The sequence below is a fragment of the Thermobia domestica genome, chromosome 17, assembly GCF_964235325.1.
Source record: "Thermobia domestica chromosome 17, izTheDome1.hap1.1, whole genome shotgun sequence".
Taxonomy (NCBI): Eukaryota; Metazoa; Arthropoda; class Insecta; order Zygentoma; family Lepismatidae; genus Thermobia; species Thermobia domestica.
In genome coordinates, this window is record NC_137470.1 from 157,703,361 (window position 1) to 158,280,076 (window position 576,716).

The 576,716-nt window shown below is 36.9% G+C and overlaps 1 protein-coding gene and 1 non-coding gene across 2 annotated transcripts; one reads left to right on the forward strand and one right to left on the reverse strand.

Moving 5' to 3' along the window:
• The first annotated feature begins 32,181 nt into the window (after positions 1 to 32,181).
• LOC145674439 (chaoptin-like) lies at positions 32,182 to 414,266 on the forward strand. Its single transcript, XM_081744498.1, has 7 exons — positions 32,182 to 32,301; positions 127,749 to 127,811; positions 216,379 to 216,601; positions 276,133 to 276,277; positions 319,512 to 319,622; positions 386,528 to 389,532; positions 406,904 to 414,266. The coding sequence occupies exons 3-7, from the start codon at positions 216,379 to 216,381 to the stop codon at positions 407,242 to 407,244; spliced, it is 3,825 nt and encodes a 1,274-aa protein (XP_081600624.1). The 5' UTR covers positions 32,182 to 32,301; positions 127,749 to 127,811; the 3' UTR covers positions 407,245 to 414,266.
• Positions 292,142 to 292,216, reverse strand: TRNAR-UCG (transfer RNA arginine (anticodon UCG)). The gene has a single exon. It is a non-coding gene; the product is annotated as a tRNA-Arg (tRNA).
• Positions 414,267 to 576,716: the final 162,450 nt, after the last annotated feature.

Here is a 576,716-nt window from a genome sequence, read left to right on the forward strand (position 1 = left end):
ATATATATATATATATATATATATATATATATATATATATATATATATATACTAGCAGCGTTCACCCCGCTTCGCTGCGGTCACCCCGGAACGCAATAAACTTTGTTACTTAGATAATTTTTACTTTTTCGCTTTCAAGTGATATGATAAAAACCATAGAAGATTGCAGTAAATCTTAACATTATATCGCCTGTCATTTATGTTAACCCGCCCCGCTTCGCTGCGGTCATCCCGGTGCTGGCATATTGTAAAAGTGTCTGTAAAAATAAGCAAATCAATTAAAAAATTTTAAACAGAAGATTCAAGCTATTTTCCGCTGTATATCGCCTGTCATTTATGTTAACCCGCCGAGTGACACGGTCATGCGGGTTGCATATAAATACGTTTATTTTTACCTATGATGAACTAATAACAAAGGATTTGTACGTTATGGACACTTGAATGGTCAATTATCTCAAGACACTGGTAATTAAAAATTAAAGTGATATGACAAAAACCATCTAGGGTCCAAATCCTAATAACCCCCCAAAAATGAAAGAAATTGGTTCAGCCGTATTAGCGTGATGAGCGGACAAAGGATTTTGTACGTTCTCTTTTATATATATAGATATAATCGAAAATGACCTATGTTAGTGTCGAGTTTTCGGAGTCGCTGAGATGAACAGTGACACTTCCAATGCCGTTTAAATCCAAATTCAGCCCCGCAACTTGTTTCTACCAGTTTACGGAGGGCTATAGATCCAGAATGGCGCATTTACAGTTGCGGCTCCACGGCTCTATAAGAAGAAAATCACATTGGCAGTGGCAGTGAAACTTGTAACACCGTTCAGTTTCGGGACCTGTATTGCTTTTTGATTTTAAAGTCATTGTTTCAATTGTAATGTGAGGTACAAATATTACAGAAAAATAACAACGTAGTTGGCTTTGCATAATCATGTACTGTATCCAGTTTGTGTACCAAACAGAATCGTTGAAATTCAAATGCTTTACTCAGCATAAAAGAATTCATGAAGTAGAAAATAAAATAATTTATTTTGCAAACACTGCTCAGCCTATTTCTTGAGGAAATGAAATTTGATTTTAACGACCCACAGATACACCCTATGAGCTCAAGGAAATGAATGATTAATGAAACTGAAGGATTGAAAATTAAAGTTTTTTGCTCTCTCGCGCGGATAGGCATACGGCATACTAACCACTAGACCAACGGGGAGAGCATTACATTTCTTATTTGATTTTGTAAAAATATTTTCGTTACACACCGATTAACATACATGCTTATTAGCAGTGCAGTTGGACATGTATACCAAAATTAAGTAATGATGAAAAGTTAATGGATTCGAATCGCAGTAATGCGTTCAACCGAAGATGGGCGCTCTCGCCACTAGACCAGCGAGAAGAGTCAAATGGGAAAATGTGTAGAGCCTGTCTGTTTCAGGTGTGCCCACCGAAAATATGCGAAACATACTTCGGCCTCACCTCCGTCAACATCTGATTGAGGAAACCCTCCCTTTGCTTAGGGAAAAGAAGTGAATGACCTCAGCCCTGTTGCCAATTTGTCATTTAGTTGTTTGGTCTTGACGAGTGGACGATCGTTGGCTACTTAGAATGGCTAACAAGACAGAACACAGTGAATCCTGTGAAATCATTCGTTGTGGCAACGTTTCCGCATCCAACTAATGAAAGATCTCGGCCGCAGCAACGTGTCCCTCCTCTTTTGAGGGAGGTACGGGAAAATACACATCGACGATAGCAGCGCCAGAAGGGCGCACTTGAAACAGGAAGGCTCTAGCTAGAGTGAAAGTAGGTTTTAAACTAGGATTATGGATATCATGTTTACGGGAACTAAATAATTACAGGTTCATCAAATGGATAGTAAGTTGCAAATGTCGGTTAATGTTTCTCCAATATAGGTTAAGGCCACCTGAGCTCTTCGAGTTAAGATGACAAAGCATATTACAGCTGAGATAAGACATATATTTCTATTTGTATTCGTACTGGATATAAAATTTATTAGAAGTTTGATGTAGGTAAATGACTAAAATGAAAAATAGTGCAGGCCTCTTTCATTTATAACCTAATAGATTTTGAAACATAGTTACTTTTCAGATTTTAAACGCTAGAAACCAATCAAACGTAGCTGGTGAAATTACAAAATGCGTTTAAAATACTGAAGCTCAGAGCAGAAGAATAAAAAAAGAAAAATCGGGTAGGAAGATAAAGTAAACCACAGTAGTACGTTAACCAATCGCTGACAAGCTCCATCCTCTTACGTTGCCAAGTTTATCACTTGAGAAAGTTTGGTTTACTCTTCCAACTAATCCAAAGTTATTTGCTGAAACCAATAAATCTAATCTAAATAATTGGGTGGATATTTATTTTATAAATACAAAATACTATCATTTCAGTATCATTTTTATTGACGGATAACAAAAATTGTGTCTCTTACGAACTGGTAAATAAGATTGAGGTATATATCCCCCTAAATTTTGTACGTAGGGGAAAATTAGAACTGAGAACGCCCTTCTTGTTGAGGAGCAAAACAAAACAAAACAGATAAACACAGTGGAAGAGTTAAAAGAAGACATGAGATATTATCTTGTCCTGCAAGGAAAAAATAAGAAGTCTGAGACAGAAAGAAATGAAGGAAAAACGAGAAGAAAATAATAAGATAACGCATAAAGATAAGAGCTAAATACGGAAAGTTTACAAAGTTTGATAAAAAAGAGAGAGATCTTTACGAAAATTCTGAAGTTGGATAAGAACTAAAAAGAAAAGGGGTAAAAAAGCATCAAAGGCGATTTTTTGTCAACCAACTTCAGTTGTTGTTGCCAAGAAAAATACAACGTTGAGCCTGATTAGTTCCCTCTACACTGGGAAGATGCTCTCAAGATTATCTTCTCTCCTGTCCGCATTACAACAGAGAACAAGTTATTACGCCATTTACGATAAGATTTTATTTTAAATACAAAAGTCATTAACATAGCATTTTGAAATGTGATGGGAAAAGTCACTAACAAAACATATTTTCTATACACAATGAAAAACATTTCACTGAACTACATTTATTTGCAAAATAAATATTATTTAATTATATATCTAATATAAATAAAATCAAGTTTGTTTGTGTGTTTGTCTGTCTGTCTGTCTGTCTATGTGCGGCCTGGGGACCAGACGAGTGGACTGAGAGTTACAAAATTTTGGTCAGGGGTACCTTGGCCCAGGCACCAGATCAAGAAGAAACCCTTTTTTTCAAATTTCGAACCAGGGGGCTCTCAGAGGGGCGTTTACCGGAACCGGCTTGGGAACCAGACAAATTGACCGAGAGTTGCCAAATTTTAGTCACGAATACCTTGGTCCAGGCTCCAGACCAGAGTTAAACGTTTTTGTCAAAATTCGACCCGGGGGTCTCAGGGGGCGTTTACCGGGACATATAAAAGTAGTAGAAAATGACCGATATTAGTGTCGAATTCATAGTTTTCGCGGTCGCTGAAATCAATGGTGAAACTCCGATCGCATTAACTTCCAAATTCACGCTATTCGGCTCCGGGCCGGGGATATTTTATCTGACCCGTGCGAAGATTGAGCACTTCAGCTAATATACTATTTATTATAGTTTAATTTTATCATACCATCAAACACAGCAAATAATTACTGTATTAGCATTACTACTACTAATAAGATAATAATCATCGACATCAGGACTGTAGAATAAATCACCAAGTTTATAACTCTAAACCAGTGATCACCAAACCGTCGATCACGAGCTACTATAGTTCGCGAAGACATTTTCAATAGATCGCATCAACGCTCCTGTTAGCTAACCTTGATTCCTTCACTGAACTGACTCTAACGACAGGGGGCCCTGACGACAACAACTGGTAGCTGCTCCCACGCAAGTGCAATTGTCAGCCCCATCTCACGGTACAGTAGTTCGAGAATCAAACCCGTGACCTTCGTGATATAGGCGATAATACTATCAGCGTATTACTAAAAGTGTCCAGCGTGATACTGAAATATCACACCAGAGCCATTCGTGGCACACAGTGCCATTTATGGAAGTAACAATGTATCAGTTTCAACTGTTTATCTGCGTCAATTCCTCGTGGGCAGTCATTTAATCAGTCGCTGTGCGTTGAGGTCGCTTACTGCATGACAATGCTCCAGTTCATACAACTGTTGTTGGCAATGCTGCAGTGAAAGATTGTGGCTTCGAGGAAATTTAGCTCCCACCTTATAACCCAGATTTAATTTTGGCAGGCTTGACAACAACAGCGGTGTGAGCTGGAACATTGCCATGAAGAATGCAAGCTTTCACAGCGACTGATTCAAATTACTACATCCATCGAACTGACACAGTTAGATAATTGAAAACTTTTGGAAATACCTTATAATAATCAAGCGATTGCGATAGCGTACGGATATTTATTTTATTATTTCGCATTAAACGTTCTCATTCGATTGTGTCTGGAACTTTATTAATAAGCAAATAGCAATAATGATTATGAAAAACCGCACACTTAATTCCTAATATTAATTGTGGTACTGTGTAGCGTGTTCGCTAACACTCTCGCCTTTGGTTCATTCCCAGTGGGGAGACTAGGTCGATAAAGAGTAAAAACCTTTTGTAGGCCGCTATCCTGAGCAAGATTTTCCTGGATTTTTCTCATTCACACCAGGCAAATGCCGGGAAATATCCCACATAATGATTCTAGGCTGCTTTCTTCCTAGGGATTCAGTGGGGGAGGTGAAAATAAAATGTCAAAAATGACTGCCAAGGGACGTATGCGAACCGTGACAGCTAGATATTTATGAAAATTGATACACTGACTAATTGTGGATCACTAATCATCGTGGTGATAGTCGTTCGGTGCGGAAATTTCTTGTTTACCCGCTACGAATAATACATATACCAAACAGTGCCCGGGTGAGGCTGTGCTGAGTTCTACCCCCAAAAACACCGGAAAAAAGACAGAAAATGAAAAATGTATCCAGGTAACCTGATACCTATGAAAGAGAGACACGTGCCCAAGAACACGACAGTACTGTCACAAAAGCACTGTTGCCATCCCAACAAAATATTATACTTTTTCAAATAAAACGTATACCATTTTGTGGCATTAAAACAATTGGTATAGAATGTGAAAGAAAATAAACTAAAGGTGGATTATCAGTGTTGCCAAATAAAGGAGATGTGAGTGTTTTAGCCGTACTGCCCTGTCACGACAAAACGTTGTAACTTTGGCGGAGCACTTTTGAGAAAAACAGCCGTAAAATCGCCACAGACCGACTAATTTCCTACTTACATCGAAATTCTCTTTGGTATATTTTCAAAAGTATTTGACTCAGCTCAATGCTGGGCCTGGTGAACATAAATATCGGTGGCGGGAAATTCAAAAATGCTTATAGCGACAAAACAATGTAACTCAAGTTACAGCGTTTTGTCGCGACACGGCAGCGTAGAAAGGAGACATTCCATGTGAAATAATGAGGAAATGTGAACACCAAGTCTCTCTGTAGCGCAGAAATTCCAATAGCGTTTAAATAGAATCGATATTTCGAACCGTTTTCGAGAGCTGTAAAGAGAACTGACTTAGGGTTGCAACACCGCATAAAATCCTGCGTGCCTTCGAAACCATAGAAACGACGGTGTAGTGGCTGAAGAGAGTACAGAAAAGCTGTGGCAGAAAAGGTAACAAATATGTGACAAGAAAGTACGTCAGAATCGATTCGTATAGATTAATGACCTGTGATAAGTGCCAGTCGAGAACATAAGAAACGTTAGCATGTGAGACAACTATTAAGATGAGCACACTGCATTCAGGTTACTATTAAAATACAGGCGCAAAATATTTTAACATAATACACACACCAATACATGCAACAGAAAAGCCATACATAGTATGTCAAAATACACACATTTCTCGCCCTAGCCGCACATTCGATATAACATATCAAACCCGTTATTCACTCGATGCTTTGCATGCTGTGGTTTACTCCATAACATTTGTTCCTTCTGCAATCTTGTTGTTGTTGTACATTCGTTTGTTTCTCTGTACGGACCCCATAATTTCTCAACTTTAAAGCTTCATATCTCCCTTATTTGGCAACACTGATAACCCACCGCTTGCTTATGTCCTTTCACGTTTTTTATGCCAATTGTTTTAATACCAAAAAATTGTATACGTTCTATTTAAATATATATATATATATATATATATATATATATATATATATATATATATATATATATATATATATATATATATATATAAAAGTTTGTGTTGGGATTGCAGCACTTCATGTGTGACAGTACTGCCGTGTTCTTGGTCACGTGTCTTCCTCCCGTACGTATCAGGTTACCTGCATACATTTTCATATTCTGCCTTTTCCCGGCGTTTTTGGGGTGTAACTCGACACAGCCTCACCCGGTCACTGCTTGATATATGTATTATACATAGCGGGTAAACAAGGCATTTCCGCACCGAGTGACTATCACCACGATGATTGGCAATCAACAATTAGTCCGAATACCAATTTTCACAAATATCTAGCTGTCACGGTTCGCATAGATCCCTTATGAGATTTATAGTTTAGGTCGGGAAAAGTCTGACATGTTCGAAGTGATTCGATTACCGGTGAGGACACTCGGTCGAAAAAAATGCAAAAACCTTTTTCAGGCCAGCCACCCTGAATGAGGTTTTCCTGGGTTTTCCTCATTCACACCAAGCAAATGCCGGGATGCTACCTAAATTACAGGTCCCAGACCGATTTCTTCCTTCCCCAATCCTTTCTTCCTTCCCTTTCCCCGGATAGTGTGCTCGCCGAGGGACGTCATCCTTTGTACGTGACGGGCTAAATTACTATATATATCGAAAGCCAAGAAGTATAAATCCTATATCCTTGTTTGAAATGACTTTTGGAAGATACTTAGCAGACCCAATTTAAGATCTTTTTTAAAAAAATTGTATCACTTTGGTTAAAGACGTATTCTGTGGGGGTAGGATGTTCCAATGTTTATGCCAAAAGTAGAATATATTCTGTATTGCTATCGTTACATTTCCATTAAAACAAATCCTCTAAGGAGGAACATGATTCAAATATTTCCCATAAACGCATTCTCCCCGTGCTAAGAACGAGCATTTCATACTTGATAGAGTCGTTAGAATATGATAAATGCATAGGTTGCCTTAAAATAGACCTAATCAGAATTGTATCCTCCAGTGTTTTGTAGATTTTTTTTTTTTTGTACAACACGGATCAGAGCTCCCGCGTGACTACGCGGTTAACGTGCGCGCCTTCAGTGTGGGATACCTTAGTTCGATTTGAGGAGGGAGTTCATGTGCTTCAGATCTGACGTTAAATTCTAGGTCCATATCTTCTATTACTTCGATGCTGCGAGGTACTCCAAACTCCCAATCAATCGTACGCGACCAATGAAACTTACCCAATCTTAACGAAACTGGCGATATACTTAAACGAACGTATGCGTATGAAATATTGTGGTGTGCAAACTGTTGGTTCTCCAGTAATGAATCATCAAATTTGGGTTTAGAAGTTAGTCAAATATTAGATAGAAATGGAAAAAAAAATCTGTATGTGGTAGATGAAACTCACTCGAACTTACCACGCTCTTTACGTTCATGGGCTTAGTACACATGTGGAATATTGTGGTGAGTAGAAGTTTTTTTTTAAAGTTAACCCTACAGTGCATGAATTTTTTAAATTATTTTTTTATTACCATTTAGTGTTTTCAAGCTACCAAAATTCAAGTACATGAGATCTAATTGGAAAAATTACAATTAGAGCTACAGTAGAGCATACTGAATGCATGATATAGCCGTTTGGAGTTGTACTATTGAAACTATTGCAAGATGCATAAAACGAAGCCAAATGCCAAAATCATGCACTGGAGGGTTAAAGGTCAAAGTTGAGGTTTTGATTTACTCAAATTTCGATAATAATAATAATAATAATAACAATAATAATAATAATAATAATAATAATAATAATAATAATAATAATAATAATAATAATAATAATAAATGTCAAATTGTAATTTAGAACATAAACACACTGGAGAAATGTGTAATTAGGGATGCGCACGAGACAAGATTTATGGCTGTCTCAACTCGAAAATGTGCTGTAAAAGTGATGTCTCGACTCGAAAAATATATATTTTTCAATTGGAATAGCCGTGTCTCGACTCGAATTTTGTCAGGAAAATCCTGTCTTGACTCGTCTCGTGCGCATCCCTATGTGTAATTGTTTAACTTGGAGCACAAGAAAGCAATTAATATAAGACGGTTGACTAAAACGTGGGACAAAAATGATAGTGTGTGGTTTAAGAGAATGAAACAATGTTAGGTGCGACATTGCCCGTGTGATGAAGGGGCGTGGCTAAGCAGACGTACTACAGCGTGAACAAGTGGCAAATAAATTGATGAGAATATATACAAATATATGGCAACATCGCACCCCTCTCCTTGTAGTGCCGCCTTTAAATGCCATGTACAGCGCTTGCCTCTTATGCGTGGTGTCCCTGGTTTGATCCCGGACCAAGTAAGTTTTGTGGTGGACAACATCGTGTATGTGGGTTTTCTTTGGGTTCTCCCGTTTCTTCCAACATTCTCATGCCACCAATGCTTCCATCATCATTCCTTTGCTTTAATCATCGTCTTCCTTAGCTTAACGGACATAAACGTGGAACGTAAAACTGAAAGATTTCGTGTCACTTTTTAAAAAATGCCATAAACGTTGTCCCTCACCATAGCTGTATTTTAAATGTAGTGTATTCTTGTTATTAACCTTTGAATTAAAAGAGTGGCGACATGTTTCTGCAATACAAAATTTTACTAGTTTTAATGAATCTATATATTAAAATGCTAGGTCTATAAGTTTGTCCCCAATCCTTTCGACAATGAGATCTCGAAAACCACAAATGGTAAAAACGTACTGTTTTCGCTGGTCGATTCCAAATTTTGTTTAGATTTGCCAGTTATTCAAATTTTCAAAAAAAAAAAAAAAAAAAAAGTCTTTATTTGGCTATTCCACATTTTAAGCATCTTTTTGGCTCTATTAATTAATCTATCTATTAAAATGCTACAATAGCAATTAAAAGCACCCGAGCTCCAACGTATAGCTATGGCTTTCAAATCTTTCATTTACGGTTATGTGTGATTTCACGTTTAGCAGAGACAAACATTTTAAGTACGAGTACTTTAAATAAATCAGTTAACTAGATCTTTTTCATAAAGTTTATGATATAAAATTGTTCAAAGCCTTTGTATTTTAATAAGCCTTCTCCAAAATCAATGCACATGAATTGTGCTTCCATCTTCCGAGTTCTTTTAAACTATACCTTGTGGAAATTTATATGTTTGTGGTCAATCCTTTCGACAATGAGATCTCGGAAACTACAGACTCTAGAAAGATGACGTTTCCACTGATCGATTGGAAATTTTATGTAGATTGTCCAGTTCTAATTGAATATTTTAAAAACATGGCCGTTATTTCTTTATTACATTTTTTAGGGTATGCATGGCAGCGTTGAATTAAAAAAAAAAAAAAACTAAAGCACTATATCCTACGCGTTATACATTCCAACACCATGCTGTTGTATACAGGGTTGATATGTTTAAAACAAAATGTTTAAAACTAGTGTTTAAAACATGTTTAAAACGAGGTCTGCTGTTTTATTCAATTTGTTTTAAACGTTTTAAACAAAATGTTTTAAAAGTGTTTTTTTTTTTTTTCGATGGTGGTTGAACATGTTTAAAACAACTAAAATATCAGATTGAGTAAGTTAATTTAATTTTCTAACAAACAACCCATCCTCCGCAGGATTTGTGCATGGAGTAAATTACAAGCAGAGTTATATTCTTATTACAACAGCAATTACTGAACGAAATTCTGCACATCAGTGTGCGTGTAACTAAACCAACAGAAATTCAAGTGAAGTATTTAAACATTTCTTAATTTCCAAGAATAACGGACTGAGAATCACTATACACTATTCTAAGATTCAAATTCACAAATTAAAAACTTTGATATTTTTTGATCACTATCATTTCCATAATAATGAACAGTTCTCACATCATAAGCTAGAAGAAATGCTCTGACAAATACAATACAACTCATAGAAAAGAGCAGTGACTAGCCTACAAGGAGCAAATAACATATTTTAACTAAACAGTTTTCAAGATACATCTCTATCTGCAACATGGGTAGCTAATAATGATTAATGTCTATGGCATAACAACACAATTAACTCTAGACGCCCGCCAGGATTTTAACAAAATGGTAGACTTTCACGTTCGGGGCTCTGGTAACCTCCCTAATTATCACAGAGTCATGAGTGGAAAGCTTATAGACCACAAATCCCAATGAGGTAACATTCGTGAAATTCTCGCCGAATTCGTAGGAAAAGAACAGACATAAAAAAAAAATCATTAAAAATATGAAAATATTGACTTTGCGGGGCCCTGGCAACTCTTGCAGCCACCCTACGCTGACAAAATGATTAATGTGTAGGCCACATACTTGTGACAATAATGTAAGAAATGGTAGCCATTGCGTAATGAATTCGTTTTATGTAGGAAATATTTTCAAAAAAAAAAAAAAGAAAAGAAAAGAAAAAGAAAAGAAAAAAAATATGCACAGAAAACATTCATTGAATTAAACATTCTCTCTCCTTCCCCACTAGTACCACGTCCATATACAAAAACCGTCATTTTTGCTGCACACATCATGTATACGAACAAGAATTATGTTCCTAGACCACTTCAGTGAAATATATCTTGTGTTATATGGGACCGTCCCGAAAATAAATATAAATTAACCATATTTGACCCCCTCTTCCTCTATAAACAACAAGTACACATACAGGTTACTATCATGTATGGGACTACCTCATTGCTTCACATACCAATTTCTATGAATGTACCACAAAGGGGGGAGGAATACCCGCCAAAACCTGATGAAAAATTAAAGAACGAACTTCATCCTCCCTTTTTCGGCCGTACATACGTACCCCTATATACATAAAATGCAACTGACGGAATGCTTCATCGCTCAAAAATACTTTGGTACCAAATCGTATTTCTAGCTTGATTAGAGGCTGAGCTACTGATGTTTGTTGTAAAAATAAATGTAATTTACGTCAAAAACCTTAAACTCCAAAAATTGGCTAACTTTGTCCCCTCCCTTCTCCCCCATATAAGCAAGAACTACAAATACACGATATTACCATGTAGTGGCCTACTTCATTGCTTCACGTAACAATTTTTATGAATCTATCCCCCAAGAGGGGGAATGGCCCCCCAAAAAAACTGTTGGAAAAAACACGATATTTACCCTCCTCCCATATACATAAAATGCACACCAGCAAAGCTGCATCTTTCAGGAATAAATTTGTACCAAAACCATCTTCCAGCCTTAATTTGAGGTTTAAGACTGAGCCATTGAGGTTTAAAGCCCTGACGCAGCAGTTGCGTCAATGGGCGTTTAAAGATTAAGAATGCAGACGAAGAGTAGAACGTAACACAAAGAAACTAAGCTACATATTCCGTGAACGGAGATCGGGAAAATCCCGATTTCTTTCTCCGGAATTGAACATTTGCACGGATCCAGATTAGGGAAGTTCCCGAAATTTGATCTAGCGGTAGAATATAGATGGCAAGCAATACCTAAGAGGGTAAAAATGTAATATATATGCGTATTTAGATTATTGTTTTAAACAAAATAAACATTTTAAACATTTTTTGTTTAAAACAAAGTACTTGTTTTAAACGTTTAAAACGTTTTAAACAAAAAAACATGTTTTAAACATAAAAAACGTTCTTTTTTTTTTAAAAAAACATGTTTTTTCAACCCTGGTTGTATATAGGGGTTGCATATGTCTCAGGCGTTCATTTAATGACCAAATAATAATGAAAAAGGAACGATAATCATTTCTCCAGTTTAACCAGTAAGATGAATCTTTATTTTTGGAGTGATTTGCCCAATGAACGCCATATATAACTGCGATTATAATTAATTGCGTTTGTAATGTATTTGCTTATTATATACTGCGTGCAAGAAGAAAGAAAACACTGGTCATGCATGAATCAGAAACTCCAACCGGAAGTAGGCTCAAATCTTGCAAACGGTGCGAAATATTGAGGTCCTGTTTATGATACGCTTTGCCATTTTTTTTTATTCAAGACTTTTTTCACTTGTGCCTGTAAAGGGACATGTACAGATGTGAGGAATGAGAAGGATATTTATTCTCTAATGCGAATGATAGGCTGTGTAGAGAGCGCAGGTTCAGCTAGTAGTTTAATATTACAACTAGGTTAATAGCCCTGTGAAAGGCAACCAGTAGAGTAGCTACGTATTGCGGGTTGATAGACATTTCAGGCGCTTTACTTTAATTCTAATGACAAAACCAATTGCAAGCTGGCGCCTTGGATTGGTTGTGGACCCACAATGAGACTTGCTGAGATATGGAATTACAAGAAAAAATATTTGAATTTAGTATAATCTATTACCCAAACATTCTATACATTAAAATATTACATTGATATATTTGTCTATAAAAATTTACTCTCCTTGAGAGTCTTCCCGTGTTTTACTTGTGTTTGTAAGGGGACTTGCACAGATATAGTAAGGAGGAGATTCACGCTTATACATGGGCGCCCGAAGGGGGGGGGGGCAGGGTGAGGCCCCAGCCCCCATTGGCTCACGAAAATACATTTCTTATAATTTTCTTAATACAAATAAAAGGTACCAAACCTAATATAGCAACCAGATATTTGAGCCCCCCTTAGAAAATATTCTTCGGGCGCCCATGCGCTCACATTAGGACTGTGTACTGCGTAAATAGCAGAGGTTCAGCTAATAATAATTGAAATTTAATTTCACGTTAATTCTAATTATTATGAAAAAGTAAATGTGTCATCATCAGGGACAATTCTGCTTGGATTTTAATTTACGTAGACTTAAGAAAGTGCATATGAGGTTCTATAAGTTATTGGAAGTTGAATAATAAAAAGCAAGAACAGAAGGTGAAATCAAAGCTAAGTCTGTACCTCTATTCTGCAAAATAATTCTCGAGGAAATATGGAAGAGTTCATTTCGAACGTATGAAAACAAAAGAAAACAAAACAGAAAAAAAATGGTTCTACGGTGTACAAGGATCTAAAGCAAAAGCAAGGAGGAACGAAATATGGTGGTATAGTATTCGTACGTGCTTTTATTCGGTGCAGTTACAAGGTAGGAAAAGAGCTTCCCTCATCTCCGCCCCCCCCCCCCTTATAAGTTCGTGTTTCTCGTACATACATATAACGGTACGAAAAAGAATGAAATGTCTAGGTCCCTTTTCCTTGTTTGAGCTGAGCAAATAAAGGTTTGAAAAATAAGACTTCCATATGACTGTATTTTTTTCTCTCTCCTTTTCTTGTCTAGGTTTTTATGAAAAGCTAAACGTCTTCTACTAGGCACGTATTGTTCTCTACGGGCTCAATGAATGCAGACATACAATTCACTTATTTATTAGAGCGTCTTGAACCTATTCCTATTTAGTGAGTACGAGTCCCACTCATATACACAAGTAATGAATTTGAATGCTCTGAACCAGACAGAAAGTTTTTTTTTTTTTTTTTTTTTTTTTTTTTTTTTTTTTTTAATGGGGCGACTTCGGCAGTTGCACGTTAAAGAAATATCTTCTTTACCTCCAGTTTCCTACGTTGCTAGTTGGTCAAAGAATATACTATTATAACTATATATAAAACTACATGAACTGACATGAAATAACTGGTACTACCGAATGATGCGGAAAGTTTAAATTTGGCATGATTGTAGCCTTTTAGAACTAATCCACAAGGAAAATTACCAAAACTAAATATTTTTAATTTCTAGGGAGTCTAATGACGGGATGAAGAAATTCATCATTTTACTTAAATGAACCTTTTTTTATCTATAATTTCATATTTTAGGCATTTGGAATTGGAGTATAAACTTGAAATTCGGTATGCTTGTCAGGGGCGGCTTTAGGAGTTTAATTTTGAGTAGGTCCGCTCCCTCGCTTATGAATACGTGTACGCATTTGATTGATTAATGACAGTTTGAAATTACTTTTACAGTAGTGGTTGATGCTATTTGTTAAATAATTATCTACCATCAATATAAACAGCAGAAAGTGTGTTTTCTTTTTATTGTATCTTTTAGCGCTTATATATTTTTCAAAATTTTTGGGTAGACCCGTGTCTACACGGCCTACCCGCTAAAGACGCCGCTAATGCTTGTACGTTTCCGTTAGCCTTACCCAAGCAAATCACCAAAAAATAAAACAAAATCAACTTTAGAGTGATTTTATGGGGAACTGAAAAAAATCTTTCCTATGTAATTTTTTTTTGGATATCATTTACACCCCAAAATGTTTAGGCACTTCTGGCAGGATTAGAATGACGAAATTTGGCACGATTGAAGACTTCCGGGACTAACCCACAGGGAAATTGCCAAAAGTGAATAATTTAAGTTTTTAAGGGGACTAAAGGGGGAATAAAGAAATTTTCCTGTTATTTAAATAGGCGTTTTCTTGGGATACAAAATATTATCTCAGTTAAAATACGATAAGAAACTTGAAATTTGGTAGAATTATGGGTTTAAGAAGTGGGAGGTCGTAGGTCGAGTAAACGCGTCGATCAGGGTGCGAATGCCCCAGCTAGGTCAAATTCAGGAAATATAAAGAACAAATGTACGAAATTCACTTTTGATGCAAAGATATACAAAGAGACGCGAGGCTGTAGGCCGAGATTAGGCGGGAGTCTGAGGGCGACCAAAAGCTAGCCTAATATGTAAGCTTGTCAGATTTCTGAAGTTCCAAACCGAAACATTGATAATGCCTATAACAAAAATTCTTGTGAAAAATTCTCAACTTAACAAGACACATGCCCGTCATGGATCTAGAAGGTAAAGACTGAAAGGGGCAGCAAGAACCCAGACTATAATAGCTGCATCATTAGTTTACTATAAACTTTCAAAAAATATATAAATAATAGCTTTACTAATTTTAATCACTCGAAACACTGAGGGGGCCCTAGGCCCTCCACGCTCCGGGCTAGGTCCGCCAATGACACATGCACATTAAAAATTCATATTGCACGTTCTAAAGATCATAACTATACATAAAACTGCATGAACTGGCATAAAATAACGGGTATTTTCGGTTGGCGTGGAAAGTTAAAATTTGACATGATTGTAGTTTCCCAAAACGAACGCACAAGAAAATTGCCAAAAGTGAATATATATATATATATATATATATATATATATATATATATATATATATATATATATATATATATATATATATATATATATATATATATATAATTTTTAATGGGTCTAAATGAGGGATGAAGACATTGCCCATACTATTTAAATGGGCTTTTTTTCTGGACATGTAATCTGTATTTTAGGTACTTGTAATTGAAATAAAAACTTGAAATTCGATATACTTGTACGTCTTCTATAACATTATTTAAAATCACTAAAAATAAAAATTTCCAACTTTAGAGAGGTTATGTGGGGAACTGAAAATTCTTCTCCATGTTAATTATATGGGACATCTTCTAACCCCAAAATGTTTAGGCACTTCCGGTAGGGTTAGAATGGTGAAATTTGGTATGATTGTAGCTTTCCGAGACTCACTCACAGAAAAATTACCAAAAGTGAATATTTTTAAATTTAGGGAGTCTAAAGGGGCGGTGAAGAAATTCGCCATGTTATTTAAATGGACCTTATTTTGGACCTATAATATCAAGTTTTAGGTACTTGGATTCGAAATAAAAACTTGAAATTCGGTATGCTTGTTCGTTTTCGTTAGCGTTACCTAAGTTAGTCACCGAAAAAAAATTCCAAATTTAGAGTGGTTTTATGGGGAACTGAAAAATCTCTCCCATGTTGTTTATAAGGGACATAATCTACACTCCAAAATGTTTAGGCACTTCCGGTAGGACTATAATGATGAAATTTGACATGATTGTAATCTTCCGAGATTAACCCACACGAAAATTGCCAAAAGTAAATATTTTTATTTTTTAAGGGGTCTAAAGAGGGGAATAAATTCCCATGCTAATTACAAAGGTAACCAAGGTAACCAAGAAAGTTCTGTTGCTTTTTCACCCACCACTTTCGAACATCGATATGTCACCTAAGACATACCTGGAGATCAGAAATAGTCCCCATCAGCATCGACGACCATCTGCCAACGTTCTGGAAGGCCATGGATTCCATCGCAGTAGAACTTGGTGGACCGTGAAGCGAAGATGGTATCAAGTGCATTTTGCACTGTACTAGGGACTTGAACTGGCGTCCTCTAATTGATACCGTTGTGGTAGTTGGCGACTGAGATAACGAGGCACTCCAGGACGGAAATATACCGGAGTAACGTCGTAGTCAAATACCAACACAGGATTATCTTTTAGTAACTGCAGCAGCAAGCATTCTTTCAGCATAGATAATTTATGCTTGCAACAAGTGCTTATAGACCTACATATCAGATGACAATATACAAAATCCCAAGGAGTGAATCCCGCTCATGTTCTACCAGCGCATCCTGTTATCCGTTCTCCATACTCTCACGTTATATCTGTTCCCCTTTCCACTTAAACTTAAATGCAGTCTTACAACTGAAAAATATAATGTCAGATCTGTCTTCATCTTCCATATTTGTCTGAAATTCAGTACAGAATGCACATCCTAGGTTGTTTTCTTATTGGGACGGAACTTGGTGGAACTGCAAACGGTATGGCTTTATATGCAAACGTTTTCCCAGAACTTCCCAGGCTTCACTGTGTTTTAACAAGCTCTCTGTGCCTGCCTTTACTCTTTATTTTCTCAAACCTTGCACCTACGCTCCTCTTGCGCTCTTAACTGTTTCATCAGAAATGCTTCCATATGAAATTATCTACGGAAATATCTAGAACAGTAATTACTGATCTACTATGGAACTGAAAAATGCAATATGACCGCTTCTCCCTTGTCAGCACTATTTATTACCAAGGATCTTATAAAATAGAGGATCGGCCCATATGTATCGTCATTCTATTAAATCAATGTAGCCAGAAAACAACTGAGCATCGATACGTCTGATTGGCTACGCTCTTTTCCTGCATGATTGTTGGCTCAAAACATTGCGATCTTATTGAACGGAATGGGCAGAGTAGGGGTGGCGAAACTGTGACGTATGGGTTCAGAATTTTGTTGTAAGGGCAGATCCTCTATTTTATAACATCCTTGTTTATTACAGGTGACCACCTGGCAGTCAAACTGGCGTACACTAAAGCCTCTCTTGGTATCTGAAACGAAGTGAAACTTATGAGGATTTATTTTCATACAAGATATTTTATACTCTACGCCTTACACTCTTAAGCAAAACATGTGAAGGAAATCAGCGGGATTATGTTTGAACTATACTAATTGTAAGAAAGGTACACTCACTTAACAAGCAAAAGACAATATGCAGTGTTTATCTTTGCAGCTGTATAATTTTAATAAGAGAGGTATTCTTTTGCCTGCTGAAGATAGATCTACCCCCATCAGGAAGTCGTGGTCGGAAAGAGAGATTGCCGCCGTCTAAGGTGGCGGTCCGCCGTAGGAAGCCGGCACCTGTCCGCGGCTGCACGATGATCTACTTGTTTAAAGTTGCCGACCTTTTGCCGAGGCGGCAAGCGGTCGAAAATCCTAAAATAAAATGCCCTTTGCCGACTGTTGCCGATCGTCAGAGTCGGCAAAACAGTGGGAAAGGCCTCTTTCCGACCCTCTGCCGACTCCTTATGCGGGCCACTTTTTGACGACTTTGCCGGAGCATTTACTGCACCTTTACGGCTGTTTGCCGACTGCTCGGCAAGGCAACTTTCCGACGGTGGCGCCGGCGCATTTAATGCTCATTTCCGGCTGTTTGCTGACTGCTCGGCAAGGCAACTATTCCTCGCGGTCAAGAATCGCCCGGAAAGCCACCGGTGTCCGGCGCCGGCAATCCGACCACGGCATCTGGTTGGCATGGACAAATTGTCCGACTGTAGGCGGGAGGATCCTGATGGGGACTGGTATAGCGTCGAAACGCTGCACTTTGTACTGTTGTTTTTGTTAAGTGCATGTATCTTGCTCATATATTGTTCAAAACCAAGGCTATATAAGAATCATCATACTTCGGGTTTATATTTGAGGTAAGTACTCTAGAAATTGAACTGGGAACCACATGCTCATGAAACTTGTGCAGTCAGTGACAAAAGTTTGTTTTTCCGTTTGATAAAATTTATTTTGGAAATAACGTTGGTATAGCTGGAACGTATAACGATGGTATGGCTTGAATGTACAGAAACTCACATTATTTTAATTTACTGAAAACTGTCCTCAAATTGCCTTTCAATTCTGAAGTTATTTACGAAGCTAATTTCATCAAACGGAAAGGTTTTTTTTTTTTTTTTTTTTTTTTTTGTCGTTGACTGTACGTTAGCTGCTTAGCCACACTGAGATAGGGAAGGATATATATAGAGCACATTTTGTGTTATTTATATGGTTTTACATGTATTCTAATATTTCTAACCACCCTACGAAAGTTCCATATTACGAACACGAAACCCGATCCGAGACACATTTTTGCTCTATACAGCGCGAAACCTGTTCCCGCATTCGCCATCAACGAGCAGAAGCGAATCTGTCAATTTCTCTCTCTCAATTCCCGATGCCGTTATCAGATGTTATCAAGCAGACACGAGTGCTACATTTGCAAGGCTGAGAGGCTGAAATTAAGTCGAATAGAGGGAGAAAGCTTTCAATCCTTAGTCCATATTCCCATTTGAATTTTCATGCTTATATATATATATATATATATATATATATATATATATATATATATATATATATATATATATATATATATATATATATATATATAATATGCATAGTCAGTCCCGGCTGCAATTGACGCTTCACAGCTTTCTGCTTCACTCGCACATTAATTGACAGTTAAGAGTGACGGCTGATAGTCCATGTTTCTCAATTTTATTATTTCTTTTCATTAAAAAACAAGTAAACAAAACTTGCAAACCTATATAGGTATTTTTCTGTATTTCAAAATTTGAAGAGTGCCGACTAAACAGAAGCTATTGTTATTACATCTTGCACGTTAAAATTTAGTATTATTATAATAGACCAACTTTCTTGCTAATCGCTCAATTTTCATACAAATAAATCAAGTACAATCCCATCACTTCATCCTACTGGCCGGAGTTCCTCAAGGTTCTGTTTTGTCACCATTATTATGCATCCTATAAGTTGCTGATATACCAATACCAGAACCACCAATTTATGCACTTCAGTTTGCTGATGATAAGGCTTATCTCGTTTTATGTTTCTCAGTGGATCGAATAAACACAGCGTTACAACCAGCAATTTATAAATTCGTCATTTGGTGTCTAAAACGGAAACTTAAATTTAATCCATCGAAAACTCAAATGGTGTAACTTGGACTTAAACGAAACCAGTACTGCTTAGTACGAAATCCAGACCGTTTCCATCTTATATCTGCAGGTTCGCTATCACTATTACAAAATAGCGTGAGGTAGCTTGGTGTCACTTTCGACAAACATCTATTTTGGAACACCCACCTCTCCAATTTGCAAACTAATATTCGACGTCGGATGAACTTATTACACAGTTTGAAAGGCACTAATTGGGGTCTTAACACCATATTATTCTTTATACATATAAAGTTTGTGTTCGTCCTGTTCTTACACATGGACATGTGGCCTCGTTAACGGCTCCACAGAAGTTTTATGATAACTACGTAAGTTCAGGAACGCCATGTCTTACGAATTGCTTATTCCTTACCACCACGAACGCCAAAACAAGAGGTCTACCGCCACACATGTATACGAACACTTACCACATCTGTACAGTCTTCGCTCTCGTTATATTGAACGTCAGATAGCAAACGTTCATCTGATTCTGCATGAACTCTTAGACCAGACTTCAGCTCCACTGCGTTACGCAAATTCACCATTAGATCACTTTCTTGTTATCCATGAACATGATCAGGCCACCGCTTACTATAACCCTAGTCGTTGTATATATATATATATTGTCGCCATCCATTCATCCATTGCACATAATTTTATGAATGCACTCCTTTGCTTTCTAAATAACAGGGCTCCAAGTGTCTAAACCCACACTTAGTAGCCTCAGAGCAGAACATTACCACCATCGTCGCAACTAATCATATATCCTTGTGTTCTGTTACCTGCACTTAGTTTATACTACATACCTTGCTGAGGCCACCTTGTTCCGTATTCCTAATTACATAAATAAGTCAATAAATAAATAAATCCTGACACCCATCTCCCAATGAAACCACCAATAAATGTACGATCATGGCCAAAGAGAAAGTGTTACCTCTGTGGCCTGCCCATCTTGGAATTGAAATGAAGTTGCACTTAAATAATAATAATAATAATAATAATAATAATAATAATAATAATAATAATAATAATAATAATAATAATAATAATAATAATAATAATAATATAGATTATGTAAATTTAATAGGGGATGATAGCAGAGCAATAGAAATAAATGCACAGGTCTTATTAAACGCTTGGAGTTACATGGGTTTAGAATGCAGAGAAAACTAAATACATGGAAGTTCGTCGGGATCGTTATATTGCAAATTATGAATGCCGTAAAATATCAAATAATACTTTCGATAAAGTGGATACTTTCAAATATCTAGGACCAATATTAACAGACCAAAACCGGGGCGGCTTTAGGATTTTAATTTTGGATAGGCCTTCTCCCTAGCTTATGGATACATATATACATTTGATTAATTAATGGTAGTAGAATATCACTTTTACAGTAGTAGTGCTATTTGTTGAGTAATTATCTAACATTAATATAAATAGTGGAAAATATATTTACTCTTTATTGTATCTTTTAGTGTTTATATATTTTTCAAAAAAAAAAAAAAAATGGGCCGGGTCCTACCCGGCCTACCCGCTAAAACCGCCTCTGGACCAAAACCATAATCACGAAGAAATTAAATGTCGATTAAAAGCAGGAAATTCATATTTGTATTCAGTTCAGAATTTCTTGTGTTCGCGAATTCTGTCGAGAAATTTGAAGCTTAAAATATATAAAACAATAATCATGCCTGTCATTCTGTTTGGTTGCAAAATATGGTCGCTTACCCCGAGGGAAGAACGCAGACTGAAAATATTTGAAAGCTAGATTCTGAGATGAATATTCAGACCCAAGAGGAACGGGAATAGTGAATGACGGAAACTTCATCATGAGAAACTGCATATTTTTTACCGTTTACCAAAGGTGGTTAGGATCATCAAATCTAGGAGACTCAGGTGGGCAGGTCATGTAGCCAGAATGGAAGAAAGTAGCAACGCTTTCTAAATTTTAACTGGAATTCCAATCTAAAACAATCATTAGGGAGAATCTTGGCGCAGATGGGAGGACAATATTAAGATGGACCTCGCAGAAATAGGAATACAAAGTAGAAACTGGATCCAGTTGGCTAAGGATAGAAGTCAATGGAGAGCTCTTGTGGACGCGGCAGTGAACCACCGGGTTCCATAGGGCATAAAGTTAGTTAGTTAGTCATCAAAAATAGTAGAATTCATCGAGATGACTCGTTGATTTCAGAAAACTTTATACAGGGTGGCCCAAAAGTAGTTATACCGTCCCGTACTGATCAACTCATTGCTTTTTATATAATTTCTTATTGTTATCCATCAGGTAGACTTAGTTTCTTTATTATTCATTCTTAATGTGTTTTTACTTATACATTAACCTAACCTACCACTATTACATTAACCTACGGAACAGCCGAAGAAAATAAACCTACAAGCTAGAATGTTATATACTTGATCAATGCAGGGTTGTATACCTACTTTTGGGCCACCCTGTATAACATGTATAGCTGAGGTATGCCCAAATTTTATCAGGTCCAATTTTCAGCTAGTAATTTCTCTTAAGATAGACAATTGATATTTGTATATGAATATATACGTAAAACCACACCATTCAGGCGATGTACAGTGTATTCTAGAATATGATCAGTAAAGGAAAGGACATCTATCGTGTAAAAAAAGAAAAAAATAATGTCGATCATCGTTCGGATGATGATCATTTTGAACACTTCCCCTAACAAAGCTGCGCCCAGTGTGAGAACTAGTGATGGATAGTTCCGGAATGATTCGTTCCGAAAGAACGAATCCTTCAGAGGAATGAAAGGAACGAATCTCTCAAAGGAATTGGATTTATTTGGGCGAATTCACTCACGGCATGGACTCACTCAGGAAGTTTACGTATTGAATCAGTGGATTCGGTTGGAACCAGATGGCGGAACCAAACAACAGACGAGTAGATTGATATGAATGGAGTCGGATTGATATAGATGGGACAAAAACAGTAGTAAAGAATAGACCGACACTGCACAACAGAGAAGCAAATAATGCACGTACTGCACATGTCTGGAAACAAGCAATCTTTCTTACGCGCTCTCGTGTCACTTTTCCGCAATATTGTGACCACCGCAGTTCCTCCTTTCAAAACACCACAATCCCTCCTTTTGTTTCTACTCATTCCAATTTCCCACACCACCAAACTGCAGCAACATCTCAGGCGATAAGAGTGGTTTGACGACTTTAGGTGAAAGGAGGAATCGAATTGGAGAGCCATATGAGAACTCAGAATTATTTCGACTCATCGGAACCAAAGGATTCGATCCATAGAGGAATGAATCCTTGTTTGGGGGAATCAAATCGAAAACACCACGGAATCATTTAACTTTGCGGAACCAAATGATTCGGTCCGGAAGAACGAATACTTCTTCGGAACGGATTCAAAGGAATTGATTCCGGGAAAGGAACCAAACTGCCCATCACTAGTGAGAACATGTCTTCCTGCCTCTTCTCGAGAGACGTATGTCGTTCCCAATTAGATGCTGCTGCTAGCACTCGTTATTATAATTCTTTCAAACTTCTTGATTATGCCTGCGGTACACTAGCGACTGTTTCCCACTGTTTAAATTATATGAACGCAGGGCCGGCTCAACACTTGTATTTTCATGGGACTCTTAAGTTTCAAGGTGCGATAAAATCTGTCATAACTATGTTATTTAAACTAAATATTTCTTGCTGGAAACATACTTTATGATGATGGTAGTTAGATTTACTAAGCTGACCTATTTGAATACTACATTCATAAATCATGTTTAGGTCGCATTAGTTTAAGTGGACAGTGTTAAAGCAAATGGTCAAACAAATACCAGCATGAATTACTTTATTGTTATCGAATAAAATAACTCAATTCTTGATCAATAACGAACACCTGTTCCATTTAGGAAGTTGTCACGGTTTTGATATGAAAACTAGTTTTGTCTTTGTCACAAACAAGTTTCTTATCATTGAAGGTGGATATTTCCAAAATAAGTTTTTCAACAGATGTAGAAGGAAAGTGAAGAAATAAAGATAAAAGAGCTAGTTGCACTGGAATTGCATACTGGTATATTTTTCTATTGAGATTCAAGGTTGATGTTTAATTCTATAAAAAAAGGTTTATCATTTTTTTTTGTAGGTGTATTTGCTTTATATTTCACTAACATAATATATTATTATTTAAAGAAATAAAAACAGACAAAACGATATTATATTTGTAGAGTTTATACTTTCTGAGTGCGAGTGTTTTTTTTTTCGTCCCCTTCGTTCTGCATGATGGGCTATCATATTTAAAATCATGGCTTTTAAGATTTGCTTCTTCTGGAGAAAGGGATGCGGCAAATGATGCTTTTGTACGAGGTGACGAATGACCTAGGACCGGCTCTGTATGAATGTGTCTTACAAGCGTACTGATGATGTCCATCTTTGACAATTATGAACTTAATTGGCATAACAGTATATTGTTTTTAGAGAACTATATGGTTAGCACACGCGCATGTGGCACGGCAAATCTGGATTTGATTGTCGGTGGGAGCTCATATGGGTTTGGATCCCACGTTAAACTGTAGGACCACATATCATATAGCATCGTTATTGAAAGGAATCCTAAACTCAAGTCAAATAAATAAATAATAACAATCTCTTTAGAAATTCAGTTTTTTTCTTCAATTTTCTAGAAAAAAAAATCACACTAAGATTCGCACTTACCCACATATTTTATTTTTAGTTTAATGAGACCTATTGATTGGTTACTATTATTATTATTATTATTATTATTATTATTATTATTATTATTATTATTATTATTATTATTATTATTATTATTATTATTATTATTACTCTCAGAGTAACCGTTCTTCGCACGGGAAGAATGCGTTTCATTTTGGACATAAAAGGCTGAATGTAGATTTTAAATGGCAGTAGAAGTGTCACTGTTCTTCACAGCGACCCCAAGAACTATGAATTCGACACTAATATCGTCCATTTTTGATCATTTTAAATATCTCCCCCTCCCCTACGTCGTACCATCAAAGTGAAATGATCAAAAACCATTACTCCGGCTTAAATCTCATCTATGTTGAAAATTTGATCAAGATCGGTGATGGGGTTCAAGAAGTGCGAAGTCACAAACATAGTGACTCTCATTTTTATATACAGATTATTATTATTATTATTATTATTATTATTATTATTATTATTATTATTATTATTATTATTATTATTATTATTATTATTAATATTATTATTAATGTAATACCTCCGTTGTTTCCTTGATTTAGTATTACGAGTGTGTCTGACAAATTTAGATCTACTGTAGCTAGCAGCTTCTTTTTCCCTTCTTCGAAAGTGTGTCAGTAATTACAAATGTGTAATACTTGAAGTTAAGCTTCTTTAAAAAAGACAATTTCTTCGTTGTTATTGTTTGATCCTTATGAATTATTAAAGTCATCTTTCTACTGTGTAATATGCATGTTTCTTTAGTACGTAATTTGACCTCAAAAACAAGACTTTGAGAAAAAAAAAAAAACATAAGCCTCAGACGTGAGATTTCAGCCTAAATCGGCTTAGAGACCTCCGCATATGAGCCATATATTTTCTTCTATCCCATTGTACGTCTGGCAGAATCCCATGAGAGTAAACAGTGTTTTATCATAGCAGGAAACTCCATTTACTACAGATGTGTTGCTATGTTCTTTTTTTTTTTTTCAAATCTTATTTATCCACGTAAAGCATGCATGAAATAATTTCTTAGTGTATATGTTTATTTTAAATCCTATATTAGTTTTACTGAAAGTAGAAGCCATGCTGTAATGAATTCGTTTTTTTTTCAGTTGAACGATATATACACTTATTTCCCCTAGGGGGTGGCTTTATAGTTCATAACTGTCCATTAAACACTTGACATTAGGTAACATAAGATACATGAAATCACATCTATGTATTTTTTTGGTGAAGAAGAAATATTTATTTTGTACATCTCTGAACAAAGAACTTACAGATTTATTCCTAAGGTACGAACGATCTAGAAATTTTCAGTGTAAACGAATTTGCGCGAATGTCTAGGTATACGTTAATTTCGGTGCATAATATAATGGTAATTTCGGCTGTAGAATCGATGTAATCATACTAGATAAATTTTATGTTGCTAAAAATAATGTCCTTCATGTATTTTTTTAAGTGAAAGCGATACTTTGTTACCCTATATGCATATACAAACTGCATTTAGAGCATTACTAACTTATCAGGTAACCAAGTAAGTTCGTGCGGTTTTCATCATTCATCAAATACAAGCCATACCAATCTCAAACACCTATTTTATTCTTTGAAATAATAATCATTCGCTTCAATTACGTGTTCCCAACGAGACAGAGGCTTATAAATTCCCTTTTTGAAAAAAATAAATCATTTTATCCCGAGTCAGCCTTTGTGACATCGTCACGTTTTCAAAATTGCTGTTCACGCAAGTGGTTATCCATGGCCAAAACAGGTAACAATTTTATAGGACGACTACGGAAAATAGGGTGGATAAGGCAGAAATTCTTAGCCTAGTGTTTTGTCATCACCTCTGATCGCTTTTGCCGTATGATGTTTGGCAAGATCTTGAAGGAAGACTCCTTTTCTGTTGCCCAGTATTGGCTGCTTCTGAATCAGTACAGCTGAAACTCTTTGCATTGGTGACGAGTAGATCTTGACAGTTATGTTTTTGCACGCTTTCTAGATATTCATAGTGGACTATGCCAGCACTGGTCCATCAAACACACAGCATTACCTTCTTTTGGTGAATGTTCGGTTTAGCAACCAATGAGATCGAACCAGAAGTCAGCCAATGATGTTTCCCCTTCCGGTTATCATACATGGTTCATGTTTCGTCACATGTCAAGATTTAGTCCAGGAACAAGGCTTTATTATGGCGCGCCAGTAACGACAAGGAGATGTTCAACCATTGGAGCTCGTTTCCCTTGGACTGTACATGAGTAACCACTTGCTTAGCTTCCATGTGATCGAGTTATTTCGTCCGATCTCGAAACCTGTGTGCAATCTCCTGGCAGGTTTGACGAGGATTGTGCTTGATTTCTTCCTCCAGCTGGACTTTGTCGAGTGTAAATGGATGACCAACACAAGTCTTGTCTTCAAGACTCTCGTCTCAGAAAGGAAAAGAAAAGCGTCTGAACCATTTTTGAGCAGTCAGTTTACACACTGTCCTGACAGTACAGGATGTGTTGGCATGTGCCATTTATGTGTCCCAGCTACTTTTTATGTACCCGACACTTGGCACATGATATTCATGTGCTAAGTATGTATTTCAGCTACCTACAGTTTTAGGCACTTGTTACACCTAATTGATATTTGCAACTATGTACCACAAATATAGCATTAATATACCTGGCTCAGTTTCGCACTCTAAGAGTCATTTGTTTTTATGTCGTCACTTGGGACATATATCTCTCATGTTCTAGGTACTTCCTTTAGGTACATACTGTTTCAGATACCCTAACAGCACAAGATGTGCTAGGCATGCTACATTTAGGTGTTCTAAATTCATCTCCCACAATTGATGCATTTGTTGCTTCTGATCCCAAATGGTTATCGTCGAATATACGCGGTTAAAGGAGCACTCTGATTATCCAAATTCGAAGGACCTTAGCAATTTATCCCTCTAGAAGCGACAGTGTCTTCATTGCCCCCGTGGGCAAGTCGGAAGAGCACACGGCTAGTAATACAAAGGTTGGTGGTTCGCGCCTACCCTGGAGTACATTATTTTACTTGTTCAAAGTGTTATTTAAACTCACCTTACGCATATAGGCGATTTAACATATTTTGGGGGAGTAATTTTGTGGTTCATTGACGCTTACGGCATGAGGAACATAACTGGAACATACTTGGCACGTTACCCAGGTATATGTCAGACATGTACCTAGGGGAGAACATAGACTGTGATTATCACTTGCCATCCAAGTAATTTCTCTCTCAGAGGTACATGAGGCACATACTGGACACATTCCTATGTACCTGAGGGAACATGATAGGCATATGCCTGCTATGTGATTGTGCTGTTAGGGTGATGTCTCTCCAGACTCGAAACTTATTCTTCTAGCGGCACCTGCAGCTGTTTCTTAATTTGTATTCGTAATGCAAAACAGGTTTGAAAATCTCCCTTTCTAACCAATAGACGAGCAGATGTCGCTTTTCTCTAGTTGCTTCGTGCGAAGTTTCGCTTCTCTGTCTCTTTTAGTTTCTCCATTATCACGGTTGGAAATTCAAAATTATATTACAAGGTGGAAATGTAATTTCATGACTTTGTCGTTAAGTCGGCACGGGTTAACGTTCTCGTAGAGAGCTGCTATTTCACCAATGAAAAAATGAAATGAAAATTTGAGTTTTATATCCCACGGTTATGCCGGTTAGGCTAAAGGAGACGGTGATGATGAGAGATGAATGAAATGGTAGAATAAAAAAGTGGGAGGAAACGGGAGAACCCCTAGAAAACCCACGCACACGGTGTTTGTCCGCCACAAAGTTCACTTGGCGGAAGCAGAGTTTGAACCCGGGACCCTAAACACCGGAGGTGAACTCTCTACCACTGAGCCACCGCCATCTCACCAATGCGTGTTTATAGTCACATGAAATACATTTGGGGGGGGGTATGCGAATAGCAACACAAAATTGCCCAAAATAAGGGACACCCTAAATATATATATATATATATATATATATATATATATATATATATATATATATATATATATATATATATATATATATATATATATATAAGATCTAAAGTAAATTGTAAATTTCGATCTGAGTGCCATTTTCTGAATTTTCGAGTTATAACCGTAATGATGGCCTATGGGCCAAACCTATGCGTAGTAGTCCAGATCATTGTCAATAGAATGCGTGTCGTGTATGTGCACAGCATAAATTTTCGAAGAAAAACATCATTATCTCAAAACTATTCAAATGGCACTTACAGTTAGATCTTAATTTACTTCAGGTCTTCATATAGGCCTATATATATATATATATATATATATATATATATATATATATATATATATATATATATATATATATATATATATATATATATATACATACATACATATATATATATATATATATATATATATATATATATATATATATATATACAGTGTGTCTATAAAAGAACTCCGGGGTTTTGAGGCAAAATAAGTAGAAAAAACGTACATACATGTGTTATACATGATTGGAAAGCTTACATTTTCACGTTTTTTTTCAACAATTTAATAAAGTTCAATATGAGCCCCGTGAGTGGCACGGCACACATCGTAACGGTACTCTATCTCTTGCCATGTCCTGGCCAGCATGTCTGGGGGTACGGTTGCCACGCAATTGACTATTCGTTCAGTGAGATGGCGAACATTACGAATTTGGACGATTTTGTCCGTAGGCGGGTCAACGCCATAGCTACGTCGAAAGTTTCTTTGTACGGTAACAACAGACTTAGTTTCTATGAGCCAAATAACACTTTGAGCCTTTTGTTGTGGCGTCACCATAGCACGAAGCGCAACAATCCACACGGCACGGCACTGATTCACTGACTACCGCAGCCGCTATGTCGTCTCAAGGTCAACGCTCCGCAGCGCTGCCACCTGTTGATAAAAACATTTCCAATTAGTATGACTAAAACTTTTTGAGCTAGTCGTTTCAGAGAAATTAACTAAAGTTCGCTCTCTTTTATCGTTAATAAGATATGAATTTTTAAAACCCCGGAGTTCTTTTATAAACACCCTGTATATTCCTTTAAGGTGATCGCCTTCCATCTTTTGCCACACATGTGGAAGCGTTGTACACCGTCAGTGCGTCAATCTTCGTTGATGTCCTGCAGGGACCGCCACATGTCATGGGTGATGGCTTATCTTATGTTGTAATGCAACTACGAAGTGGTTCGTTCATTTTCGCGTAAAAATTCGTCACGGAGTTCATCAAAACATTGTTGTGTACTGCATCTATATGTCAATTCATTCTTGATTTACACACATTGATCGTCTTTTCTAAACATATTGTTATAGCCAGTGGTGCCCCCCCCTTATGACTATGACGCACCCCCCCAATTGTCTATCCGTAGGTGTTCTTCAATGAAAAAAATCTTCTTTTCGATTAATTTTACCCCCCCTCATCAAACACATTTATATATTTAACCCCCCCAAATATTTCAATGACGCAGTTTGCGTCATAGTCCCCCCCTTGTGAGCACCCCTGTTATAGCACTTCCACTTCCTTCTGTGCTTTACGACACTACTGCTTTAGATTTAATAACACATAGTCATTAGCATTCGTTACACCACATCAGCTCACAGTCCCTTATCAGCTGCGGAGTTATTCTAGTGAAAAATTAAATGAAACCTTTAAGTTTTACGTCCCACGATTATGCCGGTTAAGCTAAAGGAGACGGTGATGATGAGAGATGAGTGAAATGGTGGAATGAAGAAAGTGGGAAGAAACAGGAGAACCCCGAGAAAACCCACGAGCACGGGGTTTGTCCACCACAATGTCCAAACGACACGAGCTGGGATCGAACAAGGGACCCCAAGCACCGGAGTTGAACACTCTACCACTGAGCCACCGCCCCTCCCCCGGAGTTATTCTAGTGCTGAGACACAGCACCCTGACGTGATTGGTGTTGCCCTAAATTTTATCTAACGAATGTATTACACCTAAACCAGTTATAGAACTTAGGATCGGTAGATAGTTTCTTTCAATGCATATTGAAATACGAGGGTGATTCAAAAAGTAATAATTCCAAAGCGATATCTTTATCAGTGTTTGACAGATAGCACCGATACAGGTACCAGTGGAAAGCTTGCAATGTCAGGTACAAACGGTGGCATCATTTTTTAACATTGTCCTCATTACGGCCAACGCGAAAACAAGATTTTTCATGCCGTCGGCGAAGAATTTTGGTAGCTACTGGCGGCGTTATTGCCGAACTGCTGCTTCCACCTCCGCGTCACAATTGTAGCGTTGGCACTTAAGAGGCCTCGTCCCGGCAAAATTAAAATACCGCTAATTTTACAGTAATTATGTAATATCTTCAAATATATAAAAGATAATCGAAATGTGGAACAAGAGCGCCCTAGACAATATGATTTTACATGAGATACCGTCATTACGACTCACTTATCTGCTTTCGATTTCGAGCCATTTTGAAAATCGGCACTTATTTTCGCGTTTCTAAACAGCTGAAAACGGAAATCCACGAAGTGACTTGTGGGTACCTTACGCAAAATAATATTGTCTAGGGCGCTTCTATTCCACATTTCAATTATCTTTTTATCTATTTGAAGATATCACATAATTACTGTAAAATTAACGGTATTTTAATTTGGCCGGGATGAGGCCTCTTAAGGTGATATTTAAGTTTGGGGAAAAGCCAAAACTCGCAGGGCGCAAGATGATGACTGTAGACAGGGTGAAGCAGAAAGTCAACATCATTTTGCCAGCAGATGGGACAACTTTGATTTTTTTTTTTTTTTTTTTTTTTTTGCGGAGGAGAGATTATTTGGCGGTACAACATCGACAGACGCTTTGTGTCCGGATCGTAATGGTGTACCCACGACTCGTCGGCGGAGATGAATGTTCTGGGCCCACAACCTTTCGCAGTCAGAAATTCAATGGCAACCCACTGTTTCAACCGGATGTCACGACTGGATTCCACGGATTGATCCATTACTGTTGAAAAAGAAGGGATAGGAAGGTGAAACAAGTGACATTCTATAGCTTAAGAGGCCTCATCACTGCGAAATTAAAATACCACTAATTTTACAGTAATTATGAGATATCTTCAAATAGAAAAAAAGATAATCGAAAAGTGGAACAAGACCTCCCTAGACAATATTATTTTTCGTGAGATACCGTTATCAAGACTCACTTATCTGCTTTCGATTTCCAGCCATTTAGAAAATCGGCATTTATTTTCGCGTTTCTAAATAACTGCATACGCAAAGCTACTAGGTGACTTGTGATAACGCCACCTCATGCAAAATAACGTCGTCTAGGGAGATATTGATCCATTTTTAGATTATTTTTTTTATCTATTTGAAGATATCACATAATTACTGTAAAATTAGCGGTATTTTAATTTCGCAATGATAGGTACTCTTAAGCATCAGTTCAGAGTGTTTGCAATATTATTGGCCAAGTAGGAGGCTGGAAGGCATACTTTCTGAATCACTCTCGTAACACTGGCAACGCAATTTACGTTTCTTAAAGGTCAAGATTTTACATTTACTAGTATTTTTATCTAGTAAGTTACTCTAGACCTGTTTGACTACTGCATCCATATTTTGTTGAAGCTCTCACGGTCATTTATTGATTTGGTACATTTAAAAAATTAAAGTTATCAGCGTATAAAAGTTTACCGTAATGTTTTTGCATTCGGGAAGATCATTTGTAAATGTACAAGCAGTTAAATATAAAATTTGACCCTTTCGATGGTAATGAGCGTGATAATACTAATGTGAACATTAACTTTCTTTTGATATTGTTCTGTTTGGGAATTGAAAGTTTGAAATTGACCTTTCCCATTTTCCTAACTTTTGGATCTTTCCCCTAAATAGTTTATAAATGTTGTATGTTACTGTAATTACAGACTTCTCAAAACATGTTTTTAATTTCAGTCTTTTTTTTTTTTTTCGTTTTTCAGAGGTAAGGTGATTTGCAAGGACATTCTCCCTCCTCAAGTACCAAGACCGTGGAAAATATTAAAAACATGTTGAAACTTGTCATGAGAAGTTTTACAAATTGATGCTCAGATAGAAAGGTACGTTTTTCGTGTTTCTTTGTTTTTAATATTTAAAATATTACTTCTAAGTTTTCGTTGATCTCCCTTTCGTTTCGTTAATTTCCTATTCGTCTTTCATATTTTTAATTATGTAATGAGTTACGCATACCTCTTTAAATTAAATGTATTTTTTTCTTTCATGAAACCTTTGTAAATCTGTAATTAATTTTGTATTGATAGGTCATTCAACTCAAAATATGAAAGAAAAAATGCTTTCCTTAAGCAACAAAATTAGCCAATATTATTACTTGAACTTTTGTTTGAAATATTGATGCTGCTATACTGCTTTAATGTTTCATAATTATTGTTTCTCTTATGGCGTTGTGCATATTAAGAAATTTTTCAATATTATTTGTGTAAGGCGAAAAAGTATTTAAAGATTATGTTCATCTTGTGATCTTTCAGTTTAACATCTTATGAGTTGAGTTGATTTTGAGCTTAACGTCCCTTCTCAGCTGCGAGGCTATATGAGACGTGGATCAACTGACTAACGTGCAATCCGAACCACATGAGCTCCCGCCGGGAATCGAACCCGGGCCTCTCACGCCAAAGGCGCGTACGCTAGCCGCTTAGCCACGGAGGAGCTCATTTACATCCTATGATTATACCCTTTAGGCTAAGCTAGAGAATGATTAAGGTTGTGTCCAACACTAGGAATGCGATGGGTTTTCCCTGTATAACAACATGGGATATTTCTTTTCAAAATATTATGAAAACTGTTTATTTTATACATTTCGAAATTCGTCCAAATGTTTGTTAGTATTAATATTGGATGTTCACTTTTTCTTGCTAGGATAATATTAGAGCGTGCTAATTAAAAATTAATTTTCTTCCATTTAAAAGCTGTTTTAAATATGACCCTACATTATGCAACAGCGCAGAACACCATATAGGAGGCTAACCAGGCAAGTGAATGATGATAGAAGCATTGGTGGAATGAGAAAGTATAAGAAAATGAAAAAAAACTCGTAGAAAACCTACAGGCACAATGTTTTCCATCACCACTACTTGAGCAGAGATTGAACAAGGGCCTGTAGAGGAAACGAATACAGTAAATTGACTAAGGTGGTACATATAGCATTATATTTCATTTCACTATGTTCAAACGGATTTTTTTAAGAGTTCTTTTCGACTCCACTAAAGACAGATATTATTATATACAGGGTGTCACAAAAATGTGACATAATATTTGGGAACAGATTCTTCACATTAAAATAAGAAAAAAATGTTCGGACGAACCTGTGCTCAAAAGTGGATAGTTTCGAAGTTATAGGATGCCAAAAACGTGAAACAAGTGAATTTTAAAGGTTCATAGCTCCACTACTATGAGACCTAACGTAGTAGGATCAAGGCATCACTGAGGAACTGGCATGTGAACTATCCAAATATCCATGTTTATGAATGCTCCAGTACTTGCACACCAATTTTTAGAGAAGTAGGTAGAGAGTGATCAAGTACTCCCAAACAACCTCTCTAAAAATGATTATGCAAGTACAGGAGATTGCGAAACATGGATATTTGAATAGTTAACATAGTAGTTCTTCAGTGATATCTTGACCTGACTACGATCGGTCCTATAGTAGTGGAACTATGGACCTTTAAAGTTCACTTGTTCCACTTTTCGGCACCCTATAACTTTGAAAATATCCGCTTTGAGCACAGATCCATGTGAACTTTTCTCTTCTTTGACAAATTTTGTAACACCCTGTATATTATAATGACATACACACTGTTATAATGACATACATACTATTGTGAGTACTGAAATGACTCATTTTTCTATTCTGAAACAAAATTTCGCTCTTAAAATTAAACTTGTCTAATGATCCAGTAATATGCTTCATTCATTGTTTAGTTGTTTCTATTTTCATGTCTTCTGCTAGAAAAAAAAAAAAAAAACTCTTTTAAGGCAACGTTTTAGTTACCTGTATGCAGTTTAGTGTAATTTTCAAATCATGTGTGTTTGTCTTTAACAGGAATTGAACTCGAAACTATGCGCGTGGAAAGCGTGCACACTGGCATCCTGCCTGCTCAAAAGCACAGAGATAATGAAAGAAAAAAAAAAACATCCTTATTTCGACACCTGTGCCCAAGAAGAAATGGTATGCATGAGATTATCGGTTCCATACAAGAAATACACATACAGCTAAAATCTAACTAACTAACCAGTGGCGTAACAGTCCTTCGCGGAATTGAACCTGCTCGAACTTCATCTGTTATCAACTGGTGGAACTACGCTCAACCTAGCGAACCTGGGACCAAGCGGACATGAATAACAACGCTCGAGTCACTAGACTAAAGAGCCCCTACACATAGAGCTCCTTCGTGTTTATATTCTTAGCATACTCGCTTTCGGCGTCGGAAACCAGGGTTTTATTGTTGGTGGATTGGATTAGACACGAATTTAGCATCCTTTTCAGCAGAGAGGCCATATGAGACGTAAATCTACAGCTTAACGTGAAATCAGAACCACACAAACTCACACCGGGACACCTTACGACAAATATACGTATGTTAACCATGTATCAATAAAGGAACTCCTCGATTCCCTGTGTAGTTAATGTGGTTCGGATCCCACGGTAAGATATAGGTTCCAGATAAGTCCAGACTCGCGACTCCAGTTTTCATATTTAATAAATACTCGTGTAAGGACGACGAGCCATATAAGTGGATAGCAAACGAGAGCTGTAGCACGAGAGAATGGGAGCCCCATTGAGGATAGCAAGCCCGAGCCCTTAATGAGGCAAGCCCAAGCTTCTCCGAGTTTGAGTGTGAGTTATATGGGCGTCATTGAGGATTATGAACTTGAGCCCTTAATGTGCGCGACCCCAGTCAGACTCATGAGCACGTGATCAAGTTATCGCTAGTCCCACCGTGGATAAGTAACCCAAACTCCAGCGAATGTGAGATAGCATAAGCGTTACTGATAGCAGGATAGGGAGCCTCTACTCGCGCAAACAGTGATGGCAAAATTACCACCTCATATAGCCTCAATGCTGAAACGGACGCTAAACTCCAATCCACCAAACTGGTGTGCTAATTAGGTTTTTGATATTCAAAGATAGAGAAAATAAGGCTCGACAGGACACAGAGAACTGAAGATTCAATAATTCAAAATTGCTGTCTGGAGGAAAATGTTGACTATCTGAAACGTGTCCTTTTCTCAGACGAGGCAATATTTCATTTGAACGCTGTTGTCAACGAACAAAGGGGTCCGAGAATCCTCGTTCTGTGTTTGAAACCTTTAGAGACAATCCTAAGCCGAACGTGTAGCGCGGGCTTATGCACAATAAAATCACAGGAGCTTTTTCTTCAGTGAAAAGATTATCACAGTCAACACCTATCTTGATATGTTATAGTTATTTGCTGTGCCACAGGCTTAGGACATTCCGGACTTAATTTTCCAACAAGATGGTGCGCAACCTCTTGTTGGTTAGATGTCAGTGCCTATTTGCATACAACATTTCCAAGATGGATTGGGCGTGATGGTCCCATAAATTGGCCTCACGATCACCGGACATAACACCCTAGATTTCTTTCTTTGGGGTTATGTCAAGCACCAGGTTTACCGAACACCAGTGAATGACATCGCAGCATTACAGCACAGAATTTCTGAAGTCATAATCACCGGCGCAAATCTGTCTTCAACATTGAGGGGACGTCTAAGACCGTTCCCAATTTTTTTTTTAAAGCAATGTCCAAAATATTTATGAAGTTTAAAAACAATGTTGTGGAGGATCAGAGGAAGAGAGTTGTCTTCAAGATTTGGAGGCAGGCAGATTTGAGGCTTATTTGAAGGGGATCAATTTTATCTCACTTTCCTTTGTGGCAATCGGATAAAAATCATCACATTTCTCCCCCAAAATACATTTCAAATCGGATTATTGGGAGAGACAGTCCCCCAGTTCCAAGATTGGAGGGAAAATGTCTCCCTCAACTCCCCGAGATTTTTGCCAGTGGTCATAACATCCATCTCTCACGTAAAGTTGATCAACACATAGGTGGAATTGACATATTGCCTGGATATGCTTCTTGCAAAGAAAAGGATCACACGTAGAAATGTATTAATTGTGTACACAAAAAAATGAATGATACATGGAATTCACGAAACAAAGTATTTGTCTGTGTTATATTTTATGCAAGAATAACAAAATTATTATCTTTTTTGTTTCTTTAGTTAGTTAAATAATCGGAAATACTTGAGCATTTAATTTTCATTATACCAAACCTAAGGAGCAACCACACAGGGGGGCACGGTGGCTCAATGATAGAGCGATTCCTCTGGTACGCGGGGACCCTGGTTTGATCCCGGATCAAGTAAGTTTGTGGTGGACAATAGAGATGGCCAGAATCAGTTCCTGGTAGAACCGGTTTTCGGGTCTGAACGGATCCGGTTCTAGAATATCCGGTTCCGGAACCGGTTTTTCGGATCCAGGAATGGAACCGGTTCTTCGGATCCAGGTCTGGAACCGGTTCCTAAGATCCGGTTCTGGAACCGGGTTTTCAGATTCAGATCTGGGACCGGTTCCTAAGATCCGGTTCTGGAACCGGGTTTTCAGATCCAGATCTGGAACCGGTTCTTAAGATCCAGTTCTGGAACTGGGTTTTCGGATCCAGGTCAGGAACCGGTTTCTAAGATCCGGTTCTGAAACCGGGTTTTCGGATCCAGATCTGGAACAGGTTTCTAAGATCCGGTTCTGTAACCGGGTTTTCGGATCCAGATCCGGAACTGGTTCCAGAACCGATTCTGAAAACCGGATCTCTGAGAACTGGTTCCTCGCGGAACCGGTTCCGCCGGAACCGGAACTTCCTGGCCATCCCTAGTGGACAACATCATGTTCTTGGATTTCTCCGGGTACTTCTGTTTCTTCTCACTTTTTTACCCCACCAATTCTTCTATCATCATTCACTTCTTTTAATCACGATCTTCCTTAGCCTAAAGCGGATAAACGTGGGACGTTAAACTGACATATTCCATTTGTGACCACACAAAATGCACCACGTGCTTACGCCAGCTATGCGTAGTTTTTTTTTTTTTTTTAGATCCAAATTCACTACGACGACAAACTGAAGAGTGTGGGGATATGATTGCATTGCAAATGACAAGTATAGGCACAAAATAAAATAGACAGAGCTACGGTGGAAACAAAGCAAACGAATGTAAATATTCTGGCAGGAGTGAGTCAAGGTAACCAGACGTCCCGTTTTAGCCGGGGCAGTCCCTTTATTTTCAGCTGTTGTCCCGTTTTTTTTTCTGATTCTCAAACGGGACGCCTAAATGTACCGTTTTAAAGCAAAAATGCCCAGGTGTCCCGTAATTATTATTCAAAATATAAATAGTCAATCCAAATTCTACGTACCAACACTCCTTGGGAAGGTTCAACCGTGCCTAGGACTTCTGAATATTCAAATAAGAATAGAGTGTTCTGTGGTTCAAGTGGGAATTGAGTTTGAATTATGAGTGTTCAAGTAGTTAAAAGTATTGTTGGGTAATACTTAAGTTAGAACCACTGTGTTATCAGTCTTACTTGTGTATTTTGTAAATTGAAAACACTGCTGAATCCCAAAATGCAATGTGGAAGTCACTTTCTCCCGTCGCCGATTTGTATGCTTCCCGTTTTAGAAAGTAAAAGTTCTGGTCACCTTGGCGTGAGTATGAAACGAGAGGAGGACAAATGTAAATGGTATTCATCTCACATTTCTGAACACGGCTAGAGCCTCTCTATTTAAAGTAAGTCCCTGCTGGCGATGTATGTTCTCCAGTACGTCCCTCGAAACAGGAGGGACAAAATGTTGTGGCCGATATCCTTCAATAGTTTGATTCGGACAGGACTGCCGCATTGAATTATTTCACGGGCTTCGTTGTGCACTGCCTTCCTAACCATTCTAAGTAGCCTACGATCTTCATTCACCAAGATCACACGACTGCATGACAAATTGGCAACACAGCTGAGGTCATTCACTTCTTTTCACTAAGCAAAGGGAGAGTTTCCTCCGCAAGAGGGTGGTGAATGCAGGGTTGAAGTGTGTTTTACATATTTTCCGAGGGCACACTTGAAATAGAAAGGCTGTAATAGATCAGCATTACGTAAAAGAAAAAATGCAGTGGGGTTTGACAATATAATTACCTTAACTTTTTTTACCACTAAACCAAGGTGACCAGAATTTTCACTTGGGAAACGGGACGCATACGAATCGGCTACGAGGGGAGGGGATATCTGACTTCCAGATTGCATTTTGGGACTCAGCAGTCTTCTCAATTTACAAAATACACAAGTAAGAGTGATAACACACCGTTTCTATCTTTGCGTGCACCGTACAACAAATAATGGTTCCCGAATGCAAGTTCTACCCAACAATTCTTTTAACTAGTTGAACACTCAGAATTTTCACTCAATTCTCACTTGAACCACAAACACTCAATTCCCATTTGAAAATTCAGAAGTTCACGGCTGAACCTTGGCAACGAGTGTTGGTACGGAAGAGAGAATTTGCATGACGATTTATATTTTGAATAATAATTAGGGGGCACCTAGGTCATATTTACTTACAAACGGGAAATTTAGGATTCCCGTTCGAGAATCAGAAAACAACGGGACAACGGTTAGAAAAAAGGGACTGTCCCGGCTAAAACGGGACGTCTGGTCACCTTGCACTAAACATGAGTTGGAGCACAAATGAACAAGCATCTCTAGCACCTGGGACTAACCCAACATGAAATACTTATAATATATTTGCTTTTTTTACAAAAAAAAAAAATCTCTTTAATGTCTGACGATTAACGTACCCTTTAGGTTAAAGGAGGATAATTAAGGCAAATGAATGATGATGACAAAATTGGTGGAATGAAAATGTGGAAGGAAACTGGAGTACCCGAGAAAACCCACGGACACGATGTTGCGCACCACAAACTTATCTGGTCGTCGATCGAACCAGGGACCACACGCACCGAAGGTAAGCACTCTCCCACTGAGCTACCATGCCCCTTTTAACAACTCGAGGAAGAAGTCGAAAGCTGAAATAAATAGTTCTGTTTCGATTTTTGCAAACATTTGTATCTATCGACCACAAATGCAGCGTGTAAGAATTGAACGCAGCTCGGAAGGCGTTTATTTGTTCACGCTGCACAGAAAAAAAAGTATAATTTCTCAGCAATAACGCCAGTGGACGCGCAGCCTATAATACAATTGACGTTTGTTGTTTAATAGTTATATGTTTAAAGTTGCGCAAAGTAGTAAGAGAAATATCATTTAAAAGACAACGGGGTATTTACACTTGTTTTCAGTTTCGAAAGAATTATTTTTGTCACATGCCCTTTTTCTTTCTTTTATGAAATTTGGTAACCCTGTATGAAGATTGATTAGAATAAAATAGGTCCCGGGTTCGATTTCCGGTGGGGCCACTCCGTCGAAAATGGGTAAAACGCTTTTTCAGGCCAGCCACCCTGAGGTTTTCCTGGGTTTTCCTCATTCACACCAGGCAAATGCCGGGGTGGTACCTAACTTATAGGTCCCAGGCCGCTAACTTCCTTCCCCAATCCTTTCTTTCTTCCCTTTCCCCGGATTGTGTTGCTCGCCGAGGAACGTCATCCCTGAAAACGTGACGGGCTAAATGGCCTTAGATGCCAAAAGCCCAGAAATCTAAATCCTAATCCTAATCCTAGTGACGGGCTAATATGACCATAGATGCTGAAAGCCCAGAAATCTAATTCCTAATCCTAATCCTAGTGACGGGCTAATATGGCCATAGATGCCGAAAGCCCAGAAATCTAAATCCTAATCCTAATCATAGTGACGGGCTAATGTGGCCATAGACACCGAAAGCCCAGAAATCTAATTCCTAATTCTAATCCTATTGACGGTCTAATATGGCCATAGATGCTGAAAGCCCAGGAATTTAATTCCTAACCCTAATCCTAGTGACGGGCTAATATGGCCATAGATGCCGAAAGCCCAGAAATCTAAACCCTAATCCTAATCCTAGTGACGGGCTAACATGGCCATAAATGCCGAAAGCCCAGAAATCTAAATCCTAATCCTAATCCTAGTGACGGGCTAATATGGCCATAGGTGCCGAAAGCCCAGAAATCTAACTCCTAATCCTAATGACGGGCTAATATGGCCATATATGCCGAAAGCCCAGAAATATAAATCCTAATCCTAATCTTAGATTAAAATAATAACCAAAGAATGCAATTTAATGTTACAGTTCTTGCATGAAGAATACAGCTTTGTAAGAATACTTCTTTGACCTGGCTTAAAAATTTCAACTTCTACCACTCATAAGCAAATACAGAACAAATGTGGTCCTGCATAACTTCATAAAGGAATATTATTGTAATAAAATGCAGGACAATCTTGTAGATGCAGGACATCCGGTAAGTTTAGTTTAACGATATGAACTGCTAAGCTTTAGTTTCTGCGGTGTTGAATATTTATATACCTTCAGACACAACACAATTCTGTGCTATTAGAATCACTAACTGTGGCTTCAATGGTTTAGATGAAAATTAATTTATATGTAAGATAAATACTAGTGATACTCGACGGAATTGATAGCTGGCAACACTGAACAGAATGCATATTAACTGAATTTATCTCCCACTGTAGTTGTAGCCTTGAAGATGTGATATAAATATATTCCTGCCCCACCCACAATATAAACGTGTGCACATCAAGAAAAATTGGTCATCGTTTAAAAGCTGCCTCGTACAGAGTTCTCATTATGGTCAATAGTCATATATATACAAATGCCTGTGTGCCGTGGCTGTCATATGTGATCCGGTTGAGTCATGCATTCTTAAGATGCGGGTGTGGCAAGGTGAAGGCCAAGGTTACGCAGTTGACGTGACCTTGGACGTAGAAACAGGATCTAGTCCATAACAAGAAGCACTGAAATTGTTCTAGCCCATTAAATATACGACAATAATCATTAAATTCAGCTCCTGCTGTGTACTTTATTATTTGAACACTTTATATCCATGGAAGAGCGTGGAAATAGTGTCGCATCAGGGGCTCCTGCTTAGTCAAAGTGTCAGGAGATTGGATTAGAAAATTGCTCAGCAGGCTTCCACTGGAAATTGGAACTCAGGACTTCTGGAGCAAAAATGGAGCATTACCATTATGCGAGGTGCTCGTAAAATCGACCCGTATACTCAAATTGGTGCTGTGGTTCCGGAATAGATTCCAGCTGCAGTCCTTTCACTAGATTGACGCTAAAGTGGGAACATAGTGGGTCAATGGTAGCGTGCTCACCTTCGGTTTAAGGGCTCCTTTCCTCAATACTTGACCACATTAATTTGTGGTGAACAACATCGTGTGTGGGGGGATTTCTCAGTGTTGTCCGTCTCCTCCCACATACTCATTCTACTAATTATTTAGATAGCTCAAGGGGTAGAGCGTTGGCTTCGCATTCGGGAGATCGTGGGTTCGATTCCCGCTGTTGATTATCCTCACTGGGGTTTTCCAAGGTTTTCCTCATTCCTACCAGGCAAATGCCGGGTTGATACCTGCTAAACAGACCTTGGCTGATACCTTCCCAAATCCTCTCCATTGTTATTGTTGTTGTTAGATATTCAGTATAATAATGCCTCTCAGCTTTATCTGGTGATTGTTAAATAAATAAAAAAAAACGATATTGGGGACAATGGCTCAGTGGTAGAGCGCTTATCTCTGGTGCGTGGAGTCCCTGGTTCGAATCTCGTTCAAAAAAATTGTGGTAGACAATATCGTGTCCATGGGTTTTCTTGGGGTACCCCAGTTTGCTCTCACAATTAATCCATTTCCTCTAGTACAAAGTGCGTAAACGTGGCACGTAAATCGATGACTCCCGTTTAATTTTACTTGGACCGTATAATGTACACTTCTAGCGTTTGGCAACATTGTGTTTGAGAGTTTTCTTGAGAAGGGGGAGTAGCTTAGTAATATACCCCTTACATCTAGTGCAAGATGTTTCTGGTTTTACCCCAGACCGTGTGAATTTGTGGTTATAAACATAATCTCCGTGGGTTTTTTCGGAGTTCTCCCGCTTCAATGCACATTCTCATTACATCAATTTGTTTTTCTATTTAATAATCATGGAAAGTTAAGTCATATATATATATATATATATATATATATATATATATATATATATATTAATTTATACTCTTTTCATCCCATTTTTTTTTTTCGTTGGGACAATTATTTTATTATTATTCAGTTGCATTTTAAATGTGTTTCTTCAGTAGGGAGGAGCTCCTAATTGCTAAGAGGTTAGAGTACGCGTCTTTGGCGTAAGAGACCCTGGTTCCATTCCCGTCGGAAGCTCATGTGGTTTGGATTCCACGTTAAGCGGTAGGTCCAAGTCTCGTATGGCGTCGCTGCTGAAAAGGATGATAAACTAAAAATCAAATTTAGCGGGGGGGGGATGTGGCTCACTGGTAGAGCGCTTACCTCTGGTACGTGGGGTTCTTGGTTCTGTCCCCGGCCAAGTAAGTTTGTGCTGGACAAGGTTGTATCTGTGGGTTTCCTCGAGGTAGTCCCGTTTCCTTCTACTTCTCATTCCACCAATTATTCCATCATCATTCACTTCCCTTAATCATCCGTCTCCCTTAGCCTAAAGGGCATAAGCGTGGGACGTTAAACTGAAAGATTTCATTTCAAGGATATTGCAGATTGTGACCCCACCCATCACCCACCATACCCACTGTGACCCACCATCCACCGTGACCCACTGCGACCCACCATAACCCACTACGATCCACCGACTTAGTACCGACCCTCTCTGCTCACTGCATTGTAGACAGTATCTTCTGAAGACTGGTAAATTTGTCTCTGTTTTACTTTCAAGACCTTCATTTCCCTTCCTTTTCCACTTGTTTCTGTCTACCTACCTGAAGTGAGTATATTTAACCAAGTGAAAAAGAACTTCAGGCACTTTTGGATATTGATATTTTTAATTGTAATAATAGCAATAGGGCTTATACTACTACTTGGCTGTGAGTTTTTAGAGGAGCTAACTACTGAAAAAAAAATTTTTTTTGAATCACTGTGATTATTATATAAAACTTGAATGTAACTATGTGTGCCTGATCTTCACGGTCAAATTGCAAAGTCAAATTAAATTAATTTTGGTATATAGTTAGGCCTTAATACAAATTGGAATGCTATATTACTTTCATTATAATGCATAATATCCTAAGGAGGTAGAGAGGATCCGAATTTTTGCGAAAAAAAATGAGTACCTCGCACGCCGTTAACTTACGGAGCTGAAATTCAGTGTATTAACTCTTTATTGAAAATAAACAGAATTTGTCCTAGCATTTTTTAAAATTCTCCTTTATGTGGGGGGGGGGGACTTTCTATACATGGAAAATTGGTAGTGAGATGGTTTGTAAAAATAATCTAAAACGACCGATGTTATTTAAGAATGAAAATCAGAAACAAAAAATACAGTGCTTGGCTTCACATATCCATTCCTTTCTACTATAATAATTGCTGAAGCTTATGTTTATTATATGGAGCGCTTACAGCACAGGGCAATCAACCCAAAAACTTGTGACTAAAATAGGCATAAAATTTGTACTGTAAGCTTAATTACACGGAAATTTTAAGTTTGGATTGTACGCATAATTACAGGGAAAATTTTACACCTTTTTTCCCTTTACCTTGGTCTACTTACCTTGATTTGGAACTTTCAAATATCATCCTTTTTTCCACTGAAAAGTATTGACAATTCAACAAGGAAATAATTATACTATGATAATTTAATTTAAATTCATCGTAATTTGGCACATGGCAAACAGCATTGTGGTAATTGAAGGGGAAGAAGGAGGGAAATTTCCATTCACCTCTGAACACTTTCCAGGAACCTCGTTCCCTTTCGCTTTCTAGACGGAGGAGGGAACTTGGTAATGGCATCAAACCTTCATGTGTAATTACAAAAATTAAATTTATAAACAAATAAGAAATCATCAGTTTATCAGGCTTTAGTTGATAATTTATTCACAAGATTCCCTATCGAAGGCGTGGTAGATGAAGTTTCTGTTCTCCATGAGTCGACATTGCCAACTGATATAGTCGATATGGAAAATATGTTGTAAGGTGATAGAGAGATGATACTTCTTGCTGAGTATTTCAAAACTGACCAAGAAAAATCGTTATCAGGCATAAGTCTAACAAACAGATTGTCGATGAGGAGTTGCAGAAATCGGGTAGAGGTATTATAAATTTCCACGACAGAGTGCGAACGGGAATTTCCCCTTATGAATTTACAGATGACTGATATTAGAAATAGAAAAAGTGCTCAAACATTGTCTAACTTGTTGTTCATCAATGTTAATGGCCCACCGCTAGACAAGCTCAAAGTAGACTCGCTAGTTATTTCTTGGCTGAAGGATGGACACCTTTCCGTTGCCGATGATTTACCACGAAAAAGTTCCGGAGGCCAATAGGAAATAATCCCTATTTCAGATTTGTTTTAAGGTGGAAAATTACGAGTTATGGAAAATGTATACTTGTATTACTAATGGCTTATTTGTGTTATTCAACTTTGTACCTAATTTTTAGTAAGTCTCTTCTTTGCTTTAGGTAAACTACTTTGAATAAATATTCATAATAATTGCAACTATGCATATTTGTAACTTAAATTTAACATGGTGTTTTAGTGATTACACAAATTACAATTATTAGCATACTTTATGGAGATGCTCTCACATAGGGTACCCGAGCACCTTTATACAGTATGAAAAACTGATTTTTTAAGTCTTTTGTGAGAAAAATACTGTGAACTGAGAAACCATAACCTTTTCCATATTGTACAGGGGTATTTTTCTGTGAATAGAAGTTTCTTTTGGAATGCGTTGAAAAATAACACTTGAAAGAATACTCTCTTAGTACAAGTATATTTTAGGCACACACTAATTTCCTCCCACCTCGAACTGTTTCAATTTCCTCACTGACAAAGACTTTACCATTTTATATTTTAAAAGTCAGATCCACTGTTATTGTAACAGAGTGGTGCTTGAGCGATTGACTAGAAATTTAAACTCCGATTAGTGACAATTTCACAGTCTTGTTTTATTACAAGTGTAAACTCTTTAGTCAGTACAGAAGAGGCCGTGGATCGTGTTCAGAGTTGATGATGATGGATTTTGGTGAGTCAGAGTAGATCACAGTGGATGAGAGTGGTTCATGGTGGGTGGTGGGTCAGAGTGGGTGACAGTGAGTGACGGTGGGTGATGGTGGGTCAGAGTGGGTCATGGTGGGTCTTGGGTCAGTGGGTCATGGTGGGTGGTGAGTCTGTGTGTCGTGGGTCACGGTGGGTGGTGGGTCAAGTTCTCATTGACCCACGCCAACTCTGAACTGTACAGTACGTACAGTACTGTATTCGTAAATTATTCTTGGATGCATGTTTAATGTTATATATATAGACAAAGTAGCTGAAGTAATCATTTTGATTAAAGTTAGACACAACGTGGGAAACTGGAACTAGACAACAATTGGGTAACGCGCATCTGGCGGCCCCGCCATATATTCCATCAACTATTGCGTCAGTTCATAACACGTGTATAGTACCCTGATTAACCAACGACAGTCAATATAGAATGGATTTGTTATATGAAATTCCCTGTAAGTTTAGAAGTATAACAAAAAAAAAAAACATTTGTTCTTGTCCAATTGGCTTCAGATGGCTCTATTGAATCAGAAACTTAACTTTTTGACTTTCCATTCATCAGATAGTAGAAAAAAAAAATCTTCTGACCTTCCTGAGATTATCTACGTAAGAGACTTGCCTATTCGTTCTATTTCAATCCTCTTTTTGCCTTCATAGTGTTCCTTCTTTTCTCTTCCTCTTTCAAGTTTGTTCTCTCTACGCTTTTATCTTAATTCTGTTCTTTCTCTTTGTCTAAAAAAGAACACGTAAGGCCACATACTTTCTTTCCGTGCTTTTTTGAATACTAAAACACCTTTGGGTCTTGTCTATACAGGACATAAATCTTTGACTGTTCGCTAGAGACGCTTTCGGCTACGATTTATTTGCTGTAAAGTAGCAATGGAGAAGCGTCGTCCCATTTCTTTGTATGTTCTTATAAGTGACACTTCTCAAATATTTCTTTGAAGACGCTCCTCTGAGCGTTCCTTCAATCTCTACAATGTATGTTAAACTTCTGTATGCCTGTGTGTGTGTTTGAGAACACAAGCGGGAAAGAAAACAGGCAAATGTACCATATTTGGAACTTCCCACACACATACGCAGAACGCCAGTTGTTTATATCTGTGTGATTTGGATGTTCGCCTTTATTCACTTACGTGTGTGTGTGTGTATTATATGCATGTTTGTGTGCATTTCTGCTCCTTTTCATGTATTTATTTTTAAAAAATCCAAACGTTAGATGAGTGACAATGTTATCGTGTAACAAAGCTATACAACAATGGTTTCCCTGTTCATATCTCCATCATTTATGATCCGTTCTTTCTTAATACTTCACGCTTTCGAGTTGTTTATCAACAATTCTACAGTACAGATATTATCCTGTCTGCGCTATATTGGCTAATGGAGTAGCTGCGAATTATTTACTGTTTCTAATGCTTGGATGATGCTACGTTTCTGAGACCCCTCACTGCTAAATATGTAACAGTCTCATTTACCGATTACAACATATGGTTTATATTCCATGTTAATCTGTGCGAGGAATTATTATTTAAAATTGGTGCTAAAAATGAACGATTTCTTTTTCCGAAGGAAAAAAAATCCAAATTAGTACTTCGCGCTGATCAAACAATGGAACCTACTAGGGTTGTCTACTAGACGAGGAGATACTGACGTTTTGTGACGTAATGCGAAATGAGACAAATATCTTCCAATAGAAACAAATAAATCTTCCGAGGCGGGACATCACTTTTACACTACGTCTCGTAGGCGAAATAGTCTCAATATCAAGGGCGCCGATTTCTTTGTAAATTTGGGGGGGGGGGCATTCAGATGCAGAAGGCATAAATATGAGGATTTTAAGACAAATTGCATTGAAATTATGTCAAGTATTGTATATTCATAAATACAATGGGGGGGCACATGAACTTTGGGGAGCCCAGGCCCCCTCGGCCCTCAGGATCTGCGCCCGTGCTCAACAGTACCAACTCTTGTCTCGTAGGCCCTATCCAGAACCTACTTTGCCTATCCATTTTCTGGGAAGTTGGTTGTTGAGACTCTTATGCTGTACAACAGCTGGTGATGCTTTTGATATCTGTTACGGGAATGTATCTACTAACATGTAAGATTTGATGGTTATGCTTCAGGATTACACTCAAATCACTATTGTATGCTGTGACAATTTTTTTCTTTTTTCTTTCGTTTATAAATCCTTGCAGTTCTCTTTCGGACATCTTTCATTTATCGAAACTTCCATTTTGAATCCTTCAGTCAATGTTTATCCCTGTGAATTAAACTCATCTTTGCGTCCACATTGTACGCGCAACATTATAGTATATTAGTCGAAATTGTTATAAAATTATTTAGCTTTAAGTTACGTAGCACTGATTACGACCACATAACAGTAGCACAAAGTACTACAAGTAGCAAATAAACCTGGGATAATGCATATATGTGAAAACATAATAACAATCTGTATGCGGTGCACTCGGCCCAGGAGAGTATTGAATATATATATATATATATATATATATATATATATATATATATATATATATATATATATATATATATATATATATATGTATATATAATATTTGGTTTCTGCAGCAATGAACATTAAAAAAAGTTGCACTCTTGGTCCTACAGCACCTACGACTCATACGTCAGATTTTGCAGCTTAATGCCATTAACCCTTTTGGACCCAGGTGGCCAAAGTGACACACATCTCTTTAATCCGCTCCTGTGTGGACACTAATTAAGATATCGGGATATTTTTTGGCCGAATATGGTTGGACTATAGTTTGTCATATTAGTTTCCTTTTCTTTTGGGTGTCAAGTTTCTTTCTCAAATTTCAGCCCAAATTTAAAAAAAAAACAAAAAAAAACGAGAATTTTATTTTATTTTTTTTTCTTTCTTGCTTCCTTCGTTGTAAAGAGATCTCCTTAAGACTTGTCAGGTAGACATCTCGGGTAGATACCTAATTGTTGACATTAATTCGACCGGTCCGCGAACAGTGTTGCCAACTAGGGAAATTAAACTAGGGAGTTTTCCTAAGTTTTTTTAAATCGAAATTTTTGTTTATAGATCCGTACCTATACGTCCAAGCGCAAGTCAAGTTAGGCCAGTTGGACATTGGTCCTTACTAAACAAAATATAGTACAGACCGTTACAATGGGGTAATTAGGGGGCACACGAAAAATTCGTACTTACGTTCTAACTCTTGATTTTTCTAGTTTTTCCTTACTTTTCTGTTTACCGTAAACTATTTTTTGTAATTAGAATCTTTGTTTCTTAAATATCGCCATGATACATATAGGATATATTAGTGGTGTACCAATCTTTATTTTAAGATAGTTTGCGTCTAGCTGGTAGCAGTGTAGCAAGCTACAAAAATTCCCTATTTTAGGGTGAAATTTTGGAAACAATCCTATTTTGTTTCTATTATTTCCCTCTCGTTGGCTACACTCGAACAAACGAACCACTGTCTGAGAGCCTCGTTCCTAACCTATACAACGAACCATAAAAAGTGTCAGTAGGGTAATTAGGGAAAGTACAGTTGAGACTTATATTGAACTATGTTCTGTAAGTGGTAAGAAAATGGTGAAGTTCCGAGATAGAATGAGATTTTTTTAATTGTTTCTTGTTTACTTTGTTAGGTATCCCCATGATAATTGCTGGGCATATTAGTGGGGTAACAAGGTTTATTTCCAGATAGTTTGCGTCTTTCTGGTGGCAATGTTTCCAGTCAACAAAAATTAATTCCCGATTTTAGGTGAAAATTTCGGAAAATTTCCCTTTTCCCCTCTATTATTTCCCTCTTGCTAGATACATTGCAACAAACGTACATATTGTTAAGTTGATTTTAGTTTAGCTCTCCTTTCAGCAGCGAGGCTGTATGAGACGTAGACCTACTGATTAACGTGAAATCCGAACCACATGAGCTCCCGCTGGGAATCGAACTCGGGTCTCCCACGTCAAAAGCGCATACGCAAAACGCTTAGCCACGAGGGAGTTCTCAAACGTACACATCATCTGAAAGTCGTTCTCTTTGACCTTCATAATGCACGATAAAAACTTTCAATAGGATAATCAGGGAAGCTGTAGCCCCGGCATATCTGTTGATTTTTGCTTCTGAGGCATAAAAAGTCTCAAAATTTAATGTGAATGATGAGATTTTTTTCTTTCTCTCTTTGTATTGCAGCAAGTGATTTCAGGTTTCTCCTGTACCTTATCAACACACCAATGATTTCTTTAGGTGATTTGTACACATGTAGCATCAGTGGTGCCAGCTATGAAAATCTTGAAATTTGGATAGGGATTTTTTTGTAAATTTTCACCCTTACATTTCCTTCAATAATTCCCTCCCGTTGACAACACTGAAATGTACCTACACCAAAAAATAGCCACATCCCTGTTCTAAAAAGCAAGGCCTCAACCATATCAATCGGGTAAACAGTTTTTTTTAAGCAATAAATCACTAACTGAAAATGCAGGAAAACGCCAAAAATTACTAGGTCCGAAAGGGTTAAAACATGAATGTGCGACTTACCTGAACTTTTACGAGAGTTTGTTTTATTACCTGATATATTATTTTAAAGTTTACTAGCTGAATCTGTGCTCTCTACACAGCGCATCATTCACATATGAGCGTGAACATCCTTGTCATTCCTCACAGCATACATAACCCTTTACAGGCACAAGTGAAAGACGTCTTGATAAAATTTAAAAAAATGATTTTAAAAAATCGGCAAGGAGTACCATGAAGGGGAGATTTTTTTCGATTATTTTACCAATATCTCGCACACTTTGCAAGATTAAGCCTACTTTCGGTTGGAGTTTCTAATTCATGTATGACCAGTGTTTTCTTTATTCTTGCATGCAGTATGTAATAAGCAAATGCATTACATACACAATTAATTATAACTTCAATAATATATGGTGTTCATTGAACAAAACACTCGAAACAATAAAGATTAATCTTAGCCTGGAGAAATGGTTATCCTTTGTTTTTCATTATAATTTGGTCATAAACAAACGCCTGAAAGATATGCAACCCCTGTATACAACTATGTTGTGTTGGAATTTAGAATTTATAGGATATGATGCTTTACTCTTAAAATTTCAACACTTCCAGTGTACCCCTAAAAAAATGTAATAAAGAAATAATGGCCTCGTTTTTTAAATATTCAATTAGAACTGGACAATCTACAGAAAGTTTGGAATCGACCAGCGAAAACAGCACGTTTCTAGCACTTGTGGTTTTTGAGATCTCATTGTAGAAAAGATTGGAGACAAACGTTTAAACTTTCTTTGGGGACAAACATATAAACCTAACATTTTAATATACATACTAGCTGAATCTGCGCTGTCTACTCAGCGCATCGTTCTGTTATGTCCATGAATCTCCTTCCCACTGTGCATGTCTCCTTACTCACACAAGTAAAGGATAAGAGACTCACAAATGAAGTGAATTGCTGTGCGTAGATGTTGGAGTGAGTTTGTAGCAAATTTATGGAAGTAACACAATATCATGTGGAAATATTGCTTTTTTTTTCTAATAAATACACATCCTTTGAGTACGCCTCATTGCGTCTCTTAAGGCCTTTGAAGTCGAAAACATGCAATAGTTTTTTGCCATTCAGATATAAGGAAAGCGCCTGCAATGTTCGTCAACCCGCCATACGTAACTTCTCTACTGGTTGCCTGACACCGTAGTTTCGGCCTGCAACAATGTTAATCTTATGGGCTCAAAACGACCCCTAAAATGTTGAATAGAACAATAACGACACGGTTTTAGAAAATTTGAATGAGAACTGGACAACCTACACAAATTTGGAATCGACCAGTGAAAACGGCACGTTTCTAGGAGTTGTGGTTTTTGAGATCTCATTGTCGAAAGGATTGGGGACAAACATATAAACCTAGCATTTTAATATATAATATAGATTATTATGGTTCCCAAAGTATGTATTTGAGCAGCCAATTTGGGGGGCGCGGTGGCTCAGTGGTAGAGCGTTCACCTCCGGTGCTTGGGATCCCTGGTTCGATCCCAGCTCGCGCCATGTGGTCTTTGTGGTGGACAAACATCGCGCTCGTGGATTTTCTCGGGGTTCTCCCGTTTCCTCCCACTTTCTTCATTCCACCATCTCACTCATCTCTCATAATCACCGTCTCCTTTAGCCTAACCGGCATAACCGTGGGACGTAAAACTTAAAGATTTCATTTCATTTTTGAGCAGTCAATTTATGATATTTTTACAGAAGAAAGTGTTTGCAATTGTCCCATATTTTAAGCAAATTTATTCATTTTCAGAAAGTAATCCTCTTAGTGTACGTTTAGTTATTTAGTTAGAGTGCCTAGCAAATACTACTGCTGCTGCTACTACTACTACTACCGATAATAACTATAATAATAATAATAATAATAATAATAATAATAATAATAATAATAATAATAATAATAATAATAATAATAATAATAATAATAATAATAATAGAAATATAAAAGAAGTGGAAACATGAGTTTCCCACTTGTTTTTGTAGGAACTTACGGGGAGCTACGACATACAAGGGATGATTTTTAATTTACAGATTGTTATTTTATTCTAAATATTAATTCTATCCAGAAATTTTTGCGACAAATAGGTGTGGCAACATCTCTCAATAACGCCGCAATATTATCGCTAACCTGAGCTCAGCTATGTTAATGTGTGTAGTTTGTTGTGTGATTCGTGCCTGATTTTGAAACAGGGGAACGAAGGAACAGCAAATCGGTGTTCGATTTTGTTTTTAACAGCAGAAGAGTGGCTACAAAGAAGTGTTAAATATTGCAAGTAGCATTCAGTGATTTGGTCACTTTCAAGCTATAATAATGTCTATGGAGATTGATTATCGTTCTAATTTATCGTCGATGAGTCAAGACGAATAGAAGTTTGCCCAGGTTAATGCATTTGTGAGATCTGATTATCGGCTGATTGTCGTGAAATTGCAGGGGAGCTAAACATTTTCGTTGGCTCATGGCACGAAAGCCTACAGACGAGACATATATACACACGAAATTCGTGCTGAGGATTTTCACACATGACCAATAGGACACTCGTGTCACCATCAAGATGGAACTGGAAGAAACAAGAGACAACAATCCAATATTCCTGGCCGTTATCATCACAGAGAATGAATCGCGGGTTTACAGGCGCAACATTGAAATCAAGAAAATATCGTCCTAACGAAAATCAACTGAGTTGAGACATAAAGACGCAGACAAGCCCGAATGTAGGTGAAAGTCCTACAGATTGTTTTCCGACATATTCCGGATCGTGCATCACAAACTTGTTTCACGTGGCCAAGCTGTGAATAAGGTGGTTTATACAGCAAAAATGGGATGCCATTTGTCGTAGGCGGCCGGAAAAATGGCCATACTAAGAGAAACTCCATGGTAATACTAAGATAAACTCTTGCAAATTCCTCAAACAGGGGTTCCATGACTGTTTGCAGCGTTGGTGAAAATCGGTGTTTAGATGCATGCATAGATTTTCACAGCACTATTCGAGGGATCAAACGAACAGCTTTTGTACGCCTGGTAGTAGACAAACAAGAATCAATACCCAATTGTTATAAGGAAGGTGTATGAAAGGAAGGAAAGATTTAATCATCCTAATCAACCAAATTGCAACAATTAAGAGTTTTATGGAAATTCCGTAAAAGTACACGACGTAAAGAATTAAAAATAAAGAACAGATTATACAAAACAGCCTCAGAAAATTTGCAACAGAGAATTAGCTCCATTTGCTTACTTGTTATTTCGTAGTAAGCTTTACTCTTATCTGTTTGTAAGTACGAGATGTGTTCAAAAATACGGTGAATAATATTATTAGAAACTAAGTAATAATCTTACATGGAATTTGATTTAATCTCCTCCAAACTGTCCTTGACTATCAATGCACTTATCCCAACGTTGAATCCATGACTCGAAGCATTTCTGGAATGTTTCTTTAGGAAGAGCGTTCAGCTGCTCAATCGTGGTCCTCTTAATGTCAGGAATTGTCAAACCTTTTCCCTTTAAGCATGGTTTAAAATTTTGGGAAGTGCCAGAAGTCACATGGTACTAAATCTATGAGTAAGGGAGATTTGGACAGACAGGAACATATTTTTGGCCAAAAACTCGCGGATCAAAAACAAGATGTCGCACGGCGTGTTTCCGTGATGAAGAAGGAAGTCGAGCGCCCATGTAGTGGCACAGACCCATATGGTATGTTCTTCGAAAAACTCTCGAATAGTCATTTCCTCTTTGAACAAATCAGTTGTGCCATTTTTTTTTTTTTTTTTTTTTTGCATGTTTTCATCTCTTCTTGGCGTCGAAGGACATCTCAATCCTTGCCCGTTTTTAACTGACTCTTCGCCGTTTTCGAATCACTCATACAACATATCCAACATATACACAATCCCCAATGCCATCGCTTCATCGCCGTATGCTAATTTTGACATTTCGAAAGCTTCTTTGGCTTTTTTTTTTTTTTTTTTTTTTTTTATAGCTGAGAGCAAAACTTAATGTTGACGCGTGACAGACACTCTTAACCCGTCCTCACCCTTTGGCGTCTGGAAGGCAACTAACATGTCACAACTCGTTCAAACTCGACACTCACTGCACCAAAGGTTTAGACTATCGGGCTTACTAGTTGAAATAAATACAACATCGGCAGATGGCACTTTGCAACTACATTTGCCGTATATTTTGATCACACTTAAATTTTAATTCGTTTTATTTATTTTACTGTTATGCATTAAAATATTCTCGTTGATTCCGTGAATAATACGTAATTTAAGAAACGCCCTGTATATTTAGATAACACATTTTGTTGTGTTCTAATTTTATGAGTTAGATGAAACGGAAACAATATGTTATCTTGAAGGACACTAGTTTGAGTTTTTAATATTTTAGCATAAGTAAAACTTGTAAGAGAGATACATTTTAATCACGTGTTTTAAATTTATTTATTCAATTTTTCGTGCTGTAGCCAAGTTCTTCTGGGTAATGTGAACTGATGTATACATAAAAATATGTGTCATGCTTCAAATGTTTTTTTTTCTATCCTACGTATTGTCAGAAGAAAAAAAAATATGTGGAACTTTTCGTTTGAAAGTTTGACAATAATTTGAGCCGCTTCTGCACGTTTCAGTGTCCCCCCAGTGATGGTTGCAGCAAGTTGTAAAAGTTTGGAAGTTTTACCAAGCAAGAAAATCCCACATCGCCATTAAAAATGCATTTTGTCACTCATACTTTCTTCCCATCTTATCCTTAAGACTTTTTCCTTTTATGTTTTTATTTTGCTTTTTTAGAAAAAAAATATTTTCTTGTTTGTCGTTTGGTCCTTTAGCATAAGTGATTTCCCCTTTCAAGGAAGGTACCAGTCTAGTTTCAGTTTTTTTTTTTTTAAATGACTTTTTCATTTATAAAATATTGTTAGGAGCATTAGTATATTACTTTCTTACCGTAGCCTCAGTGCACATAAATCTCAGAAATTTCTCTTACCATACACACAAAAAGAAAAGACAGAATTAGTGAGCTATAATCTATAATTCAGATAGTATCACGACATATATCCTATGATAAATACTATCGCGAACTTTAGCCAGGTATGAAGCATCTTAAGCAAACACATTTATTTACCGATACAAGATTTACATGCGTTGAGTCTAGAGTCCCGGGTATCTTTTTTTTTTTTCTCTCTCTCTCTCTCAGAAATGGAGGACGTACCGGACATCTCGAGTTTATCATTGTATATATTATATATTTCGCATAAAAAAATGTCACAAGACGCCGTGCAGCTAGGCCACCCAAATGACACCTTCTTATACTATAATTGTGTTTGGTAAAGAAGCGCCCTCTCTCTCCTCCTTTCTTCTCTCCTGACTAAAATCAGCAAACATGACCGCAATTCTAATTTTAAAATATATGTGTATTGGAATCAATAACAAGAAATAATAAAAGCGAGACGAAACAAAATTCATACAATGATGTAGGGAGAAACTTAAACACACACACAATGAAAAATTGAAACTGATGAATGTCTGTTAGACAGAGGTACAGTAGTGAGACAGAGAGAAAAGAGAGGAGAGAAGTAGAAGACCACATCGACTCCAGACGCGAAGTGTACGTCCGAATAGGGGCCCTATGTTTGAAGCTAGATCCGATTCGTAGACGCAATTTTGAATAGATATGATACAGGGTGTCCGAGAAGTCCTTCTCTGATTACAGAAATTGATAACTCAGGCTAGAAATAAGATAGAAATATGAAACTGGTGTTGAATTGTTTACAAACTATAAAAGTTTTGGTCACATCAGTACACTTCCACATGAGCACCCTTGGTAGCACGTAGCACATCTAGGCGATATTCAATTTCCATCCACACATTAGCCAACATCACTGGAGGGATCGATGCAACGACTGTGGTTATTCGTTGCTGCAGGGTTTCAAGATCTGGTACACGTGTTCGGTAGACCTAACACAGACGAAAACTGTGTATTTTTAAAATGAAGAAGGTGTCACCTCAGGTCCCAATAAGACTAGAAAGTACGTATGTAATCAGCTCTTACAAGCACTATTACTCAACATAACTTACACTTCGTACAAAAGTTATTACCGTGTGGTGTACTGAGGTGATCCAATCAAGTTGCACATGTGGGAGAGTCACAGGTGGTGAAATGTCACAGGTCTGTGATATACGGTGTTGTAGATGGTGTTTGTCCCAGATTGGTTTAAAGTGATCTTGGAAATAAAATCAAAGATCAGGTGGCGTACGTGAATATTTCACTGGACTCAGGCGAGCAATCTTGTCACCAGAGAGTTCCATATTAAACCATTAAAAAAGAAAAATACTAAAGTGTAGTGGTATCTAGGGTTCCACCACGAACTCAAACAAGATTATAGCACTAGCTATCTCTTAAAAAAGAAACAATCTAAAAATTCGCGCACATGTATATTATATGGGCTCCAGACAGTCACTTAGCCATCGTTAGAATTGTCATTAACCGTTAATATATAAACGAATTAACACCATTAACGAACTCGGACGAAATATTACCTGCACCCACAAAATAAGTGAACAAAGTTATTGCCTATTATACTAATGTGTCGGTGGCCAGTCCCTATTTGAAACATGTCCCCATTCACAGTACTGTTACAAAATCTATCCACTCCCGTCCGGTCCTTCCCTCCTCTAGCCCCAGGTAAATGGCAACGTTGCATTTTCTTTTAACATTGGGCGTATAAAGGGTGTACAGTCCAAACGGCTTGTTTGATTTTAAAAAAAAGTCCTTTACTTTAGATTGAAAACATCATATTTGGAGATGGTTTCCCTTCTTGCATTTTGTTTTATAATAATAGTGTTACCCTATGTCGGGGGACTTTTGAGACACCCTCTATATATTGCAAAAAATATAATTCAAGAAATCGATTACATGCATGGGATATGAGCTATGGATAACCAGGATAAAATCGCAGCTATCTCTTAATATTTTAATTGATTGACACCATTAAAAAGCTTGGTCGCGATAAATGCTCCAGGTATCAGTTTCAAAAAAGAAATTAAAATCCCATTTTCAATAATGAGATATGGGCTACAGATGGCAACAGTTAAAATAGCCGTTATCTGATAATGCGCTAATATATTGACTCCATTAATAATCTTGGTCGAGATAACTGGTTTCGCTAACTGTTGCAAAAACCAGAATTCATGCACTAGTTTACATATATTGGATATAGACTATAGATAGCCACCGTTGAATTCGGCGGTATCCATTAATGCTTTAACAGATTGACTCCATTAGTGAGCTTGATCGAGATAATTCCTCTAGCTATGTTTAACGAATTGATTTCCTTAATAAACTTGATTGAGATAATCGCTCCATAGCATTATGTTGCAAAAGCATAATTAAAATATTCACTTTCAGTAATGGGATATGGACTATAGACTTCCGCCGTCAAAGTCTATGTTATCCATTAACAGACTTAGTCCATTAACGAACCCGTCCGAAATAATCATTCTAGCTATATGTTGCAAAAATTCAAAATTTCGATTACATATATCTTATATTTGCTACATTTCCTTATTATTAAAGGCGCCGTTATCCATTAATACGATAACGGATTAACTCCATTAACAAACTTGATCGACACAACTGCTTTAGCTATCACTTGTAAAAAAAAGATAATTCATGAACTAGTTTGCATATATTTGATATAGGCTATATATAGTCACCGTTAAATTCGGCGTTATCCGTTAATGCGTTAACAGATTGACTCAATTAGTGAACTTGATCGAAATAATTCCCCTAGCTATGTTTAACGGATTGATTTCCTTAACAAACTTGATTGAGATAATCACTCTAGATATCTGTTTCAAAAACATAAATAAAATATTTCCTATCAGGAACACGATATAAGCTATAAACGCCACCGTTAGACTCGCTGTTATCCATTAACGAATTTACTCCATTAACGAACTCTTCCGAAATAATCAATCTAGCAATGTATTGCGAAAAATATAATTTACAAAATGATCAAGAGTTATCTCGGAGTAACGGACGAACTAACTTGCAATTTATATATTAAAGGGCTAGGTTTATGTTTGTGGTCAAGAAAAGTTCTTATGTTTGTCGGCAATCTTTTCGACAGTGGAATCATAGGTTCTAGGAATATGCCGTTTTCGCTGATCGATTGCAAGTTTTGTGTAGATTGTTCAGTTCTAATTGAATGTTTTAAAACTTTACCGTTACTTTTTTATTACGCTTTTAGGGGTACACAGAAATGGACGAAATTTAAAAGAAAGTATATCCTACGAGTTATGCATTACAACATCACACATTTGTATACAGGGTTTGTATATCTTTCCGGCGTTTGTTTCATTGTCAAACTGTAATGAAAAACGAAGAATAACCATTTTTCCAGTCTAAGATAAATCTTTATTCTTTGGAGTGTTTTGCCCAATAAACACCATATCTCACTGACATAATTACTTGTGTGTGCAGTCTATTTGCTTATTCGATACTGCATTCAAGAAGAAAGAAAACACTGATCATACATGACTTAGAAACTCCAAACGTTATATCAAGACGCCTTTTACTTGTGTCTGTGAAGGGCACTGGCGTCTCTGGCATATAACATTTGGAGGGATATCAAACAAAGTGATTTAAATGGTACTACCTAGCCCAACCTGTTTATTGTCTTCGATTCCATTTGTTGCCTTTCTGCTTATCTTCACGGACCCCCTGAGGTATATCAAGAACTCTGTTATAATCGTTTCACAGCCTGAATATTATATTTTAAATAAACGTAATTATTATTATTTATATGTTATTCTGTCGTTAGTAAATAAATTAAATTAGAATAAAATATTGAATATTTTGTACTTCCAAGATATTGGGGGACGCGTCACCCTCGACTCCCCACCAGAGACGCCCATGGTAAAGTGGCATGTACAAATGTTGTGAGGAATGACATGGAGATTCATGCTCATATGTGAATGATGCGCTGTGTAGAGAGCGCAGGTTCAACTAGTACAGTACTAAAAGTCTAACTGCGTGATCCCAATAAATCTGGGTAAGAATGGACAGCCATGAGATTCGAACTCGGGATTCCCTGCTGTCGTAGCAAGAGTCTAAACGATTTTCACCTTTACATTTTAGTAAAACAGTTCTAAAGTAGGTCACGTGAATATCACTTTTTAAAATAAATAAATAAATAAATAAATGAAACATGGCAATAAACAATAGATTCATGAGAAAATAATATCAGTTCATGCATGTCTGTGTGTATACAGCTGAAATTGGTCGAGTTCGTTTACAGTCTTGGAGCAGCGCCTTTCACTCCGCTACCATTCTGTCCGCTATTAAATTTCCAGGCAATTCCCAAATGGAACCAGCAAACACAGCAAGACTTTCACGTTAAAATCCAGCCAGCATCCACATGATGCGCAGACTTCCATTTACACTTAGGGAATATATAATTTTACTTCCATAATCCTATACTTGAACATAGAAGATAGCATGTTTTTCCCCTCTTTTCTCTTTATTCTAAAATTTTAACGTGAAATATTTATTAATATTTCTCACAGGAAGGTAGATTAAAGTATCCGTTTTTCATACAAGGTCCGTTCAATAAATAACCGGAGAAATTGTATAAAAAATACAAAACTTCGACAAAATTTGTCCTCCTTTGTTATTTTTTGGTGGTGTCCTAGAACTATTATCGAGTTACTGAAAGGTGGCTTCTGACAGATAGCTGCACATGTTATAAACAAAACGAGAGGGAGGATTGTTAGCCAATCAGAGCAGTATTCTTTCACGCTGTTGCTAGGCAACGAAGGTCACTCACCGCGCTGTTGCCGGTGGTTGAGACGATTTGTGAAATGTATTAAGTTTGTCGCCAGAGCTGCTGTCTCTGTTATGGGGCGTTTACACTTAGTCGATTTGCGTTCGATTCAGTTGAATTGACGTCACTTTCAACTTAATCGACCGTGTAAACGGGAATTCAACTTAATCGCTTGTTGATCGAAAGCGACTAATCGACTGGCAACTGAATTGAAAGACGTTCTATTTTCTGTGGTTGAAATAATTGAACACATCCATCGATCTGATTCGGCCTAGTTGCTTCGATTTAGTGGCAAATGCAGCGAGTCGATTTAGTCGTGCGACTAAATCGACCAAGTGTAAACGCCCCTTTACGGAGCCTCTGGCAACAGCGCCTCCAATACTCCACGTGCTCTACGCAACTGTCAGAAGCCACCTTTCCTTATTCACACAGTATTGTCAGATGGGCCTGGTGCGCCTGTCTCGTGAACGAGATGCTGGAAATCAATGAAACAAAATGGCGGCTGCCTTGCAGGTCTTTTAATTTCGGTACATTTGTTAATTTCAGTAAAATTATTAGAGAAATATTTTGTAAACATAATGAAATGAGATGTATCTTTCGTATCTTATGTGGTTACCTAGTTTTCCTTCAGGAGAAATACATAGTAAATTAATTTAATTTAATCATCTGTACTCTTATATATATTCAAAACTAAAGTGATTCATCAACGAGCAGAACAAACTACTATAGCTGGAAATATGTGTTACAGATTTTCCGAAATTTTGCTGCGAAAGTGGAAAGTGGGAGAGGGAGCATTAAAAAAATAATATTCAAATGTTCACTTCTGTATTCCGAAACGTCTTAATTTAAGTGTTCGCTTTAATTAAAGGATCAACGTTTGATATTTAAACTCTAACACAAGTGCAATATTCATTGATCAGTATAAACGAATATATTTGGAATGAATCTGTAATAACACAATTCTTGTATACGTGGAATCCCTAATTCTATTTTCAACCTGTTTCTCTACTGCATCACGTAATTACTGGTTTGTTTATTTTGTACCTCAGAGGAAATAACTGGCTACCATACCCTTATTTAACTGATTTAGTGACTTCAGCTAGCCTCACTAAGGAAAATAGGCCTTAACGTTTTTGGGGCAGAAGACTCAATCAAAAATAATTCCATACTTACTTCGAAATCACACAGGTTAATTATGAGAGTCGCCAAGTTCTTTTTTTTAAATATTATTCTTCAATCTTCTCGATAGTGTCGCTAAAATTGTTTTTCCCGAACTTCTTAACTGTAACACATCACTCAGTAAGTTCGTACGATGGCTAATAAAACAACTTTTAAGCAAAATTCGACTTTATTTATCCACCTTAGTCCCCTTCAAGAGTGATGCATTCATTCCAATGCTTCTGCAACATTTCGATATATATATATATATATATATATATATATATATATATATATATATATATATATATATATATATATATATATATATATATACCTAGTTATATCATAAATACTGTCACAAGTTTGAGTATGAATAACACAGAGAGTATTAACACCAAGGCAATTTATTTTGGTCATGTTTTACGTTGGTATGTTGTACACCTGATGCACGATTTTTTTTTTTTTTTTTGAAATGTGCCCCCTTGACTTTGATGCAGGCACTAAGTCTGTCCGGCCACTGGTCAATGGCATTACGCACCACGCCCATGGGAAAATTGTTCACTGTTCGGGTCAAGAATTGTTTCAGACTGTCGACAGATGGATGCCGTTTATGGCAGAGTTTTGCCTGAAGGACTACCCAAAGTTTGTAGTCCAACGGGTTAAGGTCCGGGCTGCTAGAAGGCCAATCACCGGTAGAAATGAAGTCGGGGACGTTCCGTGCCAGCCAGTCCTAGGTTGTTTTCGCTTTGTGGCCTGGAGCGGAATCCTGCTGGAAGGTCCACCTTTCTCCAGGGAACATGGTAGCAGACAGGGGTTTCGCTATAGGTGTTAGCACTGTGTCCTGGTGCACCTTGGTAGGTGTTTTAATACCTTGTTCGCAAAAATGCAGCTGGGTTGTGCCTGAATAGCTCACTACCCACCAAACCATCACTGAGACAGGTTGATGTGCTCTCTGAATCCTTGGAGCTGGTTCAGCAGCTGCAGTAGATGACGTGACATACACACGGTCATTTTGAGCGTTGTAGGCCTGTTCAATTGTGAACACCTTTTCGTCAGTGAACAGAATATTTCTGTGCAGATTGTTGGCGTAAGGCCGCAACAGTCTGTTTGATTGAAGAACCCTCTGCGACATTAATGTTTGGGTCAGAAAGTGACCAGTCCGCCTCTTATACGCCTGTAGATGTAGGTCACTTCTGAGCACACGAGACATGGAATTTCTGCTGATGCTCATCTCAGCAGCCATCACACTTTGCGTTCGAACAGGATTTCTTCGAATTCTTGCTGTGACAGCTTTCTGGACCTGCGGGGTTCGTACCGTTCGTGGTCTGCCATCCTTGCGCGGTCAGCTGCCGTTCCAGTCTCGGTGTATCGTTGTATGGCGCGATACACGAATCTCTTGCTGATTTGTAGGGGTTTCAGGAGGTTGAAAATCTCACCTGCTGTATTCCCGACCTTGTGTAGTGCAATTACTACTACACGATTTTCGTAATCGCCTCACTTCATCAGAACTCAGTACAATATCAACGTACGTCAAGAGTAGTCAAACACACACTACATGCATCTTTTGCTTTATGCGTAGATGGCAGCACTGTGCCATTCCGGACACCTACAGAGCCACTCCAAACTTCGTGACAGTATTTATGATATAACTAGGTATACACACACACACACATATATATATATATTACTACGATTTATCTTTGGCCTCAAAATAGCCTTCAATTTCGGCAATCACTTCCTTATTGGAGCCAAATTCCTTTACCTGATGCATTCGTTTTAGGTTTGCAAACAGGTACAAGTCGCTGAGAGACAGATTTGGAGAGTACGGTGGATGGAGAAGCAATTCAAAGTGCAATTTGTGCAATTTTACCATTGTTGCGATCGACTTGTGATATGGTGCATTGTCTTACTGAAAGAGCACTTTTTTCGTATTCATTTGAGGTTGTTTTTTTTTTCGCAATTTCATCCTTCAAACGCTCCAATAACACCATATAATATTCGCTATTTACTGTTCTTCCTTTCTCAAGGTAATCGATGGATAAAATACTTTGCATATTCCAAAAATGAAGGCTAGAACATTATCAGTTAGCATGTGCGTTTCGGTCGCTTTAGACGGCTTTTGCCGGTTGATGTCCACTCAGCTGATAGCCGATTTAACTCTGGAGTGTAATGATGGATTCATGTTTCATCCACTGTCAGAAACCGCATAAAAATATCCTTTTTATTGCGCTGAAACAACTTCAAACTCTGAATCATCGACGCGTTGATGTTTCTGGTAGATTATAAGGAAACGTGGCACCCCCTTTTGAACATAGCTTTCTGATGGACAAAATGTTCATGCAAAATGGTACACACACTGACTTTCGATATCTTCAAGATGTCTGCTATCTCACGCAACTTTACTTTACGATCGGCCAAAATTATTTTGTAGGCCTTCTTTGTTTTCTGGAACAACAGCCGAATTTGGGTAACCAGATAGTTCAGCATCAGCAATGTACATCCGTGTTTAAATTCAGCAAACCATTTCTAACATTTGTCTCGATGAAGTAGGGTGCGAATAACACTTGTCGGGCCATTGCTTTGATTGAAATGTATTTTTCCCTATTATTTATAAACACATGAAATTCAGATTTTTTCAATGTTTTGAAAAGTACACAAGTTGCGTCACTAAAACCACTGTGACTTGAAAACTAAACGTCAGATTTCTGTGAAATTGTGACACGTCTCATTTGACAGTTAATACTTCCTAAGTATCACATAGATTTGTGAATAGTTGCGACATCTGTATGTAACCCTACCAACTTACTGAGTGATGTGTTAAGTCTGCATATCTTGTTCATAATTTCTCATGTGAGCGACGTGTCCCTCCCATCTTATACGTCAATATTTCTAGTGTATGATATTGGATGATATGTACCTTTCTCAAGTTCAGTATGATTTATCTCCACGTACTCGTTTCTTTGAGTTACTCCGAAGGCATTCTATTCCCAAGAAACATATATGGTTTCCAACTACCAGGACTAGATTTTAAATTTCTCATTCCAGTATTGTTCAGCTTGATATCTGTCTTTTTTTTTTAAATCTCTTCTCAAGCTCGTTTGCTCAACTAGTGTCTTGTAAGAGAGCATTTCCATTCTGAAAAATTGGCCACTCCAGCGTGCCTCTTGAGGCCAACTCACGCACGAGGCAAATAAATGAGTGGTCTCAACTCCCTTGACGATTCAATCTCCTAATGAACTGCCTCTCGCTACACAGAGAATACATTCATTAACTAATAGACCCCCAAGTACAACCTAAACTTATATGTGAGACGAGAAGAGAATTTTCACTTGGTTTCCTCGTTAAACGTTGCATATACTAACATGGGCTCCCATATAAAATGGAGATACTTAATCATGTATTATTTAATGAGCGAAATATTATTGCAAATGCTTAAAATAAAAGGCTACCTACTTACATCATAAAAATAACTTCAATCTCAAGATTTTTTTTTTTTTCGGTGGAATTTGCAGGGAGACCCATTGTCTATTTTTTCAAGTAGTATATGTGTAAGGGAGTGTGTGCGTGTCACTATTGGGAAGAGTCAAATAAAAGCAGATACTACTTGGTAGTTTAGCGATATAGTTTGCTGTAAATACGTTGGGTAAACAATCATTTCTTCCAGGGTCAATCCATGCTAAGTGATCGAGAAAAAAAAAATAAAAATTTCTGCTCGACCTTCTCAAAAACAAATCTAATTTGTTCAGAAATGTTGAGCTGATATAAGAGTACTTTAAAACCACAATTAATTATTTTTTACAACATCGCATGGCGACGCAGTGGCTGTTGCCATTTTGCGTTTTTCTTTTCGATTTCTAGCATTTACTTTGTTTTGAATATCTCAGCACGTATTTGCCCTACCAAATTGAAAATTGCTGGACGTTTTCAACTTGTGCAGAGGTAAAACTTTGATCTCTTAACATTTTTGCATAAAACCATTTGAAAGGGGTGAAATCAGGGTCTACAGTAGCAACACTTTTGGACATTGAAGACATGTTTGGGAAGAGGAAACAACTGACGCAGAGGTCTGAATTTGTAGCTGCGTAGCTACGAAATGTTTTAAAAATCAAATGATCGTGGTTTTGAAGTACCCTGATATAGGATAAACATTCATGAAAAAAATATACTTTTTATAGGTGATCGAGTGGCACATGCTTGATCTCTTAGAATGGATTGACTCTCCAGCTAAATGAAACTGTTATCGATACCAAACAGCATACATTTTACTGCCACAGAAATTCGTTTTTTTATTCTCTCAAAAACTAAGCATGATAATTTACCCTCAAGCATGTCATTTTATTCAGTTTCACGTGGTTTACCGACTGATATACAGGGTGGGCAGAAACCCACAAAGGAATTATAACTGCGAATAACATTTTTGAACAAAAAGATCCAATATATTTCCGGCAAAATATTTTTTGTACGCCTTATATCTGGAGAACTACTTATAATGTAGACAAACTCAAATTATCACTTAACTCAATATGATTTTCTTATTCCGCAGAAAATATGAAAGCTCGATTTAGAGGCCGTTCAAAAATTTTGTGGCTCCTGATCCAAACAAGCATCAAAAGATCCAATATATTTCAATAAAAAATATTTTTGTACTCCTTATATCTGGAGAACAACTTATAATGTAGACAAACTCAAACTATCACTTAACTCAGTATGATTTGCTTATTCCGTAGAAAATATGAAAACTCGATTTAGGGGCGTTCAAAAATTTTGTGACTCCTCATCCAGAAACTAATCATCGGCCAAGATCGCAATCTTTTGATGCATTTTTCTGATCATTCCTAAAACTAATGGTCAATATCGCAATCCATTGATTTTTTTTTTTTTTTTGATAATTCCTAAAACTCTGGTTTTAAAAGTTGTTCATTAGTTTCCATTGTTATTTCACAGACTTAAAGACCAATGATGGATGATCCTTTACACTTATGTGTGGAATATGATTTAAGGTATGTGTCCGCCATTATGGGCTTCAAAGGTACGGGTCCTGTGTAGCACATGATTCATGACAAGAGTCAACTTTTCTGGTCTGAGTGTCCGTATTTCTGCTGCGTGAATAATGTCCTTGACCTGCTGTGTTGTTTGTTTGTGTGTGTGTGTGTGTGTTTTTTTTTTAAGATACGGTTTGTCCTTCAGATATCCCCAAAGGAAACATTCAAGCGGAGTGAGGTCAGGCGAAAAGGAGGGCCAGTTGATGGCAGTGTTTCTCGAGATGGTGTGATGGTCGAAAATGGTTCTCAGAGGCCTAATTTTCTATTTCTCCTAATTTTCAGACAATATTTTAGTTAAAGATATGAAGCCTTTGTTGTTTATGATGTGGCCCCATCTTGTTGAAACCACATTTAAAGCATGTTCTCCGCTGCAGAACGCACAGTAGTCTCAATCATGTTTCGATATCGATCACCAGTGACCGTTACTCCAATGGCTTCATCATCTTGAAAGAAGTACGGCTCAGTGATCGTTTCTGACGTCATGCCACACCACACAGTATATTTCACAGGATGTAGTTGTGTAGACCCCGGTTACGAATCATGTACTGCACAGGACCAGTACCTGTGAGGCCTATTAATGGCTGACACCTACCTGAGATTATATTCCACACATAAGTGTAAATAATCTCCCATCCTTGGTCTGTAAGTGCGTGAAATAACAATGGAAACTTATGATAAATAGAAAAGTTATTCATGGTTATAACCCTTCGTCACTGTTGGGTCATCCTATATATATATATGTACTAGCCTTTGGCTAGCTGGAGGATCCCCCCAGACCCCCGAGTTTGCTCGGCGTAAGGCATCGCATTTCTTATCTATCGGCCTTTGCATCAACAGTGAATCTGGTGAACTTGCTCAGGAGGTAAAAGGTAACTTGTCCAAAATTGTCAATATTAGAGTCAAATTCATAGTTTATGGGATAATAGTATGAATAGTAGCGCTTCCGTCAGCGTCGAAGTCTAACTTTAGCCCGAATCGCCAAGAAGTGTTGGGAGGGAGAGGTGCAAAAAGTAATATTTTCAAAATAGCCTATATTATTGTCAAATTCATGGTTTCGGGATCGCTTAGTTGATTGGTGACAGTCCTGATGATATTTGAGCCCAAATTTATTCAAGAACGGGTATGGGAGCTAGTCCGGGAACTTACAAAAGCAACACTAAAGGCATTTCTTTTCGGCATTTATTTCTTTCGCACATATTGAGAGTGACAACACCAAGGGCGTTGCTCTTCCTTATGCGTTTATTTCACACATTTCTTTATCTTTGAATATGATATATTGCATTAACCTTAACTTCCTCGTACAAAGAGTAGGTATTTCAGCTAGTACTAATATTATAAAATATTGTGTGTTTCTGTATATTTGTCATTAGGGTTTTTCATAGAAGTATCAAATTTTGTGCACAGACAGACCTTCATCATATACATTTCTGAAGTTTTTTTTTCTTTTTTGTCGATTTTCTTCTTGGAGGGTTGGATTTGGTTGATGAAAATGTATACGAAAACGTACGCATATTATTCGCGTTTTCTGATCAAGCCATGAGTGTATGCAACCACTATTACACCAATGTTGTGCGGAATTGTATAACATCAGAGGGAAAATGCAGAGAGAACTTCGTCGTCGAGTTCCTAGAGCTTTGGATTCATGTCTTCGTGGTCCCGGGTTCGATTCCCCGTCGGTGCTTCCTAATTTTCGGCGTCCATTCAGCGTTATGAGGCAAACTGAGGAGTCACGTGAAAACAAGACGTGACGGACATTAGGTCGAGAAAGCTCTTAGGGACAAAGCGTTGGAACGCGCTGACCACATGCTCACAGCGTAGTTCAGCAGGTCACTAACTCACAAACAGGCTGTTATGCCAAGTGTTTTTTTCTTTTTTTTTGCGGGGGAAGGGAATGGAGTAAGCACTTTTCTTTTTTAATCGTTCTGAACCAAGACTCGCCAACGAAGGGTCCTTACTCTTTTTACACAGGTGCTGAATTAAGACCCGACAATGACGGTTATTTACAGCTAGCATAATGTAAGGAGCTTTAGAAAAAAAAAAGTGTTTTAGTATCAATTTCGCCTCATTAAGTTAATTGATTCTCATGTGGCATTAACTTCTTTAGGTTCATAAAGAAACCCATATTTGTTCATTTTCTCGAAAATTAAGCATGAGATTTTACACTCAAACGTATTTTGTTCAACACAAATCTATCGATTGACATTTTTATACTTTTTTTTCTGATGAATACTAATAATATCATACATTTTACCTCTTTTATAATATATTTCTTCTCATAGTATAAGGGAGTGTAACAAGTGTTTATCAATGTACGTGAAATTGCAGGATCAGTATGTAGTACTCGGGGATTCCGCCAGAACCCCCAATGGGGTTGTCACCCCCCCTAAGCTTCCAGTAACACCCCCCAGAGTTCTGCCTTGATTCGAGAATGAATAAGGAATTTTTGACAATTATTTCATGTTTTGTGTAAAGAAGTCCTATTTTGAATATAGAAACCTCAAACGATTGAAAGAAGAATTTTCTTCGAGAGACTTCTAATTGAAACTTTCCTGTGAAGAATATAAATGTATTACATTTTCTAATTTATTAGCTCTACCAATAAAACGTGTGCTTCTTCCAATTGGTACCGCTTCAGTGGAGAGATCACCTTCAACAATGAATAGAATTTTAACTTCAGAACGGTGCCGGCTCACTCCAGAACACGTTAATAATTTGATGAAGGTGTCCTTGGAAGGATCTTGTTTACTTGATGTTTGAAGTGAAAATAAAAGTGTTGAGGCTGATTTTGAAAATTTTATAAGTTGTGCATACGAGAAATGGTTGAGAAGTCCTACACGAGTGGCATTGGATCAGTTGCGCCATGAGTGAATCAAAAGAAATGAATTTGCGTTTCAAAGAACGTTAAAGAACTTGGAACAGTGATTTTCAATCTTTGTAGGAGTGCGCCATGGTTCACAAGTATGCTTGTAAATATATTTTCAATACTTTTTTTTTTCATTTGGAACCCAAGAAGCATTTAACTTGACTATAAAACGAACCCGCACAAGGCACGTATAGGTTCTAAAGTGGTGTTACAATGTGTGAAAATGTGAAGCAGCTTAATGACTGTTCAGAGGAGAGTTTGCCTAAATATGCATACGGTAGTCATCAAAACTATTAATACATTAGTTAATATGTGAGTCACATTAGTAAAAAAAAAAGTACAAAATTACATTGGCTATAAATTTAAACGAATTAAGTTACCTACAATATTGCGATAAAGATGCAATATCTGCAATTAGCAATAAATGTTATATCACATTGTTGTTTTAGCACTTCAGATATCAGATCGAGTTCATCTAACCCAACCTAACCACTGACTGATCTCAGTCGTGAAAAAAAAATCACTTTGGGCAGAGCAAATAGAAATCTAAGAACGACAAGAGAAGTAATAAATTTAGAACATCCGACGTTTATTTGTCCATGCATACATTAATCAAGAAAACTACGACGGAGTTTAGTTCAACATCAGTCAAGTGAATTAATTTATTAATACTTATAACTTTCCTTGATTGTAATGGGTATTCATGCTAAATTTAAATAAATAAATAAAACGGAAAGAAGGTCAGTTCAACATTTCTTACTTTGCTGAAGTTAGGATTGCAGTGGAAAGGTGTCATCTTCTGTGTTATTGCAGAATTTTAGGGTAATACGAGAAAGGTAAAATAACAGTATAAGTTTTCTAAAAGTCAACAACCACACCCCCTTAAATTTTTGAACACCACCTGATTTTGAAATCCTGGCGGAAACCCTGGTAGTACTGCTTAGGAGCATTACCTTCTGTATGGTGATATTTGAAAACAACAAAAATAATTGAAGTGAGCGTTAGGAAAGACCCTTCTATTCGACTCGATTGATATTCATATGTTTGTCGTCCCCATTATCTCTTTCGTAAAACTTATCCGATTTTGATGATACTTGCTACGTGCCTCCCTTCCATTTGCACAAATAACTATGTTGTTTGGGGAAAAATTGATTTTTTTCTGGCGACATGATTTTAGTAAGTCTTTTTCGGGCTATCAGCAGGGTAAAGTATTGACATCTGACGTTTCGAATGCAGACATCGCATTCATCTTCAGAGATTGTAATGAAGAAATCGGAGATATGGGCATATATACATGGTGACTATTTAGGGGCAGAGCTTTAAATGGGGGTTTGTGATTGGTTGAGAGAAATGCTGCCTTCTGGTTGGCTGAGGGATGCTGGCTAATAATTGGCTGTTGTTGTGACTACGAGAAATGGCTTTGTTGAATGCAAGGATCTTATAAATAGAGGATCTGCCCTTAGAATAAAATCTTAAAGCCATATGTCATAATTTCGCCACCCCCACTCTGCCCACTCCGCCCAATAGGATCGCAATGTTTTGAGCCAACGAATATGGTGGAAACGAAAGTAGCCAATCAGACGATGTCGGAAAGGAGAGTAGCCAATCAGACGTGCCGATGCTCGGTTGTTTTTTGGCTTCATTATTTAATAGGATGAAGATATATATGGGGCAGATCCTCTATTTTATAAGATCCTTGGTTGAATGTCTGTTTTCTGTTCCTGAAAAAGGACAACCAAATTGGGTTGAGTTCAAACCCATTATCTCTATTGAGACTATTCCTTTCCCATGAGATAGATATGTCTTCCTTTATTGTCCTTTGGGGTATAAGGAGGTAAAATCTATATTTTCATAATTCTTCTATAGCACCACATATCAAAGGCTTCCACTCCCCGTTTTTTCTCTTCTTCTAGTGTATATGTCTTACTTCCATACAATGCTACACTTCACACACATGCTTTAATCATCCTTTTCCTCAGATGTATGCTAATGCTTTCGGTTAGAAAATTCTGTTTGTCTTCATTATCAATGATATAAAGTGTTTTATTCAGGTAATGAAATAGAGTGATAGCAATGGTGTCGGAGTACTTCTGGGCAAGAACTTAAAAGGTACTGAAAAGTAAGTCCCGTTCATACTAGGGTTATGATACCAACAAAGAACCACACAAAAATGTGCTTAGAATATAAATCGCTCATCCCGAAAACAGTGATATGAGCTATTCGCATGCAGAACTGCGCGTCTCACCACGAGAAGCATTTGAATGCAAGGTCTGAGAGTAACTTTGATAACGCGAAGAAACAAAATGTCGATACAATAGGACCAAAAGCACACATATCGCAATGCTTGGACGGATTGTTATATTTCCTTCTGCTTAAAATAATTACGGTATCTATACAACAAAGCTTTTCCACTGACCTGGTAGTGTTGCCCCGCTATTCATTCCTCAAAGCACAGATGAGAGTTGTCAATGAAGTAGTCAAAGTAAAGTCGAATAGAACAAAATGCACATCTGACTAAAAACACTTTTTCACGCTCAGCAGCACTTCTGCAGTCAAGCAGTCCATTATCAAACGCCATACTAATTACGTTTTCAAGCTTTTATATTGGTATGTCGAGATCATAACTTCCCTTTTGCCAACCATATTGTAACATAGGCTTGTACTTCGATGCAGAAAGTTGATTGTAGAGCACAAACTGAAATCTGATGACGAAAGAACGAATGTGCAACTTTATTCGTACTTATGGTTCTTCACATTGTATTCTTACAAAATCAACGATTCTTCTCACATAGAACTTATATTTCTTAAAGATGTACACATCAAGAGGTTGATAATATTTTGTTATCTTCGGTGGCACTATCTTGAGCGTAACAGCCTTGTTTCGAAAAATTTCATCTAACAAAGTATGCTCTTTTTGACTTGACCAGGAATCACACAGCAATATGCTCTTCGCATCGTTACGTACATATTCACCAAGGAAAATAGTTAGAGAACATTTCATATGCTTTTCGTCATTTGTCTCTCCTGTTTCCACTTCTAAATGTTTCATAGACATGTCGCTTCAAGTTGCTTGGATCAAAAGTGCCTTGTGGCTCTTGAAAACAGATATAAAGTATGTTAGCTCATTTGCCACTCATTGATAAAGCCATAAAAAATGTATACCTGCGTGTAGAATTAAGCACAGACTACTACACACGAACTGTAGTTTTCTCGCCCCTGTGAAATAGTGCTGGCAAGTAAGGCATTTTATAATTAAATTGACTTTGGTCATTGTTCCAAACATTTTCTTTGTCCACACTCCCGTCTGATACATAGTTGTTTACTTCCTCCACAAACCCTTGTGCCTTCTGACGAATATCTTCTTGTATGCCCTTCAAAATTACTATACCTATCCAGCATATCTTCATGAACTTCTGCGTCATCCCTATTGCATTTGTGAATTGTTATGGTGTATTATCCCATACTATACACCCTCTACTCCGATTACGTTTTCTTATTCAGCATGTAGCAACTTCACACAACTAGAGTGAGTACTTGTTTGTGCAGGTACAACATGGCTCAATCGAGTAACACTAGTTGAACATCTGCGTTTTGCATGGGAATGACTCATACCACTGTTTCTGTGATAAGCGATTTATAATCCAAGCACATTTTGGTGCATTTGTGAGCGTTCAAGGTCACGCACATGAAGAAAAAAGTAGGATTTAGTAATGATACAGATATACACACCAACTACTTCGCACACAACTGAAGAAATTGGAAATGTTATAAGACAATAGATGTTGGACAACAAGATTACAAATCATACGTATGTTGCTGAATGCAAGGAAAAGGAAGGCATGGAAGCAGGTCAATACAGAAAAGTCTAAAATTATTTAAAGTTAAGAAAATCAGCTACGAAGGGAAGTGTTTTACAAAGGAAAACGTGAAAGCATAGAAGAATTAGAGTAAGTTGATAGATATGAAGAAATGTGAAATCCATGGAAATTAAGAGGAAGCAATAAGTATTACGACGGGAATAGAAAATAAGAATGAGAAGATAGTCAGCGAGAGGAGCAAAGTCTTAAGAAGATGTAAAGAATATGTTGAGGACTTGTATGAAAGTAGGGCTTTGTTTCTGTTTAAAAAAACAAATCAGCGTCCCTTTTTAGCATTGAGCCTTTGCGAGACGTGGATCTACAGAGTCCACTATATCAGCGAGGATGGCTACGAAAATAGAGATATACTGAGTGATGTTGAAGTAGAAAATGCAGTAATTATGGTGTTTCTGCTTCGGGCTGAGTTTGAAAGTTTTACATCCGAGATAACGACAGGTGCCCGGGATTACAGTTAATATACCAATCGAATTAATCATGAATATGGAGCACAAGGACAATAAACAAATTATTCCGACTCTGTAGTGAACTAGATGAAACAGAAGGCTGATCAACATGTTTCCTATTTACAACAAATGACTAAGAAGTCGCACCCAAAATGATTATGGTTATAGAACAATTAGCCTGATATCGCATACAGTAGAATTATACTTGGAATACTGAGCAGGGGGTTGGGTAGAGGAATGAATGAGGTTGCTGGAGAGGAAATCTTGAAAAAAATATTGTAGAAATAGTCTAACCAAAAGTCAGAAATCAATTCAGTTTCTCCTTTCAATACGCAGATAAGATTTAAGATGGAGATGCTTAATATTTAAGAAAACAGTCTATCGCTAGCTCTGTGATAATATATTATTAAAACTGAAAGCTTCAGATTTCTACAACTTCTGGCTTTAGTAGAGGGAATAGAGCCGAAATTGAACCTATTTCTGGAACACTAAATACATATCAAAGAAGCCGATTCTACATATCAACTATAGCGTTTCTGCTGTATGATTATCAATATTCAACCGGTTCTATACTGTAATATTCTACCTGATTGTTTTTAGAAGCACCCGACATGTGCTTCTACTTACAAACACCAACAATATGCATCTTACTACAGAGTACTCTAGACCTTGCTGCAGATGACGGGGGCGACGGACACCACTGGATACATAACTGCTTTTTTACATGAAATATGGAACAAATGACGGAGGAACAGCAGCACCACCGCCTCACCTGCAACACCTATATAACCGAGAGGATTTCAAGGGCAGGCATCAGTTTTGACTGGTTAAATCCTCTTTCTTGGGTTACAGCAGTGGCGGATCCAGCTGGGGCGATTGGGGCGATCACCCCCTTGAAGAGGAAACTTTCTAACTTTATATATAAATAAAATTCATCCCAGAGTTTGGAGCTCTTAAATGTACCTCTAAGTAGCAGTATTACAACCCACCGCCCCCCAGAAGTCCGTCCTGGATTCGTCCGTGGGTTGCAGTGAAGCCTTGAAAGTACCTCAGCTAAACCCAAAAGCTCTAGCTTGCAGTGGAGTTTCTGGCTTCCTTTCCCTCCTGGCTTGCAGTGGAGTCTTGCGGGAACCTTACATCTTTCTCTCTGCTTGCAGTGGGTCATTGGGAGATTCCTCATCACAACACGGCCTAGCTTGGAGGAGCTTTCTCAGGACTTTAACCTGTCTGTGCTTGCAGTGGAGCATTGAAAGTCCTACTTCTCACGTAGGTTAATTAGTAAGGATTCCTTTCCGAGACCATTAGGTCGAAGGGACACCTACTTTTACCCAAACATTTGAGAACGTGTATCTGTTTTGTATTATAGCAGAATTTTGTAATAAAATCTGGTAGTAGAAGGAGAAAAGATTCCAGACTGCAATTTGCTGTATCTATGCTCTACCAACACCTGCATAAGCAGAGCTTTACAATATGCAGCCGTCCTAGAAGACTTCCTATACCTATGTATAGCATAGTTTTGAACTCTGCACCAAATCGAAATTGGTCGTCCACTCGCTCCAGAGTTATTGACAATGTTTTAGATTCTGCGACGATAAATCTTTAAACTCCTTAAAGTATATCCTAAGATTTTCTTGCACTTTACAATCAAGGAAACTTACTTTCAACACTTATTCTATAACATTTGTGAACAAGAACGCGGAAGAAACCGAGGGGAAAGAAAAATATGGAACAAATGATGCTTGTCATTTAATAAAGGCGAGGACAATCTCAGCTCGAGTGACCTGTGAGCGTTCCCTTTAATGGCATTTTCAGTTGGGTTGTAATGATTTGTACTTCCTCATCCTCCCGTAAGGACTAAGGACCATTACTTCTTTTAATGACACTAATGATCCTTTACATTATCGGAAAGGAAATCGTTGGTTGAAAAGGAAGGTGGGGCACAGCGACATCCATCTTTTCTTCCAATCATGTCAATGGGTTCCGTTTCCCTTGCTAATGTGCAAGAACAAATAAGTTCTTTCGTTCTTTGCAAATTCGAAGGTTAAATGTAGCGTTAATATTTGAAGACTGATTTCATTCGAACACGTGAGAATAGGGAAGGTTTGCAGATAACAGAAACATAAAAGAGCACACAGACATTCAAAAGAGTTTCATTATTTACTACAGCTATACTCTGTTAGATTTATGTTGACCTTCATTTTATTCAATCATTTGATTGGTCTCCCGTGTGCATTCTAGTCCTATACAATTGCACTGAAATATAATTTATTGTAATAAAAATGTAATAAATGCATAATTGTACTGAAATATGTATTTCTGCTGTCATGTCGCGATTCTAAACCAAGCAATCAACTTATTTCTGCTGGTTTCAGGTGATTATCGAGTTAGAGCAACGATCTATAATTTACTCCACTATAATAAAGCAAGAACAATGTGCAGCAGACAGCTCTGATATTTGTGTGGTAAGTGGGTCAAATTTTGTCTGGTGAACTTTAGAAAGTACTATAATGAAATTACCTGTTAGGAAAGCAAAACGTATTGTTCTTATGTATAGTACGAGACAGGATCGGAAACTAAGGTTACAAGGCTGATATTTCTGGAGTTTCGTCTGTTACAGAGGAATGAGGAGTGTGCGGTAATTTTACTACATGGAGTTGGCAACTGTGCAGAGTTTCAGCCAGCCACCACCTATGGCGCTAGTTGTATGTAAACACAAAATGGCGGCTCGTTTGAAAAACTGGTCTCGCGAAGAAGTCCGTTCAATTATTTGATTTCTGTGTACGAAACATGTAACCGCGGCTGAAATTCTCCGACAGCTGGTAGAGGTTCACGGAGAGACGGTAATGCGTTGTCAGTGTGTCGGAGAACGGTAGCGAAAGTTTGCGGCTGGTAGAGAATGCGTCACCGATGAGGAGCGCAGTGGCCAACCCAGCACGGCATCAACAGATTTGAACACAGCTCGCGTGGAGGAACTGATTCAGGATAACAGAAGGAGGTGCACTTGAAGAAGCACCTAGGAGGCCATCGCTTCTCGAGGAGGTGAAGCACTTCACGACAACGTGCCTGAACATGCAAGGACAGGATTTTTACCGGGAGGGAATCTTCAAACTCATCCCACGATGCGACAAGTGTATTAAATAATATATACACATTTCACTGCAGGCTTTGTTACCTTACTTCTTGATCACACCTCGTAACAATAATAACAACAAAACTTACTTGAACTATAGATTGGATTGCAGTTTAGTGTTCGTTTCAGCATCGAGGCTATAGGAGATATAAACCTACAGCTTAATGTAGGATTCGAACCATATGAGCTCCCATCGAGAATCGAACTCGGGTCTTCCATGCCAAAGCCGCGTACAATATCCTCATAGACACGACATAGTTTGATTTGAAATATGGAGAAATGAGGAGAAATAACAAGATAAGCGTCGTTGTTAATAAAATTCAAGACATTACATTCTTTGATTATTATTAGAGTCGTCGATTATTCCTAATAACACTGAACAATAAGATTTACGAAATTATTTGTCTGCGAGATAAACAAGCCACTTTTAAAAATGCTATACTAATGAACACAAGTGTGTAAGACGCAAAAATATCAGGATGTGGGATGGAGGCTTTTTAAAATGATCGTAGTATCCTTATTTTTTGCGACGGACACATTGATGTTCCAACTTGATTATATATATTAAAGATGGGTGTCTACCCCTCTTTTAGATCGGCGAACTGACGCCGGACTTTAAGCAGTTAATGACCAAAGGGACACAATATCATAGGGCAAAGCTGGCTTCCCTCTAGAACAGGCTAAACAGGTTCAGATTCTGCCTTGGCCTGCACGACATACGGAGTCATATTAAACAATTTTGGCAACTCTTGCAATTGAAATTGCACAAATGAACACACATAACAGCAAACAACAGTTATTTCTGAGAGCCTGTGACCACTGGTACACTAACTTCTCTATGACCTGTGGAATCCGGAGGTTCAATGCCGCGTTCACCTAAGCTCTCGATTGACTTCTGTCCTTAGCCAACTGGATGTAGTTTCTACTTTGCGTTCCTATTTCTGCGAGATCCATGTCAATATTGTCCTCCCATCTGCGACTAGGTCTTCCTAGTGGTCATTTTGGGACTGGACCTCCAGTTAAAACTTTGAAAGTGTTCCTACTTTCTACCATTCTGTCTACATGACCTACCCACCTGAGTCTCCTAGATTTGATGACCCTAAAATGCTTGGTAAAATTCACGGTATACATTCACTGATATACTTCTGGTCACAAAAACCTAGACTGCCTTCCAGAGACTAAATCCGAGAAATGACCCTAGATTCTTACGATCCTTTGGGCCTGGACCATTTATTCTGCATTTTTGTCACATTCAGGGGTAGAAATTGAAAGATAATGTTGTAGAATGCTTATGAAAATTTCGTTGTAAATACATAAAATAGCTACAATACAGGTAATTATTATAATTTTAAGTCGAAAATTAGATGCGTTATTTATGTTTTTAATCTATAGCGATTTAAGAAGCGATGGATTGTCTAGTTGGGGTGTCTTTGGGAGAGATCATTGCTTTGGAGGTGCAGGCCGTGTCTTATATAGGGTGTTTCAAAACAACACCGACAACGCTTGGGAGGTGATTCCTGACACCAAGATAGGACAAAAAGTATAGACCAACCTGGGTGCACAAATGCTTCCTTCCGGAGTTATAGGCTGCCGAAAACAGGAAAAAATGAATTTTAAAGGTACATACAGTAGCTCCAAAACTATGGGACCTACCGTAGTCAGGTCAAGAGTTCGCTTAGGAACTAATATGTGCACTATCAAAGAATGCATGTTTTAGAATTCTGAGGTAATCACGCAACAATTTTTATAGAGGGAGTTTAGCTACGAGCATATAATTTGAAGTACTCACCAACTACCTCCATAAAAATTGTTACGGAAGTACCACAGGATTTTAAAACATGGATATGTGGATATGCACATATTAGTTCCTATGTGAAGTATTGACCCGACTATGGTAGATCCCATAGTTTGGAAACCATAGACCTTTAAATTTCATTTTTCTCATGCTTTCGACAGCCTATAACTCCGAAAGGAAGCATTTGTGCACCCAGGTTGGTCTATACTTTTTGTCTTATCTTGGTATCAGGAATCATTTCCCAAGCGTTGTCGGTGTTGTTTTGAAACACCCTGTATAATATTTATGCCGACAAATGATACAAATACAGAACAAGCAATTGCTCAATTCCATAAGGGAGGAGACTGACATGTCAACAAGATCCAGGCTCCGTCGATCATACTATAATTTAGCTTTAAAAATGCAAGATGCATCTAAACGAACTTGATGTCAAATAGTATAGAAATAGTGATATTAACATACACAATTCCTGTCACCAAATTATAAGGCAAGTATGCGTAGTAAATTAGTTATTTAAATAATATAATGCACTTACAACCCAATAAAACTGTTTATTCCAATAAAGGAACAGCTGGTTAAAAGAACGCCTATCACACGTCCAGACCGGGTAAAGTAAAAACGTTAGACATGTTGGAGCAACCAAGTTATAAAATATAGGCAAACAACATGTTATATTTAGGCCAGAACGGTAGTCTCGAGCCATGCAAGACCTGTGTAATTGTCCTGCAGAAATTGTTTGTCGTTTATTAGTACCTTAACTTGTCCACAATCAAGCAAGGGAAGTAACCTAAATAAATTACAAGAATAGCTGACTGTCAAACAATCGCTACACGTGACTCGAAGTATAGACCAACTCAGAGCAGTAACTTGCGCTGTTCTAAGCTTGACAAAGTCCATAAAATCGATTCCATGTATACCGAAACCAAACGTCAATATCTGACACAAAAATCTAATTAAGAAAAATATACAGTTCACTTCTTTAATTGTCTTCTTATTTTCCACATTATGTTCGTTTAATTCTAGTTGTTGTCTTACTAATAAAATATATTTTTAATAAAAATATTGTTGAGGATGGTGTTTGAATAATAATAATAATAATAATAATAATAATAATAATAATAATAATAATAATAATAATAATAATAATAATAATAATAATAAAGTTCATTTGTTGCACACACTTTGGTGATTCAGAATTTTCGCTGTGAAACTGCAGAAAACAGGCAGGGCTGATTTTTGCGGGACGTTCTCCTATTTTTTTTTTTAATATTACAAATTAATGAATGCTCATGCAAAGGAGATGTATGAGAGGACACTCGGTAGTAATAGTGGGAGTATCTAAAGAGCAAGGGCGCCGATTTCTCTGTAATCTTGTGGGAGCCCATTCAAATGTGTGTTTGGTTGCAAACAAGGGTCTAAGAAGGAATATATGAGGATTTTAAGACAAATTGAATTCAAATTATGTCAAATATTGTATTTTCATTAAAAAATGCATATAATAATACGTACATACAACAATAAAGATACACATAAAATACATATTCTTAAAAATACATGGGGACCTACATGAACTTTTGGAGGGCCCAGGCCCCCTTGGCCCCCCAGAATCGACGCCCTTGCTAATGAGTAAGTGTAAGGCTAAAATAATGATATCAATTCAAAATAACCTAAATACGTATAAAATATAAATTAAAGTGTATATGATTGTGACTTAATGACTCTTGAACCACGCGATCGATCTCGATCAAATTTTCAACATAGATCAGGCTCGGCCCTGGGATGGTTTTCATCTATTCACTTTGACGGTAGAACTTAGGAAATGGGAGGGAAGATCAAAAAGGACCGTTATTAGTGTCTAATCTATAGTTTCCGGGCTCATTGAGATGAACAGTGACACTTCCGATGCCGTTTAAATCCAAATTATGCCCTCATTAGTACTCCTAAAGGGGGACGGTGACATGTAAAGATAATTGAAAATGACCGATATTAGTGTCGAATTCATAGTTTTGGAGGGTCCCTATGTTGATTGGTGACAGTTTTGGTGTCCTTTATGACCAAAATGAAATGTGTTCTCCCCGTACAACGAACGCGCTTTCTGCTAAAATGATATAAGAAATGAATTAATGCGTTTAGCAAAGAAAAATAGGAAATGTACCCTACACTAAAATGGGCTTTTATTCCGGATATATGTTGTTTAATTACATACATGATTTTTAATACGACAGAGTAATTATTAATTAAATGTCAATGTATAACGTTTGAAGGTGATCTGTCAGGGAGAACATCCGCGTTATTGGACATAACCAATATTTTCCTTAGCCTTAATGTTGCACATTTATGTGTAGAAAAAAAATCTTGATAGAACAATCCTTCCATATTTCAGAATCTGCTTTTACCCATTAATACAAAGTTAACGCCTTAGGTAGTGTAGCACAGTACCTAGCTGTTGCGCACTAAAACGTAGTGACCAGTAAGATCGGAAAGATCCAACAAAATGAGATAACTCGTTAGAAAAGTCTGTGCTTTTATATTGCTCAACTTAGTTAGACTTTTTTTATTCTGGTGCGAGCGGTCCCAGGTTCGATTCCCGGTGGAAGCACTTGGTTAAAAAAGTGTAAAAAGCTTTGTCAAGCCATCCATCCGGAATGATGTTTTCCTAGATTTTCTTCATTCACACCAGGCAAATGCCGGTGTGGTACCTACCATATAGGTCCCAGGCCGCTTCCTTCCTTCCCCAATCCTTTCTTCTTTCCCTTTCCCCGGATAGTGTTCTCGCCGAGGGACGTCATCCCTCAAACGTGACGGGATAAATGGCCATAGGTGCCGAGTGCCCAGAAATGTAATTTCTAAATCCTTTCTTTTTTATTCTGGTCAGGTAGACTTGAATCCAAAATAAAACATCGACTTTTCTTTGCTAAATATAACCCTTGTATTTCCCCATGAAGACAAAATATACAGTTTCGATCAAATATAAAATATTAGAAAATTTACTAAAGTATTTTTTTAAAAATCCTAATATAATCGAATAATTTGGTTATTTGAAAATTTGAGTATACTTCGGCGTAGTTTCGGAAGTGTAATAATAGTATTATTTCTGGAGGCAATAGAAATAAATAGGGATTTTTAATAAATCAGTGTAATAGGAAAGTAGCTAATATAGTTTCAGTAACAAAAATAAAGAAAAGAAAACAAGGCAAATAAACAAATAAATAGATAGATTTGTTAAACGTAGACAATTAGAGCATTTTATTAATTATGATTTGAGCGTATAGTGCACAGCGGGCTAAAAACTAGGGCGAACAGCTAATATTATTATTCATAATTTACAAAACTTTAATTACAATATGAAGTCAATATAGATATGATGAATCCTAACACATCATTTTTAATTCGTTTTATATACAAACTAAGCAAATTTTAGTATAAGAATTTGTGTCTAGAGGAAGGAGATATTTATAAGTTGAATCTCCTTTGTAGCTGCATACAAAATTAAAATAAAGTATTATTTGCAGATGATCTAAAAATGTATTATTCAATAAATTCTGTTCATGACTGTAAGAAGCTCCAACGTGATCTTATCGTTGTAGGTAAGTGGCGTGAGGAAAATTTAATTGAAATAAATGTTAACAACTGTAAAGTGATAACATTTACAAAACGTAAGGTACCAACACTTTCTTCATTTATCCAATTGAAAACAATATTATCAACTCCGGAAACAGTTAGTTATTTAGGTATTTTATGAGATTCCAAATTACCATTCGATTGTCATGTTGACAATATCATTAATGAAGCGCATAGAAATCTTGGATTGATAGTTAGAATTGCCGAGAATTGAAAAAAAAAAAAAAAAAAAAACTTCAAAGACTTTATGAAGTCCATGCTCGTTCCAAACTGGAATATGCAAGTACTATTTGGAATCCGCTCTTCAAAAATAATATTTCCAAACTAGAAAAAAAAATGACTCAAAATTTTAAAGACATCTAACCTACAAAACAACATACGTATACCCACAGATAGATAACAGTGACTCTGTAAATACTGATTTTGGTATCATGAGTTTACAACAAAGGGGAACTCTATTTGATGTTATTCCTTTATAAAATATTTAATGGTAAAGTTGACTGTAACGAACTTATTTCATCTTTTCATATTCATATTCCACCTCGAAACACACGACCAGATAACTTTGGTGTATTTTATTCCGGAAAGTCCAGGACTAATATACTCCAGAAGTCGCCAACGTGGAGAATGAGTGCAACGTATAATAGTATAAATAAAAAAAAATCAAAGAAATTGATTTAAGTTGTAAGATAAGGACTTATAAGAAACATAAAGTAGAAGGAATGTGTAATAGTGTATAGTATCTGTAAAAATAATGTAAACAATGTATGGACACAATAATTCGGTTCAAATCTAATAAAATAAATAAATAAATGTTTTGCTTCATCTTACACATAAGCTGAACGTAAGTATATAATGTGTGATAGTGTATACGCGTGTGTGTGTGTTTGCTCTGTTATTTTCGGAAAAGATCATGTCAGACAAAATGGTTTCGAGTTACAGTTATTCTTGACAAAAATTCACTCCAAGGCTTAACCATTTTTCGTTTCTTTCTTTCTGAATACAAGCTATTTATGGCATGCGGTGACATTTAGTGCCTGTGAAAAACCAGCCTTCAGAGTAATGGCACAGTCGCTACAAGAGTTGGGTGGTCTTTTCAAGTTAGAAAGTGACTCTGAAAGGTTGAAAGGACTCGCAAATAAATATGTTCTCTCCTTTGCTATAAAAAAAGACATATATTTCGACTTTTATGAGTGTCATACAAAGCTACTTGAGGGAGACCGTGTCGCCTTTTTTGGCACTCTTCAACGTAGTAACGTTAGTATAAAAAAATGGCTCAATACTCTTCTGTGAAGCGTGGCAAGGTAATAGGTCACCAATCGAGTTTAATATATTTTTACGAGATTCAATAACATCTGTACTTCTTATATTACCAAGTTAGTGACATTTCAGAAAATGTGGAGTTCTCAAATCTAATATCCCTGTTAAATTAATCAAGATATACTGTACAGATAACGCTTACACACTCATATGGAACGAACACAATAGTAAAAGCCATTTGGAATAAGTTGGGTTTGAACCCAAGAGTATGCAGGTAGTTTAACATCGTAAATGTACCTGCAGATAGTAAGGAAAGCTTGTTTGGTATGTGGCAATGCTTTGAATTGCATGGAAATTTTGAACCTTTTCCCCCTGTTTACTCGGAAGTAAGGAAATAGCATTAGTACGCACACCATTAGGTTTACCCAATATATGAAAGTGTGACTATATCTGTGAATTCGCACCGCTTGAACCATCGACCGATCTCAATCAAATTTTCACCAGAGATGAGCTTCAGACCTGGGAGTGTTTTTATAATTTCACTTTGATGGTATACGCGACTCAAAAAGTGCATTACCACCTGCAATTCTCCTTTTCCTGCAATAGCAGATAACCCAATATCTCGGCGGTTGGGTTGGTTGCGAATTCGAAAGGCGATGGACCAATCCTCAATTTTGTAACAAATATATCAGTGTGCCAAACTGAAAATAAGAGAATAAAGCAAATTGTTAAGAATGGCAGTTTTATTATCGTGGCGGAGTTGGATGACATCAACAAAATGATTTTACTTAAGCAGTTCAAACAAGAAGAATGGCAAGAAACAGATACCAGAGGAAAGAATTTCTCTTCTCCTCCCCCCCCCCCAAAAAAAAGAATCTCATAAAAAGAAAAAAATGATATACATAATGTGAAGTTTTAATATAAAAGCCCCACTCAAAATGTTCAAACTTGACACCCGAAAGGCAAGAACAACTGAACTACAGTGAATGAAATTGTGCACAGATTTTGCAAACGTAAAGTGAGGATACCTCTTTCGTATTTTCCTGAAAAAAAAAAAAAAAAAAAAAGTTGAGTGAGGCACCGACCCCTCCAAACCTTTGGTCAGGAAATATCAAAAGTGCTAGTAACATTATGTCAGATATGTGTAAAGGACATGAAGAATAGCAACGTAACTTTGTTAATGAACAATAGGCAAATAAGACAAATACGGCAAATAAACGAATACGTTTTTTTCGGGGGAAACAGTTTTAGGGGGCAAAAGCCCCCGTCCAATTTGACCTGAAAGGCAAGAAGAAATTGACCGAAGTGAATGAGATGTAAACAAATATTGTAGAGATGAGGGAATACGTGTTTTGTATTTTCCTGAAAGAAAGAAAAGAACGGTTGAGTGGATCGGGACGTTTAGTCGCGGAAGGAGTGAACCGAAGCGAATAAAATTGTTTGTAGATATTGGATATGTAAAATATGACCTTTCGTGTTTCACAAGTGTCTCCATATGCTTTCTTCTAATTTGTCAGATCAACTACAAGCACAAACAGTATAGCGTATTTTATAGTATTTCAGGAGGCACCTTTAACTCTTTACAATGTTTTTCCGCATAAACAAAAACATGTGTCGATTCATTTCCAGTTTGCTGTTTATGTGCCAAATTTGAAGCAAAATAGATAAGGACACTTGAGAAACAAAGGCTTTATTTTACATAGGGTTTATATAATACAATATCTACACAATTTCATTTGCTTCGGTCCAGTCCTTCCTGCGCTATTACGGTCATATTAACTTCTCTTTCGGATAGGGCCTAGGCACCAACACTGTTTTTCCGCTCAAATTAAAACACGTTTCATTTACTGTTTTACAAATTGTCCGTATACGAAGTTTCGTTGCAATGCTATATATTCATTAGGAACTTCTGGCGTATGCTTATTTGCAATTCTGATATTTCGTAATCAATGGTTTAGAAGTTAAGTGCCTCACTCAACCGTTTTTTGTTTCAGGAAAATACGAAATCCATAAAATTTACTTAACGTCTACAATATCTGTGCACAATGTCATTCAATTCGGTTCACTTCTTCTTGCCTTTTGGGCCCCAAATTTTAAAATTTTCTGTGAAAGCTTTTGCCCTCTTAAACGTTTTTCCGCAGAAAATAGAAAAAAAGAATTCGTTTATTTTTTGCGTTTTGTCCATACACAATGTTGCAATTCTTCATGTCCTTTACACACATCTGACGTACTGTTACTACCATTTTTGGTATTCCGTGATCAAAGATTTGGAGGGGTCCGTGTGCCACCCAACCGTCTTTTTCCAGGAAAATACGAAACTCGTATTTCCTCATTTTACGTCTACAATATCTGCATAATTTCATTCACTTCGGCTCACTTTTTCTTGCGTTTCATGCGTCAAAATTCAAAATTTTGGGTAAGGGATTTTGCCCCCTTAAACTGTTTCTCCACAGCAAATAAAAAAAAAACGTATTCGTTTATTTTTTGCGTATTGTCCATACACAAAGTTATGTTACAATTCTTCATGTCCTTTACACACATCTGACATACTGATACTAGCACTTTTGATATTTCGTGATCAAAGGTTTGGAGGGGTCCGTGCCCCACCTAACAGTTTTTTCCAGGAAAATAAGAAACCCGTATTCCCTGAATTCATGTCTCAAATATCTGTGGAAAATTTCATTGACTTAGGTTCACTTCTACTTGCCTTTCGGGAGTCAAATTTCAAAATTTTGGGGTGGGTTCTTTTGCCCCTAAAACCGTTTCTCCGCAGCAAATAAAAAAAAATTGTTCCTTTATTTTGTACGTATTGTCCATAGGAAAATTACGTAGCAATTCTTCATGTCCTTTACACACATCTGACATACTCTTACTAGTACTTTTGATTTTACGTAATCAATGGTTTGGAGGAGTTGGTAAACCACCCAACTGTTTTCTAGAAAAAAAAATACTAAAAACGTATTCCTTCATTCTACGTCTGCAATATCTGTGCATAATTTCATTCACTTCGGCTCACTTTTTCTTGCGTTTCGGGCGTCAACTTTCAAAATTTTTGGTGGGGACTATTGACCCCTAAAACCGTTTTTCCGCAAAACATAAAAAAAAACATATTCGTTTATTTTTTGCGTATTGTCCATACAGAAATTTATGTTACAATTCTTCATGTCCATTACACACATCTGACATACTGTTACTAGCACTTTTGATATCTCGTGATAAAAGGTTTGGAGGGGCCCGTGCGCCACCCAACCGTTTTTTTTTTTCAGGGAAATACGAAACCCATATTCCCTCATTTTACGTCTACAATATTTGTACACTATTCCATTCACTTCGGTTCACTTCGTTTTGCCTTTCGGGCGTCAACTTTGAAAGTTTTGGGTGGGGACTTTTGTCTCCTAAAACAGTTTTTTCCACAGAAAATTAAAAAAAAAATATGTTTTCATTTATTTTTTCATATTGTCCATATACAATATTTCGTTGCAATTATTCATGTCCTTTACACACATCTGACATACTGTTACTAGTACTTTTGATATTTAGTGATCAAAGGATTGGAGGGTTCCGTGCCCCACCTAACGGTTTTTTCCAGCAAAATACGAAACCCGTATTCCCTCATTTTACGTTTGCAATATTTGTGCAAAATTTCATTGACTTAGGTTCACTTCATCTTTCCTTTGGGCGTAAATTTTCAAAATTTTGGTGTCGTTCTTTTGCCCCTAAAATCGTTCTTCCGCAGAAAATTAAAAAAAAAACGTATTCCTTTATTTTTTGCGTATTGTCCATAGAAAAAGTTTCGTTCCAAATCTCCTGAAATTCGAACTTTTTGGGCCAATATTTGGGGATGGTGGCCAGTTAATCAGTGGCCATCGGTTATTATTTGGTACCAAAATCTTCACCATCCTCTTAGGTATCGACCAACAGTAATATCATCGCCCTATGACTTACGTTTCTTGAGATATGGCTGCTTAAACCTCCCGAAATCGAAACAATTTTTTGGTCAATATTGTGGAAAAGGAAAGTCATACGCAGATGATATTAGTGTTAATCAATATCTAAGAGAGTGGCAAACATTTTGGTACTGATATTAACTAGTGGTCACTGGCCAAACCAGTGACCAGTTGCACAGTGGCCACCGGTTAGTTTTTAGTACCAAAATATTCAGCATCCTTATAAATATTGATCAACACGAATATCATCTCGAGATATGGATCCTTAAATCACCAGAAGTGGGCCATTTTTGGCCTATATATCGGGAACGGTAAGAGTGACGCAAAAAATTTCAACACTTTCTCAGATAGCTTTTGGTGCCTTATCGAATGGAGGGCTCAAAATTGAAAAAAAGTCGCAAATAAAATAACAGACATACTGACATAGAGAATTCAATAACTAACTTTTTAAATTCGTTAATTAGTCCATAAAGTACACCCAAAAAGTAAACTATCTGTTTTCGATATTTTCAAAATAATTAATTTACGCAATATTAATAGGCTCTTAGTGAAATGCCTATTTATTAAAGACGAAGAAATAATTGTTTTTCTTAGATAAATGTCTGAAAAGAAAAACAGCCCCAAGAGTGAACTACCAATTGCGAGTTGTTTCCTAAGAAATGACATATTCTGTACTATGCAGTTATTAATGAAACGTTTATTTATGAAATACTAACAAAATCGCCTTAGTTATTTTTGAGAAATTCAGCCGAAAAAATGTCACCTCCGAAAGTAAACTATCCATTTTAGATTCTATTTAAAAAGAATAAAAAAATCCGTGTAGGGTTGTTTAACAGGGAAAGTGAAAAGTGCCTTCAAAATAAAGACGGCATTTCAGTAGGAGATAGAATGATTATGTGTATACGGTTTGCAGATGATATGGCGCTTGTACTGGAAACTGAAGAGGAAACTAATGAAATATAAGAAAACTTGAGGAAGGACTGTGAAGAATATGGGATGAAAGTAAATGTTAGAAAGGCAAAAGCCATGGTGAATGGAACGAAGGTGTTGGTGTGAAATATAAAAGTAGGAGGGGAGAAAATAGAACAAGTGACTAGTTTTCGATACCTAGGTAGGGTTATTAGTAATCATATGAAGTATGAACGTGAATTAAAAGCAAGGATAGGAATGGTGAAAGAAGCCTTTAGGAGAAAGAAAAGTCTATTGTGTGGGACCTTGAATAAACAGTTGAGGAAAAGATTCATAAAGTGTTTCGTCTGGAGCATTATGCTGTGTGGGTCAGAAACATGAACAATGCACAAAAATGATGAAAAATGACTGGAAGCTTTCGAAATGTCTTTATGGAAGAGAATGAAGAGAATTAACTGGTTCGAGCGGTAAACGAATAAGAGGATCTTAGAAATGGTGGGGGAGAAAAGAACAGTTTTAGATATTGTTAAGGAAAGGAAGAGAAACTGGTTGGGATATTGGCCTTAAAAGGACCGGCATCAGTGCCTTGTACTGATCGTTCTCCTGCAATCCCTACTCCCGATGCCGCTTTGGGCTAAGGAGTCTTAACCTCCCCGAGGCAGCTTTTTGCAAGGGGACTTTATCCTACTTCCTTCTAACAGCTTTGGTTAGGAGATACTAATCACGTCTGAGATCGCTTTGGGCTAAGACATCATCCTGCCATCCCGGGACAACATCTTTTGCCTTTCTACCTATAATACGGGAGGTATAACGTCGTTGGGTTCCCGCTAAAAGTTGTAGTGACGTTTATGGGGAGTGGTCTACTTGGTTACTCGTGGCTCGCTGAGCGCAGTAGACGGTTGGTGGGGATTGGCTACCCTCTTACCACACCCCCAGTGATGAACAGGTCCAAGCGCGGGAAGTCAACGACGTTATATCTTTTAGACTATAATACTGAAAACACGTATTTAAATTAATAACAGACTTATAGGAAGATTCGTTGAGACTTTGTATAATAACTTTATACTACATTTTATAATAAGAGGTAAAGGGATAAACTGCAAGAATGTTAGAGTATTGTCATGATGTGGTGTACAATTTGGAAAGAAGGTTGCAATAATTTGTCTTTTTAATTTTTGTTTCAAAATGCACAAAAATGCTTCGAAATACTTCAAGATGATCCACGATGGGCTGTTACTCTTCTTTGAGTCAGAATAATATCACCAAACATCATGTAATTCATGAATGACCGAACACTATGTCATAAGCAAAGCTGACAACGAAATAGCAAGGGAAAAAAGGATGTTCCAAGCTCTTTCGTGGCTCGAACAATCCCGGGAGATGAATCTAACATACCACATTTGGAATTTTCTACATTTTAAAGTGTAACGAACTGGTGTAAATAATGGTTACTTAAGGAACTATGTGACAAATGATATCATCTTTAACAGGACGCGATTAATGCCTTACTGGACACTATGCTACTTCGAGTTGAAGATGGAGCCGTGGTGGCTTAGTGGTAAAGCGTTCACCTCTGCTGCATGGGGTCCTTGGTTCGATTTCAGCTCGCGCCAAGTGAGTTTTGTACGTGGGTTTTCTCTGGGTTCTCCCGTTTCCTCCCATTTTCTTCATTCTACCATTTCATTCATTTCTCACACTCACCGTCTCCATTAGCCTAGCCGACATAACTGTTGGACGTAAAACTTAAAGATTTCATTTTCATTTTTTTTCGGGTTGAAGCTTCACGTGCTGCCAGAGAGGACTTCACCAAGTGCTAACTCCAACATCAGAAACGTTTCTTTCTGTATACTTGTGTGTAGCAATGCTACAGGGTCACTTTCCGGTTGGTATTTACTTACGGCAGCGTGGTATACATATATTAGCTAGAAAATCTTTAGGATTTTACAGTTAAAAGAATTAGACGAATTGCGTAGTAAACCAAAATACAAGCATTCACCAAGGAGCACAATGCAATATAAATTTTGCTTATTGAACACCGGAGTCAAACGTATCGCATGAAACGTTGCAGTATAAAGTGGAACGACGTGTTAAGAGTTGCAAGGAGTCATCAGAGGAAACACCGAGAGAGTTCAAAAACAAGAAGCCTGCTTCATTGTTAACGATGATGAACTACAAGACATTACGTGACGGAAAGCTATTAATGCTAAACTAACCAACATTAAGTTGAGCTACAATTAGCCTCGCAACTTCAATAAGCATTACTGAGTTAGAGAAAACAAAAGCCAGCTTTAGATTCACTAAAACTTATAGCAACTCCATCCTTTCGATAATCAACTTTCATAAAAGTGTCCAAGAAGGAAAGGAAAAGGCTAATTGGTAACATATTATTATTATCATATAGTTGTATCGAGAATCAAAGACTCTTGTAACTGCCAGAATGAATGCGTGTCAGCGTAAGACAGTATGAATGTAAGAGCTCCCTCGTGGCTAAGCGGTTAGTGTACGCGCCTTTGACGTGGGAGCAGGGATGAATTCAGGGGGTAGTCCGGGGGGGAATCTCCCCCCGAAGAAAATTCTGTCCCCCCCGGGGAAACTCCCAGAATTTCAGTCACAAAATTTAGAAATTACTTCACCCAATTATTTGCTTTTCTTTCCGTTCACGTGCAGACGAAATCCGATCTCTCAATATACATATAAATGACGCAGACCCATTCTATATAAATATGAAACATGTAACATCTAAGATAGCATACCAAATAGTCAATAAAAGCTGTATTTCTTAACGCTATGACCGAGTTTGGCAGAACATGAAATTGTCAACTGTTGAAGAAAGGTTTGCATTTTAATAGGTACTATACTCTTGCCCTATATTATATATTAGTAGGTAACACTAGCACAGATTGAGATAGGAAAGGAAAGATAGGGAAGATCTTTCGGTCTTTCCATATGATCTCTGATATCAACAGACTTCAGTTCTTGAAAATGTACAGTTCTTGCATTATTTGAAATAGAGCGCCTAAATCCCATTTCTCGCATCGGAAGTAACAGACGTAAATGTGTTTTACGGTTATTAAAGTAAATACACCTTTCTTTAATTAAAAATAAGTCAGTTAAAGGGTGAGATTCAGAGGGCGTCATTTAGAGGGATCAGGGAGGAACAGTTATTCCTCTTGGGTTAGAGATTTATATAGAATTTATCAATATGATAGTAGTATATAAGTGAAAGATTTCTATTGAAGGTGATGAAGGTCCTGCTCAGTGCCCTGCCATGAGGGAGAGGCAAGCGGGGCGACGGCCCCGGGGGCCGAAGTAAGGAGCGCAAAATTCGGGAGGGAAAAAGAAAAGAAAAGAAGGGAAGAAAAAGGGAGGAATGAAAAACGTGCACATGTGAGCATGTGCACATATATAAAATGAAAGGAAATAAGTAATAAAAAGTGCTCAAAATCAAGGAAAAGCTGGGTTTACTTTTTAAATTTTCTCACCTTTCGCAGGTGGTCTGTCGACCTCACTCATATGTACGGGAATTCCGTCGTATACGCTCGCCCCAAGCGCTGATTTTCCACGACACGGCACTAATCCTACTGAAGATTTCGTAAACTAAACAATTGATGTGTATGCAGTGAAGGAACCAAGGCTAATATGCTTGATTTAGAATCAGAAGTGTGAGAAAGAATTTTTTTTTGATTTAGAATCAGAAGTTTTAAAAAGATTTAAATTAACTCAAAAAAATATTTGAGTTAATTTGAATCTTTTTAAAAATTTCTACATTAGTAACAAACAGTGACTACTGAATATAGAAAATAATAACAAAAATAGTTATTGTAAATAGCAGCTAAAGCTTAGTCTAAAATATTTTTGCCAGTCTTTATTTAATGTTTTAGATAAAATTAAACAATTGTTATTTTTAAATTATAATCTCACATTGAATATTTATTAGCAATTAGTCTCAATATTAGGTAAGACGTGAATGTGAATGGAATTGTTAAATATGCTGCTTTCTTGCAAAAATACAGAAAAACAACCCTCCCCCCCCCGAGGAGTTCACATTCCCCCCCGGGCGAAAATGTCTGAATTCAACACTGCGTGGGAGACCTGGGTTCGATTTCCAGTGGGAACTCATGTGGTACAGATTCCACGTTAATCAGTAGGTCTACGCATCATATAGCCTCGCTGTTGAAGGGGACGCTAAACTGAAAATAAATCAAGTATGATTGTACGACTTAATTGAACAGTGCGTCTATGATCAGAAGTGTCTTTTATTTGCAGGTCTGATGAAGACAAAATGACAATGTTAGCAAACGATCTTTGTGTGTGACGAAAGAGATACACAACCCCCTAAAAAAGTAACTATTTCCGGATTCTGAAACTGTTATATAGGGTGGCCCAATAAAACGTACCACATTTTAAAGGCTAATAAATAAGAAAAAGGGTTGCAGATAGAAAGTTGTTTACTGAAAAATATAAAATTATATTGAACACAGTGTAATAACTGTGTTCTGATTCCTTTTGTTCTTACACACTTTCTCTAGGAAGCCTAACAACTCCAACATGCTTCCTTGTGGAACGTTCCGGGAACCGCAAAATAGACAGCCTCGATATTCCAACAGTGAATCTGTTGTTCGAAAGTTCTCTACCTAATGCCAGATAGTATTCCGATAGGGAACGTTTCCACTAAATGCAGTAGCGAACTTTAGGCGAAAAGCTCTTTGCACTGTAATTATAGAACTACTGGTTTTGAAAAATATTTCGATTGCATACATGCGATGAGCTCCTGGTCAAACCATAATGACGACTGGAAATGGAAGGAGACGTGAGCAGAATTGATGACGCCTATTCCCTTTGCCCCTTCACTGAAAGAGCTACAGCCGATAAAGAAATGGGTGGTTTTATTAGGTGTTTTTTTAATTGTTATTATTATTATTATTATTAAGTATTCTGCCTTTCGGCAGGTTCTGGGACCACTTTTCTTGCACGTTTCTCGATCTTCAGTTTCCTTTTGTAACACTCATATTTTCTCCTATTTTTCAAATCATCGTTCAATTGTTTCATTCTTCCTATTCCTCACTTTCCTTCAATCTTTCCTTCTATGGTGGTATGAAGAAGACAATTTCTTCGCAAGATGATCCAATCCAGTTGGTCTTCCTACGAAGGATGCTCGCTAAAACAGTCGTCTTCTCTCCTATCCGTTTTAAAACATTCGTTTCTTACTCTCTCTCTCTGTTCATTTTATCTTCTCCATTTTCCCCCAACACCACATTTTGAAGCTCTTCATATATTTTTCTTCTCTAACTTCCGTAATGTCCAAGTCTCTGAACAATAAAGTCCAATTCTCCATACATAGCACTTGATCAACTTCTTCCTAAGTCCTATATTGAGCCTGCTAGTTAAGAGTGATCTTTTCTTGTTGAATGCTTCTTCGGTTAAGGATATTCTTGACCTAATCTCTTTGGTGAAGTAAACGTCTCTCGTCAAGTTGCAATAATTGTATTCAGTTGATATGCAATTTCAAGACACAATAGAACAAAATAATTACGAACTATTTTTAATATATTTTATATTTTTTGAATAAAGAAGTGTCTATCTTCAATACTTTTTGTTTTATTAACCTTTAAAACATGGGAAGTTGTTTTGAGTCACCCTGTATAATAAGGAGAGTCTATTTATGTAAACTTCAACTTATCACATAGTTTGTCTGAATGAGGAGGAAAGAGGACAGGAGCGTGATGTATGCAATGCTAGCATGTGTGTTTTGTGTCAATTATTTCAGCAATAATTCCGAAATACCTCCCTGAAGTATATCATGATTTTAGAGGATATCCAGCAATGTGGAAAGCAAATATCAAGTTTCGAAAAAGAAACCCGAAACACAAATATTTGAAATTCGTGTAAGAAAATACACAACATGGCAATAATAGTCCCGGGTTGAATTTTTGTAACCAGAAGCCATACAAACGACATCAGTGCCACGAACACACGACGAGTGTGGGGTCGCGGTGGCATAGTTGCAGTGTGTTCACCTCTGGTTATAAGATACTTTGTTCGATTCCAGCTCGCGCCAAGTGAAATTTGTGGTGGACAAACACCGTGTGAATTGGTTTCCTCGGAATTCTGCCGTTTCCTTGTACTTTCTTCGTTACACCATTTCATTCATTTTTCATCATCATCGTCTCCTTTAGCCTAGCTGGCATAACCGTGGAATTTAAAACTCAAAGATTTCATTTCATTTTCACACAACGAGTGTTTGTCGAGTGACTAGAGCCAGTTTCAATGCTCTCCACGCAGCAATCTTGCAATGGAGTTTCACAATTTAGAAACATAAAACATATATACTAGTAGGTCATCGTAGTCGTTAACCTGAAATTATTTTTCACGTGTAGATAACAGAAATTTCTCATATGTAGTATATGTTACAGCAGCATTTCAATACATATTGCTAACACGCGCGGGGTTATGCTGTTTTAAAACCCCTTAGTGATGTATGACTCACCCTGTATGTTAAGAGATTTGAACATTTAGTAGATAAGGAAATATATTGCACCTTTGTATGGGTAGCATATCTTCTGCACGAGGGCTAAATTTAGTGATTACTTCTCATATATTTCGTAATGAAAGACAAAAAAGAAGCGAAATTGTACTTACACATAATTAAGTGAAGGTAAAAGTTAAACAAGTTACGAACAGAAACAATTTGTCTGCCTAGCAAACAACAAAGTCTCAGAATTTCTGTTTTCTTTTTGTGCTTGAAACCGAAAAAAGCTATGTTTGCTTAAATTGCTTTATTAGAAATTAATATTTGTGAGTGCCAAAATGGCATAGATGAAGAGCAAGAACGGATGAATTATCAGCAAACATTACAGCGAAAGGATATCCGGAGAGCTTCGAGGCAGAGTTTTTACCCGGAAGAAGCCACGGACACCAAGAAGATTTACGGAGCTGAGACAGCTTCATTGTTGCCATCTCTCGGATCATTACCTGAAATGTATCAAGCTCTTCAGTACCTTATCCGTTACTTTATACTGTATTTGAATCGTTTTTTTTTCTATTTCCATAATCTCAAAATGAATTTGTTATATGGCGGGCAGTTATATACGGAGAATATAAGTTTTAATTAAACATTCATGAAGTAAATACTTTCGTTAACAGAGCAAACTAATAAAATTAAAGGTTTTTTATTTTGTGTGTGTGAAATGACATTAAGAAAAGTTTCACACAGAAGACACGTCCAGAAACTACATATCTATGCGACGATGCCTAGGGTTAGATTAAAAGTTATATATATATGGGCTTTTGGCATCTATGGCTATCTTAGTCCATCACATATACAGACAGGGTGTTTCAAGACAACACCGACAACGTTCGGGAGGTGATTGCTGACACAAAGATAAGAAAAAATATAGACAAACCTGGGTGCACAAATGCTTCCTTTAGGAGTTATAGGCTGCCAAACACTAGACAAAATAGAATTTGAAGGCCCATAGCTTCAAAACTGTGGGATCTATTGTAGTCAGGTCAATACTTCACTTAGGAATTAATATGTGCACTATCCAAAAATACATGTCTCAGAATCCTAAGGTACTCACCCGTCAATTTTTAGAGAGGCAATTTGACTACGGACATATAATTTAAAGTACTCACCAATTTCCTCTATAAAAATTGTTGCGGAAGTACTGCAGGATTCTGAAACATGGATATTTGGATAGGGCATATACTAGTTTCTAAGTGAAGTCTTGACCGGACTACGGTAGGTTCCATAGTTTTGGGGCTATGGGCCTTTAAAGTTCATTTTTTTTCATATTTTTGGTAGCCTATAACTCCGAAAGGAAGCATTTGTGCACCCAGGATGGTCTATACTTTTCTTCTTATTTTGGTGTCAGGAATCACCTGCCAAACGTTGTCGGTGTTGTATTGAAACACCCTGTATAAGGGATTATGTCCCTCGGCGATCACACTGTCCGAGGAACTGGAGAGGGAGAAAGGAATGGGAAAGGAAGGAAGCGACCTGGGATCATAATTTTAAGTACCATCCCGCCATTTCCCTGGTGTGTATGAGGAAATCCCAGTTAAATCTCTCTCAGAATGGCTGGTCTGAAAAAATTTATTACAGTTTATCAACCGAGTTTCCCCACCGGGAATCAAGCCCGGGACTGCTCGCACCAAAGGCAAGAACGTTAGCAACTATGTATACAAGGATGGCAAAACATGGCATGTACACCCATGTTCAAAATTATTGTCGCATGTCTATAAATATGTTATTGTAGGAATATAATTTGATAACGAATACAACCGGTATTTCTTATAATGTTAGTGTGTGTATAATCGGCAAAGACATGTATGTGGCAAATTTAATGTCAAAAGAGCAGTAAATAAGAACAATAAAACGAAAATAAAACTTTCTTGTCCATTTAGCAACATTTTGTTTTACTCATTCTAATTTTCGTATTTGTAATTCTTTTCCTATGAAACTTACAACAAATATACATTTCACAACAATTATACACATAGTAACAGTATTAAAAGTACCCTGCAAAATCATTATCAAATTATATTCTTACAAGAAGACAGTTATAGATATGTGACAATCATTTTGGACATGAGTGTACATTTGTATAAGTAAGCAAATGTCAATATTATGAATGAAACTTGAAATATTTTCAATTCAGTGATGAAAATCAAATATATACTGCTAAATAGGGTCTTCTCAATTAAGCAATTATTAACTTTAACCAGCATATCTATTTATCTATCCATCTGTCTATATGAAACTGAAAGTGATTATGTTTATGATTTAATAACTTTTGAACCACCCGACCAATCTCGATCACATTTTCCACATAGATGATCTTTGGACCTGGAATGATTTTTATTATTTCAGTTTGACGCTGCAACTTAGAGGGGGGAGGGGGGAGATATTTAAAAATGATCGAAAATTACAGATATTAGTGTTGAATCCATAGTTTTCGGGGTCGCTGAGTTGAACAGTGACACTTCCGATGCCCTTTAAATCCAAATTCGGCCATTTATGTCCAAAATGAAACGTATTCTCTCCGTGCAAAGAACGGGTATTTTGCCAGTGCCTCAAAATTAGAATTGATTGTAATGTTATATTAACCACTATTTTGTTTAGGTTGGGACAGACTTTTAAAAATATACATATAAAAAAAGTAAAAATAATGAAAATGAATAATTTTCTATTTTCAAGTGGCTATTATAATTTTTATTATCTGTTTTTTGTGCTTATTGTTATTTTCTGCTTGTCAGCGCATTCTCCAATGGGTTAATTGTGTTCCTTTTCTTTATTTTTTTATCGTGTAACACGTGCAATGTTCACCATGCAAGAAAAGACGTGCAATGTAACTCACAAAACTCAACTTTTATGCATTTCGCCTGTACTGCGATAAGCGATGTACGTACAATAGTGTAAATTAAGCATAGTTTGCATATGTCAGTTACATACAAATCGTGTAAATTATATAAAATTTATACTATTTGTAGTTCATATACGACTCATGCTTGTTTTATATCATGTACTAGCAGAATACTCGTTCTTCGCACGGGAAGAATGTGTTTCATTTTGGACCTAAATGGCACAAAAACTGTCACCAATCAACTTTAGGGACTCCAAAAACTGTAATTTCTATAGTAATATCGGTCATTTTCAATTATTTTTACATGTCATCGTCCTCCCGTAGGAGTACTAATTGGGGCTGAATTTAGATTTAAACGGCATCGGAAGTGTAATTGTTCGTCTCAACGACCCCGAAAACTATGGATTCGATACTAATATAAGCCATTTCTGACAATGCTTAAATATATCCCCCTTCCGTAAATTGCACCGTCAAAGTGAAATAATGAAAGACATCCTAGTTCCGAACCTGATCTATGTTGAAAATTTGATCGACATCGGTCGGGTGGTTCAAGAGTTATTTAGTCATCACTACCTGCAAGCTAATTCCTTGTAGAACATTCGTCGTTTAGTTAGCATATGAAATGTTGCCTTATAAGTTGTATACACAGTGTAAATAATGTGAAGATATATAACCAGCATATACCATTTACATATCGCAAAAGTAATACACAAGTGATATATGTCAATAAAGTACAACAAATAATTAAAATGATAATAATAATAGTAATCATCATCGTAGGTATTCTGCCATTGTTGACAGGTCACTTGCTGCAACTGAGAAGCTTCTATGTTTCACGGTCTTCCGCTAAGCTCTTCGTCTTTACGTGCGTTTTTTCTGGTTAGATATCGTTCCCTTCGCCCTCCCTCTCTTTCTTGCCTACATATCCTCTAGCACGTCCCTTATGATACAGCTCCTTCTTAGCCAATGTCCCAACCAATGGGGCCGCGGTGACTTAGTGGTAGAGCATTCACCTCTGGTGCATGGGGTCCTGGGTTCAAACCCTGCTCCTGCCAAGTGAACTCTGTGTGGACACACACCGTGTGCATGGGTTTCCTCGGGGTTCTCCCGTTTCCTCCCACTTTCTTCATTCCACCATTTCATTCATTACTCATCATCACTGCCTCCTTTAGCCTAGCCAGCATACGTGGGACGTAAAACTTAAAAAAAAATTCATTTCATTTTTTTCAATGTCCCAACCAGTTTATCTTCCTCTTCTTCATAATATATAAAATTGTTTTTTTTCTCCTCCATTATTTCTAGCACCGTCTCATTCGTTTTCCGCTCCACCCAGCTATTTTTTTCATTCCTCTCCACACCCACATTCCGAAAACTTCGTCATTTTTCATCATTTTTGCGCAATGTCCACGTTTTTGACCCATACAGCATAATACTCTTCATGAAACATTTAATGAGTCTTTTTACCAACTCTTTATTCAAGGTCCCATAAAATAGATTTTTCTTCCTCCCAAAGGCTTCTTTCGCTATTCCTATATTTGCTTTAATTTCACGTTCACACTTCATGTGATTACTAATAATCCTACCCAGGTATCGAAAAGTAGTCACTTGTTGTATTTTCTCCCCTCCATCTTCTATATTTGACACCAACCCCTTCGTTCCAATCACCATGGCTTTTGTCTTTCTAACATTTATGTTCATCCTCAAGTTTTCCAATATCTTAATGATTTTCTCTTCAGATTCTGCAACAAGCGCCATATCATCTGCAAACCATATACACCTAATCATTCTTGCCTCCTACTGAAATCCCGTCTTCATTTTGTAGACCCTTTTTCACTATCTCTTCTAGATAGATATTAAATTAAATATTGTATGAATGAAACAATAACCGAATCATCGACTCATTTTTTTTTCTTTCCCGTGATTAGAAGATTTAACTCCGATTGGTTGGCCCGAGCAGCAAAAGATTCATATGTCCCAGAAACTATTATTGAAAAAAAAATAGACTGGTGATTTATGTTCCTGAGATCGTTAATTGATGGTGTAGGAAGATCCTCTTTTTAGTCGTGGAACAACCAATGCGCCGTGTTTTTTCTTCTTCATTTTTTTCTTTTACCACAATTCACACGAGCAGCTCTGCTACACGATTAATCTGGAGTCAGGCCATCTCCTGAGCTGAAAAGAAAACCCTGAGAGAAAAATGGCTCCTAATGGCCAGGAGCTGGTAAGACAAAGGAACCACAGACCGAGAAAGAAGACTGGCAAAGATTGATTGTATGATTTCTCAGTTTTTTTTTTATTATTTTTTTTTATTCGATTCCGTTAAGTGAATCGTATAATCAAAGCTCAACTAAGAGCAATAAGTACGAACAGAGACAATAAATTATTGTCGTCACCAAATTGTAACGACGCATTCAGAACCATTATGTTATGCACAAATGTAAAGATACACAAATTTTATATGAGAGCCCGGGAGCTCAGTTATAGAGTGCTTTACCTCTGGCGCCTTGGGTCCCTGGTTCAATCACCGGCCAAGTAAGCTTCTGGTGGACAACACCATGTCCGTTTGTTTGCTTGGAGTACTCCCCTTTCCTCCCACTTTCTCATTCCGCCAATTCTTTAATCATAATTCACTTGCTTTAATCATTTTCTCGTTATCTTAAAAGATAATAATTCTGGTACGTATTTCATTTCATTTTCATTATGTAAATTTCATTCGTGCTTTGAATCTAACTTATCTTCTGCAAAAAAAAATGTTAAGTTATTTTGCGATTTTTTTTTCAACTTAGTACTCAAAGACAAAATTATCACATATTGAGATGTGAATTGAACATACAAGGATATTTTCAAATTTATTCCCGCCTGACACTTACAGCCCTCCTCAAATCTCTTGACGTTTAAGGCATAACCTTCTTCTATGATATCCAATGTACTTTGGGCGACATTGTCTAATAACTTCGTTCCTGAGTTAGGAGAAAGCAATTTCAAAGGTACGTTCTTATGATATATGTCACTATAGCGTTAACAAATTTGTAAGAACGTATTTGTTTTCCAACATGTTAATTTCTCGCGTTAATGTTTCACTTTATGCCTGTACACGAAAGCGAGCGAAATCTGTCAACGTCGTGTTTGCATACAATTGGGTTTCAATAGTCGTCAAGAGGTTTGAGTCGGACTTTAAATATCGCGCCAATTGTAGTCGCGCAGGGTTTAGGTTACATTAATTACTGTCGGTTCGATAACATTTAGAACATATTTAGCACTGAAACATTAGCAAACTCAATTGTGTGAACTGGAACATTGTCATGCAGTTTGCAAGCTCAATGCGCTTAGTCTGATTCAAATGACTGCCTCCAACGAACTGACACAGCCAGACTGTTGAAACTAATACATTATTCCTTCCGTAAATGGCGCTAGATGCGAAGAACGTGGCACGATATTTCAGTATTAGCCGGAAACTTTCGGAAGTACCCTCGTATGTCGAATTTGATAAGTCACTTAAGGAAAAGAATAAACAGGAATAAAGCATCATCTCCAACTGATTATTATATGACGTATGAGCGCACTTTTATAGTCTGAGAGAAGTATGGAAAAACACAACGAGGAAACGAGAAGAGATGCTTGATGTAGGAGATTGAAATAAAATAAGTGTTGCCAGTGTACGCGCAGTCACGGATCCAAAAGAGTAATATGCCTGCAAAATCATCGACTACGCTATCGATGTTCTTGTTTGCCTGTCACCACTGTTGTTTTTATCAACGTCAGATTATCTGTCAGCTCCTTCCCTTCTCACCGACAAACACAATTAGGAAAGCAGTGGAAAGGATAGAAGAGCAAGTGTTGGTAGTATACACGCAATCACGGATCCACAAAAGTAGTATGCCTGCAAAACCATCGACTACGCTACCAATGTTCTTGTTTCTCTGTCACCATTATATTTTACAAATGCCAAGTTACTGTACCTGTCATTTCGTTGCGTTCTCTGCATAGTTCACTCAGAAGATGAGCAGCAAAATGTTACGTCACATAGAATTCGGTTGAAAAAATGACTGCTGTAAAGCGATACAGAAACAAAAACATACATACTTAAATAATGAGCAATGAAAACACATGGCTGGACGGATGTGACATGATCTGTAGTATTTTGCACGCAATGCTATTCTAGATGGGGGGACTGTGGCTCAGTAATAGGACGCTTAGCTCCGGTGTGTGGGGTCCCTGCTTTGATCCCGGCCAATTAGGTTTGTGGTGGACAACAACGTGTCTGTAGGTTTTCTCGGAGTACTCCCGTTTCCTCCCACATTCTCGTTCTATCGATGGTGGCTCCACGTATCACCGCTGCTAATGATCTCACCTTTGGTGCGAGCGGTACTGAATTCCATTCGCGCTGAAGACACTCGGTCGGAAAGGTGTAACAGCTTTTTCAGGCCAGTCAGTTTCAGTGAGGTTTTTTACTGTGTTTTGTTCGAAAATAACGCGGTTGTACCTAACATAAAGCCCTAGACCGCTTCTTTCCTTTCCCATTCCGTTCTTCCTTTCTAATTCCCTGGCCAGTGTGATCGTCGAGGAACGCCATCCCTCATATGTGTGACGGGCTAATGTGGCCATAGATGGCAAAAGTCAAGAAATTTAGTCCCTAATCATAATTCTAACCAGAATCTCAAATCCTAATTCTTTTCGTGAACTTTCTATATAACTCGAATGCTGTTGTTTCTTCCTCCCTAACTTCTTGGACTTCCCCTTCCAATCTACTAAGAAAAGGATGTTTCCCTGGCCTCCCGAATTGCAAATGGTATGGAGAATACCCAGTCATATTACTTTTTCTAGTGTTTAGAGCGTATTCTATTATTTTAATTTTTTTCTGCCCAATTCTCATGTCTGCCCCATTATACACCCCAATTAATTGTTTCACGTGCTTTTGAAAATTTCTATTGTTTTATTCATTATAAACATATGGTAAATTAATATTTTAATTTATAGTTACAAGTGGCTACTTTATTGGTTGATGTAAAAAAAACAAAAAAAAGTTTGACTCGAACAGGAATCGAGCCGGGAAGCATTTGCACAAGAATCGCAGATTTTCCTCACTCTGCCACACCGCCACTTCATAGAATTGCGCGTTGTACGATATATACAGCAAGTAGAAAGCTTTAAAATGTTTTTTCGCCGTTATTTTTGGCCATTGCGCTCTTCCAGTTTGTAATATTAACTCTTTGAATGGTCACTACCACCTAGCAAAAAATGGTCCCGAAGTTCATTTACCAAAGTCTGCCTTCTCCTTGTAAGTTTGAATACATTGTTGGTCCACTTCTGGTGTTTCACTTTTTCTGAACTTTCTCTGAAGTGTGCGTTCGAAAGGCAGCTCCACGAATTGTTCCGAGTTCTTCCAAAGTTCATACGGTGAGGAAAATCAGTTCTATGATTCGTGTACAACCTAGACTTGACGAGTTGTCGCTGTCACTATAGAACATGTGCATTATATAACATATCATACAGGATAGTCATTTCCAACTGGGTACATTGTGACGTCACAGTTGAATACTTCTCTTTGCAGTAAGCTATACACAGAGGAGGAGGAGGTAGCAAGTAACCAGACATTAATAAAATACAGTAGTGACAAGCAGAATGATAGCGCAGTCGCTGGTTTTGCATGCATAATATATTCGTGGATTTATTACTATGCGTACACGATAACCACTTGCTTATTATGATCACCTAGGGTGTTTATAAGGTTGCATTGTCGGTCTGTCTATCCGTTACTCCACACCACAGCTCTTTAAGTACGTTGATTTTTTTTCTTGCAACAAGTATCTAGAGCAATTATCACCGGCTGAGTTTGTTAATGAAATAAATTCCTTAATATCTTCACGAGTAATAGCGACCTAAACGATGGTTATCCATATTGTAACGATTAACTTCTTGATACACTCAGCCCACATTACGTGTAATTTTTAGATATGTCAACATGATCAAATTACATTAAATCAGAAACGTCACTTATAGCAATATTACCTTTTATTTTCAGAACCTTCATGAAAATTATTATTCTGTTGTTATAGCAACCAAGCAAAATCTTCCTTTTAACAACTCACATTGCCTGATTATCAATATAAAATTAACTACATATTATATTATTTTCTTCTTCTTCTTCTTCTTCTTCTTCTTCTTATCAAAGTAAACAGTTGTGCACTTTTAAGCGCCGTTGCTCAAAATAACTACAAGCAAATGGAAGTAATTGATCGCATAGATATGCAATATCGTTGTAGTATCACATTCAGTAATAAAGTTGTTTTGTGTAACGTTAATATGCAACTCTCAAAACATTTCAGGGTTACGGGTCGCATAAATATCTAGGCAAAACAATTATATCTTTTTTTTATCCTTAAAGAAAACTTTCATCCATATGTTTGGGGCTCACGATGACTCAGCGGTAGAGCGTTTACCTCTGGTACTGGGGTCCTTGGGTCGGTTCCGGGCTTATTAAATACTATGTAGGTCAATATTGAGAAAAGAAGTTAGAATGGATTTTTATTCTTCCTGTTTTTGTAGATGTACGAGCGGCCCGGGTACGATTCTCGGTGGGGACACACTGTCGAGCTATCCTGAGTGAGTGTTTCCTGGGTTTTCGTCATTCATGCTAAGCAAATGCCGGGTTGGTAACTAAAATATGAGTCTCAGGTCGCTTTCTTCTTTCCCTTTTCTCAGATAATGTGATGGCCGAGTGACGTCATCCCTTATAAGTGACGGGTTAACATAGACATAGATGCCGAAAGCCCAGAAATCTAATTCCTGATCTTAAGTTTTGTTTTAGTAGTGGGTCAAGGATGGAGTTGACTTTACTACTGGGGCGCAATGATTGATTGATTATCAGTTATAGAGAGTAAATCATCTCCATTAAAAAAATCGATTCTTTCGGAGCTATACACCCTGGCCAAAATTGATAGTCATTCATCAAGTAATTGTGGATATTTTCTCTATCTCTGACAGATAGACAAACAGGTTATATACATACAAGGTGTTAACGATCTATACCGACAAACTTTAAGAGGTGATTCCTCACACCAAATAAGATAAAAAGTTCATATGGACCTATGGCGAAAAGTGCATAGTTTCAGAGTTAGGGCTGTCCAAAATCACGAAAGAGCCAAATTTCAAGAGGCCCTGTTTCGAATTCGAGAGACTGTAAATGATGGTCCTTATCAGGGTGAAAGAAGACTCGCATACACAATCCAAAAATGCATATCTCATTAATGTTCAATGGGTGTACGGATTATTCCCTGCAGGGTGAAATTACCACACATGCCATCAACCGAATTTTGAGATATGCTCTGACTTTATGATTGTTCCAAAGTAGGGAAACTATAACCATTGATAGCAATAAACACCGAATCCTTTAGCGAGATGTAGGAAGTGTTAAGAATCGTTAGCAGTCAGTACGGTCTCTTGTACTCGGGAAAACGCATGGTGCGATGTTTTCTTTCACGCTTATAAGTGAAGAAAACGTGAAATATACCAACACGAAATACATATCATCACACGTTGTTGTGAACACAAAGAAACATGGAGCTGCCAGTTTTTAGCACTTCTGCCTTCCCTCCGAAGCATTGGATGTTCATTGTTGTCAAGGTTACCTTCTTGGACCCTTCTTGAAATCAGGGTATATCCGTACATCTGAAAACTCTATGGAAAACATATCTGAGAATTACTCCGTGTACGGAATAACCTTTACACTTATTGGTAATTGACGAAATAAGCACTTTTGGATTGTGTATGCCTGGCTTTCTTTACGCTGATAAGGAGCTCCATCCACAGTCTCTTGAATTCGAAATAGGGCCTCTTGAAATTTTTTTTTCGCGATTTTGGACAGCCCTACCTCTGAAATTATGCACTTTTCGCCATAGGTCCATATGAACTTTTTCTCTTATTTTGATGTGAGGAATCACCTATTAAAGTTTGTCGGTATAGTTCATTAACGCCTTGTATATATCTATAAAGAAGTGTTGGGAAACAAAACATTTTAATAAAATTGTGATATTGTTGAATATATTATTTCAAAACGCCTATCTGCTTTACAGGAAAGTTTAATAAGGTAACATTAATGGGAATTGGGGATCTCAAGATTGGAAGGCAGATTATTAGCAAGATCAGATATGCAGATGATATGATTATTATAGCTAGAACCGAAGAAGGATTACAGGAGATGATTGACAAAATAGTTGACACTGGAAAACTATATGGAAAGGAAATCAACATTGAAAAATCGAAAGTCATGAGAAAATCCCATGGGAACGCGAACTTACGGTCAGATGAGAACAAAGAAAACTTGAAGAGGTTGATAATTTCAAGTGTCTGGGAAGTATCTTGAAGAAAGACGCTTACTGTACCAAAGAGATCAGATCAAGGGTTGCCATAGCGAAAGAAGCATTCAACAGGGAAAGATCACTCTTAACTAGCAGCCTTAATATTAAACTAAGAAAGAAGTTTGTCAAGTGCTATATATATATATATATATATATATATATATATATATATATATATATATATATAGAGAGAGAGAGAGAGAGAGAGAGAGAGAGAGAGCATTGGACACAGAAGTTAGAGAAGAAATATTTAAAGAGCTTCGAAATGTGGTGTTGGAGGATGACGGAGAAGCTAAAATGGACAGATAGAGTAACAAACGAAGATGTTTTAAAACGGATAGAAGAGAAGAGGAGCTTTTTATCCCACACCCTTCGTAGGAAGGCCAATCTGATTAGACACATCTTGCGAAGAAATTGCCTCTTCGTACCGGTATAGAAGATGGAAGGGAAGCGAGGAATAGGAAGAAAAACAACACAATTGATCGATGATTTGGAAAATAGAAGAAAATATTACAAGCTAAAAGGAAGTTGAAGATCGAGAAACGTGGAATAAAGATTCAACGGCCCAAACCTAAAATTAACAAAAAAAAAAAAAAAGAAAAAACTCATTAGTCTCGGGACCTGTCAAAAAGCGGAAGACTTAATAATACTAATCTCACTGCCATACTGAAGTCTTCAGTAATACTTGTTACGTTTCTCAATATATATAATTTACAGTCAGAGTATTTGATATTTTGTTTTTAATTACCTCACCTACATCGTATTTATAATAATATTGTTACAAAAAAAATGTAACATTTCTATTGAGGACTTCACTTTAAAACGAGGAAACTTCCATGATCATACTTGAAGTTTATTTTTGAAGTTTTCATTTTATAATGGAGTTATTGATACGACTACTTACATTGTTACATTAATTCTACGAAACCATTCACGTTTCTAAGGGCAGTATATATGAAAAGCCGGAGTGTTGTTAAAACATTGGAATACATGCTTTTACTATCAGGAAAGCATTATTGAAGAGTATTGATTTTATTATCGTCAGACTATTGTCCTGCTTGTTAAACCATTTTTCGTAATTCAATCTGTTTTCCAGGATGTGATGCTGAAATAACTTAATGGCCATACCTTGTAACCTCCATTGTTAATCGTTATGGATATAATGGCATACTATTGTGATTATATTTGGATGTAGACAGATTTCGAAAAGAGGCGAAGTTTCAATATAAGCATCGAACCAACATTCATTTACACTATATTGTAGCTTTTTATATCAACCTTGTGGACATTGACGTTGTCTTTAATTCTCCTTCATCAATTGACAGAGATAAATGAGGTATCGATATTTCACTTAATCTTTTAAACTGTTCTAATATATATATAATACGTAATGCATTTTACATTATCTTGTTTTTAGCATCCAAATATAATCAATATTATCTATTCAGATAATGAATATAGTGCAGGAAACTAAGACGCTTAATATTTGAAAACTTTAGGAAGTACGAGGGCATATCAAAAGTTACAGTACTAGATGTAGCTCTTGTCGTGAACAAGAGATACTTTGATTTCATAACTGTAGCACTTTTCAGAGAGTGAGAGCAGAATTACAGAGTACCGTCAAAGATAAACTGTTAAAAAAGTCTGCTTTCGAGACACGAGCCTGCTATTCGGAAACGTTGGTGTGATCGTGTAGTCCAGCTCTCAAGGAAGAGCAAGATATTGTGATGGGGAACGGCCTATACTTGGGTAAAATTCCAAAGTTGGTCGTCATTTTTTAGCAATATTTTGAAAATTTACCTGGAAGAAATGGATAATTTGCTCGTTTATGTGCTTGATAATACGCGAGAAGAGCGGAAGTTGTGTTTATTATTTATATAAGCGGTTATACACATGAAACTATTTGGCAAGCAGACGGAACTATTTGACGCAATGCTACCGCATGGTTGGATTGTGCGAAAGGAACGAGCATTTGTATTTTCGTTACTTTCCGAAAATAAGTCGGAATGTTACCTATAAGGTCTTTAGTAACATACACATACTTAATTCAACACGCAAGGTAAGATGGTATGCTTACGGTATATACATTTTATGCCGTATATAGTGTTTTACCTATCCTCGTGTGTGTGTATACTCATCTTCGCTGACGCGCCTGCTTCCTACGGACATACTCCTCGCTAACGGTCAGGCCTTTTGCTGCACTCCTGCACTGACTCATTTAGATAGCATTCGTGCTTTTTAGTGGCCACGTAGGACAAGTTGATTCGCACCAGTAGGTCTTATACCGCAATATTGTAAGTACGTCCGGTACTCCAAACAATAACTCCTGAATGAATATGAATTTTTGAGTTCTATTTTTTTGCAATAGACAGATAGCTAGAGCATCTCGGTTGAGTTCGTTAATGGAGTCAATCCGTTAACTTCTTTGCGCGTTACGATAAGTTTACGTTGTCTATCCATATCCCACTTTCTGCTATTGAAGAATGCTAAAATATACATATCTCACCGTTAGAGGGCAGCAATCATCTTCCAGTGGTTGACATGTACCAGATGCAATTGAAAAGTCTATAAATAGAAATAAATGTACGTTTCCTGTGATTTTCCTTTACAGTTTTTAGCAGAGTTTATATTGTGATATCCCGCACATGGCTCTGTTTACTAACAATTAACACATGCTCATATTTATAAATGTCAACCGTGTGCGTCCTGATACGAATTACTGCAGTAGCAGACGATATAGACACCAGTGACATCACTGGTCATGTGGCGACTTAGGACCACCAGCGCCACCGCCACACTGGTGCAATTATAAAACCAGGAGAACCACAACAACTACTATCAGTCTTTGGTTGGTCACCTCTACTCATTTAGCTTGCTTGGAGCTCTAGGAGCTACCTAACTAAAAACCTTTAGCTTGCTTGGAGCTCTAAGACTCTTCTCCTACCCATTTAGTTTGCTCGGAACTCTGTGGAACACCTAACCTGAACCATCCAGTTTGCGTGGAGCATTGGGGATCCTAAATCCACTCCACCTAGCTTGCTTTATTACAAGGAGATTTTTGAAATAAAATCCGGGAGAAACGTTCCCTTGTATAACCTATGCTCTACCCATAACTGCATAAGCAGTCCTCTGATTTGTTCAAAAAAAAAAAAAAAAAAAAAGAGTACTCACTATCCATTCCACGTGAGCACAACATATTCATGGAACATGCTTTGAACTTCCCACCTGCTTCGTTGATGTCCCTGGGCATCTAAACTCGCAATAGACATGTTGAAGATAATGGAAATGTCCACGAGATTTCCCTTGAATTTCAATGGGATATGACTTCCACCGCACAATATTTCGATGTTCAAAAATATTCATGTAATTATCCCTCAAATAACCCAGAGAAAACAATAGAAATGTCATAGGAAACCCCGTTTTCGGGACACAAGTGAACACCCGGATTTTCAGAAAAGTTCGCGGGATATTTCACGACATCCTGCAATTCCGCGACTGTCGCGTTTTGAACATCCCAGGTGGCTGAATACTGAAGTTCTTACCTCTGGTGCGTGGGGTTCATTCTTCGATTCCCGTACTCCATGAAATAAGTTTACTACTGTATTAAAATTAACAGGTGTGATTTTCTCGGAAACGGGTCAAACAATTTTATTTATAATTTAAAACTCAGTATACCATTAATAGCGCTACAGTGTGGTATAATTAATTTTTCTTTGAAAAAGAAAACTAGAAGGGATATTTCACTTTGTTTTGGAGTGAGTTATTTACGAACAACTTAAATTATCGTGAAAAAAAATTACAAAGGTTAGTTTTCTCTTGAGAGTGAGTTTTCTCTAATGATGTGTATTTTAATTTTCATAAATAAATGCTTCAGTAATAACCGTTGTATAACTTTATTTGACAAAATTGGTGAGAGAAAGTTTTTGCGCGGTAGCCTGTACCTTTAAGTATATTGTAAAATAATATCATCTTTCAAAAAAACTTAATTGTTTAAAATTATTATATGTATTGTGAATAAAACTTGTTTTTCAACAGTCCTATAATCTTCAGTTTTTGAATCAGCTTCACATCTTTAAAAAACTTGTAAATCCAGATTATGCTGTCTTCGTAATTAAAAATTTCCTTTAAAAATAATAAAATGTCCATTATCTTATATAATTAATGGAAATGCATTGATAGTTTCTCTTTTCTAGCAAGATTCAATTGTGATTCTTTGTATATACCAATAACCAAACGTTACTATAGTCATATACGAGATAAAGGAATAACCAAATGTGAAGGTAATGGTTGATTTTGATATGTGCTTACTAAATGAATATCACTCGATACCGGTACTTGTATTATCTCTGATCTACCAGTATAAGCCAGGATATCCTCACAGTTGTTAGGTTTCTGGGTGAAAATGCATTTCTACATTTTTTTTTAAATGCAAATATGTATATATTTTTGCTCTCATCTACGGGAAATACATTGGTGATCCCACAAAGCAGAGCAATTTCAACACACATTATTACAGTAGTTGGGGCAGCGTGTCTCTGACAGGGAGGTAGCGTGAAGTGTTCTATATATGACTGGCTTCATGTATCGTAAGCTACCTGCGGTCCTGAGGGGTAGGGGAAAGGTGGAAATTGTGGAAACATGAATACAGATGAGATTCTCTTCCAACCCCAACCAATTATCTATAGCATATTATATATATATATATATATATATATATATATATATATATATATATATATATAACGGCATGCATGCAACCCATGCGAGATAGGGTTAGGGCCGATCTGCATTAAGAGGGACATTTCCATACAGTTAAATTTCAAAGTTATGCTATTGCCAGTGTTATCTGGTTTTTTTTTTCAATATAGGTACCCACTATAATGCAACTTTTTACTGAAATGCACATAAATTCACTATGGTTTACATGATTTTCAAGTACACAGCAATGTACAGATTTCTTATACGGGTCTTCAGTGCCTCAATGGATAGTGTGCTAATTTCTGGTGCATGATGTCACTGGTTCGATCCCCACCCATGTAAATTTGTGGTGGACAACATTGTGTCCGTGGGTTTTCTCAGGTACTACTTTTTCCTCCCTCATTCTCATTCCACAATTTCTTCCATCATCACTCACCTGATTCAACCATCTGTCTTTTTTAGCCTAAAGGGCATAATGTTAGGACGTTAAATTCAAAGATTTTATTCATTTTCAACGAAATTAAAAAGTTTGTTACTGAATTCTCTCTCTCTCTCTCTCTCTGTGAGTGTGTGTGTGTGTGTGTGTTATTTGCGATTTCTTTTCAGTTTTGAGTCCTCCATTCTACGGAGCATCAAAAACTATCTCAAAGAAGTGATGGAATTTTTTGCGTCACTCTTACAGTTCCCGAGACATTTTGGCCAAAAGAGTTCCGATTTCGGAAGATTTAAAGAACCATATCTCGGGAACCGTAAGTCATAGAGAGATCATATTTTGCGATTTTTTCAATTTTGAGCCCTCCATTTTGAGCATGTGTCTTCTTAAACCAACATATCGTAGAACGTTTAAAGAAAACTCTTAAACTAAACATGTGGGGAAAAATAGTACTCAAGGAAGTTATAAATGGATAGATATGTTACAATTATTTAATGAGTATAATAGTAAAGTACATAGAACAATTGGTATAAAGTCTGTAGAAGTTAATAAGAAAAAAAATAATTATTTTTAAGTTGGTTCTGGCAATGCTCTTGGAGCATTCTTAACTTTTTCTTTCTGTACTGGTCTTTCGTGGACAAATTGCGCACTGTGCTGGTTTTGGTGCGAAAAGCGCGGATACAATACCTGCACGAAGGGTGATATAACAACATATGAACCATATTCAGTGTTTCAGATTCAAGTTCGGCTCTTCCGTATGTGCAACTCGTGTATCTGAGGGGAGCGGCGGATTTCGAGGGGCGACAAAATCTGTCATAACTATATTATTTAAAATAAATATCTCTTAGTTAGAAACAGAATTCATGATGATGATAGTTAAATTTACTAAGCTGACCTTATATTTGAATACTACATTCATAAATCATGTTCAGGTGACATTAGATTAAGGTCACATGAAGTGCTAAAGCAAATGATCAAACATATCCCAGCACGAATTGCTTGATTGTTGCCAAATACGAGAACTCAATTCTCGAACAGTAACGAACACCTGTTCTATTTAGTTAGCTATCACAGTTGTCAGATGAAAGCAAGTCTTGTCTTTGTCATAAACAAGTTCCTTATCAATGAACGTGGAAAAAGTTTTATTACTTTTTTAATTTTTTTTAACAGATGTAGAAGGAAAATCAAGAAATAAAAATAAAATAACTATCTGCACTGGAATTGCAAACTAATATATTAAGACTGAAACTCGATATTGAATTCTATAAGAAATATTACCATATTTCCTTTGCAGGTGTGTTTGCTTTACCTTTCACTAACATAATAGATTATTATTTAAAGAAATATAAAAAGCAGACACAATGAGATTGTATCTGTAGTGTTTAGGTCTTTCTGAGTGTGAGTGCTTTTCCCTCCCCTTCGTTGTTCATAATGAGGCAGCACACTTAAAATCGTGGCTTTTAAGATTTGTTCTTTCTCGAGAAAGGAGCGCAAATGATGGCATTGGACGAGGCGACAAACTGCCTAAGGCTGCCCCTAAGTGTAACTAGGGCCGTGCCCGGGGAGGCGAGTGGGGCGACGGCCCCGGGCGCCGAAGTAAGAGGGGCGAAAAATTCGGGAGAAAGAAAGGAAAAAGGATAGCAAAATTGGTTGGAATATATGTGTGGGGGCGCTGTTGTATACTCTCGCCCCGGGCGCTGATTTTCCACGGCACGGCTCTGATGTAACTGAAGCTTTTTAGGATCAAGAAAGATATATTTCTATGCAAAATTTTAGTTTCGAAAAACAATGGCTGACTGGTCCATTTATCCCATAGTACTATGGGTTAGATGGACCATGCACTGTGGGAATGATGAAATATATATGCAGATCTTAAACAATAAATAAAACATTTGGATTAGTTTTTACATACGTTATATTAAAAAGTAGATATTATACAACTACAATTTTTTTTTACTAAAATCTAATGTTGATTTCATATAATCCAATATTGATTAAACTAAAATAGAAATATAAAAAATCTAAAACCAAACTTCCTCTTTAACATGGACTCTATAAAATAAACATTGCAAATGGCAATAATACATAACTTTCATGTTTTTGAAAAAAAAAAAAGTTTAAAATGCTGCAAGAACATTGCTAGAACGAACTTAAAAGGAATGGAGAGATAGAGTGGAAAGGATAACTGTGATTGTGCCTACACGTTAAAGTAAATCTTTTTATCCGCGCCTTCTTCTACTTCTCGCAAAAATTCGCAAAATATCATCTTTCTATAAGTTACGGTTAACCTTGGCCAATATTTGGGGAATAGTGGCCAGCTGCCCAGTGGCTACCGGTTACTATTTGGTACGAAAATGTTCACTATCATTTTAGGTATTGATAAACACCAATACGATTTCTCTATAACTTACGGTTCCCGAGATAAGGTTCCTTAAATGTACCGAAATGTGATATACTTTTTGGCCAATATCTCGGAAACGGAAAGTTATAGAGAGATGATATTGGCGTTAACAATACCTAAGAGGATGGCAAACATTTTGGTACCAATATTAACTGGTGGACTGTTACACAGTTGCTACCGGTTACTGTTTGGTATCAAAATATTCACCTTTTTCTTCGGTATTGATCAACACCAATATCATCTCTCTTTAAATTATGGTTCCTGAGATATGGCTTCTTAAATCTCCGGAAATCGGCCATTTCTTGGCCAATATCTCGGAAATGGTACGAGTGACGCGAAAATTTCCATCACTTTCTCAGTTTTAGATGCTCTATCGAATGGAAGGATCAAAATAAAAATAAAAAAAAAACAAAAAAAAAATCGCAAGTAACAGAAAGACAGACAGACAGATACACATACATAGAAAATTCAGTAACCAGCTTTTTTAAAGTTCGTTGAAAATGAGTGTCGGTAATTACATTGTACCGTACATTGCATCTTGTTTTCTATATTTGAAAACTTTGCCACACAAATCAAAAACACACTCATATTTCATATGTGGTCCATCTCTCCCACAATTGCAGTGTTTCATCTATCCCGAGAAGGAGTAGTAAGAAAGGTAGTTTACTTGTACTTATAGTTTTTGAGTGTGGGAATCTTCTTTGTTTTTATTAACACTTTCTTTTATGCTGAAATGTGCCAGTAAAAAAACTAAACCGAAGAAATATACATCAAGAACGTTAAATTTAGCTTTCAACGAAATGCGATAAAAAAATGTTTTGATTTACCTAAAATAATAAAAGAAAAACTTTGTCTATTGAAGAAATGTGTGGACTTCTGCTTCAGTAAAACACACACGCCTTATGCAGAGTCGTTCTGGTGCGTGATTAGTGTCATACTAAAGAGTTCGACTAACATACGTTTCCTGCAGTAGTTAGGGCTTTAGTATGACACTAATCATGACTATACATATGGCGGACAGTGTCTAGCATTCATACGTCATAATTCTTCACCTATATTCACGCTGGACTCTGGTGAATATTGAAAGGTTCCACCTCTGCTCACACCATGCTGAAACCATGTGTCTACTACACGTTCTTGCAGTAAACAAACACACTTCAAGTCACAGTAATGAAGGGGAGTCGTGTATCATCGTCAACATTCGACTAGTGACGCACAGCCCAGCAATCAGCAACGTTATGGTATAAAAGAGGAGGGCACACCTCAAGAAGTATCAATCTCACCCGGTTGGTGAAACTACCAAAAGCCCTAAGGCGCCTGGCCATTGGGAACACCTTACCCCCTCACGACGCCTGGTCAATTCAGAAGTACCTTTCCTACAAGCCCTAAGACGCTTGTTATTGGGTTCCTTTTCCCTCACACGACGCCCGGTCATTGAGAGACACCTAACAAACAAATTCACATTCCCTCTCACGACGCCTGGTCATAGAGAGTAACTTAATCAACAAAGTCCGAAGACTCCTGGTAATTTGGGTTTCTTTTACTTCTTTACCCATATATTAGAGGAAAATTTTATTTTTTGAAATATTTGTATTCAAGAGGAACATTTTGTGATGACAGGTGGTGGGAAAGTCCAATCTCCTGTGCACCATATTTTGCTCTACCCTATAGAACAGAGAGCGTTTTACAATATTTTACGAATTATAGCGCTGATTTGTCTCACCTATATATTTGTCTATCTCTACTAGACTTACTCTACTATGTATCATGTTTGCTTTGTTTAAAAAAAAAAGTTTTATTCCTTGTAAGGGTAGGTACAGTTGTAGTGGAAGTTAACTTTTTATATATAGTATCCTTGGAACTGAAAAGAGGGACGTTAAGTTCTAAAGAAACAAAATGTGGTTAGCTTTCTTGAAGGCGACATAGTGTGGTAGGAAATTGCATATACATCAGAGTTGATGTTCGACGGTGGTCTGTGTTCCTGGCAACTGTACCGAGTTCAAGCCCTGGTTGTAGTTTGGAACCCACGTTAGTGGTAGGCTCCATCCTTCATAATCGTGGTGTTATATGACACAGAACACAACAAAAAACTTAAATATAAAATACTCTTCATGTACTGCGTTACATTTGAAATAGAGGTTATCTGCATTGTTTAGGTAACCAGAACGCCATTTTTCTTTGGTAAGAAAATTTTTAATTTAACGTCCCACAATTATGACATTTGGGCTAAGGAAGAGGAAGAGGAATAACTAAGGCAATAGAATGGACGATGGAAGAATTTGTGGAATGAGAGAGAGAGAGAGAGAGAGAGAGAGAGAGGGAGGGAATGGTAGTGCCCCGAGAAAACTCACACACACAAAGTTGTTCACCATAAACTTACTTAGCCGGGATCGTACCAAGGACCTCACACACCAGAGGTAAACGCTCTACTACTAAGCCACTGTACTCTCCGTTAGAATGAATAGTTAATAGACGAATAGTAGTAGAAAAAAATGGATGAAAAATAAAGAAAACGTAAGCATGGTACTTTTCCAGAATCGAACCCCATTCTCATAGTAGCTATAAACTGTAGTATTGTGCTGCCAAAATGTCTTGAGCCGTGGCAAAAATGCGAACTAAAGCTGACACCCTCACACACCCACGCGTTGAGCCAATAAGGGTTCAGCTGTTGCTAAGCGAGAGAAAGCGAGTGGAATTCCTTCAGCCAATAGCAGCGCTTGCAACGGAAGACTAGGGATCAAGTCAATGTGGTATATTTATAGTTTATTCTTGGTGGTGAGATTTTCAGGGTGGCTTTCTTAAACTCTTCAGGCGGTATTGTTAATATTACGTATATAGGATTTCACTATCAACCCTGCGATATGATATAAGTCATTTTTAATGGAAAATCTTATGCAGCAGTTTACTATTGGAGGCAAGTTTTTCAAAATCTTTCAAAATAAAAACCGAGTCGCAATAATTTTGTTCACATTTCGTAAATAAGTGTTTCAGTAATATCTGTATCATGACTTAGTTTAAAGAATGAGAGAGGAAATGTTTAGTTGAGTTGACTTGAGTTTGTGTTTAACGTCCCGTTCAGCAGCGAGGCTATATGAGACGTGGACCTACTGATTAACGTGGAATCTGAACCACATGAGCTCCCGCCGGGAAAATGTTTAGTGTGAGGATGTGCACCTTTCAGTATTAAATTAATCCAGCGTCTTATGAACAGATTCCATTTCCAACTTTATCCCTGCTTTGTAACCGGAAGTCAGAAATCTACCATTTCCGCTTTTGATATGAAATCCATGCAGCTTGGAAATAAATCCCAGTAACCGTAACTTTGCAATGTGGAACACACACACAAAAAAGAACGTAGCTTCATAATGTTAAGAAAAAGAAAGTTTTTTTTTTCTATCAACTTTGTCAGTTTCATTTATTTTTATGACTACTCACTTTTACCTTTGTGATATATGTAGTTATTTGAGTATCCATATACATATATAGTAGGTTACTGCGATATATGATGCCGTATCATATTCTACGCAAGACTAAGCTTCGCTAAATCCAAATTTTGTCAACCTTGCCGAGTATGATATGTGTCACGAGAGTTCTTTAATTTTGTTCATGAACACAAACATCACATCCATGTGAAACACTTCCGAATTTTACCCTTCTGACAACTGCAAATGACATACATGTTTATCGTGTTTGTGAAATTCTAGCTAGTCACACCCACTATAGTGTTTGTGTGTGTTTGTTTTTTTTTCTCCCCAGCTTCATCGTCGGGTGACTTCGCACTGACAATGTTGTTGACGATATTAGCGAAATACAAAAGAGTGATAATGTTGCGATGTCATTACCTTTGCGTAACTTGGTATTACTACTTTTATATCTTTTTTTCTAGCTTTCCCTTGTGTTTCTAAATACATGTGCTAGTGATGTTTTGCAGAAGATAATTTTATACAAGTAAATTAAAGAAAAAAAAAACAATAAAAAAAGAAACTTGAGCGCTCAGTTAATGAGTGAAGAAGAATCTGCATGCACGTGTTTGATGTATTTACCCAACATTTTCGTAAGCTTTCTGTGTACTCTTAAACAAATAAGTTTATATATACGAGGGTCGTTCAGAAACAAAAGAAAGTTTTGTGATGGTTAAATAAAAGCAAATATATATATATATATATATATCAGCACAAATCTTTATTTATAAAGCCACAGGACCTTACTCTACTTTTCCATGTAATTGTCATACTTGTCAAGACAGTTGTTATAAAATGGGAGTTTTTCAATGTCGATGTTGTACTCGTCTGCCGCCAAAGATTTCAGCCACGGTGTTACTGCTTGCTTGAGTTCCTCGTCGTTTGCAAACTGTTCTCCACCTAGAACCAAAATTCCCTTTACATACAAAGTAGGTATGAGGAGAAAGTGTGTATTGGTATACAAGCTTTTCGCTCATATCTATTCCCTGTATCAATACAACACTTAGTACACACAACTCTTATCATCTTTTCGAGATACATCTGGGATGTGTGCTTTTTGCCGGAGCCACTCCAGAGAGGTCCAAAGTTGATGGGAGGGATTTCTGGAGGGAATTTTCCCGACAGTCTCCCAATTTTCCCCGTTCAAGAAAATTATGGGCCCCAATACATATTAGGTATGGAAAGCTTGTTTTATGCTGAAGAGAATGAACTATAAACCGTAACTTTCCAACGAACATTGTTCATGCAATAGCTATTTCACTGCGAGTCGACGATTTTATTTATACTAATAGGATTAATGGGCCCCAGAGACTTACTCCGTTGTCCATCGCACTTAATTTTTTGTGCATGAACATATCTTTGTTATGCTTATCGAATGGACTAGGTTTTATTCGGATATCCTTATGACACGTTCATATCCGTTCCTTGTGAGTTTGAGTTCCGGAGGAGCAAGTATTTGGGCTCTAGCCAAAAATTGTTAAAAGTTATAAGCCAAACATGCTCAAAACTGCTCGGCCTGGGTTTAGAGTTGTCAACGGCTTGAGCGGCTCGGCTCACAGGTCATTCACTATCAAGCCGAACCGAGAAGTGAGCTGAGCAGACAACTCATTCCAACTGAGGCGGCTCGAGCCGATGGCTTACCTGAGCAGAACCGAACCGAGTTGATGGCTCACCCTAACTGAGCTGGCTCGAGCCGATGGCTCACCTGAACCGAGTCAAACCGAGTCAATTGCTCATCCTAACCGAGTCAGCTAAAGCAATCGGCTCAATTGAGCCGAGCCGATGACTCATCCCAACCTAGGCGGCCCCAGTTGTTCGCTCAGTTGAACTTAGCCGAGCCGAGTCGAGCCGATTGACATCACTACCCGGGTTGGGCTTCTGCCTGGGCTAAAAAAATCGACCCTGCAGGTCTCAGCCTTACTGGTAAGAACTACAGTATGTACTTATATTTGTACTCACGATATTTGAGGTTGTCTCGTTATAAAACAAACAAACAAACAAACAAAAAATATTGTTATCTCCTTATCGAGACGAGACGAGATACGAGCAGTGTCCACTCTCATGAGCAACACTAAAATTATTCCATATTGCTGCTTGCATTTCTCATGGCTTTCGCTTTCCATTCTAATGAGGCCATGATTTCAAAACCGATTAAAACAAGCTGAGCGAGCGAGTCATTTATCCAACTCGACAAGACTCGAACCTCTACTTCTAAATTAGTAACTCGGCTCGGAACTCGAATCGAGATAATTACCTATTCCTTGACTCGAAACTCGATTTGGATTCGAGTCGAGTCGTGTTTTAGCTCGACTCGTGCCCATCCCTATATACTTATCCAAATACTTAAAAAAATAAATTTGAAGTAACTTTGTTTCTATTTGTTAGAAATACATAATGTAATAAGCGTAGTATTCGACTTTACGGTACTTTGGATGTTGATTTCCTCGTCTGTTTCACTTGCGTTATTATTGTTTAGAACTCTCCAAATTTTGGTTATTTCTCGATGTTGGTGATACTATAGTGTTCTGAGTTTGCAACACTGCATGACAATGTAGTAATGTGAGCTTTCATTTTATATACAGTGTGTTTTAAAACAACACTGACAACGTTTAGGAGGCGATTCGTAACACCAAGATAAGACGAAAAGTATAGACCAACCTGGGTGCACAAGTGCTTCCTTTCGGAGTTATAGGCTGCCGAAAACATGAAGAACTGAAATTTAAAGATCCATAGCTCCAAAACTATGGGACCTATCGTAGTCGGGTCAAAACTTTACTTAGGAACTAGTATGTACCCTCTTCAAATATCCATGTTTCAGAATCCTGTGGTACTTCTGTAACAATTTTTATAGAGGTAGTTTGTGAGTACTTCAGATTATATATCCCGTAGCAAAACTCTCTCTATAAAACTTGTTGTGTGAGTACCTTAGGATTCTAAAACATGTAGTTTTGGATAGCGTACATATTAGTTCCTAAATGAACTCTTGATCCGGCTACGGTAGGCCCTATAATTTTGGAACTATGAACCTTCAAAGTTCTTTTTTTTTTATGTTTTCGGCAGCCTATAACTCCGAAAGGAAGCATTTGTGCACCCGTGTTGCTCTCTATTGTTTTTTCTTATCTTGGTATCAGGAATCACCTCCCAAATGTGGAAATGAAATTAAATTCTTGAGTTTTACGTCCCACGGTTATGCCGGTTAGGCTAAAGGAGACGGTGATGATGAGTAATGAATGAAATGGTGGAATGAAGAAAGTGGGAGGAAACGGGAGAACCCCGAGAAAACCCACGCACACGGTGTTTGTCCACCACAAAGTTCACTTGGCGAGAGCAAGGTTTGAACCCGAGACCCCTAGCACCAGAGGTGAACGCTCTACCACTGAGCCACCGTGGCCCCTCCCAAATGTTGTCGTTCTTGTTTTGAAACACTCTGTGTACACACAAGGTGTTTCCGGACAACACCGACAATGTTTTGAAGGTGATTCCTGACACCAGGATAAAAAGTATAGTCCAACCTAAGAAATGTAGAAGTGTAGAAATGTAGAAGTGTTTCCCTTCGGCGTTATGGCCAGCCGAAAAGTTGTCGGGAAACCCCAAAACAGAACTCAAGAACGAAATGTCGGAACACAGTTGAATAAAAGGGAATGCATATTATTTTTTGTCGTAGATTCCAGTAATGCAGAAGATTCAGCAGCGGTACAAGGGTGACTCTGAAATAAACTGTATAATTTCTGGGATATTTTATCACAAGTTGAAGGAGCAAAATAAACAGTAATCAAATACAATATTTCAACGATCGAAAGCAATAGTACGTCGTTCAAGTTAGAGGGAGCATTGTTAAAATTTGAAAGAAAGACAGACGCACATGTTTGACTGATGTGCACCTTGCCTGAGTGCAGACTAAAAGTCTCGGAGAAAGAACTGCCCCACCGAGAGACACATTCTTTGAGCATATGATTTATTATTTGCAATACACATTGAAATACGTATTTGGTGTAAAAGTTTCTACCTTTTGTAAGTAAAATTATTAAGAATGCCTTGACTTGATGAAAATACACCACTTTATTTATTTATTTATTTATCTATTTGTTTATTATAGAGTCTATCCTTCATGTGTTTACGTTCCTGAACTAATACACTATTAAACTTCGTATTATATTTCTCTGCGACATTTTAATCTTTTCCATTATATATGTTAATAACTGAGCGTCTTTTTTCCTCACGAAATTTCCATAGTTGAAGCTCCATAGCTTTGCTTTCTTGACGGTTCTCTTCTACTTTTTATGCCCTAATATGTATGTGATGTCTTGAATCACGTAGAGGTTTAGAATCAGTGACAATACAATACCCTCTACGCTTGCTCTTCCCTCCCTCAAGAAATTAAAGATGGTATCGTCGATGTTAAGATTTCTTCAGTAAGTGTCTATATCAATTTCTTCTAATTTAAAATCTTTTTTTACTGAATATGTCACATCTGACTGAAGGTTAAGAAATAGTTATTGTCAGAGATAGGAGAGTCAGTGGATGAAGATTTGTGAGTGGGTCAGTGGGTTGTGGGTCAGCAAGACGCGGCCCACTTCCACCCACTACCCACTGTAAACCACTCTGACCCACCCATCCACTACGACCCACCATTCCACTCTGGTTAGTGCATTGTAGACAGCACCTTCTGAGCACTGGTGAATTTGTCTACGCTTTACTTCCAAAGCCTTCATTTTTTTTTTCTAATTTTTCATTTGTTTCTATTTACTGACCTGAGATGAGTATATCTAAGTGAGAAAAGAACTTCAGGCACTTTTGGATATTAATATTTGTAATAGTAGCAATACGACTTACTACTTTGCTTTCGGGACACAGTCAAAGTTTACACGGTCTTTTTCTTTTCTTTACAATGGCCTATTTTACCTTGATTTGGGACTTTCAAATTTCATCCTATTTACCGCTGAAAAGTATCTGTAATTCAACAAGGAAATAATTATATATGATAATTAAATTGAAATTCATTGTAATATGGCACATGACAAACACTTTACCATTTTATATCGTAAAGGTCAGATCCACCGGTTTTGTCATAGAGCGGCGCTTGAGCGATTGTGCGTAGAAATTCAAACTCCGAGTAGTGATAATTTCCCAGCCTTGTTTGATTACAAGTGTAAACTCTTTAGTCAGTGGAAGGAGGGCGTCGATAATGGGTCAGAACTGAAAATGATGTGTTTTGTAGGTGATGGGTCAAAGTATGTCATGATTGTTGGTGGGTCACAGTGAGTCACGGTGGGTGGTGGGTCAGTGGGTGATGGGTCAAATTTTCGTCGAGTCACGCCATCTTGGTTGTTGCGACTCAATGAAACAGTCTACAACTTAGTTCAATATTGTTGACTACGTATGTCTTGTAGAACTGAACTTAAAACGGCGGCAAAATGCTGTGTATCCTAATACAAAGGCTACCCAGTAAATATCCTCACATATTAATGTGTAGACCTTAATTAAATTAAAGAATTAAAGAGATAACAAAAAGAAAAAATAAAATACTGCCATTCTAATACTTTTTTTTTTAATTTTTGTAAACTGGACATGATTATCTTTACTTCGGCATTGTAGATTTCTATTTCTTCGCTCTTCTACCATTAGAAAACATCTGAATCACTTCGTTATTCATGATAGATTGCTAATGCCTAAAATTCATAAATCAAACCCATTTTAAGTTTTTATATGCAGCTTTAAATTCGCATAGTTTGAAAGTCCTGTTTTCACACTATGAAACGATAATTAATACTTGTTGTTCTTTGGTGAGAAACGCTGGAACCGGAAGTAATCCGGTTTGAATAGAGAGTTAACGGGAAAAGAGATGGAATCTATTCTTTGGATGTTGAATTAATTGCAAAGAAAACGCATCTCGACATCTCTTAAAGCTTTTGCAATGTTACCTGTCGACAGACAGATGGACAAAGGTGTTCTATAAGAATTCCGACACTTATGTATAGTATAGTTTGGAAGTAACGAGTTTTCGTTACCATTTGGCTACACATTTTTTTGATCTTGCCGATTGCGTTTGAAGAATATTATTTTCAGGTATTACTCGTTGTTGTTAGAGCAACTATTACCGCCTGGTGACAACTCTGGTGGATTTTACGAGGGAAGTAGTCTGTGGATATGTTGTTGTTTTACAAGCAGTTCCGGAAGCAGACAGAAAAGGCAGTGAACCGTTAAGGGTTAAAATACAACTTATACACGCGATCATTAATTTTGAAAATGGATGTAAGAATTACAGGCGCGGCTTATATATATACACACACACAGCCACATTTCCCTGGAAATATTCATAATTAGGAGCGGTTTAGCTTCTAAAAATGCGTGTAAGAAATGAAGACAGAACTTATACTTAGGAAAATACGTTAGTTAGCGTCTTCCAGTCTATGTAAATAAAAATGAAAGTGGCTATATTTGTGACTTAACAACTCTTGATCCACCCGAACGATATTGATCAAGTTTTCAACTTAGATGAGGTTTAGGCCTGGAATGTATTATTATTATTATTATTATTATTATTATTATTATTATTATTATTATTATTATTTTACTTTGAAGGTGCAACTTAGGTGGGGAGATATATAAATGATCGAACATGACCGATTTTGGTGTCAAATCCATAGTTTCAGGACTCGCTGAGATTAAGACTGACACTTCCGATGCCGTTTAGATCCAAATTCAGTCCAGCAGCTTGGGGGAATGGGGACATTTAACAATGACTGAAAATGACCGATATTAGTGCAGAATCCATAGTCTCCGGGATCGATTAACAGTGACACTTACGATTCACTTTAAATCTAATTTCGGCCTTGCAACTTGGGGAAGGGGGATGTGATAATATATAAAAGTGATCGAAAATGACCGATAACGGAGAACGCTTCAGTAACAGTAAAAAAGTGACTAACGGAACATATCATTATTTTTTTTTTATTTTAACTTACCGAAACGGGTAATTGACGGTAGTATTGTATTAGTGACTTTTTTAACGCAGAAAGTGTATCTGCTACGTGTCTGATGTTATTAGGTACTTTTATTGAACGAACTGGTTAAATTTCAGATAAATTTAGTGATTAGTTGGCTTTCTGAATGCAGTTGAAAGAAGGAGTTACATGTTTTTTTCTACTATTTGTACAATCTAATTAAGTCATTAGGCCATATAAACAAATTTAATTTCTCCCTCTATACATATTCAAGTTTTCTACGGCAGAACAAAAGATTGAATATTTAAAAATGTTTGCTTTATCTTTTTATGTTGTAATCTTAGGCTTAACGAGCAAACTTCATTATATACTTTTTTTTTGCGCCTTGGAGGCTAAATATCTTTCTTCGTTATACTTTTCCTCATTTTGCTCTACCTTTCTTTTTTTCTTCTATTCATTTGTGCATGGGGATATTCTTTACCTACTTTCTGCACTTCTTCCTATTCTTTCATTTCCTTCCCATGATTCCTTTGACTCCCGCTTCTTCCTGAGATAGCCCCTGAGCCGGGATTCTCCCTATGGGCTTGTTTCCTGCCTTTTTACCCTAGTTTCAAGAAACAACAAAAAACCCTTTGGACTCTTTATTCAGAGGTTTTCTTGCTCCTTGGAAATTTCGATCTGTTTTAAGAGAGATGCGGTTTGAGCAAAGGAAGAAAATCAACTTTCAGATGTTGTACAAGAGGTCTATTTGCGAATCGTGGCATTGTTATGTTCTAGAAATGTGAAGTTTATTCTCTTGCACTTGAACAATAAAAGAATCTAACCTATACATGTCTTTAACATAACAAAGTAACAACCTTTTGATCTTATATTTAGTTGATGTTTCTCAGAAACAAATTGGTTAGATATTGAAATATAAACCAAGTCAAGCTTATGGTATATTAGGAAGTTGAACCGAAATTGTTATGAAAGTTCAACATGCTGTAAGGATAGATGCAGTGGGTCAGTGGATCGAGTGTCAGGATTTGTGAGTGGGTCAGTGGGGCGAGGGTCAAGTTTTGTGAGTGAGTCAGTGGGTTGTGGGTCAACAGGACGTCACGCTCTGCAACCCACCACCCACCGTGAACCACTGTGACCTACTGTCACCCACTCTGCTCAGTGCATTGTAGACAGCATCTTCCGAACACTGGTGAATTTATCTACGTTTTACTTTCAAGGCCTTCATTTTCTCCCTTTTTCATTTGTTTCTATTTACTTACTTAAGAGCATATATCTAAATAAAGAAAACAGTCACTTTAAGTATTGATATTTGTAATTTTTTACTACTTGGCTTTCGAGACAGTCGAATTTTACACTTTCTTTCGTTTACGCTGGGCTACTTTACCTTGATATGAAACTTTCAAATTTCACCATATTTTCCACTGAAAGGTATCTGTAATTTAACAAGGAAATAATTATATATGATAATTAAGTTGAAATTCAGCGTAACATAACCCATGATAAACATGTTACCATTTTATATCGCAAAGGTCAGATCCACCGGTATTGTGATATAGCGGTGCTTGAGCGGTTGACCGTAGAAACTCAAACTCCGATTAGTGATAATTTCACAGCCTTTTTAAAAAAAATACAAGTGTAAACTCTTTAGTCAGTGGAGAGGACGACGTGAATCATGGGCCACAGTTGATGACGATGGATTTTGTGGGTGGTAGGTCAGAGTGGGTCATGGTCGGTTGTTAGTCAAAGTGGGTCACGATGGGTCGTGGGTCCTGGTGAGTTGTGGGTCAGTCGGTCATGGGTCGAATTTTCATTGACCACGCCATTCTTGCATATCTAGTTGAATCCTATTTGGCGGCAGAGTTTTCTGTTCAAGTTTATTAAATCCTATTGGGAGAACAAAGAGCTGACAAGTCACCTGACGTTAATGAAAAAAACAGGGTTGACAGACAAACAAGAAATTCGATAGTTTAGCCGATGGTTTCGAATGGACACAACGTGTGTCTATGGCAACACGTATACTGCCAACACTTAATCTCCTCCCTCACCTTCTCCCTCCCTTTCTTCATTGCATTTCTCTCTTATTTTCTCAGATCAGGAGAGAGAGTTACCTAAATCGCACAGGTTTTAGGACAAAATGAAGTTTCCGTGGAAACAGAAAATGAGGCAAATGTTGATTATTGCGACATAGGTGACGAGGAAAGTATGTTTCCTTGTTCCCTTTTCTTACCTTTGCAAGAAAATTATGTTTCAATGAAAAATATGAAACATCAAATAAATGCACAACATATACAAACAATGTCATTTAGGCAGTCGACTATGTAAATCCCATCACCGGTAGCCCATATCACACTGCAATCTATATAGGGGCAGCGGTGGTTCAGTGGTAGAGCGTTCACTTCATGTACATGAGGTCATTGGTTCGATTCCAGCTTGCGCCGTATGGAGGTTTTCTCGGATTCTCCCGTTTCTTCACATTTTCCTCATTCCACCATTTTGTTCATTCTTCATCATCACAGTCTCATTTAGCTTAGCCAGCAATGTTTCTTTTTTAAAAAAATGTTCCGAGGAGGGGAACACTTAGCATTCGAAGGGGCACATATTACTGTCACACGGTACTATTCTATTTATTTTTATATTGTAGCCACATTATCTTGATCTCCTCCGGGGAGCACTCTGAGAGCTCCGGGGAGGACAGTACCCCCCCAAAAAAAATATCTGGAAGAAACACTGCTAGAGAGCATAACCATGGGACGTAGTACTTAGATTTAATTTAATTTCATTGCTTATACATAACATTAAAGTGACTATGTTTGTGATTTAATAACTCTTGAACCACCAGACCAATCTCGATAAACTGTTCAACATAGATGAGGTCCGGACCTAAGATGGATTTATCATTTCACTTTGACTGCAATTTTTAGGGGAGGGGGAGGGAGGATATATAAAAATGATCAAAATGGCCTATATTAAGGCCTCTGATAAACATCTTGGCATTTCAGCTAAACGAATAAAACGCAAGCTCTGGCGTGACGTTGCCAAGTGGTAAAGGGGTGTAGCTATGGGTAAGCAGACAAACTACAGCACGATCAGGTGACAGGGGATAGACGTGGATGTGTGCAAAATAAACGTGGCAACACCGCTGGCCTCTCATTTGCTAGCAGCATTTAAAAGGAACTTGGAGCGCCGCCTTCAAATGCCAAGATGTTTGACACGCCGTTTAGTACCAAATCCATAGTTTTCGGGGTTACTGAGATGAACAGTAACACCTCCGACCCTTTTTAAATCCAAATTCAGCTTGCAACTTGAGGAAGATATATAAAAATGATAGAAAATGACCGATATCGGAGAGCCCTTCAGCAATAGTAAAAAATGACTGACTAACGGAACATATTACATTTTTTTTTCAATTTTAACTCAGCTAGTCGCCTAATTGACGCTAGTTAGAAATAATATGAAATAAAAGGGCTTTGGTTCAATGGCAGGAAAATCAAGTAGTAACTTCCCTCCCGAAATTATTTTATTGTGAAATATAATAATACTACACATGTTGACTTGTGGTTAATGAACACAACAACAATATATTGTTGACATGAACAACAAAATATCTGTGCGTTGGAGATCCGGGTTCGATTCTCGGCGGGAGCTCGTGTGTTTCGGATTCCACGTTAGTCAGTAGGTCCAGTCTTATATAGCCTCGCTGCTGAAAGTAGCGTTACACTCAAACTCAACTCAACTCAATAAAATCTCTGCTCTATCATCTTATTATCATTAGCTATATGTTGAACGTGTAAACTAATAAAATTAATACTAAACATATGTAAGAGAAGGCTGTGATTAACAAAAACAACGCATTCGTTGCTTCGGTAATCAAATATTTAAACTTTATTTTAAATACATATATACCACATGAGCTCGCGCCGGAAATCAAACTCGGGTCTCCCACGTCAACTGTGCGTGCGCTCTGCTTAGCCACGAAGGAGCTGCACTAAAGGAGTTCACATGGAAAACAAATATTGATTACACATGTCGTTTTTTATATATATGCTAAATATCGTTACATGTAGATACTTTCTATTTATGAATTAAAATATAGGCCTAATTAGATATTTCTTCAAAATAATAATAATAATAATAATAATAATAATAATAATAATAATAATAATAATAATAATAATAATAATAATATGACCGAATATATAACATTTCTCGTTGCAGGAATGTAGAATTCAAATTTTCGGCTAATCTGAGGACTTCCTTAACTACAGGACTAATATAAAGGTAAGTTCAACATGTAAAATTTACGTAACATGAATACATGTTAGGATAATTAAATGTTGAAGAGAGTTACCAGCTTTTAGAAAAATCGTATGTGTAATGCACAAGCGCTGTATGTGGCTGCCCGTTGCTGTACTATGCTCATGACTTTCAATATAATTGAGCGACTCCGGAATAGACAATGCTAAGCGTCTCTTCCGGTGCAATTAAACTATGAGGTGAAATGGGTTGGGGTTGAACTACAGAACAGTATGTAGGTAGTCTAGTTTCGGAAATGTACCTGTAGATGGCAGAAAGGGTTGTTTTGTATCTGTAACTACATTGTATTATATAGAAATTTTGAACTGTCTTTTCAAGTTTACTCGAAACTTAGAAAATGTTATAGAGCGTTGTTTTCATCCGAGTCGCTCAATTGTAGAATCAATAAATATTAATTTCCATTTGTTGGCGCTTTATCATATCAGAAACTAATTAGAAACATGATTTGAGACGCAATTTTCTTATAAAGGATGTGGTAGAAGGAAAGATTAAAGACGAATCGGACGAAGGAACAAATATAATATTACAAAGAATAATGCATTTTGTGAAAACGACAACTACACAACATGAAAGTTTCTGAGTTAGTAGGGAATGACCTGGTACTGATGACATAATAGAATTATTATTATTATTATTATTATTATTATTATTATTATTATTATTATTATTATTATTATTATTATTATTATTATACTTTATTAGGGTTAACCCTTTGGAGACTTTTAGTAGAGATGTGTACCATGGTGACGATCTTCGGAATTTGCTTCATAAATATCTAGCAAAGCTTTCCACAGCGGGTATTTTTGCATTTATTCAAACGGGGAAGCATCAGCAAATATGTTTCACCGGCAATTTGCAGTCACGCGTGTGATGCCTAGGTGCAGTGACGTCACAAGCATGGGCGAAGAAAAAAGGAAAAGGGTTAATTTTAGAGCTCTTTAAAAAAAAATAGTTCTGGCACATCGCTACTAATCCTAGGATCATGGTCCGCACTTCTTTGTGCTTGTAATGAAGGAATGTTTCCAACTGTACCACTCAAATTTCTTTATTATGTTTCAGATGCGAAAATATCCCGCCCAAATTGGAAAAAGATAATTTTTCAAGAAGTTTTTTCCTTTTTCTCCTCAGGCAGATGATAAGGAGATGTGAGTGGTACCGTTTAAAACCTAGCATCATTCCAAACAAAACGAGATATGAACCATGATCGTAGGGTGAATAGAGATTTTTCCAAAAAAAAAAAAAAAAAAAGGATTTTTCCCCCTATTACACGTTTCTATGTAATGTGTTTAGTAAAGTAGCTATAGTGTTCTCCCTACCTAACATAGAATTATGGTTTGTACCTCCTTTTGTTTGTAATGATGCAACATTTCCAACGGTAATACTGGAGTTGCGCTGTCATGAACAACGAAGGTTGAATTATATGTAAGGGAATATTAGGGCTGCTTGTGATAGCAATTTTAGGAGGTGCAAGATTATGAGAAGATAAATTTCCGATAAAGGGAATTTTTGAAAATTTGAATTTCCCGCTAATTCATTATACAGTTTGGGTGGGACGTCCTTACCTCAGGTACATAATAGGGGCATTCAAGTGGTACGAATGGAGATGCAGCTTTATTACAAACAAAATTGGGTGCAAATCATAATCCTAGAGTAATTAGTCTTATTGCTAGAGCTGATTTCCTAAATTTCCTTCCCCATTTTTCTGTAATAGTTACTAATGTACTGTTATTCAATAAGCTTTAGCGCTAAAGAGTGTTCACTATAGGATCATGGTTTTTACCTCGTTTTGTTTCTAATGAAGCAAGGTTTCAAATTGTGCCACTCACGTAGCGCTAGCATGTACCTGGAGGAACAAATTTCCAAAAAAAAAAAAATTTTTTCCTGACAAAAAATATCTTTTTCCCAATTTGAGCAGGATTTTTCCACTTCAGGTACACTCCGCATCTAAAAAATTGTGACTGCTAACGCCGTGCAGCTAGACATCCCAATATACACCTTCTTATCACATAATTGTGCCCAGTAAAAGAGCCCCCTCTCTCTCCTACTTTCTTCTCTCCCATATTAAAATCAGCTAATAACATGAGCGCAATTCTAATTTCAAACTACATACTATCGATTATATGAAACAATAAAACCGAGACGAAACTAAATTCGTAAGTTGATGTAGGGAGGAACTTAAACACAATGAAAACTTGAAACCAATGGATGTATATTACACAGAGATTCAGAAATGAGGCAGAGAGAGAGAGAGAGAGAGAGAATGGGAGAAAAGAAGAAAAAGAAAAGGAAGAAAAGATAAAAATGTAGAATTTAAAAGTACTAAGAAAAGAACCTGGCATTAAAGTTCATTTTCCAGAAATCCAACAGTAATATAGAAATAATGTTTATATATATATTTCAGGACTATTCGAATATATAGACGACGTTTGAAATATTTAAATCATTTTCAAAACTTATTGCATACTCAATTTCCAGTATAACTATAGCTTTCCGAGACACATCCAGGATAATGTCAAAAGTTTTACACACATGCTTTGTTTCCGCGTGGTTCCGTTAAAACTTCGGTAGTGTTCATTGGACGTATTAACCCAAAATCAATTCTAATAAACCCAGTAGGTAGCGTAGAACATATTTTCAATTCCAGACTACTAATGTAAACTGAGCATAAGACTCAACGACTCGAGCAGATCGGCTCACAGCTCATTCACTATCGACTCAAACCGAGAAGTGAGCTGAGCCAACAACTCACCCAACCGAGTCGGCTAGAGCCCTTCGCTCAGTTGAGTCGAACCAAGCAGATGGCTTATCCCAACCAATCCAGCTCAAGCCGATGGTTCACCCCAAGCGAGCCGGCTCGAGAAATTGGCTTAGTTAAGCCGAGCCGAGCTAATATTGTTATAAAAAATATCTTGTAGTCTCGCTATCGAGACGAGACGAGATGCGAGCAGTGTCCCCTCACGTGAGCAACACTAAAAGTATTCCATATTACTGCTTAGCTTACATTTCTCATGGCTTTTGCTTTCCAGTGTAATCAGCCCATGATTTCAAAACGAGTTAAAACGAGCGAACCACTTATCAAACTCGACTCGACTCGAAACACGACGCCAAAAACAGTGAATCGGTTCGGAACTCGACTCGAGAATATTACTTTTGACTCGACTCGAAACTCGACTTCGATTCGAGTCGAGTTTTAGCTTGACTCGTGCCCATCAATATGCGTTAGAAAAAATGGTTGCTTATTATTAGGGCCCGGATAATTATTTAATTACATATTTTTGTAGGGGTTATATTTTTATACCAAATCAGTGTAATAATGTCATTTGCGACCCATAGTGCCTAAAAACACCCATTTGAAAGTACATATATTTACATATTTTACACTTATGTACATATAATTACATATTTTAGTCATGAGCACATAATTTTACATATTTCTTGATATTTTCATGTTTTATAGGGATTTTTCATACAAAAACTGTTCAACAATAGACTTTGAAAAGAAGAAAACACCACCTCTCTTTGAATTTAAAGTGGTTGCTTTATTTTTAATTTTTATTATTTATTTATTTATTGTTTCACTGCGTTACACCTTTTTAAAATAGTATTGAAGCGTAGTTTGGCGGATTGGTAGGGAGAGTTGGACACAACCGTGTTTGATTAGCAATCGTACACTCTCGGTCGCGGTAGTAGCGCTCACATCCTTACGTGAGATTAATAATTCAATTGAATTACTATCGCGACGCGGTTTTACGATTGCCTATCGTGTTGTTGTCGCAAACTCGCTCCACTAATATTTTCCTTCTTCGAAAAATATTAAATCAGATGGGGAAGTTTGCATTCACGCAATTAGTAACACTGAACTCTTGATTGACAAAAGTGAAGCGCCTGCCGTCACAACGCATGCTGTAGGGAAAGTGTGAGCTATTTTATCAAATATTTAATCTCCTGTGCTGTCAGCAAATTCTGTTTCCAAGATGCCAAAGGACAAAACCCCGTTGTCAATAAGACTTAAGCATTTCACGGAAGAATTTTAGCATTTTTCCACTGATGGAAAAGTGCTTTATTGCCAGGTTTGTGAGAAGGGTGTCTCATGCGCTCAACGTTCCCAAGTTGTGCAACACATATCCACATCACGCCATCAGACCCGAGCTTCAAAACCTAAACCACAAAAGCAGTTGCTAGTAACTGAATCTCAAGCTCAAAGTAGTCCAGGGCCACGGAAGTCTCAGTTTTCAAGTGATCTGTGCCGTGCTATGGTATGTGCTGATATCCCTATTTTGAAACTAAACAATACAGTACTTCGTGAATTTCTGCAACAAAACACACACGAAACGGTTCCAGATGAATCTACAATCAGAAAGCATTACGTGCCTGATTTATGTGGAAACAATGAACTCTATTCGTGGGGAAATCGGTGATGGTCCTATTTGGTTGTCAAATGACGAAACAACTGATGTAGAGGGGCTACATGTTGGTAATGTTGTAATAGGTTTGTTGAAAGATAATGAAGTCAGCAAGCCTATTCTGTTAACTAGTGATTTGTTGCCGCGATGCAACCATCAAGCCATTGCAAAACTCCTTAATGATGCTATGGGACTTATGTGGCCTGATGGTATCAAGCATAACAATGTCTTCCTTCTAGAGACTGATGCAGCACCGTACATGTGCAAAGCCGCAGAAGCTTTGCAAGTATTGTATCCGAAGCTGTTACATCTAACTTGTCTTGCCCACGCATTTCATCGTGTTGCAGAATTTGTTCGTTCTAGATTTTCACATCTGGATGCATTAATTTCAAATACAAAGAAGGTATTTTTGAAGGCTCCCAGTAGAGTTGAGAAATTTAAAGAACTGTTCCCTGAACTACCTCTTCCTCCTCAGCCGGTACTAACGAGGTGGGGAAGCTGGATTGATGCTGTGTGTTACTATGCTACGAACTTTGATGCAGTGAAACAAGTTAGGGGTTAAAACATTTTGATTCTGAAGATGCATCTTCCATAGAAATAGCGAAACAAATGTTTGATGACGGGAAGTTGAAGCATAATATTGCCTACATTCAGAGCAACTTTTCGTGTCTCAGTAGTACTATTGAATCCTTGGAGAAATCATCATCTAGCCTTTCAGACAATCTTGAAATTGTTCGCTCAACAGTTGTTTCTCTGGTAGGTGTAAAAGGATCGGTTGGGGATGCAGTGAATAAGAAGGTGGCTTTCGTTTTGGAGAAAAATCCAGGCTATAAGACAATCTGTGCTATTAGTGGAGTGTTAAGTGAAGCTAAATCCGATGTCGTGGCTATTGAATACACACCTTCTGATTTGTGCAAGTTTAAGTATGCACCAATTACTTCGTGTGATGTTGAACGATCGTTTAGTCAATACAAAGCTCTGTTGCGTGATAAAAGGAGAGGTTTTGTGTTTGAAAATTTGAAACATATTGTCGTTCCTTACTGTTACTGAGATCGTCTCTTGAAATAGTGAAAAGACTAATTGAGAATGTTTTGTTCTTCATGATATTTTTTACTAAAATGTTTTGAGTGTGTAAGGTACGGGAAGGTCCTATAACGCTGGACGCCCATTAGAAGTACAATGACACAAAGTTTTCGTAAAAATTCTTTCCTAAATAAGGTTAATTAAGATTAATTAGAGAGGTTAGGCTATGTTAGGTTAGGTTAGTATCCTTGTACAGGTAGGTGGCCAGTGTTCTAGAATTCTTCCGTAATGTACAGTTGAACGATCTTTGGATGATTCCTGAAAAGTATAAATATGCAGCAAGACTTTGTGTGGAGTAAAACGACCATTTAGTGCATAGAAACTCTTTTATACGCGATAACAAGATAAGTTTTCTGACTGAAAATTTGAAACTCATTCTGTTTCTTAGTGTTGCGAGATCATGCTGGAAAAGTAACAGGTAGTGAACATTGTAATTGAATAAATTTACCACATTAAATGTAGAAAACGTAATAGAAAATGCTGGTATTTTCATTTTACATATTTTGCTCTTTTCGAAGGGTTTTATTACATATTTTTGAGATTTTATGTGCATATATATGTACATATTTTCATTGTTTTTAGTACATAATTATCCGGGCCCTACTTATTATTATTCTGCTAAACTAATTATATAATAATAACAATGTTGCTATGTAAAATTAAAAATACAGAATATAGGGAAACATTACACTACAACTGACGAAATGAGAACACATGAACTGGGGGCGAATCAAAATTGCCAATAACTCTAAAATCGATACATGCTTTTTAAAGCTAGTAGTTCCAAACTCTATAATCAACGAGACTTTAGGATAGGGATCTAAAAGAACCCTAATATTACATACCATCAACATTACATCAATAAAGTAGGCCTGCTCATCAGATCACCGTTTATTCATATTAAACCCTTACTGAATGTCGTTCATTATGGCACCCTAATTGTTGATAAATATTTCCCGCCGGGGCACCACTTTACTTTTAAATTCTGTTCAGCAGTGGCGTACTTACGATTTTGTTTCGGAGGGGCTTTGCCTGAAAATGTGAAAATTCTGCAAGATATTTTATATACTTTACTATAGTAAGTAAGATTTCGAGGGGGGCTTAAGCCCGGATGCCCCACTCCTAAATACGCCACTGCTGTTCACCATCATCTTCAGCTTTTAATAAAAAGTATTCTTTCAAATGTTTGAACAATAAAATATTTTCGTTCTCCATCTTTATAGAAACAACACCATTCAAAGTAAAATAGATACCAATACCATTGCACTCGTAGTTCACTCCCTGAATGTATTGATTTGGAGCTGTCAAAATCTAAGACAAAATCTTCCAGGTGCTTGCAATCAGTACACGTGATATCCCTGAGGCTGTCCTCATCTTCCAAAAGCAGCAAGTAGCACTATATTTTGTTATGTAAATAAACAAATCAAATTGTATCTATGAATGTATTTGCAAGCCTACCAACGTAAAGTTCCTAAGGCGAAACGGGAAAATGCACATCGAGATTTCCCCTTCCACCTTGCATTAAGATGAAAAGTGATAACAGGTTTTACATGCTAATTTCATCGCTAGACGTCATAAGGCGAAACGGGAAAAGGCGAACAGTGCAGGAATTGTCGGTCACTGACATCGTTCATGCTCCATTGTTCCATTCTGAGAAATTCACTTACAGGAAAGAAACATTTGTTTCCGAAAAAGAAATATACATATATTGTAGTTACTCATCCGAAATGTAACGCGAAAAAGTAACGCAAGCTAGGTACGTTACTTAAAAAAATGTAACGCGTTACCGTTACAGTTACTTTGGAAAAAATTTAACGCGTTACTAGGAAATGTTACTCAAAAAGTAACGCGTTACTTGCGTTACGTTACTTCACAAACTGCACTCATGCTATATTTTTCACGGTAATACACAAGGGTTAACAAGCAGGAAGAAGAAAGCTTTGAACCTCAGTGTAAGTGCAGGCAAAACTTTGTTAATGATCTTAATAAATTTTAAGTTACGACTTTAAGTTTCCTGCAGGAATTTACGGACTTCCTGCGTGCTCCGATCAGGGATCAAACCTAGGTTTCTTCGTTCTGAAACAAGAACCCTGTTCAGTGAACTACACAAGAGCGTGCGTGTGTACAAGTGGTCATTGTACACAAATTATTGTCATTTTCTCTACAGGTAAAAGAGTAAATTGACACTGGACGATAACGTAATACATTTTTACTCGTACATATGTTCATATTTTTTATGTGTTCTTTCCCTTCGCGTTCTTCTAGAACATTTACGAATGAACGTAAACAAAAGAACTCATGAAACATGTATTTAAATACAGAAAATGTAGCTGGTAAGAATACAATGCTTTGCTTTTTCCCCTCTTCTTCGCAAGCCTACTGCAGTGACGTTAAAAATTAATCGGTTCGGTCTCTGGAAAACCCGTCGCGTTCTCATATTCTTCCTGAAGGATACGTTCCCTGAATATAAAGTCAAAGACCAGGAAACACCACAACGGAGATATTTTACTTATCTTTACGAGCAGATCAAGCCAATTTTTTTCTTTCTTCTATCTTTCCTAGAGCTCAAAGTCTAGTTATTGAGTGGGTGTTTCAAAATTATCGTCTCGTTTTTGTTCACAGACCTGATACGCACAGTGTGAGCTACAATAAACATTAAAGAAAATGGACACTGAAAAAAAACAATGCCATAGAATATAAATGAAATGTAAACTGAGAAAAATCCGTTATCCGGACATTAACATATTACATAAATATACGGAATCCGTTTGTTTACTACGGAAATCTGCACGGAGAGTACATTATCCACATGCTACGTACTTACTGCCTTTTTCCCGATTGGATCTTACTTCGTGCCGCTGCAGGATGTCTGACTTTTAACAGTCTTGCATATATTACATGCGACGTCCATCTGTATATGGGATCCTGACCCCCTATATACAGTAATACGGAAAGTATGTATAAATGGAACACTTATACGGAAAGTATTGTAAACCGTACGTTTTCAGTTTTAAGTTTGTTGCACGATGTTATATGTAATCGTACTTGAATTTAAAAAAAAAAAAAAATCTACAGGATCCTGTATTTGTACTTCAGGTATTTCTCGACTACCTCCATTAGCAATTTTGACATTTCGTAATCATAAGTTTAGAGTGGCCCCTGCCCCACCTAAAGCCTGTGACAAACATCTTGGCTTTTCAGCTCAACGAATAAAACGCAAGCTCTGACGCGACGTTGCCAAGTGGTAAAGGGGTGTGGCTATGACTAAGCAGAGGAAATACAGCGCTATCAGGTGGCAGGGGATAGACGTGGATGTGTACAAAATAAACGTGGCAATACCGTTGGACTCTCATTTGCTAGCAGCAATTAAAGGGAACTTGGAGCGTCGCCTTCAAATGCCAAGATGTTTGTCACGCCGTTTAGTTGTTTTGTCAAGGAAAATGCGAAATATATGGTCCGTTATTTTTCAACTTCTCTACTTGTGGGTAGCTCCATTCACTTCGGTGCAAGCCTAATTCTTCTTGTGCTCTTGGGGCCGATTTTCAAATTTTCTGGTAATAACTTTTGCCGCCAAAGAATCGTTTCTCCGCATAAAAAAGAAACACATATTCGCTTATTTCATGTCTAATATCTACCTGCCAAATTTTTAGCGAAATTATCTTGGATCACTAAGATGGGGAGAGGTTAGTTCGTTTCCATTAATGACGGCAGGAAACTGATTTCTTAAAGAACATATACTGTATACACGACACTACCGATTAAGGACGTTAAGAATATTGAAATAATTAGTTACCGGTACTTCACATATTTGCAGAAACACCTTTAGTGTGCACTAATGTAAAAAAAAAGAACATTTGCATATGTGTATATGCATTTTTTTTCCTTTTTTATAGGGTCCAGTCTTGAATTATAAGCAAGTAGACTTTGTTAGTGAATTAATCACAAATAATTCGATATTATTTAAGCCTTTCATAAAATATCAATTACAAACGATACACATTTTGCAAGTAGTTTATCTATCTATCTATCTATCTATCTATCTATATATATATATATATATATATATATATATATATATATATATATATATATTAAAATGCTAGGTTTATGTGTTTGTCTCCAATCCTTATGACAATGAGATCTCGAAAACTGCAAGTGCTAGAAACAAGCCGTTTTCACTGATCGATTCCAAATTTTGAGTGGATTGTCCAGAGCTAATTGAATATTTTTTAAAAAAATCATGGCCATTATTTCTTTATTACATTTTTTAGGGGTACACTAGAAATGTTGAAATTAAAAACAAAAACATCATATCCTACGAGTTATACTTTCCAACACCATACAGTTGTATACAGGGGTTGTATATCTCTCAAGCGTTTGTTTTATGTCCAAATGATAATGAAAAACGAAGGATAACTATTTCTCCAGTCTAAGACGTCTTTCACTTGTGTCTGTAAAGGAACATGTACAGATATTGTGAGGAATAAGGAGATGCATGCTTATATGTGAATAATGCGCTGTGTAGAGACCGCAGGTTCAGCTAGTCTATATATTAAAATGCTAGGTTTATACGTTTGTCTCCAATCCTTTCGACAATGAGATCTTGAAAACCACAAGTGCTAGAAGCGTGCCATTTTCGCTGGTCGATTCCAAATTTTGTGTAGATTGTTTACTTCTAATTGAATATTTTTTATTTTAAATTGCATGGTCCTTATTTCTTTATTACATTTTTAGGGGTACAATGGAAGTGCTGAAATTAAAAAAAATAGCATATCCTATTAGTTATACATTCAAACACAACATAGTTGTATACAGGAGTTGTATGTCTTTCAGAAGTTTGTTTCATGGCCAAATGATAATGAAAAACGAAGGATAACTATTTCTCCAGTCTAAGATGAATCTTTATTATTTGGGATATTTTGCCCAATGAACACCACATCTCATTGAATTTATAATTAATTGTGTATGTAATGCATTTGTTTATTACATACTGCATGCAAGAAGAAAGAAAACACTGATTATACATGAATTAGAAACTCTAACAGAAAGTAGGCTCAAATCTTGTAAACGGTGCGAGATATTGAAAAAATATCCATTTTATGTAGTACTCCTTGCCGATTTTTATCAGTACGTCTTTCACTTGTGTCTGTAAAGGGACGTGTACAGATGTTGTGAGGAACGACAAGGAAATTCGATGCTCATATATGAATGATGCGCTGTGTAGATAGCTAGGTTCAGCTACTCTGTATAAATACAAATGAAAGTGACTACGTATGTAACTTAATAACTCTTGAACCGTCCTACCGATCTCGATCAAATTTTCAACATAGATCAGGTTCAGCCCTGGGATTAATTTTGTCACTTCACTTTGACGGTGCAACTTAGGGGAGAAGGAGGGTGAGATATTTAAAAACGATCGAAAATGACGGGTATGTTCGAAAATGACGAATCCATAGTTTTTGGGGTCAATGAGATGAACAGTGACACTTTCGATGCCATTTAAATCCAAATTCAGCCCCACAATTTGAAAGAGGGGAAGATATATAAAAATGATCGAAAATGACCGATACAAGACAGCGTTTTAGTAATAGTAAAAAGTGACTGACTAACGAAACATATTACTACTTTTTTTTAAAAATTTAACCTAGCGAAGCAGGTAATTGACGCTACTACGGAGTATGGCAAATCCGAGGATAATGTAGGAACTTACATTTTCAGTACTTTTTTCCCTTCCCTTCCGTTTAATCAATACTTCACTACCAGCATCCTTATTCCCTGAAGTATGATTCCTCTTTACTGCGTTAGAAGTTCATGTTCTGCTCTTTTCACTACTGCCACAGAGAAAACTCCTGAGGAAGACAATATTAGCTCACGTTTCCTGCATATGACTTCTTATGTTCTCCGTATGCTTCTGTTTATATATATATATTTAACAGATGATATCATGACTTATATTGCATTTCTTTCTAGAAACTGGAATACAACTCATATTCAAATTCGAATTTCTCTATACTCGTGTGATTCAGTCTTAAATTCTCTGGGTATGGGTGCAAAACATCTAATTTAAAAAAAATAAACTTTCAAAATTTACTTGGAATTATATTAGTTCTGTTCAGCATAGACTTCTGTCTTATAGTTTGTGTTTCCCAAATATTAGCAATATCTTTAACCCTTTGTAAATGGGGAGCGCGGTGGCTCAATGGTAGAGCGTTCACCTCTGGTGCTTGGGGCCCCGGGTTCGATCCCAGCCCCCGCCAAGTGAACTTTGTGGTGGACAAACACCGTGTGCGTGGGTTTTCTCGGGGTTCTCCCGTTTCCTCCCACTCTCTTTATCGTCCCTTGTAGTCTAACCGGCATAACCGTGGGACGTAAAACTCGAAGATTTCATTTCCTTTGTAAATGGGGTTATATCCGTATAAAGAAAAGTTAAACAAAAGATACGTGACTTATATATCCGCACATGAATGTAGCGCATTTTAGAATTGGACTTATATATCCGCACATGAATGTAGCGCATTTTAGAATTTGACTTATATATCCGCACACGAATGTAGCGCATTTTAGAATTGGACTTATATATCCACACATGAATGTAGCGCATTTTAGAATTTGACTTATATATCCGCACATGAATGTAGCGCATTTTAGAATTGGACTTATATATCCGCACATGAATGTAGCGCATTTTAGAATTGGACTTATATATCCGCACATGAATGTAGCGCATTCTAGAATTGGACTTATATATCCGCACATGAATGTAGCGCATTTTAGAATTGGACTTATATATTCGCACATGAATGTAGCGCATTTTAGAATTGGACTTATATATCCGCACATGAATGTAGCGCATTTTAGAATTGGACTTATATATCCGCACATGAATGTAGCGTATTTTAGAATTGGACTTATATATCCGCACATGAATGTAGCGCATTTTAGAATTGGATGATTCATTTCTTTTACACTGAGAAAAATTCGTCATCCGGACAGCGGTATATTGTACAAATATACGGAATCCTTATATTTACTACGGAAATCGGTACAGAGCATATGCTATTCATATGCTACATACGTAATGCTTTTTTTTCGCTTACATGTTACATCATGCAGCTTCAGGATCTCTGACACCTAACATTCTTCCGTATTTGCATATGTATACGTGTGTTTATACGCCAGCTATATGTTATATATATCAGTGTGTATGTGAGATCCTGATCGCCTATATATATATAGTTCCTTCTTTCGTACGGAAAATACGTATAGATTGAACGCTTATACAGATAGTATTATAAAAAACATACGTTTTCAGTTATGCGTTTGTTGCATATAGTCGAACTTTTAAGTGCAAAAACTACAGGATTTACGCATGAAACCTACGTTTCTATGTAAATCACATACTTTTTTTTAAAAAAAATCTGTGTAGTTGTATAATATTCATTCACATATAGGTTGGGAACACTGCTACATTTCTTCTTACACTTTCGGATCTTTGCATGCGTCTGTAACAGAGAAGAAATTGCTAATGCGATTTTTCATAGATGATAAGTGACGATAAAAATATAGTGAGCTAAACTGAAAGTGGGGCAGGTTCCGGATGGTAGGGATAGGGTAGTTCACAACCCACGGCACAGCAAAAATGGGCGACGAATGTCTGGTTCTCGCCAAGGAACGATTCTTTCACTGTTCTTCTAATATAATTGGACACTGACACTGTAAAAGATACTACCTCAAACTCTTCATCATGGTGTGCATTAATACATTTTTGTTTTGTTTCGTTAGAAATATGCACACACATGGCAAAGTAAAAGTGTTTTAAGGAAACCAATGCGCGCAGTAATTGTCAATTCATGAAATGATCTGGAATCTTTGCATTTACTGGGAGATTTAAAATTGGAAAGCGAAGGGTTAGTCATTATTTAAAATCTGCATATAATAATAGCCAGTTGAATGCGATATATTGTGATTTGTCTAAAGCATTTGGTTTAGTCACTTGAGCTTACTACAATAGTTGTGACATCGATTTGAATTCAATGAATCTTTTCTGTTTCTGAATTTTTAAAGTCACAATTAGAAACGTATCTGCGACTTTCTTTACTTCTCACTGTATCAAAAGTATCCAATGAAATATATACATTACAGAGGGACGATGTATGTGACAATTTCAAACGCAGTGACGCAGTGGCTGTTAGGTTCTCGTTAAAAATATCCAATTATGCGTGAACTCTGTAACGCTAATAATAATAATAATAATAATAATAATAATAATAATAATAATAATAATAATAATAATAATAATAATAATAATAATAATAATAATAATAACTCTATGGCTTATAGAACCTGGAGGCTCATTGCCGCGTTCACGAAAGTTCTCCCTTGATTTCTGTCCTTAGTCAACTAGATCTAGTTGCTATTTTCTATTCCTATTTCTGGGGTTTCCGTCTTAATATCGTCCTCCCATCTGCGCCTACATCTTTCTAATGATCGTTTTCCGATTGGATTTGCAATCAAAACTTTGAAAGCGTTCCTACTTCCTTCCAATCTTTCTACATAACCTGCCCATCTGAACCTCTTAGATTTGATGGACCTAACAATGTTTGGTAAACAGTATAAAATTATGCAGTTCCTCGTTATGAAGTGTCCACCATTCCCCGTTCTCTTCGTCTTGGATCCGAATATTCGTCTCAGAATTTCATTCTCAAACACTTTCAGTCTGCTTTCTTCCCGTAAAGTAAGCTGCCATGTTTCGCAACCATTCAGCAGAAAAAGTATGATGATCGTTCTCTTCATTGGCGTATAGCGTTCAAAATTAAGGTAACTTAACCCTCTGTCCATTCTGCACAATAAATATGTCTCACATGTTCAGAAGATATTGATTAAAATATCAGAGGATGGTGCTGGTTACTATGCCGTTTCTGGGTACGGTTCCGTTTCAGATTGTTACTCACAAATTTACTTGAACAGTTATATTGCTTGTTTTCTTGGCGTGGAACGGAAAATAGTACATACAGTATTTTTGTTTTCGGTAATTTGATATAATTACTCAGAGAAATACTGCTTCTATTATCGAGAAAAAAAATATGGATCCTGCATCATATTATATAGAGATAAATGGTAGATTTCTACATTTCTATTGTTGGTAATTTTAACTTAAAATATGCTTTATATTCACGAAAAGATATCTCTGCAACTTTTTTTTTTTTTTTTTAATTTTCATAACGTTATTAACAATTTCGAACTTGCTCTTAAGCTGCGATTAATCTTGGAGATACTTCCCGTGCAACACACAAGATGCAGCCAAAATTAATTGCGGCAAAGTGTGTGTGTGTGTTTAGGTGCGTGTTTGTGTGTGTGTGTGTGTGTTGAAGGCTGTTCAATTGTGAGAATCTTAGAGGATTCATCAACCTGTCGTCGATAGTGTGGAGTTTGCGTGATTTTCGTATGAAAGAAAAAGACCAGCCGGCCAGCAGAGGTCTCTTAGGTTCACGTGCGCCTTCGAAAGAGAGAGAGAGAGAGAAAGGGAAATCAGGAACCCTTGTGGAAGGTTTCCAAGGATTTTCCCTTTCATTCTGTCTCTATACTTTAAAAAAAATATATCGCAGAGATATGGAATAGTATTGTTGTTCATTTGGTCGTGGGAAACAGTAAAGGTGCTTTAATTTGGATGAAAAAAAAAGATAATTACATACATTCAGAACAAGAAATCTCTGCCGATGTATTCTTCCGCATTTCCCAGAAACGAAAGAAATGCTTAGTACCACAGCACGATCATGCAAGCTACAAACAATATTTCTTTGATATTTTTATTGCATGATGCTCTAAGAGTTAATCCATAAATGAGGTGCTCGATGTTCGTTGTTTCATTCACTTTAAAATATACTAATTTTCAACGAACTTAAAATGTTCGTTACTGAATTCTTTATGTCTGTGTGTCTATCCGTCTGTCTGTCTGTTATTTGATTTTTTCAATTTTGAACCCTGCATTCGATAGAGCATCAGAAACTATCAGAGAAAGTGATTAAATTTTTTGCGTCATTCTTATCGTTCCCGACATATTGGCCAAAATATGACCGATTTCCAGAGATTTCAGGAGCTACATCTTGGGAACCGTCAGTCATAGAGGGATCATATTGGTGTTGATCAATATGTAAAAGGATGGTAAATATTTTCGTACCAAATAGTAACCAGTGGCCACTGTCCAACTGGCCATTGGTTTGGCCAATGGCCAGTTGGCGAGTAGCCATCAATTAATATCAGTACCAAAATGTTCACCATCCTCTTAGGTATTGATTAACACAAATATAATCTCTCTTTGACTTACCGTTTCTGTGATATTGGCCAAAAAATGGCCAATTTCTAGATATTTAACGAGAAATAGCTCGGGAACCGTAAGTCACATAGAGATCATTTTGGTGTTGATCAATACCTAAGAGGATGTTGAATATTTTGGTGCCAAATAGTAACCAGTGTCCACTGATTAACTGTCTACTGGCCAACTGGCCACCGTTCCCCTGATATTGGCCAAAAAGTTCGAATTTCTAGATATAAGCAGCCATACCTCGAGAACTGTACGTCATAGGGAGATGATATTTTGCTATTTTTTGCATGCAAGAGAAGAAGGTGCGGGTAAAAAGATTTACTTCTACTTCTAGGAACAATGACAGTTATCCTTCCCGCTCCATCTCTCCATTCTTTTAAGTTCGTTCAGGCAATGCTCTTGGAGCATTCTCAACTGGTTCTTTTTTATGTACACAGTATATATACATGCGTGACAAATACAATGATTCAAACATATAACTGTCAGTATCATCATTTCAGGTTTTGTTAAGGAAAGGATGATTGCCCCCCGACATAAGTATTCCTCGTTTATTTTTATTAGTGTACAGTGTGTCTAGATGAAAATACGCAAAAATCAAATTTGAATAACTCGGGAACCAATAGTGATAGAATCATCCCGTTTTGTTCTCTGGAAAGAGGAAAGAACATAATTTTTTACCCAGTACGAGAGATCACTCATCTCACCTTAGTACACCTCCACATGTGCCTCTTTTTTGATCGGCAAACATCAATGCAGTACCCAACATCTCTTCAGGAGTTGCGTAACATTTGCGGTGTCACGGATCCACAGTCATAGATAATTCTTTCTCTTAAACTCCAAAATCTTGGACTTGGGTCTGGCAGACAAGTCTTCACGAACCTTCAAAGAAAAAAGTTCAAGAGTCAAGTCGGGCGATCTCGGAGGCCATTGAATGGGGTCTCCGTTTTCACTTCTTCTTTATTCACGATATTTCCCTCACTGCATTTCTTCCTCAACACAGAGCCAGTTTAAAGCAATTCTTTGTGCTAATAATATTATGACGGTCTGGTTTTTCATGTCCATATTGTTGTCTAAATCTTCTCTGTACAGTTACAGAGGACTTAACTTTTGCGAGCCAGAAACAGCACTCCACATTCTAACGAACAGTAAAAGACGTCACTTTGCTCAAGAACAATGCGCATGCGTAAGGTTCTGTTGCGTTCAACTGTCTGCTGAGTATAAAATTATGTTCCTTTCTCTTTTCGTAAGACAAAACCGGGCGATTTTGTCACTATTGGTTCTCGAGTAATTCAAATTTCTTATTGGTATTTATTTTCATCCGTACACACTGTTTTAGCATATAGTTTATTAAAAAGCGTACAAGTTTCAAGCCCATGGAGCCGGATAATTACACCTCAGCCCTCTGCAAATGATGTTCCTGATAACGGCCATTACTTTAATTTTAATGTTTCGTTCACAAGAAGAAAACAACAAATACAGGGTCTGTCCCGAAATTAATTCGCCCCATTTTCTTCTGCCGCGACTATCCGTCGCACAGCGTTGCCGCTTGCACGGAAGGGTGGATGGAGTCTTGGAAACACAGCGCGACCAGTGCCAGTCGGCTCCAACCTCCTGGAGAGTCACAGTGTCTGTCTCAGTGAATCCTTGTGTGAGTGCTAGTCGAAATCAAGAAAAGAAAGAGGAAAAAAAAAGCTCGAGCAGCGAGACGTGATAAAATTTTGTTTCCTCTCAACGCTCCCCACTCGCCTTACAGTCCTGATTTGTTCCTTCCTGACTTCGTTTTGTTCCCGCAGATTAAAAAATCCATCAAAGAACAGCTTTTGGGGACCATGGAGAACATCAAGACGGCTACGACGAGGTTACTAAAGGACATCCCTGTGATGGACTTCCAGGACGCATATAAAGCATGGAAATCGCGTTGGAACAAGTGTGTTGAAGCAGGAGGGATGTATAATATTTCGAAGAATATATAGTAATTGTACGAATCGGTTCAATAAATTTCTTAAAATAAAAATGGGCGTAATGTTCTGGGGACAGACCTTGCATATATGCACTCTATCAGCTAGCAGTGTCATTCAGCAGAATAAACCTACTGTTTGCAATAGGGCAATATATATATATATATATTTCAGCTCCATAAGTATTGACCTTCTTCAGTCTCCTAGAAAATTACCCATCGGAATTATCCATCAAATCTATCATTTCGTTCAGGTCAATGCAATCTATTGATTGATAGTGTCATCTTTTGTATATCGTTTGTGTGAAGTATCCTAACATTGGTGCACAAATTACGTCTACTTATACGATCGTGTGAATTGGGAATTGTCGTTGGAAATTCTTAAAAAAAAAAAAAGTTGGAATGAAAAGATCCAAGATTAATAAAAAAAAACTTATATATGGACAAACAAGTAAGTGTTAGAATAGGGGAGTAAATGACGGAGGGAAGATCGAGGGGGATGCTTTCTCTTGCGTATATTATTTAATATATATCTAGAGGAGATAGTGAAAGGGAGCCTACATAACGAAGACGGTGGGCGTTTCAATAGGAGGTAAAATGATTAGATGTATACGATTCACAGAGATAAGACGCTTATGGCAGAATCTGAAGAGAAAATCAGCAAGATGTTAGAAAACCAGAGGAAATGCTGTGAATAATATGGGATGAAACTAAATATTAGAAAGACAAAAGCCATAGTGAGTGGAATCAAGGGGTCGATGTTAAATATGGAAGTAGAAGAGAAGAAATAGAATAGGCCACTACTTTTTGATACCTGGGTAATATTATTAGTAATTATATAAAATGTTAACGCGAAATAAATGTAGAATAGCAATGGCGAAAGAAATCTTTAGATGAAAGAAATTATTATTTTGTGGGACCTTGGACAAAGAGTTGAGAAAAAAAAAAAACATAACGTGCTTCGTGTAGAGTATTGTGCTGTAAAGGTCAGAAACATGGACATTACGGAAAATGATGAAGAAACGATTGTAAGCTTTCAAAATGTGGGTGTGCTGGAGAATGGAGAGAATTAGTTGAGTTGAGCAGAAAATGAGTGACAGGGTATTAGAAATGGTGGGGGGACAAAAGAACAATTGTAGATGTTATTCAAAAGAGAAAGAGAAACCTTTTGGGACATTGGCTAAGATGGAACCATATCATGAGGAACGTTTTACAGGGTATGGTGGCAAGAAAGAGAGGAAGGGGCAGAAGATGAGTGCGATCAATAGACAACATCAAAACAGAAAATCATACGTTAAGACGAAGAGATTAACGTAACACTGTGGAGCATGGAAGCTTCTCAGTTGTAGGATGTGCCCTGCCAATAATAGCAGAATACCTATGATGATATAAAAACACATCGCAAACTATATCTATTATTACTTTCATATAAGTGTTTGTTCAATAATTTCAACTTTGCTATGCCGTGACCACGATGGCTTAGTGGTGCCCTCCTCGCTGGTTTAGTGGCTAGCACGTGCGCTTTTGGTGTACGGGGTCCCGGGTTCGATTCCAAGTGGGAGAGCCTTTGGAATTTTAACCGTCCTCGATGTTTCTGTGTTCGTGTCCCTGTCGTTCTAGGTTAGTGATAAAGATATTTAAACAAGTTAAAATTGAGAAAAAAATAAGTAGAAAATAGTAATAGGTAGATAAGCAATGAGGCACGTTCGTTGAATCAGTTAACTGAAAAAAAGTGGTTCACTTTTGTTGCATGGGTCCCTGGTTCGATCCCAAATCGCGCCAAGTAAACTTTGTGGTGGACAAACATCGTGTGCGTGGATTTCCTCGACGTTCTTCCGTTTCCTCTCACTTTTTTCTCACTCCATCATTTTATTCGTTTCTCATCATTACCGTCTCCTTTAGCCTAGCCGCCATAATTGTGGGACGTAAAACTCAGATTTCATTTCGTTTTCATTCAACGTTGCTATGCCCTTTGTTAATTGTTTTCCTAAAAGTTGGTTGGCACTATTGCCTCGTACATAACAGTAAATCTTCCTCATGAAACATATACTCCAAATATTTGCCACATTATATTTTTTTCAGTTCTTTTTTCCTGAAAAAAAGAAAAGAAAGAAAATATCCTTTTAAGAAAGCCATAAGGAAGCATCAGAATGGTGTAGGAGTAAGGGAGTAAGGTGTAAGCTGCCAAGCAGCACATAGCGACCTACATCGGAAACTGGCATCTTGGGGTGACAGTGATTGAGTGTTCCCTTGGTGAAAAACATTGAAAATCGATCACGAGAGAATTCGGTTGGGGGTGGACTAAGAAGAAAAAAAATCTCGGAGTATTCAATGGACAACCACCCTATAATTTTAAGTCTTCATAAAATATAGAACCGTGGCAATAACAAGAGATTTTCTTCCGCTTCTTCCTCTGTGAATTCTGTCTATATGTTTCTGTTAAATCAATATCGAAAATCGAATCAACGAAGCGCTGTGTTGGTTTATTATATGAAGCAGGGAAATGCACACAACGAAAAAAAAAAAATGAAAAACGTTTCCTGTTGAGGTGTTTTATTTCCTTTCAGCGTGCGTTTCCTGCGTCTATTAGATCAACAGGCTGGAAAGTATTTGGATATTTATTGATGTCCATCTTCTTTCACGCCAATCAGATCATAAATAAAGGAAGATACGACATGAAACAGTTTGCCTGTCGGGTTGTCTTATTTGCTACTCTTCCTTGGAAATGAAGATCCTTTCAGAAGTGATTTTTTAAAAAAGATTTCTTCACAGATAGGATTAATGAGGTCAAACCGTTTGTTTAAGTACATTCGTTAAATATGCTTATAGAAAATGCGTTACCTATGTTCAATACTTGTGTACACGGTTCGAAAGTACAAGACTCTTATCTAACAATACTACTAATAGTATATTGATTGTTAGTTAAATTTTAATGTTATATGTTCGCCTTTACTTTAGGCTGCTGCCAGAACATTGTTGCTTGCAATTTTGTTTTACATTAAACATAATAGTACATTTGAATTATTACTCAATATTTGGAAACGGTGATAATTTTCCTCTTCGACTAACGTTTTATATCGTGAACTTGTAAAATTATCAGTAAACAATAAGCACAATTCAGAAAATAAAACACATTAACCGCTGAAGCCGATTAGACGTACACATGTACGGACCCTCGTAGCGCTTCTAGATGTGGTTTGACGTACACGTATACGTCTCGTGTAGTAGTTACGAAATTATGCATTATTTTCCCATATGAGCGAAAGCGCATCATAGTTTGTATTAACAGAAAAATCTAGAATGGTCCTTATGCTTGAAAAATCCTATTTCATCCTCTTCACTCAGCCAAAAAACGAAAGAAAATAAAATAAAAACGGAACATCAAATCACACCTAAAAGCGTAATTATATTTTTCCTTTTGCTATTGTCCTAGCTGAGCAATGAAAAACTGAAAGCAAAGCGCGACGAAAGTTCGATCACCATTCGTAAAATATGAAATGAAATCTGTGAGTTTTACGTCCCATGGTTATGCTGGTTAGGCTAAAGGAGACGGTGATGATGAGTGATGAATGAAATGGTGGAATGAAGAAAGTGGGAGGAAACGGAGAACCACCAGAAAACCCACGCACACGGTGTTTGTCCACCACAAAGTCCACTTGGCGGGGGCTGGGATCGAACCCGAGACCCCAAGCACCAGAGGTGAGCGCTCTACCACTGAGCCACTGCGGCCCCCTCATCACCATTCGGGTTGGCGAGGGTTGTGTACAGATCCAATGAGGCACAAAATAACATATAATAGAGTTCCTGTAACTCTATAAATATACGTATAATAGCCATAATTTTAAGTTTTTTTTTTTTTTTAAATACGTATTTCTATTTTCTTCCTTTATTAAGTTTTATGATAGTTACAGTTTTATGATAATATCTTGTGTGAACTACAAAGAGAAAGATTTTAAAAAATGATCTTGGTAGGGATTGCGCCTTTAAAATCTTTTAAAACATTTCATTAAATCGGGAGGCGTACCGAATTGATTCTCATAGTAAGGGGTAAAATATACTATTCCGCTAAAAACATGCTTTATTTTTTTATTTGTGACAGATAATACGATTACATAGGATGATTCTACTCGTAGAATTACAGATCTTTTGAGTCAATATGACAGTATGACAGTTAACGTACTGTTTCACCATCCATTAGAAGACAAGTAAAAAAAAAAAAAAAAAAAAAAAAAAAACATTCTTTTTGGTACAGTATTAAGAGCAGAACTCAACGAATTGATCTCTGGCTTCTAAACACATAAAACACGACTTCTAAAGTTTAGAAAGAGATTCTTAATCACATGTTTATACGGAAGTAGACACCATGGAAATTGTGTAAGCAACTGAGCTATGAGAAATAGGCTTTCCTTGAATTATAACATACAAATAATGTGGGGAGTAATATTTGAATAATAAACAATAATCTGCATTCTTTTCCATAAGGAAAAAAAAAGCGATGTTTGTTGCTAAGCTGCTAGAAAATAAAATAATAAATGTTGCTTCTTTTCCACCTAGGTTACGACGTTGGTAACAAAATAAGTAGTTTTTCAAACGTACGTCTTTCACAAATCATTATTAGGAGAATTCGTTGCTTCGTGCCGTTCAAACGAAGAGGCATTTGCGTCAACATCAGCACAATACGATTGACACTTTTTTTTTTTTTTTTTTACTTTTCGTGGATTCAAAATGACATTTTTCCGATCATTGTGTAAGCAAAAGAGAAGATAAAAGAATCCAACAGAGAGATACACATACACACAAGGAAGGAAGGAACTCACAAACAAATGAAGAGAGAGAGAGAGAGTATTCCTACTTAGGATATATCTGCATATGCAATATAGGGAAGGCATCTCGTCGGATGCACCTTTTATTACAATGGTTACCTTTTCTTCTTGTGTTGTAGTCTTGATCATGGAAACTGTCAGTATTTTCGTAAGCTCAAGCTATTTTTTTTTTTAAAGATACCGCATATTTATTGGATACAATGCATGGACATTTGTACAGAATCTTAATTATATTTAACCCTTGTGTAGTACCGTGAAAAATATAGCACAGGAGATACCGTGGGGTTCCTTTGAGTCCCCAATTAAAATAATTATTAGAGTTTCGTACAGGAATTATATACAGATACATTTCAAAACAGTAGTTTATTGCATCGCATTCTAATTCAGACTGTTAGCTCCTACATCACTAACATAATCGTCATGCTAGAAAACAAATACTTGACGATCTCGTCAACAGATAACAGACTCATTCAACCCAAAAAAGTCAAGTAAACTTCTTGGGGTTGTTGCTTGAAGTAACGGGCTTTAGTTTTTTTTTTTTTTTTTTTAAGGAGAATAAAGATATGATTTCTTATATAAAGAGCTACCATCAATTACTCGCTTTGCTGGGTTAAATTAAGAAAAAAAAATAATGTGTTCCGTTAGTCACTCACTTTTTACTACTGCTAACTCTCTGATATCGGTCATTTTCGATCAAGAGTTATTAAGTTTTATTTATTTTTATATATCTCTCCCTCTCTTCTCCCTTCCCCAAGTCCTACCGTCAAAATAAATTTATAAAAATCTCTCCAGGCTTGAACTTCATAAATGTTCAAAATTTGATTCAGATCGGTCTTGTGGTTCAAGAGTTATTAACTCACGAACATAGTCACTTTTATTTTTATTAATATCGGTCTTGTGGTTCAAGAGTTATTAACTCACGAACATAGTCACTTTTATTTTTATTAATATCGGTCGGGTGGTTCAAGAGTGATGAAGTCACAAAGAGAGTCACTTTCATTTTCAGTTTCTACATATATATCTCCCTTATCCATTTCCTACGCTGCACCGTCAAACTGAAATGAATCGTCCCAGTCCCGAACCTTATCTATGTTGAAAGTTTGATAGAGATCGGTCTGGTGGTTCAAAAGTTATTAAGTTTTATTCATTTTCACATATTTACCCTACCCCCTTCCCTCCTCTAACAAGGGAACCTTCCAAAAATGATAGCTGCAGTGAAAGGTGTGGCCTATGCCAATTGAAAGAGCTATAACAGAGATGAGCATTCCCAAAAGATTAGCTGCCCATAGCAATAGGCTCAAGAAATATAAGAGGTGGAAGTTCGGGAAATAGCAAGGCTGGACAAGGGGGAAAAGTGCAAATTCCACAAAAAAAAAGGGGGGCACGGCAAAATACAATGCTGACAAGTGATGTATAGAAAGAGACTTGCCACAATAGGGAACAAATGAAGGCCACCAGTGGGGTTAACAGTGTTGCCAACTGCAATGAAAAGTACATGTTTTGCAAAGAGCACTATATGAAGTGAGTGCAATATTCAGTGTCAACCTGTCATGTAGAACATAAGATATGGCGTGTCTAATCAGTGGTACAATCTAACAAAAGAAAATAGAAAAAACAGAAGTACGAAAAATACGGAAAAAACGGAGTTGGCCATAATGCGCCACATTTGATCAGGGGCTGTACATATTAGAATGAACAAAACAAGAAGCACCGAATATGCAGGAAACCGACGTACCTAGAGTCGAAAAGAAAAACGAGTTCCAAAGTTGGCAAGACTGGCCATGGACATCCAGACAAGTCTAATATAGTTAGGCCACTCGCTTCAGAAAAAGAAAATTCCGGCAACAGGCATCACTCGGAATGCATCAATGTTATAGTGATTGAGGCAATGTCAAGTCGGGGAACATGAAATGGTTGGGTTGAGCCAACAACCGATAATAGAAGTAGTGAATATTATGTCATGGTTGGGTCGTATGTGGGAATATGCAGGGTGTCCCACCAAACTTTGTGACCTGAAAGATTTGCGAAACGAACAAAAATGTGAAGGATCCAGTTGTCCAGGAATGTACCAATGTCAGGGGGTGATAAAAGTCTGTGAGAAGCAAGTGCCCCTAGGATCCCCAACATAGGGCCCCAGGAGCCAACTTCAATTTTTCAAATGGAAACAGGGACCGAGTGTTACCTCTCTCGATTGATCATGGAATGTGCAACAACATATATAGGAAACATTTACTATATGAAGCATGTTTTTCAAAATGGCCGCCACAAATATATGCTGTCCTTACATGGCATCGAACAATGTGATCTCAAATTGCTGCGAAGCGAAAAGAGATGTTGCAAATCCAATTGCACAGGAATGTACTCATGTCGAGGGCCAAGAGAACTTTGTAAGAAGCAAGTCTCCCAGGGCCCCCATCATAAGGCTCAAGGGGGTCAACCGCAACATTTCAAATGGGAACAGGGGCGGATGATATTTCTCTGGATAGATACAACACCGTCTATAAAAAACATTTGCTATATGAAGCACGGGTTTCAAAATCGCCGCCAAAAATGCACGTTGTTCTTGTCACCCAGCAGATATTTTTGACGGTCATTTTGAAATCCCATATAGTAAATATTTCTGATATGCGTTGTTGCATATTGCAAGATTTATCGAAAGAAATATAACTCTACCGATGGTGCTATTTGAAATTTTTAAGTTGGCCCCTGGGACCCTATGATGGGGGACTTGGGGGCACTTGCGTCTCACAAAAGTTTGTCGCCCGCTGGCATGGGTACATTCCTGCACAACTCGATGTGTCACATTTTTTCGCTTTGAAACTATTTCAGTCGCAGAGTTAGGTGGGATACTCTGGATATATCATATAGGCGGTGATAGTACTGCAGACAGCAACACACAGCAGATCAAGCCTTTGATTATGTTTGCTTTCTACAGGTGTGGATATGTGATAGAAAGACCACCAAAGGTTCCGACACCTCTAGAGTACTGTTTCGAGACATTCACAGGCGATCATTGTACCATGTGTGACGGATTGACAGTATTCCGCTGTGCTCACTGCAAATGTATCTTCTGTTTGGACCATAGTCTCATCGAACAATTGCACCTACAATGTGGACGAGCATGTACAAATGATGCGAAGGCTAATGCCTGTTGCCGGAATTTCCTTTTTGTGAAGCGAGTGGCCTAACTATATAAGAAATGTCTGGATTTTCATGGCCAGTGCTGCCAACTTTGGAACTCGTTTTTCTTTTCGACTCTAGGTACGACGGTTTCCTGCATAGTTGGTGCTTTCTTGCTTTGCTCATTCTAATATGCACAGCTCGTGATTAAATGTGGCGCATTATGGCCAACTTCGTCTTTTCCATATTTTTCGTACTTCTGTTTTTACTATTTTCTTTTGTTAGATTGTACCACTGATTATACACGTCATATCTTATGTTCTACATGACAGATTGACACTGAATATTGCACTCACTTCATATTGTGCTCTTTGCAAAACATGTACTTTTCATTGCAGTTGGCAACACTGTTTAACCCCACTGGCGGCCTTCATTTGTTTCATATTGTGGCAAGTCTCTTTCTATACATCACTTGTCAGCATTGTATTTTGCCGTGCCCCCCCCTTTTTTGTGGAACTTGCACTTTCCCCCTTGTCCAGCCTTGCTGTTTCCCGAACTTCCACCCTTTATATTTCTTGAACCTGTTTCTATGGGCAGCTAATTTTTTGGGAATGCTCATCTCTGTTACAGCTCTTTCAATTGGCATAGGTCACATCTTTCACTGCAACTATCATTTTCGGAAGGTTTCCTTGTAAGCTCTAACGTCAAAGTGAAATGATTAAAAAAAAAAAAAAAAAAAAAAAAAACTTCTCAAGCTCGAACCTTATCCATGTTCAAAATTTGATTCAGCTCGGTCTGGTGGTTCAGGAGTTATTAACTCACGAACTTAGTCACTTTTATTTTTATTTACATTATTTTTTTTCATATTTCCCTCTCCTCCCCCTTCCCTACGTTGTTCTATCAAAATGAAATGTTAAAAACCATCCCAGGGCCAAACCTCATCTATGTTGAAAATTTGATACTCAATGTATTGTTCTTTTGGTTCAAGAGTTAAGTTTTATTTATTTATATACCTCCCTCTGTTTCCCCTTCTCTAAATTACACCATCAAAATGAATATATAAAAATACTCCCAGGCCCGAACCTTATCAATGTTGAAAATTTGATTGAGATCCGTTGGGTGGTTCAAGAAATTAGGAATCACAAACATAGTCACTTTCAATGTTATAATATAGATTTGTTTTTTTTTTTTTTTTCTGAGAAATAGCTCGACTTCTCCAGCCTCTCAGAGAGCTTCGTCCTCTCTGTGGCAAAATAGCCATTTGAAACTAACCAATTTGTTATTGAGAAGCTCTTAAAAAATATAAGCAGGTTTGAAAATATATATTGCTTCAAACTGTAACATGCGGAAAAAAAAAAAGAGACAATGTTACACAAACAAGGTAGCGTAATGTAAGGAAAATTTTCCTTTACTATACATCTTGTCAATAATGAAGTAATTTTCGAGAACAATACATTAGTAAATTCTTTCATCTATTGGGAATTATGTAAACTACTAATTTTACTCTTTTGTTAAGAAGAAAAAAACAACAAAAATATGACTACTTACATGGATATTACCTTGGGCTTCTTTTACGACTCCAGTGGTAAACAATCATTTATTACATAACAGAAAAACAACAACAAACGAGATTTGGTGTTCAATATACTAAACGTATGTACACTGGGTAGAAAACACAAGGATAGACGGGAGTCTAGATAAGCACGTTCATTTAAGAGATGTTATACATTAAATATATATCTGAGGTCCGAAAAGGACCCCAAGGTAGTACAGAAAGGTTAATAGAGGATCTTTGAAAACGCTTCGCTTTTCGTTTTTAGAGTGGAGTGGAAGTGGAGTTTTAGAGAAGGAATGGAAGTCTGATGAAGACAGGGCTACTGTGCTGAAACTGTTACGTGATTGTGTATTTTATATATTATAACATTGCCTTGCTCAGTGTGTTGCTATGTTTAGTTTTTACAATATGGAAACAATCCCTAACAGAATCCTTTTTAGAGTAGAAAATATTACATGCTTTCATAATATATGGATTAAGGCTTACAATAAATTCAAATCTCATGTCGTCAATGATTAAGTTACAATCTTTCATTATTCATATGCTTATTTTACATTCGCGAGTATGCATCTATTTAGAGTTTATCTTTATACATGGTAACTATTTAGAACGCAATTCCTTACTTTCAAGTGAATTTGTGAATGAATAAATATCCCTTGCGTTTGAGTCATTTGTTGTTCAGTTTTCAGTTTCAGTTTTCGTGATGTTTTCCTGGGATGGGTCTAGGTCAAAAACCCCCACAGCCAAAACCCCCACACTCAAGAAATGTCAAAACGCCCACACGATCGGTCATAACAAATGGACAAAACAGCCACACATAGCAACGGTCATAATCTCCACATAAATGGACAAAACTTCCACAAATGGTCAAAACTCTCACATGTAGAAATTGTCACAACTGTCACACAAATCGACAAAACCCCCACACAATCGGACAAATCCCCCACACTCTGAAATGATCGTGATTGCACATCTTTGTTGCGGCTCTTTATGACGCCCACTTTAGTGTTTCTGTCATTAGAAATCAGTGCAAGAAGAGTAGTTGCAACATCAGTTTAAGCGGAATAAAAAATGTTATTAAAAAGTACAAGGGCAAGATATGCAACCAAGATCATTTCAGAATGTGGGAGATTTGTCCGATTGTGTGGGGGTTTTGTCCATTTATATGAGGATTGTGACCGTTGCTATGTGTGGGAGTTTTGTCCATTTGTGTGGGAGTTATGACCATTGGAGGTTATGACCGATTACCAGTGTGGGGGTTTTGGCTGTGGGGGTTATGACCGTTCGTGTATTTGGGAGATTTGTCCATTTGTGTGGGGGTTATGATCGTTTGTGTAGGCATTTTGACATTTCTTGAATGTGGGGGTTTTGGCTGTGGGAGTTTTGACCTGTTACTATTTAAAACTTTTGGAGATGGATGACTGCGAAGGAGAAATAATAATTTTAGCTATGTTATTTAGTTGTTTTTTTTTTAATGAATTAAAATCTTTAGTTTAACGTCCCATGCTTATGCTTTTTAGGCTAAGGGTGGATTTAGGTAAGTGAATGATGATGAAAATATTGATGGAATGAGAAAGTTGGAGGAAACAGGAATACCACGACATTATCCACTATAAACTTACATCATTAGGGATCAAAACAGGGACCCCACACATCAGAGCTAAGCGTTCTACCGCTGAGCCATACCCCCTTTTTTAGTTTTAGTTCTATGATAAAATCATGTAGACGTTTTCTTCAGAGTAAGGAATCAAAATTCTGTAGCATTTCTTTTGTATAATAAATAATAAATAATTATATGAACATACAAAAAAAATAATATAAATGGTGGAGAGATCTGAAAGAAGGAAAATACGAGGGTCATTGTAAAAGTCATGGCAACTATTTTTTTTTCTCGAAAATGGTAACGAATAAGAAAATTCTGAAATATGCAAATGGACGGTTAGTCCATATAAACATTACATGAAGGGAGATGGATGAACACACACACTATCATAAAGATATAGCACGAGAAAAAAGAAAGACGAAAAAAAAAGCCTTTTCAAACGTGTTTTACTGTCAATTACAACAGTACGCAATAGTCCAGGGAAAGAACACGTACCTGTGACATCTTAGGGTCCCCCAAGGTAGTCTCCCAAAGAATCCATTACACACTGCGTACTTTGTAATGCACTATTGTGTACTGTTGCAATTTACAGTAAAACACATTTAAAACGACACATTTTTTTCGTCTTTTTTCTAGTGCTATATCTTTATGATGGTGTGTATGTTCATCCGTCTCCCTACAGGTAATGTTTACATATGAACTAACCTTCCATTTGCAAATTTCAGATTTTTTTTTTTTTGTTCGTTACCATTTTCGAGAAAAAAATAGTTGTCATGACTTTTGCAATGACCCTCGTATTAATTTCTTTTTCTGACTTTTCTCTACTACAAGTATTGTCTGCAATTATACAATTCTCTTAAATTGTGACTCATGTTTCCTCCAAATTTTTACTTCTCCCAACAACCAATTGCTTTACGCCTTTTATCGTTTTCAACCAACAACACATTCTAATATTGGGAGTTGCATAACAAATAGGTTACTCCATATTCCCGAGTGGTAATACGGAAGTGTTCACGCTTCTATAATCATGATCCTTATCATTAAGGAATATATTTCCGCTTAACTCCTAAATGCTACACAAACATAATTTTGAAGTATCTTTCATTGTCTACCTAAAAATAACTTATTTTACAAATATCGTGGGTCGTAAATATTCCTCCAGAAATTCTACTGTTTGTTCTCTTCAACACGATGTTTGCGCAAATCCCAGACAAAGAAAAGAACACAATCACATGAGGGGTTAATGCTTATCAATGCATAACATGTACTGTATTTGCGGTGCAAGACTTGGGTTCATGTTTTCGTTTCATAACAGCTTCGTCTACAGACAAACATTGGATTTCACAGAGCAGCGAACACGGCTAAAGGAACCAGATAATTACTATGCGAATTACGTTCAGGAATCGTGGATCTTGTGGATGAGACTTTGAAGCGCACAGACATGATTCGTGCATTTGAAGAGCGAAAGAAAAAAAAAAAACTACATTTCTCAGGATGCAGTTTAAAAAGACATTTAATTGGGGAAAACGCCACCAGATTGCACTAGTTTCGCTAATTAATATTTACTGCATGGAAGATAGCAGAGAACGAGGCAAAAGACTGTCAGTCCTGTTAATTGTCGCTTCTTATTAAATATTCTGTTTGTTTTGTTTGTTACAAAAAAAAAGACCTTTGAACTTTCATGTAGAATTACCTAAAAAAAAAAAAAAAAAGCATTGTGTGTGTGTGTGTTTGTGTACATAGATTCATCCAAAACATAATTGTTGCAAAAAACTAAACTTCTATACATTCTTAGAGAATTAGTTTTGTGTAAAATACATGTAGCATTCGCAGACTGAAAGTTAATATTCATTTATACCTTGTTTGTTTAGAAATAAATTCTTAAAGCTACTTTAATATTTCAATTCTTAAATTTTTCATCAACATATCCACGTTTGTTATTTCCTTTGTTAACATGCGGATTAATGATTCGTAATGTTTCTGAAAACAACCTAGTGGGAAGATTCGGTCGGAAAAGTGTTAAGGGCAGTCATCCTGAGTGAGGCTTCTCTGGGTTTTCCCCAGTCACACCAGGCAAATACCGGGATAGTACTTAACATACAGGTTCCAGGGCACTTCCTTCCTTCCCCTTCGTTGAATAGTGTGATCGCCAAGATACGTCATCCCTCATATATGGGCGCCCAAAGAAAAGTTTCTAGGGAGGGGTACATCTCTCTGGTTGTTGTGTTACTTTTGGAATTTTTTTATTTGTGTTAAGAAAATCTTAAGAAATTTAAGTTGTTTACGTGAGCCCCACCCTGCCCCCACATTCGGGTGCCCATGCCCTCATACCTGATGGGTTAACATGGCCATAAATGCCGATTCCTAATTCTAATCATTTCTAAAGACAAAAATCACATCTTTAGTTTTTAACATTGCTGTATCGCTGGACTTATCATATTACATCAGCTTACACTATTGACGAGTTTTGTGTGTATGTGTGCAAACATTGTGCGAAAATTCAAGTGAAAATTCAAGACTTTTCCAGGCGTACCAAGGAGTGGAAGGACTTGTGAAAATCTTGTGAATGGCTTCTTCTTCCGTTATCGTCGTCAGCGCTCGTGATGGCTACATCAAAGCGAAATTGAAAATGAAATGAAATCTTTGCGTTTTACGTCCCGCGGTTATGCCGGTTAGGCTAAAAGAGACGGTGATGATGAATAATGAATGAACTAGTGGAATGAAGAAAGTGGGAGGAAACGGGAGAACCCCGAGAAAATCCACGCACACGGTGTTTATCCACCACAAAGTTCACTTGGCGGGGGCTGAGATCGAACCTGGGACCCCAAGCACCAGAGGCGAACGCTCTACCGCTGAGCCACCGTGGACCCTCAAAGCGAAATCTAGAGGACGTATGCCGACTTAGTGAAAAAAAAATAACTATAAAATCCAAGAAGAAAACTAGAAGAAAATCTTGACCTACTCCTTAGTAAAACCACATTTGTCGACATAATTTGAGGTTTCGTCTTACAGTCCACTCACCTCCTCCTGGCATGCTATGAGTTGTTTCCAAAGCATAAGAAGTGAAGCGCTATCAAAATAAACGAAGCGCTGGACAGTAATTGAGGAACTGCGAGCAATTAGAAAGACAAATCTTTTATTTAGTCTTTTATGTCGGAAAACGTTCGAATAAAGCTCAAAGTCAAAATCAATTGGAAAACATCAATAGAAAAAAAGGCATTTTTAATCTATAAATAAAATTGACAATTTTTGACGAAAAGGATAAGTAAACAGCATCAGAAACAATCGCTGAGCCATGAATTTAACATACAGTATTTGTCATAAATGAAACAATAAACGACCATAATGAAGAAGAAAAAGATACTAGAATATCCAAATAATAGCAGTTTTGTGAAATTGTTGTGTGTGTTACATACTCAAGTCACTGTCAAAACTTCAAGGTCGAGCCCCGCCACCTAAACGACCTCCAAAAACTATAAAACAATTTTTAAAAATCTGACGTCTTTTTTATCAAAAAGTGCCAATTTTCCACACTACTCACCTTAACATTTCGAAAAAAAAGTTTTTTTGATTAACCCTATGTATTCTTATTTAGGACAATTTTGTTTATTTTTTTAGTGCATTATATGAAAACATTGTTTCTATAAGTTTATTTCTGGTTGTTATTTTTAACTGCTTTGTGTTTACCGGAAACGTTATTATTATTATTATTATTATTATTATTATTATTATTATTATTATTATTATTATTATTATTATTATTATTATTATTATTATTATTATTATTGGTCAACGCCATTTTGCCACAGTTCTGCCGTGTAGGCTAAACGAGACGGCGATGTGATGATTAGAATGAACGAAATGATGGAATGAGCCAAGTGGGAGGGAGCGGGAAAACCCCGAGCAAAGCCAGGAACACAACGTTTGTCCACTACAAAGCCCAATTGGCGCGAGCTGGGATCAAACCAAGAACCCAATGTGCCGGAAGCACAAGCTGAGTTACCGCCGCCCATATAGCTGGCAAAGAACGATATGTTTTAGCTCCAAAAGAAAATAAAAATCTCTATTTACTCGACAAATAAGTACGAGAATTTGCTGTCAAGCACGTCGTTTTGTTCAGCTGCTGTGATATATCAATTATTATTAGGGGCGAAAGTTAATGCAATGTCATCTTTTTTTCTGTTATAGAGGACATAATGCCCATCAAACTCACACAACGTTACTCTTGGTTCTGAAAGAAAAATAAATGGTAATTTTAAAGTGCATATTTTCACATATTTCTGTTATGCTATGAGTTATTTGTGATTAACATAGAACTGGGCGTACGCGAGTGGTATCGTAGTCATAGCAATAATCAACTTGTTCTTAGAAATCTAGTTATCGATAATTGAAACGCTTAGAGGACAAAGGTGCTATGTTACATTTTTTTTTTTGAAACGGTACATTCTCGCGGTTCATGCACGTGTTATATGTTAAGCTAGGTTCCCATGCTGCAAGAATTTTGTAGCAATCATAAAAAAAAACTTGCAACCCTATCTTTGTATTTACTATTTACACATTACAACTTTCTGAAAGCAACAAAGATATATCCACTCATGCAGCACTGCACTCTATTGGACAACTAGTGAACCTCCTCATTAAAAAACATGTATTTTGGTGCGCTTCCTCTCCCCGTCCAAAAGAATCCGTCGTTACTTTAGCGGCGAAACTCCTTTTGTTTTCTTTTCGTCAATGGGAGTGTGATAGCAGGTAGCAAGCAAGGCGACCCAGAAAGTCGCACATGGTTTAACTCCTTGCAAGATGAAAAAAAAAAAAATTGTTCCATGTCCTTTTTAAGACTAGGTTTGCATGGAGAAATATTGTAGGGATGCAAGATTTTTTTAATGACACCTACAAGGTTCTTGCAACATGGCAACCTAGCTTTAGTCATACTACGTAGCACATCATTTAGTGAGTCCTCGTCTCAGTGCACATATTTAGAAACGATGAAGGAGTATGTTAACGAACAAGGTTGTGAAATTTAATTTCCCAGAAATGTGTAATTTGTTACATACCACCGCTTCAATTCTTACACGAATACTTGTGAACTTTCTATTTATGGTGAAATGAAAGAATAGGGTTTTCGGAGAATGACTTTAATGCATGTAGACCTAATTTTATGTTTATTTCTATCTGTTGAAACTTCCCAAGCACTAACTCATAACTAGGCACTGACAAATATGAACTATTAGATACCTTAGATTTATAAATATTAGTCTAATGGAAGCTAAGCAGACTGTGTTTCTCTAGTTTTGAAATTGGCTCTAGAGTGTTGACACACTGCTCTCTTCGTCCTGAAGATGCGAAGCAGTTTTGATCCTCGACTAATGCTGAGGTCATGCACTTCTTGTGCTCGTGGTGAAATTGTAAGTGCATTTATCTATGAGTATACTTCTCTCGTCATATTTGTCAATGCATGAACTTTACATGATGACTAAAGCAAAGTAGAAGATTTTAGTACTTGGAAACAAATTCAGGGACATAATTACCTAGCATTTTTTTCCCTTACAGATAAAGCATCAATAAATTGAGTTTTGAAACCTTCAAAGTTTCCTTTCGCTGTCCTTTGAAAGTCATTTGAAGATCAATGAACTAAAAACACAATCATGGACAAAAGTTTAAAAATTGAGTTGAATAGAATCCGTGACAATAATTTGCTAATTTTCAGATTTGAGATCAGTTTTCGGATTTTATGACCTTTTTTTTTTTTTTTTTTGTAATTTTCCCTAAGTTTCTGATCTTTTTTCATTATTTTTTTATGAACTTCGGTAGTTTTCTATTATTATTATTATTATTATTATTATTATTATTATTATTATTATTATTATTATTATTATTATTATTATTATTATTATTATTATTTATTCTTCTTTTGGCAGGTCCTAGGACTAATGAATTTTTAGGTTTGTGACTAGAATTGTTACTTCCACGTTTCTCGATCAAGCCTCTCCTTTAACCCCCAATATTTTCTTCTATTTTTCAAATCATTGATCAGTTGTGTTCTTGTTCTTCCTATTCCTCGCTTTCCTTCCATCTTTCGTTCTATGGTGGTATGAGGAAGACAATTTCTTCGCAAGATGTGTCCAATCTAATTGGCTTTCCTACGAAGGAAGCTGGCTAAGAATGCCCTCTTCTCTCCTATCCGTTTTCAAAGAGGGGAATCGCTTTCCTAGCCCTTCGCGACAAACTGTGAGCCTAAGATAATTACGTTAAGAAAATACTAGTTAATGAAGAAATTTCGTGCAGTTTTCGTCACTCATCAAACACAGCCCACAAGAAATCTTAAACACTCATTTTATTCTTCGAAATAATCGCCATTGGCTTCAATGGCACGTCCTCAACGAGGCACAAGCTTTTAAATGCTCTTTTTGAAAGAAAAAAAAGTCCTATTTTGTGGATTACAAAAATGGTGATGCAGCCTGTTCCACATCGTCGCGTTGTCGGAACTGCTGTTCCCACAGGTGGTTATTCAGGGCTGAAAACAGGTAATTGTCCCATGGGGTGGAGTTCTGGGAGTAGGGTGGATGAGGCAGAATTTCCCACCCCAGTGTTTTGGTCACCTCTTTGGTCGCTTTCAACTTATGAGGTTTGGCAAGATTATGGAGTAGGAGAACTCCTCTTGTGTTGACCAGTTGTGGCTGCTTCTGGAGCAGTGGAGCTGAAAATCTTTGCAATTGTGAAAAGTAGATGTCGACTGTTATGATTTCTACATATTCAGAGTGGATTATACCAGCGCTGGTCCACTAAAAACACAACATTACTTGTGTGCAACCTCCTGGCACTTTTGATGAGGGTTCTTCTTGATTTCCTCCTCCAGCTGGACTTTGTCGAGGGTTCTTCTTGAATTTCTCCTCCAGCTTGACTTTGCTGAGGCTTCTTCTTGATTTTCTCCTCAAGCTGGAGTTTGTCGATGGTTCTTCTTGATTTCCTCCTCCAGCTGGACTTTGTCGAGGATTCTTCTTGATTTCCTTCTCTAGCTGGACTTTGTCGAGGGTTCTTCTTGATTTCCTTCTCCAGCTGGATTTTGCCTAGGTTTCTTCTTGATTTCCTCCTCCAGCTGGACTTTGCAGAGAGTTCTTCTTGATCTCCTCCTCCAGCTGGACTTTGCAGAGACTTCTTCTTGATCTCCTCCTCCAGCTGGACTTTGTCGAGGGTTCTTCTTGATTTCCTCATCCAGATGGACTTTGTCGAGGATGAATGGACGACCAACACGAGGCTTGTCTCGAAGGCTCTCGTCTCCGGAGGAAAAAGCGGATAAACTACTTTTGAGCACTCTTGACTCATAGCGTCTCTCTAAAAGCGGAGTATATTCTTCTAACGACCTCCTAATTTGTATTCGTAAAGCAAAATAAGCCTCGAAATCTCCTTTTTCAACGACATGTTCTTTAGAAGATTACGCTTCCTACAAAACCGATAGCGAAACGTGAGATGCACTGAATAACTGTCTACTGAGTAAGATTTCAAAGAAATGTAAACATATGACATAAATTGGAATCAAATTGACCGCACTAACACAACAAATAGCATGTTCTCAAAATCCGCACGAACTTTCTTGCTTACCTCATAAATGAAAATAAAAATAAAAAAGTCAACACATTAGGAAAAGAACAAGAGTTAAAAATTCCTACATGATGAAAGAGAGAGAGAGAAAAAAAGAAAAAAAGAGTGATGTACATGTAATCGATATCAATAATATTTTAACGAGTTTAGAACTTTCCATTTCACTTTTTGAGTTTGTTTGGTCTTTTGTCGTCTTCGTTGACATAATTCATTCGCCTTTGTTTTATTCATATTGTGTCGTCTAAACTTTGTTTTCCTGTCGGTCGTTTCTTTACAAAGTTGTGTGTAACGTCTTCGAAGACAAAGGAGCTTTTGTGTAAGCCGCTTTTGTCATAAAGTTTTAGGTAAAATAATTATTTCCAAAGCTTCCCGTCTACGAAGAGAGGAGTCCGTTTCTAGTTGCTTCCAAGGCTAATTTTATTTCCCTGGTTTTATAAGATTGTGCTGTAAATTGCGCTTTGTCTTCTTCTGTCTTGCTAAACGAAAGGGTTTGTTTTATTTTCTTACTTCGTTTGTTGTTTACTTTATCTTGAGCTGTCAAGTTGCATATTTCTTCCATCCTATGACTCTTATCTTGCACCTTCCTCTTTCTTTTTCCACAGCGCGGTTTGTCTTCAGCCAAATACTTATTGTTGTTATTCACGCAGATTTGTTTTCTTTTTCTTTTCTCTCTCTCTCTCTCTTTATTCAGTTTAAGACTTCAAAGTAAGTCAAGAAAAGGAAGGATTTGCTTTGCCTCAAAATGCTTGCGAGCAATGGTTATAGTTTACAAGGATAATAAAGAAACTTTGAAGTTTATTATTATTATTATTATTATTATTATTATTATTATTATTATTATTATTATTATTATTATTATTATTATTATTATTATTATTTTCGTTCAAGAATTATTTCCCTTTGTAGTCAAATATTAGTGCGCGTGATTTCAATTTGAGTAATTTAGGGCTTAATTCTCGGTCGAGTCATCAACTAGGGCACGTGGAAGGGGTGTATTACGCTAGGCTTACCAAGTTATACCCGTTTTAACCGGGAACTACACGTTTTGATATCCCCTTTCCTCCTTGTTTAATTACCGGTAAAACTCTAAAAGTCATCCGTTTTTATGACTACATCAAAAATCTTATTTTTCTTATACTCTAACAAATAAATGAACATATAGGAAACTATTACAGTCTTAGAGTACGTTTTGTTTTTTTCTTGGCACGCTTCCCGTCTAAAGGATTAATCTGTCTTCAACTCATTGCTGCCACTCCATGGTTAGGTTCATAGTTGCAGTACTCTAGTAAACAGCAAAACGCGACACCACTCACAAATCACTGTAACGCACTTGTTGGCGTCTGGCAACTAAGCACTTCAAATAACCGCCAAAATAGCAATGATCTCATTTGATGGGCTGGCTGACAACTAACGTCACTTACATGACAGAACCAATAAGATGTCTGTTGGATTAAAACGTTCACGTGAGTGCTAGCAGAAAATACTTTAAAGGCCAACCAAGTGCACTGGCGGGAAGTGTGCGAAGATAAAACAAACATAGCCTATTTGGTTGTGAATAGTTAATTTTAACTTACTTGGGTTTCTAATTTTCCTACTTTCTTCTAAACATCGCCAAAGGCAATGACAAGGCTATGTATTATTACATGTACAACCTACGAGTGCATTATCAAAAGTGTCTAGCATGATACTAAATTTCCACGCCACTGATAATAAGCCATTCATTGCACTTATGGAAGAAATAATGTAAATTTTGAACTGCTTAGCTCCATGCCACATTGGGGTCCGCGGTGGCTCAGTGGTGGAGCGTTCATCTCTGGTTCATGGGATCCCTGATTCGATCTCAGCTAGGACCAAGTGAGCTTTGTGCTGCACAAACACCGTGTGCATGGGCTTTCTTGGGGTTCTCCCGTTTCCCCTGCTTTCTTCATTCCACCATTTCATTCATTTCACATCATCACATCTCCTTTAACCTAGCCGACATAACCGTGGGACGTAAAAGTTAAAGATTTCATTTCTTTTTTTCCAGTGCACACTGCATGACAATGCTCCAGTCCACACCGTTGTTCTTGCCAAAGCGTGCTTTCGACGAGAATCGGCACTTGCTCTATAGCTCAGATTTAGCACTGTAGTTTCGGTAATAATACTCGTGTGGACTGGAGTGTTATCATGCAGTATCCGAGCTTAACGCACAGCATCTGTTTGAAATAACTGCCTCTAATGAACTGGCATAGTTAGACAATTTAAAATGTTATGTTATTTCTTCCATAGATGGCATTATATGTCATGTATGGTTTATTATCAGTGGTGCGATATTTCAGTGTCAGGCCAGAAAACTGCAGAAATACTTTAGTAATCTGCAAATGCCATATAGTCTAATCTAGGAAGGAACAATGTACAGTTTCAACTGCGTAGCTCCAGTTCAGGCTTCATGACAATGCTCCAATCCACATGGCTGTTCTTGTCAAGACTGCAGTGAAAGACCGTGGGTTCGAGAAGAATCGAGTCGCCCTATAGTTCAGATTTAGCACTGCAGTCTTCGCAACAATAGCCGTGTGGACTGGAGTGTTGTCATGATGTATGCGAGCTTAATGCATAGAAACTGTTTGAAATAACTGCTCTAATGAACTGGCGTAATTAATTATTACCAATGCGGCTGCTGAAAGCAGGCAATTTAACTTTGCGGAGAAGATTGTAGAGATATTTGAACAGTCTTATTCGGATTATTAAGAGCAGGTTTAGGTCTGGTGAAGTTGGCCTGATTCCGTACTTTTATGCAGTATCATTGCATTCATTTCGGTAGTTGAAAGTATCATTCACTGAAAAGAGGGCGATGTTAAGAGTCGCACTTGTATCTACATTTGCAAGGGGAATTCAAAAAGTAAAGGGACTTCTTCAATTTCTCGCATTAGAGTATGGTAACAATGCTAATACAAAGCGCAGAATTAGTGTCATCTGCAGCACTTCTAATGCAACGTGTCACTCTTATTCCCGCGTTAGTCGTTGAAGTATAGCAGACCGTTAAACATGGCAGCTCCATTGTCAATCTGCACCAAGGGGGAAATGGGGGCAGTGATTCGCTTTTCGTTTGCAGAAGGTGTTATACCTGCGGAAATTATTCGTCGAATGCAAGCGCAGTATGGGACCGCTGTTCATCATGTAGCAAGATCTATGAATGGATAGAGCATTTCAAACAGGAGATAAGTTCTTTATGTTACGAGGAAAGATCAGGCAGGCCATCGATATCAACGACTGAGGACAATCGTTACTGTAGATAGAACTTAACTACATCATCACGAACAGGAAAATAAGGCTCCGAGCATGATTTCTAAACACCCATCATCATCAGAAGTTGAGATTTGCAACCGATGCAGAAGTCATTAATGCGGTGCAAAATTGGTGACAGGTGCAAACGAAAAACTTTTCTTTCTTTTTTTTTATTTTCGACGGAATCAAAAAGCTTGTGAAAAGTTGGGATAAATGCGTTGAAGAGCAGGGAGATTATGTATAAAAATAATGTATGTTTTAGTTTTCTATCATTAGAATAAAAGTGCCTTTTCTCAAGTCTCTTTACTTTTTTGACTTCCTCTCGTACTAAGGTTCATGTCGTTATTGTTTAATGCAAATGATGTTTGTGTGTGTTATATTGTTCTCTTTGCAGTATATCGCAATTGAACTTGGGTGGTAAGGCCCTATTGCGACCGGCACCTCTTTCTTAGATTTGTTTTTTTTTTTTTTTTTTTTTCATTTTCCTTTCGTCAAGTATTTCTAATTTTGAGGTACTACCAAAATCCTTCATGCGATTCTGTGAAACAGGGAGTAATCGAGGTAAATTCAAGGATGTTGTAAAATAGAGGATCTGCCCATACAACAAAATCGTGAAGCCATACGTCACAGCTTCGCCACACCTACTCTGCCCACTCCACGTCACTAAGATCGCAATGTTTTAAACCAACAATCAAGGCGGAAACGAGAGTAGCCAATCAAACGTGCCGGATCAGACGATGCTCAGTTATTTCTTGGCTTCATTGGGTTCATATATTGAAGATGTGTATGGGCAGATCCTATATTTTATAACATCCTTGGGTATATTACTCGCCGACAGCCTCTAGGACACTGCTACAGAACATAAATGGGTAAACTTGGCAACGCTGCACACTGATAACGCATTCTGCGAAACAGGTGGCAACCCTAGAGCGATTTATATCAGTCGAGTTCGTTAATGGAGTCAATGCGTTAACATCTACGCGGATAACTGTGACTTTAACAGTAGGGATCCATATCCCATTTATTCACAAATGTACGTTCTGCATAATGCTAATATGCAACTCTAAAAATAAACCAGTTGAGAACACTCCAAAAGCATTGCCAGAACGAACCTAAAAAAATGGAGAGATGGAGCGGGAAGGATAACTGCAATTTGTTCCTAAATAAATCTTTTCATCCGCACCTTCTGTTTCTCGCAAAAATTCGCAAAATATTATCTCTCTGTGACTTAAAGTTCCCGATATATGGCTCCTTAAATCAGCCGAAATTCGAACTTTTTTGACCAATGTCTGGGGAACGGTGGCCAGTTGGCCAGTAGCCCGTTGAACACAATTGATCACCACCCTCTCTATAGCTTATGGTTCCCGAGTTATGGCTTCTTAAATATCTGGAAATCGGCCATTTTTTGGTCAATATCACGAGAATGGTAAGTCGTAGAGATATGATATTAGTGTTGATCAATACCTAAGAGAAAGCTAAACATTTTGATACCGATATTAATTGGTGGCTTCTGACTGATTGGCTACTGGCCAAATCAGTGGCCAGTTGGAGAGTGGCCACCTTTTAATATTTAGTGCCAAAATGTTTACCATCCTCTTAGGTATCTATCAACATCAATATGATCTCTCTATGACTTACGGTTGCCGAGATATGGCTTCTTAAATCTCTGGAAATCGGTTACTTTTTGGCCAATATCTTGGTAATGGCAAGAGTGACACGAAAAATTAGATCTCTTTCTCAGATAATTTTTGATGTATTATTGAATGCAAGGTTCAAAATTGAAAGAAAAAAATGCAAATAACACACAGAGGGACAGACACACATCGACAATGCAGTAACGAACTTTTTAAGTTCGTTGATAAGACGCAATCCCATTCATTCATAAATGTACGTTTTCATGGTTCTGTTTACTAAGCATAATTTATTTGTTTTTAAAGCAATGTAATGTTCCATTAGGGATGCGCATGAGACGAGTCGAGACAGAATTTTCCTGACAAAATTCGAGTCGAGACACAGCTCTTCCAATAGAGAAATACACATTTTTCTAGTCGAGACATCGCTTTTACAGCAAATTTTCGAGACGAGACAGCCTCAAATCTTGTCTCGTGCGCATCCCTATGCTCCGTCATTTTGTTGTTGGAGCCCAAGCGTCAATTTTCACCATTGGGGCTAGGCAAGTATTGAATCTACAATTTCAGGGGAAATCCGAGCCCGTATTGAAGTCAAGTAAATTTTATTCTCCTCCTACCGGGAATCTAATCCAGTACCACATACATCAATGCTACACACGCCAGCTACTAGAACAGCCGGGAGTGCTTATGCTCCATTATGAACAAATTAAAATGAACTAAAATCCTCTCAGTGTTACGCCCCACGGTTATGCCGTCTAGGCTAAAAGAGACAGTGATGATGAGAAATGAATGCAATGGTGGAATGAAACGGAAGTAAGCCCATGAACATAGTGTTTGTCCACCATAAAGACTACTTGGCACGAGCTAGGATAGAATCAGGTACCCCACCCACCGAACCTGAACGCTCTGCTACTGATCCACCCGGGTTCGATTCCCAGTAGTGTTCTTTGACTGACACAAATTTGAACAGGATACAAATCTTAATTTTAGAAATATATACACTGTTTCATTGTAGCTTTGATTTCCTCACCGCTGGTCCATGAGCTATCAAACGTCTTTGGTGCCTCGAGTCCTGGGTTCAATTATCGGTTCGAAAATGCTAACACATTTGAATGTACAATATTACGGTGTTCGGATTCCACCTTAAACTGCAGGGCCACATCTCATTTGGCTTCGGTGCTAAAAAGGGACGGTACAATACGAGGGTTGTCCAGAAATTTCCAGAGGTTTTGGCCCATCGCGACAGTGGACGGGGCTAGAGTTGCCATCTTGGTGTCACAACGTAGTCACACTCAGTACGCATCCAGTTGTGGTAGCGTGAGGATTTTGATGCTCTTATTGTGCTTTCTGTGACGTGTTACGATGTGCGCTGCAATGGAAAATCCCGCCTCTTGTGAGGTGCATCCTGCGATTAGGATTTTGATGGCAAAAATGCGCAAGCCAATTGAATTCCATCGCCAACTGTGTGAAGTGTACGGACATGAAATAATGAGTGAAGGCCGAGTGAGGCAATGGTGCATTGATTTTAAAAATGGGCGTTCCAATGTTTACGATAAGAACTCTAGTGGTAGGCCTAGCCTTGTATCTGATGAACTGGTGAGACAAATCGACGACAAAATTCGTCCAAATTGTCGTTGCACGATTCCCAGCGATGAAAACATAGCTCGTACACAACGCTTTGATACTGACGCCGAACTGCATTCCGGTGTAGGCCAGTGGTTGAAATCGCAGGTGGCAGATTTCTACCGCGACGGTATTGAAAAATTTGTGCCACGGTATAGGTGTCTTAATTTGCATGGCGATTATATGGAAAAATAGCTATGGAGTGTACTTTTCAGATGTATAAAACACAATTTGGTTTGTTTATTCTGTTTACTTTGTTTCAAAATGTCTGTTACTTTTTGGACAGTCCTCGTACAATCAAACCAACCAATGAATTATAACCTTGGTACAGGGATCAAACTCCAATCAATCAATCAGTTTAGGGACAAAATAAATAATTATTTTAATGAAGCCTTCATGAGTGGTAAAACGAGGAATGAAGTTTCCACATGAACCATTTAGCGGGCGAATAAAGTGGCTGAGTTTATGCTCTTTAAGCTTCCATTAGTGGATCAATGCCGCAAAACTCGAAATGAAGAATTCATGATAACTTCCACATCCGTTCTCGAGAGACTTGACAACCTGAGGCAGCTCCGTCAAGAGCAAATTTCTTTCCTCCTGCCACAACTCACGACTCAGCGTTATAAGAAAATAGTAGCAGAGGTCTCTCGGAGTTTCTAAAGGCTAGCCATGGATAAAAGGAAAAAAAAATCTATAAAAGTAGTTTCTATATCTTTTTAAAGGTATTGAATTGGTATAAGTATTATTAAGTTTTTTATACGCTATGCAAATTTTCATATAACATGCAATACGACTGTTTAGTATCATCTCTGTCTCCATTGAAACCGAAAATGGTAGTATAATGGGGTATACCACCATACATAAACATGCTTTGCTGTTTGAAATAAGACAAAAGATCGCACAATACGTCCACTTTGGGAGTTTCTGACACCATTTCTTTCATGTATATTCGTATATTATTAAAAATGTAAAAGCTAATTAGATTCTGCTAAAACTGTAAAGATGATATTCAACTATGTCTAGTAGGTGACAATCACTTTAAATATTTTCTGCCATCTAAGACAGAGGCGCACCTACGGGTTAGGACCCTTCCCCGAAACTTCCAAACTCAACATAAATTTGTACACTTCTAATATAAATAAAGCAAAGAGTTTGTTTGTGTGTGTGTGTGTGTGTCTGTCTGTCTGTATGTATGTATGGATGTGTGTCTTGTGCGGCCTGGCGATCAGACGAGTGAACCGAGAGTTACCAAATTTGGGTCACGGGTACCTTGGTCCAGGCCCCAGACCAAGTCAATGCGCTTTTTTTAAATTTCGAACCAGGGGAATCTCACGGGGCGTTTACCGAGACCGGCCTGAGGATCACACATGTTGACCGAGAGTCACCAAATTTTGGCCACGGGTACCTTGGTCCAGGTCCCAGACAAAGGCAAAGTGTGTTAAAAAAAAGGTAGAACGAGGAGGTCTCAGGGGTCGTTTACCTGGACATGTAAAAGTAGTATAAAATGGCCTTTATTAGTATTGAATTCATAGTTTTCGCGGTCGCTGATGTCAAAGGTGAAACTCTGATCGCATTAACTTCCAAATTCACCCTATTCCGCTGCAGGCCGAGGATTACCGAGGGGAGGGGATACCGAGACATGTAAAAGTAATCCAAAATGACCAATATTAGTGTCAAATCCATAGTTTTCGCGGTCGCTGAGATCAATGGTAACAATTCTGTTAGTGATAACTTGGAAATTCAGCTACCATTGTATGCGAGCCGGGGGTCAGCGGGGGGATACTGGGACATATAAAAATACCGAAAATGACCGATATTAGTGTCAAATCCATAGTTTTCGCGGTCGTTGAAATGAATGGTGATACTCAACAGGCGTTGACTTCCAAATACAGCTCCAATGCAAAGAATGGGTATACTCAACTAGTACTCAATAAAACTATATTTAACAAGGAAATAACTCAAGTACCATGAAAATTTGATCTTATACTACATCTTTACTCTTTATCTTATATATATATATATATATATATATATATATATATATATATATATATATATATATATATATATATATATATATATATAAACAATCTACTTCTATCTTTTTTTCTGAAATTATAGGTAGACATATTTTACAATTACTTATCGTCATTTCGGGTGCAGAATAATGCCCGTTCAATACTACATAGACGTATTGGCTTCTAGCAGCGTTTCCCAACCGGTGTGCCGCGGCACACTGGTGTGCTGCGAATGGACCGCTAGTGTGCCGCGAGGAAATCGAAACAAAATTATTAATTCTATAGCAACCAAATTGCAAGACATAGGGAAAAAATGTATATTTTTGTATTTCACATTACTATGACTTTCTACCATGGAAAAAAATTACTGTAATTGTAATATATTATTCTACATCTATTACTGTGTAGCAGATAGTATTTCGGCTCGTATACATTTCCACGTAAGCCGCTATGTTACGTTTCAATTGAGAGTCATACTAACACCGGGAAATGGAAACACCTGTACGGTACGCGTCAAGTGAACGTTCGTAGAACAATCATTCGCACGTGAATGACAGAACAACACTTTGTTCAACAGGTGTGTTTTGACTTCGACGCATCGCAAGGTGTGTGATTGCAATAATTTGCAACGGTTTTGGTGTGAACAGCGAAGTTAAAAGTACAAAACATTTGCTTGATCGTTCGTTAGTGATCTTCGTTCTTAGTGAAAGGTTGGATATAGTTTTCGAAAAAGAAAGCGTATTTTTAAAAATCTGAGTCGTATATTTCATTGCAATTGTTTTCTATTTTAAAATTAGAATAAAAAAAAATAAGCATAATGAATTAGCATGGGGGAAAACCAGTGATCAAGCTTTCATCTGTGTGAGAAGGAGATCACTAATCACAGAAAAAAAATTACCATGGTATTTTATATTTGCAAATAATAATAATAATAATAATAATAATAATAATAATAATAATAATAATAATAATAATAATAATAATAATAATAATAATAATAATAATAATAATATCTATGAGTGTGCTGAGAGAGTTCAAGTTACACCCGTAGTGTGCCGCAAGTTGAAAAGGGTTGGAACACGCTGGCTTATAGCATTGGATTTCCCTAAAGCTTTGACCACTTCCAACAAAAAGCTTTGGGTGCGCGCCTGACCTAATAGCATAAACTGTAACTTCTAGCATTCTGCAGTTATATACCTTTGTTTTAATAGTAGAAAATCGGATATGAATATCCACCGTTAAGGTGGATCACTATGTGTTCTTGGTGCTATGATAAAAACTGCTTGAATAGTGCGGCGCTGCCAGGTAGTGTCGAGTGTTTACTGGTGCCAGTAAATAAAGGAAGTAACCATGGAATTCTACTTGGATACTTACTGGAGAAATTAGTTTTCGACCCTTACTGCAATCCACAGCTAAGTTCCGCTTTCGAGCTGCAACACTAGAATCCAGGAATTAAACGTACAAAATTGGCAACAACGCATTATGGCATTCTGCGCAAGTTTCTTCTCAATATCTGTTTCCTTAAATGTAAATTATTATTTAAATAAAATGTGAAACATAACACGAAAAATGGTCAAACAATATATCTGTTTTGTATTAAGATCGTTACTTTAAAGTACTTTACACATTCAAATAAATATTTCATAAAATTGAGCACTGCTTGTAAGATCTGACATCAAGCGCCATCTTGTGTGCTCATTGTAAAAGAAATCAAATATTTTAATTTTATTTGTTATCTTTTTCGATATCAGAAGATACAACCAAATGAATCAGTGTCTTGTGCTGTAGCTGAAATATAACTTTATCTTATAGCACAATATTTAAAATATGTAACGTTTCATTGCGCAGTAGTTAAGGGAACGAGCTGAAATATGTACTGACTTCCGGGTGGTGATCCACCTTAACACCACCGTTACTCATGAAAATATATTGCATTGACTCCGTTAGTTAACTCGGCCCATACAATTGATAAACCCTATAACTATCTATTGTAGAAAATAAACCGAATTAGAGAATCGCTTTCGTTCAAGAGATTTCGTGTGTTGAGTAATTTACGTGCATGGTAACTAACATTACAGTCGTATACTGTCGCTCTTGCGTTATCTCAATAAATAAATTACGAGGGTGGAGCAAATATGGACGAGCCTTGAGTGGCTAAGCGTCGGAACAGGTAGCCGGGTGTGATTGGACAGGTGTTTTCGGTAGGTGAGGCTGCCGAGAGTCAGAAACCAGAACAGCTGACTTGTCGCATGCTTCGTTTCGTAGCCCTCACGTTGAATGAGAAGAATGTGCCAGTGTCTGTTGCGCATCGCATAATTATCAAGTTCCTCACCCAGGAAAAAGTCAAACCGGCCGAAATTTACCGCAGACTGCAGGCCCAGTTCGGGAATGATACTTTTTCATGGGCAAGAGTGAAGGTGTGGTGTAATGAATTCAGCGCAAGGCCGTGAACGTGTTGCAAATGAAGTTCATCCCCGTCGTCCTCGCACTAGCGTGACTAATGACAACATGGCACGTGTTCGTGAGCTTATTGAACAGGATCGACGCTTCACCACTGCGCGTCAAATTTCGGCAGAATTTAATGTGAGCTATGAAAGTATCTAATCAATCATCACAAAACAGTTGAGCTCCCGCAAAATTACAGCTCGGTGAGTTCCCAAGCTGCTGAATGATGATCGAAAAGCAGAACGAGTTCGCGAGTTGCTCGCGAGTGCGAGTGCTTCGTGAGTGCATCATTACACTTCAGCGATTTGCGACCAACAAGCAAGTGGAAATCTTGGTGCGCAACTGGTTGGCTTTCTGCCCAGCATCATTCAACGAAAACGACATCAAAAACTTAGCAAAACGTTTGGAAAAATATATCCATAAAGGCGGAGACTATGTAGAAAAAATATGTTATGGCAATGTCTCTGTTTCCTACAATATATACATATTGTTTTAACACAAGATTTTTTATATTCGATCCTCCTCGTATTTTGGTGAAATGTAACCCCAAGCGCTTCTTTAACTGTAAACGACACCAAAACATTGAAATCTTGTCGTTTACATTTTCAGAATGGCAAGTGATTTCAAGAAAATCAAAGACTTTCTCGTTGGCAGCACTAGTGACGCCCATAATTGTCACAACATGGACAATCTCGTTAGTAAGTTTATGGAACACACATTCCAACGAGGTAACTTGTGTGCCGGTCATGCCCAACCCATAAAAGAATAAGAATAAAGTTTTTTAAAAAAAATAATAAAAAAAAATTCTTTGCAGTTTGCGGGGCTCTGGCAACACTGTGGTCTTTCTTACACAGGAAAAAATAATCTCACATATACGTGAGACATTGGGAACAATCATATAAAGAAACGAAGGGCAAATATAAAATAGTAAGAGAGAGAAAAATTCGGAATCTCATACCTACGATAGTCACCCTGTATTTTTTCTTTTCGGTGGACTGTGGTTTAGTCTCAGCTCTGACTACATTCCTAATTGTCCCAATGACATGAACAATACATCATTGGAAAGGTTGCTGAACACAAATTTTAACGAGGTAACTGTGGTGCTTTTCATGCCCAACTAATAAAACAAAAGGAAATTCAAATGAATTGGAAGAAAACATGCCTCTTTGACTTTTGTGAGACTCTGGCAACACTGTTATTTGCGTACTGAGGATAAATTAATCTCACATATGTTCCAGACATTAGGATCAATCATACAAAAAATAAAGAGCGAAGGTACAATAGCAATAGAGCGGAAAAATTCGTAACATCGTACCTACGATAATCAACCTGTAATTTTTCGATAGTCAACCAGATTGGCAGCCCTAATACAGTAATATCCTTAATTATCACAGGAACATGGACGATATCTTGTTGGAAAGCTTATGTAAGACAAATTTCAACGAGGTAACTTTAGTGTTTCCCATGCAGAACCTGTAAAATAATAAAAAAGAAAGTAAAAAAAAGAGCGCGGTGGCTCAATGTAGAGCGTTCACCTCTAGTACATGGGTCCCTTGTTCATCCCAGCTCACGCCAAATGAACTTTGTGGTGGACAAACGCCGTGTGCATGGGTTTTCTCGGGGTTCTTCCGTTTCTTCTCACTTTCTTCATTCCACCATTTTATTCATATCTCATCATCACCGTCTCCTTTAGCCTAACCAGCATAACCGTGGGACGTAAAACTCAAAGATTTCGTATCATTTCGTTTCATAGTAAAGGAAGAAAACATGTTTCTTTGATATGTGTGGGACTCTGGCAACACTGTTACTTGTCGCTCGCAGGAAAAAATAATCTCAAATGTTAGTCAGATATTCAGATCAAATACATAAACAAGAATTTTAGAAATGATCCAAAAAATGGATCAAAATTGCGATCTTGGCGAAGAATTTTAGGAATGATCCAAAAATGCATTTAAAAAAAAATTGCGACCTTGGCCAATAATTAGTTTTTGGATCAAGGTCCAGAAATTTTGAACGGCCCCTAAATCGAATTTTCGTATTTATAGGGAATAAGCACATCGTAGTGAGTTAAGTAATAATTTTAGTTTGGCTGCACTATATGTAGTTCTCCAGATCTAAGCGTAAAATAAACTTTTTGATTTTCTGGATTTTTTTGGACCAGGAGCCACAAAATTTTTAAACGTCCCTTAATTTTTTGTTTTTGTTTTACGGAATGAGCATTTCATATTTATATATAGAAATTTTCTATATAATTCATATATAGAAAATATTTGACTGAAATATACTGGATCTTTTGATCCAATAAAAATGTCACATAAAAGAAAGTTCAATAGTGCATTAGTTCAGAAATGTAAACGTACCGAGGATAGATTCTACAATAAAAATGGAGAAAGATAGATTAAAGTGATACATTATTCGTAAAGTAGAAGACTTTATTAATAATTCCACTTACAGAAGCTGTGAATTCCCACGCAGCATACATATTTCAATGTATTTCGTCTCTAATAGGTCGTACACTTAAAGGATATGTCGATCGGACAGACAGCTCTTAGTCCGAGAGTTTATTCTGTACTGAGACCAAGTAATTTGATCAAACGTGCGTTTCTATCCTCGTTTTGAATTCTGAGAGTGTTGTTCTAACTTGAACGATGTTTTGGTTAATTATTGTATTTAATTATTGTTTATTTCCTCATTCAGCTTTTAATAAAATACTACAGAAATTCTCCAGTTTTTTGCGGGGAGTCATACTTCTGCCGCCTGTGCACCAGCTCCAGTTCGATATTAATGGAATCTACGACTACAGATTATAACATGCCGTTTTACCTGACTTTCCTACCCTACCTATTTCTTCCTAGTTTGAGTGGAGCAGTGAGACGATGCGGACATGAACATAAACGCTATCGATTGGTGAGCCATGGACACGTGCCACAAAATTAAGAATAGTGCCAGATTTGAGGTGCGAAGTATGATCAAGATGTTATATTACTTTTTCCGGATTGGCCCTGTGTAGCGAAGTCGCTAACGCTCTAGCCTTCGCTGCAAGGGGTCCCGGGTTCGATTAACGGTGGCGTCACTCGGTGGAAAAAATGTAACACGCTTTTTCAGGCCAGCCACCCTGAATGAGGTTTTCCTGGGTTTTCCTCATTCATCAGGTGGTACCTGACTTATAGGTCCCAGGCCTCTTCCTTCCTTCCCCAATCCTTTCTTCCTTCCCTTTCCCCGGATTGTGTGCTCGCCCCGGATCGTCATCCCTCAAACCGTGAAGGGCTAAATGGCCTTAGATGCCGAAAGCCCAGAAATCTAAACTCTAAATCCCCTACTTTTTCGGAATTTTAAATTTATGGGGCTCAAGCCCCCCCCCCCCCGCCCGAAATAAATTTGTTAGTTTTCCGCATTCCACGTACGACAATAATCCTTCTTACCATTTCTAAGAATTTCATTCACTTTCCGCTTTCTTATGCTCTTTGTTCAGAAGTAATATTGCTCAAATTTCATTCCATGTAAGCACTGAGTTCTGTTTCTTTTTCTTAGTTGTTACTTTCTTTCGTTTCTCCTGTCATACTTTCGACAGTGTTAGTTGTGATTCAATTCGGCCGTTGTCAGTAACACCAAAACTAAGAAAATATGTATCTCAATATAGTCCCTGATCATCATACTGTTCACAAGGAGCTTTAAAAAAATGTAAAGTTACTAATAGAGCCCGGAATTTTATGTGATATGATTTTGCCAAATGTGTACATAAATATGTAAGGAAAAAACTAATTATATGTAGTGAAGCATGTAACATCGTTCAAATATGTGCTAACGCACCTTTGGCGTGGGAGACCCGGGTTCGATTCCCGGCGGGAACCATGTGGTTCGAATTCCACGTAAATCAGTAGGTCCATGTCTCATATAGCCTCGCTGCTGAACGGGACGTTAAATTCAAAATCAACTCAACTTAAATATGTTCTGTCAAAGTATCGCTAAAACATATGTTTTGCTGTATAATTTTGTTTTTTATGCAATTCGAATACTTCATATTGTACACATATACTGTATGTGTGACATTTAATTTAATTAAGCGAATTTGAAAGTGAATTTGCTAAGCTTTCCAATAATTAGTTCATTCATAAAACATGAAACAAAGCGCAGTTCAACTCGGAAAAAGACTATACTTTGGGATACTAATAGAGGGCACATGAAATATAATAGAAAGTTTTCACAATGTAATTAGCAAAACTATTCTTCCATGGATTTAGAAACATAGCACTTATATATACACACTGCACTCTATTAAAGCAGTTCGTTGTTTACTTCTAAACAATCACTTGTTGTATGACAGTTTAAGAAATGTTACAATTTTTCTAATATTCAAATACAATCCAAACACTATCTGAGAAACTTACTTAGAAAAAAAAAATACCCCACAATATATTTTGCGACGTTTGCAAAGGACATAGAAAGACGCTTGTCTAGCACTACATTTTAATAGGAAGAGAATAACCTTTCTACGTCACATGATGCCACTAGGGCGTATTTCATGAAGTGAATTTTCTCGGGGGAAATACCATGCAGATCTTCTGTAACTTCTGCACTCAGGATTTTACACACACTGAGAAATGTGACGAACCCAGGGTTCCTTTCCAGCACCCTCTGGAACTTATCGGCAATATTCACACCAGCTTCTTCTCGAACAACATCTAACTTCTTTCTCGCATCCTCGAGGACACTCAGGGATTCCTGAAGCAATAGTCCAGAAGTTTCCGATTTGTTGATGCTCTCCGGAAGCCAACCAAAATTGCTTGTAAATGTACGAAACCAAAAAAAAGACATCTAGGGATCAGAAAATGCAGCTTACGCTTCACGCACGGAAACTTCACTGTCGGCGGAGAAAGAGTCTACAACGGATTTGACGCCCTCAAAATGTTCGTTGTAAAATGTCATTGCTTCTATCCAAGTACCCCATCTTGCTAACACCGGCTCGAGAGGGAGAGGTACATTTGACAGACGTCCCTTGAAACAGTGAACTCTTTGGGGAGCTTTCAAAAACACTTTTTTCACTATAAATAAGTTTATTCACGTCAGGGAGGTTGTGCGTACCCCCCCCCCTCGAGACAAAATACTAAATACACCACTGTTCATGCTTAAACATGCTGAGAAACTGTTTTCTTGTATGATATTCACTTAGAAACTATGATTAGGAATTCTCGTTCATGAGGAAAACAAATGTAATTATATTGTATCGTTCCATTTTATGCCTCTTTCATTATTACGCATTTCTCACCAATGAAACATTTAAATTTCCTGTCCTAAAATATTATGTTCCCGGTGCATATTTAAAAACAGTTTCTCAAATTTAAGAAATTACTTTTATAAAGGTCAACAACAAAGTTCTGTCGCTTTTTGAGGAGGTCTGTGTTCAATTGGCCCTCACACCGTGAGTTGAATGCGAATGAAGATGAGACGAAGGCCAGTTCTTGGTGGGGGTATACCCAACATACCTCCTTGTGGTAGTTCAGTTACACCGTAAACTTTCGTAAGGACAGAGTGAACGTGGGACCTCCACAGAACGTCATAAGGGTGTGTATGCTGTACGAGTTCAAACTGGGGTCAAACACCGCTGAAGAGGGCTGAAGTTATGCCAGGCATTTGGTGAGGCTGTAGCGACTACACGGACAGTGCAGCGGTGGTTTAACAAATTTAAGGATAGTGACGAAACACTTGAAGACGCACCAGTGCCGAAAGACCAATACATGTAAGAAATGGAGAACTTCAAGCAACGATTGTGGCGAACAGTGGCCAGATATGTAAGGAACTGGGACTACAATTTAGCGTGAGTGGAGAAATCATTCTGCAGCACCTCTATTAACTTGGGAAGCACTACAAGCTGGGTCGATGGGTCCCGCTTGATTTGACTCCGGGCCAGAAGGCAACGCGAGCAAACACCCGTGTTCCTTTGCTGTCTCATCGGGTGAAAGAGCCATTACTGGACTGGATGTTGACATGTGATGAGAAGTGGATCCTGTACGAAGCTCCACGGCGCCGTCATGTTCGGTTCTTCTTCTTGTTCTCCTCAACCATAGGTTTCTGGGTAACATGGAAATTTTAAAACCTCTCTCTTCCTTGGGAGAGCTGCTTTATACTTTGATAAGGTCAGCATCCCATAAACCGGTTCTAAAACAGCGGAAACCAGCACTTTACCAAAAGAAGGTCCTCCTATGTGTTCGGTAGACTGCTCGCTGCATCTTGAATAGAGAACTGCTACCAGCTGGTCAGAGCATCAATGCAGCTGTTTTCTATCAGCAATTGAGCCGTGTTCAAAAAAACTCAAAACTCTGGAGCCAGTATTTCTGAATCGCAAACGAATCCTCCTGTTACTGGACAACGCTAAACCCTCGTGGCTAGGATGGCCCGGAGCACCATTCTACACCTTGGATGGGAAGCACTATTGCATCTGCCATACTCCCGGGCATTGCACTGCCCAATTATCACCTGTCCCATTCTTTGGACAGTCAGTTTCGAGGACACCATTTGAAATCCCTAGTAGAGGTGCAAGATGCACTTGATACCTTCTTCGCTTCACGACCCACCAAGTTCTACCACGATAGAATCCATGGCCTTCCAGAACGTCGGCAGAAGGTCGTCGATGCTGCTGAGGACTAGTTTTAATCTTCCAGGCACGTCTTAGGTGACATGTCGATGTTCGAAGGAGGTGGGTGAAAAAGCGACAGAACTTTCTTGGTTACCTTTATAGTGTTAAAGTGTAGAGCAAGGTATTTCGTTTCTGTACCGTAAATCGTTCACACAATGATTTGTAGTTTGTTTCACATTAAAACAGTTTTCTTTCTTGTAAGTTTTCTGGATGACTCTCGTGTTTTCAGAAAACCGAATTCAGAAAGAAAGTGAAAGAGTTTTTTTTTTTTTTTTTTTTTTTTTGTTTAATCACGTATGTTCTAGAACAGTGGTTCTCAAGCTAATTCCTATCACGGTCTCCATTTTATCACATCCACTTGCCATCGACCCTCTTATAATTTCTGATTTGTAATAAGTTTATGTGGGATCTTTAATATCCTATTACGGAGATCTCACGATATAGATCTATTTCTATACCAGTAGAATCCATTTCCTGTATATAGTGAATACAGTAGCTTCGCTAAAAGCGAATGGATTAAAACCAACCAGTCCTTGCAACTGATTTTCTCTAGCGAATACTTGGACAAGTTTTGGATAAAGAGGAGAGAAGAATATCCTGGTCTGGTATCTGCTGCTTTAAAAGTAACTAGGAATGCAATGGATGTACCCGATTGCAATGAAATGAGCTGAGCGAGCTTAAACTACGTAATCATTCCTGGCCATTATGCAATAATAAATGCCATTTTTAATTGTTGACAAAAAAATCGCGTGAAAACTTTTTCCCCATGTTAAGTCTATGCAAGCGTTTTTCGGTGATTATTCCTCGATGGTACATCGGATTTTTGATTTCGACCTATGTTGTCACTCAGTACGACATACTCTATCAGCGTGCTAAGTTTTCTTGAGATCGGCCAAACGGTCAAGGAGGAAGCGTTTTTCGGTGATTATTCCTCGATGGTACATCGGATTTTTGATTTCGACCTACGTTGTCACTCAACACGACATACTCTATCAGCGTGCTAAGTTTTCTTGAGATCGGCCAAACGGTCTAGGAGGAAGCGTTTTTCGGTGATTATTCCTCGATGATACATCGGATTTTTGATTTCGACCTATGTTGTCACTCAGCACGACATACTCTATCAGCGTGCTAAGTTTGGTTGAGATCGGCCAAACGGTCTAGGAGGAAGCGTTTTTCGGTCATTATTCCTCGATGGTACATCAGATTTTTGATTTCGACCTATGTTGTCACTCAGCACGACATACTCTATCAGCGTGCTAAGTTTGGTTGAGATCGGCCAAACGGTCTAGGAGGAGTTTGCGGACAACCAAACGGCTAACCTGAGTATAAGAGCTTCGCTTCGCTCAGCTCAATAATTCTATTTGCTACATTGTACGTGTGTGAAAGTGGTTTTTCTTCCACGGTAAGCATTAAAACAAAGACAAGAAATCGGTTATGAGGTAAAAATGACTTGATAATGTGCGTCACGAAGATTAAACCAAACATTGCTACACTAGGGAAATCACACAATGCACAGGTATCTCATTAGCATTGAATTTTAATAATATTTCAATATATAGGTTTTGTTGCATTTGTATTTTTATGACATTTCAATATGCAGTTCCCATTAGTTTCATGTCGTTTCGTATTAGTTTCTTTCTTTTAAATTGATTTTTAAACAACTCTTCACCTGTTGAAAATGTTTAGTAGACTTTTTTTATTGTTCTTAACAGTATGTATACAAATAAAAATATGCTTATCAGAACAAGATTCAAAATAATACTTATTTTAAAATATTTTCCGGTATTAGATTCTAATTATATTTATCTATTCCGCTTATCTTCGCGACTCTCAGATTAACAAACCCCATTTTAGAATATTGAAACCAAATTGTTCACTACATAGTTTTATAAAAATTTTAGATGATCACATTTTGTTACAATTTACCAGTAATTATTCTACTCCTGCTTAATGGTAAAGCCTTCAGATTTAATTCGAAATTCATAACGCTTTTTTCTCTCTTTCTTTTGTACCTTATCTGGTTGCATTTGTTTGTGCGCATTTGCGTGTGTACATGTGTGTATTCCTGAAAATTAGCAACAGAGACAAGCAAACACAAACAAGCGTATTTAGCTCATGTTGTACGCTCTTTTACGATCTGAATAACATCGATTGCATTTTCAGCCAAACATCTGCTCCAGTCAACACGACCCGTGTTCTTCTACTGCATAGAAATGAAGTAGAGTTTTCCTCTTTTGTGTGTGTGGCCTCTGAGCCCAGCCGCTAGACAGTAATAAATCTGTCTTTTGAAACAGTGTATCATGCAATTACTTACACATGGTAACACTTCGAAAATACTGACTTGAGTGTTGCGGTTAACACAAGCCTGTGTTTACACCGCAGACACATACAAAAAACTTAAAGGAAAAAAAAGAAGTTGACTGGTTTTAGGGAGGGGAAAATATGAGATGTATCACACCAAAATGCCATTACTGTAATTGTCGTTGTCTGGTTACGTCATACGAAAGCATGAGAAGATTTCTCGATTAAAGATGATAGATTTTGATGGGCTGATATGATACTCTACAATGTGTGTTCGTTGCCGAAATAGATACTAAAATCAAAACTACTAAAGCTTGATTTATACTATGCATTCAAACACGTGGTTAGCGCTCGCTGTATGCAACAAAATAAATCTTTTTACGTGGTAGTATTTCTGCTGCTCTAACAAATTCATTAGATCCATTATATAAATTAGATATTACATATACATGCTAACATTAACATATCTGCATCAGATTTTAGGACAATATTACAGTTGGAATATTAGCGTATGACCTTACACACATATTGTATAAGTGCTAATAGTTTATAAATAAGTGAATTACATTTTACAGTGTGAAACTATGGTAGAGTTCGAAACTATACGAATTCAATACCCAAACTTCAAGTAGTATGTTTGTGTCTTCTGGTTGCTATAGATTAATAAGATTAAAGATGGAATGTGTTCCTTGTACGCTGAAATCATATCAAAAAGCTATCACACGTTATATCTTATTGTTTCTGCTATATGAACATTAACGTCTAAACATAAAAGCCCGATAATATTCGGATGTTTAATTCTATCGAAAATATAAAATCCCGACTATACTCGTGTTAACTTCTGTTTAACCATACACATTTTAAAATTGACGATTATACTCGTTTTCCTGTGTTTCTGTATGTCTTCACCAGATAGTGCTGTTGAAGTTGTTGTTTACGTATCTTTGCAGTAGATGTCACTGCAATCCTCTAAGCATTACGGTTTCTCTTAGTCTGCAGCAGTGGTGGTGATAAAGCAAATCCTGCCGCCTTCATTTCCGTTCGTGTATCATGACAGTATCCCCTTGTGCTTTGTTTTATGCGTTTATTTTCATTATTACAATAAAATTCATTTTCTAGCTTATTTTGACAACTTCCATAGGTAATATTGGTCCTTTTGCGAGCACAAGTATACTCGAGGTTTTATTTTAAGAGCTTTTCAGATCCATGCGTCTTATTATTGATTTGTCAACAATCAATATTATTATCACCATTTATAATGTTCTTAAGTGATTATTTCAATTGAGTAGAAAAAAAAACATTAAAACCGAAACGCCTTTCTGTTCAAAATTTATGTGCTAAGAGGTTAATATTGAAACCGAGAGTGGTAATTGATACCTATCACTTTTCAATAGAGAAATAAAGTCAGAGATAAGATATATTCTTGCGTTATAAAATAAATATAAACAATAATTTTAGGAATGATTCAAAAAATGCAATTCAAAGGATTGCGATCATGTCCAGGAATTTTAGGAATTATCAAAAAAATCCATCAAAAGATTGTGATCTTGGCCAATAATTATAGTTTTCTCAATCAGAGTCCCCTCCCCCCAAAAAAAAAAACTTTTGAACGGCCGCATTTTCATACTTTTCTAGGGAATAAGCGCATCATACTGACAAGGGAACATCTTACATTGATAGTGGCGTTGCCCAATTGAACAATGTGCAGTCGATAGAGGAGTAAAGAAAAGTGAGAAATCCAAAATTTTACGGGCCGACACCCAAAACCACAGGAGATACAGAGGAAAGAAGGATCATGAACCATGTGAAGATAGCAATGCAAAAAATACACTGACACAGAAAGAACTTCAAAATGATTAAATCAGAGGAAATGATATTAACATAACAGTATAGTAAACAAACATTGTACCCACAGATATGCTCAATAACATCATATGTAATGCAGTGTTGCCAACTGAGCACAAACTGAAGTTTTGTTAAATGGCCCGGAACACAATTTATAACATGTAGAAAATCTAATTATGATTCTATGGTTCACAGGTATGGTTCTACTCGTAATTAGATTTTTTACATGTTATAATTTGTGTTCCGTGCCATTTAACAAAACTCCAGTTTGTGCTCAGTTGGCAACACTGCATTTCATATGATGTTATTGAACATGTCAGTGGGTACAATGTTTTTTTTTGTTTTTTTTACTATACTGGTGTGTAAATATAATTTTGACTACTTTAATCATTTTGAAGTTCTTTCTGTGTCAGTGTATATTTTGCATTGTTACCTTCACATGATTCTAGATTCTTCTTTCCTCTGTATCTCCTGTGTTTTTGGGTGTTGGCCCGTAAAACTCTGGATTTCTCATTTTTCTTCATTCCTCTATCAATTGCGCATTGTTTGATTGGGCAATGCTACTATCGATATAAGATGTTCCCTTGTGAGTTAAGTGATAGTTTGGGTTTGGCTACACTATATGTAGTTTTCCGGTTATAAGGCCTAGGAGATTTTTTCCCCTGAAATATATTGGAACCTTTGATCCAAAAAGAACTGATTATCGGTAGCTATTTTTATTTTATCCATTATGTGATCAGTGTCGCAAACGAAAATCTTAAATTTTCACCACTTTCAGTTTTAACAGATAGGTAAAAGTCGATACAAAACTTGCTCTTGGGACGCTGAATCTGTGTAAAAACAGACATTATTCGATATCTTAGTTTTGTCTTATCAATGAAAATCACTACTGAAACAGGAAGTAATAGTAAATTTATACCACTTCCAATTTTGGTAGATTAATATGGATAGTTATGATATGCTATCTTAAGATGCTGAATTGTTTGCGAAAAATCGCTTCTCACTATTTACTACCGTTTCGGTTCTATGATGATAAATGACTAATTTAAACCACTTCCGGTGTGTATAGAGAGTTAACGGAGGAAGTCTGACCTACTTTTAGGAAGCTGAGCTGATAGCAGAAAACCGCTACTCGACATGCCTTTTTGCTGTGATACCAGTCAACAGACCGACATAACCCTTCTGTAAGACTTCTTTCTGACACTTGTGCAGAGCATAGTTTGGAATTCTAAGACGAAAAAAGCAATAACATTAAATGTTACACAAAAATTCAAAATTTAACAAGTTGAGAATGTTCTAAGAGCACTGCCAGAACGTACTTAAAAAGAATAGAGAGATGGAGCGAGTTTGGTAACTGTGATTGTTCCTACATATAAAAGTGAAATCTTTTCACCCCGCACCTTCTTCTGTTTCTCGCAAAAAATCGCAAAATATCATCTCACTATGACTTACGGCTTCCGAGATATGGCTCCTTAAATCTCCCGAAATTCGAACTTCTTTGGCCAATATCGTTGGAACGGTGGCCAGTTGGCCAGTAGCTAGTTTTCCAGTGTCCACCGGTTACTATTTAGTACCAAAATGTTCACCATCCTCTTAGGTATTGATGAATACCAATATCATCTCTCTATAGCTTATGGTTCCAGAGATATAGTTACCTAAATCTCCGGAAATCGGCCATTTCTGGCAAATATCTCGGAAACGGTAAGAGTAACTTCCATCACATTTTCAGATAGTTTTTGATGCTCTATCGAATGGAGGCTCAAAATTAAAAAAAAAATCGCAAATAACAGACAGACAGACAGAGACACACAGACATAGGGAATTCAGTAACGAACTTTTAAGTTCGTTGAAAATTAAACATAATACAATATGAAAATGACAATACGATAAAAGAGCATACAACAAGGAAAAATTGTTCTTAATTAACAGGCTTAGTATTGAACTAGGGAAGAAGTTCGTCATGTACTATATATGGAGTATTGAATTGTATGGTTCAAAAATCTGGGCACTATAGAAATTAGAAAAGAAATATTTACAGAACTTCGAAATGTGGTGTTGGTGGAAGATGGAGAAGATAAAATGGACAGAGAGGGTTGCAAATGAGGATGTACTGAAACTGATAGGAGAGAAGATGACGCTTTTAGTCAGCATCCTTCGTAGCACGCCAATTGGATTGGACACTTCTTGCAAAGAAGTAGTATTTTACCTACCGCCATAGAAGGAAAGATGGAAGGAAAACGATGAATAGGAAGAAGATCACAACTGATCAATGACTTGAAAAATACAAGCAAATATTGGGTGTTAAAGGAGGAAGATGAAGATCGTGAAAGGTGGAAGAAATATTCCATAACATAAGTGGCATAACAGAAATTATTTTGTTCTTAATATCAAGTGTTTACGCATAGAAACAATTGAAGTCAGCATGTAATGTTTATGTTTGTGTTACGCACGTACTCTGATACGAAGCTGCAACAATATGAAAACACATTTTAATTCCTCGAGTTCCTTGTTTCTAAAATGCACTACCCACCACAATGCAGAACACAGTGAGTGTCATACGTAATTCAATTCATTTTGCTTTTTTTAATTCTTCTTTTTACCCTCCCATAATATATTTCGCTTCTGGGTTTTGTATCTGTAGTGATGCATGATACACCCCAAAACTGGGAGGTTTTGTTTTAATGAAATACTGGTCATCCATTTCAGCTTGTAGTATTACTACTCGAACACCACTCACTTATTTGACTTGTAAATTAAAGACAGAGTTGTAGCAAAGAATTTTAATGTTCAGTTTTATTATGTTCGTATATATATATATATATGCGTGTGTAGGAGAACGTTATAGAACAATACTCCTCTTCTCCCCTTATGTAGAGCTAAACAATACAAAATAACGCTTGTCAGAAAATTAAAAATAAACCACTCTGAAGCCATCTTTTCTCAACCTGTGGTCCGCAGACCTATGTATGTTCATTATAAACTCGGTACTTTGTTTACTTATTCGCACTATTTAAAGTGTATAACTCTTTATATATAATTAGCAAAAAATGTCCATTCTTAACACATGCCGTAAATATGCAACTGAAAACACATAATAGTTGTTTGGGTTGTCTAACTTGAGGTGTTCTCTATATCTATATCTATATCTATATCTATATCTATATCTATATCTATATCTATATTTATATCTATATCTGTATCTATATTTATATCTATATCTATAGAAATGGAAGTGCCTATGTGACTTAACTCTTGAACTACCCGTGCGATCTCGATCAAATCTTCAACATAGATGAGGTTCGGGCCTGTAATGATTTTTTTTTTTATCACTGCACTTTGACGGTGCAACTTTAGGGGAGGGGAAGAGAAGTAGATATATGAGAATGATCGGAAGTGACCGATATTAGTGTCGAATCCATAGTTTTCGGTGTCCCTGAGATGAACAGTGACACTTTCGATGCCGTTTAAATCCAAATTCAGCCCACAATAGTATATAGCTTTTTTTGTTTATATTCATCATTTATTGTTTTCCGATTTTTTATTATATTTTCTTTGTTTCTATCGAATTAAATTCTTATTTCATTCCTACGAATCAGATAATTGACGCTAGTATATTATATAAAAATAACAATGAAAAGGATATTGTTTCTGATCGCGTCACGGGAAAACGGTTCAACCGTTCGAAGTGATTTTTTAAAAATATAGTTATCACGTACCTTAAACTAAGTCTTTATCGTGTTATTCTGATTAAAATGCGTACCTAGGAGGGAAGGGCGTCCAAATTTGTGCATATAATTAACTTTGAAAATTAACATGAAACTTGGTATTTTAAACTCTTCATTGAAAACAAGCGAAAAAATATTTTAATATTTTTGAGAATTCCCGTTTTAAGGGAGGCATTTTCTATAATTTATTTCTTTACATTGAAATCTACGATATCATTTCTGATTGCATAATGGGAAAGCGGTTGACTCGTTTGAAGTGAACATTAGAAAATGGTTAGTACCTACCTCAAGCTGGTATTTTGCCTTGTCAGTTTTGATAAAATAACGTATTATAAATGTGGTCACCGTTATAGATATTCTTCCATTATTGTCAGGTCACTTGCTGCGACTAAGTCAGGTCAAGCTTCCATGCTTCACGGAATTCCGATAACCTCTTCGTCTTCATGTACGATTTTTCTGTTTTGATATCGTCCATTTAATTGTAGTCTCCTTTGCCCTCTCCCTCTCTTTCCTGCCACCATACCCTCTAGCACGTCCCTTATGATACAGTTCTTTCTTAGGCAATGTCCCAACCAGTTTCTTTTCCTCTTCTTAATAATATTTAAATAGTTTTTTCTCCTCCACCCACCATTTCTAAATTCCTCTCACTTTTTCCCGTTCGATTCAGATAATTTTCTCCATTCTTCTCCACGCCCACATTTCAAAAGTTTTCAGTCGTTTTTTTTATCTTTTTTTGGCGTAATTTCCACATTTCTGACCTATAAAATACAATACTCCATACAAGACATTTTGAGTACAAGTGGGATAAAGATTCAAAATTTCTTTAAAAAAGAAAGAGTATCTAATGAGATTTTATCATTATATTTTTAATAAAATTTTCTTTGAAGGTTCATCTTCTTTCTCTAAACCAATTCTGTGCATGTTAAGAACTGACACTTCAGCTAATACTCTCTGAATTTTGAATCCTCCCCTCTACGCTTAGGATACACTTTTAGCAATTTCTTAATTGCGTACGGTCTTTTTCCTACATTTACATAGAAGTATGCGAAACTAATAGTGTAGATTTGTATAAAGGACAAACAAACACAAGTCGCTTGTATGATGATGACAAATTGAAGTACTAGTTATGGAAGTAATACACTTGTCAAGCACATTGTACTTTAAAATGCCTTGAAATCTAACTAATATTCCTGGACGTCTCGATACAATTCAAATAAAGTCTACCATCTTCTTCCTAGGTTGCGGAACAAACATTAAAGCTTCCGCCGTAGCTTGAGGAACCTATCGAGATACTCCTTTCACATTGAGAAATGTCTATCTGACCTGTTTCTGAGTTGAAGAAGGAATTTAATGAGTAATGATCATATCTTGATACGGACTCTAGTGCCTGGACTAGTCTTACATGAAATGTTTTCAACTATGCTAACGGTTTTTGTGCAACACCAAGTAAGTGGTCGGCGTAGGCAAGTGGTTGTAAGCACCCAACCAAGGCGTCCTGTGTTCGAATCCCCGCAGATCCGAAATTTTTAACGTGCTTCAATTTCAGTTTCAATTCATTCCCGTGTAATATGGAAGATCTCCTATGGAGAAGGAACGAGTTGTTCGATTGACGGAGAACTGGACTACGTCCATGAATGGAGACAAAGATTTACATACTTTCTTTCCGTCAATCGTTCCAGATTTGATTGTTTTTCATTCAATTTTAACCATTTTCTAACTCAAGCATGTTCAGTATTATTGTTTCTTCTCACACACAGAATGTAGTGAAATAATACATTATCCACACAACGAATTATAATATAAATTATATAGGGCTATATCACACATTGGACAACACGTCCCAGGCAATAGAAAGTAATCTCAAAATGGTGAAATTTCTTCGTATATCAAATCCACAGTGAAGGACTGTTTCATTGCTCTACAGGCTTACCCACCGTCATCTGTTGGTTGAAATGTTAGGTGTAGCTTGTGTTGGATCTGTCCAGGCGTTTGTGATAACAGGTAAACCAGTCATCCTGGAAATATTTTTGCCGCTGACTGTATAATGGCAACCTAGTTTAAGGGAAATTTACGAATAAATTGTGCATACGGTGGAATTTATATCTTTTTCCACTGAACCATATAGTTGATAAGCAAATCAAAATCTGTTGTATTTAGTTGTGCTTATTAATAAAGAAATATGTTTATCATGGTGTGTTGGAACCAGTGGAGTGATATAATCCAACTCTCTTGAGGCAAGAAACTATTTTAGGGGTAAGCATTGACCATCGATAATGGTCAGTACATCTACCAACTACACCGAATTTAAGCCCAAATTACGGTTAGGAGCCTACATTAATATGAGGAATGATAAAGTAAGGTTACAAAGTCTGAAGTGAAACGTGTATATATAGGGTGTCCGGAATCGGACTGACGGTTTTTAAAAGTTTATAGTTTTAATATGGTCAGAAATACAGAAAAAAAAACATTCATATTGAAAGAAAACTCAAAAAAGTTTTGTTCAGCAAATTTTCATACTTGGACAACTACCGGTGACGGCGCTAGTATCGCTGATAAACAGAAATGGCATCGGCGGTCGAAAAGGTGCCACGGATGTGGTGGTTTGCAGAGACAAAAAGTATTGTTCAAGTTCAACGAATCTTTCGACGTGTTTACCACAAGGACCCCTCATCACGCAACAGTATCCGGGCGTGGAAGGATCAATTTTTATCAACGGGGAGTGTAGTGGAACAATACAGCGGTGGTAAATCGCGTGCGGATCAGAAGAAAATGTGTCAGCAATAAGAGAGTGTTTCTCACGGGAAGTCAATTCGCGCAGCGAGCAGGCAATTGGCAATTCCAAAGTCAACAGTGCATGATGTGGTACACAAACATTTACGTTTGCACGCGTGTAAGGTGCAATTGTTGCAAAAATTAAGTCCAGCGATAAGCCACAGAGTGCAGCATTTGCTACTGAAATCCTAGACAGGATTGACTATGACTAAAATTTCCTATTGAATGTTGTTTTCTCTGATGAGGCAACGTTTCACTTTTTATTTCCTTCTGTTTTCTTCTTTTCAGTCTCGAAGTTGCCAATTGTTTATCGCCAAAATTAATACACGTGTGTCGTAGTTGAATGTTCCCTCAGGCCTGCCATCTACTGAGAAAAATATTTTTTTCTTCCCTGTCAGTAAGGTGCTGTCACCTAAGGAGAAATAGTAGAACTAACTCGTGCCTTGCATCCACTAAAAAACTTCATCACCTCCAGGATTTATACGACCCTTGATAAAGGATACGTTCTCATGACATCCTCATGGATGTCACTGGTATTTTGCAGCGGAGCATTTTATGACATCCTCTGTATGTCACTGGGAAAGCAAGGGGTAAATAAAAGTGGGCAATGATGAAATAGTTGGTGAAATGAGAAAATTGGAGGAAACGGGACAATCTCCAGAAAACCTACAGACTCGATGTTGACCACCACAATCTCACTTGACCTGCAATCGAAACAAGGACCCATTACACCGTGATGAACACGCTGCCACTGAGCCACCGTTGGCTCCAGTACAACTTAAAAAGTTTATTCATGCGCTATTGATCAATATTCCTTCATTTTCCTGAGAAATACACACACATCTTATTAGCACATGAGTACATATTGTTGAGGATATCTTTATTGTGGAATAGTTATTAATAAATGAGACGTGGTATATCTTTGTAGAGACATTATTATTAGTCACACATTCTCATGCAGGCTTGCGTGTAGTGTATGTGCAATTTGCAGCTCTTCTAACACTTGCCGAAAGCCTTTAACATTAACATCCGATCTTTAACTTGATCTTTCAGATCACCGCAAATAATGACTCCATCGCGGAAAGTAATTAATGACATACTGTGCGATTAAACCTCACATCAAATTGTAAGGGCAGAACGTAAACACATATAGTAGTTAAATGGATCGCCTGTCAACCAAATGGTTTCTTATTTGTCACTCCTTCTATCGATTTAGTAATATTCGCATACAAAATAGCTTTTATAGAACAACGTGTTTGAGTGCTTGTGGGACAATTTCGTTTACTTAACACATTTTATTTTATTTTATTTTTCATTCGCAGCTCAATATTAACTTTACTTAATGGTTCGTTTATGAGATAGATCTAATTAAAGATACAGACCAATTAATTTGTTTGGTTAACTAAAATAAATAAATAAATGAAAGCCACTTAATTATGTATAGTCGTACATTAAATAAGGGTGTTAAAACACGTAACTTGTTTTTGAATTAGTATCAAGACATCGGGTCTTTTGGGAACATGATACCTATTCTTCACAATTTTTAACCTGTTAGGTTAAAATTAAGTTTTTCAGAGAATAACTCTATTTGGTTGTTGCTAGTTTAAATTGTTTGAATGTAGAACAATATATATATATTCAAATTATTTCTTCATGGTCTGTATCAGTGTATCCTGAATTGTCTCGGGTCTTAAAGAAACCAGTAGTGATAATGGAATAATTGTATTCATGATATAGAATTCAAAACTTTTTTTTTCCTTCTTGAGCTCCTTCGTGGCTAAGCAGTTGGCGTACACCCTTGGCGTGGGAGCAGGAGCGTCATTTCAGATTTTGCTTGGGGGGGACTAAAACCTTTGATATAAGTAAAATTTCGCGTATTTCACTAATTTACTACTATTTTATTGATAAAATCTATAGAAATCTCAAACTCAGGGGGGGACAATTGCCCCTCCCTGCCCCCTAAATTACGCCCCTGCGTGGGAGACTCAGGTGCTATTCCTGACCAGAGCTCATGTGTTTGGGTTTCCACGTTAATCAGTAGGACCCGTCTTACACCGCCTTGCTGCTAAAAGGGACGTTAAACTCAAAATGAATTCAACTTTTCTCTTCTTTTTCTCAAGTTGGGCTCTTAAAATTATATTCTTTTAAGAAAACAGATAAAGAGTTTTGTAATTTGTTTCAGCAAGTAACTCTATAATTCAGCAAGTATTCAAAATGCACACACACACACACACACACACACACACACATATATATATATATATATATATATATATATATATATATATATTGTAAGGATCCCTACATCACGACAAGAGCACATGTCAACACAACACGTGCTATTGATTGTAAACAGCATAGCAGACGAAAAGCCGACACGAAAGACACCGAGGAATGCCGAAAGATGACGGAGCTCACGGAAGAACCCGAAGAGGACGGATAAAGGCCGGACCACCGAGGGACCCAGCATCAGTCGACCAACTGATCGTAACCTATCCTAAACCCTGGAGGCTGCTATGAAGCTAAGGGGTTATCCTAACTACAACTAATTCCTGGAAGCTGCTATGAAGCTAAGGGATCACCTTGAATACCATACCTCGTGAGAGGTGCTATGAGCGGAGGTTTCTACAACCAAATCCTTGAGACTCCCAGAGGCTGTTCTGAAGCTAAGGAGTTATCCGTCCAGAACATTATAACCTGTAACCTTGGTCACTGAAGAGATATTTTATTGTCAGAACTTTTGTAAACATAAAAGACTTAATTTTATAATAAAATTGGTGAAGAGATAAATCTCGGTCCATTATTGACTCTACCTATATAATTAATAGTCACTCGTCTGTCCAACAGAACCATGTTACGTGCACGTTCAATGTTGTAATTATTTGTTGCTGTACATGGTCGTTCGGCTCCTTCCTTGTGCGTAACATTTGTGCTACCATTATTAAACTTTTCAATCAATTCGTAGACACTCTGTTGCGGGAAGACACTTTCCGTATTGTCCCGAAGATCTTTGATGGATTGCGGCCCCTGACACACCTTCCAACCACAAAAACCGGGATCACTGCTCGTTGTTCCTCTTTGGTGCAAACTTTCAATGGAGCAGCCATGATCCATCTCCAGTAAAAGGAAGACAAACGGATGAATTTGGATCAAACTTTCATAGTATGACCACAAGAGCTTAACAATAAAATAGAAGAAGAAACAGGTCAGTATGAACAAAGTAATAAGGGCTATGTCAAAATTGCGGATATTTTTGACTTACCCTCGTATAATAAGTTTTCTTTTGTACAGGGTTTCTCATTTTCGTAAGTTGCTAATTCCTTCTTACTCACACTCATTTCTACTAATATCAAATTACTATCATATTTAGTTTAGTAATTCTACTATGAAATATATACATTTCTCATCTGTTTCGTTTTGTTTGCTTAGTTATTTGCTGTGACGAAACAAAATGAAGGGTTTTATAATCTTTACGTGCGTTAATAGGTCCTGCAAGATTGTACACGTAATGTTTAAAACGCAATATTATTTATGCTTTTATGACCGATTCTGAGCTTTTTTCTCTCTATTTTCTTTTTCATTTTATACCATTAAAGTTAAGGAAACCTCCGGAGACATAACATGGATTTTCTACTGTAAATGCAACTTGGGTTTCCCCCTTCTCTTTTAAGTTAAATGTTCAGAAGGAAAACTGCAATAAAGCTATCATAAATTCATCAAATTACCATTCTAATAGCAGAACTGGTACCACCATAAATGTTCTTCTAAGGCAAGATCAGATTTTGTTTAATTCTAGTTACGGCATATTTCAAGTACAACTGGTTTCATTAGAATAGGAAATTCGTAGTTTACCACAAATGCCACGATTAAAGATTAGTGTATTTTTCTAGGTGTCCGTTTCAGTTTATTTTAAATTTAATTTCTTTAAAGAACAGGGACCAAACCGAACTCTAAATGCGTCAATTTACTGTCAATGGATTGTTTATATTAGCGATTAGCTTTTTTGTTATGATTTTGCGATATACATTTTGTTTTACACAGTACATATAATCCAATTAATAATTCATTAATTACGTGGTCGCCCCGCGTAGTGTGGTCGCTAACGCTCTCGCATTTGGTGTCAGTGGTCCCGGGTTTAATTCCCGGTGGAGACACTTAATCGAAAAGTTCGAATTTTTTCAGGTCAGCAATCCTGAATGATATTTTCCTTGGGTTTTCCTCATTCATACCAAGCAAATGCCGGGGTGGCACCTAACATTATACGAGTTGCTCTAGGCCTCTTTGTGGCTTCCCTTTCCTTTCTCCCTCCCCAATTCCCCGGCCAGTGTGGTTGTCGAGGCACGTCATCTCACATACGTGACGGTCTAACATGGCCATTAATGCGGAAAGCCTTGAAATCTCATTCCTAGCCTAATTTTGTTACATGGACACTTGGACATTAGCTACAATTGGTAGCGCTTATTTCTGGTAGCTGGGATCTCTGTTTCGATCCACCACCAAGTAAGTTTGTGTAGGACAACATCATATCCGTGTTTGCTCTGTGTATTTTCTCGAAATACTCCGTTTCCGCCCACATTATTATTCCACCAATTATTCCATCATCATCATCATCATCATCACTTGCATTAATCATCGTCCCCCTTAGCCTAAAGGCATAATTGTGGGACGTTAAACTGAACGATTTCTACAACACACATATTTTATTCCTCTTTATTATTAAAAGAACGTAACTTGAATCGTGTCGTTCAAATAAAACAAATTGATGCTTCACAAGAAAAAAATATTCACAATAATTATCACGATAAAATACATATTGAACTCTATAACAAAAGATAATTTTATACTGTTAATGAAATAAACCAGGCAGGCCTAATAGAAACAATAGCTAGTCTACATGATAGATCAAGCTAGAAATGAACAATATCATAGTTACAACAGTAAATAGACTAGACATAAGAGAACTTGTAAGATCACTTCCATAACCTCCCTGACATTTTATTATTGTTAAGGTTCTGACGTAATAATTGTTCATGCATACACATATAGAGTGTTATCAAGTAGACTGTAAACTATAATAGACAATTCCTTGCATCAAAATTTATATATATATATATATATATATATATATATATATATATATATATATATATATATATATATATATATATATATATATGGGTCTGTGGGGAAAATTACATAGTTTAATAGCTTGTCTCGTCCAATAAACATTGAAACAATACATTGCAACACTTTATTATGAATATAAGGAACCGTGGAGTGGTGGCCTATGTCAGCGTAAAGTGTCACACACATACTATCCAAAATTCAAATTTCAGCAATGTGCAATGGCTATACAAGGGATTCCCCACAGGGCAGAACAAATTCCCAGATATGCTTGGACTTAAAGGTAAATCCAAAGTAGGCAAAATGTAAGCCTTCACAGATGTGAACGTGAAATCCGTCAGTGGGAAGACGGAATTATAGGCCGCCAGCTTCACGGTTCTTCATGTTCCAAGAGCACATTCTTGCATGGGAAACACTGTTGTACTTCCTCGACATTGCTCCGTCTGATTATCACCTGTTCCATTCCTTGGACAATCACCTTAGAGGACACCAGTTCAAATCCCTAGTAGAGGTGCGAAATGAACTTGATACCTTCTTCGCTTTACGGCCCACCAAGTTCTACCGCGATGAAAAATCCATGGCCTTCCAGAAGGTCGTCGATGCTAATGGGGACTATTTTTAATCTTCCAGGTAGGTCTTAGGTCACGTATCGATGTTCAAAGGTGGTGGGTGAAAAACGACAAATCATTATTGGTTACCTTTATACTTTGAATTAATTAGTTTAATTGACAGAGGTGTAAGTCACTGTTCCATGAAGGAAGACAGACACAGAAACCAGATATACACAAGTTACTCTGTTAACAAAAAAAAAAAAAAATGTCAGAGCTTCATTCAACTGCCAAAGGATTTGAACGGAAATTGCAGTGATAAAGAAAACAGTTGCATTGACGATTTGCTTTAGCACTGTACACGTGACCTTAAACTAATGCAACCTAAACATGATTTACGAATATAATTCAAATAGAAGATCAGCTTAGTATATTTAACTATCATCATCATGAAGTCAATTTCCAAAAAGAAAGATTAATTTTAAATATCATACGTATGGCAGATTTTGGCACCCGTCCAAATTTACATGTTGAACATATGGTGGAGTCGGCCCTGAGTGTATTACATTTATACTCTATGCTTCAAGAAAGTAAATTCTAGATTCTCTAGCGCAAAGCAGACGTATTTCAAAGCTGCAGTTGTTATTAACTTGAAGCTTATATTTTATTCTTTCTATTCGCGTGAAGATTTTCCACCTTCGTTATTTAGTTCTCCGCCCATCTCGTCTTATCTTTCCCATGAGTCTTCTGTTCCTTTGTCACGCTATGTATGGCAGGCCAAGTTCTCGGAATCAAGCAAACTGGACTCTGAAAGACAACGAACGATAACCATTTGCTTTTGAAATCATATTTCGTTATTTATATGCTAACGTCATTTTCATTTCCGGGAACTGTACATTTGTCTCTCGTTTGTAGTTATAAGGGAACACTTTATAATCCCGGATATTGAACAAGTTTGGAAAATTGTTAGCTTTTATTTCCTTTCTTTGGGGCATATTCTTATTATTAAACCCTACGAAGTTACATAAGTTTCGTAACGTTCGTGTCTGGTAAAACAATATTGCTGTCTCTATGGCAACTTACACTCTCTGTGTGTTATACTGTAACTAAAGTTGGTTGTGAATTTTGTGTAAACAACGGACCTAACTACACATGTTCTGAATATAGTGAAACTTTTAATTATTAATTACAGATTTTCCCTATCATTCACCAATTTCTTAGTCAAATAGCAGTGTCCCGTGTACACCACGTCAAGTAGTTTGAGTATTGAAAACATTTAAATGGTTTGCAACTAACAAAACGTGTACGTGCAGTTGGGTTGCATACTTGCAAGGTACGATTTATCCCAATTCCTGTAGTATTGAATTTATCTGGGAAATCCTCACCTTTTGCATTAAATCTATGAAAGTACAAAGTCCATTTAGTAAATAACAGGAAAAGTCGTATATCTATATCTATCTATCTATCTATCTATCTATCTATCTATCTATCTATCTATCTATATATATATATATATATATATATAAAGTTTGTAATTATTTGTTATTTTTTGGTGGTGTCCTATAACTATTATTAGATGGGACTGGCATGCCTGTCTTGCGAACGAGCAAGATGGCGGCACCTTTGTAGGTTTGCACCAACGTGAAGCAGCGGAGTATCATTAGATTTATGTTAACTGAAGGGTTGAACCAATCGAAATCCACCGTCGGATGACAGCGCAATACGGTGAACGTTGTTTGAGTCGAACACAAGTGTACGAATAGGCAAAAGGGTTCGAACGGGGTGCAACAAGCGTTGAAGATTCACCATACTCAGGACGCTCTGTGTAGTCACAAAGAACAATATTGCGAGAATAGATGAGTTGACTTTCATCGTACTGCACTGCCATCTGAAGGTGAATTTCGGTTGGTTTCAGCCCTTCAGCTAATGATATCGAATGACACTTCTTTGCACCACATTGATGCAAACCTACAGGTGTTCTGCCATCTTGTTTCGCTGATCTACAGCATCTCGTTCACGGAGCAGGCGAGCCAGTCCCATCTGATAATAGTTCTAAGACATCACCAAAAAATAACAAAGAAGCATATATTTAGTCGAAGTTTTTTTTTTTTTTTTTTTTTGTACGACTTTTCCGATTATTTATTGAATGGACCTTTATACATTCTTAGACTTAGTATGGTTTGTTCACTCGTATAAGAAAGTAAGTAGAGTTGAGTTGATTTTGAATTTAACGTCCCGTTCAGCAGTGAGGCTATATGAGACGTGGACCTACTGATTAACATGGAATCCGAACCACATGAGCTCCCGCAGAAAGTAAGTAGAAGTAGTTCTAAACATCTATACAAGATACATCTTACTCTTTATTTCATAGATAAATACAATAAACTATAGAATATAGACCAGGGGCGGATCCAGGGGGGGACGATCGTCCCCCCAGAAGAGGAAACTTTCTTATTTTATATATATAAATAAAACCCATCCCAAAGTTTGGAGCCCTTAAAAGTAGCAGTATGCTCACCCCCCCCCAGAAGTCGGTCCTGGATCCGCCCCTGATATAGACACTGCATTAGAGAAATTTTGCTCAACTATGGAATCTACATTCCAAAGTATGAATGTGATTGTTGAATTATTTTCACTTGTATGGAAATGTAATGAAATCTTTAAGTTTTACGTCCCATGATTATGCCAGGTCTAAGGTAAAGGAGACGGTGATGATGAGAAATGAATGAAATGGTGGAATGAAGAAACGGGAGGAGACGGGAGAAAGCCGAGAAAACTCACGGATACGGTGTTTGTCCACCACAAAATTCACTTGGTGCAAGTTTTGATCGAACCAAGGACCCCATGCACCAGAGTTGAATTCACTTCTGATGTCTTTCAGCATGTTCTGTTAAAAGCATGGTCATCGAAGCTTTGCTTTCTGTTTGTTTCTGCTTCAGTACCTCAATTAGTCTTACTACCAAAACCACTTAGCCCCAAGAGAGCTCAAATAAGTGCAATGACGTATATCAATCTTGAATCCAAGTTAATTTAGTGAATAGTTAATGAAATTGCGAACAGGAGTTTCCTAAGCGGAAGTTCATATTTTGCTTAAAAATGAATTTGATTTGGAATGGATTAAGGCATAGAATTATCAATAAATTCAATACAACCACCTCCTACGATTTAGTATAGTCATTTCCAACTGTCTGATGTTTGATGTAGGGGCACGGATTTGCAATCGGAGAAAAGTACAGAGGAACATTATGCAGAGCTAGTCCTAGGCAATTTGCCATTTCCCTTTCTCCAGAAAGAACAAACCTTAAAAGCCATGTTTTTAAGTATACTACAACATTATGAACAACGTAAGGGAGGGAAAGTGCACTCGCATTCAAAAAGTCCCAAACATTACAAATATAATCACGTTGTGTCTTTTTTCTTTAAATGATAATCTATTATGTTAGTGAAAGATAAAGCAAACATACCTGCAGACGAAAGATGGCAATCCTTTTTTTATAGAATCCAATATCGAGCTTGAATCTCAATATATCAGTTTGCAATTCTAGTGCAACTAGCTCTTTTATCTTTATTTCTTGATTTTCCTTCTACATCCCTTAAAGATTAAAAAAAAAGAAATACCTGTTTCTGCCTTGAATGATAAAGAAATTGTTTGTGACAAAGGCATGACCAGTTTTCATATCAAAAGTGTGATAACTAACTAAATAGAACAAGTGTTCACTACTGTTCGAGAATTGAGTTCTTGTATTTGACAAGAGTCAAGCAATTCATGTTGGGATTTGTTTGAACATTCGCTTTAACACTGTCCATGTGACCTAAAACTAATACGACCTAAACATGATTTGTGAATGTAGTATTCAAATAGAAGGCCAGCTTAGTAAATTTAATTACCATTATCATTAAGTCTGTTTCCAAAAATAAATATTTATTTTTAAATGTTATAGCTGTGACAAATTTTGTCACCCAGTGCAACCGGCCCTGACACTATGAGGAAGAAGGGGAGGTGATGACGTAGGGGATCAAGTGTTAATAGCATATGCTAGGCATAGATTTGCGACTAGAAGGTCTACTAAGTAGTAAGTCGACTACGCTATCATGTTCTTGTTTGCTTGTCACCCCTAACCAGTTCCTTCCCTTCTCACTGGAAAGGCGAGTAACAAATGATGACTTCACAGAGCACCTAGAGCAATATAACTGAATTAGTATATCTAATTGGACGATATAATTCAGGCATGAGGATTAGGGAAATAAACGAGAGAAAAAAGCTGTGAGCTTGCGAAAATATTAAGTTTTAGTCTCGTCAATAAATGCTGTTTTCGTGCAAGAACGATTCTTTTTTTTTTTTTTAATGTAGCTGATTTTTCCAGCAAACTATCTGACATCACCTGATGTCGTTATATGTGGAAAGGTTGACTTCAATACTCTTTTCCTCTTTTTTTTTTTTTTTTTTTTTTTTACGTTTGACCGAAAGAGAAGAAAGTGCGGTAGGTCTAAATAGAATAAGAAAAGAAAAGGAAAGCGAATTGGATATCTTATAGTCCAGAAGATATAACGTCGTTGGCTTCCCGCGATTGTACCTACTCGTCATTGAGAGTGTGGTAAGAGGATATCCAATCATCGCCCTTCAGAATTGTATAACTTACTCATCGCAAGGGTGATGATTGGTTATCCTCTTACCACACCCCCAGTGACGAGCAAGTCCAAGTGCGGGAAGCCAATGACGTTATAACTTCTGGACTTCAACAGATACGCATGTTTCATTGCGTCTACACGTAGAAAGAGTGATTTTTGAATGAATATCCATCCGTTCGTTCGTCCCGATGTAAACATGTTCACTAGCCTAGAACAGTAGTTCTCAACCGATGTGTCGCGACACGCTGGTGTATCACACATTCCCCTGAGGTGTGTCTCGTAATTTTAGAATTTAAAAATTATGAATACTAATTACAGACGTGTTCAAATTATTAGACACACGCTCGAAAAATATAAAATTGATGTAGGAGTCTTAATTTCAGAGTTCTGAAACATTTAATTTAATCGTTAAACCACCAATATAGGATCTTTAATTTGTTTACTGTACAGTTGAAGTATTGATATCACCGTTGAACAGCAGATGGTATTAGTGAGGGGGGGGGATCTGAAAGCGGTGTAACAGTTGTAGATAGCTGTTGTAGTTCCTATCAACAAGTTACAGTCTGAAGTGTTGTGGTTGCTGTCGTAAGAAGTTAACGACATTCAAAGCATTCAACACTTCGAATGGACCAGTTTAAAATGATCGTGACATGTTTCGTGTGTCAATCTTTTATTCTGTGTAATCCTGTAATTGCAACATAATGGGGAAAGCAAAAGACCTTTCTCCGCGTAAAATGGAAGTTAACAAAATACTTTTGGTGGAAATAAGATATACACGGCAATGCATTGCTAGTAGAGTTGGGATAGAACAAAAATTTGTGAGTAGAATCTCTGTTGAAATGAACAAGAGTGAAAGTAGGGTTGGGAAGTGTTGGCGAAAACCAAAGCTATCGCTAAGAGGTATCAGAAAACTAAAAACATTGGCTCTGGGAAACAGAAGTGCAACTTCTAATAGACTTGAACATAAAAATGGCTGTGTATGTCGCAGACATTTGGCCTAAAAGTGTTCGAAGGATTCTTTGTGCCGAGGGAATAAAAGCACACGGAGAAAAAAGAAAATAAAAATTATAGTCTACTCCAATCATGGCAAAGAAGCGACTCGAATGGGCACGAGGCCTAGAATGTTGGACTGCTGACGAATAGAGAATAGTGTGTTGGAGAATAGTGTGTTTCAGTGATGAGTCATGTATCTTTGTGTCTGATGAATGTTCACAATATATGAGACGTTGACCTAGGAGGAATTCAAGTTGGAATGTCTTTAATAAACCGTGAAGCATCCTACTTCAGTCATGGTCTGGGGTGTGATCTCTGTCTTCGGGCCTAGAAGATTGTATATAGTAGAGAGGACAATGAAGCACGACCAATACCTACAAGTTCTTCAAGAAGAACTGCTTTCCTAGACTGCACTCTGATTTGATGAAGTACACTTCATCTTTATGCATGACGGAGCCCCATTCCACCGGGCCAAAGGTGTGGCAAAATTCTTCGAGGACAACGAAATTATTGTTCTTCCGTGGCCAGGCACTAGTCCTGATATGAACCCAATTGAAAACTTTTAGAAGAACTTCATGAAAGGAAAGCTAGTGAAGAAGCACATTAGAACTAAACTTCACTTGATCAAGGAGATCAACAATTTGTGGTATCACGATGCTGAATTGAAGGCAAAATATGCTAAACTCGTACATAGGATGCCACAAAGGATAAAAGACTTAATAAAGAATAAGAGATTTCATACGAAATATTAATCTTTGTGTGAGAGATAATTTTCTTGTAAGTATTCCATTTCATTTTTTTTTTTTTTGTTTCCAATTTGGATATACACACACTTTATACTAATTATATTTGAATGTTACGTACGCATTTGTTTTATTGATATTGAAAAGCATATGCGACACCCACTAGAAATTAGACAGAGTTACAAAGTAGTAATTTGGACTAAGTTCGAACGTTTTTTCTCACCTAATATTGTAAGAACAGTAAAATATTCAGAAACTGAATGTTGAGTTTAATAATTTGAACACGACTGTAGTTAAAATCCAGATAGTCTGTACCAGTCAACACCTCCAGCGGTAGCAATAATGCTCAGTGGTATATAGAGCCTTTATAAAAACTAATTGGTTTCACTATTATAATAGATATTATTATAATAGTATCGTTATATCTTGAACATTCAGACAGGGCCGTGCCGTGGAGGGTTAGCGGGGCGACAGGCCCGGGCGCCGAAGTAAGGGGGCTCAGTGGTAGAGTGTTCACCTTTGGTGCATGGGGTCCTGGGTTCAAAACCTGCTCCTACCAAGTGAACTTTGTGGTGGACAAACACCGTGTGCGTGGGTTTCCTCGGAGTTCTCCCGTTTCCTCCCACTTTCTTCATTCCACCATTTCACTCATTTCTCATAATCACCGTCTCCTTTACCCTAATTGGCATAAACGTGGGACGTTAAACTCAAAGATTTCATTTCTTTTTTTCTTCTTTTTCCAAATGCAAAATTATAATAAAAAGCAACATAATATCCAATCATATATATTTTTTAAATCCCTCATTTAATGTTCCAGACAAAATTACTATTATTCGGGAAGTCGCATATATACTACTGAGATACGCTATACCACTACTGATTATGACACAAGCAGCGTGGAAAAATCCTCCTCGTGTACACACTATTGTGACATTTGCCTACTGTAGTAAAGAATGCTTTACATATACCGTACGATATAGGGCATGTGTGAAAATAATATTGGAATTCAAGTTGTATTGCATTTCGCTAATGCGCAATATTATTCTTTCTTTGTACCAATGTTATTCTTTCTTTTCAGTTATATTTTATATACAGTGGACCTGCTTTATCCTTCTGAGTCGTAGTACATTCATATTCAGATTTTTTTTTTTTTTTTGTATGTGAATTTAAACCAGGTTGCGTTGGATGTGCTTTTATATGTAGTATCATCTCTGTATAAGCATCATATGCCATTCATCCTGGTTTGAGCGCAAAATGCAAACACTTAATACAAGAAAACGTATTCGTAACTCAAGATTTTTCCCAGCTCACATCCTTCTCTCCCAAGTAGGTTTCTTTTTTTTCGCTTTGGGAAGGGAAGGTTTCTCTCTGAAGTATCATTAATCATGTGGAGCTGCATTTCTGCATGTAGGTTTTATGGATATTGGGAGAAGCACTCCTCTCGAGAAGAAATATATCAATAATAAACTCCGTAATGCGTCTGTACCTCTTTATGCTTCCGCATGGATGTATTGAAAAAAATAATCAGAACATTACTTTTTTTGAGTGCTTAAGAAATACCTAGTATGCACAAGGTGACCTATATTCTACATGAACTAGTTTACTTCTGATTATTTTTCTTTACGGAAGAGATCCTATAAACGTTCCTTTTTTCCTAAACAAAAAAAAAATCAATTGTTACTATCTGAACCTGCACTCTGTACATATCACATCATTCATATATGAGCGTGAATCTTCCTGTCATTCCTCACAACATCTGCACATGTCCCTTTAGAGACACGAACGAAGGACGTCTTGATAAAAATCGGCAAGGAGTAACATGAAGGGGAGATTTTTTCGAGTATTTTTTTTCAATATCTCGTATCATTTAAAAGATTCGAACCTACCTCCGGTTGGAAAATGAAATCTTTAAGTATTACATCCTATGGCTATGTCGGCTAGGCTAAAGGAGACGATGATAATGAGAAACGAATGAAATGATGGAATTAAGAAAGTGGGAGAAAACGGGAGAAACTCGAGAAACCCACTCACACGGTGTTTGTCCATCACAAAGACCACTTGGAGCGAACTACTTCCGGTTGGAGTTCCTAATTCATGCATGGTCAGTGTTTTCTTTCTTGTTGTATGCGATATATAATAAGCAAATACATTACATAACACAATTAATTATAGTGTCAGTGGTGTATGTTGTTCATTAGGCAAAACACTCCAAAAATTAAGATTCATATTAGACTGGATAAAAGATTATCCTTCGTTTTTCAATATCATTTGTCCATGAAGCAAACGCCCGAGAGATATACTAACGTCGTATGTAAAAATGTTATGTTGGAATGCATAACTCGTAGGATATGCTTTTTAAGAATTTCAATACTTCCTCCATTGTACCTCTAAAAATGTAACAAATAAGTAAGGGCCATTTTCTTTTAATAATCAGTTAGAACTGAATAATCTACATAAAATTTGCAATCGATCAGTGAAAACGGCATCTTTCTAGAATTTGTGGTTTCCAAGATATGATTGTCAAATAATTGATCACAAAGACATAAACATTACAAACATGTAAACTTTTCTTGACCACACACATATAAACCCAGTATTTTAATATATAGATATACGATTGTGTTCACAGCCAACATGATACAGATCAGATTTATACAGGATGTTAATACTATACCGAGAAACAATAAGAGGTAGTTTCTCACATCAAAATAACAGCAAGTTTCATATGGACATATGGGCAAAGGTGCATAATTTGAGAGCTAAGACTTTCCAAAAACTTGGGGAAAAAAGTATTGCAACTCGCGTTATTTCAGGCAGTAAAAATCATGGAGTGGTTGTCCATTTCACCATAAAAGACAGTTACACGGGACCACGGTGGCTCAGTGGTAGAGAATTAACCACTGGTGCATGGGGTCCTTGGTTCGATCCCAGGTAGCGCCAAGTGAGATTTGTTGTGGTAATAAAATTCAGTGTGCCTGGGGATTTCTTGAGGTTCTCCCGTTTCCTCCCACTTTCTTCATTCCACCATTTAATTCATTTCCCACCATCACCGTCTTCTTTAGCCTAGACGGCATAAACGTGGGACGTAAAGCAAAGATTTAATTTCATTTTTTTGGTTTTCAGTTTAGCGTCCCTTTCAGCAGCGAGGCTGTATGAGACGTGAACCTACAGCTTAACGTGGTATCCGAACCACGTGAGTTGTTGCTGGGAATTGCAGCCGGCTCTCCCACGCCAAAGGTGTGTACGCTAATCGCTTAGCCGTTTGGAAGATCTCTTACATTTATGCAAGAAATCAACTCTTTCATGAAATTGTTGAATTTATTAGGAAAATAAAGTAATAAATAATAAAATAAATTAAGAAAATAAGATAAATATGTTCCCGAGTTATTGGCTATAAAATTTGGAGATTGAACTTAATAAAAGGAAAGAGAAAGCGCCAAACACCTCAAGTCTGTTCAAGATCTGGTGATTTTCATCGATCGCGTATGTTATATACAATATGCTTGAGATAATTAAAAAACAATGAAGTACAAAAAGCATTTATTTTCTAACTTTTAGTTCGGAATAAAGTACACAAAATCGTGACTTGTCTTTAGTTACAGGAAAATTATACAAAATATTTGTATTGATCGTACGCAATGTGTTGGTGGGAATTTAAACAGACTGCCCTCTTGCCCAGGAGTAAAAATCTTCCGCTAAGAATAATAAATGGAGAACAACGTTTCATTTTGTGTTAAATAGAGTGATTCACGGTAAGCATATCAAATATTTTCTGATTTGTATTCTACAAAAAAAGAAAGTGAGTTTGAATATGTTTTTTCTTATCATGCCTAGGGTTGGTTACAGCATAGCATTTGAGGCTACCTCGTTTCTCTGTGTCGTGGAGGTGTTATTCTGATTTTTTTTTAAGTTTATCTGTTTCTATTGACAGAGCTCTGTTTTACTTCGTCTTGTGGATAACCTTCATCCTGCCCTTCCAAGTTGTGCCCATAATGCTCTATATTCAGTGTTATTGGCTGATTTGTATTGCCTAAATAGTCCTGTCCTCTCTGCCTTTGACAAAGGAAGTAGTTGTAAATATCTATTCTTCCAAAATTAAATTCTTTCAGTACTGAAGAGACATTATACTAGAGATTGACATTAAAAAAAATCAGTAATCAATATTCCAATTCCTTCAGCTTTCCGACATAGATTTCGGTGCGTCTTTTTTTTTTCTAATTTACCGCGTTGGAGTGCCACTGTTTCCTGGAGTCGCTACATATGCTTTGGTGGCGCTGTAGCTGATCAACATTTGTTTCGTATGGCACCTGCTAACAGTAATTCCTGCTTGTTTGTTGTTATTTTATTGTTTATTTCATGTTAGGTAATCTGATTGGTTGAACTAAAATTCTGTAGAACTATTTTATTTAGTTGGTGAACATTAAAATGTCATTTGCTTTTCTTTAATGTTCAATAATAATAACTATAAAAGTGGTTAATTTCTGTTAAAATATATAAAGCGTAAGTAACCATCTAAAATCTGATATTTTCAAAAATCTGGCACTCCTGAGATCCGGAAGTTGCTAGATTTTTAAACCATGTATAGAAAGTAGACCTTACCTTACCATGTATCACATCCCTGAAACGCGGAAGTGAGTAATAGGTAATGGCACGTAGCCTGTAGGATTAAGCTGAATAACCTTACTAGAACATGCACACTATACACAAATTACATTTAAGTAATAATAAATCTACCATACCACATTGGTCGCTGACCTTGATCCGTCAAGGATACAGCGATCCTTAATGTCTAAACAACAAACAATCATTATTTAAGAAACAACTACTACAGGTCAATGTTGTGCTCGATTGTGAATGATTAGCTCTTGACAGTTAATTTGAGGAGGCAACAATTTTGAATTTCATTGTATCGAATGGTCCGTTTTGATTAAAAAAAAAAAAAACTTACTTAGTGCTTATAGGAACGTTAATTATTTGGCCCAAAGTAACACATAAATGCAGAAACATTATTTAAAAGTATCAATTTGGATTTGGACATTGACAAATGGTAGCAAAGTAAGTAACACATGAACAATTGACCACCAGACATCGTACTGCCAGTCGCTATTCTGCCGATATGTAAACAAACTTAAGTCGGAAATATGACATATGAACGCCGAATTGGTTGAATAACTATAATGATTGCTATAATGTGAAGCTTGGCCTAGATCTACTAATTCCAGCACCCGATAGAATGCAAGGGTGTTCCCCAGTCGTCAACCCCCATCCATAAAATGTTGCCAGTGTCGTCTCCCGCTCTATACGAAGACATCTCCCGAGGGTGCAGTGTTGTTGGATTGCTAAGTTTCGCTTTGTTGTTACGCCCATTAGGAACCTGCCGCCTACAGTCGGACAATTTGTTCATGCTGACCAGAAGCCGCGGTAAGATTTCAGGCGCCGGATAACGACGTCTTTCCGCGCGATTTTCGACCGCGACGAATAGTTTCCTTGCCGACCAGTCAGCAGACAGCCGGAAATAAGCATTAAATGCGTCGGCGCCGCCGTCGAAAAAAGGCCAGCATATGGAGTCGGCAGAGATTCGGAAAGAGACCTTTCCGACTGTTTGGCCGACCCTGACGCCCGGCAACAGCCGGCAAAGAGTCGGCAAAGGGCGTTCTATTTTACGATTTTCGGCCGCTTGCCTCCTCGGCAAAAGGTCGGCCACATTGAACAAGTAGATCGTCGTGCCGCCGCGGACAGGTGTCGGCTGCCAACGGCGGCAATCTTTCTTCCTGATGGGGTATTGCTGCCGTTTAGTTCCAATAATTGTTTGCGTTCGTGTTAAAGTTCCTGAAATGATATTTTTTGTTGCTCGTTCGTCAAATCTTAAGTTTGGCAACATTGTTGTTGCGCTTCTGTTGTTTCACGTTTCCTCAAGTGTGTTTTCGGAAGGGAGCTCCACGAATCGTACCGAATTCTTACGATGCATCACACGTGAGGGAAAACAGTTATATGATTGACGTAGAGCTGAGACTTCACGAGTAGTCATGGTCACTATAGATCTACTTGCGACCGATGAGCTCTACGAAGGTGTAACCGCTAGGACGGTACAACGACCCCATCAGGAAGTCGCGTTCTGAAAGAGGGTTTGCCGCCGTCGACGATGGCGGGCCGCCGGAGGCAGACGACACCATTCCGCGGCGACACAATGATCTACTTGTTCAAAGTTGCCGACCTTTTGCCGAGGCGGCAAGCAGTCGAAAATCGTAAAGTAAAATGCCCTTTGCTGACTCTTTTCCGACTGTTGCCGACCCTCAGAGTCAGCAAAACAGTCGGAAAGGCCTCTTTCCGACCCTCTGCCGACTCCCTATTCCTGCTCTTTTACGACGCCGTCGCAGACGCATTTAATGCTCATTTCCGGCTGTCTGCCGAATGCTCGGCAAGGCAACTATTCGTCGCGGTCGAAAATCGCGCGGAAAGTTGCCGGTCTTCGGCGCCGGCAATCCGATTGCAGCATCTGGTCGGCATGGACAAATTGTGCGACTGTAGGCGGCAGGATCCTGATGGGGGATGAATGCATCGTTCGGACCAACGCAGATTGCAGTAACTTTTCTAATTTGTAGACTTGTGTCAGGAACAGAACGACAATGTATCATTCACAATTCCTCAGACATCACGTTTCGAATGTCATTTGTTATCCCTTGTTATTTATAGCACATGAAATGGTGATGTGCAGCACCAGATCCAAGATTCTCTGAGGAAAGGGGTGCACCAATAACTACCAAAATAACCAATCATGCTGAAACTCTTCAAAGTAACATGTATCAATATTCTTTATCCCTGACAACACTGATGCATAGAACGGAGGAGAAGGTCGCAAATGGAATGCAGAACGAAATGTTCTTGTCTTCTCCTGCCTTCAGTTATCTTCCCTACTTGACAAATGCTATATTATTTTGCTTGGTGAATCATTTTCCTTCAACCTTCAGAAAATCAACTTAAACTATCGTTTTTGCAAAGCTCTCCTTTCGTATAAGTCCCAAACGGAAACATGATGGCAGACAGTTTCGTAATGTGTTGCTTTTTTCACTGTTAGCTTCTCATTTTAGATAGTGTATATTTACAACGAAGGGGGGGGGGGAAGGTGTACGTGCACCTTTGCATCCCCCTAAATCCTGCCCTGGTGATGTGATATCAACTTTATTGCAACTGAAATTTAAGTAAACCTTCTTCAAATAGGAATGTTGGCTTCTAAATTAATTTTATTGCAGTTTGTCGTTTATGGTTAAAGTAGCATGTATATCATCTTGATTTTCTTTATATAAGAAAAGAAATAAAAGCTAAGGAAAGAGTCTAAAATTAATCATTGCTTCCATAATTAAGAATATGTGCCACTCCGTTAATGTTAGCATATACAATGTACTTTTAACACGTATATTTCAATAAATTGGTCTTTGTTTACTTCGGTGAATATCCCACTGAAAGCCAATTTCGTTAATGAGTTTAAGTAAAAATCAGTTATTTCAAAGGTGTAACACTTAAAGCTTATTATAATTATTACAACTTATAAAGGATAACTATAATTGTATCTGTTAGCAGAATTTATTAGCTATATTTCAACTATTATTTACTTCTTCATAGTTTTAATTATGCACTCAGGTGTTCTACGAATGGCGTCATTATTCAAGTCAAAATAAAGCGATATATATATATATATATATATATATATATATATATATATATACTCGTATTTGTATAGCTTTCAGGCTCTTGTCTGGATACACAAGTTGCACTATGTAGCAACGTCGCAGAAAAAGAACATTAGGTAAGATCTACCAACATATCAAATAGTTACATCGATTTTTTCCAGATGGCAGTTAAAGTCGACAGAGTTGATGCTAGCATTGCTTACTATAGTGCTGCTAAAATGTCTTGAACCGTGGTAAAAATGCAAACTAAAGCTTACACCCTCAACACACCCATGCGTTGAACCAATAAACGTTCAGCTGTTGCTAAGCAAGAGAGTCTTGCAAGGAAAGTTATCCAACTCCTCGACGAGTATCGCATTGAAACTTGTACAACTGGAAGGACATATTGAAAGATGAAAATATGCTTACTCTTACGATTCGCAGCATATTCGAACAGGAAGTAGAATGATCGTTCTCCCATAGCCCCTGAAAGTTATGTACTCTGGTCATACAAGCCAAAATGTGATACACTGAAACCAGTAGTGTAATGCTAGAATTTTTGGTAGGTATACGCTCGATCGTTTTCAAAAGTATAGCGTATACGCAAGAATACTTGGCGTATGCTCATTCTTTCGTAAATTTACGCCGTATACTCCCGTATATGCCCCATTACATCCCTGACTGAAACCTCTTTTCTCACGAAGACAAAAATTGCAAACTCAAGATGATAACGATAGGTGTTGATTGGAATCTCTGGTACGTCAATGATGCGAACCGATGTGAAATGGAACACGATATGATACACCGATCGGAAGTTCCAAACGAATACGTTCACCCGGTGGAGAAACGGGACACGCTAAAACCACAACGCAAAAATAGCTTTCTATTATTATTATTATTATTATTATTAGTAGTAGTAGTAGTAGTATGATTAGCATTATTAATATGAGCAGTATGATGATTAAAAATAATAATAATTAGAAGAGGGCAAGTAGGCTATATTATTTGGCCCGTTAAGTAACGAAGGACTTCTGCCCGTCTTGAGTGTCCTCTAGCCCTGCTATAAAGGTTTTAGAATCCACAGACAACCATACCCATGCCGGGATTCGAAGTCAGGAACCTTGAGTCACTGGCTTGACTCCTCAATCCACACGAACATGAAGTCTGCAAGGAGAAAAATTAGTATAGGACAGAGTTTCTCAACTGGGGGGTCGCGAAGATAAGCGAAAGTGATAAATATAACTAGAATCTAATATCGGAAAATATTTTTAAGTAATTATTATTTTGAATTGTGTGATAGACAATTTTTATTTGCATACATACTGTCAAGAAATGAAGAAAATGGCCTACTAAACATTTTCAACAGTTCCACAGTTGGTTTAACATCATTTTAAATAAAAGAGGTACGATATGAAACCAATGAGAACAGCGTGTTGAAATACCGAAAGAACGCAAATACACTTTATTTTTTATTATCATATGGCCCAAAATTAAGAGAGTTGTGACGTTTTAAAAAAATTCAAACGGTCTCCATTTTGAAACAGTATGACGGATCGGATTCGAGTTTGTAATATGAGTGAACTGACCAAATTTGGTTTTAATCCATTCGCTTTTAGGAAGTTACTGTATCCACTATATACAAGAGATGGGTTCTACTATTATAGAAATAGATATATCTAGTGGGACCTCCGCAATAGGTATATTAAAAATCCGACACAAGCTTATTACAAGCCAGAAATTAGAAGAGGATCGCTGGCAAGAGGATGTGATAATATGGATGTCGTGATCGGAATTAGGTTAAGAACACTGGTATCGGATTATTATTATTATTATTATTATTATTATTATTATTATTATTATTATTATTATTATTATTATTATTTCTTTGTTATCTTCTTCGTCTTATTGACGACCTCATGCTCGTGTTGTTTGAGGCGTCAAGCCAGCGATTCAAGGGTCCCGACTTCGAATCCTGGCTGGTTTATGATTGTTTGTGGATTTTAAAACCTTTATAGCAGGGGGGCGCGGTGGCTCAGTGGTAGAGCGTTCACCTCTGGTGCTTGGGGTCCCGGGTTCGATCCCAGCCCCCGCCAAGTGAACTTTGTGGTGGACAAACACCGTGCTCGTGGGTTTTCTCGGGGTTTTCCCGTTTCCTCCCACTTTCTTCATTCCACCTTTTCACTCATCTCTCATTATCACCGTCTCCTTTAGCCTAACCGGCATAACCGTGAGACGTAAAACTCAAAGATTTCATTTTCATTTTCTTTATAGCAGGGCTAGAGGAAACTCAAGACGAGCAGGAGTCCTTCGTTACTTAACGGGACCAACAATACAGCCTGTTTGTTGTCTTCTTCTCATTATTATTATTTTCACTCATCACACTGCTCATATTAATAATACTAATCATATTACTGCTACTACTATTACTACTACTACTACTACTACTACTACTACTACTACTACTACTAATAATAATAATAATAATAATAATAATAATAATAATAATAATAATAATAATAATAATAATAATAATAGGAAGCCATTTTTGCGTTGTGGTTTCAGCCTATCCCTTTTCTCCACCGGGTGAACGTGTTGCTGTGGAACTTACGATCGGTATATCGTATCGTGTTCCATTTTACATCGGTTCGCATCAATGACGTACTAGAGATCGCAATCACCACCGACTGTTATCATCTTGAGTTTGCAATATTTGTTTTCGTGAGAAAACAGGTTCCAGTTTATCACATTCTGGCATGTATGACCAGAGTACATAACTTTCAGGGGCCATGGGAGATTGATCATTCTACTTCCTGTCCGACGAGGTTGCGAATCGTAAGAGTAAGCATATTTTCATCTTTCAATATGTCCTTTCAGTTGTACAAGTTTCAATGTAATACTCGTCGAGGAGTTGCATAGCTTTCCTTGTTAGCGAAAGAGAGTGGAATTCCTTCAGCCGATAGCGGCGCTCGAAACGGAGGACTAGGTGTCAAGTCAGTGTTGTATATCTATAGTGTAACAATTGGTATAACTGCTTGTTGGATTCGAAGAGCAATGCTAATGGTAACATGAAATTTTGATTTCCCATAGCGGGTGCAGTAAGCCCCGGAGTGTATCATTGTATAGCGTTTTTGCTTTTGATCTGAATTATAGTGAGCTCCTTCGTGGCTAAGCGGTTAGCGTACGCGCCTTTGGCGTGGGAGACCCGGGTTCGATTCACGGCGGGAGCTCATGTGGTTCGGATTCCACGTTAATCAGTAGGTCCACGTCTCATATAGCCTCGCTGCTGAACGGGACGCTCAACTAAAATCAACTCAACTCAACTAAATTATAGTGCTCTGTTGTCTGTGAGCACCAGTTTTAGAACCCGATGTATAATTAAATCATGCATTTTAAACGATGAACTTTAATCCTAGTGCTCAAGTTGCAAATACAGGGAGGTATTTCAGGAATTGGATACCGGAAAATGAAGGGAGAACTGCGTGATTAAAGCACTTATACCGGAATAACGTATAAATTCGTACTATTGAGCAGACAGTCCCGCGATGGCGTTCACCACTCCTACATCACCAGGCCTACAGTGGGCCTCCGTTGAATGCTTACGAGGTATCTTCCGCACGAATACGTTGCAGTAAATACTATTTCCTTCGGCTAAACGTTTAAATAGCATACGGTTCGACAACTAAAGTATGTTCTTTCCAATTTTAAGTGTATGAGACAGTTGTTGGCCTTCATTCCGCAACAACATGGATAATCCTAATATATATATATATATATATATATATATATATATATATATATATATATATATATATATATATATATCATAATAACTGTCCACTTGAAGACCCCTATTCAAGCTAAATTTTATGGAGCTAACTCGAAATATCTGGGAGTATTGAGACCAAAGAGAAGCTCCACATGCTTAACTTAATTAAATCTAATTTAATTTTCAGAATAACCAATGTTTTTGAAACTAAATATTGATTTAATCAAGTCGCAGAATAGTATTATCTTCTTGTAAATATGCAACTTTGCATGGTGATTAATTTAAATTCTGTTGCTGCACTCCGAAGTTTCAATAAACTTTGTTCTTTTCTCTTTTCAGATGTTGCTATCATCGTTGCTGTCCAGAACCCTTAGAACAGTCCTAGTGATATTGACATTCCCCAAATGGAGCTCCTTCCAGCAACTGGCCCCGTGCACGTTCAATCCTATGTGCACGTGTAAATTTGAAAGTGATACACGCGCAATCCATTTCACAACTCCAAAAACACTAGAGAACGTCCAGGATATCAGCTGTGTTGGGGTGCCATTTGGAAAACTACCTGGTAAGTACCCACCAGAAGTATAGTCTATTCAGATGTTTTGAAACAAGGGAGAAAGGAAAACAGCTTAGTATGAATAGTTGAACATGGTTTCGATTCCAGCTTACATGGGAGGGTCTCACAAGTTGTCGCTAAAATCTGATTGCCACATAGCACGTCTGATAGAGTATCATGAGAAATAAACACGAGCAAAATTTAAGGTGCTATGGATCAGAAGGATAGGAGCTAGGGGGCTTCAACATTTGAATATCCAAAAATTATATCATGGAATTATGTGCGTTTAAAGTAAATATCTTGAAAACCGTTAAAGCAATCACAACAAAAGTTGCACAATATAATGAAAATAAATTGCCCTATCGAAAACCATAAACAATGTTGACATAGGTGAAGCAGTGTTGCCAACTCAGCATAAAATGTTTTATTTGAAATAGTACCATATACAAATGTGCACAGATTTAAAATGCACTATAATCACTAAACATGACAGTGAAGTGTAGTGGTACAGTGTTGCACATTATTGAGCTACATGTGCAACAATAGAGAAGTTTGATATGTAACAACAAAATGTAATAAAGGAATGCAATAGAAACAAGTGAGAATTTTGCATTATACTTCTGTAGCCCTGATGAATATGCAGACAACTCGCGAAAACAAAATGACACAAGCGAGGGAAGAAACGCGTGTTTTCTACTTCTGTAAACTGGTTATCGATTATCTTATCAGTATTTAGAAGAGTAGTTTCTTGGTTTATGTCTTTCGTGTTAAGTGACATTCTTTTACTTCCTCTCCTACATACCGTATTATTATGTTTGTACACTGTAACATTACCATATTCATATTGGAAATATAATTATTTTATTACCAGCTCATTTCGTTTTTAGTCGGCCAGGATAGACGTGTGGTTTAGAAGGCTAGAGAACCGACATATTAGGCATCGCAGGTTCCAATCTCACCTCGGACATGTTTTTGTTGTACTTTCCACCTTACATTTCATTGTAATCTTCCTCTTTCATAGTGATTCGGATCCCACTTTGCACTCCTATATAACTTCGAAGCTGACACAGGACGTAAAAATGGCATCAATCAATTTCGTTTTTCAAATGCATCAATATTTTGTGACACTGCTTACATTTTGCTGTGTTATACTATCTGTTGAGTTGAGTTGAGTTGATTTTAGTTTAGCGTCCCGTTCAGCAGCGAGGCTATATGAGACTTGGACCTACTGATTAACGTGGAATCCGAACCACATGAGCTCCCGCCGGGAATCGAACCCGGGTCTCCCACGCCAAAGGCGCGTACGCTAACCGCTTAGGTTATACTATCTGTGTTATGCATTTAAACTAAATTCATAGTTTGAGACCCAAATTCCTTTATTACCATCTGTTGCCACACATCAAGCTTCTCCATTGTACATTTTCAGCACACGTAGCTCCAATAGCGTGCAACACTGTACCACTACACTTCACTGTTATTTTTAGTAACAATAGTGCATCTTAAACCTGTGCATATTTGTATATGATGCTATTTCAAATAAAATATTTATGCTGAGTTGGCAACACTGCTTCACTTATGGCAACAATGCTTATGGTTTTCGATAGGACATTTTGTTCTCATTATATTGTGCAACTTTTGTTTTGATTGCTTTAACGGTTTTTTAAGATATTTACCTTAAACGTACATAATTCTATGATATAATTTTTTGGATATTCAAATTTTGAAGCCCCCTAGCTCCTATTCTTCTGGTCCATAGCACCTTAAATTTTGCTAATGTTCATTTCTCATGACGCTCTATCAGATGTGCTATGTGGCAATCAGATTTTAGCGACAACTTGTGGGACTCTCCCGTGTTAGTAGATATACACTAGCTTAACTAACACGAGATAATTTTAGGCTGAGTTTACACACTATCGGTGGAGCACGTGATGCATTACATTCCATTGCTTGTACACTCATGTCCAAAATTATTGTCGCATGTCTATAAATATGTTGTTGTAGGAATATAATTTGATAACGAATTCGCCCGGTATATCTTATAATGTTAGTATGTGTATAGTCGGCAAAGACATGTATGTGGCAAATTTCATCTCAAAATAGCAGTAAATAAGAACAATAAAACGAAAATAAAACTTTCCTGTCCATTCAGCAACATTTTGTTTCACTCATTCTAATTTTCGTATTTATAATCCTTTTCCAGTGAAATTTACCACAAATATACATTCCCAGATTATACACATAGTATCAGTATTAAAAATATAATGCAAAATCATTATCAAATTATATTCTTACAAGAAGACAATTATATATATGCGACAATCATTTTGGACATGACTGTACATTTTGAAGACTATCCTCAGCGCTACTTAACAATTGAGGCGTTGATTTCGAAAGTTACAAAAATTGAAAATTAGTTCTTTGGATAATAATAGTGGCTCGGGTGAACACAATGCGAAGCGCCGTTTCTGTTAAAACTGAGGTATTAGGTGGAATGGTTTGAGATTGAACTATAGAACAGTATGTAGATAGTTGCAGTTCGAAAATCTTCGTGCAGATGGCAGGGAAGCTTGTTTGGTATGTATTATTGCATTGAATTGAATGGGAATGTTGAACATTATTTCCCAATTAACTTGAAATCTAGAAAATGTGGCATACTATTATGTTTTCCCGAGCCGCTCATACAGCCAGAACTCATTCGAGCCGGTAATTTGACTAATGTTTTCGCTCATAGACTTCTTAGGACGTAACCAAGTTGTATCAAAATCATTTTTTACTTTATTAAAATAAACGATTTTCTTTTGGCAATGCCGTGTGTGTGTGTGTGATTTCTTAATTCCAAATTGTTCAAAAGCCGTGAAATACAAGGGCGCCGATTTCTCTGTAACTTGGGAGGAGGGGAGCATTCAGATGCAAAGATATATATATATATATATATATATATATATATATATATATATATATATATATATATATATATATATATATATATATATATATATATATATATATATATATCTGAGGATTTTAAGACAAATTGCATTCAAATTGAGTTAAGTTGAGTTTAACGTCCCGTTCAGTAGCGAGGCTATATGAGACGTGGACCTACTGATTCACGTGGAATCCGAACCACATGTGCTCCTGCATTCAAATTATGCCAAATATTGTATATTCATAAATACAGTAGAGGGGCCCACGTGAGCTTTGGGGGGCTCGCCCCCCGGCCCCCGGGATCGGCGCCCTTGGTGAAATCCATTTTGTCATTTAATGTGCACTTTTTTATGTTGAACTTTGACACACTCGTAAATCTCCGCCACTTACTTTTCTTCAGTTTCAGGCTTTGAAGAGGTGGCCGCGGTGGCTCAGTGGTAGAGCGTTCACCTCTGGTGCTTGGGGTCCCGGGTTCGATACCAACCCCCACCAAGTGAACTTTATGGTGGACAAACACCATATGCGTGGGTTTGTTGTACTTTCCACCTTACATTTCATTGTAATCTTCCTCTTTCATAGTGATTCGGATCCCACTTTGCACTCCTATATAACTTCGAAGCTGACACAGGACGTAAAAATGGCATCAATCAATTTCGTTTTTCAAATGCATCAATATTTTGTGACACTGCTTACATTTTGCTGTGTTATACTATCTGTTGAGTTGAGTTGAGTTGATTTTAGTTTAGCGTCCCGTTCAGCAGCGAGGCTATATGAGACTTGGACCTACTGATTAACGTGGAATCCGAACCACATGAGCTCCCGCCGGGAATCGAACCCGGGTCTCCCACGCCAAAGGCGCGTACGCTAACCGCTTAGGTTATACTATCTGTGTTATGCATTTAAACTAAATTCATAGTTTGAGACCCAAATTCCTTTATTACCATCTGTTGCCACACATCAAGCTTCTCCATTGTACATTTTCAGCACACGTAGCTCCAATAGCGTGCAACACTGTACCACTACACTTCACTGTTATTTTTAGTAACAATAGTGCATCTTAAACCTGTGCATATTTGTATATGATGCTATTTCAAATAAAATATTTATGCTGAGTTGGCAACACTGCTTCACTTATGGCAACAATGCTTATGGTTTTCGATAGGACATTTTGTTCTCATTATATTGTGCAACTTTTGTTTTGATTGCTTTAACGGTTTTTTAAGATATTTACCTTAAACGTACATAATTCTATGATATAATTTTTTGGATATTCAAATTTTGAAGCCCCCTAGCTCCTATTCTTCTGGTCCATAGCACCTTAAATTTTGCTAATGTTCATTTCTCATGACGCTCTATCAGATGTGCTATGTGGCAATCAGATTTTAGCGACAACTTGTGGGACTCTCCCGTGTTAGTAGATATACACTAGCTTAACTAACACGAGATAATTTTAGGCTGAGTTTACACACTATCGGTGGAGCACGTGATGCATTACATTCCATTGCTTGTACACTCATGTCCAAAATTATTGTCGCATGTCTATAAATATGTTGTTGTAGGAATATAATTTGATAACGAATTCGCCCGGTATATCTTATAATGTTAGTATGTGTATAGTCGGCAAAGACATGTATGTGGCAAATTTCATCTCAAAATAGCAGTAAATAAGAACAATAAAACGAAAATAAAACTTTCCTGTCCATTCAGCAACATTTTGTTTCACTCATTCTAATTTTCGTATTTATAATCCTTTTCCAGTGAAATTTACCACAAATATACATTCCCAGATTATACACATAGTATCAGTATTAAAAATATAATGCAAAATCATTATCAAATTATATTCTTACAAGAAGACAATTATATATATGCGACAATCATTTTGGACATGACTGTACATTTTGAAGACTATCCTCAGCGCTACTTAACAATTGAGGCGTTGATTTCGAAAGTTACAAAAATTGAAAATTAGTTCTTTGGATAATAATAGTGGCTCGGGTGAACACAATGCGAAGCGCCGTTTCTGTTAAAACTGAGGTATTAGGTGGAATGGTTTGAGATTGAACTATAGAACAGTATGTAGATAGTTGCAGTTCGAAAATCTTCGTGCAGATGGCAGGGAAGCTTGTTTGGTATGTATTATTGCATTGAATTGAATGGGAATGTTGAACATTATTTCCCAATTAACTTGAAATCTAGAAAATGTGGCATACTATTATGTTTTCCCGAGCCGCTCATACAGCCAGAACTCATTCGAGCCGGTAATTTGACTAATGTTTTCGCTCATAGACTTCTTAGGACGTAACCAAGTTGTATCAAAATCATTTTTTACTTTATTAAAATAAACGATTTTCTTTTGGCAATGCCGTGTGTGTGTGTGTGATTTCTTAATTCCAAATTGTTCAAAAGCCGTGAAATACAAGGGCGCCGATTTCTCTGTAACTTGGGAGGAGGGGAGCATTCAGATGCAAAGATATATATATATATATATATATATATATATATATATATATATATATATATATATATCTGAGGATTTTAAGACAAATTGCATTCAAATTGAGTTAAGTTGAGTTTAACGTCCCGTTCAGTAGCGAGGCTATATGAGACGTGGACCTACTGATTCACGTGGAATCCGAACCACATGTGCTCCTGCATTCAAATTATGCCAAATATTGTATATTCATAAATACAGTAGAGGGGCCCACGTGAGCTTTGGGGGGCTCGCCCCCCGGCCCCCGGGATCGGCGCCCTTGGTGAAATCCATTTTGTCATTTAATGTGCACTTTTTTATGTTGAACTTTGACACACTCGTAAATCTCCGCCACTTACTTTTCTTCAGTTTCAGGCTTTGAAGAGGTGGCCGCGGTGGCTCAGTGGTAGAGCGTTCACCTCTGGTGCTTGGGGTCCCGGGTTCGATACCAACCCCCACCAAGTGAACTTTATGGTGGACAAACACCATATGCGTGGGTTTCTTCGGGGTTCTCCCGTTTCCTCTCACTTTCTTCATTCCACCATGTCATTCATTTCTCATAATCACCGTCTCCTTTAGCCTAGCCGGCATAAACATGAGACGTAAAACTCAAAGATTTCATTTCATTTCATCTCAGGCTTTGAAGATTTCGAAATCATGTTTCGTTAATGCATTTGCTGTAAGGTTACTGCATTGGCATTTATTAGTGATGTCCACGATTTAGTTGGTTGGTCTTTTGATTTATATTACCATGGGGTTCGGCCTTACGTTACAAAGTGTGACAAGGAAGAGGATGGGGCAAAACAATTAAAAAAAATATATATTGTTACGTAATATGTGAACGGTCCCTTATTGCTTAGTTCATGATTTATATTCTTTACATGCAGTGGCAACCTTGCTTCTTTTAAATCGACATCTCAAGATATGTTCTTAACGTTTTCTCAAGGCAAGAAAAAGACAAACGTGCTTTTATTCGATATTCAAATAAGTGAAGTCCAGTTCCGTAACATCTTTCCTTTTCTCTTTGAGGAAATATTAAATGCATGTCTGTCTCTTCTCGATCGAACTATGATGAATAAAAGTGGTAGGAAAAGGAACGGAAAAAAAGAAAAAATGAAGATAATAACTGGAAGAAAAAAGAGAGATGAGACAGTTATGCAGATAGACTGATTTCTATTTTATTTTATTTTTTTTTTTTTATTATTTTTCTTTAACGTGAATAAGAATCGCAAGAAAATGGGAGAAAACTGTCTCAGTATATTTTGAAAAAAATGAGAAGGGGAAAAACCGGAGAAGAATTTACACAAGTAATGGCACTCACTATACAGAAGCATATGTAAATCACTTTCCTTTCCGGAAACTTCTTCTCAAGGGAATTCTTATAAACTCGATCAAAAATCAAGGAAGCTTTAGCGATCTGGAAGATTACCGCAGTAAAAAACCTGTGAATATCGAAAGTTATTGTCAAGAGAAATGACGTTTCTTTCAGTTTTATGTTTCTTAAGTACACCCCTTTAAAAATATAAAGATACTATATTTCACAATAGATGCCGATTTTTTATTGTCTGAAACAGTCAGTTTAAATAAATTTTCTATAAAACTGTACACTATCCTCTTTTCCTTCTTTTACTTTTTTTTCTTTTCTTCCAACAGCTTCGTGAAGAGGAAATGCTCTTATATTACCCTTTTCAATATGGTGTCTGTGACGCATTCTATCTTGAGAACGAAAAATGGCTAACCGAAAATGGTCTTTGGATTTGGGTCAGCGCTTTCCACTTGCTTTGGCCTTTTCTAGACTTCCGAATTATGCTATGCATAAGTAAGTCGTGTAGAATGCCCAGGTTCATTTGTGCATCTGTCCATCTTTCTGTCTGTCAATATACAGGGTGTTAATGAACTATACCGACAAACTGTAAGAGGTGATTCCTCACATCAAAGTAAGAGAAAAAGTTGATATGGACCTATGGCGAAAAGTATATAGTTTCAGATCTAAAGCTGTCCAAAATCGCGAAAAGGCCAAATTCCAAGAGGCCCTATTTCGAATTCTGGAAACTTTGTATGGTGGTACTTATCAGCGTAAAGGAAGTCACGCATACGCAATCCAAAAATGCATATTACGTTAATGTTCAATGGGGTACAGAATGTTCCATACAGGGTGTAATTCCCAGACATGCCATCAACCGAATTGTGAGATACGCTCTGACTTTATGATTTGTCCGAAGTAGACAAACAATAAGCCTTGATAGCAGTAAACACGAAATCCTTTTGCGCGATGTCGGGCGTGTTTTAAGGACCGTCAGCAGCACGGTCTCTTGTACTCGGGAGAACGCATGCTGCAATGTTTTCTTTCACGCTTTTAAGTGAAGGAAACGTGAAATATACCGTGACGAAATACATCGCATCATACGTAATTTAGAACACAAAAAGACATGAAGCTGGCGGTTCCTAACGCTTCCGCCTTCCCTCCGAAGCATTGGATTTCCATTGTTGTCAAGGCCTACCTCTTGCTTACTTTGGACCCTCCTTGGAATCAGGGTATATCTGAAAGCTCCATTGGGAGCATATGTGAGAATTACACAATGTAGGGAATGCCCTGTACACTTATTGAAAATTGACGAAATATGTACTTTTGGCTTGTGTATACGTAGCTTCGTGTACGCTGATAAGGACCACCATCCACAGTTTCTGGAATTCAAAATAGGACCAGTTGAAATTTGGCTTTCGCGCGATTTTGGAAAGCCCTAGCTCTGAAAATATACACTTTTCCCCATTGGTCCATATGAACTTTTTCTCTAATTTTGATGGGAGGAATCACCTCTTATGGTTTGTCGGTATAGTTCATTAACACCCTGTATTAGATCAAAAACGGTAATACGGTATAAACGGGTATATATAATAAAATATAAAAAATGGCTAAATATCCTATGAACTCAGAGGATATCTAGGTATGGCAGTGTTTAGAGTAAATTATTAAACAGAAAAAAATTACGGGAACATCTCCTGTTAATTAAAAAGCCTTACGTTTTTTGCATTTACACATTATTTCTAAGAAAAACGCAGTTCTAATTGCGTTTCACTCTAACGGTGGTTAACTCGAGACCTAAATTGGGTCTCGAGAACCACTTACTAAACTATAGTTCCATCTATAGATATAGTTCCTAATCTTTAGTTCATAAACAGGAAATAGAATTTAATTGTGCTAATAATTCCATAATATTTTAGGACTGTTTACGCACCTTCTTTGCATTCACTTCACGCCTTCCAGTGCACCCTTAATTTCTAAAGGTTCTTTCAACATCTCTCCAGAACCTGACCTAATGCCTACTCGTAGAACAACCTATCAAACACTGGGTTATCAGATAAGCGCAAATCACGTGACAAAGATGGCGCTACTTAAGGGAAAGCGCAGTGTGTGGCGTGGTTTTGTGAGTTAAAATCTAGTGTTTTGGTGAGAAGGAAATTCCGACAAAAATATCAGAAACAACCACCTGCAGGTTCAAGTATCAAGAGATGGTACGGTAAGTTCCTAGCTACCGGAAGTGTCTTGGACTTGCCTCGTAGCGGAAGGCCAACAACCGGTGTTGATGTGATTCAGTCCGTGCAGGAAAGCGTGTTGCGAAGTCCAAAGAAGTCGTTGATACGCAGATCCTTGGAGCTGCGAGTGCCAATGACAACGCTACACGATATCGTTCGTAAGAAAACGATACAGAAGTTTACAAGCAAAAACCGAAAGATGTTCAGGAACTTCGGAAGAAGATACGTGATGTGATTGGGAGTATTACGGATGAAGCACGTCGCAATGCCATTCTTCGATTCCCGGAAAGACTTCAGCAATGTTTGGACGTAAATGGTGCTCAGCTGGAGGTTTGGGGCTGTAAAAATGATTGGAAACAACATTTCAGACTTTCTTACAAGTCCATTAAAAGTTTTGTACAAATACAATAAATGGTTACAAAGTTACAGCTTTTTACTTTTTTGCAGGACTTTTGAAAGACTCTGTATATTTAGTTGACAGCATAAACACCCTCAGAAAACATTACAAAAATCCAATATCTATAAAAGGAGTAGAATTCGATATATATCAAAATTTCTATCCAAATCGATTTAAAAGACAAGAAGAAGAAACCTACACGTGAGCTACCCTACCAAATCTCTATCCTAACAGGAACTACATACTTCCGTATAGAGCACTGAAAATTCCTGATTCGAATGTGGGCTTTATCAAGCAATTAATTTCTAGGGACCCTAACATTTCCTATTATGTCATCACTGAGACGTGAGCCAGCAAAAAGCCGCAAATTGATTTCCGACGTGTCCTCACGTAGGACTTCGCCAAAAATTGAGATACTACGAATGGTCCCCATTCGTATATATAGACAGGCTGCACAAAAGGACGCATTGTCCTCCCGTACAAAAAGTTCATAGCTAAAAGCAGAGGAAAACTTTTTCCTGTCCGGTAAGAGAGAAACAATACCCCTCTATTCAGCAAACTGGCTGGCTATTTCTGAAAATAAACTGTTTTATTTTAATAGCTAGAAGGAAAATTTTTTGGTTAACATAGTTAAGATACTCTAAGAGAAAAAGAATATATATATATATATATATAACAACCTTAACATAATACAATTACATATTACGAAATGAATATTACCCAGGCCTGAATATTTTACCCTAATTAAACTTATTGTGATATATAAGAAACAGGTGGTACAAAATGGCACTGGCAAAATATAGATATGGAGGAAGACGAAAAAATCAGCTGGAAAGAGAAATTAAGAAGTAGAGAAGTTGTGCGAAGAATGAATGAAGGAAGAAGAATTCTGATATTGATGGCAAAAGGGAAAACAATTGGTTAGGACAAGGTCCAAAGAATGAATTGCATTATAAGAGATCCTTTGGAAGAATTAGTTTCTGGGATGAGAAAGAGGGGAAGAGGAAGGTGTCAGCTCCTCCTTGACGACATAAAGATTGAAAATTCTGGTGCTTTAACACAAGCTAAGGCTGAGAATAGAAATGAATGGAGACAAATTGGTTTGCTGTAAGGACCTGTCAATGTGGCAGAACACTGATAATAGTAAGGTTATAGTCATGATTATAACAAAATATTTAGGATTCTTTTGTATTGATCACGATACATAGTAACGCCCTTTCCTTGGGTGAAAAAAAATCGGATTATATATGCGTTATATTTTATTTTAAGATAATATGCATGTAAAGATAGTAAAACATTGTCCCGATTTACAGATTTTGGTTGTACGGATATATGGAACGTATGGAAAATGGTAAATTGCTTAAAACATTATTATTTCTACCAGTAGTTGTAGTACTAGAAGTAGAAAATGGGAAACAATTCCACAATTGCTAGGAAGCAATCACGTTTGTTCTTGATCAATCATATTTTTGACCTATACTAAGGATATACCTCATGCATTCATTAATTGGTTGCTAAACACGTTACGTTCCCAGATATTACGAATCAAGGTTGATAAGGCTGACGTCATTTTGTAGTCGTATTGTTGGTATTTCATCTTTCTATAGCTCATGCATTGAAAGGAGTCTTCTCACCTCCAGGACCGTAATAAATTGCATATTTTTCATGTTATTGCACATCGTAAGTATATATATATTAAAATACTAGGTTTACATGTTTGTCTCCAAAGAAAAGTTTAAATGTTTGTCTCCAATCATTTCGACAATGAGATCTCGAAAACTACAGGTACTAGAAACGTGCGGTTTTCACTGATCAATTCCAAATTTTGTGTAGATTGTCCAGTTCTCATTCAAATTCTCAAAAACCGTGTCGTTATTATTCTATTCAGCATTTTAGGGGCCGTTTGAGCCCATAAGATTAACATTGTTGCAGGTCGAAACTACGGTGTCAGGCAACCAGTAGATAAGTTACATATGCCGAGTTGACGGACATTGCAGGTATTTCGCTTAAATCTGAATGGCCAAACCTATTACATGCTGGCAACTTCAAAGGTTTCAAGAGACGCAATGAGGTGTACTCGGACGGATATGGATTTATTAGAAAAAATATTTCCACTTGATATCGTGTTACTTCTACAAATTTACTATAAACCCACTCCAATACCTATACATAGTAATTCAGTTCACTTCCTTTGTGAGTTTCCTATCCTTTACTTGTGTGAGTAAGGAGACATGCACAGTGGGAAGGAGATTTATGGTCATAACAGAACAATGCGCTGAGTAGACAGCGCAGATTCAGCTAGTCAATATTGCAAAATGGTAGAAATTGCCTTAATTAACTTAGCAGTAATCGAACCGAGCAAAATTGTGAAACCGACATTCAAATCACTACTTTAAAATATCATTGTTAAGTAAGAGGAAGAAAGACTTAATGTGAGGTGTATTTAGAAAATTTCGCTATTTTGCGATTCTGGTGTTGTAATAACGACGGAAATTGACTCCGTCATTATAAAGTACCAAGTGTTATGTAGAAACAATAGTTCAGAGAATTGACATTTAAATTGAAAGACAAATAGACATACAAACAGGCAAGCACATTAAGGAGAAAATGACCTTTAGAACGATTCTAACTCTTAACTAGCACACTTCTTCACAGGGAAATGGTGTTTCAGACAACTGTATTATTTGATTCGTGAAGCCATGATGTGTAGTCCGCGCCCCCAAACGTACGTTTTATACACGCGTTCTGTTTATTGAGGTATTTTGTATGGACGTTATTTTGTGATATATCAAGAGAGAGAGAAAGTGAGAGAGTGAAAGTTGAGAATCTTAATGTAACAGACCTGGGATTTTTTCGGGCAGCAATTCTTTTCGAAAAGACAGCAACTGATAATTACTCACTGAATGTCAGATGATCAGTTTATATTCTTAACGGTTGTCTCAAACTTTTCATTCAAACGTTACGCCAGAGCAGAGATCAATTGTTTATTATTTGTGAAAATTTCGTACTCCTTTTCAATAGGAAATTATCAAGTATTTTTAAAATTCATATCGGACGATTATTTACGAAAAGGCGAAAAGGATATAGAAATTCTTCATTAAACTTCTAGCATAATTCACTTGGTCCGGAAATAAAAGTGGCATAATACATGATTCGTTGTTTTTCATTTAACTCCATACGTATCACGAGGGTCATAGCTTGTTTGAGGTCTAACACTTGTAAGACTTGAGTGAACTAGTGTTGCTCACAAGACTCGAAAAATTTCTCGTTTCGTTTCGAAAAAGGACATCACGTCTCGAATCTTGTTTCGTTTTCGAGACTAGAATCAAAACGATCCGAAACGTTTTTCGTCTATTGAACAATGCCCGTCGTAAGGTACCACAGGCTTGCTACTGGTATTCTAGAATAAGAAACCAAGGTTAAAATTTGCACAATACGCCACTGAAGAACGTTCCTTTTACAAATAGTGTCATTTGTGTCTTCAGCGTTAGTATGAGCTACACAAACAACATTTTAATGTTAAAAGCGGTTACATAAAACTTGCTATGTTTTTCTTTCCTATTATTGGAAAAGTGGAGGAATATGATTTCGTGGAAATTTGTTTAGAATCTTTTATTTAATAAGATGCGTGTTGCAACATTTCCGCACAACCTTTGATTGATAATCGGAATTGATGTAAAACTTACATTATTATTTTTTTCTCTCTTCATAGTCTGTGATCTGGAAACTAATACTTCCTGCTTCTAAAAAAGATTATAAGTTGTGTGTTCGAAATGACAAAAGTTCAACCTCTCGGAGAGACTTCATCTTGTTAGCGTATTTATTTACAAGAAAAAGAAATATTTGCTTAATGTCTCTTACATGTGACGTTATTTCTTGAAGAATTTCAAAGAAACGCATTTTTTATTTCCCTCTATCAAAAATGAAAAAAGAAAGAAGAAAGGGATTTGAAAGAAAGAAAACTAACTTTGAAAACTGGTAAATAAGAACAGGAACTTCATTAAAAGCAATTATGTATACAAATTAATGAGATGATAAAGCTGTTCTTACACTCTTAAAACTAGACAAAATGAAACAAAGTAGACTTGATCAAGAACTTTAGGAAACTTAAGTTGGATCAAACATAACGATTTTAACTATAGTTTTTGGATCATTGGCAACAAAATTTTTGAACAGCCGCTAAATCGGATTTTCTTATTACGGAATAAGTCCATCATACTGAGTTAACTGATAGTTTGGGTTTGGCTACAGTATGTGTAGTTCTCCAGGTATAAGGCCTACAAAAAATGACTTAAATATGTTGAATTTTTGATCCAAAAAAATCGTATTTTAGCTTTACATTGATTCAAATATATGAAACAAAACAAATCACTGCAGTTTAGTTATTATTAACTCTGCATTGGCAACATCAACAACCTTAATTAATGATTATCAATACATTGACTTATTAGTCTTAATAAATGAGGGAAAAAACTATTAATCGATACTATTAATTTTGTTTTGTCCAAATTATGAAAATGATTCTAATAAATTCATAGTAAGGTTATTTATCATGCTTAATATAAAAGTGAATAAATAACTATTTTCTATACAAACTGTTTCAAACTAGTCGAGGTAGGACATGGGAGCAAGCTTTTATTATCTGACGACAACATATGGAAACACAGCATAGCGTAAAGGGAGGGGAAATGACATAAAAGAGCAAGTGTTGGCAGTGTATGGGTAGTCATGGATCTATGAGTGGTGTGTCTGCAAAACCTTCGATTGCACTACCAATGTTCTTGTTTGCCTGTCACCACTGTATTTTATTAATGTCAGATTATCCTCCAGCTCCTTCCCCTCTCCCTGACAAACACAATAAAGAATGCAGAAGAAAGGATAAAAGAGCAAAGTGTTGGTAGTGTGCACGAAGTCACGGATCCACAAAGAGTAGTATGCCTCCAAGACAATAAACTATGTTATCGAAGCTCTTGTTTTCCTGTCACCACTGTCTTTTATCAACGTCAGATTATCTGCCAGTTCCTTTCCCTCTCACTGACAAACACTATGAGGAAAGCAGAGGAAAGGATAGAAGAGCAAGTGTTAGTAGTATACAAATATTCATAGATACACAGTTACAGTATACCTGCACAGTAATCGACTACGCTATCAGTTTGCCTGTTACCACCATATTTTATCAACATCAGATTGTCTATCAGTTCCTTACCCTCTCACTAAGAAACGCAATGAGGAAATCGGGGAAAGGATAAAAGAGCAAGTGTTAGTAGCATACACGCAGTCACGGATCCACAAGAGTAGTATAGCTGCAAAACCACTGAGTCGATGTTCTTGTTTCCCTCTCACCACTGCTTTTTATTAACGTCAAATTATTTATCAGCACCTTCCCCTCTCACTGAGAAACACAATGAGGAAATAAGGGGAAGGATAGAAAAGCAAGTGTTGGTGGTATACATATATTCAGAGATACACAGTTATAGTATACCTGCAAAATAATCGACTACGCTATCAGTTTGCCTGTCACCACTATATTTTATCAACATCAGATTATCTATCAGTTTCTTTCCCTCTCACTAAGAAACACAATGAGGAAATAAGGGGAAAGGATAGAAAACCAAGTGTTGGTGGTATACACATATTCAGAGATACACAGTTGCAGTACACCTGCAAAATAATCGACTACGCTATCAATGTTGTTGTTTGCCTGTCACCACTATATTTTATCAGCTCCTTCCTCTCTCACTGAAAAAAACAATGAGGAAATCAGGGGAAAGGATAGAAAAGCAAGTGTTAGTACTATATATATAGTCACAGATGAACAAGAATAGTGTTATTTACGTTTATTTTTTTCCATTCCTTTACCCATAAAATGAAAGGATTTGCACCAGCCAAACTTATAGAGTTAAGTATTTAAATTCTCGTAAATGCTTACCAATATTTATATCTTGACAACTCGCAAATTTACGAGTGGTCCTATGTGATTCTCCCAAAATTTGAAAGGGAGGCATTAATACATCCATATACAACTAGAGAATTGAACCCTGTGCTCACCCATATAACCGCATAATACAATCAAGTCTTATCAAAGAGAATAAAAAAGTCATAAACATCCTGAATTTGAGTTTTGGCAATTTGTTACTGATGGCAGGGAACGAGATTGGCCAACCAAATTTACAAGAGCACTTTTTGTGGTCCTATACTACCAAATACAATTTTTAATTTTGAAAATTTTCAAAATTTAAGAAATGGTTTTGTGCATCCTTTCCCAAAATTGGATGGGAGTGCTGACGTACCCTTTTGCCAGAATTTAGAGGAAGTCATCCTATGTGCTCCTGGGCAATAAAACATGGCCCGTGTGTCGGGAGTCCAGGTGCACAAAAGTTTGCCCAACTTTCGTAATTACTACTGTACTAGTAGCTTTCAAACTAAAATTCTGCACTTCATTGGTGATACTGTCGACATGGCCTATTCACGTCAGTTACCCTATAATATAGTATGACCAAATTTGCCACCCAATATCTACTATTCAAAGGAAAAGACTGTATTTACTGAAAAACTGGTATAAATAAAATCATTGGTTTTGTTTAGTTAAAAGCAGCAAATTTATGAATACAGTATAACTAATATCAATGATAATATCGCTAATAATATAGACACAGTTTTCTGCCTTTGTCAGTTGATGCACTATGGTTACACAATTTGGCTGGTCATATTAGCTCACTTTCGGCAAAATTTTGAGATATGGTCTTTTGTATTTGGACAGCATCTAGTTCTCTATGTATTCTGTAACGTCTAGTGTGGAGTCGGTACGTGTCAGAAAAAGTGGTTGTTAGCAGAAAGTCAGTTCAGGAAGTTTATTCTATGTATGCCCTAATTCCGAAAAGAGATACACTGACCAGTCAATACATTATGACCACACATTACTTTCTGACGAGGTCGCTTGTCTGACGTAAGAGACACGTTGCAAGGAAAAAAGGAAAATAATCAAGCACCAACTTACAAATGCTTTGGTAGCCACGTCTCATTAAAGATGTCTGATGTTTTAGTCTGTTGAGGTTGGTGAAACAGGCTAGAGTGCAAATTGTGGCACAATTAACACCAGACTTTAGCAGTGAATATAACATGAGTGTGTCTAAACACGCAGTTCACCGTACCCTGTAAGACATGTCCGTAGCGACATATCACAAGCGTACCAATGTTAAACGCATGACATCGTCGATTATAACTGTATGGACACGTCTCCAGTGTTATTGCACCGCTGAGAAATTGCACAACCTTGCATGGCCCAATGAATCACCATACTGCCTTAACTTCATCGATAGCCGGTTCAGAGTATGTTATCTTTCAGGGTTCAGCTGCTCGAAATATGCACGGTAGGACGACTACTGACCGGGAGTGAATCTATTATGATTTGGAGAACCTTTATGTGGTCATCCATCGTCCAGTAGTGCATGTGGATGGTACCATGATGGCTCCTAGCTATTGGCAGGTTATTGCTGATCATTTACACCAATTCATGGCGGCTATACTTCCAGCTGGCAGTGTCATCTTTCAGCAGGACAACGCTGCTAGTCATAAGGCCACCGTTATGTTAGATAGATTTGAGAAGCAAATGGTGAATTTCAAATGCTGCAATGACCTCAAACTCATTCGATCTTAACCAGGGGCGGATCCAGGACGGGATTCTGTACGTCTATTGTGAAACTACGCCTAACAGCACAGGGAATCAACATAAAGTCTAAGTGGTAAGAATCACGTCAGGAGAAATTCTCGGCGTCCTGCCCTGCACACTTATTTTGGAGCAAAAGACTTCGTCGTTTCACAGTAAACTTACATACTCATGTTGCAGTTTTTTTTTTCTGCGGACTATACAAATGTGGTTCGGAAGTTTCTCGTCTGCTGTACTTGTCATGAATAAGCAGGAAGTCATATCATTATGATGGTTTCTGGTTTTGGTTTAAAGCATCCCAACTGCGAGTAAATTTTACTATTTTGATGTTAAAGCCGTAATTTCAGAAGAAGAAAAAAAGAAAGAAAAGAACTGAATTTGTAGGAAGATTGCATTGTGCTATTCCTATACGAATTGCAATTTAGACCTTTATACACCTTGGATACATATGCTCCGATATAGACTATATTTTGCAGATGATAATACGCTTGTTGCGGAATCTGAAGAGAAAATAAAAAAAAAGATAGTAGAAAACTTGAGGAAGGGCTGTGAGCAATATGGGATGAAAATAAATGTGAGAAAGACGAAAGTCATGGTAATTGGAACGAAGCAGTCGGTGTCAAATATAGAAGTAGGAGGAGAGAAAATAGAACAGGTGTCTAGTTTTCGACACCTGTGTAGTATTAATAATGATGATATGAAGTGTGAACGTGAAATAAAAGCAAGGATAGGAATGGCGAAAGAAGCCTTTAGGAGGAAGAAAAGACTATTTTGTGAGATCCTAAATAAAAATTTGAAAAAAAAAAAACCCTCATAAAATGCTTCGTTCGAAATATTGAACTGTATAGATCAGAAACTTGGACATTACGTAAAAGTGATGAAAAACGACTGGAAGCGTTCCAAATGTGGGGTGGAGAAAAATAGAATTATTTGGGTCGAGCGCAAAACGAATGAAAGGCCGTTAGAAATAGTCAGCTAGAAAAGAACAATTTTATGTATTATTGAGAAGATGAAGAGAAACTGGTTGAGATATTGGCTAAGAAGCAATTGTATCATGAGGAACGTCCTAGAAGGTATGGTGGCAGGAAAGAGAGGGAGGGGGCGTATGAAGCTACAATCAATGGACAGTATCAGAACAGAAAAATCGTACGTGAAGCCCAAGATGTTAGCGGAAGACCGTGAGCATGGAAGCTTCTCAGTTGCAGCGAGTGACTTGCCGAAAATGGCAGAATACCTATGATGATGATGATGGTGGTGGTAGACTATATTCTGAATTCAGATCTATCACTGAAACTTGTACCGGTTTCTTTGTACACATTTTGTTAATACAAAAGTACTCCTAAGGTTGTCCAGAAAAAAAAATAGTTTCCAATTCTAGAATCTATAAACACAGGGTCAAAATGACTTATTTAGCGTTTCTTGATTAATTTATTTCCAGATAGTACTTACAATAAAGTAATGCAGTTGTTAAAACTTCTCTGGACCTATTTCGTCAGCCAAAATGAGATGCATTTCGCTGCGTGAGCAGTGATAGGCATTTACTGTTGATTTACCGATGTAATATTCACCAACAGGACTTTCAGATGTTTTCTTTCACATATCAAAATAGAAGTCATTGTTTGTGTTTCGGAATGCGATGACACTATGGAAGACAACACACAAACGTGCTCAACATTAAATTTGACAACATTGTTAACTGAAGGAAAACCTGATCGTGACGTTAGAACTGAAGTAAAAACTGTGCGAAATGAAGGATTTTTTTTCAGTTCAGTCAATTCTTCATGCGGTTGTTTGGACTGCAGAACGGTTAATTTGGACTGAACAAACGAACCGTCTTTTACTACGATAGCTGTGCTATTAACTGAAGGAAACGCACAGTTCTCTCAGTTCAGATACTGTCATCATGGCAGCTAGTAAAGTTGGTGGTTTGTTGGCTTTTATTGAAGCCTACCGTGTTCATCCCGAACTTTAGGACATGTAACATGTGCATCATGCGAATAGGTAAAAGAGGAGAGATGTATGATGTGTTATTTACAAAATTAAAAGAATTGGAAATTCAGGCGACACACGATACTGCTACTAAAAATAAACAAACAAATAAATAAATAAACAACCTATGGTTGGCATAGAAGTGCACTCCACATAACATCTGATGAAACTGAATCAACTGAAAGAACTGAAGGACTGAACTCGATCAACTGACGGTACTCCACACACTATCAGTTCAGTTCATCGTACGATCGGTTAAGTCAGTTTCTAGCGCAGTTGGACTGATCAGTTGAAACTGATAGCGTATGAGCCCCTTTACTCACCACAGTAACGTATTTCTTTCGCCTCACGTCAAGGTACTGACAATATACACAAGAGTAAACTATTACTAAAAAAAAAAAAAAAAAAAAATGGTTTCATCATGTGGTTGTTTAAATGTACGAACGATTACTTGAAGTTTTATGATTGCATACTACTTCAACAAGAGTAAAACTCTCCTCAATTTTGCGACGTTGTAACCGTTTGGTTCTTGAATAATTTATTGAAATTCGTTGAAAGAAATGGGAAAGGAACTTCAATGCATAAACTGGGTTGTAATCCTTTTTTCCAGTTCTGTAATATGATCAGATCACGTTTCTGATTTGAAAAAAAAAAGAAAGAAAAACTTGACGTGTTACACGCAAAGCATATGAAAATGAAAGCGGAATTTTATAGTATATATATGTGTTGAATATTTTTGTCGTTTTTCAGTATTTTTATATTGGTTAGCTTATTTGTGGGGCGTGGAATTTTATATGGCTTCCGGAATATCTTTCCCATGAAAAGGTCATTGAGAATAAATTTTACCCAGTTATTTAAAGTGTGCAGAGTATAAATTCAATACCATAATCCTAAGAATAGAGTAGAAATTGATTTTAAATAAAATTTATTTAAATAACTGCATTTTTCCAGTTATATTCGGTTTTAAAATGCATCATACTTATCATCTCCTGAATATTTTATTTTCTCTTTATATTGCCATTTCTTAAAGAAGTATATTTCTAATGTAGAAAGAGAGTGTTTTGTATGTTGTTATTTTTTTTTTTACTTTGGTCCTGGAGGAAGGTAATTAAGTGTAGAAGTAAGTACTTCTTACATAAAATAAACTACCAAACATTGGGAGTTTATTAATTTCTCATATGTCACCTGTCAACTATGGGATGACTTAATACTCAGAAATATCTTAACTATATATAAAACTACATGAGCTGACATAAATTACTGAGCACTTTCTCTAGGGCTACAATGATTAAATTTGGCATCATTGTCGCTTTCCGGAACTAACCCACAGGATAATTGCCAAAGGTGAATATTTTCAATTATTAGGGGGTCTAAAGGGGGGATGAAAAATTTCCCTATGTCATTTAAATGGACCTTTTTTTTGGATCTATAATCTCATTTTTTAAGTACTTAGAATTGGAATAACAACTTGAAATTCGGTATGCTTGTACGTTTTTGTTAGAGTTACCTAAGTGAATCATCAGAAATAAAAAAATTCCAACCGTAGAGTGGTTTTATGGAGAACTGAAAAATCTTTTCCATGTTATTTATATAGGACGTCTTCTACACCCCAAAATATTTAGGCACTTCTGTCATGATTAGGATGATGAGATTTGGCATGATTGTAGCCTTCCAGGACTAACCGTCACGAAAATTGCCACAAGTGAATATTTTAAACTTTTTTAGGGATCTAAAGGGCAATGAAGAAATTCCCATGTTATTTAAATGGGCCTTTTCTAGGGAAACAAAATCCTTTCTTTTTTCTATTTCAACTATCTAAAATATACTATAGAATTTTGGGTTCAAGACGTGTGATGCCGTAGGCCGAGCAAATACGGTGTGTGGGGGCGAAGCCCCCGATGGGCAGATTCAGAAAATATGAAGAGCAAGTTCACGAAATTCACTGCTGATGCAAAGGCCAATAAATAAGAAATGCGAGGCAGTACGCCGAGCAGACTCGGTGATCTGGGGGCAGAGCCCCCAGTTAGCTAAAGACTAGTATATATGTATGTATGTATGTATGTATGTGTGTGTGTGTGTGTGTGTGTGTCAAGAAACAATAAAAGCTACTTCATATAATAGATAAATTTTAAAAGAAAGGCACAGTATACACTTTCCTACATCACTTCATTCACTATCTCATATTTCAAAATGTTGACATACGGCAACATCACCTCCGCCATATTTACTGTATGTCGAAACAATGTGGCGATATAGCAACACTCATATTCAAATCGCTTTCAACAATCTATTAATCATTATTGATATGTTATAAGTGCTGCTTCTTGATTCTTGTTGTCCTTTTGACCACTTCACTCTAAAAAGTTAATCAGTTCATAGTAAATAATAAGTATAATTAATAAATTTTATTACCTCTTCTGTCCTCGTCTCTCCGAACTGTTAAAAGCCACAGTTCAGCTACTGTAAAAGCTACAAATTTCTGACGTACGGTGACAGCGCTTGACAGTTGGGTCAAAAGGTGTCTACAACGCTACATAACGGGCATGAAATATCAGATCTATATATTTAGCTTCAAAGAAACCAATGTTGCCATATGGTAACAAAAATACTTTAAGGGTTAAATTGATTTTTAAACAACTCTGCATCTGTTGAAAATGTTTAGTAGACCTTTTTTTGTTCTTAACACTATGCATAAAAACAAAAAATATGCCTATCAGGACAAAATTCATAATATTTTTTTAAAAAATATTTTCCGATTTTAGATTCTAATTGTATTTTTCTTTTTAGCTTATTTTCGGGACTCCATGTTGAAAAACCCTACTTTAGGAGAATAACTAAACAGTTACTTATTACAAGGTTTTACCTTAAGTACAGGACATCTAATTTACTCCGGCTCTGTGTTCATTTAAGTTTCTAATTTACTATAAAGAAAGAACTAAATTTAACGATATTTATAAAGTTCTGTGAACTAAGAAAATGTTAAATTGTTGTACTAGGCCTATTTATCTTCCTTGTAGTACGTAACTTTCGCCCCTTTACCTTTTATTCATTTTTACATAAATTGCTAATTTAAAACAACAGGTTTCAGCTTTGTATTACAGATATGAACCGAAAAACAAGTTCTTGAATAGTAAAGAAATTAAGCATCGTGTAAAAATGATCAAATTAGTTCCGGTGAATTAAATCTTTCGAATGTTAATTTCCAAAGTTAGTTCCAGTTGAGCAGTTTATGTTGAACTGGATGAAATTGTCTGAAGCAATACAAATAAACAATAGATCACCATTGCTAGTTCGTAATATATTCTTAATGTACAGTTATATATACTTTTTTCTCTTGGTGTAACACATGACTTCTAAATGTGAATCCCGACAAGAGTAGATCTATAACACTTTCTCTAAAGAAAACAAAAATATTGTTCACACCTCATACAACATAAATAGTTCGGCTATCACGTAAGTCAATAGTTATATTGATCTCGGAGTTACATTTAATACAAAACTAATTTTCGCAGAACAATAAGCACTCACTAAGCAATCGTTGTGCATACTAGGACTTCTGTACAGATTAACAGAAATATGGAACATTTCTTCCTTAACAACATTATACAAGGCAATAATCTCTCCTAAAATAAAATATTGTTCATCTATCTGGACAATGGCAGTTTCTAGAAGCCTATCCTTGCTAAATTCAGTTCTAACATTTCCTCGCACACGTACGATGACAAAACACGAACTGTTACGAACACTAAATATTCAATTACCCGACACTCATCATAAAATCAGTGACCTCAAGTACACACACACACACACACACACACACACACATATATATATATATATATATATATATATATATATATATATATATATATATATATATATATATATATATATATATATATAAACCCACACACGGTCCAAAACGAGTCCAAACTATGAATTTGATTCGTACAGTCCCAAAATGGCTCTTGTCCATTTACATAAAATCCTAGAGAACTTAGAAAAATGTCTGATCTGCATGTTTTGTAGAACAAAGAATACTTCAGTGTGTTCATATGAAAAAACTTGAACATCCTCAACTATTTCCAGTTCTACAAAACGCATCGATCCTATAGTTTTTCTCGGTTTTCTGGGGTGTTATACAAATAGACAAGAGTTGTTTTCTAACTGGACGACTCAATTCGATTCTAATCTCAGTCATTTGAGACATTTTATTTTTGTATGCCTTCTCACCCCGATGGAGGTCGAACTTTGACTTTAACGTCATCGAGGGTGTAATTATTAATCTCAACGACATCGAGAACTATGAATTGGGCATTAATATAGATTGTTTCCGATTAGTTTTGCATGCCAATCCCTTTCCACCGCCTTAGGGGTGCTAATGGAAGTAAACTTTAAACTTAAGTGCTATAGGGAGTGTTACCATTCAACTTAAGAACCCCGAAAACTATGGACATGATAGTAATTAAGATCGCATTTGATTATTTTTTTCATGTTACCATTCCGTTCTCAGAAGTACTAACAAGGGCTGAACTTAGATTTAAATGGCATTGGGAGTGTCGCTATTAATCTCAGATACTCCGAAAACTGTGCGCTCTATATTAATATCGGTCGTTTATATATTACCCTCTTCCACTCTCCCTAAAGGTAGGGACATGCCCAAGATACTTCGCGATCGAGGTCGAGGTTTAAGTCGCGGTTGCACCCCCGATACTGGTACAAACACATGGATTCAAATGGGTAAGCGCATGCCGAAGATGTATGCTACATCCAGACCTAGAGATCGACCGCGAGGGTGAATGAGTGGTCGCGATGATGAACAACTGAGTTTGTTTTTACATCGATGTTCAGCATCGCTGTAGCTCGTGTTCTCATTGGCTCTCTCTGCAGCGTTGCACGGAATAAAGACTTCATTTGTTTAGGATTTGGTCTGCAGAGGATTGTGTGTGTCTATGCTCGAGAGGTTTTGGTGCAATATTATATTTGATTATGAAAGACGTATTAATGGAACTCATGAGGAATGTTCCAGCAATATGGAATAAGAAACACAAACAACATCATAATAGGCATGTTTTAAATAGATAATAGAGGAAAATAGCAACTGAAATGGGAATGTCAGATAAGTTATTTATTTGATAATTATACTGTAGCTTATTATTATATAAGGCAGTGGCGGTCACAGGGAGGAGGCTTTAGGGCTGAAGTCCGTAAATTATAGATTTTTTAAAAAAATAAGAAGCTACTGTTAATCATATCTATGCTTAAAACTGCACGCCCCCTACAATTCCGAGATTAATAAAAAAAGGTTTATTTTAAATTACTGATATAAGGTAAAGAAATACCTGTAAAGACAGGCACGTATCCATAGGGAGGAAACTTCGAATAATAAAATTTCAGTGCCGAAACTTCATTTGCTGCAGTTAATACCCCCCTCCACCTCAAAACCTGAAGTCATACCTGAATTATTTATTTATTAAATTTTACTGGGAAACGATTTCTTCACAGAAAACTGAATAAAAGGCAAAAGTTTTTGATTTAGAATATTGATAGAGACATACATCTATTTTTATACATAGAAAGATGCATCATAATGCATTTTTAAATCATTGATTTATAAATTTAAATTTTCCGTTGAAAGAAAGTTTACCAGATTCTTTAAAGATTTGACGGTCGCCACACATATTAGTTTACTTAAAATGCTTTAAGTTCACTATTTGTTGATAAGAGTAAATGTTAAAAGACACTAAAAAGAATAGTTTGCAACTTCTACTTGTTGCAGTTTCAATCCTCAATAATAGGAGGGACAATCAAAAACTTCTCGGAATGTTGTAGTTTAAGCATTTGTGTTTGGTGTAGTTTGGACAATGACTATTGTACAGTCCAGTCCTTAGGTTGCCTAATTATGAATCTAACAAGTGTCAATAGGTCTTAACAGGCAGTGTACGAATAGTGCAGCTCAACGGAGGAGATGTAGTAATCCGTTGGCGCAATTTCACAGATCGAGCAACGCTCAACAATCAAGAAGAATACTGTAAGAATTAATAAAAATCAATCAATATAATATATCATCAATTAATATAATCAATCAAGAATATAATCAATCAATAAGCATACAATCAAGAATACAGAGATTAAGGTACAATGGTAAGAACTCACTTGTAGTTTAATCTCGTTCGAGAGGTGAGATTATATTCGCTAGTACTCACTCATCTTTATGCATATCACCCCATGTTTTGCACTGTATCAGAAGGGCATTTTCTTTTAACCCTCACTCACATTGATTCTCAATCATTTCCTTCACAGTCACACTCAGCCAGCCTCATTCAAGTATTATTCACGCCCTCACACTCACACTCACCCTCAATCGAGTCCCTCACACTCACACGCATTCGTCCCCACACTCAAATATTGTTGATGACCTCAGCCTCACTGACAGTCGCCCTCATCTACCGAAATGATGCTGACTGAAGGTGAGAGCGTCCCTCTTGAGGGCAGAATTGAGTGAAGGTGTCCATCTTTGCACTGGAATATCTTGAAAATGAATCGCGCTTGCGAATGACATCATAATGTGTTACACGATTGACAAATTTCGGAGAGAAATCTGGATTCGATTCCCGATGAGAGTCCGTGTCGTTAGCATCCAAGGTTAAGCGATAGTTCCATGTCTCATGTAGTTTTGCTGCTGAATTCAAGCACTTTTTGTCATCCTAAAAGTTACAAGAAGACTCGATATAAATGGCCCACCTTATATAACGCATAGTGTATGTTGCGTGATTAAAGCTGAACAGTGAGGTCACTAATTTAATTATCTGACAGATTTAAGACATTTGTGACACAAAGAACTAGGAATGTAGGTACTAACCAATTATTAAATAATACAAAGGTCATTGTTTGCTATTAATTAAAGAAACTAATTTATTTTTTGTTCAGTTACATGTGTATAGTCTTTTTTATATATATAAAAATATATAGTCCATTAATGAATTAATGTAAGTGCTTTCGTAATTTCTACATTGCTGAAAAAAATCAGAAAGAATTCAAATTAGATCAAAAGTAGGGCGAGACAGTTAATTAACACATATACATATAATGGTTTAACACATTTGTGTTAGTACAAGAGGAAAATGTCGTTATTTAATTAAAATGATTTTTTTGCTTCTCTTTATTTTCGCTTTTCTTTCATGTTACGCTTGGTATTTTTTTTTACTAAGAATTAATTTTTGTTCCGTTTCTACAACGTATTAATTTTCTGATCTACAAAACTACCAATTTTAATCATACAGATTATGAATATTCTGTGTTCTGAATTTGTTAACTAGCATATAATATTCCCCGTGGGTTATAAATAATATCCGTGACAATATTAATGTGTGCATTATTACCCATTAAAACGCGATGAGTACGAATTTCCAGAGTCGCGCTTCACTTTGTATATATGTATCATATGGTTGACATAACATTTAAAAAATAATACTTTAAATTGTTTAATTTATTTGAATTAAAGTCATTGGATATTATTAAAAACAACACATTTACAAAATTCAGTAACAAGGGAGATACAGATAAAAATAAGGTATTATGTTTCATTTTTTCTTTCTGTAAGCGCATGCATGTTTTATTCCAATTGTAATGAGAAACGGGTACATGAGGACAAAAACTGAACTACGCCTTAGATATAACATAGCAAGAAAAAAAATCCTGAATGCAAAAAAACTATTCTTTGCTAATTATTTTGTTACTCAAAGATGGAAATGTACCAGAAAAATGAAAGCACGTAATATTTGTTGAGAAACCAAGCACAGAGCCGGTTCTACCATATGTGCAACACTTACATTTGCACGAGACGGCAAACTCTGTTATAACTATATTCTTTAAGGTAATTATTTCTTGTTGGAAACAGGCTTCATAATGACGGTAGTTAAATTTACTAAACTGACCTTCTATATGAATACTACATTCATAAATCATGTTTAGAATGCATTAGTTTAAGGTCACGTGGATAGTCCTAAAGCAAATGGTCAAAAAAATCCCACCAACACGAATTGCTTGATTTTTGGCAAATACAAGAGCGCAATTCTCAAAAAGTAGTGAACACCTGTTCCATTTAGTTAGTTATCACAGTTTTGATATGAAAACTAGTTTTATCTCTGTCACAAACAATTTCCTTATCATTGAAGGTGGAAACAGCGTTTTCTTGACAGATGTAGAAGAAAAACCAAGAATTAAAGATAAAAGAGCTAGTTGCACTGGAATTGCAAACTGATATATTGAAATTGAAGCTCGATATTGAATTCTATAAAAAGTATTATCACCTTTCCTTTGCAGTTGTGTTTGCTTTATCTTTCACTAACATTATAGATTATTATTTAAAGAAAAAAGAAACATACACAACGAAATTGTACTTGTAGTCTTTAGGCCATTCTGAGTGCAATGCTGTTACCCTCCCCTTCGTTGTTTATGATGGGGTGGCATACTTAAAATCATGTCTTTTTAAGATTTGTTTTGTCTAAAGAAAAGAGGCGGCAATTGATGCTATTGCACGGGGTGGCACATTGCCTAGGGCCGGCCTTGACCAAGCATACATCAGTTTTTCAGTATATAAGAAGATTTTTCAGTTCAGTCAGTTCGATGTGAACCACACAATCTAAAGACAGATACGGAGTTACAAAAGCGATTTGGATTTTGAATCTTGACTTTTTGCAATTCAACCGTCAGAAGAAGAGTACGGCTGAGGAATATATCTATCTGTATATATATGACAAGAGAAAGAGTATTTTCGCGCTTTTATAACAGTCTAAATTCCATCTTGGAATCACACAGTGCTGTTACCAAAATGGGATAGAAGATAACAACTAAGTTATTCATTAAGTTTCGCTGGAGTAAAATCAGGAAGTAATCGTCGCTGTCTTATGGATTTACATTGCACTGAAGAAATATCCCTCAAGATTCGTCAAGACCTCTCTTGTGAGCTTCCAGAACGACACCAATCCATTAGAGTGACATCAATGAATAGTAACACAAGTAATGGAAATGGAAACAAAACCTTGGTTAGAGAGTTTTGCTGGAAGCACTATGAAGCAAACAAATATCACTGAGAAATGAATAGTTTTCGCGATAACGATTTAGCTATGGCTATAGTTTTACAATCATATCCTATCCTATAGTTTTACAATTGAATCCTATGTCTCTTTTTCTATTATTCTCCCCTCCCTAAACCAACATAAGCACTCTGAAATGCAAGTTCCCACGTTATTCTCTTTTTCAGTTCTAAAGACAGAATGATGGGGACATTACAGCACTGCTTCTCTTGGTAGCAATACTAATAGGGATGCGCACGAGACAAGATTTGTGGCTGTCTCGTCTCGAAAATGTGTTGTAAAAGTGATGTCTCGACTGGAAAAATATATATTTTACAATTGGAAGAGCCGTGTCTCGACTCGAATTTTTTTTTTTCAGAAAAAATCCTGTCTCGGCTCGTCTCGTGCGCATCCCTAAATACTAAAACTTCAGAAATTTCATTTGTGCAGATAATAGTTGCAGATAATGGTTGTTGGGTTGTTAACACTAACACGAATGTTCCTTCCTTCATGATTTCGTTCAAATTTACTATTAACTCGTTTTGGTTAGAGTTTATCTCGTCGCAAACCATCTTCTGGACTTTCTGCACATATTTCTGTTCTGTTCCAATTGCCAGGATTCGATTGTCGATTCCAAGTTTGCACCCCTGCCACCCGTGCACGACGTGGAATTCGACTACATGCAAGATAAATTTTGTCTTCTCTTGATGTCATGAATCACTTCCTGGAGTTTGAACATATTTCTCAGGTTCACCTTATATATATAGTATATAATACTTAACTTCATATAAACTTTTTCGACACTCTCTTCAAATGCAGTATGTTATCTAAAAAAAAAAAGACTATTACTTCTGCTGCTTATAAACATTTTTTTCTAGGATTCACTGTTTTTAAATTTTGGTCATTTTTAAGGCTAACATGTACAAATTAAGCAACGGTGCTGCTCATTAATATCAAAAGTGACCTGCATGTCAGTCGGATTGCATTTCGCTGGAATCTCTGCCAGACACAAATTATACTGTGCTGTAATCTACTTTTTCCGCCCAGGAAACTTTTTGAATTAACCATTTGGATGATTAGGTGTGAAATTTCTCTCAAACGTGCTTCTGGACTGTGAAACATACTTGGTTTGTGAGCAGAAATGAAACAACGTTGCGCTAATTAAAGGAAGCACTTTGCAGTGACTCCAACTGGAAAATTTGCGGAGTTACCAGAAACGTGGTAACGAGACTTCTTCTTCTTTTTTTGTCCTGAGGTGTTGTTCGTGAGAAAAGAAACACGTTCGCATTCTCTGAAGCTTCACTCCCCCTCGCCTCCTCCCTTCCCGTATCTTTCCGTAGACACTATGTATACAAAGTGAGCGTTGACCACTATTTGTTTTCCCTTTGGGAGGAATTTCTAAGTACTCCGTCCATTTTCTAAGAGAAATTCTACGAGAAACAAGTCGAGCTCGCTCTGCCTAAGTGGTTGTGACGTAACACAATTGTCTTCTAAAGACATTTGAATTAGTTCCTGAAAGAGATGCGTTCTGTCCTACTGCAACCTATACATTGTGCTTTCTCCTAGATTAAAGGGGACGTATTTCTCGCACAACGAGGCCTATTCAACTGCCTCATTGTATGTTCCTTTTCTGTCTCGTCCATATTACAGTGGACACAAACCAACACAGTACGCAATTAACTAATGATTTCCTTTAGCATTGATGGCTACAAAATTCATTATGGTATCACCAAGATCCACAACTTCAGATGCCTTTGAAAAAACTTGTTTCTTTAAGAGAAAACAATTTTCCAAATAATTACTAAGCAAACATATATATAAGGGTAAAGAAACGAGCGATTTGGGATAGGGAAGCTACACATGTGTTTCGCCCCTAAAACAAAATTGTAATCGACGACTCGGTAAGGTCAATATTGATACACGTGTGAGATGTCGACTGCGGATGATCATATCTGACCTCTATTAATGTTATCACCGGCGGTGACATAATAATTAATTTTATTAATTATTATATCATTGGCCTTCCCTATTCTACCCCAAGCATTACGTGATCTTTGTCACCGTTTGGCGAGCGGCTTTGCTGTGCCCCGTGACTCTTATATCAACCCAATGACTCTGTTCAAGGAATAGCGGGTGGTAAGTATATATTAGAGTACAGTTATTTTAACGAATTGTGTTATTATCTACATCGAGAGCACCTACGTAAAGTAAAAGTGAAAGCTTATTGGACTAATTTACTGTCACATAACGTTCAAGTGTGTCCAGTATTCAATCTTCAAACCCGTACAATATACTTCAGTGGAAACGCATTTTACAGATCATCCCGCGTAAATAGTCCGACTCTAACGGAATTAGAACCACATGTATATATGTAGAAAGCAAGTAAATTGCAGTTGGATGGAAGGTCCAGTACACGGACATCGTAGAAAGTATACTGATTGTAGCATCTCTAGAGGGCTTGACACAAGTAGTTCGAAGGTCTTTCGACAACACAAGTGCAGTTGAATGCGAAACCACTATATGTGGAGCATAGTCTGTGTATATATTGCCAGAAACGACGCTAGCAAATGTCTATTGTGCAGTTAAGAGACTTCGAGCATGATATTATGTAGGTGCTGCAAAAAGCTGTGTGGTCATTCTGAAGAATTACCGCTCGCATGGGTCGTGAATTGTCAAGTGTTCCACGAATGGTGTGCACTTGGAGGCTCAGAATTCCAGTAACAAATGCACGTTTCAGACCAGCCATGATGCACTCAAAGAAGATGCATCATAACTGACAGAACGACGGCCGCTACTGCAGGCATTACTACCGTTGCTCCCCATATGAGTACACGAACACAGAACATTCAATTGTTGAAGGCATTCTTACATTCCGGTTTTCTTCTCGCACTGCGCTTTATATCTTACAATTTTCCAGAAAAAAAAAAAACTTCTGTAGTATCAGGAGGGATTGGATTGGCAAGGCAAATGAAGAGTTAAAACATCATTTGTTTATTCAAACTTGCCATACAGGATTAGCAACTGGGAATCTGGTATGACGATCAGAAAGTTGCATATCCTGCTCGCCTTTGATATATATTAGAGACTACGACTAATCGTCTTGATGTAGTCAATCTTAACCTCCAACCACATCCAGATAATTTGCATAACGTCGTCTCCAAGTTGTATAATGCTCATCAAAATATTACCACGGCTAGTCAGGATACTTCATTTGGTAGATGACTTCCATCGTCGCCTGCTAAGTCTACGGACCTGAACATTATCGAACACCTGTGGAACGTACTGGAACGACTGCCACCTGAATTCTGATATATACTTTCGTTCAGTAAAGTCATGAAATACAGCAAACTGGGAGTAGTTCCACCCCCGACAATCACGCAACAATTGTACCAACAGTTAATTGCAAAAACATATGTTTGTTTCGCATCTCAGAGTTGTAGCACATGAAATTATTCTGAGTACGGGTTTTTGAACACCCTGCGTAACATGTTCGGAATATTTCATGAACCATAGGTTGGTATGTCTATCATCTATGATCGTCTTATTTTTGTGAACCAATTCTGTCAATTACTACTGATGAGTGATTTGTTTCAAAAACAGCTTTTAATGTTTCAGTGTCACACATACAAGCTGTAGGAATATTTGCGAAGGTAGTGATTGAGACCTCTATAAATATGTACACTCATTTCCCAAATTATTGTCGCATGTCTATAAATATGTTGTTGTAGAAATATAATTTAATAACGAATTCGCCTGGTATTTCTTACAATGTTAGTATGTGTATAATCGGCAAAGACATGAAATTTACCACAAATATACATTCCCGATTATATACATAGTTTCAGTATTAGAAGTACTCTGCAAAATCATTATCAAATTATATTCTTACAAGAAGACAGTTATAGATATGCGACAATCATTTTGAACATGAGTGTACTTAAATTTAGATACTTTTGTGTAAGGCCTCAACTTAAGTTAAAAATACTATCCTTCTCTCAATGAAAAAGTGAATGCATCTCTGGAAAACAGACAGAAAAGGTAAACCAAAACAAGGCATTATGGCTGGGTGGATTAAACTAGATGCAACCACGTCCATGTGGCGAGTTTTGGGTTAGTATATCCAGTAACAACTGCTTGTTTATGCATGCAAATTAAACCTAGATCAACGCACCAGGATCAGAGCAAATTACAATCTGGGCTAAACGAAGAGACACCTAATACAATTGTTTTATATTTAAAAAAAACGCGCAACGTCAGTTCTGTTGTGTTTCAGTTGATTTCCCGGAGTGGGTACTTGAAATGTTTGGTGTACTATTAGTAAGTCATAAAGCAAGTTTTGAATATTACTCGAACTCTATATTTGTTAAAGTTTACGGAAGACAGATGATTTTGTCACTTGTTTGTTTATTGAACTTGAGCGTCCATTTTCAGCACCAAAACTCTATGAGACGTAGATTTTCAATTTATAGTGGAATCCATATATATAAGTAATAAATTATTTTCTGCTTTTAAGCGCTTTGCTGTGAAGAACATGGGATCAAAATAAATGTCAGAAAGACAAAAGCCATGGCGGTTGAAGTGTCAAGTGTAAAAGTAGGAGGGGGAAATAGAACAAGTGAATAGTTTTTGACAGCTGAATAGTATTATTATTAATGATATGAAATGTGAACGTGAACTAAAAGCAAGGATAGGAATGGCGAAAGAAGCCTTTAGGAGGAAAAAAGACTATTTTATGGGACCTTGAATAAAGAGTTGACAAAAAAACTCATAAAATGGTTCATGTTTAATGTTGAACTGTATAGGGCGGAAACGTGGACATTACGCAAAAGTTATGAAAAAAAGACTGGAAACTTTCGAAATGTGAGTATGGAGAAGAATGGATTGAATTAGTTGGATCAAGTGAAAAACAAATGAGAGGGTGTTAGAGATGATAGAGAAGAAAAGAACAATTTTGTGTATTATTAAGAAAAGAAAGAGAAACATTTAGGGACATCGGTCAAGTTAAGAAGTAACTGTATTATGAGGGACGTACTACAGGGTATGGTGGCAAGACAGAGAAGGAAAGGGCAAAGGAGGATACAATTAATAGACTATATAAAAACAGAAAGATCGTACGTGAAGACGAAGAGGTTAGCGGAGGACCGTGGAGCATGCAAGCTTCTCAGCTGCAGCAAGTAACCTGCCAATAAAGGCAGAATACCTTTGATGATGATGACAATGATGGTGATGTTTTAATAAGAACTTAATTATTATTGTCTGCTTTTTAACGTTTTCATCAATTTGTACCCCTTTCATGTTTTTAAGACTCTTAATCCTGGCGAAATTAAAATACCGCTAATTTTACAGTAATTAGGTGATATCTTCAAATAGATAAAATATAATCGAAATGTGGAACAAGAGCGTCCTAGACAATTTTATTTTAAATGAGAAACCGTTATCACGACTCACTTATCTGCTTTCGATTTCGAGCCATTTTGAAAATTGACATTTATTTTCGCGTTTCTAAACAGCTGAAAACGGAAAGCCACTAGGTGACTTGTGATAACGGTACCTCACGCAAAATAATATTGTCTAGGGCGCTCTTGTTCCATATTTCAATTATCTTTTATCTATTTGAAGATATCACATACTTATTGCAAAATTAGCGGTATTTTAATTTCGCCGGGATGAAGACTCTTAAGTAGTTTTATATATTTTTTTCAGAAGAACTTTTTTTCTTCTCTTCTAGTTCGTTTTGGAATCGGTTCTTCATTTTTAAAAGTTTTTATTTTTTGATTTTAGTGCGTTTTTGAAACCAGTTATTTCTATTCTAAGGTTTTCTTTCTTTTTTCTTCATTTTCCATTATTCAGCAATCTAGCTAGATACGGTACCTGAACTAAGGGTACGACACTAATTCCCTACAAAATAGGTCTCTACGAAACATATGTAATACAGGTTGATCCAAAAGTGTGGAAACACTTGACATACTGTAGAAGGCAGAGTTTCAAAAGAATTACAAAAGCAGCACAAAAGGTTAGTAGTGCATATGGGGAAATCTTTTAGGACATAGCATGTCGTTGATCGCCATTTTGAATTTACTTTCATTTTATTATATTGAAACCAAATATTGTGATACCTTGTTTTTGTTTGATTTTTTTTTTTTGAGAAATTCAATGTTTGTTTTTGTTTCATTCTGCTTATTGTTTCATTCTCATTTCAAAATTACGTTTTTCATTATGAACTTTTCAATGATCTGTTTAAAAAACGTACTGCCTTTAATTTGGATGGGTACCCTACCCAAGCATGTTTTCTAACCTCTTTCAACATACAGAGTTTGCTCCACACAGCTAACACTTTCCCGGATCATTTTGATTTGAAAAAAAAAAAAAAAAAAAAAAAAAAAAACTAGATGTAGTATTGATGCAAACATACAGAAAAGTTTTTCGGACACAATTTCCCAAGAAAATGACATATTATAATTATCTCGTTTCCGAACTATTTATGATTTGCTACTGTCACTGAAATTATTTGTCAACATAGTACACGCACAAGAGAAAAGAGGCACGGTGGCTCAGTGGTTAGATCCGCAACCAAATAAGCTTGTGGTAGACAACATTGTGCTTGTTGGTTTTCTCGGGGTACGCCCGGTTCCTCCCACTTTCTCATTCCACCAATTCTTCCATCATCATTCACTTGCCTTAAGAGGCTTCATCGCGGCGAAATTAAAATACCGCTAATTTTACAGTAATTATTTGATATCTTCAAATAGATAAAAGATAATCGAAATGTGGAACAAGAGCGACCTAGACAATACCATTTTGCATAAGATACCGTTATCAGGACTTACTTATCTGCTTTCGATTTCGAGCCATTTTGAAAATCGGCATTTATTTTCGCGTTTCTAAACGGCTGAAAATGGAAAGCCACTAGGCGACTTGTGATAACGGTACCTCACGCAAAATAATATTGTTTAGGGCGCTTTTGTTCCACATTTCAATTATCTTTTATTTATTTGAAGATATCACAAAATTACTGTAAAATTAGCGGTATTTTAATTTCGCAGGGATGAGGCCTCTTAATCATCCGTTTTCCTTAGCCTAACAGGTATAAGCGTGGGACGTTAAACTGAAAGATTTCATTTCACTTTCAAATGACTTCTTATAATCATATTGTGTCCAAACTATTTTACTATGCCACTCTCATTCTGCAATATTTTTTCAACGTAGTAAAAACTGCTTTAGAGGGAAAAAGTGGATTTAACGAAACACATAGCTGCGTAAGTCACTCGCTTAGTTCAATTATAGATCCACTGTTCTGTGTTAATGGAAATGTATGTACAGCGCCGTAACTTAGATTTTTCTCTGCGGGGGGGACAGCATTAATATTTGGGTCCCCTAGAAAAAGTAAGATTGCGTGGGCGTTCCCGCAAAATTCGAAAATAGGCCCATTCTTTTCATCTTTCTCTTACTCTTTGTGGGCCCCCGGAGTCTATGGGCCCTCCCGCATGGTAAGATCTGCTGGGTCGTATTACGCCCCTGGGCCCGTTCCACACATGACAAATTAATTAAGAGGACAATATTGAGAAATCTCAAAGCCATACTAATAAATATTATTTCTAAGGCCCCTAATATTAGACATTTGTTTTTACTGAAATGTGTCCACAACTCATTTTTGTTTTATTTAGCTTTTGTGTAATATTTTGTTTATGCAGTGTAATGAACCTGTTTGATGTTTCGTTTATAAATTCATGTTCGTATCGTATATGGAGTAAGAAAATTTTGTCTTAAAGTGGACCTTTCTCGAATGGCAAGGGAGCTTCCCTGGTGGGAAAGTTGTTCCACCTGCCCCCACAAATTACGGTCCTGTGTATGTAGCTAAGAGTTTAAATATTATTATTTTTAAATAGTAACTAATAACAATAATACAAATTCACATGATTGTAGTTTCTGACAATATTCTGTGGTTCAACACCCACTAGGACTTAGTCTAAACATAGGAAACCGTGTTAACATTTTATTAACACATCTTGGATAGCATTTATAATTAAAAAAAAAATATCAGGCTCTACATCATAACATGCTTTCACAATGCTTTATTCAGACACATGAATGTTTTCTTTTTCAGGTTCCATTTAACAACCATCTGTTTACCATTTTGTCTACCACCAAGGGGGCACCGTATATGTCATTTATTTTACCGTTTATGAATATCAGGAAGCAAGTAGGCAGTAGCACACGGTATCTCCGTGGCAGTAGACAAACAATTAGACAAGTTTCACAGAGGGAGCCGGAAACATAGTTGACGTGTCCTCAGACTCTGGAAGATTAATGCTTGCTTGCAAGCTCTATATGAAAAGCTAAGGCCAGAGAAACAAGCGAGTTCTTCCTATTTTCATATCCCTTTGAAAATTAAAAAAAATAAAAAAAATAAAAAAACATGACGTTTTTTGGTCCTTTCAACAAGCTAGTACTTGAGCACATGTACTGTGAATACTTCGCACGCGTTAATTAACAGACACATGTGGAATGGAATGTCATGAAATTAATTTTACTTCTGAATCTCTTTTGTTAAATTACTCCAATTTATATTCCGTAGACGTCATACAATGCATGGCCATATATCTTTTAAAGTAAAACAAAAAGCTGGAAAAAACATAACTAAAATGGTGGAAAACATAACGAGCTTGGAAATCTACAATAACATAACATCGTATATTATTAAAATGTACGATAATGTTTCAAGTGCTAATTATGGCAAAATAGTGTTAATCTGTGTGCTAAAGTAGCTCAAATATAATTTGTGGACTTCTTTTTTGTGAATATTGTCGTAAATACATTGCCGAAAATATAATAAACGTGACATTTACTCATTAAATACTATATACAGAAAATTGTAAAATTCTTCCCTTTATGGGAATAGATAGAGTTAAGTGGATTAAAATTAGAATTGGAATTGACTGTCACTACCGGTTTGCCATAAAATCTATAATATATCAAACTACATGAGCTGACATAAAATAAAGGGGTTCTTCTGGTTGACGTGGAAAGTTGAAATTTGGCGTGAAAGTGTAAATTTCCGGGGCTAACTCACATGAAAATTACCAAAAGTAAATATTTTTAATTTTTGGGATATCTAAAGGGGGAATGAATAAATTCCCCATTCTATTTAAATGGCCCATTTTTGACCTATAATCTCATGTTTTAAGTACCTTGAATTGGAATATAAACTTAGAATTCGGTATGCTTATACGTTTTCGTTAGTGTTACCTAAATAAACCACTAAAAATAAAAACATCCAACTTTAGTGTTGTTTTATGTGGAACTGAAAAATCTTCCCCATGTTATTCATATGGAACACCTTTTACACCCCAAAATTTATTGCTCACTTCTTGAAGGGCTGCAATGATTAAATTTGACATGATTCTAGTTTCGGGACTAATCGAAAGGGAAATTGCCAAAAGTGAATATTTTTAGTATTTAAGGTATGTAAAGGGGGAACGAAGAAATTACAATGTTATTTAAATGGGTGTTTTCTTGTGATACACAAGGTTATCTTTTAGATGTTTCAAATACGAAAAGAAACTTGAAATTTGATAGAATTGTTGGTTTAAGAGGTGTGAGGTCGTAGGCTGAGTAAACGCGCGGGTCAGAGGGTGAATCCTCCAGCTGGGACAAATTCAGGAAATTCACTCTTGAAGTAAAGGCTGATATATAAGAGACGGAAGGCTGTAGGCCACACAAATGTGGGCTTTTGGGGGCGGAGACCCAGGTAAGAAAAGGCTAGTCTTTTAATAAAATACAACATTATCTACGGAAATACTACAATATAACTTTCTCGTGGCCTGCGTAGCGTAGTCGCTAATGCTCCGCCTTCGGTGCAAACGGCCTCGGGTTCGATTCCCGGTGGGGTCACTCGGTCGAAAAAATGTAACACGCTTTTTCAGGCCAGCCACCCTGAATGAGGTTTTCCTGGGTTTTCCTCATTCACACCAGGCAAATGCCCTGGTGGTACCTAACTTATAGGTCCTAGGCCGCTTCCTTCCTTCCCCAATCCCTTCTTCCTTCCCTTTCCCCGGATTGTGTGTTCGCCGAGGGACGTCATCCCTCTAATCGTGAAGGGCTAAATGGTCTTAGATGCCGAAAGCCGAGAAATCTAAATCCCAAATTCTAAATATAACTTTCTCTAATATAAGATAGAGAAAATGTAAAATAAGAACGTACAGCCTTGGGGCAGGATTTTTACAGAACTCTGAAGCAAGCTAAGCAGTGTGGAATAGGAAACTTCAATTCTCTGAAGCAAGCAGTGAGGGGGTTAACAGGCACAGAGCCCCCAAGCAGACTAAGTGACTGAGGTTGGGATACCGACAGAGCTTCGAAAAACCTAAGGTGGAAGGAAGAGAAGCCTAGAGTTCCACAGCAAACTAGAGTATTTTAGGTTGGAATTTTCCTAGAGCTCCAGGCAAGCTAGAGGAGGGGGTGACCAATCGAAGACTGGTGACTGTCTGTTGAATTCTCCTTGTTATATAGGCCCTTCGGGCAGCGGTGGCGCTGCTGTTCCCTTGCCGTTATGTGACTGTATTTGGTGCTGGTGGTTCGTTGTCTGTTTCTGTAGTAATCTAACTTCAGGTATAATACTCCATCGTAAATACACGTGGTTGTTGTTTACAAACAAGAGCACGTGTAATGTTTATAAATACAAGTAGGTGGTACATTCAGTATATTACAAAACACTCGACTGCATTTATGAGCTTGAGTTAAGCTTTCGAGCGACGAAAGAACAGAAGGAAGTACGGTGATAGTAAGTCCGTCCTGATGTAGAGTACATTCGACTAGAAACTATACCGTTCAATGTATCGAAATCATATTTTAAACTTAAGAGCCCGACATACTAAAACTAATACAAACTTAACCATTTTTCTTTGGCTTGATTTTCATAAGTGGAAGGATATAATGAAGTGCAACGTAACAGAATCATAGTTAATGTTATCTTACAACAGAAAATACGAACCTGAAGAATCTTCAGTGTTGCCAGCCATAGAAATTACAGTGTTGCCAGAATAATGTTTTCCCAAAAATTTAAGTTAAGACAGCAACTAGAGGACCGAACTCAACTGTATTTGATTAAGTATCATGTTATATTGGAATCCTGTGAACTACATTGTAAATAACATTATTAATTACTTTTAATAACTGTATGTTAAAACTATTTTTTATTACGAACTAAATATACCTTTTTTTTTTAAAAAAAAAAAAAAGTAGTTCACAAGATTCCAAGACAACATGATTAGTAATCAAATGCAGTTGAGTTCGTTCCTCTAGTCGCTGCTTTAACTTAGATTTTGGGGAAATTGTTATTCTGCAACAATGTAATATGTATGGATGACAACACTGAAAATTCTTCAGATTCATATTTTTTGTTGTAGAATAACATTATCTATGATTGTGGTAGGTGTTATTTCATTATCTCCTTTCACTTATGAGAAACAAACAAAATACAGTTTTAAGTTTTGTATTATTTTTAGTATGTCAGGCCCTTAAGTTTTTTATTTTTTTTTAAATGTGATTCTACAGTAAGATTTCCTGAATTCCTATCTCTAATAATAAGGAAAGCTTACTGAAATATGAACGTCAAAATTTGTTGTTTCTTCAAGAGTGGCTACAATGATTTGGTTTATATTTCATAAATAATTTGTTTCAATAACAACCGCATACAGTGGTGTAGGCCATTTCTCTGGAGACTTTAGAGCCTGTTTTATATAAATTAGGGACGAAGGAGAAAGGAAAGTCTTGAACCTTGGCAAAGAAATGTTCAAAGTTATGACCTTGAGGGTCATAAAATTGTCAAAAAAAAAAAAAACTGAAATAACACGTTTTCTTCAGTGTTATTATTATTATTATTATTATTATTATTATTATTATTATTATTATTATTATTATTATTATTATTTTGATAATGTTACCATCACTTTCACACACTGAAAAATATATTTTGTATCTTAGGGTACTACAACATTTTGAACAAAAAATCAACGGTGTCCCCCCCTAAAGAGTTTTTCGATTTTTTTTTTTTAAATTTCAACACACACCCACAAACAAGGAAATATAGATCGATTGGTTTAGGTATTCGTATTACAACTACATAGTATCTACAATCTGAAACTTTGAAATTATTCGGTCCACCTCCACCAGATTTTTTTTAAAGTATATAAATTTCAGCATGCCAAAATTTACGTAAGGAGTGGTGGTAGTAAATTTTGGGGGTAGTTTTCGGTCAAAACTAATATTCTGGATCAATAACGACCCAATTTGGATCAAGGTTCGATTTCACTCTCTTGCTAGGAAAGGCCCTTTATCTGAAGAGAACATCTTGCATAAAATTTGTACTCTAACCTTAAAATTTAAATACAGACTAATCAATAACATGCCCGCACTGCTCTTGTCCAGTAACATTCTTATCTAAACATGTTACACATTCCAAAATATTGTTTGCTGTTATGATCCCTCCTCCCTGTAGTTTAAGCTTTTGTGTGGTTCACATCAAAGATTAATCTCGATCTCCATCAGAAGTTTATTGGTGAGTATCGTAATATCACTTTGATTTATGATGTGACTTGCAACTGTCTGATTCATACCTATGCTAATTATAAAAATTATATTATTGCTAAATTTCTTTACTTTAACATGAAACACCAACCACAACGTTATTGAACCGTGACTCCAGTTTGGAATAATCAACTTATGCTACAGTGTTTAACTTAAATTTAAATCTTAGCATGTATTTTGCAAGTACTAGAACTTTCAATTTACATGACTTCTAAATAACACATATGTGGCTTCACACATGATATTGTAAGGATCCCCACATCACGACAAAAGCACATGTCAACACAATACGTGCTATTGATTGTAAACAGCGTAGCGGACAAGAAGCCGACGCGAAAGACAACGAGGAACACCGAAAGAAGACGGACCTCACGGAAGGACCCGAAGAGGACAAATAAAAGCTCGAGCACCGAGGGACCCGGCATCAGTCGACTATAGATGCTCATTTTACTTCGACCTCACTCACCCTCGCCCTCACAGTAGCAGTTGGCCCTCGCCCTCGTTCACCCTCGCCCTCGCGAATGGAATTGTCCATCGCCCTCGCGCGCCCTCATCCTCGCCATCGAAGCTTGTCCTCGTCCTCGCGCACCCTCGCCCTCGCTGCCGAAACTTGTCCTCGCCCTCGCTCACCCTCACCCTCGCCATCGAAGCTTGTCCTCGTCCTCGCGTACCCTCGCCCTCGCTGCCGAAACTTGTCCTCGCCCTCGCGCACCCTCGCCCTCGCCGTCGAAGCTTTTCCTCGCCCTCTCGCACCCTCACCCTCGCCATCGAAGCTTGTCCTCGCCCTCGCGCACCCTCACCCTCGCTGTCGAAGCTTCTCCTCGCCCTCGCACACCCTCGCCTTTTTCGTCGAAGCTTTTCCTCGCCCTCTCGCACCATCACCCTCGCCATCGAAGCTTGTCCTCGCCCTCGCGCACCCTCGCCCTGCGATAGGAGTTGTCCATTATCCTCGCTCGCCCTCGCCTTCGTGCTCAAAACTTTTCCTCGCCCTCGCGCACCCTCGCCCTCATATCATTCAGGGCGAGGGTAATTGAGGGTGAGGAGGCCTCAAGAGGGCCTCCTTCTTGAGGATTAGAGCATCAATTATTCAACCTATTTGTTGAATTATTTCCTTATTGTCAGTGGCGGATCCAGGGGGTGATCGGGGCGATCGCTCCCCCCAGAAGAGGAAACTTCTTTATTTTATATATACAAATAAAACGCATCCCAGAGTTTGGAGCTCTTAAAAGTAGCTCTAAGTAGCAGTATTACAATCCACCACCCCCACCAGAAGTCCGTCCTGGATCCGCCCTTGCTTAACATACGTCCTAAACAAAGGAAACTAAACATATCATCGTATAACTTACTGTGGAACACCTAAAATGGAACAACTGTTACAATGGAGATCTCGGTCGATAGTGACGTTTACATCATTTATCAACAGTATCCTATGCCAGGTGCGTGAAGTTGGCCCGCCACTTGTCGCCAAAATTCACCAAATTTTGACCAGCGTTAGTGCTACGTTAGTGCTGTTTTCTGCCGTAAAAAGTTTCGTTAGTGCTGTTAAACTTCACGAATTAGAGCAATTTCAAAATGGGTCCGGCCAACTTCACGCAGCCCGCCACTAGTCGCCAAACTTCACCAAATTTCCACCATCGTTAGTGCTACGTTAGTGCTGTTTTCTGCCGTAAAAATTTTCGTTAGTGCTGTTAAACTTCACGAATTAGAGCAATTTTAAAATGGGTCCGGCCAACTTCACGCAGCCCGCCACTAGTCGCCAAACTTCACCAAATTTTCACCATCGTTAGTGCTACGATAGTGCTGTTTTCTGCCGTAAAAAGTTTCGTTAATGCTGTTAAACTTCAAGAATTAGAGCATCTTCAAAATTGCTTCAGCGTGAAGTTGGCCCGCCACTTGTCGCCAAAATTCACCGAATTTTGGCCAGAGTTAGTGCTACGTTAGTGCTGTTTTCTGCCGTAAAAAGTTTCGTTAGTGCTGTTAAACTTCACGAATTAGAGCAACTTCAAAATGGGCCCAGCCAAATTCACGCACCTCGCCACTAGTCGCGAAACTTCACCAAATTTTGACTAGAGTTAGTGCTACGTTACTGCTGTTTTCTGCCATAAAAATTTTCGTTAGTGCTGTTAAACTTCACGAATTAGAGCAACTTCAAAATAGGTCCGGCCAACTTCACGCAGCCCACCACTAGTCGCCAAACTTCACCAAATTTTCACCATCGTTAGTGCTACGTTAGTGCTACGTTAGTGCTGTTTTCTGCCTTAAAATGTTTCGTTAGTGCTATTAAACTTCAAGAATTAGAGCATCTTCAAAATTGCTTCAGCGTGAAGTTGGCCCGCCACTTGTCGCCAAAATTCACCAACTTTTGGCCAGAGTTAGTGCTACGTTAGTGCTGTTTTCTGCCGGAAAAAGTTCCGTTAGTGCTGTTAAACTTCACGAATTAGAGCAACTTCAAAATGGGACCGGCCAACTTCACGCAGCTCGCCACTAGTCGCCAAACTTCACCAAATTTTCACCATCGTTAGTGCTACGTTAGTGCTGTTTTCTGCCATAAAAATTTTCGTTAGTGCTGCTAAACTTCAAAAATTAAAGCATCTTCAAAATGGCTTCAGCGTGAAGTTGGCCTGCCACATATCGCCAAAATTCAAGAAATTTTGACCAGATTTAGGGCTACGTTAGTGCTGTTTTCTGCCGTAAAAGGTTTCGTTAGTGCTGTTAAACTTCAAGAATTAGAGCATCTTCAAAATTGCTTCAGCGTGAAGTTGGCCCGCCACTTGTCGCCAAAATTCACCAACTTTTGGCCAGAGTTAGTGCTACGTTAGTGCTGTTTTCTGCCGGAAAATGTCCCGTTAGTGCTGTTAAACTTCACGAATTAGAGCAACTTCAAAATGGGACCGGCCAACTTCACGCAGCTCGCCACTAGTCGCCAAACTTCACCAAATTTTCACCATCGTTAGTGCTACGTTAGTGCTGTTTTCTGCCATAAAAATTTTCGTTAGTGCTGCTAAACTTCAAAAATTAAAGCATCTTCAAAATGGCTTCACCGTGAAGTTGGCCTGCCACATATCGCCAAAATTCAAGAAATTTTGACCAGAGTTAGGGCTACGTTAATGCTGTTTTCTGCCGTAAAAAGTTTCGTTAGTGCTGTTAAACTTCAAGAATTAGAGCATCTTCAAAATTGCTTCAGCGTGAAGTTGGCCCGCCACTTGTCGCCAAAATTCACCAAATTTTGACCAGAGTTAGTGCTACGTTAGTGCTCTTTTCTGCCGTAAAAAGTTTCGTTAGTGCTGTTAAACTTCACGAATTACAGCAACTTCAAAACGGGCCCAGCCAACTTCACGCAGCCCGCCACTAGTCGCCAAGCTTCAGCAAATTTTGACCAGCGTTAGTGCTACGTTAGTACTGTTTTGTGCCGTAAAAGGTTTCGTTAGTGCTGTTAAACTTCAAGAATTAAAGCATCTTCAAAATTACTTCACCGTGAAGTTGGCCCGCCACTTCTCGCTAAAATTCACCAAATTTTGACCAGAGTTAGTGCTACGTTAGTGCTGTTTTCCGCCGTAAAAGTTTCGTTAGTGCTGTTAAACTTGACGAATTAGAACAACTTCAAAATGGGCCCGGCCAACTTCACGCAGCTCGCCACTAGTCGCCAAACTTCACCAAATTTTCACCATCGTTAGTGCTACGTTTGTGCTGTTTTCTGCCATAAAAATTTTCGATAGTGCTGTTAAACTTTACGAATTGGAGCATCTTAAAAATGGGTCCGGCCAACTTCTCGCAGCCCGCCACTAGTCGCTAAACTTCACCAAATTTTCACCATCGTTAGTGCTACGTTAGTGCTGTTTTCTGCCGGAAAAAGTTCCGTTAGTGCTGTTAAACTTCAAGAATTAGAGCATCTTTAAAATTGCTTCAGTGTGAAGTAGGCCCGCCACTTGTCGCCAAAATTCACAAATTTTGACCAGAGTTAGTGCTACGTTAGTGCTGTTTTCTGCCATAAAAATTTACGTTAGTGCTGCTAAACTTCAAAAATTAAAGCATCTTCAAAATGGCTTCAGCGTGAAGTTGGCCTGCCAAATATCGCCAAAATTCAAGAAATTTTGACCATCGTTAATGCTAGGTTAGTGCTGTTTTCTGCCGTAAAAAGTTTCGTTAGTGCTGTTAAACTTCAAGAATAAGAGCATCTTCAAAATTGCTTCAGCGTGAAGTTGGCCCGCCACTTGTCGCCAAAATTCACCAAATTTTGACCAGAGTTAGTGCTACGTTAGTGCTCTTTTCTGCCGTAAAAAGTTTCGTTAGTGCTGTTAAACTTCACGAATTAGAGCAACTTCAAAACGGGCCCAGCCAACTTCACGCAGCCCGCCACTAGTCGCCAAGCTTCAGCAAATTTTGACCAGCGTTAGTGCTACGTTAGTGCTGTTTTGTGCCGTAAAAGGTTTCGTTAGTGCTGTTAAACTTCTAGAATTAGAGCATCTTCAAAATTGCTTCAGCGTGAAGTTGGCCCGCCACTTGTCGCCAAAATTCACCAAATTTTGACCAGAGTTAGTGCTACGTTAGTGCTGTTTTCCGCCGTAAAAGTTTCGTTAGTGCTGTTAAACTTGACGAATTAGAACAACTTCAAAATGGGCCCGGCCAACTTCACGCAGCTCGCCACTAGTCGCCAAACTTCACCAAATTTTCACCATCGTTAGTGCTACGTTTGTGCTGTTTTGTGCCATAAAAATTTTCGATAGTGCTGTTAAACTTTACGAATTGGAGCATCTTAAAAATGGGTCCGGCCAACTTCTCGCAGCCCGCCACTAGTCGCCAAACTTCACCAAATTTTCACCATCGTTAGTCCTACGTTAGTGCTGTTTTCTGCCGGAAAAAGTTCCGTTAGTGCTGTTAAACTTCAAGAATTAGAGCATCTTTAAAATTGCTTCAGCGTGAAGTTGGCCCGCCACTTGTCGCCAAAATTCACCAAATTTTGACCAGAGTTAGTGCTACGTTAGTGCTGTTTTCTGCCGTAAAAAGTTTCGTTAGTGCTGTTAAACTTCACGAATTAGAGCAACTTCAAAATGGGCCCGGCCAACTTCACGCAGCTCGCCACTAGTCGCCGAACTTCACCAAATTTTCACCATCGTTAGTGCTGTTTTCTGCCATAAAAATTTACGTTAGTGCTGCTAAACTTCAAAAATTAAAGAATCTTCAAAATGGCTTCAGCGTGAAGTTGGCCTGCCACATATCGCCAAAATTCAAGAAATTTTGACCATCGTTAGTGCTAGGTTAGTCCTGTTTTCTTCCGTAAAAAGTTTCGTTAGTGCTGTTAAACTTCAAGAATTAGAGCATCTTCAAAATTGCTTCAGCGTGAAGTTGGCCCGCCACTTGTCGCCAAAATTCACCAAATTTTGACCAGAGTTAGTGCTACGTTAGTGCTCTTTTCTACCGTAAAATGTTTCGTTAGTGCTGTTAAACTTCACGAATTACAGCAACTTCAAAACGGGCCCAGCCAACTTCACGCAGCCCGCCACTAGTCGGCAATCTTCACCAAATTTTGACCAGCGTTAGTGCTACGTTAGTGCTGTTTTGTGCCGTAAAAGGTTTCGTTAGTGCTGTTAAACTTCAAGAATTAGAGCATCTTCAAAATTGCTTCAGCGTGAAGTTGGCCCGCCACTTGTCGCCAAAATTCACCAAATTTTGACCAGAGTTAGTGCTACGTTAGTGCTGTTTTGTGCCGTAAAAGGTTTCGTTAGTGCTGCTAAACTTCACGAATTAGAGCAAAATCAAAATGGGTCCGATCAACTTCACTCAGTTAGCCACTTGTTACCAAACTTCACCAAATTTCGTCCATTGTTAATGCAACGTTAGTTCTGTTTTCTGACAAAAATTTTAGTTAGTGCTGTTAAACTTCACGAATTAAAGCAACTTCAAATTTGGTCCGGCCGACTTAAAATCTGGTTTAACGACCCACGATTATGCACCAAGGCTAAGGGAGAACGGTCGTGCGGCCAAAGATTTGGGCCGTATAACAATACGGGAAGAGCAAATTACTGTGTGAGTTCAAGTCTGTACTTCTGTCAACACTAATTGAATATGTATATTCTGCATTTATAAGTAGCAAGATCTAGAATGATGGAAAAAATAAAACTTTCTGTGCATACCTTGAAACGGCAATCCTACCCTGTAGGCTTCCCTTCTGTCACAGTTGATAAAAGTGATTTATTTGACGATTTTAAATGAAAACAGGCATAGTATTACATCCAGAGGAAGAATCGAATTCTTCTTGAGAGAAATCAGATGATATTGTATAACTTACCAGAACATTAGATCTGAAGAAAGAATCGTTGTTCCAATCTACTGAAAGTAACCGAAATAGAACCAAACTGCTTATCTATCAGTAACACCAAAAGAATTTTAATTGTTGGAGTCGCAGATTTTGCTCTGGCGAGAGAATAGATTATTTTGTTTTTGTTTTCATTATAAGATTACATGCGTAAGGGTGACGAAAATCGACTGGAAGCCTTCGAAATGTGGGTGTGGAGAAGAATGGAAAGAGTTAGTTGGGTCGAGCGGAAAACGAATGAGAGAGTGTTAGAAATGGTGGGTGAGAAAAGAAGACTTTTAGATATTATTAGGAAGAGGAAGAGAAACTGCTTGGGACATTGCCTAAGAAGGGATTGCATCATGAGGGACGTCCTAGAGGGTATGATGTCGGGAAAGATAGGGAGGGGGCGAAGGAGACTACAATTAATGGACGATATTAAAACAGAAAGATCATACGCGAAGACGGAAAGGTTAGCGGAGGACCGTGGAGCATGGAAGCTTCACAGCTGCGGCAAGTGACCTGCCAATAAAGGCAGAATACCTATGATGATGATGATAAGATTACATGTGAGATAAACGAGTTCAGTTACAACCAAATGGTGGCTACATCAGGGGCGGATCCAGAGGGGCGCGATCGGGGCGATCTCCCCCCCATAATAGGAAGCTTTCTTATTTTATTTATACTGTAATATCCTATGTGATGTTGTAGACAAACAATTCCACGCATCGGTGTTTACAAACACCACCACGTGGTTTGCAAGAGGATCTTCCACCAGATGGATCTACAGTCACATGCAGACGACGGCTTCTGGCCCCTCCCACGGAGCAGAAGACGACATCGGAGCAGCAGCGCCACCACCACCCTAAGGACCCTATAAATTGGATGGACAAAGGCAATTCAGTACCAGTTTTCTGGTGACCCTCCTCTAGTCTGCTTCGGGACTTTAGGAGTAACCTAACCCCAGGGCCTCTAGTCTGCTTCGGGACTACGCCTATCTTTTCTCCTGGCTTAGCCTGCTTCGGGGCTCTGACTGGGAATCCTAACATCAGCCACCTAGCCTGCTTCGGGGCTCTGTTGGCCATCTATCCTACACACTGCTTGCTTCGGAGCTTTGGGCACCTAATTCCATTCCTCTTAGCCTGCTTCGGGGCTCTGTTGGAGATCCTGTCTGCGACCTTACGGTCAAAGACCAGAATGTGATTCCCGACCCGAGACCGAAATATGTTTTAGCATTTCGGCCCGAGCCCGGCCCGAGTTCGTGTGATAACCAAATGAGCCCGAAATAAGCCCGAATTACAGAAACAAAAATTAACGTAAAATTGTATTTTTATTCACAGCAATTAGAGGCTTTATTTTGCAGTTGTGCTTTAAAAGTTCTTCAGAAAGAACGGTGCAATATATATCGTTGTACAGTATATTTACAAAGTTAGGCGCGAGAAATATGGTTGTATATTTAAAAATTTATTGTCCGAGCCCGGCCCGAAGTGATATATGCTTTATAGGCCCGAATCTTTTCTGCAGACCGGGTCAGGCTTAGGAACGCGGGCTCGGCCCAAGCCCGTGCTGACCTCTAGCTTGAATACAGTGCTGAAAATTGTAAAGTAATATGTAAAGTAACTCTTTCAATAGCAATATGTTTGTTGTGTATTGATTCTTAAGATTATAATAAAGCATTTTGATTTCCATTGAGGCAAAAAAGTACCTTCATCTCAGATATTGTTCAAACTTTGTGTATAAAAACTACAGGTATAGACCAATGTGGTTTTAGTGGACACGTACAGTACTTTGTATTTTTTAAGGAAGTGTTATTTTTGTTTTGTAAAAAAAAAGTTCTTGCGAAATAATTGGACACCAAAGATAACAAGTAAAAGTTATGAAGTGAAACCAACACGGAAATTAGTTTGGAGCCCTAACATTCAGCTGTGGAGACTGGTAGTTGTACTTCTTGTTGTGCTATGTGTGGTACGTACGGATAGGTCCCTCTAACGTTTAATATTTAAATTGTTTTTATATCAATCGTTTGATCAGGTATGATTAACAATTTTTAACGTTTGATCAACTTTACTAACATAAATATAAGCTATATTTTGTAGCGGTGGTTAACTACACGCTAGCCCCCTTCACGCCAGATCAAAAAATTTCGATGCCAAGCGTTTGATCAAGTTTCGAAGATATATAAGGGTTAGAAAAGGGAGGCAGTCCCCTACACATCTGATTCAACTTTTTCTTATGTCAGTCGTTTGATCATAGTTTGATCAGGTGTGACGAATAATTTTTAACGTTTGGTCAGTTTTTCAGAGATAAGCTATATTTACTGGGGGGGGATAACTACGCGCTAGCCCCCCATCACGCCGATTCGATTTTTTTTAAATAATCGTTTGATCACGGTTGCTCAACATTTCATCTACTTTTCACTAACATCATCTACATTTCATCTACATTTCCAACATTTCACTAACAGAGCAATAAAGGTCTCAAACAGGGGGCTAGCCCACTACACCACCAATTCGACTCTATTATGTCAATCGTTTCATCAGGTACTATCAACAATTTTTAACGCTTGATCAGCTTTACTAAGACAAATATAAGCTATATTTAGTAGAGTTGGCTAACTATTCAAAATCAAGCCAGAATCGAAATATTTCGATGTTAATCGTTTGATTTTCGTTTGATCAGGTTTGGTTAACAATTTCCAACATTTGATCAACTTTACTAACAGAGGTATACAGGATATAAAAAAGAAGAGAACATGAAACAATGCTACATTGCTACTTACTAAGAGAAACATTCTTTTTGCACACACACACACACACACACACACACACACACATATATATATATATATATATATATATATATATATATATATATATATATATATATATATATATATATATATATATATATTAAAATAAATCGGAATTCAGTATGCTACAAGGATTGACAATAATGTCTTCCCTGAAGAAAAAATGGATGCAGAAAGTGAGTGTATTTGTTTATTTTTTTTTACTTTCAATAACAAATTTTCAATATACATAGATATTTTTGGGAATTACATTACAAATGCATCCACACGGTCAAAAATGCGTTCACATCACCATTTAGAGTGTATGCCTTATGTCTAAAGTAATCTGTGATGTAGTTTTTATGTTGATTAAACAATTTTGCTGGTAAGGGGAATATAATGATATGCCACATTGTCTAACCGAGTACACTGCAAAATAAGATTCAACATTCCCATGCAAAACAACGCAATGACACATACCAAACAAGCCTCCCCTGTTATATGCAGTTAGATTACCAAAACTAAACTACCTACATTTTGTTCGGGGTTTAATTCCAAACGATTTCACTTAATAATTCAACTTCATGGAAGGGGGGGCCTTACAATTACGTTCGGCCGAACCGCTTAGTCAAGCAGCAAATCTATGTAATTAGGACACAGATACGCAGCATCAATGCAATATCTGAAAAGATACAATTTCTCAGTTCCTCGATTCTGAAATTAAAAAAAAAATCTACTCTCTAAAGAACCTCATACAAAGGAGTAAATGTCATTCAACTTGCTAAGAAATATAATCATCTAATTTATCACTACTTAATTTTACTATACTTATCTAAAGTTAGGTTAAATATTCATATTTACTTTCTTTAAGTATCTTAATGTCACTACCTAGAGTTACAACATAAAGGAAACACTTGACTTTCAAGATTTAAATCATCATTAACGGTGGGCAAATTTGCTGAAGTTTGGCAACATGTAGCAGGCATGCGTAAAGTTCATCGGACCTATTTTCGGGTTCCTCTAACTCAAGAATTAAGTAGCACTAACTAAAGATTTAGGGCCTTATGTAGACTCATACTGATTCGTGATTAGTGTCATACTAAAGAGTTTCACTAACATATGTTTCCTGCAGTAGTCAGGCCTTTAGTATGACGCTAATAATACGCCAAAAAGACTCTGCATAAGGCCCTTAAGGTACAAAATAACAATAGCATAGAATATAGCTAATGATGAAGGAAATATCGGTTAATTTTTCATACAAGTCACGGGCTAACTTCACGTTGGTGCCATTTTTAACCTGCTCTAATTTATGAAGTTAGCCGAACAAATGAACATTTTTTGGCAATAAACAGCATTAATATAGCAATAAAGACGGACGATATCTACTGACGTTTCTTGAAAAGAAACTTGCATAAAGTTACGCGGAACCGTTTTGAAGTTGTTCTAATACATTCAGCTTAGCAGCATTAGTTTGGCGACAAATGGTGGGCTGCGTGAAGTTGGAAAGACACATTTTGAAGTTGCTCTAAGTCGTGAAGTTTAGCACCACTAACGAAGACTTTTCCGGCAGAAAGCAGCACTAACTATAGTCAAAATTTGGTGGAATTTGGCGACAAGTGGCGAGCACACTTCACGCTGACGCCGTTTTGAAGATGCACTAATTCTTGAAGTTCAGCAAAGCAGCATTAACGTAGCACTAACGATGGTCAACATTTGGTGAAGTTTAGCGACAAGTGGCGGGCTGCGTGAAGTTGACCGGACCCGTTTTGATTTTGCTCTAATTTCGTGAATTTTAACAGCACTAACGAAACATTTAATGGCAGAAAAGAGCTCTAATGTAGCAATAATGATGGTCAAAACTTGCTTAAGTTTGGTAACAAGTGGCGGGCTGCGTAAAGTTGGCCGGACGCATCTTGAAGTTGCTCTAATTCGTGAAGTTTAGCACTACTAACGAAACTTTTTACGGCAGAAAACAGCACTAACGTAGCACTAACTTTGGTCAAAATTTGGTGAATTTTGGCGACAAGTGGCGGGCCAACTTCACGCTGAAGCAATTTTGAAGATGCTCTAATTCTTGAAGTTTAGCAGCACTAACGAAACCTTTTACGGCAGAAAACAGCACTAATGTAGCACTAGCGATGGTGAAAATTTGGTGAAGTTTGGCGACTAGTGGCGGGCTGCGTGAAGTTGGCCGGACCCATTTTGAACTTGCTCTAATTCGTGAAGTTTAACAGCACTAACGAAACTTTTTACGGCAGAAAACAGCACTAACGTAGCACTAACTTTGGTCAAAATTTGGTGAATTTTGACGACAAGTGGCGGGCCAACTTCACGCTGAAGCAATTTTGAAGATGCTCTAATTCTTGAAGTTTAGCAGCACTAACGAAACCTTTTACGGCAGAAAACAGCACTAATGTAGCACTAACGATGGTGAAAATTTGGTGAAGTTTGGCGACTAGTGGCGGGCTGCGTGAAGTTGGCCGGACCCATTTTGAAGTTGCTCTAATTCGTGAAGTTTAACAGCACTAACGAAACTTTTTACGGCAGAAAACAGCACTAACGTAGCACTAACTTTGGTCAAAATTTGGTGAATTTTGGCGACAAGTGGCGGGCCAACTTCACGCTGAAGCAATTTTGAAGATGCTCTAATTCTTGAAGTTTAGCAGCACTAACGAAACCTTTTACGGCAGAAAACAGCACTGATGTAGCACTAACGATGGTGAAAATTTGGTGAAGTTTGGCGACTAGTGGCGGGCTGCGTGAAGTTGGCCGGACCCATTTTGAAGTTGCTCTAATTCGTGAAGTTTAACAGCACTAACGAAACTTTTTACGGCAGAAAACAGCACTAACGTAGCACTAACTTTGGTCAAAATTTGGTGAATTTTGGCGACAAGTGGCGGGCCAACTTTACGCTGAAGCAATTTTGAAGATGCTCTAATTCTTGAAGTTTAGCAGCACTAACGAAACCTTTTACGGCAGAAAACAGCACTAATGTAGCACTAACGATGGTGAAAATTTGGTGAAGTTTGGCGACTAGTGGCGGGCTGCGTGAAGTTGGCCGGACCCATTTTGAAGTTGCTCTAATTCGTGAAGTTTAACAGCACTAACGAAACTTTTTACGGCAGAAAACAGCACTAACGTAGCACTAACGATTGTGAAAATTTGGTGAAGTTTGGCGACTAATGGCGGGCTGCGTGAAGTTGGCCGGGCCCATTTTGAAATTGCTCTAATTCGTGAAGTTTAACAGCACTAACGAAACTTTTTACGGCAGAAAACAGCACTAACGTAGCACTAACGCTGGTCAAAATTTGGTGAATTTTGGCGACAAGTGGCGGGCTGCGTGAAGTTGGCTGGGCCCATTTTGAAGTTGCTCTAATTCGTGATGTTTAACAGCACTAACGAAACTTTTTACAGCAGAAAACAGCACTAACGTAGGACTACCTCTGGTAAAAATTTGGTGAATTTTGGCGGCAAGTGGCGGGCCAACTTCACGCTGAAGCAATTTTGAAGATGCTCTAATTCTTGAAGTTTAGCAGCACTAACGAAACCTTTTACGGCAGAAAAAAGCACTAACGTAGCCCTAACTCTGGTCAAAATTTGGTGAATTTTGGCGACTAGTGGCGGGCTGCGTGAAGTTGGCCGGACCCATTTTGAAGTTGCTCTAATTCGTGAAGTTTAACAGCACTAACGAAAATTTTTATGGCAGAAAACAGCACTAACGTAGCACTAACGCTGGTCAAAATTTGGTGAAGTTTGGCGACTAGTGGCGAGCTGCGTGAAGTTGGCCGGGCCCATTTTGAAGTTGCTCTAATTCGTGAAGTTTAACAGCACTAACGAAACTTTTTACGGCAGAAAACAGCACTAACGTAGCACTAACTCTGGTCAAAATTTGGTGAATTTTGGCGACAAGTGGCGGGCCAACTTCACGCTGAAGCAATTTTGTAGATGCTCTAATTCTTGAAATTTAGCAGCACTAACGAAACCTTTGACGGCAGAAAACAGCACTAACGTAGCATTAACGATGGTGAAAATTTGGTGAAGTTTGGCGACTAGTTGCGGGCTGCGTGAAGTTGGCCGGACCCATTTTGAAGTTGCTCTAATTCGTGAAGTTTAACAGCACTAACGAAACTTTTTACGGCAGAAAACAGCACTAACGTAGCACTAACGATTGTGGAAATTTGGTGAAGTTTGGCGACTAGTGGCGGGCTGCGTGAAGTTGGCCGGACCCATTTTGAAGTTGCTCTAATTCGTGAAGTTTAACAGCACTAACGAAGCTTTTTACGGCAGAAAACAGCACTAACGTAGCACTAACTCTGGTCAAAATTTGGTGAATTTTGGCGACAAGTGGCGGGCCAACTTCACGCACCTTCCAATGCCTTTACTTCAAAATGTTCCTTGAACTACGATGCAAGCATAAGTATTCAGCCCACTGTTGCCACACTTGGTACAATTGTACCAAATTCAGCCCTTTTTGTCATTCATCGGCCCGTTGGTACCACGCTGGCATTTTCAGCCCCTTTTGTGAAAAAGTTGGTACAATTCTACCCAATTCAGCACCATTTAACAAATACTTGTCACATTTTCAAAAGTGTCGGTAAGACTTTTCCTACATCTCACGTTACTCATAATGTGTGATGTCATGAGGAGCGAACTCGGAGATTATTGATTTGTTTCTCGTTATATATATATATATATATATATATATATATATATATATATATATATATATATATATATATATATATATATATATATATATATATTCATATATGGCCATAATACTGTTTTGATTTATGGTCACTTTGAAATAGAGGCGCGTTTGGTTTCCTTGCAATACATACCGAAGATGATAACTGTTTTATCTTAATTCGCGGCCTCTTTTATACTTCCTACGTGCGAGAAAAGTTTCATCTACTTACACGGTGTTTGGAGTCCTCCCAGCGGCGTAGCAATAGGGTAGGCAGGGTAGGCATTGCCTACCGGCGCAGGACGTTTCGGTATATTAGGGAGAGCCCCAGGTTTTTAATAGAAAAGAAAAAAATATATAAATGGAGCCCCAAGTTTTCGTGGTCTTCACTTTCAAACACTTTCACTTTCAAACTCGTCGAGGTTATAGCACTGTATGATTAAGAAATTAATCCTTCTGGTAGTTAATTATTACCGTAATACGATACCAGTCCTATATTACATATACTGAACTTACTAACTATAAATAAAATTCCCCTGCGCAACAGGCTTTCAACAATAACGACAAATTCTCCAAGCACCAAAGGTTGGGCAAACCGGGCAACTGCCCGGGACACTAACGTCAGGGGTGCCCAAATGAGCACCGCAAAATAAATTTTCGAACATATTTTCTAACATCACTGTAATAAAATGTAAAATATAGGCTAGGACTAGGTGGGGGGGCGTTTTCCCGTTTCCTCCCACTTTATTCATTCCACCATTTCACTCATTTCTTATTATCACCGTCTCCTTTAGCCTAACCGGCATAACCATGGGACGTTAAACTTACAGATTTCATTTCATTTCATTTCAACAATACTTAGAATCACTCCACACTCCAGTTATCCCAAATAATCCTAAAACCTAGAATTATGTTGAATTCACTAAATTTAATTGTATATACAAAATTGTATATGTACACCCCTGAACTCGTATATTACACTGCAAAACAATGCCGCAACTTTGACGTGGGAGACCCGGGTTCGATTCCTGGCGGGAGCTCATGTGGTTCGTATTCTACGTTAATCGGTAGGTTCACGTCTCATATAGTCTCACTGCTGAAGGGATATTTAAAAAATCAAATCAAACATTCCTTACTATTAGAAAGAAGAAAAGACATTTCAGGAACTGTCGATTTTTGTGCAATTACAGAATAAGTTGTGAAGAGTGTTTCTTCCAGACATGTTTCTTTTGGGGGGTACTGCCCCCCGAAGCTCTGAGAGCCTCCCCCCGAAGGAGACCAAAGTAATACGTCTATAATATAATAATGAATAGAATAGTACCTGCAGTGCCGCCCCGGGATACTAAGTGTCCCCCCCCCCAGAACATTGTTTCTGAAAGAAACACTGCTTATGAAGGACTTCTTTTTCTGCGAAATGTTATCTCAATTAGTTCCAAAGCGGCTGACTAACATATCGAGCCCTTGTAAGAAGAAATTAATATGAAAGTACACTCGGATAGGTTAATTTTTTAGCCATTTTTCGTGGCTATTAAAACGCAACTCCTGTAGCTTTCTTAACTGCACGGGAAGACAACTAATACGTACTCACGGAACGGCAAATATTTTATGGCTCCATTTTCATTCTATGAACCTTAATACATACAAAAACTTTATATTTCCAAATGAAACTATATAGCGACATTAATGGGTCATTTCAAAAGAGTGGGGGGTAACTGTCCCCCTTTGCCCCCTTAATCGGCGCCCATGCTATGATGTGTGGCAGATTTGTGCGAAATTAATAATAATATGATTAAACTGTTTACCCACAACAAAATCCTGCTCGTTTTGCTGAAGTGGCTTTTCCTAAGTTCTATATATGTTTCATATATCCTACAGTTTTTTTCAGGCCCTTTTTTTAATTTGTCCAAATTTATATTTCTCCTTTTACCACACAATCGTTCAATACTTGCACTATAATATTTACAATCAGTATATCATCCTGTAACGTATATTATTCCTAATAAAAAAATCATTGAACAACACAACATACAAACCCTATCTCACTGGCTTGCACGCGAACCTTTGGTGCATGGGGTCCTGGGGACAATTCCGAGTGGAAGAACATTGAACGACAGTGGATCGAATTCCGCGTTAAACCTATAGGTCCACTTCTCATATAGCCTCGCCGACGAAAGAGGACGCTAAATGGCAATCAGTCAACAGTTGCAAAATTTCGGCTGCATAAACAAATTATATCTTGTGGAACTTATTAAATTTATTTTGTTAAAGCAGATCTTTTAACAAAATTTCAGTATTAATGTGTCAGATATTTCTATTTAAGGACAAGAAAAAACATATTATTTATTTTGTAACTAAATGATAGCTCTACCCACGTAGATTATAAAAGCAGAAACAATGAAAACCGATACAATAGTGATTGACATTATTTTAACAAATATCGATTCAGATAATATGATCTTGAAGCTTTGCTGGCGTCTACTATTAATCCAATGTTCTCGGGATTGCTGCCAGAGTGAGTGTTGCTGTACTGAGCTTTCGTTACCATACAGCGGCAACATCTTCAGAGCTATGTGTTGGAGTGTGCTGGTTGTACAATTTATATTGTTGTCTTTAAGAATCGCTGTGTTTCTATTGGTTGTTCTTGTTGGCCAATGGCGTGCTCTGATTTTGCTGGTGGAAACTCAGAGAGCAGAGAGCAGTTTCCACCAGCAAAATCAGAGCACGCCATTGGCCAACAAGAACAACCAATAGAAACACAGCGATTCTTAAAGACAGCAATATAAATTGTACAACCAGCACACTCCAACACATAGCTCTGAAGATGTTGCCGCTGTATGGTAACGAAAGCTCAGCACAGCAACACTCACTCTGGCAGCAATCCCGAGAACATTGGATTAATGATTCAGATAATAGTTTGGGCTGTCACAAAACTATGAAAAGTTAAAAATTCCGATTAATTGTAACAACTTCATCAGTGGTTGACATTGGAGGAGGATGTATGCTATTAATCAGCCCATTTCATGGGCATCCAAACTCACGAGCCCAACACTCGCTAGCTCGGCATTCGCGCTCAACCGTTCTCGGGTTCAATAATTAAGCGCTACCCCGAGCGCCAATGAAATAAGTCAGCGCGAGTCCAACTAAGGGAAGTGAGCCCGAGCACGATTCCCAAAGGAATAAATGAGCGAGAGCCCAGTTGAAAAAAAATGAGCCCGAGTCCGAGAGAGTACAGAGCAAAATGGCCATTTATGAACCAAAGTCATTCCATCAAGTCTTTTTCCATCTGATCTACTGCATTCTGATGCTTCTCTCATTGATTGTGTTTGTTCAGATATCAGCGCTCTTGTCATTTACTGCTGAATGACGTGAGTAACTGTCTGTCTGTCTACCAACACTCTTTAAACATGACAGTGTAGTAGACACTTCTTATCTAAAACGTCTCCAGCACAGGGAGGGCAACAATGAAGCACACTTACTTCTTAATGTAGCGCTATTTCTACCCGGAAACTTTCATGGGAAAAATCAAATATTATTCTTATTTGCATTATTATTTCTAATAATTATGTACGTACACACGAGAAATTGTCTACTGCAATTAATTGAAAGGAAAAATACGATTAATGTATAACCTTGCTATGACACTAACTTTTCATCTAGGGGACATGGCAAATGATATTTTAAATTTTGCCTCTCTCCAAAAGAGGTCAAACAGCACACTCCAAAACAGTTGCTTTTAAGGAAGCTTGTCCTCCTCCCTCGCGTGTCCTCGTTCTCCTGAAGGAAGTTGTCTCTAGCCATCGTGCATCCTCGCTCCCGCAATAACACTTGGCCTTCACCCTCTTTCACCCTCGCCCTCTTCGTCGAAGCTTTTCCTCGCCCTCGCGCACCTTCACCCCCGCCATCGAAGCTGTCTTCCCCCTCGCGCATCCTCACCCTCGCTGCCGAAACTTGTCATCGCCCTCGCGCACCCTCGCCCTCTTCGTCGAAGCTTTTCCTCGCCCTCGCGTACCCTCACCCTCGCCATCGAAGCTTGTCCTCGCCCTCGCGCACCCTCGCCCTCGCTGCCGAAACTTGTCCTCGCCCTCGCGCACCCTCGCCCTCTTCGTCGAAGCTTTTCCTCGCCCTCGCGCACCTTCACCCCCGCCATCGAAGCTGTCTTCCCCCTCGCGCATCCTCACCCTCGCTGCCGAAACTTGTCCTCGCCCTCGCGCACCCTCACCCTCGCCATCGAAGCTTGTCCTCGCCCTCGTTCACCCTCGCCCTCGCGAATGGAATTGTTCATCGCCCTCGCGCGCCCTCACCCTTGCTGTCGAAACTTGTCCTCGCCCTCGCGCACCCTCGCCCTCGCCGTCGAAGCTTGTCCTCGCCCTCGCACACCCTCGCCCTCGCGGCCAAAACTTGTCCTCGTCCTCGCGCACCCTCACCCTCGCCATCGAAGCTTGTCCTCGCCCTCGCGCACCCTCGCCCTCGCGGCCAAAACTTGTCCTCGCCCTCGCGCTCCCACGCCCTCGCGTCACTGTGGGCGAGGGGAACTTGAGGGTGAGGATGCCCTCGAGAGGGCCACCCTCGCGAGGGTGAACATCTCTGCAGTCGACCAACTGATCAATCAACCATCACCTGCCCTGAGGTCGCATTGGATTAAGGGTACAGCTATCCTTACCCGAGGTCGCATTGGACTAGGGATCCTTACTACAACCAAGCCTCGCGAAGCTGCCTTGGGCTGCAAGACTCACCAGAACCAGCAGGTGCCTTGGAGACTGCCTTGAGAGAAGGGGCACCGTGCAAAACACCTATTTCCTCTCATTTGGTCAATAACAAGATAGACACTATTTTACTTTTTGTAATCAAAGACATTTGTATTTAACAAATTTTATAACAAATTGGTGAAAAGGGAAATATTAGACCGGACCGTTATTTAGTCTCTACCTATAAAATCATTACAATATACTACACAAATTAAGGTAAATATTTGTACTACAGAACAACGACAGAACAATAAGCTACAAAGCACGATATTCAACATAATTTTATGTGCAATTGTATGTATTTCATCCATAATGACGTAACTAATCTAGAACTATTATTAGTTTTAATTGTAACAAATATTTTTTTTCTCTTTCAATACAGATTTACATGTTGGTCCTGTAACTCACATGGACATTGTAAATTCAGGCCTAGAAGCAATAGAAAATGAAGCCATGAATGGAATTCAAGTTCAATCCCTTATGCTTCTTAGTAATAAAATCCTATATGTAGGAGAGAGGGCATTCAGGTAAGTTTAACAAAATATATAATTAATATTGGTTAGTTTCTCTCATACGTACGAGGGAGGATCGGAAACTAAAGTTACAAGGCCGGTATTTCTCAAATCTCGTCCGTTAAGAGCCTGCCTTGCTAAAAATAATACGAAATTTGCCATTTTTCTTTTGCTTGATTATTCATCATTGAAAGGAGATAATTAAATGCAAATCACCACAGTCATAGATAATCCTATGCTACAACAGAAAATATGAACTTGAAGAATGTTCAGTGTTGCAATCCATAGAAATTGCAGTGTTGCCAGAAAAACAATTTCCCTAAAATCTAAGTTAAGACAGCGAGTAGAGGAGCAAACTCAACTGCATTTGGTTACGTATCATGTTATTTTGGTTTCTTGTGAACTACTTTTTAATTAACATTATTATTTAGTTTTAATAACTGTATGCTAAAACTATTTTGTTTAGTACAAAATAAATACAACTATTATTTAAAAAGTAGTTCACAGGAAACCAAAACAATATGATACGTAACCAAATGCAGTTGAGTTTGTTCCTCTACTCGCTGCCTTCACTTAGATTTTAGGGAAATTGTTTTTCCGGCAACACTGTAATTTCTATGGATTGCAACAGTGAACATTCTTCAGGTTCTTATTTTCTGTTGTAGAATAGCATTATCTATGATTGTGGTGATTTGCATTTCATTATCTCCTTTCACTGATAAATAATCAAGCAAAAGAAAAATGGTAAATTTCGTATTATTTTTAGTAAGGCAGGCTCTTAATGGAGGAATGAGGCGTATGCGGTAATTTTAATACATGAAGTTGGCAACTATGTGTAATTTCAGCCACCTGCCATCTGTGGCGCTAGTTGTAGGTAAACGCCAAGGATGTTATAAAATAGAGGATCTGTCCATATGTATCTTTATCCTATTAAATCAATGAAGCCAAAAAACAACTGAGCATCGGCATGTCTGATTGGCTACTCTCGTTTCCGCCATGATGGTTGGCTCATAACATTGCAATCTTATTGGGCGGAGTGAGCAGAGTAGGGGGTGGCGCAACTGTGACGTATGGCTTCAAGATTTTGTTGTAAGGACAGATCCTCTATTTTATAACATCCTTGGTAAACGCAAATGACAACTCGTTTGGAAGACTAGTCTTGCAAAGAAGTCCACTCACTTATTCGATTTTATTGCGAAAACAAGTAACCGCGGTTGAAATACACTACCGCGGCAGCAGGGAGCGGAGATATTGTAATGTATCATCAGGATGTCGCGGAATTGTGTCGAAAATTTACGGTTAGAGAAAATATCGACGAGGAGTGCAGAGACCGACCCAGCACGGCATGAATATATTTGAACACAACTCACATGGAGGATCTGTCAGGACAACTGGAAGATCATGTTACGGCATCTGATGGTACAATTTAAAATATCGTTCGGGAAGCGTTTTTCATATTGTGTACGATATTCTACAGTACCGGAAAATGACAACGTGGCTTGAACACGCAAGAATAGGTTTTTTTACCAAGAGAAAATCTTCAAATTCTTCCCTCAATGCGACAAGTGCCTTAACCAATATGGACACTATGTCGAAAAATAACCTAATGTATTGGTTGGCTGTATTGGTTATATGAAGAAGTATATACACGTTTCACTGCAGGCTTTGTAATCTTACTTTCTGATAACTAGCTGAAATGCCCATTCTTCTCACTGGAATAATAGGTTTATGAAAAAAAAATGAAATATATATTTGAATATCTTCCCTTCTTAAAATATGTATTTGAATCAAAGTGAAATAAAATAACCCAGGAGCTATGTTCAAAAATACACTTCATACGGTGCAATCTTTGCAAAAAAAAAAAAAAAAAATGTAAACTTCACTCTCCCCTACGAATTAAGTGTTAGATTTGTTCAAGTGTTCAATTTGAACAGTAAAAATGTCTCCTCATTGCGGTAATCTTATAAATTCAAAATAGTAAATTTAAATATTTCAGAAATTTCTCCTTAACCGTCTTTAGAACCATAATTTTTAGAAATGCTGGGGCGCGTATTTACTTTTATTATGGAATTCATATACAGTGAATTTCATCTCCTTAATATGAAAAGTTCGTAATCCATTAGCTGCCGGGTCGCCATTTGGGGATCACATACTTTAACCCGACTAGTAACGCCATCTGTCTGTGTAGGAGAAAACGAAGGCGTTCACGTCTTTCACAGGTTGTCGCGTTGAGCAGCGAACTTTAAGTGATATCGTGGGTGCTTGCTTTGTGTTGAGCACACGTGCTCCTTTTCCCGCTCGACTCGTCTCTTCTTATCACAAAAGCGAAACGTGAGTTTTGAAGACTGATAATACAGGGAAGATCGAGGCTAGAAACAATGTAAATGCAAGAAAACAATACTGTACGAGTAAATGCGATGTGGGACTACATATGGAAGGCTTTCGAACAGTGGTATCAAAAATAGGTTATGTGTATCATGATCCCCATTTGGAGATCGGACTAAAATTTAAATTTTATCGAAAAAGTGTTGCTAGAATACTTGAAAAAAATGTGATTTTCTTACTATGCAGAGGGAAATGAATAGTAATAAAGGCAAAATGGTAGTTAATGGGTTAAGCTACTCAATTTTTGGCGTATATGTTCGATTCCTCGTCCCTCTTAGGATACGCATTGCAATGAAAGTAACAAAAACCTGACCCTAACTAACGACTAATTATGTTTGAAACTTTATTTCAAACGACTCATCTGTTTTTTTTGATGATGAGATAGATAACATTATGCAACTTTTGTGTATTTAGAAAAAGTGTAGGCATTGTCCCCTTCTAGAAATTGAATTAATGAAAACGCTAGGGCATGTGCCCAAAACTATTAATAAGAAAGGCATACATCAAGTTGCATTTCCCTAACATGAGGGATACACGGGGCACAGTGGTTTGGAATGTATTCTAAACCCCTTACCTCTTTATTAGGATAGGCATTTAAATAAAAGTGACATGGCAAAAATCCAAAAATGTTAACTCTCTTCAATAATTCATTTTGAACGGTTCAGCTATTTTCAAACATTGATGGATGAGGGAGCGTTGATTTGAATGTCGAGAAAATAATTGAACTACCTAGGTAATATTTCTCTCCTCTCTTTTAAAAGAGAATTTAGAAAACTCTGAAATATATATTCCATTACTTTACCTGTGTGTTTATATAACGAATTTGAGATTTCGAACTTAAGCGAAACCTTACATATGGCAATGCCTGAAAAAATAGTACGAAATTATATTATTATATAAATTGCCGCACGGTCCTACTTAGGAGTGGATCTTTTTTGGAGACAATTAAACATGATTCAATTACTTTTAGTTAAGATTTCATCTCAGCGACCCAGAAAACTATTGATTCGACACTAATAATCTGCCTTTTTCGGTCATTTAAAGATATATATCCCTCGTTCCCCCTCCCCTAACAAGGGAAGAGAGGGAGATTATATATCAAAATGGAAGATGGTTTATACACCAATCAAAAGGACTAATGACACCTATTACGAAACTTTAATAAAAAATTTCCGAATACATATACTGTGCGAGTTATATTAATATACAGGGTGTCTAGAAAATCCGTTGCCACCCCTAGAAATCGCAAACGATGCGACAGATGCCAAAACAAGAAAGCACGTGTTTGATCATTTTAAAAGTACAACGTATCAAAACAAAAAATGTTGTCCCAGGGCCAACCGCATGGTCCCAGGCGGGGTCCAACTCAAAATTTGCAAATGGTGACGAGATCAAGTAGCGTATCGTTGGAAAGCTGTTGGGAAATGAACGAAGGCGAAACAAGTCTCTACTTTCTAAAATTACCATGTGTAAAATGGTAGCCGGTCAAAATGTCAGCAAAGCCACCATTGTAAAGTCTATGGCCACCTTATAAATCTGAAATGGTGCGACAGATGTGAAAACAGGAAACACGTGAGTCATCATTTCAAAAATAGTATGATTGAAAGTAAGAATATTTTTCCTAGGGTCCTCCACAGGGTCCCAGACGGGGACTCCCATCTAAAAACTTTCAAATTTCAAAGGAGGTCAAGTAGCATATTGTTTGAAAGCTGTTGTTAAATGAAAGTAGATGGAAGAAGTCTGGACGTTCTAAGATAACTCTGTGCAAACATCTCGCGTTTTAGTTCTTTTTTTCTGTAGTCGGTTTTTCACTTTAATTCGTGTACGCAACGTAAAGAAAGGAAATGCGCCTACTATGAGATTCTGCTCTTCGGGGCCCATTAATGTGTAAAGAAAGAAAGAACGAAAGAAAGAAAAAGAAAAGAAGCGACAAGATCAAAAAACAAAAGGGTACGGAGATTATTATATTGAAGTGCAAGATGGCTTATACACTAATCGAAAACACTAACTATGCTCATTAAGAAACTGTAATATTATTATTGGTCCGAATGCATGTACGGTGCGAGTCATATGCATGTTTAATTGTAAATTTTCCCATTTTCACCGAATATTGTATCAGAAAAAAAAATGAAATGAAATATTTGAGTTTTAGTCCCAGGATTATGCCGGTTAGGCTAAAGCAGGCGGTGATGATGAGTAATGAATGAAATGGTGGAATGAAGAAAGTGGGAGGAAAAGGAAGAACCCCGAGAAAACCCAAGCACACGGTGTTTGTGCACCACAAAGTTGTATCAGATAGCATCGGAAATGGTTTGAATAAAGTCTGAAACTGATTTTCTAGACATTTGTGTTTGACAAAAGTGCTAAATCGTAGTTCATTTTACATGCACAGTGAATAACTACTTTCATACACATGTAGTTGTTCCATTTAACAACAGCTTTCAAACAATATTCTATTTAACTCCCCTTGAAATTTGACAATTTTGAGTAGGACCCCGTCTGTGACCCTGTGGAGGACCCTGGGGCAAATATTTTTACTTTTAATAATATTATTTTCGAAATGATGACTCACTTGTTTTCCTGTTTTGACATCTGTCGCACCATTTCAGATTTATGTGGGTGGCCATAGACTTTACGATGGTGGCTTTGCTGACATTTTGACTGGCCACCATTTTGCACATGGTAATTTTAGAGAATAGAGACTTGTTTCGTCTTCGTTCATTTCCCAACAGCTTTCCAATGATACGCTACCTGTATCGTCACCATTTGCAAATTTTGAGTTGGATCCCGTCTGGGACCATGCGGGTGGCCCTGGGACAACAATTTTTGCTTTGATACGTTGTACTTTTAAAATGATCAAACACGTGTTTTCCTACTTTGGCATGTGTCGTATCGTTTGCGATTTGTAGGGGTGGCAACGGATTTTCTAGACACCCTGTATATTAATATAACTCGCACAGTATATGTATTCGGAAATTTTTTATTAAAGTTTCGTAATAGGTGTCATTAGTCCTTTCGATTGGTGTATAAACCATCTTCCACTTCCATATGTAATCTCCCTCTCTTCCCTTGTAAGTTGCACTGTCAAAGTAAAATAATAAGAAACATCCCAGGCTCGAACCTCATCTATGTGGTATACTAGCCTGAACTCGGTCGTGTGGTTCAAGAGTTATTAAGTAACAAATGTAGTTACTTTTATTTTTGTGTATTTTTTATATCTCCCCCTCCTCTAAGTTGCACCGTCAAAGTGAAATGATAAAAAACATCCCAGTTCTGAACCCCATCTGTTGAAAATTTCGATCGAGATAGTTTCCGTAGTTCAAGAGTTGAGTTTTATTTATTTTTTTTATATCTTCCCCCTCCCCTAGGCTCTACCGTCAAAATGAAATGACAGAAACCTTCCTAGGCCTGACCTCATATATAAATAGTGAAAATTTGATCGAGATCGGTCGGATAGTAAGAGTTATGAAGTCACAAACATGTTCACTTTTATTTTTACATATATATAGATAGGAATTGCCCATTTTCCTTCTTCAGCCACAAAATTTTCAATAAAAGTTGAAATCGTGTTCAGTTATTTTAACGATAAATTTATATGACGAATTGAATCTTTCTAACTTCAGGAATTTATAAGGTGTACTGTTCTTGGCAAATAAATAAATAAAAAAGATATATCCTTTACTGAATTTAAGATAGGCCTACATATTTCTTCATTATCCTTCGTTTTCGTGACAAAGAAAAAAGTATTATGTCGAAATTTTACGTTTTTACCTATAGTAATATGACATCAGCGATTATAAGTACATATATATATAGGTATAACTAACCCCATCAGGAAGTCTCGGTCGGAAAGAGGGTTTACCGACGTCGATGGGGGCAGGCCGCCGGAGACAGTCGGCACACGTTCGCGACGGCATGACGATCTACTTGTTCAAAGTTGCCGACATTTTGCCGAGGCGGTAAACGATCGAAAATCGTAAAATAAAATATCTTTTGCCGACGGTTGCCGACCGTCAGAATAGGCAAAACAGTCGAAAATGCCTCTTTCCGACCCCCCTGCCGACTCATTATGCTGGCCTCTTTTCGACGGCGGCGCCGACGCATTTAATGCTCATTTCCGGCTGTATGCCGACTGCTCAACAAGGCAACTGTTCGTCGCGGTCGAAAATCTCGCAGAAAGACGCCGGTGTCCGGCGCTGGCAATCCGTCCGCGGCATTTGGTCGGCATGGACAAATTGTCCGACTGTAGGCAGCAAGATCCTGATGGGGAAGTGAAATACCCGTTCTTTGCACGGGAAAATAGATGTATGGGAAATAATTGAATCCCCTTCCCCATTCGGATAACACAACTCAATGAAAGCATATTTGAGCTCCTCCGTAACTAAACAGTTATCGTATGCGCCTTTTCGTGCGAGACGCGGGTTCGACTCCCGGCGGAAGATCATGTGGTTGGGATTCCATGTTAATCTGTAGGTCCCGTCTCATATAGCCTAGCTACTGAAAGAGACGTTAAACTCAAAATCAACTCAACTCAGTGAAAGCTTATTGATAATAATCCATAAGATACTATACTGTTGGCATACATTTTGAAACACCTTACCCATAGACAATACATATTTTATTCGAAGTGACAATGTAAAAAAAAAAAAATGTTAGCGTAGATACTATGATACAAAAGTTATTTCAAGTGGGTCAATCGTTTTTCCGACCCTGAAAATTATGGATTCAACAGTATTCTTGGTCATTTTCGATACTTTATTTTTCACCCTTTCTGACGTATCGTGCCAATGAGGGCTGAACGCGGACATAAACTAGTCTCGATAGTGTCGGTATTCATCTTAGCGATTCCAGAAACTATGGAGGATACGACACTGACAGTGACACGTCTCGTTTTCAATTAATTTAACATATGAGTCGTCCGGTTCCAAAACGCCTCTTGTCCATTTACAGTAAATCTCAGAAAACCGAGAAAAAACTGTAGGATCGATGCGTTTTGTAGAACTGGAAGTATTTGAGGATGTTCAAGTTTTTCACATAAACACACTGAAATATTACCAGTTCTACAAAACATACAGATCCCACATTTTTTCCTAAGTTTTCTAGGATTTGCTGTAAATCAATAAGAGCCGTTTTGGACGACTCATATGAGCCCCTTCCGACCCAGCCGGTGAGGGGGGGGGGTGCTAAGGAAGTCTTACCCACACTAAGCGCTGAACTTGTACCTAACGGCGTCGAGAGTGTCACAATTCATATCAGTAACCTCGAAAATTGTTCAATGGACATTAATATATATGCGACGATTTCGATTACATTTAAGTCAACTTTACTCTCACTCCAATTAGAGCTAGGAATATCTCACCTCACATCATTTTTTTTTCAAAGTTTGAAATACACGTGTACCAAGTTTGGTTGGAATAACTATGTGTTACAGAGTAATGGTTGAACATACATACAGATATATATACAGATGTGTTAGGAACGTCTAAAGAACTAGGTAGAATAAAAAAGCAAGGAGCAACACATCTCTATTACAAAGTAAAGTATCAAGCAAAATAAATAACAGACAACGCCTTCGGCGTTGTCCTTGTATATTCTCGAGCCAGCTGGCACGCATGTTCTTTCCTAAATGTCGTCGGGATTGTCACCCAACAACTAAGTGATGCTGAAACCACAGTGATCGACGATGACCCATTATGGATTCGACAGTAATCTGTATCATCTTAGGCGTTTTATTCCCCCACCCACCCACCTTCTCACTCCTTATACCGATGTAGACTGACTGAATTTGGACACTTGAACGATATCAAAAATATGGATTTGATAACAATATCAATCGTTTTATGTTATTTTTAGATGTCATACTTCCCAACTCCCATTCCTTGAGATGTGTTACTTCCACAATATATATATATATATATATATATATATATATATATATATATATATATATATATATATATATATATATTTTAGATTGAAAGTCATACGTGTACAAAGTTTGGGTAAAATTTCTCCAGACATTCGATGGATTCTACATTCATATATCCGAAGATGTAGATGTTCAAGTAACGCCTTGGACGTCGTCTTTGGAAATTTCCAGTCCAGCTGATATGAGTTCATGCCTAAACTCGGGATTAAATGTTATCGCAATTGTAACCTGCTTGACGAACCAAAACTATGGATTCAACACTAATCTCAGTCATTTGAGGCATTTTGCTTTTCACCACTTCTCGCTGCCCCCCTCCCCATGACTGGACTGGAACTTAAACGCTATCGAGAATGTGATAAAGAAGTATCTTCGAGATGAACTTTAGAAATTATATGGAGTGCAAACTTTTAGTTCCCGAATCATGTTCCATCAAATTTTGGGTTTCTCATTTTGAAAAAAAAAAAAAGAATCAAAGTTATCTTATCTGGATCAAACTTGGCATAATAGTCGACTTTTACACCTATAAAAGCGTGTGAAATATTGCAGTGTACAGGCTTTCGGTTCCCGACTTATAGGTTATCAAACTTCGGATTTGGATGAGTTGAAACTTCTGGAAAACAATTTTAATGAAGATTAATTCTTAAAAGTTAGTGAAGGATATTTTCTCGTAATTAGGTTGAATTGAGTTGATTTTAGTTTAGCGTCCCTTTCAGCAACGAGGCTATATGAGACGTGGACCTACTGATTAACGTGGAATCCGAACGACATGAGATCCCGCCGGGAATCGAACCCGGATCTCCAACGCCAAAGGCGCGTACGTTAACCGCGTAGCCACGAGGGAGCTCTTTCTCGTAATTGGGTTCCACTAACCAAGTATTTTTATTCTTGGTTAGGTTCATATGTTTACAAACAACAACATAGTTTAATGCTCTCTTAGAAGTTAGAGATAAGAATATTGGGAATGAATCTTGCATGGAATGAGGGCTGTGTATAGAATGAAGCTATTAAGATCGTTGTGTTTCGGAGTAATGCAACATGGCAATATTTTGGTTAAGCGTTGTTATGAGATAGTCTGTGAAAATAAGTGAAAGCATGTGTGTGGCAAAATGGTTAGGTAACTCGCATAATATTATTTTATGGATTTGGAACGAGTATCTCAAATTAGGTAATTTGTATCTGAGAATTAGTTTTTTGTGTTATTGACGTGGTAAATGATATTATGAAATATGGAAAAAATCAGCAATAAACGTATCTGCACTCAGAAAAATCCGTTCTCCGGACAGTGGTATATTATACAAATATACGGAATCCTCTTGCTTACTACAGAAATCATTATTTGATATACGTTATCCATATGCTACATACGCACTGCCCTTAGATGTTACATCATGCCGTTGCAGGATGTCTGATATCTAACAGTCTTCCTTACATACATATATGTATGTTACCTTAGTCAGCTGTATGTTATATACGTCCATTTGTATCTGAGATACTGACCGCCTATATTGTTTCATACGGAAAGTTCGTACAGATGGAACACTGATACGGAAAGTATTATAGAACATGTGTTTTCAGTTATACGTTTGCCGTACGTTAAGTCCAAAAACTACAGGAATTATACATGTTACCTACTTTTTTTAAGTACGCCACCTACATTGTTTTTCTCAATGTGGAACTAAATGTATGCCTATGTTTGGATATATATTATTTGTTTACGCCTAATTAAGGAGAAAGCTCGTACTCCTAGATATGTGGAGTGACTTAATTATCGATTATACTAATTGGGTATTCAAGACAGAGACTGAGAATATATTACCTTGGATACGTATACATTCATACATACACAATCAAAAATAACATTTATTTATTTTATTTATGTATTTTCCTATGAAGACAAATTAAAAAAGGATTTCTATATTTAAATTCATAATAAGAATATTTACATATTTTAGAATTTAATAAAAGTTAAAATCAATTTTATATCTTTGAAACAAACTGATATACTACAATTAAAGAAAAAATATATTATGATTACAAATGTGTTAATATTTGAAGTTTAATTTTCGTATTTGTCTCTAAACAAACGCTCAAAAAATGACAAGAAGTAAGTATTCACTTTGAAATGGAACTCGGTGTTTTGAGCTTAATGTTTGAAGACAACAATGAAGGTAACAGCTGCATGGGTGAATCAAAGTGTTCCTCGTGCAGTTGACGGAATAGCTTCTCGGTAGTCAGATACGATGGAATCATTTTGAAGTCCCACGTGTGAGTTGCTGAAGTCATGTCATTTTCGGAAGAGTGAACTTCCTCCATAATTATCTTTCAAGCTATTCATATATATATATATATATATATATATATATATATATATATATATATATATATATATATATATATATGCCCATTTTCATCTTTCCACGCAAATATCTCAAAAATGGTTGAACATAAATGAACTAAACAAAAACTGAAATAGGAAATACCATGGGGCAAATCGAATGGTGATGTCGCGGAACACCCAGGGCCGCTCTTCAAGGGGGCACGGGCCCAATTTTAAAATTTTAAATGGAAACATGGGGCGAGTGACACCTCGTTCGATATATCTTCATACACTAAATAGCGTTGTGGCAAAAGTTTGTTCATATGGGTCACTGTTTTTCAAAATGGCCGCCAAGACATGGTGCCTGTATCAAATAAATTGTTCAGTACTACTAATATGAAAACGGTTGGAGATAAATGAACATGATAAAACTCGAATAGGAAACCACAGAGGGTATTTATCTTTCCACTCCTCGAGAGTAATAAAACGGATATAAAGATTATTAATGAATAAGTGGCATAATGCTAAAGACGAAATCTAATTCTTAGAAAATTATCTTTCCGATCTCCCTCCGTAAGTGGGTGAAGCGGGAATGTATGGTAAAAACTCAAATGAGAACCTCACTTTTACTTGCAATAGGTATGGTTTGTCTGAAACACTTGGAAGTACACTCATATCCAAAATTATTGTCGCATATCTATAATTGTCTTCTTGTAAGAATGTAATTTGATAATGATTTTGTAAAGTACTTTTAATACTGAAACTGTGTGTATAATCGGGAAATGTATTTTTGTGACAAATTTCATAGGGAAAGAATTATAATTACGAAAATTAGAATGAGTAAAACAAAGTTTTGCTAAATGGACAAAAAAGTTTTATTTTCGTTCTATTGTTCTTATTTACTGCTCTTTTGACATGAAATTTGGCACATACATGTCTTTGCAATTATACATTTACTAACATAATAAGAAATACCGGGCGAATTTGTTATCAAATTATATTCCTACAACAATATATTTATAGACATGCGACAATAATTTTGGACATGAGTGTACAAGTGCCTGGTACTTAAATGAACCAATATTGTCCAGACGACTTTTGAGCAATACCCTCTGTGATTTCCTATAGAAGTTTTATTCTCTTCATCCGTTATTATCTTCAACCGTCTTCATATTAGTGGTACTGGATATTTTATCTGGTACAGGCACCATGGTTTGGCGTCCATTTTGAAAACGGTGTTCCATATGAGCAATCTTTTGCCACAACGCTGTATAGTGTACGAAGATCTATCGAACGAAATATCACTTGACCCATATTTTCGTTTAAAGTTTCTAAGTTGGACCTGGGCCCCCATGAAAGGCGGCCCTGGAGGGTACCGCGACAACATCATTCGATTTACCCCATGGCTTTCCTATTTGAGTTTTTGTTTGGTTCATTTATGTTCAACTGTTTACATATTAGAGGTACTGGGAGTTTATGCGATACAGGTAACATACCTTGGCGGCTATTTTAAATACGGCGACCAATATGAAAAATATTTTGCCACATCACTTTTTAGCTTTTAAAGATCTATCGAACGAAGTGTCACTCTCCCTATGTTTCCTTTAAAATTTTAAAGTTGGGCCCCGGGCCCCCTTGAAGAGCGGCCCTGTGGTACATCGCGACATCACCATTCGATTTGACCCATGATCGAATCCATAGTTTCCGGTGCCATTGAGATGAATAGTAACACTCTCGATGCTAACTTCGGGAGCAAGATATTGCTAGGAGATGGAAAAGGGTGTTATATAAAACTAATTGAAAACAATCGGTGTTAGTCTCGAATCCAGTTTCCGGCATCGATGAGATGAAAAGTGAAAAAGTGACACTCACGACCCGCTTAAGCATTAGTTCACTTTAGACTAACATGGGGATGAGAAGGGATGAGATATAAAATATCCATGACCGACATTATGTCGAATCCGTAATTTCCGGGGTCGTTAAGCTAATTATTTCCAGGTTTAAACAATAGCATGCATGGCAGCTCGCCCACTTGTCTTCCTGAAATACGCTGGGCCTCAACTGCCTAAAAAAATCCGTAGTGATCCATTGAAAAACTAGAACATGTAGCAAAAATTATAAAATTTTCTCTTGACACTTGTTGTTTCTTACGGTATGACTATTCACTCATTCCAGGACAAGACATTGCCTAAGGTTGTCACTGATCTCATTACCAAAGAGAAGAATTTCGGAATATCATATATTACTTTGTCTCTAGTCTGAAAGCTTGAAAATATCTTATTGCAATCAATGTTGGTTTTGCAAAAGAATTTCATTTAGACACTCTAACTAGTAAGATGTTCAAACGTCGCGAGAGATTCTACGACACATTCACAAATACTGTTGATGTATTGAGCAGATCCATCTCCATACTCGAGGCATCACTAAAAATTAATCTTCTTACTCTGAGCATAATAATAGCAACCACGATACCAGTTGCACGTCAACTGACGGAGGAGAGAATATTTGTAAGTTGAAGTCTCCAGCCAAATCTTGCCCCTCAACTACAATTACATTTTTCCAGCTCTGACCGTGAGTTCAGATTCGTGAATGAAGAGATGAAGACAATGTTACATGACTGAATTCTACAACATTCTATTCCATTCCTTAAATCCTCCTGGGGACACTAATATAATGACATTAATTCGTTTTCATTTGAAGGAATTGAAGACTTTTGGCCCATTCGCTGAGAACTCGGTGGTTAACTGTTATGTTAGCATATCACAAGCAGCAGCCTAGGTCAATCTTCGTGCTTCTATATTCATGCATCCACTGCCCAGGGTTACTTGGTTAAATAAGATTAGGATTATCAAAACATCGACGAAATAGTTAACTTAAATGTCATACTCCATCCATACGGTGAGGTCTAAATGCAAGATCATTGGTACTTACTTTGAGAATGCAATAAGGTGTATCAATTCAGGTAAAAGCATATATCATTCTAGAAGGACAAATATTGTGATTTATTTTCGTGACTTCCTGAGGAATGTTATCGAAAGTGAATAGGTCAACGTATGTCTGTGTTTAAGGCTGTTTTTGATAACCCTAACACATCATCACAAAGTTACCATCCTGATTGTGGTGTTTTTGTGATATCGTTCCATAAAATAATATCCCAAAACCCTTCAATTCACAAAAAAAAAAAAAAAAATGCGGTCATGGTTAAATACATTATCTTTGAACTTCGTGTTTTGCTACTTACGAAATAATATCTGATATAAGTTCCCGATATATTTAGCTTAAGTGGTGGATTCACATTGAAAAACGTTTCTTTTATAGCGCAGATGGCATTCCATGTAAAATAACTTTCCATATAACTTCTTGGAAATTTATAATATACATAATACATTTTGATTTTGTTACAAGATTGTTTCCGTTTTTTTTTTCTTCTCAAGTTCATGACTTTTTTGTCAATATGTTCACAACCTGTGTAATGAAAAGAGCATATAATGAGCGTAATGGCAAGGTTTACCGTGAAGAAAATGCAGTCAAATCTCAACAGATGGAACTCGTCTCGGTCATGTGTTCCTCGGTCCTAGTACGAGGCGTGTTCGGAAAGTAACTTTATATTGGTCATTGTGCGTGAAGTAGTGAGGGTAGCGCTACCGTCTTTGCACAGACGTGAGCGTAGATCAGTCTGTATCCAGGTATGGTAGAGTGAAATTGGCTGATCAATAGTTCCACTTTTGTAGCGTCTCGAAATGTGTGCTGTAATAGAAAACCCTGCCAAGTGCGAGGTACGAGCTGTTATGCGTTTCCTTACGGCAAAAAAATATTCCGCAGCAGCTCTGCATTGGGAACTTTGTGCCGTGTTTGAACCAAGTGTGATGAGTGAAGGAGTTGTTCGTAAATGGGTTCGTTCATCCAAAAGTGGATGAACAAACATTCACGACGAAGAGACGAGTGGCAGGCCATGAGTGGTCTCTGGTAAACTCGCTCGGAAAATTGATGTAAACTTTCGAGAAAATCGTGATTGTCATCTCTTCGTGCATATGAAGAAGTGGCTTGGACCTCAACACTTTGGTGATGATGACGACTAAAAAATGCTGTCACAGGCTGTCTAAGTGTACAGGCGGGGGACTTTTATGCTGATGGGACTTGTAAGCTAGTGCAGAGATAAGTGCTTGAATGTTTACGGAAGCTGCGTTGAAAAATAGACGAAAGAAGTTTTCAGATGTATATAGTGATTTCTTCCCATTTACTTTGGTGTTTCCTTTCAACCAATCGGAAATTACTTTCCGAACGGCTCTCGTTTTAATCCTTGAGTCAATCAATTTCCACATCATTTTCATTCAGTGTTCCTTCAAAGTTTGAGTCAAACTTCCAAATTTTGCTATCAATTTTCAAACAACTTTCATAGCTTTTATTTAAAACTTGCATGCGTTTATGTCTCAATTTGCAATACAATATTCCATGAACAGCGACAATAAACTATATGGAACTAATACGTCAGTTATGTTATTTTTTTTTTGAGTGCTGTATAAATTCCGGAATGCGTTTTACTTACTTAAAATATTTGTATGTCTCAATACAATGTAGCATGAATTGTTTAACTTCAATATCCCAAATGCCGCTGAAATAACTTGGTGTAGTGTCAATTGAAACAAAAATGTTGGGTTGACAACACTCTTACCGTAGTGGTACCACATATTATACCAAACAATGTCCCTTTTTACCGATATTTTCATGACTCAAAATTTCAGCCTTTTTAAAATCGTTTCGCTTAAAATTTACAAGGGCCTACCAAGATAAATTCCCCACCTGTATACATACTTATTAGAGAGTTTTGTTTTGTTTGGTTGATAGGAAACGCTTTTAATCTGGTTGTATTGCAGAGTACGTCAAACAATGTCTCCTGTCGATGTTTGTACGATACGAAATTTCAGCTTTTTGTTTTATTTTATGAAAAAAACTTTCGGTTTAGTATCACATGTATATGCCTTTTAGGATTTAGGATTTTAGGATTTGGATTTCTGGGCTTTCGGCATCTAAGGCCATGTAGCCCTTCACGATTTGAGGGATGACGTCCCTCGGCGAGCACACAATCCTGGGAAAGGGAAGGAAGAAAGGATTGGGAAAGGAAGGAAGCGGCCTGGGACCTATAAGTTAGGTACCACCCCGGCATTTGCCTGGTGTGAATGAGGAAAACCCAGGAAAACCTCATTCAGGGTGGCTGGCCTGAAAAAGCTGTTACACTTTTTCGACCGAGTGACCCCACCGGGAATCGAACCCGGGACCGCTCGCACCGAAGGCGAGAGCGTTAGCGACTACGCTACGCGGGGCCACTATATGCCTTTTAGGCTAAGAGATACGATGGTTAAGGCAAATGAATGATGATGCAAGAATTTGTAGAATGAGAATGTGGGAGGAAATGGGTACCCTGAGGAAACCCATGGACCCGATGTTGCCCGCTACAAATTTGCTTGGACAGGGATGAAACTACGCACTCTACCACTGAGCTAACGTGCCCCATTATATCTGTTTTCTTGGTTCTTTTTTGATTTGTAGCACAGTAGCACACATACTCCTAACGACGACAGACAATTCTGGAGCCTTTCTATTTCAACTGTGCCCCTGCTAGCTCTGCTGTCGATGTGAGTTTTCCCACAACTCCCTTCAAAGAGGAGGGACAAGTTGCTGCGGCCGAGATATTTCAATAGTTGGATGCGGAAACGTTGCCACGAACTTCGCTGTGCACTGTCTTTTGTTAGCCATTCTAAGTAGCCTACAATCTTCACTCGTCAAAACTAAACGACGGAATGACAAATTGGCAACACAGCTGACGTCATTCACTTTTTTCCCCTAAGCGAAGGGAAGGTTTCCTCCCTCACAAGACGGCGAAGGTGGGGCTGAAGTATGTTTCACATATTTTCCAAGAGCACACTTGTAATAGGAAGGCTATAACAAGTGGTATCTTTACTACTTATAATAAACAGAGAAAACAAAACTTTAGACGAAATTTTGAATAATAATTTTGTCTTGTTTCCGTTTTGAGTTGCTTTATGTCCACACTTTTCACAACGAGCCACTACCAGCTTTTGAAACGTGTACCGGCGACGATCGTAATTTCGTATCAATTTAGGGTAGCTTGTATTAATACATTTTATGACTATTTCTGCATAATAAAGTATACGACTCTATATAAACGCAAATGCAGCGTTATTAAAGAGTAAGTGAATGAGATACAGTCTATCCCCCTTTCTCTCTCTCTCTCTCTCTCTCTCTCTCTCTCTCTCGGTGTTAGTGACAGAGAGAAATATGCGAGAGAAAGGTGAAGTATGAATTTTCGAGATAAATTAAGTGCTAACCGCAACTGTGGTGGAAATACCCCCGCGTAAAGAAGACACACCAGTATGCTCACCACGGGTACAGATTGAGTCCACACTGCATCACATTCCTGTTCACTGGGAGAGAATTGATCGCGAAACAATTACTTCCCAATGGATTCCCTGTCTCTCTCTCTCTCTCTCTCTTTCTCTCTTTCTCTCTCTCTCTCCCTCTCTCTCTCTTACCAGATCTATTCAGATCGGTTTTTCAATTTGTTGTTGGAGCACACAAAAGCTTTCTCTTTATATAATGCGCTATCAATGGGTATCAGCACATTTATAGGCTGATCAGTTATAATAATAGCAATACTCCCACTAATATTATCCTCGTGTGGGAGTGTGTGCTTTAGCATTTAGGGTTTACTCAAATACTTGTTACGTGTACATACTATATGCAGATTAAAGTGCAAAAGAAAACTCTTGGGTTATCAAAGTAATAGCTCATTTTCTGTTTCATGAAATGAGCTTAAGTGTGTTACAGATACACACAATATTGTTTTTTCTGCTTTATGAACGTTGAAGATGATTTGATGTAATTACACATTAAAACCAGGTTGATTCTTTAATCATATTAGAATAAAAAAGTATCCAAAACAACAAAAAAACAATATTATGAGTAACATTCATAAAACCTAAAAATATAGGCACTGGACCTAAATTTTAGATCTTGTGCTGAAAAATGATTTGTATGTTTTGTGTCGTTTAGGTATTATGCCGTTTAGGCCTTGTGTCATTTAGGTCTTGTCCCGCCAAATGATTTTCAGGTTCTATGTCGTTTCTAAAGTATTATGCCCTTTAGGTCTTGTGCATTTGCCATTCACTTGTCTTAGTTGTGATATTCGCCATCACCACACCAAACTGCGACGATGCAGTAACTAGTTGGCAATAATGTTACTAACGCAGCTAATTCCAACGGTAATGTCACAAGGGATTCTTAGGTATAGTGCCGTTTAGGCCTTATGCCGTTTAGGTGTTGTGCCGGTAAATGGTTTTTAGGTCTTGTGCCGTTTAGGTCGTATGCCACGAAATGAGTTTTAGGTCTTGCGCCTGCGCCGTGTCCCCTATATTATGTGTGAGTTTAAATTTTAACATTGGATTTTCCAGAAAATATTTCTTTCTTTCTTTTAACCTAGCAGTTAATTTTGTACGATATACTAAGTAACTGCATGTGTTATGAGACCCGAAGGTTCAATGCTCAATCATAGAAGTTCTCCATTGCTTTATGTTCTTAGCCAACTGGATCCAGATTCTATCTTGTATTGCTATTTTTGCGAGATCAATTTTAAAATTGTCCTTCTATGTACGTATAATGTTAGGTCATCCTAGTGATACTTTTTCCATCGGATTTCCGGTTGAAATTTTGAAAGCTTTCAGTGTTCTTCTATTCCGGCTACTTGAACTGCCCACATGATCCTTCTAGACTTAATGACACTATCAATGTTAGCAAACGATACCATGTTGCAATATTGTAAATCCCCCCCCCCCCTCGTTAAGCGGGTTTGCAGTTCCAGACTCCTAACTTGAAAATACTTTCGATCACTCCAATCTCAACTATTTTGTGAATTCAACCTGTTTTGTATAAGTTATTAAGTCGTAAAATCGAATGTGATTTATTCGAAAAATAATTTTGTACACTTAAAGAACTGTAAGTGCCAAATATTTACCGGAAACTCAGTCGTATCGGAGTAAATAAAAGCGAGTGTCGAACAGAAAACTACTTTACACAAAAGTAAAAAGGACATCCGCAGTTGTACGCGAAATGGTCGAGCGGTTCCGGTCAATAGTCTATCAATCCGGTGTTATGCGTCCAAACCCAGTACAAAGTTTTTATTTAAAATATTATTATTTATTTAAGTATGTTCTTCTTTTCGTCAGGCGACTGAGAACATTTATTTGATTAGCTCTTTGGCAACTTCTTTCAAATTCGATTAGAAAGGAATATGATATGGATTGCAAGTCTAAAATTCATAGCTGAAAACAAAACATAAAGTATGTTGATTATTCCATTATTATCCTCTGATTTGGAACGAACATCTATCCTTAACTCCCGGAAGCCCAATTGGTCCCACACTTTCAAATTTGCTTTTTTTTTTTTTTTTTTTTGTATTTTCTGCGATTTTGGCTGTTCTTTTTCTAACTGATTTTTTTTTTGTTGGTCCTTCTACATTTTCGACATGAAAGCTCCGGTGAATATAATTAATTATTGAAATAATTGTTAATTTGTACTACTGGGGTCCAAAATGTACCTCTATGAGCTTCCATGTTAAATTATTCTTTACAACAAATGGCTCTGCTCTTTGTATTATTAGTAAGATGTTATTCACCAGCGACGCAAACATTTGAAAACTTTACAAAATTTAATGTGAATGGATATTTCCTTCAATCTTTTGCATTTGTGTTTCTTGTAGTTTACTTTTCTAAGTCCATGCATTTATTTATTCAACAAAATCTGTTGTTATCATAATAATCTTATTTTTTTTCTTTTTTTTCTTTTCAAAATATTGTATCATATTGTTTGAATTTATCAATATTGCCAGTAAAAGCTGTACACGTAAACAAAATAATAAACCTAACTTTTCCCTTAATACTAAGGTAAAAATATAATTTGGGGTACAAAATGTACCCCAGTGGGCTTTCGCGAAATAAAAGTAGCTTCGGATTCCAAGGGTTCTAAGCAGTAATGATTTCAGAAGATTGATGTTTGATGTTATTGAATTTAATAAAACGATATGTGTAGGTGTAAAAGATTGTGCGTGATTTTCGAAAAAAAAATAAAAAAAAAATAAAAAAAGTATTTTGCAAGCTAAGAATTGATGTTGATTATGAACAATGCCAGATGAAACTGATGATAAAATATACTCTTATTAAGCCCTTTATTATGAAGCTAACAATACGATAGTATGTAGTATAAGTAACGAGATATAACCTTAAGTTGTCGTTAACTCTAAAATTGTAATTTCTGTTTGACAAGAAAATGTCAAAATACGAGGGACAGTCAAAAATTTCCCGGAATTTCGTTGAGACTATTTATTACCACAATATAGGAACGCATTCATTTAATAGCCTTCAAAATAGGTACCTTGAAAAACACACACACTTGTTTCACCTCTACTGCCATTCCTGGAAACAAAGCTGAAAGTGGTGTTTTGGTATCTTCCGAACTTGAACCGTCGCGTTGGTTTCGATGTCTTCCACGGTAGCAAAACGGCTCGCAGAAACGAACATTCCCCTCCTCTACCAGCCTCCCTACTCGCCGGATTTAGCATCAATGGATTTCTGGTTCTTCCCCAAGATTAACCCTTATCCGGGCAACCGGGGCCTCCCAGGACCAGTAGCTTCATTTTTCTAAAATTTCTCAATAACCATACATATTTCGAAGACATAAAATACTGAATTCTTCTATCTTTCGTCGAAGTTAAAATCATGAACATATCGAGTTGGTAAAGCTTTTTTTTTTTTTTTTTTTAATTTGAAAATCTTTTCCTGACGTAACCGGGCAACCGGGGCCTAGGAGGCCCCGTATAACTTTAGTGAAATTCCTGTCAAATATTAGATCAAATTGTCACACAATTATATATTGAACACGTGACTATTGTAACCTTTAGTCGGAACAGTATGTGGCAACAGACATTGAATTTTGAGTGTTCTGCACTTAAAATATATACTGGACCTGACAGGCCCCGGTTTCCCGTTTACGTTACAAAAATGGCTGGACCGGATTTGCTATTCTGCTTGGTCGGCTTACAAAAGCGTGACACGAAGTTTCGCTACTTGACAAAAATATATACCGGTATATTCTAGACTAGTCTGAACAGTTAGTGACAATAGGCATTGATTTTGTGTATTCTGCACTTAAAATATATACTGGGCCTCACAGGCCTCCGGTTGCCCGTTTACGTTACAAAAATGTCTTGCCCGGATAAGGGTTAAAAAGGGCCTCAAAGGTAACTGGTTTGCCAGCGTGAAAGACATCCGAACAAACGCGACGACTAAACTTCGAAACACATGAAAGCATGACTTTCAGCGTTGTTTCCAGCAATGGCAGGGGCAGTGGGACAAGTACATGTGTTCTCAAGGAGTTTATTTTGAAAGCGATTAAGTGAATGCTTATCTATATGGTAGTAATAAATAGTTACAACGAAATTTCGGGAACATTTTGGCTGCTCCTCGTATATATCAATCGGTAAACAACATCGACCTGAACAAGAGTAACATGCTTGAAGATAAATTCTCATGTACTTTTGGAAAAAGAAATGGAACAAAACGAACGTTTGGCATACTATAAAGTGTCATTTATTCTAACAATAATCAACTGTTTTTTTTATTTTGCTGAATCGGCGCAGCGGCGCTCTTTATACCTATATATAGCAGAATCAGCGCCGGCTCTACCATATGTGCAAGGCGCACATTTCCACGGGGCGGCAAGTTTTGAAGGCCGGAAAAATCTGTCATAAATGTATTATTTAAAATAAACATTTCTTGTTGGAAACACTTCTTAAAGATGGTACTTAAATTTACTAAGCTGACCTTCTATTTGGTAGTACATTCATAAATCATGTTTAGGTCGCATTAGTTTAAGGTCACATGGACCGTGCTAAAGGAAATTGTCAAAGAATTCCTAGCATGAATTGCTTGATTGTTGTTAAATACTAGAACTCAATTCTCGAACAGTAGCGAACACCTGTTCCATTTAGTTAGTTATCACAGTTTTGATATGAAAACTATTCTTTCTTTGTCACAAACATGTTTCTTATCATTGAAGGTGGAAACAAGTCTTTAAAAAAAGAGAGAGAAAGAAAAGATGCAGAAGGAAAATCAAGAAATAAAGATAAAAAAGCTAGTTGTTCTGGAATTGCAAACTGATATATTGATATTGAAGCTCGATATTGAATTCTATAAAAGAAAGGATTACCATCTTTCCTCTGCAGGTTTGTTTGCTACATCTTTCACTAACATAATATATTATTATTTAAGGAAAACAAAACAAACACAACGAGATTGTATCTGTAGTCATTGCCATTGCGAGAAATTGGCAGGGCCGGCCCTGAGCAAAATATACTGTTAACTAGCAGGGTTTTCTTAAGAGTGACACATATATTCTTTACATACTCATATTACTTGTGAAATCTATCATTGCGTTAGATATTCATGCTCAGAAGTGTACAGAACTTTACGTGTTATGAAATTGACTGTCATTTGTGCGTTTTAACTTGTAGAGATAGAACTTCATCCTCTTAGAGTTTCTAGTCGGTACGCAATACAAACATTCTTAGTTTTTAAACAATGATACAATACACTTACTTCATAATTAATTTTATCTTCCCATTTTAAAGAAAAAAAAAAAGCAGGTTGAAAGCCAAATGAGCTGCTACTCGCGTAAGTGTGAAGTGTCAACAGCTGTAATATGCTCACACTGCAATGCTGAAAACTCTTAGCAAAAACCTGCACTTACGAAACTCAAACACTTGAAACTAACTTCCTTGGGTGAAGACAGAATTTTGGGAAGAATCACATGTACACACAGACACACACACGCATACGTACCCACACAAGTACGTACACCCTCATACAAGCAAAGTTTACTTTCTTAATTATCTTGAAGTTGGGGAGACACTGACGCAAAATGTAGAGCTTTGGATATATAGAATCACGAGGAGCTCAGAGCGGATTTTCTCGTTTGGATACATCTGGCACAAATATTCAAGGCCTGCGAGCTAAAATGAAAAGATGAAATAGGGGAACAGGAGGAGTGAAACAGATAGTGAAAAGCGGAGATATTAATGTAGTTGTGTCTTTAAGTTGACAGTAAGAAACTTTGCTGGAATGGCGAGAAAGAAGAATGAGGGTCCATTGATGCAACTCTGCTGAACTCATGGCAAATTGAATTACGTAAAGAAATCCTGGAAGGATTCCAGACAGCCTCGGGTTCAAGACACTCATTTCCGCGGCTCCCGTAGTTGAAAGTTGTCGACGCTAAATTGATGGTACGACAAACGCCGTCAGCTCATCGACAACAAGATTTTGCGAAACACAATGGAGAGAAACTGGAATTAAAGCCGTAGACAATCAAAGCACAGACAAACGGCGGAGTAAGGAAGGCTGAAGAGTTTGGAGAAACTGCTAGAACTAAGGGGATAGCCTAATTACAGGTTTGTGGTTCCTGCACTAGGGTTTCTCGCATGAGTTGCCAACACGAAATTTAATTACATATATCAGATGATAAATTCAAAATTTTTATATTGTTGATGTTGTAGAAAACTACAACTTACGTAATACAGTAAAACCTCTGAATAACGGACACTGATGGGAGATGATCATTTGTCTGTAAATGAGAGATGACCATTGCAGAGAAGATTACTCACGGCTCATATGATAAATATATACAACGAATATATTATTATAAAAACAAGTATTGCATAGATTAATATCGAAACACCGTACACAATGTTTTACTTTCTGCGAGTATGAAGTCGAAATCCCTCTGTTAAAAGAAAAAGAAACGAAAGTATCGCTCCGAGATGTTAATTTATGGGTATGTGCTGAATATGGGGTACTTCTTTTTTTAGTTTATCGTCCCACGTTTGTGAACCGAGGCTCAAGGGGACAGTGATTATGAGTAGGGTGAAAATGGTGGATCAATTTCAAAAAGTGACTTGTTACATTTAAGAAAAAAAATTCTTTCAATAAAAACATCTAAATACCTAGATACTATTCATTCCAACTTCAGTATAACTTTAATAGAAATAAAATTTGATCAACGCCAGCACCAATTATTAGTAACCTAAGTTTCAGCAATATAGTATTGCCTTCATCAGACACATTATCAGTGCCTAGCTAGAGATCTCGGCATCCGGAGCAAAGTAGAATTTGGCGCCCCCTACAGTCACCTTACCAAGGTTTATCATTTTCTTTTCTTTCTTTCTTTCTTTCTTTCTTTTTTCTATTACATATAAGAGAAACAGCTTTCCTTGTTACGCTACGCTGAATTTTTATCAAGCTGGTTGGACACTCCATTGCAGTAGCCAAAAGCGATCATTATGTATTCTTTTACAAATAAGAGCTGTTTTGAAGAGGCTTATTTTGTACTTTATATTAAATTTGACGAAACTACCTTTGTATACAAATCCACTTGGGGAACATTTACGGAGATTTACAACTTTTTACGTTTCGACTAACCGTACACTACACCAGTACACTAACCGTATAACCAGAGAATACGGGACTGACAATTCGCATTTTCATAACGCTTTGGTAGACCTAATGCCCCCTTTTTAGTGTGTCGATTCAAGCGTCATTTGTGAAGGCACTGTTTTCAATTCTGACCAACTCACTGTCACTTTTTGTGGATATTCCAAATGTGCAATAATAAATGAGAGTTCAAATTTAAAATTTTAAATTTACCCCGGTACGCCCAAAATAGGTGGGGATAGAAAGTTGCATTTGGTGTCATTGGATAACTTTTAAAAAAACAATTCCACACGTGTTTTTTTTCTTATTTTGCTCATCTGCACATTTCGCTAGATGTTAGACCGTTCCGGGAGTTTTCCCGCTTCCTGTATACACAAATTCACCTGAAGTATAAGTTCCCATATACGTACACCGGGAGCTAAAATAGCATGCGAACTAGCGATATATGTTATCATGAAGCCATTTGGCTATATTTATGTCGGGAATGATCTCTTTTTTTAAGTAGGGAAGATACACTCTATGTATATTGATCTCTTCATATACAGGGTGTTCGGGAAAAGCACTTAGATACTCTGAGGAATGAACCTCCACACGAAAAAAAATATAGACCAATATGGGTGGGATTGGGTGCATGAATTAATCTTATCAAAGCTACAGTTTGCCGAAAATTTGTCAGAACGATAAAGTGAAAAGTCGTAACTTAAGAACAAGTATGTCGGGTGAATGTCGGGTTAAATAACAAAACACTTATTTAGAACCTAGATTTCATTAATGTAACAGGTTCATTAATACTCATTAATGTTTCGTTAATGCAGAACAGGGTTAGCCCCGAAAATTAAAAGGAGTATCATGAGATGTTCTAGAAACGAAAACTGATAGGTAAGAAGCTGAAACTATGCACAAAGAACCTATCCACTAATACATTAAACAGAATAGGTGTACAGTTACCATGTTCTTTTCCTGACTTTTATCCGATATTTCATTTTCGAGTTAGGAAATGATAGAGAAGAAACTGAAGATTGGCACACGTTGCATATCTACAGATACATTAAGAGACAAGAATTTTAGAATGATCTAAAAAAATAGATCAAAAGATTGCAATCTTGGTCAAAAATTTTATAAATGATCCAAAAAATGCACCAACATATTGCGATCTTGGCCAATAATTAGTTTTTGGATCAGGAGCAACAAAATTTTTGAACAGTCCCTAAATCGAAAAACGAAATTAAATCTTAAAGTTTAACGTCCCACGTATATGCTGGTTAGGCTAAAGCAGACGGTGATAATGAGAAATGAGTGAAATGGTGGAATGAAGGAAGCGAGAGGAAACGGGAGAACTTCGAAAAAACCCACGAGCACAGTGTTTGTCCACCACAAAGTCCACACGGCGCGAGCTGGGATCTAACCAGGAACCCCAAACACCTGAGTTGAACGCTCTACCACTGAGCCACCGCGCCCCCAGTCCCTAAATCGAGTTCTCGTATTTTTTCCCGGCATATCATATTGAGTTAATTGATGGATTGGGTTTGCCTACACTATATGTAGTTCTCCAGATATAAGACGTCTAATAAAATTTTTGATTAAAATATATTGAAGTTTTTGGATCAGGGGCCACAAACTTTTTGAACGGCCCCTAAATCGAGTTTTTTTTTTCGGAATAATAATATCAAACTGAGTTAAGTGATAGTTCGGGTTCGGCTACACTATATGTAGTTCTTCAGATATAAGATCTACAAGAAAATTTTTCCCAGTACCCTGGATCTTTTGATCCAAATATAAGCACAAAATTACCAAGTTCTTCTCCAGACCCTTATCCGCTTTTTCGAGTAACGAGTTGATAGATAAGAAGCTGAAAATTGGCACATATTGCTTATCTACTGATATATTAAAAAAATTTTTAAAAAATACCATGCTGTTTTCCTGACCTTGATCCGACACTTCATTCTCAAGTTATGACCCTTTTCAAGTGAAATACCCAATTATCTCGCTTCCAAGTGTTGTCGGGGCCGCGGTGGCTCAGTGGTAGAACGTCCACCTCTAGTGCATGGGGTCCTGGATTCAAACTCTGCTCCCGCCAAGTGAGCTTTGTGGTGGACAAACACTGTATACGTGGGTTTTCTCGGGGTTCTCCCGTTTCCTTCCACTTTCTTCATTCCACCATTTCATTCATTGCACATCATCACCGTCTCCTTTAGGCGGCATAATCGTTGGAACTAAAATTCAAAGATTTCATTTCATTTCCAAGTGTTGTCAGCGAGTCCTTGCTTCAATAAATATCGTGGATTCTATGTTTCATGTCTGGCTCTTATACAATCGATTGCTCGGATGTAAATCTAAATTAACTAGAGTATTGAATGTGTCCAGTAAATTTCTGTGGCAACACAATTAAGTTTCATACACAATTACATAGTACAGTGTGCTAACACTAAATTAAAAAAAAAAATGATGCAGAGATAATAGCATAAACTGGGGCTTATTGAATAGATGTCCATCTGGGCAATTAGGTAACCAATCGAAAAAGCAGCTTAATAGCTTCAATTAGAGTTCTCCAATAGGCATCACTTTATTTTCTCGTTCATATATGTTCTTCCTCAGTTCCTGCAAAACCACACATTTTACAGTGATGAACAATGGTAAAATTCAACATTATTACTAGAATATAATACAAGAAACCATTCAAAGATATGACATATAGTAGTCGATAAAGTATATTGATCCGAAGTAAATCATACAAATGAATTCAATGTCATGCTTAATTCATGACATTTTTACACGACGTGAAGGAATTTCTTTTATATGATGCCATATATATATATAACACAGGGACGTATTTAGAGGGGGTGCAAAGGTGGACGTGCACCCTCCTTCGCTGTAAATATACACTATCTAAAGTGAGAAGCTAGCAGTGAGGTTTGCAAAATCAATAGTTTCAGTCAATTTTCTGAAGGTTGAAGGAAAAAAAAAATCATCGAGAGCAGATACTTAGCATTTCCAAATGAATTCCTCATTCACATCACAGATGCCTAAAAGCATTTTAAAAAACTCAAATTTAATTCAAATGTTCTGGTAGTTATTGGTGCACCCTCCTCAGACAATCCTGGATCCGCCCCCCCTACTAAAAGTGACTACGTTTCTAACTTATATAACTCTTGAACCACTTGACCGATCTCGGTCAAATTTTCAACATCGATGCAGTTCAAACTCGGAGTGGATTTTATCATTTCACTTTGACGGTGCAACTTAGCGGAGGGGGGATGTTTAAAAATAATCGAAAATGAACGATATCAATGTTGAATCCATACTTCTCGGGGTCGCTGAGATGAACAATGATACATCCGATGTCGTTTAAATCGAAATTCAGCCATTTATGTCCAAAAATGAAAGTATTCTCCCCGTGTGAAGAATGGATATTCTGCTAGACTGTTAATATGGGACCAGAGGTAGTAGTATATTACTACCACTACTAATTCTAGCAAAGATTAGAGTGGATGTTGAATATATTCTTGCGACACTTAATTGATTACAAAAAACCGCTTTTCGCTAACTGTTACTATTTTTGTTCTATGATAAGGAACATTAAATCCAGAACTGGTTGAATTCTGCCATTTGTTGTATAACTAGATGGTTGAGACATTCTTAGAACGTTAAAATTGAATAAAAGGAAAACGATTTTCACCATATTTTGTGATTTTTACTCCGTGTAGGTCAATATTGAGGTATGCTACCAAGAAAAATCAAATATAAAAACCGGGGCCTAAAACTGAATTTTATTTATCATGTTATGGTGTATACTGATGATGTAATATTTTCCATAAGTAGAAGCTTTGCTTTGTATATACTTAAACACAAACAAACTATTTGCTGAGCAAAACAATATATTCACATTAAAAACTACATACGTGTTACAGTTTCGCCAACTAACATTTTGGCTTCATCAGACATTATCTGAAGCCAAAATGTTAGTTGGCGAAACTGTAACACGTATGTAGTTTTTTTAATGTGAATATATTGTTTTGCTAAGCAAATAGTTTGTTTGTGTTTAAATGATGATGTAAATATAATAGGGGATGATAGAAAAATAGAAAGAAGTTCAAAGATCTTGCTAAACTTGTAGGAATATGGGTTTAGAAGTAAATGTGAAGAAAGCTAAATACCTTGAAGTTCGTTGGGACTGTAATATGGCAAATTACGGATGTGCCAAAATATAAAATCATTGCATTTTGATATTATGTTACGACAAAGTGGATACTTTCAAATATCTAGGATCGATATCAACAGACTAAATCCTATTCACTAAGAAGTTAAATGTCGACTAAAAGAAGGGAATTCATGTTATTATTCAGTTCAAAATCTTTGTAGTCGAGAATTCTGTTAGGAATTTGAAGCTTCAAATATATAAAACAATAATCCGCTTGTTGTTCTGTATCGTTGCAAAACATGCTCACTTGCTCTGAGGGAAGAACGTATTTGAGAACAAGATCTTGAAATAAATATCCAGACTCTAAAGAAACGGGAATGGGTGATGGTGGAAACTTCATAACGGGAAACTCCATAATTTATACTGTTAACCAAACATAAAGTCATCACGTCTAGGAGCCTGAGGTGAGCAAGTCATGTAGCCATGACGAAAGAAAATAGGAACGCTTTCAAAGTTTTAACTGGAAATTCAGTCGCAGAACGTTCAGTGGGAAGCCCTAGGCGCGGATGGGAGGACAACATTAAAATGGAACTCGTAGAAATAGGAATACAAAGTAGAAACTATATCCAGGTGGCTAAGGACAGAAGTCATTGAAGAACTTTTTTGAACGCGACATTGAATTTCCGGGTTCCATAGGCCATAGAGTTAGTTAGTAAGTAAGTAAGTTAATATTGAAGCCGGACGTTCGAGTGAAATTGTATCACTTCCAGTTTTAGTAGAGAAATAAGGATGGAGGTGAAATGCATTCCTAGGATATTTAATAATTTGTTTGAAAACCACTTATTGCTATCTATTACCGTTTTTGCTACGTAGTGATCAACGTTAAAACCGGGAATGGTTGATTTTTGTCCTTTGCCAGAATTACCTTCATAAAAAAACTCGCTTCGTAAACTGTGACCCTCAACATCCAGACTAAAATTGATGGTGATCCTTTAATCAGTTATTGAGATTTTTGATTGTCCATATGTTGGAATCAACTGGATGGATTACCTCCATCATCAAACTGGCTTCTTAACTTCTGACTCTCTACGTAATTGGTTACTTTCAATCAAACTCACACATGAATTCTTTTTCTTGTACTGAAATTCTGAACATGTACATATGGGAAGTTCGTCGATTTATTCCTCAGGTGGGAACAACAGGACGCAAACTGTAACAGTTTTTCTTTTTTCAGTCCATCCAACGTGAGTGAGATTTCCCTGGGTTTTCCCTCATTCACACTCTTCAAACACTGGGATTATATCTAATATAATGGTTCTAGACGGCTTTCTTCCTTCTCCATCCCTTTCTTCCTCTCCAATCCACCGATCAATGTGATCGCCGGGGTACGTCATCCCTTCTGTGTGACGGGCTAATGTGGCTATGGATGCCAAAAAGTCCAGAAATCGAATCCGTAATCGATTTATTCCTGGAACACTCAATTTTTTAATGATTGTTATCAGTAATGTGCGTCACCGTTAGGAGCTCAGTATGCTCTTTCGGTTGATAAATGTCTCATCTTCGGACAAAAATACGTTAATTAACTCTTGAACTTATTATTTTTTTTTAATTTAACATTTTGAGATATATCTCCTTAACTATGCTGCGCACTCTCGTATCACTAATGTCAAAATGAAACCCTTGAGTAGGGTAATCTCATTGTTAGAAAGTCCGCACATTGATGAGAGGACAGGACAGCCGACCAGAGGTACAGTACTGTGATCAATGCAACAAAGCCTCGTATCGAATTTGAATCGAGAACGTACCATACAAAGGCCTCCCCAATGTTTTGACTGAAATACACAGTCAATGCACTCAGACTTGTCTTTCCTCGCATCCTTCCTGTTTCTCTCTCTCTGTATAGGGTGACCTTCCATAAGGCTGGCTGTATATTGACCAGAGGACCAGAGGTACAGTACTGTGAGCAATGCAACAAAGCCGCCTATCCAATTTGAATCGAGAAAGTGCTATACAAAGACCTCCCTAATGTTTCGACTGAGATACACAGTCAATGCACTCAGACCTCTCTTTCTCCGCATCCTTATGTTTCTCTCTCTCTCTCTCTCTCTCTCTCTCTCTTTCTTTCTGTACAGGGTGACTTTCCATAAGGCCTGACGTATATTCACCAGAGGGAGGACAGCCGAACCAAGGTTCAGCACTGTGAGCAGCACAACAAAGCATTTGTACCGCATACTCGCTCGAACACGGCTAAAAAGGAACATCTGCAAAGTTTTGATTGAGACCCGCACGTCGATTCACTCAGGTCTTTCTCTCCACATCCTCTCCTGCCTTTCTCTGTCTCGGCCTGACTGTCCTGTTTCTAATCAATGTGCGGTCGTCCTTTGTTTGTCTTCAATACATGATGTAGTTATCGCACAGAATCAACGTTTTAGATGTACAAAAATCGTTTCTCTTCAGATTTTCTCGGAACGTACGCATGGGGTTTTACACTGATCCATGTCATTTTACTTACTTCAATGCGATCTAACGGTTTGTATATACGTATAACATTTTGGTAATTTTTTTTGTTATACGCTGTTAATACTGTAGACTTTTTTCTCGGTACATGAAGGAAAAGTCCTCGGTGGCTCAGTGGTAAGGTTAATTTTTCATTTGAAACTTACATGTCTATATCTTCCCCGTTTTCAGGATGGAATAGAACTTATGCACATAAAACTCAAATGTCAAATGGCTTTTATAAGTTGGATTATTACCAACCATCGATCCACTCCACACCCTATACTGAGCTATGGCTTAAGTGCTTTTGGTCTTCTTATACCAGGGCATTCAAAATGTTCCCTGAAGTTTACTGCAAGTCTTTATTTCCACAATATAAGTACACATTTTCTTAATCGCTTTCACAATAAGCATCTTTGGAACATACACACTTTTTCCACTGCTTCTACTATAGCTGGAAACATAGATGAAAGTCCTCTTTTGTTATCTTCCGAAGTTCGACCATCACGTTGATTTTGATCGTCTTCTATGTTGGTGAAACGAGTACCTTTGAGACCAGTTTTCTTCCTGTTACCGCCCGCCACTACATTGACAAAATAGTACGTCCTTTGATCCCGTAAGCCATTATATTGGCGTAGCCTATAGTGTATGAAACAAAATCGTATAGCATTACTTCTATTGTGCATAGAGACATGAAGTAAAAAGTATTTAGTTGTTCAGGGTCTCTACTTTATTTTTTGTGGCATTCATGATATATTTTTGTTTTCAAATTCAGGGGAGCCACCGGGGGCAAAACCCGAAAATTCTAGAAAAAATATAAGTTTTGGGGCAAACACCCCCGTTTTAATTTGGTTTGTAAATAATTTTATTTGAAATGTAGCTACAACCTTCCCAATGCGAAATCTGTTTGGTTTAGGTGTTAGAATGAAATAGTATTACTATTTTTACAAACCAAATCCAAAACGGGGTGTTTTGAGGGTGGTTCCCGCAAAAACTTATATTTTTTTCTAGAATTTTTGGATTTTGCCCCCTGTGGCCCCCTGAATTTATAAAAATATCATGAATACCACAAAAAGTTAAAGTAGAGACCCTAGACAACAAAATACTTTTTACTTCATGTCTCTATGCACAATAGAAGTGATGCTATACGCTTTTGTTTCATACACTACAGACTATTAAAAAACATTTAAATGGCCCGCGGAATCGCGAAGCATACTGGGTGTTGGCAGGCTGTCGTGAAAGGGTTAAAGCATTATCACCGTACCCGTAAACTGTTTTCAGGCTATCAAAGCCTTTGAAGCACATTTCCTCAATTTGCACATGAACTTAATATTTGAGAGTTGTTTAAGCTACTACATTGAGCCAACTGATCGCCACACATTCACCATTCAGTTACACTTCTCGTACCCTGTCTGTTATCACCTGTTCGCATTTGTTAAATTCATAATTAGGCAACCTAAGGACTGCATTTTACAAGATAAATTGTTATTTTATCACAAATGACTGGACTACAATAATATTCTAGGTACATTTTGACTGTTCTGGTATGATCCCTGTAAATCTCCCATTATTTTATTTTATTTTATTTTATTTTATTTTTTTGAGGTCTGTTCACCATACATTAGGCCCTGATTCACTATTGATTATATTCTGAATACGAGTTTTCAGGCAGTTTTCCCTTCTGTTCATACATTATATGATGTATTACTTGATTCTGTGACGACCAGTTATACCCTTTGGATCTCATTTTTGTATACTCAGTATCAATGGAATCAGATCTAACAAAATATTATTTTTCGCTTCATTTATTTCTCCACATGTCTGGTATTGTATTATTAATCGTTTGACTCCAACGAATGAACCAACCCCCGCTTAGTCTAATGGTTAGCACGCTTGACTTCGGTTCGCGTGGTCCCGAGTTCATTTCCCGGTGGAGGTACTGTCGAACGACCAAACGGGTTCGGATTTAACTATAATTATTAAGTCCAAGTCTCCTTTAGCCTAGCAGGCATAACCGTGGGACGTTAAACTAAATCAAATCAAATCCAACGAACGAACAACTTAATAGAATTTGTCGTCTCCCTCCTTCCAATTGGAATTGATGTGGACACATTAACACCGCTGAACATCACTACTCCACCTGCACTGAGAAACACCGTATTTCATTACATTTGTTATGGTTACTACATTGTATGTCGTAAACCTCCCTTCTTATGTACTATATTCCCAGATTTTTTACATGTATCCTTTTACTAAACACAACATAGTATTGTTTCTAATAGCAGTTACAATCACTTACCTCCTCCCATATTTTCTGGTACTAACTTCCCCTACCTTGATTTTTGCATTATTATTATTATTATTATTATTATTATTATTATTATTATTATTATTATTATTATTATTATTATTATTATTATTATTATTATTAACTATTGTGCCTATTGGCAGATCCTGCGACTAATGAGGATTTTTTTTAAGCTTAGGTTTGTGCCTAGAAACGTTTCTTTCATATTTCTCGAGCTTCAGCTTCCTCTTTAAGCTCCCAATATTTTCTTATATTTTTCAAATCATCGATCAGTTGTGTTCCTCTTCCTAGAGTACCTTACATCTTTCATTCTATGGCGGCACGAAGAAGACAATTTCTTCGCAAGATGTGTCCAATCCAATTGGCCTTCCTACGAAAGATGTTGGTTAAAAACGCCCTTTTCTCTCCCATTCGTTTTAAAATATCTTTGTTTGTTACTCTCTTTGTCCATTTTATCTTCTCCATTTTCCTCCAACACCACACTTTTTAGCTCTCTAAATATTTCTTCTCTAACTTCCGTAATTACCAAGGATGTTATAAAATAGAGGATCTGCCCATGCGTATCTTCCTCATAGGAACTTAATGAAGCCACAAAACAACCGAGCATCGTCTGAGCTGGCACGTCTGATTGGCTAGTCTCGTTTCCGCCATGATTGTTGGCTCGGAACACTGCGATCTTAGTGGCGCGGAGTGGGCAGAGTAGGTGTGGCGAAGCTGTGACGTTTGGCTTCACGATTTTGTTGTATGGGCAGATCCTCTGTTTTATAACATCCTTGGTAATTACCAAGTCTCTGAACCACACATTCCAATACTCCATATAGGTATAGCACTTGACCAACTTTCTCCTTAGTTCAATATTATGCATGCTAATTAAGAGTGATATTTTCTTGTTGAATAATTCTTTGGCTATGGCAATTCTTGACCTGATCTCTTTGGTGCAGTAAGCCTTTTTCATCAAGATACTTCCAAGATACTTGAAATTATCGACCTCTTCAAGTTATCTTTATTCTCTGACCCATAAGGGCTCATTTCCATGGGTTATTCTCATGACTTTCGATTTTCAATGTTGATTTCCACTCCATATTATTTCCTATTATCAACTATTGGGTTCTAGCAATAATAATCGTATCGCCTGCGTACCTGATCTGGTTAATGATCTGCCTCCAATCTTGAAATCTCTAATTCCCATTACTGCTTCCTTCATTAAACATTAAGTGTAAATGTTGAATAATTAGGGCGACATAGTACACCCTTGTCTGCCTCCTCTTAAAATCTTCACATTAAGCAGCATACCCGCCATAAACTATATTATTTATCTGCAGTTTTTTATCAATTATTTACATGTCATGGGCCTTCTCGAACTTCATGGATGACCTTTCTGTGTGCTGCCTCGTGTGTGAATCGCATGCATTAATTCCGACCAGTCTCGATGTCACCCCATGACCGCATTTTACAATTTTCACGTTGCTATATACTTTTTTCATATTGTTGTAATTTCTTAGTTATGCAATAGCAACAAATTCAAAATGGTAGAGCATTAACTTCTAGTGTGAAAGGTTCCTGGTTCCATCCAAGCTTGCGTCAAGTAGACGTTGTGGTGGACAAGCTTCATATGTGTCGGTTTTCTCGAGATTGTCCCGTTTTCTCCCACCTTCTTCATTTCACTATTTTATTTATTGTCATAAACACCGTTTCCTTTAGCGTACACTGCATTGCCGTGGGACGTAATACTGAAAAGATTCACGACACAAAATATCTTAATGACCCCTTTGTTATCAGACTGTTTTTTTTGTCTGTTTATGTACGAGGGTGATTCAGAAAGTAATGCCTCCAAGCCCACTACTTGGCCAATATTATGGCAAACATTCTGAACTGTTCATTATTAACGCACTGATGTTTAAGCTATAGAATGTCACTTGTTTCACCTTCCTATCTCTTCTCGTTCCAGAGTAATAGAGCACTCCATGGTATCCAGTAGTAACGTCCGGTTGAAACAGCAGGCCGTCATAGAATTTCTGACGGCGGAAGGTTGTTCGCCCATGAATATTCATCGCCGGTAGTGAGTCGTGGATATACCATTACGACCGGAAACTAAGTACCAGTCCATGGAGTACTGCCACACGTCCTATCCTCCACTAAAAATTTAAAGTTGTCTCATCTAGTGTTGTTAATACTGGCCTCATCCTCCCTATAGTCCAGATCTTGCGTCCTGTGACTTTTGGCTCTTCCTCAAACTGAAAGATGAACTTAACGGTCAATGTTACAATTGTGGCGCGGAACTGGAAGCAGCAGTTTGGCCATGGTGTCGCTAAGAGCCACCACAATTCTTTCTCCAACGCCAGGAAAAATCATGTTTAATGTTGGCGCAAATATGCTGCCCTTAGTGGGAACTATGTTAAAAAAATTATGACACTATTTGTAGCTGATATTGCAAGCTTTCTACGGATACTTATATCGGTGTTATCTGTCAAAAGCAAATAAAGGTATCACCTTGGAGGCATTGCTTTCTGAATTACCCTCGTATATAGTTTTAAAATTATATGAGATAGTTCTTATGCTCAGAACTTGTCAGCACATAGTATTAAAACCAGACAAAATTCAAAATATTTTTTTTTACCAGATTATTACGTTCATGAACTCAACAGAGACTGAAATTACAGCCTATGACTGAATTAATATGATAAATTAAAACAAAGTACGTTCTAATTGTGAAATATGCAACCCTATTTTTTTTTTCGTCTTCATGTATAGGACGAGTTACGCTATAGAAACGAATGTTCCCCACAAGGTACATTTCTGTTCTTATTTTACTTTCAATAGAACATATGAAAGAAATAAAACAAGATACAAGCTATTTACAGTGTGTTAGCTTGCTTTTTGGTTCGGTTCCTCAAATGACTATGCGTGCTTTTTTAACAGTCATAAATTTTGTCATAATTTAAGTTTATTGCTAAGCCTGTAGTCGTTATAGGGGTACCTTGCGAGTACATGTTAACTGCATATCTAACATTTCAATGCGTGGAATTTCTTGGAAAATATTCCCTTTTTTTGTCTCCCTTTTCGAATGTTTAGAACATTCGCAAAAAGCCTCTTTTACGACATTGAGCATTAAATGTAGATTGCTTTTGGTATTCTTCTTTGAGAAGCCATATTTACGTGATAGTAGAGAAAACATAAAAAGCGTGTTTTCCCTTTGTTGAAGTTAGTTTAATGCCACTTTCTTTCCATCCACAAAAGACCAAACGACACAGATCAACCAAATCAGATAATTGAAACATAACTTGCCTCAATTAATACGGAATACTTAACGTGTACAACTGACCCTAAATCATCTCTTAAAGAGTGAATAAATTACACTAATATGATGTGTTACTATTAGTTTTTTTTGAAGGTTCTTTCGTGTTCATTTTATAATTCAAATGGTTGTTTAGCTTTGGTTTTGTTGAGCTATCGTTCATAAATTGTCCACTTTGTGTCAGATGCGTATGCGTTTTATTTTTTTAAATGTATAAATTAAGGGGTTTGGCGTCCTTTAATATTCTTTTCTTAAGAGTATTTTCGTTAATTGAGGTCAATGTATTCTATTTTTTTGCAAATATCGTATGATAAAAAAGTATTTGCATGTCATGCAGGAAAGTACTTCTTTCCTTCAATTTTTGTCGATTGATTCATGGACATTATAGTGTTCAATTTCAACGTTATAACTATTACATGGAATTTCTAGTTTTACATTCTGCGGTTATACTCTTTAAGTCAAATGACACGGGTGGTTGATAAAGGAATTGATTATGTAAAAATTAGTGGAACCAGAATGCGGGAGGAAATGGGAGAACCTCGAGAAAACCCACGAATACAATGTTGTCCACCACAAACTGACATGACGTAGGATCGAAGCAGGAATCCATTGTACTAGAGATAAGCGCATACATATATACTGTATACGTACAGAAGGTTGTTTGCTGTACATCCGAGCATTTTAGATTCGATGCTGCCACCTGGCGTATCATGCTTGAACTATGAGGTTGCTGGCGGGAGCAGTGTTTTGTCTGACCTTGTAGGTGCATGAGTGTTCTCAAATGGCTCCGAAAATCAACCTGTATTGGGAGGGTTACTAATGGCCCTTTTCCATGCTAAGTTTTCGTACGCACGCATTGTGAAACAGCGTCGGGGAAATGGGTAACGGGATGACGACTGCGAAAGCTATTGTAGCCCGTTACACAAAACAGGCTTCCCTTACGAAACATTCACCCACGAAAGCCACCAGGAGAAGAGCTGCAAACAAAGTGACATCTATAGTGCTAAGGGTTCCGTCGATTGACGTTCCAAGAAAATCCCCCGAATTAACGTGACATGGGCCACAAATTCCACCTCGTACTGTCAACTGCGAACAAAACAATTCGCAAGCGCCTCAGGTTGAAGTGTGTGCGGAAGGCCCGTGTACGCGACCTGCTACCGTGTCACATTCCCCAACGTAAGACGAACTACAGGAAACTTACCTGGCGGGCTCCAGATGGAAGAAAGTTGTCATAATGGATGGATGAATCATATGTCTGTCTCATTGCTGGTAGTCACATTCGGACGATCAGATACCGTGACATTAACGGCAAGTACTAGGCAACTTTAATCGTCAGTACAAGGAAAGTTTCCCTCGTGGCTTTATGGCTGTTGCGGGATTCGGATAAGAGGATAAGTTGCAGATATGCAAGGTGAAAGGTGAATGTAAGATATTTCCAAGAATCCATTCTGACACCTATTTATAGGAGAGACATCTCACAATTGTATGGAGTGGACGCGAAGCAGCGTATGATCCATATGGACAACGCTTCGAGTCATACTGCCAGAACATCACTACGTTTTTATCAGGAAATGACAGAGGAACTAGGAGTAGAAGACATTCCCGTGAAAGCCCGCATGCTAGTCCAATGGATTTTTGTGCATTTGACCTATTGAAATGACGTCTTCAAAATCGCAATCTGCGCACCCTGAATGGTCTACGGAAAGCTTGCAGGGAGGAGTGCGACATAATTCCCATGTCTGTCCGCGGGGAGACGATGATTAAGGCAAGTGAATGACGATGAAAGGACTGGTGGAATGAGAAAGTAGGAAGAAACGGGAGTACCCCGAGATAATCCACATACACTATGTTTTCCAGCACTTTGCCGGAGATCGAACCAAGAACTCCACGCCCCAGAGGTAAGCGCTCTACCACTGAGCCACTGTTCCCCAACTACAGATATAATAATTACCATGGTATAATGTGGTAAATTTTGATGTATAAATTTGTAAAGTGATTCTATGAACAGAATGAAAAGCATTTATCGACGTTTGAAGGTGTGTAAGTCATTACATAATATGCTACAATAATACGTTGTTTGTTTAATATGTAAGTTTTCTAAGCTGTAAAAAATGTATTTTTTTAAGATACACATTTGTAAACTATACATACGTGTGTAAATGTGTCCTTCCTCACCTCTCCACATAATCTCCATTGAAATTCAGGCGTTAGTCTCACCGTTGCGCCAACTTGTCCAAACCCTTTGCAAAAAATCAGAGCTCTGGCTATTTAGAGCTCTGGCTATTTAGCAGTCTCCTTACATTTTTCTTTATTTATTCATCACTAGTTGGCAGGACACTAGGTCGTTTATATCAAAACGTGAACTCTTCTCTAGGAAACGCAAATTCGACATAAGCGACCTGTTATCTTCTTCTTGACAATAACGCCCACCCCACTCAGAACTCAAACAAGACAAAAAATTCAAGAAGTAGGGTGGGCACGGGTGCCACACTCTCCATACAACCCTAATTTAGCCCTGAGTTATTTCTATCTTTGTTCCGGTGTTAAGGTGTTCATTCCAAGGTGAACGTTTTAAAACAGATAAATAAATTAAGCGGAATGTAAGATAAGTGCTAAAATAGCCAGAGCCCTGATTTTTTGCAAAGGGTTTGGACAAATTGGTGCAGCGGTGAGACAAACGCCTGAATCTCAATGGGGATTATGTGGAGAGGTAAGGAAGGGCCTAGCTACACACATATGTATAGTTTATAAGCGAATCTTCAAAAATACATATTTTTTACACCTTAGGGAAACATACATATTGAACGGCTCACGTATTATTGTAGTAAGGTAACTGCAGATATGTACGCCAGTGCAGCTAAATACGCCAAGTGTTCGGTGCTGGGAAGTTTCGGGCGAAATCCGCTAAAATACGCCTCCAATACGTCCCATGGTCTTGGGCAAGTCCGATTTGACAAATACTCTGGGAGACAGCGCTGAGACCACCAGGCCGTGCAGTGTTGTTTGCTTCGGGAAAGCTCCATGGAAGGACGTTATTATTTCAATAGAGGTAAGAATCTATTACCAATACCGTGCTAACTCAGAACATTTCATATTGTTTACAGCAAAGTACGCCTTATTTCGTGACCGTCTAGGAACACTTTGTTTTGTAAGTGTAACTTCAATAATTGTGATTCCATGGCTACTGAATCAATACCAAGCATGGTGCAGCGAAATACGAAAGGGCTTGTGCAGGACTGACTGCAGAAGACAAAGATGTTTTCATTTGCCCCACATGTTCTATGCAATATAGGAGTATTTTTTATAAGTCACAGTACAGTGACACTGTTCATCTTCTTATGGTCTGAAACTTTTCAGTTTGGAACTTCATTTCAACTTTGGAGATGATCGTGTTTACATTTTATCTTTTCATCTTCATCTTGCATTTTGGTTATTCAATGTTATGCTTCAGCCGTGAAGTGTAGTAAAATTGAAATCTTTTGAGTTTTTTACGTCCCACGGTTATGCCGGTTAGGCTAAAGGAGACGGTGATTATGAGAAGTGAATGAAATGGTGGAATGAAGAAAGTGGGAGGAAACGGGAGAACCCCGAGAAAACCCACGCACACGGTGTTTGTCCACCACAAAGTTCACTTGGCGGGAGCAGGGTTTGAACCCGGGACCCCAAGCACCAGAGGTGAACGCTCTACTACTGAGCCACCGCCGCCCCCTGTAGTAAAATTGAGTTTGTATAATACAGACGATGTAAGGAGTTGGAAGATTTATTACAGGTTTCTAGTAGTATCCTAGACTTGGTGTAATTACCTGCACGTGTTGGTAAATACGCCACTTTGTAATACTTTTTATTATTTTACCTTGGGTACAAAATAGAAGTGAGTCGCATCACTACCACATTTTTTTCTACACGCAGAATAAGCTAATCTGCAACGCACATGTCTTGTTCTTTTTGTTTTATGAAAATTAAGGCCATAAAATACAAGACCATTAGCATGGCCTATTTACCTGCACCTGCCTTATATTTTGTAATGCCTGAATTGAGCAAATGCCTGAATCTCATTGGGAATTATGTGGGGAAGTGAGAAAAACCGACCTACACATGTACGTATAGTTTACAAATATATATTTCAAAAAAGAATTACAGGTTAGGGAAAATTATATATTGAACGACCTACAAAATTATGGCTTAAAGCTTGATATATCACAGTCTTTGTAGACCTAACGTGGCGCACAATAATTCTGGAAACTTCTAATTGAAATTAAGAAAATAAAATAAGAGCATATACTTTGAACATAATTTACAAAAACTAGGCGAGAAAAAATTGAGACGAGACGGGATAAACTTTCCAATAATCGAGGCGAGGCGATAATACTATTGCTTACTCTTGTTATATTTGAACTAGGTACTTTCTAAACGTTATTTTTTTGTATGTTTAAATCAAAGACTACACTTTTTCTTTAGATTACAGTCAGTAGCGGGTCTAGAAGTAAAAACTGGGCGGTCATCCAGAACCCAGACTATTACATGTATGTCATGATTTTATTTAGGTACCATAAACTTTCAAAAATGTATAAATAATAGCTTAAATTATTTTTGATACTCAAAAAAAGAAGAAAAACTGGAGGAGGCAGGCCCCCCGGCCTCAGGCTTGATCCGCCACTGATTACAGTGCTTATCGGCCAACACAGAACTATTTGTTTTTATTCAGTTAATACGTAGTAACGTCTTTTGAAATTCACCTAAAACAAGTAACACCGGAAGTACTAGCTGAGGCGCGTCATGCTTGATCAATATATGACGTCCAAATGGAAGTGTGGTTATATATATATATTGCAAGTCTTAATACCGCAGAAAAGTTGCGAATTGGCAAGACTAAAATTGAGTAAGAAAAATAAATAAATAAGTAAAAGAAAATCTGTTTATACGAGGTTTATTCAAAAAATATGGAACCTTTGGTTGGCAAAAGTACACTTATTGATTTAGAAATCTGAAGCGATAATCTCTTTCAGAGCAGTCTCCTTGGTAATGCACACACTTCTTCCAACGCTACCGCCATTGTTGGAGACACTTGACAACCATGCCATCGCATTCCGCATGAAAACTTCTCTTGTCCCAAATTGGGTTCCTTTTAGTGTCATTTTCAGCTTGGAAAATAACCTAAAGTCACGTGGCGCCACGTTGGGTGAGTAGGAAACCTGACGACATAGGAATGTTGTGTTTGGCGATGAAAGCCTGAATCAAATGTCCTGTGCAATGACCAAACGCCATTGCTTCTGCTCCATTGTTAGCAGCTGCGGTATAAATTTCGTGGACACTTTACTCATGCCCAAATTCTCGTTCAAAATTTGATTTAATATCACTGCTCAAGTTTTTCTGTCATTAAAAAGAACTCAAATCCGACGGCCGCTCGCTACACGTCTACACTCGGTGGCTTACTGCCATCGGCTGACGCTTTCTCTAGACTGGAAAAAATCACGACTGCGCATGAGTGTCCCTTCTACCTCTACAATGAAGAAAGTATCCCACGCTTCATTGGTTTACGTGGGAAAAAAATAAGGTTCGATACTTTTTGAACACACCTCGTATGTTTTGGTCACAAAACTGTTCTAAAATTTTTCGGAAATTTGGAAAATAAAATCACACTTTTATGATAATTTTTTAAGATTCTTAAATTAACCTTTTCTCGAATGTAATAGTTCCAATTCTTATGCATTAGAACAACAGACAATGTGTCTGATGAAGGCAGATATCATTTGCCGAAACTGTAACGCTATTATTTTTTTTCTTAGTTAATATATGCTTTGGTCAGAATTTGTCTTCTGTTGAACATAGAAAGTAATGTTTAAATATTAGTTAAATCCATCAACATCTTCCGATCGCGCGTTTCCTTCAAAGTTAATGACAATTGGGAAACAATTTAGAAATAAAGATACGTCACAGTTCAAGAGGAAGAATACTAATAACTTATATGTTTTTCTTGTTTTTTGGATGGTCTTTATTGAATACAAGCTTAAATGTTTAAAAGCAAATTATTTTAGATCATTAGTAAGATTTAAAAAATCGTAGAAACGTGAATTTCTCCAAATTTCGGCAAATTTTAGAGCATATTTTGACCGTATTATATAAAGCTTATTTCTTTTGTTCTTTTACTTCATTTTAGTCTCCCTAATTTGCAAATTTTCCGCAGTATTACAACTTGAAAATAATATGTTTTTTTTTCGGTCCACGCTGAGAAAAATTCGTTCTCCGGACTACGGTATATCGTATAGATATACGGAATCCTCTTGCTTACTAAAGAAATCAGTATGGAGCATTCGTTATCCATATGCTACATACGCACTGCGCTTAGATGTTACATCATGCCGTTGCAGGATGTTTGATATCTAAAAGTTTTCCTTATGTTACATAAATAATGTATGTTACCTTCGTCAGCTATATGTTCTTTACGTCCATTTGTATGTTATATCCTCACCGCCTATAATGTTTAATACGCAAAGCACGTACAGATGGAACACTTATACAGAAAGTACTATAAAACATGCGTTCTCAGTTACACATTTGTTGTACGTTAAGTCCAAAAACTATAGCATTTACAAATGTAACAGGATTTTACATACGCCGCATATATTTTTTTTTCTCAGTGTACCCTAACATACAGTGGTTCAAGGTAATACTCTAAAGTTTGCTGTCTAGTGTTAACTTTATTTTACTGAAACATCTCCTTTCATTTAAAAGTTGTAATGTACTGGTATTGAAATATATATCATGTATCTATTTGAAGAAAGAAAAAAAAAGATAAATAATTTTTGAATTTCTTTTTCTATTTTTCAGCTCTATGACAACTGCCTTAAGATCTTTGGATATAAGCTACAATGAGTTAGACCAAATTCCGTTTGAAGCACTAAGGCCTCTGAAAGCTTTAGACTGGTTAAATTTACACAGGTGAGTTGAAAGCGTATTAATTATGTAAATCAATTATGTAAAGTAATCGTTTCAGAGGAATGTAGAATTGGGAAAAACACTGACTTTTCAAAATCCAATATACCAATATGGGTCTTCTTTGATCAACTCCAGGCTACACGCCCACCAAGGTAAACACACTGTAACGTTAAACATTTTTTTTTTTTTTTTTTTTTAGAAAATCGTTGCCATTGCATTTGTAATAAGATCTAATTTATCTCAAAGGTTTCCGTGAAATTTTGAGTCAATGTAGGTCCACGTTTTAGTCACCTCATGCACCTACAGGCTATCAATCCTGTAAAGCTGGTGCACTAGCTACGTTCTTTAATATGATCAATGTGATACGAGGGAAGTCCAATAAGTTATCTACCTAGACAGGAAGGGATAGGCGGAGCATAATAACGCCTTATACACACACCAAAGCTTACTTCCTGTTTCGCAGAATGCCTTATCAATGTGGAACGTTGCCAAGTTTAACCATTCCTGCTTCGCTGAATCGAGTGTAAAGTTTTGGTAGCACCTCAATATTATTTGGCGAAAAGAACAAAACACCACAATAAATCTAAATAAGTGCAGCTCGCAATAGAGACTAGTCGCACAAGTGCCATCATGATTTAGTGCTACAAGAACAAATTAAAAACACACAGACACATAAATAAAAAGAAATCATTTGTATTTAATAATAATGGCATGAACCTTAATAAATGTGGTATTCAAATGCCACTCTTAATATCACCTTATCTTCACTGGATTGTAATTTCAATTACCCAAATGAATACAATGAGATACTGCATTAAAGTATGGAGTAAGGACAACTCCGCCACTAGAGGTTTGCACTGGCTCGGGCTAAACCCACGGGCAGGACTCGGGCCTACAAAGCATATATTACTTCGAGCCCGAGCTAGGCTCGGGTCGTAAGTTTCTAAATATAAAACCAAATTTCTCGGGCTTTATCAGACCTACCTTTGTAAATATAATGTACAACGATATTTGTTGGACCTTTCTTTCTGACTGGTGCACTGTTCGCCTTTTCCCTTTTCGCGTTATGGCCTCTAGCAATGAAATTTGCATGTAAAACCTGTTTCCATCTTCATGTAAAGAGGAACGGGAAATCTTGACGTGCATTTTCTCGTTTTTCTTTACGAACTTTATGTTGGAAGGCTTGCAAATACAATTCATAAATACAATTTGATTTGTTCATTTATATAACGAACTAAGTACAGTTATTACAAGAACTAAAGAACGTTTATACAAGATGCTACTTATCTTCCATATGTATACAACACGCAACAGCATCTAACGAGGGAAGGGTCCAAATGGGGCACTCGAGTTGCCTAAAGATATGTATCAGATATGAAAGAGAGTGTGAAACTATGTTGATATGCAAATTTATAGCGGCTGAGGGCATCATGGAAAAGCAGAAGAGCCGGAAAAAATATGGCCGACCGTAGGGCCCAGCAACACAGAAAGCTAAGGAATCACTCGTTCTGAATGGCTACAGAAATTAAGGTCAAGTGGTTAGTAGTAGATACATGATAAGATCCGTATACATCTGTTGTATCTGTAATTTACATCCTGGCCGCCATATTGAAAGTGGCCATCTTGAATTAGGGTTCACAGTATAAAAGAGGAAGTGGGTCATGTGGCATATGAAATACCACTAAAATTTTGCCAGGAATACATTGGTGTTAACCTATCTGTAGTAAGTGTTGTGAGTGGAGAAGTAACATGCAAGAAGGGCGCATATAAACTGTGTGATATAGACTCACTAGTATGACGCTAAAGCTAGCGCTTGAAGAACTCTAGTTTGTATACAGGCCAAGTGTGTTTACATGCAGAATAGTTGCGAGTAAGGAAAAAATACTCATTGACGACAGAGAAAGAAGAGACCAAACGTGAGTCCGTGCCACGTACTGTGTGTCCAGTTTGAAGACAGAAAATACGCGAAAAAGCTCATTAGCTAGTATCTGCGTTATTAGTGAAGTAGTCAAGTAAGATAGTGTGGTTGGTAGGAAGGTTAATGTGCCCTTGGTCGGTGAATGACAACATATATTCTAATTCATCATATAGAAAAGTTATTTCTTCTTGTGGGCATAAATATGAATCACCAGGTAGTTGTGGCGTTATTAGTGCGTGAGTTTGGGACGTGCAACAATAATCCCTGTGAAGAAGATCAGAAATGTAGTTATTAGTGAATATTGATACAGTGGTCGAAGAATATCAAACGTTACAGATAGATGATAGCGTGTCAGGTGAGAACAGCTCTTGTGTTTTCATCACACTCTTATACATACTCTTCACATCAACTGTCCTTCATAGATTGGTATGTGCCTTATCAGTATACTTACTTATGTGATGAAATGTGTTATTTTCTTTGAGAAGAACTAAGCCGTAATTGTACCTGTAATCCCCAGCTCTTCTTTGTGTCGGCTGTTTTAATGTCACAACTATCCATTTTTTAGACTGCAATATTACCAGCTCTTTGCACGTGCAAATGCTCTTTGTAATCTCTTTCTAGATGTGCATCATGTGCCAACATTATTCTGACAGATTATTCTGCAGTTTGTTCCAATATCCCGTCACGACTTTCTTGCAGGTTACTTCTCAAGTCGCAATAGAGTTACTGCAGAAAGGCCACTCAATATGGCAGCCAGGATGTAAATTATAGGTATAGCAGGTCTTATCATGCATCTAATACTAAACACTTGACCTTAATTTCTGTAGCCATTCAGAACGAGTGATTCCTTAGCTTTCTGTGTTACTGCGCCCTACGGTCGGCCATATTTCTTACGGCTGTCCTGCTTTTCCATGTTGCCCTCAGCCGCTATAAATTTGCACATGTACATAGTTTTACACCCTCTTTCATGACTGATACATGTCGTTCGGCAACTCAAGTGCCCCATTCGGACCCTTCCCTGGTAAGTATTGCATTAGAGAAATCTGTTTACTACTCATTCTACATTTCTAAGTACGCAGGCGAATGTTTAATTGTCTTCACTTAGAAGGACTTGCTGGTGTCATGCAGCAAGTCCTTCTAAAAGATACAGTCATTTTACATACTAACACACTTGCACTTACACGCTTTCGAGTGATGAACTCAGTACTGATTGGGAACTTTCACTCATCAGACTCAGCATGAAGCTGCAAGAGCAACATATAGATCTTTAAATGAGACATCTAGTCGGAAACCTGTTCTCTGATTGGCTCCTAACAGCCAATCATGTTATGCATACAAATGATGTAATTACATGAATATAAACATTAATTATTATGCCTTTTCAATAATTTATCCCACTGACAAGAGCGGACTGGCCCTATCTGGCTACCGGCAAACACAACATTATAAAGAAGAAAGTATATATTTCTAGGAAAAATGTTTTGTTTGGAAATTTAACCATAATCGCTAAAGTCAGACAGATGCTTTCAACATCTTCTAGTGTTAGATTGTTTAAAATTTTTCTGTGTACACTATTTTAAAAAATCAAAGAATGGTTACTTTGATTATAATGTATAAAATATGGTTAAGATGTATAAGAATAATAAGTTGTTTTGATAATTGGATATACCGGTACTTATTATTGATATATCTATACATTTATTATTATGTGTTGGGTATGCTACCTTATTGAGGCTTTGATGTTTGCAGTACGTGGATTTAAAATAATAGGTTGTACAAAATGTACCTATAAACTATTAATAAGGAAACAAGAATCATTTATGAAAGTCAATTTTTCTGACTTTGGTTTTTATGAGCATAGATTCGCAACTGTGCATCCAGTTAAGCAAATCAGAGTATCACAGTGGATGATTAATTTCATTTTTTTTAAAATTATTTTAACGTATTAACGTTGTTCAATTTTCATTTTAAAAATACTTTATTTTATATTACAAACGTTCTGCATTTGCTGTAGGCAGGGTGGTTCCTGAGGTTCCAAACTCCCATCCCCGAAATCCCGACTTTTTTGTAAATTTTCTCTAATTTTAGGGACAGTATTACAAATTTTAACAAAATTTGTCACCATATTGAATTTGGACACCTCTACCCCTGAAATGAATTCCTGCTTACGTCCCTGGACATAAGTATTAAGCAAGTTGAATAAACACATAAGAAGGGAAACTCATTTGGTAGGATAAGGTTTGGAGGGTCAGCTCCCCATTCCTCTTCCCGGCTACCCCTGTATGTATCGCTATTATAAGTTACTTGTTGTTTCCATTTAAAAAAATAATGTTAACTTTACCAATAAATCTATCCTCCCTTTGAGTTGTGGAAAAGTTTATTCTCTTTTTTTCCCCTACCTAAGTATAGTCGTACACTTTTTGCTTGCAATTTTTTGCACTAATGAACATTGAGCTCAGACTGTTTGATGATTGGGAAGTTTCGTGAGTCGGAGTTTCTGCAAAAATGTTTTCTTTACGCAATAAATCAAACATTATTATGAGAACTATCATTTTAATTTGACCTTTTTCTTTATACATAAGTAGTAAGCATCGGCAAAGATTTTTTTTCACCCTTCAAAACTTTTCTCCATTCCTGATTTTGGTTCAGTTGATTTCGAGAAATTGCAATTCTATTTCTGTAGACAGAATAAACGATTGTCATCGAGGTTAAAATAAATAAATAAATAAAGTACATGTAAGGTGGATAGTGTTAAAAATGACTCTACTGCTTTTATATACAAGGAAGGGAAATAAATAAATCTGTTAAGGGAAATGAAAAATTACAAAGTAAATTTGAGAGAGCGGAAGCTGATTCGAAGCAAGCTGTATATTTGCTAAAGCAGGGCTACCAATATATGAACATTATTGTAAGACAAAACAGGAATTCCCGTTTTGCCTTACGATAACAAATCATTAAGTACCAATTATTGATTTACGTTTCCTGTGATAAGAATCATAAGGCAAAACGGGAAAAGGCGATTAGTGAAGAACATTGTTTCTGGAGAACTTTTAAAGCACAACTGCAAAATTAAACCTATAATTGTTGTAAATAAAAAAAAAAACATTTTGCGAAGAATATTTCTGTAATGATGTAATGCACTTGAACAGCATGTGTGTAACGAAGCCGTTAAAGATGCCGTTTGAGAGTAGTGATGGGTAAATTCCCGGTAATATATTTTTTGGGAATATTCCCGGGATGATTCCCAAAATAGGATTTTTTCCGGGAATCTATGTACAATCACAACGAAAATTGCATTCTATTACTAGATTATGATTTCAAAGTTAAATTCGCTTTTTTTTATCACAGTATATTATTACAGTTGTCTCCAGAGGATTCTTTAAAATGTATATTCTGAACGGTACTATTTTACTTTATTAATATTTTATTATATTTAGAGAATACGCATAAATGTATATTTACTTACAATGTGTTCAATGGAAGTAAATATGTGGAAAATAATATAGCAAGTCCTCATATTTTTATACCGCTAAACAGTTTAAATTTATAAGTAAGTGGATTTCCTAAACTTGTCCCTGCTACTGATATTATAAACATATTAAATTTTTAAACGTTATAAACAAATTAGATTGGGTAACTGCCAGAAGATACATGTGTCACCAATTTATCAACTTTTGCGCATACATATTTATGTTCACAAAATTTGCAAGATACTGACTTATCTTTATAATTTAGCACGTAACATTGTCACACACACGACCTTTCTTCATACCTATTTCTCGAAAGTTCATGCGTTAATTCGCATGTAAGAGAAGTCCGAGTACCTCTTCAGAAATCCGAGTCAGAGACAGGAGACAGACCGACGTCTATTACTAACGGTGCTTCGGGGTGTATTAATAGTACTTCATCTCTATTTCTACAGAATTTCTACATTACTTTACAAACTGGTTCCTTTTCATCATTTGTAAGTTAGTACTTTGCTACTTTTAGTGCAAATTGAAATGGAACTTAAACAGTCATATTATTAGTTATATAAAGTATAGTCAATAAATATTATTCTTTTAACCTCCAAATCATTTAAAGCCTAGAAGTAAATCATAATAAATGAAAATAAATTAATTAGTCATACGGTTCTTATAATTTGGAAGATAAAATAAAGAAATGGAAATAAATTCCTTCCCGAGAATTTATATGCCAGGGAAAAACCCGGGAATATTCCAATTTTGTATTTTCCTTCCCAACGGGAATATTCCCACTGCCTATTACTATTTGGGAGATCTACACTGGATTTTAGTTTAAAAAGAAATACTGTAGAATAATCTTACAAGCGTAAATTAATCACAAACTCGAGATGCAAACCCTCGGGGGTCTACCGGGATCAGAATCACCATAAAAGCTTCGTAACTCAACGTGCATTTGTACAAGTTCTCAACCAAACTCTACTTGTTTAACAGGGAAATGATTGGCGTAGCATGAAAATTTGATCTTTCATTCATCTGTACTCTTTTTTGTTTCTTATAGATATGTTCTAACTTGTGAAAATGTAGGTGGAAATGTTTTACAATTATTTATCATCTTTTTGGGTGCAGAACAATAACCGTTCAATACTACATAGACGAATTGGCTTCTGGTATTGAACTCCTCCCTTTACCGAGCGAAACAGCTTCAGTGTAGAGCTTTGGATTCGTATTCGGCTTTGATTCCTGCTGCCGACCATCCTGACTGGGATTTTCCAAGGTTTCCTCAGTTGCACAAGGAAAATACTGAGATGGTGCCTACTAAACAGGTCGATATCTTCCCAAATCTTTTTTCCATTGTTATTATCGTTGTTGTTAGATATTCATTATAAAATAGCCCCTGAGCTGTATCTGTTGATTGTTAAATAAATTTTTAAAAAATGTTAAGTAGAAAAAACATTTCTGGGTGTGCGCCTGTCACAAATGTTCATAAAAAATGAGCCTGTAATAGTAATAATCAATTTACTTCATTCAATACGTGATGTTGAAGCGCTACTGTTTTTCTGCACCGGGGTTTTAGGGGTGTGTGTGTATGTGTGTGTCGTTTTTATATGCGCTGTTTTTATAGCGCCATAAAAATGTGTTTCCCTGAAGTGAATATTTAATAAGAGCCATCTCTGCTCGTAAAGTTCGTCTTTGGGTATATACACGTCTCAATAGCTGTTGAACTTCTATGGATAAATTTCCCTTTCATTCACAGTTTTGTAATATCGGGAGCGACGAAGAATTATTAGTTGAGAAAAGGTGCTGTGCGTTAGTTGAGATCAGATGAAACAGAAATGGTTTCTCCTTATTAAACGTAAGATGACTTCAGTCGTACAAAATCATGCTCTTTTGTCAGCAAAAGGCAAGCATGATATGCTGATTTTATTCTGTTTCTTTATATGTTTAACATGTATTTCATCTCGTTTCTGTCAACTGTCAGAAATAGTAAGACCATTATTTCCATCAGGGTTTCCCAACCGGTGTGTCGTAACACACTGATGTATCCCACAGCTCCATGTGGTGCGTCTAAAAATTTTAGGATTCACCAGTTGAGAGTGATCCAAGAGCATCGCCAAAACGAACTAAAAAGAAATATATTACCATTTTACAACCTCCGGTATTTGCACAATCATTTTTGAGAGACTGTTTGGAAGTACTTGTTCACTCTCCACATACCTCTCTAAGAATTGGTGTGCAAGTACTGGAGCATTCTTAAACATGGATATTTCACGTTTTTGGCATCCTATAACTCCTAAACTATCCACTTTTTAGTACAGATCCATATAAACTTTTTTCTTATTTTGATGTGAGAAACCTGTTCCCAGAATATTGTAACAGATTTTTGTAAGATTCATATATATATATATATATATATATATATATATATATATATATATATATATATATATATAATTCATTAATACTATATAGGTAATGATCTTAAGAGGTGGACACTGTATTCCCCTTCTCCCGAACATTCGGCTGTTATGCTTGGCAATCCTATAGCATATCCATCGAAGGTGTTTCAGAAGTATAGAAATTTTCATAAAACTATAAAGGTTTCCTGAATCAGTTTCAGTGTGACAATGGTTGCATAGACTACAGTTGTACTATGTGGCTACTTGCAAAAACTCTCCTATTATACGAAACCATAATTTTTCCTATTTTGACATTTTAGTCCCTGGCTATTTGTAGCGTTTACAAAGCGTTTTTATTGCTCATGCATACGCTTGGAATATGCTGACCACGTATTTAAGTCTGGATGGCTAATCCCAAACGTGAAAGCAATAAAAAACGTAGAGAAAACGTCAGCTCGAGCGTATTTAGTGCGTTTCGGAACAATAGACCGCTTGCTGTTTAAAAGGTGTCAAAAGGAAGGAAGAAAAGGAAAGACGTGTTGGGGATTTTAGCACGGGGATTTTAGCACGAAACAGATGCTTTGAAGGTGCTTTATGCAGAGTACTGGAACTCTGCTATTATAGACCTGGACTTGGCAAAAAAGACCTGGAAACCCTGACTGGCTCACAGTATGATTTATATCTCTGGCGAAAGTAAAGTTACAAAATAGCCACATTGGCCGCGTTCGCTCTAGGGGGGTAACGCTTCGAAAACGCATTCTCAAATAGCCACAGACTTAAGGAAGTGATTAACAATACAATCCTTCAACTAAAACTGTAAAGAAAGAAAGAAAAAGAATCATTCTGATAGTGGTTTTCGGCAAACAGAATGACGTACGAAAGGAGGGAGGGAGAGAGAAAACCAGTCTGTTGTTTGTACAGTCAGCGACAAGAGTTCTTTCCGTTTTCTAATATTTATTTTGGGAAAATCCGTGGTAGGACTGAAACGTACAAAAAATTACATTCTTTTTAATTTATTGAAAACTGTACCCAAATTTTCTTCCATTCTGAAATTATTTGCGAAACTAATTTCATTTAAAGGGAAGAACTTTTGTCGATGGCTGTACGTGCAAGAAGCACGAGTCCTATCGCGCTGTTGACAAACTTAATTGACAATGGTCAATCGGAAAATAAAACGTGATATTTGTGAAACTGAACAGTCATTTTATTTAGATGGATCTATAAAAAAAAATATTTAAAATTTCAACATTGTACGTGCAGTAGTTCCTGAAATATTCATGACTAAAGTTTGTGCGCTTTTAGATAGGGACATATTCATAAGGAACGGACATGAACGTGTCATTCGAACACCTGAATCAAACCTAGTCCATTCGATAAACATACAAATGATATGTTCATGTACCGGTGAAAAAAAAATGTGTCATGGACAACAGAATAAGTCCCTGGGACCCACTAACCTTGTTGGTACAAAGAAAATAATAGACTCGCAGTGAAATAGCTATTGTATCAACGCTGTTCATTGGAAAGTTATGGTTTATAGTGAATTCTCTTCAGCATAAAGCAAGCTTTCAAGATGCTATGCATTGGGGCCCACAACGTACTTGAAAACAGTGAAAATCGGAGTAATATTAGGGAAATTCCCCTCAAAAGACCCTCCCATCAAATTTGGCCCCTCTGGAGTGGCCCCGGGTAAAAACACAATCCAAATGTATCTCGAAAAATACTATAGGAGATAAAAAAAATGAGTGTACTAATTGTTCTTTTGATAGACAGAATAGGTATGAGGGAAAAGGTCGTATACCAATACGCTCTGTACATAGAAAACCGAACCTGTAACTTGATCTATGAAGAGAACAAAATAGAAAAGTATAAACGCATTACTATTTGTCTTCATATCAAGATTTGTACCATATTCTGTGTAAAGTGAAACAAGCGTTTTAAACAGCAACTGTGCTACAGTTGTATTGGGATAAACCCACGTTATCCACCAATAACCTCACCCATGCCCTTTTGTTCTCTAGTCCATTTTTACTGTGTCATACTATACCTCCTCCCTTATTTTAAGGACATATTTCCTATCCGTATACTTCATAGTATTTCTCAAGGTATATTTTAATTGTGTACTCCTACCAGTGTGAGACTTACCAGGGACGATAAGGGGGAAAATCCTCATCTGAAGAATCGGATGCCTCTCATAAGGTTTGAACTTCCCCATGTTAAATTTCTCGGATATGCGCTTTATCCCCCCTTAAAATGTCCTTTAATTTGCACACTGACTCCTACTGGCTCCGATGTCGCTTCAGAGGATGAACAACTTCACAATAGATCTATTTTGGAAGATATTTTTGCGACTTATCCCCAATTTCCCTCTACACATGTCACGGAACAATATGCGCCATAACTATTGAAACGCTTGCTTCATTTTACAAAGAATGTGGTGCAATTCTTGATATCATGATATATATTACTGTGTTTATATTTTTTATCTTATGTTTTCTTTATAGGTCAGGTCATAGGTTCAGTTTTGTTCGTACATAGCGTATTGGTATACAATCTTTCCCCTAATACCTATTTCGTGTATTCAAACAAACCTTTTTACACTCATTTCTTATCCATTATAGTATTTTTCGAGGTACGTTTGGATTGTGTGCTTTTACGGGGGACAAAGTTGATGGGGGGGGGGATTTCAAAAGGGAATCTTCCCAACATTTCCCCTGTTCAAGTACTTTATGGGCTCAATACATAGCACCTCTGGAAAGCTTATTTCATGCTGAAGAGAATGAACTATAAACCATGAATCTCTAATGAACAGTGTTGATGCAATAGCTATTTCACTGCTACTCTACGATTTTCTTTATATTAATAGGGTTAATGGGCTCCAGGGGCTTACTCGGTTGTACAGCATCTTTTTTTTTTTGTGCATGAACGTACCTTTCTTATGTTTATCGAATGGACTATTTTTGACTCGGATGTCCGGATGACACGTTCTTGTCCGTTCCTTGTCAGAGCCATCGCGGGGTTAGACATCACCTTATGTCTATGCAACCCACACAATTTTGTCGCTTGAGAGGTTGCGTGACAGCCAGGTGTTGTTTACAAACTTCTTCCCATGGCAATATATGGAAACAGATTTTTGACTGTCCATTCATTTCTTGGGATCAAAATCTTTTTTTCATTTTAACGTCCCACTATTATGCTCGTTAGGCTAGCCTGCCTTACTAAAAATAATACAAAATTTACCATTTGTCTTTTGCTTGCTTATTCATAAGTGAGAGGAGATAATAAAACGCAACTTACCACAATCATAGATAATGCTATTCTACAACAGAAAATATGGCCCTCAAGAATTTCCAGTGTTGCCATCCATAGAAATTACAGTGTTGCCAAAATAACAATTCCCCTAAAATCTAAGTTAAAACAGTCACTAGAGGAACGAACTCAACTGCATTTGATTACATATTATGTTGTTTTGGCTTGCTCGGAACTACTTTTTAAATAACGTTATTATTTAATTTTAATAACTGTATGTTAAAACTATTTTGTTTATTAGAAACTAAATACAACTCTTATTTTTTTTAAAAAAAGTAGTTCACAGCAAACCTAAACAACATTATACATAATCAAATACAGTGAAGTTCGTTCCCCTAGTCGCTGCCTTAACTTAGATTTTAGGGGAATTGTCATTCTGGCAACACTGTAATTTCTATGGATGGCAACACTGAAAATTATTCAAGTTCATATTTTCTATTGTAGAATAACATTATCTACGATTGTGGTAAGTTGCATTTTATTATCTCCTTTCACTTATGAATAAGCAAACAAAAGACAAATGGTAAATTTTGTATTATTTTTAGTGAGGCAGGCTCTTAAGGCAAGTGAATGATGGAAGAATCGTGAAATGAAAAAGTGGGAGGAACGAAAGTACTGCGAAAAAATCCACGAACACGATTTTGTCCACCACAAACTTAATTGGCCCAGGATGGAACCAGGTAATTAACCCTCCAATGGTTTTCCAGACACTCTCTCTGCAGTGAACAATGAACCACGCAAATGACTCTTCCAAATTCCTGGTTTTCATGCCTCAAAACAATCGGCTTCTTTTTACCAAAGTGAAGTTGCACTTGGAAACGTGCACTATAGTTGAAGAGATTGATTTTTTGCAATACAATTTATTTTTGTATTTCCAAATGTACAGTACTTATTTGCATGCGAAGTGACAGTCCGTAGGTGCTACATATGAAAAATCATTGAGCGCGATTGGAGTAGGTTAAATTTTTTCGTGGCACTTGCGGATAAGCTGCGCCGCGAATCATCCGGTCGCGGATAGTTGTGGCTTTACTGTATGTCGTTCGTAGTCAATTTTATGTTTTATACGTTGAGTTCTGCTGGACTAGATTGTTTTAAACGCTTAAAACAAAAAAAAAAAAAAAACTGTTAATAAGTAGATAGTATGTATAGTAATTTAGCTTCTCTTCACAGTGACACACGCAGCTCTAACGGTGACACACATATATATTCCCAACAGAGACATGTATACTACTTACAAATAAATAAATAAATAAATAAATAAATAAATAAATAGATAAATAAATAAATTATTTAATGAAATAAAACCACATGTATTACAAGAACTAAGGAGGCCACATTATGAAAACTTCAAATTCTGTGTGCAGTCGAGATAAAACAAGATTTTTTGCCCGTTCGTAACACTTTGCGTGGAGTCTCACAAATAACAAACCTTTCTCAATTTATGGTGACAAGTTATTTTCTGTAGATGGCTACTCTGATTAAGTAGGAAAGTGCCTCGAAGGACGAACACGCGGGGGTAGAGGACGAGAAAGAACGAGAGATGTGTAGAAACTCCAGGAACAATGGTAATTCTTCTTGTCCCGAAGATACGCAAGGGACTTCCTTGTTAGATCTCAAAATAGGAGACAAGACTTCGTCTAATTTAACCAGAAAAATGCAGATCTACAGAAGCTCATTTCGTTAGAGTTAACTTGGAGAAAAGTTTTCTTTCTTTCTGTTTTTTTTTTTTTTTAACGTTTGAAATGGCATTACGACAATAAACTAGCTTGTCAGTTATTTTGAAGAATACATTTCCTGCTTTGCCATGAGGTTATCTAATATAAATATTTCTGGAGAATAAAGTTGTTCGTTGCAATTTAGTAACTTTTTTATTCTTTAAGTAAGTAAGAAACAGTTAAAAAAATATAGTTTTGTTGTTTATTCTTATTTACGTAAGTTATTAAAAGTTTGCCAGAACTAATTCTAAAACGTTAATTCAGAAGTTTTTCTAGTTTGAAGGGCACTTTTTTTTTTTTTGCCTGAGAATATGCATTTCTTATAATGTTGTTTCAAGAGTTGAAGTAGATGAGAAATTGAATCTTTGTAGTAGTATGTTACCTATAATATGTACGTAGTAAGTTCACCAGTTGGTCGCACTTTTCTCTGATTGACTGAGGGACGTCACGTGACCTGATCATGTGGTATAGCATCATAGGGGTAAACACCCTTATGCTTTTGGCAAGGGTACCTTGACCCATACCCTAAATTAATACTTCAATGTGAAATATGATGAACAATTCTAAGTAAGTAATAATATCTGCCAAAAGCACTAACTTCTCATTAAAAATAGCATTTGTTATCAATTTAGGCAATTTATCATGGCGTTACCAAATACCTTAGTTGGCTGGAGGTTACCATTCATTTACAGCATCGAGGCTAAGGTTGAATCCTAACCGTTGTAGTGAGTTCAAATTTTATGTTTCCTTATGTGAGTTTCGGTGGAATCATAACTTGATGTAATGAGTTCAAATGTTTTGTTTCCGAATGTGAGTTTAAGGTGGAATCCTGACCACTGTAACGAGTTCAGAATTTGTTTCCTTATGTGAGTTTAGGTGGAATCGTAACTGATGTAACGAGTTCAAATGTTTTGTTTCCGAATGTGAGTTTAAGGTGGAATCCTAACCACTGTAATGAGTTCAAATTTTGTTTCCCAATGTGAGTTTAAGGTGGAATCCTGACCACTGTAATGAGTTCAAATTTTATGTTTTCCAGTGTGAGTTTAAGGTGAAACCGTAACCACGGTAATGAGTATAAATTTTGTTTTTTTCTTATGTGAGTTTAAGGTGGTATCCTAACCGTTGTAACGATTTCAAATTTTATGTTTCCCAATATGAGTTTAAGGCGAAATCCCAAACATTGTAATGAGTTCAAACCTTACATTTCCCAATGTGAGTTTAAAGTGGAATCCTAACTACTCCTATTATAATGAGTTCAAACTTTATGTTTCCCAATGTGAGTTTAAGGTCGAATCCTAACCACTGTAATGAGCTGAAATTGTAATTTTCCTAGTGTGAGTTTAAGTTGGAATCCTAACCATTTTAACAAGTTCAAATTCCACGCTTTCTGATATGAGTTTCCGTAGCATTATCAGATAATGTATTAGATAAAGATATGATAATCGTCGAAATTATAACACTTGTCCTTAGTAATATATAGTAAGTGCTTTGGTAAATTTTGTAAAATATCTTTACAGTTTTAATGAGATGCAAAGTCAATGTTATGAGTACACACGATAAAGAACTAAAAAATAGTATTGCTAAACCTTGGAAAAATTGTGTTTTGAATATAATGCTCATGTAGTCTTCACAAAACACATATGCACATGACACACGGACATTGTAATGTAAGTCTTTCCGGTATAACATGTGTTATTACATTATCACAAATTCGAACACTTCTTCGGTTTTGACTGTACTTATATATGGTTAGCTATGCAACGTACAAATCAACAGCAGAACTGAGTGTACACCTCCGTTGCATCTTTTTAGACAATATGTAAAATACAATTAATTTTAATTCAAGTTTGTTTTTGTCGTAGAAATACCATAATTATATGGTCACTGTTACAAAACTGTGTTTCAATTGGATTGTTTGTACATAAATTAGTTTATAGTATCTCTAAGTTTTACATCTCACAAATATGGATTTCCAGTTATATGATACATAAGAAATGATAATCGACAAATGAAAATAAATTTTACGTCCCACGTTGTGCAAAACAGAGAGGGTGATGATAAGAAATGAATGAAATGGTCGAATGAAATATGTGGGAGGAAACGGAAGAACTCCAAGGAAGGGCACGCACACGGTATTTATCCACCACGAAGTCCACTAGGATCGAACAAAGGATCCTATACACCAGAGGCGAACGCACTACCGCTGAGCCAACGTGGACCCTCTGAGATGATAATGGAATCCACGGTGAAAATATAATTAATCCTGGCCGCAGCCTATACCCCCGTAAAAAATTTTAGGTTCGCAGAATTTTATTGCTGGAATGAGATAAACAGTGATCAAATAAAAAAAAAATCGTAGGTAGACATCTGTTATCTTTACGTTACCTTTTGGCAGCCATTTTTCAACATGGCGGCTGTTATAACACTTTCCATATTATCTCGGGAACCATTGACATTTCTTGAACGATTTCAAAATATAAACCCATCTTTCGGGGGTTGTAGAATCTGATGAAACTATTTCCAAATTAGTTTTAAAAAGTTTCGAGTATATTCGTACCAAGTATGTGTACATATACGAAAACGAAAAATGTATAAAACTAAGTAGTAGAATTTCGTTTTCTTATGTCAGAAAAGAGGCAAGGATGACTGATACTTCTGCAACAAATATTCCACAAGGTGTTCAACTTAGTCCTCAACGCACGGAAAAGCCCTTCGATAGCAGCAGATGCATAATTTGTCAACAAAATACGTCAGAGCAATTGATCAGTACGGCTGCCATAATTAAAAGGTTACAAGAAACAGTTGCTAAAATTCGAATGACGACGTAAGCAGTGGTGCACACCCCCATTATGTCCGTGACGCACCCCCCCCCCCAATTGTCTATCCGTAGGTGTTCTTCCATGAAAAAAAATCTTCTTTTCGATTAATTTTGACATCCCCTCAAACATATTTATATAGATTTTAACCCCCCAAATATTTCAATAACGCAGTTTGCGTCATAGCCCCCCTTTGTGGGCACCCCTGACGTAAGTAAAGTATAAAGCAAACGATGGAGAGAAAATAGTGTATCATAGTAACATCATCTGTTACAAGGCTTATACTCTTAAAAAAAAGTGGGGCTAATTCGAAAATCAAGTGAAACCAAAGCAGCTGAAAGTGTTGAGAAACAGGCAGAAAGTTCATAATTTTCACCACGAACAGCATAACATCGCTTTGGTCATAAAAGCGGGAACATTTTGAACCTAGTAGTGTGGTTTCACCGGAGCTTTTGCTGTGCATCATATGCGCAAACGTAGCAACTAGAGAAAGGTGTGAGATTGTAAAGAAAAAAAAATATATAGAATTTGAGTCAATATACGCAAACTATTTTCTAGTTGCAACTTGTCATTTCCAAGATGAGATATTATGTCGAGTTGCTGACCTAAGCGGTGAGGAAAAATTTTTCGCGCTGATTTGTACGCACATGAAAATTGTATACGAGGGTGTATTAGAAAGTATGAGAGAGAAGTTGCAGAAACAGAAACGGAGAAACGTTAATCATCAGAAAAAAAATATATATGTATTTCAAAAAATAAATGTGAAGTTAGAAACCTCTGATCATATCTGAAATAAGACAGTTTATGAAGTATACCGACAAAGATATACAAGTGTAAAACAATAAAATGAAAGTATTCCTCGTACGTACTTACTTCAAAAGAATATGCTTTTACCAATCTTATACAAAAATGAGTCACTTCTGGTGTTTTCTGCAAGTTTGACACCAGATAAAATTGCAGAAACAGTTTGAGCTAACGAAACGTTAAATTGTGCTGGAAACATTCTAACAAAGGATTTACTTTCTGTGGATTTTGGGCTGCAAGGTAAGTTTTGTGACGCCTCTGGACTTAGAAAATGATGGGAAACAATATGTATGCCAGACAGGTTGACTGCCATGAGCATCATATGTGGTGCTCACCGTATTTCTCTGGGGGGCCATGAGCACCATATATGATGCTCATGCTTGATACCACAAATTACTAATCTATTCAGGTTCTTGAGCATCATATATGATGCTCATTGTCACAAATTACTGTGAGACCATGAGCATGACATATGGTGCTCGGCTCCCATTGGTACATTTTCGGGAGAAGCAAAATATCGTGACAAAAATGTGACATGACTATCCGTAATCGAAGCAAAGGTAAGAAGAAATTTATGGCCTCCTGGGACCAGTACAATCAAATCACCTTGGCAGCCAACCTGTTAAAATCATTATTCCATATTCCATCCATACCAAAATTTTATATCCTATAATAGATCCTTATATTCCACTTCCGATCAAAAAATTTCCAGCGGAATGTAATGCGATTTTTGCCATGTGGAAAGTACCCATCATAGAATATATGACCTGAAACTCCAGAGGACAAGAGAGCATTATATCCACTACAATGCTAAAAACGGCTTCATCACAAAATGCAGTAATGATAAGGTTGATCTTGCAATTGTCCATGATTATGTTCAAAATTCTTCAAGGCAGTATATATTGTTGCGTAGTCTGTTACAGGTGATGGTAATACTGGAAGAAAAGCCGTTCGCTTCACAGGATGTTTGGTGTGTTTTTTTTTAAATCATCGAATGGATAGCACTCCATGTTGGAAGTTTACTTCGATCGCTTGTGTCTTCTCCACACTCTATATATGATATCGCGAACTCCACATCTTTAGCTATTTGACCTACTTGTAGTAACTTGGGATCATCTCTTTCTCTTACGTTGAAGGAATCTGAAAGATAAGGGCGAGTAGTTGACCGAAGGTACACCAAAACGCGTTGACAAGGTAGCTCTGTTTTTAGTCCACAACTTCGTCTATTAGAGATCAGCGACGAGACCGATGGTTTACCTGTGGCAGAATCATTGGTAGAATCCTGGAACAATACCATTGCAATGTGATGTCTTCTAGTTATTCCATACAAAGGTGAACTATCATCAAAATCGAAATTATCTAAAGCAGCAACTATGAAATCTTTTGTTGTGAAATGAGATGGTAAAGGTATGATTGTATTTAGGGTCTCTATTTCATTTTATCTCCTTATAGATCACAGACACACCAAATTTGTTCATAGATGCTATGAGTTCGTTACTTTCACCTTTTTCGTAGATTGAATTCCCCATCATAACTTGCAGGGGGGGTCTTTATTTTCCGTAGATGAGTATTTGGAAAATAGAATTAATGTTGGTGGGAAAAAAATTGTTAGCATGTTTCTCATCATGTACTTCGTAGCACATCTCTGACACTTCGTCGTCCAAATCTGAATTATATTCTTGGCTCTCAAATAGCACATTATCAACACTCGTAAGTCGAGAGTTGTTCATATGAAATAGTGATGAAAAAATGTAGTTACAGTATCTCACATACATATTGTTCCCCATCGTTTGCTAAGTTCAGAGGTGTCACAAAACTCACCTTGCAGCCCGAAATCTACAGAAAGTAAATCTTTTGTTAGAATGTTTCCAGCACATTTTAATGTTTCGTTAGCTCAAACTGTTTCTGCAATTTTATCTGGTGTCAAACTTGCAGAAAACACCAGAAGTGACTCATTCTTTGTATAAGATTGGTAAAAGCATATTCTTTTGAAGTAAGTACGTACGAGGAATACTTTCATTTCATTGTTTAGACTTGTATATCTTTGTCGGTATACTTCATAAACTGTCTTATTTCAGATATGATCAGGGGTTTCTAACTTCACATTTATTTTTTGAAATACATATTTTTTTCTGATGATTAACGTTTCTCCGTTTCTGTTTCTGCAACTTCTCTCTCATACTTTCTAATACATCCTCGAATTTTCATGTGCGTAGAAATCAGCGCGAAAAATTTTTCCTCACCGCTTAGGTCAGCAACTCTACAGAATATCTCATCTTGGAAATGACAAGTTGCAGCTAGAAAAGATTCTACATATATTGACTCACAAATTCTATTTTTTTTCTTTACAATCTCTCGTCTTTTTCTAGTTGCTACGTTTGCGCATATGATGCACAGCAAAAGCTCCGGTGAAACCACGCTACTAGGTTCAGAATGTTCCCGTTTCCGTGACCAAAGCGATGCTGTTCGTGGTGGAAATGATGAACATTCTCCCTGTGTCTCCTGCTTCGGTTTCACTCGAATTTCGAATTACACACATGCTTTTGTTTATTTTTAAAGTATAAGCCTTGTAACAGATGATGCCACTATGATACACTATTTTTTCTCCATCGTTTGCTTTATACGCTTATTTACGTCGTCATTCGAATTTTAGCAACTGTTTCTTGTAACCTTTTAATTCCGACAACCGTACTGGTCAATCGCTCTGACGTATTTTGTTGACAAAATTATGCATCTGCTGCTATCGAAGGGCTTTTCCGTGCGCTGAGGACTAAGTTGAACACCTTATGGAATATTTGTTGCAGAAGTATCAGTCATTCTTGATTCTTTTCTGAAATAAGAAAACGAAATTCTTCTACTTAATTTTATACTTTTTTTGTTTCATATAAGAACACATACTTCGTATGAATATACTCGAAACTTTTTAAAACTAATTTGGAAATAGTTCCATCAGATTCTACAACCTTGAAAAGATAGATTTAGACTTTTAAATCCCTCAAGAATGTCAGTGGTTCCGAGCTAATATAACAGCCGCCATATTGAAAAATGGCTGCCAGAAGATAACGTACAGGATAACAGATGTCTACTTACCATTTTATTTTTTGGTCATTGTTTATCTCAATCCAGCAATAACATTCTCCGGATCTAAAAATGTTTACGGGGGTGTAGGCTGGGATCTGGATTATAATTTATAAAACGTATGATCTGACAGGTATTGACAACTGAGAGACGGATCTTGCGATCGCCAATCTGATGCTTTCAGGCAATTGGACCATGACAGTTATTTTCGAAAGTTATTATGAAGGAAATATACTGGTTTTATATAGTTCGGACACAAGAAAAAAAATTCTACTTCGTTTAAGGTCAGGTGACTGTATTTAAGGGAAGTACGGGTCAGTATGTTTTATGTTTCTGGTAGCAATGGCGAGTGGCTAACTCGTTGTAACGTTGCAAATGTTTGAGTCGTTGTCAGTCCGAACACTTTTTTAATAACTTTTTTGAAATTTTGTGCTGATAAGAAAAGTCTGTCTGGTTTGGTAAGACTAGTTTGGTTGCGGTTACACTATATATTCGTTTTTCTTTCGTTTCTAACTGTGAATTGAAATATGATAATATAAATGAAGGTGACTGTTTGCGACTTAATAACTTTTGAACGACCAGGCCGATCTCGATCAAATTGTCAACATAGATGAAGTTCTGGCCTGGAACGGGTTTTGTCGTTCCACTTTGATGGTGCAACTTGAGGACAGAGGGGAGATATACATCAAAATGATCAAAGGTGACCAATATTAGAGTTGAATCCAGTTTTTGGAGTCATGGAGATGAACAGTGACACCTCTCATGCCATTTAAATCTAAATTCAGCCCCGCAAATTGGGAAAGGCGGTATAAATATATATCAGAATGATCGAAAATGATAAAAATTAGTGTCAAATCCATAGTTTTCGTGATTGTTGAGACGAACAGTGATGTTTGCGATGCTGTTTGAATTTAGATTCACCTCTTTATGTTCAAAATGAAGCGAATTCTTCTGGTACGAAAAACGGGTATTCCGCTAGTATATTATAAACAAAGACTATAAGTAATTAAAATCTGACCTAAGCAAATTTTAACGATTACTAATCTGTATTATAATGTCAGCAATAAATGTCATTGCCTCCATAAGAACAAGTATATGCTTTTGTCGTCTAGTCTCTTCTTGAAGCTTCATATCTTTACGTTTTGTATTATTTTCTCCGTCACCTTTCCATTAATTTTCTTCTCCTTTACTATCTCATATACATGGTGTTTCAAAACAACACCGATATCGTTTCGGAAGTGATTCCTGGCACCAAGATAAGACGGAAAGTATAGACCATCCTGGGTGCACAAATGCTTCTTTTCAGAGTTACAGGCTGCCGAAAACATGAAAAAAAAAATGAAATTTAAATATCCATAGCTCCAAAACTATAGGACCTACCGTAGTTGGGTCAAGACTACACTTAGGAACTGATATGTGCCCTATCCAAAACTCCATGTTTCAAAATCCTGCGGTATTTCCGCAACAATTTATATAGAGGTAGTTTGGCTACGGGCATATAATTTGAAGTACTCACCAACTACCTCTATAAAAATAGGTGAGGTTCAAACCTGAGGTGATTTTTATCATATCACTTTAACGGCAGAACTTAGGGAGGAGGAGAGAAATCTATAAAAATAAAAAAAAACTTAATAACTCTTGAACCACCCAACCGATCTCCATCAAACTTTCAACATAGATAATGTTTGGGCTTGGAATGTTTACTTTATCTCACTTTTACAGTGCAATGAAGGGTGGCGGAAGGGGGAGATATATATGTAAAAGAAAAAGTAAAAATAAAAATGACTGTCTTTGTGACTTCATCACGCTTAAACCATCCTACCAATCTCGAAAAAGTTTCAACATATATGAGGTTCGGACCTAAGATGGTTTTTATAATATCACTTGAGCGGTAGAACTAAGAGGAGAGGGAGGTGAGGGGAGAAATCTATAAAAATAAATGAAACTTAATAACTCTTGAACCACCAGACCTATCTTGATCAAACTTTCAACATATATAAGGTTCGAGCTTGGGATGTTTTCGTTATTTCACTTTTACTGTGTAACTTAGGGAAGGGGGAGGGGGAGAGATATGTAAAAAGAATAAAAATAAAAGTGACTGTCTTTGTGACTTCATCACGCTTTAACCACAGGACCGATCTTAATCAAATTTTCAATAAGGATGAAGTTCGGACCTGGGTTGGCTATTATCATATCACTTTGACGGTAGACCTTATAACAGGGGGAAGGGAGGGGACAGATATATGAAAATAAATAAAACTTAATAACTCTTAAACCATCCAACCGATCTCGATCAAATTTTCAACGTAGATGACGTTCGGGCTTGGGATAATTTATCCATTTAACTTTGACGGTGCAACGTCGGGGAGGGAGACGGGGAGATATATGTAAAAAATAAAAATGAAAGTGACAGTCTATGTGACTTCACACTTGAACCACCTGACCGATCTCGATCAAATTTTGAACAATAATGAGGTTCGCGCCTGGGATGGTACTAATCTATTCACTTTTACGATATAACTTAGGGGAGGAATTAGGAGGGGGAGATATATAAAAATAAATAAAACTTAATAACTCTTGAACCAACGGACCGATCTCCATCTAATTTTCAACGTAGATGAAGTTCGAACATGAGATGATTTTTCTCATATCACTTTGACGATGTAACTTAAAGGAGGGGAAAGGCTGATATTAGTGTCGAGTCTATTGTTTTTGAGGTCGCTGAGATGAACAGTGACACTTCTGATGCCGTGGCTCGCAGCATGGGGAGACAGGAATATATAAAAATCATCGAAAATGGCCAATATCAAGGAGCGCTTTAGTAATAGTAAAAACTGACTGACTAACGAAACATATCACTATTTTTTCTTAATTTAACCCAGCGAAGCGGGTAATGGATGCTAGTACATTATAAAATTAAATAATATTTATATGCATTTAATGTAAAATTTGGTATTTTTTTTTTTAAGTTGGGATATACCGAGCATATTCCAAGTTCAGTGTTCTCCACAACAGTGCTATTCAACCAGGTTCAGGCATACCCATGGGGGTAGGCAAAGATGTTTCTGGGGATACGTAATCCTAAAATATGCACTTTCCAATATTTATTGAATGATCATAGTTGAGGAAAATTTTGAAATCTCCCATGTTATTTTTTTGTTCGGATATGCAGTCGCCATAATGACACTGTACAGTGATTGTATGCTGTTCTATCTCAACTATTCCTATTCAAGGTTCCATTACATTTTATTTTGATCCCTAGCATGAATTTATAGTCCCCTTAAACAGTTTATAGCAATTTTTCTTTCCGACACCCCCTGAGGAGCGTTAATGCCTACGTTGATAACCACTGCTCTACAGGAATGTGTCTACCGATTAATGATCTATATAATAAAATGCTATACTTATATGTTTGTCCCCAATTATTTCGACAATGAGATCTCGAAAACTACAAGTGCTAGAAACATGCCGTTTTCGGTGGTCGATTCCAAGTTTTGTGTAGATGATCCAGTTTTCAATCAGATTTTCAAAAAGGTGTCGTTATTTTTTTATTCAACATTTTAGAAGCCGTTTTGAGCCCATATGATTAACATTGCTGCAGGCGAAAACTACGGTCCTAGGTAACCAGTAAAAAGTTGCGTATGACGGGGTTGACAGACATTGCAGGCGCTTTGCTTAAATCTGAATGACAAAACCTATTGCATGATGGAAATTCAAAGGCCTCAAAAGACACAATGAGGTGTACTCGGACGGATATGGATTTATTAGAAAAAAATACTTACACTTGATATTATTTTACTTCTGCAAATTTGCTACAAACTCACTCCAAAATTTATACGTATCAATTTACTTCCTTTGTGAATCTATTATCCTTTAGTTGTGTGAGTAAGGAGACATGTATAGTGGGAAGGAAATTCATGGTTGTAACAAAACGATGCGCTGAGTAGACAGCACAGGTTCAGCTAGTACTATTTTAAATTATGAAGTGGATAGGAAGCATTGAATTTTAATAATTTTACTCCCTGAACCTGCGCTGTCTACTGAGCGCATCATTCTGTTATGACAATGAATCTTCTTCCCACTGTGCATGTCGCCTTACTCACCAAGTAAAGGATAGGAGACTCACAAAGGAAGTGAATTGTTATGTATATATGTTGGAGTTAGTTTTAGCAAACTTGTAGAAGTAATACGATAGCAAGTGGAATTTTTTTAATATAATAAATCCATATCCGTCCGAATACACCTTATTTCGACTCTTCAGGCCTTTGAAATTGCCGACATGTAATAAGTTTTGCAATTTTAAGAAAAGCGCCTGCAATTTCCGTCAACCCGCCATACATAACCTCTCTACTGGTTGCCTAACACCGTAGTTTCGGCCAGCAAAAATGTTGATCTTATGGGCTCAAAACGACCCCTAAAATGTTGAATATAACAATAACGACACGGGTTTTGAAAATTTGAATAAAAACTGTACAATGTACACAAAATTAGGAATTGACCAGTGAAAACGGCACGTTTCTATCACTTGTGGTTCTCGAGATCTCATTGTCGAAAGGATTGGGGACAAACATATAAACCTAGCATTTTAATATATAGACTAGCTGAACCTGCGCTCTTTACACAGCGCATCATTCATATATGAGCATGAATCTCCTTGTTATTCCTCACATCTGTACATGTCCCTTTGCAGACACAAGTGAAAGAAGTCTAGGTAAAAATCGGCAAGAGATACCGTAAAGGGGATTTTTTTTTCGATTACTTTTTCAATATCTCGTACCGTTTTCAAGATTTGAGCGTACTTCCGGTTGCAGTTTTTAATTCATGTATACTCTATGTTTTCTTTCTTCTTGCATGTAGTATGTAATAAGCAAATTCATAAACTAAGTAACTCTATGCACTATGGAACCCGGAAGTTCAATGCCGCGTTTACAAAAGCTCTCCACTGACTTCTATTCTTAGACAATTGGATCCAATTTCTACTTTGTATTCCTATTTCTGCGAGATCCATCTTAATACCGTCCTCCCATATGCGCCTACTTCTTCCTAATGGTCGTTTTCCGGCTGGTCTTCCAGTTAAGATTTTGAAAGCGTTCGTTCTTTCTTTCATCCTGGCTACATGACCTGCCCACCTGAGCCTTCTAGATTTGATGACCCTAACAATGTTGGATAAACCGTATAAATTATGTAGTTCTTCGTTATGAAGATTCCGCCATTTCCCATTCCCGTTCCTCTTGGGTCCGAATATTCATCTCAGGATCTTGTTCTCAAGTACTTTCAATCTATGTACTACGTTCCGGGAAAGAGACCATATTTTGCAACCATACAGAACAACAGGCATGATTATCGTTTTATACATTTTAAAATAAGCTAATACAATACATTACACATACAATCAATTTATTATCAGTGATATATGGTATAAGAGAAAGTTATCTCTGTACCTCTTATTAGAGAAAGTTATATTGTAGTATTTCTGTAAATACTGTTTGTAGTGGATTTTTATAGTAAAAACCGATAGTGGGAAAAGATTCCGGACATATAATTTTAGTCTATCAAGCTCTACCTACCTCTTCACAGGGAAAATTTTACAATATACAATTGTGTAATACTACTTTATTTAAAATAGAGGAACTAGATGTAATTCACATGTTGTACCTCTCAGGGAAAAAAAATGAAGAGATAATTGAAAGAAACCTTTCAAGAGAACAAAGAGAATACTAGTGTTTGCCTGTAGAGCTGAACCTGAGTTCAATATGAAGAAGCACACACACTGGTGAAAGCACATATGCACACACTCAGTCAATGCATTCCTCTCTTGAGCGTGAAGGAGAGCAGACACAGAGATAGACTGAGAGTGTATGAGTGGGCATGAGAGAGAGAGAAAGGTGGACACAGAGTAGAGAATGTAAAGAGCAGAGAATAGAAAATGAGTCAGTAGAGTTCCGCGTCCAACTAACTCAAATGGGAGGCATATCTATGTAAATTCACTATTCGAAAAGCTGAAGTAGCCCTGAAGAAATTTGAGCTTGGTTTAAAACGGCATCAGCTGTATGAACATTTTATTGACTTTTGCCCAAATAAATTGAGAGAAAGGGGGGAACTACGAACATTTCAGGAAACAAAAGCTAAATTTTTTAAATGCGTAGTCTTACGTTAAATTTTAAATGAACTTTCCTGTCCTCGTATCAGCATTCAAAGAGAGGCAAGAAACATCTATTTGTATCTGTAATTGGTTCTAATGTAAGCTACACATACAGTTACAAATTGACAGTCTAGACCTCTTGTAACAGTGATGTCCATATATTACAAGCTCGATGGATTTTTACAATATTTGGTTGTATTTATCATCTCGAAGTTTAAATCAAAATCCCAATGTATTAATAAAAGTTACTGCTCTAACTAGAAAATAAAATTGATTATTTCATTTCAAAGTAGACATGATTAAATATAATGCAAATGTATCCATCTTTCAGAATTTTCAGTACTTACACAATCTTTTTTAGAGAGGCTGTTTGGTAGTACTTGATCACTCTCCACCTACCTCTCTAAAACAAATTGATATCCAAGTACTGAAGCATTCTTAAACATGGATATTTGGATAGTTCACATACCAGTTCCTCAGTGATGTCTTGACCCAACTACAATAGGTTCCATAATAGTGGAATTATGAACTTGTAAACTTTTTATTTCACGTTTCCGGCACCCTGTTACTCCGAAACTATCCACTTTTGAGCACCTGTCTATATGAACTTTTTATTATTATTATTATTTTGAGGTGACTAATCTGTTTCCAAAATATTTTGACATGTTTTTGTAACATCCTCTATTGCTGACGCTGTAATACAGATTAGTAAGAGTTAACATTATTTAAATTTTATTTATTTATTGTACTTGTTTATTATATCTTATTTCAGTTCACAGTTTGAAGCAAAAAAAAATGTCATATATAGTATAATTACAAATAAAACAGACCAATCTTATCAGCACAAATTTAAAAAAAAAAAAAGTTATTAGCAGCTTGTACTTGGATACATCTACGTCTTCTCATAACAGTTGCTCTGTAACACAGCTAAGAGAGACAATATGCAGTACGTGTTCCGGAATCAAATAATATATTCTAGCTACCTTCAACATGGGTACATTTCTAATTTGTGAATGAGTTTCATTTAAATATATATGTATACAGTATGGCGCTAAATTCGTTGTACAAAAGCAGAGGAGTGATTCCTGAGAGTAAAACAAACAAACAAAAAGTTCCAATAAACATAGGGCGAAAACCCGATCGTTTACTTGTTATAGGCTGTCGAAAACATGAAAAAATGAATTTTAAAGGTCCATAGCTCCAAAACTATGGGACCTACCGTAGTCAGGTCAAGACTTCATTTAGGAACTAGTATGTGCTCTATAGAAAAATACATGCTTTAGAGTCCTAAGGTTCTCACGCAACAATTTTTATGGAGATAGTTGGAGAGTACTTTATATAATAGGCCCGTAGTCAAACCCTCTATAAAAATTGTTGTGGAAGCACCTCAGGATTCTGAAACACGCATTTTTGGATAGGACACATACTAGCTCGTAAGTGAAGTCTTGACCGGACTACGGTAGGTCCCATAGTTTTGGAGCTATGAACCATATATATATATATATATATATATATATATATATATATATATATATATATACATTAGTTTACACACCTTACACATAAATACACGCATAAATACAGCGTATAGAACTTTGCGTTGGACTTGTATGAAAAACGTCAGTAAAGTAGATCTGGCTGTTTCCCTTGCGCATGACCAATGAATCACCGTAAATGATCCTAAATAATCCTTATAATTTATATAACATCGACGAATGAATGTGAAATAGAGCAAATATCAATGATTAATATAATTCGTCAAAATAGCAGATTCTTTGAACATCGAGAAAATTACAACACATTACGTTAGGACGTATTAGGTTTAAACTTGAAACATTACAAGATAGATTTCTTCCTATATCAAGAGGAGTTACTTAACATGTTTCATGCAGTTGCAAGTCAGTAACCCTAAGCCAAGTGGACTGAGACGTTTGGCTACTTACCAGGATACACTTTTAGTCCTTGGTTTTAGTCGAACTCAAATAGAAAACTTAGAGCTCTAGTAATGTACAAACGTATTTTTCGCAAGGCTCACTGTATCATTACAACTTGCGTAAAACGAGCTAATTTCGTGAAACGATTGGGGTTTGAATTATTGTGAATTATTTCATAGTTAGGCAACTGGATATTTAATCCTCTTTAACTTGGGAATATATTTGATGGAAACATGGTACACTCACGTCCAAAATTATTGTCGCATTTATAACTGTCTTCTGGTAAGAATATAATTTGATAATGATTTTGTAGGGTACTTTTAATACTGATACTATGTATATAATCAGGAAATGTGCGTTTGTGGTAAATTTCATAGGAAAAGAATTATAAATACGAAAATTATACTGAGCAAAAAAAAAAAAAGAAAAAAGAAAAAAATGTTGCTTAGTGGACAAGAAAATTTTATTTTCGTTTTACTGTTCTTATTCTTTTGACATGAAATTTGCCACATACATGTCTTTAACATGAAATTTGCATCATACATGATTATACATATACTAACATTATAAGAAATAACGGGCGAATTCGTTATCAAATTATATCTCTAGAACAACATATTTATATACATGTGACAATAATTTTGGTCATGAGTATACCTCTGAATACATGTTCTCCAGTTTGGAAAATATTGTTCTAAATTGAAACTGAAAAAAATGTTACTTGTCTTGTCCATAGAGAATCATTGAGTTGAGTTGTTTTTGAGTTTAACGTCCCTTTCAGCAGTGAGGCTAGGCCTATATGAAACGGAATCTACTGATTGATTTAGGATTTAGATTTCTGGGCTTTCGGCATCTAAGGCCATTTAGCCCGGCACGTTTGAGGGATTACGTCCCTCGGCGAGCGCACTATCCTGGAAACGGCCTGGGACCTATAACTTAGGTACCACCCGGCATTTGCCTGGTGTGAATTAGGAAAACCCAGGAAAGCCTCATTCAGGCTTCTGGCCTGAGAAAGCTGTTATACATTTTCGACTGAGTGCCCCCACCTAGAATCGAACCCGGGACCGCTCGCACCGAAGGCGAGAACGTTAGCGACTACGCTACGCGGAGGCACAGTGATGTACTGATCGGTGTGGAATCCGAGCCACACGAGCTCCCCCGGTAATCGAACCCGGGTCTCCCCGCCAAAGCACGTAAGCTAACCGCTTAGCCACTAATGACCTCGCTGAGAAGCATCTTACATTTTAATTCGTACATTGTGTTAGCACTTAACTGAAAATAGCATTCATTAAATGCTTCGTTTGAGTACAAGATTCCATGCCTTCGAGCAATGACAAGACTGTATGGATATTAGTGGATGTTATATATCCTGTTGTATTTATTCTTATATAATTCTTTTGTCAATATTTTTCTCGTATTGCTTTTTCTCATAAGTTAGTTGTTTGGCAAGAGCAATGTAAACACGCTTCAAGAAATATAAGTTGGAAAAGTCAACAATACAACTATTTATTTTATATATGTTACCGACGTATATGTATATTTACGGTTAGTTGCGTTATGAGCTATTTCTTATTTATTTTAAGATGTAATTGCTTGACATAAAACATAAATCAAATAAACTATGCATACATAACCTTCCATAGATTTCATGAGAGTAAACTACTTTTTAAATCATAGTGAAAAGAAACTTCAGTAAATATTTTTTCCCCTGAACCTGGACACGTATATCACAGTGATGCACCAGTTTGGTTCTGTTCTGTGAAAAAACAAAGTCGTTCGATTCTAGGATCCTAGTTCATGTGAATGCTTAACAGAATTCATCATATGTTGTAGGATCTTCAAGGACTTTCTCGTTTAAACTCGGATACCATGATATTTTTAACTCCGGATTCCCAAGAGGGGTACAATTGACAGCCACTCACAAAAGTATTTCCCCGCTAAGTGCTTTAATTCCATTACTTGGGGTCCAGGTAATTTGCAGTTGTGAGAACGCCTAGACTGATGCAACCCAACTTACACGTAACCTTTCTCAGACTGACAGCAGTTGGTAGCACTGAGTCAAGCCTTTACACAAGTACAATTGTGAGTAGATGACACACAACACATTTCTCCATTCTGAGATCAATCTCTCTGGTTCAGAGCGTGTTGTCCAATAAACATCATATGTTAATCTCAATATTGCTGTGTATGGAATGTATTATTTCATTATATACTGCATATTCAAAGAAATAAAAACTATGATCACACATGAATCGGAAAATGCTTGAAAGTAGACGAAAATATCAAATCTAGAACCATTGCTGGAAATAAGTTTGTAAATCACTGTCTCCATTGACAGACCTCCAATTCCCCTTATTCCAACATCTTATTGTTTCTAGGAAAGAGATCTTGCTTGTCACACTGAGTACGCATTAAAATTGAAACAGGAACACTTGAAAAAGTTTGTCTGGGTGGGATTCGAATCCGTGTCTACCGAATAGAAGTTCAATGCGCTAACCACTCACCTACCACGCCACTTAAGCTTCCACCCAAACTAATACCTAGTTGAAATCTTTTCATGGAAAAATATAAACAGGATACTCAAATATAACAAACAAATATAAATAAAGTAAAATAAAAATTAAAACAAGAAAATATAAGCAACTTGTGTGAGTGTCCTAGTGACTTACTCGAGATTTCCTTGTTTAACTCAAAAACAAGTTATATAGACGTTCCTCAATGAGGAAAATATCACGAAACGTTCTTCAAGTTGAGGCTACGTCATCGGCAGAGCTGTAACTTTGGGGGAAGGGGCGGGGGGCAACTGCCCCCTAGACAATTTCCCCGCCGTTCGAAGGGGCCCATTTTGAGACAAAATTTTCTTACTTCATATACGATAGGAACATGAAATTAGAAATGAAGCATCAAATAGGGTCGCTACATTACATAAATAAAACAACACACAAAAGGTAAATAGAACAAAAATGAGTCGTGGACACATTTCAGTAAAAAAAAAATGTCTACTATTAGGGTCCCTAGAAATAATATTTAATTGTATGGCTTTGAGACTTATCAATATTGCCCCCTTAATAATTTTGTCATGTAATGAATGGGCCCAAGGAGTAACTAACGGAACCGCAGACTTTGCCGTGCGGGAGGGCCCACAGGGTCCGTGGGGATCATAGAAATTAAGATAAAGTTGGAAAGAGGGGGCCCAGTAAGTAGAAAATCAACTTTTCCTAGGAGGCCCAAATAAGCTTAATAATGTTTGCCCCCCCAGAAAAAATCTATGTTACGGCGGTGGTCATCGGTTGCAGGGATGGTTCCGATTTACATTACATTTTGCTGTAAGTTCGATTACTATTTGCAATTTGTGCACAACTAGGAAAAATTCCTTGGAACTCATTTTTGGCCTACACTACAGCAGTAAGGACGTGTTTAGGCCTTATGTATTCATCAATTCTTATCCAAACACGTTACTTGCCAGACAGTTACGAATGAAGTTGATACGAATGACGTAATTTTGTGTTGTTGGCATTTCACCTGTGAAGGAAGTTGTCTCAACTCTTAGACCCAGAGAAATTTAATATTTTTTCATGTTAGTGTACATCAGAAGTATCTGTATTGCAAATTATAAAAATTTGCTGAATTGCCACAGCCTGTATCGAACTCGCGTCCCCAATATTATGAAACTAACGTTTAAGCCACTACTCCAAGACATCACTGTTCTGGGAGAACGAAAAAATGGAGCTACAGTGAATTCAGTAATTACACACTTTTACGATTCCACTCTAATTAGGCCTATGCTGAAACTTTCTGATTTCAGTCATGAAAAAATAGTAAATATTATGCAGAAAGAATAGTCCAGAGAAGTCAACTTTAAATTGACAACTCATATGTATGAAGGCGCTGCCGTATGCTCTCGCCTCGGGCCCTGATTTTTCACGGCACGGCATTTGACAGATACTCATATTGATTGGAATCTGGTGTTTCAGGGCACTGGATTATTTTTTTATAAGTTAACTAATTTAACGAACCTTCCTCAGTACCTTGCTTCCTATTTTTTACGCGTTTTACTCACTTTTAAATTTTCCACTAACTCTTTAAGAACAAGGACAAAAACATAGAAACATTGAGGACACTCAAAAGCAAAAACACTATTCGCGCGTTCTTCCCTTGCCTGAAGTAAAACATAAAATATGGAGAAATGCAATTTTTGGTCTTCCATCTTCTATGTAGTGTCAAATCCAGAGTTTTAGTGAGCCAATGAATCAAATGGATCGAGTTTTCTGAGTGGGTCAGTCGGTCGTGGGTCATAAGCATGTGACCCACTGCAACCCATCATCCAGCGTGACCCACTGCGACCCACCACCCACCGTGACGCACTCTGACTCACCGAACCACTCTGCTCAATGCATTGTAGACAACATCTTTTAAACAGCATATTTTTCTGACCCTCGACCCTAGTCATTGAAACTAAAAACACGTTTTTGATTGGTTCCAGCTTGCGATTGTCCAAACCTTCTGGTATAAGTATTGTGTATTATAGTAGTAATGAAAGAACATTGTCACTTTGTTGGAATTGAAGAAGCAGTTGAGGTTAAATTTACATCATGGCAGTCAAGATGGAACAAAACGAGCCCTGCGGAGCTTCTAACCCGCTCCTCCTCCTCCTACTACTACTACTACTTACACAGTTGAGTCATATAGCAAAACTGCAAACGTAATTGTAATATTTTTTTAGTATTATTTTCATTTTATTTTAACGAAAAAAAGTTTTGAACATTTTAAAAATAAAATATAAAAAAACTTTCCTTGACCCGGGTTTGAACCCACACCAAAAGCAATTATAATTACTAGCCCATTGAGTTAGTACTTTTTTTTAACAGTCAGTTTTATTGCAAGAAATTACAGTACATATATGTATATATAATAAGAATAAAAGAGCAATCACAAATTACAAAAAGGATACTACACTGCACTGCAATACAATTGAAAATCAATCACATGAAGTATACACACAAACACACACACGAAAAAAAAATAAAAAAAATTTAAAAAATTAGTAAACAGCAGTCGAGTAGTGGGCAAAATAACGCAAGCGTAGATCTGAAGGCATTGTTTTTAAAGAGCACTGTAGTCTAAAAATGTACATTGCTTGTGTCACCAGCTCATTTTCGGTAAGTAGGATAGCCGCTGTGTGAATAGTTAACCACACTATGATATTGTGTTTAGGACGTGGGAAGTATTTGAAATCAGGCAAAAGAAAAAACTGCTCACCATTAATAATCCGTTGATCAACACGAAGTATTCGTGCTATAATATGTGTATAGCTACGCCACAAATGCTGGATAGATGGACATGTTTGCAAGCGATGGATGAGTGTGTCAGCTTGTCCACATCGGATACATTGAGCATCTGGTCGAAAACCGAGTTCCCATGCTCGATGGTTAGTAAGAAATACATTATGCACTAACCTATACCATAACTCTCTCATTCCAGAGGGTAAAAAAGAGGAATTAATATCATGCCAAATTTGCGCCCAAGAACAATTGGGATGGCGAGTAACACGTTTAGGGGGGTATAGAGATAATTTGCATAATAAGTATACAATTTCTTCACAGTCATATCTTCAATAGCTGTGTGACTGATAAGAGCATACGAAATGTCTAGAATGACGGTGCGCAGGTAATGGTAAGGTTGGGACCAGTTCAGAATAGAAACAGGTGAACTGAGAGTCACGTGCCGAAGGCAACGCATGATATGGCACGCGGAGAAAGACTCAGAAAAGGAAGTTAACAGCTGACATGTGCGTTGTAGTAGTAGACAACGGCCTTGAAGAGCCACGTCTTTAATACCTAACCCTCCTACTTGCTTAGTCGTACACACAGTTCGACGATGTACTCGCAGTGGCGATTGATACCACAAAAAGGCAAACAAATGTTTGTTAAGTGTGTTAGCGTCTGAGACAGAAAGCTGAAAAATCTGCATTATATAGTACAATAGACTGAAGGCAAAAATATTTAAGAAGGTCGCTCGCTCATGTAATGTAAGATTGCGAGCTTTGTGTTTATAAAGCAAGTTAATGACCTTAGGAACAGCCACTCCATATGTTGCCTGAATAGATGCTTTTATAGTGGTATGCCAAGTAATGCCGAGAATTTTATGAGTGTTAACGACAGGGAAGGGGGGAGACAAAAGGGCAAGAAGACGTATCATTCAAAAAAAGTAATTTGGTTCTCGTAATTCCGCACCAGACAGTTGACTAAATATCTGCAGATTAGTAAGGATAGTATCTAAATCGCGCTGGGAGCGAAAGAAAAAGAAAATATCATCTATGAAACTCTGAACTTTAATAGTAGCCGGAGGAACACACAATCCCGTCATTTCATTCCGGATCTTATACAGAACCGGCATAACGGCAATGCTATAAAGCATGGGGGACAAGGGACAGCCCTGAATAAGCCCCCGGTTAATTGAAAAGACCCGCGTTAAGGCACCGTTCAGTTTAAGTTGGGCAGTACGCTGGGAGTATAACGTCTTAACCATATTTAAAAATACTGGCCCGAAATGGAGCTTCTCAAGAACTGTGAATAAGTACTGATGGCTTAGTTTATCGAAGGCCTGAGAAAAATCAGTACTCAAAAGCGCTGCAGTTAATTTCGGACGACTTTCAAAATAAGCGATCGTGTCCCTAATATTCGATAAAGCCAGATATGTAGGATGCTGCTGATCGTGACCAAATTGTTCCGGTAACAGAATGGAACTTAAAGTATTACGTAACCGGGCTGCTAGAACTTTTGCGAGAAGTTTATAATCACAACATGCGAGACTGATAGGTCTAAATTGGTTGATGCGAGTGCTCTTGGGCTGCTTAGGAATGATCACTATAATACTGTGTGTAAATGTTTTGCCGACTTGTAAATTAGAACGAAAGGCATTAAAAATTCAGTAAAAAAAAGGAATGAAAAGATCTGGGAATGTCTGGTAAAATTCGTAAGGTAGGGAGTCAATGCCACTAGATTTATTCTTTTTTGCCTGGAGGAGGGCATGCTGAATTTCTGCTTCAGTAAAGGGAGCATCAAGCTCTGCTTGGAGTTCAACTGGGAGAGGGTTCAAGGTATCGTAAACACCGTCATTACTAGCTGGAACATCATGGTTGCGATATAAATCAGCAAAATAGCGCACAAAGTATGGAATAATATTAGTTCCTGCATATAAAACACCTTGATCATCCAGTATATTATGAATAATCTGTTGTTTGCCTCTGCGACGTTCAGCACTGATATGTACAGCGGGGGACACTTCTAAATGGTACAGCCATATGGAGATTTACGGCTAAGGTGTGCCATTTAAAAGTGTCCCCCGCTGTACAAGACTCGGAGGCTCAGTGGGTGACATTGACGAGATTTTGCTGCGAACAGTAATACCGTGGAGTCTTTTACGGTGTAGTGTTAACAAAAAAGCCTTTACCTGTTTAATTTGTGGAAGTACAGGTTCACCGTTAAGGAATGCCGTATGATAGTCGCGTAGAAGCTGAGAGTAGTAATTATATTGTTCATGGAATCGCTGTGACCGTTCTCTGCTGTATTCTTTACAGATTTGTTTCAAAGCTGGTTTCCCCCGTTGCTCCCACCATTGGATAATATTGTTCCGTCGCAAAAGTTGCTGATTAATTTCTCTCCAGCGTTGACGTAGCAACTGCTGGAATTCTGGCTCAGAAAGGATGCCGGTATTGAGGTGCCATAAGCTATTATGATTCAGAAGCTTTTGAAGCGGTAGCTGGATAGTCATAACTAGGCCCATGTGATCCGAAAAACAAACAGGAATCCTTTCCACAGATTGCACATGTGGAAGTAATGACCGTGAGATATAAAAAGAATCGAGGCGTGAAGATCCAGTGGCGTAGAAAAACGTATGTCCAGGATTGTGGGGATGAAAATGACGCCAGACATCACATAAATTAAATTGGTTAATCACCTGTAATAAAGTAGGGCAGAAGTTCGAAGTAGAAGTGGAATCTTGAACGGAAACTATACTGTTATGATCTCCACCCCATATAATCAAACGAGAACTGTCATGTAAGGCGGAGGCTACCTCGGAATTAAAGAAATTATGACGTTCACGCCGTCGGTGTGTACCTGCAGGGGCATACGAGTTGCAAAACCGGATATTGGCCACATTTCCAGTAATAATCCGGCCGGTGGGATGTTTGTATAACTGTTCAAATTCTATATCATTACGATATATAAGTGCAGTACCCGTGCCGTTAACAGTTTCGTTAGAAAAAAAGGTGTGCTGATAAAGGCCTTGAAGGTCGGTCAAGGTCACTTCCTGAGCAAACAGGATATCAAGAGAATAACATTTAATGAAATCCAAAACAGCACTTTGCTTGGTAGGAGATGTTAGACCATTAAAATTGACCGTTCCTATTTTAAAAGAATACATTAAGAGCTGCAAGGAAAGGCTTGGTGTGGAGGAAAAGGCACACACAAAAGAACCGGCAGGCCCAAGGAAAGCAGCAAAAAGATGCAATATTAACAAAAACAAAAGTCCCAAACAGACCGCTAGCATATTCTCACTGCGTAGCGGGTCTGTCCAAAGTCTCGGGGACAACCTCCCCATCATTACATGTAGTAGCATCTAATTGAGACATCTGTCGTAATCTAGTGCGGGTTAATCTACTGGTCGAATCATAGGTCTTCCCGGTCACTTTCAAAACTTTCCCAGTATTCACCTCGTGACTGGAACGTTTCTTCTTTTTCAGTTGTTCACTAATAGGGGGTTCAGGAGTGTCATCAACACTGGATGTAGGCGTAACGAGGGAACCACTACCAGTCGAGTCGAGCACATCGGAGAGAGGAGGCACCATGTCAAGGGAATCACTAACAACAGGTTCAGGCCGAGCAGGTGCTGAAGTATCGAAAGTCATTGGCTGGGGTCCGGGACACTCAGTCTTATCAGATAAGTCACCTACCTTATTTGCGTCGGGGTTAACCTCAGGAAGAATTTGGCTGGCCATACCCTCTTCATGAAACGGGACCTGTGAGGATGTATCACTTGGTCGGGACACAGAAGCTGCCTCGCAGGGGGCTGGCGGGGTAGAGTCATCCGGAGTTGTCGGCATGGTAGTAATAGCGGGCCCGCTTTTTGTCGGCAGAACCGGAAACACACTATAGTTGTGAAGAGCAGGCGCATCCTTCAGTTGTAGGATAGGTCGAGCAATGCGGCTACCCAAAGTAGAAATTCCAGAAGAATCACTGGACCGATGATCTAAACGGGCGCTAAATGTTCGGCGATCACACTGGGACACCAAATGCGTTTCACTGTCACACCTCGCACAAGTTTTTGTCTGGCCGGGATACGTCACCCAACAACGAAGAGAACTGAGAGTAATATAGGAAGGGATATTCTTTTTTAAAATCATTTTCACAACTTTGCGGCCAGTACGTACTTTATAATAATGTCCATCAGTATAAAGTTCGTCACTAACACTAAGAATTTCACCATAAACTTGAAGCGCGTGTTTCACTTGGTTATCAGAAATTTCCATAGGTACCGCGTGGATACGTACCAATTTAATTGTATGAGAAGCCGAGTCAAGCGGAAGGTCGTAAGTACCTTCTGCATCTATATACGGTACTTTATTGTCAAATTTAGTAATGATCTGTTCACAGAGCTGTTGAGTAATTAATTTGATATATAGAAGTTTACGTGGAAAGTCTAGTTCAATACTTAATACTGCATCTTGTGCAAGCTCAAAGGTGGTTCGTATCCACTCATAGAGCGAAATCGAATTGGGAACTTTGGAGACAGGTTGAAAACTAATGCGAAGAGTGTTAAGCCTAATATTGGCCATCGTAATCAGTCGTAATCTTGCACTTCACTGAACAAAAACGGGGAGAAATCACCCAAATCAAGTGGTAAGCTCACTCTGCTCAAGTCCAAAAAGCACAGCAAAAACTCGCACAAAAAAAAAAAGCTATCACTACTAGCAGAATCAGCACCAAGGCGCGAGCAACACAGGACGTGTTGCCTCGACGAAAACTCAGGCGCAACTTCAGTACTTTCGGCCACGAATACCTCCAGTAACTTCACCTTTGCTATATTTCTGTTACGTCGCGAGAAACGGATAATTCCAACTTACCAGAACCGCGTATTTTGCTCCTATGAGTAGGGTCTAGCGCGATTTAAAATGTGCTTCTGAACACTGGTGAATTTCTCTACGTTTTACTTGTAGGTCCTCAATTTCCCTTTTTCATTTGTTTCTGTTTACTTACTTGAGATGAGTATCTCTAAGTGAAAAAAGAACTTGAGGCATTTTTGGATGTTGACATTTGTAATTGTAATAGTAGCAATAGGATGTATACTAGGACTTGGCTTTCGAGACACAGCCTGTGAGTTTTAGAGGAACTAACTACTTGAAGCAATATATTTGTGAATCACTGTAATATATAAATTATTATATAAAAATTTAATGTAACTATGTGTCCCAAATCATCACGGCAAAATTGCAGTGAAATACAATGGTTTAGGTATATAGTTTGGCCTTAATCCAAGCTGTGATGTTATCATATTGCGTTCATTATAATAATATACTAAGGGATAGTGGGGATCCGAATATTTGCGAAAAATATTGAGTATCTCACAAGCCGTTAAACTTAGGGAGCTGAAATTCAGTATATTAACTCTTTATTGAAAATGAACAGAACATCTCCTAACATTTTTTAACATTCTCCTTTATGGGGAGGGGTGCACTTTCTACATATGGTAAATAGATAGTGGGTTAGTTTGTAAAAAATATCGAAAATGATAGATATTAGTTGAGAAACAAGTCGAGAAATAAGAAATACACTCGGGTTTGATTCCCGGCGGGAGATCATGAGGTTCGGGTTCACGTTAATCCGTACTTCGTGCCGTAAGCGTCGGTAGACCAGAGATGGGCAACTAGCGACATCTCGCCAAAAATTGGCGGCCCCGCAACAACGATCCGCGGTGGCCCCTCTTTCGTTTTAAAAATTATAACGCCAGCGGCCGACGAGTGGCAGAGACGCGACAAAACGCAAATGAACCACAAAATTACTCCCCCCAAATATGTTAAATCGCTTATGTGCGTAATTTGTTTACATTAAGGAAAATCTGAAAAACACTAAAAAATAGTTTGAAAAAAGTGTCCCGGGGTGGGCGCGAACACCAACCTTTAGATTAATAGGCGCGTGCTCTTCCCACTTGGCCACAGAAGCGATGAAGAAAAGGTTGCTTGTAGAGATATAAATGCTTGAGGTGTTTTTAATTTGGCCAATCAGAGTGCTCCTGTAACCATGTATATTCGACGATAACCGTTTGGGATCAATAAACTTCGTTCGCCATGTAATTTTATAACAAAATGATGCGCGTCTATTTACTTTATTTCATGGTTCTCCCATATTCACTTTCAAATGATCGGCTACAGTTGTCATCTAAATTCATACAATTATACGCACTCATCTCAAGATTTTTCACTTCATGATGTAGAGCCAGGTGATACTCTTGACCCCTTAGCTCATTTTTGGAACAATTCGTCAGGAAAAAATAACATATAATAATAACCGCATGTACATGACTGACGATAGTTGGTATTGTTCCCTTCGCGATTCTCCGCGACAAATCGAAGAAGCGCGGACAAAAATGAAGTCCTCGCTGCTATGCGGTAGTAACCTCGATTCCTCGACTCTAGATATCTCTTTCGACTCGACGAAATCCTGCCGCCAGTGGCGCACTAGCGGCAGTCCTTCGACGCGTCGCTATAGCGACAATCGACATTTACCGGCAAGTGGGCCACTAGGTGTTGGCGACGTTTACAGCATGGGGTTTCTATGCAAAATTAAAAATTCACATTTTAATTTGAATTTTTCAATTGTTACTTTTTATTTTACAGGTTTTTTAATATAATACAACTTGTAGAGCAATCTTAAAGCTTTCTATTGGTGTTTGTTCCACGTCCGTAGTGCACATGTTAAGCATTTTATGACAATTTTTAATAATCACTGTAACTGAAAAAATGCCCTTTTTGACAATTTTGAACACCCTGTATGGGGACACTTTCAGGAAAAGAGAGGTAATATTTGGGATGTTTTCATCTCCCACTGTGATAAAGCTGTCCATCATTTTTTTTACAAAAATCTGAGATGGTGAAGTCTGATGACTTGTTGATTTGACATGAAATGTCACTTTACACACTTTTACAATTTTTCCACTAATTCTTTAACAACAGGGACAAAAACACAGAAACATTGAGGACAGTAAAAAGTACCAACACTATTCGCGCATTCTTTCCTTGCCTGAAGTAAAACAAAATATGGAGAAAATGCAATTTTTGGTCTTCCATCTTCTTTGTGTTGTCAAATCTGTAAAAGCAAACCAAAAAGGAGCAATATTTATACACAAAACGCTCAATATCTTAGCTATTCATGACATAACTATTGCATGATCCCAATAACTCCAGTATATCCACAAATCACCATTTGTCATATTTTACCGAAATACGTCATGACTTTTCCGACAACCTGATACTTTAAATGTTGTTAATACGCAAAGTTCATTGATCTAATTACTTATTCACTTACTCTCTTATGATCATCAAAATCTTTAGGGTATTTCCCGTAGATATAGAAAGGTGAAATGTAGTATCCAGGCTTGGTGTAGTGCAAGTAAACAAATAAAAAGCAACAGGATGATATTTCACTCCGCCAAGTCCCTTTCAATGGAGTGTGTTGACTATTCAACAAAAAGACGTGAAATCCAATCAGATCATTCATAAAATATAAAACGTGTAGCCAAGTCTCGATTTTGCAATAATAATAATAATCATAATAACAATAATAATAGTAGTAATAATAATAAAGGTATAACCGAATTACAATATCAAGTACGTAAACAATAATTTCCAATAAAGAAAAATAATAAATGCCACGCCGGGATTCGAACCCGGGTGACTGTAATGGCAGTTCTCCGCTCGGACACTTTATCAATTCCTCAGACAAAGATAAGAAAATAAACTATTAGTTATGTTAGATAATCATAGCACACACTATTTCTACACGTGTTGATATAATTCAAAGAATGTGAAAGTAATTTCTATCGTCTTTTCTTCTTTGGAAACTAGGAGGTGAAGAAGAATTGTAGAGATGGGCACGAGCGAGTTCGAGCGAGTTTTCACTCAAACTCGACTTGACTCGACTCGAAAAAGACATCTTTGAGCTCGATTCGGGAACTCTACTCGAATTCAACTCGAGTTTTGATTCGAGTCGAGTCAAAACGAGAAAAATCGAGCCAAATGCTGTGTGTAGTTTCAAGTACTATCTTCAAATATCCTACATAAATAATATAATTATTATTAATGATACTACTACTGCTACTACTACGTACTATTATTATTATTATTATTATTATTATAACAACACCATGTTTAAACATGAAAGGTATATTTGAATACTAAACACTAGTTGACTGGTGACCTCGGTTGTCGTGAAGTCTAGGAGGCAAGGACATCGTTCACGAGGTTCTGGATTTGGGTTCCGGAGAAGCAGGCATCCGGGTTTAAACCAAAAATCGTTACAAATTAGAGGGCGCCGGCCAAACTTGTTCAAAACTGCATGACCCGGGTTTAGGGTTCTCAACGGCTCGAACGGATAGGCTCACAACTCATTCCCTATCGAGCCAAGCCAGTAGCTCACCCACCCAAGCCGGCTTGAACCGAACCAAACCGAGCTGATGGCTTAAACCAACCAAGCTGGCTCAAGCCGATGGCTCACCTGAGCTGAGTAGGTGCCTCATCTCAACCGAGTCGGCTCGAGATGTTCGCTCAATTGAACCGAGCTGAGTCGGTTAACATCACTACCCGGCTTGGGCTGCTTCGGCTCATATCTTCGACCGTGCAGGTCTTAGCCTTGGTGGTAAAAAATACAGTATATATTTGTGTTAGTGCTTACGATATTTGAGGTTGTCTCGTTATAAAAATCCATTGTCGTCTTGTTAATCAAGACGGGACGAGATGCGAGCAATGTCCCATCTCATGAGCAAACACTAAAAATATTCCACATTACTGCTTACATTTCTCATAGCTTTCGCTTTCCAGTCTAATCAGGTAATGATTTAAAAACGAGTTAAACGAGCTAAACGAGCGAGCCATTTACAAAACTCGACACGACTGAAACTCGACCTTAAAATAGTGACTTAACTTCGAACTCGACTCGAGAAAATTACCTTTAACTCGACTCGAAACTTGACTCGAATTCGCTTCGAATTTCGAGTCGAGTCGAGTTTTAGCTCGACTCGTGCCCATATCTAAAGAATTGTATTGTAAATCGGGACGATCGCTGAAAACTATGACGTAGCCTTAACTTGAAGAACGTTTCGCGATATATTTCTCATTGAGGAACGTCTATATGATTTTTTTTTTTTGTATTTAACCCTTATCCCGGCAACCGGGCCCTCCCAGGCCCAGTAGCTTCATTTTTCTAAAATTTCTCAATAACCATACATATTTCGAAGACATAAAATACTGAATTCTTCTATCTTTCGTCGAAGTTAAAATCATGAACATATCGAGTTGGTAAAGCTAATGTTTTTTTTTAATTTGAAAATCTTTTCCTGACGTAACCGGGTAACCGGGGCCTAGGAGGGCCCTATAACTTTAGTGAAATTCCTGTCCAATATTAGATCAAATTGTCGCATAATTATATATTGAACACGTGACTATTGTAACCTTTAGTCGGAACAGTATGCGGCAACAGACATTGAATTTTGAGTGTTCTGCACTTAAAATATATACAGGGCCTGACAGGCCCCGGTTGCCCGTTTACGTTACAAAAATGTCTGGACCAGATTTGCTATTCTGCTTGGCTTACAAAAGCGTGACACGAAGTTTTGCTACTTGACAAAAATATATACCGGTACATTCTAGACTACATTCTAGACTAGTCTAAACAGTAAGTGACAATAGGCATTGATTTTGTGTATTCTGCACTTAAAATATATACTGGGCCTCACAGGCCCCGGTTGCCCGTTTACGTTACAAAAATGTCTTGCCCGGATAAGGGTTAAAGAAAGACATCTCGAGTAAGTTGTTGTGAGACTCACATAAGCAACGTCTGCTTATAGAGGGATAAATCGTTTAGTGCTTTTAATTTAACCAATAGAGTGCTCCTTTTACCGTGTATATTCGACGATAACCGTTTGGGATAAGATAAAATGCGTTCGCCATATAACTATAATAAAACCTCTGGCTAGCTGGGGGCTCCGCCTCCAGACTTCGAATATGCTCGGCCTACGGCCTCGCATTTCTTATCTATCGCCCTTTGCATCAACAGTGAATTTCGTGAACTTGCTCTTCATATTTACCTGAATCTGTCCATCCGGGGGCTTCGCCCCCACACATTGACTTTGTTCGGCCTACGGCCTCGCACCCCTTGAACCCACGATTCTATCATTTCTTTTCCTATTTCAATCTAAAAGATAAGATTTTGTGTCCCAAGAAAACGACCATTTAAATAGCAAGGGTATTTCTTCACCCCCCCCTTTAGACCCCTAAATATTAAAAAATATTCACTTTTGGCAATTTTCCTATTTGTTAGTCCTGGAAGGCTACAATCATGCCAAATTGCATAGTTCTAATCCTGTCGGAAGTGCCTAAACATTTTAGGGTGTAGAAGACGTCCTATATAAATACCATGGGAAAGATTTTTCGCTTCCCCATAAAACTACTCTACGGTCGGAAATTTTTATTTCTGATTATTTACTTAGGTAACGCTAACAAAAAAGGAAAAGCATTCCGAATTTCAACTTTTTATTCCAATTCTGAGTACATAAAACATGAGAGTATTGAGTCCTTTTTTTAAAAAAAAGGCCCTTTTAAATAACATGGGGAAATTCTTCATCTCCTCTTTAGACCCCCTAAAAGTTAAAAATATTCACTTTTGGCAATTGTTCAGCGGTTTTTTCCCGAAAAGCTACAATCATGCCAAATTTAATCATTGTAGCTGCTACCTACCGTTTCCCTTGGGTGCTGGCTCACGAAGAACTCCCTAAGAAAACAGCTGATAACAATCCTGGTCCAGGCTCATACTCTGTTGGGCGCAGATTGATAATGTTGAAATGTGAACAGTGATTTGACATGAGCCACGTTGATGCTTTTGAGACTCAGGTTGTGTTATACTTACTTTTGCGTAGGCACACGCATACATACACGTAACTGGCAAGCCGTCTGCTCGCAGGAATTCACACACACATGAATGAAGACGGTGATATTTACTTAGGTAAATTCCTATTTATTGAGTATAGATATATGTGGGTACGGAACAAAAAATATATATATATTAACAACACACAAAATTCTCACTTGGCAGAGCTAAATGCTCAAACAGAAGAAATTGCTCTACGGCAATCGAATAAGCAAAATGAAGAATAAACTTTTAACACTGCATGGTAAATGTAAATATGCACACACTCTATATGAACACTAGAAACATAGCCCTTGTTTGAATATCACTAGCACTATATATTCACTCTTCGTATTATGCTAAGATTTTCACTATATGATAATGACGAGGGGAAAAAGGGGGAATACTGCTGATTGAGGTATCTTGATTCCTAAAAGACGTTACATCTCCAGAAGGTATTTATCTTGTTTCACATCCTATATGTATATTAATGTAGCACTGAAAATTCTTTATACTATCCTTCTATATGATGTCTTGCACTCCCTTTCCTCCAGCAAACTTTTTCACACTCTTGCTACAACGGATTCTCCTTGCTAACTTCTCGGTTCTGCTCACACACTTGGGAATAACCCGTTTCGATAATCAGGGTTGACAATGCACTATGTAGAATAATAAAGGGAATGCTAATGTTTGCCGCATTCATAGACATTGCCAATGTGTCGATTTATAATAAAGAATACTGGCAACATTTAATTTGATCCCGTGGGAAAGAAGCTTTGAAATAATAGTTGAAAAAGTGTAGCAGTCTTAACTAATAAATTCTTCCCATGGTTATAGATCTTTATGCACTGCTGTTATAGGTAAAATTGTTCAGTGGAAAGAAGCGAACAATGGTAACGGTGTGTATGAGTCATCCCACCTACGACTCTTGCAAGATAGGAACGTTTGTTCTCACGGCAGGACGGATGACGTAATGCGAAAGCATGAGAACACGATAAACACAATATCATTCACACACAATATCAACTTCGTATCCAAAAATATTCCCAATGTTAATAAATGTAATTAAGAAAAACGTATATGCAAAACAGTCATGGTGACGAAGACTATAAGTTGGAAACTATTTTACAGAAAGAAAAAAAATAAGTTTGCTACGACGAAATATTCCGTTGAGACGATGAGCGTTGCATTGGAAAACAACAACTTCTTTGTTCTATCGTGAGAAGCGATAAGAATGACTGAAGAACACCTGCATACACAGAACGAGTTGAAATTCTCACTAAAAGAGAAATAGCTTTTAGTTGAGTAAAATAATAATTTCGTTGCATGAATAAAAGTTAAAAAGAAATACACTGGTCGTCCAAAAACATAGTTTTGTGGCCGGGCAGACGGTCACAACTTGGCGATCCGCAAGGGAACAACACATTACGAGTTAGCGAAGTAATGCGTTGAGAATCCTGGGTAAACACACATGGGAAAACAAGTTTGGAGGTTGTGGCTTCTTTTCCAAAATACGGAGTTGGCAACACTGTTCTTGGTTCACTTGGTATGGAGGGTTATGGGGGAAAACACTGGTAACACTGTTTTCGATGAATGCTATTCGCAGTGAATAACGAAAATAATATTGATTTCTCACTATGAATCACTAGGGCTATTTATTTCGTTTAGAACACTGTTGATCCAGATGCATGACTATCAGTTGATTCCAGATTCCATGAGATGTTCCTGAAAATTCCATATCCAGATGTCTTCTTTCTTCTTTCTTCTGCGAGGAGAGTTCCAATCGGTGAAATCCAGTCTTCTTGACAATTGGGATTATGGGGTGCGAAGACAATTATAGCACATAAGTGAAAAGTTTTTTTTTTTTTTCAACACTGAGAATAAATATTCTCGCTTCACGGTGAACATTTGCTTTAAAATATGCTTTGGTATATTCACTATTTGTTTGTGATGCGTATAACACTTTGGGCTAAACTGATTACGTGAAAACGAACACGTGGTTTCACCTGTATGTGTGAAAATGTTTATAGGGCTATATAGTTTTGTTTCTATTTATTTATTTTTATATATATATTTAGTTCTTCAGTTTTTTTCTCAAAAGTATTCATGCTTGAATAGTTAAAATATTTAAATAAAAATTGACAAGTATAGATAAAATGTAATAATAGAAAACGCTAAATATTTTCAAAATACTGGAATATATCGAGTGAATATGTTAACTTCAAAGAGAATAAAAAAAATCGATTTATTAATCTGATTGTGAATAATCGTGAAGATATAGGTTAATTCACCTGTACACGGATGTTAAATCATAACAATCCTAAAAGTTCAGACGAATAAACATTCGTGGGATAATTTTGTGTGAACTGAGAACACAAAATCTTGCATACTAATAAACAAAAAATTTAAATTCCCAAAATATGGGTAAGACACACATATATATACCTTCAACAAAGAAGAATTCTTTTGAAAAACATTTACGAGTTATTTCTTCATCCAAGTGTATCCAAAACACTCTACGAGTTCGCATGCCAGTACGTATATATCTCGTTGAATCGTTTTAACTAATCTCATCCATTAACTGATGAAGATGCCAGGTTCCATCTAAACAGTTCGTTAGTCTTATTAAAGTAAACTAGTTAACCATTATCGAAAAATACATATAAAAGAATATTCATTAGTCTTTATGTGGTAGTGAGATGTTACACAAGACGTCAGTAGAACATAATCATGCTCAAAACAAAATATAAGAGTGTAAAGGAATAGTGATCTTGAATACTTCCAAGGAAATTCTTGAAGTCCAACCCCTAATGCTTATAATAGGATAATGAAATTTTGTTAACACAAAATCAACAATGCATGACAACAATATATAAGCATATTATAAATGCAATCATCTCTCATGATGCAAAATTCCATCGTAAACAAACGCCTAGCCTGGGCGTAATGGATGCTCATCGGCACTTCCATAATGTCCACAAAGTCTGCAATAGTATACTTCAACATGTTCATCAATGACACATGTATATTTATCGTAACATTCACATTCGCCATCTCGAATTGTGATTTAACTAACGTATGCCTAAAACAAAATCCTATTAGCAATTCATTGTATAGAAGTACAATAACAAGTAATTCCTTAGGATATCAAGATAAAGACACAAGATGTAAACATTCCTGAAATATTCATTATCGATGAAAATAGGACGCTGTAAGTCGAAACATTGAAATAAGATAAAGACTTTAATAATATTTCTCGAATAATTTTTTTTTTTAACTTTTCAGCTGTAAATCCAAATAAATGGTTAACAACAAGAATATTAACGTGAATATTATTTCACCTAGATAGATTTTAAATTTTGGCACCGACAAAATTAATGGAAACTAGTTGGCATGGTATGAGTGATTAGTTCTTCAAATTGTATGCGTTCTTGTTCCACTAAATAGACAGAAGTTACGATTACTGAAATGCAATAAAAGAAATATTTGAAATATATCACAATACATGCTAACATAGTCTTAAAATACATGAGACAAAATATCACACACGAATATTTCACAAAATCAAAATATCAGTCACACAGAAATACTTCAGATTCTTCGCGGAGATCTGTTGAAATATGAAAATAGCATCAATAAGTATGGTAAATTCACAAATATTGAAATATTCATCAAGCATAAAATACATTATAATAATAATACAATGAAACATCATTAAATTTTAATATTTAATATACACAGAAACATATGTCTAAAATACAGAATACGAATACACAGATTACAACGAAATCTCAATGTGTGCATCAAGGAAGAAGAAAATTTCCAATAATTACCGAGTGATGGGTTAATTACTGGGGTGTCCAAGTATTTCATGGTTCACCACGCCATGTCTACCTAGAATGTAGCTTGGAAAATAAATTTAATCATCCCTTATTAATGTACCCTAAAATTCCTTCCCGAAGAATCGGTCGTATCAAGATGCTAAAGAAGCAAAAAGAAATGTTAATAAGAAACCCAAATAGATTGGTTAGATTCCAAAAGAAATGTTTAGTTACGGTGAATACCGCAACCGAAGGATACGACCACACGTCTTGAATACATATCTTCTTGTGTTTCCTATGACAAGGAAAAAACTACGTAAAATCTTAATGTAAAACATCTTAAAACTAAACAGTCTACACTGTTTGACATATCTCGATATAGAATATCAATGTACCATATTGGACACATTTGTACCATATTCCGCAAACACGCTTAATCATATTAAAAGTCAAAAACTTTAATAAAAAGTCTGCTGAATCTGGCTTTTTTTTTTTTTTTTTTTTTTTCAAAATAGCCCTCTTCTCAATAGAAGTCCTCCAGTCAAGTTCGGAACGATCAGTTTGACAAATGAAGGTTGCCAGTAAGAAGTGTTGAAATAATATTTCAACAAAGGATCTCCTAAATATAAAGATAACAAACGGGTAGATGTTAAAGTATTGGTATGAACTTGCTTTACTTGGGAATCATCTTTCGGATTACCATTCACACTTTCCTCTTCTGTTTCCTCATTGAGTTTAGATAAATGAAATTTCCCACTAGGAGTAAGCGAAGTAAGATTATTGGAAGTGTTAGGTGTTACTAAATTTAAATCTTGTAAAATGTGTTCTGGGAGTTGCCTTTGTGCCAAAGTTAACCAAATTTTGCGGGTTTCAGGCGTCGGATTCCAAAGTTTTGTCCTATCCATGGAGTGCAAACCTATATATTCACCTGTTGTGGATCAATAAGTATTAATATAAAGTTTAAAAATCTACAAATACACTGGATCATACCTAAGTAACCTGAAAACGAAAATTGAACATTAAATCTAGTTTTCCTGAAAGTCAGAGTCTCGTTCGTGACGATAATTTGACCTTTCATAATTTCGTTCGTTGTTCCGGTGATTTTTGTCATTGTCACGATCACAAAATTGTCTATTGTTTTTATTTTTTCGGTGATCATTCCTTTTATCCTTAGAGTTACCATTACGTGGTTTTGGTCGTTTATTGTAATTATGGGGGTTACGATTCCGATTTTGCTCGTGGTTAGTGTTCTGATTATGAGAACGTGGTCGTCGATCGTTGTTGTCACGATCATTTGCATGTCCCCTGTTCCAATTACCGTTTCTTTGTGCCTTGGTATTATTAACTTTCTGATTGTAATACCTATTCTGATTATTGTTACCATAACCAAAAGACCTCTGATAATTCTGAGGAGTTTGATTCTGTCTATTGTTAGAATTGTTACCCTGTGAATGTTTTTCCTCTCTAGTTTGCTGGAAATACAATGTTTCTAATTTCTGAATAGACGCCAAAAACTCCCTAATATTAGTGCAAGAATGTAAATAAAGTTCCGTACGAAATCTCTGAGGTAACATATGTATGATATCTGTTAATATCAAATTCTCGGGTAATTGCGGTGTCAGTTCTCTAAGTTTATTAAACTGATCTAAAGCAAAAGCATGTACTGAATCATGAGTCTTAGGATTGAATCGAGTTGCTTTACAAGCTGACAGCCTGTGCTGTATCGTCGCGTCTCCAGCGAAAGATTCGACTAGCGCCTTTTTAACTTCTTCTAAAGTTTTAAATTCCTCATTACGTGTGTAGTACCAGCTTAAGGCTACACCCTCCAATACATGAGGTATGGCTTGTACTAAGGCTTTTTCTGACAATTTTGCAACTTCCGCAGCTAATGCTAACTTGCGCAAATATGTGTGTACTGACTCAGTAGCCGGATCACCTTTAAACTTAGGTAAATACGCAATAATTTTCGGTGTAAGATGGTCTTTTAATTTACTAGTTTCTACTTCCCTATGTCTAGTTTCACGATTATTACGTCTAAAATTTCTATTAGTAATGAACTTAACATGAGTTTCGTCACTACTGCTAACTTCACTATGTTCGGTGTAAGCTGAATCACTGTTAGGTTGGTATCCAGTTCTAACATGAATGTCACTATCGATATTAGGTTCCGATTCCCGTGATTTGTTTTCGATTCTTTCTACTTTTTGGTATACTAACGCCAAATCACGCCTAATTTCTCCTATTTCACGATGTGCTGTTTTAATTTCAGCGTTGTTCTCGAAAGTCTGTTCATTTTTAACTTTAACGTGATAATCTAACTGTCTGATCTCTTGGTAACACATCTGAAGTGACCCTTCGTTCTTTCGAACCTGTTCTTTCAAATCTACGACTTCGTCGTGTATTTCGTCTAAATGACTTTCCGTTTCTCTGTGCGCTACGAGACAACGTTCTTTATTAGCGTTACAAATGGTGTGATTAGCCTCTATCTGTCCTTGTGTCAATTCTAACCTTTCGGATATACCCATTAAATGATTTGTGTTTTTGGTTACTTTCATTCCCATTGAATGTACGTCGCGAACTATGAGTTCTATGCTATCTCTGTTCTGTTGAATAGCTGTTGTATTATGTTCGATTCCCCTCTGAACTCTTTCAATATTTTGATCTACTTTGTTCTCTAACGCTTGTATTCTATCAGCTATTTTGGTAGTTCCCTCATCGCATTTAATTTCAACTGCTTCTATTTGTACCTGTAATTTAGCAAGATTTTCTTCCTGACTATCTAATTTTTCTCTTATTTCTGCAAAGTTTTCCTTATTCTCATTCAGGGCCTGTTCATTTTTCTTAAAATGTTCTCTATTTTCAGCTTGTATTTGTTCAAGTATCTTAAGTATGTCAACCTGTTGGTGAGCCATAATGAAAATACAATTACTAATCGCAAATAATAAATGTAAATGAAATTCAAATAAAATACATATACTACGGAACACTGTATGGGTACGAAAATGCTAAGTTTTACTATTATTATTTGTATTGGGACAACCTGTAAAAAGAAAATATGATTAATGAAATTTCCTATTCCAATATTATTAATACTTATTCATATGTAACTACTGTCTCCATGCACAAATCACTGACGGTCTTGGCTCGTGTCGCTAGTTCGGGCGTCATTAAAATTGCTACCTACCGTTTCCCTTGGGTGCTGGCTCACGAAGAACTCCCTAAGAAAACAGCTGATAACAATCCTGGTCCAGGCTCATACTCTGTTGGGCGCAGATTGATAATGTTGAAATGTGAACAGTGATTTGACATGAGCCACGTTGATGCTTTTGAGACTCAGGTTGTGTTATACTTACTTTTGCGTAGGCACACGCATACATACACGTAACTGGCAAGCCGTCTGCTCGCAGGAATTCACACACACATGAATGAAGACGGTGATATTTACTTAGGTAAATTCCTATTTATTGAGTATAGATATATGTGGGTACGGAACAAAAAATATATATATATTAACAACACACAAAATTCTCACTTGGCAGAGCTAAATGCTCAAACAGAAGAAATTGCTCTACGGCAATCGAATAAGCAAAATGAAGAATAAACTTTTAACACTGCATGGTAAATGTAAATATGCACACACTCTATATGAACACTAGAAACATAGCCCTTGTTTGAATATCACTAGCACTATATATTCACTCTTCGTATTATGCTAAGATTTTCACTATATGATAATGACGAGGGGAAAAAGGGGGAATACTGCTGATTGAGGTATCTTGATTCCTAAAAGACGTTACATCTCCAGAAGGTATTTATCTTGTTTCACATCCTATATGTATATTAATGTAGCACTGAAAATTCTTTATACTATCCTTCTATATGATGTCTTGCACTCCCTTTCCTCCAGCAAACTTTTTCACACTCTTGCTACAACGGATTCTCCTTGCTAACTTCTCGGTTCTGCTCACACACTTGGGAATAACCCGTTTCGATAATCAGGGTTGACAATGCACTATGTAGAATAATAAAGGGAATGCTAATGTTTGCCGCATTCATAGACATTGCCAATGTGTCGATTTATAATAAAGAATACTGGCAACATTTAATTTGATCCCGTGGGAAAGAAGCTTTGAAATAATAGTTGAAAAAGTGTAGCAGTCTTAACTAATAAATTCTTCCCATGGTTATAGATCTTTATGCACTGCTGTTATAGGTAAAATTGTTCAGTGGAAAGAAGCGAACAATGGTAACGGTGTGTATGAGTCATCCCACCTACGACTCTTGCAAGATAGGAACGTTTGTTCTCACGGCAGGACGGATGACGTAATGCGAAAGCATGAGAACACGATAAACACAATATCATTCACACACAATATCAACTTCGTATCCAAAAATATTCCCAATGTTAATAAATGTAATTAAGAAAAACGTATATGCAAAACAGTCATGGTGACGAAGACTATAAGTTGGAAACTATTTTACAGAAAGAAAAAAAATAAGTTTGCTACGACGAAATATTCCGTTGAGACGATGAGCGTTGCATTGGAAAACAACAACTTCTTTGTTCTATCGTGAGAAGCGATAAGAATGACTGAAGAACACCTGCATACACAGAACGAGTTGAAATTCTCACTAAAAGAGAAATAGCTTTTAGTTGAGTAAAATAATAATTTCGTTGCATGAATAAAAGTTAAAAAGAAATACACTGGTCGTCCAAAAACATAGTTTTGTGGCCGGGCAGACGGTCACATAGCCTTACAGGAAGTGCTCAATAATTTGGGGTTGTAAAAGGTGTTCCATATAAATAACATGGGAAAGATTTTTCAGTTCCCCATAAAACCACTCTAAATTTGAACTTTCTACTTTTGCTGATTTACTTAGGTAGTGCTAACGAAAACGTACGATCATAACGAATTTCAAGTTTTTATTTTAATTCTAAGTACCTAAAAAATGAGATTATAGATCCAAAGAAAGCCCCATTTAAGTAACGTGGGAAAATGTTTCATCCCCTCTTCAGACCACCTAAAAAGATTTTAAAAAAATCACTTTTTGCAATTTTCTTGTCGGTTAGTTCCGGAAAGCTACAATGATGCCAAATTTAATATTTGCAGCCCTAAAAGAAGTGCTCAATAATTTGTGTCAGCTCATGTAGTTTTATATATTGTTAAGATTACGCGCATCTATTTACATTATTTCATAGTTCTCCCATATTCACTTTCTAATATTTGGCGCCAATTGCCATCAAAATTCATACAATTATACGAATAATAATAATAATAATAATAATAATAATAATAATAATAAAGGGATAACAGAATTACAATATCAATTACGTAAACAATACCTTTCAATAAAGAAAAAATATAAATGCCACTTCGAGATTCGAACCCGGGTCACTGAAATGGCAGTACTCTGCTTTCACACTGCCATCAATTCCTCATACAAAGATGAGAAAGTAAACTAGTAGTTATGTTAGATAAACATAGCACACACTATTTCTACACGTATTGATGCAATTCAAAGAATGCGAAAATAATGTCTGCCGGCTTTTCTTCTTTAGAAATTAGAAGTTACGGTGAAGAAGAATTGCAGTGAAGTGAATCAGGACAAGTTGAAAACGATGAGGTAGCCTGATCTTGAACCTTTCGTGATATTTTCCTCATTGGCGAAGGTCTATATCACTTGTTTTTGAGTTATAGAAGGAAACCTCGAGTAAGTCATTGTAACACTCATAAGAAACGTCTCCTTATACGAGTATTAGTACGAGTATTTTGTGTATAGTCTTACATGCAATGCTCAATGCTCATAACTAGCTAATAGCTTAGAAGAAAGATGAAGTGACGTGGTAGGTAAGTGGTTAGCGCTTTGTACTTCTATTCGGCGGACCAGGGTTCAAATCCCGGTCAGGTTCTAACGTTTTCAAATGTTTCAATTTCAATTTCAATACATACTCATTGTGACAAGCAAGATCTTCTCTCCTTCAGAAAGGAAAAAAAATGTTGTAATGAGGAGAAGGACTCTCAATGAAGCCATCATTTACTAACTTGTTTCCAGCAGTTGTTCCAGATTTGATATTTTCAGCTACTTTTAAGCATTTTCTGATTCATGTGTGGTTAGTATTTTTATTTCTCTAAACATACAGTATATAAAGAAATAATACATTACATACACAGCAATATTAAGATAAATATATGGTGTTCTTTGGAAACCACGATCCGAACCATAGAGATTCATCTTAGAAAGGAGAACTGTTTCATTAGTCACGTTCTTTACAATTTTACCTGGATAAACAACTGGATCAGGGCTACCAACTGCTGTCAGTGCCGAGAAAAGTTACGCGTAAATTGGGTTGCATCTGTCTAGGAGTTCTCACAACTGCAAATTACCTGGACCCCAAGTAATGGAATTAGAGCACTTAGAGTGGAAGATACTTTTGTGGTTGGGTGTACCCCAATACAATTTTTGTTGCAATTAGAAGCATCCTTATTTGTGGCATCGATAATATTGTTAAGTTAGGTTATGTTGGGTTGTGCTTTTTTAGGTTACTTTGGTTTTGTTAGTGTAAGCTAGTTTAGGGCAAGTTTAAGTAGACTAGGCTAGCGAAACGGAAATTTGTTTATACGCTATAGAACTGTATTAATTTCGTAATGTTTTTGTGGCACGAAAGATCCTTCATAGTGCAATTCATAATGCATTTCATACTATTCATTATGCAATATTGCAACGATATATTGAAATAGGCTCTAATATTATCTGTCCGTTAGTTTGCTCCTTAAAATAGTAAATTACAACAGTAAAATACTTGGAACAAATATGAAACATAGATACCCAAAGGGAGTACAGTACAAATGTACCCCAGTGTACTTTTAATCACATACTTAAGCAGATCACTTTACAACATAATTGATATTGAGGAAGTAAGTTTCCTTACTGTCCGGCCCACAACTTAAAGAATGCAAGTCAACCTCGAGTGTCTGTGACATAAAATATACAGTAGAACATAGGCGTGGGGTACATCTGTAACCCCCTTGGGTATCCAAATGTTAAACTATGCATACATCACATTTCATAGCTTTCATGAGCGTAAACTACCGTAAAAAATAGTGAAAATAAACTCTAATAAATGTTGCTTTTCTTGAACGTAGACACGTATATTACAATGATGCGTTGGTTGAATTCTGTTCTATGTAATGTCCATTATTATCATTATGTGACGTCTATAATTATTATTATTATGTGATGACCATATCTCAGAATTAGGCATTTGAACTTCATTTAAAATAGTTATGCATATGTCTCAGGGTTTTTAGATGTTTGATCTAGGAGAATGAAGCAAAAGGCATGGACTGTTTCACAAAAACACTCATACAAAGCGTTCATATTTCATGGTAGACTTCGAGTTGAGTTGAGTTGATTTTGAGTTTAACGTCCATTTCAGCAGCGAGGCTATATAAGACGGGAACTACTGATTAACGTGGAATCCAAACTACATGAGCTCCCGCCCGGAATCGAACCCGGATCTCCCACGCCAAAGCCGCGTACGCTAACCGCTTAGCCACAGAGGAGCTCATGGTAGACTTCGAATTCGATTAATTCTACTACACAGGGTGTTTCGAAACAACACCGACAACGTTTGGGAGGTGATTCCTGATACCAAGGTAATACAAAAAGTACATACTGCCCTGGGTGCACAAATCTTTCCTTTCGAGGTTATAAGCTGTTGAAAACATGCCAAAATGAACTTCAAAGGTCCATAAATCTAATACTATGGGACCTACCGTAGTCGGGTCAAGACTTCACTTAGGAACTAATATATTCTCTATCCAAATATCAATGTTTTAGAATCCTGTGGTACTTCCGCAACAATTTTTATAGAGGTCATTGGTGAGTACTTTTAATTCCATGGCCGTAGCCAAACTCGCTCTATAAAAGATGTTGCGGAAGTACCACAGGATTCTGAAACATGGATATTTGGACAGGAAACATATTAGATCCTAAGTGAAGTTTTGACGTGATTACGGTAGGTGCCATAGTATTGGAGCTATGAACCTTCAAATTTCATTTTTTTAAAGATTTTCGACAGCTTATAACTCCGAAAGGAAGCATTTGTGCGTCTAGGTAGGTCTATACTTTTTTGTTTTATCTTGGTGTCAGGAATCACCTCCCAAGCGTTGTCGGTGTTGTTTTGAAACACCCTTTGTAAAAGGAGCAGAAGGAAGAACTAATATGTCCGGGAACATTTGCTAGTTATATATATATTCTAAGGTATGTCATACTCCGTTTCTTTCTAAGGAACCGCCCCCCCCCCCAAAAAAAAATGATATTTTACTAATAGAATGAGTTTTCGTCGGGCAATGCAATCAGAAAATGCCTTTTATCAAGTTGATGGAATTCCTCAAGTAATAGTTTAGTAATACCTATAGCATGACATCATTAATTATATAGGGTGGACAATTTATCTTGATTATCCGCTATAACGGACAAACCAAAAGAGAGAGAAAAGCTAAACTTTGCACGAAGCAACTATAAGGAGGGGAACACCTTCCTATGTATTAAACAGAAAGACCCAACAAACAGTGTTGGGAACCCAATATTTTTTTTCAAATGACACTACGTCAGGTTATTACATACTTCAAATCAACATGTCAAACGCAAACTTAAAATATCGTTCTTATTATTCAGTGTTGCAAACTAAGGATGTTATAGTATCACAAACATTCAAAGTTCGGAAGCCTCTAACGCACATACAGCACAAGGGAGATGCACAGGATAATGCACATTGAAAGTACTTTAGTGTTGGGTACTATGGTTGTGGTATGACTTATTTCAAATGAATACAAACGAAGTTACCATGGCTTAAAAATTCTTATTCTTTTTAATGTTTTTTTTTAAATGCTGAGATATGTATCATATTTAGTTACTTGTATGATCTGTAACGGATGTGTAAATTATTTTGTCGTTTACAGCACTTCGATACCTAAAACCGTTCAGGAGATATGATAAACATTGCTGAAGTATGCAGCACTGCTTAAATGGTGTAATTGCGAGAATTTGTTGTAATTACAGCTACTAAAAGCTGTTGCTGTAATGCTATAGAAGAGAAGGGAAACAACAATCATTTCAAATATTTTCCACAAATACGCCAATTTCAGCAGTGTTGCGAACTTTATCAATGTTTATCATCTCCAGAACGGTTATAGATATCGAAGTGATGTAAATGGCAGAATAATTTACACATACATTACCAGACAAATAACTAGATAGGATATTTATCTCAGCATTTTTTTAAGTAAAAGCTTTAAAAAATAAAATTTTCAAGTCCTGGTAACTTATTTCCTGTTCATTCGAAACAAATCATATAATGACCATAATATCCAACACTAAAGTACTTTCGATGTGCATATCCTGTACATCTCCGTTGTGCTATATGTGGGTTAGAGGCTTCCGAACTTGGGATGTTTTTGTTACTATAACATCCTTAGCTTGCAACACTGAATAATAAGAGTGGTATTTTAAGTCTACGTTTGACATGTTGATTTGAAATATGTAATAACCGGACGTAGTGCTATTTGAAAAAAATAAATAACTATATTGGATTGGCAACACTGTTGGATCTTTCTGTTTAATACATACAAAGATGTACCCCTCCCTACAGTTGTTTGGTGCAAAGTTTCGCTTTTTTCTCTCTCTTTTGGATTGTCCGTTATAGCGGATGATCAAGATAAATTGTCAACCCTGTATAGTTTAATTTGATGGCCTGTACCTTTCATTTATCTATGTGAGGTCATGGCCTTGGACCCTAAAATGAATGATCATAGGGTGTTTTGTTCCAAATTGTCTACATTTCTTTAAAAACTGGTCTCAATGTACCGCGTGATTTGCTAAGTTTTTATTTGAATTGTGGATATAATATCGTATCGTGCTTAGCTTGTTTGTTGTGTTAACATCGTCCCATACACATAATAAATGTGTTTGCTTAGATAACATTATATTAGCAGAAACAAACATGTTTATCTATATGTTGTAACAGCATATACCCTGTGCAACTAGTACCATCTGTTACGATTTTCTGGGAATTCCGTATCACTTACATATGAGATTTTTTTTTTTCATTTAGTGCAAAGTCCTGCATGGTTATGTACTCATATATGTTAATTCACAGTACAAATAACAGTGCTGAGGACAGTGTAGTCGCTAAATTCTCCATAGGAAAAAAGGTAAATGGGTAATGCAGCCTCAATTTCAAAATTTAAACTGGATCGGTATATGTGATTGATAAATTATATCCAAAAAAAATTGAATTTTTCACTTATTTTATGTAATCCACCAATCATTGCATCATCACTCATTTGTTTGTGCATAAGAAGTGTATTCTTTAAATTTCGTATCGTGAAGTTTCATAATCTTTGAGTGTGTTATAAAGTTATAACCTCAGAAGCTGTTACTAGCAATGCTTAAAATTTAGTGTCGTTCTTAGATATAGATTCGGCACTAATATCGATCATATTTAAGTATCTCTTCCTCCTCTAAGTTGCACCTTCAAAGTGCAATGAAAAAAAAAAAAACATCCCAGACCCAAACCTCTTCTACGTTGAAAATTTGGTCGAGATTGGTCGGGTGGTTCAGGAGTTATTAAGTTACAAACATAGTCACTTGCATTCTTATTTGTATAGAAGATAGTTTCAATAATACAGTCAACTTTATTTTGCCGAAATATGTACTGTTGCATTAAACGCAACCCAAACAACTTCAAAAATGTCCGGGTTGCATATACGTTCAGGCAGAACAGTACTAGTAGACGTTTTGTTTCATTTCAACTCCCATGATTACGTTCTAAAGATAAAAGAGACCGTGATAATGAGATGGTTGTAAATGACTTGACTCTGAAAGTAGGATGAAATAAAAAAAATGTGCTTGTCCACCACAAAGTCTACTTGGCGGCAGATACTTGACTCCATTATTGATTCTTATGTAGTAATAATTGTAATACAAAGAAAAGAAAAAAAAACTTTGTTTTGGATGTGGATTCTGTCCCCGAGTAACAGGTTCCGTCTTTGCGGACGGAAGTTACAAACTCAAAGCTTCCAGTAATATTATTAAACATGCATAGCTTGGAAGTCTACCATATTTTTGCAGTGTGAAGCGAAACACACTTACGATAACAACAGTTTAGTTTGACTTTCTTCAGTAACGATTAAAAATAGGCTAGAATTCACAACAGTATTTTTATCTGTAAGTCATGTCAAAAGAAAAGAAAAAGTATGCAACTAGGGTAGTAAATTCAGGGATATTATTTGGAAGGATAAAATAACGAAGAAAACGCGTACATGTATCATTCTTTAGTGAAAAATATAGATTCAAAATGAATTGTGCGAATTGCAAGCAGAAAAGCGGCTCCCGTATTCCACGATAATGAAATCAGTCTCTGCAGGTTTTTTTCTTCTTTCGATTTTGCTTCCATGGCGGTCAGCATATACATGCAGAGGCGTGCGCCCAGCGAATAGCGGAACTTTCGAAGGGAATCTAGTATCAGCTCTCGTGTGAAACCAGATAAGAAGGTAATTGCAATAAAACACTTCAAAGTTTCAAATAACGACCGGCTTACACGTTTCTAGCCTATTACTGTGTCCAAAACTACGTAATTGAATGATATACTGCGTTTTGCATATAGGCAAAGATACGACTCAGTGGTGGAAGGTTTATGAATGTTCACTTTCCCGTGCACTGTACGTGTTAAGGTGAACTCCGTTCTAATTTTGATTTTGACTTACAACAGTGGTGTTTATCGAGGACAAAATGCGCGTGTAAAAAAAAATCGTGATTTTCCGCTTAAATCACACGATAAATCCTCATCTTCAAAAGAAGACTATATATGTGGGCAAACGTAGTATATTGAGGGAGAAATACGATAATTTTAACTTGAATAAAATGACACGGAAACGGATAAGATAAAGCATGCTTTAAAAAAAAAAAAAGAACAAACAATTAACCCTTACGGTCCCAAATTATTTCATATATCGTAGCGTATCAACGGGAGGAGGGGTTGTTGAACCCCTTAGCATATACTTTTAAGTACCATCTTTTTAACGGATTATGGAAGAAAGTTCTCAATTCCACCTCATTTGTAGATGGATCATCTAATATAGGTCTTTTTGCAACGCCTGGGAGGCGATTCTACTCATAGAAACAAGAGAACAAATCCAGTGATATTTCCTCGGAATCGCTTAGTTTCAGAGTTACAGGCATGGCAGATCTAGCCCTGGGCCGGGGGGGCCTAAGTCTTCCCCAATTTTTAAGTGACAAAAAATTATTTAAATTATTATTTATACATTTTTTGAAAGTTTACAGTAAACTTATGATATACGTACCATAGTCTGGGTTCTTGCTGCCTTCCTCCCCCCAGTTTTTACCTTCTAGATCCGCCACTGGCTACAGGCCGCCGGAGAACTTCAGAAATGAACTTTGGAGCTAAATATCTAAAAAAAAAAAAAAACTATTAGGCACTAATATGAGGTGACGTGTTATTATCGTAGACTTTAATTTGCTCCATCTAAAAAAAAAAAAAAAAAAAAAAAAAAGCATTGTTCGGAATTTGTTAATAGTGAAGATTACCTTAAGTCAGAGATTTGAAATACAGAGTTTAAGCTCTTAATTAAAAATAAAAAAATGCATGTTTCAAAAAGGGAAAAATATGAAAAGTATGCAATTTATAAGTGTGTTTCGAGAATAAGAAACAAACTTCGCATACGTGTTCAGGATTTCAATACAGGAAACAAAGTTTGTCTGCTACTTTGATCGGAAACGCCTAATTACGGAAATAGAACAAATTTAAATTAATCAGTGGAATTGGTCATAAGACAGCAGTAATGAATAAAATAATCAATAATCTTTGAATACGCATTCAGAACCTCAATGCAGCAAAAAAATGTTTATTTGCGACTTCGGTCGAAAGACCCTAATCAGTGAGATAGGACTAATTTAAAGTAATTAGTGCAATTAGTCGTAGCAAGATTACATTAAATTGGCCTCATCTCTGTAGTTAGGCGTTTCTGACTAAAGTCGAAGATTAACTTTTCTTTCTTGTATTGAGGTCCGTAACACATACACGAAAATTCTCGATTATTGTCTTTAGTGTAGGCACACTACGATCAATTTGACCAATTCCACTAATGAATTTAAGTTTTCCTCAGATCGGTAATTAAGAGTTTTTTGACCAAATTTGAAAGTGAACTTTCCTCTTGTATTGAGAGCCAAAACAAGCATACAGAGTTTATTGGTTTATTCCCAGCAACACCCTGTGTAATATTAGAATATCAGATACTTTATTCAGAAGTTACCCAATGTGAGATTTCAAAATGGAAATGAAATGAAATCTTTCTGTTTAACGTCCCACAATTATACTCTTTTAGGCTAAGGAAGATGATTATTAACGCTGGAAGAACACCATAGCATTATCATGACACGAAGTACACCGTACAGTCATACACGACCCATTACAAAATGTATACATTTAGAAAACACTAGTCGAAAATGAAATAAAATCTTTGAGTTTCATGTCCCACGGTTATGTCAGTTAAGCTAATGGAGACGGTGATGATGAGTAATGAATGAAATGGTGGAATGAAGAAAGTGGGAGGAAACGGGAGAACCCCGAGAAAACCCACGAACACGGTGTTTGTCCACCACAAAGTTCACTTGGCTGGGGCTGAGATCGAACCCGGGACCCCAAGCACCAGAGGTGAACGCTCTACCACTGAGCCACCGCAGCCCAAACCACCAGTCGAGTAAGAGTAGGTACTATGTGCTGCTTTATTTTAGATTAGACTACATCATGTGTACATCACACATATATATGTGAAAAATTTTTCATAGTCTGACAACAGATTTGATTATTGAACACAAATATTGGGTTAATATTTTGATATTAAATTTTCGGTAATCTTCGAACTGGTGAGCTATCAACATCTATCCATAACCATAACCATAAAAAAAAAAATCTAACATGTATTTTTCCAACTAGTTAGTTTAGTTTAGTTTACGTTAAGTTGTTGTTATAGCTATAGCTCGATGGGTCATTAGTTAGAAGAATACCAAATTTTCTGTTCATTAGTTATATTATTTGGATAGTCATACACATGTTAATATTCTTTTTCCAGACCAAATTACTTGAAACAGTTACACAAGGTTTGAAAATTCTGATTTGTTCATGGCATTACTGAAAAGTCACTTCACATCTTCAGTCACCACAAATTCCAAAGGATGTTCAGCACATAAGCTGCGTAAGCAATGCACACATATTGTTCATACCTTTCTGTTCTTGGGGGCGCGGTGGCTCAGTGGTAGAGCGTTCACCTACGGCCCTTGGTGTCCCTGTTTCGATCTTAGCTTGCACCGTGTGGACTTTGTGGTGGATAAACGCCGTGCTCGTGGGTTTTCTCTGGGTTTTCCCGTTTCCTCCCACTTTCTTCATTCCATCATTTCACTCATTTCTCACAATCATCGTCTCCTTTAGCCTAACCGGCATAACTATGGGACGTAAAACTCAAAGATTACATTTCATTTTTCCCTTTCTGTCCTTATTACGGGCACAGAAAACTAGAGATGCAAAAAAAAAAACGACTTTTTAAATCGGTGGTTTTTTGCACGTAAAAAGCCAGTTTTTTTGAAAAAAAAAACGAGAATTTTGGAAATTTTAGCTTTTTTTCATTTTCATGATTTTTCTGCTTAAGTAGCTTTCTTATAGTATACTTTAAATTTAAATAAGATTCCATGACCTAAATGCCATATTTCGCTCTGAAATTCACCATCATGATGGATGGAGCACATGGTTTATGAATTAAAGTAAACATAAAGTACGTAGTATTTGAGGGCAATTTTAGAAGCTATTTAGCTTTATTTTAACTTCTGAATTATCGACATTTTTTAATTCTCTAGATCATTTCTTTTTTAGTTATCCGTGTTTCACTTCTTAGAGCTTAGTACTCTAGCTTCTAGCACATAATTAAACTTATGTTTTTCAATATATCCATCAGAGCGTACGTTTTTCAATATATCTTTCAGAGCGTACTTCCACATTTCCGTTATACTGTAGCTATGCAATGATTTAACAATAATATTCCGGATACAACCTTGAATACCATTTGATAGAAATAATCAGTATCGGATTTAGAAACATATTTGGGAGGGTTTTTTCTGAATAATGTTCGGCTTTTCTAAAATTTCCTAAATTTTATTTAAGAGCAGCTTAAGTTTATGAGTACAGACATAAGAAATATTTCGTTTCGTTTGGATATTCAGCTATAATCTTCCAGATACAATCTTGAAGACCATTTTATACTGATAATCAGTGGAGGATTTAGAAAAGTATTTTGGGAGGGGCTCTTCTTATTTATGCTTAGTTGTTCTAAAAATTCATAATTTTTTATTTGAAGACAGCTTGAAGTTTATGAGTAAAGGCAAAACTAATATTTAGTTTGTTTTAGAAATTCCATAATTTCGGGGCAGAGGTTTCAATCCGAAAGACATCCCCACCCTAACCCTCTTCGTAAATACATTACTGCTGGTAATTAGTAATAACAAAGATTTAAAAACGATTAGAAAGGGTGTCGGCCAGGACTCTCAGTACACGCACTCTTTCTACATTCACAGATGGAATTAAGAAAAACTTTTGTCAAAATGGTCGAATGCGGGGTTGAATCCCGGACTTCACGATAGAAGCACGAAAGCTAACCACTCACTCATGTTTGTTGTGCAGTTGTGCTTAACTTAAATGTACTCTCTCTCTCTCTCTCTCTCTCTCTCTCTGTCTTTTTCTATGGCCATAAAAGCTCTCCATTGACTTCTGTCCTTATCCAATTCAATCCAGTTTCTACTCTGCATTTCTGTTTCTGCTAGATCCATCTTAATAGTGTCCTCCCATCTGGGCCTAGGTTTTCCTAATGAACGTTTCCTGATTGGATTTCCAGTTAAAAGTTTGAAAGCGTTCCTACTTTCTTCCATTCTGGCTACAAGACCTGCCCACCTAAGCCTCCTAGACTTGGTGACTCTAAAGATGTTTGTTAAACCGTATAAATTATGTAGTTCCTCCTTATGAAGTTTCTTCCATTCCCCATTCCCGTTCCTCATGGGTCCAAATATTCGTCTCAGAATTTTTTCTCGAATAATTTCAGTCTGCTTTATTCCTTCAGCGTAAGCGACCATGTTTCACAACCATACAACATAACAGGCATGATTATCATTTTATATATTTTAAGCTTTAAATTCTGCGACAAAATTCGCGACGACAAAATATTTTGAACTGAATAATAACAAGAATTTCCTGATTTCAGTCGACATTTAATTTCTTTGTGGGTATGATTTTGGTCTGGTAATACTGATCCAAGATATTTGAAAGTATCCACTGTGTCGAAAGTATTAATTGATATTTTAACGCATTCATAATTTGCCGTATTACGATCCTTGTGAACTTCCTTGTATTTAGATTTCTTTGCATTTACTCATGTCCTTGCAAAAGTTTAATAAGGCCTCTGCATTTCTTTCGATTGTTCTCATATCAGATTGACATCATCAGCATGCACCATAACCTGGTGAATACCATTCAACTCTAGGTCCTGGTTCCTATCTTTGATTTTTCTTATAGCGTACTCCGGAACAAAGCTGAATAATGACGGCGATAACGCATATCCTTGTTTCAGGCCAATCTTGACGTGGAAGCTCGCATTTTTCTACTCGGACTTTACTCTGGGATTCATTTAATACTTAATAAATCTAGTTTTTTCGGTATTCCAAATTCTGTAAGAATGTTGTACAGTGTTCCCCTCCTAACCGATTTGTAAACCTTTCTAAAATCAATAAACAGTTGATGTACTGGGTAATATATTCCCATTTCTTTGCGAGTATTTGTCGAATGGAAAGTATCGGGTCGATTTCGACTAAATCCACACTGATAATCTACAATAATTTCATCTGCGTATGGGATCAGTCTTATTAATAGAATGTTAAGAGAAATGCCTCGATAATTATTACAATCAATTTTGTCATCTTTCTTGTGAATTGGAACAGTGATTGATTCTTCCACTCTTTTTAAATGTATTTCTTAGTTTTTCTTTTTTGTAAAAAAAAAAGAAAAGAAAAAAAGTATCGAAACGATATGTTTTATTTTCTTGTTAAAAATTAAGAAACCTTCAGGACTGGGCAAACCATGATGGTGGTTATATATTCTACAGCCTAGGAAACCATACGCTCATATGAACCGTCTATTACGTATATGATTCATGAACAGAAAATTCGATACTTTCCCGATTCTGAACAAGCTTAAGGAACAGTCAGTGCATAACAGAATTTGGAGCTTTACCGATTTTGCAGATCCGAAGCACCTGGTAGGTGGTAACAGATTATTACGTATGTGATCAATAAGTGAAAAATTTGCTCGAAATATTCATACAACGAATATGAAAGTTAAAATTGAAAAATTTCAAGAATGTACAGAACCACCCGAAACGAAAGTCTTGATGTGCAGATTTCTCTCATGTTTTTCTTTATTTTGCCTCAAAAAGAGGGTGTGTGATATTTTGAAGTAAAAATACTACATACAATTTTGCTAGTTATTTGTGTATCATTATTTAAAGTGCCTATTGTATATACGAGGTTAAAATATTATTACATACGTTGGTTAATCCTTTGGAATTCATAATGTAAATATGTTAAGAATTTAAAAAAAAAAATATTTTTGAAATTCATGGTTTATTTTCGAAGTTTCATATTATTATTTGCATCAACCACTAATTAAATAAGATTTTTTTTGTTGTTGTAGAGAAGCGAAACAAAGTCTGCTTTATCAGTTTAAAGCAAAATTTTCAAAAAAGTCCAAAATTTCCCAAGCAAAAAAGCGAAGCAGAAAAACCGAGTGTTTTTTTTCAAAAAGGCCGTTTTTTTTCGAGCCCTTGCATCTCTACAGAAAACACACCGACCAGGTTTTCCACTTGATGACAGTTTGAGGTTGATGTTTCTTCACTTAGTATTGCAGATATTTATTCCACTGTAAATTCTTTACTTATTGACATCATGATATTTTCACTTCAACCGCAAAGAGTTCGAAAGAAAAAAATCAACAATCATATTTTCGTACCACAAAGAACACCCTGGGGTCATAGGCGACCCAACCGCACTAAATAAACGCAAATAGTGTGCAAAACTAACAACCAAACGTTCCTATTTTGACCTCGCTACTGAAGCACTGAAGGTAGACAAATCGTTAACTATTTAGGTTAATTAGTGCAGGCGCAGATGCGTAAGTAACCACATGTGGAGTCGCCGGCGACCTCAGGGTGTATTTCCAGTGTTAACGCAAGTGAATGGTAATGGAAGAATTGACGGAATGAGAAAGTGGGAGGAAACGGGAACACCCCGAGAAAATCCATGGAGACGATGTTATCCATTACAAACTTACTTGGTTGTGGATCGAACAAGGGGCCCCACACACCAAAGGTAAACGCCCTACCACTGAGTCACTGTGCCCTCTGTGAGAATTCTATTATGCTGCAGCTGTAAAACAGTGATGGACTCTATACAATAAGTTTACGTCTACACTTATTTCTCACTGTAATCTATGTGTAGTCTACATGTGTTTTTGTGTGTGGAGTATATAGATGATTTGAGTTATGAATAATATGGTTCCTTCACAACAGGGCAAAAATAAAAAAATAATAACAAAATAAACATAGATGGTATATTAAATGCAGTAAAAGAATTTGAAATATCAATGAACTACAAACAGCAGAATTACTTAAAAATATAATTGAATCATTGTATTTAATAAGTATCGTAAAAGAAAACTAGCAACAAACGAGAGATAATTTCATCTGGAAAACTCCACAAACTAGAGTTTAATTTTGACGATAACTTTTTTGAAACTAAAGTTTACACGGCTGAGTTTCTTCATATGTTATGAATAAATATCCCTCTAGCAACCCTACAACATGAAATAATTTCTGGGTTAGTGTACTCATGTAATGTGCTCTTGTAATATTAGTTGAAAAGTCTCTAGATAGTATTTCACTTCTGTAGGTTCGATAAACCAATATTCGTACATTGAGACCAATATCGCAAGTGTATGAAAAGGATTAAATAGTGTAGTAGCTATGAGAAGAAATAACCTTTGTAGTTGAGTCATGATAATTCATAAATCACACTTTTATTTTCCTGTAAAAGTGCAAGAATACTTGCATAATCCATGTTAATAATTATTATAAATTTTTGTTTTAAATCACTATTAACCAGTATAATTTTCTTACTCTAGACCTTACATAATTTTATTGTGTATTTTTCATTGCAGCAACCAGATTGCATCACTAATAGATGGAGACTGGTCACACATGCGTGATACCCTCACCAACGTGTTCCTTGGAGAAAATGACATCTCTGAAATCTCACGGTATATACTGCCACAATTACGCCACCTGGTGTGGCTGAATCTGGACTATAATAAACTCACGACACTGGAATCAGGGTCCTTGCCGCCGTCCCTTCAAACGCTTAGCTTAAATCATAATCTAATGACAACATTTCCAACCGAGGCGCTGGACAATCTTACTGGATTAGCATGGCTTTACTTGAGAGGGAACTACATTGAAGATATACCTGAATATACATTTCGTCATCAGAAGACACTGGACAAAATGGATTTAGGAGAGAATTTCTTTCAAAGCATACCCAACAATATATTCAACGGTTCTTTGACTGTTCGTGACTTGAACATGGACTATAACTACTTAGAAACATTACCAGCACAAGCTTTTAGAGGCTTAAATGCTAGACGTGTTTATTTAACTATGAACAGAATTAAGGATATGGACGAAAGAGCATTTGTAGGCCTAGGACATACTTTGGAGTTCCTGGACTTAGGTCATAATCAGTTAGAGAAGATAACACCAGCATTAAGTCAGTTAAAACGACTTAAATATCTGTATATTCCGTCAAATCAAATACGTGATGTTGCCGCAGATGCCTTTGAGAGTTTTTCTAATCATTTGAAGGCTTTATCCTTATCTGGGAATTTTCTCAGAAGAATGCCGAGAGAAGCTCTCCAGGAATGTACGAAACTCTCTCACTTAAATGTTGGCTATAACTACATATCAGAAATTACTGAAATGGACTTTGCCCAATGGGGTACTAATTTAGATACTCTCTTGTTACGGAACAATAGAATAGCGCGTTTAGATGCGCATGTATTTCGTCGAACACCGAAACTCAGGGAACTTAGTCTTTCTTTTAATCATATCATAGAAACTGACCATGAAGCTTTTGTAGATGTTAGTAATAGTTTGCTTAACTTGGAAGCAAGTTTTGCTATGTATCGTGAAGATTTTCCTGAAGACTTTTTAAAACCCTTAAAATCTTTACAATGGCTAGCTTTGGATAACAACAACTTCAGGACAATCTCTGAAACTGCTCTGTATTCATTTTCTAGACTACAGTATTTAAACTTAGAATCTAACAGATTAGTCAAATTGCCACGAGGATTATTTCATCATAGTGTCCACAAGAGTCTGCAAGAACTGAGGCTTTCATACAATCATCTCGATATAATTGACACAGAAACTTTTTCTCGTCTTGGAGAGTTGCAAACTATAGTTTTGTCTGGCAACAAAATAAGAACGTTACGTTCCAATGGATTTCGATCATTAAAGAAATTGGTAACTCTAATGATTTCCGATAATCAAATTAGCAACATCGAACCGAGAGCATTTATTGAGTTGCCTAATCTTCTCAGGCTGGATTTACATGAAAATAATCTTCAGGAATTTTCTCTTGTTTCTTTCGTGAACGTAACAAGTGAACACATGCCTATGACGCTAAATTTATCTTTCAATCACATTTCGTCTTTGTTAGGTGCCACAACAGGGAAGCCTCTTTATGTGAAAACATTTGATATTAGCCATAATAAATTACAAGAGATTCCCGTGAAATTCCTGCAAAGTTTCTCCAAGTCTTTAAGGACGCTCTATATGGGTTATAATAAAGTTTCTCGTATGGAGAATACTGCATTTGGGAATTTGGATTTCATTCAAGTAATAACATTAGAGCACAATAGTATTGTGAACATTCGTAGAAGAGCTTTCCAAGGTGTAGACTCGTTGCAAGTTTTAGATCTGAGTCACAACCATATTGAACAAATTCAAGCTGAACAGTTTTCCAATTTGGAAAATTTAAGAATTCTAGACGTTTCCTTTAATCATATTCGTTCTTTACCGCGAGACACCTTTCAGAACACTAAACTCGAAAAGCTGGATCTTTCACACAATAATTTCATTGTTATGCCCACAAATGCACTTGATGAGGTAGGCCACACCCTTAGGTACTTAGATATATCATACAACCTCATTGAACATCTTGATGGCACCATGTTTCTTGCAACGCCTTATTTGGTTGGTTTAGGTCTCTCTCATAACAGATTGACGATCCTACCGGACAATGCGTTCACAAGTCTTAGTAATCTCCTTAAGCTGGATTTAAGTAGCAATCCTTTAACTGCCAATTTCAAAGAATTGTTCCATTATTTACAGAATCTCAAACATTTGAATTTAGCAAACACAGGCCAGAAGGTGACACCATTCGTACCTCTCCCAAATCTTATCAGTTTAAACCTATCATCAAATTTGATTTCCGATATGTCCACTTCTTCAGTCGAACGTCTTGAAAGACTTCGGTATTTAGACATTTCTCAAAATAGGTTCACTAGTGTTCCTTCTCAGGGCTGGCCGTATATGCCTCTTCTCAAGTCACTGGATCTCTCAAAGAATCCAATTAAGATTATCACTAAAGAAAGTTTTGCAGGACTTAACAAACTCCAGGCTTTGAACATTCAAGATATTATTAAGTTAGAGAGATTTGACTCAGATTCACTAGTACGGTTGAAATTGTTGTCATCGTTGAAGATTCAGACATGGCCGAAAATTGAAAAATACAGATTTCGACTAGGAAATGTACTTGCTGGTGTTACCTCATTACGAAAACTTTCTGTGCGAATTTTAGAACCCGTCCTCTCTGATCAGTTGTTAGGAGCTTTCAGTCCAAAGCTTCGTGAGCTCGAAATAACAGGTGGAAATCTCCATTACATCGGTCCAGATGCATTGAAGGGAATTGAAAACAATTACGAACTTGTGCTAACTGTTAAAGGAACTCAAGTGCAAAAGCTGCCAGCTGGACTGTTTCTCACATTGGAGAAAGTGCCACATCTTTCGCTCGACCTTCGAGAAAATAGGTTTACTTCTTTACACCCAGATACTATGTATCCTAATGGGACCACTTGGGAAGACGTTGGAACGAAATTAATTTCAGGTAAGGAAAATTTATATGATTGATAAATTTGTTAATTTTTACAATAAGTTAATAAATATTTCGGACTGCAATAATGGTCCATTACACAGGTTTCATAGCCGATGGTATGGAATAGGACAACACCAACCATTATTGATAAAGATTGTGTGAATTTTTTAAAAATCAATTACATTATCACTAGACATCGGAGTTTTATGTAAATGCATATTTTATTTGCTTATATGTATTTGTTTCTGCTAAACTTGGCAGGCGTTTCTAACAATAATAACACAGCTCGAATTTGAAATTTTATAGTGCCCATAAATGCATATTTCAAAGGTTAGAGCATTTGTTAATGCTTAAGAGCATATTCAGCTTATTCAGTAAGATTTTATTTCAGATGTATGTCTATAGCGTGGAATAAATTCAGTATTAGTTTGTATTTCCAATACATTTACATGATTATACAAAAGAACACTTTTTGCATGGGAAGATGGAAGAATGGCTAATTTATGGAGAACCAATAATGTTAGCAACCAATCAGGAGAGAAAAGATGCTTAGAATTGCCAAGACGTTAAGAGAAATCTGATAATGATAAATACATTGTAATATCGTGTAGAAATCAACTCAGAAAGAAGAGACGCGATGCTGCTCAGTGAATGCTTAGCTCTAGTTGATGAAGTTTGGCACAAGCTCTAGCCAGTTTCTGGGTAAATTTGAACGTTCTTGTGGAAAAGAAATCGACAGACGTTATTGCCAGAAACTTCGACTACAAAAAAATTGAGGCCATGGAAAAATATCTTCAAGCGTTAAATTTTAACTTCCCAAAAGTATAGATATTAAACTTGCTCCTATCTATAAATATTGTCCAGTAACATCTATTGTTGCTAATAGACACAAACTAGCACCAGGAAATGAAGAGAAACATCTTGTGATATACTGTAAGGCTAATTATGGGAAGGAGTAAATCCTTCGAAACGACTTTTTGTGCAGTGGAAACGTGTAGAAAAGTGAAACTTGTATAATTTGATTTAAAGTAAATGCATTCTACAATACAAACGTGGAAGAAAAAAGTAGATAGAGGTCCTGTTCTTATATCACTGTGTTTATTTTAATTTCATAATTTCTGTGTTTTAAAAAATTAGGCATATATAAATTGAAATTATCATAAAAATAAATTGTCAAGAGAAGTTTCTGAACGGTAAAGTACACTATCAATGTTATATTTTACATACGAAACATTGTCACTCCATTGCTGCATATTTGAAAATGTTTTCATTTTATTGTATTGTTAGTGCATGTTAAGTGCATATTTGAACACATTTAACAGCGTAGGTACATGCATATTTCATGAAATTTAAGTGCATAAAAATCCTGTATTATTATCACTATCACGTTCATGTCCTAATCATAACTAAGAAGATCAAGAGTAAGTTAAAGTATACAAAACACTCTAGCAAGTTACACTCTACATAACCCCAGAATGATAAGGATAATAGAAGGGCGAACAGTTTAGTTCATAAAGAATTTGAATAATGAAACTGTAGAACCTTACAGTTTTAGTTTATAAAATTATAATTGTATTCTCAGTAGTCATTTTATTTAACTAAAATAGCTTTGTAGTATTTGTGAATATACACTAGTATGATTGATATAAAAAAAGAAGTGAGACTTTGATCTTAGTTGAGTTCTAATTAGATGAATCTGCAATGATTAAACTGATCCTATTTCGACTTTAACTAACATGTGATCTGGATGATGGTGTCTTGTAGTGTTTTATCTTTTTTGTATGTGTTCTGTTGCTGTTTACATATCATACTCGGTCGAAGAAGTGTAACAGCTGTTTCAGGTCAGCATCTTGAATGAGGTTTTCCCTGGGTTTCCCTCATTCACACCAGACAAATGCCGGGATAGTACCTAACATAATGATCACACGCCATGTCCTTCCTTCCCTTTCATCGGATAATGTGATTGCCGAAAGATGTCACTACTTGACGGGCTAACATGACCATAGATGCCGAAAGCCCAGAAATAGAGTTTCTAATCCTAATCCTAGTGACGGGCTAACATGGTCACAGATACCGAAAGCCCAGAAATCTAATTGTTAATCCTAATCCTAGTGACGGGCTAACATGGCCATAGATACCGAAAGCCCAGAAATCTAATTTCTAATCCTAATTCTAGTTACGGGCTAACATGACCATAGATGCCGAAAGCCCAGACATCTAATTTATAATCCTAATCCTAGTGATGGGCTAACATGACCATAGATGTCGAAAGCCCAGGCATCTAATTTATAATCCTAATTCTAGTGATGGGCTAACATGGCCATAGATGCCGAAAGCCCAGAAATCTAATTTCTAATCCTAATTCTAGTGACGGGCTAACATGACCATAGATGCCGAAAGCCCAGATATCTAATTTATAATCCTAATCCTAGTGATGGGCTAACATGACCATAGATGCCGAAAGCCCAGACATCTAATTTCTAATCCTAACCCTAGTGACGGGCTAACATGACCATAGATGCCGAAAGCCCAGAAATCTAATTTCTAATCCTAATCCTAGTGGCAAGTTAAAGACATGCCCATATATGCCGAAAACCCAGAAATCTAATTTATAATCCTAATCCTAGTGACGAGCTAACATGGCCATATATGCCGAAAGCCCAGAAATCTAATTTATAATCCTAATCCTAGTGATGGGCTAACATGGTCATAGATTGCCGAAAGCCCAGAAATCTAACCTCCAACCATAGCTGTTTACATATCCTGATCAACACATATACGTACTGATGTTTCAGATAAAACGTTCGGTAATTGTAAATGAGAAACAGAAATACACCCATAAAACACAACTAAGATAAGAAAACCTTACTGGGCGCGTCAAATGGATGCTTTGTTGGCTCTATATGGCCCCCTATGATGTTGTCCCAGGGATCACTCGACAATTTTTAATTATAACGTATTTAATTTGGTGTATCATTGACATTATATGGACTAAGCAAACCAGATACGCGTGACAAAATCCTGTCTGTTATGAAGAGATTACTAAAAAAAAGGGGGGTAAAAAAGAAGACTGCCATTTCCACAAGCGACAGAGTCCATAAAAGGGAAAGTTCTATCCTGTAATAATACACATTGCGAGGTAAATAATGTTTCCCTGTATTTGAATACGTACCATGAACACTTGCAGCTTCTTCTTGAACATTTTAAATAGCTTTATCTTATTTTCCAACATACCTTCTTTCAAGGTTACACATTCAAGTCTCATTTAATTTCAACGACTTCGTGGAGAAAATATCGTTTCAACCGAAAAACTCACTGACTTCGAGCTCTTTCACTTTATTGTTTTTAGGAAAAGTGAGTTTCGTTTCACAGTATGAAACTACAGTAGACGTCCAAATTATGGGAGTTCAATACTCAAACTTTACATCTATAACTACTGGTTACAATAAAATAAAAGGTAGAACCTGTTCTTCGGACGCTGAATTGATATCAGAAAGGCATCACTCGCTGTGCTTTAGTGTTTTTGCTCTATGACAATAAAGGTCGAAACAGGAAAATGTCAATTTGAACCACTTCCGGATTTACTCGGTGGTTAAGGAAGAAGATAGAACATACTCTTGAAACGCTGAATCGATTACCAAACGCTATATTTCCTTTTTTTTTACAGTTTTTGTTCTAGGGAAATAAGTTTTTGAAACCGGAAGTAATAGCAAAATTCAACGACTTCCGGTTTTGGCAAAATGTGGTGATATGTTCTCTTGACACAGTGAACAGATTACAGTGAACAGATTGCAGTGAACAGCTTGTCGCAATATATTACCGTTTTTGTTCTACGGCGATATGTGTTGAAACTAAACATTGTTAATTTTAACTACTTCCGGTTTGAATAGATAGCGGAGGAAATAGAATCTGTTCTTTGGACGATGAAGCAATTACAAGAAACCGCATCTCGATATGTTTTACCATTTTTTCTTTGATACCTGTCAACAGACGGAGACATGGACACACAAAGCCATTCTATTAGACTTCTGACACTTATGCATGGCATAGTTTTAAAGTCAGAATTCCAGCGAAATCATAATTTAATATTTTGAAACATAGCTAGGTCTGGTGACCTATGTAGGAATTAAATAGCCTTGGCAATGAACTTTGCACTCAGATAAAAAGTATGTGGTGTACGTAAAAGCATAGGTTACATGTGTAAATCCTGTAGTTTTTGGACTTAACGTACAGTAAACGTATAACTGAAAAAGTATATTTTATACGTACTTTCCGTATAAGTGTTCCGAATAAACATACTTTCCGTATGAACGAAAGATCTGTATATAGGAGGTCAGAATTTCACATACAGATGGACGTATGTAATATATGGCTGACGTATGTAACATACGTATACATACCGGTATGTAATAGCCGGAACACTGTTAGATGTCAGACATCCTGCAGTGGCATGATGTAACGTCTAAGCGGTAAAGGTATGTGGCAAATGTATAACGTATTCTCCGGACTGATTTTCGCAGTAAACAAAGGTATTCTGTATACATGCACAATATATCGCTGTCTGGATAGTGGATTTTTCTCAATATGTGCGACTGATGAAAATAAATAAATAAATAATGTGATGTTTTATTTATTTACTTGCGATTTAACTTTCATTGTCACCAGCAAGGGTATATTATTAAATTAGACTGGCGGCGACTACTTGGGGGCAAAACAGGGTGAGCCCCATTGGACTTTAATTACGTGGGATCATTGCTGTCAAGGAACTTGTCTATAGAACTTCATAACGAGGAAGTGCATGGTTCATACCGTTTACCAAACATTGTTAGTGTCATCAAATCTAGGAGGTTCAGGTGGGCAGGTCATGTAGACATAATGGAAGAATGTAGGAACGCTTTCAAAGTTTTAACTGGAAGCCCAATCGGAAAACGATCATTAGGAAAACCTAGGTGTAGATGGGAGGGCAATATTAAGATGGATCGCGCAGAAATATTAATACAAAGTAGAAACTGGATTCAGTTGGCTAAAGATAGAAGTCAATGTAGAGCTTTGGTGAACGCTGCATTGTCCCTTCTGGTCCATAGACCGTAGAGTTAGTCAGTTTACTGTGCAATGCTGCATCTGAAATCGCAAAACTTGTTAGATAAACGAGCTGCAAAATGGGACGAGGGCGTAAAGTATGGAGGGTTTACGAAGGAAACCGCCAGATAAAGAAGGTTGGGAACCATTTGCCTATAGACTATACAACACTGACGGAGACATGCAATCAAGGATTTAATTTTATGTTCAGATATAATACCTAATATATTTCATTGTTATACTCTTATGTGAAATGTTGCTAGTTCTATATAACAGCATGGAAATCCGTGGTGGACATCATGCCCTGGGTTTTCTCGGGGTTTTCCTTATTCGTGTCACACTTCCATTAGTCACTCTTAATGATTTACTTTTAATAGTTATGCATCCTTTAGAGCCAATGTACATAATCTTGAGGCGATAAACTACGTAAAAGTTTAATTCTCTCCACAATTCCATCATTACGAGGGCTGTTCAAAAAGTAACAGACGCTTTGAAATAAGAAATAACAGAATAAATAAACCAAATTGTATTATATACATTTGGAAGGTACACTCTAAGCTATTTTTCCATATAATTGTCATGCAAATTAAGACATTTATCATATTGTGGTACAAGTTTTTCAACATCACATGTGATTTCAAGCACTGGCCTACACCAGCATGCAGTTCGGCGTCAGTATCAAAGCGTTCTGTAGCGAGCCATCTGTTCATCACTGGGAAGAGGAGGTAGTCGCTCGGCGTCAAATCCGGCTAATATGGTGGGTAATCCAACACCTCCCATAAACTGGAGATCTTCATTGTGAACATTGGAACGGCCCTTTTTAAAATCAATGACCATTCCCTCACTTGGTCATCATTCATTATTCTATATCCGTACACATTTCACACAGCTGACGATGGATTTCAATTGGTTTTGTGTCTTTTTGCCATCAAAAAAAAAAAAAAAAAAAAACGAATCACAGAACGCATCTCGCAAGAGGAGAGATTTTCTATTGAAACGCACATTTTAACACGTCACAGAAAGCACAGTAATAGCGTCATAGTCCCCGTGCTACCACAGATGAATGCATGCTGAGTGTGGCAACGTAATGACACCAAGATGCCGAATCTAGCCCCGCCCACTGCCGCGATAGACCAGAACGTCTGGTGCTTTCTGCACAGCCCTCGTAGATACTAAATCAATACATTTTTTCCTTGTATTACTTGAAAAATAACTAATATTGTCAGTATTATAATGGTAAAGAAAGTTGCCTCTTTTGTAAGAGAACAGACCGTTCTCTATCACAGATATACTATATCAAAGCGTGGTAAGTAAACTATTATTTAAGGAAAACACCAATAAATGTCCAAGTTTATTACTATTATTGACGTCCTGATCATGATGAAGATGATCTTAGGTTCAATAATGGTGGAACAAGGCCTTAAACAACATCAATAAATAACGTTTTTAAAAGCAATACAATAACACACTACTCACGCAAGAATATAAAATGGATTTTATTTTCTCTTCTAACAGTAAATAATGCTCATATTTTAAAAGAAATAATAACAGAAAAAAGTACTTCAATTTTCTTGCTTCAACAAAGCTACATGAAACTCGTTAAAAGTTCCGAAAGAATCTATATGGCTACTTGTATTGGAAGTATATTCATAAGAAGCAAGGAATGCATTGTGTGTTATAAGGAAACTCAACATTTGTTTTGTAATCTTATTCGTTCCTGTAATTCAATGTTTTTTTTAAATACATGGAAAATCTCTAGGAATGAATTCCTCGCATGAAGACATAAAGTATACATTGACACATATCCGGGAATGTGCAGTGTTATGTTTTTTACAGTCATGTTTTCTTCACAGATTGTTTTTTTTTTAAATCTTAATTAATAATATGTTATAAATATTCTTGTCCATCTCTTAATTGTTATTTAGAAGTAAATGATACTTTTGCTTAAAAAGATGTGTAGTCAGTTGACTGAGGTTGTTTACAAAATGTTGTTCGGCTTATATCCGACCGATTTCATGATGTTGCTGTCATCTGTGTATTTACACTGGAAACATGAAACCAGTGTACTTGTCACTGTGCTGTCTCAGTATACAGGTGCCAGAATGTCATGTTGGTGGTAGTGAATTCCACAGTGAGCAATTATTAGGAAGGGTACATCATCTATCTTCTCAATGACACTTTCTGCACAATCGAATAGCGAAACAGTGTCAAGAAAACGCGTAAAAATCGGAGTGACAATAAGCTAGGGTTATCGTGGCCAGCCAAACATAAATAGTGGCCAGAAAAAAAGAAAGTGTAGCCAGAGGTTCTTCTTTGTGAAGTTTGTCGACTGGCAGATCAGGAGAATTCAGCACCCGAAGGTGACATGGCTCAGATATTAAATATGGCATAGTTCGTTGTCAATTTGAACGCAATCGGGTTCACAACTTCCTCAGATACCAAACTGATGAGCATAAAACAAACTGTCGTTAACTTTTTAATACACATTGTTGTGGGGGAATCAAAATGAAAGGTATTTGTCACATTGAATGCGGACTACAGTTATCTGACGCGTCATTGTATCATTCGGTGAATCACTTCAGGCAGGGGGCGCGGTGGCTCAGTGGTAGAGAGTTCACCTCCGGTGCTTGGGGTCCCTGGTTCGATCCCACCTCGCGCCGTGTGGACTTTGTGGTGGACAAACACCGTGCTCGTGGGTTTTCTCGGGGTTCTCCCGTTTCCTCCCACTTTCTTCATTCCACCATTTCACTCATTTCTCATAATCACCGTCTCATTTAGCCTAACCGGCATAATCGTGGGACGTTAAACTTAAAGATTTCATTTTCATTTTTCCCTTCAGGCACTTCAGGCAGGGACGTTAACGAATTTTACCGGCAGTGGAAAAGTTTCTGGAGTGAATAGTGATCTTGAGTGGATACCGGGCTACAAAGATAACTTGGAGGTACAGTTACGAAAGAAAGTATTCTTCAGTTGACAAAATTATTTTCTTAATAACTCAACAATAAATTAACCTATTACAGTACCGATTTTAGCAAGTCATCAAATTAGAACTATCCTATGAATAACAAAAAAAATGATTCAAATTAATTCATTGGTTCCCGAGTTATTGACAAAAGAAAATTTGTCAACTGTCAAATACTTTCGTTTCCGTGAGTACGTAAGATGGACATAAATGTGCAGGTGAATGATCCCTACTTCCAACAACACGTCTTGACCGCAAACTATTGGAAATACATCCCTAGTTTGTACGAAGCCAACAAGAACTAGATGTGGATCGAGATGAACAACGCATTCAGTCATCCTTTCTGGTTTTATCATAACATGAAGTAGGAAACAGTAATTTGTGTCATCTTCCTTCATGATATTCCTGTCAAAAGGTTTGACACTAGCCCAATTGATTTCTGCTCATTTGGACTGTTAAAATGGCTTCTACAACATCGTGCAGAGATGAATGGGGTAAAATTACTATCCCTGTGTACTACTCCATTATAATTTGTTGTAGGGAAAATTGTGTAGGTCGATAGTCCATAGAACAGTATGTGTGGTATGCGACACTGGTGACCGAATAAAATACAATCGGGTGTGACGGGATGGCTTTTTATAGGGTAGTTACAGTTTGAAAATCGGTCGCATATAAACCGAACAACTGTGTGTATATTAAATGTACATGAAAAGAATGACCGAATTTTCAATCGTAAAATCAAAGAAAACTAATTTTCTATCTATTGCACTATGTTGTATGCCATATATAGATAATGTACTACTTGTTAATTCAAGAATGAAAGTCAAATAAAGCTTAGAGCAATGGGGAATATTCTGTGAGAATTAAGTAGAAATTAAACAGGCGATATTTCAAAATAATTGAAACAATCTTAACAACTTGAAACAAACTTAACAACTTAATACGTTGCAAGACGGCCGCTAACTCGCAGAACAGTTGTAATTTTTCCTCAGCTGGAGGCCGCTAATTAATTTGATTGATTTCCAGAGAAAAATTATACTGATTCTCATGCAGTATAACAGTTCTACCTGTGATGTGAATGAGAATGTAACTGCGGAATTCCAGCTCCAGAACTGGCCAAAGGTGTTCAAGAATATCTCGGTCTTGGAAGGTGTAATTCATCCCGATGTTCATAAAACTATGCCTAAACAGCTAAAGCAGTGTGAATTGGCACATTGTCAACTTAAAAAACGCATCACTGCTAGGAATGCCATCTAGTTACCTAAAGCTTTCACATAATGAGAGCAAATAAACGTTTTGTGACCATAAGGATCTGCGAGAAACCATGAAATTGTAGTTCATGGTACCACATCCGACGCACTAACGATGGGGACCAGGCAGTTTAGAGCATACATTTGTTTGGGAACCCGTAAATAAACACGATCTGTTGTGGAACATATGGTGTAAAAACACTCATCAGACCATATCGCGCGTTTCTAATCATCAATGGTTCACTTTCCGTGCTCTCGGCAGCACTTTCTTTGCTCTAGTGTTTCTGGCGATGGCACCAGTTTGGAAATTGCAACCCGTTCTACGATATTCAGTTTATTCAACTGTGTCGAACTGGCATTGTAGAATATGCTATATCAAGAGTTGATTTAATTCCACAGTATTATTCGCGCTGACAATACCCTCCAATGCTCATCGATTACTGTCACTGAAGCTTTTCCTCCGACCACTATTTCTTTCGCCGATGTTATTTTGACATGAGTTTGGCTATCACTACTTTGAGTATTGTTCATCGCGACACACATAACGCACTGACCATATTATATACATTTAAATCAATTAATCCCACACACACAATTCGACCTCTTTGACGCACAGAGATATCCTCCATTTTGCATCATCACCGTCTGCTCTCTTCAACGCACGCCTTCGTTCTACCACGGCCTGACGCACTACAAACGATCAACAAATCATTAATGAAGGCCATGCGCTGCACAAACATCCTGAGTATTACCATTTCACACATCTTGCATCCTGAGTATTACCATTTCACACATCTTTCATTCTGAGTATTACCATTTCACACATCTTGCATCCTGAGTATTACCATTTCACACATCTTGCATCCTGAGTATTACCATTTCACACATCTTGTAAACTACAGGTGTATCCGTTAGTTTGGTAACTATATGTCATGTTATTCTAATAAAAAGGAGAAAATGCTGCACTTGATTGCAGATGGATAGAATATTGTAAGCTTCCACCTGTTTTCGCACCACGCTAGATACAACCATGTGTATCTACATTATGTGCTAGATATAAACACTCCACAGATGACATCCACGAAGAAGACTTTATCCACCACCGCCAACGGTCGGCAAGTGACGGAGATCAACGAAGGCAGCCGGCATTTTAGGATAAAAAAAGGGGAACGCACCACAAAAGACATCAACCTCGCCCGGCTGATCAAACCACCAACTCTCAAAGACATTTGGTCATTGAGAGTTACCCTTCCTATATACTCTAAGACGCATGGTTCATTGAGCTCCTTGCTACGTCTCTAAGACGCTTGGTCATTGAGAGGCACCTAATTACCAAATTCTCTAAGTCATTCGATCATTGAGAATTCCAACTCCCCTCTCTGAGATGCACGTTTATTGAGACGCAGTTACCCAATACGTCCTAAGGGGCGCGGTAGCTCAGTGGTAGAGCGTTCACATCCAGTGCTTGGAATCCCTGGTTCGATCCCAGCTCTCGACGTGTGAACTATGTGGTGGACAAACACCGTGCTCGTGAGTTTCTCGGGGTTCTCCCGTTTCCTCCCACTTTCTTCATTCCATCCATTTCTCATCATCGCCGTCTCTTTTAGTCTAACTGGCATAACCGTGGGACGTAGAACGTAAAAATTTCATTTCATTTCATTTCAAATACGCCCCAAGAAGCATGGTCATTGGGCTCTTGGAACTTCACAAACAAACCTCCAAAATAGTAGAAAAAACTTGTACTTATTTGCAATGTTTTATATTCAAGAGGAACGCTTTTAAAATAAAAGGTGACAGGAAAGTCCAAACTCCCGTTTACCATTTTTAGCTCTACCCTAAAAGAGAAAAAAAAATCTTTACAATATTAAAACAGAGTAGATGCAGTAGAACGTGTAAGTCGAAAGTCAGTACCCGGATACAAAGATATTGGACAATAATTAAATCAAATATTGGACATATGTCATTTGTGATAAGATGATTTCAGTTAAGATAAAAGCGTGTAAGACTTACAGTAATGTGTGTGTCATGGAATATTAGAAGTCATAGATATATGAATATTGGGATTGACTACCGAATAAATGAATGAAAAATGAAGAAATAGATTGAGCAGTAGAAGTATCATTTGAAGGAAAATATATAAGACTGTACTTCCATTTTACATGAACCTTGTAGGTATCATAAAAAAATGTTGCGGCCCTACAGTATTTTTCCATGTAAACATAGTCTTGAAAGGGACACGCAACATTTTTTTTTCGTCTTGCAAGGAGTTAAACCATGTGCAACTTTCTGGGTCGTCTTGCTTGCTACCTGCTATCGCCCTCCCACTGACATAAAGAAAAACAAAACAGTTTCGCCGCTTTCGAAACCACAAAATCTTTTGGACAGAGAAGGGAAACACGCCAAAATACACGTTTCTAATGATGAGGTTCACTATTTGTCTACTAGAGTGCAGTGCTGCATGGGTGGAGAAATCTTTCTTGCTTTCAGAAAGTTGTAATGTGTAAACAGTAAATAGAAAGATGGGGTTGCAAGATTGTTTTTATGACAGCTACAAGATTCATGCAAAACGGAAGACTTAGCTGGTCTGGTCTAGCTTGGATAATTTTTGAGAACTACCTGGAAAGAAAAGTTCTGATTATGATACCGAGAGAAAAAGCCAAGTATAGGTACATAAAAATTACCTGAACGGAGATGATATACAGTGCATGAGATAAAAAAAACAATATGGAATGGATGAAACAAAACATGTTCTACCTTGAGAAAGCTTATGAAAACTGCGATCCTTTTAAAGAATGAGAAAACATTAATGGAAGAAAAAGAAGACATTTGACCTCAAACTTTGTAATCTATCAAATTATTTGTGAGGGTACAGCTCCTTGTGCTTTACAAAACTTAACGATTGCTGTACATGTTTAAATTAATATTTTGTAAATGATTATTTGCTGTACTTCTGGAATGATAGCAGTTTCTGTAGTCATAAACGCATCTGTCATATAAATTTCATTTTATTTACAGTGTTTTTCTTGTTCCTGCAACTTACACAAAACGTGACGTAAATGCTGGTTGAATAATTTTCACTCTAGTTTACGCAAAATATTTTTTGCTCTTCACCTACGCAAGCGAAACCATTTAGACTCCCACAGTGTTGAAGTAACATTGTTTTTACAACAAGACTAAGTTTTCGGATTTGTGTGTGTGTGTGTGTGTGTATGTTTACAATATTGTATATGTGTGGTTTAATTCAAATATTTATTTCTTGATATTTTCGAGTTCATGCTGTGCATTCACTATGAAACAAATAGTTTTATATTTTTTTTATTGGTTATATTATTCAACAAAGTAGGAACTTGGTATATGTTGTTACGCACACTTTTTCCTTTGGAAAATGGTATGCATCGTCATACATCAATAATACCATGTTCTATCGTATATTACGTAAGAATACTAGTGGCAAAATAACATATAACATTATTACACTAATTTTTAATATACGAGGGCTGTCTACAAAATAACAGACGTTTTCAAATAAAGAAAAAGTAAACAGAACGAACAAACTAAATTGTATTATATACATTTGAAAGGTAAACTCTTAATCTATTTTTTTTTTACATAATCGGCATTGAAATTAAGGTACTTATCATACCGTGGCACAAATTTTTCAATACCGTCACGGTAGAAATCTGCCGACTGCCATTTCAACCACTGGCTTACACCGGCATTCAGTTCGGCGTCAGTATCAAAGCGTTGTATAGCGAGAAATGTCTTCATCGCTGGGAAGAGGTGGCAGTCGCTCGGCGGCAAATTTGGGCTGTATGGTGGGTGTTCGAACACTTTCGATCCAAAACTATACAAGAGCTCTCGGGTACTCTTGGCCTTGTGTGGACTTGCGTTGTCGTGAAAAAAACAGCAATTTCGCGCTAAGTTTTTTCCCGTCGTACACTTCACGGATGGGTTTCAATTGGTTTGTGGTTTTTTGCCAACAAAACCTTATCACAGAACGAACTTCACGAGAGTGGGGATTTTCTATTGCAGCGCACATTGTAATAAGTCATAACAAGCACAGTGAAAATGTCATAGTCCTCACACTACACAGCTGGATGCGTACTGAGTGTGGCAACGTTCTGACAGCAAGATGGTGACTGTAACAATGTCCACTGCCGCCATTGGCCTACACGTATGGTACTTTCTGGATAGCACTCGTATAATACATAAATGGAATACACCACTTAGTGAGTGTTTGCCATTCTTATTCTTGAAATTTTCATATTTTAGGGTTTAAAAAATCGCATCCTTTTAACACAAAGTAGCGCTACCGATAACCATTCTTATTGTGTATGTTGGATTCTTTTCTTCTTATGCACCCTCCCCTTCTTCTGCAGTCAAAAGTAGTATTTTCTTATTCACTTTGAATAATTACTCGATAATTACTGTTATTTGTAAAGTGAAAGGCATGATAATTTTTACAGCTGAAAATAATGGGAGTTTAGAGGTCACGTTTAAATCGTAATATTATTCGAAGCTTTACTAATTCCTCAGCTACTTCAATCGGAAATGTTTATCTGATATCATTTGTTTTCTTTTGAGCTTTTATGAATAATATACATGTAGCTAATACTGACATGTCAGTATAGTTGATCAATATTACTGAGTGCAGAAGTTGAACGTTTCGTTGTTTTTGTTTGATAAAAATTTTTAAGTACAAATATTAAACTTTTTGAGCTGTACCTACGGTGGTAAATGCAATTTATAACAACGTTTTCGCTAAATCTAGTGACGTGTAAAAGAATGTCACAGATGACATTTCTTTATATGGGTGGCTTTCACAAATATCATAAAATGGTTCCGCTAAAATTGTCACCACTTGTACAACTGTATTGCTTTTATGGTGTTTTCACTCTCACAAAGATATATTGTGTCCTTTCAGTGTGTAAAATATATTCGAAAATAAACTGAAAGTGTTATGTTTCCATACGGGGTCTGTATTTTTAAGTAATGAGCATAAATCCTGGAAACAAAATTTATTACGGATAGCGATGCAAACTTTTAGTATTTTTCAAATTATGACGCTCGCCTTGAGCGTCAACATACTTCTGTAGGAGAGTTTTCCAGTTTCGTGCGTTCCTTGAAAGTCAGCAACTGGAACGGCCTTCAGAGCTCGCGTGCAAGCCGATTTGACAGCATTCAGGGTTCTATGGTGATGTCCTTTGAGGGCTTTTTTCACTATGAGAAAGAGGAAAAAGTCTGCAGGGGCAAGGTCCGGGCCGTAGAGAGGCTGATGAATCGTTGTGATGCCAGTTTTCGTCAGGTACTCTGTAACTACGAAGCAGGTGTGAGATGGCGCATTGTCATGATGTAGCTTTCAATCGGTGGAAATTTCTGGTCGGTGACCCGTCTGTTCAATCTTTCAACACTTCCACGTAGAAGGCGCCATTGACTATCTATCCTTCAGGCACAAATTCCGAATGGACCACACCTTTCTCTTTGAAATACACAATCAGCAATGCTTTGATTCTGGGCTTGGACATGCGAGCTTTTTATAATTAATAATAATATTTTGTCGAGGCGACTGTGGAGGTGCCATTCGGTGATCTGCTGTTTTGTTTTGGGGTCGTACTCGAAGATACAACTTTCATCTCCGGTAATGACATTGCTCAAAAACTGAGGGTTTTCTTCAATGTGTTCCAAAAGATCTTTCGAAACGGCCTCGCAGTTTTTCATTTGCTTGTTCGTCAAAACTTTCGGAACGAGCTTGGTGCAAATCTTAAGCATTCCAGGATCCTTGGTGATTATTTTGTGAACAACTATTTTATATATTCGTAGCATATGCGCGATAAAACGAACACTTAAACGCCGGTCCGAGTTCAGCAAATTTCGCACACGTTGTTCATTGTTTCCGGTTCTTGAGATTAATGGGCGACCTACGCGGGGTTAGTCATCCGTGCTCTCTTGTCCTTCTCTGAACATTTTGTGCCACCTAAAAACTTGAATTTTTGATAAATTTTCACTGCCGTACGCTTGCCGAATCTTTTCCAGCGTTGATGCACCAGATTTTCCAAGGCCAATACAAAATTTGATTGTGTAACGCTGTTCAGTGCTTTACTGCCTTTTGCTCTTGCACACACTTCTTTGCAGACGTCCAGGCCGCGCATGATCATGCTTCGGAAGTCAGCAGGCAACTGTCGCGTGGAGCACTTTCAAGCTAATCCCCTCACTACCGACTCCAACCGGTCTCGGCGCGCTTTGACGTATAGTGGCGTCAGAACAAAAATATTCTTAATACTTAAAATACAGATCCTGTATTTGCCGGGTTTTGAAGTAATATGGTATATGAGACTATTGAGTGCAGGAAAGCTAAATATTATACACGAACAAGATGCGGAGCTCCTCCGTGGCTAAGCGGTTAGCGTACGCGCCTTTGGCGTGAAAGACCCGGTTTCGATTCCCGGCGGGAGCTCATGTGGTTCGGATTCCACGTTAATCAGTAGGTCCACGTCTCGTATAGCCTCGCTACTGAACAGGACATTAAACTCAATATCAACTCAACGAACAAGATGGGATCAAAAAAGTACAATGAATGAAGTTGCACAGTGCCATCTATCGATGTTGTATTCATTTCAGCTAGGGAGCCCGGAAGCCTAAACCTTTAGTGCAGTCACTGTCGAATTTGAATGAGTTGTGAGATGTTAGTTGGCTTCCAGAGGCAGAAGAGTGAAAACATGTTAAGAGTGCCTGTCACGCGCCAACATTAAGTTTTGTTCTAAGCTGCAAAAATGTGCCAAAAAAGCTCACAAAATGTCAAAATCAGTGTATGGCGATAAAGCGATGGCATTGAAAACTGTTTGCAAGTGATATGAGCGATTCAAAGGCGGTAAAGAGTTGGTTGAAAACGAGCAACGATCGAGACGTCCTTCGACATCAAAAGGAGATGAAAACGTGCAAACGTTGACACAAATGATTTGTTCAAACAGGCGAATGACTACTCAAGAGCTTTCCAAAGAACTAAATGTTTCGTTTGGGTGCGTGAAAAGCATTCTAATTGCGAATTAAATTAGAAAATTGCTTCTTTCTTCACCACGAAAACGCGCCGCGCTGCACTTTGCTTTTCATCCGCAAATCTTTTGGTTTGAAAAAAAATGTTCCTATCTGTCCACATCCACCTTACTCATCAGATTTAATACCATGTGACTTCTGACTCTTCCCCAAAAATTAAAACCGTGCTTAAAGAAAATCGTTTCAACGCCATTGCTGACATTGAGAGCAGCAGAAGGCCCTTGCAAAAATAGCCTTTCAGAAATTCTTCCAGTAGTGAAGTCAACGTTGGGATAGGTGCAACTTTGAAGGAGATTAAGGCAAATTTCGCATAATCTTGTTACTTTGTTTCTCATAAAATTATTCACCGTAGTTTTTGATCACACCTCGTACTCTCGATGAACCGTAGATTGTATGTAAACCAAAAATTGAAAACTTTACTTACATCTAATGGTGGTCAGAATGTTCTTTTCAAATTATTGTCACACGTTCATTGTGAAACGCTGACGTGAACGTATACCACTGACTGAGAAAGAAAAGAGATAATTACGACTCCCGGAAATAACTTTAGGATCTTGAAATGTAACGGTGTACCTATTTTTTATGTTATTTCATATAATGAGAATACTTATATGAACACAATTGCTTTTAATAATAATGAGATTTACTATACCTTTGTTTATTTATTTATTTTTTTTTTTTTTGGTACTTAAAAATTACTATGTGTATCGAGAAATTTGATTTAAGGCTAAGTTTAAGAAAATTCATTTCGTGAATGTTAAGGTTTTATATATATACAATTGTCGAATCTACTTACCAATGCCGAAAGTCGATTTTACTTCATCTCCAGGCGGGTAGTGATTTAAGGACATCATCTTCAAAGAGGTTATGGTACACTAGTGTTTTTGTGAAACTATTAAAAATACTAAATTCCGGTACATATATTTATAATTGATAGTTAAATCATATTATCATGTTTATGATCACTTGAAATTATATTTTCATTTCAGCTCTAATACTTTCATGAATTAATTGCTAATATTTGTGTTTGTTCTTCTTGCAGGTGGTTTAGCTTTACAAGGAAATCCTTGGACTTGCGATTGTAATCTAGTGTGGCTTGGACAATGGTTAAGACGGTGGCTACGAGAAACCTTGCAAATTCATACCATTATTCTAGACAGCGCACAACGAGTCCGTAATTTAGCTCGTGAAGCGACGTGTACGGACCCTAAGACAGGTCAGCAAATGCCCATTCTTGATCTCTATCCTGAGGACTTAAGTTGTCACGTGAAGGCGCTTAGCAAGGGCTCACCTCATTCAGCAGTTTCAAGAACCTCTCTACAAATGGCAGTTGTAGTAGGCGCTGCGTTTGTGGCAGTTGTTGTCGGGCAGTGGAACAGATGATGAAGTGTATAATACTTGTTGGTGTTTGAGAGAAAGTTATGCATCATTTTGAGGTGATATTATTGCCTTTTCATGTGATAGTGGAAGCAACAGGAAAGTTACAAATTTAAATTGAGTTACACTGACGTTATTCTAGTTGATGGCAATCGAAAGAACGTTGTTCCATTAAGTACCGAATTAGTACAAGCAATACTGAAGGGTCTGATTAAAGCACAATGAACAAAAGAAAAAACTGATTCCAAATAACGTTACTGTGTTCCAAAATGCTCATCAGTATTTGCTATCAAGTATTAATATCATAACGTACGTTTGAAAAATGCACAAACATATCAGCATTTCATAAGTTTCGACATCAAACTGTCTAAAAAGCAACACGTGATGATTATTTTAATTATCATGAATTATCCTTTCCGCTAAGCCATCCAATTATATTTGTGTATCATAACTTGTATATAGAACGATCTCTTTGTTTTCAAGATAATGAGGGCATTTTGTATGCGTACAAATTAAAAAAAAATAATAAATTTTCAAAAAGTAAGACAAAATGAACATGTACTTTAAATGCGTTTGTTGCAACAATTAAAGTAACTTCTTACTAGTAATACTAAACTAAACAAAGTGCGCCAAACTACATATTAAATTTAACGCCCTAATGTAACAAGCAGTGGTGCGTTGCCAAAATTCTGTGATATTTTTCTTAAACCTGAAAATAGTCACCTTCTTTTATAAAAAGAGATTAATTACGAAACGAACATAACATCTTATATTTTTCTCTCTTTCTATTATAAAAAATGACCAAGTTCCTGAGACAGGAAAATATATTTAAAAAAGTAAGTGTCAATTAACACTAAGTATTATAACCCAGTGCAAAAAAGTTGCTAATTAGGTTGTACAATAGTTAATTAGAAGATGCAGAACATACTGTAAATACTGATGCTTGTGTATTAATTTGTCTGAATTGTAAAACAGTCAAAGTGAAAATCCCAGTGTGTGTTTTTTTTCTTTACATCTATGACCGTTTGCGCATATGTATTTGCAAGAATTGTGAATATTAAGAATATATTTATTTTGGGGTACTTCCAAATCACTTGGGTATTTTAAGTATATTAATGAAAAATTGCCATCTCGTTCTGAAATAGCAATGTTTCTACGTCGTGTTCAGCTAGTAGCACGAAACGAATCAGGTTTAAACCTTAAAACTCTAAAAAGTGCATAACTGTGTATCATGAACCATATATGTGATATATCTAGGTATACGAGGTGTGTTCAGAAAGTATGGAACCTTTGGTTGGGAAAAATAGGCCATATTTTTATTCATTTGGAAATCCGAAACGCTAATCCTCTTCAAACTAGTTTCCTTGGTAATGCACATATTCTCCCAGCGCTCCTGCCATTGTTGGAAACACTTCTGGAACACAGTTTTTTGAAAGATGAGCGACAGTGCTGTTGCATTCCGCATGATCTCTTCTCACTTAAATCGGGTCGTACTCATAAACCCATGTTTCATCGTCTGTGGTCACTAGGATTCGGATTTTTAGGTCCCAAAAAATTTAAATTAGGATTTTAAAAATTGCATTTTAGGATTTTATAGGTTTTTAAAAACACCGTTTAGGATTTTTAGCGTTATATTACTGAAAACGGAATATTACTACACTTTAAACACTTTGTTAGCTATTTCATACTTAAATGGTAACCTTAAATTAGTAAGCTTTATGCTAACCAGTCTTCTGCGTAATAAAAATAATAAAACTCTTCTTACCTTTGACTTTTTTTTTGATAGCTGAAATATAGTTTAACATATGTATGACCTGTCATACTATAGTAGTAGTAGTAGTAGTAGTGCTAAAAATAAACTTGCTGCCCCACTTATTCACAATCGCAGCCGCAAATTACAAAGAAACATGCTGTGTGAAGGAAACCTTGTTATTGCATTGTTGAAAACTGGTTGACTACGTGTTTGAAAGTATTTTTCAAGTTAAAAATAACTATAAAGAATAATTTAGGACGTTATAGGTTCTAAAAGCTAATTTAGGATTTTTTAGGTCCTAACCCCCCAATTAGGACATTTTAGGTCCTATAAAACTAATACAGTTCTACTTATAGCAACTTGAAATGTAAAGAAAACACGAATTTTTTGCATTCACTGTACAGGAATAAAATAGGTTCGAACCTAAGAATCCAGAGCCTAGTGATCACGGTGTTCAGAAAGTTGGAATCATTGTTTGCATTGTCCAGCATGTCCTGTGCGATGTTCAAACGCCATTTGTTGTGCTCCATTGTTAGCAGCGTCGGTATAAATATTTCGGACACACTCCTCGTGCACAAATTAGTGTTCGAAATTGAGTGTACCGATCCGATGCTTACCCCCTATATCGTTCGCAGTTTCCCGGACTGTGATACGACGGTTCTGCAACACAACGGTCTGCACTTGCTCAATGATATTGCCATTCCTGTTTTTAATGGTTTACCTGAATGTGGTTCACTGTCCACTGATGTACGGCCATCTCTGGAACGGTTGTACTCACCTTTAAGCGTGAGGTTCTCATGGCATCGTGCTCGAAAGCCTGTTGAATCTTGCAAATGGTCTCCACTTGGATATCGCCAAGCTTTTGGCAAATTTGATGCAATATCGCTGCTCAAGTTTTTTTTGTTTGTTTTTTCTGTCAAAAACTGAAATCCGACGAACACTCACTACACGTGTTCACTCGTTGGCCGTCTGCCAGCGACTGACGTTTCCTGCAGGTGAGAAACATTTCATGACTGTACATGAGTGTCCTCTCTACATCTACATTGAAAAAAGGCTCTAGCGCTTCATTGGTTTACGCGAGAAAAAAATAAGGATCAATACTTTTTGAACACAGCTCGCACATATAAAAATAAGTCTAGATTTTTTTGGAGCTGTTAGACTGGCATAACGTAGATATTAATATCGAGATATATGAAGAAATCATAAACAGGACTTAAAACAGTTACTCTTTGGTTTATTTGACTCAACTATAGGGTCGACAACTCTGTTCTTCTTTCATTTGTTGTTTTGTTAACAGATCCAGAAGGTATTTTTTGTACGCAAGAAGGTAATAATAAAATTGTGCTGAATATAATGGCGATAGGTTAGTTTTGTGTCAATGTTTTCTGATTTTCTTTCGAATAGAAGTACAGTATGATATTTTAAAACTTGTTAGTACTTAACAACAAAATGTTGACTCATGGCTACAGAGTTATCATTGTCATACATGATAAATATTTACCGTGTCTTGTTATTTTTAGTTAATATTTGCATTTTACGTTACCCTGTACAACCTGTTGTTTCACTCGTTACCCATTGATTGCAGACCAATATTGTTCCTCACAAAGTAACAGTTATTGCATTATCTATGTTTCGACTCATTTTTGTCTTTTTCCTTGTATATTTATTTTCGAGATGAACATGCCGCTTGGTTTTGTTGTGTTATTCGTTAGACACATACTCACCGAGATAACTACGTATTTTCCAATAATGAAACTGGCTGTAAACATTCAAATCTACAAAAGGCTATACGGATGTAATATACACATTACCTGACTAAAAGAGATGATATTCAGGGTGTTTCCGTAACCTTCGGTAAAAGTTGAAGGAATGATAGAAAATGACAAGAGAGACAATTTAAAATACGTAACCACTATCCAAGAATACGTCTGTTCTGAGCTATAGCCTGCGGAGTTTGTCGGCTTGATAGAAAAGTGTCCATCACTGGAGAGCGAATTGTCAGATAGAAATGTCCAAAGGTTATATAGGGTGCTTCGAAATAAACATCTGGATTTTAAGACTAGTATTTATCAAATTGAACCTACAATCATCAATAATACATCAATGAAAGAGCAACTCAAACAGGTTTTGCTACAAGTGTTCAATGTGAGCACCATTCGTCACACGGAACACATTGAGTCGATAGGCGAGAAAGGTCCATAAACTTTCCGCTGGGAGATGGCACAAAACAAAATCAATTTAGGGGAGTCTCGTTTCAACTATACCATTTCGTGGATATAATGAGTGTTTACATCATCACCACTTCATCACTGAGGACGACACGGTCCAGAAAATCTTCATCATCATGCTGCAACATTTCATTTCCAAAGTTGTCACGTAAACTGTAGTCTGTAGACTTTAGAGCTTTGTAGTAACTGCAAACGATAAGGACGTAGTTTTAAGAGTCTCCCTTATAATTCTGCACACAGACGGTTTCACTGTAACTACAGATTCAGTATTTGCAAAATGTAAAACAGAAAGAGCTTTCTGTTTACTAGGCGCCATCTTCACTACTAGCGCTTTCTAACGGCAGACAGAGGAAACAGTGCATATTCATGCGTACTGCAAAACTGTTCGATTTGCTCTTTCATTTTGTGTATTATTTATAATCGTAAGTTAATTGTGATCAATACTGCAAAGCCTTCAAACACGCTATTCATTTTGAAACACGCTGTATTTCGTTGTTGAACATGTAGAGACCATTAATGTAAAAATGGATGAGGATTTTGAGATACGGAACAACGGTTGTAAAATGGGTCGATTCCATACTATACCCTGCCGAAAATTTGTCGAAATGACAAATCATCGTAACTGAGAAGAAATTGTCGGGTTAAGATTCATCAAAGAAAATATTTCATTGTTGGACCTGTAGAAATGTAAAAATGTATAGGAAACATGAGAGACACAAGGGTAGCTCCACAGAAAAGTAGCATATTCCGTGTGTTAAATAGAAAGTACGACGAGAAAACATTCACTGAAATCACCGTGATTGTTGCAAGAAGAATCGTGTACAATATCATGAGGAAAAGAAAATGTGTGACTGGAAAAAAAGAAATTGGAAAGTTTGCAGGTCTTGACTGCAACTTTAAAAGATGGTGGAAAACGATGAAATAAACACTTTGAGAAAAGGGTTCAATTTTCTAAAATCTGCCAGTAAAGTGGTGTAAACTATTCAAGTGTTTAGTAGTGCGTTGCAATTGCATTGCTGGCATCAAGACGTGCGTCTTACAGTAGCTTAAAAGCGATCTTGGGAAGATGGATCCTTGGAGGAAGTATATTCGACGGGAAAAATAGCTAAGGAAAATAGGAGGGTCTCTGAAATTAATCTCAGAAAATATGCACTGGAGATTATGAAGGTTGCAGTGAACTTTTCTTTAGTGCAGTACACGTCTTTGGCAGCTACTAATCTAACCCAACACCGTTTGCAATATTCACATTTGCCATTAAATGTAGGCAAGTTTGTACTTTGTACACTCATTCATGAAACATATAACCTACTCCCTCCTCTTAAGCTGTACATAATGAGAAGAAATGAAATAAGGCAATAGTGGTTTACAAATCCAAATACATACTGCTTTTTGGTGGAAATACTTTCCAGCCGTCCCTGTCCCCACGGTTTCGGATTTAGGATTTTAGATTTCTGGGCGTCCAGCAGCTCTGGCCATGTTAGCACGTCAAAATTTGAGGGATGACGTCCCTCAGCGAGCACACTATCTGGGGAAAGGGAAGGAAGAAAGGATAGGGGAGGGAGTTGAGTTGAGTTGATTTCGAGTTTAAAGTCCCTTTCAGCAGCAAGGCTATATGAGACGGGACCTACTGATTAACGTGGAATCCGAACCACATGAGCTCCGCCGGGAATCGAATCCGGGTCTCCCGCGCCAAGGATTGGGAAGGAAGAAAGCGATCTGGGACCTATATGTTAGGTACTACCCCGGCATTTACCTAGTGTGAATGAGAAAACCCAGGAAAACCTCATTCAGGGTGGATGGCCTGAAAATGTTTTAGCAATTTTTTCGACCGACGCCCCCATCGGGAATCAAATCCGGGACCGCTCACATCGAAGGCTAGAACGTTAGCGACTACGCTGAGCGGGCCACACCATGGCTTGTTCCAGTTACTTCCAGGGACAAAGTCTCCCGAAGTATTTCTGTTACAGCCCAGCGCTAAGGTACATTAAATTGCCATTACAGTTTGCTATTGCGCGGATAACATCCTATAGTGCAGGCCCCAACATTTTGATGTTGTCCCAGTTCGGACAATTTTTTTTGAAAGAAAGCCTTCCTGTCTTCCATTCATTATTTTATTAATGGAATCTGCAGGTTCAACAACGAAATATTTCCTTTGACCACATCTCGATCCGACAATTCATTCTCCAGGGTTGAACATGTTTGTATCATCCAAACATATTTTCGGCAGAATATATATAAGAAGTTACGTATTTCCGGGCAGTAGTTCTGTGTCTCAAATTGTCTCTTTTATCGTTGTCCATCATTCCTTTAAGTCTAACCCTAGATGACAAAAACACCGTGTGTGTGATTAAGTACATGGTAATAGGTAACATTTAAATTTAACAAGTTATTTTTATTCACTCTGGAAGCTCTTACAGCAAAACTTAATATGAAAAGATAATTTAACACAAAAGTTTCAAATGTTAATATTACTTTGAAACAGGTGATATTCATTTCACAGTGTGAAACTATGGTAAAATTCTAAACTATACGAATTCAATACTGAAACTTGAAGTAGTATATCAACAGTATAATTACTGGTTGCAATAGATTAATAAAATCAAAGAACATATTTCTCGAGCACTGAATTCATAACAAAAAGCCACTGCTCGCAGTTTCTTATTGTTTTTTTTGTGGCGGTAAAGTTTACCCCCCCCCAAAAAATAAATTTAAACCACTTACGGTTTGAATAGGGGATTAAGGAAGGATTACAGAGACTATTCTTGATATACTGAATCAACTGCAAAATACTGTTTCTCAACATCTCTTAGTTTTTGCTCTATGAAAATTAGTATTGAAACCAGAATCTCTAGTAAATTCAACAATTTCCGACTACATCGGCTGCGACATTTGTTGCTATCTATTGTTTCTTTTCTTTGACAATACATTTTGTGATCTGGAATTGTTAATTTAATCTCTTCACGGATATAGCATCAAATGATGCCACGTATTTATCGAGAAAATAATCCGATTTTTTTTTTTTTCACGAAGAAGAGTGCGAATTTTAGGTAAGTAAAAATAAGTACTTCAGAATATTATTTTCACTTACCTTCAGTTCTCACTCTTCTTCGTGAAAAAAAAAATCGGATTATTTTCCCGATAAATATGTGGCATCATTTGATGCCATATCCGTGAAGAGGTTAAGTAATTTTTCGTTTGAATAGAGAGTTAACGGAATACATGTGACCTACTTTTGGCAAGCTGAATTGATTACGAAAAAAAAAAATGCATCTAGATATCTCTTACCGTTTTCACTCTATGGAAATAAATAATGAAACCGAATGTAGTACTAAATTTTAACCACTTCCGGTTTTGGTAAAGTGTGGCGAGTGGCCAGTGATGATACTCTCTTGAGATTCTGAATCGATGACATAAATCCGTTTGTCGCTGAAACCATTTTTTGTCGTGACGTTAAATGTTGAAACCCGAAATAGTTGATTTGAACAGCTTCCTGTTTCAATAAGAGGTTAATGTAGAGACGGAATCTATTCCTGCCAAGCTGAATTGATTCAAAAGAACCTTATCTTAACATTTCTTAATGTTTTTGATCAGTATTACAATCAGTACTAAAATCGAAAGCAATAGTAAATTTGAACTATTTCTTCTTCTGGTAGAATGTTGTGGATACACATATGTTATCTTGAGACGTTGAACCGTTTGCAGAAAATTTCTTTTCGCTATAATCTACCTTTTTTTGTTCTATGGCGATAAACATTGAAACCGGAAATGGTTAATTTGAACCACTTTAGGTTTGATTATTGCTTCAACAGAGGAGATGGTATCTATTCTTGGGACACTGAATCGATTGTGAAAAGACACATCTCGACATCTCTCACCATTTTTGATTCGATATCTGTCGACATACGGATGGACGGACAAAGGTCTTCTATCAGACTTCTACACTTCTCCACAACACAGTTTGGAAGTCTAAAAAAGTACTCTATTTAACATTGAATTTGATTGCATAGAATATCTGGTACATATTGGTGGTACAAAAAATGCTATAAGAATCAACACGTTATATACAAAAGTAAGTGTTTAAAGGTATACCACACTTACTATTATTTAGTAAAATAATCAAATTATTTACGCCAATTTCGTATATTAGTGTTGTATTTAATTGAAATTCATAAACTCGTTGCAGATTTTAATGTTTACAACCAATTTCTTTACATAACCTGTTTTTCTTCTTAAATGAATAATGAATACAGTATAGACTCTATGTGAAGCATATGTCATAAATTTCCAAAATAAATCAAGACTGAACATTTTTATCAATTGGTTATTCTTCCATTAAAGGTTATAACTTTAATCTTTTCGGGATCTATGGTATATATGTATATGCAAAACTAGTCGCATGCGTTTTGAGAAGGAGCTTGTCAAGTTGTTGGGGGGTCATGACGTCATCTATTTGGCTTTCAAAATTACAACGCAAAAGCCATATTTTGTTATCTCGCAATTGCTGTCTAAAATGTTTTATGGAATCCAAGAACACATATATTTGTCGTTAGTAAGACCATCAGATAGAGTACACGTGTTATGACATCTTTCATCCTCATTCTCTCCTCTTTTCTCTACAATTTCCTTATCTTTGTTTACTTTGAGAAAAAAAAAAGATTTTTCAGAAAACAATTCCCCATTTTCCTAGAATTTCCTTTGCCAGTTACATGATACGAAATTAGAATGGTGCCGTTTGGAAGGTTGTTTTATTCTGAAGAGATTGAGGTACGAAAAACGATCCTAGGATAAATATTGATGATGCATTAGCTACTTGACTGGAAGTCTAAAATTTACCTTAAAAATCTTAAAATCCCAAAAGGGTTAAAGGAAGGTGTGATGTGATTGTATAACTATGTATCAATTCATAAGCCGTGGTGAAGAAAATGATAACTAATGGTTGGTTAGAAAATATAACTAAACTAACGAACACAGTGCAGTTGAATATTTACAACTTCCTGTAATGTATTCAAGTGTAAAGTGTTACTAAGGTTGTAAAATTGTGTTCGGTTTTGACGTCTTTACATCATGTTTTAATCATAATTTATTTCGCCATGATTGGCAAGTAATTTGCCTCGAAATATGGAAGTGTCAATGGATTAGGGTGTAAAGTTATTTTATTCCTTTTAACGTAAGAATTGCCTAGCTACCATCTTTAACAATACAGGGTGTTACAAAAATGTATCACAATATTTTGGAAACAGATTATTCACATCAAAATAGAAAAAAAGTTCATATGAACCTGTGTTCAAAAGAGGATAATTTCAGAGTTACAATGTGCCGAAAACGTGAAACAAGTGAACTTGAAAAGTTCATACCTTCAGTACTATGGGACCTATCGTAGTCGGGTCAACACATCGTTGAGGAAATCGTGTGTGAAATATCAAAATATTCATGTTTAAGAATGCTACAGTACTTTGGGTCCATTTTTAGAGAGACAGATGGAGAGCGATCAAGTACTCCAAAACAGCTTCTAAAATGATTATGCAAGTAACAGAGATTCTGAAAGATGAATATTTGAATAGTTCAGATACTAGTTCCTCAGCGATGTCTTGACCCGACTACGATCGGTCTTATAGTAGTGGAACGATAGACCTTGAAAAGTTCATTTTTTCACGTTTTCGACACACTATATTTACGAAGCTATACACTTCCGACCACAGGTCTATTTGAACTTTTTTTTTCTTATTTTGATGTGAGAAGTTTATTCCCAAAATATTGAGACATTTTTGTAACACCCTGTATATGGCAATTGAAATATCTTTCTTCTCTCGTTATGTTTTCTTTCCATCATACGATTTGCCATGTCCCTAATAAGAAGCTATTTCAATTGATGTCCTGACTTATTTTTGTGCTTTCTTTATTTTCTTCAATGTTGGTTGAATTAGAAATACGCTTTATACATATTCACTTAAGGGATGAAGGAATGTGTGATCCTAAATTTAGATACTTCATACCTGAAGTTCTTCTAGACAGTGTATCGCTAGATGAGAGTATAATAAGTAATCAGCGTAACTAACTATTTATTTCAGCTAATGATTTTGTCAACAGTAAATGTTAATTATTGCTGAAAAAAATCTTTATCGCTCCAGTCTTCATAAACTTCCACGAGGGAACTGAATATATACGAAGGATGATCAGAAAGTAAGGTTACAAATGCTGCAGTGAAACGTCTATATATTATTTCACATAACCAACACAGCCAACATATTGCACATACATTAGATTATTTTTCGACATAGTCTCTATATCGGTTGAGACACTTATCGCATCGTGGAATGTTTCAAGATACTCTCCTGGTAAAAATCCTGTCGTTGCGTGTTAAGCCACGTGGTCAGGAAGTGTTTCACCTTCTCGTCTGATGCGAAGCAACGTCTTTCGAGGTGCTCTTTCAAGTACGGAAACAGGCATAAGTCACTTGGAGCAAGGTTCGCGTTGTAGGAAGGGTAGTCAATGATGTCCCAGGAAAACTGCTTCAACAGCGTAGTGGTGCTCTGGACTGTGCTTCTCGTCGGTGACGTTTTCGCTACCAGCCGCAAACTCTCGACAATCTGACGAGACATTACAGTCTCTCCGTAAACCTGTACCAGCTGTCGGTGAATTTCAGCCGCGGGTGCATGTTTCGCTCGCAGAAATCGAATAACTGAGCGGACTTCTCCGCTAGATCATTTTTTGAAACCAATCGCCATTTGTGTTTACTTACAACTAGCGCTGTAGATGGCGGGTTGCTGAAACTTTACACAGTTGCTAGCTCCATGTATTAAAATTACCGCTCACTCCTTTTTTCTCTATTACAGACGAAATTCAAGAAATATCGACCTTGCAACCTTAGTTTCTGATCCTCCTTCGTACAAAACAATTCTGCATGATTTAAAGAAATATCGTTACTGACAATAGATCTTGGTACTCTGAGACTTAAAAAGATGTTACATACGTTATAGACATAATATTTCTGAAACAAAAGTACATTAAAATCCCAGCATATCATTAAAAATGAAAGAAAGAAAAAAACTAGCAATGGTAACGCTTCCGAAAGGGGAGTAATATTGCATATATGACATAATTTATTTTGTTTTCAGATATTCTGGTTCATGTAAATTTAACTGTGTATGCTTGATTAAATCGAAGGAAGTAATATTATTGCTTATTAAAATTATTTAGTGAAATGGTAAAGATTTGGAACTAGATGGCATGGTATTCTACAATTCTGCAAGTTCCAGCAAAAAAAAAATAAATAAATAAAATAAAATAAAATAAAATAATAATAATAATAATAATAATAATAATAATAATAATAATAATGATAAAGGTTTCAACCTAACATCAAAAAAAAAAAAACATGGAATATATAATTAGTGAAAATACAGAAGAAAGTTTAGCAATAATAACTGTGAATATAAGTGTTTACGTACAAGAAAAAAAACAATGGAAAAACGTTCACAATTTGACTCAAGTATAAACTTTTGGTTAAACATAAGTGGTGAAGGAAAAGGGAAATATGGCATTGCGCTTAAACATGTAAATAACACCCCTTTGCCTTCTCGTGAAATCTGTTTACAAATCTGTATTATTTGACTTATTACCATTATTCATGAGAAGTAACCAGGAGTGTAGTTTTATAATGGTATTACTTTTTGATTTCCTTGGAGAATTACATTCTAAAAGCTGCAATAAACATTGTTACAAATACATGTATATACAGGGTGTTACACAAATGTGTCAAAACATTTTGGAAACATAATCCTCACATCAAATAAGTAACAAAAAGTTCGTATGAACTTGTGCTCAAAAGTAGATACTTAAGGAGCTAAAGAGTGCCGGAAACGCGAAACAATTGAATTTTAAAAGTTAATTGCTTCACTACTATGGGATCTATCGTAGTTAGGTTAATACATCACTGATGAACTGTGAACTATCCAAATATCCATGTTTAAGAATGCTCCAGTACTTGCCCACATTTTTTTTTTTTTTTTTTTAGAAAGGTAGGTGGAGAGTGATCAAGTATTCCAAACAGCTTCTCTAAAAATGACTGTGCAAATACCGAAGGTTCTCAAAGATGGATACTTGAATAGTTCACATACTAGTTTCTCAGTTATGTCTTGACCCGACTACGATCGGTCCTATAGTAGTGGAACTATGGACTTAATATTTTTACGTTTTTGGCACTTTATAACTCCGAAACTATCCACTTTTGAGCAAAGGTTCGTAGGAACTTTGTTTTCTTATTTTGGTGAGAGGAATCTGTTCTCAAAATATTATGACATATTTTTGTTGCACTATGTATAACAAATTGTGTAAATTTACTTAATGCTAACAGTTCAATTTGGCAAATTATTTTTTTTTTTTTATTTTAAATTATTTAGCTTATCACATCTTTCGTACAGTTGGTGACGTTTGAATTTGTCGATTTTGGTTTATTTTCTCATACAAAATTCATTCTCAAAGTTTTACAACTTAAATAAATATTTGTATTTGTAATAAGTTATATACATATTACTGCTAATATGTTATATACTTATGCAGTGCATACATGGTGTCGTGAGGGAAAAAAAAATTTTTGGATTTTCAAAAATACGAGTATACCAATATTTAAAAATATGCAAAATTGATTTTTAACATTATTTCATGTTTTAATTATTTGGTGCTCTGTTAACAATATGACAGTATTATGTTAATTTAAGGTGCTACTTCATTTCGAAAGGAAAAAAGTAAGCGTTTAAATTCTTTGAAATAATATCCTGTTTTTATTCTCTGTATGTTTACTAGAGTAAATTCTAAAATTCAATAGCTAAAAGAATATAAAGTTAAAACATATTGCTTTATTGATCTTTTGTGGAAGCTTTATTCATTGGTATTATTAGTTTGAAGAAACTTTTAACTGTTTTCTTATTAACAGTTGTCAATATGATATGATAAAAACGTTTCTTAATATATAAAACTAACAATACATTTATGTTCATGTTTGTATAATTACCTCTCCAGTTTCCGAAACTCGTCTTAACTGTTAAAAATCTTACGGTGGAGATTAAAATTGCAAATTTACTTATTAATTATTTGTTTTCTATTTGGAGTAATTAATTTGTTTAATTGGCGTTCTTAAACTATACAGTAATTTAAGTGTAAAGTTACATAGAGACAAGTTTGCGACGTACAGGCATGTTCAAGAAAACATGTTGCGTACCTGCCTTTGGAATGACTTATCTTTATCAGTAAATGAAATTATTTTCTTTTCAAATATCATATGTTAACGTTTCTTTGATATCGTGAAATCTTCATTTGAGACAATGTACTAGTATCCTAAGGTGTCCTAAGTAGGATTGTTAATAGAATGTCATTGCAAGTGCTACAATTGAGCAGATGTTTCAAACATGAATGCACATTGCTGTCAGCTTAGCAATAAGCTAATAGCAATTCTTCCTTATTATGTTACGTCTAATCCAGCTGTAGATAAAGTGATGTCAACAACTCTCTACATATAAGTTAATTTAAGTACAGTATCCAGTTTACTACAGAAAACTCCGAATACGTTTGAAATTTTAAATTTACTATCAACAAATTGTTCAATTTTTTCGAATTTGATCTTGCATAGATCATTAAAGGAAATTACATAGTATACAACACTGTTCACTTTTCCTAAATCATTTTGTCACGCTAGAGGTGCTCGTGTTGCACCTAAATGTAGTTTGTCATATCATGTCAGTTTAGTTTTCCTGTGAAGTAAAACCTGACTCAGTTTGTTCGATTTCCTCAAAGAGTATATGTAAGATAATGTACGAAATATACTTACTTCCGATACCAAGGCTAGAAAGTAAATTATCAAGCAAGATTTTCCAGTTGGTACCTGTATAGGAACTGTTGCATTTTTTTTCTGAACATTTGGAAAAATATGAACAAAAGAACAAATAGCACACAGTCTGAGGGGATCAATATGAATTATAAATTAACCTAAAAGATCAGAATCGATTTTTTTTCTTCTCAAATATATTATTTTTACATTTTGTTGTTCTATACAGTGTGTTAAAAAAATTTGTGACATTATTTTGAGAACAGATTTCTCACATCAAAATAAGAAAAAAAGTCAATATGGACCTGTGCTCGAGAGTAGATAGTTTAGGAGTTATAGGATGCTGGAAATATGAAACAAGTGAATTTTAAAAGTTCATAGCTCCGCTACTATTGGACCTACCGTAGTTAGGTCAAGACGTCACTGAGGAACTGATACGTGAACTATTCAAATATCCATGTTTAAGAATGCTCCAGTACTTGCACACCAAATTTTAGAGAGGTAAGTGGAGAGTGATCAAGTACTTCCGAACAATCTCTCTAAAAATGATTGTGCAAGTAGCGGAGATTCTGAAAGAATGATGTGATGTCTTGACCTGACTACGATCTGTCCTATAGTAATGGAACTATGGACCTTTAAAATTTACTTTTTCACGTTTTCAGCACTTTATAAGTACGAAACTATGCGCTTCCGAACACAAATCCATATGAACTTTTTTCTTATATTGGTGTGAGAAATCTATTCGGAAATTTTGTGATGAAAGTTTGTAACACTCTGTATTAATGATATCAATATATTATAAGACGTGACAGTAACAAAAGCAAAATCTTTGCAACTGTTTGTGTAAGTAGAGTATTTGATATAACACTATATATCCTGATATTTTGAAATTTGAACTTTTTGAATTGAGAAAGAAAACTTTGTATTTGTGACACTACGTAAAGTACAGATCGGTTAATGCCATCACACGACGCATGCTGATAGAATATACATGTTTAAAATTGATTTCATCATTAAAAATTATAATAATACATTTACCATATGTTGGTCAACAGTAAATAAACGGGAGCTTCAAATATTTCTCTATTTCATAACTGCTAAAGAGAGTGTATTCGTCAAATAGGCTTTTCCACATAAACTCATATTAAATGCATCATACTTCATTTATGTGGAAAAATGTTAATTTTCAGAAACGATTTTAAATGTAGGAATATGCTGTTTCCTTACGTAGTTCATTTTTACGTTAAATAATACATGGGTGGAATAACTTAATTTCAATATTGTGGTAGTACTCCTTATGATATAATTAATATGATGTTTTAATAAATGAAAACATGTTTAATACGTTAAGAATGATATAATATTGATCAATATACTAATATAATTACACTGTTATAAATAATACATGGTGAAGGGAATCTACCAGTAATAATTGAAACTTAATGTGAAATGTTTTAGATACTATCATATAATAATGAATTTTATTAATTAAAGATGATATCAATTATTTCCTCTCTTTGAAAAGATGCAATATTATTTTTCGTAGCAGACGATACTAATAACTTTAAATGGTTTTGGATATATATATTAAATGGATTGGATGCCCCTCGTATAACTAAAAAAAAAAAAACGTAACATGGGTTTATCTCCTTCCATACGATTAATCTATAAATGTAATATGTTACTGTAGTGCCTCTGATATGAACATAAAATGATAGGAAAATGTGAACGCCATTTTATGTAAATTTGTTCCTTTCATATACATGATCTATGCCAGATCAAAGTTTCAAAGTTAACTTACTGGCTTCTTTACCACGAGTGTAATTGATATGCCAATTAAACACCCAGTATTTGCTGATTTCTTTGTAAGTATATAGGTAATTTACAAATTCTGTTTCTTGTTAAAACTTTCTGTAATCGATGGAAACACTTTGCTATCCTGGTTACTTATAATATCCCCTGTTCTTAGTTCTAGTGCCTTATATCTCTCTTCATGATGTTGACACTATCCAGGTCCGCTATAATGTTGCTCAAGAAGATTAAAAATTAATTTTTTTCTTGTCAAGTACATATTATAAATATACCCCTTCTCTATATAAAATTCAAGAAAGACAAATGAAACAGAGTTCTTTGTAAAGTGTATAAAATTTTCAAAAACAAGTGAATAAAGAAGTGGTATTGAAATACAATGTTATTGTATTTGATTTGCATGGCTTTATGTTATGTATGTAATTTGTGTTCCTCTCTTACGCCCCGTCCCCTATGCATTTCTATTGTTTTCTTCTCTATCTTTCTCGTACACTCATGCTCAAAAATTAAGGATAATTGCAGATTGTGGTACTACACAACGTGGCACTACACAGAACTGGCGCTAATAGCATAGGCACATAGTGAACACAACATACGAACAAACGAAACATACCGGTACCAAGGTATTGGTGATATCCACGGTATCCACGCTATTGTTGATAAGTTGAGAAACACATGTGCTACACAACGCCACTGTTTCCTGCGCATGTACCCCGACATCAATATGAGACATGATCACCATGCACACGTACACAGGCCGCACAAAGGGTTGGCATCCTCTGGATTAGGTGGTCGAGCAGCTGTTGGGGTATAGCCTCCCATTCTTGCGCCAGTGCCTGTCGGAGTTCCTGAAGTGTCCTAAGGGTTTGAAGACGTACAGCGATACGTCGACCGAGAGCATCCCAGACATGCTCGATGGGGTTTAGGTCTGGAGAACAGCAGGCCACTCCATTCGCCTGATATCTTCTGTTTCACGGTACTCCTCACCGATGGCAGCTCGGTGGGGCCGTGCGTTATCATCCATCAGGAGAAAGGTGGGACCCACTGCACCCCTGAAAAGGCGAGCACACTGATGCAAAATGACGTCTCGATATACCTGACTTGTTACAGTTCCTCTGTCAAAGACATGCAGGGGTGTACGTGAACCAATCATAATCCCACCCCACACCATCAAACCACTACCTCCATACAGGTCCCTTTCAAGGACATTATGGGGTTGGTATCTGGTTCCTGGTTCACTCCAGATGATAACCCGTCGAGAATTACAGTTCAGACTATACCTGGACTCGTCCGTGAACATAACCTGGGACCACTGTTTCATTGACCATGTAGTGTGTTCTTGACACCAGGCTTTACGGGCTCTCCTGTGAACAGGGGTCAGTGGAATGCACCTTGCAGGTCTCCGGATGAATAAACCAAGTCTGTTCAGTCGTCTGTAGACTGTGTGTCGGGAGACAACTGTTCCAGTGGCTGTGGCAAGGTCCCGAGCAAGGCTACCTGCTGTACTCCGTGGCCGTCTGCGGGCACTGATGGTGATATATCGGTCTTCTTGTGGTGTTGTACACTGTGGACGTGCCGTACTGTAGCGCCTGGACACGTTTCTTGTCTGCTGGAATCGTCGCCATAATCTTGAGATCACATTTTATGGTACACGGAGGGCCCGTGCTACGACCTGCTGTGTATGACCAGCCTCCAGTCGCCCTATTATTCTACCCCTCGTAACATCATCAATATATGTTCTTTGAGCCATTTTCAACACACAGTCACCATTAGCAAGTCTGACAACATCTGCACACTTACACGCTGCACCGTACTCTGACATGCACCAACACACCTCTGCGTATATGGACTGCTGCCAACGCTACCGTGCGACGACCGCACCGCATGCACCGCACTGAATGGTCAAATGCACCGCATGGTCATACCCCGAGGTGATTTCCAACCGAAAACCGCCCACCAGAGCGTTGTTCCACCATATATCCGCATTATCCTTAATGTATGAACACGAGTGTAGTTTGTCTTTTCTTTTTTTCTAATTACTTATCTTATTTCTCACCCTTTACTCTTATCTGTCTCCGTTTTACTCCCTATGCCTTTTCTTTTTTTCCTAATTACCTGCCTCTCTCTGTTTCTTACGCTTTGTATTTTCTCTTTCTAGTTACCTGTCTCTCTGTTTCTTACCCTTTGTCCTTCCTCTTTCTAGTTACGTATCTGTTTCTTACCCTTTGTCCTTTCTCTTTCTAATTACCTGTCTCTCTGTTTCTTACCCTTTGTCCTTTCTCTTTATAATTACTTGTTTCTTTGTTTCTTACTCCTTGTCCTTTATCTTTCTAGTTACTTGTTTCTCTGTTTCTTACCCCTTGTACTTTCTCTTCCTAGTTACCTGTCTCTCTGTTTCTTAATCTTTGTCCTTTCTCTTTCTAGTTACCTGTCTGAGTTTCTTACCCTTTGCCCTTTCTCTTTTGCTTACTTATGCCTATTTATCACCCGTTGTCCTTCCACTTTCTCCCTGCTTCTCTCTACTACTTACACTTTGCTTTTATCTTTCAACCTTTGTTCTTTCCCTTTCTAATTAGTTATGTTAATTTCTTACACATTGTCCTTTCATTTATATTACTTATTTATGTGTCTCACCTCTTATCCTTTCGTTTTCTGCTTACTTTTCTCTATTTCTCTTTCTTTACCCTTTCTCTTTCTAGTTACATTTCTCTCTGTTTCTTATCCTTTCTTCTTTTACGTGTTTATGTGCGTTTCTCACCTGTTGTACTTTCACTTTCTTCATACTTCTTTCTATTCCTTACATTTTGCCCTTTATCCTTCAATGATTGTCCTTTCCCTTTCTAATTACTTATTTATGTTTCTCACAAATTGTCCTTTTTCTTGTTACTTATCTCTATTTTTTACCCCTTGTCCTTTCGTTTTCTACTTACTTCTCTCCATTTCTCATCGCATGATTTTTCCCTTTCCATTTGAATCTTTCCATTTCTCATACTTCATCATTCCTATTTCTACTTACTTACTTCTATTTTTCACTTATGTCCTTTCTCTTTCTACTTTCTTTTCTCGATTTCTCACCCGTTTTCTTTATCTTCTTTTTTGTTCTTTGATTTTTTAGAAATAAGAAAATAACGTTTATCTGTTAAACCTAAAAGTGATATATTGTGCTGGTTCGTTCTTAACATTGTTTCAATTTTTGCTTATAAATTTAAGAAAAAAATATTATTAACGCATGTTCAATGATGGAATTTATACCAATCGATATATATTATTAATGTAAATAAAATTATATAGGCGAATGTAAATCCTTATGCGTAGATTTAAAAAAAAAACGATAATGAATAGTTTTTCTTGAAAACATTTTTAAAAGATGATGCTCTACGCTACTCATATTATCTGTTAAGATGAAAGTAACACTAAAGCAGAACCTAACCAAGATATTCATTATCATGCTAACAGGATGACAGTACACAGTATCTGTAGTGAATGCGATATACCTCAAAATTATAATTATCTTTAAAACATTAACTTTGTTTAACCGTGATGCTGTCTGCAGATGCTATCAATTGATATATGATACGGAGACAATGAAAGTGAAATGCTTGATGGTAAATTGCCATGTGCAGCTTTTTTTTAAAAAAAAAAAACGAGAAAACTAATGTTTATCCTATTAAAAGTTTGTCGTTTTTTACGAATCTGATGCAAGTTGATATTTTTGTTTTGTTGAAAAAAACTTGAAATTGTTTATATACTGTACAATCGTGTCAAAAATGGCCAGTCTAAATTTCAAGGGCCAAGTTAAATTTTAAAAAAAACAGTTGAACATGCTCCAAGAGCATTGCTAGAACGAACTTGAATGGAGAGGTGAAGCGGTGAAGGTTAACTGTGATTTTCCTACATGTAAAAGTAAATCTTTTCATCCGCACCTCATTCTGTTTCTCGCAAAAAAAAAAAAAAAAAAAAAAAAAATCGCATCTCTCTATGACTTACAGTTCCCGAGATATGGCTCCTTAAATCTCTCGAAATTCGAAATTTTTGGTCAATATCTGGGAAACGATGGCAAGTTGGCCAGTAGTCAGTTGATCAGTGGTCACCGGTTCTTATTTATACCAAAAAGTTCACCAACCTATTAGGTATTGAACTTCACCAATATCATCTCTCTGTGACTTATGATTCGCGAGATATGGCTCCTTAAATCTCCAAAAATCGAAACTATTTTTTTGGCCAGTATCACGGGAACGGTAAATCATAGAGAGATATATTGCTGTTTATCAATACTTAAGAGGACGGTAAATATTTTGGTATCGATATTATTTAGTCGCCACTGGTCAAACCAGTGACCAGTTTGACAGTAGCCACCAGTTACTATTCGGTATCAAAATGTTTACCTTCCTCTTAGGTATTGATTAACACCAATATCATCTCTCTGTGACTTACGGTTCTCGAGGTATGCCTCCTTAAATGTCTGGAAATCAGCTATATTTTTGGTGTATATCTCGGGTACGGTAAGAATGACGCGAAAAATTAATAACTTTATCAGATAGCTTTGGTTTCTGATGCTCTATCGAATGCAGGGTTCAAAATTTAAAAAAGGAAAACAATCGCAAATAACAGACAGACGGTCATAGACACAGACATAGAAAATTCAGTAACGAACTTTTGAAGTTCGTTGAATATATCCTATTAAACAGTTTTCACAATATCGACAATAGATGTATTTCTGTAGTAGAGAAAGTACTTTGCATTTTTTTAGCAATTATGATAACTGTGAAGGTATATAGAAGGAACAGTGACAGGATAAATAGCAACATATTTTATTCTTATCTTTGAACAAAATATAAATATCACACACATTTTGATTTTATGAGCGTCATACTACAAATACCTGAGAGGTTTGCTTATAGGAACCGACTCTAGGACACTGAGGGGGGCTTAAGAACTCTGAAGTTTATTTAGCCTTACGTGTTTGTATTAAGCTTCTACTTGAATTCTTGTTAGACGATATCTGAGTAACCTTAATCCTCCCCAAAAGGTATAAAATAAATCGGCGCGACTGAGTTTGCTACCTCTGTGTTGGTCTACTTTGTTCCAGCTTCGATTTCCTCTGCATCGTCATAAAATATAATCGTTAATTATAAATTAAAATAATGAAAAAGGAACCTTAGACATATAAAACAATAATAAAAGACAGTGCATATCTGAACTTCAAGATACAGGGTGACAATTGATGAACTATATGAAATAAAACTGTCATAATTTCTGAACGGTTCCCGTGATGATGTCCAATCCTCGTGGCTGATCACAGAGCATAATAGGAATTTGTATGCGCATGCACACGCAACGTGTTGATGTCGGCCATTTGCAAGTAAACATGCAAAATTGGGGCATTTGGGGGACTAAGAATCCTCATTTCCCAATGGACAAATCTTTCCACCTTCAACGGGTGACGGAGTTATGTGAAATGTCCAGCAACGGAATAATCGGTGCGATATTTCTTGACGGCACCGTGACATCTGCATGATACATGACGGTTTTCGAAAATGATTTCATACCCATTATCCAAAGTGACCCTGATTTCGACAAGATGTAGTTCATGCAAGACGGATCTCGACTCCATCGAACTATGAGAGTGTTTGCCGTCCTGGAATAGTATTTTGGGACCGCATTCTGGCTCTAGGGTACTCAGCGGCCATTGGAAGGGGAAAGCTTGGCCACCATATTATCCAGATCTGAAACCACTTGACTCATTTTTGTGGGGCTGTGTTAGACAAGGTGTACAACAATAACTCCAAAACTATTGCCGAGCTGCAAACCGCCATTCAAGAGGTCATCGACAGCATCGATGTTCCTACACTTCAGCGGGTGCAGGATTTTGCTGTTCGTCTGCACCATCATCGCCAGAGATGGTAGACATAATCGAACATGTCATGTCATAACCTAAATCCGAATGCATGTTGTACAGTTTGCATGTGTAATACAGTTTGTGTACTACATAGTTTGTCACTAATTTCCATTTCATTTCATATAGCTCATTAATTACCACCCTGTATAATGGACAGGCTTCGTATATTTGCGTGATCGTAATTTTACATTAGTTTTCAATGCCCTGCGATATATAAATGTATTAATTTATTAGTAATTCCGAGTTCAGTATACACCTCCACACACAGAAAAAAATAACAGATATAGGGAAGTAAGTTCCTTGGAACTGATTCAGTATTCCAAGAATCAGTTCACCTCCTCCATCATCCCTAACCAAACCGGAAATGGTAGACTATAACTGCTTCCGGTTTAAATGCTGACAACCGCGAGTGGTAATGTTTTTTTTAACCAACATAGCGTCTTAAGAAAACTTACCATATCCACTCGTAACACTACTAAAACCCGAAGTGGTAAAAATTTACTAGTATTTCCGGGTTTAATCTTCATAGGACAAAAGAAGTAAAAGATATGGAGAAGTAGTTTTACTTTTTCTGGAATCGATTCAGCGCCCCAATAAAAGGTTCCAAGTGGTACCAATAAATTATTTTCGGTTTAAACATGATAGCCACGAATAAAATCTGTAATGTGTAGCGACGGCATAATTTCTACCGTTTGCCAAACAATGTTAGGATCATGAAGTCGAGGAAACTCAGCTGGAAAAGATAATGTAGCCAGAATTGAAGGAAGTAGGGGGGCTTTGAAAGTTTTGACCAAATGTCCAATCGGGAAACGACCGTTAGGGAGACCTAGGCGAAGATGGAAGGACAATATTAGGATGAATCTCGCAGAAATAGGAATACAAAGTAAAAACTTGATCCAATTAGCTAAGGGCATAAACCAATGAAGTGCTTTTGTGAAAATGGCATTGAACCTCCGCGTTCCCTAGACCATATAATTAATGTGCATCGACAAGCGGTTTTTTTAATCGATTCAACGTATCAAGAAAATATACCATATCATCCATAACACTCTAACAAGATAAGGCATGCGGATGATACGGTTATAACAGCTAGAATCGAAAGAGGACTACAGGAGGTGATTGACAAAATAGTTGACACTAGAAAATTATATGGAATGGAAATCAACATCGAAAAGTCGAAAGTCATGAGAATATCCAGAAGGAAACATGCCCTTACGGGTCAGAATAGAACAAATAAAATTTGAAGAGGTAGGTAATTTCAAGTATCTGGAAAGTACTTTCACGAGATACGGTTACTGCACCAAAGAGATCAGGTCAAGAATCGTCATAGCCAAAGAAGCAGTCACAAGAAAAGATCGCTCTTAACTAGCAGGCTCAATATTATACTTAGGAAGAAGTTGGTCAAGTGTTATACGTATATGGAGTATTGGACTATATGGTTCAGAGACTTAGACATTACAAAAGTTAGAGAAAAAAAATATTTAGAGTTTCGAAATGTGGTGTTGGAAGAGGATGGATAATATAAAATGGACATAAAGAATAACAAACAAAGATGTTTTAAAATGAGTTCGAAAGAAGAGAACGCTTTTAGCCACCATCCTTCCTAGGAAAGCTAATTCGATTGGACACATCTTGCTAAGAAATTGATTTCTTCATACAGTCATAGAAGGAAAGATGGAAGGAAAGAAGAAGAACACAAGTGACCGATAACATTATGCAACGCTCATTTTGTCCTTGTGTTATAATAGTGATTTCCTGTATCATTACCTTGAAAGAACTAGAAAAGCTGTATTTTTTCCACGAAACTTCGCTTATGTAAGTAGTAGCGTCGAAAATATGGAATCTGTCCTAATTAATGAATTTATATGCGCGTGTTAAAACGTTTGATGCGCTAAGTTGCATTTAAATTTGGTTGAAGAATCTGCCAACACTGAGAGATTCGCGATAGAATCAACATGCATTGGGCAGAGTGTTTTAAGGCTATTTGTAAGGATTTAAAGGTATGCGTATATACAGGGTGCCCAAAAAGGAGGTATACATCGCTGCATTGATCAAGTATAATATTCTAGTTTATGGGTGTATTTGCTTCGACTCTTCCGAGTTTAAGTTGTAAAAACACATTAAGAACAAATAATAAAGAAACTAAGTCTACCTGATGGATAACAATAAGAAACGGTATAAAATGCAATGAGCTGATCAGTACGGTACTATATACATACCTTTGAGCAACCCTATATATTTATAGCCCTAGAATATCCTGTTATACTATAATTGTGTCACAGCATGCCTTTTATATTAAACATTGCAGATATGAACTACTAATAGACAACCCTACCATTCTAACCAAACAGATTTGAATGATCTTATTCGAGGTATAAGTCTGAGTGAAAATGATGGGTAAAATAGTGGAATTATTGATAAATCAGTGGTGACGAGACAGGTTGTAGGATGTCACTTAAGATACATGTTCTTGCGTCTCATCTAGACAGCTTTAAGGAAAAATATGGGTACATAGGAGCACGGTGAGCGCTTTCCCCAAACCATTATGACTTTCGAACGCGGTTATCAAGGACAATATAACGCACGTGATGAGGAATTACATCTGGGGGCTAATTCATGAAAATGATGATACGCATCAACGAAAATGTAGGAAAATGACACATTTCTAAGGTATACACAGGTGTACATGGGTCACGAGAATGTATACGTATTATAGCATACCATGTACAGCGGCGGACACTTCTAAATGGTACAGCCATATGGAGATTTACGACTAAGGTGTACCATTTAGAAGTGTCCGCCGCTGTACAATAAATGCCGGAAATATCAGACGTAATATGGCAACCATGGAGTTTGCTCCCCTAAAAAAATCTTCGGGCGCACCTGATATCTATGTACCCAAGTTATGTATTTCAGTCGCCTACTTTTTTGATGTTATAATAGGAGTGTTGAAGAATTTACTACCAAATCCCTTTAACTAATTTAAATGCAAAGTCTAATTCATTTCATAGCGTTATTTCGTTTTGCAAACAAATCGATGTTAAACTTACAAAAGCGAAGTTTCATGAGAATTATCCACATTTTCGTAAATGTTCAATTGATATGACCAAGGAATCAAAAATAGTAACCAAAGGACAGAAAAAAATTAAAAGTGTTGCATAATGTAATTTGAAGAATATAATACAATATTGGAAGTTAAAATTCTAAACTCAAGATCAAGAAACGTGGAAGAAACATTTCCAGGCCCAAAATAAATAAATAAATAAATAATACTTCCAGTTTCTATTTGACCACCAAAACACAAAATCGATAATACATAGTGACTAGTGCTTTTATAAGTCGATTCAGCTTCAAAAAAAAAAAAAAAATGCTCCATATCCTCATTAACCCTCAAGTCAAACCAGAAGTGGTAGGAATCAGAAAATCCGGTTTCAACGTTTGAACTTTATAGAGAAAAATCGGTAATAGTAGGAGCAACCTATTTTTTTTTTTTTTTTTTTTTACTTTTTTCATTGGTTCAAGGTCTCAAGAAAATAAATCATGTTCACCAGTATTAATCTACTGAAACCGGGAGTTGTCAAATTTACTTGCATTACCTGTTTAAATATTGATCTCTATGGAAGGGAAAGGGAAGAACACATATCAAGTAGCGTTTTTTTCCTAATAAGGTAACTGCAGGTATACATGCCACTACAACTAAATATGCCAAGTGGTCAGTGCTAGGACGTTTCCGACGTAATCTGATAGAATGCGCCTGCAGTATGTGCCACGTGCTTGGACGAGTTCGATTTGACGAATACTCCGGGAAACAGCACTGATACTACCACGCCGTGGAGTGTTATTTGCTTCGGAGAGGTTCCGTGGAAGGACGTTATTATTTCAATAGAGGTAAGAATCCGTAATTAGTACGCTCATGTGTTTTTCTTTGTGTTTCATGAAAAGTAAGGCCGTAAACAATCCAACCCTCTTAACGTGTCATATTTACTTCTACCTACCTTATATTTAGCGTTGAGAAAGTAGGTTCCACTTTAGTTTTAGCCTTTCACCTTGAATAAATAAATAAATAAATAAATAAATAAAGGCTTGAATTTAGTGGTGGAAACTGTGTGCTCAGACACACTTGAATTTTGTTCATTGTTATAGTATACTGTTAACAAATTGCACCACATCCAGTTTTACCAATCTCTACAGTTTAGGAAGTTCGACATGCTTAATAGGTGTTGCCACTGGTTCTTGTCGTTCTGTACTGGCTCCCCACCCTTTGAATACACCAGTCGTGGCTCCAGAGTTCTACAAGAGGCAAGTCACATCGGCAATGGCGATGAAACTGGCTTTGCATCCTTTACCGATGTTGCAAAAGCATCCTCTGATTTTGAGATCTCGAGTCATGTTTTATTTTGAAGGTATTATTTATGTTCTGACATTAGCTACAAATATCACAGAAAAAATGTTATTGCGTAATCATATATCATACATATGTGGAATTATTTAACTGAACTTCACATACGATGGGTGATCAGAAAGTGAGGTTACAAAGCCTGCAGTGAAATGTGTATATATTTTTTTTTCATACAACCAATGCAGCCAACATATAATACATAGGTTATTTTTCGACATAGTTTCCATGTCGGTTGAGACACTTATCATATCGTGGGATGAGTTTGAAGATTCCCTCCCGGTAAAAATCCTGTCTTTGTGTGTTCAGCCACGTTGTAACGAAGTATTTCACTCTCTCGTCTGAAGCGAAGCAACTGTCTCCTAGGTGCTCCTTCAATTGCAGGAACGGGTGAAATTCACCTGAAGTGAGGTCCGGTCTGTAGCTTCTCATGCGAGCTATTTTCGATTCTGTTGACACCGTGCTGTGTCGGCCAGTGCACTCAATCCTCGTCGGTGATATTTCCTGCCAGCAGTAAACTTTCGACACCATTCTGTGACATGCTGACGAGATATTAGTCTCTCCGTAAACCTCTACCATCTGCCGTGAATTTCAGCCGCGGTTACATGTTTCTCCGACAAAAATCGAATAACTTCTTCGCGAGACCAGTTTTCCGAATGAGTCTCCATTTGCGTTTACCTACAACTGCGCCATAGGTGCAGGGTGGTTGACACTCTGCACATTTGCCAAATCCGTGTTTTACAATTACTGCACACTCTTCATTCCTCTGTAACAGACGACACTCCAGAAATATCGGCCTTGTAACTTTAGTTTCAGATCCTCCCTCGTACTTAATTCACCACAAGGAAGTAAAATTACTCAAGAAGTCAAAAACAAATGATGGTCCCAACACTACTGAACCTATTTCTGCAGTTGAATTTTGCCAATCGATTCTGTAAATGAAATTAAATGAAATTTCTAAGGTGTTTGCGGCAAATAAGGCCTACCTAAGTATGAATACTTTATTAATTAAATACATATGATGTAATAGACAAAAAATTATATACATTTTCTTTGTCAATGTTTTGTCTATCTTACAGTATATTTATTTCAACTTAAACATTGAGCTAAATATATAAAAAAAAGTTTTGAAAAAGAAATATACAGAATGACCTTATTAACCACACGGTAGGTAATTAAGGACCACCGTTTTAAAGAAGTAAAATTTTACGACGAGAGAGACCACTGGAATTCAATTAACACCTAACATGTTTACAGCCCTTCAAATACTAATAATAGAACGGTATTTATTAACAATATGGATATGAAATATTGTAACCGGTCAGCTATAAGCTTTCTATTTCTGTTGTATTTTGGTCTCAAATTTAATTTTTAAAGATGAACAAAACAAGGAAAAGATTGCTTTACATAATTTCAGATCAAAAATATATCATAAAATGTTAAGAATTATTATGTAATTTGCGAATTCGTTTTATGTGCTGAAGAAAGTTTGACATACATAATGAACTTCCTCGTTACGTAAATTTTGCGTTGACAGATTTCTTTGTCTGAATCAAATTCCGACTTCTATATGAGCCCGATTTTCTGGATCATGGCGTGGTTCTACGTCTACGTTGTACGTCACTTTGGGTAACAACCTCAGCAAAAGAAATAGCATATAACGTCACGATATTTCCGGGATAGGGAGACTGTTTCGACGTAACTGGGAAATTGGAAACACATTTTATCTACAGACTCCGAACATCATAGTCTACATCAAATAAAGTTCGGAAAAGAGTTACTATTTCGTCAAATAACATACTTCTCTCTGGAAGGACTTGTGCTGAGATTGGACCTCAAGTGACTGTCGTGGGACATCTTCAACAAGAAACTCAGGTATGTGCTTAAGAATTCTGTCAACTGCCAAGAATGTCCCAACATATAAACCAATTCACAAACGCCACATAATAACTAATCAGAAGCATTAAATCAATCACATATTTGAGGCTTGTATCTTTTTATCCATGCCTATAATTACCAAGTTTAATTAATGTTGTATAACTCTTCTGTCAAGAGTATAATAGGGAGTTGGTTACGTTTAAGATACAAAACCTCTCGCAATGTACCCCAATTAGGATAAACCTTAAGCCTAACCACATGGCGGAAGACGCGTTAGGCTTACGCCTTTACAAAGATCCTAGGTTATTATGAGATTTTGAAAAAAAAAAAAAAAAAAACAACGAATTTCAATATTTAGTAATGAAACTATAATATAGGATTAATTTTAAGTTACTTTAATTTCGCGTAGGTGATTATTAATATTGTCAAAACGGTATGAGGGATGACTCCTATTTTAGATATACAGGTTTATAGGTTCGAGCTTCGTATATTTTTATTAATATTCTTAGGGGAATGATATGTCTTTTAGACAAGTCATAAAGAAACAAAATGAAGCAATAGACGAATTAGACAGTACATTACATCAGATTCTTAAGTTTGTTACTCCTCCTAGACAGATACAATATGTAATTACTCAGGTATCAGATACAAGATTAAAGATTAGAAGTAAGAACAACTCTGGTAATATCAGTAGCAATTATTCACTCAAGCATGCAGGCTAATCCAGTAACGGTAAACATACAGGAAGATTTATGCAAGCTACCGCGTTTTGATATAAGGTCAGGAAATGACATAATTACATTCTTTGAGGAATTTGACGACGCACGCCAAATTAATGGTTACGATAATAATAATAAGAAATTTATGCAAGCTACCGCGTTTTGATATAAAGTCAGGAAATGACATAATTACATTCTTTGAGGAATTTGACGACGCACGCCAAATTAATGGTTACGATAATAATAATAAGAAATTTATGCAAGCTACCGCGTTTTGATATAAAGTCAGGAAATGACATAATTACATGCTTTGAGGAATTTGACGACGCACGCCAAATTAATGGTTACGATAATAATAATAAGAAATTTATGCAAGCTACCGCGTTTTGATATAAAGTGAGGAAATGACATAATTACATTCTTTGAGGAATTTGACGACGCACGCCAAATTAATGGTTACGATAATAATAATAAGAAATTTATGCAAGCTACCGCGTTTTGATACAAAGTCAGGAAATGACATAATTACATTCTTTGAGGAATTTGACGACGCACGCCAAATTAATGGTTACGATAATAATAATAAGAAATTTATACAAGCTACCGCGTTTTGATATAAAGTGAGGAAATGACATAATTACATTCTTTGAGGAATTTGACGACGCACGCCAAATTAATGGTTACGATAATAATAATAAGAAATTGTTTTGCCAGCTGTATTTCAGGCAGTGAATAAAAATATTCTTAGACAGGAAGGATGTTGACAATGCACAGTGTAGTGACCTAAAAAAGAGTTAATTGGAGAATTTCGAAATTCAAATTTTGCAATAGATATTGAAGAAAGAATTAGGGATAGGTTGCAGAAGGAAGGATAACCTATAATTTTTTTTTCATATGACACATTAGCTCTACTAAAGAAGTTTAACAAGGACATGGGTGATACAAAGAAGATAGGGATAATAGCATCAGGATTGCTGCCTTAATATATAGACAAAATAGGAATAAAAACATACAGAACTATTGATGAGTTTATAGAAGATTTGTTAAAGGTAGAGAAAAATAAATGTAAAATAGAAAGAAGGCAGAAGCGTGGAAAGGAAAAATAGAAAAAAGTCAGTTTCGGTGTAGAAATTAATAACTAGAATTAAGAAACCAGTAGTAATCGGAGATTCATCAGATAGTAATATAGGTGATGATAAGATAGTGGTAGCGAAGGAATCAAAGAGAAAGTTTCAGAATGGTCAAAAAGACTCAACAGAAAATAAACAAATTAAGGTGGAACCACCATCTAGTACGCCAATGGTATGAATAGAAAAAAAAAGAAAACACTAGAAGAGTTAAAATTAACGATAATTAGTCAGACACAAACAGCGAACAATACAGAAAAAGAAAATAGTTCGTCCCAAAATAATTTTCGAGGTGGAAAGTAAAAGAATTTTAGAGGTCAAAATAGGCAAAATGGTCAGAATTCGAATAATAGTAGAAATTCGAACAGAGGAAATGTAATCAGAATAGAGGGAGCTATTCACAGAATAGAGGCAATTTTCATCAGAATAGGGGTTGTGGTAAAAGACGTTATCGAAATAGTTACGACAATCGGCAGGGTTGGAATCAATGGAACGGACCACCACAACAACAGTATCTTATGCATTATCAGCAAGTACAACAGCAGGGACATAACAGTAATTTAACTTACAATGCTGTACCTTTTGTACTATATGGTCAGGGTTGCTCTACGTGTAAAAATTGTCAGAATAATTCAGTACAGGGAGCTAAGCAAACTTTAAACTAGAAAAGGCTGTAAATGGTAAAGGCGCATTTACAGGTTATATGGCAAATAATAATAACAAGAAAAAAAAAAACAGATTTTAGCCTCCATTTGGTGTGAGAATGAAAGGATATTTTTTACCAGTATATATAGAAAACAGAAAAATGAAAGCTATTATAGATTCTACATAGATAAAAATGAACTTATTTTGCCCCATTAAATTATATCAAGACATGGAAACTGGCTTCCTGATGCTTCAATACCGTCAGCAGTGTTCCGTCTAATCGTGCACAATTAGACGAACTCTCTCAAGCAGGCATTGTATGAGTAATCGCTACTTGTGATGTCATATTTCTCCTACAGTGATTCTAACCTATGAAATTTTGCACTGGGCCTTATTTCCCTCCGGGCCTTATTTGCCGCAAGTACCTTAGTATACATCCAATGATTCTGCCCTTTTAGGATAAAGGATATGGATAAATTAACAAATGTGAATTATTAAATAATTGGTGGAATGAGAGTGTGGGAGGACACGGGGAGACCTACAGAAAACCAACCGACATGATGTTTTCTATCAAAATCTCGCGTGGCGGGAAGCAAACTGGGGACACTCCAGAGATGAGAGCTCTACAATTAAGCCACAGATTCTGTAAACATCATTCGCTTGCATGCCCATTGATTATTATTATAATACTTATTATTATTATTATTATTATTATTATTATTATTATTATTATATAAAATTAAAACAATTAATTATTATTATTATGCCTTTTTGCAGGTCATGGGACTAATGAGTTTTTTCTTTGTTTTTTTTTTAATTTTAGATTTGGGCCTGAAAATGTTCCTTCCACGTCTCTCGATCTTCAACTTTCTCTTTTAACTTCGAATATTTTTTTTTCTATTTTTCAGATCTCTGTTTTTCTTTGTCGTACTCTTCGTTTTCCTTCCATCTTTCCTTCTATGGCGTTATGAAAAAGACATTTTCTTCGCACCATGTGTTCAATCCAATTGGCCTTGTTCCGAAGGATGCTGGCTAAAAGCGTCATCTTCTCTCCTATCTATTTCGAAACATCTTCGTTTGTTTCTCTCTCTATCCATTTTATCTCCTCCATTTTTCTGCAACACCACATTTCGAAGCACTTTAAGCTTGCAGCAAAATATAAAGGCAGTAGAATCAGATGTTGAAACTCAAAGGAACTCCAACCAGTGGCAGAAAGTAAGTTACAGTAGACCTAGAAAATATTCTGATGTGGTGTCAAGTAGTTCAGTTGTATGTGTAAACAGATATAGTGTGCTAGAAAACGTCGAAAGTGAAGTAGATATGAGGTCAAATGTAAATCAGGAAGGAAACTCACAAAAAAAAAAAAAAAAAAAAAAACAAGTGTAAGAATGCCCATAAACAAGGGACAAACTATAATGCAATCTCAAGTGCGCAAAGATTCAAACAATAAGATTGGTACAAGAAGAAAGCTCCTGACAGAGTCACAAGTGTACATATATGGTGATAGTCATGGTCGAGGACTGTCTACGAAAGTGAGCGATAATTCTAAACACAAGTTGGCAGTACAAGGGAACATCAAGCCTGGAGCGAAAAGTGTTGATGTGTTATCTGGTATCAATCAGAACAATGTAAATAAAGAAGGTGATTGTGTAGTAATACTAAGTGGAACAAATGATGTGGCTAGGGATGAAGGTTGTGAAGCAGTGAGTAGGATTAGAAATAAACTAGCTATTTTGAAAAAAAAAAATGTAAGTTAATAGTAGTAAACATTCCTTATCGGTACGACCTTAGTAAAGAGTCATGTGTTAAGCTGTACAAGCCACTAACTTAAAACTAAAAGCAGTATGTAATTAATTCACGAATGTTGATATGGTGGATGTCAGTAAGTTAGGTGGGGAAATGTATACTCAACACGGTATGCATCTGAATCAAGCAGGGAAGGATGTATTAAGTATAAAGATCTGTGAAATAACTGATAAGAGGCCACTACATTAGAAAGTAAAAAGGCAATAGCAATGCCTTGGTCTCAGGAAAACCCAAATCACCCAACTCCATGAATGAATTTAAAATTCCGTGGGACCGGGTGAAAACTTCAAACCTAACAAAGTCGCTTAAACTTAATGATATAAGTAGAAATGTAACTTAATAAACGATCAAATGTACAGCGGGGGACACTTCTAAATGGTACAGACATATGGAGATTTACGGCTAAGTTGTACCATTTAGAAGTGTCCCCCGCTGTACAAGGTAATATGAGTCAGGGAGTAGAATCGGTTTCAGTAAATGCTGTTAACTTAGCCAAACTATCTAATAAAGCTGACGATACACACTCAGTAACCACCAAGACTCTTAAACTATGCTTACTTAATGTACAATCCGCGGCAAAAAACCTGCAACATGAGGATGTAAGTTTATTGTGAAACTACGCCTAACAGCACAGGGAATGAACATAACGTCTAAGTGGAACGAATCACGCCAGGATAAACCTCGGCCTCCTCCCGTGCACACTTATTTTGGAGCAAAAGACTTCGTCATTTCACAATAAACTTATATGCTCATGTTGCAGGTTTTTTGCCGCGGATTGTACAAGGGTTGAAGGACAAATTACTCCTTATTTCAGATTTTGCCTACGAAAATGATTTACTTATTTTCTGTGTGAGTGAACATTGGAGTACAGGCATTGAACTCCAATACAAAAATATAGATGTTTTTTCTATGACAAATAGTTACAGTAGGAGTATATACATACACGGTGGGATCGCTATCTATGTTAATAGCCAAATAGAATATCGTCAATTAGATATAACTTTTCTTAATACTGAACGTGAATTTGAATCAATTGCAATTTTTCTGGATCAGTACAAGTTAATAATTGTATCTGTTTATAGAACTCCTGATAGTAATCCAAATATTTTTTTTTTTTTAGAAAAATTGGAGAAGTTATTGGCATTTCTCAGCAACTGGCATAATTATGAGATAGTAATAGGGGGCGATGTAAATGCACATTTTGATGTGACTACTGACAAACGAACAGTCCATGAGTTACTTAATCTACTCAGACAACATAATCTTCAAGTGGTTAACCGTAAACCAACTAGAGGCACAGCGTGCTTAGATAATGCATTTACCAATGTAAAAATGGAATATTTAACCAGTAATGTATGTCAATTTCTTTTCTCAGATCATGATGCCCTGCTAGTCAATCTAAGTACAACAAAAGTAGAATCCTGCAATTTTAGTTTTCCCACCACCGAACTTACAGCAACTAGGCCCATAACAGAAACTAATTTGCAAAGTTTTATTCAACTGTTATCGTGTATAAACTGGGAAGTAAACATTAAGTATGATAATTTAAATGCCAGCGATACATTTGATCTTTTTTTAACTAAGTTTCTAAACCTTTTTGAAATGTGTGTGCCTAAAATGGTGGTCCGATATAATTCATCAAAGAAAACCAAGTTAGGTAAAAGAATGTGGTATACCCCAGAACTCTCTGCTATGAAAGCTAAAGTAATGCAGTATTATAATATATATAAGAATAAAATGACTAGTGAATCCAGTGACATTTATAAGTCTCAAGGGAGTAAATATAAATCTGCAATAAAGGTAGCGAAAGCAACATACAATGAAAATTGCATTGAATTATCATCAAATAAATGAAAAACTGCACGGAAGATAATAAACAAGGTAACCAATAGTAACAATAATAACAACAATAATGTTACGCTGTCGCCTGATACTCTTAACACGTATTTTGTTACTTCCGTAGAGGAAATAAAAAAAAAAACAATGCAGATACTAATGTAAATATGTATCAGTATTTAAGTCAACATAGTCCATTTAATAGCTCTTTTATTATTAACCATGTTAGTCCTGATGATGTCATAAAAGTAGTAAAAAAATGAAAACTCCTGACAGTAAGGATATATTTGACATATCGAACAACCTTATAAAAGCTATCATTAATCACGTTGCGCAACCCCTTGCAATATGCTTCAATAACTGTTTCTCTCAAGGTATTTTTCCTAAAGCGCTTAAAATAGCAAAAGTTATACCTATATACAAAACGGGAGATCGATCGTGTTCGTCTAATTACCGTCCAATATCTCTTATTCCAGTTTTTTTTTCTAAAATTATGGAAACTATTGTTAAAGATCAGCTACATAAATATATGACTGAGCAAAACATAATTCTAGAAGCTCAATTTGGATTCAGATCTGGGAAATCGACAATTGATGCAGTAGAATCACTAACGAGAAAAATATATGAAGTTTTTGAAAATAAGGGTTTTGCTCTAGCTACATTCTGCGATTTAAGTAAAGCATTTGATTGTGTAGATCATAAAATTCTATGTAATAAGTTAGCGTATTATGGAAGCAGTTTAGCAGTAGCAGTTTAAACTTTGTAAAATCCTATTTAAATGAACGTAAACAGATAGTCAGTGTTAACAACATGCATTCAAACATCTTAGATGTGAAATATGGGGTACCGCAGGGTTCTGTTCTGGGTCCGTTACTATTTTTAATAATGATAAATGATTTGCCTCTAAATACTAATACGAAATCAATTTTATACGCGGATGACACTACCCTATTTAACATAAATACAAGCTTTGAAGAAGTGTATATAGAAGCTCAAGCTGCATTAAGACAGGTAGCGATCTGGTTTCAAAGAAATGGTTTTGTGCTAAATCAAGATAAAACAAAATAAAAGTTACCTTTAGTCTCAATCACTGCAATGATAGAGGAAACTATGATGTATCTGAGGTTAAATTTCTTGGTATATGCATAGACAGCCAACTAACCTGGGAACAACGTGTCAAATATGTATGTACAAAGCTCTCCCGAGTGCTCTTTCTGTTAAGAAAACTGAACGATACAGTTCCCTGTCTGAGGAATTCATATTTTGCATTTTTTCACACCATAATTGGGTATGGGATTTTGCTTTGGGGTAACAGTAGCCAAGCACATGATGTTCTAGTTTTGCAAAAGAAAGCCATCAGGATTATTGTTGGAACACATGATAAAGAACGCTGTAAACCACTATTTATCAGGCTTAAGATAATGGCAGTAGTTAATATATAAGTTTATCAAGTGCTACTTTACACCAAGCAAAACCTCGAAAACATGACATTCAGGGATGAAGTACATACATATAATACTAGATTGTGTAAGAAAATTAATATACCCTTCACTAGATTATCGAAGATCAAAAATAATTATTTAGTTATAGGACCAAAGCTGTTTAATACACTAGCATCCTCGATACAGCAGCTGCCATTTAAGGTCTATAAGAAAAAGTTATATGATTGGTTAGTAAAGAATCCATTTTACTCGATGCAAGAGTTTAGTGAATGTCAAGACATTGTGTCCTAATTTACAGTGGCACTTCATTTCAAATATTATTAGGTTGTTCATTATAAAATTAACCAATAACTGATTGTCTGTATGCAATGATTATTTTTTTATATATCTGTATCTATATGTATGTCACATTCAGACGTTGTCTATTGCTTGTAAAGCTCAATGACAATAAAATATTCTATTCTATTCTATTCTTTAAATATTTCTTCTCTAACGTCTTTAACGTCCAAGTCTCTGAACCATAACCCTTGTAGGATTTATGGTATATTTTATGCCATGGTGTAGTATCGTCTTTGACAGCTTACTTAGGTTCTATAATAGGTATTTGAGCCGGATTTTTATTGGTCAAGTCAAAGATAGACCAAAGAACATCCTAAATGCGTTTTGGATGTTCTTGTTCAACTTGGCGGCGCCAAGTGAGGGCTGAGGGGTGTGACTTTTTTTCTTAAGGCAAATTTCAAAAAAATTTCACTGCATTAGCTCTCAAGACTTAAACTTTGCATACGGATTGTATGTACCTTTGGGTATTTCTCAAATTATTTTCAGATCTCTACAAGAATCCGGGGCTGCGCCCGAGGAGCTCAAGTGTTCCGAGGAGGTGATTTTTACAGAAAAATTCCGGTTTCTCCGATACGGATATGAGGTGTCGGATACGGATATGAGAGTGATACCTTTGGAAAGAGCGCGTTATATTGAAGAAAATGGCATTTTAACCATGATTCTAGGCCAAATAATAATGACGCACTAAATTTTTATATCATGTATATGTATGTGTGTATATATATGTATAGGACCTAAATTGAAACTTTCAACATTTTTTTTTCACCCTTTGTTTTCAAGATACAAGATTGAAATTTTTCACACGTATTATGTACATAACGACGTACCATTTTGAAGAAAATAGATCCCTACGTGAAACCAGGCCTGGGCACGAAGGGCAAAGTGTTTTGGCGGGATTTTTAAAAATAAAATCCGGTTCAGGTATATGATAGAGACATATGCGTTGTACGGTTTGAAGGGGCTCGTTATACTGAAGAAAATGGTGTTTGAACCACCACTCTAAGACAAAGAGTAATCACAGAGGACATTTTTGATATATATATAAATATATATAAATGAGTCACCTTCGGACTCAAAAATTTCTCCCGCCCTTAGTTTTCAATATACAAGATTGAAACTTTGCACACGTATTATAAATATAATAGCGTTTTTTTTTTTTTCAAAAAATTCAGATCTCTACGTGAATTCAGACCTGGGCCACAGGGGTGCAAAAATTTCGAATTTTTCGAAAAAAAAAATCCCGTTTTTTTTTCGATTTTCCTGTTTTGGGTGCACAATACGGACAGGCGAGTAATACCGTTGGAAATTATGCTCTATCCTGAAAAAACTGCGGTATAAACTATCATCCTACGATAAATAGTAAGGAAGCAGTAGCTGTTTGAGTGAAAGTCTAAAATTTACCTTAAAAAGTGGAAATCCTAGAAGGGATAAAGTCTAATACTCCATATATAGCACTCGATCAATTTCTTAAGTCCAATATTCTTAAGATCAATTGATTGTTTCTAAAAGCAAAGGAGTAATTTATTCGACCATTCATTTCCAGCACCAAGATGTAGACTGACTGTTTAATGTAGAGGTGTGACATGTACAGGTATTCCTTTACGAAATCGAATCCTCGTATTCCATGCGAAGGACGCGTTTGCAAACCATATACGCATGATGAAAATTCAAAATATGCATGAAGTTCCGTAGTACCCCAGAGACCCCTTTGAGCATTTTCCTTCGTATACCTACTCTGCATGACTTAACAATTGACTAGTATTTATTTATTTATTTATTCTTATTTTGTAATTTTGAATTAAGAGTGTAAAATTTGCATGTGTGCCTGTAATTTGCATGATGGCTTTCATGGTAACATTTCAGTCTCGAATCAATTTGAAAGGTAGTTCGAGAATATGCATTCGTTCTTTTAATGCTTACAATAAAAAAAAGAAAAAAAGAAATAATAATAAAAAATACGCAAATATACATCAGGTGTTCTTAAATTCCGAAACTGTAAAGTATATAACTTAATGGTTAAACTCTTTCGTTCATCATAATAGAATTATAAGCGCCGCAAACAATGCTTCAATATTTTACAGTGAAGTTTTTTCGTCTTTAACACAATATGAGTCATTCTTGTTAGTGTGTGTGTGTGTGTGGGAGAAGTGGATAAAAGTCATCCGAATTTGCTGAGGTTGAATGCCACAGCACAACTACAGAGCTTAGGCTCCGTCCTATTTCCTTTTGTCCTACAGTCCAGTCTGTCAACCGAAATGGATGTTTTATAGAGGCATAAAAATAAGTTATTACATAGTACGTAAGGGCAAGGGTTTAAAGGATTGCTTGCTGAAGCAGGATATGGCTAGAAAATTGGAAACAGAACGCATGAGCAGAAATTAACATAAAGCAATGTGCCTTACACTATGTTGCCAAATCTCTCATAAATATCTATCAAGATTGCAAACTCTAAAGCAAAATAACTATATTTTCCTTCGGTTGTTCCTCATTCGTAACACAAATAAATATCCATTTTTTTTTTTTTGGTATTGATTGGAAAGGCATGTGACTTTGTGATGACATTGTTCAACCGCGGAAGACACCAACCACGGCAGCTCGCAAACACCTAAAAAGCCACACGGTTTTCGAGATGTTCGTTCTGAGACGTCTGGCCATTGCAATCTGGCCTTCATCCTAATATATCGCCTGTCTTACCCATTCTACGCACAAGCATCACACTGACTGATCGAGTCAGATTCCTGTCACCGTCTGTTCTTCCCCCTGATTCTTACATCTGCCCAAGAAGTTGACTGACTACGTAGTGAGTGGTCATAATGATTTGGTAGGTGAGTGTGTGCAAGTCGCTAAACCATATCTAGTTAAACAATCTAACAGACTGAAGTATAAATTCTCATGTGTGGAGTTCGAGTAAAGAGAGAAAGAAGAAACGAAATGTTTGTGGCGTTGAAAAGTATGTCGTGCATAGATATAAATAATTTACAGCTTTTATTTTACTGGAATAAGAAAAATGAAATGAAATCTTTCAGTTTAACGTCCCACGATTATGTTCTTTAGGCTAAAGGAGACGATGTGTAAAGCAATTGAATCATGCTGGAAGATTCGGTGGAATGAGAAAGTGAGAGGAAACGAGAGTACCCCTAGAAAAACCACGGACACGATGTTGTCCACCAGAAATTTACTTTCCTTCGGATCGAACCAGGGACCCCACGCACCAAATGTAAGCACTGTACCACTGAGCTACCATGCCCCCACTGTGGAATAAATTGTTAGCAAAATATTCTGTTAACTTGCAGATTGGTCACACATACATTTTACACTCATACTATTTGTAATATTTACCTTGTAGCAATATGGAACAATACGCGGTGGGAGCTCAGTGGTAAAGTTCTCACACCTAGGGATTGGGGTCTGGTTTGATCCAAGCTCTGGCCAAGTGAGGTTTGTGGTGGACAAACGTCGAGAGCACGGATTTTCTCGCGGTTCTTCCGTTTTTTTCTCCCACTTTCGTTATTCTAACATTATTATCCATCTCATGGTCAATTGTCTTCCCTAGCTCTCGTGCGTAATCGTGGGACGTAAAATTAGAAACAAATTACAAGGGATAATGACATTAAGTTAGGTCTTGGGGAAATGATAATTACGCTAAACTGTATTGACACAAGATGCCATAAATGATCGTATTTCTTCTCTGCATCAATGGCTTTAAGGTTTCATTGAACATTGGGTTGATTAATATTCAAGTAAGTTAATACAGGATGCGACATAAGTAACGCCTTTCTGAGCTTTTATTGCTTTGTATTACCTATCATTTTTAAGTTTTGTTTGTTTGCTTGTTTAGTTTTACAATATTTTACAATAAATCTTATTTTTATTGTAGGAATTAGAAGTAAGTACAGTTTTGTTATTAACAATGAAGCACGGAGTGAGAGAGGTTCAACTTTACTACGAAAGCAATACAAATAATGCTGAAACCGCTATTAACTGCAGAATTTATTCAACATTCGACAGATGCGGAGTCAAAACTTTAAAAGTTTAATAAGGAACTTTGAAAAATATGTAGTGTAAATGATGTACCAAGATCCGGTTGGCCAATTTCAGTGTCCCGTGTGCAAAAGTATGCAGAAGTAAGAGAATCATTGTTGAGCGTTCCTCAAAAATCCATGGATGTCGTTCTCAAGAGTTAGGTATTAGTGATAGAAGTATTAGTAGGGTCTTAAAGAAACTTAAGATGAAATATTACACTCCTCGTGTGCTACAAAGATTGCATAATGGGGATGAAGACAAGGCGGTTACAGTTTTGTCATGAACAAAATTAATGAAGATGAGATTTTTCTTTATAAGATATGGTGGTCAGATGGAGCGACCTTCAATTTGGATGGATATATCACTCGCCATAATTGTGTATACTGGAGCGATGCTAACCCGCATGTCATTCCAGAAGAAGATGCTAACTTACTAAAGTTACAGTTTGAGCTGTCATTTCTTCAATGGAAACAATTGACCTTATATTTTTTGATGGCACTGTTAATCAAGATCAAATATACTACAGACTGAATTATGACCCCGAGTTCAAAATCGGAATTTCATTTACTTTCAACAGGATGGTGCACCGCTCACTATGCGTTAAACGTTCGGGAATGGAAATGTTCATTTTGAGGACTCGTGGGCAGGACGACGTGGAGCAATTGAGTAACCATCAAGATCACCAGACCTAACACCACCTGACTTTCTTGTGAGGTGTATTGAAAGATCTTGTTTACAGGCAGATACCAAAAATAGTTTCTGAGCTAAAAGAAACAATTTCTGACAATTTTCTTTAAGTTAACATGGATATATGTCAAAAAGTTTGTAGAAGTGTTACAGGTAGGGTTCAACATGGTATTAAACAAGAAGCTGAACATTTTGAAAATGTTATTTCATCTTAATAAACGACGTTGTTTTGTTGTTTGCATGAAACAATATTTCATTTCTCAGAATCTACTGTACTTCATTTTATACACTTAACTAGTGTAATAAATTTGAGTAATTAAAAAGGCAATAATAATGACGCACCCTGTATTTCGTTTGCGTTGACATTGATAGTTTTGTTGTGTAATTTTAATGTCTCTTTCCTGTAACCTTTTTTTCTTTAGCAGACCCCATATATCCGTTGAGGAGTCACCATTTGTCCTATATCGACATCACTTAATAAAAAAGAAAAAGAAAGAAACAAAACGCTACATTTAACCACTAACAAGTTCGATTTGACATGTTTATACTTCCGTGACATATTTTCCGTTGTCAAAAACGACAATATAACGACCGTGTATATTCAAACACACTCTGAGATTCGGTAGAAATGTTAGTCTGATGTTTCTGTGGCAATTGAGGTACATCTCTACGCTTCCCAAACAGGAAACAACAAAACGCTGGATCCAGGAAACACTATGAAAAATTAAAACAATGTAAAAGAACTTTAGACGAGTGAGGGGGTGGCCCTAGCATTAAAAGTGATGCACAACGGAAGGGATTCTGAACACGTACTACTTACGGCAAATTGTTACATTAAACTTTCAAACTAGGAGATGCAAGTGGAAATTTTTAAGGAGCAAGAGCAGTTCATGCTTCGAATCTTCTTTAAGCCTTATTTCAATTCAGTTGTTTCGTCTGCGGAAAGCTCTTCTAAAATTTCCATGGGAAACGAGTTTGGGACGGTGTGCCCTTCCCAGAAGACGAGAAACACAGTACAAGACGAACTTACGTTCACTACAACTAACAAGTACTCCCATTGTTTTTACACTGTTCTTTTTTTCTTCTTTCTCTTCTCCAAAATTGTTCCAGCTCTTTTATCGTTTTGCATGCAACACAAAGAACGGTTATGTAAACAAACAAAATGGAAAGCCGGGAAAATTTTCCATTTCAGTGTACGAATACAGTTAGAGAAGTATCACGCTTTTCAACTGCATGCATCTTGTTATCGACACAACTTGGTGATTACGTGTACTTTCTCAATAGCATTCCCTCTGTGAACTATAGAATGAATTCATAAATATCCCGTCTCATTTATTGATGTTAGGCCTAATTCATAACCCTATTATGAATGATTTCCAAGTCCGGCTCTACCATAATGTGCAACACGTTCATTTTCGAAGGAACAGTAAGTTTCCAGATGTGGCAACATCTGTCACAATATTATTTGAAATAAATATTTCTTGTTAGAAATAGACTTTACGATGGTTGTAGTTAAATTTACTAATCTGACGTTCTATTTAAATATTACATTAATAAATCATCTTTAGGTCGCCTTAGTTTAAGGTCACATGGCCAGTGATGAAACAAACGGTCAAACAAATCCCAGCTTGAAGTGCTTGATTGTTGTCAAATACAAGAACTCAATTCTCGAACAGTTGTGAACACCTGTTCCATTTAGTTAGGTATCACAGTTTTGATATGAAAACTAGTCTTATCTCTGTCACAAACAAGCCTTATCACTGAAGGTGGAAACAAGTTTTTTTTTTTTTTTTTTAACAGTTGTAGAAAGAAAATCAAGAAATGAAAGTAAAAGAGCTAGTTGTACTGGAATTGCAAACTGATATATTGAGATTGAAGCTCGATATTGAATTCTATAAAAATGATTAATATCTTTCCTGTGCATGTGTGTTTGCTTTATATTTCACTAATATAATAGATTCTTATTTACAGAAAAAAAAAAACAGACACACAGTAGGGTTACGCATTTGCCTAGGGCCGGCTCTGGTGATTCCGCAAGCCTGTCATACACAAATCATCATTTTGTAATCGGGACTTAAGAGAAACGACGACACCAACTTGAATATCTTAATGGACACGGAGGAGCAGAGATTTGGGAGGGGATAGCTATTCTTTGTATACCGGAAAGGATAGTTACGTATTACTTGTGTACATTACAATATGTTTGGAGGGTCGTCGGGGGGCAGGAGTAGCAACTAGAAGGTCGTTCTCCCCCTGACCCCCTCTGGCGTTATAAATATAACTTACTCTGGCTTGCAAGCCTCTGGCTCACAATCCTTAATGAGTAGTATTGCAATTCCTTCGGGCTTTGCTTCTTTCTACATTTTGTTTTATTTTTAATTGTCCAGCATTTAATAAGATTATATTTTGTTTTGCAGTTTCTCTTTAGAAATGCGAGAAATAAAGAATATTCTTAAACAATTTGCATCAGATTACTAAGGTATTTCTTTGAGAATAAATTCTCGGAATTATATGCATGATTTGTTCATTGGATTATGCATGTTTCTACAACAAAACATCAGCTATAGAAAATGAGAATAATTCTGTTGTAGAAGTCAAGTCTGCCATTACTAATTTCGGCATTAAATACTCTGAAATACAGGACAAAGAATAAGTCAATTCCCTTAAATTAAAAAAAAATCTCTGAAATCACTCTTGGAAGGTGGTTTGGAAAAAGAATGTAATAGATTTTCAGAAAAGACAATAGTTTATTTTTTTTTCATTCCTCAAATGAGTATTTATTACGTACAAAGATGGGTCGACCTTTGAAAGAATTTTAATATTTCCAATGAAATGAACTCTAAAATATTAGGTCTAAATACGTAAATTTTGATGAAATTATCCTTTGTAGAATCATCGAAATAGGTGTGATCATACTGTAGAGGACAAGAAGCTTTTCGATCAGTTTTTCAATGTACAATTTATAATTTACGTATTTTACAATTTGTGTTGTAATAATTAAAGGCATATAAATATTTAGTGATATCTGTCAATTTCAATTTGCAGTGCAACTGAAGAAACATTATCTGCAATTGAAGCGCGCATTGAAATAGAACAACGCCGTAATATTAAATTTTATTACAAATTGGATAATTCTTTTACTTAAGAGGCATCATCCCGGCGAAATTTAAATAGCGCTAATTTTGCAGTAATTATGTGATATCTTCCAATAGATAAAAGATAATCGAAATGTGGAACAAGAGCGCCCTAGACAATGTTATTTTGCGTGAAGTAACGTTATCACAAGTCAACTAGTGGCTTTCCGTTTTCAGCCGTTTAGAAACGCGGAAATAAATGCCGATTTTCAAAATGGCTCGAAATTGAAAGCAGATAAGTGAGTCGTGATAACGGTATCTCATGTAAAATGGTATTGTCTAGGGCGCTCTTCTTCCACATTTCAAATATATTTTATCTATTGGAAGATATCGCATAATTACTGTAAAAATAGCGGTATTTTAATTTCGCCGGGACGAAGCCTCTTAAATGTAACAAATGATATGACTGGTGTAATTGATGCAGTATTATCAAGAGCCCTGTGACCGAAGCGTGTCAATGATGCAACCGTTCCAAATGTGAAAACGAAAATGTTGAGGATGATCCAACGTTAAAATGCTCTTCAATGTCCAAAAATAAGGAAGGTGTGGAGAAACTTCGTGCACTGCAGACAGCTGATGAACATGTATTGGACATTCTTCACAACAACTATTGGGCATTCTTTAGATAAGCAAAGAAATTTGTAGCTTAATTTTAAACATGTCGCTCATGAACTCGGATTTTTTTTTTTTTTTGCAACATTTGGCCGTATATGCATATTTAACGTTTATATGTAACCAAACGCACTATATTTTTTTTTAAAGGAGAAAACTAAACTAAACCACTGCTGGAGTGACAACCCTTACCAGACCTGTGCTTGCCCCAACTCCATTGTTAGCGACCAGGGGTAACTATGTCGAACCTACTGACGAAGACGTGGTCATCGTGTAACATCAAACTGACTCTAACAAGCGTCTCAGGAGGTTTTTGGATCTATTGACCGTCACATCTTTATTCACTTGATTCCAGTTTGCATTACGGCGCTGGGTAGACGCAATACATTGGACTACAACGAATAAGAATCAAATCACAGGACCGTGCAAAGGTGGGTTCAGCGCTCTAACTAACCACGGAACCCCTCTCTATGAGGACTATGTCTGCGAACCGATCGTCTTTTTTAAAAAGGAAACCCTGTACTCACACCGGGATTTTATCTAAGATTTCCAAATGCAACTCGAAAACACTAACAATTAAGCAATGGTGAATCCCATGTTATGTATTGTCAATTCTGAATAAGTTTAATTTATTTAATTCGTTTTTAGAACTAGGAAACGTATTAGTTTGTATTATAACACCAGTATCTGGAGTAAAAACAGTTTAGTCACTTTAATAATTCTGGCCCATTAGAATTTCAATTGTAATAGGACTATTTATCTAATACGAAGCTTTAGTGCACTGTAGAATATGGCATAGAACATTTAACCACCCGCGCCTCGACAGGTGACATTTGCTACAAGAAAACACCTTCCAGTGCTCTACGATACATGTTCAACACATGAACTAGCATTATTGTTAATTAATTGATCAATCAATTGCGATTGAGCTACATCCAAGTATTACACCACATTTGAGAATAGTCCATGAATTAATGATAGCTCTTGGTCACACGGAGACATTACCTTAGACAGCCACCTACAATGCAGTGTTATAGTACAACAGTTATGTATATAAGATGATACTAATTTCATTCTACTCTCAACAGTAGAGAATCTAGCTGGGGGACTGTGCCCCCCGTGTTTTTTGACTAACAAAAATAATGGAAGCTATTATTTATATTTTTTTTGAAAGTTTACAGTGAGTGTTACCTTTTATTCTTTATTCGATATGTTTTGAAACCTATCCAACATATCCATCGGAGAGAATTAAACTGGAAACTTCTGCAGGATTCTTGAAAACTTATAAATCAATTTCCAAACGCAGGAAATCGACGACTTATTCTTGAATGGGTCACAATTTTGTGCTGTGCCACTGTGCACTGTTAGTAAAATATAGGAAAATGAAGGCAAGAAAGAACAAAAATGTGTGCTTTCTCCCATTTTAATGAGAAACAAAATAATAATAATAATAATAATAATAATAATAATAATAATAATAATAATAATAATAATAATAATAGTTACAATTTCTTGTTGTTCCTTTCAAAGTCTTGTTGAATAGTACGTGTTTTGATTTGATTTTATTTTCAGCTTAGCATCCCTTTCAGCAGCGAGGAATATATATATTATTCGTAATCCATAAAAGGAGTATTGGTATAAAATTCATGTTCCCATACGCACGAAATTGTCACTTTTTTGCATATTTAATGTCAAATGTTTCACAGTACAAAAAGCAAGCTTTTGAATTAAAGGACTAATTTAAGAACCCACACAAATATATATTTAAAATACTATTTGAGATAAATTCATACAGTACAGCAGCTTCTCTTTGACTAGCTTCATCTGGTGGCATTATTCAACTGCTCAAACAACAAGAGGTGCTGGCTACCCTCCCAGTTTTTACTTTCTAGATCCGCCACTCACTCCCAATGTCCAACTCAATTTTTTTGTAGGGTTTATATTATTTAAGGCGTTTCTTTTTCTAAGCTGCAACATAGTTTTGCACATATAACTTATTGTGATTATTTTTTTTTAATTTGTTTTGTGACTACTGCACAATTCACCTACAATCTGTAATATAGTAAAATCTTTGCATAACGAAGATCGATGAGACATAATTACTTGCTCGTAAATAAGGTACGCCCGTTACAGATAATTTATAGAAGGTATGGTGGCAGGAAAGATAGAGTGGGGACGTAGAAGACTACAATTAATGGACGATATCAAAACAGAGAAATCGTCTGTGATTGCGAAGAGATTAGAGGAAGACAGTGGAACATGGATGCTTCTCAGTTGCAGCAAGTGACCTGCCAATATCTGATGGCAAAATATCTATGACGATGATCTTGCTGTCTTCAACTCTTTTGGAAAGAAAGACCAAACTTCTTTGTCTCTCTCTCTAGACCAAACGTCTTTCTCTTGCCTCTCTAACTCTTATGCAAGAGATGAATAGGATGAGTTACAGGTTTCCAAGAAAGAGAAGAATATTTTGAAATCTGATTGCAGACATCCTGTTGATTTCGGTACAATTTTGATTAAATACTCTTTGGTTTTGGTTCCATGGTAGCTTAGCAAAAAAGGACATGTTATGAGGATACACAAATTGGCAGATAAACACCAAAACACGCAAAACACGCAAATAATTTTAGTCGTCCTACTCTATTTGAAGATATAATATTGCCAGCAATTTGATCTCTTTCTCTTTTTTTCAAGAAAAAAAATATCACTCTAGGCTTGAAATATATATCATGTATCAAATTTGCGATTTAAATTATAGTATTTTCTTGCAGTGTCAGCCCTAGTCAATTTGCCGCCACGTGTAACGGCATAATTTGCTGCTCCCTTTCTCTAGATAGAACAAATCTTAAAAGTCAAGACTTAAAGTATGCTTTCCTATCATGAACAACCAAGGGAAGGGAAAGGGCATTCGCAGTCAGATAGACCTAAACACTACAAACACAGTCTCGTTGTGTTCTGTTTTTTTTTTCTGTAAATAATAATAATCTTTCATGTTAGTGAAAGACAAAGCAAACACACTTGCAGAGGTAAGATTGTAATTATTTTTATAGAATTCAATATCGAGCTTCAATCTCAATGTATCAGTTTGCAACTGGCTATTTTATCTTATTTCTTGATTTTCCTTCTACATCTGTTATTTTTTTTTTAAAAGAATGTTTCCACCTTCAATGATAAGGAACTTGTTTGTGACAAAGGCAAGACTAGTTTTCATATCAAAACTGTGATAACTAACTTAATAGAACATCTGTTCGCTACTGTTCGAGAATTGATTTATTGTATTTGACAAGAATCAAGAAATTCATGCTGAAATTTGTAAAACCATTTCCTTTAGCATTGTTCATGTGACAATAAACTAATGCAACCTAAACATGATTTATGAATGTGCCATTAATAGAAGGTCAGCTTAGTAAATTTAACTATCATCACTATGAAGTCCGTTTCCAACAGGAAATATATTTTTTTATTAAATAATATAGTTATAACAGATTTTACTGCTCCTTGGAACTCGGATCGTACAATCAACAAAAATATGGTATACATACATTAATATTATAGTTCAATTTCCAACCCTGTATGTGATAAAATGCAAGGAAAATGAGTAAAATCTGAGGGAATTTGTGAGGATCTAGGTCTTCTTTTTTTTTTTTCTTTGAGTTAGTATCTGGAAGGAGGTCTTGGTTTTTCCGACAAAAAGTGTACAATGCAAATTGTATAAAGCAGAAACTAATTTATAAACATACTGTAAATTACTTGAACAGCAATGAAATGAAATTACACTCTTTTTCAAATGGCACTGAATTATTTAATTTAAATGTAGACTATGTATGAGCAAGTACTAGAGTTAATAGCTATGTATATTATTACAAGTGTAGTTGGTGCACACATGAAGTTTATTTGAGTATTATAAATAAACAAAATAGCAGAGATCAATGAAAAGTTTGTATTTGTAATTAAGATATACTGCTTTAATGTTCAATGTTGATGTTATATATGTTTTAGTGTTCAATGAAATAATTTTGATATATGTAATTTGTTTTTCAACCTCAAAGGTAAATCAGTGATAATTGAATAATGCTATTTTAGCATATTTATAAACAAATATTGCTTGTATTTTCTAGAAAATTACAAATGATAAGAAATATAATGAATACCGAAACATATGATTACAATTGTTTACGTATAATTGTCTGTACTAGTAAACATAAGTTGTTTCCCCTTAGTCGACGCTGATGTTACATTTTACGTCAAAATAATAAAAAAAAAACAACCAATTATTGTGGTTTTGGTGTTTCCACATGCTACTGAAGTGTTTCGAACGTCACGTATTGCCATAACCCATATTTTGCAAAGCACTTTGCTTGTTTCTCACACACGTATACACAATAGAGAGTTTCTCTCACCCTTCCCTTTTCTCGACAACAAAAGAAACGTTATTTGAATGTTAAGTAAGCAATAGGACTGTTCCTAGTAGACGACGCTCTGCATTTTGTGAACTGGCAGTAACTGAACGCAAGCTATCACTTTTGGAGTTATAAAAACCTTGGAGTATCAAAGGAATTCCAATAAGATAACCACGAATTGGATATGTACAGGGTTTGATTCTGGAAACAATTGTTCATAAAAAATCATTTATTCATATTTTTGTCGTATCAAGCTAACTCCATAAACTATTATTTCGTAAAGGAGTAAATCTTTATAGTATCAATATTTTCCTAACTACCTGTGTAATTGAAATATACCATGAAAATATGTTCGATGCTGTAAACTGCGGATGGGACAAAATATAAAATAACACTTTCGACCAAGTAGATAGTTACAAACCGATAGTTTGAAGATCGATGTTAACAGACCAAAATTATATCCCCGAAAAAAAAAAAAACTAAATGTCGACTGAAATCAGGAAATTCGGGTTATAATTCAGTTCAAAATCCTTTCTTGTCGCGAATTCTGTAGAGGAATTTTAATTATAAAATATATAAAACAATAACCATGCATGTTGTACTATGTGGTTGCGAAACATGGTCGCTTACGCTAAGGGAAGAACGCAGACTGAAAGTATTTGAGAACAAGATCCTGAGAAATATTTGGACCCAGGCGGGATTAGCACGCTTGCGTATCGGGCATAGCCATCTGACTCATGGCTATCTGTTGCGTAGGCATAATCCGCCTTCCTGTACCCTTTGTGGTGCCCTACTCACTATCCGCCATCTTCTCGTAGAGTATCTTCCTCTTGCCACTGAGTGAGACCACCTTCGATTACCAGCTGATATGCCTGCATTGCTTGGAGACGATGCCCAGATGATCCTCAAGGTTTTCTCCTTCTTACACCATTCTCAAGTCCCGCTTTGTAAGTGCACTCATCATCTTTCTTTTAATTAATTTATTTTTCATTTTATCTAGTGTTTCTCTGTGTTGTCATGGTGGTTTTATGCTTGTCATAACATTTCCTTCCTTTAGTTTTCTTTTCTGCACAGTCATATCCTGTACTAATTACGGGCTGCCTCACGTGTGTTTAGCTATTGCCGAGCTGCCCGGGCAGAGAAGATTAGCATCAATTCCTGTATTAACCAGTTCTTGTGTTTATGTATTGAGTTTGCACGTTTCTTAAATGCTACAGCATTTTAATTCCTAAGTGAACTTAAACCTTTTATTATGCTATAGACCGGTCTTTAATTTATATGATATTATTCATTTTTGTTTTCTACTTCTAATGTCACAGTAGAATGCTAAAGACCTCGCTTTTGACGCACTCAGCCAAACTCTTTCAACCAATCAACCGGACCCAAGCGGAAAGAGAACGCGGATACTTCATAACGAGGAACTCCATAATTACACCGTTTACTGAACATTGTTAAAGTCATCAAGTCCAGGAGGCTCAGGTGGGCAGGCCATGTAACCAGAATGGAAGAAAATAGGAGAGCTTTCAAAATTTTAACTGGAAATTCATTTGGAAAACAACCATTAGGAAGACCTAGACGCAGATGATAGGACAACATTAAGCTGGTCCTCACAGAAATACGAATACAAAGTAGAAACTGGATCCTATTAGCTAAGGAGAGAAGTTAATAGAGATCTTTCGTGAACGCGGCATCGAACAAGCGGGTTTCATACGCCACAAAATGTATACGTTCCTTCCGAATTGTGTCGATGAATAGGATTTAAGATTTAGATTTCTGAACTTTCGGCATTTATGTCCATTTAGCCCGTCACGTATGAGGGATGACGTCTCTCGGTGAGCACACTATTCGCGGAAAGGGAAGGAAGGAAGCGGCCTGGGACATATACGTTAGGTACCACACCGGCATTTGCCTGGCGTGAATGAGGAAAACCCAGGAAAATCTCATTCAGGGTGGCTGACCTGAAAAAGCTTTTACATTTTTTTCGACAGAGTGTCCCCACCGGGAATCGAACCCGGAACGCTCGCACCGAAGGCGAGAAGGTTAGCAACTGCGCTGCGCGGGGTCACATAAATGAATAAGGTTGAAGCACAATGTACTAAGGCAATAAAATTCATGTTTGAACGCAACGTTGCCAGTTTGAAAGGTTGTATCTATAAGCACAAAGTACTAAATTATTGTTTAATCCATATACAGTATATGAAAATGTACGTAACGATGTTTGCCCTCCAATTTCTCCTAGACCGTTGCATCATTTTTTTATGATTCTTTGGTACATTACTAGATCAGACCCATCTTAGGTATCTAGATATGCTACTTTATTGAGATGTATTTCCTAAGGAGGATAACCAGGAGGTCAATATTTATGAGAAAAATTTAACAGAATATTTCACTATCCTGTCAACTTAGAAATATAAAGTTTGGTATGTAAGTTACTCATTAAAATGAGCCGACCCTTGACCCAGCATTGTTATAAACCGCTGAAGTCGGTTTGACGTACACTACCCGTCTCGTGTAGTAGTGACGAAATTATGCATATTCTACCATCTGTTTCCTCCCACATGAATGAAAACGAATTTCGCTCAAAATAGAGTGCAATATGCTGCCATCTATTGGTATTCCTTCTTATTACGTGAAATTATTTTCAATTTTGTGACACTATGCGAAAATCGATGTTTTGGTGATTGAAAACTACCGCTTCTCGCAGCGGCTGATGGGTATTTAACTTCCGGCTTGAGGGGGTTAATTCTTCGTTTAAAGGGAATATGACGGGAACATTCTCTATATAGTTAAACACGAATGTAAGCATACTTGCCCATGAAATTCCTTTAGAGCATTGCACCTATTTTAATTATTTTTGGTACACGACTGGACCAGTTTTTCTCAACCGATGTGTCTCAACACACTGGTATGTCACGCAGTCCCCTAAGGTGTCGCGAAATTTTAGAATTTAAAAACCGTAAAGAATTTAATAATAATTAGTTAAAATCAGGATAGACTGAACCAGTCATCACCTCCAGCAGTATCAATAATGCTCAAGAGTTATTATAAAAACTGTGACTCTTGGTCATAGTTTTTATGACTAAGTTTCACTACTATAATAAATATTATTATTATTATTTATAATAATAATATCAAACAAGTTTGTCGCGATGTAAAGTGTGTTGTCAGACTAAAAAAAAAAGTTGAAAACAACTGGACTGGCTCATTATCCAGCTTACATTTTTATATCGTGCTACTTCAGTTAAAACGTGTATGTTAAGTGGGAGCGGGGTTTAAACTTACGTTAAATGTAAACTATCTCATGATCCTGTTAACTAAGGATTTTGATCTGATTTGATTTGATGTTTAACATCCATTTCAGCAGTAAGTCTATATGAGATGTGGACCTACAGCTTAACGTTGGATCCGAACCACATGAGACCTCGTCGGGAACCAGGTCAAGGTTCATTTTCCACTGCCAAATTAGGAAAATGAACCAGGGCATATAGATTTTCCATACTCATGACCCAACGTTTTTGAAAATTCCTGTTTTAAAGGGGGACGAGGACGCACGATCTACATATATACACCAAAAAAAAGTGTGAGGCATACGTAAAAACGTAGGTTACAAGCGTAAATCCCGTAGTTGTTCCTGTTTGGTGGAAACTTCTAATGGAGCCATGCTCTATCTCCAACAAAAGGAAGGCAAATAGAGAAGTTAGAATCAAACTTCCATAGTATAACCACAACAGCATAACAATAAGATACACGAGAACAGCCGTTAGTATGAACAATGTGAGAAAAGTTATGTCAAAATTGCGGATAATTTTTGACTTGTCCTCGTATATTGTATCACCATTGTTGCTGAAGCATGGAAACAAAGTTTAAACTTCTCAGTTCTGTTGAATTAGGTTAGAAATTGATTACAAAGTTTTTTCTCAAACTAAAAAAATAAACGAAGAATCTAATCTGAATAAAAGCATGTGATATAAAAAGCATGGTTTATATACGCTTTCTAAGAATTTGCAGAGATAATGTTTGTTTCCGTTTTGTTAAAGACCAAACTATTCTTTTTATCTAACCATAAACATTAATATTTGAAGTTAATTTTGCACAAAGCAAAAGTGTTTGTATATTGTAAAGCTTGGTTGTTAATATTTTTAATTGTGGTGTTCTACACGTATTTGCAATACTGAAAGGATAAAAACCACACTTTTTGTCATTTCTACCATATAACTAATACATGCATTAACGAAATTACAAAGTTATTACTAATCCTTCTACTGATTGGTTTTCAAATCACTTGTTTTTTTCCTTCTCTTTTTCTCCCGAAAAGAATGCTCTACACGAGCCTCCCTTCCAATATAATATGTGTCTGTGATGTATAGCAGAGAAATTTGTGTCTGATGCAACGCATCGCGCTGCAGTAATCAAAACAGAAAAGGAGTGTTGGTATGAGGGTAACCAAAAGTACAGAAATTACATGTTTTAGGTGGTAAATGTAGTGGATGGTAGGTGGTGGGGTATCAACAGCCCACCAACCACCGCTTGGGGCAGCATTCACCACTTGTTGATCCGTCACATGTAATCACTTGTGATAACACCGGTCACTTACACTATCTCCCTGCAACAACAATGTTTGGAATTAGTTTCACGTACATTGTATATTGAAGGGATCTATATATATATGTACGCTTATTCACATGTATCCCTCCACACGCATCGATCGGTGAAATGAGGAGTCATGATAGTTCCACTCTGTGTGGACTATTTCTTGCTTTGTCCAAGCACTCAAATGATATAAAATATTAAACATATCTGTTACACAAATACTACAGCTCAAAAACAGTTTGCGAACAGTGAAAAGTGTTGTAAAATATTTAAAAAAGACGTTGTATCACCTAACATTCAAATGAACCTATCTAACACTCCTTACCCGTAACTCAGTTGGAATTTCCACTTTTTGAGGTAAATGTTACACTCTTACTCCAACAGCTACTGCTTCCTTACTATTTACCGTAGGATCATGGTTCGTGCCTCGTTTTTTTTAATAGAGCATTCTTTCCAACGGTACCACTCAAAAAATGAAAAATGAAATCTTTGAGTTTTACGTCCCACTGTTATTCCGGTTAGGCTAAAGGAGACTGTGATGATGAATAGTGTATGAAATGGTGGAATTAAGAAAGTGGGACGAAACGGGAGAACCCTGAGAAAACCCACGCACACGGTGTTTGTCCACCACAAAGTTCACTTGGCGGGGCTAGGATCGAACCCGGGACCCCAAGCACGAGAGGTGAACGCTCTACCACTGAGCCATCGCGGCCCCCGGTACCACTCACTTCTCTGTATTATACACCAGAAACAAAACGGGAAAATCGAGAAAAACGAATGATTTTCAATTTTCTAACATTTTTGCGCCCCTCTGGCTTAGGCCTGAGTTTACGTACGGATCTGAAAATTTCTTAGGTATACATAGTTATGTACACAATGCGTGTACAAAATTTTGATCTGATATCTTAAAAACTAAGGGTGGGATTTTTTTTAAAAAAATAGCCTTAAGAAAAAAAGAAAGTCTGGCCCATCAGCTCCCACTTGGCACCGCCAAGTTGACCATCCAGTTCCAAAACGCATCCGGGGTGTTCTTTGGTCCATGCTTGAGTTGACCAATAAAAAGCGGATTCCATACATGTTACATGATCCTAACAAATGTTTAAACACACTACTACTCTATGGTACAGATTCGTACCAAAAAACCCAAAAGGATCAAACATTCAAGCCATTTCGACACAGTAAGTAGTCAAATTGTATTCACGTTTATTATCCCTTGTGTATTACCGTAAAAAAATATAACGTAGAAGATACCGTGGGGTTCCTTTGATATCTCGATTAAAATAAATAATTGTTGGTGTTTCGTACAGAAATTTTATACAGTTATATTTCAAAACAATAATGTACTGAATTGCACTCGAACTGAGACTGTCACCTTTGACATTACTCACATCATCATCATCCTAGGAAGGAAACATTTGATGACCTCATCAAGAGGTCCCAGGCGGAACTACAACCCAGAAGTCAAATTATGTCTTCTTGGTACTATTACTTGAAGTAATATGTTTTCTGAAACTTGCCTCTTGGTTATTCACAATCTATTCAAAAATATATGAAGGTTTCAAGATATCTATTGTTTCGAACTGTAACCTGAGGATAAATGAGACAAGGTTACAAATAATGTAGCGTAATGCAAGAGAATTATTTCCTACTACACATTTAACGTACTTGATTATGTGAATAATGAAGTAATTTTAGGGAACAATATATTTGCAATTTCTACCATCTTTTGAGCATTATGTAAACGACTAATTTTGCTTATTTGGCAAGAAGAAACAAAAAAGGGATAAATACTTCTATAATAGATTATTTACATTTGTATTACTTTGGGGTCTTTTTATGACACTGTGACAATTACGCTCACACACTCAATTAATTGTTCATATATTCAAATTAAAACATATTTATATGTAAATTGAATTTATTTTAAAAGTCAAGGAAAATTTTATTTTGTTTCATTTAGCAGCCAAGCGAACCTCTTTCATTTGTCGCAGGTAAAGAAGTTTCTCTGCTTTTCAGAAAAAAAACATAAAACGTCAACCGCACTAATAGACCACCCACCTTTCTACCTCGCCAGTCAACGATAATGGAATTACTATTGTTACTCCAGCCATACTGTCGCACTACCTAAGTACCTCGATATCACAAATATCACGTCACAGACACACAGGAACCAAAATTTTTTTATCTACAATCTTCGCAAGTGCTTATGAAAATCTTTAACATCATGTACTAGCCCAGAACAGACGCTAGGAACCCAAAACCAAGCTATCAACCGATTTTTGGGAAATGGTGTCACGAACTTCAAGCGGCGAATCAGAATCCGAAATTCAAAATTCACAAAGAGAAGAATGAAGCGTCTATTTTTTTTTTTTTTTAAAGAAAGAAAGCTGGGAGAATGCCTACACGGAAGAGAGGTTACTCTAAATCGACTCTTCAGCGTAAAAACATCACCAACACGCGACTCATAAGCATACGTCAAATCACATATACACACACACACACACACACACACACACACACACACACATATATATATATATATATATATATATATATATATATATATATATATATATATATATATATATATATATATACTTAAGTGATTAATTTAATAAGAATGGCTACCTAAAGACCCCTTAGCAGCCAGCTACTAAAACCACGCGTTATCCACAGCAACATGGTCGTTACAAAATTATTTATATAAATATTTAAAACATTAACATGTAGATATTATTTTTATCATCTTACGGTGACGCTACATAGCTTGTGATTTTGAAGTGAGTCTGTGATCTATCTATATACGTTGACTTCCTGTATTCAGTAAAAAAAAAGCGAGGAAAAGTAGTGCGATGGATGGATGGCGGATATATAAACTGTGCGAGTGAAATTTAAGTGCAGATGGATTTGATAAGTGACGCATCGTTGCATTCCAACATGGAGATTGAAAGGGACAGAGACACAAGTTCGAGCCCCGATACTCGAGACAGATGCCTTGCCACAGGAAGACCCAGACGCTTCAGACAAACGAGGACCTCTTCTCCGGGAGTTGAATCCAGAAGACAGCGGGGTCTGAGAAGGGACATTAGGAAGCATTGTGACGGTCAGTTAAGTACAGTGCAGTTTTCTTCTGAAGTGTGGAAATATAAGCGGAAGGCCTTATTAAGGTAGGACAAAGTATTCTGTTATTTTCTTTATTGAAGAAGGACTATGGCCAATATTTCCGTGATTCGTGATCTCCATACTCACCTTTTCCTAGAAACTTCGGGACATTGTTTGTTCATACGGAACTGTCCGTAAACATTTAGAGCATTTTTTCTTTCTTTTTAAAAGAAGTAAACAAATAGCCTAATGCCTTGGTTGCATTTCCAAAATTAATTCACGGATATAGGAACTATTAATTTCATTCTTGAATAAGTACCATATTTTTTTTAATTACTTTACTAGTGAAATTTGTATTCCTTGATTTTATCTTCAATCATGCATTTATTTGTAATCGTCATGTGTCAATATTTAGATCCTTGAAGCCGTCATTATAAACATTTATATGCAATCCAATATTTATTTATATCAAGTATGGATTATTTCTCTTTTAAACATAAATCGCGTTTAAGATGTGTGAATGTAATGTAATTTCTGTTTTGAGTAAACCATGATTTAGCGTCAAAGTCTAGTTGTTCAAATTTTAACATTTGTATAAGTTGTGTTAGGGAAATATGTGTCAGAACGGTAAACAGGCTTAATACCATTTTATTGTAACTTGTCAATTTTTATTATACTCATTCTTAAAAGGAACAATCAATATAAAGCTTCCAAAGACGTGCTATGTTGAGTAAGTTTCAGACAAATCAGTGTAAACATTCTTATCCCGTAATATCGTTAGAGTCTCGTAAATAAGGTAAACAAACTTAAGATACTCGAGTAAATCCCTTCGGAGGTACCTATCTGAGCAACGAACGCAGATAGGGTCCATAGCTATGGAGAAACGTTTATTCGCAAAATAAGGAATCAGTGAGAAAATCAAAAAGTGTCGACAATATAATTATTTTGAACAATTGGCCAAACTATAATAATGGTAGTACTATATATATATATATTTCTGTGTAGTGTATTTGAATATGAAATATTTGTGTAGTTAGTGTTGTGTAACGATTTTTATTGTGAATTGTATTATTTTCCAACTGATATAGTATGTGTACAAAGCTATGTCTTGTTTATGCAAATCTTTTAATATTGAAAATTCATTAGAGTTCATTAGAAACAGTGCACTAAATTTTCTCAAAAGCATACTATCGCTTCTAAACCATTTCTCCAGTAAGTCTTGCAAGCAACCTAAACCATTAATTCTTTCATTCCGCAATCCGATTCTTAAACTTCTTTCCATTTCTTTTATTAATAAAAAGAGGTAATAACTGTGGGCGAATTACTTTATAGTCGGTTATGTCTAGGGGGAAAATAATAAATCATTTTGCTAATTAGTATTCACTTTAATAGGAATTTTTGTTTGTATAACTACGTCGTGGTAATTATAAAGAATCGAATATTGTCAGTTTAGTTGAGTAGAAATAGATTGTTGCTAAATTTTACAGTCAAGATTAAACAACTTGAATATTACGTTGTACAGTGAAGAATGTGTTAAGAGAAATCATATTATTTGGTCAAAACAGTCAAAAGACTGATTCATTTTCAGTAAAATTAATTAATTCATTTTTTGTAAATCCAAATTAACTTTCTTGTTGATTTTTGTAGATATCACCTTATTTCTCGTTAAATTTATTAAAAGTCTATTTGACGTTAGAACCAAAGCATTTATGTGGTTATCATTTCAAAGATATGCCTATTTCTTTAACTGATATTAGCATACCTAGATGTTATTTCAAATTACCCTGAACAGAAAAAGTTGAAGCATGGTTACATTGACCATCAGAAATTTTTATCTAAATTAACTCATTTTTTAAAAACTTTAAATTAAACTTTCCTTGTTTGTTGCTTTTAAACTATTTTTGCTATCTCCACACACTTCGGTGACAAGGTGATAGTCAGTGTAGCCAACTGAACAAGCCATTAGCGAAAAATCTTTCTTTCAGCTTTGCAGCTTGTGAGATTTTTGCTCCGCATATTTAAATCATTTAACTATTAACTACGCACCTGTTTTCCTAGCGCCTTGGAGACACCGTTATGGGGAAAACAGGATCGATTAGACATTAGGTCACCTTTCGTTGTATATATATCAATTTTTTTTATTCCAAACCATCTTAGCAAAACTGTATCTTTACCTTGGAGAACTGAAGTTCGAGCCCCGTGGAGTCAACTTCAATTCTCCAAACTCTCATTCATTTTTTTAAAATTTCATTTGTGTAACAGGTAGATGAGTTGTCGCTCATCAATACCATTCACTTTTCAAGTACAAGGTCAGGTATTCATTTTTCTGATGCATATTAGGCTCATTCGTGAGTGCCTTAATTATTCGTTCTAGTTCAGATTAAAAATGCAAATTAGAGATAAGGAATCGAATTCCAAAAACAATACGTTTCATATTCTTCGTCGCCCGTATACGTAAGATCTGCTTATTCGTAATATCACGCAGTAATTCTATTTGGCAGCCCGAGCAGAAACTTTCCTTTAATTATTAGTAATTTTCAATCGTTGCAAAACTTAGCGCCCGAGACAATAACATTATCATTACAAAACTTGGCTTCCAATACAGGAACCCCAGCGTTACAACCCCAGTGGGTAAACAATCATTTTACACATTACAGGAAAACAACAGCAAACGATATTCTGTGTTCAACTATATTAAGCATACATTGGGGAGAAAATACAAGAATAGACTTTTAGATACTCAAGTTTATTTTAGGAGATATACTGCATTAAATACAGTGTTGGGAAGTAACGTAACGCAAGTAACGCGTTACTTTTTAAGTAACGTTTCCTAGTAACGCGTTACATTTTTTCCAATGTAACTGTAACGGTAACGCGTTACAAATTTTTAAGTAACGTACCTAGTTTGCGTTACTTTTTTTGCGTTACATTTCGGATGAGTAACTACAATATATGTATATTAAGTATTTTTCGGAAACAAATGTTTCTTTCCTGTAAGTGAATTTCTCGGAATGGAGCAAGGGAGCATGAACGATGTCAGTGACCAACAGTCAGTCACCGACACTCAAAGAAACAGATAAGATCATAGTACCACTTGCTGTTTTTGGAAGATGAGGACAGCCTCAGGGAAATCACGTGTACTGATTGCAAGCACCTGGAAGGTTTTGTCATAGATTTTGACAACTCCATTCAAAGTAAAGCGGTGCCCCGGCAGGAAATATTTATCAACAACTAGGGTGTCATAATCAACGATATACAGGAAGGGGTTAATATGAATAAACTGTGTTCTGATAAGCAGGCCTACTTTATTACTAGAAAATAGTTTGTTGATGGTATGTAATATTGAAGTTCTTTCAGATCAGTTTGCGTATCCTAGAGTCCCGTTGATTATAGAGTTTGGAACAACTAGCTTTAAAAAGCATGTATCGATTATAAAATTACTGGCAAGTTTTGATTCACCTTCAGTTAATGTGTTCTCATTTTAATAGTTGAAGTGTAATGTTTCTCTATTCTGTATTTTAAATTTTACATAACAACATTGTTATTATCATGGGCGGATCCAGGACCGACTTCTGAGGGGGCGGTGGGTTGTCATACTGCTACTTTTAAGGGCTCTAAACTTTGGAATGGATTTTATTTATATATATATAATAAGAAAGTTTCCTCTTCTAGGGGGGGACAATCGCCCCGATCGCCCTCCTCCCGGATCCGCCCCGATCGCCCCCTGGATCCGCCCCTGGTTATTATTATATAATTAGTTTAGCAGAAGAGTAATTAGCAATAATTTTTTCTAATGCATATTGATGGGCAAGAGTCGATCTAAAACTCGACTCAGATTCAAGTCGAGTTTTGAGTCGAGTCAAAGATAGTATTCTCGAGTTGAGTTCCGAGACGATTCACTGTGTTTGGCGTCGAGTTTCGAGTCGAGTTGAGTTTGATAAATGGTTCGCTCGCTTTGAAATCATGGCCTGATTACACTGGAAAGCGAAATCCATGAGAAATGTAATCTAAGCAGTAATATGAAATACTTTTAGTGTTGCTCACGAGAGAGAACACTGCTCGCATCTCTTCTCGTCTCGATATCGAGACCACAAGAGATTTTTTATAACAAGCTCAGCTCTGCTTGGCTCAACTGAGAGGATGGCTCGAGCAGGCTCCTTTGGAGTGAACCATCGGCTCGAGCTGGCTTAGTTGGGATGAGCCATCTGCTCGGTTCGGCTCATCTGAGCCGAAGACTCTAGACGACTCGGTTCGGTAAGCTGTTGTTTCGGCTTACTTCTCGGTTCGGGTCGATAGTGAATGAGCTGTGAGCCGAGCTGCTCAAGTCGTTGACAATTCTAAACCCGGGCCGAGCAGTGTTGAAGATATTTGGTCAGTGTCCTATAACTTTTAACAATGGTTGGCTCGAGCCCGAATACTCAACCTTGACCCCCAACCCAAATTCAGAAGCTCGTGAATAATGTCCTTGACTCCTTGACTTCACGACTACCGAGGTTGACAATCATCTAGTTTTTTAGTATTCAAATACAAACCGCCTATCTTTCATGTTTCAACACAGTGTTATTATGATAATAATAATAAAAGGAAATGAAATCTTTAAGTTCTGCGTCCAACGTTTATGCCGGTTAGGCTAAAGGAGACGGTGATGATGAGAGATGAGTGAAACAGTGGAATGAAGAAAGTGGGAGGAAACAGGAGAACCCCGAGAAAACCCACAAGCACGGTAATAATAATAATAAAAGTTGTAGTAGTAGTAGTAATGGTAGTAGTAGTAGTATCATTGATAACCTATATTGTCTATACAAGGTACTTGAAGAGAGTACTCGAAACTACACACCAGATTTGGCGCGACTCCACTCGAAACTCGACCCGAATTAGATTCGAGTTGGAGGAAACTTTTCGAGACGAGTTTTCGGGTCGAGCTCAAAGAAGTCTGTTTCTAGTCGAATCGAGTTCAAAGAAAACTCGCTCGTACTCGCTCGTGCCCATCCTAGGGTGACCAGATTCTAACAAACGAAAAGTAGGACACAAGTATAATAATATATGATCGTTTATTGCGTCGGCAATACGCATATCCTTATTTCATTTAATGTTAATCTTAAGTTAATCGTTCGTTTTTGTTAAAAAGAAGAAACACTGAACAAAAGTATTAAAGGAATTCAACACAACTCCAAATGCTTTGATGAATGACAAAATTGTTTATTTTTATGAACGTACAGTGAAACTTCGTGTTAGGCTAAAAAAAAAAATCGAAGCGTGGTGTTATTTTAAAAAATGAGAGAAAATTTAGACCGGCACAAGGGAACTTCTACAGGTACTTAACTTGATCATCAGTATCATAAGTTGAAAAATAAACTTTTCCTACTTTACCGATATCTCAACAAGCCCTTCTCAGCAATGTATTGTAAAAAATGGTTTGTTGATTGTTCTCCATCCCTAGTCTTTTGAGGAGTGTTTTAAAAAAACAGCAGTTCATCATTCAGGAAAATAGTGTTTTTCATTCAAAATATTGTGAATAAAGAATGAAACATTAAGATATTAGAAATAAATTAACTCTGGACATTTCGCAGGACATTTTAAAGAAGAAGGATATTTCTCGATTTTCTAGGCGTCTTCGCAACACGCAGAACAGTTCTTTGAAAAACAGTACCGTACTGCGAAAATCAGTACGTCTGGTCACCCTAGCCCATCCCTACAAGTAACGCAGTATGGAATTTTATTCAATGTTACATTATATGAAAATATTCATATAGCTGTCAAGTAAAAATTTGTCCTTGCCTTTACATAAAGCGATTCAGAACGTGCAATAATAATAATAATAATAATAATAATAATAATAATAATAATAATAATAATAATAATAATAATAATAATAATAATAATAATAGCGGTAGTAATAGTAGTACGGAAAATTGAAGTAATAAGATTTTTTCACATATTCAGTTTCGAACCTAAAAGTAACGCGTTAGTAACGCGTTACTTTCGAAGTAAAGTAACAGTTACTTTTTTGGGACAAGTAACGCGTTAGTAACGCGTTACATTTTAAGAGAAAGTAAAGTAACTTGTAACGCGTTACATTTTTACAAGTAACTTACCCAACACTGATTAAATATTTGTAGAATCCCTAAAGGACCCCATGGTAGTACCCAAGGGTTAATTGCTTTTTTTTTTCATAATTTATGATCAAAAAAGAAAGTAAGTATTATTAAAATATTTTGTTAAGTGAGTGCTATTATCAATAATATAATCAATGATGACGACATATTGGAACGAAAAAGTTTTTTTCGGACACTGTGGTTGGTTGCGAGAAAAAAAAACTCGCTGCGAGAAGAAAAACAATCAATTCTGCGCTGGACCGATGCATATATAATTCAGTACAAACAAAAGCAAAATAATTGCAAAATGAAAACAGTAGCTATCCAATGCCACAGCATTCTTCAGTATAAAAATGCTGGTATGTTTCAAGAGTCGAATGGACTTACCTAAGATTTTAACGTTGCTCATGTTTCCACCATGTTTGAGACACACACACACACACACACACACATATATATATATATATATATATATATATATATATATATATATATATATATATAATTTCTAACAATCAAGATGAAGAAGTTAAATGACACAAAGAATTAAGATTTTACCTCAAATATCTAAAGTTATTTTACAATTACATTATTGATTCAATGGGTTGTTCAATTTCATTTCTGAAATTAAGCTGTGGACTGTTTGAAATAGAAAAAACTATAATATTGAGTTTCGATTTCTCAGAATTAAGTTCTTATATACGTTTGAAATGTATATATACACTTTGATGTCAGTTAGTGGGAATATATATTGATATTCACTTTTACTTCATATGCTATTTAAACGCATAATTTAACTGTTAAGTTTTCTTTCAAAATGATTGCGTTCTCCATGCTCAAGTAGTCAGTAAATCACAAATCAATGGAATTGTCAAGATTACACTCTTAAAAAGCAAATTCAATAATTCTTCATTTACAACTAGCAAAAGCAATACTCCCTACATGTTGTTTTGATAATAGTGTAATGTAATGTTAGAGAAAATGCATACTTCACCTTCTTATTACAAAAAGTTGTGCTACAAAGAAGTAGTTTCCTCTATACATGTTAGAGAATAAATTGAATACATGTTAGAATATGATGTTAGAGAAAAAATATTTCTCTAAGAAGTTAGATCTTCTGCCCGAAGCACCGTGGAGGTCTTTGAAGTTGATGGTTAAGGACCACCTGGCCGAAGCAGCACAGAGTTGGGTTGGTATCTCATGCCTAGTGTAGCGCGGAAACGAAACGAACCTCCTATCCAGTGCAGCGAGACGTAGGTAGTATCTTCTGCGCATCGCAGCGCGGAGATAGGACTGGAGCTCTTTCCCGAGCAGGGCAAAGGTAACGTCAGGGAGTCTCTCCTGCCCAGAGCAGCGCGAAGAGAAAGGTAGGAATGATCAGTTGGAACTGATGATTTCTTACGGAAATACGGAAATAAATTAGAGAATAAAGAGGGCCCCTTAGCAAGAAAGCTCGCCCCCTTGAGTGATGCACCAACCTATATCTACGTGCACCTCCTACATGCAGTTAGAGATCTAAAGCAGCATGTCGAGTGTTGTGTCGCGTCACGGTTTTTATCCAAAGACATTTACCGGACAGTGTATATTAGAGAAAGAAAGAAGGGTAAAATAGAAGATAGGAAAGCGCGTGAAGATTTTTCGCCTCACCATTGGCTTGGGTAGTAGGAGGAGAAACCCGGAAACACCTGGAGTCCAGGAAAACCCCCTTTATCGGTCATGCTCGTGCTCAAGTATTTACATGGCAAAACCACACTAAGAAGGGGTGGTAAAAATCCATGTAAAAGCATCTTTACTGTCTGTATTGATTCCCTAACTTAAAAAGTCAAGTGTGAGTTATACTATTGTGTTAAGTTGTCTGTAGTTTGGTGGACAAGCTTTGTTAGTGGGACTTTTGTTATTTTTTTTTTTTCATGCAAGTCTCTCGTCTTCTTCATCCTTGGACTGCGTCAATCTAAAATGAGACTAAGATATATACATATACACGATTATGTAGTATTTAGTTATATTATAGGATTTCGGATATGATTGATATTAGTATCCTATTGGACTTGTCAGTTTTGTTAATACTAGTGATATATCAGTGATTTAAGTAGGATGTATTAGTTATTTATTTAATTTTTTTTTCTGCCCAACAGGCCTCGTCATACCTTTTTATGTACATATTTACATTTTCTTTTTCTTAATACTCTGAAAAGTGTTCTGGATATGTTTCTATTTTAGCGCATGAAGCGGGCGTTTGTATTTGTAGTAGCTTTCTGGAATTGTGTAGCTACCCAGAGAGCTCACAAGGTCGTTTTCTATTGTTTTCACAGAGTGATAGAAGTTCCTTACTAAGTACTGTATGTGATCTTCAATCAGAGTCAACCCTAGACGCTGCTGTAGGCGCAGAACAGGCAAATATCGGGGAGAATTTGTTATTATGCGCACAGCGTTGTTCTGAAGTCTCTGCAGAGCCCGCGTATAACAAGGTGCAGAGAAAGCCCATGCTGGTGCAGCGTATGTGACTATTGGCCTAACTAGCATTTTGTATAATATAACTTTGCTCTGCGTATTGAGGGCAGGTGAGCGGAAAAGTCCGGTTAGGGTTCGTAGTCTAGCACTAGCCTTATTTCTTTGGGAGTTCATGTGGTATCTAAGGGTAAGCCTTTTATCTAGTATTACTCCCAAATATTTAACTTTATCTTTCCATACTATTGGTGTGTTATAAAGAGTTAATTGGTTGTTTGGTTTTCGTTTGTATTTCTTAGTAAACTGTATGGCTTCACATTTTTCAGCATTGACTTTAATTTTCCAACGTTTAAACCAGGGTTTAAGTTCGTTTAGGTGATTCTGTATATACTTTGTAACTTGATTTGGCAAGAAAGATGACGCATACACAATTGTGTCATCTGCATACATTGCTATCTGTGTTTTGGTTGTTTTTGGAATATCATTAACATATATTAGAAAAAGAAGTGGCCCTAACATAGATCCCTGAGGGACTCCTGCTTTAATGTCTTTTTCCTTGGTGGTTTTTCTTTCGTGTTCAACGAAGAATTTTCTATTCTTAAGGTATGAATGCACAAAATGGGTTAGATAGTCAGGAATCTTATATTGTATCATTTTATATAGGATTCCCGGGAACCAACACCTATCGAATGCTTTCTCGACATCTAGCAGGGCCGCGCCTGTTATTTGTCTTTTATTGTATTTGTCTGTTATAAATTCTATTACACGCACTAATTGGTGTGTTGTAGAATGTTGTGCTCTAAATCCGAATTGTTCAGGTGTGATTATATTATTTGTTGATAGAAAGCTTCTGAGTCTTCTGAACACTATGCTTTCAGCTACTTTGGCCATTGTATTCAGAAGACTTATAGGCCTATGGTTCTGAGGAAATTTAGCATCCTTATTGGGCTTAGGAATGCTGATCACCTTGGCTATTTTCCATGCATTTGGAAAATAGCTAAGTTTCATTATGTTGTTAATGATGTGACTTAAGTATGATATACATGCGTTAGGGAGGTGTTTTAAAACTATATTCTGTATTTGATCAGGACCTGGTGCTTTCAGTGGCCGAAGCCGTTTTATGATACCATTTAGCTCTGCAGTATTAGTCTTCTTAATTTTGTCTAATGGGGGTGCTTTTAAGAATTCCCTTACTGTCCGTTCAACTTTTACATCGTGCTTACGATCTTCAAGCTCATGATTTGGTTTGAATGAACCCTCTAGGAAGTCAGCCAAGGCTTCGGCTTTCTCTTCTGGGGAGTAGACTAGTCCGTTCTTTCCATGTATGCATGGCATGTTAATGTTTTTTGTAGTTAAATTCTTAGTATATTTCCAGACGCTTCCGTCTTTTAGTGACATTTTTGAGATTTTGTTTTCAAAGATGCGGTTTTTATACGCGGATATTTCTTCTTTAATGCAAACTCTATATCTATTTACGATCGCTTTATAAAGTGGGTCTCGAGTTTTGTTATATTTTTTGTGAAGTCGGTTCCGCGTTTTTATCATATCTAAAATTTTTGGGGGTAGTGTTTTTAAATCTATCTTATTAGTTGTAGAGGGTATAGTTTTCTGGTCTCGACGTGCTCTTTTATAGCCGTCCTTTGGAGGGAGAGCCTATGAAGGGGCAGTCGGAGTACATCGTGCTTTTCCGTGCCCTTCTTCGTACCTCTTCGTAAGTAACTTCTGTCGGCTGCTTGGTGAGCCTCATGGAAAAGCACATGCTGTTGTTTACAAATATGAGGGAATATCGCAACAGCTTTATGTTTTTGCTTACTTCATTTTATTATTGTTTAAAAAAGGTCAATCGCAAGGACAAAACACTAACCATAGATTACCCACTGAGCTCGTAAACTATTTCAAATTTCGTTTAATGGAGAGCTTTTGTTCCCGAATATTTCCCATTGAAGTTGGTGTTAGGAGTCAGAGCCACTTTTGCAGAACATTTCACTAATTGCTATGCTGGAATGATCGATGAAACTCATTCGACATTAATCAAATTTGACATGCATGAAGATAATGACAGTCTTATTAGTCATAAAAGGTATTGTAGTTTACAATGTGGGCTTTCTTACTTATTGGCCTTAAAGTTGCAGTTTGTACTTACATTTAACGTGTATCTTATCTCCAAAATTGGTGATCAACAACTCGAAAAGGAGAAAATCTTCAAACCAACATATTTTACATGCCTAAGAGCATTTGCATTTCAATGTTGTTCAGGTGGAAGCCTACGGTTATGAAGTTATTGGACATTTAATTTGTGCGTTATGTTACCAAATGTCTGAAAGGAAGAAAATTTATTTAGATTAGATCAAACAAATTTACCAGATATTTACTATTTTTTCTCACTGCATATATGGAACACTATGGTGTGCAGATAGAAGAATCCCAAGTTATTGGCCATCGAATTTGGACTTCGGACTTACACTTTGTTTCAATCCAGATCTCAAATTTTATATTCAATAAGTAGGGAACCAAATATTTGCAGAAATCATTAATATACTTGACTATCAAAACTAGCAAAGTCTACCATGATTTTAAATTGGATTAAAACGAAAACCATAGTTCCAGAGTTATTGGTCATCAAAATTTGAATTTGCACTTAAGAAAACGGTTAAACATTAAGTAAAAATACGGTATGTATTTATAACGAAAATAGTAAACTTTTACGCTAATGATAACTATTCTAATTGATCTATTTGTTGTGTAAATAATTTGGAACCGATTACAATTATTTCACGACCAGTGACGTCCCTTGTAAATTCAAGGAAAGTGAATCTTGGGATATCGAAACGCTCACGAGAGTCCCATTTTTGCTAGGCTTCCGCAAACATCCCGCGGAACTCGAGATGCTCGCGTATGTCCCGGAAATGGGACTTTCTATAGATCATTTAGTAATACTATTGGTAAAACACAATCTACGAATGTGCAAGTATATTTGCTTTCAAATGTATTTCATTCAGTAGCAGCACACCTCGTAGAATTTACCTAATGTTACATACTATATATAGTATGATGTGGTATATCCAATATATTAACTCTTAGTCAACTCTTATGGTATAAACAAATAAGTCAATGTAACTCAAACTCGTCTTATCCATATAAGAAGTTTCAAAACCTACGAAAACCACCTACAATATTATCAACGTGTGTCGTTGGCAATAATACCTAATAGTTGTGCTGGAATAAATTGTTTACGTATGTATATACGGTGTATGTGAGAAAATATGCTGTTATGTATCTGATCATGTCTTCCTCTAACAACTATACGCACACATTTAGCGGTGACGTATACACTTCTAATATATACGAATACACTGCTTTAACTTCGAATCACTAATGTCAAACACATTCAGTTTTGCTTAGATAATTTAGAATTTAAATTGAAGGGTTGGATGCAAGAACTAGGTATGTCCACTTTTAGATTTTTCCCGGAGTTGCCTGCTTCTTGTTCTAACTTAGCGATGAACGCTGTATTTAGGTAACTAATTTTACATTATAACACATAAATTAATCACTGGATCCGCATGATTCTTTTACAGAATGTAGAGTGATTTTTTTCCTACTGAAACAAGTGAAAATCTCAAATTTGCTTAAAAAAAATGGACTACCTGGTTCTTGTATCCAACCCTTCAATTGTAATAAATGAAATTCAATCTCGTTTGAAATAAAGATGTAAATTTTCAAAAAAAAAAAAAAATCTCAGACGAAAATCATAGACGACTTAAAAAGAAATAAGATAATAACATAGAGGTGAGAAAGTAGAATGAAAAATAGATATGTAGATAAGTTACTTTTTTTCAAAAAAATGAATAAAAAGTGTACAGATGGCGAAGAAGAAAATTACGCAAAGAAAGAAAGAAGATTGAAAAGGGAACGTTTTTAAAGTTAATCTTAGCTAATACGATAAAAAATGTATGTAAATCGCTTCCTTCAGTTAAATTTGCTGATGGGAAACGTAATACGTTTTGCAAATAAGTTATGAAGTATTAAAAAGGAAGTCATGAAACTAATTCCGTACCCGTTCGCAGGTTAGGAACACTTTCCCTTTATTTTTTTTTTCTAATAAAGCAAGTGGTCATGGTGTATTCATAATAAATCGAGAAATTGTATTAGTATTGTGTATATTTAGCAGACTTGAATATTAATTATGTTACATTTGCTTACATGATTTGGTTAAGAGCATAATTGCGGAATTTAATCATTATTGATATAATCGATTCACGTTATGTAATTAGCAATCACTGTCAACAGTACCAAAGTTAAAAATCAATAGTTTTTAGTTTATAACTGAATTTGATAGGATCTATTTATACGTGGAGCTAGCGCTTAGTATATCAATCCGAACAAGACCTGAGCAATGAAATGTATTACAATAAACATTTTTATGTTACAACGAAATGTGTGTTAAGTACATATTTTTAAACATCAAATACTATACATAATTGCCTTACAAAGTATAGTCTGTTTGATAAATTAGCTTTTCTCAAGTACTTCTGAATGTACTAACCTGAAAAATATATAATTTTCTGTAAATTAACCCTTTGTGTTCCAGTGAGATTCATGTGGATCCCATAAAATACTCCGTTGCAGAATACCAGTGTCATCCATGGGGATGTCATGAAAACGTATACTTTATTAAAGGTCTATTAATCCTGGAGATGATGAAATTTTTCAGTGGATGAAAGGCACGAGTTACTTCTATTTCTCCTCAGACAGCACCTTACTGACAGAAGATTAAAAATATTTCGTCTCAGTAAATGACAGGCCTAAGGAAGACATGGTTTTGTTTTGACGATAAAATATTGGCAACACATATGCTCAATTACGATACATGTGTGTTTGTTTTGACGATAAACAACTGGCAATGTCGATATCGTATTTCGAGATCGGAAAAAAAGGAAAAAAAAACTTTGATCTCGGGGAGTCAGTGCTGCCAACCTGAAACAGCATAAAATCCCTTCGGAACATCAAAATTTCCCTTTTTCAGTCCAAATGTTCCACATTGTTTTTTTTTTTTTTTTTTTTTTAATCAGTACGTAAATGCTATCCTCGAGCTTGCACAATAACTACACCCTATATAGTAGTCTACAGTCTTTTAACAGTAAATGAAAACCTCGAATTCCAACAGGCAAATAAGAATATTATACTTAGAACGCTGGGGATTAAAATTAATGTGACCGAATTTAACGCACGAAACACTTTATTCGCATTACACTGTTCTTTTGTAAATTAGAATGAACGCCGTAAGAGACTAGTTGTTCTCCCAAAGCCTTCGGTTCGCTTTACACTATAGTTAAGATCGTCCTTAATTAAAAGTTGTTATTGTTTATTTTCAACTTCCTTTATTCTGCCCACCAACTAACTTGTGAGTATACAAATACCGGGTTATTACAAATGGTTAACCCAATTCCATAAATTCACTGTAGCTTTATTATGAACATAGTATTACAAAAGTTTGCAGACGTATTGAAAAGCTTAAGAAGTGATTGCATTGCAGGTTTGCTTCTGATTTCTGCCACCAGAGTGCAGCAGTGAACATTTATTCAAGATGGCGGCAGGCGCCGAGAAAGCTTATGTTGTACTTCAGCTTCATTCACATCAATCTGTCCCAACAGTGCAACGACACTTCCGAACGAAGTTCAACAAAGATCCGCCAACTGCCAAGTCTATTCGGCGATGGTATGCATAGTTTACAGATTCAGGATGCTCCTGTAAGATGAACTCAACTGGTCGGCCTACAGTGAGAAACAGTTGAGCAAGTTTGCCCAACGCCCACAGAAGTCGACGAACAGAGCAAGCAGAGAGTTAGTTCAACATTCCACAACCTACCGTTTGAAAGACCTTATGGAAACGATTGAAGCACAAGCCTTACCACTTGCAATTACATCAAGCCTTGACACGTGATGACAAAGACGTTTCGAATTTTCGGCACAGTTACAACAGCCTACGGAAGAAGATGGATTTTGTGAGAAACTCGTCTTGAGTGATGAAGCAACATTTATTGTAAATATCACTTAAGAAAAAAAAACTTTTTTGAGTTTTTCAATACATGGCAAAGTTGTGTCTATACGCCCAATAATAAAGCTGCAGCGAATTTATGAAATCGGGTCAATAATTTGTTAATAGCCCTGTATTAATGCTAAATTCTAAATGTGGTTACAAACTGTGTCTTAAATAGAATCAGTGAAAGCACATTCACGTTCAACATCATGATACTTATCACTATCCATTTTGAAACCATTATTTCAAAGTTGCAAGTAAATCGTTGTCTTCTTATTTTAAGCCTTTTCCCCCAGTTAGCTGGGATCGGCTTTCCAGATCACTGTCCTCCACCTGTTTCTATCTTGTGTCATATCCACTGTGACACCATAGTGTACTATATCGTTCTTAACAAAGTCTTCCCACTACTTCTTTGGCCAGGTTCCAAGCAATATTCGACAAAGTACATACTTTCAAATATCTAGAATCAATATTAACAGACAAAAACCAATCCACGAAGAAATTAAATGTCGACTAAAACAATACATTTTTGTTATTATTCAGTTTTAAATTTTTTGTCGTCGGGAATTATGTTGAGGAATTTGAATATATGAATCAACAATCCTGCCTGTTGTGCTGTATGGTTGTGAAACATGGTCGCTTACTCTGAGGGAAGAACGCAGTCTAAAAGTATTTGAGAATAAAATCCTGAGATGAATATTTGGACTCGAGAAGAACGGGAATAGGGAATGGCGGGAACTTCATAATAAAGTACTGCATAATTTTGTAACGTTTGCCAAACATTGTTAGGGCCATCAAGTCTAGGAGGCTCAGGTGAGCAGGTCGTGTAGCCAGAATGAAGAACATTAGGAACACTTTCAGTTTTAATCGGAAATCCAATCAGAAAACGACCATTAGCAAAACCTAGCAGCAGATGGAAAGATAATATTAAGATAGATCTCTCAGAAATAAGAATACAAAGTGGAAACTGGATCCAGTTGGCTAAGGACAGAACTCAATGGAGAACTTTTGTGAACGCGGCATTGAACCTCCGGATTCCTTAGGCCATAGACGTAGTTAGTTATTTAATTAAATTGACACAATACTTCTAAATCTGCAAATTTGCTACATGCTAACGACATATATTGACGTCAGACTGGCAGCAGTTAGGGACACACATTAGCATTATTCTTAACTACAAGTATTAGGAATTTAAGAGACGCACTGACACGTTTATATTTTATAATATTGATAATGAACGTAAGTACATGAAGTGCCGTTACATCTTTTTATAATTCATATTAGATATCTTTTCCTTTTCACTTATTATTTGTATTTATTAAAGATACTTTTTTCTTCTAACTTAAGCTCATAATAAATCATAGTACATTTTAGCCTTAAAGGATATATTTTGTACAATATATACAATGTATATATATATATATATATATATGGTGTCCCAGAAGGAAGGGGCAATATTTTGCCAAATGGTAGTATGGGTGATTCTAAGCAAAAAGAGGTCATATGAACATCTTAACGATTTGAGAGCTACAGGTTGTGAACCATTTTAGACTTTATATTGCATATTCCTCACCCTGTAGTTACTCTACAGAAGTAAGACATAGTGGATTTGAAAGATGATGATATAGCCTTTCCAGCAGTATGCAATATGCGGTAGTGGTGACATTGGAAGAGAAGTTTTTGAGGGATATTTGGGAATTAGTGTTGCCATGTAGTGTCTGTAAATAACCTTCACTTTCCCAAATTTCCCCCAAAAGCTCCCCTTCCAAAGATACCACTCCCACATGTTGCATACCGTTCGAAAAGCCATTTCATTACCTTTCAAATTCGCTATATCTCCTCTCTGTAGAGTACATACAGGGTGAGCAATACGCAACTTAAAGTCAAAAATTTTTCACATGTAACTCTCGGACCGTTGAGATTAGAACCTATGTTCATATGAACTTTTCTGCTTAGAATCACTCATATTACCATTTTCCAAAATATTGCCCCTTCCTCCTGGGACACCTTATATATATATATACAGGGTGGTAGGTAACTCCACCGACAAACTTTGAGAGGTGATTCCATATATGAAATGAAAGAAAAAAGTTCTTATAAACATAGGTCGGAAAACGTCTCATTTCAGTTATGAACCGACGAAAATTCGAAAACTCATGTTTCGAAACGCCCTGCCTTAGAAACTCTAGGATCTATAACAAGTGGTTTAGGGAATTACACAGGAACTAGCATGCGAACTATCTAAATATCCATGCTTTACCATCCTCCGTTATCGGCGAAACGAACGCGTTATTAGTACTTGAAGAGTATCCCTATACCTCAATGTCCTTTCTACAGTTCGTTTCGCCGATAATGGAGGATGGTAAAACATTGATATTTAGATAGTTCGCACACTAGTTCCTTTGCAATTCCTTAAACCGCTTTGGATCGGTCCTAGTAGTTTACAAGACACAGCGATTCGAAACGTGAATTTTTTTAATTTTCGGCGGTTCATAACTCTGAAAGGAGAGGTGTTTCGTCCCATGTTAATAGAACTTTTTCTTTCATTTCATATAAGGAATCGCCTCCCAAAGTTTTTCGGTGGAGTTACATACCACCCTGTATATATATAAAATACATACATATATATCACTTCAAGAAGACCTGTTTTGACATTCATGCTACGTCACTTGTCGCAAACAAAGAAGTTTATTTATTTATTTATCCATATTTCTGGGCATTCCCGGCATCTATGCCTTAAAATAGTCACGAATGAGGATGACGTTTGGCGAGCACATTGATCAATGAAAGAATCAAGGAACGTAGAAGGATGGAAGCGGCTTGGAACGTGTATATTAAGTATCATCCCCGAGGAAAACTCAGGATTGCTTTCCTGAAAAAGCTGTCTCATCTTTTCGACCAAGTGTCCTCACCGAAAATTTAACCCGGGACAGCTGGCACCAAAAGTGAGATCGTTGTATCTATGCTGCGCTGGTCCATCCGTGAAGTTTAAATAGACTATTAGGGGATCGTGGCGTATCTATCTTCAGCCAACTTTTTTTCTGTTTTGTTACAGTTCATCAGATCAGGACTTCGTTTGCAAAAGGGAAGATGTAGGTCTATTATTTTTTTCTCTTCAAAACTGACCGTGAACCGTTTTCCAATCTTTGGTATATGTTGCAAATTGTTAATTTTACCGTAAAAGTGAATGAACTAGGTGAATACGAGTAACTTTATATTGTGAGTTATTTGCTATGTTCTCTTCCAATGTTCAGCCTCCATTCGATCCAGCTAACATTCGTAATGCTTTTCTACACACGCACGATTACACATATTTAGGAAACATCCAATCACATTTATGAATATAAAAATACTAAATTAAGTTCTACAGGTCTATCTTACAGACAATTTTCAATCTATTTGTATGCCATTTCTCGTTCTAACCCTTATAACCACAGAATTAATGAGAGAGCAATCTCGCACATAATTTTTTGGGTTTGTTTTCCACTTAGGTTGGTTAGAACATACTTTAGAGCTGAATCTCTGAGCAAGTTCTACATTTCAATATATAAATAAGATCCAAGTCACGTCAGTAGGTACATACTAACCTGACGCTCACAGTCAAGGTTCAACTCAGAAACTTATGATAACCACCAGAAACGTAACAGCACAGAATGTTGGCACCAACAACATAAATCAGAGTGATATGGTCTGAGGAATCACTTTTCACCTCGATTCCAACAAAATTCCTCGATTCCGAAATTCCATTCCTCGATTACAGTTTTTTGCACGGTAAGTGCGAAATGAAGCATACAATCCAAATTGATAACTTCTTACCGTTAAATACGGTAGCAGTTCTCTGCTGGTATGGGCCACAATTCCATGGTATTACCGAGGTAAATGTTATATAGTAGGGAAGTATAGTTTGATATATACCATATCTAGTGTATGAAGTACGAGTGTTGTCGTTTAGTGTCTGAAACTGGTTGTCTTGTCACATAGCTCAAACAAATAATCTTATTGAAAGTTGAAAAACAAATTTGATCAGATCGTTTATGAAATTCGTATCTTTTCGTGTATGTATTTTATTTGTCCTAATGAAGTAGAGACAAGAGATCGTATGCCCAATATATGCGAGACGTCAGCAGCAGCATTACGTTCAATTTGCAATCCTGTCTGTCAGTTGTGTTCACTCAGCATGGTATTCAACCATATTGGAACTCCTGAGTGGCATGATCAAAATAGCCAATATCATATCAAGGAACTAGCAGATATAGTTTTCGTGTATGGCGAAGCTGGTGGGCGTGGGCAAGCGGCAGTCAGATTATATAAAGGAAGATACCCCCGAAACAAACATCTCATCGTTCAATGCCTCTAAATGTTTTTGCTCGCCTACGCCGTTCTAACTGGATCTGTGCTACTGGATATGCAAGACTACGGTGTTCTCCGGACTGTCAGGACACTTAATTTGGAAGTGTGCTAGAAGAAATAGCACAAAAACCGTCAGTATGCTCAAGAGCTCTTGCACGAGTGTGAGAAATGCGTAAATCACGTCACTGTGTGGCAAATATTACGTGATCATCAGTTAAGTGCGTATCATTTATTAAAGTATAGCCTCTGTCATATAATGATTACGATCCACGTGTGAACTTCTGTGAGTGGTTTCATGGAATGTGTGAGTATAATCGTGCATTTCCATCGTAGTGTTTAAACGTGCTTTACAAAAAATATATATAGGCCTATATTGTGTTGAGTAGCCTGAATAGTTGTTTTGGGAAGAGGAAAATCCGCACCCCATAATCCATATCGGTCACCAATGCAGTTCACAGTGAATATCTGGGCCGGTATTTTGGAAGACCTCCTCATTGGAAGACTTTTATCAGCTCGAGTAAATGGACAGTTTTATCGTTATTTTTGGCAAACGTTTTAGCAGAAATTCTGCTAGAACTTCGTCAGCACATTTGGTCCCAACATGACGGACCTTCGTCCCATTTCTCACATAACGTACGGGAATGCGTGAATCATGTGTATCCGAAGCAATTGATAGGACGAGGTGGTCCGGTGAGATGGCCTGCTCGTTCACCGGACCTAAACCCATTAGACTTTTCTGTGAGTACATATGAAAGTTCTGGTCTACGTAAAACCTCTACTATCTGAATAAGAGCTAGTTGCAAGAATTGTTACCACTCGCCATAGCATCAGGGAGGTACCACATATGTTAACACGTGTTGGGCATTTACTGAGTTACCGTTGCCATGTCTATATTGGAGTCGGAGTACGGCATTTTGATCAACTTCTCTAGAGATTGAATAAAGCTATTTCTGCATATGTAGTGATGTACTCATTTCATTGTTATTGTTATTTATTGTTTTATTGCTAATCAAGCACAATTGACATAGCGACTTCCATCTGGTCTCTAAACCGACTTTCCATTAACGCGTTCCATCAAGGTTTAAGTTATGCATACTTTCGACAAACCTTTACGTCCGAACATGTCCGGAAATATCTTGTGCCTTCAACAGAATCGCTTGCGCACACATCGCACATTGCTGACATATGCATTTTAATAGCTTGTGTATGACTTGATCTATGTATACGGTACAGGCTACCAGATCCACGGTTCCACGTGTTCAAAACAAAATATGCTGCATTTTCGTTGTCTTACCGTTTTATGGCTGTTCTAGGTGAAGGTAGGTTTCTTATCGCACTCATTATGTTATAGTCTTAATACATTTCTCAGTAAAGATACTACTACAAATAAGGCCATGACCCACCTTTCGATTGAACCTCTTGCAGCTCCTAAGAATCGAACTCGGGATCCATTGATTACTAGGCAGCGCGTGATATTATTCATCCATTGGGGCCAATGTGAGTGTACCTTTAAAGGAATTTTCAATTTACTTACAATTTATTTCCGCTCTGTCTGAGTTATCCTCGTATGTTCATACATCAAAGAGGGAAGAAAGAGGGGACGGGAGGGAGATTACTTTCAGTATAAATTAAGGACTATTATAACAAAACTCAATAAACGCCATTTTTCTTCAAAATGCGTTTTTCTTCACGAATTCTGCTACTGTAATACGAGTCTCACATAATGGCTATATGAAAATACGACTAAACAATATTTGCCGTTGTAAAATACGCCTGAATGTAGCAAATTTTCGCAAAACTCGATATCTCCATTTTCAAGATTCAACAAAACTGAACTAATCCATCTTTTATACAGCATGCTTGAAACGAAGAACATTTTTTTAAAAAAAGTGAAATTTAATATCATTTACACTCGCATGTACTTATTATCGGTCGGTCTCACAACAACTTGCTAAAGAATTGTTGGACAACAATAAATATTTTCCCGTGTAATTTTCTTTCACGTTCAGTCACTGTTTTAACATAAGAGTAGTAGCTGTTGTAGAACACTCTTGTTGGAACATCATTATTAATATATTAGAAGATTCAGAAAATTGCGAAACAGTACAGGGTGTGAAAACTGGAAGACAAAGAAGGACTCGTCAACGTCACTAGAGCAAGAAGTGCACGATTGCACCCCCAAACGAAGAGCTGAATATGGGTTGTAACCATATTGAAACAACAAAGAAATCAACATGCAAAGCAGAATGTTTGTGTTAAAATGATCTTACTCATTTTAAAGATAGCCTGTATATGAATGAGACAAAAATTGAACAGGATAATTTCTTGCTATGGTGCATAAGAGTGGGTCTAATTAAAAGGCGTGGAGCTGTTCATTTGTTAAAAGAAACATATAAATTTACTAATACATTATTAACTTCTTGTTCTGATATCTTTAAAATGTAATATCCTTAAGAGCTCATTCAATTTAAATGTTTACAGTGATAATTTACAACACCTAGTTTTAGAAGAAACATGCATGAAAAAGTGCATATGGTGAGTTCTGTATAAAATTGAAATGTTTAATTCGTTTTGCTCAATAAAGGTCTGTAGTGATAGCTTCAATTATTCCTTCATCAATCCCTATCTACATGGATGACCCGTATTACATTTCTGAAATCTTTTAAATCAATAATTTGAGTTCAACTAAAACAAAATAAAATTATGTAAATGGCGTTTGTTATGTTAAAACTATCCTCAATTGTACTACTCTTCCCAGACATTTCCGCTTGCTCTTCCATGACATTGTGTTGGTTTTAATCTCTGATCTGTTGAATGGCACTCTCATCATTGTGACTTCCTGACAATACTGCGTGTCCTATTTGCTATCACTACGTACCACATGCTTCACATAGCTAAGGTCATTTTCATATTGGTCACCGAAATGAGCAGGTGTTTTTCAAGTAGTGTCCATGAGTTTTCTCGCGGTTCTTCCATTGTCCGGCATATTCTCATTCCCTCAGCTCTTCTCATATTTATTTCATTATCCGCCTCCTTTAGCCTAACAGTTAACATGGAACGTTTATTGAACACAATTATGGAACATTAATTTGTATAAAACAAATTTGTGAGTGTAAGTTATAAACTCTTCTCGGGATATTTATTTTCATATAACACGACTTTACCTTCTTTTGTTACATAACCAGTATTTTTACTTTTTTATGTGTAATCACCTCCTATACGTTGCCAACAATTTGTTGTTCGCTACATAGGAAGGGGTAAAGGGTTATTTTTTATGTAAGTATCTCTGTTCGTCAGTCGCCTATTCTTCGGTTCGTCATCTGGTACGTAAACATGCCTAGATGACAACTTTTGCGGCCCTCATGAGGTTTTAAAGAGTTGTTTCTCTCAGACTTTTAGCTCTTTTACCAAGAATGAGCGTAGAGTGAAAATTAATCAATTTTCTCCTAACCAATTTTAATAATTTTATTTATTTTTAAATATCACTCTTTTATATTCATAGTGTAGCTGACAGAAACTGTCAACATTGAAATCACGTTATTGATTTTCATGCGTAAGATTTCAGATAGAAATCAATAAATAGTGTATATTTATTTCGAATATGTTCATGATTTCACGATATCGTATTGTCGATGGTTATTAATGCAGTAAGAAAACCTCCTTTAATTAGTGCAAAATCATTTCGTTAGCGTTTCAAGTAAGATGATAATTCTCCTATCGCCTGAAATTGCAGAGATTTTTATCTTACAGAAATAAGAATAAGCAATATGGGAATAAACAGTGGTCATATTGTTCTGGCTGGTCAGTGTATATCTCGTGGTGAAGAAAATTAATTTCTAAAAACTAAATATTAATTAAATAAAATAAACATAGGAGCAAGTGGTATGAAATAGGGATTACAGAATGAAACTGTGTTGCGAGAATTCCTTAATTGTGCGAGTAGTAATTAACATGAAGATCAATATTTTAACCAAAAACTTAATAATGCAAGTACAGAGTATTTTTTCTTTTGTGAAAAGTTTGCTAGTAAAAAAAAAAAAAAGAAAAATCCTTCCTTACAAGCTCCATGTTTGTAACGTAGGCAAATACTGAAGATTTAAATTGAAAAATTAAATATGTACTTTAAAGCAGATACTGTTCTAATATCACGCTTCTTGCTAGGCATTCAATGTTTTAATTCTCTCCATATACGATAAACTTTTATTGACTTCTACGGTGAAACATGTTTAATCAATATTTAATGAGTAATTTTCCAACCCATTATTACTGACAGTATGGTTCATATTGAATTTTGTCGCTTGTTTCTGGTTCAATTATGGCTGCTCGTGAGCGAAGGTTTTTTTTTTTTTTTTTTTTTTTTTTTTTGAATTAATATCCAGATATATAATGCAATTTACTTCTTGGAAAATCTATTGTTGTGCGAAAGTACTTGAATGTGTTCTGCTTCTAATAATGCTACATTTGTGCTTTGCAGTTGTATGCATTTTTTAATTAATACCTACATATTTACTTTAAATTAAAGTTTTATATTCGAGTAATCCAGTTTGCTCTCCCTGTAGTACTTTCCGATGTATTCTTGTATCAGCGTCAGTAAGTGAAGCGAAGAACAAAGAAAAAGATATGTACGAACTTGCAAACGGTGTTCTATAGCATTTAAAATAGCCTATTCCGTGACGGTATTTGTATTGCAGCTTACTGGTCATTGCACTTGAATTTAGTGAATGAAATTTCGCTAATGAGACAGAATTTTTAACGTTAGTTCGGTATCCTGAGTCAGTTGGGGAGCTCTTTAAATTAAGGTGCTCTGAACCCTCGTTTTATTGCTTCAATTTGGTAAAATGGGTAGCGTTCTTACGTTTGGTGTGCATTGAGAAAAATTCGCTATTCGGACAGCGGTGTATTATACAAATATACGGAATCCTTTGTTTACTGCAGAAATCTGTATGGAGCATACGTTTTTCATATGCTACATATTAGGGTAGAGCGAAAAAATCAAATTTTCGAGTATCGAATTCTAATAGGGCACAAAAGTTGCGTATTCGCATGCTAATCAATAGGAAAATATAAAAAAAATAATCACAGTTTGGATCTTGAGTTTGCACAAAGGACCTGAATTTTGAAAAAAAAAAAATGACAAAAATACTAAAATTTACCTTTAGTTCCACTACACTCTACACAACTCTCCAATCAAATAGAGTGTACTAAATTATGTTGATTTAGTCAAGGATGTTGCCTTAAATTTAGATTTTTTAAAAATTAAATTTTGGCATTGTGAGTATTGAGAGCGAAGTTGCCCTAATGTAGCCATCTCTGTTTTCTTGTCCGCACACTTTTCCTGCAGACTCTGTGACAAGTTCGACACAACTTTCAACTTCCTGAGTATGGCATGGAAAATTTACGATGTCAAATTCATGAGTGGGTTCGTTATGCACAAGTGATAAGATAGTTCATGTGTCAAGCTTTCGAGCACTGATGGGAGCGACAGCTTAGATTTTCTCCAATCAATCAGCTCACTGTAATCCGTGGCATCAAAATTTATTGAAGGTGTCATAAAAGTTTTAACAGATTACCCCTTCGGATCTTGATTTCTTGCCTCTAGTACTCTTCTGTAACCCAACTCTCGTACCTGCTGTTTCTCATCCACTAGCATAATCAACAATATGTTCTCTGGATAACAGAAGAACGTTGTTTCTCTCAATCACAGGATCGATGATTCTTTTAATGTTGTTTGGGAAATGTCTAATTGTTTGAACTACCTTTAAAATATTTTTAGGTCCATATTTCACTGAATGATATCTCTCTATGTCGAATCAGACAGGAGTATATGCCTTTATAATGTAGTTTACAAGCATTTTGAATTCGTTTGTAGGATTTGTTTGGGGAACGTACAACCATAAGACCCGGTTTGCACATGTCAGCCACCGGAAGTAATTGAGAGGTCCAGAGTCTCTTATAGCCACATCTGGAGCACACTGCCCTGTCTGAATTGCTCTGTTAGAACTCTGTTAGAACTTCAATAAATTTTGATGCCACGGACTACAGTGAGCTGATAGATTGGAGAAAATGTAAGCTCCTCCAGTGCTCGAAAGCTTGACAATATAAATTATCTTATCATTTATGCACGACAAATCTGTTCGTGAGTTTGAGTTTTTAATTTTCCATGCCTTACTCAGGAAGTTTAAAGACGTGTCAAACTTGTTACAGAGCCTGCAGGAAAAGTGTGCGGACAAGAAAACAGAGATGGCCATAGAGCAAATTTGCTCTCAAGAATCTCAATGTCAAAATTTGATTTTTAAAAAAATCTGAATTTAAGACAACGCCCTTTAGAACATACTAATTGATTGGCGAGTTGTGTAGGGTGTGGGTAGAACTCGAATTGCAGCCACTTTCTCGTGGTGAGTTCTGTGCCATTTCAAGAAAGAAATAAGCAAAAAAAGCACGTTGAGAAATGGGTGAAGAGCTGCAAAATCTTTATGAAAACAAATTGTATAAAATAACTTAGATTGACGATTTATTAACAAACATGGCCTCACACATCTAAAATAAAGTACCTGCGCGCTATATAAATGAAATACAAGTAATTTGTACATTTCTTGCGTAAAGGTAAATGTTTGTGCTTTTTGTCATTTTTGCAAATTTTATACCGTTTGCGCGAACTGAAGATCCAAAGTATGATTTTGTTTGCTATTTTTCATCGATTAGCATGACAAAACGCAACTTTTGAGCCCTATTAGAATTCTATACTCAAAAATCTAATTTTTCCCCTAAAGGTAAAGTTTGGCGTTTTTTGTCATTTTTTTTTTGAAACTTCAGGCCATTTGCACTAACTGAAGATCCAAAGTGCGATTTGTTATTTTTTTCATTGATTAGCTACAAATACGCAACTTTAGAGCCCTGTTAGAATTCGATACTTGAAAATTTGACGTTTTTCGCATAGCGGTATTTTTTTTTTTTTTTTTTGCCATCTCTTTCAAACTTTAGGTCGTTTGCGCGAACTCAAGATCCAAAGTGTGATTTTTTTCGATATTTTTCCATTGATTAGTACGCGAATACGGAAATTTTGAGTTCTATTAGAATTTGATACTCAATTTTTTTGCTCCACCCTACTACATATGTACTGCCTTTAGATGTTACATCATGCCGTTGCAGGATGTCTGACATCTAGCAGGCTTGCGGATATTACATACGTCAGTTATATGTTCCATATGCCCATCTGTATATGAGATTCTGACTGCCTATATAGAAAAATACAGTTTTTTTTTAATTCCTACGGAAAATATGCTTATTCGAAACATTTATAGGGAAACTACGTATAAAATATACTTTTTCAGTTATACGTTTGCTGTACGTTAAGTCCAAAAAGTACAGGATTTACACATGTAATCTACGTGTTCACGTAACTGACATACCATTTGTTTCTCAGTGTGAGAGATTTGAGTTCGTATCCCGATGTGAGACCATCGGAATCTTACGTTAAACCCTATGTGCATGTTTCATACAGTGACCTGCTGAAAACTAATGCTCATATCATACTAACCAATAGGCTTTGGAATAGAAAGCCGTAAATGTTGGGTATATTTGTTGACATGTTGACCATACCTGACCCATGTCAAATGATTGGTCTGGGTAAAAGTACTTATTTTAACATACCAATCCTAGGCGAACAACGTTATTTACGAAGCTGGAGTTCTCAGAAGGCTCCATAGTTTTAATTTCCTTTTTTCCAATTGTTTGTTGCGGTAGAGCATTCAAATTACCTTTTTCCCTCGATTTCTGAAAGTATATTCCAGTATATTTTGTGCATCACTACAACTTTCAAAATTTGTTTTAAAAATAAAGAAATATAAATTGTACAAACATAATTTGTAATGTAGGATACCAAGCGGAATCCTGCCAGAAATCAAGCTTCGTTTTGTTTATTCATTTATTTTTATTTTCAAAAGAATTTCTTCAATCAAATTATATTTTAAACTTACAAGTTATATAGTATAGGTAAGAATTGGAAGTATTACGAAGAAGTCTATGCCCGTTCATCTCTATGTTTATCGACAGGTATCAGAGCATAATTGGTAAGAAATATCGAGAAATATTTTGTTGAAATCGATTGATCCAGCGTCCCAAGAATATGTTCCATCCATTAACCCTTTATGCAAACAAGAACTGGTAGGAATTAACCACTTCTAGCTTTAACGTTGACTGCCGTAAAACAAACATAAATATCACCATAGATATTCTACGAATATTGGCAAGTCACTTGCCGCAACTGAAAAGCTTCCATGCTTCACGATCTTCCGATTCAGCTTCTAAACAATGGTTATTTCAAGGATGTTATAAAATAGAGAATTTGCCCATCATACATATCTTCATGCTATGAACTCAATGAAACAACCGATCATCGTCTGAGCTGGCACGTCTGATTGGCTGCTCTCGCTTCCGCCATGATTGTTTTCTCGAAACATTGCGATCTCAGTGAAGCGGAGCGGGTTGAGTAGGTGTGGCATAGCTGTGACGTATGGCTTCACGATTTTGTTGTATGCGCAGATCCTCTATTTTATAACATCCTTGGGTTATGTTCTGTTTCGAAGAATGCGTTATCAATGTGCAGTGTTGCCAAGTTTACCCATTCCTGTTCTGCAAAAGTGTCCTAGCGGCTAAATGTTGACGAGTAATTCACTCGGAGTATCTCCTGTTTCGCAGAATCGCGTAAAGAATTTTGGAAGTACCTCAATATTACAAGTATTTGACTAAAGGAAAAATAAAAAAACAACAGCATAAATCTGTAAACGAGGTGTGCCTCGCAATAGAACTCTATTACACAAGTCCAATCGCGATATGCTGGACCGAGAACAAGATTCACACATACACAAATAATAAAAAATTAGATTTGCATTGAACAATGTCATGAACCTTAATGGATGTGGATAGAGGTGCAACTCTTAATATCGCCCTGCCTTCAATGGATTATATTTGAGGGGTGCAGATGCAAAAGTGGCAATCTCCGCTCGGCCGAAATTTTCAGGACGAGCGATTAATTGATATCTCGTAAACCCCATAAGATTTTAACGTACAGATTTTTTGGCATAGTAGATCGTAGCTATATTAGAGGGTTGAACATAATTTTTTCCCAGAGAAAGTCCCTCATTTTTTGTAATTACTGTTTCAAAATTGGAGATTGCAAGTTTTGAAAATGAACGTGGATATTTTTTCACAAACATTTCCCTTTTCGGGAAATTTTCTTCTCTCAGGTGCGCGATAGGGATATGCACGTTATATCGTTCTTAAGGCCGATTCACGCCAAAGAGAAAGAGGTACGATACATTATTTTAGGATACATAGTGATAATACTGTAGATACTTTACTAAACTCATTGACTAAAAATGTGTAAATAAAGCAAATATTTAAACATTTGAAAAGTTCCTGGCACATTTCTATTTACTCTAGGATCATGATTTGTATCTCGCTTTGTTCCAAATAATCGTAGGTTTCCAACGGTACCACTTCTATATGTCTGTAAATGTTCCTGTGGGGAGAAATTTAGAGCAAAAGGGCAATTTTCTGAAAAAAAAAAACTCTTTTTTTGATTTGGGCGGGATTTTCCCGCTTTTGGTACATAATAGGGAAATTCGAGTGCTACATTTGGAGACTGCTTTATAACGAAATCAATGAGGAACAAACTATGTTTCTACGATTAATAGGGGGATGTAGGTTAACTAATAGGGGGGGTTTACTGGGAGGGTGTAGGTTTTAATCCAAACAGACTTCACCGCTCGGTCGGGGACACTTAAAACAATACAGTCCCACCTCTAACTCACTTTCTCAAAAAAATGGAGATTGCCACTTTTGAATCTACGCTCCTCATTTTCAATTCTCCAAATGAATGCAATAAGAGTCTTATTCATACTGCATTAACGTACGGAATAAGACCAACCTCACCAGACCTAAACCTGCTCTTAAGAACCCAAATACGACTGTCTAAATGTCTCCACAATCTTCTCTGCAGTTAAATTGTCTGTTTCCAGCAACAGCATAGATAATAGTTGTATCCAAAACAATTAATAAGATAGGTGAGCTGGTTAATGCTTTTTATATGACGCATTTAACGTTCGGATAGCCAATGGAGAGAGGAAACCATTCTTTGATTGGCTCTCTCAGAGCCAATAACGCAGCAGAGCGAACAAGTAGCAAAAGTCACAGCATTTTGTGAAATTCCACTTTCCACTTCGGAAATTCCCTTTCACTTTACGATATGCTGGTATACCAGCCATCTTCAATGTCTCAACAATTTAGAAAATAATTTGTTTGTTACTTCCAATTGTAAATGTGATTATGGTTGAATCAAATTCCAAACGATGGAATCAATTCTCAACATGTAATACAAATATCGGCGTACTTCCGGTGCAGTACAGATTTTCCACAAACCGATGTAAAATAAATAAATAAATAAATAAAAAATAAAATCTCTCCTTTTGCAAAACAGGAGCACACACATTCTGTTATTTTTCTGCTCTTCAAAACATAGCAACACTGAGCATGAAAAAACAATTTGAACACTTTTCTGTAAAACAATATTGTTTGAAAAAGGAGCACACATTGAACAATAGATAATATATATTTCGTTAACCCTCTATTTAAACCAGAGGAGATAGAAAATAACCACGCTCGGTTTCAACACTGACCGTAATACAACAAGAACATTCATAGATACGGGTATTTCTTGGAATCAATGTAGGGTTTTAAGAGTAGGTAATCATTCCTCCCCTAACTCTTTGTCCAAACCAGAGATGGTAGAAAATAACGTTTCCGGCCTCAGCGTTTTTCACCATAGAGCAAAGACGGTGAGATATAGTGGTGAATGTTGTTTTTCCTACTCTGAATCGATGCAGCACCTAAAGGAAATATACCACCTTCTCCGTCATCTGTGTACTAAAATCGAAAGGGGTAGAAATTTAATATAATTTTTGGTTTCAATATTGTCCAAAAGTCTCCCATAAAAGAAAGCCAGGAGAAGGCCAAAAGAGACATTAAGCAGGATAATCTTTTAAAATAATTCTGCATTTCAGTGAAGAGACTGTTGTGCAAATAAAGAAAAAAATACTTCAACACACGGCTTCCTTGAGAAATTAGCATTGTTTTCCGTTGGTTCGAGCCCCTATTGTGCGCCAAGATTTGCTCTGGCCATATAGGTTGAACAGGATTTGCCGACAGCCAGCTGATGGGAAAGCTTTATTATCTATCTGAGATAGCATTAGAGAACCACCTATACATCAATTAGTGGGACTTGCGCACAATTAGTGACCGACCCTTATCAGGCCCAAAAATGTGCTATGCCACGCCATAAGGACAAATTAATCACCAGAATGCCAGCTTGGGATCACTCCCAAGCCGAAAGAGACAGCAGTGAAGACTCAGGAAAGAGGAAAGCGCCTCCCCTCAACTTGTGAAAAACACACCAAGGTAAACCACTGGGAAAGAAGAGGCAAGGATAGAACTCCCAAGAAGAAAGAAGAAAAAGAATAAAGAAGAAACAGCCATTACCTGATAGACACTCCAACAGCGCAACAAGAAATAGTGCCAAAGATACCCTTTTCAATATAACCCACATAGCAGAAGAAATTCTCAACATTATAGAAGCGAAAATGGATACAGAGGATGTATTCGTCACAAGTAGAGTCAACAATAGGTTCCAAGTTGATTTCACCTCAACAACAGCTAGAGATGTATTTTTACTTATATTTAATGCTACAGATTTAGGCGCTACGAAAATTATGCTTTACCAATCCAGAAGATACGACGCAACCACTACCCCAGCACAAGTGAAGACAGCACCTCTTCTACTGATCAGAAAGCCATGCAAAAAGAACTCAGTGAAACACAAAAACCTGCACACAAAGAAGATGAATTCGCACCAATGATATTCGTACACCACAATTAGAAGAAACGGAACTCAACGGCATTACAAATAGATGAGCCACAAGTTAAAAATGTAAGCCAAAAATAGATTCCAACACAAACTATCAACATTCACGTGTGTTATCACAAGAGTACCTGTCACAATAGAAGTTGAGTCTTTTAAATCTGAGTTAAGGAAACAAAATCAACTTTAGCAACACAATTGGAACTCAAACGCAGAAAGGACCACCACTCTTACTCAGATTATTCTCAGAAGACGCTGCGCACGTACACACTTTGATAACACACGGGATCAGAATATGAAATACACACTACAAAGTACAGACATCAAGAGCACCGCCAGGTCTAATGACGTGCTACAAATGCTACCTGTACGGACACACCAAGCAGCAGTGCATAAACAAAAGAATGTGCAGTCGTTGTGGGAAGGAGCATGAAGATAAATGCAACTAGCCAATATATAACAACTTCTGTGCAACCTACAGAAAAATCGGCAGAGGACAGAAAAAAGCAACTCTCCAGAAAGATCACGTCAAAGAAGAACTATAATCCCAAAGCTCATAACTGTAGATAAACTAAAATGACCTGAAGAAGTCACAACACACCAAGAAGAAACTTACAATGGCCCTAGTAAGGACCAGAGCCAAACACAGGAAGAGAAGAGAAAAGTGAACAAAGAAGAAAAACAAAAGCTTTACCAATCACCTGCACAAACACTTCAAGAATGTATCGGTGACGCAATGCATTTAGTAACCAGTAGAATCATCATATGGGTAAGATCAGTATTAACTACAACAACAGAACCGGCCAACCAGCAACGCCTCTCAAAAGCAATATAAGAAGCTACAAATATCCGGCAATCTATAAACCCAATATTGACAACAGATGAGCAGATATTCATACCTTCCCTCCAACGAATTAGAGGAGTCAACGCAGAATTAACAAAAAAATGTCTGCAGCCAGACGATGACCCAAGCACCGATTGGGAATCACGAAGACGACCAGATTTGCATGTGCATGTTTCAAAAAAATAAAAAAATAAAATAAAAAATTAACAGAGCCCCTTACTAACAAAACACTCCCCAATTTACAGACATTTTAACAGATTAATTAAATTACAGATAATTTATAACACAGTAACAGATTCTTTATATGGATTTTTGCCACCCCTTATAGTGTGGTTTTGCCATGTAAATTGGTTTTGTATACAGCATGACTGATATAGTTTTTTCCCTGTTTTCCAGGTTTCTTGTCCCCCTCTCAAATCAAAATAATACTTCTCTCGCGCTTTCCTATCATATTTTTACCCCTCTTTCCTTCTATCTGCACATTAAACAGATGCGCGTGCAAATGTCTCCGTATAGAAAGAAACCATGACATACACTTCCCCCGACATATGTTTAAGTGTACTAACTGCATGGGAGGAGAGGCATGTAGTAATTAAAAGTATTCTATGTAGTATTTAAAAACATTATCGGCAAGTATGCGTTATTGTTTTAAAGCGTCTGTTTCATTCCTAAGTTTTGCAAAATTATAGTTGAATTTCATTCCATCAGCCTAAGAATGTATCAGTAGAAAATGTGGCAGCTTTCAGCACCTGATTTCTCAGTTTTGTATAGAAGACTCCACGATTTTTTTTTTTTTTTTTTTTGTCTCCAGGTTAACCTTGACAACGCTCCTGATTTACATGAATTGGTGTATTAATAGAATCGAGGGTCAATATGTTCATTATACACTTTAATTCAACCTTGACCTCACATTTAGTTGTCGAGTTATGGCATTTTATTTAGGACTATAGAGAGAGCTCGAGAGAGTAATACTCCCGGAAGTAGGAACTAAATACACAGTTCTGATTGGCTGGCGTTACCCGTTTATTGTCAAGTAGCCTACATACAGCAGAAATCAAATTATTACTGACGGTATTCGTGGCATGCTAGCGCTACTGACTAGTAAAGAAAGTCGCTTTTGGCGTGGATTCAAACCCGGCCTAAGGAAAGTTTGATTTTTAAAATTTTCATAACACTTTTTTCATTAAAATAAGATGAAAACAATACTGAAAAAAGTGATTTACTTACTTTCGTACAGATAATAATAATAATAATAATAATAATAATAATAATAATAATAATAATAATAATAATAATAATAATAATAATAATAATAGTAGTAGTAGTAGTAAAAACGGGTTAGAAGCCCCGCAGGGTTCGTTTTCTGACCAACTTAAAACAGCTGGCTGAGGTAAGCGCGCGAAAAAAAATCGTACCTCCGGGAGTATTACTCTCCCGAGCGGGTCGTTCTTATTTTATCGCTCGGACCAATTATTTGGAGATTTATAGCTTCAAACTGACACCTTTGTGCATCCATGTTGGTCTATAATTTTATTTTATTTTATTTTATTTTTTTTTAATTATTATTTCGAAACAACATTTCCCAAAGTTTTCAAACACCTTCCAGATGCATTGTGTTTATCCTAAATTATCCATACCCCATAAGAAGTCATGGAACCGGAAGATATAGATCTACTACTTCAACTTCAGTCTACTGCGGTTTCAAATTGTGAAACAAAACTCATTTGTTCTCATTTTATTTTTAATATAGCGTTGTATTATAAAATAGCAACACTGCAAAAACTGTGTCAAAATCAGTGGAAGATGTAACTATTGCCGCTTTTGTTTTGATCTATGAAGCTGCAATTTTATATTATTTAACTAGCCTTTGGCTAGCTGAGTGTTCCTCCCCCAGACTCCCGCGTTTTCTCGGACTACGGCCTTGCGTCTCTTTATGTATCGGGCTTTGCATCAAGAGTGAATTTCCTGCATTTGCTCTCAACATTTCCTCAATTTTGGCAAGCTGGGGGCTTTTCCACATTTACTCAGCCTTTGGCCTCACACCTCTTAAACCCACAATTCTACCAAATTTCAAGTCTTTTCGCATTTCAAGTATCTAAAAGATAAGCTTTTATATTCCAAGAAAGCCCATTTAAATAGCATGGGAATTTCTTCATTCCTCATTTGACTCCTTAAAAACTAAAAATATTTAATTTTTTGCAATTTTACTGTGGTTTAGTCCCAAAAAGTTACAGTCATGTCAAATTTCTTCATTCTAACCTTACCGGAAGTGCCTAAACATTTTGGTATATATAAATGTACCATATAAGTAACATGGGAATATTTTTTTTTCAGTTCCCCATAAAACCACTCTATATTTGGAAACTTTTATTTTTGGTGATTTAGTTAGTTAACCCGCTAATGGAAACGTACAAGGAATGGCATTTCAAATTTTTATTCCAATTTGAAGTACCTGAAACATGAGATTATAGGTCGAAAAAACGGCACATTTAAATAACATGGGGAATTTCTTCATCTTCCCTTTACAGAGTGTTCAAATTATTGGACTCATGCTCGAAAACTGCAAAATTGATGTAAGAGTCCTAATTCCAGAGTTCTAGAACATTTAGTTTAATGGTTAAACCAACAATATAGGATCCTTCATTTATTTACTGTACAGTTGAAGTGGTGATATCACCGTTGAACAGCAGATGGTACGGTATTAGTTGGGGGGCAGGGGATTCTGAAAGTGGTGTTTCAGTTGTAGATAGCTATTGTTGTTCCTATCGACAAGTTACATTCTGAAGTGTTATGATTGCTGTCGTAAGAAGTTAACGAAATTCAAAGCGTTCAACAGTTCGAATGGGGCAGTTTAAAATGATCGTGACGTGTTTAGTGTACCAATCTTATTCTGGGTAGTCCTGTAATTGCAGCATAATGGGAAAAGCAAAAGGAAGTTAACAAAATACTTCCTGTGAAAATAAGATATACACGGCAATACATTGCTAGTAGATTTGGAATAGAGAAAAAAAAATGTGAGTAGAATCTCTGTTGAAATGAGCAAGAGCCAAAATAGGGTTGGCAACTGTGGGTGAAAACCAAAGCTATCCCTAAGAGGTATCAGGAAACTAAAAAGATTGGGTCTGGGAAACAGAAGTGCAACTTCTAATAGACTTGAGCATAAAAATGGCTGAGTACGGCGCAGACATTTGGCCTGAAAGTGTTCGAAGGATTCCTTGTGCCGAGGGAATAAAAGCACACGGTCAAGAAAGAGAACAAAAATTAGAGTCTACTCCAATCATGGCAAAGAAGCGCCTCGAATAGGCACGAGGCCTAGAATATTGGACTGTTGGTGATTGGAGAATAGTGTGTTTCAGTGATGAATCGTGTATCTTTGTGCCTGATGCATGTTCACAATATGTGTGACGTTGACCTGAGAGGAATTCAAATTGGAATGTCTTTAATCAACCGTGAAGCATCCTACTTCAGTCATGGTCTGGGGTGTGATCCCTGTTTTCGGGCCTGGAAGACTGTATATAGTAAAGAGGTCAATGAAGCACGACCAATACCTACAAGTTCTTCAAGAAGAACTGATTTCCCACACTGTACTCTGGTTTGATGACGTACAATTCATCTTTATGCATGATGGAGCCCCATGCCACCGGGCTAAAGCTATGACAAAATTCTTCGAGGATAACGAAATGAAGGTTCTTCCGTCTCCGGGCACTAGCCCTGATATGAACCCGATTGAAAGCTTTTGAAGCTTCATGAAAGAAAAGCTAGAGAAGAAGCACATTAGAACCAAACTTCAATTGATCAAGATCAACAATTTGTGGTATCATGATGCTGACTTGAAGGCAAAATGTGCTAAACTCGTACATAGGATGCCACATAGGATAAAAGACTTAATAAAGAATCAAGGATTTCATAAGAAATATTAATCTTTATGTGAGAGATAATTTTCTTGTGTGTATTCCATTTCATTTTTTATTCCCAATTTGGATATACACACTTTATAGTAATTATATTTGAATGTTAGGTACGCATTTATTTTATTGATATTGAAAAGCATATGCCACACCCACTAGAAATTAGGACAGAGTTACAAAATAGTAATTTCGACTAAGTTCGAACGTATTTTCTCACGCAATATTGTAAGAACAGTAAAATATTCAGAAACTGAATGTTGAGTCTAATAATTTAAACACGTCTGTAGACCATTATGAATTAAACATATTCACTTTTGGCAATTTTTCTGTAGGTTAGTCTCGAAAAGTTACAATCATGCCAAATTTCAACTTTCCACATGAACCGGAAGTAACTCTTTATTTCATGTCAGTTCATGTAGTTTTATACATAGTTAGGATATTGAAAACAAAACAGAGTAATTTTATTTTCTGAATTGCACACTAGTTTTATCATAGCAGACTTGTAATTCTACAAAGCATATTCCAATTCACAAGTACAGTGCACTATAGAAAGGTAATTAATTTTAACCTGAACTCAATTATGTTTTAGATATGTTTTATCTATTACTTCAAAATAAGGACATTAATTGTGATTGTGTGTGCGTCATATATGAATATTTGGTATGTGTTGTTGCATGAGAGAGAGAGAGAGAGAGAGAGAGAGAGAGAGAAAATAATACTTGTGCCCACTCGTTGCGCTCTTGATGGATCACTAGAGAAAAAAAGTTTATTTAACTGTAATGTTCACATATGTTTGCATTTCTATTGAATTTATATGTTTGAACATTTTAAAAGAGTATTTTTAGATGGTTAGTGATTAATAAAACTTGAAGAGAAATAAAATGTAGCTTAAATCTTTTCCATTTTACATGTATTCACTGTACCAATAAACAATCAAACCTCTTCGTACAATTCGATCTTGTTGTAAATATTGTAAAATATATTCAAATTTCGTCTATAGTTATGGGGGCCGCGGTGGCTCAGTGGTAGAGCGTTCACCTCTGGTGCTTGGGGTCCCGGGTTCGATCCCAGCCCCCGCCAAGTGAACTTTGTGGTGACAAACACCGTGTGCGTGGGTTTTCTCGGGGTTCTCCCGTTTCCTCCCTCCTTCTTCATTCCACCATTTCATTCCTTACTCATCATCACCGTCTCCTTTAGCCTAACCGGCATAACCGTGGGACGTAAAACTTAAAGATTTCATTTCATTTTTTGTCTATATTTAATGCAGTTTAGAATGTACGTGATCTTTCATTTCACAACCTTATTATTATTAAGTGTTCTGCCTTTTGGCAGATCCTGGGACCAATGAGAACTTTTATTTATTATTATTATTATTATTATTATTATTATTATTATTATTATTATTATTAGTAGTAGTAGTAGTAGTAGTAGTAGTAGTAGTAGTTTTAGGTTTGGGCTTCTAAATGTTTCTTCCACGTTTATCGATCTTCAGCTTCCTCTTTTAATTCCTAATATTTTCTTCTATTTTTCAAGTCATCGTTCAGTTGTGTTCTTATTCTTCCTATTCCTCGATTTATTTAAATATTTTCTTCTATGGTGGTATGAAGAAGCCAATTTCTTCGCAAGATATCCAATCCAATTATCCCTCTTACGAAGGATGCTGGCTAGAAGCGTCCTCTTCTCTCCTATCCGTTTTCAAACATCTTCGTTTGTAGCTCTCTCTCTGTCTATTTTTAACTCCTCAATTTTCCAGCAACATTACATCTCGAAGCTCAGTAAATATTGCTTCTCTAACTTCCGTAATGTCCAAGTCTCTGAACCATACAGTCCAATACTTCATACATAGGACATGGCCAATTTCTTCTTTAGTCCAATATTCAGCCTCCTAGTTAAGAGTGATCTTTTCTTGTTGAATGATTCTTTGGCTATGACAATTCTTGATCTGGTCTCTTTGGTACAGCAAGCGTCCCTCGTCAAAGTACTTACCAGATAGCTGAAATACAATCTTACGTATACAAAATTAAATAAGTTTGGAAATTGTAATTATGTATACGCAGGGACTTATTTCTTAAATGAATTTGTAGTACGAAAACATTTAATTTTTCCTAGTTATCATGTTATAAACAATAGTATCTCAGCATTTTTTTTGTAAGTTTGTCGATAAATATAGGATGGCTTCAATAGTTGTTAATATATATACATGTAGGTTAATATATACAGGTAGATGTATACATGTAGATATATACATGCTGGAACGTGCTAAGGTTCAACTCCGTCATGGGTCGCTGACGGAACAGACTAGGACACCATATAATATGAGACTATACATTTATCGATTCTTTTTAGAAAAAAAAATGATAAAATCAATTGAAATTGCCTGTGTTCCAATATCGATCCTGAAAGCCAAATACCCTTACTTTTTAAATCAAATAGGTATTAAAGGACTCTTGAAATGAAAGCTGGCATACACATGTGAAAATCTTTATAACAATAAATACTTATACAACGATAAACCTTAACTTGAATCGAGCAAAAATGGCGATTATTATCTTTTCTCGCTTTAATACTCCTAATTAAATAATCTGAATTTATAAAGAGCAGAGCCAAACAACAATTTTTGAATAAAACAAGAGTTCAAGGTTCAAGCTTACAATTAATATTTCAAGTTTCATATAATTCTTGCTTAATATAATCTTCAAAGTAAATTCTTATTATCCTTGAACTTAATATTTCAAATAAAACTTATCAATAGACAAGATAGCAATAACTATTTCTAAACTTCTTTGATAGGTAGAGTTAGGTTAACAAAATAGAGACCGGACTTGTTTTCAACTACCGGTTTGTTTATAAAATCTTTTGTAAACAACAGTATTTAAAGATACTAACAAAATATTTTAATATAAGAAAATGCAGGTTTCCCATGACGTGACGGTTTTGGAAAGGAATTTTTGGTAGCGTGCTACGTGAGGGTTTGTAGGGCACCTTCTCCGCTGCAAGTAGAGGGGTTAAGTTTCCAATCAAGGCTCCGCTGCAAGCTAAGCCGGCTTGTGGTTAGGAATTTCTAGCTGCACTACTGCAAGCAACTAAGACAACTAAAGTCTAAGAACTGTCAGCTTCGGTGCAAGCTAAGGCTTTGGGAAGGGTTTAGGTCAAAACCCCCACAGCCAAAACTCCCAAATTCAAGAAATGTCAAAACGCCCACACGATCGGTCATAACCCCCACACAAATGGACAAATCTCCCAAATACACGTCGGTCATAACCCCCACAGCCAAAACCCCCACACTCAAGAAATGTCAAAACGCCCACACGATCGGTCATAACTCCCACACAAATGGACAAATCTCCCAAACGCACGAACGGTCAAAACCCCCACAGCCAAAACCCCCACACTCAAGAAATGTCAAAACGCCCATAAAATCGGTCAAAACTCCCACACAAATGGACAAAACAGCCACACATAGCAACGGCCATAATCCCCACATAAATGGACAAAACCCCCACACAAATGGTCAAAACTCCCACATGCAGAAATTGTCACAACTGGCACACAAATGGTCAAAACCCCCACACAATCGGACAAATCCCCCACACTCTGAAATGATCTTGATTGCACGTCTTTGTTGCGGCTCTTTATGACGCCCACTTTAGTGTTTCTGTCATTAGAAAACAGTGCAAGAAGAATAGTTGCAACATCAGTTTAAGTGGAATAAAAAATGGTATTAAAAAGTACATGGGCAAGACATGCAACCAGGATCATTTCAGAGTGTGGGAGATTTGTTCGAATGTGTGGGGGTTTTGTCCATTTGTGTGGCAGTTGTGACAATTTCTGTATGTGGGAGTTTTGTCCATTTGTGTAAGGATATTGTCCATTTATGTGGGGATTGTGACCGTTGCTATGTGTGGCTGTTTTGTCCATTTGTGTGGGAGCTATGACCGTTGGAGGTTATGACCGATTACCAGTGTGGGGGTTTTGGCTGTGGGGGTTATGACCGTTCGTGTATTTGGGAGATTTGTCCATTTCTGTGGGGGTTATGACCGTTTGTGTGGGCGTTTTGACATTTCTTGAGTGTGGGGGTTTTGGCTGTGGGGGTTATGACCGTTCGTGTATTTGGGAGATTTGTCCATTTGTGTGGGGGTTATGACCGTTTGTGTGGGCGTTTTGACATTTCTTGAGTGTGGGTGTTTAGGCTGTGGGGGTTTTGACCGGTTCCCTTTGGGAACGGGTAGCTACCTTTTAGACTCTACTGCAAGTCTATAGAAAGGAAGCCAATCAAAGACAGCTATCGGTTTGCTGATTGTTGTTTAATATATAGGATTCTCCGAGCAACGGTGCCTGCTGTTGTCGTGTCGTTATGTGATTTGTAGAAAATGCAGGTGGTCCGTCGTCTACTACTTGCAGTAACCCACGTGATGTAGTACTCCGTTGTCAATCCATGTGATGATGTTTATGAACAGGAATATATATGGCATTCTTTGTATAGAGAAGCACGTGGTCCAATACAATACAATACAAAATCCACAATTCACCTACAATATTTCTGATACAGCACCTCATTCGCCTCTCTTTCTTTCTGAAATTTTATAAGCACGACAACGTAATATTTAATTTGAAATAACACTGTAATGCCACTTTCCGATAAATTACAAAACTTCATAAATCTAGGAGCGAAGCTCTATTTGAGAACATTATCTAAACCATAAATTGATATTTGAATATACGTACTTTCTGCAAGAAGAAGAACAAGACTGCCCCAATTTTCACAATTTCTTTTGAATGACCTAACCGTAATTAAGATGATTATTCGAAGGCCAGGAATTCAAAAATATCCGCCTATGGAGCTGAACCTACATTTAGATTGCTCATATATATATATATATATATATATATATATATATATATATATATATATATATATATATATATATATATATATATATATATTAAAGTGTGGAAAACGTCTCTACACGTAACATTACATAAATAAATCGTTGCCATTTGCATGTTTCGTCGAAAACCCTGAAACAATAGCCTTCTACTTTTTACTGGTGATAAGAGAGTATCTAGTATGGTGATCGTGAGAAATATCGAATTCAATATTTCAATGAATTTACAAGTTTCATAGCTCCTACATGCTGAAAAAAAGGATTACGGGACGTTTTGATGTATACAGGATGTTTCAAAACAACACTGACAATGTTAGAGAGGTGATTCCTGACACCAAGATAAGACAAAAGTATAGACCATCCTGGGTGCATTAATGCTTCCTTCCGGAGTCATAGGTTGCCGAAAACATGAAACAAATGAACTTTAAAGGTTCATAGCTCCAAAAACTATGGGACCTACCGTAGTCGGTTCAAGACTTCACTTAGGAAATAATATGTGCCCTATCCAAAAATTAAGGTTTCAGAATCCTGAGGTATTCACGCAGCAAGTTTTAAACAGGGAGTTAGGCTACAAGCATATAATTTGAACTACTCACCAACCGCCTCTTGAAGTTCAAATTCCTCAGTAATTTCTAGAATAAAAAGAAAGCAATCGAAGTACAACACGAATTTCATGCTTTCATTCGACATTTAATTTTATTAACAACTCTAAAATATGAAGTAAATTCATTTTTCCTGTACAAATCTACACCAGGTAGTTTAATCTTAGACGCTGACTTTTCTCTGATGTTTACGAAAACGCCTATTATACTTTCGTTCATATTTCAATCATAAATTGCTTGGGCACAAATGCGACATGTTATCATTTTATTTGAGAAACCAAAATTACAAAATTTAAGATGTCCGTACATTTTACTCGAGCAATATTCTATCATTGTGGAATCCTAGGAGCCTATTGCATTGCTTAACAAGAGCTCCCTCGTGGCTAAGCGATTAGCGTACGTGCCTTTGGCGTGGGATACCCGAGTTCAATCCCCGCCGGGAGCTCTTGTGCTTCTGATTTCACGTTAATCAGTAGGTCCACTTCTCATATATCCTCGCTGCTGAACGGGACGTTAAACCCATCAACAACATTGCTTAACAAGGAAAGAAAGAAAATGAACATATAGGTTTGGTTCAAGCGTAAAGAATAGCAATTTAAATTTTGCAGAAATATCATTATCAGCATCATCATAGGTATTCTACCATTATTGGCAGGTCACCTGCTGCAACTGAGAAACATTCGTGATCCATGATCTTCCAGTAACCTCTTCGTATTCACAAACGATTTTCCTGTTAGATATCGTCCATCAATTGTAATCTCCTTCGCCCTCTCCCTCTCTTTCCTGCCATCATGCCCTCTAGCACGTCCCTCATGATACAGTTGCTGCTTAGCTAATGTTCCAATCAGTTTCTCTTTCTGTTCTAATAAGATATAAAATTGTTCTTTCTCCCTGCCATTTCTAACACCGTCTAATTCGTTTTCCGCTCGGCCCAGCTAATTCGCTCCATTATTCTCCACACCCATATTTCGATAGCTTCCATTCGTTTCTCATCATTGTTTCATAATGTCCATGTTTCTGCCCTTTACAGAACAATATTCCACCAGAATCATTTTATGAGCTTTTTTTTCTCAACTCTTTATTCAAGGTCCCACAAAATAGTATTTTCTTCCTCCGGAAGGCTTCTTTTGCCATTCCTATCCTTGCTTTTATTTCACATTCACATTTCATATCATTACCAATAATACTACCCAGGTATGGAAAATGTGTCATCTGTTTTATTTTTCCCCTTCTACTTCTATATTTGATAGCGACCCCTTAGTTCCAATCGCCATGTCTTTTGTATTCTCAACATTTATTTTCATTCTATTGATATGATAAACATAACATATCATTATAGTTCTTAGAAAATGTTACCAATTAGGGTTTATATTTCTTAGGTAGTGTTTACCTCAGAGAAATACAGCATGATTAAAAGTGTACAAACTAGAACCTGAACGAAGTGAGTGTGAATAAACTGGAACAATATTCTGACATGTATCTACCCACCTAAGATTAACCAAAGACATTATATGAATATAATTTTCCTTGCGTGGCACTGATAGTGTAGTATTTAATTAATTGTTAGATCTTGTTTAGGCATGTCACTGCCTGAGGTTATTCTCCATATTTGTCTAGGGCTTCTATTTTTTTTCAATGTTACTCTTTGGAGCGAGAACAGGCTGGTATTTTAATTACTAGCAATATATTCATTGCAAAGGTTGAACCGCAGAGTTAAACATAGCAAACAATCAAAGAGAGACTACAGAGATGAATGGAATCTGCTTCTTTTGTAGCGGAGAAAGATTTCTCGCGGAGGAAACGCAGAAACCAAATGTTAACCTTAATTACAGATTGCTATTTATATTACAATTTTTGCTACCTCACATTGCAACGTGTATTCATGTACATTCGTTTCTTTCAGCGATTCAAAAGTATCACCCCTCTTCTAGCTCATCTTTTCGTGCTTTCTGTTTGCTCTTCGTGTACGAGAGAAGCTGCACGGCTTGTTGCGCTGTTCCCATGTCTTGAACAGAAACTTCAAGACAGGTCAAGCGTTATGCTCACATAATTAGAAACAGGCTCTCACTCACTGAGAAGCTCACAGACTTTCAAACTACTTTCAATTGAAAACGTACCCTTTTTCCTTCTTCACACCATCCTCACAAAGTTTCGACATCTGTTAACATCGGAAGGAAAACATTTTTATGCGTAGCTTTGAAGCAAGGAAATGTTACGCAATATACAAGGGTTAATCAAAACTTTATAAGAATTCATTAAAAACTGAAAAATGCTGAATTTCACATTTTCAACGTTGAAAGAGAATGGTAATAAAAAAAGAACTATTCTCATTTAAACCTACATAATACAGAGACATGTTTTGGACGTCTGAATGCGTATGGAATGTCAAATTTCTGCTATCAAAGGTACCGTAGGTATTCTGTGAAAATCCCAATGTCAGACAATATACCGGAAACGGAACATCAGACTAGATTTCTGTGGAACATTTCTAGTTTCTATGGGAATAATTGCAGAACCACCTTTGGACTTAAAATATCATCCCGTAACAGGCACAACCCATTGAAATCCAAAGGAAATTTCCTGAATATTCTATTATCTTTGAATTCTCTACTACGGACCTGAAGTCATGAAATAAACGTGGGGCCTGCTGGATGTCTAGAGGATTTCTCGTGAACATGTAATCTGCAAAGATTCGGCCTATCGGTGCACAAATGGAACCTGGTAGCAGAACATAGCAAATTCTCCACTTGATATGGTAATTGAATGATATTTTAAGTCTACCAATTCATATTAAACTAGGATTGATGAAACCTTTTGCAGTTGTAATAGACAAATGTGAACACGGTTAAATTGTTTACGTGAGAAATTAAATGTATTGAGTGAAGCCGAAGTCGCATTTGGTGTGTTTGTCGGCAGCTTCTTCACGACCCCGGTTTTAAAATAGCTTTAAGTCTAGTGGACTGCAGGAATTGCTTCAAAATGTTTGTTATATACTGTACTGTCTTCTTCGGAAACAAGAAATCAGGCAACTGTGATGTGGTAATAAAAAGCACTACTAAATTTTGTTTGTAGCATGACATTAAAAATGCATGTTCTTCATTCTCACTTTCTTACGTTTTCTGTTGTTGCTAGTTGACAAGTCAATGATGAACATGGGAAAAATTTCCATCAGAGCATATGGACGTTGGAGAAAAAGGCGATCCCCAAAAAGTATGATGGCAGGCTACTCCTGGTCACAACTATAATACAGTAGTGACACGCGTAATAGACAGACCAAAAGTCCAAAAGTAATGCATATATATATATATGTAAACTCTTTCCAGAACTTTGTTCAAACTCTGCTCCCACCAAGTGAACTTTGTGGTGAACAAACACCGTGTGCGTGGGTTTTCTCGGGGTTCTCCCGTTTCCTCCCACTTTCTTCATTCCACCATTTAATTAATTTCTCATAATCACCGTCTCCTTTAGCCTAACCGGCATAACCGTGGGACGTAAAACTCAAAGATTTCATTTTCATTTTTCTTTCCAGAACTTTTTACGTATTTTTTTGTATTGACTTGCTAGTAAAATAATGTATTACAGAATGAATGGATGCTATTTTCAAAGCCTATATAGTTAATAGCATGTGATTGTGAATAGTGCACTTTTTATAGGAATATATATATATATATATATATATATATATATATATATATATATATATATATATATATATATATATATATATATATATATATAGAGAGAGAGAGAGAGAGAGAGAGAGAAATTGCCTGTTTCCGCCTTTGAAAGTGAAACTCCCTCTTTCTCAAAGGGCACGCATTTTAACCTCTTGACAACCACTACGTACGCACGTGAAGCCTGCATTCTTGCCCATCACTACGTACGGCCCGTACGTAGCTGGTTCCAACGGCTGAAGAGGAAATATTCTTGCATAGTAATGGTCACGAAAACAAACTAATGATTCTGGTCTACGTCACGTGTTGCTGTGACAACATTGGAGCCATTTGCAAACAATGAGGAAATTACGATCGTTATGCCATCTGTTGCTGAGAGTACGAATCTCTGTTGTTTGCGAGACCTGTGTTTTTGCTCTCGTGTACTTTGTATCACAAAACCAGTAGAATGTGCAGGAAAAGTAGGGTTACAGTTCCTTAGATTATGTTCCAATGAGTCTAACGATCTAACCACGAGACTACAGGAGAGCCCAATGTTAATTTCAATAATTGTAAAACAATTATGGTATTAGCAACCAATAGGTTGATGATTTGTTTTCATTATTTGTTGGTTAATGCTCTCCGTTTAGCATGGACGTTAGGTTCTGCACACCATCCACAGGGCTGGGATTCAAGGGGTTAATCGGAGCTACATGATGAAATCGCAATTGGAGGTAGCTGGTAACTATGTTTCAAAATGCATTTTGGACAGTTCAGACCTTTTTTTTCGAGGTGCGGTCGCGAATAAGCTTATTTTTTATTTTTATTTGTAAGATTACAGTAGGGAGGAAGGGAGTAAATTGTACCTTTGTACGCAGTCATACGTCCTCACAAAGGTGGCAGAATTCTAAGAACCTCAGACTGCACCCACTAAGTCATTACTATATTGTTAACTTTCCTGTGTTTAAAACTGATTTTTTTCGTAGTACCTATCTTTAATATTCCTCTTTTGAAATATTACAAAGTAGTACTCGGTACGGTTATTGTATAAAAATAAAATATGAAAATACGTTTCCTTGAAGTTCGTCTGCACGTAAGGAAAGTAATATGGGGAGAATTTAGGAACTTCTGTATTACGTGCTGGTGTGTGTGTGCTCTTTTATGAACTTAACATGGTTCTTAGATAATGAAGGTGAAGCCTTAATTGGCTAGCTGTGGTCCCTGGCTTCCTGTAGAGTGAAGTGAGCGTGCCTTCCATAGGATGTTCTCAGGAGAATAATCCCAGCATACCAGGAGCCACTTAAGTAGAAAAGTAAAAACACATCAAATACGAAGATGCTCTCAGAATTAGCGCTAAAGTCAAAATTATTATACACGAACGAATGTTTATTTACTCGTACATATAAGTAACAAAATACTGCGCTTGTGTTCTGTATACGTCAGAATAAAACACTGACTATATATATATACACTTAAGCACTATTATAATACAGCGAAATCAGGTCAAATTTCTTGTACAGTCACCGTTATGTTGTAGCTTCATTAACACTTTCGCTGCCACATCCGATCTTGGATGAATTTGAATTGAAGTGCTTGGACTAACACATCCGACTAATCAAATTATGCTAGTTCTTCACGCACAACATTTCACACTTTTATGAACTATATTAGAAAAGTAAAATCAATTCCAGTTGAGCGAGGCTTTAATTAGGGATAACTGACATAGACCTTTAATGCCTATAACTACTGGTACTTGGCGTGTTAACGTTTATAAAACTATTGTACGTAGTTTATTGCAATATTCATCTGGGAAAGGAAAAGTGAGCAAAATTACTGCATGTCACTTTCAGAACAAAAACAAGAACGTAATATGATAGTAGAAGTGAACGTAAACTAGAAATGAAGACCATTCATAACAAAACCAAATATGTGTTTACATTTGCGATTTATGCTATCACAAATGTACACTCATGTCCAAAATTATTGTCGCATATCTATAAATATGTTTTTCTAGCAATGTAGGTTCATAACGAATTCGCCTGGTACTTCTTATAATGTTAGTATGTGTATAATCGTCAAAAACGTGTGTGGCAAATTTCATGTCAAAAGAGCAGTAAATAAGAACAATAAAACGAAAATAAAATATTTCTGTCTATTTAGCAACATTTCATTTTACTCAGTATAATTTTCGTATTTATCATTCTTTTCCTATGAAATTTACCACAAATATACATTTCCCGATTATACACATAGTTCCCGATTACTAACAAAATGTTTATTTGTAAAATATGATCAACATCCCTTGAATCGTTTTTTTTTTTTTTTTTTTTGAGGAAATAGTCTGAAAATAAACTCACCCTTAAGAGCAAGCCATCCCCTCCCAATTTTCCCCCAGAGAAATGACATACTAAAGTATGGAGTTACTACTAAAATTTAAAAAAAGATTTATGTAACCTAAACAAAATAGTTTGAGCTGTTTTTGAGAAAATCGCAAAAAATTTGATTTTCACCTTTCAGTAAACTACCCTAATTTTAAGGGTATGAAGAAAATAGAAATAATTAAAAAGAGACAAGTGAAACACATGGAAACCTTAAGATTAAAATTTGATTGAGATACGTTAAACGGTATGGCATCTAGACGAGTGTACAAACAGATCGAACGGACGAACAGATAGACACATGTCGAAAAATCACTTTGTCTGTATGTATGTTCCATGAAACGTGTAAATCCGTTGAGATTTAGAATTCATTGTTTTCTTTTTTTTAAAATGCCACGTTTTCTTCTCTCTTTTCGTCGTCTGGAAGCAAAATATATATTGATTTTGGTAATAAAACAATGTGATACAGTTATCCATTTCATAATACAGGGTGTCCGAGAAGTCCTTCCCTGATTACAAAAATTGATAACTCAGGCTAGAAATAAGATAGAAATATGAAACTGGTGTTGAATTGTTTACAAACTATAAAAGTTTTTGTCTGTGTTAGGTTTGTTCTGTTTTACCAAGTCTCAACTCCGTGCCTATCTCGATAGGACATTTCCTGGGCGATGGATTGGTCGTGATGGACCAACAGCTTGGCCTCCACGCTCTCCTGACATAACCCCATTAGACTTCTTTTTATGGGGTTATGTCAAGGATGAGGTCTACCGAACACGTGTACCAGATCTTGAAACCCTGCAGCAACGAATAACCACAGTCGTTGCATCGATCCCTCCAATGATGTTGGCTAATGTGTGGATGGAAATTGAATATCGCCTAGATGTGCTACGTGCTACCAAGGGTGCTCATGTGGAAGTGTACTGATGTGACCAAAACTTTTATAGTTTGTAAACAATTCAACACCAGTTTCATATTTCTATCTTATTTCTAGCCTGAGTTATCAATTTCTGTAATCAGGGAAGGACTTCTCGGACACCCTGTATTAGAGATGTTTATGGCAGTTGTTTTAGTATTGCTAATACAACATATTAACAAAGATGTAGCAAAATACAAGTAGGAAATTAAAAATATATATGTTCGTTAAATCGAAATATCTGTAAACGTGAATTAAAATGTTTTTATAAATCCAGTTATTATATCAGTGGGCATTGAAAATAATCACAGGTTTTGAAGTTATTGGTAATATTGACTCCTCTTAAAAGGTGAGCTATAGAAATCAATTTATGTTTATGAAATGTCTTAAATATAATGAAAATTTAATGCAGATGTTAAATATGAAGGTATTTTATACAATTATTTCACATTGCTTTTCTTGTTTTTAATACGTGCTTTAATATATTCCTGATAGCTTTTCTTTTTCCCTTGGGACATGCACAATTAATTGCTTAGATATGTGCTTAATATGTTTGCAGACTCATATGCCCTCTAGTGGATTTTGTTTTAAGTAAATGTATATGGTTGCCCTAGGTGTTTGGTTGGAGCATACATACATACTTATACAGTTTGTAGCTAGTCTAAGCAAAGAGGGAGGATCACTAATCCCGAGCATCAATTTTGCACTACAAAATTATTTTAAATATACATGTGACAACTTGCCACACAGGATTGATCTTACCCTCTTTTATTTCCTTATATTTGATGGATTACAACAGCAAACAATTGTTATTCGTGCATGTCGAAAGAAGAAGCATATTAAGTTTCGTTAAAATATGGCAAAACTTACGCGAGTTACGGTAGAAGCTTCACTAACGCTTACATTAATTACGAGGGTAAGCTCATAAGTAACTGCAATATTTTTATATTTCTTTTCAGGTTGACTCTACGGTATTGTGTGCTGACCAGACGATAGATGTCACCGTTTGCTTCACGACTGGTATGTTTTAACTTATCACATCAGTCCGCTTTACGCTGTTGCGAAGTAAAGATGGCCGCTCCACTCTCTGTGTACAGCATTCTGTAATCCGTTGTAGTGGTTCGAAGGAGTACCCTGAGCGAAATTCATAGAAGACCTTCAAGAGAATACAAGGACAATGCGTTGCCACGACGAAGTGTTTACCGGTGGATTGTACAGTTCGAAAGTGATCGAACGAGCGTGAAGTATAAGGAAAGAACAGGGCATCCATTTACAGCAACAACGGATGACATTATTGAACGAGTCTGTGTCTTGATTCTGAATAACAGACGAGCGACTGTTGAAGTGGCAATCCATATGCATATAGCGTCGTCCTACTTGCGACAGTCTAATGTGCGACAGGAAGTGTTAGTTGTCCTATGGGCGACCGATTCGATCTGTTAACTGGCCTATGAGTCACCGATTCATTCATACTAAGATAATGGAAGAAGATTAGGTTCCCTCTTCTTTAACTTGTTTCATGCTGTGATTTAGAACCTAACAAATGTATTATGAAAACTTTTCGCCCCTAAAGGTTTCATTTCTTCCATTCGTTTCACACTTACAAGGAACATACATACACCTTTAATAGTCTTCGTGCTTAATCATAAATTTCAGATGTAACCTTACCCTTGCATTCATAAGTATAAAGCGTTCATTAATAGGCATTGCATGCAAGTATTAATATGAAACTATTAAAGAATATTATGTATATGGTTTTTCCTTAACTGCCAATCACACTTTATCCAGGCTTGGGACTAGCAACGTATTGGTCGTTGCGGAAAACAGGATTTGTCAGAATAAATAATCTCTCTAATACATATACACATGAGCAACTGTGTTTATCACACTTAAGAACTTATACTGAGTAGTCTTCTGTCAAAATAACTTCTACATACACATATACCACCTCCTTTCCTTGTCAAATTTATCAACTTATAGTAAGCAGTTTTATCTAAAATATATCGTACACATACTGTATACTGTACAGTCAACTGCGCTCCTAATCACACTTAGAAAACTACGGTAAGCAGTGTTTGCCAAAATTATAGAATATACACACATATAGTTTTCCCAGTCACACTCATTAACATATGCTAGCCAGTTCTGTCTAAATGATCACATACACATGGAAAAAAATATTACTGGAGCTTTTGCACATACGCAAGTGACAGCAAAATTTATTCACATCCAGTGTATTCTCATATTCACCAAGAATGGAAGATATCTGTGGTCTAATATTACATATGTCTTTCTCCTTCTTTTTCCTTCCAAATTCAGAACCCTCCTATCATACAAAAGATCCAATAGAAATAGCCAAGCAGATGTAGGGGATCTCAAAAGATGCCTTTTATTATTGTATTTTTTTTCATTTTATTCATAGTATCTTAGAAAGTCTAAAATGTAGATAGTTGGTGAAATTGTCACACGTTTAACTTTTCTAAAATAAAATATATTGCTTACCTTAGTGAGTAATTAGATTTCAATTAAATTAAGTACAGAAAGCAGAACTTTTGAAAAAAAGGGGATATTACAATTGCATTTTCAATAATTAATTACATAGGAATATACTTTACAAGGAAATATTCACGCTGTCTCGTTAAGTTATTTGATATGTTTTATGTCAAATCTAACTCAAAATTAAGGTAAATCTTATTTGCGCTCACATTAGAGGAAGAGTATATATGACGAACAGAATTACTGGCACGTACACTGTAAAAAATCGTTGTGTTATTTCAACGACATGCCTATGTGTTAACACGATTGTGTTAAAATATAACACAAAAAACTAGTTAGAACAACTCACTCTCCATTTGGAGTTGTGTGACAAATGCCGGTAGTTGAAATGACACAGAACATGTGTGTCAAATTAGCACAAGTGTAGAATCTTCGGTGTTGTTTTCTGCGTGATTGCCAAATATGTTGGGCATCTAAATATAAAGGCTTATGAATTGAAGCTACAGACAAATACAGTAGAAAGAAATACTTAAACAAATCCAGGTATACGCAAAATTTCATCTCCCACATTTGGTGCATGTATTGCTTCTTTTCTAAGCGATTGTGTACTAGAAGCAACAGACGCATCAACTTTATTGGATGGCAACTCTCGCCGATCATTTGAAAGTCAATATGGAAGAACTATAAAATAAAGTAAATACACAGTAGTCATTTTGTTATAAAATTACATGGCGAGCAGATTTTATCTTATCCCGAACGGTTATCGTCGAATATACGCGGCTTAAAGGAACACTCTGATTAGCCAAATTCAAAAAGACCTCAACAATTTATCCCTCTACAAGCGACGTTTTTTCTTTTCATCGCCTCCGTGGCCAAGTTGGAAGAGCACGCGGCTAGTAATCGAAATGTTGGTGGTTCGTACCCGCCACTAGAGAATTTTTTTTTACTTGTTTAAAGTGTTTTTTAGACTCAGCATAATGTAAACCCAATACGCATATAGGCGATTTAACATATTTTGAGGGAGTAACTTTGTGGTTCATTAACGCTTACGGCACGACTCAACACCGGTTGTGTGTTAAAGACATAACACGCCCCCTGTGTTAAACGCCAACACGGCGGGGTATGTGTTGAACTAATACCGCATAGTAGTAGTCACGCTGGAACCACTGCCTTGTGTTAGAATTGAGTTGAATTAACACAACCATTTTTTACTGTGTAAATTTTTTATAGTAAGATTGTTCTTTTATAACGCAAGAGGAAAATATATTTTACAAGATGGAATCATATCATCTTACCTAATCTCGGACAGATTTCCGGAGTAAACTTATGGATTCCATATACTTAGACCTGCTAGATGGAATTTAAAAATAAAAAATTAGGGAATACATTTTGTACATAAATTTATGAAACCAAAAATCGAGGCTAGGTAAAATAAAGTTTTTCGAGAATCAAGACGGGACGAGTTAGAATTCGTCTAGAATCGAGACGATACGATAATTCGGCAAAAAATACAAGATGAAACGAGGAAATATGATTCATCGTCACGACTCCTCTCGTGGGGAACAATACTGGACACTGTAAAGATTGTGTTTGCCAATGATTTTTTTCATCACCCTCGTACAATATATATATATATATATATATATATATGTAAACAGTTTACACAAGCGAAAAGAGAATATCTATCGTTGATTTAGCGGTAAAATGATAGTGAGACTCCGAAGTTGTAATTCTAAGACTGCTAGGTGGAAACAATGCGAGACGTTGAGCAGGGTGCATCTGGCGTCTGAGCTTTTGAAATGAGACTGCAGAATAGGTGAAACAAGCGTCCATCTGGGGCTCCCTTCCTTGAACACGTAATGTCCACTCCAAACATAGTACGATGAAATGAATATATATGTTCCTCAATCTGATTACATGTTCTTCAAGAAAATCAATACTTGTTTGAGAAGACGATTTCTTTATTCGAGGATTGTTTCCTTGTTTGGCTGTTAAAAATACGAAACAATACCTTAATTCCGGAGGCTCTCGTGTTTGATTCTATTAGGTTCAAATCACAATGTAGCAGACATATTGTCACATATAATTGGATCATATGCTATTTCACACACACACACACACAACGGAGAATTTGCGGAAATATTTTTTTTCATACATACAAGCAGAGCCGTAGCTAGAAATTTCGGTGCCCGGGGCGAAGTAGAATTCGGCGGCCCCAACACTCACCTTAAGGAAGCTTTTTTTCTTCATTTAAGATAAGGGCTAGGTTTATTGAAAAACAGGGGCCGCGGAGGCTCAGTGGTAGAGCGTTCGCCTCTGGTGCTTGGGGTCCCGGGTTCGATCCCAGCCCCGCCAAGTGAACTTTGTTGTGGACAAACACCGTGTGCGTGGGTTTTCTCGTTTCCTCCTACTTTCTTCATTCCACCATTTCATTCATCACTCATCATCACCGTCTCCTTTAGCCTAACCGGCATAATCGTGGGACGTAAAACTTAAAGATTTCATTTCATTTTTATTGAAAAACAGTCGGCTATACTGTGAATTGGAATGCAAGACTTAAAATTGACGAACAGTGGGGCAAGTTATAGGAAAGACTTAATTTGTAGCTTAGTTTTCTGCTGGGTTAGGAAGGGAAAGGGATTTATAGTTCTAGTTTCACTTTTATCAACTTTTGTTATGACTGGCTGAGTCCGTTTCGACCAACCAATCAGCTTTCAGAGCCAGTTTATGTGATCCTATTATATTCAGATGCAACTCCCTCTTGTTTTTAAAATATCTGATGAAGCTAATATGATCAGTTAGTTGGCGAACTATTACACAATTATTATACTTTAAAATAAACGTTCTTTTGTTCATGAATTTGTATTTCTAGTTTAAGTTTAATGTGGTATTTTTTAAAAATAATATGTTCTATAACCTTGATTGACTTTTCATTTCTTTTTATTTTACCCTATTGTTTTATTATCTTAAGGTCCTGCCACATCTAAAGATAGAAGCTTTGTGCTCAAAAGAAAGGGGTTAGAATCTTCAATAGCTTCGACAGGGAGAGAAAAATTTCCCTGATGAACTTGGAACAGAAACGAAGTAAGTCATTTGATTTCTGCTTTCTCAGTTTTTTTAATTTCTTTTGAGTAGTCCTCGTAGCTTTACTCTTGCAGAAAAAAAAAGTGGTTGAGAAAAGTGTATTCTTTTCTTTCTGTATTCTTTAACCTGCCTACCACTTCGAAGTTTGACTTTCTTTCACGGTGGTGAAGAAATGGATAAAAAGAAAAAAAAATAAGGGATCGATTCGTTGTCTGAGAATCGAAATCAAACCTTCATTAGGCCAAAACGTTCCGTTCCACCCATTTTCCCATCTCTACCTTTAGAAGTCTCTCTTCTATATACACGTACTTTAAAAGACAGAGTAAGAAGATTGGACGGTTTGAAAGAAAAGATCGTCCTACGGTTTCTTTTGTCTGTTTATGGTGTTTGTGTGTGTCTGTGTGTGTCCCTTGGTTTGTTTTGAGTTGAATGAGAGGGGAACTAACTGACAAGTCCAGGAAATGAGATGTCAGGAAGACCTCGCTTCTAAAGCTCCGCTCCCTAAACACTCCGAGAATGGTTTATCTTGGTAAACTTCTAAGTAATTCTTAAGATCTTTGAGGTTTCCTGAACAGAACAGAGATTTGAGCAAGTTCTGGCCTTCGTTGCAAAATTGGTAGAAGTTTTTACGCTACCGTGGATGACACGCTCTTGCAAATATCAAGAACAAAGGTGGTCAAAATGGCTGATTTAAGATCTATCTTATTTCATACTAGTTTATGTAGAAGGATATTCCACATTAAGATTTACATATCTATAAGAAATCACTGAAACCTGTCTACGTGGGACACTATCGATTCCACTGTAAAATGTTAAATTTAGATAGGTTAAATTTAGATAAATTTAGATTTTGTGACGAAACTATTATAAATTGTAATAAACATTTCTAATGTACGAGATAGTATCCAAAAGTTTTAATTATCATAAAGAAGTTACGGATATTTGCATGAAACTTGTTGTCCATAATTAGTGTCATTTCTATGCATACTTGTCCAAATATCAAATATGTGTCTAAAGTATTTTTTTCTTTCCACAGACTCTAGAATACATCAACCTGCATGATGAACAAAATTGAAGCCCGAAGTATCATTAAGTTCCTCCATTTGAAGGGCAAGAACGTACCAAATCGACGACGAAACGAAATCAGTCTATAGGGATAAAAGCCCATCTTATTACATGGTTGTGAGGTGAAAGAGGAACTTTTTAAAGTCGTTACATGTCCCTCAGAAATGAGACATGAGCAGGGAGACCCTCAAAGAGGGATGACCTTGTCATGGTAAAAAAAAAATGGAGGCCGTTATTCTCGAAGACAGAAGATCGACCATGGAAATAGCGATGGCGAAGACTGGACTAAGTTACGGAAGTGCGTGGAGAATTATTCATGAGGAACTGCACATTAATAAGATGTCTGCACGATGGGTTCCTCGCTTGTTGATACATCTTGAGTAGAAGACTCGCCACAACATTGTCGCCGCCCATCGGTTAGGCTATGAACTTTTGCCGCATCCACCTTATTCGCCTAATCTTGCGCCAAGTGACTTCTTACTCTTTCCCGAGATGAAGAAATCATTTCGTGGTAGGCGATTTGTCGACAGGGAGGATGTTATTTTTTTTTAAGTGGAACAGTGGTTTTCGAGCAAATCGCAGGACTTCTACAAAGAGGACTTGAAAAGGGCGAATAAACACTGGGGAAAACACAGCTTTCTTACAAGGCTGGCTAGAATATTTATTATAAAAATAAACTAAAAAATAATAGAATAAAATACAATAAATATTCTAGCTAGCCTTGTAAGAAAGCTGTGTTCTTCTTTATTCAAGATGGACACAAAGCCATATTGTCATAATATCCATGTTAGTCTATATTTTATAAATGATACATGATACAATTTATTTCTGAATATGAAAATATCATATGAGATAACAATCTATCTCAATTGATTTCCCACACTGTATTTAATAAACATGCTGGTTATTGTGTCATTTATACGAGCAAGGAGGATTCTGCATTAGTTGAAGGAAATATCGCGCCCTTAGAGCTCATAGGTTCTATGTCCAATTTTAGAAATTTTACAGGAGAGCAAAAAGAATGGATGTAGGATATATGAGAACATATGGCATAGGACAATATTTCATCCATTATTTCTTGTAAAACGATTTCGAATTCTTTTTGTCGTCATGTGAAAGAACACATCATGCGTTATCTATAAGTATAAAAATCTCAATTTCGGAAAAAGTTGGACATAGAACCTTTGCGCTCTAAGGACGTGATATCATGTCATCCAGAAAAGTATTAAACCTTTTGATTACGAGATGGCGTTAGTGTGCCAAAATTCAGGGTATATTAGTCTTAGGACACCAGACCTAATGAAAATTGATAGCTGCTAGTGGAAGATACCAGTTGTGCACAAAGTATTGAGATTTGCATAATCAGAGTAAGGTATTGTGTCGTGGAAGTGAGTTACCGTTCCGCCAAACTGTACTGCATTTTAATATTCAACGAACTGGAAAAGTTCGTTACTGATTTCTTTATGTTTGTGTGTATATGTGTGTCTGTTATTTGCGATTTTCTTCAATTTTAAGCTCTCCATTCGATAGAACATCATCAGAAACTATCTGAGAAAGTGATGGAATTTTTCGTGTCACTCTTACCATTTCCAAGATATAGGCCAAAAATGGACGATTTCCGAAGAGTTAAAGAGACATATCTCGGGGACATAAGTTATAGAGAGATTACATTGATGTTGATCAATACCTAAGGGGATGTGAATATTTTGATATCAAATATTAGGCGTTGGTCACTGGCCAACTGGTTAATATCAGTACCAAAATGTTTACCATCCTCTGAGGTATTAAAACCAATGTTATCTCTCTATGACTTACCGATCCGGAGATATTGGTCAAAAAATAGTTCCTATTTCTAGAGATTTAAGGAACCATATCTCGGGAACCGTAAGTCATAGAGAGATCATATTGGCGTTGACCAATATCTAAGAGGATGGTGAACATTTTGGTACCAAATAGTAAACGGTGGCCACTGGCCAATAGTAAACATCACTACGTGGATTTACTACACGCCACGTAAAACTACTACTACCAGCAAACCACGGATCACTGGCATCTCTTACGAAGCACATGACAAGACAGCAGCAGCGTCACCGCCGCTCTGGGCGCTATACATTCGGCAGCAACCAGCAAACCAGTACCAGTTCTCTGGTGTCCCTCCTAGTGCTTGCTTCGGAGCATTAAGGGTAACATCCAAAGCCTCTAGTCTGCTTCGAGACTTTTGGCTGTTCATTTCTTCCTAGCTTAGCCTGCTTCGGGGCTCTGTAACCTATAATCCTTTCACTGTTTTCTTCAGAGCATTGGTTTTTCCTTCGCCACTCTGCTTAGCCTGTTTCGAGACTCTGTGAAAATATTTCCTCGGCCAGACGGACAAAAAGTACCTAATTTTAACCTAATAAATGAAAGAAAAAACACTTTTGTAGTACCAGGTTATCATAAAATAAGTATCGCTGTTCAGAGAACTCCGGAGACGTAACCACTCGATAGAATGCAACCAAACTTGGTAGTAGCATACTTGGGAACATGCAGAAGAAATTGGTGTAGAAAAAAAAATAGTTCCGACTTTCGCCACCAGAGGTAATTGTGGCGCTGTACAACGCCATGTAGGTGCAGCGTGTAACGAAAACGACACTAGTGATGCTAAATGATAAGAAAGACTGTAATTGCAACTCCATGTGCTTACTCACGGCTGCATGTGTTTCAGTTATAAGGGTTTGAGGACTATTATGTGTCAGAAGTGAACTGATGGTGATCCGATGTTTGCTTCTTTTTTCTTCCTACACTCTTTGCATTGTATTCAAGGGAACCGAGTTCGATTTCCAGTGAAGACACACGTGAGTCGGATCCCACGTTATCCTGTAGGTCCCGTCCTTAGAAAGCCATCATCATCTCATACGATACTAGTAACCATACATTTTCCTTGCTCAAGGACCTCCACATCATCATCATCGCTCATAACACATCGCTACACCAAAGGCGGTAGCGTGCGCAGGAATTTATTTCGGGAGGGGTCCAAACTCAATATGAGGGAATTTTATATTAAAATTCCTAAAATTGCCCCTAAAATTAGGTTAAAATTACACAAAAATAGAAATGTTGGGGAGGGTTCGGACCCAAGGACCCACCCCCTGCGTACGTCCCTGACCACCGGGTTATTAATAGGAATACAAATCAATGCCACGCGTCGCAAGGGAGTAATTACGGCCTTTCATTGAATACACTGGCTTACAGTGGTTTTGGTGCCGGGTGTTTCTTAGCTGATTTGAAGTAGAATTGGGACGCTGAATCCAAATATGGCGTTAGTTTTCCCCTAACAGCTTTAGTTTTTGAGATATAGGAATTGCAAGACTGACCTGCTACAACGTTGAAAATTGCATAGGTGCTGTTTTACTGTAAGTGAAAAGAAAACTATGACATTTAAATCTGTTATTTGGAACACTTTGAAAATAATGAAAACCATATAAACACAAATATCAAGTACATAATAACTCTGTAACTACATTTTATAATAGTTTTTATGAATAAAAAATCAAATAATTTGTTCAAAACGATCTATTCAACACTTCGGAATCTTCGTTTTCGTGACATCCTTGAATGTTTCTTTGCACAGTCTCTTTTTAGGTTCCAGCAGTAATCTGCCATCATATGGGCATCCCATCTTCCTTGGTAGCGGTCCTCCATTGTTTTAATATCTTGGTGAAATCTTTCACCTTGTTCTTCACTCAGACTGCCTACGTTGTCTGGGAAACGGTCCAAATGGCTGTGCAGGTAATGAATTTTGATACTCATATTACATCCAAGTTTTTGGAATGCATTAAGCATCTGGTTCACTAGCTCAACATAGTTATCAGCTTTATTATTGCCAAGGAAATTCTTGATAACTTCTACAAATGAGGTCCAAGCTCTACGTTCAGTCTCATTCATGGACTCCACGAAAGCCGGATCTTTCATGAGTTGTCTTATTTGGGGACCATCAAATATTCCAGCTTTTAATTTTTCTGTGCTGATCTGAGGTAGCTTGTTTCCCATGTAAGCAAAGCACGGCCCGTCCTTATTTAGCGCCTTTACAAACTGCTTCATCAAACCGAGCTTGAGATGTAGAGGTGGCAAAATGATTTTGTCACACTCAACAATAGGCATGTTAATAATATTTTTCTTACCAACAACCATGTCGTCTCTCTGCGGCCACTCTTTTTTTGACCAATGGTTTGCTTTGTCTCTGCTATCCCACAGACATAGAAAACAAGGATATTTTGTGTAGCCACTTTGCTGTCCAATTAGAAAGTTCACCATCTTTAAATCCACACAAATCACCCACTGATGGTCCTGATATTTAATTTCTTCCATAACCAAAGCAATTGCTTCATATTCTTCTTTCAGTCGTGTTGAATGAGCGATTGGAATTGAGCCATATTTATTGCCATTGTGTAGAAGGACGCATTTTAAACTTCGCTTGGAGCTATCAATAAACAGGCGCCAATCATCTGGATTGTATTCTGGAAGACCCATGTGTTCTAGGAGACCTCTAACATCGTGACAGAATACGAGATTTGTGTCTTCAGTGAAAAATGGTAAAAACTCCTTTTCCCTTGTTCGGTAGAATGTGATTTTAGTTCCTTGTTCTAGTACGTTTTTCTCCTTCAATCTGGAAGCAAGTAATTCAGACGATTCTTTTGAAAGATTAAGGTCCCTAACTAGATCATTTAGCTCATCTTGATTAAACTGTTGAGGAATTGTTGACATTCCCTCATAATCACTGTCACTTCCATCATCCATGTCACAAGAATGTTCACTACGTTCGTTTTCAGTCTCACAAAGTTCTGGCAAGTGGTGAAACGTTGGGATTGGTATTTCATCGGAATGAACAACTGGACGTCTTGCTGAAAGCAGATCAGGATATGTCCACTTGTTCCGGTTATTTCTATTCATACCCGTAACATTTACCAGGCAGAAATAACAGTCATCAACATGGTTTGTGGGTTCCCTCCAAACCATTGGAACACCAAACTTAAGACTTTTTCTTTTTCCAGTTGTCCACTGTCGCAAGTGTTCAGTACACATTTTACACACAATATGTGGAGCCCACGTTTTATCTTGGTCCCCTAGGCGTACACCAAAATATGCATGATATGCTTTTTTTACAAAGTCACTGATATGTTTTCTATTGTCTTTAAATCTGTACTCACCACATATGTAGCAAAACACATCAGGATGGTTAACACAACTTCTTCGACTTGAACTCATTTTATGTTCAGGCCACTAACACGGATGTTAAATATAAAGCCTTAGTATACGCGATACAAGTTATGATTTCAGAACAAAACTCACATGTTCCAACATGTCACTCCACCTGCAAGACAACAACTACGATCCACTAGCCAAGTAGAATACCAATGCAATCTAGTGGACCTTCCTGGAACTACTATATGACTAGTTTCCGTTTAGTACCGACAGATAGCAGCACTAATGAGAAAAGAGCGCCGTTCTTCCAAATAGAAATCTCTATAGAGCACAGTAGGATTTATTTGAGTTGCAGAGTTTATAAGATCATATTCAAACTTGTTATTACGAGAATATTTGTATTTCTTTTGCTTATTTTGTATACCATTGCAAGAAGCATGCAGAAATAGTGGTTACATCATTTATAATTTACATATTTATTTTGGATTGTAATATTTCTTCCACATACATTGTAACGTAAATAACACTACTGGTACAGTAGCCTGTATCTACCAAAGTAGAGCTGATAGAAAAAAACTGCTTACATTATTGGATTCAGCGCCCCACACATAGTTAAAATCAGCTCTAAAATTTTAGGCACCAAGAAAATTTTTTTTTCTGTAGGCCTGTGATATCAATATCATTTGTCTTCCATACCACACTCTCCGATTTTAACACTGAACAAAAACTCAATATCCTCTGGAGGCGAGATTTAACACTAATCTCCTGGAATTTTGGAGACAGAGCTTTCATTTTAGGGACCACATTTTAGGAAAGACTAAAATTTAACTTCATTTTTGTAAGGTATTCAAGAGTTTTAAAGAGACGCTTCAGTTCCAAAGACCCCTTCCCCGTAAATCCGATACTGACCACGGGGTATTAATAACATTAGTAATCAATGCCAAGAGACCCACAGAAGGTGTCATTACAGCCTTTCTTATCATTTAGCATCACTAGTGTCGTTTTTCTTTCACTTTGCACTTACTTGGTGTTGTACAGCGCCACAATTATCTCCAGTGTCGAAAATTGGAACTAATTTTGTTTTCTACACCAATCGCTTCTGCATGTTCCCAAATGTACTCCTACCAGATTCCGTTGCATTCTGTCAAGTAGTTACGTCTCCAGGGTTCTCTGAACAGCGATACTTATTTTATGATAATCTGGTGTTTTCTTTAAATATTATTACATAGTAATTTTTTTTATAAATAAACCAATAGTAAAAGTCAATTCCAAACCTTCCTTTTATTACCTAGCTCTACTTACCAAGAAATTTTGCAATATCATCTGCTTCAAAAATATTTATTCCATCGAATTAATATCTGCGAATCCTTGCTGAAATGTAAAGAACTCGAACCATTTCTGAAGTGATTGATCACAAGTAACAAAAACTGGATAACCTACGAAAGCAGTATGCGAAAAATATCGTGATTGCCCAAGGAGAAGCTAAATAGTATGTGAGAAGAACCCACACTGATGCCCAGGAAGGTTAGTCTGTACGTTTGGTAGGATTAGAAGGGTGTGGTGCATTACGAGCTGCTGCTACCGGCCAAAAGAGACTAGAACCAGTGCTGTCGACAATTAACAGGAGTGTGCCTCGTAACTCAAAATGAAATCGCCCGAAATGGGCAACAGAAGGGATGGCGCATAACACGGTGGCAACAGCATGGTACAACTCTTTAACAACTCGTCATAAATTGAGAGAACTTGAATGGAAGGTACCAACTACAGAGCATGGATCTAGCACCTCCAGGCTATAATTAATTTTGGTCTCTGCAGAATGGTGCTCATATGAATGAAGTATTTATAGGCAATCATTACATGATGAATTTCCTTTGCCACGTTTCGGCAATCATAACAAGGATTGAAGTGTATTTTGCACACTGCATTTTTGAAATGCGCTTGGATATAATTTCATGAGAGTAAAATGTTGTAGTATTCACAATCTGTCAAGCATATCGTGTTCCTTGTGAGTTTATACTTTTATACAACTCTGCATTACATGTTTGTAAACCCAACACTCAAAATAAACTATAACAGCAGTTTCATATCTACAATATTGAAAAATAAACTGAAAGAGGTTACTTCAAGGCAATCTCTACAACTTCAAGAACTTTTCCTTATATTTTTGGGTCTCTGTTATAATTTACGACAAATCTTCATTTTAATTCACTATTGTCGCAGATTCGTTTCTAGTTTGTTTTTTCCATAATTCGCTAATTATTTATTTTCCCCTAGTTTGTGTAAGTGCTACAGAAATGATTCGTCTAGACCAGTGGACGCCAAGCTTACGAAGCTTCTGAACTACTGTACCAGAAAACAACCACCTTTTTTTAAAAAATCTTACATTTGTTTATTGCCTGTAAACTTATATTTCTAACAAATATGAAATCAAGCTATACTAGTTAACAAACGTCTAATTTACACACGAAAAACATAACGTTTAACAAATGTCTAATATACACATGAAAAATATAACATATAGCAAATGTCTAATATACACACGAAAAACAACGTTTAGCAAATGTCTAATATACACACGAAAAGCATAACGTTTAGCAAATGTCTAATATACACACGAAAAATATAACATTTAGCAAATGTCTAATATACACACGAAAAACATAACATTTAGCAAACGTCTAATATATACACGAAAAACATAACATTTAACAAATGTCTAATATACACACGAAAAACATAATCTGCACAACACCACGCGCATATAGTCAACTGTGAGATGAGTCTGATAATGGCAGTAGGGCGGAAGAAAGAAGCAGTAGTCATCGTCGCACCTTGTCGTTACTGTCAGCTTAGTATAGAAATCCAGGTTAGCCAACCGGAGCGTTAACTCAATCTACCGAAAATGTCCCGGCGGTCTATTAGTAGTTCGCGATCGACGATCTGGCGACCACAGATCTAGCTTATTGGACTAATATTAAATAATAAGTTTATAATTGCGATTCTATCCCAACGTCTAAAACTAATAATTATTTAATGATTTTCTTTGCCTGTAGGATATTTAAATTTATATTGTAATCTTCTACAAAGTTATTTTATTTTAACGGTTCACAAGTATGCAGCGATGCAGAGGTAGATATTTAATATCTAATTGAAAGAGGTAGTGTAAAAAGCCTACAAAATCAAGACGGCATTTCAGTAGGAGATAGAATGATTGATTAATTTTGAGTTTAACGTCCCTTGAGCAGCAAGGCAATATGAGACGCGGACCTACTGATTAACGTGGATTCCGAACCACATGAGCTTCCACCGGGAATCGAACCCGGATCTCCCACGCCAAAGGCGCGTATGCTAATCGCTTAGCAACGGAGGAGCTATAGGTGATAGAATGATTAGGTGTATTTGATTTCCAGACGATATGGGTCTTGTTGCAGAATCTGAAGAGAAAATAAATAATATGCATAAAACATCTAGTCAAAATATATGATGAGAAGTGACTGGAAGTTCTCGAGATGTGGGTGAGGAGAAGAATGAAAAGAATTATCTGGGTCGAGCGGAAAACGAATGAGAGGGTGTCAGAAATGATGGAGGAAAAATAACACTTTTAGATATTATTAAGAAGAGGAAGGGAAACTGGTTGGGACATTGGCTAAGAAGAAACTATATCAGGAGGGACGTTCTAGGGGTCATGGTGGCAGGAAAGAGAGGGAGAGGGCGAAGGAGACTACAATTAATGGACGATATCAAAACAGAGAAATCGTACGGGAAGACGAGGAGGTTAGCGGAAGAGCGTGGAAAATGGAAGCTTCTCAATTGCATCAAGTGACCTTCGAATAATGGTAGAATACCTATGATGATTGTTATTCATAAGGAAATGAAGTTGTAATAAGTATGAGAAAGAAAAATTCAAAATTTTCGGATTTTTAAAAATTATTTAGCGTGTTATCATTTAATCAAACTCTAAATATAAGGAAGAAAGTGTGTAAGTTTATTTTTTGTTGTTAGAAATATGGAATAGTGAACTCGAAGATTTTTAATTAACTTACTAGATAAGATTGTAATTCAGTTCTCGTTTGAATATGTTTAATTTGCGATAATGGTCATTAGGATATATTATAGCATAAACATATTTTATAAAACATATACTGATTTCTGGAACATTTAATTTTCTATTTACGCTCAGGTTAGGTTTTCAGAAAGTAGACGCTTTCAAAGTTTTGGTGGAAATCCAATTGGAAAACGTCCATTAGGAAGACCTAGGAGCATATGGTAGGACGATATTAAGATGGATCTCACAGAAATAGGAATACAAAGTAGAAACTGAATTCAGTTGCCTACGGACAGAAGTCAATGGACAGCTGTTCTGAACACGGCATTGAACCTTAGAATTTAATAGGCCATAGAGTTATTTAGATTTACTCTACATTTGTTTTTCAGCTATCCATTAACAAGTGCATTATCTTGTACAGAATATTAATGTTCTTTAAATTTATTTGTTTCTATTCCTCTATTTTAATAAAGTAATTTCGATTCACCATCCTGATTAATGTGATTTGTTTATGTGATTTTCACGTATTCAAATCACTTGTAAACGGAGCAGTGAAAAAGAACATGGAATCATGTTTGCTAAAAACTATAATCGTTCTTTTTTGTTTATCTCGTAACCCTACAACAAAAAAGATCGTGCCAAGTTTTGAAAGTAGACCAGTTAAAGCATATATAGGGTGTCCCAAAAGTAGTGACTCACCTTTTAAATGATCAGTACATTTTTTTATTATAAACATGAATGACATGAAACAAAATTGTAAGTACAGAGGAATGATGTAAATATCAACTACTTTACAGTATCTAATAACTATTCTCCATTTGGAGGTCTACCCGCCGGCCATTAACATCGATGCAGGCCTGCATCCGGAGACGCACATTTCTGCACGCATCTCGGCACATCTAAACGGAAATGCTGTTGAATTCCTCAGTGATTCACACCGCTCTCGGTGATTTCGATTTTCAGGACGCCAGTACACACAGTTGTGACGGTTCACTGACCCTGACACATGGAACTTTGCCTCGTCCGTCCAAGCTATGTGGTTCTCGAAATCGGGATTTTAGTCCACCGCCCACAGGCAGCACTCAACAAACTCCTTACGGCGATAGGAATCGTCCTCATTGAGTGCGTGCAGCAGGCGAGGATAATACGAGCGCAGTTTCATACCATTCAGAACCCTGGCAACCGATGACTTCGGGATATTCAGGGTGCGGGACAACCATCGAATGGATTTCGACCTCTGCGGTAACGTTGCAAGTTCCGCCTGTATCCAAGTCGTTTTTGCTGTATTGTTCACGGATCTACGCCACTTGGCGACAATTACACTACCAGTGGTACCAAAGGATTTTTCCCTTTTTAATGTCTTCCGCTTTGTTGTTGGCAGCTCCTTCATTCGTCACTGTGTGTTTCCGAAAATCTAAATGCGGACTTCTGTAAAATTACGTGTCTCAGAAAAAAAGGCGAATGCATTGGTCACGTTTCTCATGTCAGGCGAGGTGCCATTTCGTAGTGTTGCCAACTGAAATAAAAGAAAACCACCAATATACCAGAACACAAACAAAACAAGAAACAAACAAACAACATCAATCGTACAGCCTAACCTACCTTACCTAACAACAAGTGAGTCACTACTTCTGGGACACCCGTTGATATTAAATAAAATAGCTATTAATGTCAAAATATTTTGTTTAGTACAGAAATTGTCCTTCGATAATGGCGTCGTAAACAGCGTACTCAGTTTTCTAGTCTTTAAAGTATTTTTGTAGGCATTGTCTGGTGCATTTCCTTAATTGTTGGTATTATGTATTTCTGGCTATTTTTAGAAATCCAATTAAGAAGTGCCAAACAACCCACTCAACTTTTCCACTTCCATATCTTAAATTACATCTTGCATTATTAAACGCTTTGAGATTCAATACCTACTACACCACTTAGAAAACGCTCAAGAACCAACTATGATATATTATCTTTCCATAAAAATCCCTACAAAATAAATAATCTTATTCTTTGCAATGAAACTTTATTACAAATGTAATACAGAGTGTTTTATAACAAACATCGGGATTTTAAGGCATTGTAGTATTTATTACAATTAACTTACAATTATAAATAAAATATCAAATGAGAGAGCTACTCAAACAGTTATCTACGCATGCATGCATATGCAATGTTTCCTCTATTTTCCCCTTGGAAGGCACTAGTATCAAAAATGGCGACTAATGTACATAAAGCTTTTTGTGTTTTACATTTTGCAAATACTGAATTTGTAGTTACAGTGCAACCGTCTGTGTGGAGAATTTTAAGGAGACGCTTACTACTAGACGAAGTTCGGGTATTATGGAATAGTCGGATAATATGGAATACCTCATTATCTCGCCTGTGATGTTTTGCTTCCAAGCGGAGAGGAAAGAAACTACTACCTCGCGTTCTCATGATGCTCTACAGTCAGTCTCCTTGTGATTGTGCCATTCGTTGTGTTGGTAGACGTGAAAATTTGATTTCTTATTCGTGAAAATTTTTACAGGTAAGTGATTCACAACCTTTATTTTCCTATTGAAATGTAACAGAACAACAATTCTTTATTTTCTATGACGTTGGATATACAGAGTGGTAGTTTGATAGCGCTATTATCCTATACCCCCTTCGAATGCGTTTAACAGCTCTTTCGTTTCCAAGGTGGCGTGGAGGGCAATATGGAATACTTGCAAGAAAAGTATGGTATTCTGTATTCCGTATGGTATTCCGATTACAAAAATATCTATCGGTATTGGGCAATTAAAATACATTTATGATTACAACAATGCTAAGTGTATTTTTTTTTATTACAGCAAATTTTCTGATGATATAAGGGGTGAGCTTGGGTCCAGCGTTCATCATGTTTAATGTGAGCACACAATGACTGTGCTGATTCTGAAGCAGAGTATTATATTTATGACTTTTGCAAGTAATCACATTCAGTTATGGCTTAGCATTCAGAATTTTTATATATTGTCACTGTATTCATTGTATGTTCAACAGAAAACTCATTTTTTTTCTATATAGCATTTGTATTCCATATTACCCGACTATTTCATACTACCCTCCAAAGTGGTTTCTTTACAAATTATAAATGTTGCCCACCCTTGTAACGAAACTTCTTTATCAAGATACCCATAAATAAAGCCAAACATGTAAGGTCTATACTTGTTTTCCTTTTTGTTTCAATGTGCAAATATTAACTGAGTTACAAGCGAAACAAAAATGGTATTCCATAATACCCGAACTTCCTCTACATCCTTATCGTTTGCAGTTGTTACAGGCTCTAAACCCTACAGATTACGGATTATGTGACAACTTTGGAAATAAAATGTTGTTGCATAACGAAGAATATTTACTAGATCATGTCGTCTTCAGTGGTAAATCGACATTTTAATTAACTGGCGATGTGGACACTCATAACGTTCGCATCTAGAGGTCACCAAATCCCCACGAGATGGCACAGTTGCAACGATACTTCCCTGAATTAAATGTGTTTAGTGTCATCCCGGCGCAAAGTTTATGGACCTTTCTCGCCTATCGACTTGATGTGTGCCATGTGACAAATGGTGTTCACATTGAACACTTGTTGCAAAAACTGTTTGAGTTGCCCGTTCATTTGATATATTGTTGATAATTTTATGTTAAATGTAATAAACACTACAAAGCCTTAAAATTCTCAAATTAATTATGAAACACCCTGTACCAGTAGTACACGCGCTTGCGTAAACAATCCAATGATTCAGCGACTACAAACATTTCCTTCGTTCAATTTTCACTCAGATTTAATTAAAAGAGAGGACTTCTAAATAAAATGCTTTGAAATCATTGGCGGCTCGTGAGGGAGATAATATCTGTAGAAAGTAAAATTTATCACATCAGGTGTATGGAGTAGAGTTTATTCAATATACCAAGTCTTTCACACTGAGAAACATTTTCATCGAAAATTTCACAGTAAAGACATGTAGAGTTGACTTTTCCCTGATTCCGTACATTTTGTCTTGAAACTATTACAATGTTGATTTGTCATATGTTGAAATGGAAACACAACATACTGCATTTTGTCTTTTATGAAAAATCTGTAGTACCTAATGAATGTCGGTAACGACAGGAAAGCTTTCAGTTTCGTAATGTTAATAATACGTTCCAGACTGAACAGATAAGCGTGACGTCATCCAAAAGAGGTAAATGTCTTCCAAGAATGAAAATGTTAGAGACTGTCCCTTCCAATACGTTTTTTTTTTTTTTTTTTACATGAGTAAGGAAAGTATTGCAGAAAGAAGAACAATTTTTTCTTGGAATGCAATTTTTACATTATAATCCTAAAAATAACCCAATAATGTGAAACCGTTCGTAGTAAAGTGCAAACTTCACGTCAGGAATGACATTTTGTCATGAAAATGGGACCTATCCAATCCTACACTACAAAGAGTAAACAAATCCGTACTATACAGACATTATGTGAGGAGACGAATTGTTTTATCATTACTATTAAAAGATTGTCTAAGGAAAACGTGATTACGCACAGTTTCTACTTACAACTGACCTTTCACTCGGAGAGTGCGATAAATAAAGTACGTAAAGGCATCATACAAACCCATTATAATGTTATACCATATATCCCAGAAAATGCATAAGCCACTAGCTAGATATTTCTGATATGCTTGGAAGACGATGTGCTCAGTGTTTAGCACTTCCAATCGATACTTAAATTGATCGTACCAGCTGTGAGGTACCATACGTCAGTACAGCTGCCTTTTGATACCTTCCTGCTTCTCATCCTGGGTATCTTCTCGCGTCAGACTGTAGAGTACGCCCGTCAGACTTATCTCAGCCAAGGGCAAATAACACTACTGGTCTGATAGAGGGACTACCTATCCCTGAGCACTATCCAAGCGGACACTCGTACCTATTCATCTTTTCATCTACACTTATCAACTAGTTCATCATTTTCAAATTTTGGACTCTGGCCCACCATGACAGATCCTGCTATGACTGACCTACGCATCGCTAATAAGAGTAAAGATATGGACGACATGAAGGTTTACCGGATACTGTTCCCGGACTGGCTGTATGCCCCACGAAGGCAAGACCGCGGCCGACATCCAGCCAAACATCTACAGTTAGCCATCACAAGCAACGTACAGTTTCTGGAGACTCAACTCTATCAGCTTTGTCTACAAATTCCGTCCGTACCCGATCACCAGCTGCTGGGTCAAGCTACGCTGAACGTCTGATAGAATTACCCCTAAAAAGACGAATCATCTTCACTCCACTATACCCACAGAAGATATGGACGCCATCAATGCCAGCAAGGATACCAGCACCAAGAACACCGACCTTCCTGCTTCTATTATTTACTTGATGCTTCTGACGAACTACGATGCCAAATTCTCAACGGGCAAGTTTGTTTCACTCCAACTCCGAAAATATCTTCCTCGAGCAGCTATAACTCAGATAGTGCATACCCGCAATGGAATCATCCTGAAGACCAACGACGCCAATCTACTTAACACCATCAAGAACAAAGTCCCGATCGACATGTTTGGGCCAAATGCACAACTGCAATCACTTAGAAACAGCAGAAGGAAACACCCATCATCTCCTTATCGGACCCTGCTTCTATCAGTGATCACCCGCGGAGTTCAACCCACCTACACCAAAGAAGAAATCCAAGAAGAACTAAGGCTCGAAGGACACACAATTACACAAGTACTGTGGAGTCACAATGACAAGGGACCAACCTATATGATGAGAGTGCTTACTACCCACCAAACTACGATCAATGATCTACTGATGAACGGGGCATACATCTACCATCATAAACATCGAGTTGAAGCATCCCGTTCTCGTGATCCTCTTCCAATTCGATGTGAGCGATGCCAAGAGTACAACACCCATCCGCAGGCTGCAAGAAAAAACACTAAATGTGAATACTGCGATGGACCGCACACCACACGTGCCTGAACGAATCTGCACCAACCACCTACCTGCACAATGTGCCAAGACAAACATCCAACGTATAGCTATAAATGCAAAGCTAAGCCTGCACCTCCAGTGGATCATCCCATACTTGTCGCACCATTACGCACTTCGCCTACAGCTACAGACACTCCTCACGATAATGATGCTCCTATCACCATCAGCCAGCTTCTCACCTTTCTGACGTCAACACTCAGAAATATTCATCCATTGCAACGTCCCCATATTCTCCATCAAATCATATATGTAGCCAAGCTAGCATTTAACGTCAACTTCACTGCAACATACTCTGGCACCACAATTCATTTTAGTACCTCGCTACCAGATCACCAGGACTCTAATATTTGATCATGCACATTTCTTTTTCTGAATATTCGCTCCTACAAGCCAAACAAACAGTTTTTCATACAGTTGCTCTTAGAAGAGAATATAATGGTATTTCTGTTAAATGAAACGTTCTTCATACCAAAATCATCCCATCGTGTTCCGGGCTACATTATCATTGTCATGATAATTCTCTTCCGGCCCAACGTGCCAATGGTGACGCGGCTATAGGATTCCGCTCTCATTTGCCTTCTTGTCACCATCATTATACCATCCATCCAAACCCAGAATATGTTATCGTCACAAACCACATCATCATCACCCTTGCCACCATCTACGTCCGTCCAGGTCATGCTATTCCATTCAACTTTTTACAATATATATCCAATACTTACCAACGTTACATCATTATGGCCGATTGAAATCTCCACAGTAGAAGTGCACAAGATCGTGAAAATTTTCACACCTTTATTAGCACCAATACCGCTAGTATTCTTCACATTCTCCCAAAAGCCACAAGGCCCATCTCAAATACCACTCCTGATGCTGTTACCACATCAGCCACTCTTACAGCTCATTGTCACATTGACGTTCTCGACCCTCTGGGCAGCGTTCACGCACCCATTAAACTTTCCTACCGTACACACCACCTACCAAACCAAGAACGCCCACAATCTCGCCCTAGCCTGAGGTTCGACTAAGCCAACTGGCCACAATATCGCTCTCACCTCTCACAACGTACCCAACACCTCACTGCTCCAACCACAGACGACGAGTTAAACACCACGGTTGATGCAATCACTACCGCAATCCAAGAAACTAGCGCACTTACCATTCCAGCCAGTCATCCCATTCCTTACCAACCCCAACTTCCACCACAGTATTTCATCATGATTCAAAGCTCCAGTCAATTCCTTCACAAGTATCATCGCACCCACAATCCCGAGCCACTTCTCCATCATCAACAACTCCATCCTATAGTTCATAATTATATCAAGGCCTACAAACTTCGCTGTTACTGTCAAAACCTGTAACAGCCTAGTTGACATATCCCATCCAACAAAATACTGTAAACGATTCAATGCCTTATGCGGCAAGCTTACAAAAACCTCTTACCCTGTTCTTATTAACGACTAGCCGGCTCCCACTGACAGATATAAAGCAAATGCTTTCGCCAATCATTTCTAGCAGACCTTCACTCCAAATACTTCCATAGCTGCTACACACGCAGCAGATCGCCTAAACCTCCCTGCTCCTACATTACATTCAAACATTCAGCATCACTTACCTAATGATGCGACCATATCAGCCCCCATCACAGTTCATGACATTCACTCCAGTCTACAGAAGAAACGCAACACTACCTCAGGTCCAGATGACATATACCGCCACATCAAAGACTGCCCGCCCACATTGCTTCTCCTCTTAGCATCTATATATACATTCGTCCTAAGAACTGGCATCTTTCGATTGCCCTGGAAAATGTCCAAAACATTAATGTTTATTAAACCAAATAATCCTCCTCAAGATGTCAGCACCTACAGGCCAATACAACTTACCTCTACCTTTAGTAAGGTATTCGAACTCATCCTCATCAAAAGGCGACATCTCTATCTCACATATAGGCATCTTCTTCCCGACACCCAATCAGGATTTCGACCACCATTTTTCGTCAATGATCAATTACTACGTATCACCAGTATCATCATTCAACACTACAATTCCATCAAACCATCATGTCTAGTACTATTTGATCTGGAAAAGGCCTTCGATAAGGTATAGCACCACTGACTTATTTACAAATTACACAAACTCCGGCTCCCAATCGAGTTCACCAGACTGGTCATCCACTTCCTTGCAGGCCGAATCACATACATATCAATCCACTCCATTCTCTCTCATCCAATTTTCCTACTCTCAGGTGTTCTTCAAGGATCCGCTCTTTCGCCGTTACTCTATCTTCTCTACGTTGCCGATATGCCACAGATTCTTGCCCACGTCTACAGTTTTCAGTATGCTGACGATACAGCCTTTCTAGCACTAAGAACGACTATCCAACTAATCAACGATAAACTTCAAACTGCTATTACCAGTTTCCACACCTAGTGCATCTGCTGGCGCCTCACCATCAACGACACCAAAACTCTACCATCGTATTCATACCTCCCAAACAGACCATTCGTCTGAGACGCAGTCCATGTCACCTTTCATTAACATTATATTCTGTTCTACTTCATCCTAGCAAAACAGTTACGTATCTTGGCATTACTTTTGATTCACAACTAACCTGGAGCATACATCTACAACAAGTCACTAAGAAAGCCTACAACCACTAAACCAAAGCAAATTTACTTAAAAGCTTAACTGGAACAACATGGGATCTAAAACCTCGTACCACATACCACATACGTATAAGGTATTTCTTCGCCCAGTATTTCTTAGCCCATATGGCTTCACCGCTTGGATGTCTGCCCGACTCACGTATTACCAAAAAGCTACTCATCTTGGAAAGACATGCATTTCGCATAGCCCATCGCATAAAACTTCCAAGTCCGATACAAGATCTCTATCGCCTCATCACCTTTCCAAATCTTGATTTTCACATTGAAAAACTCCGACAGACGTACTCCAAGCCTTTCCAAACACAACATTCCCTTCTCTACGAAGTCATGCATTACATCGCCCTTCATTCTTCCACTGTACGCTACTATCACAGTCCCCTTTCTTTACTACTTACTTTTCATCAAGTCCCCTCACCGCCAAACGATCTACAGCTTCTCTTTCTGAACGACTACATCACTCATGCTCATCTTCTTCATATCTTTCCGTCATTATCTGTACACCAGCTCCCCATTGATATAACTTAGGTTTCATCCATGCTTCACCATGGACTAGAGTAGCTCCTAGACCAGAAAATAGTCTCATTTGCCTGTTTAACATAACCCAGGTGTTCACCTTATGCACTGACTTCACCTCATCGTACATCCTCATTACATCTCTCTTGTATAATTATTGTCCCCTTTGTTCTACACTTTACTATATTATTATAAACTTTCTTTCTCGTCTATTTGTTTATCACGTCACTTCTCCTGTATATTATTGTATTCTTTTGATGTTACTAATACGTAACACTCCGATTTTGATAAAATTTGGCAGGTAGATACTGCATATGAAATAAACGAATACATGTTTCTTTTTTTAATTTCTGCGGAAAAACGGTTTTAGGGGGAAAAACACAACACCCAAAATTTTGAAAGTTGACGCCCGAAAGGCAAACAATAAGTGAACGGAAGCCAACGAAATTGTACACATATATTGTAGACATAAAATGAGGGAATACGGGTTTCGTATTTTCCTGGAAAAAAAAAACTGTTAGGCGGGACACAGACCCTCGAAAACTTTGATCATGAAATATCAAAAGTGCTAATAACAGTATATCAGAAGTATTTAAATGACATGAAGAATTGGAACGACACATTTTGTAGGGACAATACGCAAAAAATAAGCAAATACAGTTTTTATATTTTCTGCGTAAAAACCTTTTTAGGAGACAAAAGCCCCCACTCAAAATTTTGAAATTTGAGGCCCAAAAGGCAAGAAGAAGTGCACCAAATTGAATGACATTGTGTACAGATATTGCAGACGTAAAATAAGATAATTGGGTTTTGTATTTTCCTGAAAAAAAAAGCGGTTGAGTGAGGTACGGACCTTCTAAACCGTTGATTACGAAATATCAAAAGTGCAAATAAGCATACATCAGAAGTTCCTAAAGAATGTGGAAAATTGCAACAAAACATTGTATACGGACAATTTGCAAAACAATAAATGAAACGTGTTTTACTTTGTGCGGAAAAACAGTGTTGGCGCCCAGGCCCCATCCGACAAAACAAAGTAAATATGACCGTAATAGCGCAGGAAAGAGAGGACCAAAGCAAATGAAATTGTGTGTAGATATTATATAAACCCCATGTAAAATAAAGCCTTTGTTTCTTAAGTGTCCCTATCCGTTTTGCTTCAAATTTGGCACATCAGTACCAAACAAGAAATGAATCGACACGTGTTTTTGTTTATGCGCAAAAACTTTGTAAGGGTTAAAGCTGCTTCCTGAAATACTATAAAATACGTTATACTGTTTGTGCTTGTAGTTGATCTGCCAAATTAGAAGAAAGCGAATGGAGACACTTGTGAAACAGGAAAGGTCATACTTTACATATCCAATATCTACATAGAATTTTATCCGCTTCGGTCCACTATTTCCGTCACTCAACGCCTCAATCCACTCAACCGTATTTTTTTTTCTTTTCAGGAAAATACGAAACACGTATTCCCTCATCTTAATTCTATAATATTTGTGCACATTTCATTCACTTCGCTCCACTTCTCCTTGCTTTTCGGGGTCAAATTCCAAAATTTTCGACTGGGGTTTTTGCTCTTAAAAACCGTTTTTCCCGAAAATAATAAAAATAAGTGTATTCGTTTATGTTTTGCCTATTTTTCATACATAAAGTTTCATTGCAATTCTTCATGTCCTTTACACACATCCGACATACTGTTACTAGCACTTTTGGTGTTTCGTAATCAAAGGTTTGGAGGTGTAAGTGTCCCACCCAACTGTGACATACGTGTTTCAAGCCAGTTGGTAAGCCCTGGCTTCCTACCGGCAGTTCCGTCAGGAATATAGTTTACCTTAGTGAAATAGAGCCTATATAATCAAGACGGTATTTCGATAGGAGTTAGAATGATTAGAATGATATAGCATTTGTTGTGGAATCTCGAAAGAAAATCAATAGGATATGTGAAAACTTTAGGAAGGGCTATGAAGAGTATGGGACGAAAATTAATGTTAGAAAGACAAAAGTCATGGTGCTAGTAACAAAGCGGTAAGTGTCAAACAAACAAATGGGAGGGGAGAAAATACGACACGTGATTAGTTTTCGATACCTGTGTATAGTGTTATTAGTGATGGCATGAACTTAGAACGTGAAATAGAAACAAGGATAGAAATAGCGTCTCTAGGAGGAAGAAAAATTTGCTTGTGGGATCTTGAATATAGAGTTGAGAAAAAGACTCATAAAATGCTTCGCGTGAAGTATTGTACTGTTTGAAGCAGAAACATGGACATTACGCAAAAATTATGAAAGACGACTGGAAGCTTTCGAAATATGAGTGTGGACAAGAATCGGAGAATTAGTATGGTCGAATGGGGGAAGAAAGAACCATTTTAGACATTATTAAAAAGAAGAGGAAGAGAAAATGGTTGGGACATTGGCTAAGAAGGAACTGTATAATGAGTGACGTACTACAGCAAGGATGTTATAAATAGAGGATCTGCCCATATATATCTTCATCCTATTAAATCGGTGAAGCCAAAAAGCAACCTAGCATCGGCACGTCTGATTGGATACGCTCATGCCTACCATCGTCTGATTGGCCAGTTTCGTTTCCGCCATGATTGTTGGCTCAAAACTTTACGATGCTATTGGGCGGAGTGGGCAGAGTAGGGGTGGCGAAACTGTGACGTATGACTTCGAGATTTTGTTGTAAGGCAGATTCTCTATTTTATAAGATCCTTGTACTACAGAGTATGGTAACAGGAAACAAAAGGAGGGCAAAAGAGGCTAAAAATTGATGGACAGTATTAAAACAGAAAAAGAGTACGCGAAGACGAGGAGGTTAGTGGAAAGCGTGGAGCATGGAAGATTGTCAGTTACGGCAAGTAACCTGTCAATAATAAAGCATATCTATGATGATGATGATAGTATTCTTTTTACTGAATAATCATTAGTGTTTTTAACATAGTTTCTGCCTCTCAACAATACTAATTAGGTGTTAACGAACATGTAACATTGAATTTGGTTAGAAATCTAGAGACTTTCACTCAAACAGAAGACTTTATCAGAATATGCACATATCAGAATGAATGTAGGTACCAAAAAATAAAAATCTCAGCTACAAAAGACATCCGCACGAACAAAAAATGAAGAAAAAAAAAACAAGATGGCGAAACACTGTGACATCTTATTTCCTGAGTCTGTCAGTTCAGTACCGCACCTCCCAAAGACGGAACGCACGCTTCCTTTCATTTCTACACTGTTATTTTCGTTGTATCTTTTTTTTTAAGAAAAAAAGAGTGGTCTTTGAAAGTATGTGTATGTTTTATCTTGCGTATTTTCTTGGTTGTATACGTGTGTGTGTGTTTGGGAAAATACAGGCCAGAAAGATCTTAGAAAAGAGACGTTCAAAAAAAGGAAGAATTTACGAAATGAACGTTTGATTGGAATTTTCACGGAATAAATTCTCGCAGACACTCTCTTGTATGTAGGTAGTGAAGAGAAGAAGAAAATTGGAACAAGGGTACCAATCAGGTGATCGGAAAGAATTCTCAAAGAATATTTGATGTATTTTTTTTCTTACTTTCTTCCATTTTATTTTCTTTGCTTTACTTTACCAGCTACTTTCTCATCTCTTTTATGTTACACTGCTTTGGATTATGTCAAAAGATCTTAAAGGAACGAATGGTTAAAAAAAGAGAAAAGAAATAAAGACAAAATGTAGGAAAAAATGTTACTTTGCAAGTTCATCAGTTTTTTTTTTTTCGGAGTGAAAAGGGACTTCCATGCATTGGAAAGTCATAAAGCTTCATCCAACTATATTTATACTTGTGGTTGAACTTTTTTGATCAAATAGAGAACGGAATGAAAGTAGATATATGAACGAACGAATACAGCAAATGCTGCAGGAAGGATTCAACACATTCATAGCTTTATTTGAAGGTTTTCTCAAAGTGCTTACTATGCCATAAAAGTAATTAGCAACAAGAAACGTTGATCCTAGTTATTATTATTATTGTTATTATTATTGAGGCAAGATGGCTCAGTGGTAGATACGATATTGTCCGGCAAAAAAGAAAAACTTTACTTAACCGTGGATTGAACCAGGGACCACACCTACTAGAGTTATGCGCTCTACCACTGAGGCGACATGCCCTTCAATTCAATTTAAATTGAAACTAAATTGTTACATTATATTACAGTAAAAATACACAAATATTACTGCATAAATTAACCCTTTGGGGATCTTATGGTACAATTTGTACCATACGGGGTGTTTCATGGTACATTGCGTTATAACTCTCCTATTTGAGCTTTTTCGTCCGTTTTTTGTTTGTTTGTTTTTCAAGTCCAGAGGCATTGCGGAAGACATTACGGATGGTTTCACACCTTCCTGTGTCGAGACATAGGAGGTGATGACGTCATAAGTCTAAAATTTATATTTTCGTGTAATACTTTTTGGGTGGGTTATGTAAAGTATTTTTGGCGGGCTTATTTTTGCACGTAGAAGACTGAAATTTTGCACAAACATTGAGTCCACCAAGTAGTATTTACCAGATTTTTTCTTCAGATTTCTGCGTTAAAACAGGGGGGATCCAGAGGGTCAAAAAGTTGAAAAAAGGAATATTTTTTACCCAAAAATCCCGTTTTTCCTCATTTTCCCGCCTTAGATACATGATGGAGACAAGTGAATGGTACCGCCTGAAAGGCAGTTCTATTCTGAAGAGAATGATGTGCGACACATGGCCCTAGGGTAATTAGGGAAGTATCAGGGAATTTTTATCAAAATATACTTCTGTATAGGGGAATTTTGAACATTTTCGGTACTATTTTTGTGCTGGCTTATTTTTGTACCTAGAAGATTGAAATTGTGCACAAACATTCAGTCTACCCAGTAGTATTTACCAAATTTTTTTTCAGATTTCTGCGTTAAAACAGGGGGTACAGAGGGGTTAAACGTTGAAAAAGGGAAATTTTTACCAAAAAATCCCTTTTACGGGATTTTCCCGCCTTAAATACGTAATGGGGAGAAGTGAATGATACCGCCTGAAAGGGAGTTCTATTTTAAAGAGAATAATGGGCGAAACATGACCCTAGGGTAATTAGGGATGTCTCAGGGAATGTTTAAAAATTTCCCTCTGTATACGGGAATATGGGACATTGTCGGTATATTTTTTTTGACGGGCTTATTTTTGCACCTGGAAAATTGGAATTGTGCATAAACATTCAGCCCACCGAGCAGTATTTACCAGATTTTTTTCAGATCTCTGCGTTAAAACTGGGGGGTCCAGGGGGGCTAAAAGTTGAAAAAAGGATATTTAGACCCAAAAATCCCGTTTTTCCTCATTTTCCCGCCTTAGATACATGATGGAGACACGTGAGTCATACCTCCTGAAAGGAAGTTCTATTCTGAAGAGAGTGATGGGCGAAACGTGACCCTCGGGTAATTAGGGATGTCTCAGGAAATTTTTTTACCTGAGATCATGGTGTTTTACGGTAATTTGGGGCATGGTGGGAATTCCTGATAAAATTTCTCCCGCCCTTGGTATTCAAGATAGAAACTTGAAATTTGGCACACACATTCAGTATACCAAGTGCTATTTATCAGATTTTTTTTAGATGGCTACGTTCACACAGGGTTGCTCCAGGGGGGCCCAAAGTGCGAGAAAAAAATTTCCCTCCAAAATTTTCACTTTGACATCATTTTTCCCGCTCCTGGTATATGGTATGAGCATGCAAGTGCTATCATTTGAAAGCCAACTCCATTCTGAAGAGAATGAGGTATGAACCATGATCCTAGGATAAATAGTGACGATGCAGTAGCTGCTTGACTGAAAGTCTAAAAAATAGCCCAAAAACCCCGGATCTCTTAAGGGTTAAAAACATGATTATAGGTCTTGTCTTATTAAAGAAATAATAAATAGGAACAATAGTTTTAAATCTGCAAATTGCCTGCACACTGGCGACATCTATTGGTATTAGGCAGGTAGGAATCGCATATAGTGACATCTGTTAGCTTGACTGTTAAATTGTTTTATTGAGGTTTGCAATTAAAATAGTAAAAAAAAACTCACAATTAAATGTCTGTGCTATGTTAAAGATCCTGATTGTAAGATAACATTTGTTTACTCGTTTCTGTTAGCAACATTTATTCCTTGTATAACATTTTAGCGGATGGAGACGTTAACATTTGTATCATTATAGAACAAACTTGGCCTATGCAGCATTAAACAGCAACCGGCTAAAGTCCTCTCGAGTTACCTGTAGCTGTTAAAAAAACCGTGACGGGACACAGTCTGACATTAACCTAATTAGTTTTCCGCAAAATGTCACACTCTGTCTTGCATTATAGATTTCACACTCATGTAGAATGAGCTGGAAGATTACGGCTTTGTGAAACTACCGTATTTTCCTAAGAAGATTTTGGTTACATAAAAACAAAACTACAAGATATAACGTATACATATAAACACACTTTTTTTCTTTTAAGGCAAGTTAGATGTAGATTTGGTAGTAAGCACACTACACATTGTTAAAAACTTGATAATTAAATAAATGGGAGATCTCTCACTTATGTATAAATGTTTAGAATTCAGTGTTTCCATGTAGAAAACTCAGCTTCGATTATCAATGAGAGGAGCAAAATACATCTGGTTCGTGTCACACTTTAGGTTCACTCATGAGATAGCTTCGGTACACAACATTATTGAGAACACACATACCATTATTGCTTCACAATCGGAGATGCCAGATTGAAATCTTGCATTCCGTTTATTTTATTTTTTTCGTTTTACTTCCATTCTAGCAGATGAATGCGAAGTTAGTAGACATGAGGTTTTGTACTAGTATACTGTTGGTAATATTTCCAGTATAAAGTGGCCTTAGGAGGAAATTTAAACCTTAATAAATCAATATTGTAAGCTAGAGCTCACAAACATCGTTAATTACGCTCTTTTGTACTCAAATATTAAAAGTTGAGCTTAGAAACTCTTTTCGACTTTGGTTTACTCTGCATAGTCGTAAATAGGAAAACTTTTTTATTATTTTTACTCGTGGGGTCAATTCATGCTAAGTGATCGAGAAGAAAGGAAAGTAGCCGCTCGGCCTTTTCAAGCAAAATCTAATTTGTTCTGAAATGTTGAGTCGATATAAGAGTATTTCGAAACCACAATTAATTATTTTTTACAAGATCGCATGGCGCCGCAGCGGCTGCCGCCATTTTACGTTTTCTCGATTTTAGGAGTTAATGTTGTTTTAGGAGTTGAATACTCCCTCGCTGTAAACACTGACTGGCTAATGTAGATCAGCCGAAAGGACAACAGTCTCCTGCATGAGGTGTCAGTTAAAACAAGAATAAATATGATTGAATGTCACTGATATAGCAAGTAGCAAGAGCAATGAGTACTTACGGACTTTTTGTCAAGTGTACATTTTCACATTTCTTGCTTTCTGCTGATAGCGGCATTTCTCAGTGGTCTAGTGCTGCTTTGGGTATGATAAGACAGTGAGTCACACTTGAAGAAACGAGCTTGAGAACCTTAACTGGACTAACCATTCATCCTACTTTATTTTATGTCAAAACAATGATTTTCCAGTTGAATTTGTAAACAGAACACCTCCTACAATATGGCATAATTCCTTAATACTTTGACCCCTTCTGCTCAAAAACACAAAACGCGCTTTGTTGTGTGTTATGGTATACTAAAGAGTAACTATTCGCAAAATTTCAGATTTTTTAAAATTCAGACCCATTGGAGATATTGTATAGTGAAATACACCAAATTGGCATAATTCCCCAACTTTACGATTTTTTCAGGCCTTTGGGTGCACCTACAGGTCGGCAAATTTTTGAGTATAAGTTTATGACCGCGGACTACATGCACACACGAATTCAGATCTCTACTTCAGTTGCTTCTTCTTCGCAAACATTTCTTCAAATATCCAAAAATGTTGCTACTGCAGTCCTTGATTTCACCCCTTTCGAGTGGTTTTAGGCAAAAATGTTGAAATCAAAGTTTTAGCTTCGCACAAGTTTGAGACGTCCAGTAGTTTTCAATTTGGTAGGACAAATACACGCTGAGATATTCAAAACAACGTAAACGCCTGAAATCGAACGCAAAATGTTGACAGTTGCTGCGTCACCATGAGATATTGTCAAAAATAATTAATTGTTATTTGAAGTACTCTTATATAGGATAATCATTCATGAAAAAAATATTTTTTTGTAGATAGTCGAACGGCACATTCTAGAATGAATTAACTCAAATATTTTACTTAATGGACCGTTATTTCTGAATTTGTTTCATACGAGTATAATTTGCTTAGCCTATTACCTATTAGCTTTCATTTGTAATAGTTTCAAAGATGATGAGGTCTGGTCATGTTTCTCATTAACTTGATATATGTTTGTAATTATAATAGAGTTAAATACAAAACTATGTTATATTTTTAATGTATTATAATGCATTTCGCTTGTTTCGTAAAGGAAATTTTAAGGTAAACAGTATGTTCGGGATTCCTCCTACCACTGGGGCAATCCCGAACATAGGTACATTTAAAAAAAAATAACTCCCTGATTTGTTGGAACATGTTACTTTTGACTTTCCTCTGCACTTTAGCGAACAGGAAAAACACCAAGCTTTCTATCCACAAGAAATCTTAATTTTGTTTCTAAAAAAAAAACAAAAGAATTATTGATAATCAAAGCTTAAGTGTTCGTGAATACCCCGGTCTCTCCTATATATATATATATATATATATATATATATAGGTTAGTGTCACGTCTTATATTTATCGAAGGGTTTCCTTGTTACTGTTGTTACTAGCTACTATCATTTGTGTGTTGTTATACAGGAAGGAATTAAAACACAAAATTGCTAGTTTTAGGATCAACTGGACAGATTGATGCAAATTGGCGCATTTTTGGTATGAAATATCCAAGCGTTTTGAAGGTCCATGACTGTGATATTTCAACTGCTTAAAACCTTGTTCTCTGTTGAGGAGAACGAAAATTGTTCGATATTTTAAAACTAAGGTTGAACATTTCCAATATTACGCTAGTGGTAAAATGTAACTTTGAGCAATACAGAACCTATTAATTGAAAAAAAAAAATGTGTCTTAATGATTATAAAAAGTTAATTTGGGTACAGTTTTCTTACTTCTGGCACAATTTTCTTACTCCGGGTGCAATTTTTTTCTGATCCTTCTTGGAGTGAGTTGGTTTCTTCTCCATACCTACACCTATTTATGTTATTATTAGTGTGATTTAAGTAAGGGGTGTCATCAACATAATAGCATGAAATGCTTTTAAATTATAAAACAGTAATCACAAACCAGTGTATACCCTCTGAAAATTGTAGGACTACAGCACTGCTAGTATCTTAGAATCATCATGAATAGGAACAACTCTAGGTATTTTGACACAGTAGGACACACTAGGCGAGACATATTTCGGTACGTTATTTACATTTTCATCCCATCATATGCTGTTTAAGCAAAAAAACAAAAATTACCCCTATTATCCTCCTGATTTCGATTTCAGTCAAGTACACGTGAATTTTGCTTTCATAGATTGTACACTGCCTTTACATACCTTGTAATAACTGTTTACCCTGTTACTATTACAAACTCCCCAAAGAAGAAAGATGCTAACCAGACTCGGCTGATTTGTTCGCCTGTTAATGCTGGAAGAAATGAACGACATAGGAGGTAATTAGCAAGAAAACAAAATAGGTTATATCACTTTTTATGAAGGAATTACATTCTAAAAGATTTCGCAAAAGTTACAGTGAAAGGAGAGGAATCAAGGAAGAAATGACATAATGTTAATTGATTGTATTAAAGCTATAACTTATGCAGTTAGCGTATGCACCTTTGGCACGGAAGACCTGGATTCGACTCCCGGTAGAAGCTCATCTGATTCGGATCCCCCGTTAATCTGTAGGTCCAAGTCTCTTATAGGCATGATGTTGGAAGGGATGCTAAACCCTAAGTCAATTAACAAATTAATTAAAGGAATAACTCCTACCATAATACAAAGACGTTAACTCACGATTGTGGTGTATTAGCATTTCTTAATTTGCAGAAAGTAAACTAATAGTGTTGACTAAATATTTCTGATAATGAGGATAAAATATAGCTATAGAAAAGTGTCAAAATTATATAGTTTCTAACAATCAGGATATATCTCTAGCAGGTATACAACTCTACGTTTATTTCCGTTCTTTGGTATAGCGATTCCAAACACACGCGTCGTTGGGAAACACTCATGCAAGCACACATACTGCCAGTAAAAAAAAAAAAAAAAAAGAAAGAAAGGAAAGAACACGTTACGGGGATTATTTACTTTGGAAGAAGAGAAACTCGGAAAGGATACAAATAAAAGTAACTGGAAGAAAATAAAAGTTAGGATTGAGTTTATTTTTTTCTTTACTTTTTCTTTTCTTTTTTTTTTTTTTAAAAAAAGAGAGTTCTCTATTTTCACTAGTTCTTGCTAGGACTTGAACTCTCAAACACAGCCTTTTCTGCAGGGTGCTGATGTAATTTCAAGCCATTTCAGAAAGAAAGCACACATTGCATTCAGATATTGAGAATATATATAAAAAACATGAAGACATGTAAAATAAAACCACAATTTTTGTTTTGATCTCTTTTTTTTAAAAAAAGAAAGTACCGGGCACAATTAATTTTGAACGTGTTTTTTTAACATAATATGGTTGGAAAAGACGCTATAATGAATGATGTAACTATCATCATAGAAGATGGTCTCTTACACTGTGAAACATCTGTTACCCGCACAGCGGTATATTGTACAAATACACGGATTTCATGTGTTTACTGAACTCCTTCGTGGCTAAACGGTTAGCGTACGCAGTAGTAATGGCAGCACCCTGCCTAACTTTGGACTTTGACCCCGACTTTGTGACGTCATAGGTCAAAGGTCAATTACCTTGGCCCGGGGTCAATGACCTAGGGGTACATAGGATCACCCCTTCTAAATTTTGGCAGGGGTACATTGGCCCACCCCCTAAATTTTGGCAGGGGTACCTAGGACCACCCCCATTAAATTTTGGAAATTGCAAAATCTAAAAATTTGGTGTGGTAGCCTAGGACCATAGTATGTACCTCTATCAGTATTGGGTGTCTATGTCGTTCCCTTTCATGGGTAAAAAATTGCGAAAAATTCAAATTTCGGGGGTTTTTGACCTAATTTATCCCCTTTGATGAGGTATTATTACCCTATATAGTTATATGAGAGTATACAGGGGTCCATTCCCTTTCACAAGACACGTGTATATTAATGCACCCCTTGAAAAATTTGGGAGGGGTACCTTGGCCCACCCCTTAAATTTTGGAAATTGACCAATTTAAACATTGGGTATTATAGTACAGGACCCTAATATGTATTATGATAAATTTGGGTGGTCCACCTCGTTCACTTCTAGGGGTACAAAATTGCCAAAATATAAACGTAAGCAATACGTTATACCACGTGTTTGGTTTTTGGTCGATTTTATCCCCTTTGATGAGGTGTTATTATCCTATATAGTTATATGGTCATGTATAGGGGTCCATTCCCTTTCATAAGATATGGGTATATTTGTGCACCCCGGGAGGGGTACTTTGGCCCACCCCTTAAATTTTGGAAATTGCCAAATTTAAACATTTGGTATTATAGTACTGGACCCTAACATGTATTATGATAAATTTGGGTGGTCCACCTCGTTCCCTTTTAGGGGTACAAAATTACCAAAATTTAGTACAACCACGTGTTTGGTCTTTTGGACCAATTTATCCTCTTGGATGAGGTTCTATTACCTTATATGGTTATATGATTATGTATAGGGGTCTATTCCCTATCATAAGACATAGGTACATTTGTGCACCCCGGGAGGGGTACTTTGGCCCACCCCTTAAATTTTGGAAATTGCTCATTTTATATATTTGGTATTATAGTACAGGACCTCAATATGTATCATGATAAATTTGGATGGTCCACATCGTTCCCTTTTAGGAGTACAAAATTGCCAAAATATAAACGTAAGAAATATGTCGTACAATGTGTTTGGTTTTTTGGTTCATTTTATCCCCTTTGATGAGATTCTATGATTACAGGGGTCCATTTCTTATCATATTGTTGCACCCTTCTTAAATTTTGGCAATGGGGGTCCACTGAAATTGTCCAATTTAAGCATAGTACAGGACCTCAATATGTTTCGGTGGTCCTATTGTCAACATTTTAAGTACAACCACATGTTCGGTTACTGACTCAATTTATCCTATTTGATAAGGTATGGACGGGTATCCCCTTTCAATTTGGTAGGACCCTTCGAGTGTAGTACAGTCACGTGATCGGTGATTTTGTTTTGATGCGCGACGAGGTCCCTGGTCAATGTTCTCTAGGAATTAGGTGGAAACTTTGAACAAGATTCTTGGCATTTAAAACTTTTTTTTTCAACTTTTCAAACTAAAAAAATCAAAACAAAAATTGAAACGAAAACTTTTAAACAAAAGTTTTCAAACGTAAAATATTCAACAAAAAAAATTTGAAACGAAAAATTTTCAAACAAAAAAATTTGAAACAATAAATTTACAAACAAAAATTTCAAACAAAAAAATTGAAAAAAATTTGAAACAAAATAATTTTCAAACAAATTTTTTGAAACAAAAATTTCAAAACAAATTTGAGACGAAACATCTTTCAAATAGAATTTAAATCAAACAGTGATCAGCTTTCACGGTTAACCGTCGAACTTTATCCGGTTTTTAACTATTCGATTAACAAATAAACGGTTTTCTACTATTCGATTAACAAATAAACGGTTTTCAACTACTCAATAAACAGATGAACGGATTTTTCCTTTTCACACCAGTGAGTGAAAGAATTTACAAACTAAAACAAAAAAAATTGTACTCGCTTTAAATACGCATCATTTTTGAAACAAGGTGTTAGTGTTCATCATGGATACACAGTGGAAACATCCATTTACCTGTATTCTCGCAGGGCCTAGTGGGTGTGGAAAAACGTATTTTGTGAAGCGATTACTGTCACATCTCCCAACCATGATCAATGCAAAATTTCGTAAGATATACTGGTATTATGCAGAATGGCAAGACCTGTATGCAACAATGCCGGTTCCAGTAGAATTTCACGAAGGACTTCCACGAATGAAAGATTTTCAGCCTCGAGATGGACCACATTTGATTATTATTGATGACCATATGCGAGAAGTGAATAGTGATATTGTTGATATGTTCACAAAAGGATCACATCATCGAAATATTAGTGTGATTTTTATAACACAAAATGTATTTCATCAAAGTAAAGCAAATAGAAATATGAGTTTAAATTGTTCGTATTTGGTGTTGTTTAAAAATCCACGTGACAAGTCGCAAATCAAGCATATGAGTTATCAAATTATGCCTGAGCATCCAGTGTTTCTACAAGAAAGTTATGCAGACGCAACAAGAAATCCACATGGTTATTTACTGATGGATCTTAAACAAGATACACCCGATGAAATGCGATTTCGTACAAATATTTTTTCCGACGATTTACATCATTATGTTTACGTACCAACAAAACATGTTTAAATTATTGTGCATGTGAAAAGAATGACTTAGTCTGTCACGATGTCTCCTACAGTGAAACACGCTGATCTGCTACGTGCTCTGCACAAAGCTAAACCAAGATTGCGTAAAGCTATTATTGCCAATGCAGACGCTTCATTAATTCATAGTATTTGTGAATGTTGTTATAATGTCTTAAAAGGCAATGTTCCACTGACAAGTGCGCAGAAGTCAAGATTAAAGCGTTACAAGAACACGCTCCGCTATCTCGTAGACAATACAAAATCATTGGATAAAAAGAAGAAACATTTAGCCGTACAACAAGGAGGATTCTTACCTGCATTACTTGCACCTATTGTAGGAAGTGTGTTATCCAGTATTTTGTTTAAACAATAAACATCATGGAACATAGCAAGAAGATGGTTTTAGTGCATCATCATCCCGTGTGAGTGAAAATCGAGAATCTAATCTCGATCGTGAAATGCAATCTATGTTGAATACATCGTATCCAAGTGATGAAGAAAAATGGAATCAGTACAATAGAATATTACAGAAATATCTTTATGTGATACGTAAACAAGAAGAACCAATACCACTTACAATTACATCAATGAAACCTAATGGTGACGTCCCGAATGTTGACGATAGCATGAAACAAGAAATTTTAGCCGCAATACCACAAATGTATCGTAAGAAAGCCGAACTACTATTCCGTCGTTTAAAACAAGATGACGCAATTACGTGGGATCATAAAGGAACAGTGTACATCAACGATAATAAACTACATGGATCCAATATTGTAGATTTAATGTGCGATGTGACTCGACCGAGGAAACATTCTAATCCTCAAGGCTGGGAATTGTTTTGCAACTACCTTGCATCGTCAAACACATCTCAAGAATTGATTGGTAATCCACGAAGATTAAACTATATTATCAAGCATAATAGTACAACAGCATCTGAAGGATCTGCACCACCAAAACCGGCACCTGAATTATTTTCTTCCGGAGAAGAAGAAGAAGAAGATGATGATGATGTTTTAGAAGTCCGACCAAAAAGAAAACGTATCATTCCACAATGGTCAACGTACAAACCATGAACAAAAAGTTGAAATCCATTTATTACAATCCAGCACACCCTGCATCGTTTTCTACTGCAAAGAAATTATGGCAAGCCACAGGAAAATCTATACCTCTAGCCAAAATAAAACTTTGGTTAAACAAACAACCTACCTACACGTTACATCGTCCTGTACGTCGTCGTTTCCGTAGAGATTTTTATCTTGTCAACAATATTGATGACCAATGGGAATGTGATTTAAATGATTTACAATCACTTCAAAACTATAATGACAATTACCGCTATATTCTTACAGTGATTGATGTGTTTAGTCGGTACGGGTGGGCTATACCACTAACATCAAAAAGTGCCGAGGATATAGTGAATGCATTTGAAATGATTTTCCAGGAGAGGAAACCAATTGTGCTACGTAGTGATCAAGGAACTGAATTTACCAACAAGACAGTACAAACGTTTCTCAGGAAACACAACGTGCAACATGTTACAACAAAGGATCCAGATATTAAAGCCAGCATCGCAGAAAGATTTAATCAGACACTGAAACATCGTATGTGGAAATACTTTACCAAATATCAAACATACAATTACATCAAAGTATTGCCTTTACTTGTAAAAGCATACAATGAAAGTCGGCATTCCAGTACTAAATGGCACCTGCAAACGTTTCTCAGGACAATTTACTGGAGGTGTGGCATAACTTATACGACAGAAAGCTACAACGTTCAAAACAAGATACGAATTTATCTGTTGGTGATACTGTTCGTATAAGTAAAACAAAACGTATCTTTGACAAGGGTTACCTCGAGAACTGGACTTGGGAAATATTCAGAGTAAAAGTCATTGTACCAAGAAACCCACCAGTGTATCGACTAGAGGATTTAAATCATCAACTCATCGATGGTGTTTTCTACAGAGAAGAATTACAACCAGTACCGCTCCCTTCGACGTTCCTCATCGATAAAATATTACGTACAAGAACAAAAGGTCGCAGAAAGGAGTATCTCGTCCAGTGGAAAGGATATCCTTCCTCATTCAATTCGTGGATCCCTGCAACTTCATTGAAGAAGAAGAAGAATGGAACCTGATCAAGATTTTTACGTTACACTTCCCAGTAATAGTTCCATGGATTATTTTCCAGAAAATACATTGACTTCATATATTACGAAATTACAACGACGTGTAGAGTTTCGCCAGAAATGGGATGTGGCAATTGTAGAGATTCATTATCCACATTCTTTGCTGAACATTAACAGTAAAAACAATAAAATATATTAGAAATCATCAAGTAGTAATGATCAAGAACCATGGAAGGTTGTAACGATCCCTGTACGCTATTATAACAATATACGGGATCTTATTCATGCAATTAATATACATCATAAAGAAACCAATTTATTTATATCTCATGACGCAACTAATAATATATGCCTCATAAGACATCCCGAAAAGGAAATCCATACTTCTGTATAAATCTCACCAAGTGTTAGTTTAATGCTTGGATTTGAACCAAAAAGTGATTTAAAAGATATGGAAAAGGGACAATATACACCGGATGTACGATTAGGGTTACCATCACAAATGTACGTCTATTGTGACATTATTGAATCTGTCATTGTTGGAGATACAATGGTACCCTTGCTACGAATTGTCAACATGGATCCTGTGAATCATACTTTTGGAAGTCATGCAGTACAAATCTTTAATCCTGTACATTATGTTCCGGTGGAAAAAATGAATTTTGAGCAAATACAAATCGATATAAGGGATAGCACAGGTCATCGGATGCCATTCACCTTTGGAACGGTGTGTACAAAACTACATTTCCGTCGTCGTTGTCATGACTGATCCGTATTTGCAATACTACCAAAAACAAGCGTTATCCGGTATCGGCAACGTCTATGTGGGAAGTCCCTATCAAGCAGGACATGGCATTGGAAGTTTCCTTGGTGGCTTATTTCGTTCAGTGTTACCACTTGTGAAGCAAGGAGCTAAAACTGTGGGAAAAGAATTATTAAAATCAGGTGCCAATATGATTAATGATGTTGTGATCTCGAATCAACCGCTGGAAGAATCGTTTCATCAACGTATGCAAGAGGCAAAAACAAATTTACAAGAAAAAGCTAAAAATAAGTTGAAAACTATGTTGGGAAGTGGATATCATAATCGAAAATGGGATGACTGCTCTCAGTTTGAGGTTGACCTTCCAACGATCAACAACATCATCAATCCTACAAAGAGACGTAAATTATCACCTAAGAAGAAGAAGAGATCATTGGCATCGTCACCAGATATTTTTGATTAATTCAACGATGGCTTTCTTACATCATCAATCCTGTGAATGTGTAAAAAGTGAATTGGACATTTTTTTCAACATTACCCACACAAACCAGTGTTCTGGACAATCGTATTATTGGCTACAAACCAATTAGTTCAATAGCTGAAAATTCACCAATAGAATTTGTAGTGAGTGGTAGCAGTGATGAATATATTGATTTGCCACAAACCTTATTGTACATCCAAGCACAAATTGTGAAACCAGATGGTTCCTCCTTCACCGAAACGGATAAAGCAATTGCACCTGTCAATGATTTTCTAAATGCTATGTTTAGTGAAGTACAAATCTACTTGAACAATAAACTGATTTCATTTCCGTCACATAATCATCCATATCGTTCGTACGTGGAAAAACTGCTCAATTATAGTCATGGAGCTAAAAATACACATTTACAAACAGCAATGTGGTTTCAAGATACGGCTGGTCATATGAACGCAACCACAAGTGAGAACAAAGGATTTCAACAACGCTATGAACTGACAAAACAAAGTATGAAATTCGATATGATTGGACATCTTCATTGTGACATTTTTAATCAAGATAAATTTTTAATTCATGGAGTGGAATTACGTGTGAAACTTATTCCTGCAAAGCCAAACTTTTGTCTCATGGCCGGTGAAAGTGGTGTCAATGCAAAAATCAATATTCTAGATGCATCGTTGCAGGTGAAAAAAGTCAGCATCAGCCCTAGTGTCAAATTGGCACACAATAAAATTTTACAATCTACACCGGCAAAGTATCCTCTGACAAGGGTTCAAATGAAATCACTTACCATCCCGAAGGATATACAATCCAAAACTATTGATAACCTGTTTATGGGAACATTGCCAAATCGTATTATTGTAGGATTTACATCGAACGAAGCATCCAGTGGAACTTTTACCACCAATCCATTCGAATTTCAACATCTAAACATTAATTTCTTCACATTGTACGTGGATGGAAAAGCTGTACCTTCAAAACCACTGCAACCCAACTTTGAAGAAAATCTCTACATTTCATCGTACCACACATTGTTCTCAGGTTCTGGCATACATTTTACCAATACTGGAAATACAATTTCAAGAGCCGACTACAAGAATGGATATACACTGTTTGTATTTGACCTAACTCCCGATTCTTCTGCTGGAGATTGTCACTATTGGAATTTACAACGACATGGAGCCATCCGATTGGAAGTTCATTTCCAAGAGAAATTAGCAGCACCTGCAAACTGTATTGTGTATGGGGAGTTTTCCTCACTCCTAGAGATCTACCACCAGCGCAACATTATCCTGGACTTTTAAATTACAAGGTACGTATACGTTATGTATCATTTCCATTCACGATGTTGAATACATTACAATTAGCTAGTGCTTTAAACGGTAGTCCATTATTCAGAAATCATTTTACCGGGGTATTTGCAAGCGATGATTTGCCCTCACGGATTTCTCTTCCTCTGGCAATCATTGTAAATACAGATCCATCCACAAAACTAGGAAGCCATTGGATTGCAATTTATATTGATAATCGCGGTGTTGGAGAATATTTTGACAGCTATGGCCTTCCTCCTTATGTACCACAACATATTGCATTCTTAAAACTTCATTGTATGTACTATAAATATAATAATAGTCAAATGCAAAGTCTTGGTTCATCCGTATGTGGCTTTTATGCTTATTTTTATTTGTGCTGTAAAGCCCAAGGAAAATCTCTGCGTGAAATTCAATACTTGTTCACAACAGTACCCACGGTTAATGATCGTAGACTGCTGCAATATACCTTCCAGGTAATTTTATCATATTTATCATTGAAAGTGTATTTGTTTAATCATCATCTATTTCTATACTAATCATCTTTTTCCTCGTTCTTTTTACAGAATTCACAATACGAAGCTTTGCAAACGGGTGCTATGCTGCAAAACATGGAAACAAATCATCGCAATCAAGAAGAGGAGGAGGTCTAATGAAGAAATCCATCTCAATATACAAACATTGTCAATAAGAAAGAAAAAGAAGAAACCAGAAAATTGAATAAAATACAATTTATGCTTATCTATGTGTTTTATTGTTCATTCCACATACAACGTTATCAGATTCTCCTAAAGAACTTTGCGATATAAGACGAGAACCCTCAGCAAAGTTTCCACCTAATTCCTAGAGAACATTGACCAGGGACCTCGTCGCGCATCAAAACAAAATCATCGATCACGTGACTGTACTACACCCGAAGGGTCCTACCAAATTGAAAGGGGATACCCGTCCATACCTTATCAAATAGGATAAATTGAGTCAGTAACCGAACATGTGGTTGTACTTAAAATGTTGACAATAGGACCACCGAAACATATTGAGGTCCTGTACTATGCTTAAATTGGACAATTTCAGTGGACCCCCATTGCCAAAATTTAAGAAGGGTGCAACAATATGATAAGAAATGGACCCTTGTAATCATAGAATCTCATCAAAGGGGATAAAATGGACCAAAAAACCAAACACATGGTACAACATATTTCTTACGTTTATATTTTGGCAATTTTGTACTCCTAAAAGGGAACGATGTGGACCATCCAAATTTATCATGATACATATTGAGGTCCTGTACTATAATACCAAATATATAAAATGAGCAATTTCTAAAATTTAAGGGGTGGGCCAAAGTACCCCTCCCGGGGTGCACAAATGTACCTATGTCTTATGATAGGGAATAGACCCCTATACATAATCATATAACCATATAAGGTAATAGAACCTCATCCAAGAGGATAAATTGGTCCAAAAGACCAAACACGTGGTTGTACTAAATTTTGGTAATTTTGTACCCCTAAAAGGGAACGAGGTGGACCACCCAAATTTATCATAATACATGTTAGGGTCCAGTACTATAATACCAAATGTTTAAATTTGGCAATTTCCAAAATTTAAGGGGTGGGCCAAAGTACCCCTCCCGGGGTGCACAAATATACCCATATCTTATGAAAGGGAATGGACCCCTATACATGACCATATAACTATATAGGATAATAACACCTCATCAAAGGGCATAAAATCGACCAAAAACCAAACACGTGGTATAACGTATTGCTTACATTTATATTTGGGCAATTTTGTACCCCTAGAAGTGAACGAGATGGACCACCCAAATTTATCATAATACATATTAGGGTCCTGTACTATAATACCCAATGTTTAAATTGGTCAATTTCCAAAATTTAAGGGGTGGGCCAAGGTACCCCTCCCAAATTTTTCAAGGGGTGCATTAATATACTCGTGTCTTGTGAAAGGGAATGGACCCCTGTATACTCCCATATAACTACAGAGTGAATCAAAAGTCTGGACACGGTGGAATAAATCGAGAACTTAACTTCGGATCGAAAAATCAAAAAACACGTGTTTAGTAATATTAAAAAATCTATCTGATGAAACCAAACTTGACCCTATAGACCCACCCCCTGGGGGTTGGAGTGGGGTCAATTTTGAAATTTCTAATGGAAACCCCAATTTTTGATTGCAGATTTGGATTCTACGGCCCAAAATATGTAAAGTTCCATCAACACTTTTCCGTCGATGCATAACATGGCGCAGTAATCGGGGAAAATAAATGGCCCCTAAATACTCCCATTTCGTTCATGAGCTTGGTAGTATTTCCAACTCCTGTTCTCGTTCAGTGTCACTGGTTCATTTCTCTGTTCCTTCTCGTCACTGGATAGAAGCACACTACACACAGACAGAAGACACAGAGAAAGGCACACCTTCTTCATTCGGGCTTCGGGCAGTATCAGTGTTGCAAACCAGAAAATTCAAAAGCGGCGAGTAGAGGACAAAAAATAAAACAATTAAAAGTAAAAGGAAAATTGAAGAAAAGTATAGCTATTGAAGTATCTGCTTATTGCACTATGGTGTTTTTTGACTTCTGTGTCTAAGATGAAAATGTATTGATATAACTGTTTTCTAATCGCTAAAATATGACATTCATTAGGGTCGATTGTACCATTCTCTGATAAAGATAAATTATAGGAATGATCCAACCTTGTCGCGGTAGTAGATCTCATCTTACACAAAATAACACATGACCACTGCGACCAGTGTTATCTTATCTGACGATTAAAAGATATCAGGATAGTGTAGAATTGGCCCTATAACGTGCAAATGTTCGAATGGTGTGAAATTATCAAAAATAGCCTGTAACTGTCAAGCTAATTTATGTTTGAAATAACGGGTGAACCAAAAATTTGGCCACGGTAGAGTAACTGGAGAAATACACTTCTGATCATAAAAGCGCAAAAAGCGTATTTAATATGTTTCAAGAAGCTATCCGATGATATCAAACTCAACACTCCGCCCCCACCTTCTGAAAAGGAGTGGGGGGCATTGATTTTTCAAATGGAAACTCCAATGTTTTATTGAAGATTCGGAGACTGCATCCCAAATAATGTAAGGTATAATCAAAACCTTTTTGTCGATGTGTGATATCATGCTGTAATCGGGGAAATTAGATGCTCCCCTCTTCGTTTATGAGCTTGATATTAGCTCCGACCGTCTGTACAAGGTGCAGTATTTTGAGAAATACGCGTCGGATCAACAAAGTTATTCAATGGTACCAAACACGATACCGCACCCTACCGCTAGGTGGGGTTAGCTGAAAGATTTGAAATGGAAGCTTTTTTTTCTTATTGCAGAGTCGGATTCTGCGCACAAACCTGTATAAGATTTAGTCGAAACATCGTTGTCGCTGTTTGACGTGGCGCTATAATGGCGAAATCAGGAGAACTTCCTATATGAACTTTAATTAGCTTCAATGCTGTAGACGTGATGAAAGAAATATACATGTGATCAAAAAACAAAAGAAAATGTGTGACTATTATGTTTGTTAGGGTGTTTATCGTTCCTTTTTCGCAGTGGGACGAGAGAGACGGGACCTACAGTTGAAAATGAGATCCGAACCTCTATTAGGTTTTGGAACCGAGACGTTCCCCATGAACAATTGCCGACGAAGTTTGTCCGACCGTCGTCGATTATTGGGTGACAGCAGCGAAAAGGGTGTGCTAGTGCTGGTTCAAAGGCGGCTGCCTATTTGTCGGCTTGGCAGCGAACACCGCGACGGCCATCATTTCGCCTGATTTGTGCGAATAGTCGAACTGCGACTCACGAGACTGGTCGCAGTCTCGCATAGTTTTAGATGGGTGAAATTATTATTGAATTCTTTCTTTACTTCTTCCTCTCATTATTATTATTATTATTATTATTATTATTATTATTATTATTATTATTATTATTATTATTATTATTATTATTATTATTATCTGCTAGTAGTTGTAGTAGTAGTAGTAGTAGTAGCAATAGTAGTAATAGGAATTGTAGCATTAGTTGTAGTAGTAGTAATTGTAGCATTAGTAGTAGTAGTTGTTGTAGTAGTTGTAGTAGTAGTAGTCTGTAGTGATAGTAATAGTCTGTAGTAGTATGTTTTATTTTTATTTTTAAGCCTTTCATCCTTCAATTTTTAAATGTCTATAATGTGCAGTGGCGTATTGAGGGGGGTGGCTTCCGGGCTTAATCCCCCCCCCCCCCGAAATCTTACTTAGTATAGTAAAGTAAATGAAATATCTTGCAGAATTTTCACATTTCCAGGCAAAGTCCCCCCGAAAGTTAGCAAAGCCCCTCCCGAAACAAAATCGTAAATACGACATTATTAATGTGTCATCAATAAATTGATCACATCGGACCCTAGACAAGATTAGATTCTGTTGTTCCAATATAATTTCAAAACTAAAGGAGTTACCACTAAAGAGCATTGTGTGAACAGAGTGCACATTTCAATACATATGTACGGTACCACCTTAATTTCGTGGCATGGATGGGGCCACGGTGGCTCAGTGGTAGATCGTTCACCTCTGGTGCTTGTGGTCCTTTGTTCAAAACCTGCTCCCGCCAAATGAACTTTGTGGTGGACAAACACCGTGTGCGTGGGTTTTCTCGGGGATCTCCCGTTTCCTCCCACTTTCTTAATTCCACCATTTTATTCATCTCTCTCATAATCACCGTCTCCTTTAGCCTAACCGGCAAAATCGTGGGACCTAAAACTCAAAAATGTCATTTCATTTTCATGGCATGGAGTCCTCTTAAGTACGTTGATCGAACTTTCGTTCGAGATAGACATGAGGAAAGTTATAGGCGTAACCTGTAATTTGGGCATTATAGTGGAGCATTTGTACAAGAAGTGATACCTGTGTGTGAGTGTGTGTGTGTGTTATTCGTTTCATTATTGTTTTCTCTTCTCACATGCAACGTATGGATGTGTGAATTATAACACGTTTAGTGGCACGTGACATGGGATTGCAACATTGGGATGGCATTGCTCAATCGTTCATTCACATGTTAAAGCGACGTTCACCTGAGCGATTCGTTTATAAGTGGCAGGTCGTTAACGGTGACGGATCTGTTGGTAACGATTCTCGGTCTAACAGCAAAATATCTTTCTTTTTCACCCCAAACAGTTAATTTACTTTCGCCGATTATGGCGCCATATAATCCATCGACGGAAAAGTGTTGATGAAACCTTACATAGTTTGGGCTGTAGAATCCAAATCTGCAATCAAAAATTGGGGTTTCCATTAGAAATTTCAAAATTGACCCCACCCCAGCCCCCAGGGGGTGGGTCTAGAGGGTCGAGTTTGGTTTCATCAGATAGTTTTTTAAATATTACTAAACACGTGTTTTTTGGTTTTTCGATTCCAAGTTAAGTTCTCGATTTCTTCCTCCGTGTCCAGACTTTTGATTCACTCTGTATATAGGGTAATAATACCTCATCAAAGGGGATAAATTAGGTCAAAAACCCCCGAAATTTGAATTTTTGGCAATTTTTTAGCCATGAAAGGGAACGACATAGACACCCAATACTGATAGAGGTACATACTATGGTCCTAGGCTACCACACCAAATTTTTAGATTTTGCAATTTCCAAAATTTAATGGGGGTGGTCCTAGGTACCCCTGCCAAAATTTAGGGGGTGGGCCAATGTACCCCTGCCAAAATTTAGAGGGGGTGATCCTATGTACCCCTAGGTCATTGACCCCGGGCCAAGGTCATTGACCTTTGACCTATGACGTCACAAAGTCGGGGTCAAAGTCCAAAGTTAGGCAGGGTGCTGCCATTACTACTTACGCGCCTTTGGCGTGGGAGATCCGGGTTCAATTCCCGGCGGGAGCTCATGTGGTTCGAATTCCACGTTAATCATTAGGTTCAAGTCTCATGTAGCCTCGCTGCTGAACGGGACGTTAAACTCAAAATCAACTCAGCTCCATGTGTTTACTACCGAAATTTATACGGAGCGTAAGTTATTTATATGATACATATATACTGCCTTTTTCCTTTTAGATGTTGCATTGTACTGCTGCAGGATGTCTGAAATTTAAAAGTCTATCGTATATTACATAAGTATACGTATGTTACATACGTTAGCTATGTTACATCCGTTTATTTCTATGGGGGATCCCGACCACCTACATACAGTTATTTCGTTCGTACGGAAAGCACCCCACATAGCACACTACGTCCTTGGGATGTCTCATTTTCATCCCAATCATTCCATTCGGTTCCCGGGATTATCGGGACAATGAGAAGACCACGGGACGTCCCAGATGGGACAGGAGGTCCGAGGGAAAACCAATAGACATCCCTTCGTGGTCCCGTTGAATATCCCGTATCCCGGGATATTAGCGGACATCTGGATCCCCCTCGGAAATCCTGTGGATGTCCCGGGAACAAGTTCGGATAATCCCGGGATGTCCCGTCGTCCGTTGCGGGCTCAGTCACACACACTTTTCTCAGGGTAATTATTTTTATTGAGTAATCGAATTAAAATAAAACAGGTTAATTTTATGTTATCTACATTGTCAAGTGCATGTTTTTGTGTTACATAATTGAAATTTGCACCTTACAATATACCTGGGTAGTCCAAAGTACCCAGAATGATGTAGTTTTGGCATTTGGATGCAATCACAGTAACTCTTGTACAGCACACTTCTTAGGTTGTCTTAATTATAAATTTCACAAGTGTGAACAGGTAGTAACATGCAATATATGACTAGTGTAACTGGACGGAGGAGTATGTGGTGATTAGTTGGCGGAATGTCGAAGTTCAAGGAACAAGCAAACATCAAATTCATGTGCAAATTGGGGAAATCTGCTTCAAAGACTTTGATAGCCTTAAAACAGTTGACGATGACAGGTGACAGTGGAATCGGTTTTTGGGTCTGAACGGATCCGGTTCCGGAACCGGTTCTTCAGATCCAGGTCTGAAACCGGTTTCCAAGATCCGGCTCTAAAACTGGGTTTTCGGATCCAGGCTTGGAACCGGTTCTGAAAACCGGATCTCCAAGAACCGGTTCCTCGCGGAACCGGAACTTTGTGGCCGTCCCTATAACATACTTCACCCAAAGAAGACTTTCGTCTGTGTTTCCAGCAATGACAGGAGCAGCTGAGCAAATGTGTGTGATCCGGAGAAGCCTATTTTGAACGTGATTATGGGTATGTGTACTTATATGGTGGCAATAAAGAGCTGCAACAAAACGTAGGGAACTGTTTGACTGGCCTGGTATATATTATATATGAATTTATTCAAGTTTTCTTCTTCTAATGTGGGCGAAATTACGCTAAAACACAGTACAAGCATTGTGTATAAAAACAACACTAGTTTTCACACTTTCGTGTAAAATATTATATGTACCCTCATGTCCAAAATTGTTGTCGTATGTCTATAAATAAGTTGATGTAGGAATTGAATTTGATAACGAATTCGCCTGGTATTTCTTATAATGTCAGTATGTGTATAATTGGCAAAGACATGTATGTGGAAAGTTTCATATCAAAAGAACAGTGAATAAGAACAATAGAACGAAAATAAAACTTTCTTGTCCATTTAGCAACATTTTGGTTTACTCATTCTAATTTTCGTATTTATAATTCTTTTCCTATGAAACTTACTGCAAATATTCATTTCCCGATTATACACACAGTATCGGTATTAAAAGTACTCTGCAAAATAATTATGAAATTATATTCTTACAAGAAGACAGTTATAGATATGCGACAATCATTTTGGACATGAATGTACATGCATAACATATCTTAGCCATGCACATGACATATATATATATATTTACAGGAAAACAGTAAAATGTTTTAAAGAAAAACTTAAGTACGGGCATTGCTTTGAAAGTAGTACTGTCCATAAAAAATACTCTAGATTGCAAATTGAAGTGTATAAATTATGTAAACGGAAGCAAATTTGATAGATAATCACCGGACATTAAACTCAAAATAATAATAATAATAATAATAGCAATTCCAAATCTGTATTTAGAATACAAAGACAAATAAAATTAACATCTAGGAAATGGTAAGTTATACCCTTTTAGCCCTCATTTGGTCTTGGGGTCAATATGATCATAAGTGACACATATTTCTTAAATAATTTCTTTGTATTTTGTTTTTAGTTACTGATTATTTTAGTATTCTTAGACCTAGTCTATTTCTTTACATAATCCAAATATTAAAATTTAATTATTGTAAGTAACGTTGTTAAATAAGAAGGTAACATGTCAAACCTTGGGGTCATATTGACCCCAATGTCTGATATTGTCATTTTCCTATTATTCATTATTATTATTATTATTATTATTATTATTATTATTATTATTATTATTATTATTATGCAAACCTCAAGACATTATATTAACTATTTAGTCTATCTTTCATGTTTGCATGGCGTTATAAGAGATAAGTTAGTGGGGTCAAATAGACCCTAAGAACGGGCTAGTGTGTAGGTTTGAAGGGTCATATAAGGGTTAAATAATAAATTGTGTAGTTGGTTCAACATATACAGTATTTTGTATTCACAGAAGAGGGATGACTAGTTTCTGGCTCGAAATTATTTTAATTATTTACAAGAGAATATCGGAAAAAAAGTTATCCATTATTTTCCCCCTAGAAACCGTAAAGAGTCGGGGCAAGCAATACAGCAGTTTAATGTGAAATCCACTCATACACCACCTGGTGACGTACTGTTAACGTCCTGCAGATGGCGCTCTCGCAGAGCTAACAGAAAATTAAGCTGCCCAGCAAGTATGAAGGTTGGAACCATCAATGCTCAGAGATGTTGAGAGACACTGGCAAGAAAGAATTATGCGTCCACAGGAAGTGGAATGGTCTTTCGACATCTGGCTTCTTCCTTTCGGACGATAGCGTGATTTCACACTAGGTGGTGGTAACACAAACCATTTTGCCATGATTGGGGGGGAGCGCCTTGCTCATCCGCTGTACAGTCCTGAGCTCGCGCCCAATGAATTGCCTTTATTTTCAACATTAAAGAAGTCTCTCGGGAGAAGTTATCATGGAACCAATGAGAAGGTGAAGACAACCGTGAAGGAGTTTTTTTTTTTTTTTTTTTTTTTTTTGCATGCACGACAAAAGAATTTTTAAACCATGTAAGTCAGTATGGCAAATGCATCAATGTCCTTGGTTCATATGTTGAAATGTAAATTAGGTCTCTCTCTTTATTTTCACAGAATATTACTTCCCTTGCATTAGCATCGCTGTCCGTAGCCGACAAGGAAGCTTATTTTCTGACTCATCGTTGGAAATTAAACATTAACTTACTGAAAATTACGCAAAAATAATGAAAAATGACGGAAAACTTTCGAAAGGGGTGTGTGGAGAAAAGTGGACCGAAATAGCTGAGTCAAGAGAAAAGAGAATGAGGGGGTCTTACAAATGGTGTCGGAGAAAAGAAAACAATTTTACATATTACTACCACCAATTACCCACTTCGCTGGATTAAATTAAGAAAAACAGTAGTCATATGTTCCGCTAGCCACTCACTTTTTACTATTACTAAAGCGCTCTTTGAAACCGGTCATTTTCGATAATTTTTATATATCTTCCTTTCCTCCCTATGTTGCGGGGCACTGCTTCGGAAGTGTCACTCTTCATCTCAGCGACCCCGAAAATTATAGATTCGACACTAATATCGGTTATTTTCGATCATTTTTAAATGACTCTCCGCCTCCTCTCTCTTAAGTAACACCGTCAAAGTGATATGACAAAAATCATCTCAGATTCGAACTTCATCTGGGTCGAAAATTTGATCGAAATCGGTCCGGTGGTTCAAGATTTATTAAGTTTTATTTATTTTTATGTATCTCCCCCTCCTATCCCCTCCCCTAAGTTCTATCATCAAAGTGAATAGATAGATACCAAACCAGTCCTGAACCTCATCTATATTGAACATTTGATCGAAATCGGTCAAGTGGTTCAAGAGTGATGAAGTCACGTAGATAATCACTTTAATTATTTTTTTTTTTTGTACATATATCTCCCCTCCTAGATTCTACCGTCTAACGTGAGTGAAAATTAGAAAAAGAAAAAAATCTTTCCAGTCTCGAACATCATCTATGTTGAAAATTTAACCGAGAGCGGACGGGTGGTTGAAGAGTTATTAAGTTTTATTCATTTTCATATATTTCCCTCCTCCTCTTCCCCCCTAAGATCTACGGTCGAAGCGAAATGACAAAAATCTTCCTTGGTTCGAACCACATTTATGTTAAAAATTTGATTGAGATAGATTGGGTGGTTCAAGTGTTAGTAACTCACGTATACACTTATATATATATATATCCGCCTCGTCCCCTCCCCTACGTTGCTCCGTCAAAGTGAAATGACAAAACTAATATCATTGGCGGTGCCAGGATTTTGGTAATGTGGGTGAAGGCTGGGAAAGGATAAGACATAGTAAAATATATTAACATGGTACTTAATAAAAACTTTTTATGTACATATTTAAAGAAACTTCATACAGCACACGTGCATGTGAGTTATGGATTTGTCAAAGAAATTTTTAAATGTACAAGGATATTTTATGTTGTTTTTGTTGTCGTTGCGATGACATCAATTACAAGAGCTCTTATCAGGACATTCTTCTCTTGAATGGAACCATGGCTCTAAATTCTTCAATATTTGTACAGTTTCACCTAGTTTTTGATGTGGTTGAAGATGAAGATGTGGTTTTATCCGCCCAAGCAAAGTTCCATGTTGTTTTGATTCAAACATTTTAAGGGCAAATTAACATGCCGATATGTGTACGTACAATAACAACTCAACTAGCAATTACATCGCAGCGTTCGCCGAGGACGCTTTGAGAACACATCCTAACATTTTTGTCACAACGCTCAGCACTATTGAGCCTTAAGATCTCAAAAACAATCCCTAAGTTTCACTAAAAAGATATTAGAAAGCACTGCATGATAGCAAGTATCTTATGAGAGACTTAAGAAGTTATACAAATATATCCAAACATAGGAAACAAGAAATATACGAAATAGAAAGGATTATTGTAGGAAATCTGAAAATCGAAGTTAATGTGGGTGCAGCTGCACCCACTGCACACACTGTGGCGCCGCCTATGAATTAGGCCCAAACTTCGTGAGTGTCAAAAATTTGATAGAAATAACTCGGGTGATACAAGAGATTAAGTCATAAACATAGTCACTTTCAATTTTATAATATATATTTTATTTAGATTTGTTTAGTATTCTCTTCAATACACAAATAATATTCAAAATGTATATTAGTGATATGCTTGCGTTTAGACCAGCGGTTCTCAACCTAATTTTATCACGAGCCCCATTTTATCAAATCGTCTTGACAGCGACCTTCTTATAATTGCTGGTGTATAATGAGCTTGTGTGGGATTTTTAATATACCTATTGCGGAGATCTCACGATATCTATCTATTTCTATAATAGTAGAATTGTATGTAATGGATACAGTAACTTCCCTAAAAGCTTATGGATTAAAACCAAATTTGGTTAGTTCATTCATATTACAAACATCGAATTTGATCCGTTATACTGTTTCAAAATGGAGGTCATTTGAACATTTTAAAACTTTGTAACTCCCTTAATTTTGAGTCATTTGATAAAAAATAAGTAATTCTAATTTTGGTTTCAAAAAACTTGGATAGTTGTTAAAAAGGTTATTGAGTATTTTAAATGACTTGATAATGAGCCACCGAGATTGACCCGGACATTGCTGCACTAGTGAAATCACAACTTGATCAGGTATCTCATTAGCGTTCAATTTTAATTATATTTCAATATGAAGCTTATTGCATTTCTATTTTTCTGGTATTTGAATACCTAGTTCTCATTAGTTTCGTACCATATCTCTTTCATTTAAATTGATTTTTAAACAATTCTGCATCTGTTGAAAATGTTTAGTAGACCTATTTTTGTTGTTCTTAACAGCCTATCAAACAAAATATGCTTATCAGAACAAAATTCAAATTAATATTTAACCAGTTGAGAATGCTCCAAGAGCATTGCTAGAACGAAATTAAAAAGAATGGAGAGATGGAGCGGAAAGGATAACTATCAGTGTTCCTACATGTAAAAGTAAATCTTTTTATCCGCACCTTCTTCTCTTTCTTACAAAATATGATATCTCTATCAATTACGTTTCCCGAGATATGGTTCCTTAAATCTCTCTAAATTCAAACTTTTCTTGGCCAATATCTGAGGAACGGTGTTCATTTAGACAGTGGCCAGTTGGCCAGTGGTCACCATTTACTATTTGGCACCACAACGTTCGCCATCCTCTTAGATATTAATCAACACCAATATGATCTCTCTATGACACGATTCCCGAGATATGTTTCCTTAAATCTCCCGAAATTGGAAAGATTTTTTTGGCCAATATCTCGTTAATGGTAAGTTGAAATGAAAGGAAATGAAATTTTGAGTTTTACGTCCCACGATTATGCCGGTTAGGCTAAAGGAGACGGTGATAATGAGTAATGAATGAAATGGTGGAATGAAGAAAGTGGGAGGAAACGGGAGAACCCCGAGAAAACCCACGCACACGGTGTTCGTCTACCACAAAGTTCACTTGGCGGGAGCAGGGTTTGAACCCGAGACCCCTAGCACCAGAGGTGAACGCTCTACCACTGAGCCACCGCGGCCTTTAATGGTAAGTTATAGAGTGATGATATTGCTGTTAATCAGTAACTAAGAGGATGGTAAGCATTTTGGTACCAATATTAACTGATGTCCACTGACCACACCAGTTGCCAGTTGGACAACGGCCATCGGGTACTATTTGGTACCAAAATCTTTATCATCCTCTTAGGCACTGACCAACGCCAATATTTTCTCTCTATAACTAACGGTTCCCGAAATATGACTCCTTAAATCTCCGGAAAATCGACCATGTTTTTCCCAATATCTCGGGAATGGTAAGAGTGATGCGAAAAATTTCAATAAATTTCTCATATAGTTTTTGATGCTCTATCGAATGAAGGAATCAAAATTAAAAAAAAACAAAAAACATGCAAATAAAATACACACACATGTAGACAGACAGACATAAAAAATTCAGTGAAGAACTTTTTAAGTTCGTTGAACATATTTTCCGGTATTACATTCTAATTATATTTCTCTCTTCCGCTTATCTTCGTGACCTCCAGATTGAGAAACCCTGGTTTACACAACTACTTATAACACCGTGTGCGTGGGTTTTCTCGGGGTTCTCCCGTTTCCTCCCACTTTCTTCATTCCACCATTTCATTCATTACTCATCATCACCGTCTCCTTTAGCCTAACCGGCATATCCGTGGGACGTAAAACTCACAGCTTTCATTTCATTTACAACTACTTATATTGTGTTTAGAAGAAGTTTTATGCAAATCGTACTTAAGATACTCGTCAAGTGTCCATTTCATAAGAACAATTAAAATTAACGTTTGAGTGTTGATAGTTACGTTTGGGGGTTAAATTGTAACATCTCACATAAAATATATCTATCCAAAATCAGTTCTATCCACTAAATTTAGTAGCCCGTGTAAATACTTTGGTATAGATAAATTTGTTGCAATGTTTCAGATCTGGAGATTTTCAAAAGTAATATAGTTCGGCAATATATTTTGAAGTTCTTTTTCTTCCAAACTTATTGCTTTTTTTTCCTCTTTTACTTGATTCAACTTTCTCGCTAGTTGAAGGTCTCCGGGAAGCAGATAAACTTTGACCTGAACTGTAAAATTTGTCGTGACAACTGGTGCTAACTTTCCAACCAACGTCTCTCAGATTTTTCTTCTTCTTTTTTTTTAGGTAGTTATAGGAAAAAGAGGAGAGAAATAATGTTTTGAGAATTACATTCGAGACAGAATGTCCAAAGAGACGATGGATAAAGAGAACAGCGTTACACTGACCTCAATCAGTTAACCTTAAAAAAAAAAAAAAAATCAAAGATTTTCCAATTCAATCCTTGCCTCATTCGATTTGATGTTTATACTTGTATTTTATCCTTTAATATTAGTTTTCTGGGAATAACCTTTAGCGATTATTAAAGTTTCCAGATATGATACCTATAAATAATGGTACAGTAGAGTCCCGATAACTCGGCCTAATGTGAGCCGAGGGATAGCCGAGTTTGTTAAAATGCTAGGTTATCGGGAATGGGGTTAAAAAAGAAAAAGTGCGAGTGTTTCCTCAGAAAATGCAGTACTGTACTTGGATGTATTGGTTGTTTGAGAATACAACAGAGAGTGAACTGCCAAAATACCCTTAAATAAAGGAAAAGTACGTACTTTATGAAAGCATAGAGCCTTTACAATACATGAAAATGAAAATTAATGAATACACACTGTACAGTGATTTACCTGATAAGATAAATCTCTGTAAAATACTTGAACAGGTCTGCGCGCGGATTTTCTTCGCCCTGCCAGGGTGTGCCCGAGTTATCCGGAATACCGGGTTATCGAATGCCGAGTTTTAGGAATACTACATATAATCTCATAGGGCTACTACAACTCCAACCGTCTGTCTGTCAATGGCTCGGTGGTGTTTCCCCGTCGAGCTAAAGGGTTAAGTTCGCAGTCTTTCCCGAAACAAGAGTGTTGTTGTTGGTTTTTTTACGAAAAGAACAAGTCCGAAAAAAATTGAAAAGACTCAATCACAAAGAAACGAAATTATTACACTTTCTAATGATTGATTATCACTGCATTCAAATCTTGTATTATTAATAGGAATCCAGGATTGAAGTTAAACTACAGCAGTAACATAAAAGATGTTACAAAAAAAAATTGTCACAATACTTTGGGGATGGATTCCTCCATCAAAATAAGAAAAAAAGTTCGTATGGACCAGTAATCGAAAATGTATAGTTTCGTAGTAATAGGGTGTCAGACACGTGAAAAAAATGAAATTTAGAGGTCCATTGTTCCACTACTATAGGAAATGAAATCTTTAAGTTTTACGTCCCACGCTTATACCGGTTAGGCTAAAGGAGACAGTGATAATGAGAAATGAATGAAATGGTGGAATGAAGAAAGTGGGAGGAAAACGGGAGAACCCCGAGAAAATCCACGAGCACTGTGTCTGTCCAGCACAAAGTCCACACGGCGCGAGCTGGGATCGAACCAGGGACCCCAAGCACCGGAGGTGAACGCTCTACCATTGAGCCACCGCGCCCCCCTCCACTACTCTAGGACCTATTGTAGTTGGGTCAAGACATCACTGAGAAACCAGTATGTGAACTATACAAATATCCACCTTTCAGAACTTCCAGTACTTGCACAATCATTTTTAGAGAGATTGTTTGTTAGTACTTGATCACTCTCCACCTACCTCTCTAAAAATTGGTGACCAAGTACAGGAGGATTCTTAAACGTGAATATTTAGATATTTCACATACAAGTTCCTCAGTGGTGTCTTGGTCCGACAAGAATATATCTCATAATAGTGAAGCTATGAACTTTTAAAGTTCAATTATTTCATGTTTTCGGCCCCCTATAACTCCGAAACTATCCACGTTTCAGCGTAGGTCTATATGAATCTTTTCTTCTTATTTTGGTGTGAGAAATCTGTTCCCAAAATATTGTGATTTTTTTGTAATACCACGTATAACAAAATAAATTGTGAATATAGACCACTCCTTAACTATATAATTCGCTACTAATGTAAATACTCTAACTATTTAGTAAATTACTGTAAATAATGTAATACCAAAAAAATATCAATATTAACACAAATTTCTCACAAAGTTTGTCTAGGTTATGGACTGGCCAGGGGCGGATTCAGAGGATGGCGATCGAGGCGGTCCCCTCAGAAGAGGAAACTTTCTTATTTTAAAAACCCATCCCAGAGTTTGGAGCTCTTAAAAGTAGCTCTAACTTGCAGTATTACAACCCACCGCCCCCTGGAATTCCGTCCTGGATCCGCCCCTGGGACTGGCTATGGCTTGATATAGACATAGGCGTGTTTGAAAAGCCGAGAGTGAAGTCGTTGTCTGATGTATTATTTCCTAGTTAGTCTAATTCGATTTCCATACAGACGACTAACAAACTCCTTTGTCACTATATACACAAACCCATTTGTCAACAGATTGTATACCGGAAACAATATCCGTCATTATTCAAACTTCAGTATGTAAGCCAATGCATGAATAAGCGTATTCAAGTCTTCGGTTTCTTCGTAACTTTACAGAATCTTCTTTATGTTGTCATCCACACGCAATGACATTTTCTTCCGTTTCTTTAGAGATATCCCGATTTTACCACACTGAATTGCAAAATTGCTGCTAACGGGTTCGTTGTTTTCTTTTTTTTATATCCAAAAGGAAACATTGGGGGTATTGCATCCAATTAGAGATTTTAATTTTCGGTTCCAACCCTCAATAACATTATTGGTTCGGTGACGAAAGCCATTAAAGTTCCACACGTCGACTCTCATGGGACTCATAAAAGAGCAACTTGACAGCAGAGCGATTTGACAAAAAATCACTAATTTCAGTCACATTTTGTTTTCGATTCAGATGAATGTACGGAATTCATCTTTGGAGTCAGACGCGTGACTTCGGTGGAACAACCACGAGTAGAAAATCATTTCGGGCAAAATTCACAACGGGGAAACTCCACTTCGGGCAAAACCTACGCAACCCTGTCAACAGGTAGGACCTATTAGAGCAAATAAAAAAAAGATAAAAGACAGAGCGAAACTGTTTTGTGATGTGAATAAATTAGTCTGCTAACTCAAAACGAACAACGGATGGAGGCGTGTGACACATTTAGTAAATAAATATAATGAAAAATAAATGTTAATTTAACAAGAATTTTAGGAATGATCCAAAAAATGGATCAAAAGATTGCGATCTTGGACAATAATTAGATGTTGGGTCAGGAGCCACAAAATTTTTGAATGGCCTTTAGATAAATCGAGTTTCCGTATATTTTACGGAATAAGCACATCAAACTAAGTTAAGTGGTAGTTTTGGTTTTGCTACACTATATGTAGTTCTCCAGATATAAGGCGTACAAGAAAATATTTGATTGAATGAGATATATTTATTTTCTTTTGGATCAGGGACCACAAAAATTTCAATGGTTCCTAAATCGAGATTTCATATTTTTTTAAGGAATAAGCACACCGTACTGAGTTAAGTGGTAGTTTTGCTTTGGCTACAGTATATGTAGTTATCGAGATATAAGGCGTACAAGAAAATTTGTAATTGAATGAAATATATTGGATTTTTTTATCAGGGGCCACAACAATTTTAATGGGCCCTAAATCGAGATTTCGTATTTTTATCGGAATAAGGACTTCATACTGAGTTAAGTGGTAGTTTTGATTTGTCTACACTATATGTAGTTCTCGAGATAAAAGGCGTAAAAGAATATATTTGATTGAATGAAATATATTGGATTTTTTGGATGAGGGACCACAAAAATTTTGAATGGATCCTAAATCGAGATTTCATTTTTTTTTTCAATACGCACATCATACTGAGTTAAGTGGTAAGCTTGGGTTGGCTACAGTATATGTAGTTCTCCAGATATAAGGCGTACAAGAAAATTTATAATGGAATGAAAAACATTGGATTTTTTGGATCAGGACCCACAAAAATTTTCAATGGCCCTAAATCGAGTTTTCGTATTTTTTACGGAATAAGCACATCATACTGAGTTAAGTGGTAGTTTTGGTTTGGCTATACTATATGAAGTTCTCCAGATATAAGGCCTACAAGAAAATTTCTGTCTGAAATATATTGGATCTTTTGATCCAAGAAAAAAAAATAGAGTTGTAGAATGTAAAAATACTGGTTGGAGATCTCTGTAAAGTCTCTCTCTGATAACAAAGATTAATAACAAGAAAACAAAGGGTGATAGCAGCATGCGGTCTCAAAACATCGTTTCTATTGTACTTCAAGATTTTGGCACAGCCTATGCTGCCATTTACTGCAGTTGATTGCAGCACGACAGCAATTTGTTCTAATCCTTGGTTCGAACCCAGCTCGCACCGTGTGGACTTTGTGGTGGACAAACACCGTGCTCGTGGGTTTTCCCGGGGTTCACAATTCACCGAATACTCCGGAGAGAGTATGAACAGCAACTACCGGACTTTAAGTGCATAAATGAATGGTATAGCAAGTAGGAAGTGTTTTAGATTGTGGTCGAAACGGTAAATCAATTGTTAGTGAGAAACGTGTGGTAAATGTTGATATTGCTTTAGCCCGAAGCCCACAGAAGTCCTTGTGTTGCGCACTTCTTCTTTTGGGTTTATGTTCAGAAACAGGATAAGGGTCGCAAAACACACAACGACTCCTGAAATGTTGAGTAACACATGGATGGAAATCAAATATCGCAGTGTGTCTTGAGAGCAACTAATGGACCACATGCAGAAATTCTTTAAATCAGGTAATAGAAAACTTTTTGAGTTTTCCTATCATTTGCTGAAAAACCGCATGTATCTATCATTCGTAGTTTTCTTGTTAATAATGTTTGTTACCAGGGAGGTATTTTATGTCCACCCTGTAGTATTATAAAAATAAAGTACTACAAAGAAAACTGGAGTGAAACTACAAGCTCTAGTATACTTACGTCAGGAGCTAATAAATGATTACAATAGTTTCAAACATATTGCTTTCAGTAGAGAAATAATATGTGCAATAAATACCGAATTTTGCATGGAGTCTGACGACAGATGTAGCTGTGGTTTGAAATTTGAATGTTGGTTTGAAACACTGTCACATGTTCTATTTCGGGTCATTTCCTCTTTGATAAGATTGCTAGGAGAAAGAAAAAAATAAACGAAATGCGAATTTGCATTTTGTCTAAAATGACAGATTGTAATATCCGTGAATGACACCTGATAAAACATTAGGCGAAACGAGAAATAGGTGAAGTGGGAAGACACCGTTTAGCTTATGTTCGCCAGACAGAAAGTCTATAATGTACATTTCGGAAGACACCCAAACAATTCAAAGGGGCACGGTGGCTCAGTGGTAGTGCGCGTATCTCTTGGTTCGATCCGCAGTAAAGTAAGTTTGTGGTGGACAGCGTCGTGTCCGTAGATTTTCTCGGGATACTCCGTTCCCTCACAGTTTCTGGTTCCATTAATGCTTCCTTCATCATTCACTTGCCTTAACCATTATCTCCCTTAGCCTAAAAGGCATTACCATGGGACGTTAAACTGAAATATTTCATATTTTTTCAAACAATATGAGTCTTAGAGACATTTGTCAAGGAGATGTTCCACATGGTCTGAAATAAATACATACCGTAAACTGGGTATACTTTGGCCTATTTGTTTGTAATTTTCTAAATTCCCATTCTAATATCTCCTAAGATTAGGAAGGTAACTTACTGACATTTCTCCTTGTTAAGAAGCAATCCTTTGGCTTTCTTTCGAAAGCAGTAAAAATTCAGTGTGACAAACAATTATGATTAAACAGGGTGTTTTTTTTTTAAAATTCATGTGATTTCATTTAGGTCTAGAATTTTTAACTGAACTCCGATTTTCATGCAGTTTGTTGCAAATAATCAAGAAAAGATGGTAAATTTATAGAACTATGTATATTGATTTAAATTCATCCGAGGGTAATATCGGCCACGCCTCAAGAAAATCGGGAAATATTCACTAGTGTAATGCAGTGCGGTAATGGTTATTTGAGTTTTCTTCCTTAGATGGCAACTTCGGTAAGGTCAATAAGAAACAGCGAACAACTCTTGTGTTGGGAATTGTGCTGTACAGTTCTGTGCTACTGTGTGAATATGGTCAAGACACAAATTTGCCTCACGTTCTACCCCAGACAGGAGCATAACATGGTCGCTAGTGAATAAATTGAAAGAAACGTGATCACTTCTGAGTGAGGTAGGGAATCATCGGAATTCGCAGGCGGGCGTCGTGGAAGATGTCAATTACACTGGCCGACGTCAGTTTAGTTACAGAAAGAAAAACCTCTGATTCTGACTAATTTCAGGATGCTGAATTCGAAATTGATAGGCGTTTTACTACATTAGCTTGTATTTTGGCGTTATGCATTGTTGCCAATTTTGCCATTTTGTAGGGACGGCATATATATAACAATGAATACCGGGAGGACGGGGATGATTGAAATGCTTGACACTTGTGTTCTTCCCCTTCCTTTGTTTGCTTGTTTTAGACCACTGAAACCGGTTTAGAAAAATAGGGTCTATGTGGCAACAGTGAGCGGCACGATGACGCAGGCGAAAAAAGCGCCAACTGCGCCCTTATTGCGTGGCTCAGTCTTGCTTTTATGTATTGCAGTAAGTAATCTCTCAAGTGTATAAGTATTTTTTCGGGAGAATTGACTTGGAATTTTTACGTCAGTAACTTCAGTTTTATTTTACCTTAGTTTTAGAACTGTTTGCCCGGGTTTTCAGTATCTTTTAGTGATTTTATGGAATGAGTGGTTGTGCTATTGCTCTAAGTTTCGCTTTCCTGTGCAAAATGTCAAGTTCTTCCCGCAGAGGATGTAAAAATTCAACGGACAGATTTTGTTATATCTGTGGCGTATTTATGGTTAAGTCGCAGATTAGATCGATAAATGATGACGTTAGGAAAGCATTTTATTTTTATTATGGCTGCAAGATCGGTGATCAAGATAAAAGCTGGGCGCCTCATGTGTGTTGTTTGACGTGTTGTGCGACTTTGACTGCCTGGCTTAAAGGAACCAAACAAAGGATGCGTTTTGCTGTTCCGATGATATGGAGAGAACCCCGGAATCATTATGACGATTGCTATTTCTGTATGACGAATACAGCAGGAAGTAACAAGAAGAAACAACGTGCCATCAAATACCCAAACTTGCAATTCGCGATCAGACCAGTGTCCTATGGAGAAAATTTACCTGTACCTACTCCTCCGAAAGATTGGGAAACTCTCGATATTACAGCGCATACAGAAAGCAATGAGGACACCAACTCAATATCTGTAGATAAAAATCCGAGAGACAGTTCCTTCCACGTAAAAGATGAGCCTCACTTCATCCTACAACATGAATTGAATGATTTAGTGAGAGAGTTACAACTTTCGAAAGAGAAAGCTCAACTTTTGGGTGCTAGACTCAAAGAGTGGAATTTACTGACTCCTGGAATTACTTACACTCACTACGAGCCCTTTTCAGAATACTACGGAATGGAAGGCTCCCTTTGCGTATGCACGGACATCAATCGTCTGATGAATGTATTAGAAATTCAACATGATCCATCCGATTGGCCTATTTTCATAGATTCGTCTAAGTACAGTCTGAAAGCAGTTTTACTTCGTAATGAAAACAAGCTGCCGTCTACTCCTGGGGCACACTCTGTTTCGATGAAAGAGACTTACGAGAATCTCGCACTCATTTTAAATCGTATTAACTACAAAGAATATGGTTGGCAAATATGCGGAGATTTGAAAGTTATTGCAATATTACTTGGTCTGCAAGATGGATTTACAAAGTACTGTTGTTTTTGTGTCTTTGGGACTCAAGAGCCACAGGAAAACATTTTTCACAAAAAGAGTAGCCCCCCAGAGAAACATTTAAATTCGGTACCAAGAGTGTCAAGTATGAGCCTCTGATCGATCCAGCCAAGGTGCTGCTTCCACCTCTTCATATTAAGTTGGGCCTCATGAAAAATTTCGTAAAAGCTATGGACAAAGAAGGTAAAGGGTTTAAGTATCTTAGACAGTGTTTTCCAAAACTAAGTGATGGTAAATGAAAAGAAGGAGTTTTCACAAGACCTGATATTCGCAAACTTATTCCTGACGAATTGTTCGAACAGAGTTTAAACGACAAAGGGGTAAATGCCTGGCGTGCTTTTGTTCAAGTTGTAAAATGATTTTTGGGCAAAACTAAAGCTGAAAATTACGAGGCTCTGGTGCAGCAACTTCT

Coding starts and splice junctions, on each gene's coding strand:
- LOC145674439 (XM_081744498.1), top strand. CDS start 216,379: ATGTTGCTATCATCGTTGCTGTCCAGAACCCTTAGAACAGTCCTAGTG. Junction 216,602..276,132: donor GCCATTTGGAAAACTACCTG/GTAAGTACCCAC, acceptor CTTTCAATACAG/ATTTACATGTTGGTCCTGTA. Junction 276,278..319,511: donor GTAGGAGAGAGGGCATTCAG/GTAAGTTTAACA, acceptor TCTATTTTTCAG/CTCTATGACAACTGCCTTAA.